We start from the raw sequence: 576716 nt of genomic DNA, 5'->3' as shown, positions 1-576716 counted from the left end.
CATCCCCAGAGGAAGGGTTTTTGGGGTATGTGCGCAAACAAAATCTCTGGGAGCAGCGAGGAAGGGGCTCCCAGCAAATCTCTGCTCTTGCTGCAGGCTCCTTTCACCAAGTACTGGTCAATAGAGGATGACTCCAGAGCCTGTGACCTTTGAGTATTCACCAAAGAGGCAAGGCGTTTGTAGTGTAGGCCTTGTGCTGGTGCCTTTTTAAGCTGTTTCATACAAAATGAAATGATGACATCAGGAGCAGCATGAGTGTTCCCCTTTAGTTTGGGAGCCGGGTGCCCTGCTGGGACCATCCCCTGCATATGGGCGCCCTGCATGAGGAGAGGACACAGTGAGCTGGGTGGTGAGCAGAAAGCTGCTCTCTCATCTCCTCCATCACGGCTCTGTAGGCTTCTTCAGTCTTGTCCACGGCTTTCCTTTTCATAGAGATGCCTCAAATGAAGCTGCAATACTTTTTAATTGATATGAAACCACTTTACACTGAAATGAAGCCTTACGACATTTTATTTTTGGTTGACAGGGTTCAAATTGAAAAACAGTTTTGTTTTAGTTCTGAAGTCTGAACTGTCTAATTTGGGGAGCTCTATTTAATTTCATTTGCTTCAGTGGTCAAACTGGAAAAAAAAAAATCTTATACTCACTGTATGAATTTATTTCCCCTAAATGAGCCTTATCCAGACTCCATCATTTTTGCGCCTGGTTGCGCTGAGCCAGCAATTAACTGACTGAGCTTGTGTAACAGTACTTTTCTGTAAGCATGTAAGATCTGTGTCCCGTGATTTTTGGCTGCTGGTTGGTTTCTTGGCTGGATGTTAAGGTATTGTTAAGTTCTGCCTTACTGTTTCTTCCAGATTTTGCTGACATAACCAATTCTGTTGTCACCAGAGGGATGCAAGCACAAGTCCCCTCAGTTTAAAAGAGAGGAAAAGTTTCAAACACAATCTTTTGACCTTTAAAGTGTACTACAAAGACTGTCTATTTCCTAAGGCTTTTTTGGGAAGAATTGAGGGAATGAATGGGACAGGATTTATTTTACTGCTTTGAATTACTAGCTGGCTAAGTTAATTTAATTTTGTGTTGCGTGAGCTCTGTTGTGTTGGACTTGTATTTTAAATAACTGGTAATGTGCCGAAAGCTATGGATAGTCATTGTCCTTTGTATTTTAATTGTACTAAATAAAATGAGAACAATGGGAGCAAAAAAACCTAGAGGTGAGTTGTAAATAAGCATTATTTGGTTTCTAACAGACATGTTTTAGTTCCCAGTTATAATGGGAGACATAAACAAAGTGTTTAAACGTGTCCTGAACAACTGAGAACAAATAGTCCTGGGTTCATTACTGTCTGAAATAAGGACTTTTTTTTTTTTTTTTCGGAGCAACTAATAAAAATTAATCTTTACTGTTCAAATGATGTTTATTTGTTAATAAAATAAACAAAAGAACTTAGGACAAATTAGCAGGATCTCCAATGGAAACTATTGATATGTGACAGCTGGTCAGCTGAATGCTTTGAGCCAGCTGAGAGAAGCAAGAAAGATCATACTATATTTGACACTAACAGGAAAACAGAGACAAATCTCAGTGAATCTTCAAAGGTGAACTTGGTTTTGAAATTTTACATTGAGCCAAAGAGCCTCCCGTGATTGATATAAGGCAATGATTGCAGTAAAACAGCACCATTTCCTTTAAGCTTTGCGTCTAGAGCCAAATAGGTTGTGGGGGTGGGTTTTAAGTGTTTCCTGAATGAGAAAATACTGACACTTCCACCTGTCAATACTACCATTCTGTGGGCAAATTTCATCTGTTCCCATCTGTCATATTTCTATCTCCCAGCAGCCTAGATGTATCATGGGATGCTCAGTCTCCCTCAGATGTACCGTTACCCACAGCCAGCTTGCCCTGACCTCTGTAAAACCTCTGTCAAATCTGACAACAGCCTACAGTACTGGCATCTTCTCCTGTGTTCTTTTTCTCAGTGTTTTTTTGCCCAAATCATCTACTTCGTTAAATCCCATCCAAGCTGGTATGATTTCATAGAGATCAGTTTTGCTGCACTGGCACGGAGGGTCCTTACACATATTTAGTGGTTACTCAGTCACCTATGGAGGAGAGCCTCTAGAAATCCATGTCTGGCACCTCTGAGAAACTGCTTTGCACCTCCCTGGTGATTTCTATAACAAACTCTCTTACTGTGGTCTGAAATTATTTGTGAATAAAATATGAGGACAAACAACCTATTGTGTGGCAGGAAGTACGTAGTCTGCATAAATACCCTCAAGTTTTCTGTTGGTTATTTTCATTGGGAGCACCTGTATATTGCTAAACAGTGTATAAATCTTAGACTATTTGCATTTTACCCCCAAAGTCTTCTAACGAGTCTATGTTTTATTTTCATAAACATTTTATAAGCTGCCCAGAGGCTTATATGTGCTGGCAGACATAATTTTTGGTTGAAATAATCTCACATTTCATTAAAAAAAAAAAGAAAGAAGTTCCCCACTGATATTCTAAGAATGAATTTTCGTCTTTGTTACATGGCTCATCAAACAAATGGTTCCAATTCTTCAGATTTAATGCTAGACAGATGTCGCGTTAGACAGATATTACCACACTTTTTGGAATTCTACATGTTAGAGGATATATTTTTGCAGGCTGTGCTGCACATCAGACAAAAACCTTGTCCAAAAGATGTAAAATAACACTTGTGAAGCCTTAGTATTCCAAAACCAGAGATGCTATTGCATAGTCTTGGCCAAAGTCAAATGAGAAGGCAAGCAGCACACTGGAGCAGTTGGGATTTAACTTCCTCATTACGAGTTTAGGACTGCAAGTTGATTAGTGCTCTGGCCCCAATCCAGAAAAGCACTTAGACTGAGACTATAGGAGTTGGGTGTTTAAATCCTTCAAAACTATGTTGAAAATCTTAGCCTTAAACATTTACTGCTGTAGGTGTATTCATTTGTCTAAATTAAGCAGGTTGCTGGCAGGGATCTTGAAGGCTTATCACCACATAGCTTCAAGTCTCATTCACCCGGCTCCTCTTGCTGTGGGGAGTGCTAGTGATGCTGGACACTGCTGAAATTTTCCTTGAAAGCAGAAGATATCTTCAGGCTCAGTGAAGTGACAGAGCCTGATGACAAACACCGAGCACTAAGTGACTTTGTGAGAGAAACGGAGAAGCTAGAAAGCCAGGCAAGAGAAGAGAGGGAACAAGAGCTACCCAGAGGCAGGACTCACCCTCAGAACTGCACATAGTCCCTTGCCTACCCTGATATGCTTTTGAGACAAGTACTTTAGTTTCTAAAGCTCACCCACACTCTCCAAGACAAGGATGTAATTTCTTTCTCTCTAACTCCTCTTTTTTTTGTCCTCGATCATCCCTTATTTCATTGCTGTTTCCTCACATGGACAGAGCTCATCAACTCTGATGCCTTCTAAACTACAACCTTTTGCACCTACATGTCATGTAGTGACCAATCCTCAAGGAAATGGGACTTTTGCAGTGCTCACATTTCTCCATAGTGGTTTGTTTGATGGCTAAAGACCGGATTGGTTAAGATTATGCCTAGTCACAGGCTATAGTTCTGCACATGGAAGTGAGTCTTCTACCTGTGAGTGTAGATGCACCCTGAGGGTACAGGCAAGCTTTCCTCTTTGATGCAGTGCAATGCACACAGTGCTGTGTGTCCTTTTAATAGATTTCTACTTTTCAACTGGAAATATATTTTAGAGGTTATGTCTAAGGAAGTAGCTCAGGTATGACTATGTTATCTTGTACTCCACTGAAGCTAATACATTCCTCTTCTCCCCAGGACTAATTAACTCAGATATAATTGTGAGCTAGCTGAGATATGTAGCTTCCAACACACAATTTAGCTCTTTCACAGGTACCTCAGCTATCTCTACATGGTGCTGACTTATGCCAGTGAGACATATTCTGAAATCTTAAGCAATCCTTTTTAAAGAAATTCAAAGCAAGGAAACTACAGAATGTAAATGATATGAAGTGCTCCATATAGCTGTTGAATTTGATCCGTACCCAGTTCAATTTTAATAAACTAACATCTATTTTTGAATTAGTCTCTTTGTGGCTTACAAAATATGTTCTAAACTGCAAGATCTGTTTTTGTGAAACTGAAAATTAAGTAAGAAATACCCACAGGAAACTTGCAGGTTTTGGCTAACATCTTAATTAAATCCCACAGGTTGAGGAAAATTAATTGAAGATTTTTACCACTTTCCCCACTAACTTTTCCTACTCCAGGGATTCAAATAAATGGAGTTTACAAATTAACCCACTGTTCTGCTTTAAAACTTCATGAAACTTTGCTTTTTAGCAGTAACTTAATTAGGAATAGTTCTTATTATACGTTTAATGTGGGTAAGACTCCTGAGGCACTGTAAACATTAATTAAGCCCCATAGTACCCTCTGAAGTAGATAGTATTTACACACAGTTATACTGAAAATAAAGCCTCCCCTCCTCACTTGAACCGATAATACACTCTATCCCAGTATTAGCAAACTTACTTTAAATACTGAGTAGTGAATATGTTGAAAAAAAAGAGGGAAAAGAGCACTACAGAATATTTTCCTATGCTTTCATTTTGGCTGGAGACCATTTTTGAAGGCCATGGAGCTAGGATATTTGGTGCAATGCTATTTGCAACCTACTGTTATTTAGGTCTTCACCCTTCAAAGATTCGTTACCTGCTACATGACATTTTGCATGTCTATATAAAATGCAGCCATACTTCATAAAAAGAGTTTAGATCTTTTTCAGTTTGCCTGCCAAAAATTATTTTGGATGGTCTAGACATAGCTTGCAAGCTGAATGTTTCTGGGATTTGAATGTGTTTGGACCATATAGGGATTCTTTGAAGACCTAAGTACAACTGTATCCACATGCCTCTTCTGCTAATATACTTCAGTAGAAACATGAATGTAAAAGCTTAACACATCTGCATCACATGAATATTGTACTGGAATACTGGTACAGCAGTGCTGTCATAACACGATACAATAGACAAATCGCAATGGCTGTAAGACTTTTGTATGGTTTTGGTGTATGAAAGCCATTAGTGTCAGCTGCAGCTTGTAGGGCTGTTGCTTGTGAGCATTAGGGAACAGGAAATAGTGCAGTTGGTGCCTTAGAGTGTTGTAAACTGCTGAATTATCAACTCCAATGCTGCATTCCCCTGATAAGGAAAATAGATCCAGAAATGAGTAATCACTTTAAACTCCCTCTTTTTCCAGCCTAAAAGTTATTTCCCTTAAATTTCATTGATTTTGGCATCTCTTAGTAGCCCACAACCCATTTGTTAATGGCCTGGTATATCTATATGCTTCGGATAAGTGCCTTTGCTCCTCACAGAATGGACAGATAGTTTTTGTGTTCCTTTAGGATTTCTGTAGCTTCAAATACCAACCTGACTGGGCACAGCAGGCCTGATCTGAACCTCATCAACATAAAAGGAAAGACTTCTTTTGCCTTCAGTGGGTTCTCAGCCCACCTTCTGTTTTGCAAAGAGTAATTGTATCTAGACTTACAGGCTGCATCTAAACTGGCACATCAAATGGGACTTGTGTCTGCATGGGAAAACTTTCTTATCCCAATCTCTCCCCCTCCCAAAGCAAGTATCCACATGCATGCACCCAGCTGGGTGCAGTCCCTGGCTGGCACTGCCCATGTTCCTTGCACAGCTTGGGCCAAAACCAGCCGGGGCCCCTTCTCCTGGGAATCACTGCACTGCCGTGCCTCAGCCTCTGCCTTGAGTCTGTTTGGTTTAGTAATGAGATATACTCCACATGGGGAGCGAATATAGATGCAATGAGCACATCATCCATCAGATACCAAAATCTAGATGTGAGCAAGGAAGAGGAAGAGCACACCAAGATCACTTACTGGACCAGTGGCAGAGTTGGGGGTACCTGGCTTCAGATCTCAGGAGACCCAGGCACTGCCCTTGATGTAAAGTGCCTAGGTTTATTATTTGATATTTTATCTGACAGACTAGGGTTTTGGGAACACTTACATATACACTGCAAATAATTTGACCAAAACCAAGCCATCCAATGGAGGCATTAAAACTCACATTAGGATTTTTTTTTTTTTTTTCTGCTGAAAGGGAAAGAAATCAAGCTGCAAACTTTGGACGCAAACCTCCCACCCCCTGGCTGTGTTCCACCAGTTATTTTGCAGATCTGCTTCATAATACAGTGCAGCAATAAGAAAGCTAATCATGTGAGCAAGTTAGTAAAAGAAATTAAGTGTAGCCAAGTGAAAAGTGGGAAACAACTTGTATAGAATGATTTCAGTTACTTTTAACATATAAATAATAAAAAAAAATAAGTATGTCCCTGCCTTCAATTATGTATTTATTGCAGTATATCACACTCACTTACATAAATTATAAATTTCACTCAAACATCATAACTTTGGCTAAGCTTCTCCGAAGATTATGGGACTACAAGAATAACCATAAACTGGATCAGATCAAAGACCAGAAGCCTGTATCCAAGACTGTCAAAGAGATGCTTAAGAAAAAGCATAAAAACAGGACAAGCATATAATGAAACTACCTTGGCTCAGTCTCGCAGCTTCAGTGATTTGTGGTGCAGGTGCTTCCTGAGCCAGCAGTAGTTTCTTTCTATTTAATAACACAAGATGGATTTTTCATCCATGAATTCATCCAATTTCCTCATGAGCTTGTGTAAGCTCCTATCATCTGCAATGGCCCTGTGGTTGTAAGTGAATGAGGACTATTGCCTTTTGTTCAATTTGAATTTACCGCCTAGCTTCACCTGGTCCTTTAGTTTTGTTTGACACCCTGTAGATCTTGTGCTGGAAAAGACAGTGATTTTTTTTCCCCATTATCCTCTTGCATCTTACAACTGCTTTTGGAAAGATGACTTAAGAGTCGTCCTGCTCTAATTGCTGGGCTCTGCTGCAGGGCTTCAGACATGTTGCTGCCTCCTTGGAGAGGCCAGGCGAGAGCTGGCACTGCCCACCCCACAAGACCTTCCTGACCCACCACCAGGTGCATGGGGACCAGGATGCCAGCCACCAGCAGCTGTGGCCAGTGGGATCTGCCTCCTGGACCAGTCATTATCACTGGTGCTGGCGCCTCCAGTCAGAAACCCAAACTGCCCCCAGATACCCCATTCCCCAAACTGCTGTGCTTTTTCCAAAGGGGGAAGCTCTTAATCATCATCATTGGACAAAATCTGGCATAACGGCTAAGGCTTGGCAGAGGCTTTCATGAAATGCATTTTTCCCAAAAGCTCTGAAGGTGGGCTTCCATCAGTGAGGGTTAAGCAGTGCTTAGCACAGTGTCCTTGCCACTTCTCTGATACAGCTGCAGGGGGTTTTGCACTCTGACTAGGAAAAGGTAACTGCTGTACTTTTTTTCACCCACATCAGCATTCTTGCCTTTCTGCATGTGTACTGCTTAGCCACAGAAAATGACAAAAAATTCCCAGTGTGAGAGGATTTAGCGAAAGTAACGCCACCAACAGACTTTTATCTATGCTGACTGAAAGTTAATCCATATATGCAAGAATCTGATGCTTCAGCTTACTGGGAGAGACAGACACATAATAGAATCTCTTGAGCATTATTGCTTTGCAATAACAGAGCTCTGTCATCTTTTGTCTGACTCTGGCCTATACAAGCCTTTTGGTGAGGTTAAAATTCCTAGCACAAACTACGGGAATCTACCTTAAAGCTGTTGTACAAAAATGGATTAGATACAAAAAAAAAAAAAAAAAATCTAAACAGGCTTTGAGGTCTCAGGAAACCATGCTCATTAATTATTTGAAAGTGATGCTATGCACAGGCTGAAAAATCAAGAATCTGGGTAAGGATTAAGTTTTGCACTAAATATGTAGTATTGTTGGCTCTTTCTCTCTTCTTTCGTTGTAAACCTTATATTTCTTTTATTTTATGATACTGGACTGTTGTAGTTCATCCCAAATTTCTGATCCCTGCTTTTCATTTGGAATCTTGGACCCCACCAAATCCATATACACAAGTGAAACCTGGTGAAATTTCAAACAGTCTGTAGTTTCAGAAAGACACAATACAAAAGACAATCACTGAAGATACTCTGCAGGCAAAAGGAAAACACCTTGCTGAGCTTGGGGGCAGAGCGTGACCAAGTGCAAGTGCTTATTCTAGCTATTGCTGCCTCTTTGGAAGATATACTGTGAAAAACATGGACTTTGTTGTGTGGTCTGAAAACACAGAACAAATTTCTGCCATTTTCTGAAATCTCTGTAAAGAGAGGAGATAGCCTGTCTTGGAAGATAAGAAATTGGAAGGAGATCAGTGGCCAAAAGTTTTCCCTTTTGCTGTCACCAGTTCAGCAACATCTATAAAATGTGACTTCAGCATTCATTGGAATGGATCTTCTGATATGCTTAAATACATGTCTGAGACACATTGCCTTCCTGAGAAAGCATAAACTGAGCGGATTAGAAGGAGACAACATGTATGGTTCATAACTCGGCAGTACTGGAGATTTCTGTCATAAACTACATTCATTTTGACTATTTCTGCCAAAAACTACCTCTTCGGCAGTGCCAAAGAGAAATATAGGAAGCCCTAACTAGACAATTTTGTGTCAAAGAAGAACACACAGGTTTTTAAAATTTAGATGAGCAACTCCGATTAGTTTGAAAGTAGCACTGTGCTTGTTGAAAACATGTGAAATTTTCAGTTCATCTGACCTGAGTTTCAAATTTGCAGTGAGATCACCTCCCAGAGAACAACAGTTGCCTGTGGCCCTGCAGCAGTCATGCAGACCTCTGGAGTACACCCGATTAGGGAGCAGATGAAGAGGATCTGAAGACCTGAAGGTTTGGTGCTGATGGACTGGTATGACCTTTTCCATGACACATGACACTTGCCAAAAAAACATACTCACTAATTTCTGCACTGTGCTCAGAACTCCTCTTTGAAGCTCTGTCATTTAGGAAAATGGATGGTCTTTGTCTGGAGGAGTTTACTCATCCCTGCACACATTATTCTAGTAGTTAATCACTTTGGCAGCTAAAGTTCAGAGTCTTATTTCTAGACTGAATTTTGTCAACATTCAGCTTCTAGGCATTGGATCTTATTATAGCTTTCTTTCCTGCTAGGTTGAAGATCCATCACCCATCAGATTCTGCTGGATATATTACTAAAATTAAGCCTGCTCCAATATTTAGCTCATACCTAATTTCAGTCTTCAAGCCTTACAATGAAGACAGCAGGACTCTGGCAGTACCAGCTTGCTCCTGTCTCACCTCCTCTTTGCAGAGTCTCGCCAGCAAGGCCTGCCTCCTATACTGAGAAGATTGAAGGATGAGTTTTTCAAAACTATTTTTACATGAACTTAATTTTTCTAGAACTTTTCTGTAACCCAGACACTGATGCTGTTGTTACCTCCTTGCTGTCCCACACAAATCTTTTATCACTAATGGGTCAAGACATTCTGATTTCAGGTTAGTGGATATATCATAAAATATTGGAGCTGCCTAAGTTGCCTGAATCAAACAGTCCCTGGAACATATTTTATATTAGCTGAGACAAAACTATTTGGCTTTCCTGCATATCTGCACTCTTATATCAGATGTGCCCACAGTGGACTTTGTGGGAGGCAGTTTCCAGAGCAACATGGATCAAGCTATCTTTAGTGCTGCACTGGCTGCAGCATTGTTTAATAACTATTAAACCATTTATCTCAGTGCCCAAAGAATGGCAATAAAAAAATCAGGTACCCAAAGTAGATGCCAGCAAATAGAGAAAAGTAGATCTGAAAAGTGATGAGACTCCTCAGAGCACAAACACTGAAGAGAAGTAACAAAGATACTGGGCGGTTAGAAAACTTCTTCAGATACCACTCCTTAAGGCAAACTCTCTGGGAACCAGACTTGTGTCTGGAATATCTGGCCAATGTCCAGCTCTATATGTACAGAAGATATGGTCATTGATTCCCAGTCATATATTATACATCATGCTTTATCTTTAAAAAGTGGAACGGAATTTATTTAACTCCATGGGTGGGGGAAATTCTAATCATGTATTATGAAACTCTATAAACCTTTTTTAATAACACTTGTAAGAGAGACACAAAATAAAATAGGTATTAATGCTAAGCTTATCAATACAGAACAGGATCAGTAGCACACAACTGGATCACCCAGTTCTTCACTGATTTCTTTTGACTGCTACTACAGCACATCCTACCTGGGGGCAGGAACAGTCTCTGCCCTACTTCAGATCTTACCAGTATCAGCTTCTTAGCCTCTCCTTCATCTTTTGGCACTGATCACTGATCCTACTTTTCTCCAGTGAGACCTACAGCAAAACTGAATTATAATACTCCAGCCATGCAGGATCTGACATATAATTAATGGGAAGTGAAGGGACTTTTAGATCCCTAATATTTGTTGGAGGCCTGCCCTCTTTCTAGAAAAGGATTTTCCCCCTTTAAAACAGACACAGATCATATTTTTCATATTATTTTTCTTTTCTTTCTTCTTAACTGTTAGTGATGGAGAAACAGCCTATTCTTAGCAAAATAAATAAAGGCCCAAAACCTGATCTTAAATATCTGTTTGTGTGACTGTGTCATGAATATGATCTTGGATAGAGTTTGTAATGTTTCAAAATAAAGTAACTGATGATACATATTTTGATCTTGCATTTTTAAAAGTAATTGAAGCATCTGTCTTGAAAGGGTCTTTTGGCAAATACAATTAATTTTTCAAATACTAACAATGAGTGCAGCTGGCACTTCTTCAACACGAATAAAATTGCTGAACACCCTTCATTGCCATTCATCTTGAACATTCTTCAGAAAGACTTGGCCTTCCTCTCTAACCCTGCTCTTTAGATATATATCTTTAAGTGTTAAGGGAAGACGCAGGACACATTTCTGGGGATGTAGGAAGGGAGATTTATTTTCTGATGGTTTAATGAAAGACATTGATGGGTTTGTTCTTATTCAGTAGCTCCTATGCACAATATACAGAACTAAACAGAATCTAATTAGAGTCCACCTAATATTATAATTCATAGATTTGCTATTTTCTTTTTGCTTTCAGCTCTCATACAGTGTTTCTTATCGTATTGAAGTGGTTTCTGTTCTTACAAACATCAGTGATTCAGTTAATAATGCAGTGGTCAACATTAACATGTATATAATTACAATTTGCAAGGTTTTAAAGTTGCCATGGTACCTTAGCATAGTTAATACCATGGTAACTCTAATCAGGCAGAAGGAAAAATTTTATATACCTTAATGCTGACCATTATAATTGGCATTTTTATAATACTTTTTATTTGTGCATGTTTACAGACATGAACTGGTCAATCTCTATGATGGCTTTTTGAGATCAGTTTCAGAGTCTCACATGGCTCAGTCCAATATTATATATTTGGGGGCTGGGGACAGTTGGAAGAAAAATACCATAAAATTAAAGATTTTTTAAAAGGTGATTGGCTAGGACATTAATAAGGAGTGCTGTAAGCTGCAAGCTAAAAATCACCAGTCTGGTTCAAAATTCCTGCAACCTGCATAGGAATCATGATATTCATGAAAGTAATTGTACAAGTTTTATTTGCTTTTGGCCTCTTTGGTTATTAGGGTACACTTGGGTCTTGTTTCTCACTTCTTTCCCCTGCCAAGAAAGCTTATAGCTTTCATCTACAAGTAGAAGTTTAAAGTGTCACCCACACATGCCCCAAGGAGTTGAAGCTACAAGAAAAACAGCTAATATCACAGGTCTGACATAAAGCCACAAGAGCTGGCAACAGTGAGAAAAGCAAGGAGGGTCCCTTTTGCATATTAGTTCCATTTCACAGAAGGACAAAGTTGCAGACATGCCCTCACATTAGCCAAACCCACTCCATTCCTCCTTTCCCATGCCTGCACTTTCCTGGAGGTGGGGTATTGAAGATACTTCTTGTTAGAAGAAAACACTGCTGTTCCCTTCCTTTCCACATCTTCCTCAGCTCTTAAGGTCTCATACCCTTTTGGGTAGGAACATCACCATTGCAGCCTATCTATGCCTACAGAATAAATTATTTCAAATAAGACAGAGAGTGGGCAATGTGCCTCCAGTTGTTTTCCCCACAGACCATGCCTAAACAGACTGACATTCTCATAAAATCTTTTGCTGATTCAGCCATAAATTTCTTTCTCTAGCAACTGAAAATGCAAGGGCTAAATCAAGAGAAACAAAGCATCTAAACTGACATAAACAATAGCTGTAATTTACAAATGTAGTGAAAACCATATATTTATGAAGGGCTGAAACTTATTCAGATGAGACTAATTTTACAGAGTGGCTGAAGTGAAATATTCAGCAATATTCAAAACAAAGTTTCTGTAGTAAGAGAGAGATGAGAAAATAATCTAACTGGATACTGTTGAAATTCTGTGTTCTTTATGGCAGGAATAACAAGTAGCATCACTAATTTTTGATAGTTGCATCCCAAGAGAAGTCAGAGTGTCTCTTTGGTGATTTTAAAACTTCTAGGAAAACAGTATAGGAGAAAAAAAATAATCAAGCTTTTCTTCATCAACATGGACGTTAAATAGGCCTTCTTCAAAGAGGAATTTATTAATGCTGTGAGTGCTATAGAGTGACACCACTACCAAGATGAAATTCTCTGCTCAGGTGCCCAGACAGTTGTTAATTACAGCCTTTTCTCCCGCCTTGCTCTGCAGCACTCCCCTGGTGTCACCAGGGCTGGTCTTCTGTGGAGGAGAAGGAGCAGAATACCTGGACAAGAGAGAGGTTGCATTTTAGTTACAAAAGTCAGGGCATACATGGGGATGTTTAGGGCTCCAAACCCAGCTCTGGGATATTTTTCTTTTTTACATGAGACTACCACTGCATAAGCCCCACCCCAGCCAGTTTTGACGTAGGTCTGTCTCTCCCACCTACCCCAGCTCCTGAGCAAATGCTTGACCTACCAGCTTGTATCCGCAGGCTTAGACCCTTTAACAAAGAGCTGGAAGATTTTATGGGGGAGACAGTCATGGCTTACCCATCATGTTCTTCAGATCTTCCCAGCTCATCTACTGCTGGCCAGTGTGTGTGTGATAGAGAGGCATGGTTCAAAATGGCCATCTCTCAGGCAGTGGTGGGATCCTGTGGGCTATTCCCCAGGCACCGTGCCTGCCCACTGGCCACCCCTGGACAGCATGATGTCTGGGTGGTCCCCTGGGGCACCTTGTGCTCTGACGTTGGAAGCATGTGTCAGGGGGATGGACATGTGTGGTTTTCCTTCACAAGCAGAGCCCAGGGCCCATTGCCTGGCTCCAGTCCCCAGTCTGCAGCAGGGATTATACTTCTGCATCTCACTAAAGCACGTTCATCAAGGTCTTTGAAGAAGGTCATGAAGACTAGCTTTTGGAAGTCAGAGACACCTGGAAATTGCTGCTGGTTCCCCATATCCTCAGGTGAAGATAAAAGCTCGGAAGGGTTGGATCTCCCTTGAAGAGTTAATGATGGGAGAAATGGAAAAGGTGAACATAGTGGGATATGTTTTCTTAAGTGCTCTCCTTGTATAAATGAATCAGCCCTTTCCTTGCCTCCAATAACCCTGACACAACATGCCTAAAGTATCAGTGAGGTAGAATGGATTCCACCCTCTGCTTTACTCTGTAAACACTTTGACTTGGCTGGCCTAGACCTGTTACTCATTGCCACTGATCACATGAGAAAGAAAATCAAAGTCTGTAAGTGTTCATGGGACGGAGTCATTAGAGTGGGAGTGAACACATGATTTACACAAACTTATGTTCTTCCTGAGAAAATGACATGGATAGATTAAGTGTTGCAATTTACTGTAGATCTGCCATGTTAGTTTAGTATGTAGCTACAACATCTGTCAAGCTGTTACAGTTTTATTGATCCAGATTATTTTTTCTCCATTAACTTGAGGATTAAAGAGAAAAGGTTTGGAATATGTGATGATTAATCACAGGTTAGATGTCTGCAGTTTGAATGCATAGATAGGATTTAAAAAGTTGTGTCTTACATCCCAGTGCAGTATTTCAATTTGAATAGTTTTTTTTCCATGTCATTCTTTCCAACTGGTCCCAGTTACAAGTGGAGACCTTAATTTTTCTTTTTAAAGCTGATGACGCTGTTGTAATTACAGTATGCCAACACTCTGTGCACTTGGTTATACCATACCTTAGTATACCTTTCCTTGGCTCGAAGATAGAAGGTACCTGGAGTGTTTTCTGGACTTGGAAATCATGTAGCTAACTGAAAGAAACTGCAGAAGATAGGTTGTTTAACATCCTCCTTTACTGAAATGCTGTTGGTACTGCTATGTTTTTAATTTTAGGGGGAACCTAGCTGTTGCATGACTTTTGATGATTCTTGCTTTGATTTGGGTGGGTTTGTCCTTGGGAAGTGTAATTACATATCTGATATGGATCTGTTCAAACAAGGTAATTCATAGTCTACTTTAAATCCTGCAAAGCTGCCAAATACAGAGATTTCTAAAATTACCCTTTCCTTTTTCTGATCAAGAACATAATAATGTGGAGATTATTTTGTATACAGACCATTGTCTTCTTCCTTCTGAAGACCCAGATGATGTATTAGAAGAAAATCTTACTTGACAATCATGGTGGTTTATGCATCAGGTTTTAGAAAGCTGTAAAGCTTTCTTCCTTAACAGTGAAAACACTGGAAAAATTAAGGCTCATGATAGTTTTATTTTGGATACAAATAATGTTAAAAGTATTCTAAGATTGCCTTTTAAAAAAATCTTTAATCTCTTTTGCTGATAAGAACCTTTCATTTTCATTTGAGTATTGGCCAAATTGTGATTTTCTTGCTCACCCTGTAACAAATGTTTTTTTCCACCATTCGGCTTACTAATATCTACAGGATTACTCATGGTATAAAGCTTTATTCAGCATATAGGTATCTCAGTCCTGCCTGTGGTGTTTATCCAGTTTCACACCTTGAGGTCTTTCCTTTATCTGCTCATCTTTGTCTTGTCTCTTTTTCTTCTCTCTCCCTTACTTTGGGTATATACACGTCTAGCTGGGGACACTTCAGCAGGTGGATAGCCTGAAACTTGGATGATTACCGTGGCATTTGTCAGATTTTGTCTTTGATCCCTTTGTTGTTTAAAACTAGCAAATGCTCTCATATTCCTTAAATGGGGGAGTGGGAATCATTTGAATTTGGTCTTAAAAGGATAAACTCCAGCTCCAATTAGAGTATTGAAAGAAAAAAGGTTGAATTTTAACTGTTAGTTTTTTATGACAGGTAGGTCCATAACTGTAACAAATGAGTGCCCCATGCAATGGATTTACATGGCTGATTGACATGGCGCAGTGTCTGCTCTGAAGTCAGAGACCAAGATGAGATTTCTGTCCACAGAGACCCTGCAGCATCTGCCAGAGAAGTGTCCCTGCTGTTGGGTTGCTCTCATCAGTCTCAGCTCACCCTTATCTACAGCATGGCTTAACACTGGATCTGTCAGAGAAGCACCCTGACTGTCAACATTTTCTTTCGCTGCACTACAGAATCCCGTGAGAATAATTTCAGGTGGCTATTTCAGACCTCATGGGCCAAAGCATCAGAGTACCTCCCACCTCCATTTCCTTCCCCCAGCATGACCTTCACCTTAGCTCCCTGCTCCACTGTCCAGCTCTTCCAGTAACAACATCTCTGGGTGATGGCAGCAGTACAGGATTCATGTATATCTTCCAAGTTTGCTGCTGTGGTTTAGCAGTCTCCCACCGGGGTTACTTTGATGTCTGAGTCAGATTCCAGTGTCCTATATGTTCTCCATCTCCTGGCTCCAGCAGCTATATAAACACCATGCAGTTGCTCCCAGGAAAGGGCTGGCAGATTGAAAACTCAGAAGATAATGAGGCAATGACTCCTTGCTCTCCAGGAGGCTCAGCCAGCACCCTGAAGGCTGCATGCTCACAGCTCTGTCTTGGCTTTGGGTCAGGCATGATGTCTTGTCGATCAACTGGGGCAGTTTTCTGTGGTCTACTTGCCAAGACCAGCAAATAATGGATTTTATTCTTGTTTCAAATACTTCTATTGTTCTGAGAAGGAGCTAGTGGATGTACACTCACATCCCAGAGGAGACTATCAGTGTCAGATCTTTGAGACACAGTCTGCTTTTTTGTTAAACGGGATGATGCACATTGCAAGCTGACCCTCAGGCATGGCAGGCAGCTGTTTCGCAGTGCCACTGCGGTTTGCACAGTGAACTGTGGTGGTGGTGGTCTTCCTTGGGTGAAAGCGTGAGTCATGGCCTCTTGGTGCACAGCTGCCTTGGATATTTTTCCCCTCTTTCTTTCCACCTCTAGCCTTTTCTTCTCTATTGACTGACGAGCAGGTAGGGGAGGGCAGCGTAAGGTCTGTATTCCTAAAGAGGCCAGTACTTGTGTTGGTCTCTTGTATATATTTCACACTGGCCACAGACAACTTGAGTTCCATGCAAGATGTAACAGGAAGAGCTCTGACTTATTTATTCATATGTTTTTAGTTTATCTGCTTTTAAAGTCAGCAGGAGGAGAAAGAGGGAGCCCTGAAGAGGTCAGCTGAGACTGCCAAAGTCAAGTCTTGATGTGAAATTACAAAAAAAACCCCCAAAAAGAGACACCTAGGGAGACTTAGTTTAATTTGCCTAAGGTGGGTGATTAGATTTGAGGCTGTAATGGTTTAGCCCCTGTCGGGGTCTGAGACCACGCGACCGCTGCCTCTCCCCCACAAAGGGAGTGAAATACAAAGCCCCAAGACTGAAATAAGGAAAATACAACAGTGCAATAACAACACAACAAACAACAATAACAGTAATAGTGATAGCAATGAACAGAGCAAAATAGCTACCAAATACAGCAGTGAGAGGAGCAGATGTACAAAACCACGCCCCGCGCCAGGAAATGTGACGCGCCCAGGATGTGACATGTCGGCATGGTATCTGAATAACCCGGCTAGAGCTCCCCCCCCACTGCTGGGGAAACTTAACCCTATCCTGGTTAAACCAGGACAGAGGCACAGGAATCACTATGCACAAAAAATTTTCCAGACTGTTTAGGAACAAAAGGGTACACTTAGGGTACCATACACACCGGGAGCAGTGCCATCTTGGGGGAGCTTTGACTTCTACCAAGGTGCTATTAGGGGACCTCCCAAGGTGCCATATGGAGGACATACCTGCCAGAGAGGCATGAGCACACTATGCCTGCAGTGAGGACCTGGGAATTAGGCATTCCTGGCCTCTGCATAGCCCTTCCATCACTATGGCAGCTGCATCTTCTAAATGTGGATAAATATTGACTTGGTCTCAGAAGAATAATAGTTTCACATGATTTTCCAACACTGCATTAATAAGCAACTTGCAATCCAGTTAGACAAACTGTCAGTAGTGCCAGCCAAATAATTTACATGGCAACAGCATGCAACAGATTCTAACACAATAAAATTCTTTACCCAAGATCAACAATGTCAGTTATACACAGATCTGACTTTTTATAGAGTCCTATGAGGTGTATCTGACCATCTAAGTTACTTTATGATTTTCTAATGCTATTGCATTATTTTTTTAAATGAAGGAAATACAAAGCTTTTTCCGTTGACGTTTTGCCTCTTCTCTCATTAAAAAAACCACCTGTCAATCAACAAGAAGTAGTAAAGCACTTCCAAGTCTAAAATGAAGATGCAACACAAAATCAATTCCAGGATGAAATACATAATTACAAAATTATACAAAAAGAGAACGCATGGTGCTTATAACACTTTTTTGCTGCTTGTAAATGTTATACTAATTGCTCTTGTCTGCAATACATGGAGGAATTATCTGCTCTAAATACATCTTCTAGGGTATCAGCTTCCTCAGCTGGTTGAGGACAATGTCTTGAAGCCTTTCTCAAGCTAAATTCCAACTGAATTTGAAAGCATCTGGTTGAAATTTGTCTTGTGACATTTAGTTGTATGTTTGTCAGAGGATCTGTGCAAACCACCTAACTTAAATAAGATAGGCTCCTTATTTTCCTAAGCCCTAGCCAGTGGGGAGAAAGTTAGCTCCTATAGAGTGTGGAAGACTAACTTAGCAATTCTAAATTGCCCTCGACGGTGATCCACCCTGTTGGTAAAAGAAGAAACCTAGGAGACAACTAAATTAGGTACTTAAAATTCAGTACAGTTAATAGCCTTGCAATGTGTTACCCCTTGTAAAACACCTTGCACAACAAAGGCCAAATTCTGCAGCTTCCAGCTTTGGCTGTGAAATGCTTCCAGCAACGTGGAAGCTGCAGAATTTCAGCTTGTACTTCAGTGGCCACACTTAGTGACTCTGGGTGGACTTCAGGGCTAGTAACAGCTCCTGGCTGTGCAGGGGATGAAAACCCTGCCAAGGGTTATCTGTATTTCATGATCCAGGGTGTGCATTCTGCACATAACATGGTAACAAGCTCACTGAGCCCCTCCAATAAGTCTGTATTTGTTTGAATTAACACATCTTTCAAATATTTATCTTTGCCTCCTGAAGTCAAATTTGAGAGAGTTCACCGTTCATGGTCATAATGTGCTGTTCTCTGGTCTCTGAGCAAGTGTCTCTGTGCTGGTCTGTTGTGAGATATGCTGAGAGATGAATATGAAATATTACATCCCAGTAAGATTCACTGAAGAAGCATGATCAAGGTCATAGAAATCACTCCAGGAGGTCTGAGTTGAATATCCGCCAAAGTATTACAAAAACTATGTTTTTTTTCCAGGAAACACAACAGAAGAATTTAGGTCAGATTACTGAACTGGAAATCAAAGGTCCCAGTGATTCCTCAGACTTGGAGAGTCTTGTTGAGACATGATAAAAACAAGAACAAATGCTTTAACCTTCAAATGAAGATACTCTATGGATGAATGCAACAATGGCTGAAGAGGGGTTGCTGCATGGACATCTGAATATGCACTATGGTGGCTAGTACTAATGGGAGGTAGCTGAAAAAGCTCCTCAGACCCACAGTAAATCAGCACTCAACTCTCTCACATTTGCAGGTAGAGGAAAAAATGACTCATACCATGACTGATGCTATGCAGAGGGATATGATTTTGGCTTGGACTCACCTGAACTCTGTGGGTTCCAAGCAAACAAATGCAAGCAAACTTCATGAAAGCTTCCATTATTGGTGTGTGGCTTTGACATTTTCTGGAGCCTTGAGACTCCAACTTGGAATGGTTAACTGACATCTTTTTTGCCAAAAATTTCAAAGCAACATGCTGACTGGATCAGAAATCACCCACTAAAAGGACATTGGTGTCAAATGAAAAACAGCTAACTTTGATAGAAAGTGCCAAATTAATAGAAGATACCCCGGTGGCAGAAAAGAAGAAAATGTCCTTAAAGGTGTTAGAAGAAGCCTTGTTCACAGGAAGAGAGAGGACAGTAAGAAAAGCATCAGACAACTCGGCAGAGAAGGGATCCTTCAAGTCACTGAGAAAAAAAGTTGCCTTTTCCCCCTTTCGTTCAAAATTGTGGGCAGCAGCTGACAACATCAAATCTGCCTGGGAACTCAAGCCAGGAAACTGGGAGACAGCCAAGAAATTCTAAAATGCTGTCTTTTAATAAAGTTGAAGAAGTTTAAGTGAGGAGAACTTTAATTTTACTCACGGAAAGATTATAAACAGCAGAGGCTTAACTGTCATATTCACTGTAAATTGTTACTCTGCTTCAGCCTGGAATCATGCAGTGAGTTGAAGACATGGCAGAAAGAAATAAAATACCTGATTTGCAAGTATGTTCAGCCCAGTGCAGTCTGTGCTACTTAAAGCTCCTTGTGCATGCTATGAAGCCCAGCTAGCCAGTGTCAACAGGAATTTCTCAGGGGACTGTAGGCAAAAGGGGTCTGGGGGTTCGTTGGGGACTCAAGCCCAAAGAGGTCTGCTAAGCAATGATCAACTGAACAGATTTCTACCACTAGTCAAGGGTGCAACTCCATCCATGGTCATGGTTTCACCACACTGTGGCTGCAGATACACATCATGCAGAGATGTATCTGGTGTATACAGGGAGATAAAAGTGAGATAACACTACACCACACTAGAATGAGCTTTTGATAGCATGGCAGTGATTATCAAGAAGGGCTTGAAGGTTGTGTTTGGTAAGTAGGAGTATATTACTTATCTAAGCTAGTAAAAACCTAAAGGCAGACATTATCATGTTGGCAAATACACATCAAACAGTGGCAAGATAGCTTGGTTTGTTTGTCAGATTGATGAATGTAGCACAGATGTAAACAATTTACCCTGATAAGCTGCACCTGTACTAAGAGGGATTCTAAACAAGTGTTTTCTAATCTGCTTCTTGGCCAAAAGGTGCCTTCCAGGATGATGGGCTTGTTAAATGCTAGAAGATGTGACTATACCACTGAGGATTTTTGCCTCTTAGAAGCATGAATAGTCTCCTATCACAGATTTGTTCCCTGCCTGGCTATTATGTAACTCTAGTGGTTTCAAAATGCTTTCTTGATATTTATTACATGTATCATTTCTAGATATTAACCTGTGAGGGTGCATCATCCCCAGGGGTTTCTGTGCTGATCTGTGTCTGGGCAGCTCCAGCTCCACAGGCAGAAGGAGGGGGACTTGCTGGCACTCTGCAGCAACAGGTTTGCTTTGCTCCTGCTGCCCATTCATGGTCCTGTGTGAGGGCTTCTCCCCCTTTGCCGACCTTTCTCCTTCAACATCAGGGTTGTCTGTTTGGAATGGTCTTTCTCTGTGGGGAGTTTCTTGGTGTTACTGAAAAGTGGTAATGAAAATGTCTTATGGACAGCATTGGTCAAATCTGGCAATAAGCAAGGATCACTTTTACTCAGCCTTAGATTTTTCCCCTTGGTTTTAACTGTTCTGCCTTCCATTTTCATACTAAAATAATCTTTTCAGAGAACTGGATTATCCATACAATTAAATTAAAAGGGCTAGATCTGGTTTTCAGTTCATTGCTTAGCCATGAAGATATTTTACTGTCTGCTGGAAAAATATTCTCTTTCAAACAGTACTTACTTTCAGACTCTTTTACTGAAAGAACACCCACAGTTAATCTTCTTATAATTCATAAGATGATTTCTCCATATATTTTGTACTAATAATAAAAATAAAAGCTCACTTTTGTACAAAGCCAGGTTCTGTTACCTTAAGTCAAGTGGAGTTTTTGAACTTGTCTGCATTTTTTTAAAGATAGCTTATAATACCTAAAATTATCTAACTTATCTAAATGAAAACCCTCAAATTTGTCAGGATCTGGAGAGCTAGCAAAGCAACAATCACTGGGTAGGGAAATAAAAGGCCTAAATTTACTTTAGATTATAGATAGGAGCATATTTATAAGCTTGCATAAAAAAGGCTTTGGTAAGGGAAGAAAGTCAGGGAAGTTGATTCTTGTGTGTTTTGATCCTGTAGCATGCAATTGTCTGTGATCAGGATCAGCCACTTAATGAGATGGAGCATTCCAGGACAAAGTGAGAGTAATTGAAAAAATGCCTTGGGCAGAACACATCCATGTTTTTTTTAATAGTAAGACGTTTTGATAGCCAACATGAATTAGCAGTTGTTGGAGACCTACTTTCACTTTGCACTGAAGTCCATCATTTTGTCCTTAACAGTTTATACTTCTGATTTAACAGTTCTTTACAATTAATCCCTTGACTCCACAAATTCTTCTTCAGCTTTCTTGCGCCGCATAACATAAAATTGTCCCTGGGCTTTGGACACCTTTGAGACAGTGTTAAACAATGACAATCTGAAGGTGTTCAGAGTTGAAATTCCCATTTATTTTCATACAGAGCTAAAATCCAACTCTGGGATCATCGCAGCAGAAACCAGTTTATAGGTCAGAATGAATGTGCATGTGTGTGTGTATGAGTGTGTAAATACCTCCTTGTAAAAAAAAAAAAAAAAGGGGGGAACTTTCAAAACAGAATACAGACACAGAAAAGTAATCTCATATAAAAAGCACAGTAAATTCTGCTAGGAAATTACAGATAGTACACCAAACAGTCAAAACCAGGAAAAAAAACCCCAAACACCCCATCAGCCTATATCAAAAAAGATTATCTACAAATTCATATGAAAACGAATCCAGAAAATATACTGAAAAAACCCAACCAGAAAGCAAATCCCAGTCCATCTCCAGTTTTTAATACTGCTCATAGAGCGAACGATCCAGCATATGAGATATAGAAGAAAACCATTGCTATTCAATAGCCAGACTCTTATAAGTATTAATAAAATTTCCAAGTGGAGTTTACTGCATGAGATGCAAAACAGATCCTTAGTATTAGGTGAATTTCAGGAATACTTGTCTAAAATGGCTGAATTCTTTTTTTTTGTTACTTGTTTTCTGATAAAAAAAGGAGGGTTTATAAACATCAATGCTTTATGGGATTTTGGATGGAAATATATTATGAAATGCTTAGAAAAGCAAAATTATTTTCTTTTTTAAAAAAGTGAATTCTGAAGAGTTTCTTTTTTATTTGAAAATTTTCATGCAGCACTATGATATATGTTATGGCAACACAGAGAAGAAAATCAGAATTAATACTTGTCAGGAATGAATAGTAGGAGAGTTGAAAGTAAAAATTCTGACTTGTTAAACAGCAGTTCATGGTTTCATCACTTCCTTCATTATACAATTGCTATCACCTGGTGCTTTGTAACAGCCTTTACTCATTAGTCAACAAATAATTATTAGCTACACAGAATTTTAATGGTATCCTGTAAACTTCCACCATATTCAAAAGAGGGTCAATTTCAAACAATCAAAGCTTACAAAATACCACCATCAGCTTTAAGAGACATGCTCAGTTAATATACTCACTGGGGTCCAGATAATTCTTGGGTATTTGCAGATGAACACTGAAGTGCTATAGATTTAGTAGAACATTTTTTAGCATAAACTACCATCACCATAGGGTTTTTTTTCATGTAGTTATTAATGTTTTCTAAATTTTCAGGTTTAAAGATTGCCACCTAAGTGAGGTGAGGTTGGAAATCTGGACCATAAATAGTGGAACAAAATTTTGAACAGAATCTTGTTTGATTTGGCAGCTCACCGTCCTTGCATAGATCCAGAGTTAGATTTCCTGAAATACTTTGTCTTGAAAGTCACATTTTAGGCATGCACTGCTGCAGCCTGCAATGCATGCATTTACATTACCTATAACATATTACCTACTGCATATGAAGAAACAGAAACCATCAGTGATTCCCTCTGCAAACATTACAGCAAGAAATATACTGATTTTGTGCAGAAGTCTGGGTGTGCAAACAGAAGCAAGGCTTTTTTTCAAATGGGCTCTGTGATGCTTGTACCCTAGCCTCAGCTCTGCAACAGGACCCTAAAGGGTAAGGAGGGAAGCAGATGAAATCCACACGCCTCGTCACATCCTAATTTAAGGGAAGTAGACAGAGAATAGCAACTAGGAAATGTAAGCAACAGTATGTGACAGCCACCACTGTCTTTGATTTATATACCCAGGGTGCACTGACCAGAGGCACTGGCTGATCCAGCAGATGATCACGTGCGGTTTCCTTCTAGACTGTTTTTTTTTTTAATTGTTGTTTCAGCAGCAAGTTTCTCTGTTGCTCCCTATTTGCCTCTTTCAAAGGACAGCACCATGTTCCAAAGGCAGGTATTGTATCTCCCTGCTTCTCTCCATTACCTGCTGGGTTTTACAAACTCTGTTTATTTTAAATAACATTCTTCACATTCTTGAGTGAGCAATAAGGGCCTTGGGAAGAGGAAGATACTTTTATTATTGTTTGTTTGTGGTTATATTAAAATTATAGGGTCTCATCTCAGAAGTTTAAAGAATTTCCTATATCTGAGGTCATTCAGTCAAGCAGAAATTTAAGACTGAACTTCTCTGAATCTTCCCAGGCTCTACATGAATTTAATCCTGAATCTCATACATGTGTAGAAGAATTCATTGTGTAAATAAGTGTAAGATCAGAAAGGGAATTGTTTCCTGGACCATGCAACTGTGTTTTGTTATTCAAGTAAACTTCATTCGAAAAGAATCCAGTTAAAGATTTTCAGGAGTCCATTTTGGGAACAACCTTACACTCTTAATGAATGACTACGTTTTTGTTGTCAGTAGTAAATATTTACATGCATTTTCTCACAATATCAACCCAAGACTGCTTTGAGATGTTACTCTTTTAGTTATATGTCTGTGTAGCACTGTCATCATTTTCTTGCCTATGTCCGCTGACACAAGATACTAAAATGCCTGGGTGATGAAGCAAAAATTTAAGTTCAAGCTCAGCTTAAGTTAAGAGTGACTCTACTGAAGCTAGGCACGTGCTTGACTACCTTGCTGAACTGGAGCCTAGTAAATACAGCAATTAATGGTAACATTATAAAGCTATTTCAGATCATCAGCTTTATGGACTAAAAGTATAAAGAAGCACCTTGAAACAAGATCTATTTTTGTTGCTTACGTTCTGGTGATTTAATTTCCTTAGCCAGTTAGCGTGCTCTGTAAGGATAAATATACCCTTAACATACACTCAGATTTTTAGCAACATGGTAACGCATGTGGGGACCAATGCTGTCCCTCTTGTAGGAGGCAATTTTCATGTTGTGAGCAGCTAAGATGAAAGCAACGCATAACTCATTTAGGTAGTGCTGCAGACAGACTCAGGTTAACTACAAAGGGCAGCTCAGCATGTCACCCACAGTCTCCTGAATTCCTTCAGCGGCCTGTCTGCAGCTGGAGAGGCTTTGTAAACTGCAGATAAAAATAGAGATAGACAGTATTCCCAGAACACTCTGTAATGCTTGAAAAGCACTTTAACAACTCTGGGAGAAAAAAACAAAAAGAAAAAAGAAAAGAAGAATTATTTTGACCAAAATTGCCTCTGGACAACTATCTCACTCAGTCTGCTGGTTGTATGTCACTTAAGCTATCTCTACTCCCTCCCCTTCAAACAATCTCTTCTGGTACAATAGAAATAGTGCCATTTATTTCACAGACCCAGTACAAAACACAAATCCAGGTCATTATAGTTTGAATCTCATTCAAGAAAGCGTTACATGCTAAAATTCACTTAACACAAGACATAGGATGCCAGCTTTAGTGTAGTTTAGCTATATTACTGTTCAATACAGCATATGCTAAACATACATCAAACTTTCTATGGGGCTTTGTGGTAAATACTTACAAATGTACAATTTTTAGCTATGCATATTTACTGCTACTCTTATACCAAGAAATGAATTGAAATTTCCTTAAGAAAACATAGTTTTTGTCAAGTATCTGGTAATGAAACTTTCCAGTTGCTCCTGCAAGATATGTCTCTCCTGCTGTTGTCACTGTTAATTTAGAGCGAAATTGCGTGGGTTGAGCTCCAACTCAGGTTTATTACACCACAGAGCAGTGAGTCATGACTGGGCCTGATAAAGGCAGATGCTGTACTCTCCTTTCTGTACTGAGATTAGTTTACATTTTAATTATGTTTTGACAGTATAGGTGCCCTTTCATTAGCGTTATGGGGCTGCAACATCACCTGGAGGTAGAACCAGCGCACAGTTTCCATCACATCTGGGCTTTCTTTGATACTGCCCTGGCAGTGCTGGGAAGAAACCTCAGTCTGCATTCAGGTCGTAAAGGAGGAACCTCACTGGGCTCCACAGGGCTCTGCTTCTGATAGCCAACTGGTACTTCCTCCTTCCCATTAAGGCATAAACAGATGAAACTGAAATCTAAGTACCTGCGCAGGTTATTCATATCCAGACCGTGCTGTTGATAGATGCTGGAGTAGTCACTCACCTCAGCTGCTGAGTGGTGTTGGGTCATCAGGTGCAAGAACTGGTAGAAACTTGTGGATATATCACTAGGAAAACAAGCAGCGCAGAAAGCTGGTGTGATGGGGAGAACTATTTGCTGTTACAGACAAGTAACAGTACTTCCTCTGGATCCGCAGAGAAAGGAGGTGTTGTACTCAGAAACCTTTCCCTCCCTTGACTAGTCCAACTGCAACAGGCCTTCATGTTCTTTTTTTCTGGGGGTTGCTTTAACCCTAAATGATCACAGAAGTCCAGCTTGACCTGATCATCCTCACAGGCTGCTGCAAAGAGCTCTAAAAGCAGCTTAGGATTGTTTTCAGAGAGAGAAATGGTTGGCAGTATATATAGATCCCAGCTTTATAAATCCCAACTAGCTTAATTTATAAAACCCACCCAAAAATCTTGTTCTGTTTTCCACATGTTCAATGTAAATATCTGCACCCTTATACTTGTATGGGATTTTCCTGCTGAATAATGCTATTTTTCATCTTCCAATAGATTTGTTAAATACATAAAACATAGACATTTTTGGTAAGGCTCAGGGATTCAGATGGAGATACAACATGAGGTACAAAATTATTTTCCTTTACATTATACTACAATTTAAACTATGTATGATTAGATTGGATTTAGAGACAAATAATGTGAGTTAAAAATCCATTTTGTAAAAATCACATTCAATGCATCAGGTAAATTTTGCTCTTATGAAATAATCTGCCATCTGTTGGATGTGCTATTAATAACTTTGGATTTTGGGGTGTGATTTTTAACAATCAGTTGCAGTGACTAAAATCACAGCAGAAATTCCCTGATGCAACCTAAACTACAAGCTAAACAATGGAAATCTGCATCTAACATTTGTCAAGTTGGACACAGGCCTTCTATTGTCTGGCTGTCTGCACAAAGTTTGTGCTAGGCATAATTCAAAACCTGTTTGAAACCAATTGGACTATCTGCAAAGCAGATTATTTTTAAAGTATTCCTTAAAATTTAAATAAGAAATGTGACTGAATTGGAAACAACACTGCGTTTGCATGGAAGGTTAGTAACAATGCAAATTACAGCCCTTTTCAAAGTGCAGTAGTTGCCAATTAAAATAAAAATTCTGTGTGTTCAAAGACACCAAATGGTTTTCATTCTGAGAATGAACTGATATGTTAAATGAGAGAGAAATTACATAAACAACCTCTGCTCTCCTGAAATCTTGTAAACTAGCTAATGCAGAAGAGCTACAGCAGTCTAACATGAAAAATGCAGCAGGTCAGTGCACTGAAGGCTATAGCATGGACCCTTAGCTTCTCCCATCTTGCTCAGTGTTTCTTGTAGGACATTAAAAGGCTGAGTGAGAGGGAGCAGTATGTTGGAAAGAACAAATCTTTTAAATTCATGATGATATATATGTAAGAGAAAAATATTTGGAATACTGCTAAGGAAAATAGGAGCTGCATCCCTTTCTTCAGTTGTCAAAGAATAAAAAGTTGAGCAGTAGCCCCCTAAAAATGTAGAAGGATGAATTACTGCAGAGGGAGCACATAGTGCTGAAGGGGGTAAGTATCTGCAGGAAAAATCTGTACTATCACAGAAATAAAACCAACAAAATTAGCATGTGCCTTTACTTGGACTTGACACTTGAGACAACATCAAACTCAAAATTAACATGAGAAATCAAAGGTAATCTTGTGGCCTAGCAAGAAAAAATGTGCAAATGAATGACCAGTGAGGTATCAGGAAAAACAGGGAAGATTTTCATCTGTTATTTATGAAAGAGTTATGAACCAATGACAGATGAAAGCTTCAGCAATTTTTTATTCTCTAAAAAAGCTTGCACACTCTTTTCTATACCCACTGTCCCCACACAGAAAACATGGCTAACCCTCCTGACGAAATGGGAAGAGAGCCTGCTTCAAAATAACCTGTTGACATATGGAGAGCGATGGAAACAAATGCTGCCGAGAAGTAAGCAGAAGGAACATCTGAAATGAATCATTTGAAAGCTGAGCATATGTAGGTGGATCTGGCCAAATTAGTCTTTGCTAAAGGGGGAAAAAACCCTTTGGGAAAATAAAGGAGAAAGCAGAATGAGATAATTGTTAGGAAAGATAGTACTGTAATACTTACGGGGAATGGGAATACTTCAGCTTACAAAGCAAAACACAGAATTTATGTATGCAGAATAAAATCTTCATCTGGGCAAAAAATCTACTAACTCTCTTGATTTAATTGCAATTCTATTAGATATTTTTTAAAACACATCCCAGTTAAGCTTACGCAGCCTGTTTACAATATGTATAGACTTAAGAAAGGATTTACAAATATACATAATTTGCCAAAAATGTAAATTCAAAACATATTGTGTTGTGTACAGGAATCATGTAGTCACCTGTGTTATTAGCTTGACTAGGTAACTGCTTATGCAACGCTATAGCAGTTCCTGGTTGCCTATCACGAGTGACCACCAGAACAGCTGAAACCCCCAATACCAGAACAGCTGAAACCTCCAATGCCTTCAGCACCAGCACTGCAGTACTCTGTTTACCACAGATGAAAAGATTTCCCTTCTGCAGTAATCTCTGCAATAAATTGCAAGAAAACTGACCTATTTTAGTTTCTAAAAATTCGTCTTGAGTTATTCTAATAAAAAAATATTGGCTGAGTATGTATAGACATTGATATATTGATATGTAGATTCTTTTTGTCCATGCAAAGTCTACTCACAAGGTATCAGCTAATATGAAATTTATTGGAAGGCAAGACAAAGGATTTTGTAATGTTTTTGTTCAGTGTAACTGAACTGTATCATTTTTTCATGAAGTTTTATGTGGAGATCAGGCCAACTTCAAATGAACTGTGCAGAATAATTTACTGAGTTGAAGAAGCAAAACAGTGCAAATGACACAAATACAGAACCTTCTAAGAATCCTTTGTATCACTGCATCTGATTTCCACAATAGTCCTTATCCTCTTATTCCTCATAAGTTCTCTGAAATTTGTTTAGAAAATTCCTTTCACATTGGGCCTAAACTTTTATGATGTCTGTAATGTCTCCAGGAAAGCCATGATCATATTAATCAACGTAGTTGCAAAGAGGTTCTGCTTATATCAGGTATATGTAATCTTTCCAAAAAGTTGACTAACAAGTCAAAAATGAATATGTATATTATTTTATTTATCTGTTTAAACATTGGTTGGAAAGTGGCTGCCTTCTAACTTGTTAATAAAAAGTCCTCTGAAAGATATAAAAAAGACACACAATTTAAAAGCGTTATCCAAAAATGCAATTATTTTTTACTCTTCCAGGTTAAGAGATATAGGCAGCATATGACCCCAAACAATAACCCCTGAAATGAATGGAATTAACTCTCATTTTCCAGACATGAAGTATCTGCTGCAGCCCTGATCTTTTCTGACATCTTGAAATGTAGAATTTTTATCTAGTGGACTCTTGAACTCTGCTATCTGCCAAGAAAAATCTTGGTCCTTTGAGCTTTCTTTCATTCTAGAATCAGATCTCTAGATATTATCTAGCTAGAATCATATCCCTATCCACCTTTTGGAAATCTGGATAACAGATTTCATGAAGGTGTCTGATGCCAATTTTGTTATTACAATGTAAACCATCTGCACCAGTTATAAATCCTGAACACCAGATATTCTTTTTCTTTGAGATTTTTCTTCCACCTATATCATCTCACAAACTTAAAGTGCATCAGTTTTGCTGAGCTCTTCTGTGGAATGAAGAAGTTATTTCACACGCATTAACTCTCACTTCAAAATATCCAGGATTTGTCACACTGTCTAATTTTTTGGTAAGCGTGAATTGCACTTTTGTAGTGTGTGATGGTTGTAAGACTTCCCATTTGGACTACATTTTCCAGGTCTGATGTAGTCTTTGATCCAATAAAAAATGTTGTTCCTCTTGGTGGTCTGTAGTGAGATTTTCAGAGACCTCTGCCTCACAGCAGGAGTAGGCTTCTACAAAGCTGCAATTAGACCTTGCTCAGCATTGTTTGAAATGATTGATCAGAATATTTCAAAGCCAGGTTGGGTCCAGTAGGAATGGATATTCACTCTTCACCAAAATCTGTACAAATGCAGGTTTTTTCCACGGAGGATCATTCAGATGATCATAGAGCATTGTCTCGAAAGCTATTATGGTCATTAATTTTCTTCTAAACATCTGCATCACAGCTTTGCTAGATCACAGGAGACAGTGACTACCAAAGTTTGTTGGAACAAACATACTTTCAGATGTACAGAATACCATGGTTTAGGTATTTATGTCCACCTGAAAAATCAGTCATGTCTGAAAAACTGCAAAATCACTAGCACTGCACAGCCATGTAGGAGTAATTTTGAAATGAGAGGAGTATGTTAGGGAATGAGTGACCAGTAGACAGCAGTCAGACCAAAGTCAGCTCCATGGTGCAATACTGTGTTCAGTAACAGAGATGACAAATAATCAAAATTTATATATGCTTAAGTCAGTGACTTCTCCTATATTACCAAATTGTAGTTTTCAAAACTCCAAACATACTTTTTTTTAAAAAAAATTGTTCTTTCTTATTTCTTGAAAAGGCAACACTGCTTTTCTCTGTCCCAGATGGAGCATTAAGACATGCAACATGGTGTTGGACTGCTTTGAAAAGTACTTTTTAACTTGAACAGTGTGTCTAAAAACTTTAAACTCCCCTAAAAATGAAGCAAGAATGTAAGTCATATCTGTTCAAGGAAATTGTAGCTTGCAAACCACCTTTGCTTGCAAAACTTCTGTGGGATGATACCCAACGTACTCACATTGGAATGGAGTTTAGACCAGGGCTGCTCCAAAATACATTAGTGTGGTGAATTCTAAATGACTGGTTTGTCAGTTGTATCTGCTGTATTCTATTTCTGATGAACGTGGTTTTCCAGCAATATTTACTGCTCTTTTACTAACGTGCTAGGTGAGCGTCTCATTTTAAGTCTTCAGAGTAAATCTTTATACCTAAGAAATCATTTTCTCTTACCTTTCTCCAGACCTCACCAACAGACATTGAGTTTTCCTCATTCAGTATTGTTATTTCTCTTATGTATTAATTTGTTTCTTTTGCTATTTTATTATGGCAATATCTCTATATACAGTACATGGCAGAACCACCCTGTTATGATGGCTACTGTAAAAATATACCATCACTATTCCTAATCCAAAGTGGTTTTGATTTAAAAAGGACAAAGGCAGAGAGTAGGAAAAGTTATTTAGGCAATATAGGTAAGCTTCATGCATTGTACACATTTGCATCTGTGGATTGCGAGCATTTTGATGGCTCCTCGTGGTTGCAAGGAAAGAGATGCATATTGCACAAGTAAAAAATACGAAGGGACAGAGAAAGGATTTAGGTGCTGGAGAATGGGAAGCAGAGTGGACAGAGTGAATAAGACTGAGCAGCTGAAAGCTGAAGAGAAGAAACATCCAACAATCAAGGTCAGTGGCACAAATGTTGAAAAAATACAGAGGTTTTTCATGCCCAGAGGCACTAAACCATGGAGTAGTAACGCAATGCTACATTTGCAATGCAAATGGAAAAATCTTTCAGGTAACATGAACTGACAAAATGTGCAACGAGTGATTGGTAAGCAGAAACATGTCTGTTTATTTTCCACATTGCAGTCTCCATATTGATGTCATCCTTTAGCTCTCTCAGTGGAAGCACAACCATGCAGCGGATACTCTGTGTCCTGCATTCTCACAGATTGTCTGTATCCTGGTAGGATGCTCACCTAAACTTCTTGCATTTCTTGCAGTTCTGCTTTTGAGACATTGTGCTGTTAATGTTTCATCCAGGAAATTTTTTTATAAATCTCTCACGTACTTTCGGCAACTGCTTGTGTACATTGGCTGGCTTCCTGGAATAGTTTTAAATATGTTCCTTCTGAAGGGCATCTCCTTACCACTTAAAATGTGCCTTATAACAATAAAATTGCAATCTCAACTCTTACCTTCCTAAAGTATCAAATGTTTATCTCGCTTTATTGATGGGTAAATCCCAAAAGGGCAATTCCAGAAGGCCCAGCTAGCTCTAGAATTATTTAAGAGATCAATACTGCAGTACTGGTCGCTAAGATCTACCACCTTACTTTCTAATTAAAATGTGTGTTTCAAATTTGTTCTTCCTGGTTAAACATAACTGAACTACAGTTATTGCATGACAACAACCTGGAAACCTTCCAGCTTTCACTCATCCATTGGAAGACTAATTATATTGTATTAAAAGACCTATTAAAGTAATGCAAAATGGGCCCCTATAAAGTCTGTCATCATTATCAGAGTTCATATTTCATATTAAGTGTTTAACTCTATTCCATTGTTTGTCAAAATCAAATACATGAACAAAATGGCCTGCTGTCCTATGATTAATTCCCTCTCAAATGAACCCATTGAAATGCCAGCATGCAGGTTAGTTCAGCAAACATCCCTTCTGGCGACAGCCAGCCTCCCCCTGATATCTCTGCTTTTACTCATCAAATGCTTTGTTCATTCACAGCTTTTTGGACACAGTTATTTAAATCACACCAAGTTGGTTGCCAGTGGGTTGGCAGCTCATCCGCCTTCTCCCAGAGGTCTGCCAGGCTCACTCCAGGGGAGCCTGGAGAGCAGCCCTTGCCAGGGGCTCTGTGGTATTAACCGCTAGAGGCTTCTGGGACCACATGGAACAAGAGAAATCTCCTGCAGGCAAATGGTAGGTTGTCCATGAGGTATCCTGTAGGTGGAAGGCAGCTGAATCATGGTCCGTACTGTGATTATGACTGATTTCACAGCTGCCTGTAAATAGGACTTGAGATATAATCTAAAGAGTCCTAGATGATCTCTGATGCAGATGCATACAAGTAGACAACCAGAATAATAATATACCTATGACACTGCAGCCAGGACTTTGGAGCACTCTCAGAATGATCAGACTTATTTCTATGTAGTGTCCAGCTCACACTCCCATTTCCTGCTTTATTGAGGAGCATCTGGGAAAGTGGCCAGGAACAAGCTGGTTTCTCCAAAAGAGATATTCAAGGAGTTCACTCTGGCTGCCAGCTTCCTCAGGGACTCCTGAGACACAGGCAGGAAGAGGGCTGAAGGTTGCATACCTTGCTGCAGCCCTCTCCCACATAACACCTTTCCTGAATGCTCCTCAACCCCCTCTCAGAGTCTGTCCAAATGTGCACTCATCACATTCCTGGGTCGGGTGTAGTGTCCTCAGGAAAGATCTGAGTCCTAAAACTAAACCATTCAGCAGAGGCCTTTTAAAATTCAAATTCCATGAAAATAAAAGGGCTGAACCTCAGAAATTCCAAGCCCAAGCAGAAAGCATGGAGCCGTTGACATTTCAGCCTCCCTTCCAAATCCTTTCCATGGTAGCCCAGTTCATGGGGGAGCTGTGTTTCATCAGACCCCCACATTGCTCTTGGTCTGTTTTCCTGGTGGCAATGAGCATGGGTGCATATGCAGCAGCCTCACAGACATCATCTCTCCTGGCCACACCACTTTCAGGACATCACCTTTCAGAGAAACTCAGGTAAAAGTTAATTTGCAATAAAGTCTGCAGCCGCTAATCAATCCCCCACTTTAGGTGCTCCATTTATACTTTGTAGGCACATATTTCAGGTCTATTGCACCTACCAGGATGAAAATTCTTTTAAAAAAAGCTCCCAGAAAACTACCTCTGAATATGGTCAGACCTTAAGAAGTATGGTAATTGTAGGTGCTTGTTACAGAGCTAAAACACCTCAATCAAGAATACTTCTTTCTTATGTTGATACTGTGCTTTCTGAGCTTGCCAGCTTCCTCCTTCTGGGAAAACGTGGCTCATGGCTAGTAAGGAATCACTGGTGCACTTCAGCCCATCGGTGGCTTTGGAAACTATGGCCCAGGTCTCTTACTGGCAGCAGAACAGGATGGAAGTCACAGCAGTGACTGCAAGTTAATACATTTATGCTCGTGCTAGAATCTAGGGTTACTTACAGCAAGGTCTAGTAAAGCTGCCCGGGAAGGACGCACATGTGGAGCTCACTAGCAGGAGGAGGTGAGTTTCCTGCAAGCCTAATCAAAGAAAGAGAAATCACACGATGTGATGCTTATTACACCTGTACTCTGTGAAACAAGAAAACACATACGCTTTGTACTCAGCTTGGAGAATGGTGTGTGTGAGCAGAAACAACTGCGCTGCAGCTCCTTGGTGTCTGCTCACCAGGACTCTGTTCAACACAAGATGATAACAAGCTAATAGGTATTTCCTGCTTAACAATTACATGAATAAAAAGCAGAGCAGCACATGCCAGACATCAGCAAAATGTGGCCAGCTCCCAGCCAGGGAAATACACCCTAGCAACAGACTATAAACCAAACACAGAAGCAGCAATGCTGGTGACCAGAGAGAGACAAAAGCTTGTGTAAGTAATGGAGACACTTTGTGTACTCACTTCAAGATGGCAAGTACCTCCTTTGCAGCTATCAAACCATCTAACTGAAAACCAAGTGCAGGAAAACACCCATTTTTTGTTTTTCAGGGAGAAAGACTATTATGAGATACCCCAAGTCCAAATGACTACAGATGGGAGAAAACAGCTGCACCAAGAAAAACAAACAGCTTCCTCTCAGTCCCAAACCGTTTGTCCCAGAGCATGCTGTAATAGCATCCCAGTTTTATCATCATGAGCTATTTTTTGTATTTTCACTACATCAAAGAAGTGATTTAAGAGGTAACACTGGCTGGAGTGATTGCTGCCAGAAAATGTACTGAGTCCTCTCCCTTGAACTAACACTAACTGAAACTGCAGCAGAAGCTAAAGCAGGTTTTCTGAGAGGTATGAGTCACGTCCCTTATGGCTGTCCAGTGAAAATGTTTGGGATGTTAAATGTCATTAACTTGTCACTGCTTAAATTCTGCAAAACAGCAGAGGGGAGATGACAGGTAGGGATGGAGAAACAATCACTGGCCTCACACTGCCGTGCAGGGAGAAGGGAAAGCTCCTTTCTGGGTCTGTGAATAGCTTCAGTTGAAAAAGTTTGAACACTTTATTTCAAGAGACTAAAAAGAAATATTTTAATATTTCATTCTGAAACCATGTATCCCCTTTTGAAAGAAACATACATCTTACAGAAAAGAGAAACATGCAGAGCACATCAGTAGGAAACCCAAGCAGTATTACAAATTGTTTCACTTTAGACTGGAAAAAAAAAATTACTACACATCTTTTCATTGACATTCCTGAAGTGATACTGGCTATTAATTTTGCTTGGGAAGAAAAGAAAAAGTCCTGAATATTTTTCAAGTTAAGCTCCATTGGAAAAATTCTTTCAACCATTTCTTTCCAATTTAGCCACAAGTCCATTCTTTGCCTGGTTTTAATGCATATCTGAACAACTGAGTGTAGTCTCATGTCATCCAAGGTGTTGAAATGCAGAGGAGAAATACTGGTTTTCTCCTTTTTTATTTTTTTGCACCTGACCTTTGACCAGCAAAAAACCCCAGCAGACCTTACAGTCTACCCAGTGCAGTGCAAGAGTGTTCTGGCTCTCTAGCCGAGCCCAGTGACATGACTCAGTCTGGTCAGCTAATCTCTTCGCCCCTGTCTCTCCTGCCCACATTGCTACCTGGAACTGGTGTCTGAGCTGGGTGGCCCTGTGCAGGGGGCCTGTGAGCAAACAAGGGAGCAGACCAGGGTGGGGTCAGCCCCCAGCTTCATTTTCAGGAGCAGATGGAGCAGCAGGTTTCAGCAAGGGGGAGCAGTGGCAGCAGGGCACAGCAGGCAGCAAGACCACGGAGCCACCTTGACATGGCAGGGCAGCACTATCCACGCTGTGTCAGGGCTCCTGGGCAGCACTGCGTTTCAAAAAGGAGCTTGACAGGCCACCACTATCTTTTCTTCCACCTCAACAGCTCAAATTGCAATGTTAGAAAGGGCAATGAAGAAGAAAGTAAGGAAAATAGCAACATAAGCAAGTAAGAGCAACCGAAAGAAAGTTGATGTTCTCTGATCACCAATTAGATCTCTGATCACCAGCTGATCACCACCAGTTTTTCCTATGCTCTGCATTCACGTGTCCAGCTCCTCCTCTTGTGCTCTCTGGTCAGAAATGCAGATAGTGGGGAGGTCCCCAGTGGGATGGTGCCAGGACACTGCTGAAATTACCAAAATGGGACTTTGGAGACCAGAACCTGCCATTGGCTCACTCATAAGCTTATGAGTTGCTGCAGGCGATTTCCCAGATCTCATTTCATTAGTCATTCCCCAGGAGCTGAACTTAATTACTTCAGTGGGATTCATGTACGTTCTTAAGTATTTTCCTGAATCAGGACCTTAATTACTCTGTGCCTTTGCTTCCCATCTGCAAGATAGGTTTAACATTTGCTTTCTCCCGCTCTCTGTCTATTTAGATTTATGTTCTCCCGGTCAAAGCCTGTCTGCTCAGCACTTTGTCTGATAAGACTGAGGTTTCACTCGAGCTATTTTTGGACCTTGTCACATTTCACACTTACAGAAGGCATGCTCAAAAACGTGGTGGCCTTTGCGTGGCTTTTGTGTCTCTAACAGTGGCAAAATAAGTTGCTTGTTGATTTGGGAGCAAAGAAGCAAGCAATATTTTTTACTTTAACTCCATCACAAATAGAATAATTACATGGCACTTTGAGACAATTTGCTGAAGATGCTCACACATTTCAAGAGGGTAAAATTACTTTATCCAAAGCAATTACAAAATAGCTAATTAGTGAAACTGTGAGCTCTTACAAATGTGTTATGTGGAGATGTTGCTTCTAATGTCAGACAACAAGCCTCCAGTTTATGAGTTATTTTCAGGTAATGAAGAAACTCTTCCAATGCAATATGTTGTTTTCAACCTAGACTTTCTTAGTCAAGATGTGCATAGAACCCTAAATTAATAAGTCAGTGTTCCTGCCACATGCCTTCCCTCGCCCCATTGTACCATAACTGTGTCTTTGTCAGGTGAGTAACAAGATAATTACTGGAGCAGCTAGGCAGCAGGTTCATGTGAGGAAAGACAGCCAGGACACTAGCACACTTGTCACAAAACAGGCGTCAGGTACCTCCTGGGTGAACGTGCTCGCTGCTGCGCTCTCCCCAGAGGAACTTTGCTGCATATTCCAGGACCAGTGGCCAAAGAAAGCAGCTCTGAACGAGCTTTCTAATTCTGATATAAGGATTAATAGCCAATTAATTCTTTCTGTCATCTCCCTGTAAGCTGACAAAAGACCTGTGAGGAAAAAAGCAGTTATCTTGTCCCAGCTGGTTGTTAGGTGGTTTGCCGTGTGAGACAGTGGGATATGTGAAAACAGAAGAGACTGCATTTCAGTGATTCATGTTTAGATTCCACTAGCTGATAAAAAATGAACAGATTATGGACAATATGTCTTTCACAAAAACACTTATTTAAAATTCTATGGGGAGAACAATCGTGTGAAGAAAAATGCAATCTCTGGGTTGTTGTTTTCCTTTTATTTTCAGACAAAAGGTACCCATTATATATGAAGTAATTGTTGCAGGTTGTGAAATTAGTCTTAAACCTAAGTGATGGACAGGAGTGACATAGCTTTACAGAGTTAATAAAATATGAACCGGAGATAAAATGAGTCCCTGGGTTTTTTGTTGGAGAGCTGTTAAAGCAATTGCTGCCAGAACATTACACCTCAGTGTAAATCTAGGGACGTTTTGCAATAAATAACTTTTATAAAAAAATCGAGACTGTGAATTTAGCATAGAATTTTAAACCATCTGTGCATTGTCACTCTAACACTGAGATCTCACTTATTTGTGTATTTTACCCATATGATCTGATGTAAGTGGGAATAAGAAGGAAACATAAAGACTCCATTAAAATTGGAGGTAACACAGATAAGCACTTCATTCTTTATAGGTATAAAATTTATTTCATTTTGTTTTAAACCATATCCACATTTAGATTCCTTTTAATCTGTGTCATAAGAGTTAGAATTTATATTTATAAAGGCACAATAGCTTAGATATTTTGTACATTAAACTTCACAAAGTGGAAAAATGAACAAGTCTATTCCTTCTGTCCATATGACTAGGGAAGAAACTATGCAATATACAGGTGTGTTCTTTAGGTATAACTTATGTTTTACAAGTTCACTTGTTTTTTGGATTGATCTTTCTCTTATAAATGAATGAAACTGTGGTGAATCTGTTTCAAAACCAAATGCCTTCATTTGGCTGTCTCTTACTCTATGCAGGTCTTTGATAGCACTATGTTAAAGCCATAACTGAAATGCAAGAGCATTATGCAAATCTGATATATAGATATATAACAAACTCATGTTCTTAATAACTGAGGACTCCAAGTGTGACCTCCATATTTCTGAATATTCAAATTATAAGTGACAGATCTGAGGTGAATTCAGTATATGAAAACAGAACGAGATGAATTAGAACCACAGATTGCTAAGCATTATGTGTTAGCTCTTACCACTGCCAATAATGATAAAATACAATATAGTAATACAATAATGCAGCCTCCATCAAAACATTCAGTTACCTCGGATAGACTCTGGACTTGCTTACAATTTGTATGTCTTAGACCAGAAGGGAATGATTTTTGCAACCTGCCTACTGTTTTCATAAAGAAGACCTCACTCCTTATTTTTCAGTGCATCAAACAGCCTTTTTTTAGTATTTGGCTAATCAATTTATTTAAGCCTCCTCAGTCATAATACACAAATAGCTACATATTTCCAGATAGATTACTAACATCTCTTTTAAAATCTTCGACAAGGAGATGACCTTCACACCTGTCACAGTTACAGCTGCATTAAGTAGCGTAGCTCATCTCTACTGACAGCTATAGCATGATTTCCAAGCAAGACAGGTTGACTGGTGGGCGTCAACAGCAAACTATGGTCTGGAGGATTTTCCTCCCCATTTCCTTAATGTCTTGGCAGGGTTTTTTTTAACTAGCTGTTGATAAGAAGCAATAAATCTACTCAAGTGCTGACAGGGATAATCCAGACAATTGTTGCTCTCTGACTGAGGTGGAACAGGTTTTCTTCGGTTTGTTTATTTGTCGAACATAATCTAACACTTATCCCCTTCTGCATGTGGGATATTTACTATGTGTTCCCCTCTGGCAGATGTCTGAAGCAATGTCATCCTACACGAAAGCTGTATATTTGGAGATACAACAGGGTCCAGACTTGGTAATCACTGTTAATCTATGTGTCAGCCTGTGTTTTATGTGCCTGCTCCAGCATAATAGATACTCTCTCACCCAGATGGGAGGCCCAGGAGGCATTGTGTGTCTAGGAATCCTCTTAACCCTAGAACATCACTAAATTATAGAGATGCTATACCTGCTAGGTCTTTCCTGTCAGTCCTGGAAAAGATACAGCATGTGCTGGTCTCACTAGGCTAGCATTCCTGCTTCCCTCTCCATACTTAAGGCTATCTCTTTCCAACCCCTTTTCAGGTGGCCCCATCCTAAGAAGGGTAGCTGGTAGCTGGAGAAAGCATGTCCCTGTGCCTTAGCCCTGGGCAGTGGATGCACACCTTGTGTGTTCCCACCTCAAAACCTGTAGACTCAGTCTGAAGGTTTATGTTCAATAGATACATCATTGCAATGGTATGTGATCATGCAAGTACAACAAACTATATAACAAGTAAACTTAAAAATTACTTTAAGATTCTGGACATTTTTCTTACATCAAAGGTAAGTAAAGTTATTCTCTGCTATTTCTACAGGTATACATCCATTATTGTGCTCTTGCCATCACTATAGTCTCTGATTTGTCAGAATTAAACTTGTTACATCGTGGCCTCATTTGAGTTCATTCCCAAACCTGACCATCTTTGTGTCCTTCTGCTGCTCCTTCCTATTTCTGTTTCCCATCACTCACCAAAATGTGCTACCATGGGATTCAATAAGCTGAAAATATTTAAGAAATAGTCCTCAAATTGCAAATGCCTCTGACAGATAATTAACTACAAAGACAGTTTAAAGCAGAGGAAAGGCACAAAAATAAAGATGGAAGTCTTCGACTTCTGTGGGAAATAAGAAACATTTGCTGCTTTTATTTCTGAGGATTAGAAAACATGCTCAAATATTTTGGAACGATCTGTTATTTTCTGGAGGGTCATATTGCCTCCTCATTCTAGGAGATTGACTGTGCAGGGGGAAATCTCATGGAAAGAGACTGCCTGATGGTGAGATGCCGTCCAGCTGGTAACACATCACTGCCAGTTATTTAGGCACTTTTAAAGGATTTCCCCAAGTTCTCTGTTGGCTTCTAACCTCTTCTTTGGTGCCATCAGTGTACAAGTATCTGAGTTTTACCAGCAAAGCCCAGAGAGTCTGAACTTCCTGCCACTGCACACAAAGAAATTGCCCGAAGGTATGACAGCACTAAGAAACTCGGTGGGTGGCCACCTCAGCCTGATGCCTATTTGAGGTATATCATGCTCATCCTCCCTGTACTGGGCAGCTCATCACCCCCTGAACTGGTCTTCCAGGAGGGAAGACTGTTCCCCTTCCCCACTACGTAATACCCCACATTAGAAGATTTAGAGCATTCACCTGAAGCATAGGAGACTTTGTAATAAAGGCATAAGTACTATCTGGAACAATCATTAGTATCAAGGTCTCTCGCATCTCAGCTAAGAGCTATCCTCCCAGCTACAGACTTCTATGGGCTTTGACCCCAGATAGTTATAATGAATGTATAATTAATCCATGCAAAATGAAAGAGGGACTACAACCTGCACAGCTACAGCCCAGGTGTCAAGGAAGAGCAGTGGGGAAGATTGAAGGAAAAGGGAGATCTGAACTTGAGTTCTGCTAAGAAAAGGATGGAAATTTAAATTTTTGGAACAGGATATGGTGAGAGAGAAGATCTTTTCTGGTTGCATTTTATAAGAAGGTCTTGGCAAGATGTCTAACCCCTAGGAGATGCTGCACATCTGAAAACTGCGCTCTGGTGGAAGGATATGCTTCCCCACAGTCTGTACTCAGGGTTGTGGCTCTCCTGAGCCACTCTGTCCTCCACAGCACTTCCCACTGGAGTGATAAAGAAAGATGACTCCTCCCTGCTCAGCTTGCAAATGTCTGTGTATTCTGACTGTTGCTAAATTCTCCAGTATGCTGTAAAGAGACTATGGGTCTAATTTAAACTGTAGATTACACTGCAAACAGCATATTTAACAGCAAGGTGCTGCCATACTTCAAATAGCAAGGCTGAAGTCTTTTTGAGGAGCTAGCCCGAAACGTAATTTTGCTCATTTTTTCAGTAGGAATGTCTATTTTTCCAATACCAAAGATTTTTAGATGCAATTTTCTAAAGAATAGCCTAACTTGTTTTTTGAACTAGTGATGTTGACATCATTTATTTTTCCAAATTAGCTCAAGGTGATGCCTGCAGCATGAGCTCTTCCCTTTCTCTAACCATCCAAAGTACCACGGATTCAGTCCTGCAAAATTGAACAGTCAGCGGCAAGGTTTAACCCATATGCAAAGTAGTAGCAAAAAGTGCACAGTACTGTAATATTTGTTATTATAGACAGGTCATCTGTTCTTAAGCCAACATTTTTTCCCCTGTTTTCTTGTACTGCTTTTTTTTTCTTTCTCTCTTTGGGATGTAATAAAGAAATTAAGAGAGTTAGAGCAACTATTCTCTATAAGCTTCTTTCCTTTCTAGTTTAAAAAAAAGAACAACTTTATTTTACTTTCTTTCTGGCTCAGAATAGCAGCCTCAGGCTCCACTACTTCATCAGGCTGCTCTACAGTGATCTAAATATCAACTAAACCAGACAATTATATTTTAATGATTTTAGAGCTTGAACTTTATTTTAATAAAGAGTATGGTTTGGCTCCTGTTTTTCACATAAATCAACTGTTATAATTCCAAGTTTGGTTTTATTGGATATTTTTATTTTTGCAAATACCACAGTAAAAGCAGCTCAGATATCAGAAACTGCATTCTGTTTCATCACTTTACAAATGCCAACAGTGCATATGGATGTTCCATAAGCTGCTATCACCAAGGCATTTGTCTGTAATGGGTTGCCTTGTAAACACAAGTTGTGTGTATTTTACTTTCTGAAGTCAGGTGAAGTTCTTTCATCTCAATTCAGATGTGATTTACTGTAAATAAATCTGATGTTGCTAAGAGACAAATTTCAAAACAAGTCTCAACCACAAAAGTGTTAATATTAAAAATCTTAAATAAAGATGTTCATAGTGTGCAGAACACACTTTAACATCCTCTGATAACGCCAAGTAACTTTTTTTTATTTGAGGTAAGCTGACTTGCCAACACCGGCAGGTCAGAGGACAGTAGGTCTTGACATGTCTCATTGTGTACCTATTGCCCATGCCAGAGTGATGCCTGCACTCACAGTAGCTGTTTCTCTGTATGTCTAGCAGTGCAGGCTGCTGAAATCCAGAAAACTAGTGCACTGTAGATGTCTAGGGAAGGGTATCTTTTTTTACACATCAAAATTGCTTTGATGTTTTAATTGTCTTCAAAGACAAAATTAATCTCACTACTTACTAATCCAGGGGATGATTTGATGAAATAAAGTTGTTCAACGTGAAGTATGGAAATTAGACACTGAAAATACAGTGTAAGCATATGTCTGCTGGAAGGAGAAAAATGCCACTAAAACTTCAAGATGGGGCGTTAAATGTTGCTTTTTGATATAGAATCTAAAAATAATGCTCCCTCAATTCATCTCTTTCTCCTTTTCCAACATATATACAACCTTGCCTGACCTTGGAGGGCAAGAAACACAAGGTAAGGAATAAGGAACCACATTTGTCTGAGTTAAGGTAACAATGTAGATGCTATCCTGGGAGATTCAAACAAGCTTTCTAAAGTTGAACTATTGAAAAAGATGCATGGTAAGTAAGAGAGACAGTCTGATGGGAAAGAGAAGAAAAAGATGAGTCAGCTTTCTAGGTGTCTGTGTGAGAGCCTTCAAGTGATATGTGCTTTTCCTAACACCATTATAATATGTATTCACTCTTTTTTCATGTATCCATTTAAGTATAATGGAATAATGTATCTTAGTAGTTATTGAATAGACATAGGTGCCGTTTCAAAAGGCACTCAATTAAGCCAAAGGTGCTAATCGGTTCTCAAAAGAATGAGAAATTAACTCATTTCTAGGGGTTTGGGAAGGTATTGAGGAAGCAGAGCGCTGAGAACCGAGGGAGGTTTCCTGAAGTCAGGCTGTGGGCACTTTGAAACTTAACAGTTCTGATATACCTCAGTTCTTTTTGGAAGTTGTTGTTCATCCTTGATCTACATTGTGAACCCTCTTCACCCTGTTAGTTTCTTCAGAGAGTAGAGAGCTTGAACTTCTCAAAGAAAACAGACATTTTGAAATTAACATTACTGTTAGTGATGGGGCCAGGCAGCTAACATGGGTGCTGGCCAAGGGAGGGTGCAGCCACAGCTGCCCAGTCTGGGAGGAGTAGGTTCTCCTGTCATGAGAACAAGCACACAGAAAGGGATATATGGAAGATGAAGGGAGCAAAGCGGTGAGAAGGAAGAAAATTATAAGAAAGCTATAAAGAGGGAAAATGGGAGGATCAGACCACATTGTCATTATTTTAATTACACTATGATAACAGTGAAATTAATTGGCAGTACATACAGCTCATGGAGTTTGGATTGGCTATCCCTAGAGATAATGAAGCAGATGAAGAAAAATGTATATGTAGTTTTAGAGTGCTCAGATCAGACTATACAAAGTGCCTGAAAACACATGAGAGGCTGGAAAATTACACCGGCTTTTGCTGCAGCAACAAGCTTCATTTACAGTGTTCAAGTCAGCTGTGAAAAGATGGGAAGTAAATGAGCCCAAGTTGTATAATATTGGACAGACCTGCTCTGAGAGACCTTTCTGAGCTTTGGCAAGCTTTGGTGAGCCAGTACTTCTCGCAGCCTGTTGCCCACAGTTGTAGAATGCCGACTACACTAAAGTCTTCTGTATCCTTCAGCAAGTGCTCCTCCACCATATTAAATGTTCAGGGTGTTTTTGAATGAACAAGATTTCATGACAGTAGCAATAGGAATAAAACTAATTACATCTGTTTGATGGTAGGACCTACTTTAAGATAATTTGCAACAAGCTCCCTAGGGAAGTTTTTCCTTTTGAAGTGCTTCTTTCTCCAGGGTTCCCTTTTGAAGTAACCCCCCCTCTGGATTGCTTTTGAAGTGCTACTTTTCCTTTTCTTAGGTCTTTGGGTTCTGCTTTGTTGCACCTTTCACTTTGTTGGTTCACAGATGAAGATTTGTGATTAGAAAGGGAGACTCTGATTTATACCAGTTTCTCTCTCACACCATGCAGGAAGGCCTGGCTGCATTCTCCCCAGATGTATCCATACAGGGAGGATTAAGAAAGTTACTGCAATTCATTCATCTCTTCACTGGCACTAGCTTCCTGTCTAAACTAGCCACCATCCAGAATGAGATGCAGAAATGTCTCCAACTGTCTAAAATGCCTGTTTTGCATGAGTGCAGAACAAATGTGTTTTTCTTTCCTTTCTCCCACCAGCTTAGATATCTGGCCTTCTCCTCTCCTTCCTTGAGTGGCATAAGTCTCCATGTGTCACCTGGAAAACCCATAATTCTGAGGGAGTTCATAAAGCCATTAGCTGTGATGGACAGTTTGGAAACAACACTTTACTCTGGCAGTGAGACATATCCACCACTAGAAAAGTATCAGCTCCCACAGCTTCATCCTGACCTGAGTGTTTGCAGATGCTGTGAGCAGAGAGACAGGAAGCAAAGGTCTGAAGCTGTAGGAGGTTTTCAGATCAGATAAAGCTGAGATAAGGATGGGGTCAGGAGGCACTCACTAAGCAAGGCTTAGTAGAAACACAAGAGGTCTACCACTGACCTGAGAGAAACTTCTCTATCCTTCCAAAGTGCCCTATCAACACTTCACTACATGATATGCAGTGGCCCACAACATTTCTGTCATGCTGCATTGCATATCCCACCAACTCTCATCCCACTCTTTTGGTCCCAATGGTTTCCAAATTATGGAAACCACCTTTTTTTCTCCAGGTGAGATGTCCCAGCATGCTTTTTAGAAGCCTCTATCTACTTGCATCTCCCAGAGTAGCAACCAGATGTACAAACCACTGCTTCCCTCCATGACCATACACTGCTCCTGGGTACCACTGAAGCTGACTTGGGGCTGAAAGCACTTGACACTGCTGCTACCCTGGGGCCATGGGCAACAGGGAATTTTTCATGTGGCCAGAGATATTTCTGAGAGAGTATTTGAAGGCAGTTCCTCATGGCTGTGCTCCCTCCCTGGGTCATGTCTGTAAAGCAAGGGCAGGTAAGAAGGCATAGATGCTACAGTGGGATAGATAGTTGGCAGATGTTCCCTCAAGGCATCACTTCCCTTCCTCTTCCCCCGACTCTGTACAGCAGCACTCCTGAGCTGTACCTCCCTCTTCTTACTGTGGGCATCAGTGTGTTGTACTGACCATCTAACGGGGGTACAGACCCTGCACCCACAACCACACACTGTTGTGAGTGACGGGTCTCTTCTGATCCTAGTCTGGAAGGGCAGGGTTAACCATGGAAGTGGACCAACACTACTGACATCGGGTACTTTGCAAGCTGCCCAGCAAACCAGTCAGAAATAGAAATGCATTTGTTAAAGACAAGGATATAACTGCTCTTTGAACAAGGAGGTGAACTTACTGCCTGACAAAACGGCAAGTGATTTGGGGAGTCACTAATAGCACTTTCCCAAGTAACTTAAGGGGGATGAAACCAAGCTCAGTGCTTTAGATTGTTGGTGTAATAACATGAAAAGTGCATATCTGGCTAACGTTAATTTAAGGATGCTGTGCTGTCCAAAGCAGATTTTTAAAACCTAGAAAATGTTTGCATTTTAACAGGGTCATAATTGAAACAGAAACAAATGTGCCCCATGAGCAAATCAGTCCAAAAGAAATGAGAGTGGGAAATTTTTTTGGCTCTGCAGAAAATCAGGTTAAATTAAATCAGAATAGCTGAAAATACTGAAACAAATGGTGAAGAGACAGTTTGAGCATTATTTAAAATTATATGAGATCAGTGGAAATCCCTCTGAAATACTGTCATCCTCATTATCACACTAGTAAAATACTATTTATGGACATACTAGGGCCTTTCAAACATAGAAGGATGCTGACAACTCCACATTGTGATTCCATGTAGGCAGCCTTCCCTTTTTTACTATGCTGGTATCTTCCATAACTTAGAATTGAGAATCTTCCAGTTCATCTTGCTGGAGATCATATTTACCACCAATGAAAAATTGCAGATAAGTTGTATCTTTCTACCACCATGATGCCCTGTTTATTATTTCTGTGGTTATATGTCATAGAAAGTTTAATCAGACTCATGTATTTAAACTCAAGCTTTGGTTTCATGTTATGTTTTTCCCAATACTAGTGCTAGTGTGAGGAGTGTATTCCCTCCCTGTCCCTGTCCCTGTCCCTGTCTTCATGCACCCTCACTAGGCTGAATGAAATGTTTGTGGGTCCACAAAGAGGTCAGTGAAATGATCTGATGGTTTTGGGTTGGGGGAGTCTGAAAAACGTATCACTCGGCACTTTGACAAGAGAAAACTTCATATGAATCCATAGCCTCAGACATTATTCAACATTTTTAATCAGCATTTGTCAAGCAAGGATACATGTGTGTATTATGAATGAATTATCTATTGACAGTGAAATGATAATGCTTTCTGGGCCACCCAGGGTGAGGTAGAGTTTCAAAAGCATTTTTGCATATCAAAAGCTAACATCGTATCAAGCAGCTTTTCACTAGCAAGAAGATCATAAATTGATAGCCTAATTAAACTAATTATCAAGTCTTTGGGCTGTAGGAAATCCCCAGTGTGGCATTTACACTCGGTCAAATTCCCAGGGAGAGGATGGGTTCACAGGAGCTTGACGTTAGAGGGATTAGGCTGTTTGGGAGCATGGTTACATGTGTCTCTGGACTGGCACACAGCTTGCTGCACAGGGGGAAGGCAGGCTTCACTAGCCTCCATCCTGTACCCACCATCATGCTTGTCCTCACATTGCCATGGCACCCGCCAGATGTTCTGCTGATCCAAATGACCTCACTGAAACCTCAGAAAACTGTTTACCTCCCTTTCCTCCTTCTGGGATTAGTTTTCTGCTGTTTCAGTGAGTTAAATCAACTCATTAAAGGCTTCAGCAAGGTCCAGAGCTGGTGCAAGGGATACACAGATGAGTGGCCAGGGGCAGGCATGGGCATGGGGTATGTGAGGTCAGAGCAGGATCTGCCTTTCGATTCTTTGCACCTGTTTTCCAAATCTAGCAGGCTTTTGAAAATTGTTTGCAGTGTAGCAGAACAAAACTGGGTTTATTTTCTTGCCTCAGAGGGATAACCTGTGAAATGCTGGAATGTCACCCTGCACCAAGAGCAATGTGCAAAGAGGAATCCCTTTGGGAGTGCTTCGTACTCCATGCAAGCCGTGGGTACTTGGGGATTTTCCTGCCACCAAGCTTTGAAAGGTTTCTTCCTCAGAGGTTTCTAACACTGACAGCAAGTTGTGGGGAGCAGGGCCTTACTGGGAAGGCTTAGACAAACTCAGTGGCATGAAATCAAATTACAGGGATGAGTAGTGATCCTGAGCATCAGGATCCACCTACCCACTTGTGGCACCTTCTGATTAGTTGACAAATTGCTCAAAATGTTGCTGTTGGCCGTCTTACATGCTGTCCTTGGTGTTACTAATATAAGTGGTGCTGAAGCAGTAACAGCAATAGGAAAAATGACAGCAAATCTTTCTGACTCGCTGGGTAGGACTCACCATCCCTAATTTGAGCCCATCTGGAAATAAGCACCTGATCTGCTCCAATTGCCTCAGCTCCCCCCAGCTACTGGGCACTGCAGGGCCATGGACTCTTCCACTAACTGCCAAGGGGGCTTAGTGAGGCAGATCAGGCTAGATGTCTGACAGAGGTGCCAGAGGCCATTTCCAGCTGATTCTCACATGCATTCCCATTCTACATCTTCAAAATATCTACACTGCAACACAAGCAAGGATAAGGCAAAACAAACTATTGATACTTCCTTTTATGATCATTGACACAGAAGCTGAATCAAGTTACAGTCATTGCTTGGATGTGGGCAGCTAAGCACCAGATAAAGATAAAAAGTTTCAAAGCAAAACAAAAAGAACCTGGATATTTTCCTGATGATGAAATGATTTGAATTTGTGAATTCCAGTTATTTCACAAAATGGTTCAAAATGTATTTGTTATTTGTCTCAAGGTATTGTGAATCAGCCAGGAGCTGATACAGACCCTGAGACACATCACTCAGAGCAGCAGAGCTCATAAACCATATCTATTGGGCTCTGGCCAAACAGTGTCTGTGATAAGGGAGGTGACTGAGTGGGAAAATTAGTTTGATTAACTTTATCAGCAGGAAGGTGAAGAGTGGAAAATCCCTAAGCAGGAGAACAAAGGGGCAGAGGTGATAGAGCAGCAGTTTGAAGAGCGAGGCAGCTTTGGGCAAAAAGGAGGAACAAAGGCACATGCCTTCACAGAGAGGGTTTTCCTCCTCTGCACCATCAGCTAAAGAAGCAGACAACTAGCTGGAGGGGAGAAGACTCTAGGGAAAGGGCAGGAGGAGAGTGTCTATGTGCTTCAGGGAAAAAATCATATGAAGGCTGGGGAGAAGGGGTAGGTAAAGGGAGTTGGGGGTTACTGGACTTGCTGTTGGTTTTCAACCGAAACATCTCTGGATTTTCCCAGACATGCCCACTTTTCTTCTCTACCCAAAAACTTTGTCAGGAGAAAGAAAGGGCTTTTTAGCCTATTAAAGATGTCTGGACGTGCAAAGAGGAGAAAGAGAAATAATGCTAATGGAGTTGCCAGATTTCCAGAAGTCCCAGACACATGGCCTTCACACATGACAAATTGCCTATGCAGACCATAAAACATGATGTTGGGCTATCCCAGACACACTGGACTTCTTAAATAGGCCCTGAACACATTACTCTGAACATGCACTCACCACCAGCACAACTCATGCTCCAGAGTGTGGAGGCATCATGTGCATTATCCTGGCACAGATATTTGGAGGCTGTTCCAAAGGATGCTCCAGAAAGGTGCAGAATCCCAGGTGTTGCTCTATTCAGATCTGTTTCTCCTGTGCAGTCTACAGTCAAGTAGAATTGTGCCGGAGCCCTTCACAGAGCCTGAGTACTATCACCTACTTATATCAAACTGCTTCAAATATCAGTCATCAAATTTTTTTGGCAAGGAGTGTGTTTGCCTACCAAGAGTGCTGTGATGGGATTTAGGATGGACAGAGTATTACGGCCCATTTTTATGAGGAATAAGAGACACAAAGGTTGTGCCCAAGAAGTATTTGAGAGGCTAAGAAAAAAGAAAATAAATAGTGCCTCATTGTATCTACAAGCATGAGAACACACAGATCGAGCATTCTCTCAGCAGACAGCAGTCAGACAGATAACTAGGAAAGGAAATTGTGTTACAGATTACCTAATTGCTTTTCATCAAGAAATATTAAATATCCCTTCCTACATATAAGGAAACTGAAGCAATAAAAGGGGAACGGACTCCTCCAAGGTGACCCGCTAAGCGAAGCAACAGAGATAAGAATAGACTCTGCCTCCCAAATCCTCACACAGACTGACCTGCAAATATCCATCACTTGTGCAATCACCTTAGGAAGGCTAAGGACACTTCAAGGTCACTGCAGGGATCTAAAGGTGACTTGAAAGATAGTACTGTGACTATGGAGGCACAAGGCTGAGGGATTTTTCCAGGGATTGCCATGAAAAAGGAGATCCCAGGATAAACATGGGATTAAAACAAGAGTGGACTGTAGTGCATTAGCACGAGAAAATAGAAAATTATGGAACAAATGCACTGGAGAGCATGAACCTCCATCACAATGACTCTAACCTGCTGCAGGCCCCGTCCAAGGTAAACTGCTGCTCTGACTAAGATGTGCTGTGTCTCAAAAGCACCCTTCCCAGGCAGATTCTCCATCTGAGGAGGACACTGGTATGTGGCCAGTGATGCTATTGCTTTTTTTCAGGCTAGTTGCCAGGAAAATATTCTTGTCTTTCACCCTGTACAAATGACCACAGCATTGCAACTACCTCACTTCAATACTTTTGAAAAGACATTTCACCTCTGAGTAGTTCTTTACTGGCCCTGCGCATACCTCATGTCTACTCCAGCTCCCATGTTGTTTTCTACAAATAGAGCTTTTTTGATATAGTTCTGGTTATACAGAGAAATAAATTTTGTGCTCTGCCGCTGCTGAGAATGAATCCTGGCTTTGGAGACAGCAAGTGCCAGATAATTGATACAGAGCATGACAGAGGGAGCAGTAAAAGCAAGAACGCATTTAGGACTAGGACAAAAACTAGCAACTATCAGCCAGCAGCAAGCCATAAAGATATGGACGGACACAATGTTGTCTGCAGTTTACACCTCTGTGTCTCCTGTGGTTGTGTGAAGACCTCTAAAGCACACATAGTTGCTCTCTGACAAAATGCATTTTAGACTTAGAGGAATGCAAAAGTACTGAGGGTGTACAAGAAAGTCCCAGGTTAAGGCTGGACTTTAAGAGACTGAGGACAGCAGAATGACAGAGACTGTGAGTTCCTCAGGACAAATCAGAAAAGTAAATGACTGGGTGAACCTGGGGCCTCTATCAACTCGCAGAAGAAGGAAACAGAGTTTCAAGTCTCTATAATGCCCATCAGATGTGGTGTGTGCTGATCTGTGGCCCAGTTCTACTTTCAGTAAACAGATTGCTCAGAAAGATTGAGACCGCTTAATGCAGTAAGGGAGCAAGATGATTTATTCCAACGATGTCATTGCATGCCACCACAAGGATAGTGTTCCTGCAGCACAGTCTCTTTGTAATACCCTTCTGTTATCAAGTATCATAAATCTTTTTGATGAACGGCAAGCTATTAAATGTGCGGAGCTTAGCTAGTAATGCACAGAAAGTGTATGGGCGGTGTTCACTGCTTCCTGAGCTCTTTCCCGGGATGGCTGTGTAACCTTTCCTGTGTCAGCTTTCCTTCAAACTTGTAGTATCTTAGTACCAAATAAAATATTGTGGATTGACTTAATTCATTGCCTTTTACCTCTGGGAGTCTAATGTGAATTTGTCTCGAATCTCTAAAGACTGTGTTCTTGGTGGATGGATGGAGAACAGGTGTACTAAACTCACCCTGTTTTCCTTCATGTGATTTAACCTACAGCTGAAAGTGTTCAGCTTGGAGCTGTATGTCAACATCTCAAACCACGAAAATCTGACAGGTTGGGAATCACACACGCTCCCAAAATAATCAGTTAGCCATAGTGATTATGTATGTGCTGCGGCTGGGAAAGGGACTTACAGGGACAGATTTTGGGAAGTGCAGATGGTCTTCTAGGAATCATTCAAATACACAGCATTTCATTTCAACTAGCAGAGCTAGCGCTGAAGAAGGAAGTCATTTTAATGAAGGCTTTGGCTTCCAAGAATGTGATCAAATAGAGAGTCCGGAGCTTTGGCCCAATGGATCACCTGATTTACTCTGGTTTTGTCCCAGAGAATGGAGTCTTACCAAGCAGGATGGCAAAAAATAACTTTAAAATGTTTCTTTTCATCTCTTTCAGCTATCCTTCATTCTTGTGCAAAACCAAATGGATTATCTTAAAAAAAGGGCACTTTCTATTTTAACCTCTTTGGCTTTGCACTGAAATGAAGTAGATACAACTGAAAAGTGATTTCAGAGGTCATTTCTGCCCCACAGCTACTATTGGCTGAAGTTTAGCATAGCTTGTTGTCCACACTGTACACGGGAAGCTCTCCCAGACAGGCTGGCCCTCTGCTGATGCTCAGCTCCTGTTTGCTTAGCAGGGACCCGGAAAGCGGGTGGCAGAGTCAGGGTTCGGAGGTTGAGGAGTCTATTTGGCTCCAAATCAGCAGCTAATCTGGGGCTTAACCAATAGTGTGACCATCCCTTTAGCTTCCAACGGGCTACAGATGTGTGTCATTAACAGGGATTTGTGTGAGAGCGAGCTGGGTTCTTGCAAATGGAAATGGAAATAAACAACTGTAAGTAAATCTTGGCCAAACGCAAAGTAACACAACCATGCTCAAAAAACCCTGCTTAAAGATTGTTTGTTTATTTCCTCCCCCCCAAAATTAAAGGAGATGCAGCGGGTCCTGTAAAAAAATTTTTTCCCAAAATTAGCTTTTAAATTACTTCGCCTGAATTAAAAGGGCTCCTTGCCTTCACAGTGGGACTAGCCTGGCTGTTAGTCAACAGGCTGTGTGGTTCTGGAGGGGCAGAAAAGGGAAGGAAAACAAGGATGACTCTAAGCCTCCAAGACCAGCTCAGTCTTCAGTATAAAACAGAGGAGCCTGTTCTCCTCCTGATCCTGCTCAGATGATCACCAGGGCATAGAATTCACCTGTACTTTTCATCTTGAAATTGAGTTGGCTGTGGGGATGCACTGTATTTGAGGAGAGGCAGAAAGCCATCAACCCTTGTGTTATTTAGAGCCCTCTAGGTAAATTTAGATTTCTAGATAAATTAATCTAGTTATTTATCTGGAGTAAAATCATCTGTTCATGTCTGCTAATGTCACACACATTTGCTTGACACCTCTCTGATCATCAGTTTGAACACACATTTGTTTTGAAGGGGAACACTAACAATTTCATTTAGAGCTAGCCACACAATGTGAAAATTAATTACTTAAAAATTTTAAATCAGAGCACTTGTATTGAGTAAAACAAAAATCAAAACTAACATCGATTCTACCTTCTCATGGTTTAAATGAAATGCCTTTATAAGTCACTGAGCACAGCCATTGCCCACCTTCCTATTGCGATCTTGTTTCTGCAAGGTCACAGGGCAGTATGTAGACTTTGGGAGGTATCTGCCAGAATCCCTGAGTGATATGAGCTGTCTTGTTTCTCCACCTCCATCTGATTTATAGTCCTTCATTCCACTTCCAGTCTGTGTTGAGTCTTTAAGGCAGCTGAGAGCAGGGACTGCAAATTTTTAAATGAAGTGCAGTCCAAAATTATTTTTGCATAATTTTTTTAAATATTAACAAACTCTATCAATACTTTAAAAATCCATAACCTTTCATTCTTTGCTTCAGGAATGTTAATTTTTAAGTATGCTGAACTAATATGACAGCATTGCAGCTGTGCAAAAGGAAGATGGTTAAAAATAGCTCTAGCGCTACATCCGCAAATAACCATTTGCTCATCACCTCCATGTCCAGCATGACAGCGCCAGGCTGACCACATAACTTCAATGCCAGATGCCTTCTGCGAGCACACACTTGTGCTGAATGAGGAATAGAGTCCCAGAAGAGAGGGAATCCTGCAGTTGAGGGTGGGAATTGCACTGTGGGAGAATGAGAGGAGCTATTTGTGCAGGGAGGATGCCAGTGGGAAAGCAGAGTTTGGCACTTGGCAGAGAGCAGACAGATACATAGAGGTGGGGAAGGTGATGTTCGCCTACCACAGGCAAGGTCTGACTGGGGAAAAGATAGCCAGAGCTGAGGTGCTGGGTTTTTAGTGTCTGTTCCTATAATAGATCCCCCATGTGCCTCAGGTCTTAGACAACTTTGGGACGTAAAGCTGCCTGTTAAGGTGGCTCAGTGTCTCACAAGTCTGTGACAGGGGAGGGATAATTTCATATCCCTCCCTAGGCTGAGTCTCCCATCAGTAACCACCAGACCATCCTCCCCCTCTACAAGAGCTAGCAGTCATTTCTTGCTTCACAGCACTGTTAAGCAATTGAATTTTTTAGCAGATGTTCACATGCCAGCATCAAGAATGTTCGCGTACGTGTAGAAACATATACAGATAACAACAGTGTTCATTACATTGCTTGGATATTACACCCTTTTGATGGGCAAATTATTTGGCTTGAGTTTTGTTTTCATGTTTCCTGCCCTTATTGTTCACTGTTCAGGGCATGCCAAAGCTGTTTAAAATACTAAAACTTTGAGAGATGTATGCCTTATATCTAATGATCTAGCTAATGATCTAACAAATAGATCATTAAAAAACCCTACTGCACACATTTGTGTTAAGAAGATGGAAATTGCAAGTGTGATCATTTGCTTTTTTTGTTTTCTCTGAACTGAAAGTATTCCCACTCCTCCCTTCTCCTCTTTAAACACCAAAGAAAAAAAACACATATTATTGTCCAGATATCAGAGAGTAAGGGAAGTTAGCTTCTGGTCAAAACCTGCTTAAAAGATTTATGTCATCAAATACATAAAGACGGAGCTTGGGGCAAGAAAATGATGAGTTGTAGGAAAGGGTTGGTTGTAAGAAAGTGTTAACACATTTATTACAGCTCTAGGGAAAGGTGTATTTTACATTCTTATCAGACCAGCTGTTAAACTATAAAGGCACTAAATTTTGCATCTGGTTTTGAAAACTCAGACAGAGTCACATGATTGACACAATACTGGGTTGATCAGATCTATTTTTTAACTAAAAAAATGCCTTGTTACATTAGACATAAAACTGAGGAGTTTGGTCATTATGGCCTACACACAACAGTGGTATTTCGACTTGTATTAATTTTGTTGTCAAAGATACAGCTGTTGTAGGAAATATTTTGAATTTTTAGTACCATCTGGTGTGCTGAAAGAAGAAGTGCTTTAAACGTTGGCATAAATCCATTTTCTAAGTGGGTAATACTGGTGCTTTGAGAAAGGGGCTGTCAGAGCAGAAGATGAGAGGGATTGTTAATCGGGGCGGTTTTCATCATTCTATTGCACTACAAACCCTACCCTACTTCAATTAAAACAAACATGTTTATGAAACTTACAGGGTCCTCAGAATGGCTCATCATTACTAAATATGTTTGCATTATCAAACTTTTTTTCATGGTTCGACATTTAGCTATGCTGGGATTTGACAGGCTTGGGGATTGCACAAGGCAGGGAGCAGAGGAAGCCAAGACCTTATGCCAAGGGAAGCTATAGTAGTGCTCCGTGAAGGTAAGTACCTGCTTGATATCCCCTCTCTAGTGCTTGTACCTCTGCCTCTCCACACTGTCAACGCAAGCAAAAATCATACCGCTTTAGCCTGCTTTTGTCGTGCAGATAACTGATTGTGAGATTGACCTTTGTCATACAGTTAGCTCAGAGAGAAATGACTGAGCTTCTGTAGGAATGTTAGATGAGTGTCTATAGTTTATATGTAACATCTCCTACCCAGGAGTCATCTCTACTGTCATGATTTGGGTTAGAGGAGAAGCAGCAACTCTGATGCAATAGTGTGTTTCCACGTGGGAGTCCTGAAATCTTCATTCATGGAGGCTCCAGTGTAACTATGAGCACTAAGACAAGCTTAAAATCACAGAAACTGAAGACAACAAAAATTAAGCTATTTGTTTCAGGGCAAAAAACAAGATGAAAAGTCCCCCCCTGCCACATTTTCATACAGTCACCAAAAGTCCCTTTGGAGGAAAAACACAGACCTCAGTATCCAGGTGCTTAAACCTGTAGAGTCAATGTTATAAGTGCCTTTTCAGTAAGAGACATTTTGCAGTTGCAGGCCGACAGTGTTGCTCAAGTCCCACAGAGTTTTGGGGAAAAGCTGCTGTAAACCTATGGAGGCCAGAAACCGTGTGTATGGAGACTGCAGCTCCACTGTGGTGTCATACAGAGCAAGGGGAGTTACTGAGATATGACTGCTTTTCTGTCAAAACACATGAATGTACATTTTTGGGAGAATCATGCAAAAAGTAATTTTTGCTTCTTTTCATAAACTACTGGTTTTGTACAACATCACCTTGTTGCACCATTAGTCTCGCTAAACTATTATATTATTTTTTGCTTGAAATACTACTAAAACCTATTAGTATCATCTCTTGTTATTCTACAAATGATTCTTTGTGCAGACAACTGGTTTCCTGAGAGACATCGACTTATATCCTGCCTCTCTGTGGGATACTTTTTCCTTCACCAGTACTGGGCTGTAAGTTAACTTTATTGAGTCTATAGTACTGAAGACCTTCAACACTTAATGATGAGATAGATTTTATTTTTCCCTTCTATTTCCTCCTTTACAAAGCCATACTTTGGATACACATCCTTCTTCTTATGCAAGTCCCTGTGGTAGGGGAAGGGGAGATGTTCTGAATACCACTTTTAATAAACATTAGAACTGGATGTTCTTACTCTCAGTGCTCAGCACAATTTAAAGTCTGTCCAAATGAGAGCTGTGTCACCACACCATAGAGTGGAAATCAAGTCCAGGAACTGAAAACAGGGCTGCGACTCATCATAATTATCTCCCCTTGGAAGAATACTTGGTTTTGCTCTGGCATTTTGTAGCAGCAGGAGACCATCCTGTGATGATATGCCCTTCCACCAACATTATCACTTAATTCCCTTCTTTTTGAAGGTTTTTATAGGGATTGGGTACAGCTGTTTTTCATCAGTCCCTTCTTATTAGAGTTTCTAAGAATCCTGATTAATTTATAGAGCCTGTTTCAGCTGCTGCTTAAGGAGATTGAACATTTTGCCTTCACCCTTCTTGGTCTGCTTTCCCAATAGCTTTTAAAACATTATGTGCAGTATTAAGAATTTCCTTCTGTTGTTTATGGGCAAATATATGCATAAATTTCTCTCTATTGAGGGCATTTGTCTTATTCTCAGGGCCTTAATTTTTTCTTTCTTCTTCCCCATCTTTTAATTTCTTAAAATGTATCTAATTTGTAGGATAGTACAAAAATGTGTAGGAGTAAATTTAAGCTCTGAGGAGACTGTTATGTAGCCCAATGGTTCCCCTTACACTGGAAGGGGTTGAGTAATGCTAAGCTCACAGTACCTTGCAGAACTTTCCATGGTTCTTCCCCAACTGATTGCCAGTGAGTTTTCTGGGATTTGGCATGAAACAATTCCTAGGGAAAAGGGTATCTCCTTTCACAAATAATCATTTAGCTATCCTGTAAAGGATTTCAGACACGTTTTTGTATTACTTCCCTGCTGAACAGTTTTGATCTCCCTCTTCTTTGGAGTTGCTGTGGTTCTGCTTGTTGCTGCAGTTGAAACCAAGTCTGAGGACTCCCTGTCACAGGGCAACAACCTCCTGGGGCTTGAGCTTGGACATGTCCACGATATTCTGCAAACCTTCTCTTACTCTTGAAGCAAAGGGATTGAATGGCAGGAGGAGGGACAAGGCACAGGGAGAGACAGGTTGCCAGAGACAGAGAGCCATGAGGGGATGAGAGCACGGCTGCACTGGGTCACTGGCTCCCAAGGGAGAATGGTGAACATTGTGCTGCATCTGCACATCTGGTAGCTTTTCAAGCATACACTGATAGACAAAAATACACTGATAGACAAGCATACACTGATAGACTGATAGGCAAACCAAAGGGTTTGTGACACCAGCAACATAGATCCAGTGTCACAGGGTTAGAGGAGCAGAGGATGGTGCCCTGAAGACCAGGAGGGCTGTGTTTGAGTAAAAATGTGAAAGGAAAATCTCTGAAAGTGTTGAAGAGAGAATCTTAGAAAGCTGGTTGCCTAGAAGCAGACATAAATCCTAGATGAGTCCTTTCCATAGGCTGTGAGCACTTCTAAAGTCTCTTTACTTTAAACGGCAACTAACTGTCCTAAAAAAAGTAGTTATTTTGCTGATTTCCTGCAGGTAATTATAGGCATAATGTCAGTCATTTCAGTCTGATAGACTTAAGATGCCTGGTTTGGTCCTGTTCTGGTTTCTTAACCTCACCCCTCAGGTATGTTTCAGCAAACATAATTTCCTTCCTCCAGAAAGAGCCTCCTGATTGCTTAGTATGGCATGGCCTTGTTCTCGGCATCTTTTACAGATAAGACAAACACCTCAGCCATTCTGCCCAGACCTTAAAAAAATGGTTTGAAAGCTAGTTGGCTCCTGGATTGGGCAAATCTTCTCTGAATCCTAGAGCAAGTTCACTGTTAAAATGCCTGAAGAATACATTCACCAATAAATTTCAAATGTTGTTCCCTTGTAATAAAGTAAGCAATATTTCTGCTATGGTTTACTCTGCTTTTGGGGCAATGGGAGTTTACACCAATGAATATGAAGGTAGTACAAAATTGTTAGAGAAAAAGGTTGGAGACATAGCCTCATTATTAATTATGTGGTGTGATGGACCCTGTAGGCCTCAACCCAGTTGTCTTCTACTGTATAAATGCTGTATATTGCATAACACTTCTACCTGCTTATTGGGGAAAAAAGGTGAATTAAAGAGTGAATAGTTTTCTTCTTAGATTGCTGAAACAGCTATGCAGAACCATCACACGATTCTTGTTTTATATACTGTTTAGGGTTTTGTTAAGTGATCCATGTAGTTAGTAATATCTTAGTATTATACAGGGTATCTAATCAGTCTTACACAGAGAATGTGTTATACAGAGAATACACATTGCCTCTAAACTAGGGGACAGGAACATGGAGCTTGAGGTTCTGTAACCTTTTAGGCCACATTTGGTGTTTGTAACTTTCAGTAATCTAATTTCAGCCTGCCTTTTCTCCCCAAACAGAAGTTTACCTCTTTTTTAAAGTGAATGCCCTGAACATCTCAGTGTTACTGCAATGCTTTTATTTTGTCATTGGATTGCTCCTCTCACTTTCACATTCCTATGGAGTTTCTGCTAAGAGTCATAGAAACTGAGTAATACTCAATTTAGAGTTACATTTCCAAACCCATCTTGTTAAAATAGGTCAGAAATTTGCTAAAGCAAGCCTGATATTTTCCCCATTTCAAAGGGAAAATGTGACCCTTGAGGACATTAATGCATTTGCGGCTGGGATGTTCTAGGGAAAAGTCTGCGATAGGACTTTATTTTCAACAATAGAGTAATTCAATGAAAAATATATTTACATATATCCATTAATTTTAAAAAAATCAGACCTATAATGCTATCACATCTATGCTGAACAGTATTTCCTTGTCTAATCTAATTTCATCCTCAGATAGTGATTTAGTGCAAGGTGTCTGAAGTGACCAGTGAAACTCACTTGCTTAGAAAATCCCAGTCTTGGTTTTAATGAATGGCCTACAAAGTTGTAGTGGGGAACTGATGATTTTCAGAAGTCACCTACAATTCAAGTTTCCTTGTGAAGAAGGTACACTTCACAAACTAGTGTCCACAAGCACATACTGACCTCAACTACTTACCCTACTTTTGTTTCACTTATTTAGCTGTAGCATCAGAAATTCTTCATTCGTACAGCAGAGTAAGCCTATTAAAGAGACTAGGATGATGATGAGACCAATGGGGGAAGGCTACAAAAGTTAAAAAAGCTAGGGGAAGAGGGGAAGTTTACTGAGCAAGGCAGTGTTTTTGACTGACTGATGTTTTGCTTAACTGAGCAAATGAATGTAGTTTTTAATAAAAGATTTAGTTATGTTTCTGATAATATCACTATCCAGTAACTCAGTTAAATTGTGTTAGTTAAAAGTTAATTCATAGTTAATTGACTCTGCTGTTTGCAGCAGGAATATGGTTCAGTTCCAGTCGGGGTGCCCACAAAGAAATGCAACCAGCAGAAGGGACTCGCAGTGACACAGCAAACACTATGGGGTTTGTACTGAGTTGCCATAACATACTTTCTGCTCCTTACAGCCTTTTGCAGCTAAGGTTGTTAGATGATATTTAGAATGCATGATAAACTTGCTTTTTCTACCTGAGTAGCTTTGGATTTTCTACTGCTAAAAACAAAGACAGACCATAGATGCAGCACTAATTTACTGGATGCTTATTCTCCCTCCATCTTGTTTTACTTTTCTATCAAAACATATTTTGTTTCTGCTAATCTAGAAAATTAAGATGTAGTTATCTAAGACTATTTAGGCTGAATGAAACTATTCACACAGAGCTTTAATATGCTATAATTTATATAAATTGACTTCACACCTTTAGCTGATTGATTTATTTAACTTTCCTGAGTGACCCTGTGTAGGCAGCCCAAACTGTTTAATTAGTAAAATGAGGACTGCCCTTGAAGCTGTATCTCTTACAGCTATTCTCAGCCCCTATCCTGCCCTTTTTCATTACTCTGAAAATTTAAAATCTTGCAAGGAGCCTGAGGCTAGCTTTAGTTCACTGCTGTGGACTACACTTTAGACCCAGCCTTTCTTTCACCCCCATAGGAGCTTCGCTTCCACCTCTGCTTCTGCAACACCTCATCCTCCCACCTAATCAGATTTGCAGTCAGGCCTCCCAGTGCGGGGCACCAGGATGTCTTCTAACATTACCCACCCACCTGCATTTCTCTTCTTCCCCTTTCTGACAAATTTTCCGCTTTACGGTGTTATGTTAATTTGGTATTTTTCCTGCAACCTTCTTCAACAAGGACTCTCTCAGATACCTTTCCTACCAACTAGCATAGCGTAAAATCAAAAGCCCTCATGTAGGAAATGCATGAGTGCCCCCTCTCGTCTGCTCTCAAGCAAAACAGGTCCGTCACCTTTTCCATGGACGGAGAGTAGAAGAAAGCAATTTTGCTTAATCAGTCCATTTGCATTTCTTTACAGACTGAAATGGAATAAAACAGAGAAGTTCACAGCCTGATAAATGTAGATGTGTACACATGCTTGCAGACCAAAAGGCTGTGCTGTTCTTTTTTCTGTTGGGGAGGGGGGTCAGAAGTACAAGCTCACGTGTTACTGAACGAGCATTAGATTTTCTGTCTACTCCACATTCTTCATTGTTTTCTCTGCAGACAGAGAAATGCTTTTGGTATTGCTTTGATCAGAGAGATCGCAGATAATAAAATATTCTCTTTTTTCTCAGCCCTGCTTGAACCTTGGAATTCACTTTTCCTTGAAACAGGACCTTCAAAACGGTTATGCCATGATATGAAGAAGTCTGATTTCCCAGCTAGTCAGACCCATAAATATTAACATTCCCAGAGCCCCTCTAGAATAATTTAGGAAAAGAAAATACGTCTCTCCTTTTGAAACGTCCTAGGTGATAAGAATAGAAGTGGCAAATGGAGGCCACACAAAAGAACTACCAGGAAGACAGGTCCACACACAGTTACTGTAGCTGTGCTGTCATCTTCAGGACGTCTGCGGAGTTAGCAGCACTGCTGCTGCTGCAGAGTAGGTCTGGACAGAGAAAGCTGCAGGGTAGGATCCATTGGGAAGAGGATCCATGCAATGATCTGTATGTTCAGGGACAGCCCCCAGATGGGGAACCATCAGCTCCTTGCAGTTAGGTGAACATGGAGGGCTTAACATGAAAATCCTGATTTGTGGGTTTACATATTTCCCCATAAAAAGCCCTGAAAGGTTTTCATATCTTAAATTGAAGGTCTGTAAGACAGCCTGAATTTTTTTCTCTCTCTGCCTTGTTTTCATTCTCCTGCCATAGCTTTTGGTTTGCTGGCTGGAAAGTGATCCCTGGAGACAAAGTTAATCTTATTTCAGGAACTGTGCCCACAAAACAGGGAGATGACTGTTGAGTTCTGGGCAATATTGAAGAAAAACAAAATACAATGCAGCATTAAAGTCCGTGTGAAGGCAGTGCTTGCAAGCAGCACCACGCTGACAGTTACAGAGAATAAAGGCAAGCCAAGCACTATGTTATCCCACTAGCACGTGTCTAGATGTCAGGGCTGTGTCTCTGCCATCTAATCAATATGGCACTAATTAGCTCCATTTCTTTAATTAAGGCAGGCAGGTTGCTATCCTGATGTCGCCACACTGCTTTGGGACCTTGGTGAGTGTCTGCGCAGGGCACGGCACTGTGCCGCATGGACATGTCAGTTTGCTGGGGTTTGAGATCCTGCCCCACGCTGTGGGTAGGTGTTTGTTCAGTGTGCACCCCTTGCTGAACCCCCAGTGTTGGTCAGTGACTGAGGAGGTTGTGTGCTTTGTTCATGCTGGAGTCCTCTCCTGGGGAAACGAATGATCCTGTAGCAACTGGTGGGGCCTGCTCTGTGGAAAGCACATTTCAGGGCTTTGCCTTATTAATCTCCAAATAATTGACTCCTCAGCTGCAGTTTCTTTCTCCTGGGCAGATTCCACTGAGGAGAGAGTTCAGGCCTCACTCCTATTATAATTCAGTTAAAAAGTCAGTTAGCCACAAAACATGAGTCCACCATGATGAGTCCCAGAGGCTGGAGAAGGGACGTCTCTCCCAGGGCTGCCGGCATGCAGGGCAGGCTGACACCAGCCTCCTCCTCCTCCCTGTTGCCCAAGTCATGGGGTGAGGAGATTCACTTATCTCTGATTTAGTCCCATTTTTCATTCAAGCCCTTCAATGCTAACTTATTATTTTTATTTTCTTTACAGCTTCGGGATATTTTTGCTTTCCTAGGGTACTGTTCCCAGATGAGACTACACTGTATTGCCTTGGATCTCTGCCAGAAAGAATTACAGATGTTTCAAAGGAAATGTGCAGAAACCATGTGGCTGAAACAGAATAAATTATGCTTAAAATCAAGGAAATGTCCTAATAAGTGAGAAATGCACCAATTTCTCTGAGAGCTTTTTTCCCTGCCTCTACCACCTGCGTTTATTTTTTGTTTTTTACTTTACTATGTGGTACAACAGCTGGTTCTTCCACATAAAAATGTTTGCAGTAAGGCCACAGTTTTAAAGGATTTTTAGAATTTCTGAAATTTTCTAACTTCAGAGCACTTTAGTAAAATGTGCAGTTGTATTTCTTTGTAGGACAAGAAAACATGGTTCTGGAACAGCTGTTAGAATTGCAAGTCCTCTCTGATAAACTACAGATCAAACATTTCACCCAGTCACCAAGCAGAGCCCCAGGTGTTGTCAAAAGTGTTCCCACCTTGAACCAGTGGAGTGAAATGAGTCCTTGCACTCAGCTGGGTGATACACCTCATTTTCCGTCTGCAACGTGCTGTATTCAGAGAGAAGCATTTCTAACTTTTTGTCTCCCCATAGCAGTACGTCAGATGAATCTGCAAACTTGAGTGGTGTGCCTTGGCTCCTTGCTTTCCAATGAGCTTTTCTCTTACTTAGCAATGCCCATCACCTGCATGTTTACATACTCCAGCAATGAAAATACTTCTGGGCTGCTAATTTTAGACTATTGGTTTTTTACCAGTTTCCCCTTGGAAATACTCAAAAAACCCTACTTCCTCGGGGATCGGTGTTGGGACCAGCGCTGTTTAACATCTTTGTCGGCAACATGGATAGTAGGATTGAGTGCACCCTCAGCAAGTTTGCTGATGATACAAAGCTGTGTGGTGCGGTCAACACGCTGAAGGGAAGGGATGCCATCCACAGGGACCTGGACAGGCTTGAGAGGTGGGCCTGTGCAAACCTCATGAAGTCCAACAAGGCCAAGTGCAAAGTCCTGCACATGGGTTGGTGCAATCCCAAGCACAAATACAGGCTGGGCAATGAGTGGATTGAGAGCAACCCTGTGGAGAAGGACTTGGGGATATTAGTGGATGGAAAACTGACTATGAGCCAGCAATGTGCTCTCACAGCCTGGAAAGCCAAATGTATCAAGAGAAGCGTGGCCAGCAGGTCAAGGGAGGTTATTCTCCCCCTCTACTCCATGCTTGTAAGACCCCCCCAACCTGGAGTGCTGTGTCCAGCTCTGGGGCCCCCAAAATAAGAAGGACATGGACCTGTTGGAGCGATGAAGACGATCAGGGGGCTGGAGCACCTCCCTCATGAGGACAGGTTGAGAGAGTTCGGGTTGTTCAACCTAGAGAACAGAAGGCTCTGGGGAGATCTTATAGCGACTGTCCAGTACTTAGAGGGAGCCTACAGGAAAGATGGGGAGGGACACTTTGTCAGTGACTGTAGTGATAGGATGAAGGGTAATGGTTTTAACTGAAAGAGGGTAGATTTAGATTAGATAGAAGGAAGAAATTCTTCCATGTGAGGGTGTTGAGACACTGGCACAGGTTGCCCAGAGAAGTTGTGGCTGCCCCCTCCCTGGAAGTGTTCAAGGCCAGGTTGGATGGGGCTTTGAGCAACCTGGGAGGTGTCCCTGCCCATGGCAGGAGGGGTTGGACCTAGATGATCTTTAAGGTCCCTTCCAACCTAAACCCTTCTATGATTCTGTGAGTCTATGAAAATCTCAGAAAATCTGCTCCAACAGAAGGTACTAGATTTCTGCACCTTCCTTGCCAAACCGCAGCTATTATTCAAATATCTGATGGGATCTTCACATCGTCACCTGTTTCAACATTTGCTCATTCCCTTCAAGTCCTTCTGGAGAAAGACATTTTCACCACTTTCAGGCAGGAAAATACATCTTATATTAAAGTTTATCTGAAGAGGTGGAAGGTATTTTTCTAGACAGTTGTTCTGTTTGCCGGATTTTCCTCTTCTGAGTCTGGTTTCTTTAATTTACCATATACTTATACTATTTAACCATACCTGAAGCTCACTGTGTCTTCTAAACTTCCCTGGAGAACTGTGGTAGTCACAGTAATAACATTCATGAGATGAGATCATCTGGCCTGTTATGGAAGAAATATGTAATTCCACGGGAACTTTATTGTAATTTAGAACGCGTTTATGTCTGCTTATTTGAAAGTTTATCTGGATAATGAATTGTATCCCTTAGGCATTCCATAATAGTTCTTATTTTAGTAATATTATATCTTCAATGCATTTCTAATACCAAAAAGTCCTTGTCAAGCAAAATGATCAAAACTGAACATAGTTTCCTCAGTGTAATTTAGCCCAAATTTGAATTCCTTTCTAGCTGTGTATTTTAATTATGCAAATTAGGGACTCAAAACAATTTTCCAGTGTTGATGGCAAGCACAACAGATTTTCCCAATGCTGAAAAATGCAAATCTCCTCAGCCTTTGCTTGGATCCCAGACTTACTGTATTTCGATGCATCTTAGTCCTTAAAGCTCTGTTGTACAATGTGTATAGCATGGCCTCTCACAAAAACAGGATCTCACTGTCCTGAGTTTGGTTTGTAAATATGTAGTTTGTTATTTGTAGTCCATGAGTAAGCTATAGCTACAGTGTTGTAACGTGTGATCCCTGGTTGTCTGGTCTGTGTTTAGAAAGAGTTTGAGCTTCTTCTCATGGAAGACTAATGCATTTGAAACCACTGAGTCAAAATGAATCATCAGCCTGTTCTCAATGTTCCCTGTCTGTAGCTTAACACTAACCACTGTGCCCAGTTAGGTCTCTTAGGCCGCCGAGATCCACACATGATGAATGTGACTCCATGTCACTTCACACACTGCAACCTGTTGTCTCCCCATGGCCCCCAAAACACAGCAGCTGCAATCACGCCTTCCCCATGACCACATGGATTGTTTTCCTTTGGATTCCAATAATAAGTCAATTAGAGCAGGATTAGCCTCTGGGAAATGAAACCAGTTACTCCCCTGCTCCCAGAATGAGGACCTTAAATGATCTGCCTGAACATTTTGATTTCCTTTGATTTCCTTTGTTTTTCCTGTAATCCAGTGAATCCCTTCTCTTCTAATTAGCTGGCCGGTAGACATCTATTAAATGTTTCTCTTGTTAACTTACTGCCAGAAGAGTGCTTTGTAGCATCTTGTCAGAGTACACCCAAATTTGGTGTCTGTTAGGCTGGAAAGTAAACAAAAAACCCCCACTACTCCCAAAACAATCTCTGTGTGACTCTGTGCTGAGTTTCCACTCAGGAACAGGCTCATTTTCCTTCCTAGCTGAAGTTCTCATTTTATTCCGCAGGCAATTGGGAAGAATCATGGTGGAGTCCTTTTTTCTAAACACCAGCATGCCAGTGTTTAGACAAGGGAACTAAACTTCTGGTCACAGTTTTCATTTCCTGGATTAGGACAGGCAAAAAATGTGGTTTGCTAATATAAATGAGTTTTGACCTTGTTCTGTGCTTAAGGTAAGCAAATTCAAAATATCACAGCCAGCCTCCTGTGCCTAGAATTTAACAGATCAGCACCAGCTCCTTGCCATCCAATCCAACCTTTGCCCCAACCCCAAGAAAAACTGATCCTCCTCCTGTTGGCCAGGCTGGTCTTGAGACCCATTGTCCCAGTGAGACATCATTTGTGCTGGAAGGCTCTTGGGGTTATGAATTGCCTGAATTCAGTTTCCCACAAGCCTCTGTACCCCCAGGAGCAGCAGCTGTGACTGGGAGCAGTAGCTACAGGAAAGGCATGGAAAGAGCCAAGGAGGCACTCCAGCTGTGAGCTCAGCTGTGTGAGGTCTCCCTGCAACCCCTGCTGCTGCCCCAAGCCACACAGTGGCTTCTCCATGGCGTTTGGGACTTCTGCACTCATGTTACATATGAGATGCATGATGCAGTTTTTGCTGCTGGGCCACAACCATCAATAAACAAGAAAAGGAAGCAGACCATAACAACAAAATCTGCTGGCAAATGAATTTTTGAGGAGCTGTAACAAAAAACCCTGGAAAGGCCCTGGGGCCTAGCTGTGGACCCCTTTTTGGTGGTTCCTCTGAGTCCTAGAAAATGTGGATCTTGTTTCCAAACAAATCACTGTAACTGTAGTGCTATAAAAACCTGGATGTAATGTGGGCCTTGAATTATGCAAAGAGCGTAGCAGAAGAGTTCTGGATTAAGAGAATCATAGCATGGATTTTTGCAAGCAAGGCTGCTGAGAAATCTATTTGTTCTCAAATCTGGAAATGCAGCTTCTACTTTTAGCTTTTTTACCTGCTGTCTGCTACCTGCAAGGAGCTTGCAGATTTAGCTGAATGCTCTGGGTGTTTTGCTTAGTACCGTGCTCTGAATTGAGCACTCATGAATCTTCATCTTCTCAACTGCAAAACGTGTCCTATGTATTAAAGTTAATAAAACAAATATCCGTTGACAAGGAATGAGAGGTTCATGTCAGGTGGAGCCAGTAAGAGAGACAAATGTAGGGATGTGCACGCAGAAAACATTCAGGCAGTCACCAAGCACCATTTAATCAACTCCAGTGCATGGCGTTCAGCAGCACTAGCACCCAGCACAGCTATCCCTGCCAAAGGGCTCCCAGCTGTCCAGGCTGGACTCACCATGCATCAGGCTCTTCTCAGCATCCTCCTCCTGGCAGTGGGGCTGTGATTAACAGCCTGGCCAGGCTGGGCCAGGGGCCTCCTGATAAATTCAGTGCTTTAGAACAAAGCCATCATTCTCCAGAGCACTTGAATGTGCTGTAATGAACTGAAATAAGGCAGAATGTAAAGGCAGGAAGATATAGGCACTCTGCTGGAAAGCAAAGTCATTAAAAATAATGAGCAGTCTTTCACTTCCTTCTTTTTATTAACTTTCTGCAGAGGACAACCTGGCACTTTATTTTTAACACAGTCTCCACTTTACTAATATCCGTTAGACAGATGGCTAAAATTTTTCCACAACATGCCCCACAATATTTAGAAAAACAGTTAAAAAGAAAAAAGAAAATCAAAACTGAGCTCCCCCCTCCCCATTTCTTCTTCTCTATATTCCTCAGCTGATTACCTTTTCAATAACCTCTCCAAATTCAGCAACTCCTGCCACATTCTGTGGCCATCACATGAAAAGCAGTACACAAAGGTGCCATGCTCAGCAGCGTTTGAAGCACATACATATTAACCATCAGTAACAATTAGTGAAAAGTTGAATGAATGAAGTTTTGTAAGCTCATCCTTGGGACAGAGGCATGTCCGAAGTCACTGACAGAGCCCCAGCATCCCAATTCAGGCTGGGTAGATTGGTCCTGCGCGGCGGAGCGGGTGTGATGTGGGTGACAGGACTCACCAAGCATTACACAGCTTGGGCTGCTTTTGAAATGGCTGCTCAGGCACATCTCCCTGGCCCTTAGAAATGTCTGCTCACCAGAAACCAGGTTGTTAATTGCTCTAGAGGCTCTCCCTTCCCCTCTAACTGCAGAAACCTTCAACCCCTGCTCAGAACCAGAACGGCTGATCCTGTCCCCATTCTCTGGACCAATGCCACCCTTGGGCTTCTCTGCCCATGCCAGCTGCCCAGGCTTGTAATACAGAGATTTTCCTTTCTAGACACTGAGGTACTGAATATGGTGAAGATTAAGCTTAGTTAGAAGCAAGGTTAAAATATGCCATTACTATAATCAGACATATGGCTCAAATCATTGTCCCAGATCTTAAGAGCTGTCGAGTAGGATTTAGGCTTCTAATTTACACTCATGACTTGTCTTTGTTGTAGCTTTAAACTGAATTTTTTATTTATTGCTGCAATTCTACCACCTGGGTCGGGGCCTCCTGGGCTCCTAAAACCCAAAGCAGCTCCCAAGGCCCCCTTGAGTGAGATGGGTCCCTGATGCCCCCGAGCCAGGCTCTCAATTTCTGCCTCTTCCCTCCCTGCACCTACACACAGCACCTCTGCACTTGAATCACAAACGAGGCCAGAAATGAAAATTTAAGAAGGGTGTGAGATAAACTGAATGTTATCTCACATGGGGAGGGGGAGGGAACAGGCTGGAAATGGAGAGCACAGCCCTGCACTACCTGCTGGCTACAGCCCAAAGCACCAGAAAAGCCTCAGAGGTTTAGGTATGGTGGGCAAACAGAGCCATGAGCGGCACATTAGTACTCTCCAGGTCTGCTCAGGCATGTACAGCCCAACTGAATTTAGCCTCGGCAGACTGCACCAGCCCTGCAGCCATAGGGGCCTCAAAGACACCTGAGGAGCATCCTTTACAAGCACCTTCACAAGTGGTTGCACAGAGATTTGGGGACTATGGTATAATGGTCTAACAAGCTTGTATAACTTGCAGTCTTTTTGATTTCTCTGGTGCAAGCATTCAGAGAAGCGACTGAAATACTGTGTCTGCCCTCAGACTTTGGCCCAAAAGCTGAAGTGGAGTAATTGATGGTAACACTTATGCAGAGGACTTCAACTATTTTTTATGTCACTTTAACATGTCAATTCCTCTGTACCTTACAAACCCTGGGTTGTGTTTCACATCAGTTAACTCATGATGAATCACTGGCTACTCTTAGTCTCCCTCTGCTGAAACATTTGTGAGCAGACTGTGATTTCTGCTCACTCAGAGCTCTTGCTGGCACTTAGCAGAAGGAGTAAACCATAATGCAGGAGGAAAAAATTTCAAAACCATGGGCTGAGGACACATCTGCTATGCGCCTTTCTCTGAGGTGCATTTGTGGCTGGGGGCTGCTCGGATGTCCCTGTCTGTGGCAGGTCTGGTCTAAACAACCCTTTGCCCAGGTCGCATCCCTGACTCAGGACCCCTCGCATGTCCCCACTGGCACCACCAAGAGGTGACGCTGACCAGGAGCACGTGATGCTGCCTCCCCGTAGAGCAGCACACCCCATCCCCCTAACGAGATGGCCCATGACATTTCTCCACCTGCCCGTGGACGCAGGGCATCTATTAAGTATTTATAGTTCTTTTCATCTGTTGTTGCCAGAGGTGGCTGAGGTTGGTGGTGGTGGGAGTCTGAGGGACAGGGCTTTTACAGTCACAGCTCAGCTCCTAGCAAACCCAAATCATGTGCTGGATGAGCTTGTCTCTCAAGTCATTGCTTTTCAGCCCAACTTGCTTTCAGTCCTTCTCCAACATTAAACCCACATATTCCTGCAGAAAAATTCCCACTACTTGTCCCAGTGTTTTGTATAACCAAACCAAGTCAACACGGTGCTTTCCTACATGACCGCAGCGCATCTCCCCATCGTTCACAATAGCTGTGTTAGTCTGGATTTGCATGGCTGTCATGATCACTTGGCACTGATCACCTGATAACAGAACAAATATTTAATTTGGGTTAGTTGCAAATATTTGCGCTTGAGCTGTGTTTCTGGGTTGTAACTGATAAAACGCATGCTGTCATTTCTGTTAAGGAAGGTCTGGTGACTCTTTCAGGTTACCTTCCAGTGTGATTTCTCTCTGAGCTTGCTATCTGTACTCTGGATAATTTTATAGCCACTTCCACCAGCAGCAGTATGAACAAGACCATACACAATCAGTAGATCTGCATTTCATATCAGATATTCAGTTTTTCAAATTAAATTTTTAGAATTTCCTATTCATATCTGCATTTATACATAAAACTATGTGTAAAGATTATGTCTGTCCTGGTTAGGACTGAGTCAAATTTGCAAAAATCTTGAACTTTTAATGAACAGCATGAAACAGTGGAACCTTTTTTTCAGTCAGTTCACTGCAGAAGGACAGAGGAAATTCAATTAAGAGAAAAATATTCATTGTGCTTGCGTATCATCATATATTAGTCTTCTTCCTCCTGTTCTACAAATTGCTGTGGGCTATGCTGGTATACAAGGTATACACCAGCTGAGGATTTGTTTTTATAAATCTCTTTTGGGTTTGCACTCCAGCAGGGCCCATGCCAGTGACTATCTCTGACAGCCCAGAAGAGATATGAATTGTAATTGATTGTGCCCCTGAGAGCTTTTTTTCCTGTTTGTCTCTGTGTGTGTGTGAGAGGAGAGAGACCGTCTTTTATCTTTTGCCAAAAGTGGCTTTAATCCAGCTCTGAGCTCTTCTTCCTCATGCATGTTCCCAAATGCTGCAATGTTTTGTGTTTTCAGGGTGGGACCAGGAAAAGGCAACTTTCAGAGAACATCTTGCTCCAGAAATTTCATAAAGCAGCCTTTTTTCTTTAGAAGAGAGGCGAGGGAGGCAACAGAAGTGATGACAGAGCTCATCACTTTTGAAGATACGGAGGGAATGACACAGCTGCACTATGCTAAGCCCTGTGCCATGCCGAAGGGCTCTGGCAGCGGAGCTCTGCCAGATTCTGCTGAGGCAGTTAGAGAGGTCAGAGCTTCCTCGCTTTCTGTCCCTGACCTTTGCTTTCTCTGCCAGAGGTCCCTATCCTAGTACCAGCTGCTGCAGAGCAAGACGGGGCTGTATTTCACACCCAGCCTGCCAGCCTGCGAGGAGGAGGCTGGTCTCTTCACCAGGCTGCGAAGCACAGTGGAAGGATGTGAACCACTTTCCCCACTGCCACATCTTCCCCAGAGGCCATGGGGTCTGGAGAGATGTGCTGTTTCTCATCCCGTGCCTGTTCCGCTTGCCATTGCTCCCCAGGGCCCGGGGGCCGCAGTTACATGTTGGATTGCAAAAGGGGCTCATACACTCCCCCTAGACAGTAGTTGTCCTCCACTTTTGCTCTAATTAACAGTTTCCAGCTTGAGCAGACCTGTGCGGATAGAAACTGATATCAGGAATAATGTCCACTGGAATTGAACAGACTATGTATCATGCTGTCCACAAAGGGGAAAGGAATATTGGTCAAAAAATATTTGGCCATATTTTTAGATAATGCAGTGACACGGAACTCAGAACATTCATGTCTTTTCCTGATTCTGGTCCAATTTTACTCTATAGTTGTCTTAAAAACTCATAAATTGAGTAATTACAAATCACACACTCTCTTAGTGCCTGTAAATTAGAATCACAGAATCATAGGACAGTCCAGGTTGGAAGGGACCTTGAAAGATCATGTGGTCCAACTTTCTGTGGGAAAGGAGACTAGATAAGATTATTTAGCACACTGGCCAATTGCATCCTGAAAACCTGAAAAATATGAGGAAAACCTGAAAAAGATGAGGACTCTGCCACATCCCTGGGAAGGTTCTTCCAGTGAATGATTATTCTCACTGTAAAAAACTTCTTCCTTATATCAAGATGAAACCTCTCCTCGTGCAACTTGTACCCACTGTTCCTTGTCTTCTTGATGTGGCTCCTTGTGAAGAGAGAGCCTCCATCCCCTTTGTAGCTGCCCTTTAAGTACTGGAGTATTCTCTTCTTAAAGGAGAAGAGACCAAACTCCTTCAGTCTTTCATCAAAGGGCAGGTTCTACAGCCCTTTGATCATCTTTGTGGCCCTCCTTTGGGCCCTGTCCAGTCTGTATGTATCTTTTTTGAATTGCGGGAACCAGAACTGGACACAGTTCTCCAGATGTGGTCTGATAAGCACTAAGTAGAGTGGGGTGATCATGTCTCTGTCTCTGTTAGTAATGCTCCTGTGGATGCAGCCTAGCTTCAACACTCTTATGTTGTCCACCAGGACCCCCAGATCCTTTTCAGCAAGGCTACTCCCCAGCCACAGAGATCCTAGCTTGTACTGGAATCTTTGGTTATTTTGTCCCAGGTGCAGAACCTCATACTTGTCTTTGTTAAACTTCATACTGTTCTTGCTAGCCCACTCTTCCAGACTGTCCAGATCTCTCTGTAAGATGCATCTCCCTTCTGACACAGCCACCTCATCACCCAGTTTAGTGTCATCAGCAAACTTGATCAGAGTGCTTTCAATCCCATCATCCAGATCATTTATGAAGAGGTTGAACAGGTGAATGAGTTGTTTCCAATATAGAGAAATGTTCAGATTTTCATTTTATTCTGAGGCTAAAGAGACCATTTTGCCTCAGTCCCAGGAAGTTTATGGAGCAGATCTTCCTGAAAGCCATTTCCAAGGACATAAAAGATGGGAAAGTGCTTGGGAACAGCCAGAGTGGGTTACCAGAGGTCATGACCAACCTGATAGTCCTCTATGATGAGATGACTGGCAGTCAGACAAGGGGAGAGCAGGACATATTGTTTATTTTGACTTTAGCAAGACTTTCTACAGTATCCTTACAGACAAACTGGTGAGACATGGTCAAGAGACTTGGACTACAGGATAGGTAGAAATTGCCGAGATGGATGATAACCAGCAAGACTAAGGATGGTGAGCAGCAGGGCAAAGTCCATCCACTGTCCAGTTAATAGTGGCATCCTCAGGGATCAACACCAAAGCCAATACAGTTTAATATCTTTATTAAAAATCCGCACAACAGGATGAGGTTCACACTCAGTGGTCTTGCAGATGTCAAATTCCCTTATATTCAACACTTATGAAACCAGATTTGGTGTACTTTGTCCAGTTTTGGTTCTCTCCAGTACAAGAAAGACATTGACAAAGTGGAGCAAGTGCAGCAGAGAGCCACCAAACTGGTCAGGGGCTGGATCACAAGGTGTATAAGGAGAAACTGGGAGAGCTGGGCTTATTCAGTCCAGGGAACAGATGGCTTTGGGGGGACCTTACTGCTGTCTACAAAAAATTAATGGGGGTATAGAGAAGAAGAAACCATACCTTTTTTGGAAATGCGTAAGGCAGCAACACAAAAAACTCCAATTAGATAGTAAGATACAATTCTTTTTTTTCCCCTGTGAGGGTAGTCAAACACTGGAAGAAGATACCCAGAGACTATGGAATCTCCTTTGTTGGAGATGTTCAAACTCAAATATAGGAGGAGATCCTGAGCAACCTGATGTAGTTAGCCTTCTAGTTAGAAAGCCAGCTAAGAATGGAGGGGTGGACCTCTGCATTTTTTGTGGCATTTTTCATTCATAGCCTAATGATTTTTCCCCCTCATTGATGTATAGGGCCAAGAACCAGTCCCTGTGAGGCCTGACTAGAAAAAGTCATCTGAGGGTATTTTCTCTTCTACAGTTACATTTTTGTTGGTTCTACTAATGAAAAAAAAACCCAGAATAATTGTGTTAAATGCTCTGCAGAAGCCTAAATAAATTTTATCAGTCTTAAAACCTTTATCAACCAACCTTATTTGTTAAAACATCCATGTTAAAATGGCTTGAAAAATGATACCAGATAAGTCTGACAAGAGCTGCTTTCCATAAAACCATATCAACTGGCATTGCTGATAGCATTCTCCTGCAAAGAGAACCCTTTATCAGTAACTCTGATGTTTTGCCCAGGATTGATGGTAAACCCAGAAGCCTCCTTTCAGATCACTGTATTTATGACTTTAAAATAATGGCATACAAATGAGCTTTCTTACAGGCCTCTGGAAACATAAACCAAACTTTCCCAGTTGGGTGCCAAAGATTGCACATTTAAATAATGTCTGCAAAGGCCATGGGAATTGCAGATGCTTAAAATTAGGTCATGTTTATTTATATGTTGAACATGGGTTTAGGCATCTAGCTTCTTATTTGAAAATTATACAAGTGTGAACAGCCCACTTCCAGACAAGCATGGTTGTGCTTGTGATCATTTGCTTTGCTTATATGTAAAAACCTGCTAGAAGTGGGTGTAAACAGCAGGAACTTGTTCAGCATGGCTGAACAGCGTTTCCTCCACTGCCAGGTGTCAAACGTAGCATCAGACAATAGCAGAGGTGTGGAAAAATGTACAACATGAAGACGTACCTGCATGGGAATTTGCCACAGAGCAGGCCTGGTGTGGAGATTACGTGGCATTTGAAGAAAGAGACACAGAGAGGAATGGAGAGGGAGAGATTGAGAGAGGGCGAATGATCCTTAAAATTAGAAGTGGGAAAATTATAAATCCCTCCAAGTCCTACTAAGCTACTGCTGCTGAGGACAGGGCTGTCCATGAGTTCAAACCATCTCACTTGCTGCCACTTACTCTGACATCAAAGTGTGCTTTTCCACCTGGCTACATCCTGTCTCCCAGGGTAGAAGCTAAACATTGCTACAATAAATCCAAATCTCATATGTAGCATTAAAAATCATAAGTGCATTGCAATCAGCCTATGTTGGTCCTGGCCAAAATCCATAGTAAAGAAATTCACAGCAAATGTCTTTGCAGTGCTGAGGGCGGGAGGTGAGATTTTTGAAGATGATCTAAGTACGTGCCTCAGCAGGGCTGATTTCCCTGGGCGGGCTGCCATGCTCACATGAGCACGCCATGTCTGATAGCCAAACAAGCTTGTTCAGAACGAGCTGGGCGTCTCTGCACAGCCCTGCTTTATCACACAAGCTTTGCATTTAACTTTGGCTCCTGAATGTATAAGTCATTTTTAAGTGGTATTTCTGGCCAGAAATGGGCCATATTTAGACACCAAATTCATATTTAAATGACCGGGAAGTAGCTGTCTAAACACTTTTGAAAATCTGGTCCTATGGTTTTCAAGCCACTAAAATGAACCAGTCTTAGCCAAAGGGGTAGTCTGATCTTGCCATCTATTGATAGAAACCCATGGCTACAACTGAGAATGTATTTTCTTTACAATCTTTTTCAGGCATCTCAATGGCTGGAGTAATTCAGTCTATGAAAATCAGCTCCTGCCTTCACTGAAATGAACAGTTAGCATTTACAGATTATTTCTATTGTCCTTTGACAGGCTAAAATAAGGCTTTGCTTCCTTTCTTGTTTCTAAAACAATAGGATCCAGGGAAGCAACTGTTTCTAATATTGAACAATACATTTACCCTTAAAAGACAAGCAGTTTGTAAAGTGGGATGCCTGCTCCACCTCCAGCGTCCAGTTTGAGGGCACGATTTTCAAGAGGTGAGCTCTTGACAGGGGTTCAGACCTCTTTCAAGTTTCTCAACTTGGTTGCCCAAAAAAGCAAATAGCCAAAATTGTTCATATATTAAAAAAAAAAAAAAGTCTAATAATTAAACTGTCTGGGGGCTAAGGGTAGAAGAGGTAATCTCCAGATATCCTGTGCTTCTGCAGCCTCAGTTCTTCCCCACCATGTTTGTTACTGACCTTGCCTCTGGAGATCATATATCTGCTCTACAGTGGCCACCTTTCTTATCCTTAATTTACCAAGCCATTTTTTCATGCTTAATTCAGAAAGAAAAGAATTTATGGACCATAAGACCTCACACAAAAAAAATCACAGAGGGAGGGAGGGGAAGCAGTCTGGCAAATGGATGGATCAGAAGCAATAAAAGTGCTTTTTCGTCTTCATCATCTAGGGAACTTGTGACTCGTAATGTGGGAGGACTGAAACTCGCTATGTAGTCCTGAAGTTAATTTAAAATATAATCAAAAAAGTACTTAAAAGAATGAACCTCTGCCAAATGAGTAAGCCATTAAAATATGCCCAAAGTATGTTATATAAGCAGACTTTAATGCAAGTGATGGTAAGGAAATATTTGGAGTCACTAAGTCTGTATGTACCACAAATCAAAGTGTTGTGTAATTAGAATTATTTTGTCACCATCTTGTGGGACATTAGGGTAACATCTGGACTGCTCCTGATTTTAGCTTGTGGGTTCACTATGTGCTGAAGAAAATGGTTAGGAAGTGATTGGTCTAAATATTACATTGGTGTCAGTGTACACAATACTGTAAAATGAGCATTTTAGAGCTCCTGCAGTTTTACTGTGCTGCTGAGCAAACTTTCCCATTTGCAGGCCAAATATTTCTCCCAAAGGCTGTATGCAGATTCTTATAAAAGTTGGCACAACAAAGGGGGAACAGAAATCAGGTTGCTAACATAAACAGTTATGTCTTCTCAGAGAATATCTCTGTTTCAGCCATCTGATTTCAAATGGTTTCCTTAAGCCCTAATTTATTACTTCAAGTTCAGAAACTGTGCCTAGTAAGGAGATGCTTGAGAAAGACACTCCCTCTCTCCATCGGTCCAAGCAGTTGGTGTCTGATGCAAACTTTTCTGGGTAAATGTGAACCAGATGTTCCCCAAGCCTAACTTGTGAACTTCTGTCCTGGGTTTCTACTCCGAGCCAGTGTGAGTCGGTTGGAGATCTACACAGCAGCAAGGGGCAGTCTGGGTAAGCATGCCGCTCCAGACCTCTGTTCACAGAGCTGTCGAAGTGCTCCTCCCTCACTGCCCACATCCACCAAAGTACATAGCACACTCTTTCTGAGGGCTGCTGTACAGCACCCAGCACAGCAAAACAGACTTGTAGTGAAAAAAACATGTTGTGTTGTGGGTTTCTAAGAGAGGTGCCAAGCTTGTATGGCCTCGGTATGACAATTCCTCCGTGTCAGCTCTGCCCGTGGGTGCCTTTTAGCCAGCCCTCCTGCTGCTGCTGCATTAGCTGAGGATGTTGTATCTGAGAGGTCTGTGATAGAGAAATCTGGAGACAGATTATATTTCCCAACTGTTAATAAAATTTCCTCTGGAATAAAAGTAGAGGATCTGGCGCCACTTTATGTTATTCAAAACCACAAATTTCCTCTCCTTTGCAATCTGCCAGAATTACAGACTCTTTTGCAACTTCTTAAAAATTCAAGATGTTTTCCTCAAGTGAGCATCCCCCTCCTTCAGAACACACCCAGGGAAAATAAGTGATCTAATTTAGCATCGTCGTTAATGAGGAGAGGGAAGTGATAGTGACCCGGCAGGATAGCCCCATGCAATGGAATACATTAGCAAGTGTTTCATTCCTGCACCTCCCCTGTCTGGGGGTGTCAATGGTTTTTGCAGCAAATGTCGATAGGAATGATGCTCTGCAGCCAAGGTGAAGAGCATAAGCTATGTGTGAGAGGGACAAGGAGGGTCTCTTCACTCTCAGCCTCAGGGCTGCTCCAGGGCTGGTAAATTAAACAGGGCTGGGGCATGGGATGACCTCTGCTTCACTGGCTGTGGCATTAAATTGTCGCCACATTTCTTGGTGCTGTTTTGGCCTGTACCATTCTCCAGACAGCATGTGGACACATTTTGGAGCAGCATGCACCAGAAGCCCCCTGCAGCAAGAAGGGACCCCTCCCTCGGACCGGGGATTTATACCTATAGATGTATAGAGGTGAACTATCTTGTGCCACTACTTAGTAGGATAGATGTAGCCATAGAGTTGAGATTTTATTTGATGCCTGGCAAGACCTGTTTAATATTTCCTGTTTGGATTGATAGTCACATTTTCTTGTTAAGAAGTACCTTTGACTCTAATGCAGGTATGTAGGGAGCTAGATTGGAAATCATCAGCTTATTTCCCAGTTTTTAACAGCATATGTCACCTTACATCTTTCATTGTTCAGCATGTTACAGCCCTCCTGCCCTGAGGCCTCTAGTTGTACAGGACATTATGAAATAGACCACTGATGTCAGCTGGAGCCTCTTGTTATAACCATAATGCACCTGTGAAATTTGTTACAGGAAATAAATGCTAAGAACAGCCAAGAACCCTAAACCAGACAACTGGAGATTCGAAGAAGACATCTTTCATGTTGGATTTCTCTTAGTGTTTCCAATAGGCTGAAAGACAGGTGGCTCCTGAACTTCAGCATGACCGAAGGAGATCTGTCCTGAGCAGGACACAGCAGCTACCCCAGTGCTGAGGTCGGAGGTGTCCTACCATGTCATGTGAGCCACAGCTGCACACAGGACACCCAGGCTCCTTGGCAATGCCTGCAGAAAGAAATAGGGCTCAGTTATGAGATTGACAGAAGGCACTTCTGGGGAACAACATTGTCTCTAGGAGATGCTCAGGCATGAGCTCTACACTGACCACTGAAGTCCATGATCGATGCAAACAGCTCCTTTCTTCATGGCTCATGGACGAGCCCTTTCCTGGTAACAAAGGATCCACGTACTATCACTGGAGCAAGGACTGGGTGAACTAGGTGAGTGTGGAAAACTAAATCACTTCCCAGTCGAACACGAAGGGGTTTTATATATGCAGGGACGATTCTTTGACATGGTTGGTAACTCAGCAATTAGGAGCATGCTCTTTTTAGGAAGATCTAGATTTGAGACTATTATCTGCTAGTTGCAGCTATGCAGGGAAGACAGCCTGTCTCCTGCATGCCAAGAGATCATTTTAATATCCTCATATCTAGTATTCTGATATTTTGAATTCATCCTTGGCATGGCACTGATCACATAATTTAGTTCTGGCTCCTATGGTAAAGGCAGTGTGAATTAACAGCACTGTATACAACTAGACAGACCTTTAAAGCAAAATATGCCCTCAGATTTGCATGAAATTTCTGCTTTCAGAGCAAGTGATTCTTGTGTAGCTATGGGGAATTTAACTGGCAACATTTCTAAGACAGAAATTTTGAATAGCAACTCCTGATTAAAAAAATACCACAAGAGTTACTGTATTACACAATTTCTCCCGTATTCCTATTAGTAATAGTATATTTTGAAAAATAACCACATGCTTTGTCCTGGACAAAATGCTAGAGGAAGACACACAGCCAGGAACAAACATTCAAAAACCCGCACAGCCTGAGGTCTCAAGCACGGGGAACTGGATCCCCACACTAGATCCATGCACCAGTGCAGAACTACATGCATATTACTGGGATTCAGTGAAGGGCTAGAAATACTCCCTGGTATGGTGACTTGTGGAATCAGAGCCAGAAGTCTTCTATTGTACTGAGCACCAATTCACATAAAATTTTTTGTAATGTACCACTTTACAAAAAAAACCCCACCAAAAACCAGAAAAACTTTGCCAAGTTGCTTCTTATGCTTGTGCCAACTTCTGCCTTCTGACATGGAAAATGCCACAGGCTTGGTGAGGAGTGTGTATGTGGGGTGTGGGTAGAAATATTTAAATACACAGTTGTTTGAATGTGTGTTTCTAGGGCAATAACATTAAAATATGCTACCTCAATTTTTTCAGCAAGTAAAGCAGAAAGAAAAAATTTTGAAGAACTAATTTCTCCAAAAGAAGGTTGTTTCAGTTAGAGAAGTCAGCCTCATCCAAAAGATATGAAACAATGTTTGTGGCACATGGAAGAAAACACACAGAGAGAAAATGATACTGCACAGCATGGAATTGCCTGTAGATAAATTTTTTATTAAAATTTTATGATTCTTACAGCTCATATATAATTTATTATGGCAGTAACAACACAGCACAGATAACAATGGTGGGGTTTTTGTTTGATTATGGGCTAGGTAAGCTTTTTAGGTAGACAGAAGCTTGTTTCCATTTTAGAGATAAAAACTCTCCCTGTCCCTCTTCTTAAACAGGGATGTAAGTTACTGCTGGAAACAGTGCTCCAGAGTTCACTTCATTCACTGCTTTGAAATATTCTGAATGTCAAATTTCATATGAAGCAATGCTGTCGACAGCTGGCCAGGCAAACACATTGCAGGAGGGTGTACTTCCAATCCAAAGAAAATCTCCCTCTTTTATGCCCGCCTATCTGCATTCTCCATAGATCCGTCTCAAAATAATCCCTCTGAGTAAATATTTGGCAACACAATATGAAAAATATACCTGGCCACATATAGCAGCAACAAGTCTCTAATCCTGGCATGGAAGAGAGGACTTTAGAAGTAAAATAATCTCTTTTTACTGTGCTTTTGTGTTAGCACACAGGTTGTGTATCTTCCCTTTGAAGTAACAGCTACAAATTTACTCCTCTTTTTCCTTTCTCTCTCAGGAGTTGCAAGCAGAAATGTAGTTGAGGAACTGGGGACTGTTACTTTTCTGGCAGGAGTAGTAATAAACTTAAGACAGAAAACAATAATTGAAGGGCAAAAGAATTCTTAGCTAAATACCTTGCAAACCCTGATGAAAGGGGCTACTGGTGGCAGCTTTCTTAGCCCTGTCGGAGTTGCAGACGTTCCAGGAACACAAATACCAGCAGGGCTGCTGTTTTCTTTACTGAGGTGTTAAATAAATGTTTTTACAACAAGCCTTTTCTGCAAGATGTTTTAAATACAAAGCATTAAAAAGAAACTTTCCACCCCCTGATTTTACAAGCACAAATTTCAATTTGTGTTCTGTGCAACTACGTTTTTAATTATTCCAGCTTCCAGAGGAACATCAAAAAACTCATGGAGAATGATGAACTGACCATGGATGTCATTCCCACGATCAGTGAATGACTGCCAGAGACAACTAAAGTGCAAAAAAGGATTTCATCCTACCAGGTGTAAATATATGCTACTGCTATGAATCACTCTAGCCTTTTGCATACAGAAAATTCATGAGCTCTCCTTGAACGTTCCTTGCTTCTGTAAATCAGACTGTAAAATAAGACCATAGAGTGATTTCAAAAAGAGTCTTTCAGTATTCATAAATGCAGGGGTTTGATTTCCAAAACAAAATAGTAATAGTGTGCAAGACAGAAATAGCTTGTTTTATTTCAGCTACTCAGAGAGAGAGTTCTCTACCATTTACAGCGCGGGTTCTCCCTGTTGCATGCTTTGTTTAATTACACAAATAAGATTTGAAAAACATGTGGACAAGAAAATTTTGTTGCAGGAACAGAGATAAAACACACACACAGATTAAAGAAGGAAACATTTGTTTATTAAAAAGGAAAAGGTTCTGGATGGCAGCACAGAATCAGACATGAGACAGATGAATGTATGCACAGCTGTTCATGTTTAAAGGCAGAATATAGACATAAATATGGTTAGATCTTTGCTCTGCTCTGCTGCTACAGTATTTTTACACAGTCAATTCAAAGGAATATCTGTCATAACTGAACACAAGGAGAAATTTATCAGAAACAGAGCACAGATTGCTTCTCTAAAGCCAGGATAAACAAAGCCTAGAAAAGTCTCTCAAGCTATGGTATTGCAAAATAAACTTAATGTGCAAAAGAAAACCACCTTCTGCGGATGAGAAGATTAAATGTCAGATTCAACTCCAAGTCAGATAGCTTGTTCTTCTTTTTGAATAAAACGCAGGTAATTTTCCCCTGCTATCATCACACTTACTGCTCTGTCTGAAGAAAAGGCAGTATTGTGAAACAGGAATGCACTTTAAAAGCAATACCTTACTTTTTCTATAATCTATTCAGTCTATTTCCAAAGCACACCAGAGAGAGAGGCTGATGAGGTCCCTCTCAAAGTGTTTTTTAAAGCATAGATACAATGAGATCATTTTGAAAACTCATAAATGCTCAGGAAAAGACGGCCAAGTACTTCACGAGAGCAAAGCAAGCCTTACAACAGACACAACGAGCTGACACAGAGGATACAGATGCTTCCCCAGGGTTGCCACTCTCTAGCCTGAAGGACTTGATCTCATACTGGTTCTGCCACGCTGACCTCCAGTCCTGCTTTTACCTGCATTGAGTAAGATACCATCTAACTGTTCAGCACATGAGTAGGTATAAAGTGCAGCTTTTGGCATTTAATGGATTAAATACCACATCTATAAAACCAGAAATACAGAAATGTGTTTTATCATGAAAGCTAAGTTTTGGAAAAGGTTCTGGTGGGCTTCTCTGGAGCGCAGTTGGAAATTGTTTTAACTTATAAATAAAGCCAACATGGATTACTATGAAATCTCAACTCCGATGTTTATATATAATGGTCATTTTAATATTAATTTCCTATTTACATATTCAATTATTTTGCTTCAAAACTATTTTTGTACATAGTTTTCTTGTTCTCTATTTTTTAAGTTGTTAAAATATTACAGCATATTTCTGTTTCACTTTTAATTCAAGTTCAGTTTTGATAGCCACAGAACATCAATTTTCAGGAATCTATTTGTTCATTGAAACAATAAATCCAACTCCTCACACTTCTCACTAAACTTACTTAAAGGCCTGCAAGATATAAAAAGCACTTGCCAGATAGTAATATTTTATTCAGATTCTGATTTTCTCATGTGTTAGTCCACTAAAACTGCAAAGACCTAAACCCCCTCCTTGTTACGTGTAACGTTCATTTCAAATAGTCAACAAAACTGAGAGTTATGCTAAACATATTCCAGGTTACAGGAGTGGAAGAAAAACCCCAAATCTATGCCTCATTTTTTTGAGTATGCCTTGGATATTATAGCCTTTTGGTTAGACAAGAAAAGTACACAACCATCCATCAGAAACCTGTATAAACACATATATATATGCTGAAATCACACAGCCACAGCTCTTCCCATGAACGTGGCATTGGCTGATTGTACAACACACTTATGTGCGTCCCAAATCAAATGCTTGCGAGTATTCTGCTCCTCTCTACAGGGAGAGTGGCACAACAGACCATGTCAGGATGGATTCAGTTAGGATGGAGACCTGGAGCCAGGGTTTCCATCTCCTCCGCTACCTCCCAGATACAAACTTTGGAGAAATACAGGTAGAAGACATCCAGATGATGTCTTCATCAAGAGATGTCACAGTACACCATTTCATAGTACACCAAGCCACATTTTGTTAGATAAATGTGAGCAACAATGTTTTTTAACATCTAGTCCATCTTTGGCATTCAATATTCAGATAAGTACTCAATGTGTGTGTGTGCATACACACAAGCAAGTAAGTGCAGTTGTGTCACCTAGTATCTGATGCTATCATTGATGGGATTAAAAATGTCCTAGAAGACATCTAACAAAGTATTGTTACAATCATCTTTAACTATTACCATTCCTTAATTATTATTTTTTCTGTATGGAATAGTGATGGGACAGTTCAGCATTTCATTTTCTAAGCATCAACCAAAACTGGAGAGCTGTGTGACTGACCAGCGGCGAGCAGCTCAGCACATGCAGACCCAACAAAGTGGAGCTTGCAGTGCTCTCATGGATCACCCCACTACCCTGGCTGGCATCTCGGCTGCCCAGTGCAATGGAAATCCACAGCAATGTCAATTAAAGGATATGGAAATATACTGCAAATACAACCAGTGATTCTCATTTTACTGCATGGACCTTCTAACATGTCAGCATCATCAAGCCTCCAAATTCTTCAGAGCTGACCATCAGGCTCATGTTTTCCTTAAATTGCCCTTGGGATGAAAAGTTAGTAAGTTGAAATGGGGTGACTGATTTAGCCCTTTTTCTCAACAAAATCAAAATCCTAACACAAGGAATCCACAAAATGCCAGAACACACAAGTACTTTCTCCCTACACTAGGGCTGAAACTCCAAAGCAAGGAAAAAAGATGCAAAAAACTAGAACACAATACAGTGCTGTTTTATGCAGAAGTTGACATTGGGTCATAGGGTTTGCTCTAATTATAGAAAATACATTTTTACTCAAAAATCACTGCTATTACACAATAAAAACACTTCCTTTGGTAGTGGATTTTCAGAGTGATTCTGTGGCAGCAGAGTTGAGCGCTTGCTAGCCCCTAACTGCAGTTTCAGGGCTGAAAAGAAAATGGTCCTCCTGGAGATGGAGGTGGACTGCAGTTCCCCTTCTGCCAAAGCAATTGTTGAAGCACCATGATATAAAGGAGTTGCTCTGAATTTAGCACAAGGAGGAGGAAGATTATTTCAGATTTCTACATTATTTCAGTGAAGGATTTACAGGGCAACCGCCCAAGAAAGGTATAGGTGAATATGGAGGGATGACTGGGAAGACCACACAGACATGAAGTTTGTACCTCTGAAGTAGGATTTGCTTCCATGGAAAATATTCCTATGACTATAACCTGTTTGTGTGGCAGTTATTCCAGTATAAGTCAGTGTATATTACTGCGAGGAGGTATTAAGAATGTAGTTATTCTGTGCATAAATAAGTTGAAATGTTTTTGCAACATTTTGTACTAAGCATTTGATACCAAGGGAAAAAAAAAAGTGAAAGTACTCTGTTACCATTCACACAAGCATATTTATTATATAAATATTTTATAAATTACAAGATTTTAATTATAAATGTAAACATTTATAGGAAAATAACGTTTTATATTCTTATTAATGTTTACAACTAATATAAGGCACATAGTGCAAAAATACATTTCTGATGCAGAGATCACAAAATAATTACCTACATGTGTTATCTAAAAGTAGCTGCTTACACTTCTGTGGTACAGTATTGTTTTTAATTAATACATATTGCTAATTCATGGCTAACTCTTTCTGGGTAAAAATAGGATGTAGCTGCCATTTGATCTACAATTGTACTGGCATGAAAAACAAGTATTTGGTTTACAGAATGTGTACAGTCAGAAAAAGGATGCATAGTTACCTGGTACATAATATATGTTATTATGCATGTAGAAAATTTTATTCTGAATACCTGAGAGTTGACCCTGAAATGCATTATCTTTATACGAATATATTTTTACAGTTCTGAACTGTAAGTAATACAAAACACCGTATCAAAGAGCTAGATCATTTTTCAAATCTAGTAAGTCTTTCATCCACTTTTCTGGAAGAAATAATTTTAACTAGCAGATGCTAGAACTGTATTTACAAACACTGCAAAATTAAACTGAGTCAAAATTGGGACACTAAAACCACTGCGGGACTTGATGCTGCCTCTGCCCAGGGTTTTCACTAAGGTTACTGAAAATAATGTTGAATTGGAATCTAAGAGAGACACACACTACAGCCTTTACTAATACGCCATTGGCCAGTAACAAGCAGTAAGGTGTATATAGAAAGTGTTTCAGTAAATACATATTAGTACAATCACATACAAAATGCTACAGTAAACAGAATACACTGCTTTTACAGTATACTTGGATGAGAGGCAGGGATTTAAAATCAGGTTTCCAAGCAATTTGTTTCCTTTTTTTTTTTTTTCCCTGTAACCACAACAAAACTAAGCCTTGATGTTTAACATGTACTATAGAGACTACAGAGGTTAAACCACACTTCTCAGGATTACTGCTAGTATTTGAGCACCACAAAGAATATAATGAAGGGGATGGGGAAAAAAATGCTTTTACTGACAAACACACAGATCTCTAGAAACTATCTCAAGTATGTTGGTTATTTACTTTTCTGCTCTAAGTTGCTGACAGATAATTCCTAAAAGGTTTCACAAAATTAGAAGTATTTGAAATAATTACCTGTCTTCTCTATAGAGCAATACCTCTTTCCTTTCTATATTTTAGTATATTTTATCAAGAAAACCAGTAGAGTATAAATTTTACCGAATACTGTATAAAAAATTGCACTGATTAGTTGCAGGTGAAGTATTACAATTATGGTACAATTTAGAGTGTTACCCATTGTAGCAACCTCAGTGCAATTTACTTGCTACTATATACTGTGCATCGAATGAATGCCTCTCCATTAAAACCTGAAGGTTTCTGATTGTGATTTATGCATGTGCTAGCCCACAAACAGGTAATACACCCCTGAATAAACACTGAAGAAAACAGGAATTCTTAGTAGTGAGCATTACGGTAATGAGCATTACAGAGATGAAAGAATTAAAATATATATATACACAGCACCTACAATTTACACCTAAATGGCAGATGTCCCTGCTTTGATGCTCTTACTAGATCAGAGTTCTCACTGTATTTGAAGTTGGAGACCAATAATTGTGTTAGGAATACATTTTCCACAAAATCCTCCACATCTTCCATATATTTTAGTACCATCCTGGGAATAGACAAAGAAAATAGTCAATCAAGAAAAGCAATTGAAATCATGGCTATACAAAAAGCTCCTTGAGGTCTGCATTTTGACAAATCATACCTACAAACACTAAATCAAGAGAGAGCATCAAATTAGCAAAACAGGCACAGAGATACCTTCTTCCCTGGCTTACCATCCAATGTTCTCTTAAACTGTGCATGCTTATTGTCCTTGTTCAACTGGTCTTTCCCACATGAATCAAGTTGAAGGTAAGCCATCTGTAAGGATCCTCTGTAGTAGGGTATCTTTAATAAAATGGTTTTTTGGGGTGTTGTTTTTATTTTTTAAAAAAAGTATTATTAGGTATCTTCAAAACTTTTAATAAACCTGATTAATATAACAATAGGCTCTTAAAATCAGTAAGAGTAGGGTAGGCAAGCAATGTTGATCTGGATTAGATTTGGGGCAGTGTGATTAAACATAGTTTTCACATTATATCTGGAAGACGATGAGACCTTGAGCACTATTTTTGATTCACAGCTAGCTTTCACAAGAGAGTCATCACTTGCACCTCTGGAGGCACAGTATTCCGAGACATAAAGGAAAACAGCATTGACTTACGTGAGATTTGTGTATGTCAGCAGTTGCATAGTTGCCCTGAGCGATCCACCTAACTGTACTAGATAGTCTCAGACCTGTACCAGCCAAATTAATGCTGAACTGTCCCTAACAAAACAAAACAAAAAAGCAAAAGGTAAAATACAAAGGTGATAAACAGAGTTCAAAACAGTAAAACACTTTACATTGGCATATCTCACATATCACTAGGGTATATCTAGACATTAAGTACTCAAGGGCATGTACTTAACCTGGTTTAGTTACACTGCATTATACCCCTTTTTGACACATGACACAGACACACGAACAAGTTATTCTGCAGTAAGTAGCACCTGTGCATCAGCTGATCTGTAGCATCTGTCTGCAGTCTGAATACAGAACTAACATCAGACAATTCAGATTATTATTATATTAAATTTTAATTTACAAAAATTATGGACTTGTAACATGCAAGAATAGGGCTGGCTTTAAAAAAAAATCTTTCAAGAAAGTGCCTGAAGCTTTTGGCAATAACATGATAAGACCTACTACTATCTGGAAATTACAGACAAATCACTTCTTAGTGTCCTGGTTTTGGCTGGGATAGAGTTAATCTTCCAAGTAGCTGGTGCAGTGCTGTGTTTTGGATTTAGTATGAGAATAATGTTGATACCACACTGATGTTTTAGTTGTTGCTAAGTAGTGCTTATCCTAAGTCAAAGACTTTTCAGTTTCCCATGTTCTGCCTGGGAGCAGGTGCACAAGAAGCTGGGAGGGAGCATGGCCAGGACAGCTGATCCAAACTCATCAAAGGGATATTCCATACCATAGGGCATCATGCTCAGTATATAAACTGGGGGAAATGGCCGAGAGGGGCTGATCGCTGCTCGGGGACTGGCTGGGCATTGGTTAGTGGACAGGGAGCAATTGCGTTGTGCATCACCCGTCTTTCTTGGGTTTTATTTATCTCTCTTTTTGTTATCTTCGTTTTCATTACAATTATTATATTACATTGTTATTATTATTATATTTTACTTCAATTAAACTGTTCTTATCTCAACCCACAAGTTTTACTTTTTTTCCAATTCTTTTCCCCGTCCCTCCAAGAGGTGGGGGGGGAGTAGTGAGTGAGCAGCTGCATTGTGCTTAGTTGCTAGCTGGGGTTAAATCACGACACTTAGCCTCCTAATTCTCAAATTTTTGCAAGCACACTGTCCAAGCATCATCATCTTATCTTCCATTTCTTTTTCACTATAACAAATAACATAATTGAATGTGAATATAAGTGGAGGTTAAAATAAATAAATTTATTGCTAGATGGAATGTTTTGCAATACAAACCATTCAAAACGGTTTATTGATTCTAAAATATTTGCCTGTGCAAATACATACTCTGAAAACTATCTTTAAAACTGAGTCAGTTCATATGAAAATAAGAGGTATATTAAAAGCAACAAACTGCGCTGCCTTGGTAAACTGGGGTACAGAAAGTTATTAAACTGCATTCACACAGTAGTGCAATATGTTGGGAAGAATTACTACCTTCACAAAGAGCCCAATGGTCAGTTTAGCCAGCACTACAATGAGAAAACTCCCACACACCTCCATACAATTCACTAAAGGCCTGAATTTCTGTATTCAGACCTAGTTAAAATTGCCTAAATCCTGAGATGAAAGCTTTAGCAAAGATAACATTTCTATTACATATGGTCGCTTCTATATTTTATTGCTTAATATCGTCATAGTCAGATATATTTATACATATATATTTGTGGGGGTATATGTATGTGTGCATGTATAAAATACAGCATTCAGTCTTTATTCTTGTGATTCACTGAAATTCCTTCATAAAAATTCAGTCATATTGTTCGGTATGGCAGATTTGTTTTGAGAGCATTTCTATGTAAAGTTGCTGTGTTTATAGCACTCATATACTCAGGATGAGCTAACATAAGCTCATATGGATAGGGTAGGTTGTTCTTCAAGTGTGCAAAAAGTGGAAGACTTCCATTTAATGAGTAAAGCATCTGGAGGAAATTAATACAGTGTGGAATGCTTTCCACAATTAACAGGCGCAAAGTAACTTCATTCACAGTGACATCATTTTGCAAAAATAAATGAGAAGTGCTATGTACAATTATAATGACAGCTTAACAGCTGTCTGACATGTCATGCAGCATACTCTAGGCCAGGAACAGATTTCAAGGACAGAGTGCAGGAATGGAGGACTTCTTACTGCATTAAAAGTGTTAGCTTCAGTGCAGATCTTATAGATGGAAATGTGTCAGAGCAAAACCATGTAAGCAGAATGACTTCCCAACAGAAGACTGCACATAGATTTGTATTGTACTAAGCCCAGAGAGTCTGCAGGTTGAAGGTATTCAATACTGTAATGAACTCCAACTGTTTTCTTGATGAAGTCTACCTAACTTAGACATTTCATTTGTACCTAAATTGTACATAGATTGTCTCTAGCTGCCCTTGAATATGTCCACCCATGTAGCCTGTCTTAAGTTTAAGCACTTAGTATAGATGGACAACAGGGTTTCACCTCCATGCAAGTCTGAGCTAGTCAATCTTAACTCCCTTTATAATCAGTGAAAAGAAATATGCACTTCCAGAGGATGGTTGACTTCACCCTAAGGTGTCTAATAGGGTAGGATTAGCTCAACTGTTTTCTAGGGAATCCTGTTTCTGCCAATGGACTCCAAAGGCAGCCTAGGTTGACTAGTTCAGACGTATGAGTATGTTCAGACAGTATGAGCAGATCTCTAGAGTGAAAATGTTGGGTCAGAGAGCCCAATGCCTATATATGGTACACAGACCGGGGTTTTACTTTGGGCTAACTATCATCTAGTTCCATAGACTGAATCCTCATTAGCAGTTAGAGTGCATTAAGATCCTTCTTCTGGAGCTCATTGTTTGATTTAGTTTCATCTAGAAGGCATCCCCTGTTCACGTCTTTCAAGACTGCTCCATGATGTGAACCAACAAATAGTAAACTGGGATAATACAGAGGTTAATTTAAAAGGCCCCATACAATCCAAACTAAAATGCTAATGTAGACACACCAATTTTAAATTATACTGCTAAACAGGATTGATTTCCTCTGGCAGTCTTCAAAGATATGAAGCATCAGGAGAGAAACAGAGAAAATATAAGAAAAATTCTGCAGGATTATAGAAAAGGAAAGTCACTGGAGAAGAACAAAGATTGAGTAGGGATTAGGGGAAACAAAGGATACAACACATCCCGAGGGAGGGAGAGCAATACATGAAATATGTAGAAAGCTGAATATACATACATGGACCCTAGAGGGAAAGTGTGGAGTAAATTTGAGGGAGAAACTGGGTGGGGAGATAGTGGAACAGGAGAAAAAAAAAAAGAAGAAAAAAAAACCTTATTAATGTAGTACACAGACCAGACAGAATAGGAGATTGGTTTAGAACCTTACAGCTCTAAACCAGTCACACAGATATTTCTTTTCCCCCCTCCTACGTGCACATTTCAAAGGGGATAAGAAATCATAAATACCTGTGGACATCTGGCAGCACTGTAGCAATCTCCAGCTGTAGCAAATGGAACTGCTCTCCCAAGTACAGTCTGAGCAAAAAGAAAATCTGTGGCTAGAAAACAGAAGATTACTCAATACTGAAACAGCTGCATTAGAAGTTCAGGTGAAAACAATGCAAAAGGCATTAACATAGGGGGTTTTCGGTTTGGTTTGGGTGGGGTTTTTTGTTTGTTGTTTGTTTGGGGAGGGCTTTTTGTGTGTTTTAGTTTGGTTTTTTTAGAAACTACATTTTAAATAGTCCATTTTGGTTAATGCAACATCAGTCCAATCTACAAGCCCAGTTTTCTTTCAGAGGTAGGAGGGGGCTAGGAGGACGAATGTGCACTTGGACACAACTCCAAGTGAGCTGATTGTGGGCCATCTTGCTGCCTTCAGACAGGGGCTTGAAAGCACTGCAAGATTCCCTGCCCATTTAGTATGTCTGCCAAGGTCTGAGAAGGGACTAACTACAGCATAGGAAGACTTTCCCAAGAAAAATATGCCAGGGACTAAAAGGAAATGGAATAATAGGAACAAAACCTTAGAAACTGAAGCTAGTTCACATATAAAATATGAATCTGTAAGATTCATGCCACTTGACTGCTTGGGACAAAGTAACAAGGGAAGTAGTGGTGATTCCTCACCTATTATTTTTTCTTTGAAATTCCTATTGAATTCCTAAAGGAAATAAGAATTTTGTTTGCCCAAAAATGGCACAACTGGATCTATAAGTGGGTCAAAATGGTAATTTGGTAATCACGAGCATGTGCAGTTTCAACAGAACACTCATGTTGGCTAATACTGCCAAAACGCTTACTTTTAATTTGCATGGAAGCTATATCAAATCTTATTTTGCTAAAAACCGTGAAGCCAGCTGCAAGGTAATCATTTCGACAGGCACAGTCTTGCCTTCTACTTCCATTGAAAGGACATTCATAGGGATTCTGCAGCCTAGAGAATAGCAAAGATTTAGTTTTCCTTTTGACATTTTCCCATAACATCATAGTGAAAAATAATTGCATTGCACCATGCTGTATAAGAAATACTAAACAACAGTTACTGAACAAGCAGCTCAGCTATTAATCTTGGCTCAACTGAAATACTATGGTGGATTGAAGCCATTTCTACCAAAGTCAAGATAGAAAATTTTTATAATCATTTAGTGCAATTAACAGAATTCAGTGTGGAAGTATCCACATTTCTGCATGCATGTTCATATACCTGGATATTTAAAACAGAAAATCAAGGAGAGAAATTCTACTCATCTGATCTCATAAAAAGTAAGTATTATTTTATTCTTTTATTTTTGAAGGAATAAATGCACTTCATAAAACTACAAAACCACTTTTGTACCTGAATCCATATACTTCAGAAAAGTTGTCTGCTTCACCTTTTACCAATGTCAAATATTCTTTGGGATTTTCTAAGTGCATGCCTGAGCAATAAATCTGGAAGAGAAAATACAATCCCTTAGCATAATCTTTATTAGAAAAGTATTATTTCATAAAAATATGTGCTCATAAAAACTCATAAATATTAAGAGTACCTTTATCATCCTTCCCTTAACGTTAAGTAGGTATTCACCATCCTTTCTAATCCCTCTTTTAATCTGGATATCTTTGCAGGTGGTAAGAATTTCACCTTCAAAATGAATGATTAAATCATATTAATATTTCATGACCAGAGCTTAATTTTAGGACTGACTTTTGCATAATTGTGCTCCAAATATATTTATAGCTTTTATATCAGTAACCTGGGAAAACAATAACTTCAGCTGAGAATTACAGCTGTCACTTACATTCTTCCTCACGGCAGATTTTTCTGGCATCTGGTTGTAAATGTGGCAGGCACAAGTCACTGGACAAGCCATTTTCAGTCATACATTCTACGGTTCTCTCCTTTACCCCCACTCCACAAGACACTGAGCACTAGACGAGGATAGCCATCAAGAGTTAGTTTAGAAGGTAGTAAATAACTAACATAATTATGTCAGCAAAGTAGCCTTGGCATTCATTTATGTTTGAGGCAGCTATCAAAAATGAGCTTGCACTTCTGTACTCACTTTGGTCCACTTCCCCACTCTCCAGGTAGCAGCTTGTGAACATCCTTTGATATTACATTTATAAATGTATGGGGATAGCTCTACCGGGCATTCTTGGTACGCTACAGTTCGAAGGCCATGGGCATGCTGATTTTGAACTGAATGGCTTCCAACACAGTACGCGATCCTCTGCTGGTAACCAAACCTACAGCTGGCTGAGCACTAAAACAAAATCCCCAAGCACAGGCATTATTTCCATGAAACAACCTTTCTGCAGCATTGCAATTACAGATAAGTCAGCTCTGATCCTCACTTTGGCAAAAGCCCGTAATCCGATGTGTGCTGCCTCAGGGCTGGTACATCAGTGTGCAGAAGTGATGGTCTACAGCAGTTATGCACGCAAGGAGATGGGAAGCCCCATGCTGCCCTTTTCTCAGCTCACGGAGCTTCCAGAGCAGTTCCCTCCCAGCTGCAGTACACACAGAGCACACATAGGTAGGGCAGATGTGCAAGGGAATTAAGGCACCGATCCATCACTTCACTGAAATCAAGGAAAAGATTTTTGTTTACTTCAGTGAGATCAGCTTGCAAGAGTTTCCTGGGAACCAGCGGAGGAATGCAGTGGTAGGGGCAGCTGTCCTCTGGCTGGTGTTTGTAGGTCCCAGGGGGGCTACCAGAATACTGATAACAGTCACTACAATAAATCATGGCTGATTGGAAGGTTAAATGTAGAGAAATTTTAGGCACCCGTGTTCAGATGAAAATATCCTTTTGTTTTTTTTTTTTTTTTTCTTTGCACAAATAATGTGTGTTTTACAGCAATATTACATTCTTAAAAATATAGCTATATAAAAGATGTGCAAGCAGTATAATTAGTTTACCTGTGACAGTTCTCCTGTAAGCACAACATATTTAGAGGGAGATATCCTGCAGTTTTTGGTTGATGGAGGTTTTGTGGCGGGATCACAGAAGCTTTCATCCACTTGGAGCCGGTTTTCATCCACACATTTAACCTTCCGGTATATTTCCTCTCTTCTATATGATGCCAAGCACTGAGTGCGAGAAAAACAGTCACAGTTTTTGTACTTAAACTAGCCATTTACAGAACAAAGTTATTTGCCAATTGCCACACACCAGTAAAACCCAGACAACAATGCCTTTTATGACATCTGTTATCAGTGTTGGACTGAATTGCTCACTGAATCAAAATCCTTTACTTTGTTTTCAAAGTTCAGGTACCTCCAATCAGCTAAAAAGCCAATAGTGTATAATGACATGACATCCTAATTGTTGGGTGAGACTGAGGAGAAATAGGAAAGAAATAAGTTGGTCTTGAAAATAAATCAAAAAGAATCCCTGGAAGTACATACGTGATATTACACTGATAAAAACCAAACGAAAACAAAACTGTCTGTTAATGAAGCCAGTGACAGCTTTGGGCAGCAGTATCTGTTGAGCCTGTGCCTTTGCCCTCAGTGTCCTCAGACCTCCCCCTGTGGCAGGTTGGTGAGATGGAAAGCCAAGATGTTTGAACTTGCTGTGATAAAGAAGGAAGGCTCAAATACACAAAATCCAGTCTCAGCAGAAGCAATAATCAGTAACACCACAGAGCAGAACCTAATTTAATAGTAATTTGGACCTGACAACAGTCAATTTGAAGACTCAGCAATGTCTGACACACAGATCGTCTGTTGTTCAAATTTTATTATTATTGCCTCAAAGAGGCAACTTGAAGTACAAAAACCAGATGCTGTACAGTAAAACAGCTCTGCCAGAGGAAACCTCTTACTTTATCGAGTCAGGTCTTGAAAATCTCGAAGGATGGAGACTGCACAAATTCCCTGTGCAGCACATTCAACTGCCTGAATTGTCCTCAAGGAGAAAAAGATTTTCATAACATCCAATTTGAACCTCTCTGGTTTCACCTTACTCCCATTGCCTCTTGTCTTCCTACCATGTGACACCGTGCAGAACCTGTCTCTGTCCTCTTGGAAACTTCCTTGCTGTGGACTTGTATCAGGGGATGGAGTGTGGATACAGTTGGCTCATGTAATTTATAGAAACACCTGATCTTTTATTGGCATGGAGCAGATCAGAATATTAGGCGCATAAGAATAACGCAGTCATGCAATAATGGGGACAGGAAGAAGAATCCTTTTCACTATGCTTTATACATTAGCCTTGTAGACATTCTTCTCTTTAGTATGAAAGTGCATGTTTGATACGAGAATGCTGGCTGCTGCTATCACCCAGCCTCTCATCTGCAAGCTGGAGAAATGCTAGATCAGGAAATTTTTCTGCTATGCTGTGACTGGTGAGGCGAGGAAATGACACATGAGCACTCAGAGCCCAGACAGCTGGGCAAAATATTGTGAGTTCGCTGCACCAGAAGTGGAATACAGATGGATAAACACTTGAACTACCATTAATACTAGATGTACAGGGCTATATATGAATCTGGTGAGAGAAGGAATCTGAACACAGGAATTTCAAACAGCAATAACCATGTGGAAGTCGTCATGAACCAGCCAGAAGAAGCAGTGAAACACAATGCATTTGTAGTGGAGAGCTCCGAGTACCCAGCTGGAATATACAAATGTTTGACAGGAAAGGAAAATTTACCCTCATTCTCTGAAAGTGTCTATTTGTTCTAAGAGAACATTCTGAGTCACTTCCACTAATTCCTGATTTTAACAGATTCATAGGAGAAGAGAACACTTTGAAGAAACGTATATCGTCAGCTTTCCCTCCATATAGCTTAATAAAGGAATATATGTGTCTGAACTGCATGAATATAATCCAGGTTTTGCAGAGCACCAACAAATGATTTATACATTAACAGTAGTCACTTCTACAGCATTGTGTCTCTGAGACTTTTGAGTCTTCATATTCAAAGTTTCAGGGGGTTTGCCCTGGGAAATTTAACAGTGCAGATTATTAAGATGCCACAACTGCACAAACTGGGATTTTGTTTAATGTTACAGTACGAGACAGGCTCCTATGTACACCATTTCAGGTATTATACAGAATTTTTGGTTTTCTCCCTCCCTCTCTCTTCATATATGTTTGTATGTTTGCATACATGGATACAAAAGTTATTAAATTTTTAGCATATAGAAAATAGTCATCACATCTTTAAAAATGACAGTTTTCTCCTGAAGGTATATTTAGATTTTCTTAAATATGAAAATGAAATTAATATTTGGTAGGAGAATGCTGAGTTTTATTTTGCGTCTTATCTTTTCTGGTAAGTCTTCGATACAGATCTTGAAAACACTGTTGTCCAAAGGTTCTACCTCTGAGGTTTTTACTTCCAGCTGACATTTCATATGTGTTTCTATTCTTAAAAAGTGATTTTTTTTAAATGATATCTCATAATGAGGTTTTATTAAACATTTTATGCACTATGTAAAGAACTTTGTATTCAAATTACACAGTTCTATCAATAGGGACCTGCTTAGAGCTCCACCAGAGCTTTTGGCTACAGCAGTAGACAAGCAAATCCTGTATAAGAGAGTAAACAAAGCCTTTAACACTTTTTTGTCCCTTTTTAGTTTTGCAAGTTTGACCTTCAAAATATCCAGCATGGTCACTTATTATTCTGCAACATAACTATTAAAAATGTATACAAATTTGAAAAAAAAAAAAAAACAAACAAAAAACTTCGGACATCACTCAGTTACTTCATACAAGTTCAAAGCCTTACTTACATCTTCCCATTCATCTGCCAGCCACTGGTACTGCACGCAGGCAGGCAGCCAGCAATGCCTCTTGCTAGCAGGCTGGGTATCACGATTACACATTGCTTCACTCACTTGACCCTGGCCCTTCAGCTGACAGTAGATGTCCCTTTGCTGAATTCCCACTCCACAGGATCCAGAACACTAAAATTGATCAAAATTAGTTATGTGTGAAATGAGAGAGTCCCCAGAAGGTTGTACAGTTGCCATTATTACAAGTTCTTAGGATATTACTTAAAATATACTTCACAGCCCCTACCACAGTAGTGTTTCATTGTATCTGAAGAAATTTATGTTGAATATGTAAAACTACAATTAAAATAAAATTTTGTAAGAAATACAGAAAATAAATGCATCCAAGTTACCCAGACTGATCTTTCTGCTTAATTCACAGTATAAACAATCACTATAGGCATCTGCAAAGCAAAAGTTTACGTTTTTGCAAGATCAAACCATTTAAGTTCCGAGTTTACATCATTCCTTTATTAGACACTGACAGTCTTGTCTGTTGTCTTACAATGCAAATATTAGAATGAAAGAAAAAAATCTCAGTATTTCAGGTTAGAAAAATCTTGCAAATGGTGCAGTATTTCAAGGATACTTTCTTTTGCAGGTACTACTAAGGATTTTGAATCATGAGGAGCTTAAAAAGGTTCAAATGCTTCCTGCCACATGCCTCTTTTCCTCCTTCCTGGCCAAAGGTATTTCACTACAACACTAAAGCTTGCCTGAGATAGACAGCCCCCTTTTACCCCAGTCAAAGCCTACCGAAGAGACTCAAGCCTAATCACAAAGTAGATACTGCTCTACCAACTGTGGCCAAGCTGTGAAGAGTGGTAACATGTCTTTATCAATGTGGGGAATTATATATTGAAAAAGTTAGTGAAATGCAAAATATTGCCACGTGCTCAGTTACACACACTTTCACAACAAGGTGAGAGACGTTTTACAACACCAAGCCAGCAAAAAAGCCAGTATTGTGCCCACAAGCCTTTTTTCTTATCCTTATCCCACAAACCTGGCTTCACTTCAATATTCAGACTATGATAGCAATTACAGTGGTGCTACTGAATTTGTCACTGAAGGTAGGAAGTAAACTTTAAAAATTTACTGTTATTTTGAATTTACAAGGTAAGCTGAGGAAAGTCATAAGTACTTATCCAGTCTAGGGTTTAGATTAACAAATACTTTTCAGTTTTTGTGGATATTTACTTTTAATTACTCTTAAAAAAAGAAAATCTAATTAACTACTTGCTAATTTGTAGATTTCATTTTGATGTGCATATAAAAAACTTCCTCACAATTATTTCCATTGAAGTAGTGTGTCATGATCTTGCCTTGTACTCTCATAGGGAACATAATTACAGCAGATTTTACATACCTCTTTCCATCTGCTGGCCTTCCAAGCAGGACATCTTCCAGCTCTACATATTTTGTACGTCCGTGGTTTTTTCAAATGTCTGCAGTTGCCTTCTTCTATTTTAGCTTGGAAGCTATTAAAACAATGCACATCACGAAACTTCAAACCTTTTCCACAGGAAACAGAACACTGAAAAGAGAAGTGTATTTCATTACTTTACTAAAAACCTCAAAGTAATAAGAAAAGCAGAAGCTGTGGCCTCGCCCAAACTGGACTCTATGATTATAGGAATAAGTTTCAGTATTATGACACAACATCTACTGCACATATCTGAATTTCCTGTGTAAGCTCTCTCATACTGAGCGTTCCTGATCAGATGCCAAACATCTCTCAGGTCTTGTTCATTCATTGATGTTGTCATTGACAAATACCTAACCTCAGCCATCCATATCCATGCAGGAGGCAGCTTGATATTATGATCTCACAAGAACATGCTCTAGCAGCCTTCTGTTTCCAGTACATATATTGCTACTTTCATGTAAGCATGATGCTTATCATAAGCATTAAAGGAAGGAAAATGCAAAATCATAAGTATGCATGTTTCCAGCTATTAGGCTACAAAGTCATGTTTGTTCTGCCACCTCCCTTCCACGAGCTTTGGGCATCTGGCTGTATGTGACAAAGAGGCAAGAGAAAAGGTATTAAGTAGACACTATAGCTTATGGTGCAGACCTTGGAGGCACAGCCTTGCCCCGCCATTCTGTTTCCTCCAGAAAGTTGCTACGATATAAACAACTGGCTCTAGGACCTCCCTCTCTCCAACATAAAACCAATGGGGCTGCAGATACGTTTTGTGAAACCCACCCAGGCAATACACACTAGCCATGATTAGACTGTGTCTGACAGATCCGTCTCTACTGGAGAAAGGGCCAGTCCTCTGCTAAATTGCTGGACTGCTGTAAGACTTTAGTGAGGTTTGAATTTAATTATTCAAATTAGGGCTGTCCTATTCACCTACAGAGCAGAGCTGCAGGTCCTAGGGAACTTTCACTCAAACAAGGAACACCTGAAGCACTTCCAAATAAGATGGCTACTCAGCTGACTTATCTTGGACCATGAACATTGTGAATGAAAGCACTTAAGTATTTTCTATTTTTTTAAAATCTTGTAATTAATCTTCCTATTTTACATTACTCTATCAAAACATTTTGATCAATGGAGACAATTTCTTTTCTGTCCGGGAAGAGAACATGCTTAATTTGTTCTAGGTTTTCCTCCGTACTTTATTTTATGCTTGGACAAACATTTCCTACACAATCATATTCGAATCAAAATTTAATTTCTAAGTGGATGTGAAAAAAAGGATTTAAATATAGACTTTCTTCAAAAGCACCAAAGATATTTCTCGTCCTTTTATGTTATATTGTCATCTATGTCACTAGCATTACCCACTAACATAACCAAGCACTGTTAAATATATATACCTTCTATTTTCAAGAAATGAAGTTCAGATCATATAGCTTTTGTACAAAACCTGGTGAATATTTGCCCGAGAACAACAGGTAGAGAAAAGTTTTTAAAATATAGAACAAGCAACTATAGTAAATTAACCTGCTAGGTAGGAAACATTTTTAACAATAACTATACTTTGTTAAACAGTCTCAGCTGACTCACTTGTCCTCAATACCACAAGGATTCCTGTGTCCTTAAACATTTATCTGTGTAATTGTCGTGGTTTAACCCCAGCCAGCAACTAAGCACCATACAGCTTCTCACTCACTCCCCTCCACAGTGGAATGAGGGAGAGAATCGGAAGAGTAAAAGTGAGAAAATTCATGGGTTGAGATAAAGACAGTTTAATAGGGAAAGTAAAAGCCACGCACACAAGCAAAGCAAAACAAAGAATTTGTTCACCACTTCCCATCAGCAGGCAGGTGTTCAGCCATCTCCAGGAAAGCAGGGCTCCAGCACACGTAACGGTTGCTTGGGAAGACAAACACCATCACTCTGAACATCCCCTACCTTTCTTCTTTCACCTTTATATGCTGAGCGTGACGCCATACAGTATGGAATGTCCCTTTGGTCAGTTGGGGTCAGCTGTCCCGGCTGTGTCCCCTCCCAACTCCTTGTGCACCCCCAGCCTACTCACTGGTGAGGTGGGGTGAGAGGCAGAAAAGGCCTTGGCTCTGTCCAAGCGCTGCTCAGCAATAACTAAAACATCCCTGTGTTATCAACACTGTTTCCAGCACAAATCCAAAACATATCCCCATACTAACTTCTATGAAAAAAACCCCAAACTCTATCCTAGCCAAAACCAGCATAGTAATCTTAAAGGTTTAATTGAAACTGCCAATGTGTTTAAAATTAAATCTTTGCAGAACGAAGAAATAAATTTATTATCACTCAATATAATGAATAGCATGTTTCTCTTATGCAACTATATTTGCAAAAAGATAGAGTACTGATTTGGCAACAACTTGCCTTTTAAGGAATAATGTAGGTCAGAAAACTTAAAACAATGGAAACCATATCACTATAAAAGTTTTTCAGGAAACTTGGCTCTGAATTCAGAGGATTTAATTATCAAAGATAACATGTATGCATGAAAACTGAAATATTGATATTATCTTGATAATTGATTCTACTCTCGCTTAAAGCTTTTTTTCAGGAATTTCAGTCTTCCTTTTTATTCTTCAGTAGTATGTAAGTGAAGTGCAACATGGAGTTACTTAACCTCCTCCTATGATGAGTTAGAAAAACACCACATGTCCCTCCTTCCTCAATGGAATTTCCCCTGTGAAGCATGCATGAGGCTGCAGAGGGCTATGTCAGGCAGAGCCCTTCTAGTCCTCATGGGGATGGTGTTCCAGGCTGAGAGCTGCAGCCAAAGGTGGTGTCCTAAAAAGTCTCCACTTCAGGTGAGGCTACCATAGAACAATCTCACAGCACAGAATAGTCTCACTCTTTAATTTCTCATTGCCTTCAAGTATTAAAACAACACTTTTCAGCATATATACATAATTATTTATATAGCTTGTGCAGATATCTTTTATTCAAAAAAAAGAGATTTATTGTACAGGGCTAATGGCTGCTAATAACAAAAGAATATGTAAAAATATCTCTCACCCTGCATCTCAGTCTTCTAAAGATCTTCCAATAATCTCCCTACCCACTAGATACATTACATGTTTACTTCTACGCAGGTTAGAATTGGGTCAGGGGTGTTTTTTCTTGGGTTTGGTTTGGTTTTTTTTTTTCTAGTCATTGGTCCAAGCTTAACTGAGTTACACCTCTTTTATATTTAAATGGCCTAATTTAATCTTTATAATTTGTGCTATTCTTTCTTCTAAAGAAAGAAATTGAAGATTTGTGTGTTAAGTTAGCCTATTATAAGACACTTTAATAGTTACAGAGTAATGCCTGTATAAAGAGATTATTTGCAGTTCTCTTTCATACAGATGTTCTACTAATTCTCTAATTAGGAATTATTCAGGAATTAAGAAAATACACATTTGTTTTAATCATATTAGATAGGAAGCTGAACAGGGAGTTAGGAAAATACCAGTTCAGATGTTACTACAGAGGCTTTATGAAGTTATTTCAAATACTACTTAAACTTTCTTTCACTCAAATACGGTTTAGCTTTGATGACTCTAGCTAGCTGAAACCTATTGTTATTTTAGTGTTAAATGCAGAAACACAAATGAAAGATACTTAAAATCTGTAGGTAGAAATTATTTTCAACTATTTTAAGAATATTTTTGTCTTCCAAAAAAAGTCATTTAATTACAAGGAATATAATTTAACTTCCCAGTAACGTAATTTGGGATAAATCATCTTTTTTTTTTCTTTCTTGTTGTAACAGGCAATAAGATACAGAATGATGCCAACTCATACCAAGAAAATATTTAAATAACTTTTTTCAGGGAGTTTTTTCACTCCATGTTAATGTAATATTAGCTTTAACAACTTAAAAAAGACATGTTCAACAGATTTGGATTATGTTGAAAACTAAATGCATTAAATCCTTACAAAATGTAAGTTTTCCAGAAATACAGAAACATCATTTCTGTATACAGATTTGCTCTTATTCTTTCACATATTCATCAAGCTGCAGATCTGATCCTGTGTTTCTATATATCCAAACCTCCATATGTCCAAACCTCCTGTTGAATAGATTTTACACTATGAAAAGAAACTTGACAGTGCAAGAGATAATTCAGTAGTATCCTAATATTACAGGTTTCAACTTCCAAGCTTTTAAAGTTGTTGGGGATTCTTTGTTCTTGTTTTGTGGTTTGTTTAGGTTTTTTTTACTTAAGTCATGAAAGCACACTGAAATTTAATTCTTTAGGTTAATGTGTGTTTATTGTTTCACTGAAGGAATGAAAGATCCTGCTACTTTTAAAAGCTAAAAAACCCCCAGACATAAAGCAGCTGTAAACCTCTGCTTAAATACAATTGCCCAAACTTAAAAACAAGTACGTTGACAAACTAAGAAGTACCTCCAAGCAGCTTTGCTTGAATTGGGCGCTTGGAGTACCACGTCTCCTGGATTTGTGTGGAGCAGCTCCTGCCCACTTTAGCGTGGTTCCAAGGGGCCAGATTCTTAAATCTGCTGGAGGAAGCATCTCCCACCCACATCTGTGTGAGGAAGAGAAACCTAAATATCTCTAAGGATCAGATCCTTTACAATTTCAATAGGATCTTGATAAAATTTAGGCAACTAATTCCAGGATTGTTATTCTTAAAGCCTCGCAGACATATCAGTTACAGAAGCACCTAGGCTGCCCTGAGCCACAGTCAAAGTCCTTAAACAGTTCCGTTGGTACTGAACAATCTAATTTTGCAAGCATGCACAAGCCTTTTAACAGACTGACCAGCTAGCACTTTACATGCCTATAAGGACAATCAGCATCCTGAAAACTGATTTTCCTCTATTTCCACTAATAAGTTAAAAAAGGGAAAGCAATTGCTCTAAGAGTGCACTGTGCACACAGCACATTACAAAACACACAAATAGATGACATTTACTGCAACCAAAGAAATGTTCCTAAGTTTTTTTTCTTTAACACATGAAAAAGCTAATGCACTCACCCTGGATGTAGATGATCCAGGATCATCAAGAGAATGTTCAAGAGAGTATATTGCTCTGTAGGTAGAGTATTCTCATGAAATTGGACATATCCTGGCTTCATTCCTTAGAAAATATATAAAAATAGTTCTTAAAGGGACCATTTCCTCCCAGAATGCCTTGGCATCAGATGCAGGCAGGCTCAGCTGTGTTCTTTACTGGATAGTAACCCACTTCAGCAAGAGAAATGAAGATGACTACCGTCCAATACAGCTTCTCATTGGAGACTCCTGACAAGTAGATAAGGGTTGCCTGTCCTCCAGCACAGAGAATGAATACCAAAGAAAGAAAACCAAGTCTCTCAAATGCTGACTCAAAAGCTTTAATCAATATAAAGTGGGGAATGCCTCTTAACTCTTCTGTAAGGGCAGAGCATATCTCCTGCTCAGTTCTTTGAATAAAAAATATAGGTTGCATAGAAGATCCCAGAGTGGGACTTCCAAGGCGCTAAAGGCATCTAAATACAGCTTACAGGGAGGTGTCTTGCATCGACCTCTATCCCCACCATCAGTGTTTTTTCCTTAGAGAGCTGCATATTGCACACACTGACCTAAGACAACTGCCTGACTAGCTTCCTTTCAGCTTTGTATCATCAGTAAGAAACGTCATTCTCACTCGTACAGGAGCAAGGCCTTGTTCTGTGCTCTGGAAACCGCTCGTGTCCTTTTAGTGCACCTAGCCTACAGCACATTTCTTACAAGGCTGAATTTTGCCCTTTATAAGCCTGTGTTGCTTCTTGGAGCTCCTAACATGTTATTACACACTATCTGTGGAATATGGTCCTCTCACTGCCAGGTGCCCACTCTGTTCTGTGAGATGCTCTGGTAGTGACCTACCCAAAGCTTAGCTCTCATGACTGGGGAAAGTACAATCGCACTTAACTCTCTTGCTGCATGACCTCCTTCCATTCAAAGTTGAACATGGAAAAGAACAATGTAGTCCTTATGGCTCAATACATCTATAATGTAGATTCACTTGTATGACATTCCACACAATTGGAGGCTTATGGAGTGTACATTTTCCATTTATTTCCTGCAGATTGCATGTGTAGAAAAAAATAAATCCGTAAGAACTTTAAATCTCAAAACAAATATGAATATTTCTTTAAAAAATGCAAGTTGAAAAAACCATCCTGTAACCATTTTACACAGAAATTCTAGCATTTGTCTCAACATTGGCTAAAGTAATATTTCCCATATGTCAGGTTCTTTTAAAAACATAAAACTACAGTAAAAAGCTGGACCTGATTACTATTGTTCAAAGTCATTCCATAACACTGGTAACTAGGATTCATCTGGGTTTTTTTTTTATAGTAATAAAGTTCTGTGAGGATAAGCCTGACAGAACTCTTGGTGTTTTCTGTGGCACAGATGGACTCTCAGACAGGCATGCCACCATCAGTTCCTACCCAATTAAAGCTCTTTCTGCAGCTGACACGCAGAGTTTCACTGAAAGCTTTTTGATTCTTTTCCTATTGTTCACTGAAAAGTTGAAGACCTTCGATTATTAGCTGGATTTTGTTCTAAATTTTCTTAACTTTTTCTTTCAAGGGAGTGTTTTGTGTAGCTTAGTTGGTGGCTTTGGATACTGAAAAACAGACCAATAAATGGAAAGCATATAACAGTTTCTCTTTGTATTATATTACACAGGGACTTAAAATATAAATGACTGTGATTAAAAGCAGTACTATAACTGTACTGGTTTTGGTTGGAATAGAGTTAATTTTCTTCATAGTAGCTAGCATAGTGCAAGTTTTGGATCTGTGACTAAAACAGTGTTGATAACACAGGGATGTTTTAGTTATTGCTGAGCAGCGCTTGGACAGAGCCAAGGCCTTTTCTGCCTCTCACCCCACCTCACCAGCGAGTAGGCTGGGGGTGCACAAGGAGTTGGGAGGGGACACAGCCGGGACAGCTGACCCCAACTGACCAAAGGGACATTCCATACTGTATGGCGTCACGCTCAGCATATAAAGGTGAAAGAAGAAAGGTGGGGGATGTTCAGAGTGATGGTGTTTGTCTTCCCAAGCAACCGTTACGTGTGCTGGAGCCCTGCTTTCCTGGAGATGGCTGAACACCTGCCTGCTGATGGGAAGTGGTGAACAAATTCTTTGTTTTGCTTTGCTTGTGTGCATGGCTTTTGCTTTCCCTATTAAACTGTCTTTATCTCAACCCATGAATTTTCTCACTTTTACCCTTCTGATTCTCTCCCCCATCCCACTGGGGAAGGAGTGAGCGAGCAGCTGGGTGGGGCTTAACTACCTAGTGGGGTAAAGCCATAACGGTACCACTGAAAAAGGATAAAATATATTACGAATGTTAAATAGTATTTTCTTCCCCAGTGTCTTTTTTTTTTTTTTTTTTTTAATTTGGTCAGTCACTTCTGTGACTGGACAGGAAGATCAGTTTAAAAAAAAGGACAAATTTATATAATGCATCAGCAAAATTACAAACCTACAGGGTTAAACACAGTAGTTGCTTGAGTCGTCTGACAAGCTGCATTTTTATGATCTTTGGTTAGCCCAAAAGTCTGTTTGAGCTCTTTTAAAATTATTCTAGAAGTAGACTGGAACCACTACTGCACAGGACACTAATAAAATATTACTTTGAGCATTACTTAGTTGAGAGTTACGTCAACTTTTCATTTGCCATATTAGAACTACCTCTTCTTGTGCATGCCTGCTCCCTGTTAGATGCCTCTCCCCAGGGGTCCTTGTGATACTTGAGCATAAAATAGGTGAAAGTATTCAAAAAGTTATTCTTTCCTTTAAGTACGTAGATTACTATCAAGAAACAACACAGACTCTGTAGTTAGGTCCTGCTGAATTCTTTGATTCAGAGTCAGTAATTCTGCACTAAAACAAGTACGAACACTTGTGCCATTAGCTCAAGAGCTGAGAAAGGACCATGGTTACAAAAGACCAAACATTCCATCACTCCTGAGAAAGAATGAACTCCAAGAGTTATGTGTATGATTTACTGTTACATCTAAGTTACACCTATGTTAACTACAGAAGCTACACTGAAGATATTTTTAAGTCACTTCATTGAGTATAGCTTCATTTCAAAAGTTCAGTGTTATATCACATTCCTATGCTGTTCAAAAAATGTCTTGATTTGATTAAGTCCTCCTTGCATCTGCAGTCTGTAAGTCTGCTTTGCCACTTTTCTAAATGTGCTTTTGCAGCTATAGCAATGGAAGGGAGGAAGGCTAGGCTAAGTAGGACTCAAAGACTTCATCCAATCCATCTGCTGCCCAGAGTTTGGATCAGCTGTATCTGGACCATTCTTGACAGCAGTCAATCTTGTCTTCAATGACAGGGAGGCTGCAGCATCCTTGCACGCATTTTTCCACTGCAAAACCATCCCTATAGTTAGAAAAAGTATCTTAGGATTTAATGACAGTCTCTCTTACTGTTAAATAAGATGGTTACTTCTCATTCTACCCTTAGAAGACTCAGAAAAACTCACCTCTTTATAACCACTGATTTTGTGTTGGAAGAATACCTCATTCAGTCCATTCTTCTATAGACTTGGTCTTGAAAAACACAGCTACCCCAGCCTTTCCTCATTTATCCAAGTCTCTTACCATTCATGTTGCTGTCCTCTGAACACTCCAACTGTCTGCATGTTTTTTACAAGGAGGTATCCAAGACTGTATGCTGTGTATCCACTGAAGCACTAGAGTTAAAATATGCCACGAAAAAAAGCATATACCCAACAAGCATATACCCAGTATTATTCTTCTTTAAGTCTTTTGTGGCCTTCCCACTTTGCAGTTCTAGATGACATTTGGAAGATAACATCTAGAGTGAAACTACTTCTGCAGTAATATTTGCAAACATACTGCAAACATCACACAATGTTTAACATAAATTAATAATAAACGCACTTCCCTCCTGTAAGCGTGAACAGTATTCCCACTAGGGCTGCAATACTACCCTCTGATCCAATCACTACCTAGATGACATTCCTACCACACAATTTGACTGGATCTCTAAGCTCACTAACATTTTTTTCTTTTAAAATGTGTTTTCAGCACATCTGAAAACCAAAGTAGGTACAGACAATCCAGCACTGCACGGTCTAATCACACCTCTCTAAACCAAACAGGTAATCGTGATGTTTAACTGTTGTTCTTTCCCAGGCTTTAGGCAGAGGTCAAAAGTATGGATATTCTTCTGTTCAAGTTCTACAGTGAGACTTCACAGTGCAGATTGCCAGTTCTATGCCAGGAAAAAGGCACAGTTTTTAGCTGTTGCAACTACTGCCACCTACAAAAATACAAACTAGGATTAGCTGTCCAAGACTGAATCCTCCATGAACTTGTTAAAGCTGTCTGAAGTCCTTTCTGATTCCTTACTAAGCCTGGATGGCCCACAATTCCACAACCACTTTTCCTCACCTAAATTACTGAGAAAATTTGTTACAGCCTCTGAACTGCAGTTTTATCCCCAATTCTTCTCCATCCACTATAAGCAACAATACTGCTGTAACTTGTAGGGATTGTTTTTATGAGCAGACATGTAGGTAGGCTTGAGAGTCTCAGAGCCTCTTTATTGTAAGATATGAAGAAAGCCATCCTCCTTCCTCTGTGACCGGATTCTCCAAAAATACCCTAGTATTTCAGTTGCAGTACTTAACACCCGAGTTAGTTATAGCTAGATTCTGCAGATTACAATCATGTTTTTCTAGTTAACATTGACGTAAAGTTCATCCAGAAAGTATCATTTGATAATATTTTTATACGTAAATCAGTTTGCATCAAAATTACGGTACTTATGAGAACACCTTTTCTGTATTGATAGCTTCCAAATAAAAGTACTGTTCTGAGTTAAACCTATTTACAGCATTACTTCAAAATCTTCAATCTGAAGACCATTTTTCCTCCCCAACAATTTCACCCCAATGACTTGTAAGTAATAAAAAAATGATAAATTTGGAGTAGAATACACGATAAGATTTTTATAAAGAAAAGTAGTGTTAAAGGTCAGTTCCCTCATTATTTTTCATGAGGGAATTTTGTAAATTTGCCTTTCAGAAGCTGTTCTCTTCAACACAGAAGTTCAGGAAGGATGGCCCTCATGTAAAGTAACTGCCATTACCTACTTCTCTCATGGCATGAAAACCAGAGAACGATTTGCTCCAAGTATCATCATCTGCAGCCATCTAATATTAGAATTTCTTAACTTCACTCCTCTCAGCAACAAAAGGAGGTAGTAATCATTTTCTCTGAGGTCAGCCCAAGAAGCACTTCTACTCACTTTGGCTGTGTTACAGGGTGAGAAGCACACACCCAGCTTCCACCATCCATATATGTTGTTTTTTTCCAGGGCTTCCAGATATGTAATCATGGATGTGAACACCAGTGCTCTCCAAACTGATCCCAGTGTGGGTGTAGGAGTGTGCTGCAGTACGACCTAACAGCTGCATGTGGCGGCTGAGAAAAGTCAGAGACAGCAGCAACTCTTGATGTTATCTAACCTGTCCACTGTCCATAGCCATTCCTTTTCTGACAGGGTTGAGTACTCTGTGCTCCATAAAAAGGCAGCCTTTTTTAGATTCAAGATAATAATTTTCTTTCAACTTTGATCTGAAGGATAACAGAAAACTCCTGAAAAATTATTTTCCAAGAGTGCTGAAGCATATCTATTTAATAGGTGGACATATATGAGAAACTACATACATATACATACATGGAAAAAGTAGGAATGAAGAAGGAATAAAGAGTATTAAGGACAGATTTTAGGATTGATGTGGATAACAGGAAGGTAAAACTGCTATGAAAGGATACATATGGCATTTACTAGGATTAAAACAAACACAACCCAAACAAACCCTTCCATTATATTGAAGTCAGAATCATCAGGACAGATCTTGACGGTAAGTTGATACCATGTCTGCAGAAATCAAACTCTACTGATGATTTTACGGAGGAATTTTAGACAATATTTAAAGTTGCCACCACATGGTCTTAAAGTTTTTGTGCTGTGCAGCTGGCAGTAGCCTTACTGAGGGAGACCTCTGAGCAAAACAGCAATCTGCCTGGATGGCAGATGAACAACCATACTCCTTGCAGCTGTTGGAAAAATCAAAACCAGAACTCTTGAAATTCCACTTAATGATCACCCACAGAATTTCATTTATTCATTCTAGTCAGATTTGTGAGTAAGTCTTTTAATTTAGCCTCTCTGACATCTCAAAGCACTACCCATTACCTCAGCACAAATAAATAGATGACCAGGTCCTTCTTTGAAAGCCCTGTCACGTCTTTCTCCCTCATGATGAACACCACCATTCTGGTAATCACTGCCTAAAGTCCGGCATCCTTTTTGATGTCAACTACAGAGCATTTGAAAAACAGGTTTTTACCATGCTCAGCTCCCCACCTACTGTGATACTCAGCCAGGCTTCACTGTTCTGTGTATTCCCAACCTGTCTACATACATCTCATGAGACTGTAAGCTTTTCCAGTCGGCACCCTTCTCTTTGTTTTATCTACATAATACAAATAGCATAATTACATCTTCAAACAAGCTTTTAGCCATTACAGTAACACAAGAGCAACAGAACCGCCAAAACAGCTGCAACGTTATTTTAGCAATTGTAGGATTTGGCTTTTACACTACCTATATCTTTGGATCCTGGTGGATATTCAGTTATATCCAAGTCCTTTTTAACGGCATGCTCAGATAATAATACAGTGCCCAAAGAACTGCATTTCATAGAAGGTGCTACTTCAGGTGTTCTCACTAAAGAAAAAAACTTTCAGAAACTTTTTTCTGTGACTGATCATACTTTACATATTATGTAAGTACTCTTCCTGCATTTTCTTTTTTTTCCCCTAAAAATTTAAAAGTCTTATTACTCTTCATTTTAAGAAATAAATTAATTTACAACTTAGAAGGGACAAGATTTTGTTTCTAGACAAAATTCTATCCTTTTTCTTTCAAAAGAAAAGCGTTATCTGACTTGTTTGGAGGCAACTCCAGTACTCTGCTGCTATAAAGAGTGAAAATTCCTAATGCCAGATAAAAATCTCAAGCTTTAGGGGGACTGCGAACTGATAAATAAAACAAAAGCCTTTCATAAAAGTTCACCATAAAGCCTAAAAAATACTAATCACAAAATTCAGAGAGGAAAATCTGGGCCCAAGTAATATTCAAGTTTAAATTTCATACAAGGAACCAAATTTGACTGAAATTTTTGACAAGTCAACATGACATACAGGAAGGAGACTACCATGTCCCCATTTTCCTTAAGAGTATAATCCAAGGCATTAGAGAATCATTATGTTGTATTCTGTGTTGTGGCAAAGCCATTTTACACGGATTATGGAGATATTGTGTGGGTGTTGATGGAAAGTTGTATGGCACAGTGGAAGATAAAGAAAATAAAACAAGATGAACAGAACAGCAGCAAAAATACAAGAAAGGCTAGAAAAAGAGAAATTCATTTCACAGAAAATGAATATCATACTTTATTGGACTCGAACATGAGTAGTTGAGTCAAAGTCCAAAATCAGACTCCATTGTCATGACCTGTCCCCCAGATATTACTTTCTTTCAGGTTTCAGCTTCCCTGGAAGAAGAGCTCACTATTAGACACAACAGTAACCTAACAGAGAACCATCTACCAGTGGCAAGCATGCTAACGCTACTACAGGATGACAACAAAATGAGCCTTGTGCTAACTGAAGATATTTTGTGTTTCTGTTGATGTCTACTTGATATTTTTTAAAATTTAAAAATAATAATGATGATTTCATGAGTTGATGATTAATATGTTCTCCTTCAACAGTAATGACACATCGCATTTGGTATCTCATTTAACACTTCCTTTATATGTTCCATTTCATCTCTCAATTACAGTAAAAATTGAATTGTATAGTTTTTCTTCCTGCCTTACTTACTCTTGATTTGAATACATTGCATCTGGTTACCACCTGAGAATCAGAAAAACAATAGCTATTTCTGCCTGCTTTCAGCAGCCATTTGGTAGGCTCTGCTACCTCATGTGCAGGTCTTAAACATCACTGAAGGGTCTGCATGTACCTCTGCTAAGAAATTCACCATCAGCCCTTATTCAAGCAACATTATCACTGTAATTAATGACAATATATATTAGAACAATGAGAACTATGATCAGTTTATTAATTGCTGGGAGGGAACAGATAAACTACATTGCTCAGCCAGCATTCCTGCAACAACATATCTGGTACGTGCACCTAACTTTTATCATCTTTCAGTTGAATGATATATACAACAGACAGATGGCTGAGGCAAATCACAATTAAAAATTCAGGAACAGTGGTTAATTAAAAACAACAACAAACCAAGCCCAACAGACAATTCTGCCTTACCTTTCCTTCAGAAATCAGTGGCAAACATGAACAGAGCTAGACCCTCACTAGGTCTTTCTGAAAATCTTAATCCACCAGTACAAATTTGTGTCAAATTTACAAGACTGAAAAGCAATCCTGCTCTTTGCCTTCAATACCTCCTAACGAGTATTTGGTACAGGCATATTTATCGTTGCAGACGTCAAATTGCTGACTTGGCCAGACTTCAGCAAGTCTCATCTTTATTCCACAGTCACGTAACAGTAGTAACACCTTTAAGCAATGAATTACATGAAGGCTGCAGCACTGGAGACAAGCAGTGGGTAAAGTGCAAGCATCAAGAAAGAAGGGTGGCAGAAACGGAGATAGGAGACTTCAGGGAAATCCAGTGCGAGCAAAAGAAACGCAGGTTTTTTTTCTCAGTTTCAAATAAATGGATAAATTTCCAGACACATTTTCCAAATGGATAACAACAGATGTATCTCTGTCCATCCAGCAGTCCTGTTCACAAACCTCCATGCAGCAACCCAAAGTGAATCCATTGTTGTTTCCAACAACCAGACACAGTGTAACAGACTGCATCACAGGGAGGATAGCCTCCTGCCTCTTGTGAAGCTCAGGAAAACTGAATAAATGCATGGGAATGACATAATCTGAATTCTCATTGAAAAGTAATGTTCGCCCCTTGAGAGTGACATTTTATTCACGGATCTTAATAAAAGCTGGACCATGTTTTTAACATGATGGAGGATCTCTGGTTTGGAAGCTACATTTGCACAATCAAAGGGGTTGCACAGAAACAACCATTTGTTTACAATCTTTTCACAATTTAAAACTTCATTTTATGGATTCATCTTTTTTATCTTAAGAGACAAGGTTCTTTCAATTAACCAATTACAAAAGTAACCAGAGATAATACTTGCTTACAACAGTAGACCAGTCAGTTTTAGCTAAGTTTGCAAAAACCTAAAAAAGAGCAGAGGAAACACTGGATACCAGCAACTGCAATCTCTGATATATCATTTTTAATCATGTTAGCAGCAGCAAAACAGTAGCCCAGAAAGTAAAGGAATAAGAAATACATGAGCTCTGTGTGTCTGTCTGCTCTATAAAAAGTCTCACTTTTTGATTTGATTAAAAACTAAGGTTTTGTATTTGAACTTTAAAGAAAACTGGAAATACAAAGCAATATATACTGGAATGATATAGTACTGTCAGAAATTTTTCAAACTTTTTAGAGGCATATAAAAATATAACTCTTTATGGCACTTAACTAAATAGCAGTTAAATGATTAAGAAAAATAACACCAATTATTTTAAATATTAATTGGGCCCAAAAATAAGTTTATATTTTAGATAATAAGAAATACAACATTTTACCTACCTTCTCATGTTGAATTCCAGTTTGTTTTCAACATAAGTCACTCTTCTGTATATTTTCAATTTACTTACATATCAATTTTTTCAACATTAGTCATGTGCATAAACGTGAGCACGCATGCAAACTTTTGAAGGACTGATTCAGCAGGAAATCTAAGTGCCTGATCCTGATCTCATTGAAGTGAAAGGGCCATAGATAGATGCATGCTAGAACATATACTGATGAATACAGCAGTCTATCTTAGTGGAGCTACAAGTCTCCCACAAGTCCCGGTTTTCAAAGAAAGGACTAGGAACTCCCATAATAAAGAACTACAGAACATTTTGTTCATTTCCTAACCCATACGAGGTAACCAAAATATTTGAGTACTAACCTTTGCAAATGTTAGCATATGCTAATACTTTAATATATGTTTAATAACTTTTAAATTTGGGTCTCAAAAACACTTTAAACCAGTATTTATGAGTTGTGACTGGGGTTTTCAAAACTGCCACACATATACAGGCAGCTCAGAATGATTTTCACATGGATCTGACCACCCAGAACCTTTCAGCTTTTCTGAAAGTTCTAACTCTGCAAAGAAGAAGTAAACACATCAGTAGCTTCACACTCCTTTCATTCTCATTAAATGACTATACATATTTAGGAATGGTATTAAGGACCACCTGCTTTTTTCCCCTTTCCTGATATTCTGGTTTTATTTTTTTTACTTTGACTACGTTCCCCTCTTACTTGTCCTCTTTCTAAAATGGAGGGTCTGAAAGTTCTGCAAAACCTCATGCAGAAGTGTTTTAGGAATGTAAAAAAAAATGTTATGTCTTTGAGATTAAGAGTTGAGCATTATGTTATGATCCTCAGTTTTCTATGTCTTTTGTCACTAATTGGGAGCAGGACTGGGCCATAAAATTATAGCTCCAGCAAAAGGTTCAACAGCTAGTATCTTTAAGCTTTACCATCAAAGATCATGTGCCAACTACCTATTCCAGTCCAGCTGTTCATCGGCATCAACTGCTGCTTTTATCTGTAACTTTTTTTTTTTTTTTTTTTTTCTGTTCAAGAGTTTCCCCATGAAAACAATGTCACTAAAATATCATACAAAGTTCACTGCAACACAAAGATTACTCAATGGTAAAAAAACCCCCTCACTTTTAGCAAAAGTGGTTAGTTCGCATCCCCTCCCCTTTTTAATTTTTTTTTTTTTAATGGACTTGAAACGTTAGCATTCCTTAATAAAGGACACATTAAATACAAACACAAAGCCACACAACATGCATAAAAAAGAAGGGTTAAAATGCAACTGTATTTCACAGACACAAGTCACAGTCATTAAATTAAATTATCACACATACATTATAACTTATTTATTATTTCAACCTATACAGGCAACATAGCACCAAAATGGAAAAATTTCCTCCGAACTTGATGAACAGTACACAAATATTTGTTTTTGAATTTTGGAAACAAGTACTTCCTTTCATTTTTATCAGAATTACCCTAAATGAAATCCACTATCCCAAGTCTGTTTTATGACATTATTTGGGTAGTGACATATGTTATCAGTTATCTCTGAAAAGGCACGCCCCATTTCCAAAGTTTTAAAAAATTAATAGCATATGATAACATTAAGATTTCAGCCAGTGGGATATTAAATAAATGTGCTGTATTGGTAATGAGGTATTCTGAAGTTCAACGTTAGGCAGCAGCAGAAGTAGAGGTAAAAGACTGAAGATGGTTTTGAAAACCAAGTTCACTGATTCTGAATTCCCTTTTAATATAAAAGATTATCTTTAAAGATATAAATACTTTTTACACATTAGAAAAAGTGAATGAAGGCACTTATTACACATAGCAGGATTTTTTTTCCATTAAAATGAAAACAAATAAATATTTTACTTATTCAAGTTTGGGTTGCTTCTGCTCTTGCAGAAGTCAATGGGATGCCTGGCAGTAACAACACTGGAAGGGGACTGGAATATCAATTCTTACAAAATAAATTTGTAGTCATTAAAGTAATAATAGATTTCTTCCACTAGTGCAAAGACAGAATTACACTGAAATTATTCTGGAGCAGCTAAAATGAAAACTGAAGAACTACAAAAACAGCCACTTTAAAGAATATTACATTATCTGTCTGAAGGGCAGTAAGTAATAGCAGTAAGATATTTCTGACACTTAAAGGTAACTTAGAAGATGAGCTGATCCACTCTTTTTATGCCTATTTTCTCTGAAATCACAAATAGCACTTATGAAATTATGTAAAAATTCTAAGAGTGAGGAAAAAAAAATTTATAAACATTTCAGACAAATGAAATATAATTATCATCTGTAAGGGTCAAATCTTGCTTGTATCACTGTCAATAAAGACACCTCAGCACAATCAGATTTAGACTGTTCCCAAAGAACTCAGAAAAACTAACATTCTTAAACTTAGTTTTGTGGGACTTCTTTTTTAATATAATTTGAGCATTTAGTGAAACACTTGTCTGTGATACTTAATTTCTTAACTAACAAAGTACAATTGATGCAACTAGTTTGTTGTCGGTGTTTTGTTCTTTTAATAGTGTTAGAACACCGTAAAAGCACTCTGCACAAGTACTATTCTTGGGAACACTGTGTCTGTCCACTTTTAATCTAAGGTCCCTTTCATTACAGAAAGTATCTTTAAAAGCTTCAAAATAATTAAGAGTATAATCCTACAGTTATTATCTGACTTCACAACTGGCATATGGTAAAATTTTGGGAAAAACCCTTCAGAAGTCTTTACTTTGAAAAGAACTGGATGTATCATATCTCAACTCATGATATAAGTGTGAAGTAAAAAAGCAGGAAGCCCAACATGCTAAGAAAACAAATGTAAGAAAACAAAGTGCTAACGACTGCACTACAATTCACTCACACTAGAGAGTATAAAACCTCTTCCATTGGTATGCAAATAAAATTCCAAATGTAGATGTTTTCACAAAAATCTAAGAGAAAATAAAACCCTTAAGATGGACCTTAATTTTGCTGTGCTCTGAACTGTAACTGGTAGTGATTAGCAACAAAGCTGTACAATGACTATATGTGAAACTGTTCAGATGAGGAAACTAGAACACCTCAAAAAGACTGATGAGGAAGAACTGAGGACAGTACAGAGCAAAGGCATAACTGTTTGGTTTTGAGGCAATACTTGTTACCTTCACCTTACAGCAGTCTCCTGTGCTGCTAAGACATGCACACAGTAAACTATCTGGTTTCAAATGTGCCGTGAAGATTTACTGATAATAGATGGCCACAATGACCTTCAGGTAACAGTTACAATCTGGATTCAGTAATCCAGCTATGTATTCTTCCTAAAGGAATAAGAAAGGATGAGAAGCAAACATATATTTCAAGTTGTGACATATCTGGTTAAAATGTCTCTTATAAAATTTAGGTTGCTATCCACACTTGTACAAGAGTGAAAGACCTAATGAAATACAAAGCTTCCAAGGTAACATCAACTGCTACCACCAACTGGCTAAGCAGCAACCTTGCTGTTTGGCTACTTAGCTCTCCATGTTTGGCTACTTAGCTCTCAAAGGGTTGTGGTAAGCACTGAAAAACTATGGGGGACCAAAAATAAAAACAAACTCCTAAATATATCAAAATTCTTGTCATCCAAAAACGTGAACAAACTTTCCTCACTATGTGAAGCTGGAAGGTATTGTCTTCCCATATACGAATAGCCTATTTTATTCCGTCAGTGTAATTCCTCCTCACGCTCCATAGAATGTTTACGAAAATATATAAAATGAAAGGTACACAGCACAGTAAAAGCATATATGTATCAGGAATTTTGAGAAACTTACACTTGTTTTCTGTTGCACAGCAACAACCTAGGAGGCATAGAAAAAGAGACTAGAAATGAAGGTATGACCATTTAACCGAGAGATAAATACCAAAATCTTAAAAGAAACTGAGATAAAAAGGGGAAGATCCAGTTAGTAGTCAAATACAGTCCTTGAAGTGAAGGCACCATAAAAAACCTCAATTAAGCAAAGCATACTAGATGAGCAAAAGAGTTATCACCTGTTGAACAGCAGAAGGAAGAGTAAAACAAAATACATGTTCACATTACACATTTTGCCCAGCAACCAGGCCAGGCCTTTGACACTGGAAATCTCCTAACTTTCTACTGTGTGTCAAATTATTTCCCAGCCAAGTACTGCTAAAAATACTATTTTACTCTCTAGTATAGCTACTTTACATTGGTGCTATACATGAAAGCTTTGCAAGATTGTACATGTATCTGCACTGTGTACCTGAAGATTTGTTGTATCTAAACATAACCACTGACCCAACTAACAGTTGATTTGATTATATTCCCACATAACTTTGTGTCAGGTAACAGATGATTGTTTGGCTAAGAATACTAAAGCATGTGGATACGGAAAATGCTGTTCAAAGGAAAAAAAAAGCTTAGTATTAGAAGTAACAAAGCAGCATTCTTGAACTCAATTAAGACAGATTATCCTACAACTCTTCTAGCACAGAATTGTTAAACCTCGTCATTATGGTTCATTTTAAAAATCTTATGATACCTTTGCAAATTTGTAATATTCTCTCTTTTCATGCTTTAACTAAGAAACAACTTCTTGTCATTAGGGTCAGAAAACCTGAATCACTCTGATGAACATTAATGCAATAAACCAGAACTCTTACTGCATGGACTAAACACAAAAGCCTAATAATGCACTATGGAAAGAAGGGATACAATAAAGATCTATACTAGAACAAAGTACTCATAGCTAGCTGACAGAATGCTATGGATTTTTTCTTGACATTATATAACATGACATATGGTTTCCATATTTCTTAGCTTGTAATTTATTAATTCTTTCATGAAGTTTTGGATCATTGCCTCAATTCCTTCACCAATGAAACTAGAGTAGTCTAAAGGAAAAACATCTAAGATATATGGGCCAAATTTACTGGTGGTGCAACTCCATTAAAATAAGCAGCTGTATTTACCTCAAGTATCATTTAACTTACAAATACATTATAAATATGTATATATCAAAATATATACATCTCTTTTGTAATTTTTGTATATCAGAAAAGAGGTAGTGTACTTAGATACATGCCAATTAGCCAATGAAATCTTGAAATCAAATGTTTCAAATTTTGAAACACTTGAATTTAGGAATGTTTGTATAATATTTATCAACCTCATTTACATTAAGAATCAACACCAATATTCTTTGAAAACAAGGCAGACTTCGTGAAGATGCACGGACTGGGTATAAATCCACTCCATTTCCTTTGGGTTTTGATAAAAAGGCAGGAAAAAAAAAAAAAAGGTGAGCATGATTCAGTTCTTACTAAAGAAAATTTCCTTAGAAACTTGCACAAAACTAAGAGGGTGGAAGATGTAACATTCTAAAAAGATCATTATCAGACTCTCTCAATGACCTCCAGATCAAACGAATTCAAGCTACAGGCAAAAGGATGTGTTTCCTAGCTATCGTCCTTGTAAAACTTCAGAGCATCTTTCTGGCTTAGATACTGTGATATGAAAATTCTGGACTGAATTAGTTTCAAAGCTTCAAAGAATCAAAGTTTCCAGATATACATAATATTTCTGAGAAAGTGTCCTGGAGTGCTATGAGCCTTTAGAATTTGAGACTTACTTGCCTCACATGTGTTTGGACAACTGCAGAAACCAACAACAGAGGAGTACATAGCCTTCAAGCTTTGTAACGGTCAGCTCCAGTAGCCCTGACAGACACTATAAAGTGTAACAGCCCATAGCTGCTAAACTGCAGAAAGCATCAACCAGAATTCTGGCTTCAAATCATAAACAGAGCCTTCCTTGCAACTGCCCTATTGTGCATTTATAAGTTATATTTGATTTTAGTTATGTTGTGTAAAATGAATCAAAAACTGAAAGAAATGTACTTACAAGGCATATTGCTAAAAGGTTTCTATCCTCAAATGAATAGTGATAGCTAGTGGAAGAAGTTAGAATGCCCCAATATGGAAAAGAGCATAGAAGACACTAACAACTGAAAGACTAGAACAATCCTTCTACGTGGTAGAGCAGGTTCTTGACTCAGGATTCTGAATCTATTTCTGCTGGAATCTAGTCATTAACAGTCCCCTATATTAGAGCATATTGTATGGCATGCCAGAAAGGCATAAGATAGGCAGAGCCATGATCTATTGCTAAACTATCATATCACCACCCATAGGTGAAAGCTAAACAAAGCCATTTATGCTAGGCGACAACAGTGTTTCTGTGACTAAAGCTTTTACTCTTTCATAATAGTTGTCCTCAATTAATAAATTTTGCTGTTTGAACAGCAACAAAAATCAACTGAAGTGTGTTGGCAGCCTTCAAACTAGCTAAATTACTAAAAAGTGACAGCATATTTAATATGTGGGCCTACTTTTATTTCCTGAATCTGCTACATTTGTTTCTACACAACACCATATGACAGTGTGGTGAAATTAAAACTACTACTGAATAACCATAGAGCTTGCAATCGTATATAAAACAGAGGCCACAAACTCTCTGATAACTAAATTCCATTCTAAACTTAGTTTTTGAAGGACTTTTTATGGCTTTTTATGTCAATTGATATATAAACCAACATGAAAATCTTTGCAAAACTAAGCCATATGTAATATTTACAATATATTACAATAGCTTACAGGTAACCTATTAATGCAGGACAAACTGCATCACTCAGGGAATAAACAGGCTGTGAATAACTTTTGATCTAAAAGGAAAACAAACATTGAGCTCAAGGGCAACTATGTGCTGAATGCCCTGCTTGCACCTGAAGTACATACATTAATTAAGCATTAGCAAGTCACCACTAATTATTTGGCTAATGGCTAAATAAGATACTCTGGTGTCTGTTAAACACAACCCCAAAACTCAGTTTTGCACAGTGGAAGAAAGAGATAACTGGTAAATTATTAATTCAAACTTCATTTTAAAGTCTATTTGCAATAAATTAGAATAGATTATATAAACATTAATAAATTATTTAAAGTTGAAATTGGACAATATTTTGAAAAATGATTCCATGTTAATTCAAAGAACCAAATTATATGATTTTATTAATTAAAAAAAATAAAAAAATAGAACTGCTATCCTAGCCCATCTCCCAGGTTTTTAACTGATTTTGATGGAAACAGAACTGGATCCCACCTCCTTTGATTCCCATTATTCTCCTTATTGAGCACAATAATAAATATCGTTGTCAAATTCACAGCCTGGGAAATATACTGTACTCTATATTGTAGAGCTTGCTATGATTACTTCAGCATGTTAATAATCTGCTAGTGGCAATTTTAAAGATTAATGGTGATTACTGTAGGCATTTTTACACATTAATAGACAGTGACATGTAGACAATAACATATTATAGTTACATACATAATTATACATAGACAGCTTTAATTAGTCACTGTTTTTAAACCACAAATATAAACTTTTATACACAAATATACATGTAATACGGAGTAAAATGTTTGATGACAGAGTGTAATATACAAGCGTGTGAATTATTTTATACTTAAATATACTATGAGAAAAAGTTATGCACTGAAAAGCTTTTTTTTTACAAATATAAATATGTAGATAATACTACAGTATAAATTACAGCATATACTTTCAAATTTAAACACAGATCAAACCATAACCTTTCAAAATAGAACAACCTATTAGGTATTGCTATTGGCTGTGACGATTTCTGGTAATTTTCAAAATATTCCCTATGATGTTTTATAGAGCATGATACTGTTCCCACTGAAGTAAATGGCTGTTTCCCATTTAATTCAATGGCTGCAGGAACAATTGCTTAATAAAACTACATAGACTATATTCCACATGCATTATTATTTCACTGTTATCAAATAAAATAATAATATAATTTTTAAAAGGCAAGGGGAAATAGAGCGACAGAAAGAATAAGAAAGCAAAAAATATTAGTGAATGCTATCGTACCGATTTCCATGGTCCCCGATGCCATGAAACATCACCAGGGCAAGAATGCACATTACATTGTGCCATATTAGGTGGCTTGTCTAGAATTTCACAGTTTTGATCACCCAACATTTGGCCAGTAGGAAGCTGACAAATCACCAGTCTTGTCTTTATTCCATCTCCACAAGTTTGAGTACACTGAAATACAGAATTTTATATGCAATATTTTTAAGAGAGTCATCACATACCATTAAACCAAAAAGATACAGCAATAATCAGTATATGTTATTATTTACTATGTCTATTTTCATATTCCCTGGACACTCAATTCAAGAATAAGGATTCACAGTCTCATCTCATAGAATGAAAAAACCATTCTCTCTTCAAAATGTTTATCAAACTACGTTTTTAGAGATTATCAAGTGATTTTCTACAAAAAGTCTCAATTACAGAGAATCTACACTAGCAAGAAGTAACCATTTGTAAGAATAAATGTGTGTGTGTGTATATATATATATATCTTTGATAGGAGGAAAAGATGGAAACTGGTGATAAAACTAGTTTTCCCTGCCAGAAAAGAGAAAACTCAGACACTGGGTACACTTTGTCATAGTCTAACTTATACAGACTAAATGTAAAATACTTATAAGGATGTGTTTCAGTTTTCCTGTAATTCTGCAATATCAGGAAAAAAATTCAAGTTTCATTTCTAATGAGCTATTAAAAACAATCTGATCAAAAGTGAGCATGTTCCAATAGTTTATAGCTTTTTACTGTATTCAGAGATTCTAAAGTAGACAAAAACTGCAGCATCTGCATTAATTGGATCCCAAGTCTGCAGCTATGGACAGAAAAAACATGACACTCAGACTGGCCTTGAGAACTAAATGGCTAGATCTGACCAAAATGAGAGAAAAAGAAAAACAAACAAGTCACTCAAACAATTTTTCTTCTTTTTCCAACTCTAGATATTGATGTATCAAGAATAAGAAAGAAGGGCAGGAATCACGAGAGGTTAGATTAGAATGAATGCCAAACTAATCAGCTTTAGCTCTTTTCAGTAGTGTTTGAGCAAGAACGTGTGGTCAAGATAGAACATTACATGGCATGAAGAAACCATTCTTTGTCCAATAATATATAATGTTTCATCAAAACATTCTAACCCGGGCACACCGTTTAGATGCATGATCCTCTCTCCATACTTCTAATTTGTAACTACAACCCAGTAGATACTACTACTTGCAGTTAATCCTAGTCAGTACCTATGAAATTTGATGTAGTAAAGTTTCTTTATAGCTTCTTCTGCTCATTTTTTTCTTAGACTAGCTATTATGCTGAGTTTTTTCTGCATACAATTAATCATTTTGTAAACAGAAAATAATTTTGTATGTCTCAAGAATCAAGATGCTACTGCAGCACTCAATTATATGTTATACATCTTTAGCCTCACACAATACTTACTTCTTTTGGATGTATATTTACACTACTCATATTTACACTACAGTTCTGGATTTGATCAAAGAACAGCTTAGATAAACGGGCTGAAACTCATTTCTTTTTAAATAAGTGAAAAATATGGTGTTCAGTTCCATTCACAGTCAAATAATTATGTTACTATTTCAAAGCTTATGTGGCAAATAATGTTTCCCTTTGAAAGTGAAATGATCTTACCTCTCCCCAGTTCCCATAGTTCCATCGTGGGCAGGGTCCAGAATCACAGTGTCTTGACTCTGGAGGTTTTGTTGCCTCATCACAATAACTAGCACTTCTTCCTTCCTCATCTTGACATACTACAACTCGACGGTGAAATCCACCTGCACAAGTACTAGAGCACTACCAAACATGTAAACATATGTATCACCATTCCATAATCAGAAATGTGTAAAATATGTTGGTTAAACAACTTAAAATTATTATTTTTTAAAATTAACTTTTAAAACTGAAATTTGCAAATAAAAATTCTACTATGAAGTATTTTAAAGTTAAAAATGTAATTTTTCTGTGATTTCAATTTATTATATTCTTCAAATAATAATATTTTTAAAATAAATGTGCTTCTCTTTTGACCAAATCTGTACTGCAGTAACAGTTCTAGAAATGTTAACACACACACATGAGAGAATAAACTAATATATTAAAAAAATAATTCTTACTGCTCCCCAGGGTCCAGTTCTCCATTGATATCCTCCCATAGAGGGACGGTTCCATTGGTTTATATTGTCTTGTGGATGGTGTATTGGAAGGTAACCTATTTCTGGAAAATGACTTGGATGGTCATGTATATTTGGAATATGATGATAAACTGGTGGACATGGTGGCATGTTACATTCTTGTTCTTTGGAAGGTCGGCCTCCAGGATCACAGTAATTCTCGTTGATTTGTTGATGATAGTTGACACAGATAACTTGTCTTGTTACTATTCCACTATCACACGTAACTGTGCACTGACCAAAAATTAACCCAACATTTGTGACAGAACATTGATAATTAATAACCAAAGACATGTATATTTACTTCTGACATAAAAAACTTATACTTTGCTTTTTCAATGGATGCAATTTCAATCACACTTGAATAGAATACAAAGTCCCAATTTCTAACCAGGGACTTTAACCAATAATCTAAACAGACACATGAAAAATTACAATTAATACTTACAGGGGACCAATTTCCAACTTGCCACTCTCCACATGGGCTAAAGCAGCTTGAAATTTCAGCTGGTCGTGGTAAATGAGCACAGAAAGATTCATCTGCTATTCCTCCATGAGCATCTCTACAACTCACATAGCGAGCACGATCACCCCTCCCACAGGATGCAGAGCACTGTCAGAGAACAATCCAAGCTCATTGCACTTTAGGAGACCAAAACAAGATCATGCAAGCTTCTAAAATACTAACACAGCTTAGTGTCAGATTGACTTTACAATTAAACACTGAGAATGAAGATTTCCCTCTCACACTGACAGACCCATGCATTCAGGAAGGGAAGTGAAATATTGCTGGATGGTTTAGGACTTAAGAATTCCCATAGGCTTGGAAATTAATTGCATGGCCTTACTTCTTGTGAAGCAGTTCAGTGTATCTGAACAGGTAGAATTTCAACTATAACATGGAATCATTATACAGTTGTAAAGGCAATTTTTTAATTTATTAACAATAGAAACATTAGAGAGTAACTTCTAGAACATTTTAGTTATTACACAGTGATGCAATATTTACAGCAACTGATAAAATAAAAACTGATATTCACAATCCATTTGCCATTCTATTTTATATTAGCATATTCCACTGAGCCCCTTCTGATGCTTTGTAGCTGAAAAGTTCAAGGTGGATTTAGTGAAAACCTTCTGAGTAGCCTCAGTCTTTACTGCTATCTAGTTAAAACAGTTGTGCAAAGATATAATTGTGTTATATGCTTTGTTAAGAACCTCAAGGGATTAACAGACATACCCACATTTTCATGGTTTTAAATTTCACATTGCTGTCAAGTAAAATTAATTTTTAACACTATCAAAATCAAAAACTCTTCTATTAAACAAAGTGTGTGTAGAAGCCATTGTTATAATGCTTATTTTATAAATTATGTAAAATCAGACTTTTAAAGACCCAAACTGTTTAATATTGTTATTCACATAAAAGATTTAAATCATATTTTAGAATGAAAGATGTTCTCCATACTCAGAAGCTGATCAACTATTATAAAAAACACTTCCTTGCACACTCTCAATCATATGAAAGCTATTTTGCTCAGAACCCCAGCTCCTAGAATCCTGTTTTTTTCCTCATTTTCCCTGGTTCGATTTGAATCACACAGAATTTGGTGAGAGTGTCCATCTCCCCTTAAGAAACAGGTTCGTAAAAAAAATATTAAAAGTTCCTTTAAAATTTATCCCAAGCAGATTTCAGTCTGAAAAACATATTAACAAGGAATTTATGGAAAAATGGGCAAAGCAATGGAGGACTGCTCTGCAAGGTGTGACCACTATTAAATTACATACTGGGGTCCATGATCCGTATCTCCATTGGGTCACCTTCCCCATATGAACTAGAGGAAGTGATGTAGTCTGTAATTTCGTATTTTCTGGACAAGAGGGCAATTCACATTCCTGTAGGGGTGAGAGAAAAAAACCTTTCAAAAATATACATTTCGGAAGAGCCAAATGTGAAGCAAATGGCTCCCATAGATATAGATCCTACCACTACAATAAGCCAGAATAAATTAACAAGTAAATACTATCTTCTAAATTTTTCCTGGTGTTATTTAAAGGCTTTTCATTGAATTGTTTTGTTTGAAATCAAGAGGCAAAGAAAATTTATTTGATGTTAAAACTAATAATATTTGCACTTTGAGAAAGTACTGTGTCAGGCAACTTGCTAGAGACAAGTGGCATAGACTTTACTGTGTCCTGTTTCACAGCCCCATGCAGTACAGAAGAAGTGAGTGAAGACAATGACTGTGCTATCCTGTCCCTAGCTGTCTTCAGCTGCTGAGAACACAAAATTGCCCTATTTCAGCCAACAGCTGAACAGGTACCACAATTCAAAATACAAAGCATACTCAAGCCCAGTTGTTTCACACTAAGTGGAAATAAATTTATATCAATTACTTGGATTCTTGGCTTTTATATTTTGAAATCTTATTCAAGAAGCCATCAGAGGGCTGGTAACTTGTGACTTTCTTCAAGTAACCACGTCATTTTTTTAAGAACTATATACAAGCAAAATTTTAGAGAATACCAGGCATGTTAGGTGCTATTATTAAGCATTGTGGCAAGCAGTCTCTTTATAATATTCTACATGTTGGAGCTTCCCCCCCACCCCCAAATAATCACAAGGCCTTTGGACCCCTTCAAACATATACCAAATTTTCAAATCTCCAATTTCCAAATTACTCTTCTTTTACTTAATCCCCTAGGCTAAATTTGAAGTTCAGGAAAAAACAGATAGTTTCAGTGTTTTTTTCTCACTTTAGAACTTGTTTCCTGCAAGTTCCCTGAAAGAGTCAGTAGACAACACTTGTATTTAGATGTTTTTACCTAAAAAGTACAATCAACTAAAAGGTATTTTTTAACTTACTTGGTTATCTCTAGGACGAGTAGCAGCATTACATTCCCTGTCATCATCCAAAATAACTCTGTAAGTCCCAGTAACACATTTGACTGCACGCATCTGGTATCCGCGTCCACACGTTACAGCACACTGTTAAAGTCAGTAATTTCACACACTTGAAATAGCACTATTTATAATTTAACTTTTAATTACATTATCTATTTTAAAACTCTTTCTAGAATGAATAGGAATGACTACTGGGATGGTGTTAACTTTCTGCATGGCAGATGATAAGGTGCTTAAACAGTGTCCAGAACATATCAATATTTTGGCTATTGCTGAACAATGCTTGTACAGGATAAAGGCTTTCTCTTTTTTCCCCCTTTTACCCTCTCCAGCGAGTAGGCTGGAGGTGGGCAGGAGACTGGGAGGGAACACAGCCAGGACACCTAACCCGAACTGATCAAAGGGACAGTCTATGGTATACAATGTCATGCTCAGCAATAAAAACTGGGGTGGAGGAAGTAGAAGGGGAGGGAGTAAGGAGTGGCTTCCAAATTAATCACTAACTGCAGCTGTTGAATGTCTTTTCCTTCACTATAGAGTTTGACAAGACCACACTCAAAGGCAGCACCTAAAATGTTTGATGGTTGAAAATATTATGACATAAATCCCTTCCTATAAATGTTGTGGTTGAAACACAAATACTGGTTGTGAATAGCTATTACCAGATGGTACGGTGGAAAAACTGCAATGGAAAGCTCTGCTCCAGTGACATGGATTGGTAAATTGCTTGTACAAGCTATTCCAGCAAGGCCATACACAGTAATTTTTTTATTCAGAAAAATTATATCATGGGACTAAATTCATTTTTTATTTCATTTTTGCATTTAGCTTGTAGGAATGGAAAGTCAGCACCTTGTGGTCAAAAGATGACTCAAAAGAAATTCAACATTATGTTAGACAACAGTGAGGTTATCTCTAACAGGAAAAAATATTACATGAGAAAACCTCTATACAGAAGAAATGTTTAAGTTAAAAATATACTTAATTTCTAAAAGTATATTTATTCTGTATTTTACTAACAGGTTATATGAAAAAAAAATAAAGATCAGCTGCTATTCAGCTATGAATTCTCACTACATCCAAGAAACATCAAATAATCCAACACTTCTGTTGGTTTGAGTAACCTGATCTTATGAAAGCACCACGAAATCGAGTACCTCATTATTTTTTAATTAATTCTCATCTATTTGGTGACAAAAGTTTCTTTTGCAAATTAATTCACTTTTTTCCAGAATTTTGAAGCCACTCTGGTAAACAGATGAGCATCATTACACACAGGAACATATTTTTCAACAGCACTTTCACATAAAGAGATAGTAGATCTTTTATCACCAAAGGTCAAAACAAAACATAACAACAAAATACTAAGTCTTTTTGCCTGCTATTATTAGCATATACACTTCTAAGATCTTAACTAAAGCTACCACAAATACGCCCACACAGCTACAAATATTTGGTCTTTTACCTGTCTCATTCATCTGAATAGTTTGCTACCTACATTTTCATTATCCTGGAGATGTAATACATTCACGTATAAAAGCATCTTTGATATTAAGGCTCAGGGTCAATGACTATTTTAGGCATTTAACTTATATGTGGGTGTTCCTAAATTCTAGGTTAGTCAATAGGAGCGAATAAATATGTGAATCAATCCAACTAAAGTAATTGTTTAAGATCCAACTAAAATGTTTAAAAAGTATTGTTTTGTGAGCACTCATAGTCCGAACTAGAAAACAAGAAGCCAGGAATCCTTTACTCACTGATCCCCAAGGCCCTACTTGCCAAGATGCACATTCACGAAGTTCACACGGTGTTATTGATTCTGGTCTTTCATTTGGGTTACAGAAATCATCTCTCAGTTGTTCATCATTAAGTTGGCACCATACTTGGCGATGTTTCATTCCTTTGCCACATGTCAGAGGACACTGTAAATTATTAATGTCATCAGTTTGTAAAGACATGAATCTGCATTAACGGCTTCACTTTCTTTTAAAACAGCTTATTTTATTTTAATATCAATGAGCAGGACCAAAACTGTCTTAAGTTTTACATGGTTCATTACCTCGCTCCACTCACTAACAGACCAGCTTGGACATAAGAATTCATTGCAACTCTGTGTTACAACTCTTGGAAGTTCCTGGCATTCTCTGTCAGGAAGATGACGACCCAAATTGTTCATACAAAAAGCTTCTCTGGTTCTGACACCTCTTTCACAGCTCCTGGAACACTGTGGTGTATGGACAATATTATGAAACAAGAAACACAACATGATAAAACCAGGTCAAAATACATTATCAGTCTTAAAGTTGAAGGACATTAATGATTGTGTTAGACAGATGTATCCTACATTTAATCCATAGACCGCTAATATGTTTACGTGAGATATATTGGGCACTTTGTTTAGTAGCTCCAAGATAAAGCACTTTAATGAAGATTAAAGCTGAAATTCTACTTATTCCTTTTCTCCAAAATACTCTTAAACTGAATTATTAAAACTGTAAATAAAATATACACCTTTAACCTCCAGATCTCTGCTTACTTCCACAACCAAGCTGCAAACAATTTAGCTACAGTTTCTTACAAAAATACGACAAAGTTGCTGAAATACAAAGATTGGTATTAGCTGCTCCTACAACTCTGCATTTGTCAAACATTGGGTTTAGTTACTTAAAGTAAAAAAATTGATACAGAAATAAAAATTTGATATGAACACTAACCGGAACTATAATGGTACAATTATAAGGTTTTGAATTTGTACCTCTGACCATTCTGTGTAGTGCCAACTTGTTAACATACAGTCACCATGGCAGGGCTCTCTGGTTGGTGGTTTTTGCTGATCAGCACAGTACTTATCATCCACTGGAGCACTGACTCCTTTTGAAATAGAATACTTCATGCAGTGGATCTCTACAGACCGATACCCCGGGCCACACTTTGACGTGCAGTCACTTTTGCCAACATTGTGCCACCTACAAGGATAAACTGTTATAGAAAGCTAACTATGTTTTGAAAAATAAGACCACGGTGAATAAAGCACCCTGAGAATGTACCAAGAATTGTCATGTAAATATAGGTATGCATTTTAGGGAACAGACAAAACTGTAAAATCTATCTCACGACTGGAATTTTCAAAGCAATATAAAAGAATTTGACTCATAGGCTTGAAAACATCTTTTTAAGTTTAAAGGATCTTTTGTCTTAATTTCCTTGGGTGACTCTGAAAAATGTAAGCTATAATTCTAACTGTTCATCCTCTGAACACTTCAGCATGGGCTTTCTTAGAGTGCAAAACCACTCCAAGTCTGTTTAAAATTAGTTCCAGTTGTGGATATGATTCTGGTAGAATAATGTATTCTGCCCAGCAATACAAGTTTTCATGCCAGGATATACAGAACAGATTCACAATCTTAACAAAAGACTTTGTACTTTACCAATAAAAATTACAGAAGTACACTAGCTCTACCTGGATTCAGAGATGTAAACATAATATATAAAACCATTATACGAATAGATTTGAGGAAAGGAAGGAGAGAGAGGAGGGATGAGGGAGGTAGAGAGGGATGGAATGACAGAGGATAAAGCCATCTGAATTAATTTCTTTCAATTGCTATCAACAAAAATATTTAAGAACATAATAGCTCCATCAGTTAGGAACCTCTTTTTACCTTAATTCACACTCTGTATTACACTCTTCAAAGACATCTGGTACAGTCGGTATAAGTTCACATCTTTGATCAGACACTACCACATGATCACTTCTACGTATGCATGTTATCCTTCTTCTTCGAATACCTTGAAAAGCAACCAAAAAAAGCAAATAAAGGGTGAAATAAGAGTGTCTTTTAATACTAATGGATTCTATTCATCATTTAGGAATTTAACTGAGATAACCCATTAACACTAATTGATGTATACAGCAGATTCTCAAACATGCTGCTTTGTGCAGCTGACTACATTTCAGGTGGAAAACAACCTGCCATCTCCTAGCTGTACTACAGTGGTCTCACAAGATACCAACTTTCAGAAAACTGCAAAAGTGCAACAGTCCATTTACTCATCTGGCTAAGTATTCCAAATGCACCATGTCTGTCCCTTGCTAATTACCATATTTTCAAATCACCGTGTTAATTTAGAGATTGTGAACCTTTTCTTTAAGGAAGCAGAAAATTTAATCACAGGGTACCTAAAAGATCTGGAGTGCTGAGAGAAGTACCACAGTTGACAGATACTTTGCTTCTCTATCATATAAGCATGTCTACAGCCTGACTCAAACCAGAAGAAATTCACCATCACATATCTACAGGCATTTCTAGCACCTGCTAATAGGAGTACCTATCGAAAATCTGCATACATACACTTTATATACATACTTTATACATACTGTGGTTTTATTTTTACACTGGAATGGCCTAACAAATAACAGCTAAAAAAATGTAAAATGTACCTTTAAATAGCTTCATCTCATGTAGCAGATAACCAAAAAAGACAAATAAATATATATGAAAGATACTAGACGAATCAGTGACCATCCGGAAATAGGATAACAGAAGCCTAATACATATTAATAGATATACAATACCACTTTCTAAAGATGAAATAAACTTGATTAAACTTTTTTTTTATAAACCACTCCTATGGCTACAAAAGAAAGGAACACAAATGTAGTTTTGAATATAGAATTGCACTGCATAAATACTGAAAACAGCAAAACAAAATCAGAAGCCATTCTTCCCTTAAAGGCTCTGTGCAGCTAAAGTTTACTGAGTGCTGAGTTTCCTCCTTTTACAAGTAGGGGTGAAAAATCTGAGTACTTAAGTCTAGTCCCTTCCTAAATGCCATCAGGTCTTTGGTTCTGGTGACAAAAGAATTCATAGTACCTTGGCACATCCTGCTGCAGTCTTGCCAGGGTCCGTAAGGATCCCATGTAAATAGATCACTTCCATCTTCTATTGGGACATTGAATGAATAACGCACATCAGGGTTGTATAAATTCCCTACACACAAAACCTTAATTGAGATAAAACGATATCTGTTTTTCAGTTAATTTGAACATAGAATTATGAACATAATGATCGTGTAGCAAATTTTCAAACTTATGAAAAAAGTAAACATGCACCTGTAAGGTTAGCTCTTCTTCGATTCTATCAGTGCTGTTAATTCGTTCTATCGTATTGTTTGAACCACTGTACTCAAAAATGGCGCCTTGTATATTGATTTCTCTTTTTGACATGCTTACAACAAAATTTCCATTCAAGATAAAATTCCCATGAATATCAGATAAAGCTATAAGTAAAATAAAATATTGGAAATAAAGCATCTATTTAATTAAAAGATTATATCAATAAAAACTCTTAATATCTTCTCAATACTTAGCTTTATTTTAGTCATGTGTAATACTTCAAAGTTCTACCAAACAGTTTCTAATGCATGAATTTAATCCTAACCATCAGTAACTTTCACCTGAGCAGTTGTTATGGATTTTGTCTGCATTAACAACATAACTTTAATAATAGTTGTTCTGCTGAAGGGTTGACTGTAGTTATCACTTTAAATTTGGTTAGGTTCTGCTACTGTAGAAGAAAACATGTATGTCTGGCCTATTCTACAGCCCACATTCTTGTATTTGCTAGAGCTACTTTTAGTGAAGTAAATTTTAAAGTAAAAATAAATTATTAAGCATTTCTAATAATAATTTAATATGATGATCAATTTCCAACAATATAGATGAATAACAAGTTAAAAATTAAAATTAAAAATAAAGTTTTTAGTAAAGACATGTTATCTGGGCATTACTACATTTGCAATGGTAGCTAGTGCCAGGGCTGAGGGTTGTTTCTGTATCCTGCAAGATGCATGTGCAACAACAGGGCAACAGGTGGCAAGGAAAACATTTTGAAAACTGGAGTTTGTTGAGTAGGATGGTAATGGAAGAAGAGACGAAAGGAAAATATGCACCAACATTCTCTCAGGCACTTCAGATATAAAGTAAATACTGTGAAAGAGAACCACCTCACACACTTGCAAATCTATCAACATGGGATCTTTACCCTCAGACATGACAGAAAAAAGAGAAATGTGAGACAACTGGTAAGTTTGCTGAGGATCAGACTGCTTCGTTTATAAACAAAGTGTACACTTCTAAGATTTAAAACCACAAATACCTGCATTATTCCTGAGTTCACTTGTGGAGTTTTAATTAACACTGCCACAACAAACAAAGTAAAAACTTGACATAATGATGCGGTGTGCTATAATTCCTATTCTCTGGCAAATGAATACACACATTTAAGAATTAGAAACCTAACAATATCTCACTCATTTTTCTGAAAACGAATATCTACGGAGACTCAGGCAAATGATGATACGATGTAATTAGATATTTGCTCTAAGGACTTTCTCAGACTTCCGATAATATATCTCCAGAGCAGACCTCTGGCAAGAGCACGAAAACTATCCATCAATGTTATACACAGGAGGCTTTTACCAAGGTAATTGTCATCTTCTGGTTTCCCTGAGTAGCTGTGCTGCCGAATATCAATGTTTGTTGCTCCTTTGGGAATATTTACAACAACATTGTAACCTGCAATGTAATAATTCACTAATTAATTATATACAAAAATAGTCAAATACTAGTAAATACAAACATATGTTTAACTAGTTTTATTCACAAAACCCTACAGTGCAGCAGTGACAACCACTGCTGAATACCCTGATGTTTTAGGAAGGAAATGTGAATATCTTCATGCATATTAAATTTGTTATTGTTTTTTGTTTTGTTTTTTAATCAGTTGAATTTTTATTTTCATAGCTCATTAAAATTCATGCCTATGTTCAGAAATGTGAATTTAATTCTTTACCAATAACAAGTTCAACCTACTCAGAAAAATCTCTAAGAGAGCAGCACTATTCTAGAAAGCAGTCAAGTATATCAAATGGGACTCAGGAAACATCGTGGCTCCTCACAATTTACCCACAAAACTTTTATACTGAATGAGTCACTTAACATGAAATATCTCCACTCCCTGTTTATACAGCTGGGTTAGTTTTTCTCTGTCTCACAAGACTATTGCATGACACCACTCTAAAGAACGAGCCCTAAATACTGAAAATACTGCAGTGTTGCAGGACATACATATAGGTAGATATATCAGACAAACTACCCATGCTTGACAGACATTCTGCTATTTAAAATGTTACCCAAGTGTGGTCCCTTCAAAATACAAAAGCTTCACAAATGAGTCATCGTCTCCTGTAATACCTAACACTACTATTATGGTAGCCCTGTTGTAAGGTAACAAAACAAAGTGCATAGCTGTTTCTCACAGATGCTAATCACAAATTCAAAAAGATTCTTCTGACTAAGAAAAACTTGAGTATCGCAAACATTTGAAACAAATAATAAACACAAACATGCAATATGAAGCATTAATATAATCTTTGTTAACTTTTCCACTTATTTTGCTGTGTTTAACAGTCTTGCCATGATTTAACTTTAGTTGACTCACCTCTGTGGGTAAAAATTTAAATGGCAATATCCTTTTCAATTTCATAATTCATTAACTTCCCAGTGCTTTTAATCTATTAAAACTATGCCATGCATTTAAATGAACATTTCATCTAATCACAGGTCCATAACATTTACCAGCTGGGGGCAGCACTGCAATTGCAAATTGACACACTGCACGCTCTGGATAAATACAAAGCATTTGGTCAATCTTCCAATGTATTGGGAAGAAAAGCAAAATACACTCAAAAAAGCCTCTCATCTCACACACTGAAAACCTTGTGGTAATAGAATGACAGAAGATAACATACGAGAGGAAACTATGAACAAAACTGCATAGCATGTTGTCAAGGCTACACTGGAGAACAGATTACATACTAAGGCACTAAGAATGACCATTTTTCAGGAAATCCACAGATAATCTAATTTGATGCAATAATAATTGCAAAAAAAAATTATGTGCACAGTAATAAGATTACCATTTCCTAAACTGGAAGCTAAATAAATTAGTATTTCATTGTAATGAATTTCTGACGGTTGTTTCACTACTGCTTAAACACTTAATGACAACAATATAACTGTATGAATACAAACACATACCATGGGCTGCTACTGTCTAATTCCAAATTCTGCCTTAGTAAAATGACTTGTGTCAGTATGGAAGGGGACCAGGTGAAGTTAAAAGAAAAAGATCAAGTGCACAGACTTTAGCATATTTATTTTCTGATCCTAAATCAGAACTTTTTTGGATAAGAACATTTCCTCAGACAATGTTTTCAGTCATTAGCCTAGTGATGTCCTAGATCCCCCAAGGACACTGAAGTTTTAGTGATCAGCTAGCTACAACCTCTTGTGTGCATTGCTGTACTCCTACTTGAGCACACCTGTGTGATAATCCCAAATGTTTAGCATACTGTCCAGTAGTATAATTCAGTATCATCTTTTATATGCTACAATTCCAAGAATTTGAACATAATTTAAAAAATTCAACCAAGTATAATACCAAAATAATAAAACCAGGTTTTCCTCATCCCAAAATGTGGTGGTTTTTTTCCCTCCAACTTCAGATAGAAGCAAATAAGTCTGTGACAATGCAAAGCTGATAAACAGCAGAGAGTGAGACTCTCAATCATTTTTGTATAAATGGCAGTTTCATGTAATGGTCACTTGTATCAGATGTATTTGTGACAGAATTCACGTGCTACCTATAGGCAAAAAGATCTTTCATAGTGGTGGACAATAAAAACACTGGCAGTCCTTTACCCAGAATTATCAAAATAATAGATTGTTTTCCTTGTGTTTTGACTACACGTTCAGAAATCCAGTCTCTAATAGCTGACTGTGTCTTCTTCCAACTTCTCCAGACAGACACAAGAATTTGTTTGGGAAGGATACCTGTATCCCACCTTTTTTTGGTACTTTTTGCTTGGCGCAAGCTCTCTGCCAGGAAAAAAACAAAACAAAACCAAAAACCCAACAGGATACTGGGCATACTTTCTTCTTGGATCAGTAGTTCCTTTGTTCTATGAAGATCCTATTTGGCAGCTCTCTAGGTATCATTTTCACTTTGCCTGTGGTATCTTTCAATCAGTGAAGCGGCATGAAGGAGCCTTTAGGAATCTGATATTAACCTGGAGACTTCTGTCCTTATGTTCTACACTCTAACTACTTAACTGCACTGCTACACACATACAATAGTCTCTCCATACTTCCCAGACAGGACTACATATAGAAGAATTATCAGTAGTGCTGTCAGAGAAACTAAATCAAAGAAAAAAGAATTACCAGGGTTATTCAGAAATTTCTCATTTGCTACATGCCAGTGAAGAGGAAAGAACATAAACATGGCTGCCCATGTTCTCTGGAAAGAGAAGGCTCATATTTCACAGGCTATCTTTTTCACTACAGGAAAAAAGGAACCTCATCAGCTGCTCACACAACAGACATCTTGCTATCTCTTTACACAACCAAAGGGAGACACTGGAATAAGTCCTTCAGCTGCACAGTTTCAGACAAGCCCATGCAAAGTGCAAAGCAGGAAGCATTCTTCCTTTTAAAGTACTTTTAACACTCATCATGTCGTTTATTCGTGTCTTTTGTTTAGACCTTAGAGCAGACTGATTTTTTTTTCCCCTTGAATGGGTTAATGTATCACAGTGTTTTGCCTCTGCATCCTTGAGAAGGCACATGTGACTGAAAATCAGTGATATTTTTTATTGACAGAGGCCCTAAAAAACATACACTGAAATCCTACTTCCTCAAATGTAAAACATAATTTCTAAGCCATACAGAAATGTGCATTAACAGAAAACCAAACCTACATACCATAACGAGCACTGTTGAAAGTACCTGCAAGAGTCTTACATGAAGAATTATCACCACCACAGATTCCACATTTGTCTCTCCTTGCCTTGGAATTCAAAACGTGATCACAGCCTGCTTGCTACAAAAAAAAAAAAAAAAATACAACAGCTCTGTGTCACTCAGTCCAATGGAAAACAATGAAAACAAACAATGTAAGCTTCCCACTCCCCCAAAATATTCTTATTCACTGTATGTATCTGGTCTTCCTTGGCAATCCACGAAAAGCATTTTATGTTTTTGGGTGCTGTGATGTAAGGGTAAAACATAATAGTGCTGTGGTACTAAGGAGGTACAATCCAAATACACCTAAGTCAAGAACTGTATAAGAATACATAAGAGTATGTAAAGATTTTGTATAAAAAAACCTCATAGTGTATAAATTTTAACTTATTTTACATTAAAAAGTCTTGGAATCCTAAAAGCAGTATGTATGTGTACACGGTCATCAATTCTTTTAAAGTCTGTCATTACTGCAAAAGAAGTAAAGGAATACACATAGACTATGCTGGTTAAACTAGCATAAGCACAATTTTTGTTTATGTATCTTTATTTAAACTTCCCTTTTTTAAAAATTATGATAAACAGGACAATTCTCTGGCATTTCCTCTTTCCTCTTGATTCAACACTATAAAAAAGGCTACACTTTCTCCTCATCCTGAATTCACTCAGTTTCACCGCAATCAGCAAAACAACCTGGGCTATTAATTGCTGTTAAGCAAAGAATGCAGAAACGATCCCTTTCAAGGGTCAGTTTCTCCTGATTTTGCAATGAAATAATATGTCATCTATCTACTCTTGTATTTTCTACTTTTTTACTTCTTTGATAGTAGAAATGTGATGTCAATAAACACACAGCATGCTTCTTTACTCCCTTTATGACAATTCTGAATGAGTTTCTCTCTGCTCACTTGGACAATATTAACTCTCTTACATGTGAGGCTTAATGAGGAAAGACTGTGGGTCTTCAGATTCAACTGTATGTTCTTCACTTAATTGCCTCCATTTCCAGATCTCTAATTTGCTAGTCATTAAAATTAACCTAAGCAAATTCAAAACATCTTGCTTAACATATTTTCAGTAATGGTCATTTGGATGAATATTTAATATCTACTTTACCATCTGTTAAAACTGATTTTAATAATTAATAAGTTTAGATTCAAATACCCTGCATAAGCCTTGAACACAAAGGTCATTGGTTTCTGCTCCACAGGGAGTACCATCAGCAACTCTGTCCTTCAGCTGATAGTAGGAAGTTGTTCCAGAAACTCGGCAAAAAAGTTTACAGCGATCTTTCATAGAAACTGGAAAGAAAATCCAACAGGTTTCTTGTCTGTTTTAAAACTTTAATTAAAGTAACATTTCTATTTCATTAATGGAAAAAATGTATAATTACTTACTACCACTGTATTTTGGAAGCCAGCGAACAGCAGATGTAAGACCATTGATATTAAAGTGTTTGCCATCAAATTCAGAGCACTGTTGCTCCCGGAAATCTTTTTTGCCTTTTGGACATGAATCAGTATTACATGATCGAAATTTCATCCTGCGGCCAACACAGTACTTTCCTCCGTTTCTTGGTCTAACAAAAACAGGTAAATGTAAAACACACTCAGTTTCTAAAATAGCTGTTTCCCATGAAAAGTGACTTGAGCCACTGATCTAAAGAGGAAAATCTCATACAGCATTCTGCCATCTGACTTTCTCACACACATTCTTATCTTCTATTGCACAATGCATACATTTATACCCAATTGAAGAAAATAAAAAGACCATGTAAAATACTACTGCTGAGGCAAGTGGTAATCAAGATACTGATGTTTATTAATGTCTATTACATTTTTATTTCTCTTACAGTCATAATTATTTTGCCTGGGAAAAACCATTTAATGTTTTTAATTTAATAGCATTTTAACGTTTTTATCAATCTAGCTGAGATTACAGCCCGATTTTTACAGAAGCAGCACCTCCCCCAGTCATCTGAAATTATTATTTTACAGAGTGACAAAGAAAGAAGACAGAGTTAGGAGCTGACACACTCTTTTCTGTAATCCTAATATCAGTTTCAGTTTGGGGATCAAAATAACTAAAAGGGGAAAACTGTAGAAAACACCCCATTTCCTGTAAAGTCTAAAATACATTTCCTAACTGTTATAAACCCTGCTACACAATAATTCGGTATTAGTAGGTTCTTAGGGAGGAAAAAAAGAATAAATCAATGGCATATTAATACTATCAGTTACTACAGACTGACAGAAGCATATCTAATGAGGATCTAGTCTACAGCCTCTTACACATCAGAGAAAATAACATAACATGGGGTTGTCTGATTGAGGTTCATTTATCCCACTGATAATATCAAGATGACATGACTTGCTAGAAAAACCGTTAAACTACCCAGGCTGCAGCTATGCTTTTGCTTCTGGAGAAGTTAAGGGTAAAGTTCTCATTGAAGTTTATTACACAGAATGAAACCCACATTGAATTATTCAGTCAGGGGAAGTTTCTCATTATAAAGGTAAGGTGTAAATGACTTTGCTGTAACCAGTGTTTCTTGTGGGCACTACTGGTGGTAACTGGTACTTGTGAAAAAGCCTTAAATCAAAGCAAATTAAGTGTTTCACTAAAAGATTACCAGGGAATACATCTGTTTCTTTTTGCAGGTTTTACTCCAAAGAAAGCATCTCAGTGTTTAAAGCATTTAGAGTAAAGCTAGAAAAAAAGACCCTGCCAAAATAGAAATATCTATAAATATGAATGATATAGCTGAGAGACAAGAGTAATCTAAGAGTTCTTTGCATATTAGTCTCTCTTTTCAAACATGGCTGAAACAAGCATTTTTTTAACTGGTGCTTTGAACTAATCTGCGCAACCCACAATATCTTCATTGAACCAATCCGTTATGTTGTAATATCCTGATTGTGCACTAATGTAAAACACAGTAAAAAACATACTCTGGTCTATTGCACAGCCTGGTGGTGCTCTTGATTCCACCTCCACAAGTTCTTGAACAGGAGCTATAAGGTCCCCATGGTCCCCATTCTCCATCTACAGGACGCGTCTCCATTTCTTTGCTCACACAAATTCCATGGCGGCAGTGCTGCAGTGGACAAACAAAATAAAATTTGTAAGTCAAACAAAAGATTACACTTCAGGCACAGAAAGAACAAAATTTAAGAGCTCACTGCTCTTAATCTGGGTCTGGACATTTTCTAAAATGTTCAAATTCCTTTAAGATATCTTACCCAGTAGTCATATTTTCAAAAATACTGTCTAGAGTTATTTGTTCTCTATGAAAGCTACTGGATGTTGAATATATCTTTAGGTCTTTAACTTTATTCAAATGCCTATATAACAATCTCAAAATCCTGATCTTGAATTCCTGATATGTTTTCATGCACAAACTTCAAAAATAGATTTACATTAGTCTTTTATGTATGAGATTCTTCCAGGTTAATTTGGAAATTCATGATACAAAAAGTGAAAAGGTATGATACCAAACCACCAAGAAATTCAGGGTGTTTTGAGCATCCCAAAAGCTAAATAACTAGTGGGATTGTTTGGGAAAAGCAATCAAGCATTTAAAACCTTGTTTATGCTAAAGCAAGATGATGCTATAGATTCATGCTTAAACTCAGACTTTCACACCTGTAACAATAGGTGTAAAATATTTTATATTTTTATCTATATTTTGCAATCATTTTATATTTACTGCTAATTTAACAACATTACTATTACCATTAAAACTGAATTAATAGTTAAATAATAATTCTTAGAGCAAGATACTTCATTGCAATGTCTATTATGTCATTTCAGATTTTACTCCTGTTTAAGAACTACCTATTTCCAACTAAGAATTTACATAGAGGTGCAATTTTCATTTCATCTGCTGAAATTCACATTATTGAGGTGACAAAGATTGCAAGACTATTCTGTTGTGGTCATGTCAGTTATGAGACTTCACCACCCCATATCTGTAAACTGTTATTATTTATAGAAAATTGTAATTAATAGCTATTTTTTTCAGAAGAATGAAGTGATCAATCTCTTAATTCTAAGTATTTACTATTTAAGTCTTTGACTCTGTAAATGTTTATCCACTTCAGTGGTTACTCAAAAAGTACATGAAAAGTCTAAATGAGAATCTTATGATTGGTGCATGTATGACTTTTTCCAAAGAACCTGCAGGAATTACCAGCACTAATCCTATTGATGACTTCTGGCAGTTGGAATTCTAATTCATTTCTATGCTTTAGAAAATCCCAAGTGGTATATTTGATCACAACATAGTAGAATAGTTTACATACTAAAATAGAATATTTACAAGATACTATAATGTCAGCACTATGTCTCCTGCTGACTTCTATGTGGATAACAGGTCCTCAACTTTGCCCTTGACTCCAAACACCCTCTGAAGCATCAAAGACTGCCCAGACAAGACAAGACACTGGGCAGGATGCTCTACATGGGGTCAGTGCTCATACACAATAGAGAGAACTCTTTATTTTAGTTGACTGTTTGCAGACTCAGGATTAGACTGATGATTATGTTTGCTGTCAGGAGGGATTCTCCTAGTCATATTGACAGGGAGTGGCTTATTCCATCTTTCCCTGCAGTACATATGTGAATCAGTCACTAGAATCATCAGAACAGATTATATCAACTCAACTGCTTGTTATTTCTGAAGTTGAGGCTTTGCCTCTCTACTCTGTGACACAAAACAGCTTCTAATTACCTTAAAGTCTAGAAGGGTTTCAGAAAATAAAGTCTCTGACACATAAAACAATTTAAGAACCTCTGATAGACAGAAGATAAAATAATTCAAGGATTCCCCCCTTTTTAGAACTATTTTAAATGTTACATAGAATTTCTCAAGAGTTATTATGATGTTACAAATTTATTGTAATTTATTTATTGTGATTTATTTATCAATTAACAAAAATTTTGCTGAACATACAGAAATGACATGTGCATTCTTTTTGAATATACCCAAATGACACAAAACTCAAATAGCGTTCAGTGGTTTTATCACTGCATAAAATAATTCCTAGAAGCAATTTTTTCCTAATTAGTATACACTTTTATTATATTGATACTTATGCTCATATGCTAACAATCATTTTGCTCTCAAAATAGTAATTAGTCACAACATCAGATTCTCTCTTCTGAGTTCCTAACCCAACTTTGTGATAAAACTGCCTGCCTGTATAATTCTTAGTAACACTGACTCTTGCACGTGGGCTGTATCTTTAAAGCCCTGAATGCCTTCCTCTAAGAATATGACCATTCAAGGTGATTTTCAAGCCCAAAGCAAACACACAACAAAAGCTAGATCTGTCTTGTCATACAACCATTTAAATGAGCCAGCAAACTGGCCAAATCATCATTTGCTTGGGGCGAAGACTAATGCTTTAACTTAACACCAAAAAGACACCATTATTTCACTGCACACCCGCACATGATTTCTCACTGCAGTGCTTACTGCTAGTTTTTAAAACTTTTTTCAAGATGCCCCTAGGGTACCTGTGTACCCAAACCTTCTAGTACCTAGCATCCAGTACCTAGCAATAAAAGATAGACTTTTACATAATGTATCCATAAGTTAAATATGAGGAAACATTAAGAAATCACCTTTCCAAGAACTGTCATTAGCGTCTTAGGAAATACTTCTTCACTATTATAGGCTGAAGATTCTAAATCCCCCTTCACAGAATTAATACTGCATCCAAATATGGGACAGTGACCTAGAGTTTAGGTTCTTCTTCCATCCACAAAAATATTTACAAAACTTGAAGGGAGATTTCAGGAAAAGACAGAGTTGTAAAACGCAATTTTATGCAACAGCATTATTTTGATCCATAAAAATGCAAAGCATATGTTCACATCTGGGATTTTAATAGCTTATTCAACAAACTTGTCTCAGCTATTATTCTGCTGCATTCCTACAGAAGCAATATGATGAAGTCACAGTAGAAAACTCCTGCACCAGACGCATTCCAGATGTTCCTCTGTGCTTGCTTGAATCATTACTTCACTGAGAATACTATGGTAAACAGAACTTTCATAAATTTAAATATAATCACTAACAATTTTTTTCCTACACTTGTTTTGGCAAATACAATGTATGCATCATGTAAAGTGGGTATCACTCGTAATTCCAAACATACTGATTGCAGCAAGTGGCAACTCTGATCTAGTCAAGGTCAACAGTTGGGTTTTCTGTCAAAAAAAGGCAGAAATTCCAACTCAAATCCACATGTAATTACTGTATCCTCGGAGATGAGAGGGAGGGTTAATGGTTCGAATTTGGGATCAATGAACCTACAGGTACCCAGATTTGTATTTATTAAACACCTGTTTATAATAAGCGGTTTTGACTCTTGTCTATGTATTAAGCCTACTTTGTAAACTCATTTCAGTTACTTTCAACTTATAGCTTACTGAACTTGCTAAATTTCCAGGAAAGCAATTTTGAAAGAAATTATCAAAGTGTTAATTGTCAGGCTATGCTCGATTTCGACTGAATCAAGGAGAGTGATAGATGCATGCAGATCAGGACTACAGCTCTTCTGAAATCAAGTACTTCATACACAGCCTGGTATGTCTCACAGCAGGAAAAGGACTCCAAGTTCACTCTTACTGCCTATATTTTCCAGACTACTCCCAGAGATACACATGGTTTTTGAAAATCTTGGGGCAAAGATTGAAATACTGATGCTCAGTGTATGAGGACATGGTTTCATGCACTGGAACCCCATATAGCCTTGCAGAAAAGGAGGCTCAGGAAAAACTATTCATCTACTCCCAGACACCAATGTGTTTCCACGAATGCTACTGATAGCTGCTGGTGGTTCTAAAAGGAAAGATGATTGAACACTGAAGACAAGTATGAAGAGAAAATGAAAAGGACAAAGCATTGCAGAAGTGGACATGATGGTCTGTATTTTGCCTTCCAAATATCTAATTTTATTGTTTTTCTTTTTGCCTTATAAAATACAATTTCTTCACTCCTGATATCCAGGCAGGGCCCTGAGAATGAGTATGAGCCAGTGAATAGCACAGGAAAATTAAGCTGTAGTGGACTGAATGCTGGAAAGGAAAACAGGCATAGCTGGTGCCACAAAACGGATAAACACTAAATGTGGTGCTGCAGCACAAGATCAGTTCACTATAAAGCATCTGGACTGTAGCTGAGGCCTGAGCATAAACTGTCTCAAAGTAGATTCCAATCATATAGAGCTGGGAAAGGAGTACAAATCTTAGAAGTTACACAGATTCAGCACATAACCCCATGAGCAGGGAGTGAAGATAAGAACACCCACTCAGATGAATGCCAAAGTCCACAAATCTCAGAGCTGCTGTTTCTGGCTGTATTTATGTCTATGGGATGTTCCCATTCATTCCCTTCAATGAATGTACTGCTAAAGACCTCTCTCTGCCTTGTCTGCTGCAAGTGAATATAAGGAAACATTTTGCTGTATATTAGACCTATGCCCGCTCTCCATCTTCTTCCTATAAGAAAACACATTGCTCAAAGAACCAAGACTAGAAGTGGGGCCTAGAGCATATAGTAACAGCAAAAACAGAGCGCTTAGTAAAATCATTATACAAGACAGAAGAAATAGAGCTTGGAGAAATGTCTAACTGAAGTTGTAACTATGGTATCTCTGTAGCATGGATTTTCAGACAAGCCTACATTTAATACTCAGATGAAATTATCTACAAAACCCACACTATTTTAATATTTTTTTCAACATTTTCAATCTTTTTCTTGAAAAAAATCTACATGCTTTATTTCTCCCTTGAAATATTCCCACAGAAAACTTTTCTGAATCACATCTCATCAGAAAAGTATTTCACAAAAATCCCTGTTTATAGTAAAAATTCTTGGTTTGAGCCCTTAAATATACTCTACTCTGTTTTTATAGTTCAAAAGAACTTCTGCTGCTTCCCAGATGGTTAACATATCCCCCATCACCCAACTTTCATCTGAATTTTTTATAATTACTTTACATATATATACACACATATAATGAATTATTCTTTCAGATTAACTATCTTCATGTATTACATTCATGAAGTAGCCAAGCAATGCAATGATATTTACAAGAAATTAATACATGGGTAGTAACCTACAACTGAAGAACAGCAAATATACTTCAGAATCAGAGACCGGTAATACTTTTGCTGATTAAAGCAATTATTTATTGGTCTGCATCCCCATTCTCGATTGTCTCTGTACCCCTCTCTATGTGGCTATAAAGGGACTAGGATAAAATCTTAATTCACTCAATAGTTGTTCTAGATACTTTTAGAGACTTTAGCTCAATATACAATATACATCTATAGGGAATAGAAGTAATAAACATTTCTCTCAAATGCACAATGGCACATGCTTTCCAATCAAACTGTTATTTATATCATGTAGATTCCCTTGCTGTTAAACAGCTTTTACCAGACTTTTCTGACATTTGATTTTTCGGTGTTTAAGTAGCAAACTGTCATTATACAGAACACTGGGACAGCTCCAGGACATGGAAAAGTTTGGGTCAGAATTACATAGCTACCTCCTACCTCTCCCTTCCAATGTCCAAGGAATTAATGGAATATGGGCATATTTGTATACTGCTCAGGAATCCATGAAGGATCAGAGTGCAACCCTTTTGAGTGTTGAAAAAAAAACCTATTAAAAAAAAGACACTTTACTGGGTATTTTTGCTGTTATTTTCATAGTAAAAAAATACTTGTCCTGAGAATGCCACTCATAGAAGATAGATGGCTTCACCAAATATTCTTCTTTGGAAGTGGTTTTTTTGACTCAGATGTTCATCACCAACTCCAACAGATGACTTACCATTACTGGAATATCATGTAAACTACATTGCTAAAACCTGCATCACTTCATTATACAGAAGCCATGATTCTGAGCCAGGTGTAAGCTGGAGATGGATATGTGTAAGGAGAGTTTGTGTATCAGTTGGCTTGTAACCAATTTGGTTACACTTAACGGTGTAGATATTTCTTTTCCATAATACTACTATCTTATTACTCCTTTTAATTAGGTCCTCCATAAAATGGGATTAAGTATTTTCTGTGAATGACATCAACCACACTGTGAAAACTGTACCCTGTAGATTTAGAATTATGAACTAATCCAGTGAATCTAGGGATTCTACCTACTAACATTATTTTGTGGTGTGGGTTGTTTTTTTTTTTTTTAAATCTGAACAAAGATGTTCAACATGCCAAAACCTGAACCACTCTCAAACTTACTTCTTTGGAATTTCAGAAAGGAAGGAAAAAAACCCCAAACTTCCTATGCTCAAGGCACGGAGAAATCTTTTGTACTATCTGAGAGTAAATTCCTCACTACAGAAACCCTCCCAAAAAATAAAACAGATAGTAAGAGAAAAGAAAGCAGTTGAAAACATAATCCAAACAGATAATACCGAGAGCCTGCTGGTCTGCAGAAATTTCAAAGAACAAAGAAATTTCTGACTAGAATGCAACAAGGAAACCTAAGAGAAAATGGGGCTAAAAGATCTGCTCTAAGTTGTTCACATCTCCTAAACATCCATCAAATTAGCTCCTACCTGGAACGTGATGGCAAGAATTATGATGGTTTAGAGAAGGAAACTGCACCAATTAAAGCATTCCAGTTTCCATCCTAATGGAAAATAACTCTCTCGTACGTCTTGTAATACATAGAGACCTGCTCTGATATCTCCTCAATGTAGCATATATTGTTCTCACTGTGATTTATTATGTTTTTAATTTGTACATATAGTTTATATCGTCACAACAAAAATTACAACTGTATATACAAAATTAATTGTGGCATCCAGTGAGCATGCTACCTCCAACTAATCATATGGCACAGTTCTTAATTCTGAAGATACTCCCATGGTAGCTTTGATTACAGAGACAAGACACAAAAAATCACATTTAATATCTTTCATGTCATTGTGCCTCATTATACAATAAAAATAACATTTTAATAAAAACTTTATATTGTGGTTATTGCATATAACTGTATTTAGGAAGGCAATTCAGGAACATATAACTTTGTATTTAATAATATCTCTCACAAAAGAACACCAGAAACACTTTCAAGTAGTTTCAAGGAATACCGATGTAGTCCTATGGTGTGTAGAAATTCACCACTGCAAAACTTGTATATGTTTACATATGGCATGTCTAGATATATTTACTATCATTTTGTCTCTGAAGTACCAATCAAGCCAAAAAATTTAAAGGCTGCATCCTCTGCTTCAGGGAAGGTCTGTGTGATGTTACAAGAGCTGGCAGAAGCTTAGACTTCCTACAGATATTTGTGAACCCCAGTAAGCAGACGAAAAGCACCTGAAGTGATGAGACACAACATGAATATCAATGGAGTGCGAAACTGTTCTCAGACACAGCAGAATTGCTACTTACAGCCTCCTGTCAGAATGTATAAAAAGAGGAAGTAAACAGAAGTTTTCAGATACTTCAGCAGAAGCCCAACATGCAAATATAATTAATTTTTGCAGGTAACTCTAGGATGAACAAAGTACAGTTTGATCAGCTCAAAGAAATTTGACTAGACAGCAAATAGAAGTAAAAGTGAAAGTTTTCTATTTTAGTATATTAATTTGAGACAATTAATAATATTAACTCTACACAATTAATACAGGAAATGTTCAAATTCCCAATAAAATATTTTTACTCTTTAAAGACACTAACATGTTAGGCTGCATCTTCCCTTCAGTGTTCTAAGGAAATGCTAGCCATACCTACTACTGAGCTCTAGAGGCATGTGCACCATGAGACTTACAAAACACAATTCGCTTTCAAAATGTGTGCATGCTGATAGATTGCATATGGCAAGAAGATAATCCATTAAGAAGTGCAGGCACTCAGGAAAAGCTGTTTGCTCACTCACTTGAGAGTCCCTGATATTATTAGATTCTTATCTTCTTGTAGTTTTGGGGTAAGGAAAGATACAAGGACTGTTAAAGCAGTCCATAGAGCAAGATCCACTAATCAGGCACACAACCTGAAGAAAAAAGACATTACTATAAAAAAAAAAATCATGTGTAAAATCTGAGCTTAAAAAGTTGATACTAAAATTACAAATACCTTAAATGGATCTGTTCTGTATTCTCCACAGCAATAATGCTGCAAATACCAAATATAAATTTGTTTGGCTTGCTGGCAAATATAAATTACAATTACTAGTCACCATGTCTTACTCCCATTAACATCAACAGAAACTTGCTGACTGAGCTTGAAAGGAGCTGACCCTTAGACAGGTACAGATGACAATTTGTCAGATTAATTGCTGTTCTTTCTTACATCTTTCAGAGGTAATGACTATAATTAGCTCTTCACTTCCTAGAGAAAATTTGTTTCACTGCAGTAATTGCATAAAATAGGTTTTTGTTTTCTTTTATATAAGAAGTCCTCTGATGTTGGCAAATTAGAGTCAAGGCAATTGAACTAAAGACTATACATGAAGTTTATATAAAGATGAACTTTTTCTGATCAGAGACTCACTGAAAAATGGATTAAACATTATAACACCAGCTGCATGCATAGGATTTCATCAAGCAAAGCGTCCACTGCAACCTTCAAATAACTTTTCCTAATCTTACAAGAGAAAGAAATAATTTGAGACAGTTTACCCACTAAATTGATATCCATTAAGACAGTATTTTCAAATTCCTCACTACTACTGTCTTACCAAATGCAGAAGAAGAAAAATAAATCTGTAAAGAGTAAAAGTTATTGGGGGAAATTGAGTAGTAACTGAGTGAAATGTAGCAGCCTATTATACATAGAAATTAGACTACATATTTTTTAATCATCTTTAAACCTATGAAACTATTAAAAGATAAAAAGTTAACTTTGCTCCCACAGCCCCTGAAGCTGCCAAAGCACACTACTATTAAAAGCTGCTCAGCATAATAAACCAGCCATAATTAAGGTAACCACTGTCATATCCGAGCACATAAAAAAATCTCTGAAATATTTATTTTCACAATGCTCTGACAGGTAAGAAAATAATTCTGTTTGCTGGAGGTGAACTAAGACACAGAGAAGCCAAAGACTAGATTGGCAAAGAACGCACGTACCTAATTTTTGTTCACTTCCCAAACTACATATAAATCCAAAACTAAAACCCTCAAATCTTCACTGATAACTCTCGATTCAACAAGCCTCCACCACTACTTCTGTTTCTACCAAAATTCTGTAAGTGCCTTGACTATATCTACTAATTAGATATTCATGACCCTTATGGACAGCCCAAGAAATGTTAGATCGTACAAAGATACAGATCAAGATCTGCATTCAAAAACAGCCTGCCAGATGAGGAAGTAGTGAGCTGCACTCATCACCCTAACACTCTTTACCAAATGAACCAATGAGCAGGGTATAGGAAATCCAGCTTCCATTTCTTCTTTTTTCATGTGTCAAAGCATTCAACCCATACCTCATACAGCCAGGCAGTCCTACACATTAGGGTATAAGTGAGAAGACAGCTCCTGGTTTTTAGTACTGAACAGATCCAAGTAGCCTGAGTTATATTACAATAGGCAAGACTGTATATGAATGCCGGTTATTAAGGCACTTAACTGGAGCAGGTGAAGAGGTGCTGATACAATGGTCTGAAGCAGATACAATGCACAACTATCTACTGAAACCAGGATTCTAATCCAAAGACTCCTCTTTCCAAAAAAGTGTACTCCTGTATCTAAGTCACTCATACTTAATTCGTTCTGGTCCAGTGAAACAGCCTCAGCAAGACAAACTGGGGGAAAGGAAACATGCTTTTGGGGTATCTTGTTTCCAGGAAACTCAACCAGCACTACCAATGAGGAAAAAACACAACTTGTTATGAATGATCTGAACTTTTCAAACAAAAGGAAAGATGGCAGCTTTCCCCTGAGGTCTTCCACCTGTTTTTAGCCAATGTGGCATCTGTAAACTTTTATAATTATTCTAAACAGACAATCTATGTTATTTATGCCACAACATTACAGGACTAAGAGAAACTGCAGGTAAAGTCATGTGGATACTGTTCACACAATCAGTATGCTACAGGCGCAGTATTGCCACACTGATCTTTCTTACCTACATCCACAATTTTGCCATATACAAGTACCGAGAAACAAATCAAGGCTTACCATTCCCACACCACAAACTGTTCCATCAGCCAAAGGCATGTGCTGAGTACGACAACCCTTGTGAACACCTTCTGTGCTTGTGCACCATAAGCGTTTGCATTGTTTCTAAAAAGAAAACAAGATTACTTTTGTCGTACCTGTAACACCATTTTAGACATTACTTGGGGTATTTGTATTGTTTTCTCATACTATGTGGACTTAGTGTTTGCTATCAGCACTACCATTTTTCACAGATAAAACCCCACAAAAACAAAATGGATTTTGCTTAAGGTCAGGCAGGAATGTGGAATATTTGAAACTGATTCCATTAGAAGTAGTAGATAATTTCATTTTCTTATTCAGTACAAAATTTACTAAGAAGGTATGTAAGAGGTTACGGTTGATACTATGCAGCACAGTTTGCATATAATCCCCAGAAAAAGACTAACTGGAATTCTTCTTAAAAATACACTGACCAGAAAATTAAGAAGAAAGCCTCCTTTTCAAGTTGTTAAAAGACTCTTAATGGACAAATAACCTTTACGGATTACAAAATTTACAAAGCAGTCTTCAGTAACACCATCTTCAGGTCTTTGAATCCCCCTTTACTTTTCTACAATATTGCCATAAAGCCTGACTCCTCCAAAACAACATTTTACCTGACCAAAAGCTCCACTTAATTCAGTCTGAATCTGTTCTTAAATTCTCTCCTTCAAACAGCTTCAACAAGCCATGCAATACCAGTAGATGTATTTGACAAGTTGGTTCAAAATCTAACTCTACATAACATCTTGACAGTAATGAATGAAGTCATAATGTTATATTTGTATTTATTTTATATTGCACTAGCTACATTATATTTTCAAAATACAACTGAAGTTTCAATATTAATCCACTCAAGCTTTCTTTCCAGATCCCAATTTTGCTTTCAATAAATTTTTGGTTAAGTATACAAAATGTACACTCTAACAGGCATGAAAATATTCTTGATAAAGTAGAGAGAATCTATACTTTGGATCAAACATTTAGAACAAATATTTGAATTAATATATTGATTGCCAAGTTGTAAATTTTAAAAAAGCATTAAAAGAAGCAGGTAAGGAAGACCTGTTAATGTAAGATAGGAGCTATAATGTGAAAACATTTGTAGAAAGTGTTGAAATAACTCCCCTTCAGTAGTTGCAGGAAGCCTTAATTTATACAGCTTTAGATCTTTAAAAGAAATTACAATCACATCCACAGATGTGCAAATCAAAATGAATGAATCCTACTTTTTAATTCTATGTATTTCTAGCATATGGAGCTGCAATGTTCTCCACTGAACTCTTCCCCCTTCAACAGAACAGAACTTGAACTTTTACATATTTCAGGATAAAATTCATCCAAAACAAGAAGTCCTGAGGTTTAATTACCTTTCAGTAATTTTTTAGTATAGATTGAACATGACTTTGTGTGTTGTTCACTCACCAGATACGGGCATACTTGTGACCCAAGACCAAACATGAGTTCACACTGCTTGTTGACATCATACATTGACCCAGGCAGCTGAGAGGAAAGATCATATATTCTTCCACTAGGTTTGTCTAGGAGGCATTCACCATAACCAGTACTGTTGTAAAAACAGGAACAAAATGTGAATAAATCCCTCTTAATTCATTGGAAGACTATTCACACAACACTTACACATGCATATCTCAGTGGAGTTATGGGTTTGCCCTACCTGCCTACATAATGACTTTAATAAAATAAACCAGGTCATTTAATTTTCTTTTATTGGATTTTGCATTAGATCCACCAAACAAAGCTTAAGATTTTTGCCTTCTGGCTGTCATTTCTCATTTTCACATTCTTACAGGAAAAAAAAAAAAAAGATGGTACTGCCTAAATTATACCTACCACTTATTTTTTAAACAAAATCTTCTGAAAATAAGCATGCCTATTCTGACCTACTAAAATCACACTAAATAAAGATATTTTCAGTAACCAATGCTACTATATTATAAATAAATAAATAAATCTTCTTAGCTTTACATGTTGAGTGCAGCTTTAACAAAGTCATGAATCATCCAAAGAGTTAAACACATGTACTTTTCTGGAGGAACAAGGCCCTAAAAGTCAGTAGTTAAACCTAAGAACAACACAAAAATGGTATTTAAGCAATATCTTTAAAATACATCTCAGAAAGACATGAAATTGAAATCAAAAAACCCCAAAAACATAAACATAACATTATATTGATACTTACTCAAGAAATTCAGTGATATACTTTTGACTGCATTTTGACCAGGTCCATGGACTTGTATGGTAATTTAAAGTTGGAGCCATCACATGGTATTGATGTTTAATTCCAGCTTCTTTACATTTAAAACTGTCATCATGAGGCACATTAAATCTAAAAAGCAAAACAGACAAACTCCAAAACAAATTCAGCAATAATTAATTGAAACTCTCTTTGCTGTAACAGCAAATGCTTGAGTTTTGAGTTTGAAAACACCTTAAAATTTAATGGGACTCACTTAATATGACTATTAATATGACAATAGGTATCTTAAAAATGCCTTACAAAATTCTCTCCTTATCGAAAATGCTCCTAATTATATAATGCTGGGCACAGGAAGAATTTTACAATCACATAGTTCTTTAGCTCACCAGAAAAATTCCAGTGTTTTGGCAGTATGCTACTTTAAATGAACAACCCATCTCCTCAACTGAATATACAGGCCACTGCTAGACTGTCCATAACATATTACCCCAATATTCACATCATAATTCTTACTATTCAGTAACAAAATCAAACTAAGAGCACATCAATATCATATTTATGCAACTAACACAATGTCTTATTTTATATCTCAGTTTAAGTACCATGACAAATGGCATGTATCTAAATGAACTTCCAGGCACATGAAAATCAACAAGCTAGCTACTGAGCTCTGTAACATCGTCGTTACCTATACTGTGGCATGCCTCATGGAGCTAGAGTATAGCACCTTTCTGCCATCACTGATGAGGTATGCTTCATAAAATAAAATGCTGTCATCTCCTCTTATTTTTCTGTGTAAAGTATTTCTCTTTGTGTTACTCTATTGTATTCTGAAAGGATCAAACACAAGGAAGAATATTTCTGTGTTATATTAATAATTGTCTTTTCTTAAAGGCAAATTCCTATCAGGGATAGAATGCAGTTGGATTAACACGACTATGTTGCACAGCTAAGATATCTGTCCCAGTGTTCCAACCTGTTCATATGACAAAAGGACAGAATACAGCTGTACCGCCAGTATTTCCCATAATTCAGGATACCAACCAGATTATAGAATTTACTATTTTTCTACCTCTAGGTGGTGGGCAGACCTGGCTCACTGCAAAAGGCAGAAATAATGACTCTTCTAAAAGGATGTAGCTGACTGCGCCCTCTTAGAAACGTAGAGCCCATCACTGGGAATTAGTCATATTCAAAAGGAAATTAAAAAAAAATTACCTGCTGGGAAATATGTACTTACACATGTCCAAGCTCATGCGCTATAGTAAAAGCAGCACTCAATCCATTTTCTTCGCTTATAGAACAGCTGCGTAGCGGGTCACACATTGTACCTAGCTCTGCTAAACCTGCAAAATTGAATCCTTATATAAAAGCTTAACAGAATGAATTTTCATGTAGAAGGAGTGTATCTACAAATGAATACTATGGCACCCGAGTTGAAAGTCATGCCTCAACTATGCAGCAAATTTACACAAAACAACCAACCACCTGGCACCAAAGTATGTGCCAGGGCATAACAGCACTGAGAAGTTGATATTTTGTCTGCGTGACTTAAATTTTGCATCTATTTTCTGATTTATTCCTAACTGATTTTTCTCCCCACTGTTAAATTCTCCTATTTTCTGTTATAAAATCATGTAGATTAAAAAAGAATAACTCACCAAGGGTATCACACTTCTCTCTAGCTCTGCAGATATCTTCCCTTGAAGGAAAAGGTTTATTTAAAATTATTACAGCAAATAAAAAAATATTTTAAAAGTATTTCACTGTTGCTATATTAATTACAGCAATTGCAAATCTCATTCACAATTTTTAATCTTACAGTCCATTCAAACAATTTGCATTCTAGTGAAAGAAGTAATTCAAATTCACCAAAGCTCACAGTATTGCTTTCTATCTAGCTTGAAAAGAATAAAAATTCAAATACTATTTTATTTCTCTACAATGCAGAAGGTAGACCAAGTATGAAATGCTGCTGAAAAATGTGCACATTGCAGTATACTTGAAACTACCTTACGTAATGGACCATCTGCCAAAATAACAACGAAAAATTCAGCTTAAATATCAAACAGTTTGAAGTGCTGAAGTCTGTCCAACTTGAACACTAAGGGAAAAAGAATGAAAAATAACAGCAAAAGAGAGAATATATTTCAGTGAATGAACATCACAACTTTCACTGGGGCAATCAGGGCACAGGAAGAATATATACTAATATTTAAATGGTTTTTATTTGTAAGCTTTTGGCAGTTATTATGCTTGGGCTATTGAGCTGACTGTCATTGCACCTTCAGCCGATTCCATTATGTACAATACTCTGTCTCTATCACATATACATACAATGGTTAAAGACTTCATTTCCTTGTAACAATTTCAGGTCTAAGTAATTTCCATCATCTTTAATGAAAGGTTCATCAGATTGTTAGTTACTAACATAGCACTGTCAGAGTAATTGCACGTGTATTGATAATCAGGGGTTTGGGAAGTGCAAGATAGTCTTTATTCAGTTAAGTTATCTATGAACAATTTCAGTGGAGTGGTTAAAAAATGATGTTGTAAAATAGAAACCAAAGCATTTGTCTCACCTAGCTAAGTAATTATAGCTATTTCAGATACTGTACCTAGTGATAAGAACAGCAGTATCATGATGCGAAGGGTGAGCATCATCCAAAGTGTTTTGTGCTTGCTGCCATAAGCAAAAATTACGAAGAGTGGTAGCTGCATTAAAAGTGATAGCTGGTCCTTCCTAAGCAAGAAATGTCAAAAAAAACCCAAATAAGGACTTTAATATTCATGCACTTGCACTTATTACTTTGTCATTTGTGCCCCTAATCTGCTAAACAATGACTGTACTTGGAAAGGAGTCCGCAGGACTCCACATAAGAGTTCACTCACAGATTTGTAGGATCAGATCTTAATTTAGCTACAAATCATCAGTCACGAGAACCCATTATTTTAATCAATGTATCTGAGCATGCACCATGTGTTAAATATTAAAAAAATAGTGACATTTATGATAAATAAATATAAAACATGTATATTACAGCTGTTAGGGCTGAAAACCCTCCATCAAAACCCTCTATAAAAGCTGTCATTTCCCTGTCATGTTTCCATGCATATAAACCACACTTTAGGTAGTTATGCCATAAGTTTTCATATGATTTATGTCCATTTAGGTCAACAAGAAGTGCTAATAGAGAAATGAGGAAATACAGGTGTTAAATAAAGGCTCTGCAGTTAACCTCACATTTGATATTTAGTCTCCTATTTTAAAACAAAATTTTATAGTTGAAGAAAATATTTTGCATTTAAAACTAAAAAATTTTAAACTTTGGAATTACGACGTAAATTCATGTATTTTGTTTTTTCTATTAGAAAGAAATCTCTTTAACATTTATCTTTCCTACCTGCTCATTGTGAATTACAATTAATTTTACAATAACTATATTTATAAGATTTCCAATACTTGAATCTTTATAGATTGCTGCAACCTAAAGAGAAAAAAAAGTCAGAAGATTAGAATATTAAACTCATCTGATAAACCGTTATTGAAGGTATCCAAGTTGCTACGCAATAGACATCTCATGCATCTGCCTGTACCTTTCTACCCAAGGATATGTTGACAAACCCAAAATAGTTACCCACTTTTTAATATCCAAATAGCTATAATTTTACATTCATTTCCAAACACTTAGACACCATGCTAAAATGCTAGTGTAAAAAGTATACTTATTATACACGGTAAAATCTGTAGTTTATTGATAAAATATCAAAGAGAGAACAAAAGTAATGTTACTGCGACTGCCACAGACATAAGCTGGTTTATGTGGATGACTTGTAGAATCACTCTACAAATCAATGATTTGTGGAATCAGTACCCAAAATATTAGAGGGTTTTAGAAAGCAACTTTGGACCAATAAGTTTTTGCCCTTGCTTTTAATGGAAGCTGGACTGAGTTGTAAACCTATACTGAAAATATACATGACACATACAAAGGTTTCTTTCCTCATTCATAAAATTTGTATTTACATACTCAACAGAAATTTTTATATGCAATCTTGCAGACAGTAAAAATCACGAGTCAATTCCATATACTAAAGTGAACCAATTTGAAAGCTATTCTTCATAAAAGCAGTAAAAAAGTTTATTCATTCTCAGTAACAGCTTCAGACATCACATCCATATGGATTCTACAATTTGGCTTAAAGCAGCTGTTGAATGACAGCCTTATCCAAACAGAATTGCCACCAAACACAGGGGACTTTGCCCCCTTCTGGCTTGTGCTAAGGCTGCAAGGCTACAGAAGTAACAGGATCAAGGAACTGATCTAGCTGCAAAACAGCTTTTTTTTTTTTCTTCCCTTTTTTTGGTACGATGTTATACTGATCAACATGAGCTCATTCCTGGAGCAGCCCCTCCAACACAGGTGCTGACAGAGGGAAAGGTGCAGATGAACAGATGTCTTTCAGAAGTAGCCTACAGCTGAACTGGCTCAAACTGCTTGTGAAACCACAGCCTTGCTATGTATGAATCCTATGTACCCGAGACCAAGTAATTTTGCTAAAAGTTGGAACTGACAGAGCACTGGCTCCCGACTCATACCCTCCCTTTCTCCAAACTGGAGAGAGCACAATGCACAGCATTGTCCTTTATTTTTTTGTTGATACACAAGCTGGAAATAGAGGATTCGATAAGGGCAGCAAAGAAGACTAAGTTTTGGAATCCATGTGGAGAACACATTTCAGAGCAGCACAGCTATTGTCTGCTTCCTTCCATATGGACTCCATTCTTGGTCACTAACCAGCAAGTGACCAATTATTCTGAGGTGGGAATAAGGAGCATCTCTCAAGCACTCACTGAAGAGTTCAATTAGGCATAGACACATTCAGAATACCTTTATCAAAGAAAAGGTGTCTGTAAAGGCTCAAGCACTACTGAGGCAGAAGTGATTATCTAAATTTGAATAAACTACCATTCTGCTACTATCAAAACTACTTTTAAACTACCATAAACTATCAAGCTCATAATGTGTTTATAGTTTGAGATCCACTTTGATAAACCTAGAAGGGATATCTCTGAATATTTATCCTCCCCATGGAATATCACACACAGTCAAGGTATGCTCCTGAATGAATTGCCATCTTAGAATAGCATAACACAGTTATCACATTCATCTCAGCTCATCTAACTACCAGTAAACAAGCTTTCTAAATTCCTTCAACAGTCAGTGGAGAAGGAGAAAGGATGAACTGTTGTGTAGACATGTCTATGTGAAGATGCATATTTAGGTATATGTATTTTCATACAAGAGATTAAGATAAGTTATTTCATTTCTTCATCCCTTTATTATGGAGGAAGATGAGATGTCTAATTTTCAGATGTATGAGGCTAGGGGAGATTACTTCCAGCCCAACTATTTCAAGTTTTATTTCTCTTCAGCAAAGAAGAAACAAAAGACAGCTTCATATGGCATTCCAAAATTATGTCAGAGAGGAATCTGAAGTGAGATCTGTGAGGATCTTTGGCTTATAATATGAAGACACTTGACTTTGCACACAGCATGGGTAACAAACAGGAGGAGCTTGAAGCCATGATGCAAAAGGAAAATTATGATGTAGTGGCTATTACAGAAACATGGCGGGATGTCTCCCACGACTGGGGTGTGCCAAGTGATGGCTACAAGCTCTTTAGAAGGGATAGACAAGGAAAGAGAGGCGGTGGAGTGGCGCTGTATGTTAGGGACTGTTATGATTGCTTTGAGGACAAGTGTAGTGAAGACAGGGTGGAGTGTCTTTGCGTTAGAAACAGGGGGAAGGCCAACAGGGCAGATGTTGTAGTAGGAGTCTACTATAGGCCACCCAACCAGGACAGAGAGGTGGATGAAATATCCTATAGAAACTTAGGAGAAATCTCACGATTGCTTGCCCTTGTTCTTGTGGGAGACTTTAACTTCCCAGACATCTGCTGGAAATACAACACAGCAGAGCGGGACCAGTCCCAGACATTCCTGGAACGTGTGGAAGATAACTTCCTGACACAACTGGTGAGTGAACCGACCAGAGAAGGTGCCCTGCTGGATCTCCTCTTTGTGAACAGAGAAGGACTGGTGGATGATGTGGCAGTCGGAGGCTGACTAGGGCACAGCGATCATGAAATAGTAGAGTTCTCTATTCTTAGAGAGGCCAGGGGAGGGCTAAGCAGAACTGACATCCTGGACTTCCAAAGGGCTGACTTTGTCTTGTTTGGGCACCTGCTTGACAGGATCCCTTGGGAGATGGTCCTGAAGGGTATAGGCGTCCAGGAAGGCTGGGCACTCTTTAAGAAGGAAGTCTTAATGGCTCAGGAGCAGGCGGTCCCCAGGTGCTGTAAGAGAAGCCAGCGACAGAGAAGACCACCCTGGCTAAACAGGGAGCTTTGGCTGCAACTCAGGGAGAAAAGGAGAGTTTACGGACTTTGGAAGAAGGGGCTAGTCACTCACAATGATTACAAAGATGCTGTGAGGCTATGCAGGGTGGAAATCAGGAGGTCTAAAGCCCAGCTGGAAATTAATCTGGCTTCAGCAATCAAGGACAACAAGAAATGTTTCTATAAGTATGTCAACAGCAAAAGAAAGACCAGGGAGAGCCTCCATCCCCTGCTAGACGCAGGAGGAAACATGGTAATGAGTAACGAGGAAAAGGCTCAGGTGCTTAATGCTTTCTTTGCCTCAGTCTTTAATAAGACTAGTTGTACTGAGGGAATCCAGCCTCCTCAGCCAGAAGACAGAGACTGGGAGAACGACCCCCCCACAATCCAGGAGGAGATAGTCAGTGACCTACTGCATCACATAGACATACACAAGTCTATGGGACCGGATGGGATACACCTGAGGGTGCTGAAGGAGCTGGCTGGGGTGCTCGCCAAGCCGCTTTCCATCATTTACCAGCAGTCCTGGCTGACCGGGGAGGTCCTGACAGATTGGAAATTGGCCAATGTGACGCCCATCTATAAGAAGGGTCGGAAGGACGATCCGGAAAATTACAGGCCTGTCAGCTTGACTTCTGTGCCTGGGAAGCTGATGGAGCAGCTCATCCTGAGTACCATCATACAACACATGCAGGACAACCAGATAGAGGTCCAGTCAGCAGGGATTTATGAAAGACAGGTCCTGCTTGACAGACCTGATCTCCTCCTACGACAACAGGGCAACCTGCTTATTGGATGAGGGAAAGGCTATGGATGTGTTTACCTTGACTTTAGTAAGGCCTTTGACACCGTTTCCCACAGCATTCTCCTGGCAAAACTGGCTGCTTGAGGCTTGGATGGGCACATGCTTTGCTGGGTAAAAAACTGGCTGGATGGCCGGGCCCAAAGAGTTGTGGTGAACGGAGTTAAATCCAGTTGGTGGCCGGTCACGAGTGGTGTCCCCCAGGGCTCGGTTTTGGGGCCACTCCTGTTTAACATCTTTATTGATGACCTAGATGAGGGGATTGAGTGCACCCTCAGTAAGTTTGCAGATGACACCAAGTTGGGTGGGAGTGTTGATCTGCTCGAGGGTAGGGAGGCTCTGCAGAGAGATCTGGACAGGCTGGAGCGATGGGCTAAGGCCAAATGGATGAGGTTCAATAAGGCCAAATGCCAGGTTCTGCACCTCGGCCACAACCACCCCCAGCAGCGCTACAGGCTTGGGGAGGAGTGGCTGGAGAGCTGCCAGTCAGAGAGGGACCTGGGGGTGTTGATTGACAGCCGGCTGAACAGGAGCCAGCAGTGTGCCCAGGTGGCCAAGAAGGCCAATGGCATCCTGGCTTGCATCAGATACAGCGTGGCCAGCAGGGACAGGGAAGTGATCTTACCCCTGTACTCGGCACTGGTGAGGCTGCACCTCGATTACTGTGTTCAGTTTTGGGCCCCTCACTACAAAAAGGACATTGAATTACTCGAGCGTGTCCAGAGAAGGGCAACGAAGCTGGTGAAGGGTCTGGAGCACATGTCGTACGAGGAGCGGCTGAGGGAACTGGGGTTGTTTAGTCTGGAGAAGAGGAGGCTGAAGGGAGACCTCATCGCCCTCTACAACTACCTGAAAGGAGGTTGCAGAGAGCTGGGGATGAGTCTCTTTAACCAAGTAACAAGTGATAGGACAAGAGGGAATGGCCTCAAATTGCACCAGGGGAGGTTTAGACTGGATATTAGGAAGCATTTCTTTACAGAACAGGTTGTTAGGTGTTGGAAAGGGATGCCCAGGGAGGTGGTGGAGTCCCCATCCCTGGAGGTGTTTAAGAGTCAGGTTGACATAGTGCTGAGGGATATGGTGTAGTTGGGAATGGTCAGTGTTAGATTAATGGTTGGACTGGATGATCTTCAAGGTCTTTTCCAACCTAGACGATTCTGTGACTTGAGGATTGACTCTCCCACCACTCAAGCTGATATGAGCCCTTACAATGGAATTTGTTACAGCATAAATCTATACAAGAAGATTATATGCATATAGTGTTAACAGAAAGATCTTTTATGAAACAGGTAACAAAGCCAGACTGTTTCATGTCTAGATTATAATGCTGAAACAGGCACTGCTATAGAAATAAGGTAAACAGAATCCTAGAATGATTTGGGTTAGAAGGGACCCTTAAAGACCATCTAGTTCCAACTCCGCTGCCATGGGTAGGGACACCTTCCACTACATCAGGTTGCTCAAAGCCCCGTCCAACCTGGCCTTGAACACTGCCAGGGACAGGGCATCCATAACCTCTCTGGGCAACCTGTTCCAGTGTCTCACCACCCTCACAGTAAAGAATTCTTCCTCATATCTACTGTAAGTCTACCCTATTTCAGTTTAAAGCCATTACCCCTCATCCTCTCACTCCCTGACAAAGAGTCCCTCCACACCTTTCCTGTAGGCCCCCTTTAAGTACTGGAAGGCTGCTATAAGGTCTCCCTGGAGCCCTCTCTTCTCCAGGCTGAACAACCCCAACTCTCTCAGCCTGTCCTCATGAGGGAGGTGCTCCAGATCCCTGATCATCTTTGTGGCCTCCTCTGGACCTGCTCGAGCAGGTCCCTGTCCTTCTTATGTTGGGGGCCCCAGAGCTGGACACAGTACTCCAGGTGGGGTCTCATGAGAGCAGAGCAGAAGGGCAGAATCACCTCCCTCAACCTGCTGGCCATGCTTCTCTTGATGCAGTCCAGGATCTAACAGTCCACCCATCAAACCCATATCTCTCCAATTTAGCAGCCAGAATGGTGTGGGGGACTGTATCAAAGGCCCTACAAAAGTCCAGGTAGATGACATCCATAGCTCTTCCCTTGTCTACTCATGCAGTCACTCCATCAGAGAAGGCCACTAAATTAGTCAGAAATATCTTTCAATTAACTTGTAAATCAGTCTAACTAATGTCTCATAAATGCAGGGAACAGCTGCATTTCACTAGCTGTCAAGTAAAAAGCATGCAGGTCATCTGAGGTAGTGACACTGGACACAGACAAAAACAAATACAAGATTTTTCCAGTTTTACAAGGATATATATATAAAGTAGAACAGGCAAAGGGATTGAGAACTGGATGGGGGGCAGGGTGTGGTGGTGTGTTAACTAGGTTCAGCTAACACCAAACAATGCCACAAGTGCCTAAACTGCAACTATCAACCTTCATTGCAACATTATCCTTCAGTTTCTTAAAGGCCTTCTGTACCATAGTACATGAGAGGAAAACTCATTTCTGATTCTGGGTGATTAGAATGATCTGGGCAAGGAGGTCAAGCTGGATCTTTCTTGGGATTAAAACAGTGTTTCTTGTTCATGGTGATTACTGTAGTTGATTGATGTTCTCTCATGTATATTAATAGTCCCTTGGAAAAAAAAAATCTGTTACTGTTGTGCAAGTGCTGTCTGTTGAGGTTATCTCCTAACAAAATCTGAAAACATAGAGGAGGCAAAGAAACCAACACAAAACCCAGAGTGAGGTGTCATCCCTCTTGTCCATTGACACAGTGTCCATTTAAAAATGTGAGCAAAAGTATTTCTTCAAAACCCAATACAAGTTATTCATACGTCAGAGCAAATACATTAGACTAAGTATAAGAAGAGAGAAGAATAGGTCATTGCACACCTGAAGAGAACCTGTTGCAGGACCTTCAACACCATATCCATGCACCATCTGAATTATCTACCGGCTATCTCTGTCTGGAGAAGAGTTGAGGCCCGAAATAATATCACTGATGCCAGAGGCCAGCAGTTCTTGCCAGAATCTGAAGCATACTTTCTCTCATACTGGAGACAGGTAAATTCATGTAGATGTAAAAGTAACATCAGTGTTTGAGTCAAAGTATGGATCCTTTGGCTCATGGGCACTTTCATGACCTCCAAACATTTAGTTATTACCACTCCTTTGAAAGATCAAAGAGCAAGACTCTGTGCTTATAATGAGATGCCCATACCAGTGAAGTAAGGCATATTCTGCAGGCTGGCTGAACACATGTGTGAAGAGAAAAATCCTGAGAGTTGAAAACCATAAACGAAACTTGAAGATTTGCCTAAGGAACTGCACAGGCTAAAATCATCAACTGAGACTTGAAGTGATAGATCAATGCAGGGAAGTATTAAAGATCTGGAACACAAGATTCTTATTTTTAGTGAAAAAAATTAAGGCATAAATACTCCCTGCTCCTATATTCCAAGGATACCTCTTTCAATGCTCTCTTATTGGAAGCATTCATGGAAAAGGATGATGAAATGGGATAGGAATTTGATAGAATACAGCATTTCTTTACAATTTCCAGATCTACTTGCTTTACAGTGATCTAAATCCAGGCTTCACAGAAGGAGGAGGTAATGGCCAAGACAAAAGGAAATTAGTTTAAAGAGATTTTTCAGACTCTTAAAACCAGCATCCACAACACAGAACAGTTCAGACCACACAGCAACAGAGAAAGGAAAATAAATAAATATATAAACGAAGCTAGTTACCCTTCAGTGGAAGGATCACAGCTTTCATTTTCATGAAATTTTCAAAGATTAAGTCAGATCTTGTCATGACCACAGCTATGGCAGCCAGGTGACCAGAAGCAATTTGGTCACAACAAAGTTTAGTTTCTCTTGATATCCTTATTGTAACTGTCCATTAAATTGGGACTGTGAATTGTGGTAAAATGCCCTATTTAGAAAAGGGGCTAGTAAACAAGCAAGTACATCTAGAGTCTGGAAGATAATTAAACGATATATCCGAATCAAATTGGACTTCTTCAGCTCTTTTTTCCTAAATGTTGTATCACAAGACCTCTTTTTCTTTCCTCTCGTCTTACACACAACCATGGTAACAGGAGAATACAAACATTCATATTGCTTGAAAGAAACATGATAGCACTTCTTCGCTCACATGTCTTTTGCAGGCTTCAGCAATCTCTTATTTACAACTGTAGTGCTGAAAGGATGCAAGATATCCAGGATCTGGGAGATTTCTCCTTCACCTCTTCTACTGTCATATCCTGATTCTGTCATACATTTTGTAAGATCCCAGAGTTGTCTGAAGTCATGAGATAAAGAAGTCATCACAGCATTTATTGCTTCACTGAGAGAATGAGAAAGAGCTGTGTTGTTATTTCTGCTGGTGTAACTCCTATTCTGTTCCCTCCATATTTCTGTACAAACCTGTACTTTCACCAGTGAAATCTAATGCCAGCAGAGACCTCTCATGTAAACTTGCACAAGTATACCTACTCACCTCAGAGTTAATATTTTTTTCCCCCTATGAGTTTTATGTCATCTCCTGTCCCCTCATACATGTCCTCTTCAATCTACCATCCCCTGAGTTAACCAAGTAGAGGTTTATTCCAGATGACTCCCTGTTGTGCTCCAGTGGAGGCAAAAAGAAGGAATACATCTCTTTTAAAGGCTGAGTTACCCTGCCAGGAATGCCTGTGCTCTGTCTTATCTCCGACTTGGGACTGATATGGTTGCAAAGATATCTCTTTAATATTGTAATAACTTAGTCAATGGTGACTTAGTCATCATCCACAGCCTTTTGATGAAAATATGCACCAAGGCTATAATCAGATCACATCAAGTGCCATCATATACAGCTCAGATGTCAAAGCAGCCTTCCTTTCAGTATCTGAAAGAAATTACATGAGAAGATAATTTCACAAGGCACAACCATAGCTAGGCTTCTCTAGCCATTAGAGACAGACGTATGAGTGTTGCTTGGCAAAATGTTCCATTCTTATACACAAGACAATACCCAGCTAGCTTAGAGCAAGGCCTTTATCATAATTAAGCAGTACTAAGGCTTCACCATAGGGACAGACCTTGAACCCTGTACTACTGAGGATAAAGTCATAGAGACAAGTACTAGTCTAATCATTAAATATCTACTTAACAACCAACACCACCTATGTCACCATAGTAGTAAATAACACTAACAACAGTTAAATGTAAAGATGGGCAAGTATGTACCTGCCTACATACTGCAAAATTTCATGGAATCACAGAATCATTTAGGTTGGAAAAGACTCTTAAGATCAAGTCCAACCATTAACCTAACACTGCCAAGTACACCACTAAACCATGTCACTAAGCACCACACTTATTCATCTTTTAAATTCCTCCAGGGATGGTGACTCAACCACTTGCCTGGGCAGCCTGTTTCAATGCTTGATAACCCTTTCAGTGAAGAAACTGTTCCTAATATCCAATTTAAACCTCCTTTGGCACAACTTGAAGCCGTTTCCTCTCATCCTATCTCTTGTTACTTGGGAGAAAAAGCCAACATCCATCTCGCTACAGCCTCCTTTCAGGTAGTTGTAGAGAGTGATAAGGTCTCCCCTAAGCCTCATTTTCTCCAGACTAAACAACCCCAGTTCCCTCAGCCACTTCTCATAAGACATGTGCTCTAGACCCTTCACCAGCTTTGTTGCTCTTTGGACACCCTCCAGCAGCTCAATGTCTTTCTTGTGAGGGCCCCAAAACTGAACACAGTATTGGAGCTGCAGCCTCACCAGTGCTGAGTACAGGGGGACAATCGCTTCCTTAGTCCTGCTGACCACACTATTTCTGATACAAGCCAGGATGCTGTTGGCCTTCTTGGCCACCTGGCCACACCGCTGGCTCTAATACATTTGCATTAGCTGGTGAACCTCAAGATGTAGTGAGGTATGAGACATTATGAAATTTAATATACAGGCACCCTGGAGCTGGAATACAAGGACAGTCACAATTTTAAAAAAGTGGGTTTTTTTATATCCATATAGATATCCATATGTCAAGATAAGCAACAAGCCTAGCTCAGAGAATTTTGTATGAATGATACTTTGAAAAATAATTGTTTCCAGCTATGTTGTTGATGTATAATCCCAGTTTCATTTTAATCACGTCAAAGTGCACAAGATTATTGTGGTTTTGGATATAGAGAAGAAACACAAAAGGTATAGAACTTAAGCAAGAAACAAATGCCTTTGTGCTGGCTCTCTAGATTTCAATGAATGAGAGATAAAAAGCACTGAACAGTCCCGCAGCATTACTAGTACTACACTGATCTGAGTGAAAAAAGGGTAAAATACAAGCTTAGTAGTCTAAGTAGTAGATGCAAGGAGCAATATATTTATTGCCTTTCAGATGCTAGTTATACAAATGAAATGATTAACCTACAAATTTATTCAAGTCTACCTCCTGTTTTTAAGTGATGACTATATGGCAGAATCAGTAATGTCAAAAATTCCTAAATGCTAGTATGCATCTATGTTTTCCCAGAGTGTTATGGAAAGATGAACTGTTAACGGTTGTACAGTATGAACTGCAAAGTAAGTATAAAAATATTCATCCCATATATATTAGGACAAAATAATTTGGCTGTTTTTAAATGACAGGGGCAGCATGAGATCTTTCCACACAGAAAATATTTCATGATCAATGCTGAAGATTAGCTGTCAGAATGTATAAATGTATAATGTATAATGTAAAATGTATAAACAAGACTACAACTAGAAAAAATTTTTGCTGTTAAGACCTGTTACTCACTGCCTTACATTTTACATCTCAGTAAATTACAGTAGTCACAAAATACTACTAAAATATCAGTAACTATTTCAAGGTACTTCAATGGCAGCTTGATTTGCACAGATCTGAAAGACTACACAGTGAACAAAATAGTGGATAGTCAGAGCCATTTACATGCAGTCCAAGTTAGGAACCTGTCCTGATAGCAATTAAAAACACCAGCTTTTAATACCATGTTATAGTGGTACTATTTTACCATTATATAGTTTCATTTTATGAGCCCACAGTCTCACTACAAGTTAAATGACCTGAATTGATGCTGCCTCAATCCTCTCCTTGAACACATGGCTGGTCCCCTCCCATGTTCCAACTCTAGCACTCACATGACTAGGCAGTCAGCCAAGTTCAGGGTCTGAGCTGGCCAACATAGCCCTACCACAGGTGGTTTTACATGTCACGTTTTCTTTTCAGAAAGGCAAGATTACAAAGTATTTGCTGTAAACAGACTAAGAATAGACCAAGAAGTTTATTACCAAACCAATTATATAGCAGTACATTTCTTTAAAAGATGTCAGTAATCAGGTACCTGATTCAGAAAATGAGGACAGTACCTCAAAATGTATCATGGAACCAGATTTGATGAGGTTTTGGTGCTTTTACAGTAAACTCTAGTGTGTTAATGAATTATTTCAGTTGCTAAGATCAAGTCTTCACTTTAGAGACTTCAAACTGTCACAACATAATGCGTTTAAGAGTCCTCCAGCTAATAAATCTGTTAAGGCAGTACCTGCTGCCTCCTCTGCTGATGCAATGCTTGGAGGAACAAGGAAGAACATTATGAGTTAAGCAATCACAGATTTCTTTATTATTTTATTTATGATTTCACATTAAATAATGCCACTCTTGCATTTCAATACAAAAGTTTTTATAAAGTCCTACAGCAAAGGTATTCCTTGCATTTTTAAATACATATTTCAATTAGAACTAGTAAGATTTTCCAAGACATAGTGTAAATACAGTGAATACTCATCTTGCCAAGATTTATGCAGTTTTAAAGAAATGAGAAAATGCATTCCAGTTCCAGTTCAATGGGATTACTTGCATGCTGAGAGTTAAGCCTTTTCAGGTTCAATTGGATGAGTGACAAGACACTTAAAACCCTAAAAATATTTAGTAGTATATTTCAGCTCTTATTTTCCACCCATAAAACAGTATCCTATAGCAGCAAGCTTAGTTTGTGTCTTTGTTGATGCTGAAGAAGAAAGAAGAAAAATGGGCCAGAATTTCAAAGGTTCTTCTGGGAACTAGATGTCTAAGTTTCATTAAAATTTAATGGGATTTATATGCTTAAACTTTTTAGGTTTCTTTTAAGGATATTCAGTTTTGGCTTGGATTTTAAAGTTTCAGAATCATTATAGGAGTATAATGCTTGATTCATTTAAAATGCCAGCAACCTGAAATATCCCATAACAGGAGAAGTTGCTTGACCAGACACAAGTACCATCTAAAGTTAATAGTCAAAGCTATCTGTATAATGCCTGAAAGGATAAAGTTTAATAGTTTAATTTCTTCCCATAAAGGGAAGATTATATAGCAAAGAGTGGTAGTCATTTGTTTTTCTATTCTTCACAATTATTATGAACTTACTGAAAAAATAACTATTAAGGGGAAGGAGAAAGAAGAGAAAAGAAGAAACTGAAGACTGTATCTTCATACGCATTATTTGATTTGCTTGACAAAGCAATACAGATGCGAGTAGAGGGTTAGACTGATAACTTCCAAAGGTCCCTCATAACTTATATTATTCTGTGAATCTACAACATTGCTGAAATGCTTCAATGAGAAGGGATATGAGCTGGGATATGTATTCCTGGGGGGGTGGGGAGAACATTAACTGGACTGTGAAGAAGATATTTCAGAATTAAGATCTAATACTTAAAAAACCCCCCTGCATTTATAAAAGCTAAACACTTCTAGAAATAATGTCTTATAGTTTTGTTTCAAGATTACCTTCAGAAGTAGTAGATGTACATGTGGAATAAGAGCTGCCAGAAGATGCCATCTTATTTTCTAATCTACTGTGGTATTCAAAGATATTAAATTCATATTAAAGATGTAGTGTTTTATTGTATGCCATTACCTCAAAGCCAGCAATAACTGCTCCAAGTCCTAGTTTTACAGTATAGATAAGCGCAAGAAGGAAGTCATAAGATTTTTAGCAAAGAACCAGTTTTCTTTCACTCATACATGTAAATGTTAATTGCTAGATCTTAAAAACAGTTCGTATAGACTCTCTTTAGCAGCAATTATACAATGCATATCCTATTTACCGAGTAGAAGTTCAATTATGTAAGTAAAAAAACACATTGCACTGTAAGGAATGGTGGTTAATATACAACATCTACAGATGCAGGAACAGTGTTCTTAAAGAACATCAGTAATTACATTAGCTATAATCAGAACAGCACCTCAAAAAAAACATACAATAAATGTTCTATTTCATCTTATTGTAAAGTTTTGTAAAAAACAGTTTCCATTTTAAAATGTTTTTACCACATCATTTTGGTGTGAAGTGCAAACTGAAGTACAACTCTGTATTAAAAAAGAAACTTTATAAAAAATGGCATCTTTGGGATCAGTTGTTTCTAAAAAAAAAAATCCAAATTCAGTCTGTACTGTAAGTTAAAGAAAAAAAATCTACCTTTCAATACTGATTATGTTTTGGTAATACTTGAACTTTCAGAACTTCACACCACTGTCAATAGAAAAAAATCAGAAGACTATCAAAGTATGCTAATGTCCCTTAAAACTTCATTATTTCTCTTATAAACCAATTAAAGAAGATTTCATCTTCTAAATTTAGGTGCCTACAGCTGTGTAATAGGTAACAGCACCTCTGCTGCCATCAGCAAGAGATCTAGACATTAGAGTGAGCAGAACTCAATTCAGTTGCCTAACTACACATTACCTAGTGTCACTTCAGATGCTAGAGGTTATCAGACACCTATACAGAACTGGCAGATACAACACATGATCTGCAGGAAACTTGCACACCTTTGTGAAGCAGCAGCTGAGGCCAAGTCAAATGTCCTATAGCACCTTGAATAGCACTGGACACTTCTATGAAGCAAATCAAATGATCCCTGTGGAAACTAGAGAGCTATTCTGTTCATCCAAAAGTAGATGGTCAAGTGAATAGATCTATTTAAAGCAGGTATCTTCACAGATACCTATACATAGGTGTCTTAATTTGCAAGCCCGAAGTTCACAGAATCAATCACAGAATCAATCACAGAATCAATCACAGAATCAATCACAGAATCAATCACAGAATCAATCACAGAATCAATCACAGAATCGTCTAGGTTGCAAAAGACCTTGAAGATCTTAACAGTTTCATATAAATTAAGCTTCTTGAATAGATGGAAGGACAGATCTCTAGAAATAATTACTATGGAGAATATTTTATCCCACCTTTTCCTAAAAAATGGTTCCACAGATGTCATGGTAAACATTTTGATTTTACGGAGGTTATTGTACTAGATCCTAAATCAATATAAGAAGTGACTTTTGGTTCAAGAAAGCATTCACCTCAGAAAGAGCTCAACTAAATGATGCCAACTCAAAGTCTGACCCATGTTAATTTGAAATTACTTGAAAAACTAGGATTACCATAACCAAGCATTTTTTCACAATGCCTTTTAACCTCTGTCTGCTGTAATTAATCCATATGTTTAACTCACTGAAGCTTAAGAATTCTTCTAATGCAACAGCAAATCAGGAAATAGGTCACAGCATTTCATCTACACACCTTACTGCATTAAACTAAAAAGATCCATAACCTTAAGTTTTGGGCCTATGGGGGGTTTTTATGTTTATAGGATCTGTTTCTTTTAATACAGAATTCAGTCATACCAGAAGACAGGGAAGTTGATGAAGAGAAAACAAATTACTAATTACTAATTAGTAATACTTATGAACTTCAGTTTACTTACTATTGACATCAGTGTTAGTATGTAGTGCTGTAAATTCTGCCCATGGTGACGAACCATTTTGGTGTCAGCTGTAACCATCACTTCTACATATCTTGGATAGGAAAGAAAACGTTTTTTCCTGGAATGTGGATTGCCACCATCCTCTACAGATAGGTTATTTAAAGCATACTCTAAACTGAGAGACTTCTGTAAAACATTGCTCTCTTCATTTAAACTGCTGAAGGTTGGATGTAGTAAAGTGCTGCTCTTCAACTCTTTTTCTGTAAAGTAAAGAAATATTTACTGTTGAACACAGTTTCTCAATTTAAAAAGAGAAATGAGCAAAAGGCTGCCCAAAATAGACAAAGCAAACTTACATTTATGATCTTTCTTCAAAGAGAACCAATGCGAGAATTAAAACAAACATATGAAACATAAAAGGCTGTAATAGGAACACCTAATTAGACATCTTGTACATTATCAGAGTTCTATCATATATGGATTCATTGTTAAAAATTAGTTAAGAGATAGCAGTAGTATATAGAGTGCAGTATAATCCAAACACAGGCTAGAAGGAGATAAGCACTACAGCTTAAGAAAGCAAGGTAATTAAACAAAATATATATTTTTACACACAAACCTCTGACACCAACAGAGCCAAAGACTAGGCCTGAGTCCTTAATTCAAGTCCCTATTGACTTTTTCATTTATATAGCATTATATTTATATAAATATGGAGTTTGCTTCATAAGCAAGGACACATCAAAAGCCTTCAGTGACCTCCTTGACAGCTTTGTTAATAATCATTATGTAGAATCAGGTTCTAAAGGAAATATAGAACCTATTCAGATTCCTCCAAACTAAGTACTGTAATACTTTCAATTAGTCTGTATAGTCCAGCCACCAGAGGCTTCTGATGCCTGATACATAAAAACCATGCATTGATCAGGGAGTCACCTTAGCAATAGCCCACATAAAAATACTTAACTGAGACACATACCTGAATTCTCACTACTCTCCAGAACTTAAGGTCCTAACTAGACACTTCAGCCCCCATCAGAACAAACCTCCACTGCTTTCTAGAAGCTGGATTTCCTCTTAAAAAGTAGCTGCCAAAGGATATGTCTCCTAATCCTTTTATTCTAATGACTTAGTGACTACAGCACTGATTCAAGAATTCAGATATCCCAACTCTGTCACCCTCAACTTGAGAGAAATTGACAGGTCAGTAATCTGTCCTCTTTAAAGTTAGGGCAAAATACAGCCAGAAAACAACAACAGAAGGACAACAGCAAGCACCTAAAGGTTTGTTAAGTAATTGTCTAAAAGTCAGTCACAAAATATAGCTATAATAATTGCAAAAACTATCGGCACTAACAATAATGAGGGGAGAATTTGGGGACTGGCTTTGAAAAGGATCTTGTTCACGAGTACCTATGTATATTAGATGTGCTCAGACTGACCGAGTTTGATGCACTGAAGAGGACTGGCTGAAGCAATCTCACATGCACATTATCTTTACTAGGTCAGAGAAGGTGCCTGAGATTTCAGAGTACTGGCAAAATGGGAAACGGGATCTACATATAAAGTGGGAGTTTAAAGACAACCTGAACTTATGGACCAGCCAAGACAAATTCAATACCAGAATAAATCAAATTAATTTTGTTTATAAACACCAGAAATCAACAAGTGGATGAGTAATAGCTATCCTATTTATCAAAAACATTATGGCAAACTCAGATGAACTTCCCTGTACTAAGGAGACAGGATTTATGGACAGAGGAAGTGCAGCAGATGCCCTATCCTGACTTGAGTAAGGCTTGTACCAGGGTTTCCAATTAATTTTTCATCAGCAAGTTAGTTTAGAAGAAACCCATACAAAGCGAGGAAAAGATTAGACAATTTTAGAAGTAACTATCGTGGTCTAATTTCAAACTTAAAAGATGTACTGAATGCTATGCCTCTTCATATCCTCTGTCAAGGTTCACTTGCTAGAGAAACTCTCGTGATCACAAGTATTGCTAGATATATTCTGTTCCTCCTTGAAGGAAAGATATGAACAACCAGGCAAGACTAGCATTGAAGGAGACAAATCTCTTCTTTAGAAGGACAGAAATAACACATGTTTTTTCTCCATGAACATTTCTGCAGCCTCACTCCCCAAAAAGTTACAGGAATCCCTGAATCACAATTTTTTTTAGTTACTCCAATAAATTGGAGTAACTACATATTCTTAATGCTTGGAGCCTTTTTCCTCACACTAGGTTGCTTATATTCCTAGAATTCTCATACACAATACAGAAAAAGACAAACCACACAACAAACTGAAAGACCTCTACTTTGGTTCAGTACATATTATTCATCATTAAAAAAAGAATCAGGAATAACAACATTTGCTTGATTTTCAAAGTACTAACGCCTTGTTCTTCAATGACAATCAAGAAATAGATAGCATCAGCTTCCTAAAATAGAGCTAAAGAAATACCTTTCACTAGAATTTGTTGAATGCAAGATGATCATAATGGCTGCTTTCTGGCCTTGGTATCTACAGAAAAGCAGAATTCTCAACTATTGTTTCTGACTATAAAATATGCTTTAAGAATTTACTAAAATTGAAAACACTAGCCACCCAAGCTACACCATTATTTTCGCAATTTATATTTTCAAACATATGGACAGATATTCCTTAAGAAACTAAAGTTGAAATGTTACTATTTTCCTTTTCTTTAGATAGTCATATTTACGTACTCAGCCTTGCTTAAACGTTCCTGAAGTGCAAGTACATTCAAAAATGCATAAACACAAATTCCAATCTCGTGAAAGGTGTAGAATTTTAATTAGACAGGATGTTTCTGAATGCCAAGCTGAACCAAATATAAGCTGCTTTCTCCTATTGTGAATCTCCACCCATTTGTGCTTTCTTTGAAGCCAAATAAACGAAGCCCATATGCTTCTATCAAAAGCAAAAGAAAAGCATTGATGTTAATAGGCTTAAAAAAAAAAATATGTTTCCAACACAATGAAAAATATTTTTTAAGTGGTACTAGTATAATAGTAAAGGTTAAGAAGTGCATTGCTCAGGCAGGATCTTCAAAGGTTTCCACATCATTATATCCCAAAGCAGATGGTATCTCAGTGTTTAGAATGAGTCTATGGACACCTACAATTTCAAATAAATCCTTTCTAATCCCACTCTTTTGTCTAGTTTTTGTACTTTGATTGTAGCTGCAGGTGCCTCTCACACCATACTACTTTCCAACTACAAAGATGCATGCATAACTATGAAAAACAACTACTGAAAGCTTTCTGCCTCACTAAAAAACATGTTAAAGCACAGTGCTTTCTACTCACTGCTTCATGGTATTAATAAAGCTTTTTTTGCTGTTCATAGTCACTTTCACTGCATAATTTCTCACTCAGGAGTTACTCTGCTTAATGATTTACCTATATACTGTGAAGCTATGAGAGTACAACCATTTACTTGTCACATATCCTAACAGTATGCTTGTAAACTACCTTCCTTTATTTTAAATAAAACTAAGTATTATGAATATGTAGTATGAACAAATTATTAAAACATTCATAAGGACAAAAATCTACGTTAACAGGTAATATTAGATGCTTCCATTATTAAGGAAGACAGATGTCCTGTATTATCTGTTAAACTTGCAATAAGTTCGTTATCTTTTGTGAATCTAAGCAACAGCTCCTGTGGATTTACTCTTTAAATGTTTACATATGGGACAACATAGTCGTAAAAGTAAACCCACAGAGAAGTTCTTGCAATATCATGAATTTTAGGGTCTTTTTACATGCACATTTTGTCCTACATTTGAATTAGCCACTGACAGACAAAAAAAGAAATGGCTGCCAAGCCTACATGAAAGAAATGTGTAGGTTCTAATGGAACAATCTGGAGATAAATATTATTTACAAAAATTAAATATTCCTTTTTTTTAAAAAAAATCTGACATTTGAAAAAGTCACATTGAAATTTAAAGTATGACTATACCTGAAACTTCACAAGGTTTATGGGATTTCTGATACTTTTTTTTTAGTTCTTCATGCCTGTATATAAGATGTGGTTTGTTATGCTCATCTTCATGTTCACCTCCATCCGCTTTCATCAGAGGTTCTAAAAAATATTCACCATCATGTGCCTTAAAGGTGCCCATCTGAAAGTAAGAGAAGTAATTGATTTATTTTCCACTAAAAATACTGATATAAAAATTTTCATTTAAATAAACTATTTATGATAATATTTTGAAGTTAATGGAAGTAAATCTGCAACATGAGACAGCAGAAACTTCAGTGGAAGCTGGAGATGGAAGCTTGAAGGTAAAGCAAATAGAAGTTTTCTGAGACTTGTCCCACCAGAATAACTCATAACAGACTACCTTGCGCATTAACAATGTATCATAGGTAATCACTACACAGAGTTAATGAAGCAAAGGAGATTATAAAAGTAAAGAGAATCTAGGCATAACCAAGCAGGACCAGCTGGGAACTGTGCAAAGGGGCCATCAAGAAACTCTGCATTTGAGTGTCGTCCAAATTCTAGACTGAATTGTTTTCTTCTTTCCTTTACATAATTTATATACAACTTCAGAATAAATATATTATTTTGCCTATCGATTAGAAACAGTGTTAACCTGATATTCTTTTTAAAGACTTTGAAACAAGTTCCAGGAATTCAAAGTTGACAGTTTCATTAATGTGTTTTTCTCCTTTAGATTTTTCCTCCCACTCTATAGGAGACACACATGGGTAACTATGTAATGCAAACCAAACTAACTTGATTACTAACAAAAGCACTGGCACATAAACAAAGAAAAAGAACAAAAATTAAGCTCTTTTCCCCCACCCTCTCAGCCCATAATCCATTCAACTATGAAATCTTAAAACAGAATCTCTTCTTTCTCACTGCACTTCTAACTAAATTCATAGTTTCCTATGGCTTAAGTACCTTATTTCAGGAGACTATGAGAAAAAAAAACATGTAAGAATTTAATCAAATTATTTTCAGAGTTTTTGGCAACTTCCTCACTTCAGCCAATTAAGCAGCTAGAGTGAGCAGGTGCACTGCATCCTGTTAGCTGTTTTGCCATATTGGTGAGGCATGTTGACCAATAAGAGAATAGTCATAATCTCTTAAATCATATTATGTAGATTAACCTTGAAACTCAGGGTTATAAAGAGAACGGCAGAGCAAGATACACAAGAAAAGTGAGAATAGTATGGGGGTTTTTTTTTAAGCAGCCTCCAAATAGTCTTAAGATCTACTGCGGACTACCTTAGTGTCCAGGGTATTGTACCGAAATGATAATATCCCCTTGAATTCAGGATCCTTCTAGGAGTTATCAGTTTCCTGTGTTTAAAAGTCTGTTAGGCTTCAGGCATATGTCAGACTATCTGTAATCTTGCCTGATGCATAGCATACATATCATCCAAAATTACAGTTATTGTAAACCCACTGTGGTTGGATCCTCTGCATTGTCTTTGTTGCGGAATGAAAAGACACCCAGCTAATTAGTATTTTCCTTTCAAGACTTTTTCTGCAAGTTAGATGCAAATATTTCTTCCCCTCAGTTTCACTTAAATTCTTTGCAAGTAGTCTTCATGCTGGATCGTTTATATGTTCAGTTCAGCCTTCTCACATCCAGTGTTTCCAGGGCATATGATTTGCAGAGGACAGCAGATGAAGCATACTGAGAATGCCATGTGCCTCCCTGGAAAGGGCCTCATGAAAACAGATATGCCACAGCTTGTCAGTTAGTCCTAAGTAGGTGCAACCTTCTGGGCAAAGTGGCAGGGACAGACAGAGCAGCAAGAACCGATGCTAAAATTCATGTTGATGTTTATTATATAAATTATTAAAGTCACAATTACCAAAACATGATAAATTTGACCCCGTACTATTTGGAACACTAACATGCTAGTTAATTCTTTCCTCCTGACATACCATAAACCCTATTTCTAGATAGACATTTAAAATGCTATTTCAGATTTAAGCAAAAACTTTATTGCTACTGCTTTATTCCACACATACATTTCGCTCCCTTTCTACTCCTTCTAATAGCTAGAGCAGATATTCTGGTTTTCTTTCTTCAATGGCTTTTCCAACTAACAGACTTTCATATTTTTACAAAGAAATGGTTTCAGCTACAACAAACATACCGATTATGAGAATAATAGCACAGAACTAATAAGGAAAGAGTTTGTGCTACATTTTAAACTAAACATCTTCCAGAATATCAGACTTCCATTGAAAAAGATGAACTACAAGAACAAGACTATATTTTTCTACCATTTCACACTCAAAGAAATCACTAAGATACATGTTTTTGAGTGAGTCTGATCACTTTGAAAATTCCACTCAGACTCCTGACCCCATACTCAGGATTTTTCCTCTGGTAGCACTTGGTTGTCTGTCTAGGAATCCAAAACCATATTTATTCACACATTATCCTATCCGATGGACTTGGAAAAGTCAACATGAAGCACCATGACTGATTGAAGTCAATCTAGGATTGCTGATACTCCAAAAGAGGTATTCCTGCCTTGCCCTTCCTCTAGATGTTCATTCCCACACTTCCTTGTCTAAGCACTAGCAATGGAAATCAGGTACACTGTGTACCAACTTCTCTGTGCAGTTAAAAATCCTATCAAAGAAAGATATTTTTTCAGCTGAAATAGTTAGGGTCACCTGGAATTGATAACCATTTTTCCTGGCAAACAAAGCAACTTCATATCATCGAGAGTTTGCCCACAAAAGCAACTCAGAGTGGTGCTCCAAAGCCTGCACATCAAGCTGAGCCTAACAATGAATACACAATATAAAATGCCTGGCAACATCTGCGGCTCAACTTTCACTGCTCTGTAGTCTAAGTATCTCAATCAGAACTGATACATGTATCTTAACTGAAATCCAGAATCCTGTGCTGAAAGGACACACTGAAGACATCTAGGGAGGAAAAAAAAAATTAAAAAAAAAAAAAAAATCAGGCAATTCTCCCTCTTTTATAAGATACCCAGAAATAGCAGTAACTGGGCTCATCTTCACAGTAAATGATTATAGAAATTACCTAGAAAGCAGAATGAAATCTCTTTCATTATTTGGAAGAAAGTACAAAACACACCATAAACTTATAGCCCAAAACATTAGGATAGAAATCTGGAAGGGAAGAATCCTATATTATGTTTTATGACCTCAGAATTATTCTTAGCTTTTTGTTTTAAACCAAAAGATTAATACAAGAAGGGAGAATAGTGTCCTTAAGACTGGAGATTCAACAATGTATAGATACACAAGTAATTACTACCATTGACTAATTAGGAAGACCTCTCACCAGTAGTCTACAATAAATTTTGTGCACATCCCCCACCCAAGTTGAGAAGAATTCATTATATTGTATGTGAGAAAGAGCAAAGGATAAGAGATGTAAACAGCGCTCTACCTTAAGAAGGGTATATGATATTTGTCATTTAAAACCCAACCTAGGCATTGAGCTTGAAGCCACCAATTCCAATCCTTTAAATTCTCTATAAAGACTAAAGATGGATTTTGATTAGCTACACATGGTTATCTCTTCATTTTCTTAACACATATGTCTACAAAAATTCAGTCGCTAGCTACACTGTCTGTTTTACAGTCCTTCATTCATGAAAGTGATACTTAATCTGGTGACAGACTCTGCTGATAAAAATGGAGCCATTACTGCAGGAAGAGGGCTGTGAGATCCAAATGAAAAATACTTTTTGTAAAACCAAATAAAACAGTCACTTAGATGTACAGAGGCAGGTTGCTGAAACAGGAGCCCAAGCATTTGCAGGAAATGAAATCAGAAATGAACTGGATTTACTTATCATCTACAGATGCCTCTCAAATCATACAACAAGAAATCTGCCTGAAACATTCTATTTCTGTTCTCAGATAAAGAGGTAAAAGTACATTTAAAGTATCTCTTCAGTAGAAGCAGAGTACAAAATTGAAAACAGTCTCTTGCACATCATAAATAAGTGGTCCAAAGAGGGAGTGCTACTCAGTACTATGCATATGCATAGATTTGAGGACATTTATGAGAAAACCCACATGAGAAAGATAATTTATTTCTTGGATTTAAAATACTCTGGATGAGTTAGACACTTTATATTATATCAAAGTTCAATGGATCAACACAGCTACTCATTATATATGGTATGTCTTAGCAGCTTAAAACTGTAGAGTCTTAATCAATGTATTTGCTCTATTCCAAGAGTAGTAGAAATAAATATTGCAGAAGTTATGGTTAAAGTATGTGCCACATACAAATTACATCCTTGTGTATAACAGCAACTTCGTAAGAACACATGGAAAACATAAGGGATATGTAGCAGGTTTCAGAAATTCAGAATTAATCTTAATATGTCCAACAGAAAAATTGGAAAGGTTTCAGAAAAATGCTAAAAGAACAACTGAAGTTCTGGAAAACATGACTAAACTGGCAGATTCCCTCCCAGGTAAGCTCCACTCCTATGCTCAAGTATTTTTCATGCCCTCATGGTACAGCTTCTTAACTCAAACTTAAAAACCTGCAAGTAGTTTACACCAAGAGTACTTTCATGGTCAAAGTAAATTACAAAATCCCTTCCTTTTATATTATTCTCTTTCCCCTCTTCCCTCCTCTCCCTCACCCTTGTGTTAATTCAAAGCTTTTCTCAATCATGTGAGAAGCCCTTCACCTTTTTCTTCCTGCTCCAGTGTTAGAATGTTTTGTAATGGAAGACTTAAGAAGCACAGCTTAATTAGTTCACTGAAGAAAAAAGTATGAGGTTACCTGATCATGGTACACTGCCAACACCTGGAAAAAGTATTTCTACTAGAAGATAATTCAGCTAGAAACCAACAAGAGGTAGTGGTTACAAGCTACTGTTTTAATTAAAACTAGAGCTACTATAATACAAATAAGAAAATAGTAATAGAATAATAATACACCAGCTAAGCAGCTGTGAAGAAATACCTGGGAATGAGTAAGTGTTTTCAGGTGGAACATACTTTTAGAAGTGATTGAAAGCAACATTATATTTGAAGTTCTTAGAGAGAAATAGAATTAAAAAAAAATCTTTCATTGTAAATTTAACTATGTTCTAACTACATTTCCTTACAGATTCTGTGATGTTAAGATTTCATCAGAAGATTGTAATCACGCCTTCAGCACACTTAATCACACCTTGAACAGAACTGATGAGGCATCCACCTATGCTTCAAAGTGTCCCAGTCTGGAAATACACCTAATCACCGGTTAAGTAAAATTATATAATTCAAGATTGGAATTTAAATTCTGTGTAAATTCCTAAAGGGATCCTACTTATTTGTAGGTTTACATTTGTATGTTCACACCTGATCTGGATCCAGTGTCCTTATTGCCAAGTTACTTTCATTCAGGAACACACACCCCAAAAAAAATATAATAGGGTATTTTCCTTTTGCATAGCACATAGGGGAAAGAATATTCTTGCAGGAAGTGTAAAACCTGGCACTAGGTACCCTGAACATCACTTTGTAAGGCTACTCTAGGCAAGAAAGTCTGGCTGAAACCTGGTAAAATGGTATTCCAGGAGTTTCTAAATACAATTCATAACAACAACAGACTAGCTAAATAGCAGAGAACTTGAGAGACTGTTACAGTAAGGATCTCAAAGACAGCTGGAAAGAGGAGGCTTCATGGCAATTAACAAGATTCACTGGAGTGGAAGAAAGAGAGAGGGGTTATTTTTTTATTTTTACCTTTATATATAATTCATAGTGAACAAGCTAGACAAGTCAAAAATTATGCACAACAGCTTTTTTTCATAGATATATACATGGAGATTTCATTATGGAAAAGCAGCTATTCTGCAATACCTGTTGAAACTGGTGAAACAGAATGTATATATACCTAAAAGGGGTTGGTTTTTTTGTTTGGTTGGGGTTTTTTTAGGAGGGAGGAGGTTGTTGGCTTTTTTATTTTTAGGGACTTTCTTTTTAGCACATAAATAAATTACCATCAAGCTAAGTATTCCCACAGAACACTGACCTAGGGGATCCATACACTTAATCTTGGAGGAAACTTCATCACATAATCGTGTCTGTATCAGCAAATGTCAAGCAAATTTATTTTTGCAACTTCTCTCTGTTTAAAGAGAACTTCCTAGCTTTGATGTTTTTAAGTACATGCAGAACCACCTTTTTCTCTCACTGGGAGACAAATAGCTCCCTAGTCCTTTCAGGCCCATGTGCGCCATGAAGCAGTTATTCAAGTACATGCAAGGTATGGCTAGATGTTCACGTTTTAGTCAACCACCCAGTAAGTTACCTTGAATACTTTTGTCAGTGTGTACACCCTGAAGGTATGACCTGTTCTCACAGTATCTGAACTTTACTACCATAATCTTGCCATTTTCTGGGGTACATCTGAAACATAATGGCAACTGAGACTATTGCAGATATGTTATCTCATGTGGGAAGCCCATCTATTCCCCAAGAGTACAAAGTCTCCTGCGATCCATGATGGTTAAGTGTTGACTGCCACCTGGGGCTGGAAGCATTAACTTAAGACAAAAAAAAGTCGTTTTGTACACTATTTCAGTAATTTAGCTCACCCAGTGACAGCAAAGGGCCATATGTTGTGTCCTCTCCCCTCTCCTGACACCCCTATCACTCATGTTCCTTCTGTGTACTTCCTGGAAGTTTAGTGAACTTGCTTATACATACATATATACACACACACACACACATATATGTAAATCCAATCTCATGTGGCTGCCCACAGCTTTCCAGCAAATTCACCTGTCCTGCATAAACCTAAAATGATAAAAAAGAGACCATAGATGTCCTATAAAGGCAGCAGTTCAGAACGGGCTGCAGACATCAGAACAATTTATCTGGCAAACAGAATGTGCTCAAGCAGGCGTCAGGGAAGAAGGCTACAAGACACAGGATGTGGGCAAAAAGCAGGCCAGCAGTGGCTGAGCATCCTTGACATAAAACATTATTACGCACATCCCAGTCTGTTTAAAGGACAATTCATGCAGAATTGCTGGTGAAAAGGTAGACACATACTCAGATCCTACTGCTTCCAACAGACATTTTCTGTGGCAGACCTTCAGCTGTACAATTCACAACTCCATTTATTTTCTCAGTTTACAATTGCAATTACCACCTGTGTCTGCTGATTTGTGCTGGTCCACAAAAAGTATAACATCTGTGGAAATATGTTCAGGAAAAGCAGAGATGTAAAGAGCTTGGGGAACGTGTACTGGGGATATTTCAGGGGTTTTGTAACATCTGCAGGGTGGACCTAAGCTGTCTTACTATTTTATAAGAAATTGTGTCATGAATAGTCATTTTGTCAAGGCAGGCAGGCAGAAATTGACTCTGGGATACAGGATCACATTCAAGTAAATTCAAGTGTTAGGGTCCACTCTCAGATGTATGTGAAAAAGACATCTAGTGTCTATATGTAGAAAAACAAAGCTACAAAGATATGAGATAGCAATAGTAAAAAGATATATGCCATTCATTCTGTGACCAGCGGAGCAAGACTGCAAAGACTTCAGGCAACTGCAGTCATTAAAATAGACTCTTGTTGAAAAGTGCTAGATCAAGTGTCACAGAAGTACAAATAGTTAAAAATTGTTCTGCTTGTGAGACTACATATTAAGAAAAAGCTCACAGGAAAACAAACTAAAGTAAATGAGATAAAAATTTTAAGTTAATTTAAGTCAACAGCAAAAGAATAAGTAATCAAAGAAGAAAGCAGCAAAAAGAAAAATCAAATGAAAAATTCAAATGTAGCACCCAAGTACAAAAATCTTTATCTAGACCTTTTCAATGTAGAGAAGATACTTCCTGATCCTTTTTTTGTTCTGTTTAGCTATAAAAACAACAGCCAAAAAGAAAGAACATTTTATCTTTTACTTGCAAAGTCAGTCCTTGTACTTGAAACCGTTTTGTGCTGGTGAGAGACAGAACAGACGCACAGGGTGATAATAGAAACACTGAAATTTTTGACTGTTGTGTTGCAGAGATCCTGGGCTGGAGTCTCATCTTGTATAACTATATGACAAGTGAAACCAGAACTATTAAGTGGAAGTCATCACATCAGTCAGTCAGCAACCGTAAGACTTAGTTTGTTCAAACAAGAATTGATTGCCTTGAGCTGACAATATGATTTTTTCCTAGCTTATGATGGAATCTCTGCATTAAGATAAAACCTATAAAAACTAGTATGTGGCTTATGGATGCTCATAGGTTTATAAATGCAACCTTTCAGATATAGAAGGTAACTTCTCTGAAGTGACAGCTCATAAGTTAAAGCATTAAGTTAAGTGAAGGTAAGCATATCCTCCAGTTACAAGTGTTAAAGCTTTCTTTACTGATGTAGTTTAAGTCATTGAAGTTATTAGCACTAAGCAGCACAAAACTGGGGAGCAAATATCTGGAGTCTGTTACCTGCACTAGATCTCCACAAGAAACTAGATGCTGGCTATGCTAGCACTAGCTTCTGGCAAGTTTGGGTTTTGGGTTTGGGTTTTTTTGTTGTTATTGGTTTTGTTTGTTGTGGGTTTGTTGTGTTTTTTTTTTTTTATATACCAAACAACTAAAAATTACATTTCATTAAGATAATTCCAGGACTACCTACTTTTCTTTAAAAGGAACCACTGCACTCATCCATAGTAGTAGACAGAATTGTTTTCAAAATCTCTCAGAAAAGTGACCCACTGACCCACATTAATAAAAAAATAAACACAACCTTTTGTAGAAGAAATTCTGAAGATCCACATTTCAGTTCATATTCCCGCCATTCTCCAGACAAAAGTAAGCTTGATGTGCAGTAAAGGAGTATTACCAAGGGGCTTCCCTGAGCTCCCTAGGAAGCTGACGCAGACCTTGTTACACTCCAGAAGCTATATTCAAACAAAGCAGTCCTGCCTTCCTGGACTGCAGAAACCTGGTAGCTAGTGAATCCATGCAAGAAGAGGTTCACATATACTTTCCTACTCCTAACTTCTGACTGAGCATGTGAAGTTGCTCTATATACCAGAGACTGTACACCCAAAAAGATGTATGCTTCCTCCCTTCTTACCTTTCCCTCTCTCACAGTAGAGTCACATAAAGCACCTTTAGCACTTAGGCATTCTCTCAGCTCACAAAAAACAATTTTAACTATCCTCAGTATCAGTCAACACATTCCTGACTTCCAAGAAAGAATACCAGGCTTCTCAAAGGACTAAAACTTTTTTTTACAGCATTTATTCAGGATTAAAAAAATAAAAGTAAAGCTCCTTTCTTCAGAAAGGGGCCTCCTAGGAATTGCAGGCTTTTTCTAGTTACAAATGGTGATAGCACCCTCATTTTAAGATACTTTATTCACTGGTATTTGCTCATGTTTATCAGTAAACTTGTAAGCCATATGTTCTTGAAAGTTAATTTTTTAAAATTTTTTTTCAAACTCTGATTTTGGTGTCTGGATAATATTTGAGAGGCCTCTTTAGTCTACATGCATCCAGGGACATCCTCAGCAAATCTTGTTTCCAATGTTTGTAGGAAGCTATAATTGACTAATGCAGTAAAAGAGATATAGAACTTATGAAAATAATGTGAAATAAAAGTATGAAATTTCAAAAGTTACTCTAAAGATGCAAGAAATATGCCTGTATGTGATCAGATGTTCAGCTAGGCACCTAGGCCATCACTCCAAATGACCTTCTGCCTTTGACAGCATCTCAAACTTCCCTAATTACACACTCCCCCCTTGCAATTACTACAGACTCCCTGCTGACCTTCTAACCTCCCTTTGCCATTTGCATCCCCAAACCCAGGGCATGCTTTGAAATGTAACATGACAAAACTGCATACAGGGTGTCAGGAGCCATTAAGCAATGCTCCATGGGTAGTCTGGGTTGTACATACTCTTGGCACACTCAGAGAAAGGCTTAACTGAGGGTGGAAAGGGAAAGCAGAGCTTGAAGGGGAGAACACGCTCAACTTGAGAATACAAAAAAGAAAGAACTTGGAAAGCAGGAGTGAAGCTGTGAATGAAGGCAGTGCAGAGCCTGGGGATAGACACCCACAGGATAAAGTGAATGCAGGTATCTGGTTTAACTTCAGATCACTCACGCACACCTTCAGAGCAATTTTTAAAATTCCATTGTTAAATTTCCTGTACCTTTTTATCTAAGCCCAAGTCCTTTTTTCCTCCCTAGCTTTTACAGCATTGCTCTACAGCAATTGCCTTATATATGCAAAACTGGAAGCTGAAAATTAAACCAAATAAAGATTCAAAGCAATCTCTTATATTTTAATTTCCATACATCAAACTCAAGTTCAGCACTGAGGAAAATGGATTCTACAAAGAGAAAGGTTTTCACTTAAAATAAATATAACACAAGGCTATTGAGTCACTAGACTGGTTTCTACTGTCTCACTCACAATAAATAGTATCTTACCTCAGCAGCAGTCCCACTTAAATCTTTGCACATATTCATGAAGCATGGTACTGTTCAATAAGAGCAATAACTGACTAGCTTATTTCTGCAGGTACATTTGTTGAATGTACAAAGCTATGAAATTTTAAAAACCTGGAGAAAAAAAAAAATTTTTTTACGAACTTTTGAGGATAGCCCCACCTGGGAGCAGCAAATGCATTCAGGAAGAATGAGATCTCACAGGAAAATTCCATCTGGCCTCTACATCCCTCCTTTCACATCCATTCTTCTCTCAGCTTCAAAACAGTTGTCTCCCCTGGCAGTCACATGAAGACTGTAACATTTACTTTGAATCCATGAGGATGAGGAAGAACATTAAGCTGAAGGCTCTGAATCAGGTTGGAGGACACTCTGTACAGATATAGGCAACCAGCTGGCTGTGATTGCCTCTTAATCCCCAGACAATCCCTCCCTGGGGAGCTATATGTATGTCCCACCAAAAGTGCACCAGCACCCATGCAGGGCTCTGCTTCCTCTTCCAAAAACCTTACAGCATCACTAGTGAGGGGAAAGCAGCCACAACACCGCGTATGCTACATACCCTCCTGTGTCTGCCTGGGCAGAAGGTGTAATGAGCAGTGAGAGAAGGTCCCAAGAGCACCGGGACAGTGAGGCCTTTGCTGGTGGCTCAGAGGAGCCACTGTGTCAGCCAGGCAATGACTGAGAACATTAAGTCAGCTGGAAGCTGCAGTGAAAGTTCACAAGGCTCACCTAAAAGAGGCAAAGGCTCAGTTTAAAGGCCCTTGTGGGGAGGGGAGAGAGAGAGAAGCAAGACATTCAAATTATTACAGAGAAGAGGGTCTCATGCTGAAGAGTTTGAGAACTGCTAATAATAGGTAGTTGAGACAACTTCTAAGTGCAATAGGTACACATTTTTCAGAAAAAATTATTTTCAGCGCACATGGTCCCTTCAAGTAAGGAAAAGTGAAGGTTTTCAGGGTCAGAATTAAAACAGGCAACAAAAGTTATTAAAAAAAAGGGTTTTAAAGCTTCTTGTATTTATTCCGTATAAAGTATGACACTATTCTCAATGTCATGGTATATGAGCATCTACTATGAAAAAAACACCATATTTGTGATTCTTTCTCTTTCCTACTCCCACGTGTGAGTTAGTGCAATGTATCACGGTGTTTGGTATAGGTTTGAGTTGGGTTTTGGATAATGCAGACAAGAACCAACGACAGCTGTTTGTAAAGCAAGATATATAGGCAAAACTCTGATGAATACAGAATTACTGTTTTCAAATGCTTGCTTCTCTGTTTCTTTCCAAGGCCTAGCCTAAGTCTACAGACCTCAACCCAAAGACAAGGTGGCATATATCCAAAAATAAGCACGAGAGAAATGTCTCTCTCAACTATAAATTATTTCCGATCCTCTTTTCCAACATGTGTATCACCTTCTTTTAATACGCATTACATCCTCCTGAACACATCCAGCCAACTATTTTCTATAGGCTATAAGAAAGAGACTAGAATACAAAGTTGGATTTTTTCAGTTCCCCAAAACAAGTCTTGCACCTTTACTTTCCTGAGCGACTGCAAAAAAAAAATGGGACAACCTCAGCTTAAATTCACAGTAATATTTACAACATCGTATTTTTACAGTCTGCACATCACACACTTGTTCTTAGCATTTCAATAAACAGTGATGTGCCACAGCACTAGGTATCAGTCATCTTGTTTCTAGACACAAAACTATAAAACTTAGCAACACAGTACAACTGTTTTGATAGACAGCTGTTTGATACTGTTACTTCCTTATCACTTTGGAAGACATAAGGATTGCTATCAAGGCATAAGTAAAGAATTGGTAGTTTTGATTTCTTTACTCAATTCAGTTCTTAAGCATTGTTCTATAGACACACTCCTACCTAAATTAGTAGGAAGCTTCCCATTCACTTTTAACAGAAAAGTGATTAGAGAGCAGTGCTGCACACCTATTACAACATGACACACCTCTACAGCATTGCTGAAAGCAGAGGAAGAAAAATACCAATACTAGTTCTTCTCATCATCTCAAGTACCGTTATTCCTCACTCATAACCACATAGAATCTATAAAGCTACAAACACATAACTGATGCCAAGTAACAGCATCATTTTATCAAAACAATAGCTTACTGTGTTTCCGAGGCATGTTTTTTCCTCCATTATAATGCTCTTGGTGTCAGGAGTTACATCAACCGATTCTATTACAGGCCAGCAATAGATCCTTTGAAAGCAGCATTTGTATATCCCACCAAAAAAGTATCATCATGACTGCAAACTGCCAATGACATTTCATGATCAACTGCTTGGAACGATGCCCGAGAACTTCCAGCTCAGCTCTGCGGCAAAGGCATCCCACTACATTTCTCTCAGGGAGGAGAGGAATATGAATGGAGACAGGAGGCAGTAACCAACATGCTTACCAAGCCACCACAGATGCTGAAGACAGCCATGTGCGCCTCCTGTGCATTGACATGCCCACGGTAGAAACAGTGGCGCAAATCGGGGGAGGACTGCTTCTGCGGGGCCCCTACGTGCTCCACAGCGTACTGAGCAGCAATGAAACCCGCATCAGAACTCAGGTTGAGCTGGAAGATCTGCCCGTATGCACTGAGCTGGTAATGTGTTCGCAAAGCTGTGGGCTCCAGCGGTGCCTCCAAGCTCCTTTTCCTCCTGCTGAAGTGATGCGTGTGAGGGAAAGCTTCACCAAATTCATTCACTCGGACAGGTGTGATGATTTCATAGGAGGCGAGCTGCTTTACGAAGGTCTCTGCAACAGAAAGCAAGAGGCTGAGCCTGACGCAACAGCACAGCGGGGACCCTCCCTCGCACCCGAGCGGCTGCTGGCACGGCACGGCACTCGTTGCGCTAGCCTGGGCTCCGGTGACAGGAGCGGAGCGGGGGGCCTGACCCCGGCACGCCCGGCCGAACCCCGCTTCGGCCCCGCCACCCGCCGCCGCGGGGCGCCCCGTGCCCGCCCTCCCGCGCCCCAACGGCCGCCCCCCAAAACTGGCGCCCCGCTGCCCCACCGCCCCCCCCAACCCCGGGAGGAAACGCTCCCTCCGCCCCGCCCGCGGCCGGGGGAGCGGCGGCTGCCGCCCCGCAGGGCACGGCGCCTGCCGCAGGGCCGGGACCCCCGGGGCGGTCGCCGCCTTTGTTGCCGCTTGTTTACCTTGTCGCGGGTGGAAGCGGACTCCCCACGACTCGGTGACGAGCAGGGAGAGGGGGCACAGCAGACCCGCCAGCCACCTCGCCACCCGCATGGCTCGCTCCGCGGCGGGCGTGCCCGCGGCGCCCCCGGGCCGCTGCCTCAGCAGTCGCCGGCCGCCTGGGCCGGCCCCGCACCGCGCGGCTCCTCCATGCTCCCTCCCCGCGCCCCTCCTCGCTGCCGCCGCGCTGCCCTCACACGCCCGCTCCCGCGGGAGCCGCCCCGCGCCGCGCCGCGCTCCCTCTCCTCCCAGCCCCTCGCCTCCGCTCCCCCAGCTCGCTCTCCGCCGCTGGGGTGAGCGAGGGCGGCCCTTCCCGGCCCTTCCTCCTCCTCCTCCGCCTCCCTTGCCCCTGCCCCCGCCGCCGGCGGGGAGGCGAGGAGCTGCCCGGCTGCCTTCAGGCGGGGGCCATCCCCGCACCCTCACTTCAAAGCGGCCCCGGGGCCCGGCCCGCCCCCGGGGCAGGAGCTGCCCAATGGCGGAGGGCAGACCCCGCGCGCGACCGCCGCGCGGCGCCTCCCCCTCACACGCCGCCCGCGCGGACCGGGCCCTCAGCACCCCCGGGGCGGGCAGGGGTGGCTCGGCGGGCCCCGGCGCCCCGTCCCGCCGCCCGCCGGCCCCGCTCCCCGCGTCGCCTGGTGCAGCTGGCATTAGAGCCCGAGAGAGGTGTCATTTAAGTGAAAAAAAGGGACTTCTGGGAAGCCTGGCCATGCCGCATTCACCCCGAGAAGGGCAGAGGCAGCGCTGTGAAGGGCGGGGGCGTCCCCTCGGGTCCCGTGTCACCCACACGCACTCCGCCGATCACCTTCCCCTGCACGTCAGCTCCAAGGGGAAGACGTTTCCGTGGGCAGCTCCGAAGGACGGAGATCCTAAGGCAGAGTCCGACACCAGTGTCGACAGGCTGGACTTGTTTTCTTTTAACACACCGGGTCCCCACTTAGATTATTCTGTCTGGGCAAAGTCTTCATAAAACTGCTTGTACCAGCACTCAGGGAGCCCCGCATCCCTTACACGGAGCCTGTGGATTATCAGCCTTACTGAAAACAGGTTGTTAGGGGGCCGTATTCTGGCAACCGCTGTACAAGTACAATGATTCCTTTTCAGGAAAAGTAGGCAGTTCTGGAATTTGTTTTAATGAAATGTAATATTTAGTTGTTTGGTCCTCAAATCTAGTCCTTACAGCTGTGATTAAACCTACACCTTCGAAGGGGGAGGGAGTGGGAATCTTGCCTTGAACTAAAAATTCCCCAAGTTGGAGAATCCGTTTAGTTGATGACTGGTCACTGTTAGGGATGGGGGAATCATTTTCAGCATCATCCATCTAAATGGCAGTATCTACAACGCAGATACATATGGCGAGACAGGTTTCTAAGACGGATGGGGGTCTAGTCAATACACGCAGTGACGTGTTTATTCAGCTACCAATGCTCTCCAGAAAACCTGCAGTGCACATACAACTTTTTTTTCAAATATTCCTTTTCTCTCCTCTTTAAGTGCTTTGTTTCAATCTCATCTGCTTCAACAAAAAGAAAGTCAGATAAAGGGTTTAAACAGAGATGTTTATAATCTCAGCAAGTACCGTGTTCAGTGCATTTGTTCGTTGGTGCACTGGTGGTCAAGATAGTATGAACAACTTCAGAAGTGATAACCTGCTATGGTTGGAGGGAACAGAGCGCACAGGTGGAACTGAGCTCATCCAGCCTCTTCCTCTGTTCTTACAGGGGTACAAGAGGAGTCAATGACTGCTCTGTCAAAGGCAAAATGGACTCAAGGATGGCCTTTGAGCTTGAAGTCCTTTTTATGTCTTAAGGCTGTTTTGTGATCTGACTCACCTGTTATTTTAGGAATCTTGTAACGGAGTTGGAGGACATGTTTTCTTCTCCTAAAATAAGGGAATGAGCTGATCAGGCTTTGAATGAAGGTGAGTAGTACTGGAGGAACCTTCACTGCTAGAGTAAAGTCAAGTATCCTCTGTCAGAATCCAGGACTGTAGAAGGGATGTCTGGATTGTTCCAAAGTATACTGGTATCCAGCGTAATCTTGAGAACATTGAGTCTTGTTGGGAATACCGATTTGTCTTCTTTAATAGTCTGAAGATGGCAGCTCTCAGATGCATATTAAACTGTTTTGTCTATGTGGGTCACTGATAAGCACTGTCATATAACAAGAAACAAAGATTTGAAATCTGAAGACTTCTGCAAAGTGAGAACAAACAGAAAGCCTATGTCTCCAAATACCATGAATATCAAAGTAATCCAACAAGAAGCAAGAATTCCAAGCTATTTCTTTTAAACTGCATACACTGGAGAAGACTGATCATGACATGTAAACAAAACTCCAGTTTTGAGCCTTGGATGATGAGAAAGAATAGGAGGTGGGTGGAGAGAGCTCCATCCCCACCGTCACAGAAGTATGAAGATAACAAGGTTCGTTTCAGTACGCTGAGATGACCCACTGCAGAAAAGTAACACATGGCTTGTTCACATCGTAGTAGAGCAGTTTAGGGATGAATGCTTTGATTTTACTGACTGTTGTAAAATGCACGAAAAATGGGAAGAAGTTAAATTGAGAGGAACAATTGTTGCACATGCCTGAGACTTCTCCAGCAAATGAGAATTTACACCTTTTTTAATCTCACTTGCTGAAAGCGTAATCAGAGTGCAGCAAGTTATCTCCTTCCTTAGTCAACTTAAATGGTTGTCAGTGATTAAGTAAATGGACACTATTTCATTAAGTGTAAGCAAATACTCACTGATTAAGATGTGATGTTTCACTTGTTTATGATTTGCAAAATTATTTTTTCTGAAAATGAACAGAAGCATTAAGCATCAGGGAAGTCAAAATTCAATGTTCTCACTTCAAGCACCAAGATTCATTGTAGCCCACTTCAAAGCAAATACAAGCAGGTGACTCAATTTTTAAACAATTTATGTATGTATTTTCAATATTATAGAAAAGGCAACGTTTACTTCAAAATGCGAATATTTTAAAAACAATAAGATTACTTAAATCTCATTTTAATGTGCTTGACTTTCCCTGCATTCTCCTTTAGAATAGAACACCAATTCTTCTATAGTAAATATTGAAGGTCCATCTCTGTCTAAAGATTGACATTTATTTAGATTACCAATGTTGTTCCAGTAGCTCTTGGCAGTGCCATGGGACTACTGCTCAAAATCCAGTGCCAAATAAGCCACTTTTTTCAATCTTTTTTTCAAATTTTCATCTGTCATGGTTTAACCCCAGCCGGCAGCTAAGCACCACACAGCCGCTCACTCACTCCCTCCCAGTGGAATGGGGGGGAGAATAAAAGTGAGAAAACTCATGAGTTGAGATAAAAACAGTTCAATAAGTAAAGCAAAAGCCAAGCACACAAGCAAAGCTAAACAAGGAATTCATTCAGCACTTCCCATCGGCAGGAAGGTGTTCAGCCATCTCCAGGAAAGCAGGGCTCCAGCATGCAGAACAGTTACTTGGGAAGACAAACGACATCACTCTGAATGTCCCCCCCTTTCTTCTTCCCCCAGCTTTACATGCTGAGCATGACGCCATACGGTATGGAATGTCCCTTTGGTCAGTTGGGGTCAGCTGTCCCGGCTGTGTCCCCTCCCAACTCCTTGTGCACCCCCAGCCTACTCGCTGGTGAGGTGGGGTGAGAGGCAGAAAAGGGCTTGGCTCTGTGTAAGAACTGCTCAACAATAGCTAAAACACTCTGTACTATCAAAACTGTTTCCAGCACAAATCCAAAACACAGCCCCATACTAGGTACTATGAAGAAAATTAACTCTATCCCAGCCAAAATCAGCACATCATCCTAAACAAAAAGTAAACTTCCAAATGTGAATCTGGTGATTCAGGCAATGTCAGGCACTCAAACTGAACACCTTTTTATACTTAGCAGCCACGATGCTTTCAGAAACCAGTGTAGCTCTACAGGTATTAGGCACAAGTCATTTTCAAATGCAAGATGGGTTAGCTGTGCAGGAGCAAAGGAGAATAAGAGGGGGTTTTAGGCAGTTCTAGTAGTATTCATGTTACCTGAATGGCTTTGGGCAACAAGCTGTGGCCATTCAACCTGATCTCTACCCATATGGCATCATTTTGAGTCTTGTGAGGAGTAAATATAACCCCATATATCAAAGGAAGGGGTGTATTTCTATTATGAAGGAATATAAGTGCATCAGAAAATTCAGAAAGCCTGGAAATAGTATGTTTACTACAACTTTAAGAGGTAGAAGGGTGGAGACAGGCAAGAGGATGAAACGAATTTGGAGAATTATGGAAGCTGTTTAAAGGAGCAGAACTGCAAAAATACATAATGAAATATTTAAAATAAAAATTCAAGTGAGGGGTTGAGCACTGGAACAAGGACACAGAGAGATTGTGCAGTCTCCATCCTTGTAGATATTCAAAACTCAGCTGGACAAGGAAGCCCTGAGCAACCTGAACTAACTTTGAAATTAGCCCTGCTTTGGGCAGAAGGTTGGCCTAGCTGGCCTCCAGAGGTTCCTTCCAGCCCAGATTATTCTATGATTCTGTGAAACAAAGGAAAAAAGGTTCCTGGTGAAAGCTGAAGAGACCAAAGTGGAGAGGAGGAAGAGAATCATTAGACCTACTAAAAGAACAGAGATGTAGGGGGAAGAAAAATCTGGAGAAAATAGCCTTAGGCTACAAAGAAACAGAAGAGGAAGGAAGGAGAAGCAATGGAGAATATTTGATTGAATTTTTCAAGACTAGAAGTTATAGACTGGTAAAGCTCCAGCTAAGGCAGTGGAACTATGCTGGTTTACATCTGCAAATGCAGTCCTCAGTGATGTAATTTATTCTGACTTCATTAAATCTGCATTGACATTAAAGCTTGCTATTGAACAGTTGCCTTTAAAATGCCTCCTACATCAGTGAAATAAATCCATCTATTTACACCGTTTATACTTTTCACTTATAACTTTCAGCGGATATGTTTGGAATGAAGTATGTTGTGCCAATTACTTTGCAAGTGAATGGAATACAAGGATATTCTGTGCTCACTGAAACCACTTGCCTTCCTCAGGGTTTCACTAGGATTGCATGGACAAACAGAATTGCAATTATGTCATGATTATTCAAATATTTGTATTGTACACCTAACATGCTGCAGTAGATAAGGCTTACCAGATAAAAAGAGTAGGATTTGTAAAAAGGCACACTGAGTAGTTAATGAATTTCTTCCTTAGGCCCAGTACAACCTACCACAGATTAGCTATTAAATCCTTTAACTTGTTTTTGCCCCTGTTTTTTTAAAGTGGTCTTTTGTAAGTGGTTTTGACTGAAAATCCAAATGCAAAATTGTATCAGTTGTTCAGAAAAAGCAAAGGCAACATTTAAGTAAGTTAAATTGTTATAAAAAGTAAGACTTATGAACAAATTTTATTTGGAAAAGGAGACTACATGGAGTATATATTTTACTTCCTTATATCTTGGCATTTTTCTGTCTTGTGGAATACAATTTAAATCAATTCTTCAGGCTCCTTATTTACTGTTCTTGCCAGTACACTAAACCCTTTGCACAAATCTGACCAGTTTGAAGTCACTTCTCTTATTCATCACCTTGCCTGATGCTTATTCTGAGAAGTCCCAGAGGTTATATTTATACCATATATATATATACACCATGGAACCGCCCGACCCTGGCACCACGTTGGGAGTGGCTTGAGGCCCCATTGATCAAGGCTACTGTTGTCTGGAGCAGGCTGGCCTTGCCCAGACGCTGAGCATTGCAGCCCATGGCCCTTCCCCGCTGTGCCCCGCCATGCCCCCTGCACAACTCTGCAGCCAGTTGCTGAAGCTGGGGCTGTTGGAGGGAGGTGGCTGGCTGGATTGCTGTGTGCAGGTGACTCAGTACTCTGTGTGCAGTGGCCGCTGGGCTGGTCCTGCATGCCCCGCCACTGCTACTGCAAGCAGCTGTGGCTTTTCTTATGAAACTCAGGGCCAGCAGCATCATCCATCAAAGCACTATCGGAGACTGCCTTTCAGCAAGGACTCTGGTCGTATTCCAAATAACTTAAAGCCGATGTAGGTCCGATACTGCTTGCCCCATCCTCTGCCCTGCTCTCTCCTCCTTCGCCTTACCCCACACCATACTGCCTGGTCCTCAGCTTCACTCCCAGAGTGCCTGTCCACCCACCAGCCCAGCTGCAGCTCCAGGGGCTGGTCAGGGAGGGGAAGATCTAGCCATGAAACCCCCACAGTACACAAGGACAGCATATATGTTGCAATGAAATATAAATGTATTGTCACTGACATGAGTGAAGTAGAGGCTAAATGACGATAGGGTCCAAATAAAGGGCATTTGAAGTAAAATTGTCACTAGTCGAGTACGAAGTAAAACAAATCAACCCAGACTGGATAGCACAGTTCTAAGGCCTTTTCTAGTCTTGAGAGCAGGATGGGAATGCCTGGAAGCATTGAAGTAGTGTACAAAGAAGGGTGAAGGTGTGAGGGCATTAGGGATGCTGCAGGAGATGCTCTTGGTGAGCCAGGAAGTTAACCCATCATGGTCTCATCCACCCTTGGTGGGTGGAGCTGGAGTGGACTGTCCCTTCAACCAGCCTGGTCACTCCAGAGGGAGCCCAGGAGCATGGCAGTGTGTGTGCAGTGTGGATACTGAGGAGACCAGGGCAGAGGGGAGCAATTCAGGGTGACCCTGTAGGTGAAGCCATGAACCCACAGAATTTAAAGGAAGTGAAATCAATTAAATAGAAACCAGTAGAAAACTGTAGTCATTTTTAAACCATATTATAACTGGATTCAGCAGTTTGATATAATAGTATTTTTCATTCTTGAGCTGATTCAAAAGCTCTTCTGAAAAAAAATGTGGGTTTCTTTTCCTACAGTATGTATATATTTATGCTACTATTTGAATTCACACTATAATAGTTTTTGAACAATGGTGACTTATTCTAAGGTTAATGTCTGCACATTTACTCTTTCCTTAATCAAAGGTAGTTGCAAGTTCATTACTTTTATAATTTTTAACATTAAGTTTTTTGCCAACTTTTATCCTGTGAAATATAGGCTTACACTGGGACTGAAGGGTACTGCATACAATACCATGTAACTGGTACTTGCTTCCCCTAGTTTTTACTGACATCCTGCATTATCTTTGATATGAATAATTTTTCAGTATTGTCTATGAAATACTAACTTACTGGCAAAAAGTATTATTTGCAAACAGTTAAATATATGCCAGGCAGTCATAGCTACCAATTTAAGAGGCTTACGGTTGATTAAAGTGATTTCTTTGTGTTTAAGTGAAGACAGGCACTTTGGTATCATTACAAATCCCCTGGGAAGGAAAGTGAAGAGGCATATGCCAGCTACAAGGTAGTACACCCAGCATTGTGCAAGCACCATGGACGTACCGGGGCTCAGAGTCCCAGGAGAGAAGCTGGCAGACTGCTTTGTGCTTTCTGCTAACCCTGGGGCAGGAATCCTGCTCTGAACTTCACCCCGTCTGTGAGCTCTACCAGCACAGTGCACCTGTCAGCCAGGGGAATTTCAGCTTTCAAGGGGAGGCAAGTGTGGGTCATCACATACTCTTAGAGAAGAGTGCGTAAGAAAAAACTCCTTTAACCTGAGGTGTACAAGTGAAAAAATCATTCAGAAAAATAAAAATTACTGTACTGTGGAGACAAAGGCATGTGTACTCTGCCAAAAAGCAAGCTTTTTTCTAAGTCACAAGCACACTGCAGCTGTTACTTTGGCTCAAGAGAAAGTATTCCCTACAGTAAAGACATAGGGCCCAATTCATCTCTCATATCAGCCCTGTTAGTTATGCCAGGGATAATTTGGCTCACATAGCTCTCTCATAGCTACCAGGCTTTTCCAGAGTCCCACTCTGGGTAGGTCCCTAAAATTAGTCCACAAGAGAATATAAATCTAGCATTCCAAGACACAAACAGCAGTCATAAAATGTCAGCATCAAATTGTTAATAGCAAGTGAAATGATTCCTAATTGTGCTGAATTGTGTGTTTACCCAGTGGTATCCTGTGGTGTTTAGAAATGATAGCTTTAGCAGGAATTAAACTCCTCAAAATCAGAAATTTGTATTAAAGTATATGTCCATATGAGTGAGCTGCACAAAGGCTACAAGGATCCAGAGGCATCTGAACTTCATTCAGTGTCCTAAGTGTGGCTCTATAGCGTGATAAAAAAGATTACTTAAGAGCACAACACTAGCTAGCATTATGACACATCCTCATATCACAGAGTTGTGTTTCAGAGGAGATGTGAACTTGGTTTGCACTAATTTCACTGTTCTGACATTATAGTCATATTACACAAATGCAGGAACATCACGAATTTGTGGATCTTTGTAGTAGCTCACTGGGCAAGATATTCTCATTCATTATTAGAATACCATTTATGTATTAGAATTCATAACTCTGACTATGCAATTGCTGAAGACAAAAGGAGAGTGAAATCATGTATAGCATTAACAGGCTATTCCTGGAGAGAGTATATGCTTCATGTCTTGCAAGAAACTTCTAGGAAAAGAGTTGTCAGCTCTATGCCAGCTGATAGTCACTGAATTAGCATACCAGAAGCTACCATCTTCATTCTGTTTTTTCAAATACATGATTTTTTAATCCTCCTTTATAAACTACTTTTCCCAGCTGGGAGACTCATGAGAAAAATATGAAACTGACCACCAAGACAAGGGATGGATGAGGGTTTCCATGGCAAAGCTATACGAAGCTATGTGTAAAGAACTATGTTTATTGTACCAGACCTATATAAGCTCAACATTCAAAGTTATGGGTGCAGAAGTCCATGGGACCTGATGAGATGCATCTGTAAGTCCTGAGGGAACTGGCAGATGAGGTGGCTAAGCCACTATCCATCATACTTCAGAAGTCGTGGCAGTCTGGTGAAGTTACCACCAACTGGAAAAGGGGAAACATAACTCCCATTTTTAAAAAGCGAAAAAATGGAAGATCTGGGGAGAAAGTTGGAGCAAGTCCAGAGGAGGGCCACAGAGATGATCAGAGGGGCTGGAGCACCTCTCCTATGAAGACAGGCTGAGAGAGTTGGGGTTGTTCATCCTGGAGAAGAGAAAGCTCCAGGGAGACCTTATAGTAGCCTTCCTGTACTTAAAGGGGGCCTACAGGAGAGATGGGGAGGGACATTTTACAAGGGCATGTAGTGACAGGACAAGGGGTAATGGCTATAAACTGAAAGAGGGTAGATTTAGATTAGCTATGAGGAAAAAATTCTTTGCTGTGAGGGTGGTGAGACACTGGAACAGGTTGCCCAGAGAAGTTGTGGATGCCCCCTCCCTGGCAGTGTTCAAGGCCAGGTTGGACGGGGCTTTGAGCAACCTGCTCTAGTAGAAGGTGTCCCTGCCCATGGCAGGGGGTGGAACTAGATGATCTTTAAGGTCCCTTCCAACCCAAACCATCTATGATTCTATGATCATTTTTTGGAACCACTTTATATAATTCTAAGTAACTTACTAAAATGAATTCATTTCAGTTTTATTTTCAACCTGTTTTAGAACCCATTATTTTGTAAGGCTTAGAAATGTTGTATCTTCATTTTTACTAAATCTGAAAGATAATCTCCTAATAGCTGGATTGTACATGCTGACTTTGCAGAAAGTAGTGATGCCGCAACTGGACTAGTTGATTACATCTTCAAGGAGAATACAGAGAAATCGTTTTTTTGAGAAATAAATCCAAATTCAGTAAATGATTTTGGCTGAATTTAGTTTTAGATTTACAAAACTAATGAAGTAGGAGAGTTGTTTTATCCCAGACAGCAGTCACAGAATTCATCCAGGGGAAAACCCGTGTTTAATCCTATTTCTTCCAAAGGAGATTTGATCTTGTGTTTCCATTAGATGTTCAGTAGAGTAAGCTGGGCATGCTTGTAACCCATTTTCTTGATGATGTTCCACTATTTATTACATACTTTCCATTTCCCTAGTGGAAAATCTGTTACAGTATAGCAGTTAGATCAACTTTCTCTTGCACGGTTTCATATCTCATTAAGGCAGCAACAGAAAATAAACTCAAGAATCCTGCATCATTCTTGTTGAGGTCTCTAAGTCAGGGTTACTGGGCAGAACTTCTTTCCTTATAGCTGGAGTAATTTCAACTCTGCTTTACTTTTGGCAGCTTGAAAGAAATGTTATCAAGGTGGAAGCTTTTCCAGTTCTCTCTTACATTCTCTGGTCAAGAATTTTGGGGAAAAATTTTTTAGATTAGGTATGAACAAAGGAACTAAAATAAAAAATTGGTTCAGCCACTGAACAAAAAGGTAAAAACTTTATATAGTGCCAAGCTATGCCATTGTTCAACTTCATGTAAGACTTGTAAAGTTACTTCCAGCAAGTGAGAGGTACAAAACCAAGGCATTTGGCTAAAACCAGTATTGAAAGAGAATGTTTGTGTTTTCCATAACCTAGGACATAAACTTTAATGTTACTAGCAAAATCTAGAAAACTGTTATTGACAATCCTAAGACTTTCCTGCCAAGCAAAGGGTGTTGTGTTGTAGACTCTGTTTGCTACACCCTGAAGCAAAATCACCAGGTCACTTGATTTAAGACCTTGAAGAGTCACAAAATGGACAATATTTGAATAAAAGTATTTTGAATAAAAGTACTTTGGATTTGAGCCTACAAGACACTTTCATTCCCTCATTTTTCTTCCTAAGACTAGTTCCCTCTTCTTTTAAACATTTTCATTTCTAAAACCAGAGAAATATGAAACTTCTGTACTCAATAACGCATTTGTTATTAAAGAATGAGAAACCCTTAGTTCCACTGTAATTTTAATATCTCCCACACATGCATAACAATAAGCTTTCATTACACTTTGAGACAATGATGAGCACTCTTATTCAATACTTACTAAAATTATAAGACTCTTCCCTACTCACAGAATTACCTAGAGGCCTGAAAGTGACTTCAGGGGAAGGTACTTTGCTCACATGCAGACTTCCTCCTGAAAACTGCTGCTACAACGCATGGAACTACAGATAAGTGTATGTAGTGAGTTACCTGAAAATTAGCCATTCTTTAAGACTGGGCACATCAAATCGGTGCTCACAGGGAGAAATTACACCTGGCTCTGTCAAGTTTGCATTCCTGTGAAACTGTTCAGACAAAGAGAGTAGTTACAGTAGTTTCTGAATGGCTGCCTGTTTCTGTGTCTAGAAGACATGCACATACTCATGTCTAGAAGACATACTAATTCACACATAATGAGATTTTATTATTACAGCTATTATGCCATCCTACGTGGCTTGGCATCTGAGTCAGTAGATTCTGAATTTTTTAATTCAGAACTGCAGCATTTTGAACTAGCTAAAATTAGCAGAATATTTCCAAGGAAACCCCTAGATTAAAATACAGGTTACAGAAACAGTTACAATCTTGTCACCAGTATGTAAAAACATCAGCTGAATTCCAGCTCTATTCTGTGCAGCAGGTGGTAGAAGGAAATAATCTGATACAATGATCCCAAGTAAGCAGGTGGTGGCATCAGTCAGGCTTTTCATAAAAAGCAAATCAGCCTCATCAGAAAGATTAACACTAAATAGAGAAAAACACCATTCCTCCTTAACATGCATTTTAGTGAGTAATTTCACAAATAATTTAACTAGTTATGGTGACTCAAAAATATGTGAGGGAGCCATCTTAATTCATAAAGTTAAGTCACTATACATATCAGTGTTGTTTGCTTACTTTCCTTAGGGTTTTTTTAATCCTCAATATATAATTTGCTCTTTAAAATGAGTGTAAAGGTACTGTCAAATGTCCAGTACCCCATGATCTTTCTCTCTCGTCAGACTTCGTGGATCTGTGTGTGCACACTGTGCTTGCAAATTTCTCTGCTCTCAGATTGCCACGAATGACCATGCTGGTTATTCTCCTCTTCCTACATGTGTTACTCTCCATGCATTGCAATAAGAAAATGTTACTTTAAAATATCATATTTCTTTGATGAAGTAATGTCATGTGCTCTGTTATTCCCCTTTTCTAAACAATATTTTCATTTATAGAGTTTATGGGTTTTTTCTCCTTTCTTGCAGTTCCATTTGCTAAGACAAATATTCAGTACATACTCCTACAAAGAAACAGATTTTTAATATGCAGTAGATATACCTGTATGAGTTCTTTATGTATAATGTTTTTTCTAAAAAAGAACTTTTTCAATAATGAAATTCCTTTAAACTGTTTCGAAAGGATTTTGCTGATAAATGTACTCTTTTTTTAACAAATATACACACACACATTGTTCTCAAAGCTGACTCAAGGCTGTACACTATGTTTAATATTAGATGGGGTTTTTTTACTCATAAATTGTGGCCATTAGATACAGTCTTTCTGATTTTGAAACATTTTGCATCCAGTTTTCTCAAAAGCATGCTAGAGAGAATTATGTTCTCTAGTTGCTAAAAGATAATTTTTGATAATACATGGAAACTTCTCCTACAGATTTTAGCAGGCTACATAGCTTGCATTAGTGAATGCCCTAACAATATGCCCTTGTCTGCACTCAGTAATGCATTGCATAATACTTCAGGCGTAGTAAAAGACTCACTCAGAAATATGCAAGCACATTATCTGTCTGGAAGTAGAAATTAACCCGTGTTGCTTACATAATACTACTATTATTACTGTATCTTATTGCTCTTTGGAAAATAATTATCTCCTTCCACATTTAGAGAACACCCAGGACCAAACTTTTCTGTGAATTGCACCGTATGTGTCTAGTGAAATCAGCCAGCTTTGTCAGGTATCTCCTCATTGTCATTTACAGGCAGACATGTAATACCTTGCAGAGGGACACTTAAATATAATTATCTGTAACTTTACCACGGTGTCTTAGAGATGAAAACTATTACCTGCAAAGACTCACCGTGACAGACTGTTAGACAATGAGAAATCTACCTTATTGGGGTCATTCCTTCAAATAAATGATAAAATAGCTAGAATTTGATCTCTATAACCACAGGAAAAAGCCTAGAGGGCAACAGATACATTCCTTGCTTGACATACTAAATCTGAATGTATTAGGAATGCTTCTTATGGTCTAGTAATTAAGAATAAGAACTGTTCATCACACGTATAGAAGACAGTCCTATCAGTATGGTATTATGGATCATGTTGCTTCAGCTTTGCTCAGCTTATTCCCTCTAGTTTTCTGTTTTCTGTTATAAAATCTTCCAGTTTCCAAAAATGCTTCTGCCTATACTCTTGCAAGTTACGTTCACTACAGACAGTATATCCATTATTTGTATCATAATGTTTGTAGATTTGTGTAATGGAACAAAATATAAAATAAAGCACAAAACTTTTATGAAAAAATTAAATTATGTTGGATTTACTTTTAAACTAGAATATCTGCTAGGTAGCATTATTGTGTTAAATATGCTGGACTTCAGTTTATATACTTGTCATATAAGTGAATGCCATAAAAATGGAGGTAATGGTGGAAAGCTTCAAATTTAAATGAAATGGAAAGAGAATTAGAAAATGGTGTCCTCTAACAAGAGGTTTAAAAGTAAAGTAGACCAATGTCATGTATCCAGCGCAGGTCTTGCCAAGAAAAAAGGCTGGCAGGAGATTAGAGGGAAGATCAACTTCTCGCAGAAGTTACCCCAGTGACCTGACACAAGCTCAGTAAGGTGGATTGACATCAGGGTGGAGGTGAAAAACAGGCACAGAGCCACTGGCCATCTGCGTCAGAGACAGGAGCGCAGGAGGCCAGGCAGGACCACAGGATGCTTTCCTTGCCCTTATTAGAAAGCAGAGTGGGCTAAATGCAGCAGGCATTTCTTTCCAAATTTTCAGGTACTTGAAACTGATGCATGCACTTTCTTCTTATTTGGAACTTATTTGATTTGCTGCTGGCAAATATGCAGAACGGTAAGCTTCTTGTGGTGAAATCCTTTTTGCAAAGTGAAGTGCAAAGTGAGCACTCATCTAAGAAAATACTCAGCAGTATTTTTGCACTGAAAAACTCCTGCTGGGATTTTGAAAGCTCTCTGTTCTTAGCAACAGTTTGTACTGGGAGCAGCTGATTCCAATAGTCATGTCAAACCCAAGGACTCTCTGTTCTCCTCTTGTATATTCTCCTGTATGCCCAGAAATAGAGGGGGCAAACACTCATGTTGGGGGACCTGCAGACTGGTATCACCAAAGAGAGCAGCAGCCAGAATGAATGCAGTATGGCATATTCCTCTCAGTGGATGGAAAGGCACTATCAACATTAAGCTGTAGGGCCAACTAAAAGCAGTGACAGTGAGTAACAACTTTGGGATCCATCCAGAAGGGGATATGTTGTTTTAATAGAGTCTGTTTTAGGTGGCGTGTAGAGTGATGACTCACAGCACAATTAGAGAACATGCCTTACATTTCCCTCAGATACTCTGCAGGACTTGTACAGCAATGACAACGGACTCTTCACAGCATCCTATAGCAGAAACATTGTCGAGATGATCTTCATGTAATGTGAATAAATATCTTTTCCTACATCACTGCTAGGTTTTTTAAATTGTAGACTTTCAATCACTAAAGAGAGCTACACCGTATAAAACAGCAATGCAGAGGAATCAGGTCATTATTTCTGAATGTTGACATTAAACAGCTGCTTTATTAATACCTGCTTTTCTCTAGCCTTTTTTAGTGCAGGGAGGGAGATTATCTTGATTGCTATAGCTTTGGTAGTGTCTTGGCTGTATCAAAATCTGACCTGCAGGTCAAGTCTGTTCCTGTTAGGATATGCGAAGAAGCACTTTAATAAGAGGAGATGAACAATGAATGTCAGAAATTAATCCTTTTTAGCAAAATCTGCCATACACTAAACAATTCAAAAGCAAGACCAATTAAATGTGAAACTGCAAGTGACTCCTCTGAGAGTGGGCAGTGGGGGAAGACTGCAAGGAGCCCCCTCCTCATTTTGGGTGGCCTGCTAGAGACTCAGGCACTGCGTCCCTCTCTCAACAGCCCAGGCAGTCCTTGCTTTTGTCTCTTCTAAGGGTTCCCAATCACCTAACTGGACAGACTTATCCCGTTCCATCTGCTTGTGCTTCCCAGAGCAAGCAGGAGCTATAAATAGGTGTTACTGTAAGCCTCACCCCTCGCTCTGGTCTTTGGTTAGTGGGACAGAGCCAGGTGCAGAAGAAACTTTGTAAGCTCAGTGCTGCTCCTGGTGATATTGGTGGCAGTTCTGCAAACAACATCAAGGACCACAGAACTGAATTAAGTGTGAAAGCATCCTAAAAGCACTCACGTGTTTTTCAGAGTAATAATGTATTTTTGCTTAAACCCAAATAGTATCAAATTTACCAGTTAACATAAGAAGGTATAGTTCCACTGAAGCAGTAAATTTCAATGATTGTTTAAAAATTAAACTGTATGCTTGCTAACTGTCCTAAATTTACTTCTACTATTAAATTTGAGAAACAGAAGTGTTTCAGAGTCTTACGAAGATGTGAAATTGATTATTAGAAAGTAAATGTAATTCTTAAAATTGTACATCAAGAACTATTTAAAGACATTCTACTAGCTTAAATATTAAATACAGAAGAAAAGTTTTATTACTTCAAGATTTTTTTTGAAGGAATGGAAATTGATACTAATTTCTAAAAATTGTTATTTTAATATATTTTTTAAATAATACTATTATATTATATATGTTATACATATTATAAAATTTTAAACTACTTTGAAATAGATATGCAGCTTCCTCAAATGCTATTAAACTGACTACAAAGTTAAAAATATTACTGATTAATATGATTAATTTTAGTCTTATTTAGTTATCTGTGTTGAATGAAATGTAAATTACTTGGTACACATGACAATATATAAAGATTACAACATATTTCAACTGTAATGATGTGTATGATGTTCTCAGTAACAGAGTTTAGGTCTTTCTAATGAAAAATACCTCTGGAAGAGGAGTATCTGTGATACAGTTCATGTTGAGGTAATGGAGAATGTGAGTTTGGGAACAAGGGCCTACACAATTATGTTTTTCTATTTTCTTGATCTCTAATATCACTGAAGTATCAGCTAACTATTTGAGCACTGTGACAAAATTCCTAGTGCACCAAAGTGCATGAGATATTCCCAGTTCAGTGAAGCACTGAGCATGTCTTCTGAGATGCTGCTCACCTTGAAACCCACCAATCTCAGCGGGATTTGGGGATGCAATATTTTTCCATGAAAGCCGTAACACCTTGCAGTACCAGGTTCAAAGTGTGAACATTCATGATGGTGCTCATATATGTTAAAGTCATATAAGAGCTTAAGCCACTTTTCAAATCTAATTAAACTTTTTGGGAGCAAGAGCAACCACTATAGCTATTTGTTAAATCAGCGTACAGATGTTGCACAGGGCTTGTACAAACCTGTGCCTATGAACAAATTAAAAGCTTTTAAGATCACAGAGGAGTTTTTGAAGTTAAAAATTAGCCATGATTACATACACAATAACCTGTCACTTCTTTTACATTTCTGTAAAATAAAACGCTGTCTGGAAGAAATAAAGTGTCCTGAAGAAATGCCAGAACATAACTATATACTTGCTTGAATGTGCTTCCAAAGCTGCTAAATGTTGATTATTAAAGTACAGAGCTATTTGTTGTCATTTTGATTGACAATAAAAGTTTATGTAAGACACAAAATTACTTGCAGTGCTGTAGGAAAGATGAAATTATACAACTTTTTTTTAATTTTATTTACGACCACCGAATATACTAAAGCTAGTTTTCATGAACATCTAATAAGTTAAAATTGGTTAAGATAAATGCACAACAGCATTCATTACAAGTATTCTGCTTTTTTAAGTCTGACTAAGTATTTAATTAGTGGAAGGTGCTTTATTTCAACAAACAGCATTTAGACTCATTTAGCAGTTTCTGGACTGCGGGAGAGCTATTACCACAGTGGTGGTCATGAGGCACCCCACCGCCCTCACTTGGTTTGTGCATTCTCTTACTGGGCACAACACTACCTCTGCAACACCTCCAACTCAAAGCTCAGAAAAATGATCCATTCTGTGAATGTGCTTTATTCTGATCTTATTTGTTTATTTATTTTCCTGGTTCTCCCTGAACAAAGTCAAAGACAGCTCAAAGCTTCTTAGTGTAGCAAAGAAAAATTGCATTTTGCTGCCTGAAAAGTCAGGAGAAAGTTCACTTGTGTCTCGGGAAAGGGCAAATGAGGGAAGGGAAAGGAGGAAGAACTTCAGAAGAGAGCCAAAGAGCTCCAGAGAGCTGGGGTTCCTGCATCAGGCACTGCCAGTGGCAAGCAGGGAACCATAGCGCCGTTGAGGACTGCTCCTTTGCTGCTTCAGAGCCACTGTCTCCTATGCTCTGATGCCTGGTTTCATATTCCCTAACATAGGCAGGGTGTATATGGTTGCTTTTGTCACTGCTGGCAGTGTTTGGCCTTAGATACCTTTCTTAGTATCTTCAGCTGAGTGTGTAGGAGGTCTGCACTGGATGCTGAGGTTTATGGATGGCTGCAAAAGACTGCTGTTGATTTGTAAGGCCTTTGAATCATAAGAGAGATGGTGGAAACAAGGAACATCCATGTGCTCATGCAAGAGGCCTGTATGCTAGAGAGAGGCTGCTGGTCTCTGTGCCAGAGGATACAACTATTTAACTTGTTTGAATCCAGTTTGCTGGATAAATACTGAGCCAGTGACTGCTTGTTGCAAGGAGCAGACCCAAATGGCGTCAACCCACACCAACCTGCCTGAGGTTTGCACAGCCAAGTGGAGTAGAAACCAGGACTGGGAAAAAATCTCCCCACAGTGAGGAGAGAATTCCTTACGGGCATTCCAATTTAAATTGATAACTCCTAACAGATCTGATTTTTTTAAAAAAAGATAGCTTTTTCCAACTTGTTTATTATTTTGCACTGTAATAAACCAAGTGCCAGAAGGAGACATCTGATACCCTTTTAGGAAAAGTGAGGATGGTATATACGCGATCTGATCAGCACAGAAGCTGCAAGGGAATAAAGTAAATTCCATTTGGAGAAAACCTGTAAATTGTGGAAGTTGTTAGTGCAGTCTGAATTTTCAGAGGTTTATAATTTGCCAAAATCTGGGAGAATGCAAAGGCCAATCCACTATCATATATACCATGTCTTTGCTCCAAGAAACTTCCTATTAGGTGAGCAGCATTTTTTTCATAAAGTACAAAACAATTTACTATTTGTATAATCTAATTACCAGAGATGGCTACAATGTTTTATCTGAAAATGTTCAAATATAATCAATCCAAAGTCTGGTAAAGTTATGAACAATGACAACAGGATCCTGCAAAGGTTGCCTTGTACAATCTCAGTTCTAAACAGTCATAGCAGTCCTACCTACCATAGCTACTTACATTACTGGAAAGTAAGCAAATTCAGTATTTGATACTTTGGAACTTTATACTAATAGATGCTTTAGGAAAAAAAAAAAAAAAAAAAAGGCATTGCTGTCTGCATTATTTGCTTAAATGTGTGCTAGCTGTTTCTTTCCCACTTCTTACCAGATGACATAAGAGCCATACTTGTCTCTTTTTTATCTCCACAAACCAAGAGACTGACATGTCTGTCAAGATCAAAACACTGAAAAGCTGCATACATCAGTGTTGCTTACCAAAGCAACAGAGTAGATGTAGAATGTATGAACAAAAGACCATGCTAGTAAGCAAACCTACATTGTTATAGCTTGTGATGTGGAAACAACTTGTGAATACAAGCAAAAAAAAAAAAAACATTTATGGCAAAATACCCTTATTTGAAAATATCCAGCCCTTGAAACAAGTAAGCTACAACTTTATTCTTCTCTATACAACTGGGAATTAGGCATCTGGCCAAATTCAGTTTTAGAATTTGCAGCCCAGATTTCACCTGTCAGTATGTAAATCTCATCTGGTTTACAGTGGCCACACTCAGCAATACTTGAACAGCAAACATACTGAATTTCTCTTTAGTAACTTTTTAACACAAAAATTATGATTTATAAGCACATTCTGATTTCATTTACACAAAAGTTAGTCTGGATATCTTTGATTACCAAACAGAAATTGAGTATATAAGATCAGCAACAAGGGTGAAGAATATTTTTCAATTCATTTGCTTAGATTCCAGCTGGATAAACCGGCATAATCTTACTGATTTAAGTGGGGAAAAACTATGGGTCACCTGTGTTAGCAGCATACAGATAAAATTCTCCATAATTTAGGACTGGATCCACAGAGAATATTATCCTTATTACAGTTCTAGACAACAGTTTCTGGAAACAAGACTCTCCAGTGCAGCTAAACTACTCTGGAGATGAGACAAGGGCATGAGAGCCAAAGTAATTAGATGCTCCTCTTTGGGCTCCACAAGGCTGAGGCTGCATGGGGTAACTTTAGTTCAAAATGCAACCTGGAAGAGACTCAGAACTGTTGTGTGTTGGGGAAAGTTGTTGGTGCCTGCAAAGGCATCATTTAAGGATGCCAAATCACAGCCCTGCTCTAACTATGCTTCCTTGCCACTTCTAGAAAGCTGGAGCAAAAATAGTATAGTGCCAAGACATCCATAGACTGAGAGATACTCACCCTCTAAGGAAAATCCTAAGGGAAGCACACCCTATGGATGGGATGGGGCAAAGCAGCCAGAGGATCAAGATTTAAGGCTGCTGGCTCTCACAATAGTTGTAGTTTGGAATCCACTGTATAAAAGATTTTGTATGTCTTATTTGTACCTTGTTTATTTCACTGTTACCCTTAAGTTTTTAATATATTCCCATAGCAGGTGCCCATATATTTTTAGTTATCCAAATGTATGTGGGTGTGTGTGTGTACTTCTTTTTTATGAAATAGATAACTGAATTTGGATCTTACACTATTTTTAACAAAGCAGTAGTTCATGGTGGCGATTACTGCACATGCATGCTAGAAGCCAAGTGCAAAATACTCCCGCTCAATTTCTCTAACAGCTGAAAGAAATATTTTTTTTTTAAATACCCTGATAACAGCTGAATGGCTTTCCTTCAAAATTCTGCGTTAAAGTAAATATGTAAGTTTGCAGTCCAAATTAATCAAGAAAAGCCACCGCAAAGAAAGACTTAAGGTATAAAATGGTATCTAAACTATAACCGTAGCATCCCTTGAGAGTGAATAAATTACCCAGTTACAACAGCAATAATAATGCATATTTATATATCAAGTTCCATCCAGAGATTTCAAAATGCTTCAATGAAATATTAATCATCACAACCATGCTGATGAACAGTTGTCATTATCCTCATATCAGAGATTAAAACACTGTAACATGTCATGATTTAAATGACTTGCTTAGCTTCACTCAAGAAATCCATAGCAGAGCCATGAAACATGTCCAGATACAAGGACTTCACATTTTAGACTGTCAGTTTAAAGTTACACTTTAAATGCAATGTGCTTTTGTATTTGATCTTTGTCCAGAACTTCAAACTTAATTTAAACTCTCAGTTTAAAGTACCACCATTTGTATGCTATGTGGCCCACAACAAAATACTGTTAACATAGTTGGAGACTGTGTCTGAACATAAGATGAACATACCTTTCCCACAAATGTCTTTAGCTAAATCATCAACACCTTGTTATTATATCACTTACCACATGCATGGATCTCAGAAATGGCGTTAAAGTGAAGAGAGAGTGAAGTATGTGGCTTTACATTCTTTAGAGAGCTATATTGGTTTGTACTTCCAACCTGAGCAAAACCACTTTCACACCCTTCATTGAATGCTCCAGAGGTTATGTGAGGCATGCGCTATAAGGAAGAATGTGCTTCAGCAAGATCCAAAACCATGATTTTAATGGTTGTAATTTTGTGCTCCAGTAAGACGAGTACAAAGTTAGTTATGTCTTACACTTCCCTTCCAAATGTGGAAGACAAAAACTGTAGCAAGACAGCTCTTTTAATCCTGAAGTGTTTCTGTTGAAAAATACCCAAGACTAGTCTAATTGTCATGCTTGCTAGACACACCGAGGAATCATAGTGTGCTACTTTTTTTCTTTCCCGACTAACAGTGCACTTTTGTTTGCCTAGAAATAAGCATATGTAAAAGAAGTATTCCTGAGTTATCAGACCCTGAGATTTATTTAGTGACTTTCAGAACAAATTTGAGTTTCGAGTCCTGGAAGCTCATTGTCTGAATTCTGTTATCAAAGTAACTGCTTCCATAAGGAAAGGGAAAACCTTAAGGGACTCTGAAATGCTGAGGACTGAAATGCAGGAGATTAAAACATTGGGAAAATAGACAAACAAGTGGAACTCTGGTAGAACTTCCACCTTTTTATAACAACAATGGTAAAAACAAACTTGCCCATGTAAACATGAGATATCTTGTCACACCTTTCCTGCACCATTATTTTAAGTGACTAACAAGAAGACACTGGGTATGTTTATTTTTTCCCTTCTTATCTTGAGGCATCAATATACATGACATCTTGCTGCCCACATTGTGGCAGCAGAAAAATAAAATGGAATAGTCAAAGTATATTATATTGAATGCAAGTTCATGATCCCACTCCAACGGCACTTAAAAGACATCTTGTCCTGGCGAAGTTTGCAACAGGTACCAGTAACAGCAAATAAACCCAGAAAGTTGAGCAACTGATAACATTTGCATGTGTTTGATTTGCTCTCAACCTTTATGTAAAAAAAGCAGTTCTGGAAGTTGTGTCAGAAGCTGTTATTGATAGATTTGCACATCATTGGGTAGGCAGACAAAACCATTTCCTAAATTTTTCCTACATGCAGGCACTGACAACTAACGAACAAATCGTTGCAGGTGACTGTAGAGAACCTGCTTACTATATCCCATTAAAAATATCCCAACTGGAAAAATGGTTTTATGTATGAGTACCAGAGTCAAAAGATGAATATTTAATTCCACTGCAACTCAGAATGAAGGGCTCCAAATCTGTTGATGGACATGGCACACCAATAGGCAGTTATAATAGTGCCACCATCCACAGAGGAAAAGATTTTAGGTGAAACCAGTCCAGACCCCCCAGGTGGGGACAATATTTTGCTTCCACAGGACTTCCTTACCAAGATTCTCAAAAATGGCTGCTGGGGATTATACAGTAACATAAACAGAGCTGTAAAAATGAGTGTCAGAGAATTTCTTTAGTTTATATGTATTTCTCCCTAGTCTGGTCACTGCAGATTTGAGATTCTTCCAAAAGGCAAGCTCTTATGAAGTCAACAGACAGAAGAAATAAGGGGTCACCTAGCAGTAATTCTAAGTAGAAGACAGGTCTAGTTCTGGATATTATTTGTACCACATGTGAGGTTTCTCCGAGATGTGCTCTTTGGATTAATTCAAACTCTCCAGGAAGGTGACAAATGGTCCTGGGTAAAAATGACTTCAACACCGACACTGAGCAAGATCCCAAACTGCCTTTGGGATCACTACACTGTCTAGTGCAGTAGATGCGTGGATGGCTGATGCCAAAGGATGGTTACTCACTGGCAGTAACTGATGCATCACCCCTTTGGGAACAGAGGTTTGCTGTTAGAGATTTATAACATAGAAATATAAGATTCTTGTCTGCTATAGTGATCTCTTCAAGCACACTGCAGGCTTAGGGGCATCCTTGAGAAGCCCCTTGGGGAGGCCTTTTGGCACTGCCTCTTGAGGGCATCTCCCAAGAAGCTGCGCACATCACTGTTCATAGGCTCAACACAACAGCGCTGCCAGTCTCTAGGGGTCTCCTTGGTTGCGCTGGTAACGTTCAATAATCACTGAACTTCTTTCTTCCCCCTAAATGCAAGGAAGGGGAAATCCCAACATCCTGCAACTGAAAGAAAATAGCAAACTAATTCTGATATGTTCATGAGCACCAAAAGGCCCCTTGTCCGCCTGACCCACAGTTCTTGTTATCACCCTTTATGCAATGAAACTATGGGCCCTCTGTGGACCCTACTATTTTGAATGAAATTTGTCTACAAGGGCATAACGCTTTACTGTTATGTACAGAAAATATAACTATGGCCGTTCAGAACAGCAAACTGTAATGTTGCATGCCCTTTCTGGCTGGCAGTTGTTGGCAGAACAAAACTATTTGCAATCTTTTCCACAGCTGCAAAGTAGCCTTTGTGTATTCATTTCTCCAGGATGTAATGCTATTCAAAACGCAGAATTCATTTTTAATTTAAATGACTGTATCTCTTGGACCATTAATCTGACTGTTGAAATATCCTATCGGTTATATAAGTAATAAGATGTAGCAGGCATATGCACCTTTTCAGGGGCAAATTTTCAGATTGTTTCAATTTATTCTGTATGTGTGCTGTTGTAGAAAGCATGCATGACATTTAAATGATTTCAAATGGCATTAAATTATTTGGCCATAACCTGCAGAATTGTGTGCAAGCCAGAAAGGTCATGATTTATTGAGACAAAATTGAGGTCACAAATGTTTTTAGAAGTCCGGAACACTTCAGTTTGAGACTGAGATTCCCTGCCTTCCTATTATCCCAGAACTGTAACATTTGGGAATTCAAAGTGCCTGACACAATGTGCCACACAATGTGGCATACAAATATCCCGTGTGAAAAAATGTCTCTAACATCAGCCTCTTTACTGCCATCCAGAAGCAGTATAGAACCAATATTAATAATAATTACTTATAAACACCACCTTAGAGACAGAAAAAAGTTTGAAGAATAAAATCCGCCAAGGACTTTCAGCTGATGAGAAAGCAAATAGAAATGATGGAAGGTGTTACACATATAGAATTTTCATTCCAACAGAAAATGGCTAAAAAGGCAATGATAAATTTGAAATAAGATTAAAGTTGTGTGATATTAAGATTTTAACAGCATGAATTTGAGATTTATACCAGCTCATATGACTGAAGCAAAAAAAGGCATTATGAAAGGTATTTCAATCACGTGCCAATAAGAACTTCAGGTCATACGACAGGGATCATTTTATTCCTTTACCCTTAAGCATAGCCATCAGCAATATCTGCATACTACCCTACAATAAAATGTGTGTTGCTCAGTGTCCCTTCCAAAAGCTCAGCTTGGGGACAAAAATCCACTGAGCTGAATTCCTGCTAAAACAGAAGAAAGTTTCATAAAGTAGAAAATGAAAATACAGTTTTGCCTTGGACATTTGCAAGGGACTCGTCTACCACGGCTTGATAAATTTTCACATCAGCTGAGCAACAATGATGCACTGTGGGTGCTTTCTTAGACCATGGCAAATAAAAAGGTGATTTTGTCAGCTCTTTCATATTGTATTTTTAACCATCTCTTTTGAAAACTAGTGAATTTTCAAAACTTTACTTAATTCTCCATACTTATTGTCTCTTCTCACTTACACTGGAAGTTTAATTTGTTCATGCTTTCCAAGCATCCATCTTTCCAAGCAATCAAAAGGACAGCAATATATATCTTATAATATTTTTATGTTTCTGCTTGTGAAACTAAACTCATCATCTGCTATTTAGTAACCTCTTTACAGAAAATTCTTCACCCACACAGTGCATCCCTGGCCTCTGTGCAGTCCAGCCAGCTGCAACACTTGCTTTTTAAGTCTTTTCACTCTAAAAGACTTAAAGAGAAATTTCTCTGTCCTTCCAGAAGCAGCCCCCCCATGGACATAAGTGAAGACAAAAAGATGAAGTTAGCCTTACACAGGCTTTTTGTACTAGGTCAGTTCAGCAATTATTGATTTCACTGACCTTTCCACAGAATTTCATAAACTTCTCCTTTCTAACCTAGAGTAGAATATGGCATTAATGTAGCATTCTCTGAAGAAGTGGTTCTAACGCACTAAACTAACAAACACAACCAATGATATCATAAACATGGTTTGGGAGTTAAAGCTAAAATATTGCACAGGTGTTCAAGTAAATAACTGCTGCTGTTAGCAAGAAGGTCAGCATTGTTGACACTTCCAAGTTACAGGTTAATAATTTGGGCAAAAAATGTATCTTAAAGTAGAAATTAGACTCCATTTTGGTACTGGCATTTGCCATATTGCCATATCTCAGTTCTAGAAGTGCAAAATACAAATCCAACAGCTTAGGGTCATCTAAACCTCAGTTTAAGAGTTCCAGCTCAAATAGGGAGTTGTCCACCCTGTGAGCATGAACCATGGGCATGAGGGTGCCTGGGGAGGGGCAGGCATGGGGACCTTCACCCATACTATCCATGCTCTGCAGGTTTGGCAGAGCATGCCCATTTCAAGGCAGCACTGAAGAATTGGGGACTGGACTGGCACCCTGTGCAGGAGGAGGCTGAAAACCTTGTAAGCAAGACAAATCCAGAAAGGATGTAACTGACCCCCCCCCAGGGAAGTCTGCAATGACAGAGCTGTTGCACAGTGCCAGGCTCAGTTTTGGCTATTGAGATGAATCTTGGCTGAAGCTGAACTGCTAACAGCACCTAGGACCACAAATTTAAAACTTATCCTGTTCTATCTAAAGATGCCTCTCCTGCAAGTGCTGTGCGGACATCCCTTATGTTATATAAGGGGCTATTTAAATTACTGAAGTTACATGCACACTTACGTGCTTGTGGGATTGTAGTCCATGATAGTATCTCACTTTTAAATATGTTGGCATAAGGCATGAGAGTCAGTTATAAAATAGTTTGCAAGTAAATGGGTAAAGAAAATCATATGTACAAAATAAGCATTTTAAGAACCTGTTCTTCAAAGCTTGTATGAACATTGGTTGTTCTCATAGGTTAAAGAAAAGATTATGGACAAATTGGGAGTTCAGAATTTAAATGATTGACATATGCTGTTCAGTACATATAGTAACATTTATTTTAAACTACTGATGGTAAAACTGTGAAGGGAAGAGTAATTTTGTTTTACCTATTTGCCTTTTCCATTTTCCTTGTAGTAACAACATATAGGTATAGGAAATGCATACAGCTATGATAATGATATGGTGTAAGCCTGTGAAAACAAAGAAACTACTATTACTGAAAATCTCTTTCAGCATAGTCTGTTGAGCCTTAATAGTGGCAGCAAAGAATCCTCAATGAGTGTAATCTTCCTTGTCTGATTACTACAATGCTTAGTTATAAGAGATGAGTTAAGGAGTCTTTTGTAGTGTTAGCCTTCATAATATCTACCTCTCCAGGGTTGAGTAAAACCTTTCAGATTTTCTGAAGACAGTTTTGATGCCTTAATTGCTATCTTTTTTTTCTGGGCTAATTAACATCAGTTTGCAAAAATCTCCTGCAAGACATTGTAAAACATCACTTGTTAAAGAGATTGTGGGGTTTGCTCTTGACAAATGTGAAGTGACATTCTGCCTGTGTCTTTTGTAAGATCATATAAAGGAGCTGGTTCATCTACCAGAAAAAGAAAAAAATCCCACCAGGAACCAGTGAAAAAGACAATACTCATCATATAGAGTTGCAGGGCTAAGTAAATGGTTCACACGTCTTGCTTGCATGAGATGAAAGGGAATGAATCTGAATTCATTTTACATTTGATCACAGACAAGGAATTCTCCAGATCAAAGTGTGCCATAATAATGAAGACTAGCTAAATGCGACGATATCCAAAAACATCTGTCAGGGGTTTGATGTCTAAAAATGGAAATCCTTTATATTAATGTATTATTACATAACCACATGAGAACTGAAAGACTCTTGAACTCTTATTTTGTTTTTGTGTATTGTAGTTGATAAAATTTAACTAGCATAACCCCTCAAATAAATCTAACACATTGAGAGAAGAGAGTGAAATACAACAATTGAGTCTTCAACCTCTGTTCTCTTTGTGTGTGATCAGACACTATTTTAAAAAAGGCTAACTGCAGAAGTGCTGGTGACCTGAATAAAATGTATCAGCAGCCTAGGAAATGAGTTTGATGGTTGTAATCCAATTTTCAGTGGACAAGGCTGCACATCACAAAAACCTTCTTTACAATTACCACTAATTGGCAACTTTTTTGGCAGTCTCTTTACAGAGGCCAAAAATTGAATGGACATGGAGATTAAACTGTCCTTTCGCTCCTAGAAGTACTTTGTTTGAGCAGCAGCCGAGATGTATTCGTATGGCAATGTGGAAAAAAATGCAGCATTTCTGACTTCTTTGTACCTGTTCTGGGGATGAGCAGACTTCATTCTTCAGGGTGTCAAGGCAACATTTATACGCCAATTAAGTTACAGCAGAAGAGTGAAAACATTTTTTTAACTCTTTAGCTGAAAGTGCTTAAAAGGTAATAAATATTTGAAGGCATAGCATAAAAAGTGCAGAAACTTAATCTCTGCAGAAGTGAACAAAAATGAGTTTGTCTTTTTTGATGGGAGAAGCATATGTGTGCAGAAGGCAGTGTTGTTTCCTTCCCTTTCTCCTCTGGGATCACTCATTCACTGATGCAATATTTTAGTGTGGTAGAGACGCATCCTTTTGAGCAGTCTGAACGCTCAGAAAGGCTAATGCCCTTTCCAAAGTGTATTTAGACTACTGAATTTCAACTTGAGCTCAGTCACGTAACTGGGCCCACGTTGTTCCACAGACAAGGAGGCATGTTTTGCTGCAGCCAGCCTTGCTCCTGAAAAGCTTTTGGAAGTTGTCAGGCTTTAGAGCAGCTCTTGGCTCTGCGGTAGTTGGGACTTGTACTGGCATAGAAGTGACCCTCATATTTCTGGGTGAGTGAAGCTACAGTGCAGCAGAGACTTTGATCCATTACACTGTAATGCAGTTTGCAAAAAAAATCAGGGGACAGAGCAGAGTCCTGTTTCTGATAGGTTACAAAATCTACCCGGTCTTGGCTGTAGCTCTCTTTATTGTTGCCATTTCCAAGAAATTGTCTTTTTATCCCCAGGCCTCACAATTCTCTGCAGTTCCAAAGAAATGCATGCAGCTCTGCTTCTGTTGACATCAGTTTCTGTTCTAGCAGTATTTTGATTTATTCTAGAGTCTGGTCTCAGTTTATTGCTGACCTAGAGGAATTAGATTGCAGTTATGTTGGTAAAGTCTAACAGTACTAATTTCTGGAAACAGCACTTTGTACTTCCTTAGAGCTGCTTATTTTCATGAGGATTGCTGAACTTCACAACTTTTGTGTCATTCAGTTTTGCCAGCTTGATCTTTCATCCCTCTGACAGATTAGAATTCTCCTCCATTCTTGTCTGAAATTATTAAACTCTAACAGCATATTCAGAGAAGGTCTCAGACACTGTTTGTGCTGCTTCTGCAAGAGTTTATTGCTTCAGAAGATACAGTATAGGCAAACCATGAGGATACCACTAGAATTTCTGCTACTTGTTGTCAACAGTCAATGTTACCATTGCATTTTTGTGGAAGAAACAACCCTTCCAGAATGGATTTAAAAGCATGGGAGGCAATGGCTTGGCAGAAGTGATTGGTTGTCTCTTGCAAGTTGGATGTGCAGCTCTTCTTGAGGTGTTCACTCTTCACAGTGATTTGATATTCACTTACATATTGTGAAGAAATATACATAAGTTTCATTATAGGCTAGAATCAATGAGATGATAGAAAACTAGCAAGTGCTATTAATAGCAAGAGATTACATAGCATTAAAGTTTGCCAGTGTCCTAAGAGTTTGGTTATGAACCAAAGCCTGCATGAGGGCTAGGCACTGTAACTTGAAAGACAGCAGCTCTCACTGAACAGGCCAAATACCAATCTGATTCTGCTGAAGCTCTTCACATTCAGTACTCCCTTGCTTCACGTATACTATAGGTAAGGAAAATCAGTGCAAATCAGTTCTTCACCCTGAGATCTACTAAAGTAAACCAGAGTGAAACTATTAGCAAAGAATAGCATTACAGATAAAGATGCCTGGAACAGTTTCCAAGCTTTAAACTCCAAGTATGACTGAAATGCCAGTTTCTGGAAGTGGTTGTTTGTATTTATTTGACTAAGTGAGCAATTTTTTATATGCACATTGTTTCAATTTAACAACAGTTGTTAACTAAACTCTTTATTGTTCCATGGATGAGTATTATATATGCTAGTACTCCAGGCAAGTATAAAAAAACACTTTAATGAACACAGCTTTGCATGCTAACAACAGTTTCCAGACTTCTGGAGGTTTGGGTCATTCTGTTTGACAGTGTTTGCAGTGTATTTTTAGTGTCTTCTGGCAGTAAATTACACCATTTATTACTAAAAAATGAGATGAGCTGTTATTCAGAACAGATTATTTTCTTAAATCAAAATGAGCTGGTTTATTAAATTGCCAGATCAGTTAAAAAATGTAAGGAAAAAAAAAAAAAGAAGATTTCCTATCCCTTCTATCTGTTAATTTTAACTTGTATCACACTAAGACCTACTCTGACTTCTGTGGCAGTACATTAATTCTCCTTACATAATGCTCCCGTAAGAGAACACAAGGATGAAAAATTCTGGCTTCATGAATTCACTGGGGATTTTGTCATTTCAGCAAGGCCAGGATTTGACCTAAAATGTCTATTGGTACAGAGATGATCTTGTTTTGTCAGGGAGGTTACACTGAGTAATGATGTGGCTTGGCATATGTTGTGCTCTGTGTGCATTTGGTTACCATACTCCTAGAAAGGCAACTGGGGCTAACTGTGTGGGGAAGGATGAGAAGGACCTAAGGAAGCAGCTCTGACAAGATCACAAAACAAAAACATCTCCTTTTGCATAGCTCTGTGCCCAACAGTGTCTGAGGAAAGGAAAAAAACCTGTACTAATTGCTGTTCTCATCTTTGTTGTCTTCAAAACCCAAAGGCAGAAATGTCCCAGTGATTTCAAAGGGACCAGACTGGATTCTGTAAAAAAATGAACCAGAAGGACCCATAGTGAAAGCATCACTGTGGAACACACCTGTGATCCACCTACAGTCACAGTCAACAGTTTGAGGAAGATTTGGTTTGGCTGGAAATCTCCTGGGCCTACCTCTTGGTGACCTTCAGGAGGGATTTTATTGAGACCATCTTGTTGTAGAAGGGCTGACAAGAATGATGCCAAGTTTCCCAGGCATTTTCTACTATTCTGAGCATCTTCCTTCTGGCTTTGCTCTGAGAAATTCCTTCTCCAGTCCTTCTGTCACTCCTCCATCTCCTTCATTTCATCCTCAGTTGCTGTTTCTGTCTCCCACAGATTGTTCCCAAACTCTTGTACTCCAGCACATGAGACTTTAGAGTCTTCCTTCTACCATCCAGGTTCAAAAAATCCCTGCTTCCAAGTAATTCTCTGTTAATGTTTCCATAAATGGGTGACTAGTGGATCTTTTGCCTCCACACTGTTGCAATTCAGCAGATAGCATTTTATATACAGCATCTTGGTGAATGGGATGCCAGAGTAAGCAATGTTGCAATTACCAGTGAGCATCCATGGAAAATCTGGTGGTTACTGCCAGCAAAACACAATGCTAGTTCAATACCTGTAGTATTGCTAAGGCATGCCCTTTTCCAAGTCATATAAATAATGAATATTTCAAATACTAAAACAACATCACATAGGGAAATAATTAGGAAGTGTGTTATTAGTGTCACTTTTCTCACTGATCTTCAATTTACATTTTCTGCACTAGCAAGCAAGCAGTTAACCTTCCAAAGGAGCAATACTAACAATAATAGAGTTCAAATAAATCAAGAAAATTATATATGATGTACTGAACTTGATTTTAATTCAGGGCTCCAAGCTGCCTAGATAGCTCCTTTGCTTGTTAAATTCATGCAGGTTTTGCCCTCAAAATGTTTCACATTACTGTCTGAGCTTGATCTGAACCTAAAAAATGAGAACAAATTCATAGTGAAGTCAAAGAGATACCACACAATATAAACATCAGAGTCTCCTTGGTTTTTGGCTGAGCTTCTGTAGAGTCTGATGGCAAGTCAGATCATTATACAAGAGAATTTCAGTTTCCGGAAATTGTTTAGGCTGGCTTTTTATTCTGGGGTCTTTGAAGGGTTTTGATAGATACTCAGATAGGCACTGACATTGGCTATTTAACATTGGCACACATCATGAAGCAACCAATTCTATCATTTTGTTGTCTTTTTCCTGACTTTCATAATGCAGTTCTCTATGTTTAACTTTTTATCCAGGTGAACTAAAATTTTTCTATGAGAAATTCTTCAATTTTATTGAAAATTTTTGCAATGCAAGCTTTGCATGAGTTTTTCAACTCAATTTAGTTTATTTATTGAAATCTCAGCATATTTACAATGATATCTAGAAATCCTCGCTCCATGGATCTCTGTACTGTTGTGCATTGACAGAATAAATTTTCTTATGAAAACTAAATGTTTTTTCTTGGTGTCTCATCCTGTCAGTGAATTTAAATAGCAAACAAATATGACAGTGAAAATCCAAAAGTCACTGAATTATTTCTTTCATTAGTGTTTCTACAGAACCTGATTTATGTTTCTTAATAGTTATTATAAAGCCACAATATAAAACTTGGCTCTTTTTACTCTGAAGGTCTACATTTCATGTAATAAGTCCAGTAAAATGATTCATTCCACTAGTAGACTCATGGTTTATCTTCTAAGGACAAAGTTGTTTATACAGACACACTGCAGTGCAAAACATGCTCAAAAAGCAACTTCTGACAATCAAAGAATACAGACTCTTAAGTAACAATATTTGGGGTTTGCTGATTTAGAAAGAAAACTGATCTTGGCATTTTTTACTTTGTCTTTCTAACTTAGAATCTTTTCTTTTACTCTTGAAAGCTAAATTTTCAAGTTTCGTTTAATTAATTTGGAAAACATCATTGGTTTCATTTCTCTTTTAAAAATTTCTATTTTGTGTCTTGAAAAATATCTATAATTTATGTGGAGCAATACATGAACATATCAATTCCTACACTGATAATTTTCACTTTTAATGGGACTCCAACCTTCATCTTCTGAAGATGCAGTTAATTGAGTTCAAACTCTAACATTAAAATTACTTCTACATCTGTGATGCTGAGACCCTTCAGCTGCCTTTCACCTCTACTACAGGCAGTTATTGGTGCTCTGAGGATGGCTGGTTTTTAAATCTTCCCCTTAGCAGTTTCCATCTTTGCAAATTCAGTGCCCAAAAATCTGTTCTCAACTCTCAAATTAAAAGAATGAAAACTCCTGTTAGGCTAAAGCCTCAGTATTTAGTATTTTCCTAGCATGAAACAAATAGCGTTTGTAATACCTAGTGGATCAGGGGTTGAATCTACATCTTTAACTTATGTCATTGCACCTTAGCTGTTCTGAAGGATCACTCTAAAATTTATAACAACTTCTGATTCCACTGCTTAGTATCTTCTTACAGCAACAGCGCAGGACCTGATCCTGTGACTATTTCCTATAAGGAATAGTCCAATTTATGCTACTATGTTAATGTTGTGTTTGACTGTTTCACCCAATGAGCAGTAACTGGTTGCACAGTCAACTTTAAAAACATTTTTAAGAATTCTTACATTTTAGTAAAAGCTAGTCTATGGCAAAGGAAAAAGTAATTTTTTAGAAGGCCACCAATATTATCATATCCCTTTCTTTCCAAAAGCAAACCTGCCTCCGGCAAAGACTTACATATGAATTTTAGGGCCTGTAGAGTCTCCCCACAGGACAGTGACCAGACCGTTAACACCAGCCGCATCCTGCCTGGGAGGCAGGAGGAACAGCTCTGTTGGCTGTTGTAACATGGCCTGCCTTTGGGGTCCATAGGGTTTGCATAACCCAGAAATCAAACTGCCCCAGCAGGACTGTTTTCCCATGAGGTCAAAGCCATGCACCTGGCAGTGGTCAGTATTCCCTCGTTAAAGATAGCAATCCATCATGAGCCTGCCCTGAATACACATGTGCCTCCTCTCCAGCTATGGCGTGTTGATTGAAAAGGTATTTACTCCTTCCTGATGCTTATTTTTCTTGCTTCACCTAGGACAGGGCTGCAGGATCAGATTTGCAGCCATGAGGTCCAAATTTCACACTCCTGGTGTGACCTGTGGGCCCTGTGTCCCTGTTCCCTCTGTCTCTGAGCTGTGCACCTGCCCTGTGAGGGGTCCTGCCACACTCACACCTCCCTCCCAGCCTTGCTTCCCAGGCCCGAGGTTTGTGGTCCACCTGTCCCACTGGGTCTGAGAAACCGGCTTTAAAGCCTGGAGTTAGACACTGGCTTTTGGCTATTGCTTGGGAATTAAAAATTCTCTCCCAGTCCCACTACCCAGAGGATCTGATAAAGGCTGTAAACCCAGGCATGGCACATCAGGACAATGAACTTCACTTCACCTGCTGTAATTTCATCAGGTTTATGTGGTAAGTTGCTTTCTTCAGCATAACAGGCAGAACATCTCAACTGGCCTCTGTTAGTGGCTGAAAATATAAATTGTGCTGTTCTGCTGGTAACTCAGGACAAAGTAAGGAGCACTTCAGGTCATGCGCTTATAGTTCTTACTAGATTCCATCATATTTTAACTAATAATTCTATTTTTTTTTTTTCCGGCATGATCTATAATCGTTAAATACATCATACTGGATTTGGCTACCCTAACAACCTGGTCGTCCCTACCTACAGGGTGTCTAGGTTAACCACAAGACTGGAAGCCTTCAAGTGACTTGAAGGGAGGGAATGTAGAGCCTGGAGTTTTAAGCTCCTTCTTTTCCTAAAACAGCAGAAAAATAAAAGGTGGTCACTTCCTTTTGGGAAGTGCCTCCACATCTCCTTTAGTGTTTTTTTATGGCATTCTGCTGGTTCAGTGTTCTGCAGGTGGTACCCTGATGTTCTTCAGCTCTTTTGTGAACAGCAATCTGCATTTCTTTCATCAGCTTGGAAGCTGCTCTAGGGAGGGAGAGAAGAAAATTCACTTTCATAATTATATTTCAACCACAAAAACAAGGCACCCCTAGGTGTGAGGAGAAGAAGGGTCACATCATCCTTTGAATCTCTGCTCTGGTAACTAAGGAGGTTTTGCTTCTTGGGTAGGGTCCTCTTCCACTGTGAAAATAAGTGGTTTAGGTCCAGCTTCTTCAGGCACATCTTCAGTTAGACTCTAGACCCCCATCCATTGCCCAGTTACCTCATATTATAGGAGGGAACACTGAGGCACATTTTGGCTTTATCTTGACACCTCTCTACCCCATGGGCTCTTCTAGCCCTTTCTTAAACCTTTTTAATCCCAACAGCTATGTTTTCTCTTGGCTTCTTCCCTTCTATTGACTGTATTAACAACTTCACTGTGGCCTAGCAGCCCCCAACATAAGAGACCATGCTTTCCTTAGTCTGCAGGCCAGATTCTGATCTCAGTCATGATGCTGTAGAGGACAATACTCACGTATTGTTAATACAATGTTAAAGTCCACCCCATCATCTTCTTACACTGTCCTTTCAGAGCTTATGTTCAACTGTTCTGACTCCAGTCCTCCGAAGTGAGATGTACCAGCACATTGCAGGCATAGGCTCTCAAACAAATGTCCATTTAATGGAAAAAGAAACATTTACTCCTAATATTTAACCATATTTTAGCCATGACAGAAGTTAGAAGTGAATATTTTGTAAAGGTTTGTACAGCGAGAAGTTCTATGTATCCTCAGCATAAACAGGATGCAGAAAAAAACCAGGAAGAATTAAGCCTGTTCAGTATTTACCTACCCAGATCTTTTCTTTGTGGAACATTTATAGTGGTACAATTGAGTTCTATGACAGGAACATCTCAAAAATAGATCTGACATACTAATTTCCATTGCAGGAATATCTTCCAGTGTCAAATGCACATGACGCTTAAGATTTTGCTAAGTCAAGCTGATTCAATCACTGGAAGAGCTCACAAGCAATTTTTAACATTGTATTATAATTTTTATTATAGCATTATATTTTAATTTAAGCTTTTCTTCTTAAAATCTGACTTTGTACAACTTCAGCCTGTATTCAAGTTTGTAGTCTTTCTTTATGTGGTTGTTTCCTCCAGAAAGATTGAAACTGAAGGGAAAGGCTGTATGCAATTGCCTGACTGGGTTACAACCTACTCATCAATAGATTACTTGCCTATAGGAAACTGAATTTACTCAGGTACAATGAGAATGAGAGTAAAGAGATGCACCCAGTAAAGACTAGCAACTCTTTCATTTAGTTAAAATCACTTTTTCAAAAATCCTCTTCCAGTATAACAAGGCTGCAAACAGATTTATTTTTAATCTTGAGAAAGATTAAATTCCTAATAGGTATTGAGAGGAAAACAGATGATTCCAGTCATATACGAAATTAATTCTGACACAAAATATCTTGTTCTCCAGATGATAATGAATAAATGAGAATCTATCCATACCCACAGCTGGATTTGTCTACCAATCTCATTTAAAGTACAAATATATTCCTTGTCTTTCAGAAAAGGATTTAAACACTATTGCTGCCTTGAACTTTTTAAGTATTTCTATTACTAAATATAAGAATTGTTTTTATCATTTTCCTAATGCTTTCCTTTATTAATTTCTTTTTTTCTTTTTTTTTTTTTTTGTAATAGATATAGTATAAGTTGGAAGATCCCTTACTTGAAGATTTTAGAGTTAAGGGGTGTGATTTGTCACTTTGCTGCAAATAGTTGAATCATCCCTCCATGCAGGGTCTGGAGAACAGCTGATATTCTTTTACAATAATAGACTCTGACATACTCTGAATAAAACTTTTAATAGTCACATTTGTGGTATTAAAGGTGCTTGCAGTTGGCAAAGTATTACAATCCACTACTAAGTGAAATCTGCAGCCCTTCTTGGAAATTCCACTTTTGCCAAATGGAAAAAAAAAAAAAAAAACAAAACAAAAAAAAACACCAAAAAAACCCACCCTGCTGTGCTTGTCTTTTTTCCTTAATTTCTTTCTAAAATTTTGCCTTGTTGTCCAATAAAGTTGCTCTGAGGCCTGGCCTTCAAGCCTATGGTGTTCTTTACAGCTCCAGCTGCAGTTTTGTGGCAATGTTTCAGCATTGTACAGGATAAAAAGAGTCCTCTGATTCAAGCATGTGGAAAGGAGATACACAATGTAAACCCACAACATATCTACTGTGCACCAAAGGGGGTTGCCACATGATAGCAGCAGTCTGCCAAATCCTCTGAACTTTTGGCATTTAATAATAGGGACGGTGCAATAAAAGAAAATCAAGGAAGGAAATTATTAGGGAGCTGGAGAAAGGGTAGGACTTATGTCACTTTTTGCAGGGCAAACTCTTTATCCCACTTCATTAATGCAATGATGATTGGATTGATAAAGGCTTAGCTCAGAGTACATCTGTTGGACAATAGCTGCTCTTTTTTTATCTCTGTTCTGTGTATCAAAAAGTATAAAGAGAAGTTTACACTCTTCCTACACTCCAACCTCTCACCCCGGTCCCAGAGTCTGGAATTTTCTTTCCCACTGTTTTGTTTCAATTAGAAAGGATATGCTCAAGTGTCGCCTTTGTTCCCACTTCAGAGAGACGGTCTCTAGGACCTGCAGTAACCTCCAGCAAGAAAGACAAATTGAGCATAGTAACCCTCAGAGCATTATTGATCCCGACAGAAAAACATGGGAAAAGCACACATGAAAATCTTTTATGAATAGTATTTTTTAAAGAAGGTGAAGAAAAGAGTAGTTTATATCTTAAAATATAAGTGTATATAACTAGCTGAGTGATAACTGATTTACAAATATGTATTTATGAAGTGTACATTATATTTCTTTACTAACATAATTAATAAAATTTGTCAGACTCGGGCTTATTTTTTTATACTTTTGTGAGTTTTTTCAATAAAATGTACCTTTTAGGGTAATGAAAGTAACACTACAAAGAAAGGTTTGCATACTTACTCTGAACACACCTCATGTCTTTATGAGACTAATCCCAAAATAACATAGCACAGAAAATGCTTACTACTGGCACTGACTCAACTTACTTTGCTAAATTCTGATCTCAGTTTACATGGCTGTATATTCCATGAATTCCAGGGGAGTCATCTGACTTTTCTGACTTTTTAAATTTGAAAACTGTTACATAGAAAGCCAATTATGTCAATGGAATCAGCTCAGACTTACTCAAGTGACGGCAGAGCATGTTGTTATAAATAAAAGCTTTCATCATGTTGCATGAAACTATGATCTCTAATTACCTCAGAACATGTGGCTTAACCTCCTTTATTCATTTGTATTTTTATTTTCCATGTCTTCCCTCTGAGATGTCTTCCAGATACACACACAGTAATTTTCATGTCCTGCTCTCCCTTCAGCTCATTCTCTTAGTTCATTTCCTCTTCCTGTCACTCCATTCCTGAACACTGGTGTTAATTTTTACTACACCCTCTCTTTTTCCTAGTTCAATCTTTCAGATTTGTTTGGTTTTGGCTTTTTAAATCTTTTTTCACCTTACCAGGTGAGATCCTTTTTCCCAGAGCTCTTCTTTTCTCAAAATGACTGTTTCTGCATCAGTTGCAACATCAAGAGCAAGCATTCCCTCCTGGACCAGAATTCTCATTCCACAGCATTTTATCTTGCAAGAGTGAAGTTCGAGGAGAGAAAGGACAACATCTGCTAGTTGAGAGAAAGGCCTATTATCTATCAAACCACACTAACCAGCCACCCAGCATGTCTTCATGCACTAGTTTTACCAGGACTGGTCTGGATCAGTTAAACCCAGTTCTATAATGGAGGCAAACAGCAGACATGTGAACTTCAGTAACTTCATTCTCTTCATTGTTTAGAAATACTTTGAGTTAGCCTTATGCCAGTTATTGCAGTTAGATGAGAGAAAGTCAGATGGAATTCATTTACTTGATTTATCTGTTTGTGAATAATGTCAAAGAAAACTCATTAACTGTAGTATTCCACTGGTTCTCCATAAGGGAAAATCTAGACAGCTACAAGCATATAAGCAGGCAGTTGTGAACTATTTAGAAACCACCATAGAGGAAAGAAAATAAAATATTTTGACAAGAACTTGCGAAAAATTAAATTCATTCCATCACTGGAGACTGGAAACAAGACTTACACAGTTTAATGGGAAGAATCATTAACTAACAACTGTACAAAACCACCAGAAAGGAATTCAATATATGTATCCTCTTATGGCATATGTGCAAGACCTTAGAAAAGCAAAGTAATTATTTGTAAATATTTTGCCATGAACAAAGCTCTGCCAAAAGGAAGATAATCATAGAAATAACATTGTTTACCCATCAGAGGTGGTAGTCCATTTTCAGAAAGCTAGAGACAGATTACCTGCAGCAAGAGGTAAGCTAGATAAGTTCGTCCCAGCCAGGTAATTCATTCCCACCTTTTCAGCAACTGCGTACTAGAAATTAAGAATCTAATTTCAGCAACTGCTCTCCAGTAATGTAATTGGTGTTAGGTCAAGTTTCTGACCTCAGTAAATCAAAGGGATGAAGATTTTACTGATGAACTTTTGTGGTTTCCAAAGGTTCAGTATGTAGAGTTCTTCTCAGCCATCAGGGATGTTTTCTGGAGCATTGTGATCTTTACCTGGATCCTTTAACAATACTGCAAGTATCTTTGAGATGCATCATATTTCAGAATGTTATTTCCATTAAAGTCTGTGGCCATGGCTTACTATTTGTATTTTTTGAGAAGCAAGAGCTTCAACAAGGCCAAGTGCCAGGTCCTGCACTTGGGCCACAACAACCCCATGCATCGCTACAGGCTTGGGGAGGTGTGGCTGGAGAGCTGTCTGGAAGAGAAGGATCTGGGGGTTCTAATTGACAAGCAGCTGAACATGAGCTGGCAGTGTGCCCAGGTGGCCAAGAGAGCCAACGGCATCCTGGCTTGTATTAGAAATAGTGTGCCCCCAGCAGAAGTAGGGAGGTGATAGTCCCCCTGTACTCTGCACTGGTGAGGCCACACCTGGAGTATTGTGTCCAGTTTTGGGCACCTCAATACGAGAGAGATATCGAGGTGCTGGAGCGAGTGCAGAGGAGAGCAATGAAGGTGGTGAAGGGCCTGGAGAACAAATCCTATGAGGAGAGATTGAAGGAGCTGGGACTGTTTAGTTTGAGGAAGAGAAGGCTGAGGGGAGACCTCACCACTCTCTACAACTACCTGAAAGGACATTGTAGAGAGGTTGGTGCTGGTCTCTTCTCACAGGTAATTAGCAATAGAACAAGAGGGAATGGCTTTAAACTGCAACAGGGGAGGTTTAGACTGGACATTAGGAAAAAAATTTTCACAGAAAGAGTGGTCAGACAGTGGAATAGGCTGCCCAGGGAGGTGGTGGAGTCACCATCCCTGGATGTGTTTAAGGGTCATTTAGATGAGATGTTGGGGGATATGGTGTAGGGGAGAACTTTGTAGAGTAAGGCTGATGGTTGGACTTGATGATCCCGAGGGTCTTTTCCAACCTGAATGATTCTGTGATTCTATGATTCTAAGAGCTCTGCCTGAACCTGTGACTCCCCTCCACCCTGCTATCCATGGTAGGCACCACAAATTCACATGAGGAAACATTGATTTTTCCTCAGAAATTTCCTATTTCAAAAGAAGCAGCAAACAAATAGAAAGGTACTATCATATATAAGTTTTACAGGTGGAAAATAGATTTTAAGTAAGAGTGAGTCTTTTCACCAAAAGTCTTATTTTCACAAGTCCAGTGCTAAGTAGGACCATGTCACCTTGGAGTCTCTCCATGGCTAAATGGAGATAAATAAGCACCATCACAAGGCAACTCATCTGGCCTATTCTAACTGTCTATGTTAGAAGAAAGTGAATCTGTGCCTATAAAGAGAGCTCAGTTCAGGTTAACAGTCTGTCAGTGACTCACTCAGATTTAAAAGTCTATCTTCTGATGCCTGTTAGGGCCGATTACTCTTGTCCCTGGTCACTTGACAGGCTGTACAGCAAGTCTAAATCAGAGCCACAAACTGAAACCAGATTTCTGTTGTGTCAAGCCAAAGTCTCAACTGTAAGGGCAATCTCTGAATGGCAATTTATAAAAATAAATTATGTTCTCTGGGCTAGAGAAAGAAAAAGTGAATATCTAAATAGGCAAGGATGAGGAATTGTTTCCTGATTTATATCTTTCCATTTCAGAAAACTGCTTTCCTTTTGTCAGGCTGGCATGTGCATTGCTTCTTTTGTGCCAAGCAAGAATTTTCAGAGTTCAGAACATAAATGAAAGGTCACAGAAGTAGGGTTTGCTTGCACTAAATCTTCAAAGTGAAGAGGCTGCTAATCACCAAGGATGAAGTCTAGCATAGCAGAAAAGCTTGAAACAGCTTCTTCAGAGAATGTTTTAACAATCAGACCCTTTTCAGGGAGGGAGGGGGAAGTAAGCACACAATTGCAACCTTTATCCAATAATCACTACCAGCGGCTGTAATACCACCTTTTCCTCAGAGATGTGATATATCAACATTTAAGGGCAATATTGGAGGGAGAGAACATTAACATTATTCAAAACCAAGTCTGTTCTTTGATTTCCAACATCTATCATTTGTTGAAATAATAAATTGTTCTTTTTTTTTCCTCTTAAGATAATGCAGTTCTTTGTATTTTTTTGCGATGCTTCATATCTGGAACATTTACAAAAACAGAGTTAAACATGGAAATAGTTCAAAAGGCTTTAAGGCCAGCCAGCCTCCCCCTCCCCATACTTTGCTAAGCAGGCTGCATGAGATACATCAAAGCTTCTGTCCATGAATGTGGTAACTGTTACCCCGCGCTGTACATTCTAAGAGAGAGCTAGATCCAATAAGGAACTTGGGCACTGAAATATGTTAAAGCTCCTTAGTTGCTAACTTCACCCTCACTAGCTTTCAGCATCTGGTCCCCAGAGTGGAATCCAGGGCGGTGAGTTAGGCCCTTGGCCCTCTGGGAGGCAGCGCAGAGGAACATCAAAACACCAACACAGCGCCCCAGTCCCACGGTTGCCTGGCTCCCTGGCCCTTAGCCCTGGCTGCGTGATGCTCACTCTAGAGCCAGCACCCTGGTGTTTCTGATGCACTTATTCTATATGTTACTAAGGTAGGGGAGGGTAGTTAGTCTTTTTTTAAGATTTAAAAAAAAAAAGCCATAAAGGGGGTGTTTGTGGCCTTCTTTTGTATGGTATCCTTATGCAGAATCTTTAAACTTACGCGTTACAGCCTTTCAAGAAGGGCATTGGAAAATTTAATTTAATTTCTGCTGAACCACAGAAAAAATATTAAGGATTTAATAATTTTTCTTTTATTGTGTATTGGTTTACTGTATTAATTTTTTATTTTAACATTGATTACAAAGTTTAATTGCAATAAAGTAAAATATATAACTTAAAACACAGTAAAAGTAAATTATGATGTTTTATTACTGGCAACAGCTCACTTCCTCTGGAACAGATGACTGAGAAGCAGTTGTAAATACTGGCTGGAAATTTCTTTATACTGGTTAGAAAGCAACTAATTATTTTTTATAACAATGGCATCTGAATGCCTTTGCAGAAAGGCAGGAAAAGGGAGTAGAACGCCTTTCTTCTTAGATATTCAGATGTGCAGCAAATAATAACAGCTAATTTTCGTTTTCCTGATGAAAGTCAGCAATCAAAGACAATTAGCTCTGCTCTGAGTAGACTGAAATGAAAAAGGGTCAGAGAAGAATAACAAGGATCTTCAAAGATGTTGAACAACTTTCCTATGGGAAACAACTAAGCGTACAAAAACTTTCAGACTGGACATGACCATAGATTGATATGGAAGTGGACTACAAATGCCTAAGTGGCCTGGATAAGGTGAATAGGGAATTACTGTTTACTGCTTTTTCCAGTACAGAACTATGGGGCCTCAAATGAGGGAGGGAGGCTCACAGTAAAGGAGGTCATTCTTCACACTGCTTATAGCTGTGTGAAGCATTAGGACTTGGTGCCACAAGATGCTGTTGCTGATTAAAGTCTCCAAGTGCTCCAGGGAAAGTTAACAAATGAAACACATCTCAATTGAGACGAAGAAAAAAGTATCCTTGGCAAGGGATGTCCCTGAGCCACAAATTGTTGTGGGTCAGAAAAATATTCTGGGGAGTTATTACTGCATCCTTGGCTTGTTTCTAATCTCCTTGGCATCTGCTACTGTTGGAGGTAGGCTATTGGGCTAGATGAACCTGTGGTCTAACTTGGCATGGTTCCTCTGGTTTTGTGGATGAAAGCTTTAAATTGTTCTTGGCGATAAGAACGGAATCCAGATCTCCTTTACTGCCCTACTTAGATGCTAAGTGTTAGATGCTAAGTGTGGAGCCTTGGTCACTCCTCCTGGTCTCAAATGTATCCTGAATTATGGCCCTGACATCTTGAGTAAGCAAAGATCATACATGAGTGACTATCTTTAATCATATAATTCCACATATGGAAAAGAAGGCAGATTTTGTAAAAAATCTTGCTCATGTGAGATCTTTAAATGTCTTGCTAAATAGAGTTTAAGATAAATGCAGCTTTTCTAGATAACATCATTTCTAAATTGGGAAGAACTTAGTGACAGTGAATTAATGCTATCAGCTGCTAGAAAGGCACTCTAAGAACTGTTTCAATAGAATCAAGAGATTTCTAAAGCTTAATACTCCAAAGTCACAACATGATAAAAAGTGGTTTTGTAAAAACTATGTTACAGCTGAAAATGTAGTTCACAGAAGATTATTTCATATAATTTTATCATGAATATTAATTGTTGTTTCAGTCACTAACATAATCAGTCACATTAGGGAAAACATAGACATACTAGTTTTGTTTATCATCAAAATGACTGAAAACATTCTTCCACTGATTTTGGCATCTTGACTATGCTGGTCATTTAAGAAATTAATGAATTAATGCTGGTTATTTAAGAAACTTTTCATAATGCTTCTGATACAATTATGAAATATTTTTATCAAGAAATATATTTGACCAGTTTCTGGAATTTTGATTTCTCTTCTGATATAATCTCCTTTCCATACTGCTTTAGTAAAACTAAAAATCCAGTGAAAAGTTTTAAAAAGCACTAAATTCCTTGAAATTCTAGAGAGAGCTGCAGAAAAAGATCTATTTTATTGGAAGACTGTTACATATAAAAGGAACTACCTCCAGTGAACTCACTCAAAGTCACTGTCACCAGTTTTCAGTGACTGTGGTGGCATGAGTACATGGGCAGTCTCTGACACTTTTGCTACCAGATGGGTATTTCTCAACTAAACTAGACGGCAGCACATCTCATGCAACATTCCTGCTGTAGCTTGGAGAACTGGAAGAAAACAGAGCACATTCCCATGTGGGAGGCCTGGAAGAGAAAAGCAATCATAGGTATGATTCAAGCAAATACCTGCAGCAGGAGTTCAGGGCACACTTTGGCATCCAAATCTGATCATGTTCCTAGGAGTATGCCCTTATCCTCTAAGTTACACAGAAAAGATATTACAAATTAGAGATGCTGATTAGGGACAACTCCATGCATTCTTAATTAATTCTTGATTAGGGACAAGCTCAGCATTCTTAATCCATTTGACATTTACAGACCAAGGATCTGAGGACAATAACAAGAAATAATAATGGGACAAAACCAGTGTAGGGTTACTGTAAGTAAACAGATACAGAAGAAAGATCATTATATTTAATCAACTTTCTGAAGTTTGTGGCAATGGAAATTCATTCAAAGGGAGGATTTTGGAGAGGAAAAAATGGTCTAAATCCAAAATTACTTCAAAATTACTGACATAGGAGCAAAACCAAGGCCTACGTTAAGAACAGTCCTCTCAATTAGAAATTAAGGGCAAGCAGAACTTTCTGCCCCAGTGCGGACATCAGTCTTTGAAACATTCAAAACCAAGTAATTGTGGCTAGCAAAATCTCCTTGCAAATCAAGTTTGACTCCATCTAACTGCCTCTATCCAAACCAATGTGATATATTAAGTGAAAGGGAACAATGCTTTGCTCTGCTCCAGCATCAGAATACAGCAAAGGCAGTGCAAGAGGCTGAACTGGAAATTAATGACAAAGATCAAAGGAAATAGAGTGGTAATGGTGGAGTCCACGTTGCATCTAAGCTACCAAAATGGGTAGTATTCGTGAGGTCTTAAAGGTACAAAGAAATGTATTAATCTTCGACATCATGAACATAAAACGACTGAAACTCTTTCCAGCTCTGTAGAATTTGAATGGATTTTCCTAGTTTCTGATTTAGAAATCCCTTTTCTTCACAGCTTCCTGCAATATTTGCTCATCATCTCTGCCATCTGATAGTTTTAATCTTTCTGAGATTTTCATGGTTCTCTCTAGAAGAATTCTATTTTTATTCTATTTCCCATTCTGTTTCTACTGAAATACTTTGTGTGTGCACATCTTTCAGCAGTTTTTCAAGGCTGTTCTCTTGCATCTGTAATTAAATCCAAAACTGTTACAAGAAATTGCTCCACAAGTAGGTCACTTTCCACATGTATGTCGTAACTCTGTGGGTGACTGTTTGAAGTACGCAGTTGCTTTATCTTGCAATCTAGAAATCTCATTCCATGTCCTCAGCAGCAGTAGTGTAATATCCCTATATCCCTTTATAATATCAGTCTTCTGCTTATGTACTCCTACAATATGTTCTTCCTGCAATTTCTGGTTTCAGTATCTTTTCTAGGAACATTTGTACTGTAAATTGCACAAGCTCAGATGCAAATGTAGCCTTTCAGAGCCAGATCCTAGAATTGCAATTCAGATGTAAGAGGACATAGTCCTTGTGCCCAGGTTCTCAGACTACCGGGTTCATACCCATTTCCCTGATGTATGCTAGGATGTGAGAACTTCTTACTAGTTTCACTAACATGTTGCCCTGATAATGAACACAGTGGGCTGAAAACAGAGCCAAAGGCTGACTTTAGCTACAAAGCAAGACCTTTTATCAGCTACCTACAGCAACACTGGCAGGAAGATAGTATCAAAAGGGCTTCTATTGAAGCATGTCTTTGATTTGGGCTTAGCTCAGGCTCAAAGTGTGCTGATGCTTTGGCAGGGTGCCCTGGCAACCTGGTATTATCTGACTGCCAGGCGCTGGAAGCCCACTGCTTTACTTAAAAATAATAATTCCACCAATAATGCAGCACCACTGTCATTGTCATAAAAATAAGGGGTTTGTGCTAGTAAAAAAATCTTAATATGCTATTCCTATTATCTTAAGTTTACATGGGAATAGAGCTTACAAGCCTTTAACCTACGCCTACTCGCTCCACATAATAATGGGTTCACATTAAGTAAATGCCAAAGAAAACTGACTTCTAACATCTTTCTGACCAGATGATGATTTATTTTTTATTCCTAAGTTTATTTCCTAAGTTTTCTTTTGCATTATTTTGTCTCTTTTTAATCCTCTCTGATGATAAAATAGTCTGTTCCCATCATTGCGGCTAACCAAGTCATCAAATCAGTGACCTGTCCTTATTCTGATAGTTCCCATCCCCTTGCTTTCTTTCCCACACTAACCATAAGATAATAAATTTTGTTTGTAATTAAAAAAATCCCAGAGTGAAATCCATAAGCAATCTTTTTAGAAGGTATCCTCTCTTTCAGAGGAATATCATGTCACTAAACCACAGGACTGTGCTCACTCTTGCTACTGTCTATTACTATAATGAATCATTAATCCCTTATTAGCAGAGTGGCACTACCTGACAGAAGGAGAGAGAGGGCAAATCCACCCCACAATAACTAGGAGGTGGGAGATCTAGGATTGAATGCTCTCATGTCAAGGAGGACAAACATGACAGGTCATTTGTTTGTCTTCTGCAATTGCATTTTTAAAGAAAGGAATGGCTGATCCATGAGTTCTGAAGAAACCATGTAGGCATCTGACAGCAGAAGTTACACAGAATATAGACAATAAATTCCAGCCCAGCACATGTCACTTTACAGCCCCACATCAGGTACCACAGTACCAAAGAACATGGTTCTTCCAAACATCTCTAGCTTTTGCTTTTCATGGACCTCATTTTGAGATGCTTGGATCTCCTCAGGCAGTGCATAAGGTGCTCCGAGGGCTCACTCAGGCACACGGGCTCCATGCTGACACCCACATGTCTTAGCATTAGATATTCCTAGGTGAGCACCCCATTGGCTATATTAGTTACGAAGCCAGACCTTAATTTTTTAGATTTGCTCAAGTTTAATCACATAGATGTTTCTGTAATTGAAACACTTTCAAATGTAAAAATAGTCATGTTGTGCAGTCCAGCACTGCTCACTGTTATCTGTATTACTTTTAATATTTAAAAAAAGGAAAATAGTATCAATTTATTATCAAATTAATTCAAGGCTTTCATCACATCAAAAATACTTTGCATTAACAAACAGATCTGCCAAGCACCAGTCAGTCTGTTCCATGTATATTAAGATACGCAGCTTATTGTATTATCCACTTCTGAATCAGGGACTTGCTCAGCTGATCACCTTTTCCTTCTCCTTCAAAAAGTTGCAGTGTTGTCTGCAGATCTAACTGCATACAACCCAGAGGACTGACTAAAATAATCACTGACTGTCAGGCTGGTATTCAATATTTTGTCTGTCTTTCCTTTTCTTTTTCTTTCTTTTCACTGGCAACTACTGTTATTTTGACTTTCCTCTTCAGAACGACCACCTTATGCAAACCAGAGAGTTTGTGGTTTGAACTCTTGTTTATGCTAAATGGATCAAAGTTTCATGTTGATTCTATATTCCATCTTTTCCTCATTGTGAAAAGAACAGGCTTTCTGTTACCTCCAAAACACGAGAAAGAAACACAGGCACTAAAAGATTAAATGTTGGGCACTGAGAAGTATTTAGGAGAGCTGCCAAAGGTCACAGCAGTAATGCTTGGGAACCTGCATCTGCTAAGTCCCAGTCCAAAGCCTTCACTGCATTTCATCCTTTCTCAAAGAAGGCTACATCAGGGCAACCTGACACCCTGCTGCAGGCTGGGTTATAACCTGCTGTCAGCCTTCCAGTGGTTAAACCACTTGAAATGATTCCTTTTTGGATATTTCAGAAAATCCTTTTGAACAAAAGGTGCTATAGCCCCCAGAAATAAGATAGCAGTGCTATTGCTGATTTAAATGAAAACCATCGTGCTGTCAGTGTGTATAGTTACCTGGTTTATTACTTTGAGTTTTGGCCTTCCCTTTCTATTTGTATGAGTATCTTTGATCTCAGTTAATACCTTCATTTGGAGATTTAGACAGCTGTAGTATAAATACAAGGGATGGCATTGTTTTCATAATGATGGGGGTTTCCTCACCTGCTGTATCATTTTATCTCATAATTCAGTTAAATCAGGTGTTCTTATTTTATTGAATCACCTTCTGCTTGACAAAGCCACAATTTGGATCAAAAGAGCAAGGGCAGAGCATTTTCACCTTCAGAAGTCTGCATTTAGCTCCAATTGCTCCTGTCAGTCACTTTCATTCAATTATCTCTCGTAATTAAAACTCATCTAAACAGATACTGCAGATGGTTATAAAATTATCAACCAATGGAAAAATACAGAAATTTCAGAATATTTGTTCGGATTTGTGCCCAAATTGGCAGCAAATGGAAGTCGCCATCTTATGATTGAATGTTTCTTTGTCTGAGATAATGACTATACACATTCAGACAAATTAAACTGTGAACTGAGGGCCACATCATAGCAGTCAGCTCCATCACCTTTTGTGAACAAATGTGATACTTATGGTGATGTCAGTGATGATTAGATCAGGTTCTCAGACTATCTCTGAATAACAAATGGTTGTTCAATCAAAATAAATTACTCCTTTGTGGCTACTTCTGAAAAGAGATCATACATGCAAGAGTTGTAGTATCCAGTTGCCTCAGGATCTGTTTTATTTGTTTGTTAAGGCTGTATGACTATCAATGCTAGTATATAACAATCTTGTACAGAAGAAGCTGCCTCAGAAATGTTAAGGTCAATCATACAGAGTTAGAAAATTCCATTAAATGCCATCATGGCAATATGTTAGGAAATAACTTTAATAATATTGTTATATACTGTGTTTTCATGGGTCTGCAGTCTCATCCGAGGGATAGAGTAGCCATAAACACCAGACAGGCAGCTGTGGAAAGTGTCCTTTGGCATTCAGCGCACAGCTCTAGGCTCCATGCAGGATGTTCAAACCCTGCTCTGAAGAGATTTATTGACTTCCTCATGGGCATTTTGTTATATTATAGTACCATCCATGCCTCACAAACAATAAACAATTTTTCTCAGAAACTTCAGAAAATGAAAGAATCATTTATCTCCAGATGGGGGAGCAGAAATTAAAGGAAACATTCTGCATTGAATCTAGGTGCCAAATCTGATCCTTACAGTTGAATTTTCACAAACAGGAAAGCCAAGGTATCATTACTTTCCATTTCAGCTCATGACTCAGCACTTTGTACATCAGATCCAACAGTCTCAAAAAAGCTTTCCTTAAAAGTGAGGACACATTTGTAAAAAGTCTGTGGGTAAGTGCCTTGGCAAATATTACACAGGAATTCTGTGCTGCAGGCAAGGACAGAAGCTAGTCCCACAACACTCAGCTGCTGCAATTCCACATTTTACAATTCTGTATTCAACTGCCTGAAACAAAAGACCATTTTCTCTTTCTCTATAGACCTCTCCATCATAAGTACAGATCACAAGACAAAGCCTCTTTCACTACACAATTCTTAGTCTTCCTCAGAACTCTATCTATCCTTCACATTTTCCTGTGGGAAAAATAATTAATAAAGCGCTGTATAATAACAGAGACACAGAAGAAGATTGAATTGAGGTTGCACAGGGAATCTCAGTTTCAGTACTTTTCTTCTTGCTACCATAATATTCTTTTAATGCACTTTCTAGACAGCAATTCCCTAGGCTTTTAAGAAAAGCATGCACAGATCCCAAAAATTCTTTAATGTGGAATTGCAAATTATGTCTACACATAACCTCCCTACACACACAGCAAGGTTAAGAGCAGGCTCAAGGCTGGGAAAGCCACGCCTGGTCTGCCCACATTATTGACTGTGGACTCTGTTATAGTTTAGCTGAGAACATTAAAACTGCTTAGAAAAAGCCAGCCTCAGGGTATCTGCTAGTGGATGGAGCTGTAAGTGTGCTTGGCTTAGAGTATTCCTGACCCACACGAACTGGGTAAAAAAGAGCTTGGCTCCACTCTAAAACATCTAGAACATCCAAACCTCCTTTGGGAAGTCTCTGCAGCCAGCTTTGTGTAAGGCTTCCAGGCAGGCCTGATTTGCACAGGCAGTTCTGAAATATCACAAACATCTCAGCTTTTAAAGGAAAGTATTCATTATTTTGTCTTGAATTTCTCTCTATTCCTCCCAGGTTTTTGCCCTGGAAGCTTACCCTTTATCCTTTAAATTATATCATATCTAAGGCCCCATAAAATAGTCTTTTGCACATTTTCTGCCAATCTCAATAATAAAATGTACCACAATAATCTAGTAAATTCTTGTAAATGATATTTAATCTATTGTGCATGCTAACTGATACAAAAGAGACATATATGGAATGAAGTTATATGATTTGTTAATTGTGAACCCCAGAAAGCAGCATATTCATTTCAGAGTCTATTAATACAATTTGGTTTTATTTTTAACTCTATATAGCTGTTTTTAAATAGGTAATTAAGCCATAAAAAAGGGAAAAGCTGCAGTAAATCATGCCGCATTCTGATTTCTATTAGGTACTGTCATGAAAATTGTTATACTCCAGTAGAAGAATAATCTGTATATAGTTGAGATAAGCAGCTCCACATGAATGTGGGGATCCAATGCAAAGATCTTGCCATGAAGAGCCAGCCAAGAGCCCTGGAAAAGCACTTCTGCCTCAGACGTTCTGGGGCACCAGAAATGGGGTAGAGAGCTTCTCTGAAATGTGCTTGTGCATGTGTGTCTGTATGTGCAGTCTCTGATTCATATTAATTGTATCAATCTGATGTTCTAGAAATAAGGAATGCATATCAAATTATTGTATAGCAAGCATGTGTCAATATGCTTTTTAAAACACAGAACACAAGGAATGTGTCACCACTTTTCCACAGTTTCTCCTCCATATACGTGTCTCTGGAAAGCAGCAATTCTTTTGACTGAACACCTTGTTTCAGTGCACTTCGTGCTTATGTGGGTCTCTCTTGTAACCTTTGTGGTTATACTCCGTGGCATGTAAAATCAAATGCCCTTCCCACACACATACTTTCAGTGAATTTGTCTGTCTGGCTCTGATTTTACCTCAGCATTCCTACACAGCCACATGATGGTCTTTCATCAAGAACCTCAGCACAATATGCTGTTTTATTCTTTACTTACTCATTAAAAATATGACAGACTGGAAATCTCCTGTTTAATGCCTAAAAGCCGTTTAAATCCTAGAATCAAATTTCTTGTGATGTTTTACCTTGGATGGACAATTATGCTGATAATAAACTGAATTATTAATTGTTTCACCTACACAATCTGTCTGTCTAAAACCAGGAATTTTAGACGACACAGCAAATTGCTCATATATTACAATGGAGAACATAAAAGGGGCTAGTAAATACCAGTGTTTCAGAAGACAGCTGAAGTTCTGACAGTAGAAATGCTAATCAGTTCTTTTCATGTATCCTTTCTCAGAATTATAACACTGGAAGAAAATGATGTTGAAAAGTAAAGATTGTGTGTAACAAAACAAAGATCTTTGGTATCATATTTTTACAATTATTTCCTGATGTTAGCTTAAGAGACCACAGCATAAAACATAGTTGTCCCACCCATTAAGGGATTTACCTTCCACATCTGCATTGCTTTAATATACGGGGCAGGCGGGAGAAGTGTTCAAGGATGAAAAGTTTTCACAATTCACCTGATTCTCATTTTTCAATTCATTAGAATATTTTATATTCTGAACAAAGTGCCATTTTTTACTGCATTTTAGGGATAGCACTTCATCTGTTTGTTCAACTAAGCCTTAAAAGCACTAAAGACAAACCTGTCCTTTGAAGATGACAAATCACTTCACAGTTCCTGAACAGAATCAGCATCAAAAAGGTCCTCAGAGAAAAAGTATCAGCTGTAGGCCAGCTGCTTTGCCAAAGCCAATATACCAGCCTTCTGCAAGCTTATTTTTCTTATGTTTCTTAAGGTCTTTGTTGTGTAAATTCAAGTAGGACAAGCTCTGGTCATTGCTGGGTCTCCCCCTGCTCTGTCTGACACCCTCAAGCCCTTAATGGAGAGCTCTCAAGGGTTGAAGGGCTGAGCTCAGTAAGAAAATGACATAGTGACTTTCTGAAGCTATGCCCCTACTGTGAAATGAAACCTGTGTCCTGCAGTTTTACTTTACACAGCTCTTTCCATAGCAGCGAGCTAGGAAAGAAATACAGCTACAGAAACACAAAGCTGTACCGGGCAGTCCCTAGGGCAGGGGTAGGCAGGGATGGATGTTGAGGGAGCGTGGCAGGTTCTCTGACTGGAATGGTTAACATGGAAATGTCACATTTTTAGCTTAGTAGGGCACAAGTTATTTGCTGCTTCTATGATGAAGACGCTTCTCAGCATGTAAGAGGGAGGAAAGGCTTTAAATGGAAGGTAAAATGAAGAAGTTAGGGTTAAATAAAAGAGTAAAATACCACAAAAATGCATGATGTGGGGATGACAGAAGAGGGAAGGTTGTGATATAATGTCTTTCTTCTATTTACTGATTAAGAAGGACCAAAAAGCAGCAGGACACAACCTTTTGCTTCTTTTGAAAACAAATGGCATAAAATAAAACCTTGGAGTCCATTTGAAGCTGGGAATACTATAATCACACTGGTGCTGCACTTGCAGTGAGATAGACCAAAATCATGCTTTTTCTCCATTAGATTGTCTTTTATTTTAAACTGCCTTTTAATCAGCATGTTCCTTGACAGACTACACTCCACTGTACTATATATTCCCTGCAGTATGTCAACTGGCTCCTGTCAGTCATGCTGACAAGGATCTGACCCCAGGTCCTGATTGCAGCCAGTTGCTCCTGTGCCCACCAGAGCGTACCTACAGATTTGCAGAGTCACTCACCCTTCTGCGCCACAGTGGCAAAACTATCTCTGCTCTTGTCTGTTTTGGAAAGGGGTAAATGCTTCCATAAATTGCAAGGCATCATCAGATCAAGCCCATAAAAATATTTTTCTAAGTAATGTTGATTCCATTACTCCACTCTACCCCAACTTTTAACAGAGCTGCTATTTTAGAAACTGGTTTCCTTCTTTCAAGCAAAGGCAATAGTGGGTCAGTACAAGTCACACTCTGAACTGATGTACTTATACTGAGAAATACTGAGTTAATTCCATTTCTCCCTCTCTCTCCATTTCTGCCTTTCCTAACACTACTCCACAGAGTATCAATCTTATCAGTAACCCTTTTTGATATAGGAGTCGTCTCAGCCTTGAAAATCATCTCTTCTTTAAGCTTCTCTTAAATCAGTTGTTGAAAGCATCTACTTGAAAAGTTTCTTTTACATCTAGAATATGATCTTATGCTGTTTTACACACCCTGAGATGTATTTCCCCAGTTTGGCTGTGAAAGGCTGTCTAAGAGAGGTGGAGGACTCTCAATCTTTTAAGAGAGCTGTTTAATTTGATGGGAGTATATTGGTCTTTTCCCCTTGGGAAAAACATATACATGAGAGTTCATTTGATGAGTTCATGTAATGAAAGTAACATTATAACACATATCATACACTATTCTAGAGAATAAGTAACTGATGGGCTGCTTGATGCATTGCTGAAATGCCTGAGTGTGTGTTTATGTGAAAATGTTGTGAAACAGAAAACTACTCTTTGCCTTGGACACGCTGGTAGGAGATAAGCACTGTCTGTATCAGGTGTCTAGCCAAGAATTAGGGTTTATGAGCAGTGTGAGATTGTGAACTCTGCACTGCAGTTTTCCAGGATTTTTTTGAGTAACACAGTTTAGTAATTTGTCAACCACTCAGCTAATAAGCATTATTTGCAAGATGTAAAAGAAAGTGCCTTCACAAACGAGGTGTTGGGATTAATTATATGGTGTGGTTGTAGCATGTACGATATAAATGATGCCTGCCGCAACCAGAGTTTTATGAGGGAGAAAATTTTTTGAGTGAGAGGTTCTGTCAGGCAGCCATGCCACAGCCAGAGCCTGTTCCACCACCTCAGCCAGGAGCAGGGCAGCCAGGGGCCCTGGGGCAACCCCAGCCCCAGGGATCTGGCACTTCCTTGGGGATGGCCACGGGCTGGGTGGGGGGAGTCCCAGCGCGGGGAGGGTCAGGGCCAGTCAGGCCGGTGGGTGCCCTCAGGGCCCAGAGAGATTCAGCACTGAGTCTGATTCCTAGCAGAAGGGCTCCATGCCTCCTTCCTAAAACTCCTTTCCCACGGGAAGAAAATCATACCCTTTTAGCTGCCTTCGTGGGATGGTTGTCATCTGGGCTATGTATCCCAGGGAGGCTGCCAGATGACTTGATCAGAAATGCCTGGCTTTACCCAGCATCTGATGCATCCACTGGCAGGTTAGGGTGGAGATAAGTATCACCTTCCCGTCATTTTGACCTGCGCTGAGGAAGGAAGAGGAGGGTGTGCATTGCTCCAGGGGCAATTCAATGTGTTTTAGCATGCTCTATCAGATGTTTAGGTATACATTTAGGATTAAAAAAATACATCCTTAAATGATATAGTTAAGCCCAAACAGATAGCCTAAACTTTGAAAACTGACATATTGATTTAGGTGCTTAACTTGATTTTCCATGAGATGTTGCCTCTAAGGCTTGGGTTCTCAGTAGTGCTTAGGTATTAATGACATTCCCAAATGTCCTACTTAGCATATGCAAATCCTTGAGGAGCCTGAATTCCTTCACTAGCTCATTTCTGCTGTTGGGCACATAGGAACTGAACTAAATATTTCTTTGTTTTCCCATCCCAAACCTCTGATGCTCAGAAGCAAGATTCTCATCCGGGACAATCTTTCGCATATCTCACCACTAGGACCTGAAACATTGAGCATGGGCTCAGTGTCAGTCTCTCGTTGCAGAATAATCTGCTGACTATACCACACAGATTCAAAGTCTTTTCCACCTGAGTTAGAACTTGACCTTTTGTCTCCCATATTCAAATTTCAAAAAAGTCTTTCTCCTACTTTCAGTTGAAAATGTCAAAGTGGCACTACCTTCATTAACAGTTACTTTTACAGGCTAGAACTGTGGTTAACAGGCTGTGATGAAATATGGATTCAAATTTCTGCTTTGAACTGAGCAAAGTACAGACCCAAACCAAGGTCTTTCAAAACCTATGAGCATTTTAATGAGGCTAAAAATACTCTAAGGTGGCATACCCTCTTCAGTGTATTTCTCATAACTGCAACTCAATTTCAGATTACTGGTAACAGTACCAGTTTTACTGTATTTTATGCAGTTATTCTATGATATAGTAGATATCTAAGCTTTTTAATTATATAACTGTAAATTATATACTGTACAAAGGGGATGAAAAAATGAAAGGAGGTACAAGCCTATAAGTCAGAGAACTGTAATGGGCAAATCTATTACAGGATAGAAGTAGTGGACACTTGAAGAATGATGATCTCCTGGGGAACAGCTGACATGGCTTCTGTAAAGCACTGCCTTATAGCCTCCTTGGAGTTCTGTGGAGAGTTAAGAGCTGCATGGAAATGCCTGCTGCGGTGGAGATGGTGCACTTGAGCTCCCAGAAGGCACCTGACAAAGTCCATCACCAAGCACCTTGAAGCAGCCCCTGCATAAACTGGAGTGCCCTGGAATGCAGTTCAGTGTGTGCATTAAGGGATGGAGCCCAGAGGTGACTGAGACTGATGATGATACTGAGTTACTCAGGATAACAAAGATAAGGGCAGAGTGTGAAGAACTGCAGAAAATCCTTATGGTGCTAATGACAGGGGAATACAGGAGGATGAAATTTGGAGTGCGGACATATGCAAGTGACTCACAGACAAAACAAATCCCAACTTCACACATAAAATAATGAGCTTTCGCCTGACTCCAGTGAAATCACCACTCTGGGTGGAATCTTGGGGTTACGATACCTAGTTCCAAGAATACATTGCTTCAATGCTTGGGGAAGAAGGGTGTGCCAAAAAGAAAATCACCTATTGGTAGAATTACAGGACAAAACAAACATCGCTATGTCAATGGAGAAATCCATGGTATAAATATGGAACTGTGTGCAGTTCTAGATCCCTCATCTCCAAAAGAGTATGTAAAAAACTAGGAAAAGCTCACAGAAGGACAAATATGGCAAGTATGGAATAGCTTCCATATGAGCAGAGGCTGCATAGCTGCTCAGTTGTGGTAAGCCACTGATTTAGGGAATACACATGTGAAGCATACAAATAGCTGCGTACCAAGAGGATGGAGAGGGATGAAGTCTTTACTATCCCTTGTACTGAAATATAAGAGCCAAGGATCATCAAATGAAGTCAGAAGAAGGCAGTTTAAAAAAACCCAAAAGGGTGGATCTTCATACAACAGGTAGCGAACATGGAACTCTGGGGAGAGGTTGAACATATTCAAGCAAAGATGTGAAATACTTGGGAAAGAAATCCACTGAGAGTTATTAAGTAACAAGACCACTCAGGCTCAGGAAATCACCTGAACTGAAAATAGTTGGAGGATAAATATATATGCATCCTTTGCTTTACTGTTTTCTACATGTCCACTTATAGGAACTGTTGCAGACAGGATAAGGTACAAGACAGCCTTAATCCAAACCAGTTGTAGAGTGTTAAATCCAAATCCAGTTTAACTCTATGTATTTGTTTCTATATAAGATCAATACAAAAATCACTAAATAATTCCTGTTGTGTGTTCACAAGTGAATGGTTTGGCTATGTATTATTACAGTTCTTTTTATGAAGTTCTGAAATTTGTATTATGAGCTCAACACAGATATTAACGATTTCAGTAGAGATGTGAATAGAGATCTGAAGGCAGAAAGATGAAGTGCCTTTTGCTGGGGGTGAGAGAGGGTCTCCTGGGTTTTTAAGTGCAGGAACATTCTGGAAGACAGAATCAATTTTTTAAACCAGTCATTTCTAAAGCCAATTAAAAACCTTGCTGTTCTAAGCAGGTAGGAGCATTTGTGTGTAAATTGAAAATGCATTTAAACTGTTGTAATATAAGATTCTGACTTCTGCTAAGCAGAATGAAGTAAATTCAGAAGGTGCAAACATCTGACTTCATTGATTCTGCCTTGCTTGCAAACACAACATTCTCAGACAATGTCTACATGAGAAAGCTTTTTGGTGTGACAGAAACAGATGAGCACTGAAGCCCCTGTACTTGACAGCATGCGGTTCAGTGGTTTTACTTTGGCTATATGTTGTCTAGGCTCCACAACGGAATGCACCCCATGTATAGGGTTTGAAGCTGTCCAAACGACCAACCTCTTGTTTGGGTCCCTGTTCCTCCATTTGGACACAAAATGTGCTTGGCATGCAGCTGGACCTCACTTTCTCACTTCATTTCCTCTAAAAGGAATCTAGATCTGAACCAGTGGGCTGCAAGGCATGACTGTGGACTGAAAGAAAGGAAAGTGTTAATAGTTTCTCAGCTTGTTCCCTTGCACTTTTATTATAGGCAGAAGTTCTGCAAGAGAAAGGAAAGGAGGTTTGTGTTCATCAGCTGGGTCTAAGAGGTCAAATTACCAGCTGACAGGCACTGGCACTAAGAAAGGAGTTAATGGAGTTTTAATGAGTGAACTGGGCCAATAATCACACATCTACGTGGCTTCTGAACTGCCTTTATGATAGGAATGTAATTTTAAGCCATGTCATTCTGAAAGATCTGAAAATTTGTATATTCTCATTGAGGATAGTACTAGTTGTCAAATTTGTGATGAATTAAAAGTAGCAGGATTTCACAGATTAAGAACATTTGCATTTTTCCCATTCAAATGTCCAATTATCTATCATCTGTGCTGAAAAAATCAACTGGCCGTTGAACTTAAAACCCCTTTTGTTTGAAACAGAATCAGAGACCTGTCTTCATTAGTATTAGCAAAGTGCTTTAAGGCTTATCAGAAAAGGATGGTAGCAATAGAAGTGCTTAGTAAGATGAGAGATGACTAACACATCAATCTTTTCCTTAAACTCAGATCAGTGCGCAATGATAATCTTCTTTTCTAAATGCGGGGGCACAGATGTTTTGCTTATATAGATTATACTTAGGGAGCTGAGTATTGCACTGATACAAAACTCTGAATTCAACTGTTCATGTACACAATCCTGCAAAACAGCTGCTAGGATTAAGAGAATGAATTACAAATAAATGCCCACTGAAATAAGGATGTTTACCATATAAACACTAATAGCTAACTTGACTTTTCCCTAGTAGAACGTTTCTACTGCAGGAATTTAACCCATGGACACACATAATTAGCTCTTTCACCTTAAAGTTGCTGAAAGAACGATTTGCTTAAGAAGATTAGTCCTCTTAGTGTTCAATAGCAGTACTGACAAATGAGCCTAAAATGATTATAGGGGAACTCTTTTAACACCATCTTCTGATCTTTTATTTTAAAACAGTGTGCCTTTCAGTCAAAACCCTTTTAATCTCACCTTTTGTATTTTTCCAAATCAAGGCTCAACTTTTAATACTTTCTGTATTCAAATCTTGTGTATGATGAGATGGTTTTCAAGGCTGTTTTGAGCCACATCGAAGACAACCACAATAGTCCCTTTAAATAGAACTTCAGTGCTAATTTATTTCTTCTGGTCATTGTAACTGCATGTAGCTTCCTGTCTGCACTGGAGCACTTTACCATGTCAGTGGTGACAGGACAACTCTTTTTAGAGCTGTGCTGTACCAAAACAACTTGAGTTAAAAATAATTTTGCAGAAGAGGGATATTTTTAAGAGCAGGTGGAAGACAGAAGAAGTGATACTGAAAAGACAGGAATAAAGCTGTCTCAGATGGGTTGTGGCAGGGAAATGGATTTTTCAATCAGTTTGGCTGTATACCATAAACTTGAGGTGTAAGGTAAACACTGTAATAGAGCAAGCATTGTAAATTGCCTACAGTGGCTCTATAGCTATTGTTTGCAGGACAGTCTATTTTCCCATATAAGAGCTAAGGGTCAAATTTTGAATTACTTATACAGACTTACAGAGTAATCCTCTTATTTAAGGCAGTGAATTATCTGGATCCTTCACTGCTAACAGTTTTATACAAACATTGAAATCACATCAATTATGTTTCTATTTTTCCTATTCCTATAATTCTAGGTCTATTTATCAGACTTGGGAGATTTATCTTACTCAGCTGTTAGTAACAACTGAGAGACCGATGCCATAAACAGAATTCAATTTAAATTATTAATTCTCACTCAGTAAAAATGAGTAGACTTCTCCATTTTAGTTTTAAGTCATACTGCCATCTACAGATTGAATGAACAATTACAGTACTCTGTGCAGGATAACAGTAATCCAGGTTGGAAGAGGTCTCAGGTCCCTAGTCCAAATGCCTCCACAAACCAGGGTTGACTCTGAGCTCAGATCAGGTTGCTCAGAGCTTTATCCCACTGGGTCTTGGAAACCTCCTCAGATGGAGACTGCACAGCCTCTGGGCAGCGTGTTCACTGTCTGACTGTCCTCACAGGGGAAAATTCACAGAATCACAGAATCGTCTAGGTTGGAAAAGACCTTGAAGATCATCTAGTCCAACCATTAACCTAACATTGACAGTTCCCAACTACACCATGTCCCTAAGCACTATGTCGACCCTACTCTCCCTGGGCTTCATCCAGTCTTTGGACACGCTCAATGTCCTTTTTGTAGTGAGGGGCTCAAAACTGAACACAGTAATCGAGGTGCGGCCTCACCAGTGCATTATTTCTTTTTAGCCAATCTGAATCTCTTATTTCAATTTATGCTCATTGTCTCTTCTTCTCCTGCTGTGCACCACTATGAAGAGCCTAGCTCTATCTTCTTGCTGACCTCCCCATAGGTACTGGGGAGCTGCTGTTGGTTCTCCCCCAAGCTGTCTCTTCTCCAGGTTGAAGAAGACCAGTTTCTTCAGCCTCTCCTCAAAGAGCAAGTGCGCCAGTCCCCAAATAGCTTGAAGGCCCTTCCCTGAACCTGCTCCAGTTTTTTGATTTCTTTCTTCTGCTGGGGATCAAAACTGGACATAGAACTTAAATGTGGTCCAACAAGTGCTGAAAAATGAGACATAATCCCTTCCCTTGATCCACTGGCTGTGTCCCTGCTAACACATCCCAGGAGGCTGCTGGTCATGCTTGCTGCCACAGCACATGGCTGGCCCATGTTCAGCTTCCCACCAGGTCCGCAGGGCCATTCCTGCAGAGCTGCTCCCCAGCCTGGGCAGCTGCAGGGGTGCTTCCTTCCCAGAGGTAGCACTTTGCGTTTGTTCTTGCTGAATGTCATAAGGTTCCTGTTGGCCTGTTCTTCCAGCATGTCTAGGTTGCCCTGAATGGCAGCCTGATCTTCCAGAATATCCATTTGTTCCCTTAATTTCGTGTCATCTGCAGGTTTGATGAGGGTGAACTCCATCCCCTCCTCCAGGTCACTGATAAAGACATTAAACAGGATGGAGCCCAGGAGACACCCCAGTGGTACTCACTCCAGGTAGGGTATGACCCATTAACCCCTACTCTCCGAGCCACATCATCCAACCACTTTTTTATCCATCTGGTTGTCCACCCATCCAGACCATAATGTCCTAACTTGATTTCAAGAATATTGTGGAACAATGTCAAACGCCTTGCTAAAGTCACAGTAAATGACATTTTCTGCTCTCCCCGTTTCTACAAATCCACTCATTTTATCACAGTTAACTGCTTTTTTTTTAATTAAAAAAAATGTAAAAGCTTTTTTCCAGAGATGATTCCATTAATATTTTTTTGCTACCATAAGGCTTCACAGTAACAGAAATAGAGTCTGCATCCTGTACACAATAAAACAGGGTTTTGGCTTTATTATAAATGGTTTTGCAGTTATGTTAATTATTCACCTCATCTTGATGAGCTTAAGTTGGGGGATTCATCAAATGTCTGATAAAGTAAAAGATGACTTGTCACAGTTGACTCAGGACTTTTACCCTTTAATAGTGCCCGAACACAATGAAAATGTATTTAGTGATTTATTCAGTACAGCAACTTCTCAGTTACATACCTGTAGGCTGCTAACCTTTAATATTATTGCTTGAACAGCATTTAGTATAAGCCATTTTAAAAAAAGGTATTATGAAACGAAAGATACATTTGTTTGCTGTAAACATTTTTCCAGGATTTAACTTCGCAAGTCAGATGTCTATGCAAATATGAAATTTGTGCTTGCAGCCCATTGTTTCTGTAACTTCTGTTAGACCCGCCTGGCATAACACATAGTTTTACTCCAATGCATGTAAGGGTTTGCCATTAGGGTTTGGTATGGTTTTGGAACATTCCAAAGGATTTTGGTGGGTTTTTTCCTTAACCATTATGAATCTCAATCTACAATTTTTTCCTGTTCCTGCCTTGAACCTGTTATTCTCCCTTATTTTCTTGGTATTATACATATAATATCATAATTGTATAATATTCCTGCAATCTTTCATTAACTGGAATCTTAAAAATCACATTTCATTATTTCTCTCAGACAGACTGTTGCATAACATGAAGGATCAAGGTCAAATGATATATGAAGAGAGACTTTTGATTCATTCAGATGGTTGTCTTCAATTTCAATTCCTTTTTCACTGCCTTCCAAAAAATATGAGAGATTCTGAACATTTTTCAAAATAGGTCTGTAGCATCCAGGTATATTGAGCTGTAATGGAGACACTCTGAATTTGCACATCTGCAGCTCATCCTTAGAAAGCCTTTCATGGTACCATTGCCCAACTTTATTACTGGGATACTTGATACTATGTCCCACCATTGGAAGAACCACCTTCAAAGGAAAAAACAAAACAACAAACATATTTGAAGTAAATGCCACCAATTCCCCTTTAAATAAACGTGATTACAATTTTAAATGTGTCTAAATCTTGTGGTTTGGGGCCTAAAATAATAAAACAGCAGCTTCTTTTGTGAAATAAAGCCGTACAAGGCAGGTATCTTGGATGTAATTAAAGCAGAAAAAATAATCAATGTATCAGGATTCCTAAAACAAACTAGAAATATTCTAACATGAATTTCCTTGCTCGCTGGGAAAGATACGGCAATAAAGACATTAAGTTGCCTATGTAAGACTTCACAACTATGCACTATGAACCTTCAAATATTAGAACATCAACTGCTCTTAAATGTTTTTCCCAGTGGACTGAAAAAATGTTCAAAGTATTTACATTCAGCTTCAAGATAAATATTGCCATGCTGCAAATGACACTGTACTTATTTCCATTACAAAGTAAATATTCCTTCTTCCTGTTTGTTATGAGAGTGGAGATTAGTTCACATATGTTTTCTTTAATGTGCATTCTGGCAAGGAAGAAGACTGCACCACTTAATCACATTATTTTTAAAACAAAACATTTTAACCAAATAAAGAGATCAACAACTCAGAATTTTTCGTACAGACTTACTTGGTTTATAGAGTATTTCTTAGCTGACTCTTCTGGAGCTGTGACTATGTGAACCTGACAAGACATTTAAGAAGTTAAGAAAAAAGAAGCTTTTTAAAAACTAAAACATACACTTTATTTTAGGAATTATGCACTGTACTCCCAAACTCATAAAGGATTCTAAGGTTATTTTACTACTACAAGGACAATAATCTTTTTCAGGTATGAAAAACAGTAGAGATGCTTAATATAATCTGTTTACTAGAAAATGGTGTTGCCTCAAATATTTACTGATTAGAAACTATCACTCCAAACTCATATTCTTTGAGTTTTAAGTTAACTGTGCTAATGCAACCTTGTGCTACATCAGTAAAAGCAAAAACACTAAGAAAAATGTTTTATATTAAATAGGAATATATCTATCTTAAACTCAATAGCTCAATACTGCATTTGATACCTCTGCTTTTCATTTTATTTGATCTACTTGTTTTATTAACATTCACTCTCAAAAATATTGTTGAAGAAAAATCACAATGGAAACAGAAGCCACTCTACAGAGATTGGAGGTTATTCAGCAACCTTCCAAGTTGCTTTTAAATTTGTAAGATGTTCACCCTAAAGAAATGAGATACATTCTGCCTATGCACACACCTGTTTATTATCCTGCAAAACACTGCAAAATTCTATGCTTTATCTGATGATCGAATCATAGAATCATTTCAGTTGGAAAAGACCCTTAAGATCATTGAGTCCAGCTGTAAACCTAAAGCTGACAAGTCCACCACTAGACCATGTCCCTAAGCACCACATACCTCCAGGGACAACCACTTCCCTGGGCAGCCTGCTCCAGTGCTTGACAACCCTTTCAGTGAAGAAATTTTTCCTAATATCCCATCTAAATCTCCCCTGGTACAACTTGAGGCCATTTCCTCTTGTCCTGTCACTTGCTACTTGGGAGAAGAGACCCAACTACTTCCACAAGAAAAAGGTATGCTAACCCTGAAAGAAGAGATAGCTTCAGAATGACTTCAGCATGCCAAGACCTGGAACCAGACACTCCACTGTTGGCTTCTGCTCATTGGCTCACCCATGGCTCCATGCACAGAACCCAGGTTGTGCTGTGGGCAAGCAGAAACACTCCCTTGCCCTTTACTATTTTCCCAAGAAGACTGCTGCATTTTTTGAACAGCTGCTAACAGTTTAGACCCACCATCAACCCCATCAATCAGTTTTAATTGCCTAAGTAAGTGAAATTGTGCTATACATGCTTTGACTGTGTAGCTGCAATGAGATTACCAGTTCAGTCTGAGGCCACCTTTCACCATGGGCTTACACTCATTAATATATATAACGGGAAGGTCTGACCTGGAGATCAAGACTCAGATCTGCACTGACTGATTATATAGGCACACCCAGAGTCCACTCTGAAGGTTTTCCCTAGTCAGATCCTAAGAAGAGCATTATATACCATGCAGGCTAAATTCTTACATATATCAATTTTGACATTCTGCTCCTTCTCCTCACTTGAATACAATGAACAGTCACAACAGATAAAAGCTGCTAATATACATCCAGCTTATATGCCTATATCAAAATTTGTCACTAATATTATATATTTTAATGAATGAACTAAAATAAAAGCATCAGTGTATGTATTCAAGTGCATTAAGGTATCTTCTTTTTTACAAGAACTATTTTGTGAAGACTCACCTTGCCATTCAGGGAAATGCTTTCATCATTTTCTTCTGAGAAGACAAGATCACCCTCAACAACTTTTGAACCATAAATCTTCAGCCTATATGATGCCGCTTCATTCCAAATTTTACTGCAATAAGCATGGACATAGAATATGCGCATGGCATGAGGAATATTGAGCCATCCTTTGGTACAACCTTCATGATTTACACCATAGCGATTTAAAGCTCGTAGCAACATCTTCTCTCTCACTTTAAATTCCGGCAGCATCACAAGTGCGCCCTTTGCATCTTCTGATACAAACAAAAATGACCATATAAGTAACCCCTGATTTTTCAAATATTATCTGTCAGGAAAAAGTACACTTAAGAAGATGAAATAATCAGGCAGGGAAAAATGCTGTCAGTCTAACCTCTTTATGCTGACTTTTCGGTTATTATTCCCTTTCCTTCAATGTGTCATGTTAGACAAATTTCATCTTATATGCCTATCAACACAGTCCCGTGAATTCTATTCTGTTTCATGCAGTATAAACTAAACTAGCTGTCATTCAGTTATTCATTCTAGTTTGCACTATTTTTTTTTTTTTAGAAACTTACGTCATCACTCCAAAGTTTTTTTTAGATCAGGTAAAGCAAAAACCAAGCTATAAAAGAACATTAAACTTCTACTTCCCATAATTTAAGAGCATGTATTTCATAGGGGATAAAATCATGTCTTTATTTTAAAGGTACAAATTGTATTGGCCACTGGGAAGTCTGAGCCTCAACCAAGACAAACACACATTTAATCAGATTTGTGCTACATTATATAAATATTGTACATTTAAAATTGTATGGTTTACATATTTTCTCATTACAAGTGATTATGTGAAAAAGCCTTTTGCGTAGCCTTTTACCTTTTGCTTTCACGAAAAGGCAAGCAGCTGTTTTCAGGGTCCACATCAATATCCTTCCATATATCATACAGCAATGTACAGCACAGAATGATTCATCTTTTTTGTGAAATGAAACATATCTGTGTCTCTTAACACTATATATCACAGTTGTTCTGTCAATCTACAGTGATAAACAGCCTAATAGGTGTGGAATATTTGAAAAGAAAAAATATATTTGAAGTCAAGAGCAATTCCAAATTTTTAGTTTAGGAGAGAAAGTTAAGTCAAATGATAAAAACAATAAATATGACAAATGGGACATTTTACTCAGCACACATCTGCTTTTGACATATTTTGTTGATTTTAGGTCAAGACAGAAAGAAGGTAGATCAAAGGAAAGCATGGAAGAGGTACATAATTAAAGAGATGTAAAAGGAAAGCCCAAACGTGCAAAAACCAAGAGCTAAGATTGTTATAGAAATCTCAGAAAATTAGATGCCCATGTGTGTTAAGTGCTAAGTACAAGTTGGCTGCCTCATTCCTGTATACTTCCTTTATTAAGGAGGAGAAGTTTATATTCCAAAAGCAGACAGATAGAAGGAAGCTAAAACAAACGGCTTTGATAAAATTATCTTAGTCTTTTCCAGCATTATGCTATATAGCGTTTGTTTCTATACTGTCTTGCACTTAAGTACATTACTATTCCACTATTTTGCAGATTTAGGGCCTCATCCTCATCTGATTTTCAGCTGTGCCACTCTATTGAGTTCCACAGAATAACCTGTAAGTGGTATAAAGCAGCAGCAAAATACAAAGTCTCTCTCTGTGCAACAACACCTTATTCCCTCACAATACTGACCCTGAATAAATATACAGACAATGTAACTGGACATACCAGTTTGAAGAAAGTATCTTTTGGCATTGTTTACAGGGTCATCAGTATCTTCAGGTGTGAAGAATAACTTCACAGCTTTCACCTTTAAAGAACAATATTAATATTATTTTTTTTTTGCATTTAAATATAACTATTTGTCCACTAAACACACAATCATGCATCCAATTCTGTGTTAACATGTTCTGTAAGCTCTCAAAATTGTAGCAGTTCTTTAAGGTCAAAGTCATATTCTCTCTTTCACAGAAGATGTCATGAACAGCAAACCCAAGTGGTTGTGTTCCTTCTCAGATTAAAGAAAGGTTTTAGTCACACAGAAGACAGCTTTCAAAGGTTTGTGAGAAATCACTCTTCTTGAACATCCAGTTAGAACTCCACTTTGTAATGCCATCATTCTATGCTGAACACAAAGGTTCCTTCTTTCCCTCCTGCATGTTTCCTGCAAAATTTAGACTGAACACTTTACACAGTCTCACACAGAGGGACAAAAATCTTTCTTCTTTTTTTGATACTAGTCTGTATTATGTTAGATGACACTGTGACAGGGAAAACACTACCCTAATCTCTGCTACTTGCAACACCAGTGGAGCCACACAATTTGCTAGCACTTATACCAGCCTGTGACATCTGGTTCTTGTCCTCCTCTGTATTGGACTGTGCAAGCACATACTGGCACATTTTTAATATAAATAGTAGTTCCTACATGTTTTAAATTAAAAAGTAACGGAGTTAGGACTAGAGATTTAAATTGTAACTCTTCAGGGACTGGCACCTTGTACCAACTGCTAGTGTACCAGAATTCAAAATGTCAGATACTTCAACAGTAACCTTTATGGGCTGCCCTCAAATCTTGATTCTTCTTATATTTGGAGGATAAGGTTTCCTGACTTTTCTCAGAATCAAAACAAGATTAGAAGAAAAGACTACTCAAGTATTCATTTGACTTTGTAGTGTCGGATTCTGTTTTAGACCTGTGCCAAGTACTATACCATATACAATGAAAAGTATATGACTCTTATCTTATGAGTTATTACTTAAGAAATAAGCTCTCCTTAGCTTACATGAGAGCAATTGCTCAGAACTAAGAGTCTGGGAAAGTAGCCAAGGAATAATGGAAAGCAGCATTCTCTTCTACATAGCAGATAAATTACTGTGGTATTGAAAAAGCAAATCCTTTCATATGATCCTATGTAATATCTTGTGACATTTTTAAAAAATATATAGACCTCCAGCAGGATAAAGAGGCTACAAGTCAGGACCATGAATAAACATTGTATAAAGATTGCTTCGTTTTAGTGTTCAAAGTTTGTATGGAACGCAGCTGCCTTCCTGCCAAGTGGCGTGATGATGATCACAATCACATACCAACCATCGACAGAAAAATCACTTCCTGAACTATTTAAAGCTGCACCTGCTGTTTAAAAAAGACTTTTTGTTTCAGTATGAAGATCTTCATGCTTATGTTGTTGCCAAAACTGATCTAGCAATTACTTCCAGCACACATATGGGTTTATCTCACAAATGAAATTGTTCACTGGGAAGGTCAAATCCAGCGCTAGACATTGCAACAGTAATGTGAAATTAACTTGACAGTAACTACTTAAATTACAAAATGAAAATACCATTTTTTCATTTAGTAAAGCCAATCCTATTTGATCTGTCTGAACATTTTGTCCTTGTCCAAATCGCTGAGGTCCGTAGTAATTTACAAAACCTTTTGTCTAGAATGATAAAGAATAAATATGTTAAAAGCATGAAAGAACCAGGTACAATTAGACAGACTAAACATACAACACACATACAGCTACACTTACATCCAAAATGCATACAAACTGGATTGTTAATCAGAAGTCATATGTAACAAAATCATAACTCATGATTCATTACAATATTTTAGCACCTAATTTAGAAACACCTAAAAAGACAACCAAGTTCTATCATTGTCTTCACTGTCATAAAAAAATAGGTAAATAAAGCAAAATTATTTCTATATAGTTAATTATTATAAATACAACTACAGGTCAAGTCAAAGTAATTGAGCTTTTTATATGCATCACGTTATGAAATCTCTACTCAAGTAAATGCGGGATAGCACAGATAATGAACAGTAACCACTGTTGGACATTTTTTCTTTAAAATACTAATCTTTTTTCACATGAGATCATTTGTATTATTACAACAGTAAAGACCAAGAGTGAGCACTTCTGCTAATTGGGATTTTAAGTCTCCTGATGAGTTCTAGGTCACATGTGGGCAATAAAATCACTGCCATGTGACCCAATGAGAACATCCTTATGTATGCATGGAGTAGACAAGCAAAAAGCTTATGGTATTTATTTTGGAAATGGTTATTCAGTTTAAATTATATAACCTTGCTTTGGACATCCATAGGTCCCATACGTGATTTTGTTTCATGGAAGGTGAAAAATCCTTATGTTGGATTAACACACATGCTGGTTTTGTCATTCATCATCTGGCCAGTAAACTAATAAAGGCAGGCACACAGCCATAGGAATTTGTACTCATTTTCCAAACAGCAAAACAAAAAAAAAGTTAGATGGAGCAGAGAGAGAGAGAAGTATTAAAGTACCAGTTGAACACTTTTTTCAATAACAAAATTAATTTCCAAAATACATGTAATGTATTTAGTGTTTGCACACTGGGTAGTTTTCATTCAAGTCTTTATTCCTGGATTAATCTTCTTGAAGTAATTTGTATTATGGTTATTCCTGAGAAAGACAGGGCAAGAAAATCACTGCTGTATGAAACACCTAAAGTGCTTTGTAAACACATTTCCATGATTTGCTTTTGCTCTTCTCAGTGGATTAAGAATGTCTGGTGGGGTTTGCTTCAGGGACTAAGGATGACAGCAATAAAAATCCACCGAATTTCAGGGGATTTTTTTCTCTGCTACAGACATTTCATTTACGCCATTAAAGTTTTTTACTCGAGCCAACCACGCGTGTTCCTCACGTGACCAAAAAAGGCAACCAGTTGACACGTGTAACTATATTCTTTCACCCTGTCAACTGCCACAGTGAAATACATCACTGCAGTTGGCCTTAGTATGCAGCAATAGCTCATATATCCACACTCATTTGCTACCAAATTTCCCATCTGTCTTGCTGCACCACTCTGGGGTCTGCAGTCTGTAACACAGAATGAATTCACTTATGGTCCCTCCTTGGAAGGCAGCTTTACTCCTGATTCCTTAAATGATGTAGGAAAGACATAAAATAGCAAATGCATCAAAACTGGTAAAGAGTGCCGTTATTGTGCTATTATAAGCATTTTCTTTAGAAGTACTTTTTTTTTTTTTTTTACAGCACAGAATTAGAACTCTGTTCATTATTGGAGCCATAAGGCTTTTTTACCTCAACATTTTCCATTGCTTCAGATATTCTCTCCTTCAAATCTGCGGAAGTGTCATGACTGTGGTGTTTGAGGTCTCTCACAACTATATCAAAGTGATTGCCCTTCAGCTGACCAAGTCTAAGGTGCTGGCATGCTGAATGTATGTTGTGTATTCTCATGCCTTTTTTTTCAATTTTGCTTCCAATTTCTTTCAACCTGCATAAATAATTGGGAGAAATTATGAACCATCTTCTACTAAAGCTATCCAACTTCTAATAAATGTCTTCTTCACCTCTGCATTAGAATTAAAAACACTTAAAAAATAAAAAGGGATTTAAAAGATTATTATGAGAAAACCAAATCAAATGCAGAGACAGAAGTCTTAAAATTCAGTTATAGTCCAGAAATATTCTCTAAATATTTGCCTCATTTGCACTTATATTCTGTAGCTCAACAGATATTGGAATGAAGCAATTCAATGAACTCTCTCAAGGCAACTGCACTGAATTTTGCATATTTTATTGAAAAACAAGTAATTTCAGTCCTAAAAATCTGCTTTTCATTAAAAAAAAAAAAAAGAAGAAAAAGTAATGTGCTCTAGCAGACTCCAAAACACAATTGCTCTTTCTTGGTTAGCCTTAACAAAAACAAACTCAGTGCACTGAATCTCTGGGTATGCTTGCACATGCTTGTAATTGGAAACACAGCTGACAGTTCAAGAATTTGCCCTTTAAAGTATCCACTCAATCTCTTTGTTCTTATGTGTAAGTAATAGTAATTCAAGTCAAAGGAAAATTTCAGCATAAGAGCTTATATTCTAAGCAACATTTTAATAACTTTATAAATTATTTATTTATAAAATTATTTATTTTCCCTGTTATGCTAATGACTTGGAAGCATTTAACTATTTTGCTTAATCTTTTAAACATTAATGCAAAGTTTTGCTAATTATCTCTTGAACAACTGGTCTTACAGCCCAGTTTGCAGGGGAATTTTAGTGTTGATACATATTTATGTCAGTAATAAAACCTAAAAACATAAATCCTACTTTCCTTATCTGTAAAGTGTACTTTGTTGAGGAATGGAAAGGCATATCTTGTATTATTAACATGTTATTCAGAATGTATTTTCTGCCCTCTGATTTGGTGATACCTTCTTTATTTAGTCTCATGTTTCTAAACTAGACAATACAGTTGAAGTTGAGCCTTAACACTCAAAAGACAGCATCTGTCTGAAGTATATTCGTAATGATTTACTTTAGTTTCCTAGCTGTATAAAGCTTTTAAGTTGATCTCTGTGGACCACAAGACAATACTTTGACAGTATGTGGAAACCTGTTGCATCATGTAGTATAGGCTGCTTCTTCTCAGTTCCAGCTAGTGGATGGCATTTAAGAAATTGTAAAGTGGATCCCACTGAGCATGAATTGGAAGGATACTGTGCCAGATGATATAGTATATTCTTATTATGAAAAATAGAGAGAAAGGCAAGACTTTTCTTTAAATTCCAGCACTGGAGGACTTCAGTGCTAACGTGTACGTTCCCTAAAGCCACAAAATATTAAAGCCATTTCCACTGTGCTCTAATACAGGAGAAGGGAAGACACATCAATAAGAACATTTCATATGATCGTACCACACTGACACTTATTAACATATAAAGATATGTGCTAAACTGAATGCACCCAGATTTTAAGTACCTCTCAGGCGTCACCTTCTTCACAACCATAGGTTGGTAAGTAATAGCCTTCTTATCTTTGATGCCAGTGTAACTGAAGTCTGAGGGAAGAACACCAAGTTCAGCAGCCAAGAACCCGATTGCTTCTAATGTTTCTAGATTTTCTTTCTGAAGGGTGAAAGCTGAAACAATCATCTCAGAATTATTAGGAGTGTGCACTTCTAATTCATACAGGTGTTCCGCCCTGACAAATGGGCAGGTTCTTCCCTTCAAACTGTAATAGCATGGAAACTGCAAAGAAACAGTGCTCCCACCCCACAAAACTGAAGGAAATGGGATTTCTTTAGTATTGAAATAGAAAAATAAAGACACAAAACTCTTAGGACAAGCAGAAACCCCTGCTGCCTTTAAAAATAGTACCTGACAAAATGCAACACAATTCAACAAACATGTATTGACTTATTGCTAGAAACATTATCTATATCAGAAACCAACCACTTTAAGGAATGAGATCATAAATCAAATTTGACCTTACTAACTTGTCCAACATCTAGATGCATCTTCTAAAACCCCCCACTTACTTTCAAGGGAAAGCAAGCACACAGGGCATAACAACCAGAAGAACGGTAACCATTATCACTGAACAATTTACGTAAAATAACTGCAGTAACTTGATTCATCCATGTCATTCTCCAGTGACATAACTACACTGCATTAATAACGATATAATTCAGCATAAACAATGGGTCAACCAGGCCTATGTACCTTATAAAAATGACTCTGAGTTTGTCTCACTAAAAACACCATAATACCTGAAACTTTCACTAAAAATGTAATATTTACCTGTATAAAGATCTTGTTTTTCCTGAAAACCACCAGCAGACCTTTTTCTTGACCAACTTTTTTCTCGAAATCGTACCATTATTGACATATTTGGCTGATCATTGACACCTGTCACAGTAAAAGACTTTGTTTCTAAAAGTTTTCCAAATTTTCTATTGATAAAGTGGTGAACTACTTTTCTGTGGTCTTTGTTTCCATCAGGCTCAAAAGAAAATGTAGAATTTTCTAGCTTTGCGTCTAAAAATTTAAAGAAATCACTTGTTTCCTTTTCAGTCACTAACTGACAAAGTTCTCTGTAATCAGCATTTCCTTTTACAATCATTGCATTGTCTTTTGTAACAGTGACTAGAAAGGGGAATTTCTGCCTAACTGCACTGTGTAAATCAGCTCGATTTTTCTTGTCCAGTATAGGTCCCAGTGAGAACTCCCTAGTGCCAGCATCGGCGTTGTTTTCCAGGTCCCACGCATCCTTCAGGTCACAAGCAAATTTATTAAGCAGTTCACTGATGGGTTTGCCTAGTAAGGAATCCAATACACTGGCTTCCTCCAGGCCAGATTTCAGTTCAGGTTCACCCTCCTGCTGTTTTTTGTTGGGGGATGCAGAACAGTCGCCTCCTGCCTGGCCTGGGTCACGCTCTGAAGGCCTGGCCACACCGCCACGGCCACAGCCCTCGGCACACAGACCTGGAGGCTCCGTTCTCAGCTTTTTGGGTTGCTGCAGGTATGGGCTACTTTGTTCTAGTGGCACGGCGCTGGTTTTCTGAAGGGATTCAGCGCAGGTATCTCTAAACAAGTGTTCAGGCACCTCGATTTCTGTCACTACGAAGTCACTCGGTGAGTTTTTCACAGTACCACAGAAGCCAGTGTGATCAGTCACGTAACTGAAGGAACGAAGCATGGCTCCCCTGCCTTCCCCTGCTCCCAGCCTGAACCCACGACACCTGCAAGAGGAGAAAATAAAAAATATAAAATAAATAAACCGACTACTACAGCAAAGGCCGGCAGGCTGGGCCGCCGTCCCTGCTCCCGCCCCGAGCGGCCATTCCGGGCGGTTCGGCGGTACGGCCACGCGCGGCGGGACCCGCACGCGCCCCAGCCCCACGAGCTGCCGCCAGGGGGCGCCACGACCCCCCCCCCCCCCGCCGCCCCGACCCCCCCCCCCCCGCCGCCCCGACTCCGGGGGAAGGGGCCCGAGGACGGTACCAACTTCTCCAGGCGCGCGGGGAAAGGGAGCAACGGACCCGCTCCTCCCCCCCGGGCATGGGGCGCGCCGGAGGGGCGGGGCACACCCGGGCGGCCTCTGGGAAGGCCGCGTGGGAGGAGAGCGCCGCCGCCTTCCCCTCACCGAGCTGCCGGCTCCGTCCCGGGGACGCTGACGCCGTCAGAGGTCGAACCCCTCCCTCTTCCAGGGGAAGTGATGCAGTGGGGACGCCTGACGGGAAGCAAGGCGCGTGGGGCGGCGTGGGGCGTGGGCGCCGCCACCGCCAGGAAGCGACGGGGGTCGGCGGTGGGGTAGGCTAGGGTAGGGTAGGGTAGAGTAAGGTAGGGTGGTAGGGTAGGGTAGCTCAGCTCAGCTCAGCTCCCGCCGCCCGCTGGGGGCGGGGGAGGGGGCATTCGGCTACCGGGGACGGTGGGCGGGAGCTGCGTCGTGGAGGGCGGCCGGGGCGGGGCGGGTCTCGCTGGGCGGTTGGGAACCGGCCGGCGGAGCCGTGAGGACGGGGACAGCTGCCGCCGGGCAGGACGCGAAGCAGCCGCGATGTGGCGGCTGACGGCCTTACCGGCTTGCCGCAACCCCGGCGAAGCCGTTCGGTAACGGCGCTGTTTGTGTTCCGTAGGAGCTGAAGATGAACCGGCCCGTCACGGCTGCCACGTATGTCCGCTGCCTTAGCTACGGGCTCATGAGGCAGCTGGCGGATTTCATCGATCCGCAAGAAGGGTGGAAGAAATTAGCAGTTGATATAACCGATCCCTCCGGTGGAAGCAGATACAATCAAATGCATATAAGGTGCTACAAAGAAGTCACATAACATAATCTTGTTTCTTAACTGTTTAACATAAATACTGGTGTCCATCCCGTACTGGTGTCCATCCCATTACTGTAACTTGTTGCACATTGTGTGCTGACAGGTACTTAAGAACTCATCTTACAGTACTGTTTCCTTAGGGAACTTCAAGGTAATTACTTTTAATTGTTCTGTAGTTCAGTTTTCAGACAAGCTATAGCCAAAGAAAATTGACAGAGGAAATTAGAATTAATTAGAGCCATGGACATATGTATTCTTAGCAATACAGCACTGGCTGGGTAACTTACAGTACTCTAGAGACTAGTAAACATTGACTTCATCATGCATCTCCGCACAAGATCAGAACAAGAGACAACTGGACTGTAACTCCTAATTCATTGTTCCCAAGAAAATGTCCAACAAATGTGGGGAGCCCAAGGCCTAAAACTAACAAGTTTGATTTAGAAGTAACGTTAGCATTATTTTATGAACACCTTACTGATTGAAGGGCTTGTTGAATCCTTAAGCTATTTCAAAGGTTATAAGATTTTAAATACCTTATGTATCATCTTGGGTTTCCAGTCTTTCTAGTGATGTTAGCATTAAATCTTCATTTGTCTTTCTGTAATAATACATAATTCAGAATAATGGATCTCAATTCTGCTTAATGCCTATTCAAAATATTCAAAATGAAGTGTGTATGCCAAATGGATGGAAAACACTTAATTTTTTTACCATTTGAACTGGCTCTGACTTGCCCTCTATCTCTTGCTGACATTCTCTTTTCTGTTAGTCCCATTTGCCAATATATTATGGATTCTGGACAAAATGTTGAAGCCATGTATGCATATATTTCCCTCATTTTTTCTCATATTTTTCCCTTGAGTTTCAATTTCTTTAGGTTTTTAGCCGCATTTTAAGATTTGTGAATAATTGTACAGTACAGTTCAATAAATTCAGAATTAAAAAAATATATTTTTGGTCATTTACCTTTAATCCCTTTCTCTTCTTCATAGTTCTTGAGGTCACTTTTTTTTTTAACATTGGTCTTAATTTATCTTTTAAGGAGATTTGAGGCATTTGTACAAATGGGAAAGAGCCCCACATGTGAATTACTTTATGACTGGGGAACCACAAACTGTACAGTTGGTGATCTTGTGGATCTGCTGATTAGGAATCAGTTCCTAGCACCAGCAAGCCTCTTGCTTCCAGGTAAGTTACTCTTGTACGTTTTGAACTGTGTTCTCAGTTTTCTGAGATGCTACAGAGGTTCACAGTAACTTGAAAATCAGAAAGGTCAAAATAACCAAAAGTGGACATATTTTCCATTATTTGTAATAACAGTTTAAATAAGAGTCCTGCAGCTTACACATGGTGGCAGAATATAACCTTCTCATGATGCTTCTGTATCTCCTAATGTTAGTAAATACTGGCATTAATGTTACTTGTTTTTTCTGATTCTTAATGTAGTTAACACTTTTTCTAAATTCCATTTTCAGAAGCTGTAAGGATGACACAAGAAGTTACGTTACCTCTTTCTTCACAGGAAACCTTGCCTATACATGAGAAACAACTGCCTATACAGGAAAAAGAAGTGGCATCTGTAAAGCCTGTTCTATCTCAGTGTACTGAGAAGCAACATTCAGCTCCTCCCTACTTAAGTCAAGAAAATAGCAGCTCACAGTCCAGTAACACAGGTAGGCACTTAGCTTGGTAGAATTAAGTACAGTCTTTTTGCTGATCTGTCCTTCACCCCACATGAAATAAATCATAGCAATGCATTAGAGTAATGACTATATTGCTATTGTCATGCATCTACAGGAAACAGCATCTTGGTTTTGCTCTTGTTCTGTGTGGCTGTGAATTTAGCTTGGATAATAAGATGTCTGAATATGAGATGCACCTTGCCAGTGAGGCGGCTGCTGTGATGGAAAACTTGACTTAATTAAATTGCAGTTTATTTTGTGCTACACATAATCCTGTTGCCCTTTTTCAATATGGATATTGCAGACTGTTTAGCATTTTGTGTTTCTTAAGCTGGATTTTACATGTCAGAAATGACTAAGAATGGTGGAGAAAAGATGACTAAGGAAAACATTCTAGGAAATATGGTTAGTCTGCTCCTTCCTAAAGGTCCACTTTTGGGTTGCTGCCAGAAACATGATATGATCTAGATATATTTTTATAGCTGATGCAGTGTGGTGCTCTCTGTGATCTGCTGCAAATTTAATTTCTATTATTACCTGTATTATGAGTATTAACAAAAATACAATCAGAAGGCTGCTACAGTGCTAGTTGTGAAGAAAATCATGCATAGCTAATTATATATATTTATCTGCATTTTTTTTTTTTTCCTGGTAGGGTTCCACTGTGTTGGGATTTGCATGCTAGCAAGTTTTTGGTTTAATAGAACTGAAGCAGAGAATCTATTCAATACACTTCTTCTTCAGTGAAAACATAGTTGAGCTAAATGGCAAACATGTCTTTCAGATTTCCATAATTTTTGGTTTCATGAGTTGGAAAGTGTTACAAATAACTTTGATGAACGACCAGAATCAGCTGGAGGTAATAAACTGGGAGAAGGTGGCTTTGGCATTGTGTTCAGAGGCTACATCAATGGCAGAAATGTGGCTGTCAAGAAGCTTGTTGCTGTGAGTTGTCCTGGGCATTTTTATTTTTAATGACTGTGTACTTTATACTATAGATTTGTTTATCTGCGGAAGGTGTTGAACTTCAAAAAGTGCTACCATGTTAAACGTTAGTTGGGTTGAGTACCTTATCCTGTAGGCCCCTGAGTGGTGTGAGTTGACAGAGTCATCGGAGGTGAAGTCTTCCCCTTTCTGTAGCTCTCCTTTGAGTGGCTCAGGCAAGTTGTTTGAAAGAGCAAAGTGTTCCCCCAGTTCCCTTCCCTCCCCTGCACACAGGAAGTGTCAGAAGGGAAGGGGTGCTAAGGAGGTTTCCCTTTCAGAATCGGATGAACAATTTACAAGCTAAATAGGTACTGCCACAGAATTTTAGTCTTCATAAACAATGGTTTGTGTGAATAATTAATTTTTTAATGAGGAAATGCTATCAGTGGGTAACTGCAGTGAAATAAAATGGGTGAGTTGGTGACTGTGCTGAAACTGGGTCCGTTTGTCCAATAATACTGTGTTCCAAGGAATTAAAATTCATGTTCTGATACTTCATTTCTGAGTTGGAGTAAAAAAAAGTACTGTGAACAGTTAAGTAGTTGTTACATGTAACTAATCTAAAGGAAGGCTTACAATTCCAATATTTTTTTTAATGGACAGCTGTGTATTTTAATATGTGATATTAACATCAAATAATTCCTTTTATAGATGGTTGATGTTAGTGTTCAGGACTTGAAACAGCAATTTGATCAAGAAATAAAAATGATGGCAAAGTGAGTACAGTGTTACACGATGTCATTATAGCCTTTTATGGGAATCTAAATTGGCAGATAATGTGTTAGCTAGTGTAGTCCCTTACTTTTGTCTTTCTAGCGTAACTTAATGATTTTCATGTTAAGTGAGAATATTTCATATACAACATGACTATATTTTGTTCATTTTAAAGCACCACTGCAGAAACCTGGCTATGTGCAGTAGGGCTGAAACAAGTAATTGGGAATCAAGTTCCCTCTGCCTTGTATTTTCCTCAAATGTTGTGAGTCTTTCAGAGCATCCATGAGTAGGTTATTTTTTTTTTTTTTGCTGTAGGTGTCAGCATGAGAATCTAGTAGAATTACTTGGTTTCTCAAGTGATGGTGCTCAGCCGTGTCTGGTGTATGAATACATGCCCAACGGTTCACTGCTTGACAGACTTGCTTGTCTGGTAAGTAAAACTTTTTCTAGCTTCCAGTTGTCTTACTTTGCTGAAGTATAGATACCTATGAAATATCTTTGAAACTGTACTGAACTGTAATGGCCAGTGTTTTACTACTTACTTTTGTGTTCTAGAAGACAAATGTGATAACAAGTATTCTTCCAATAATGTTTTATACAAATGGTTTAGATGCACTGAAGTCAAAGCAGGCTGACAATACAATGTCATGTAGCAGTACCTGAAGTGGCACAGGAGCTTGGCCTTGCTATGCTTGTGTGGAGCGGAGCAGAGGGTGCTGCAATATTGTTCCTGGTTCTGACATTGCCATGTTCTCTGCTAGTTCTTGAGGTTCTGCATTGTGAAGTTGCCCTGTTCATTGCCCTTGTGATAGAGGCTATAACACAGTGTTCATAGTCTGCGTATCTCTTTGTGAAGTGCCTAAATAAATGGAAATACATTTTTTTTAAATTAGTATTTTGTGTTAAGTGCAATGCTTTCTTCTGATTTAATCAAATGATGTATCTTCTAGCCTTGGCCTTTAGTAAATAGTAAGTTGCTTTGTTTTTGGTGAGGCAACTCTGTATATGAAGGACAAACAGTTGCTTGTTAGAGTGATACCAAGAGTTAGCCAGACTTAGCCTAGTAGATGAGTGTCCGTGTTAGTTTATTGAAGGAGTTCAAAAATCTGCTTTATACTAAGCATATGCAGCTTCTGAGGCTGTAATCTGGTGAACGTTTTAAACTAGTGCTACTTCAACCCTCATACCCCCAGACCTAAATAATGTCATTTTGCTTTTTTCTGGCTCAAGCATTTAGTAGGTGGAGAAAGAGCTGGGTTAGGGAACTGACCAGGCTGAAAAAATACTTGGTGAAAATAATCTTTCACCTGAAGACATTTCCTCTGCAAGGCTGCACAAATACTTTTGCCCCAACAGGAAAGAAGTGCTGTTGGTTTGGTTGATTTCCTTACACACACTTACACATTTTCAATTTTAAATTTTTTTTAAACTGAATCAGTACAGAAAAGAGACTAAGTTTTACTTAAGGCAGTGCAAGTTATCTATAGAAATGAGCAGTACTTGACAAGGATGTATATGAAAATGTTCGTTCATATAACTTTGGCCGTTATCATCAGGTGAGCTTAAAAGATTTGTGGTAATTGAAAGCTGAAGTAGAAATAACAGGCCTTTAAGAGACAAACTTATGATGTAAGTCATAAAAAATTTAAATAGGAATCTGTAAATAATAAAGAATCTTCTGATAAAGTCAAATAGGTGAGGAATATGCATACTGAATGTGTATTCTTGCTGGTAACTTAATTTTGTGACTTCACTGGATGTGTTTGAGGCACAGACTCTTACTTATGTCACCTTATTCTTGACTGGGCAAAGCCAGTGGAGCAGGCAAGGGAGGTGGTAGAATGATGAGGTACTCTAATCCTCTTCCCTTGGCCACTGACAAGATTAGGAAGTGTTTTTGAAATATAGGTGTCCTCACTTCTAAGGTCTAGTTAGTATCCCGGATTGAGATAAACTCTTGAGAAGTGGTAAATCCAAAAACACTGAAAGATTGACTTCTCTTGTTAGTAAAAACTGATTGCTTTGAATGATTTGATTTGGATTAAAAGGCTGTGGTATCAGTGCCAGTACAAAGTGGAAGATGCAGTAGATACAGGTTCTTTGCAGTGCAACTGGCCTTGTAGGGTCAGAGTAGAATATTATCAAGAACACTTTTTGCAATGGGTGAGTTAACCTAAGGCAAAATGCAGGGAAAAGAACTGAATGTGACAAACGCATGTATTTCTGCCCAAGTAAATCAAGAAATGTATGCTATTAGTCTTTTTTTAATGATTTACTTGAAAACCACAAAACACAGTAAGAAGTCGGCTTTGGATTGTGGGGTTTTTGTATGTTTTGTTTTGGTTTATGTGAGCATATATATATTAGATTTTTCACCTTTCCACTCGCCTTTCTCCCTTCTTATTCAAGGATGACACTCCACCAATTTCTTGGAATACAAGATGTAAAATTGTTCAAGGTACAGCAAACGGCATCAACTTTTTGCATGAAAATAATCATATTCACAGAGATATTAAAAGGTAAAAGCTGCTGACTATTGCTGGCTGCATTTTCCCTTTTTCCTTTTTTCTTTTTCGTCTTCACCCTGTTAAAGTAATTTCAGAGAGAACAAACTGCAAGAAGCATTGCTTCAGTCAAGGGCACAATCTTTTCTGCAAGAGACATCCATCACCATAATCTTGTCTGTGCCAGAAGGACATGACCAGTACAGACTTCTAAAGATAATTATGAGGCTGTTGTAATCTATTACTATCAAATAATTATTTGAGTGCTGCGAGGACACCCAGAAGTTCTGTTCTTTCACAACTGCTGCTAATGAAAAAGCTGCTGTTAAGAGAACATAATGACTTTCAAAGGGGGAAATTTTCAGATGAAAATCCACGTTTTTTTTTTTTTTTCCTAGAACATTCCTTCAGTGTCTCCTTTGATTTACTGCTATTTATTATGAAGACAATAACATTATTTCAGTCAGGCTTATGAAGTTCAGGGTTCTTCAAGGATAATGTATCTTCACTTGTTTGTTAGAAGTTTTTCCAGGGATATCAGAGCTCAGAAAAGGTGGGGGTTTTGTTGTAGGGTTTGGGTTGGGGTTGTTTTGTTTTTTGTTTTTTTTTTCCCCCCCTTCCTTGCTACAGTTGCTTGTGGTGTTGTTTTTTAAATAACAAAGCAGTCCAAATCTTTGAAGAAAAGCCTCAGATGCGTTATTCCTTCTCTGGATTAAGAAGGAGCAACTGACTGATTTGGTGTCATGGATGAGTGTTTCAATAGCTTTTTGGCTTTTTGGCTTCTGTCAACTCTGCTAAATATAGTCCACTTCAGTTTTGTGACCTTCCAGCTTTTGAGGAACAAGTTTTTCTTCAGCTGCCTCAAAACGTGCTTGCTGCTTTGACAATTTGTTTCTTCTTTCTTCCCTGCTTAAGCCTCTGGACAAGTGTAATGACTCGGAGGGACACATTTTTTACCTTACGCTACTCTACCCTTCTAACTGCTGTGAGTTGATCATATTACAGGATTGGGTTTTGGTTTGTTTTGTTTGGATTCCGTTTTGCAACCTCTTGCACTTGCAGTGTGAATAGTTCAATAAATTTGGTTGGTGTTATTAATAGTACTACCACTCCCAGGTAAAACTTAGATTAGACATCTAAGAAGGTTTACTTCAGTCTTCATTTTGCTATAACATGTGGAGACAATTTGTAACCACACAGGCACTAGAACAGCTTGTCTGTAGGCTAGAGGGGACATAATTTAATGGGTGTTCTCAGAGTTGTCCATAGTTTTTTGGCTTGGTTGTGCCCAGGAAATAGTTCATTTATCTCTTGAAGCTTGGCAGTTGCAGTAGAACTTGCTTCTGTCGTGCCCTTTGTGGTGTATCAAAAAAGTAACCACCTTTGGGCTTGACTCAAGTTTGTAAGAAGCTCAGATTTATGAAGTTGTGATCTTGTTCTTCCTTCTTTTAGAAGCTGGGCTTTAAATACGAAACCAGTTGGTGGATGGTGCCTTGACTAGGGTTTGGCCTTTTGCAGTGGTCTTATATTTAACACTGTTAACAGCAGGTCTAATACCAAGTGATCTGTGTAACTTGCAGCTGTGTTAACTTTGCTGAGCAGGTTTGGTGAGCAAGCAGGGGAAGTTTAAAAATACAAGTTTCTAGTAAGTGTTACGTGTCATATCTGGCTATGTAGTTTTCTTATGGTTCCATTAAGGGAGCCAGAAAATGAGGAGGATTACAAAAATGTTAAGTATTTTAAAATGGTTTCAAGTGCTACAGGTTTAACAAACAGTAGAAGATTTATGCTGTGATTCATCCCGCTGAATATTTTATGAAAATACTAAGGTCCTTTAGATCAGCTTCACTCTTCAGGGTTTTTTTTAAGGAAAGTAAAAGCTGGAGATCAAGTGGAAACATGGCACGTACATTATTCCAGCATTAATAAGTTTTCTGTTTCTGTTCCATGAGAAAAATAAGAGTATTGGTATTCATTTAGCGTGTGAATTTGTAATGGTTGACATAGTATTAGATAATAGGTATAAAAACCTGCTTTTGTTAGTTCTGAGTAGAGATTTAGACAGTTAGGAATTGTACTATGATTCAGTAGCAGTTGATCAGAGCTGAGTATTCTCTATTATTATTCTTAAATAAAGTATTCAGATCCAAAACATGGGTATAACATAATTGGTCTCTTATAAGAAATTTTTGTATTTGTAGGATTTGGGGGTATGTGGGGAGTTTGGTTTTTTTCCTTGGTTTTTTGGCCTTTTTTTTAAATGCATGCACAAGAAAAATCATGGATATATCCTGGCAGCCAGTTCTTGACTTATTTAGAGCAATTAATTTTGAAATAGAGCAATTTCCAACAAAATTAACTCTTACATTTTTTGTTATATGAATAATGAATAAATATTGTAGATTTCAAGAAACAGTCAAAATAGCAGTCTGTTATAAAACCTAATGACTGTACAGATTTGGAAAATTATCTTTCTTCTTTTTCCCTTCTCCCCCAGTGCAAATATCTTATTAACTGATACATATATGCCCAAAATCTCTGACTTTGGACTTGCAAGAGCATCTGTAACATTCACACAAACAATCATGACTGAAAGAATTGTTGGAACAGCAGCCTATATGGCACCTGAAGCTCTGCGAGGAGAGATAACACCTAAGTCTGATATCTTCAGTTTTGGAGTAGTAAGTAGAATGTGGGAACCAGTATATGACTTCTTCTATAAACGATAAAAGCATATGAAATCGAGAATATCTGAAATTAAGTAATTCACCCTGATCTATCATTTCTCCTTTTCCCAATAGATGTGCTCTTAAGATAGTGTTTCTAAACTTTGAATAGTTTAAAATCATTTGAATGTGTTGATTAAAACATTGAATTTGCTAATGATTAAAATAAATATGTTAAAATGTAAATTTGCATGTGAAAGACCAGACTAAAGTAACATTCCAAGTTTAGCTAAATGTAGTTTGTCGTAATGTGGAATATTGTTTCTTCTTGCATAGTATTGCACAAAAATGTAACTCAGGCTGGAAAAAAAAAATTTTTAAAGAAAATGTTCCAAAATTAAGTGTATTTTACAATTTTTAAGCACCAAAAGAATGCTGTCCATGTGGGATTTGCCTTAAAGCTGAGTACAAAAAAGACATGATCTTAATATTTGCGAGAATAATGAATCCATTCTGAATAGATCTAAGACCCTAATTGCTATTGACCACTTCCTTCATGGCATTTAGTTTTGTGGGGAGGTAGGCCAGATACTGTTTCTGAATACTTTGGAAGTCCTTCTGTCTTGCTTTGAAGCAACACAATGTACAGTGAGAAAAACTTGAGTTGAAATTCTTAAGTCATACTGCTAATAACAGTTAATGAAAATAAAGGTAGGAACAACACCAACAACAATCAATTGTACAGAGAGCTATCTTTGGACAGATAGAGGTCCTGTGAGCATTTGTTTGAAAGACTGGGGGTCATGCTCCTTTTTGCAAATGGTATATATGCTAAGGATTATTCTATGCTTCGTTTTCTTTTCTGATTTTTTTTTTTTTTTCTCCTAGGTCTTGCTAGAAATAATAACTGGTCTTCCTCCAGTAGATGAAAACAGGGAGCCACAGTTACTGGTATGTTCTTTTAGCTTTCACCTCCCCTTCCCCTGCTCCAGGATCACTTTAGATGAAATCATAGTCAGTTAACTGGTTCTGAGACAAGCAAATTAGTCACCAAAATACATAGTTGTGAAAACAGCTCTTGTGTCAATGTTTGTCTTAGAGGTGAGGCTGAAACTTTTCTCTCTTGGCTGGTAGAAGACTGTTCAGTCCCCAAGGTCATCTCCTTCTGATCTGATACTGTAATTCTCTTTGTTTTGGTACTGCTTCTTGTGTCATTATGCTTTATCATCATACTCCTGTTATACCCACATACCCTGATAGTTCCTCATTCACCACAACACTTTAACTAATCATCTCAGTTGTTTCTTTATGGTTTGTTATACTTACCATTCCTGTATCAGTTTTCATCTTCTTCAACTTTACTAACAATTTGCAGATACCTTCTATTTTTAACTTTTAAGGAAGTTTGGAATGTAAGGACTTTTTTGCAGGCTGAGAGGTGGGTTGAGTTTTGTTTTCTTTTACTGTTCAATTAGTAATTCAGTCTACTACTTAGGAAACTAATGTCTCAGAGCTCACTTTCTTGAACTAAAAATCTTACAAGGCTGTTCTTAATTTATCCTTTCACTTAGCTTAAAATTAAATTCTGAACTACTTAATCCAAGGGTTTCCTAGAATATTTTTTACAAAAAGACTTAATTTATTAGAATTTTTTTCCTCTAAGCTGTGTCTTCTGGAGTGGCATAATACTTATCCTGTTGAGCTGTATAAAGACATTGGAGAGCTCAGTCCCTATAAAATTGAATCTTGTGGTTTTGGGGTTTTTTTTGAAGCAGGCTTTTTCAGAAATAGGATCTAAAAAGGAATATAAAGTATGATTTGGCTGGTGCAGTTCATCTTTGTAATGTACTTTTGGGAGCATAAAGAGAATGGTCAGGGCAAGATAACATGGCATTCTTAGCTTTGAAAATTTTGGGGTAGTTGTATGTTAGTCAGCAATTTCAGACTGACCCATAGAGGAAGGCAGAAGACCTGCCTCTATTCACTGACTGTTATTTCTTACTTAATTTACTATACTGACTTGTCTGAGGTTTTCCTCAAACAGTATTTGTGATTACAGATAACACATCTCAAGTGTGGTGGAGCTGGAGAGCTTTGGACTAAACCAGTCAGATTTAAAAACTGATTTCAGACTAGAAGTTTCCTTCAGAATACATACAGCAACAAGTGAGACTAGTGACAGGCTTTAGTTTACAGAAAGAGGCTTTATAAAGTTGACAAAAAAAAAATTATTATAAAAATTATTCACACTTGTATATTTGTGAGTTATTAAGTAAATATGGATGGTTTATGTTGATCATGCTGCTTCTCTTAAAAAAAAAAAAAGACAATGCCAGGAGACTGAGCCTTGAACTGGGAGAATACTAAAGCTGTATGATGCAGTTTAAAGAAAATAGCTTTATGATTCTGTGTTAACTTGTTGTGGATGAAAGTATTAATATGGTAATGATTTAACAGGAAATCTAGATTTATTAATACCTAACAGCACTCGATCGTTACAAAATAATTCAGAAAATATGATAAAAATGACTTATCTACAGATTCTAAGATGACAAGATTCACAGTAACTTACTTTATCTTAAATCTAGACATATGTACATGCGCATACACAAACACTAAACGTACAAACACACACAGAGACAAAAGTATTTGGATCCACTAGAATGAAGTATGTACCCACACACATACCAGTAAGCAGAGAAAGAGTGGGTGAAAGAGAAGCTAGCTCAAAGTAAAATTTCCTTCCTCTCGAGTTTAGAGTAAATACAATGCCTCGGCATCCCTCAACGGGTGATAATTGAGACTCGAGCGGGTTGACTTCGCCCTGGCCTTCCGTCAGCTCTGGCAGCAGATGACACCTTAAGGGTTTTGATACCTGAGAGGCGTCCCAGCTCAGGGGAGGTGCTGGTCACAGGCCCGCTGTGATCCAGGAGAGCTCAAAGGGTCTCCCTTGTGGTCGCCATTTATAGGGTTCAAGATAATTGACTTTTGTCAGATACCTTTTGCTCATGCCCAGCTCAATCAACAAAGTATTCTGGTGTCTTCCAGCAGTTACACAAGAACTTGATGAATGTGCAACTCTATTATTGTTCCCATTTGACCACATCCCAGGCACAGGTGTGCCAGGCTGTTAAATGATAGGCTATTAAAACCGTTTCCAGAAGGGCAGGAGCCAGGCTCCTTAAAGGGGCACCTTAAGGTTAGCAGTCCCTATCTCCACAGATTGGTGTATAGCTCGGGGGAGGTGGGTGGAATCACATCTAGCACCAAGCAGCCCAGCAAGGAGGGGCGAGGGGGGGTGAGAACTGCACCACAACATAGCTCAATTAGAAATAATGTATAATAGAAATGTATAGTTTATTTACAGTCTCATAGGCTGTTTCTGCAGATACTGATAAATAATTATGCTGCTGAAAAATAGTTATGCTGCTGAACCACTGTCATCATTCTTTGTCTAGAAAAGTGGTTGAAAAAAATGAACACTCAAAAGCAGGTTTTCAAAGTGTTGGTGTGGAATATGTAATGGTCAGATGGTGACAATGTTATCTGCTCATTGGTTCAAACTCTCTTCTAGTTAAGTATCAAAGATGAAATTGAGGATGAGGAAGCAACTATTGAGGATTATGTTGATGAAAAGATGAGTGACTGGGATGTACCTTCAGTTCATAAAATGTATTCAATTGCTGATCAGTGTCTGAATGAGAAAAAAAACAGGCGGCCAGACATTAAGATGGTAGGTAGTCTTTCAGATAAAAGGCTTACCGTGAGTGCGTGTGTCCCTGTGTGTGTAGTTACAGTATCAGTTATTTATATTTCTGTCTGTTCTCTTGCAGGTCCAACAGCATCTACAAGAGATAAAAGCTTGATACGTGTTTCTTCTGATACACATATGTTTTTGTAATGGAGACACCAGTATGATACAAAGAAATGATCACCTGCTTTGCAACTTATTTACTTATAGCAATTTATAATGATTTCTGAATATTGCTTAATAATCCTGCTTGCCCTGACTGTTCTGTGGGAGCTTACCAAGGACTACTGTGTTCATCAAAACCAAGCAGTTTTCTGTGGAAACTTACCAAGAACTACTATGTTTGGCAAAAATAAGAGACATGTCCCTGAAAAGCAGATGTGTTCTAACAAGTTGAGTCTTTGTAGACTGTCTATGGACAGTAGAAACTAATAAGCTAGTGCTTTTAGATAAGATAGAGGTGGTAAACAGGCTGGAACCACTCTTGTTCAAGAAATTGGCTAAGAGAATCTGCACGTGCTCTGAGGGAAAGTACAAGGTGAGGAAGACTACAAGCCTTCCTCCAAAAGACCCCCGAAGATGCCCACCAGGAGGCAATGCGCAGGTGCAAAGGTAACATAAACTGCTGACACCAGCCTTTTGAACCAACCCAGCCTTACTTATGCATATGTATGTGTTATGTAATCCAATGAATATGTATATCCTCACTCTGTAAGTTTCTGGTAAAATGTGTGGTGGGTCTGCAAGCTTTGTGGATAAATGCCCTTGCACCCTGGCGCCGGAGTAAACATACCTGCTTTATAATTCTCTCTGAGTTGTAGAGTTTGTTTCTGTGCATCAAGTAGCAAGTATTTTATTAGTATTTAGTGTGACATTATCAGCTTTGCTTTCCAGAACTTTCAGGTCTGCATGTAAGGTGTGCTGTTGGCCTGTCACCACTGTGCTATTTTTGTTAACTGACCAGCCTTTTCACATACCCTTAACCACTGGGCCCTTAACATGAGAAAACTTTTTTTTGTATTAACAAATTGCAGTGCTGGTACATCTTTTCCACAGCTTTTTAAATGCATTTTCATATTAGAATCTATTTGATTCTTTTGATTTCCAAGTATCAAGTATGTCTGCTGCAAAGGCATATGATGGCAACAAGGTAGACTGCTTTTTCTGCAAATTGCTTTCTTGATCAGGTGGACTAGACCTTTTTCTATTGAAGACAAAAACATTTAATAGATATAAATGGCACTTGTGTTGTCTTTTGGGGAAGAGACAATAGTAGTACCCATTTAAAACAAACTTTATTTAGCATTTTAACTTGAGAGTTTATATTGGTGTGAATGGACTGGTAGTGTTTGTGAATGTGACTATTTTTTTCCAAAAGTCTTCTTGGGATTAGTTTTAGTCAAATAAATGCTGCAAGACAGATTCTAGGATGGGTTTTGGTTTCAAGGATTCCCAAGCAAAATAATTATCTTGCAGTGCAAATGCAAAAATACGTATGGCTTTCTTCCAGTGAACTTTGCATGATGACAAATCATTTAATTTTTGTTCATAGGACGACTCTTAGCTGCTTTGAGTATTTTACACTTTAGGAGAAGATTCTGTATGGATTATAAACACAGATGGTTTAATTTGTTAAAGGGGCCAGAATAAAAATTCTGTTAAGACTAATTCTGCATTTTCCTTAGTCAAATAATTAAACTCTTCTTTAAAAAAACAAAAATATGTATGTGTATATATTAATAACTAGATACTAAAATACACTTTTAGAAAATCAACATGGAAAGCTTTCTGAATTAGAAACATTAACAGATCAAAGACTAAAAAAGGAATGAAAGTGACTAGTAAGATTCCAGATACTTTGGACTAAGTGGGTATGAAAATATGACCATTGTAAATGAAAGAGGTTATTTTCATATAAACTTTTTTTGTACTTCTTGAACTTTTCTTGACAGTTTAGGGGTAGGAAAATAGTCTGGCTTACAGCTAAATTTGAAATTCCATGATTACCAAAGAAAAAGGAAACATTGGAAATGAGTTGACTGCATTCAGGGATATATATATCTTTGTAGGATGCATGTGATTTCTAACACTTGTATTTATATCATTAGATCTTCTGGCTATTAACTCATTCTGCATTGCCTTTTCAAATTTATAGTTTAACTTAGAGAAAGGTTTTATTGAGCATAAATTGTAAAAAGCTGTAAACATAAGTAAAAATGCTGCATTATCACTGCAGATGAGTATTTCTGCTGTTAAAACTTTGAGCCTCGGAAATAATTATGTTTCGTGCATTTCTGATAATAACATTATGCTAACCTCACTGCATGGAATAAAGCTGTACAGCTCTGAACCTGGGCTTGTGGAGAAAAAAAGCTGCTATAAAGCTAAATCAGAGTAAAATCTGCTGAAGCCATTCTTCAGTTTTAAACATCTCCAGCTGTTACATGAAGGTTTCTTATTAGATCATGTCTGCTTTTTACTATTCCCTGGAGCTAGAATACATCCATAGTGTTGTCCTGAAGTGGGTTAGCTGTAGTAACTCCTCAGTCAGTGCCATTCACTTCTGGTGTGGTAGAACAATTTTGTTTCTGCACCAGCCATGATCTAAGTATTAGGAGACTCTTAGCTACATGCATGTGAGCTCCTGTTCCTCTGTCATAGTAGACCATGACTATTTGCAGTGCTGCTGTCAGCACCTAAGTTTTAGCAGTAGTTTTCTCTCACTGAAAATGAAGTGTGTTAGCTACCATTTCATAAAAGAAAAAAAAATATTTTGAACTCATTTAATACTATTCTTGTGAGAAATGAAGGTGTTAGGTAATTAGGTAAAGGTAGCTAACTTATGTGAGAACTTTTTTAAAAAAAACCCAAAAAACACAGCATGCAAGAAGGAACTTCACCTGTTCCCCACAAGATTTTTTTTGAGGTCTTCATACACTAAAGTCAGCACTTACAGACACTAACAGGGGATAAGAAGAGCTGACTTCTGTTTCATTTATTCCCTGCAAAAACATTAAGCTATCCTAGGATCTGTATTTCTTATATTAATCTCTATAGTAAAGCTTTCCAGGACACAAATCGGTAACTTGAGTCATTCAAGTTCTTTGCAAATAAAGGGATGACCCAGTTCCATAGAACTGGAGGAGAGAAAATTTGGTACAGTTCCTGGTGGGTAAAGAGAGCTCCGCATGGGAGATGCTCCTGGGATAGACAGGGTGAACATGGCTGGCTGACATCCTGTCTCAGCAGGGAAGGTCCTGTGGAGTGCAGCTGAGGATCACTATCCTCAGTGTGAGAGGCAACCTTTTGCTTGTTAAGGGGTCTTGAGAACTGTAACATAAAGCAGCTTAGTCACCCCCTAGAAGGAAGTATGAATGAAAAATACCACGAGTTACTGCAATTCCAGCTAAGACACTAGAAAAAGCAGCAAGATAAAAGCAAATGCTAATGAGCCAAATAATATGGCTGTTGAGGAAAAAACCTCTTATGAAGGGCAACAATTCTCCCCTTGGTTACAGCAGGAGGTAACAGGATGGCTGCTGTGAGTCAGACCAGAGGTGTCTGTAGAGCCCCAAGGCCGGGACATGAGCCGTTAGCAGCTGCTGAGAAAAGAATGCAACAACAGGACACCTATGTAGATACTGCACCCGAATATGATGGCTTTGTACAGACCATGGCTCATTAACTTTGAAAAAGATGTGAGGTCTTTATTAGTTATTAAGCCTCTCAAATTTGCTTTGATCGGTTTGTCCAGTTGCCTTTTGAGCCAACACACCTTTTATCAGCCACAGTACTTTTTATCATTGAAATGGGAAGAATTGACTCATCTTTATATTTGGGCTGGCCAGCTGAGACACCCAACTGACCAAAAGGCAAATAAAACTGCTTCTGATATTCATGGTCACATAGAGGCCTAGCCTATGCCCTCCTCTCACCTTGCTCCTGCTCCTCTTACTGCAATAGCTTTGTTTCTGTATAGCATTTTGCATTACAATTATTCTCTTAAATCCTAGTTCAACACATCTTCAAATTTCCTTCTTTCAACTGCAAAATTGCTGTATCACTGATTTCCCCATGGGGATGTGTTGGCAGGACAGTTAAAAGAAAAGCCAAACCACTAAATGTTCTTTTCAGCTTGAATTTTGAGAGCAATAGAACACTTAAAGCAAACTACTTTTAATTTAGACAAAAAACCATTAACGGAACAACATCATTTGAGCAGTTTAATTATACTACCTCATGCTGAGCAAGTAACAACAGATTGAACTGTTAAAATTACTAATCAACTACTTCAGCATTTTAAAAGGTTAGAAGAACTTTTTGAAGGGACTTACTGAAAGCGTAAAAACCTCAAGAGAAGCACACACTTGCATACTGCTATGGAGGCCTCTGTGCTGCTTCCAAAAGGCAACAGGAAAGTAGCTGTTTCTAACATACTCCCCAGTAGCAAAAGTCAGGAATTCTGTTTCTGCCCACCTCTCTTCTTAGACCACACAATCACTTTTTCTATACTGCTTTCTAGTCCTGTGGGAACTGCCTGTTACTTACACAATGTCAGAATACAGATCTTTGTTAAAAAGATGATGAAATTACTCAGACAACAGCAAACTAAAGCATCAATCTTTATTTATAAAGTAAATTAAAAAATAGATAAGATAAACAGTGAATTTTAGCATCTGAAGCTGGTTTTCATTGAATACATAGACACTGTAAATCAAAAGTTGTCTTTATCAATGTGTTTATCCAAGTAATAGAGTAATTATTACCTTGATTAGTTTTACAGACCTCTGTTAGTGTTTTAGAAGATCAAAATCTCCCTACCTTGCAACATAAACATTTCAAAAATAATTACCTGTCATGTTAATTAACTATTTAATAGCCTGTGAGTTAACTACAAGCAGCTGCATTGCTTTTGGGCTTTATGAAGGCCAACAACAATTTGAATGGACACTTTCAATTATTAAATTACCAGAGACAGTTAAAGGAGTAACTTGCATTAATGCCCTCATTTTGTGCTGGCTCTGAACATTCATTAACAGTACTACTGTCATGTGAGACAACTACACAGATGTAAACATGATGGATCTTACAAAAAGATCAGATGCTTCTTATTGCTTTGTCAGGAGAATAGCTACAAGAGGCCTGGAGAGGCAGCTGGCAGTGCAAAACTTCATGCAATTCTCTTCTAGGGGAAGGTGAGGGGGAAATACGCTCAGGACATGACTCTCTGCTGGCTGGTCAGGGGTTTGTACACCCACATAGAATATTTTCAAGTTAAATAACTTCCAATGTCTGGTTTGGGCCGAACTCTAAAGCAGCTCATTATAAACACCTTAACATAGTCACTTGACCAGCTCTCACCATCCTCCAGATTAAGCTTTCTACCTCCTATCCTCATCTACCTAGGGCAGGGTTAAGGAAGAAAAAACACCAAAAAAAACCCACAACATGCACATAACCATATCAGGTTAAACTGTTCATTTAAAACATTTGGTATTAAAATGCTGAATTCTTTACTGTCTCAAATAAAAAAATGTATGTGCACACTTAGTATGGCTGACACAAAGGCAGGAATACTAAATTCAACCAAAAAACCCTCTAGTGGTAATTTTTAACTGCTACACTCAAAAGGTTTTCCTAAAAAACAAACAAACAAACCAACCCCCACCCACCAAACCAAAATGAATTAGGTGTCCTGAAAAGACGCAGAGTTCAACTGAAAATACATTTAATTACAGTGTACAATGAGCTGCACGCACATTAACCATGTTTAAAAAACAATGACACTTGCCTGACAGGTACTACACACACACTTCAAAGACCAGCTCCTTGCCCTAGAGGGAGAAGGCAAGAGGCAGAAAAAGAACACAGTAGCTAAAGGCAAGCTGGAGATTAGCCGAGGATCAAGAGCTATTGAATTGGATTGATGTAGTGTATAGGATTAAATGAAAAAAACTGAGGTGTCAAATTTCTACTGCATATAAAAAACCACAGTAAACCCAACAACTATTGCAATCTTCACATTACATAGTGCAATCTCAGACATCAGTAACAAGCTATCATCTCCAAACAAAATAATATATAAGATAAATTTTATCAGGAACTAGTAGTGTCAAAGCATTATTTTCCTACAAAACTAGGTTAAAAATCTATCTTCCACCAGGTAGACACGTGATTCAGCTATATAATGTGTGCACCCAGCACCTATGATAATATGCAGTGAACCAAGACTTGCAACTCCCATGTAGCTTTAAAAAAAAATAAATTCAAAAACCACAGAGCTCACATACAAGACAGTAAAAAGCAAGTCCCCACTGGGGAATATAATCCATCTACTAGTATTTGCCTCATTACACAATTTTAAATATTTAAGGTCATCCAATACTTGATTTCCACATCTAATTCTTCTTTAATCCACTTATGAAAGTCATCTATTTTTCCTCTTCCTATTAAACACATTACTCATGATTCAAACAAGTTTAGACTATTCTGGCTGATTTTAGTATTAAGTGGGGGGAGGGGAGGGGGAGAAAGACAAAATCCTAACCAGGTGCTGCCAGCAGTTGTTCAAGACCTAGTTGGATTTTGTTACAGATTGAACTTACTATTAAAAGTTCAAACATTTAGGAAAAGTCATTTTCGGAATACCTTGAAAGTTAAAATTGCAGTTGATAGTGCAAACACACTAGAATCTCAAGAATAACTCACCTTTAATGAAGCAAGTCTATTTCAATTTTTACTGAACTTACACAGTTTTAAATCCAAGAGCACAGGTAATCAATTATTTATTAGAAACTTTAAGCATATTGCTTTGAAAGCAGCTCGATAATCTATTGAGTATACTAATTCATGCACTTTTAATCACCTTTTACTTAGTCATTCAGTACTTAATATGTAAGGCTTATGAGTGGTATAGAAATCTGGAAAAGCTGTAGTGGTTTTATGTCAGATTTCTTTAAAAGACAATTCCATGAATTTAGTTACAAATTTGAAATGACCATGCTTTTGCATGAGAAAATATCCAGCTATTCCTGAACTCTTTCATTAATTGATGGGTAACTGATTTTAGTTTATCTTTTCTGTTATAAAAAAAAAAACAAACCAAAACAAAACCCAACAATGCATCATGTCAAACCCAGAAGAAAACCTTCTATTGTACTATTAACAGCTACAGCGAAAAATAAAGATTTATTTAGGACAATGCTATATAATCCTTCAGCTCTTCTCACATGGGAAGTCTTATGTGTTTCAACAGGCTGCTCATAAGAATGCAGGTTTGTTATCTAGGCATACAGCTGCAACTTACCCACAGAATACATGGGTTTAATAGTCTTATGTCTGCAAATTTATTATCACATGTACAGTTATTAAATAATGGGTTCTAATGTAAAATAAAGGGGTACTAGCTTGGTTTTCCACTTCACGCTTTAAAATAATTAGCTCTTCCACATGTCATAAAACATGGTCAACATAGTCATGTAACAATATAAAAAGTGTTGAGGTCAGAAGAGAGAAGAGTAAAAAGAGCCTTTTTTTCCCCCTAGCATCTATGAATGGAATGATTTCAGTTCATTACCAAAAGCCAGAATTTCATTTCTTACTGTAATACTTTATAACAAATGCAAACAACAGTTTCTAATCACTAGGTGTTTCAGTCTCTGCTGGACCTCTAATCAGTCTTCGTATTCCCCGCTTCCCTGCAGGACCTTTTGGTTTAGCAAAACTTTGTTTGTGAGCATGTTGTTTTGGATGAACCTCTTCATAAAGAAAGTCAGCAGTTAACTCATCACCATTATCTATTTCAATCTGGGAAAAAAAAACCAACATTTATCATATTCATCTTAAAGACATTTAAAAACATTACAAAATTTTGCTGAAGCTCTAAATACTGTATTAAAACCATATGTGCAATAATGTTCAGAGTCTAGCATGAAATGTTCCCCAACTAGTGCCTAATGCACTGAGCAATCTTGGATAGATTTTCTGAGAATTCACTATACTCTTACCAGTATTAAGTGTGATTTGACTTAATTATTCTTCCTGAAATATAAGCACAACTGCACAGTACATATGCCAAGAAACTTCCTCCGTCCCAAGCACAGTGTACATGTTAATACTAACTAGGAGTACACACTCCATGTGGAAACAACTACTTACTAACTTCTTTAATAAAAGATAAGAAAGCAGCATGAGGATCTTTCAAAACTACAATTTCCTGTCTTTATTCTCCCCTCTAAAATAAAAACTGTCCCAATGTAATCTCCACATTTTAAGAATTAAAATTTTTCACTAAAAGGTGCTTTAAACACTAATTGTAAAGCAGACATATTATCTCTTGAGACAGAAGTGGGGGAGTACCAACAGTTTATATGATTAGCTGGCTACCGCAACTCATCAAGTATTCAGGCCAGGGAAAAGCTGAAACAAGTTAAATGAACAAAAGTGGGGGTTGTTTTGGGTTTTAAAATTTAAGCATATAAACCTGAATGGAAAGAAAATACTGTTCTCAAGCCAAACCCCACTGTTTTGAATTGCAGGAATTTAGAATTCAGGGAAATGCTTTGGCCCTGCTCTGCTGAGCATTCAACACTTCATGGCCTGCCAACCACAGCACTTGATGGACTTGCCAGTCACAGTATTGCTGTTACAAGTACATGCTTCAGAAGTATGTCTACAGGAATTTCAGGAGTCACACGGTGCATTTATTTCATTGTAGAAAGGAAATTTCTGAGAAATAATTACATATAAAACTACGTAGTGATAATCTACTTAATTCATGTCACCTCAATAAAAATGGTTAGTATTAATTCTGCTATTTTTTAGGTAGACATGATCCCCACAGAAACCAATGCTCAAAGTTTTTCTAAATTTACAGCACAAGTGTTAAGAATGTAACCATAGGTCACATATTCCACAAATGAACCATTCCTATGGTCTCTGCTCGGGAGGTGAGAAGCAACTTATTGCATAGTAGTAAAATCTACACAACGTGAAAAGATCAGCTTACTTACATATCCTTGTTTGCCCCATCAAGGACTCCTAAGATAGCAGTTTTAAGTTCCAGAACTGCAGCTTGAAATTATTTTGAAAATCCTTAAATAACCTTGGCTTTAAAGGAATTTTGTGTTCAACAACAGCAATGGCTTGTGGTCCCAAATATGACAGGCCTTTTAGTACGAAATCATGTTAATTCAAAATAGTCCGTCAAAGTACTCTCAAACACTCTCTTGATGCACAAGGATGTATTTGTTAAAGCTATGAAAGTGTAGAAATTATGAACCAGAGAAAAGCTTCCATGACCTAACTTTGTAACTGGAGCTTTATCAACAAGTATTTCTTGTTCTGGACAAACTTTAAGTTACACACCACTTTTCATTGTTTAGAGAAGGTGGTGGCAAAGACAGTTATAGTTAGATATTAAGAAGGGAACAGAGGGATGGAGAAAATACCAGTGTACCTAGTGTTACTTACCTTTCTAATTATCTGCATCCACAACTGTCTTTCTACAATTTCTAACAGTGGACTTTTGCAACTAGAGTAGAGCATTCGTTCTCGTATACTACAGGTATACCCTGGCATAGAGTAGATGAAAACTGCGGAAAAAAACCACAAATCAGACCATAACTATACTCCATCAAAACCTGTATCATAAAATAATGCAGAGAGGCATTGTAAATCAGCTATGCAGTCTGACAGGCAAAAATGTAACACCATTCTAGATCTTTTTTCTTCAGCAAGTGTTTAATTTCAAATGGGGGATGAGAGAATGGCCAGTATCTTTTATGTTTTCACATGATGACTAATTTATGGGTGTTCATAATCAAAAGGGATAGCTCAATACTTTCTAAACATAGGGACTCTGCAGAATTCAGTTTCACAACCTAATGACTCTGAAACTCATGCTGACAGACACATTACTTTTACGACACATCTTTCTCTCTGCCTCAAAATTACTAAGGTACTTGAAACAAGCCAATGAAATTTCATATTGGGAAATTTTCTCATACCTATGGATTCCAAATAGTCTCCTTCATGGGCATGCTTATACAGGAAAAAGTGGTAACGCGCAGCATCCTTTGGAATTCGTTTTGGCAAGTCCTTCAGTTCAGTATGAAGTGTGTTGGCCAAAATAATAGTTTCATTTTTCATATCAATTTCCTGTTAATAAAGCAAACCTGAATATAGTTAATACACAGAAAGCAAACCAGAGAACATGACAGGACGGAAAAAAAAATTGAATTAATCCAGTATAGAATGGTAATTTATCAGTGTATGTCATCGATGCACAGTTTAATGTGCAGGCAATCTATTTTATACTCACTATTAAAAAATAGTTAAAGTATTTTATACTTGCCAGTTGTACATAATTGAGTTTCTTATTTTTCAATTTCTCCAAAGCCTGGATAGCTTCTTTAGCAATGGGGAATGCTACTCCTTGCAATGTTTGATGCTTGGTATCTACACCAACATCCGTCTGTACCTGGAACACAAGTCAATTGAGATGTAAACAGAAACCTTTGCAAGCATTTGTCTGGTTTCATACAATAACTGACAATGTATTGCATATGGTTACATGCAGAGTTAGCAGAAGCTGTTCCAACAATAGACTACCCTAAAACATCCCGATATGCAACAGATTTGCATTTTCAAATTTACAGGTCATGTTTGCTTGCTAACCTGAAAATGGTTTCATATCTCTGAAACAGCTAGCTTTGCAGAGCCAACAGAATCATCAGAGGGAAAAACGGCTCAGGTGTCAGTGAAGAAGCTCTAAGTTAAATTCTGGTATAAAGATACAATAAACCAGGAGGAAAGAACTTGATTTTTGTAATAAGCCAGGAGGAAAGAGCTTGATTTTTCATATACTGTGTTATACTTTTGAACTGACAATACTACTTATAAACTTTGTTGTATCTTGAAAAAGTTGAGATCAAAACATACAAATGCCATTTCTAGGGAGTTAAAATTTTCAGAGGAAGAGAGAAAAATGTATCTTATGAGACAAACTGATCTTGAAGGAATAGCAGAACAACTTCCCTCCCTCTTGCTTCAACACCCTCCCCCCAAAAGCCTATATCAAAAAGAAAGCAAACAAAACAAATAAACAAAATCTTAATTTTTGAATTCTAGAAGGCCTAACACAAAGTAAAAAAAAAAATCCAGGGTAACTGCAAGCTAAACAATTGTTCATAATCCAGTTAGTCAGAAATTATTAGAGAGAAAGAACAGTTCTTTTAAAGCCATTTTTCAAGAATTTACATTTATCTTAACATTCATGCAGTTTCTCTCAAATGAGCTCTGGCATCCAGTTTTCCTGCATCTGAACTTACTGTCTAAGTATTAGGTTTTGAATATATTTACTTCCTTTCGTAATTTCATGAATACATTTAACATGAAGCAGTAAAAGTCAGAAAAGTGTACAAAATGGAAAGTGTGGGTCTTAGATCTATCAACTAGAAGATGTTTAGCATTATTAAAAAGAGATGCTAATGAAATATGAAACTGATAATAAAAAACAAAGATACTTGGGGCAACACTATACTCCACATTTTGAGGAACAGCTTGTCAGCAATAAGGAAAGAGGAGAAGAAAGCAGGTGGAAGAGTTTACTTTCGTATGAAGGTTGGCAAATTTAACAAGAAGGTTATATAAAAAATATTCACAAAATATATCTGCATAAAGCCTGATTAATAAACATAAAATAGACATCACAAAAATAATAAACCATAATAAAACACCATACTATATAAACCATATTAAAATACAAGTAGAAAAAAACTCAAACATAAAAACGAACTGTGAAGTATGGGGACAGGCAAGGGACAAGAGTAACACAGCATAACTCCACATTTAAGAAAATGAACAAAATCTACTTGTTCATACTGCAACACATTTCAGACCATTAAAGCAGAACAAAAACTCACTTAAAAAAATTTAAATTTACACCGTAAGATTTGTTACTGATGGCTGCTGGTGGATAAAACGGCAGATGAAATTTCCTGTGAATCAATGTAAAGTAACATAAAAAAACCCTCTTCTACCTGTATGGCCATGGGGATGAGCTAGCTACTACCATTCAGGAGCAAGACCTTGCAGGTCACGCTGAGCATCTCTGAAAATGTAAGCCTGGTGGCCAGTCATAGCAACAAAAACCCAACACTTCCCACCCACAAATGAAATGTTACAAATTGTTAGAAAAAGAGTAGAGAACAGAACACATCATTAGACACTGTAGATATCAGTAACATGCCTGTATCTTGAATACCACATGCAGTTCTGGCTTCCCCATCCCTCCATCTCATAAATTATATAGCAGAACTGGAAAAATTGCAGAGAAAAGCAAAAGGATCAGAAGTATGGAGTGCCTTCTTTAGGAGGAAGCACTACCTAGATTAGGACTCTTCAGCCCAGAAGAGATAACTGAGACTGAATATAACAGAGGTCTATGGATATAGAATTATAGAATAGTTTGGGTTGGAGAGGACCTTTAGAGCTATCTCGTCCAAACCCCCTGCAATGAGCAGGGACATCTTCAACTAGATCAGGTTGCTAAAAGCCCCATCCAGCCTGACCTTGAATGTTTCCAGGGATGGGACATCTGCCACCTTTCTGGGCAACCTGTTCCCATGTTTCACCACCCTCATTGTAAAAAATGTCTTCCTTATATCTAGTTTGAATCTACCCTCCTTCAGTTTAAAACCATTACCTAAAGTCCTATCGCAGCAGGCTCTACTAAAGTCTGTCCCCATCTTTCTTATAAGCCCCCTTTAAGTATTGAAAGGCCACAATAAGGTCTCTATAGAGCCTTCTCCAGGCTGAACAACCCCCAACTTCTGTGCTGAGGATTCCAGAGCTGAACATAGTACTCCAGGTGGGGTCTCCCCAGGGCAGAGTAGAGAGGAACAATCACCTCCCTTGACCTGCTGGCCCAGCTTCTCTTGATGCAGCCCAGGATACAGTTGGCTTTCTGAGATACAGCTGGCTTTATCAAAGGGGAGGGGGAAACTGAGGAATGACTTAATGACTTTTCTCTGCCTTCCCCACAGTCTGTAGGGATATCAGAAAAAACTACTAGATAGCAGGCAGTGGTTCTTTACACAGTACTTTGTCAAGCTGTAGAATACACTGCCACAGGATCTGTGGCCCCACAAAAACTTTATGTGGATTCAGAAAAACAACAGGACTAGATGATGGGTGAAAAACCCATTAAGAACAGTTATAAAATAAGACATCATCTCTTGCTCTGGAAGATCCTTACCTCCAAATGTTGAGGCAACAGAAGAGTATTCAAGGGAGCTATCACGGCCTCCTTGCCCTGCTCTTAGACCCTTCCTAGATTTCTGACATTGTTCACTCAGGGACTTGACAGCAGACTAAGTGATCTTTTGATCTGACCAAGTAAAATATTTCTTAGGGTGATTATGAAAGAATACACATATGGAAAACTCAAATTCTTCTTTTTTTTTTTTTTTTCTAAACTGGAAAGCTTTTAGTTTTCTGAATCTAATTACGGGCTTCCAAATGGTGGAAACGATGAGGAGAGAAATGGTGTAAGTTAATGCATTGCAAGATGCTTCAAACAAAGCCAAAATGGCAGCAATCTGCAGTTTATGTATCTCTGAAAAGCACAACTATTGCTGCTGCTGTTTCATAATAGCACATACAGTTGCAGTCTGCATGAATCAGCTGCTAAACACAATGGATGTAGTGCAAAAGAGATAATACTAATACCAGAAGCGATCACTGATACCACAGATTTACATTCATTAGTGGCTTTCTTTTAAAGCCATTCAATTAAAATCCAGTGTTTGATGATGATGAATGTATTTCTACATTGGATTAATCAAAATTGGATGTGGAAAATAACAAAAGACACCACTGAAAAAAAAGGTCAATAAACAACGTTGCAGCAAAAGCACAGTAGAGTGAAGACATAAGAGAAGATACAGAGCTGCATTTAACACAATGGTTTACTGATATCCAGCTGCAGAAACAAACCGTATTTCGAATGCATGTACCACAGCTGTAAAATACAAGCCTAAAGAACTAATAAGATCAGCATATGACCTATTTTAATATATGTCTGAACACAAACAGTAATCAAGCAAAGGAAAAATGTGATAAAAGAATCCTCTGAAACTTTTCCGTCGCTAGCTGGCAATCATCAAATTATTTGGTTAAAGGCATTTGTTAGAGGTTTTTCTAAAAAACATTTGTAGCAAAAGCAAATCAGTCTCTTAAAAGGACTAGCTACTTGCTTTGGAGTTCTATTTTATTTTTATTGGAATTCCATTCACTTTCAGTCTTAAAAGACAAGTGCACTGGTGCTGGAAGCTAAGTATGTTTCCTCTAGGAATAAGGCTGCTGAAATGCTCCTGGCAATCATTCACTGCAATAGTTACTATTTTGTGTTTTCACTACAATTTCTGCCAACATGGGAAATGTATGTGGGAAATCACAGAATGGTTGAGGTTGGAAGGCACCTCCGGAGGCCATCTTGTCCAACCACCCTGCTCATTCAGGGCCACCTAGAACCAGTTGCCCAGGTCTCTGTCCAGACAGCTTTTGAGTATCTCCAAGATGGAGATGCCACAATCTCTGTGAGCAACGTGTGCCGTACTCAGACACCCTTCACAATGAAGCACATCTAGTGATATTTAAGGCATGTTAAGGGCCAAAGTTGCAACAAATAAGCTCTGCAGTTGCAAAGCCTCTGACTCAGACGCTAGGCACTGCAAACTCCGCAAGATCGTGCCACTCCAACTCCAGCCATCATCATCCTGCAGTCTAAACTCATTAAGAAATAAATTTATATTATTGTCCATTCAAACTTTCTGAAACTTTCCATTTTATGTTCTGCCCTTTTTACCCTAGAAAGAGTTTTTTTGCTACAATACGTTTGGAACTCTCAACCCAATTTCCCACCCATGCTCAAAGACATTGTAAGTACCTCATTAATCTTAATTTGTCGAAGTTCCTCTTCTGCTGCAGTCAGAGGTGCAGGGGAGGACTGTGATATCAAATATTTTTTATATCCATTCAGTGAAACATCATCCTGAAAGCACAATATCAATATTAATCATTTTTTGATAATAGAAGTTTTCTTCAAAGTGTTCTATACAGCACAAAAATAAGCAGCTACCTCCCACACAGTTATGGTCATTTTCTTTGAACAGATTACAAGTGTAGGTGCATTTGCAAATTCAGCTCATCTTCCTGTACAGCAGGGTCCACTGGGCTGCTCTTTTATTCAATTGTACCATGGACAGCATTTCAACAATCAGTCCCCAATTACCTAACTCAAAAATTAGCAGCAATGAAGACTGTGTGCATGAAGTTAATTCAGCCTTCTTGGACAAAACCTCACACCATTGCCACAATTCTAATAATAAAAAAAAAAAAAAAAAATTATAAATTTTTTATAAAATTTGCATGCTCAGACTGATAGCTTATTGGTAGTTTTCTACCTAAAACATGGGAGACAGAAATGTTACTTTATGACAGGGAGTAAGCACATGATACTGCAAGTAGTTGAGGATGCAGCGTCACAGAAGTGATGAATTCTGATAACCACTTTGGGGAATTCATTAATACTTAGTGTCAGTTGTGGCCCTCTCCAAAGAGATTGATACCAGAGGCAAATACTGTTGGTTTTTTTTATTAAGGTGGTCACTCAGAAAAGGGTAGGCCTTTATGCAACCATATGAACATGACTTTATACTCAAGTTCTGAGGAGAAACAGAAAGCTCCTTCTTAGCTCTTCCCTCTCTGAAAGAGACAGACCTTCCCAAATATAATTTCCAGTGCCGATATTACATTAAGCCTTGCTTCAGGAGCCCAGAGGTATCAAGGTTAATACATGTGAAGTAGCAGGTGGGACCATAACCAGGTTCCACCAGGATAACAGAGCTGGTTGCAACTAAACCATTCTTGTGTCTAACAAAATAAAGACAGTAACCCACTGGATGCTGATGATCAAGGTTCTGAGTGAGGTCTGTGACTTGAATATCTCGAAGAAGCTGTGATTTTCACACAGATGAACATTAGAGACCAGCTATAATTAAGAAGTTTATAAAGACACTGAAATCAACAATTTTAGAGATCTATTAATCTGTAACATAATGAACTTGGAAAAAGTGAGTTACATTGACTTCATCATCTAAATGCCTCAAGCACATTCTGAAATAAAAGTAATAGACAATGCAATGCTTGTTCCTTACAATTGAGATGGAATTGCTAGATGCAAATTCTACATATTACATAGACTCCTAATGGTTTGGTGCAAGTGGCACTGAGAGATTAGTTGATTGAATGGGCAAGAAAAAAATAACATGACCTCTACCAGTGAACTCTCTTAGCAACTCGGCTATCTACTTCTCTAGAATACAGCCTCTCCAGAGACGTTTGTTAGTGTGTTTGTTAGTATAATGAAGCCTCCATCACAGATTAATGCTGAGTATAACAAATTATTTACTCGGTGAACAGAATTATTAGTCTCATGTCCTTGTGGACTTGTGTGTCCACCACAACAGCCCACGTCTCTTCCACAGCTTTTTCCCCACTACAATACCCTGTCTTCTTCCTCAAATCTCCAACTCCTTCCCCTCCTTCAGCACCAGCTCCCTGTGTCAACAGTGGTGGTGCTCTGGTTCATATTTGTGCATATGATGAACTAATTGACAGGCCAAACAGAAGATAACTGCTGCAGTCTCTCTTTGCTGAAGGAGGAAAAGGGGAATGATAATTTGGATCTCTAAGTAACCATCAGTTTTCATGAAAGCTGTAGGAATTCTGTATCTTTGAGAACTCTAACTTGTATTTCTTTAAAACTGACAATGGATTAAAAAGTCGAGATTGTCTGATGTTTGTCTGGCACGCATCACAACCATGTAAAACTTACTTCCCAAAGAAACCAAGGTAACGCTATAGCCTCAGATTTCCTTACATGCACAGCACTTGCAGGCTTTTCAACATCCCTTAGAAGGTTGTTAGATTTCAGACCTACACCTTCCAACTATCTTACAATAAGTGGTCAACTATTTTCATTGAACAAATCAGTAGCTACTAAAATTCTGTTTCCGTAAGTTAAGATGGCAGCCATGGACTTGAGTTACATTTTATGGTCAAATTCTAAAGAACTGCCAGCTTAATATCCTTGGTTTAAAATAAAATCATTTGTTTTCAGATGTTAATGGCTTACAGATCACTGTTCTAGCCCATTTCTGATTCAGAACCATACACCCAAAATGGCTTTTCTGTAAAATTGGCCTGAAAGTTACAGTGTTACAGCTTTTAGAGGATTCATAGGCCTGCACTGAGATTAAGAGCTGCTCCAATTATTCTTAGATTATTTAGTTTTCATAACCATTTGAAGCAAGGACTTCTTAGCCTGAAGTTGTTAAATATACTTAGTTACTGGTTCAAATGAGAGCAATTACATTTTCATATGGCAATGATACACATAGCTTTTAACTCTTTTTTGCTTAATTAAAAGAGAGCAGAAACATCACAAATTCATACCAGTAACATTAGCTACTATATTTAGTATTTAAAGTCAGCATGGTGACTTTAAAAAGAAATACATACCTGTACTGTTCCAAATACTTCATCCTTAATATGACCACCTCCAAATTCTTTCTTAAGTGTTGCTCGCGTTGCTGCATACAGCATTTTTTGACGAACCTAGCATATAATAAAACAGGGTTGTTTTGGTTTGCATTCTCTTTTTTCTTTCTTTGGTGTGCACAAAGAATCTAGCATGCTGGTATACCAAGTCTGTTAACAAACATCTTTCTTGAACAAATATTTTAAGTGTTTTAAGAGTTTTGAACAAATATTTTAAGTGGGAAACTGAATTATAAAGTAATTCTTAATAAACTCCACTGAATGAGCTCTGGATCACGATTCTAACACACGCTATTAAATTCTCAAGGGCATGATACTATTATGTATTATTATCAAAGTAATTCCAAAACTAAATTGCAGCTTTAGTTAAGAGTATGAGCTTTTCTTTAAATGGAAAAAAAAAACGGTCAACATAATCTTCACTGATTTTAAACAGAAAAACCCACAATTGTTTAGTTCTTTTGTCACTGGTCTGTGTACTAATGGATACAACACACAAAGAGCAGGCTGCAAACAACTCATTGTTACCTTTAGTGACTCCAGAGAGTTGTGGTTGAACTACAAAGTGGAAAACTGAAATTTTCTGGATGTAGAAGATCTAATGATGTTTGCTCCCTATCAACTTGTGTATAACAAAGCCACTTATTCCTTTCTCAACAATCCCATCTTCCCACCTTATTTCACTGTCATGCCACCCTTACCACAATACCTCACCTTTTCCACCTAATCTCTTCTGTGCACTCCAACTCTTGGTGTCTTACTATTTCCTAACTGCTAGTGAAAGTAGTGGGAATACTGGAATAGCTTTACTTTCTGATTTCCCTTATCTCACATTCCCGGAACCTGTACACAGTATCCTAGTTTCTCCTGAAATCCTTAACTCTCACCTCAGTTACCTCCCATGTTCTCTAACTGCTGTCTCAGAAACAGTATGTTTTGTGGCAGGTCACAAATCTGCAAGTGCCAGCTGGGCTGCCAGCAAGCCAAACAGAATAAACAGCTTGAGCTCACACTATAATCCTTCTCTCTATGATAACACCCATTGAGATTTCTGTCCTAGATCCTTCCATGAATTTTCATGAAACACTGACAGAACGATAGACAAACAAACAGGGCAAAACCATTGTCTTGTCTCCTCCAGTCGGGCTAGAAATAAATTGGATCAGCTGCACTCCATCTAGACCCACTGATATTGCTCCTCAATCAGCTTCAAGAAAGATGTTTTCCCAGTTTTCTTGGGGGAAAGTGAGAGGAATGTGGGGGAATGCTTCATTCCTCAAATCCTCTTCATTCATATCTAGGATTCAGATCAAATGGCACTGTTGAAAAATCATTAACAACATGAAACCTCTGATGACTGCTACTTACAGGAGAGTGATCAGGTGACCATGCAATGAAGATCCACTCATATCCTTGAGCATTCTGAGAATCTAATCTGTATAGTATATAACATGGTTGCTTGTCTTCAAGAAGGGGAAGAACAAAGGAATCATAATCCTTTTCCCATGATCCAACTGGCTGCCTAGAGGATCCCACAACAAGCTGCTCTATAAGGAATAACCAAAACTACAGGTTAGCAACAATACAGTTAATACTGTTTTTCAAAATTAGCAATTACAATAAACAGTTAATCAGGCACTTCATCTTTTGTAATTATGTTCACAAGAATAGAAGTCAAGAACAGTCAGTGTGAAAGCAGGCGAATTCCTACAAAAGCTGTGTATGTTCAAACCCTAGCTTACTTTAACCCAAATACAAATCGTTGAGAAGTAATGTGCTGGTTGCCATCGAGTTCTTTGATCTGAAGAGATAAGATTGATGTTAGTGTTCTTAGCATAAAGTACACAGAAGGGAAATAAAAACTGTCTTCTGCCAGTTTATTTTTAAATTGGAATACTTAAGTAGAAACAAGATGAGAGCAAGCTTTTAAATTTTAGAATTAGAATTATTGATGCTCTTGCTATAACATATTAGTGTTTGTACTCATTGTATGGAGTCAATAACTCAGTTATACAGTGAAAAGAGTTTGGAATGAATATGCTTGCACTAATCACTTGAACTTGACTATGTAAGTAGATAAACCTCTTTCTAATATAGCTTCATAACTATGGTTTCTTTAAATGAGTGAAGTTGTTTATTATGTATAATTGGCTTAAGTCTGTCTAGAACACTTCAGATGAGATTTAATTACGCGAACAGCTGTAGCAACAAGATTTTTCGCTTATTTATAAATCACCTCTCAGCTTCCAAAGGAAAGTATTAGTATAGTAACTTTCAAAACATTTATCAGCTTCCTCATAAACACTAGCCTGTACAATCTAAACAGAAATACCTTGTTTAAATGGGATCCTACAACGGGTTGAGGACCATCATAGCAGCTAGTATACAAAATACCTTTTGGGAGTCTAGGACCTAACTTCTAAAACTTCAGACAGAAGTACAACAGTATACAAATGCCTCTACAGCAAAACTTTCAGAGCAAGGCACTCTACCACAGTAAGTCACAGAACAGGAACAGCTCAGGGAGAGGGTGTTTGACTTGGCTCTGAATTAGATGCAAAGTAGCTGAAGTTGTACACCTAGACCAGCATATTCTGAATGTACTTGCCAATTCTGAACTCTATGTGGCTTTATACTCACTGGGATTTAAGATGGAAAAATACAATCAGAGGAACTCTATTGCCCAGCAGCAAATCTCTTCTCTTATTAACTCAGATTAGCAGAACTCAATTTGACTATTATCTGTCGACTAAAGGCAGTTGCTGAAAGCTCCTGAAGACAGATGAGGCAACTGGCCCTTTTCCAGTACTCTGGGAGCTTTAGATGTTTCTTTTTGAACTGTGGAAAATAGTATCAAAGATGGGATTCTGCTTCTACATGGAGACAAAATGCATATACATATACACACACAAACACACACAAAACAGAAAAAAAATAGGGAATGTCTTCCATGTGTATCTTATTTCTAGGCTTCATTTCATATTAAGAAGTAGCATACACAGAAAAGAATATTGTTTCACCTTGCCTAATGGGAAAAAAAAAATCCAATGGTATGCCAGCATTTGTTACGTTGTGCTAGTGAGGCTTTCCACAGTGACCTGCCTATAATATTACTATTGCCACTTCCTTAAGGAAAAACCATATTAAAATGTGAGACTTACTACGAAAAGTAAACAAAGAAGGTAACAGTAGGTTATTTACCTAACAATTAAAGTATGTATCTGTATGTACATGTACCTACATGTACCTTTCTTCAGCTAACAGGTATTTCAGCGTACTGTAAATGAATCAACTCTAGAAAGAACAAAAATCCAGGTGGGCATTTGATGTACTTGAAAAGATGGACTAAACCATGAAGTGTCTTATACAGTCAACTAGCATTGCTATTAAAACCAAAAAGTAATTATGCATTTTATCTTGCAATGTTTGCAGCCTTGATCACTTGCCAAGAAGTTCAAAGATCAAATTCAAATTCTGCAAGAAATTATGTAGCTTTATATTTATACATGAGATTTAAGAAACATTTGTAGCTTTGAAAATTTGTACAAAATTACAGATTTTTAAAGATATTTTCTATGTATCCAGATTACTACTTAAACATGTGCTTTAATAGGACTTTCCACATGCAGCTGATCCCAGTATAAAAGGCAGACAAACATTTATACTTTGTGTAAAGTGACTAGCTGCTGTGTAATGTCTCTGTCTCTAATGAAAGTAACTGAAGTGCCAAAACACTACACAGGTGTGGAATTTTTTTTCCTCTACTCTTTCTTTAGTAAGAAGATAAGAGTAAGCTCATTTATATTATTGATATGAATTACATAGCAGGTCTTGATAAAATATGATATGACACTTGGAAGAAAAATTCAAATGCAAAAATACAGTAGCATCATACTGAAAAGCTTAGCATCACCAAAACTTTTATCTTACCTTCTGTATATGGAAGACCTTAGTAACATTAAGTATTGCAGAGTTTTGGTTTTTAAACAATTGTACATGTAGGTCACTAAAACAACTAGGAAAACATCTAAAAGAATCAGAGAAAAGATTAGAATTTGACTAACCATTGTCAATGACTATTTTTAAAAGCCTGTATTGCCCATTTCTGGCTCCAACAAAGGTGTCTTTAACACTTCCACTAGCTGAAAAAGAAAAAAAATAAAAGTAACCAAATAAACACATTTCACTGTCCCAGGACAAAAAATATTCACAAAGGCAAGAACAACACTGGAAAAGCATACAACTGGCCCTTCACTACAAAGTTGGACTGAAAAAGGAACATAGGAGTGATGTTCCCTCTATGCTACATACTATTCCAGCCACCAGCGTGCCACAAAAAGATGACAGGCAACACTACAAAACAGTTTTTCTTGCTACCATACTGTATGATTTTCAATATTGTGAAAATTAAAGGTGACATCACATCATCACTCTCGGGTTTCAGAGTTAACACAGCAACACAATAAAAATATGACTCATCTCAAATTACAATAGCTTCGTGAAGTCTGCAGGCATAGTAGAAACTTTCAGACAGAAACTTTACGCCTGCCAGGAAAATATTAGAGCTTGTCTGGCAAAAGTGCCAGTCTTTCCTGAGGATTCCTCTCTGAAAGAGTACCAGTGAAAGCTGCCACTCATTGCTCATCTTTCTTATCACCTTATCTCCTTGTATGTATCGTGATAACATTGTTCAAACCCTGACCTATCACAACAGGGTAGCTTTGTAATGAATTTACAAAGTAATTAAAAATATTTTAAAATGTCCATAATTCATGTTGACACTACACCACAAACTTGACAGACTCGCTTCCCGAAGCACACTGAAGAACTATGCTCGAGTTATGTGAAGATCATTCTTACCTCAATTTCTCTGCTAAATAACCTGAGTGCAAATGAGTTTAATTATACTGTAGACAGGGGGTTGTACAGCATTTATTGAAGAACATTTATTGCAAGCTGGTCCTTTAAGTAATCCCACAGCATACAGCATAGCACCAGCAAAACAAACATCAAACCAGGAAACAAAATGCGATTATTTATAGTCAGGTTGAGGCCAACTGAACAGATGGTCAGATGGTATCCAGCAACATTACTGCCCACACTCAAAACATTTTAAATTTATGCCCATCAAAGTGATGCCCAGGCCCATTCTTAAATTCCAGAATGATGTGGGTGGGAAAGGGGGTGTTAAACAAACTGAACTGCATCAGGTTACCAGACCCAGCTTCATCCCAGTTAGCATCTTCCCACTAACCAGTGCAGACCCTCACTGTAATTTGCTGTCAGTTTTTCTAATCGCCTCTGCTGGTCCTCACCATTCCATTCAGCATGCAAATGTTGCACCACTTTCTAGACCTTTCGTTCCCCCGGGACTTTTTTTGTCCTCTTCTTGTCTATTATCTTTTTTGTTCTTTATTCTCTCATTTCAACCTCACACACCAAAACAAGACCAAAATACAGCAGTCCCTGCACCAATACCAGAACTGCAACAGCTCCTTAAGTAACATTTTGAGACAAGATGTTTGAGAAACCATCTCACTATCAAGTGATCCATGCATTTTTTCTCATAGAGGTTTTAAAATTCACAACAGTGATAATATTTTTACTTAAACTTTCTGCATAGCAGAGACCTACAGAATCAAAATTTGGGTTTATTTCACAAATATTTTAAAGAGAATATTATTTTTAAATTATTTAGAAGACTGAACATATTCTAGTATATTTTCCCACAGCTCAATGTATTCTGCAACTTCCTACGCTATTTATCTGCACTGGCCTGTTTGAACGTCCAGTCCTTTTAGCAAATGCCTGGTACATATCACAGTCCCCATGACTTCATTTCTGTTTCCAGAAAAGAGCAGCCCATGCTGCCAAATCTTGCCATTGTTTATGAGTGACAGTAGCCTGCTTGTAGCTAGAGCCAGCAATGGCACAACAAGTGCTATTCCTCTTCCAAACTGCAGAAGCGGATGCTTTGCTGCAAACAGGACTCCTGATTAGTGCCTGTCGAGGTAGGATCCGTGCAGAAAAGCTGCCAAGTTCTCTACAGCTCTCCTCAGAGGCCAAAAGATTCTCAAAGACATGATGGAGAGTAGCAGAAGAGGTTTAGCCACTCTTCTTGTTTGTGGTAAGCAACAGGATATTCTGCTGCTCCCTCCAGCATTGCCAGGAGAGAGAACAAGAGAATGAAGATCCACTGTAAGAGTTTTCCCCAGCCTGGGGAAAAAGCTATCCCAGCTGCACCTCCAGCCTGAGAAAGGTTGAAGAACTTAAGAAGCAGCAAAAAAGAGCAAAGATTGGCAGGCAGGGGAAGGAGAAGAAGAGAGGCAAAAGGGTGCAGATCAAATGGAGCCAACGGACAAATAAGGGAACAGAAGAGCAGTTAAGAGCTGCCGTGGCTGGGACAAAAGTCACCTTCAACAATAAATATGGGAGAGCAGACAAAGTACACGGTACTTGTCACCGAACAAGCAGATTGCAGAAATCGAGACAGTAAAACCTGCCCCGTCCACAATCCTGCAGTGTAATCCCTGCTTAGCAATTCTGTGATTTGGGGGCACCTGGTAATACTGAGAAACAATACACTGTCTTCTTCTCCTTGCTCCTCGCACCCTCCAAGGCCTGGAAACATGGGGGAAAAAAGTATGTCTTCCCCCCCCACCCCACCTCCCCCTTTTTCCCTTTGCGGCCCCCAGTGATGGGCTTTTTAGTGGGGTTCCCTACTCCGGGGCTCCCGGTTCTCCGCAGCGCTCCCGCTACAACGCGCCCAGTAGCGACCCTCGGCATTTTCCGCGCTGTCCAACCCATCCCAAACCCGCCCCGGCGACCCCGAGCAGGTGACAGCTTCTCCGACAGCCGGGAGGTGCCCGGGGGAGCCCCCACAGCGCCGGCCCCCACCTCACGGCTCAGCCCGCCGCAGCAGGACAACCTGAGCTCAGAGAAGTTACCTGGGCCAAGGGGGGGGCCCTTTCGCCCTTTCTGGCTTTCGGCACTGAACAGTTTTCCCAGGCGGGCTCCCTGCCGCTCTGGGGCGGGCAGGCACGGTTGGCCGTGCGGATAAACCCTGCGAGGCTTCGCCTGACCGGGGCCGAAGCTCTGGGCTCGACCCGGAGGAGCGGCGGCCACCCGCGGCCGAAGCCAGCTGCAGTTTCCCCCCGCTCAGCTCGCCCCGCCATCCCGCGGCAGAAAGGACGGGCTTCTCCAGCAGCGAACAAAGGGCGCGGCAGGAGCGAAAACCCCGCCGGGAACGGCCCGTTAAAGCGGCCACAACGGCGGCCGCGCCCCGACCCGACCCCGCGGGGAAAGGCGCTGGCCCGCCCGGCCGGCGGGGAGAGAGGCGGGAAGGGTGGCACCGCGGTGCGGAGGTGCCGGGGAGAGCCGCGCGGGTACCTTGGATACCGGTCTGGTGGGACATGTCGCACCGCCGCGCCGCGCCCGGGGCAGTGCGCGCCGCCGCCGCCTCCCCGCCCCGCCCGGCACGGCCCGGCCCGGCCCGGCCCGGCCGCGCGCACGTGACGCGCCGCCGCCACTCAGCGGCCGGGAGGGAGCGCGGCGCCTGCCGGGTCCCGCCGGCCCGGGCCAGCCCCAGGGCCCCGGCGGCGGGAGCGGCCGCCGCGCTGCTGCCCCCTACAGCGGAGCCCCCGCTGGGCCGCGCCGCGCTCCCGGGGCCCTCCCGGGATCCTCTCGGCACCCTCGTGGCGCCGCGCCTCCCCCGTGCCCGCTCCCCGCCGGACGGCTGCCCTGGGTGCTGTAAAACGGGGACGGGGTGCAGCCCCCTCCTGTCCTGACTGTCGCCCCCTTCCGCGGCCGCCCCGGAGCGTGCGGCACGGCCGGCCCCGCGCCTGCCGCCATCCTCCCTGGCAGAAAGGGACAGGTGCCCTGCAGGGCTGCTGCTTGACCGAAGTACTGAAAAATAACTGAGGTGAATTTAGTTGGTCTGTAGGAGTCTGTCCTGGAGACCCCCCGTTCCTGCTTGGGGCAGGAGGGAAGGAGCCACAGGGCGAGACAGAGGCTGCTGCTGCGTACTGCGAGTTTTGCGTTAAACAGCGGATAAAGAGCCCAGAAATCGGGGCAGAGCCCAGAACTATGGCTCTTTCAGCTCAAGCCCTTGCCCCTGGCAGGGCGGTCTTTCTCTGTTCATTTTGCATTATTTGCTACTTGGTGGCACTACATCAACAGAATTAGTGAAGGTTTCTTCTGGTGGTTGAGACGCGGGTCTGCATTGGCAAGGCATGGATCCAGGCAGAGGAAGGGTGTGCCTGCTCCCCAGTGAGTGGCCGATCCACACGGCCGAAGGCTTTTACACCTTTTCAACCTGTGTTGATAAAGTTTCCCTAAACTTTTTCTTTTAAAGTTCTCAGTGAAGGGGAGTCCCGCGTCATGAATTTAAGTAGGTTTGCTTTTGCTAGCTGTCTTTCACAGACACATCTGTCTACAGGTTAAGAAGCACTGTCCTCTAACAACAAAAAGATGGCTACTATCTCTTCATTTAAAATGCTTCTGTGTCCTGTAGTCAGCGCTTTTAATCTCTGCTGTGGTCTGGATTAGACTCCACAAGCAAAATGTGCAGGCAGTTGTAGATGGACAGGGCTGTGGGCACTTAATGTAATGTCCTGATGCTAGCGATTCTTTCAGATTCCTGGGAGTTAGCAAGGGTTTTATGGGTCACTATTCAACCTGAGAACATAAGAAATGCTGTAACAGGGCAATAAAACCAAATACCTAGCCCAGGGGACCAGGCAAGAATAGAAGAGTAAGGCAAGCACATGGTAATCCTTCCCTGGCTCACTTTCCCAACCTCCAGAGCGCTGCAGCTCAGGAGTTTCTGAAGTCAGCTGTGCTGATAGCTGGGGGTGCCTGTGCTTTGTCAGATCCTCACTTTAAAGAGGTGAGGGATTTAGTGTCCTATTTGGGAAATGGGGAGTAGCACTGTAACCGTAGTATGTGAGCTCTGCTGTGTAATGCTAGTCAGGCAAATACAAAGTCACTATGGAGACACGTCACCAGCTAGTGAACTGGGACTAACTGTGAGGACTGCAGCAGCCCTGGAAACAGAGGAGCTGCGGTTTATCTTTCTTCTAGCAAGGAAACTGAAAGAGACAGGGGAGAGACTTCATGTGAAACCAAGAAATGAGAGACAGGAGGTGCCTCCCAGGTACCCAGGGTCAGCTCTAATTCCTCTATTATAAGCCTCCAGGAGCACAGTGGTTATAAACAAATAAAGCAGCTCTTGGAGAAGAGCTTTTCCAAGGGGAAAGGAGTACTAGAAATCCAGACAGAGTGGCAACCAAAGATGTAGTGCTATCACAATTACTTTAAATCATTTGAGCCTAAGCCTGCCGCAGGTCCCTGTGTTCTTGATTCGTCCCCTGTGTTGGTGTTAGTGTTTGTAAAGGACGGATTTGCCTGAAAATTTATGAGGGAAAAGGAAGTTTTCCTTGACAGACAGGTGTCCCGAAAAGACAGATCAGTTCCTGATCCAGTTAGTCATGTGTCCCCCAGAGCACTACTATTGGCACAATGTGGTAACAAGGACTGTGGAGCTGTGCTTTCAATGGAAACCCATGCTTAGACTGGAAATACCAGAGTGGTATGAGACTATAACGTCTGTCATGATATTGAGATCACCTTGACTATCTAAGGTCACATCACATCAATTCCCACAAATCTGTCAGAGGGCTATAAGTACAGAAGTGGGATCTTAACATCTGCTTCATATGAAACAAGGCTGGTGGACATTGGCATTTTGTAGCACCTTTTTGGCAAAAAGACAAACTGGAAGTCTAAAGTATTTTTTTAAAATCCCAGTATCACAAGTATTTTCCTATATTAGTGTTTGATGTTTGACAAAGAAGAGACTTTGCACAGAAACAAGCACAAGCAAGGAACATTTTTATGTCTGTTGAAGACACCTAAACTTCTGAATTTTAGTGTACTTCAGAGTCTTACTAAAATGTTTTTGATTATTAAACTATCCAAATCATAAGAGTGTCAGGATAGGAACAGGGAGGTTTATTTGTTAGCATATGCATTAATTAACTTTTTTTTATTAGTTATATATTCTTCCCTCTAATTGAAATATTTTTTCCAGTATACATTAAATTTTGTATCTAATTAAGGCTGTAATTGTTTTGATAGAGACAGCATATTGCAGTTTCCCAAATTTTAATAAGATTCTTTTAACTGAATAATAAATGACATTAAAAAAAAAAAAAAAAAGGAAATACTTTTAATGGACTTTGTTCTGTATTTTCTATGTGGCTTCTGGGTCTTGTTTTTAATTTTCAGTGTCTTTATTGTCTTTCCCTATACATTTACTTCTTCATTGATTTAACAGTGCTCTATTCACTTACACTAGTTTATTAAATGCTGTGGCTATAATCTCTGTGGAATCCTCAGTTAATTGTGTTCGTAGTTCTGTAATGGTGTGCAAACATTTTGTTCTGTTGTGATGTTGCCAGGAAGGCCTGTTCCAGGTTTGACTATAATTGTCCACCTGACAATGAAAACGCACATATTTTTTTACATACAGTTTTACTACTCTAATCCATACCTATCTTGAGGTGACACTTCAAAACACTAAACACACTTCCAGCAGCTGAAGAATGAAAACCTTTTTATTGGCCAGTATTACAACCTCATTTTCTTGCTGTGGAGCTCCATTTTCTGTAGATCTCTATCCTGACACTCTTCAAAGCTTCAGCTTAGATTCTTTTCCACCATCAGCATGTTCTTCAAAAATCCACATATTTTCATAAGATAATTACAGTATTACAGAGTTAGTCCATCAGCAGGATGAACTTTCTTCCATATAGAGTAAGAATGAATATCAACTGCTTCCTTCAGAAACATGTGAAAACTTCATTTCTTTAACTCTGTTTGCATCCAGTAATCTCCATTCTCATATATCCGTAAGTAGCTGAACAAAAAAATTAGAAGTTGCACCACTCCTAAAGTCAGATTTGCTTATAACTTAGAGGGTATGTGTGGAAGGTGTTCCTAGCAAAATGGACTTTGATTTCTGAGCATGCCAGTATTACCTGTTTGTCAGTCTCAGAATAGTATTTCTAATCAACAAACACATGTTCAAGTCAAATAAAAAGGGTATTTCTTTGTGATGGCTAGATCTTATGGATAGTCCACCATTAAGAAGTATTGCTATAAGAATTCATCACTCTCTTACCGTTATAGCAAGTGTTTTTTATTACGGTGTGGACAGCTCTCACTTTACATTCATCAGTAAGTCTTTATAGCAGTGTGAATACATCTCTTAATTTCTCTGTGCTCTGAGGTATTTCTGTTCATTTCTCTTAAATGAGCAAATAAACCATCTAACTCCTGTCTCTTAATATTCATAATCTGAGGGGTTTTTCTTTCTGTCTGCTTATCAGCTGACAAGTAGGTGTTACCTGTGGGTGGCCAGGAATGTGCTAGATAGACAACTATTTCAAACTGAATTTCAGTATAGTAGATAGCCAAGTTTGAGGTACTGGGGTTTTCCTAGCTATGGCCATAGACAAAAACAGATCTGCAGCAATAGGTTTTGCTGTCCTAAAAGTCGTAGACAAATGATTCTTGTCATGTTTTGGTATTCTTTAATAATAAGAAGCAAATGTCCTGTGAAATAAACTGAAAAAAAAGCACAATTGGTGGGAATGTCTATATTTCTATATTTTTATGTTTTGTTAAGTGCTTTCAGACATTATTAAGGAGTTGATTCTGAATATGGTTTATTGATATCTTTGTCCATTTTTAGCCCTTACTCTGATGTGGTAAATCTGTAGATAGAAACTAGACATGGCATCTATACATTCTCTATACACGGCATAACAGGCAGTATGATGGTCAAATTGTTTCATGCTCTCAGTGATTTTTCAACTATGAAATTTCTCAAATGTTTTTTGTTCTTTCATATTCTTGCCTAATAGTAGTGATTAACTAACATGTAAATACCACTGCAAAAATCATTGTGCAAAATGTTTTGTGATCCAGTCACGCTTTCAGTCACCCTTTTCAGATTTTCTGTTCTGCCTCCATGGTATGTTATTTGAATGCATTTCTGAAGTGCATTGAACAGTATGACTGGTATCTTTGCGGTTCGCAATTTTACCTTTTCTGTCCAGTGGGAAAAATTATTTCATTATTTAAAACTTATGTTTTCTTTGTCAGTTATTGATGACAAGTTCCAAGAAGCTTCCTTGTGTGTAGAGTGCAGAAGAGCTTTTTAGGAATCACATTACACGATCAAAGTGATTCTTTGGTCAAAGAAAGCAAGAAAAAACTTGTAAAGACCTGGACAGCTCCCTTAGGCCTTTGCAATATATTTGTAAGTCACAATTTCCATTTTAAGATATCAGGACTAAGCTAGTGCATGTGTGCCTTCTTCCCAGACCATCATATGCCTGACCATAAATATCAGGATTTTAAATTTGGCTGGATTCTAGGGGAAGATTGCACAGAAAACAGAAGCAGGACATGAACTGCTCCAGTAGGGTGAGTATCTTTTTATAGCAAGGTGTATTACGTTGCTGTATCCCAGATCAAAGATAATAACAAAGCAGTAACTGAAGCTATATTATTATCTTAATTCAACAGGAATGAAGTCTTCTTGCCACCAAGAAGAAACTCCACTTAAATAACACTTATATTAAAAATTAACATCTTCTCTTGGGAAAAACTCCAAGGCAAACATGAGCTGCTATTTGGTTCATGTAAAACCTTCCTCTGGATCTCAATCTAGAAAAATTTTTCCAATATCCATTTATTGAAGAGACTGGGTGCATTCAGTGTCTATCAGTAGCCTCTCCTTTCACCTTTTCATGTCAATTAGGGCTACTCTACCTTCCACTCCACTGGATTTGCTAGTTATTCCTTGATGAGAAAGAAAATGTGCTTGGGACTGTTTCAGTCCCATTGGGATGATCATACTGAGACCTTGGCACTGTAGAAGGACTACTTTTAGAAAGCTAGTGAGTCCTGGCAGAGAGCCACCTAACACAATACTGTCTAGATTTAGAGTAGACCTTATCTGCCAAGACTGGTATTGGTCTCCTGCAGGTGGGTGGCTTGTCTGGTCAGTAGTCATGTCTGAGCATAGAGCAGTATTTGAAGTCTGCATGATCTAATGAGCTGGTAGGTGGTTTTGAGTACTCTGGAAAGTAGTCATTTTCTTGAAGATTTCCTCACTCAAATATTCCTGTTATTACAAACATTTAAAAATAATAAGAGGGCAGATATAATAATTAGGTGAAAATGCATATTACAAAAATTAAGAGATTATACTTGTGTTTTTCCTGACGTTACATGGACGATATCATGAACCTACTGAAATCATTAAGAATTCTCTCACTGACTTTGGTACAGACAGGACTCTACTAGTAGGGAATATGTGAACTGCTTTTAATGGCAGATATCTAGAATGATAAACTGGTGCAGCACTAGCATGAATCCAATAATTTTTGTGGTGGACTAAAAAAAGAGATGCTGGGCAACTTTCCTTTCATAGCTATTTCCACTTTCTTTTAATATTTACTTTAGATGAATGCGTTGAGTCATTGTGAAATACTATCAGCTGAAACACCAGCACTATGCTGTTTATGTGCAATTATTTATCTTCCTTTCCATTATTACACAGATGGCGGTTCCTCTCTTGATGAGGTACAGCTAGTACAAACTAATGGCAGATGAAGCAAACGTGACTCTGGCCAAGGCATTGTTTGCACAAAGTCCTAAGTCACTTCCTTTCTTAATTAGAGAGTTGCAGAACCTCTGAGCCTTGCTAAGACTGTTTACCTTGTAGCCTAGGGGTATCAGTATTTGAAAAATTGCCTTTTATCTTATATTTTCTTTGACATTTTGCCTATCCTTCCTGAGATCCAAGGTTCCCGCCTCTTTCTCCATGGCATGTATGGCTGTGAACATATTAGATCTAATAGAATCATAGAATCATAGATCAGTTAGGGTTGGAAGGGACCTTTAAAGGTCATATAGCCAGATCCCCTTGCAGTAAGCAGGGACATCTTCAACTAGATCAGGTTGCAAAAAGCCCCATCCAGCCTGACCATGAATGTTTCCAGGAATGGGGCATCTACCACCTCTCTGGGCAACCTGTTCCCATGTTTCACCACCCTCACTGTAAAATAATTCTTCCCTATATCTAGTTTAAATCTACCCTTTCTTAGTTTAAAACCATTACCCCTCATGCTATCACAACAAGCCCTACTAAAATGCCTGTCCCCATCTTTCTTATAAGCCCCCTTTAATTATTGAAAGGGCCACAACAAGGTCTCCCCAGAGCCTTTTCTTCTCCAGGCTGAACAGCCCCAACTCTCTCAGCCTTTCCTCACAGGAGAGGTGTTCCATCCCTCTGACCATTTTTGTGACCCTCCTCTGGACCCACTCCAGCACGTCCATGTCTTTCCTGTACTGAGGACTCCAGAGCTGGACACAGTACTCCAGGTGGGGTCTCACCAGAGCAGAGCAGAGGGGCAGAATCACCTCCCTTGATCTGCTGGTCACACTTCTCTTGATGCAGCCCAGTATACAGTTGGCTTTCTGGGCTGTGAGCACATATTGCTGGCTCATGTCCAGCTTTTCATCCACCAGTACCCCCAAGTCCTTCTCCGCAGGGCTGCTCTCAATCCCTTCATTCCTCATCCTGTATTGATACTGGAGGTTGCCCCAACCCAGGTGCAGCACCTTACACTTGGCCTTGTTGAACCTCATAAGGTTCATGTGGGCCCACTTCTTGAGCTTGTCCAGGTCCCTCTGGAGGGCATCCCATCCCTCAGGCGTGTCAACCACACCACTCAGCTTGGTGTTGTCTGCAAACTTGCTGAGGGTGTACTCAATCCCACTGTCTACATCACTGATGAAGATATTAAACAGTACTGGTCCCAGTACAGACTCCTGAGGGACACCACTCGTCACTGATCTCCATCTGGACTTTCAGCTGTTGACCACTACTCTCTGGATGTGACCATCCAACCAATTCCATATTCACCTAATATCAGGTTCCCTCTAATGTCTCCTTGTATGCTTCTCATTGTTGTTCTATGGTCTTAATTTCCAAAGAAATTAAGAAAAGGTTCAGACTGTTGTTAGATAATTCCACTTTTTGATGTAGGCATCATGAGGACAGCTAAGACCTTCTGAGAAATGTTGAAGCTGGAGTGAAAGAATGGGAGGACCTGGGACAAAGGACTCCTGGGGTCCCACTCGCAGGAGAGGAATTCAATTTGACAGGCTGTTCTCCTGAGTCACTCACAAGTAACACCCAGTTTCTACCCATAAATTATTTTAAAAAATAGTAGCAAGAAAACATGAGAAGTTTTATCCCAAAAGGGCTCTGTGAAGCCAGTTAGGGATTCTATTAATAATTGTTTGCAGAAAGCATTCTGAAATGAGATGGAATAAAACTCTAACATAGATCCTTACTCTGCAGCGCTTACTGTTTAAATAGACAGAAACGTGGAAGAATGGTTGGCGGAAGACTGGCAGTGAAACCCGAAGTAGTTTCATTGTTCTCTTCCAGCATTTAAGACTGCTCAGTTAATGCTTAGCTCCTTGCACTTTGTTTCCAGCAGAGTAAGACCCTCACAAGCACACCCAAACCCAGACATGTGCTGTCTCAGCATAAGCTGCAGGTCTCCAGTACTTCATTTTAGTTCCAAAAGATTCTACAGTGCACTCACTGCTCCTATAAATGAAAGGAAATTCAATAAACAAACAAAGGACATTTTGACCGCACTGTATGTTCTTACTTGTTCTCTCGGGTGCTTATTCAAAGTGCCTGTCCATTTTCAATGGATTTCTAGCTGCTAAATAAATTATTACATTTATCATTGTAATTTTCTTTTTGTGTAACTATGCTTTTTCACAGTGCATTAGTGTGAGCTAAAAATAACAGGCATTTGTCATAGTCTTTTCTTTGGCCATTGAAAAAATGTCTATTTGCATAATAGCTACTGCATATCCCTATGTATGATGAGAAGAAGCTTTAAAGAAAGGTCACAAAACTTCTCATCACTTGTCCAGAACTAAAAATCTGACAGCAAAACCCCCACTCTCTAGGCATAGTAGTGTATATGTGGTTCTCTTAGTAATTATCTTCAGCCTATGATTAGCTCTCGCACGTTTAATACTGGTACGTTTGATTATTCTCAGTGAGGTTATAGTTCTGATTCACCAAGTGCTGCCATTTGGACAGTCACATTGAAGTTGTTAGCAAGTGTAACTCACTTGTATTCCTGGGGTTTGATCCATTGCTTGGACAAGCTGTGCTTTGCACAAGACACCTGCATGTGTCTGCTTCGGCAAGGGACAGATTTGCTCCTCAGTTATATTAGTTCAGTGTCCAGTTTGTCATAGCCTCTATCGAGACACCCAATGCAGCAGGCAGTACCTCACAGTACTCCCTGCCCTGGCTGTGTTTCTGTTCCCCTGATCCAGTCAGTTGTATATGACAGTGCATGACTGGCTCTCAGATTCCTTTTGTTGTATTAGATAACGTACTCCAATTTCAGGTATGCAGAGATTTGAAAATAAAGTCATTTAATTGCTCGAGTTATCATGCTGTACTTGAGTTTAAAAGCAGTACTTTTGTCAAGATGCAAAATTTCTATGTCATGCTACACCTATTTTTGTTCTAATAGAAATAGGATTAAGACATGGGGAATTTACATGACAACACAGTAAAGCCTTCATTTTTTTTCCAAAGAAGCAATGTGTTCTTATACTGTAGTTATACAAAGTACAGTTGTTCATTGAACTTTGGAACATAATGAGATACAGTAGCTGAAAACACATTTTTTCATCCTGTTTTTTCATGAGGTTAAGAAATTACCCCTTGTTACTTTTAAACAATTTTTCTTTAGTATTGAATAAAGCAACAAAGCTTATTTTCCTGTCAGATAGTAATCTGAGGCCTGCTTATATAAAAAGATATAAAGCTGATACTAAACAAAACATGTGATGTTATATTTTTCTTACTAGAGTTCAGCAACATTAGAGCATATCTTCTTTTCCCAAAGACATTCTGTTACCACTTACTATTTTCTGACCTTTTGTCTTCCAGCTGTAATTCTACCTTTCCGAAGTCTTTTACCATGACAATAAGCTTCGACAGTGTGGTTAAGCCATCTCCATGGAAGGCTGGACCCAGGTTCTAATTTCTTAATTTGTGTTTTCTCTAATTCTGTATATGTAACTATTAAAGTAGTTGCAAGCTGATTATTCCTTTCTTTTCCTAGTACAGAAGTCACATGTAGTTCTATTAGTTGAAAGCATCCATATGGCCAGCAGAGTCACTTAAAAGGTATTTAATTAGTGGTGTAAATTAACCTCACTAGACAGTTCTTCTTCAGTGATTTTGTCTAGGCTAGATGTGTGCTGTCTGTCTGTTTGAAATCAGTATAGATTATTTGAAGTAGAAACATGCTTACTGGGAGTAAATTTGGTCTGGATGAACAGAAGTAAGTGCTTCTTTCAAGTGTAAGTTTTGTTTATCACTTGACTACTATCTTCAAAACTTCCAGTACAGCTTCTGCTTTGACCTTGGTAAGCCCTGTATCGTTTGACTCCAGGACTTCCAGAACAAGAAGTTCTGCTTCATGGTATGTAAAAGGTCACCTAAAATTCTGGTTCCTCTACTGTGTTTTGTCCCAAGTTCCACTGATATTGCAAAATTAGATATATGTATTAAATTCCACTCAAAATTTATTTTTTTGTGATTTAGCCTATTGACAATGATGAAACCATCCCTTAACTTTGTCTTGGAAAACTAATACTTGCTTGACAAGGATTAAAAAGCACATATTAATCACCCAGATCCCAAGATTTCACTAACATTTTTAGATGGAGCATCATTTAGATTTGTATAATCTATATCCAAGCTCTTTTTAATTTTTTTTTTTTTCTGCCTTACAGAAACAGCAGGTATCATTTGTTCCTATTTACGTTTACATTTTGTTTGAAATGTTTCAAGTCGTACCCAACAAGTCAAGAAGTCCAGAGGTTTAGTGTCAGAAATGTGTCATTGTTTTTAGTTCTCTCATCTCAGGTAATTTGCAATCTCTTTCTTGTTTCATTGATGAAAAATGTTAAATAGAAACAGAAGTAAGGCCCTTTATCATGACTTGGAAGTCTATTAGTTCATCCGTGTATTGCATATAATGTTGATTTTGTGTCATTCTCATTCTTTCATTGATATGTCAGTAGGTATCTGACCACATAAATACCTTGAGGAGTTCAGGTAGATCTATCTTGGTACTGATCTAACCAAACAAATGCGTTATATCCTAAAGTGATTTCAGAACAGTTTTTCAAAGAGTGTGTTCTGTCAGCTCGTATTATTGCTGGTTGTTCTTGCAGAAACAGAGGCACTAGTTAGGCCAAAATCACCACTAAAACTGGTGACTACTCTGACAGTGTGTGTGTGTGTGTGTGTGTGTGGAGGGGCGGGATTGCATGGCTGCACAGCCTGCACCACTCTCTTCCATTTGGTTATTCCAGTTCTTCTCCCTTTCACTTCTTTCAGTAACTGAGATCTGAGCCTGCCTTTCCCATATTTTTGCCCATGCTGGCTGTCAGCCTGGGAAGCCTGTAATTAAGTATGTCATCCTATTTACCCTTTAAATATTGTTACAACATTAACTTTCTTCTAGTTTTATGAAATTTCCCCAGCATTTCAGAAGTTGTTAGGAAACAAATTATGATTAACACTGATGTCTATCATGCCTTTTATTTCTTTTTCTAATAACTCTTTGACCTGCCATTTAAAAATAAATGTTTAAGTTGCTGCTGTTCACTATCCTTTCATATTATTGATTTAATGGAAAGTATTTCAATGTTACATAATGTGAAAACACTGTTTATGTTTTCCACATACACAATAGAAACATTTCTGCAGTTCCACATTCTTTTAGACAATTCTATTTTTCACATCTAGTAGTAAAGCAGTACTAGTATTTGCAATGTCATTATCTCTGATTAACCTCACATTCTTACTTTCCATGGGATATATATTTTGCCTTTTCTTTCTTCTAAGTTCTTAAATTATTTAAGTCTTTAGTTACACACTTTTGGTTTTGTCAGCTTTTGTTTTTTTCTCCGCTTGTTTCATGTCATAATGTGCTGCTTTCTCTTCTTTCAGACAGTAAGAAATGAGTTGAGGATGCAGATAATGAATAGATTTTAAGTGGTATACCTGAGACAGATTGCCACACTGTGACTGTGAAATTTCAAAGGGGGGAGTCTTTTGTTCCAAGGGTGTTTTTTGCAGGTGTACTGGGTCTAGCCTGGGATTAAGTTAACTTTCTTCATAGCAGTGATACTGTGCTGTGTTTTGGGTTTGTGGCTAAACAGTGTTGAAAACACGCCGATGTTTTGGCTATTGCTGGGCAGTGCTTGCACAGGATCAAGGCTGTCTCTCTTTCCCATTCTGCCCACACTCCTGCCCCAGCGAGTTGGCTGGGGATAGGCAAGGAGTTGGGAGGGGACACAGCTGGGACAGCTGACCCCAACTGACCAAAGGGATTCTCCATGCAATATGACATCATGCTCAGCAATAAGACTGGGTAGAGGAAAAGGGTGGGATGAGGGTTGGCTTCAAAGCTGGCTATCGGAGTCTGACCAGGCATCGGTCTGCTTGTGGGTCTTGGTGAGTGATTACCTTAGCATCACTTTTTTTTAATGCTCTCTTACTACATTTTATTAATTCTTACCGTTTTTTTTCTTTACTTATTAAGCCATCTTTATCTCAACTCATGAGTTTTCTCTCTTTTTCTCCTATTCTCTCCCCTGTCTTGGGGGAGGAGGCAGGGGGGAGTGAGCTAGCAGCTGTGTGGGTGCTTGCCTGCCGGCTGGGGTCAACCCGCAGCAGCAGGATGGAAGAAAAATACATTAGGAGCACAATCCCGAGTGATGGGGTTTTGAGGTTTGAGGGAATTAAGTACTTTTTCCAAGCAGCAAGCCAGGGAAGAGGCATTTGTGCAACCACAGATGAAAAGAGTGGGAGGACAGGCTGAAAGAGCTGGGACTGTTTAACCTTGGGAAGAGGAGACTCAAGGGAGAGGATCTTATCGATGTGTCTAAAAGCCTGCTAGGAGGAGTAAAGATGAAGCCACTTTTCTCAGTGCTATCCAGTGAAAGGATGAGAGGCAATGGGCACAAACTGAAATACAGGAATTTCCATTTAATTTATGAAAAAACCTTTTTACTGTGAGGGTGGTCGAACATTGGAACAGATTGCCCTGAGGGGTTGTGGAGTCTCCAACCTTGGATATACTTAAAACCCAGCTGAATGCAACCCTGCTCTGAGCAGAGGGCTGGACAAGAGGATCTCCAGAGGTCCCTTCCAGCCTCGGCTATGTTGTGATTCTGTGAAATTTCATGGGTGTTAAGTGACCCGCAGTTTTGAGGATCAAGCAGCCAAGCACATAGTTGGTATAGATAACATGGGATATCAGAAAGCTTTCTCAGATGAAGCTGTAGCATTTTTTTCCAATCTCCAGAAACACCTTTCAGTCCTGGATACACAGGATTTTATAATTAATTGAATTTTCTTTTAACTTTGTTTTTGAAGAGATTGATTACATGAGCCTTTTTAGTTTAGACCTGCAGCTTTTTCACTGACAAAACCAGCACTTTTACTTTGGCATAGAAAAGCAAAAAACCTGTCTGTTAGTACAGCGTCATTATTTTGGAACATACTGTAGCTCGGTGCATGTTCCTGCACCAGACAGAGCTGTCTGAAGCAGCAGAGTCTTGTGAGAGAACTTTCCAGTTACAGACTAATGTGCAGACGGCTGATTCCTCATATTTGAGTGTAAAATGACTCTACAGAAATTGATACTGCAGTAAGAGATATATATGGTTAGTTCAATACTCGCAGCTCTGCTGGAAACCGAGTGTAAAACAATAGCTGTTACACAAGTGCTATTTTGTAGTAGGAGAGCTGGTAAAATAGTTTCATTCACAAGTATAGAAACTAGCATTTCAAGATTACTCACTGTCCTGATTCAACCTGCTTTTTAGGTTCAACTTACTGGTTTTACTGCTGGCCTGTTCACTTGCTGACAATTTCGTAGATAAGAGTTTGTTGATCTGCTGCTGCTGGCAGTTCCTGGTTTTTAGTGAGTGGGCCCAATTAGTCTTGTCCACTTAGATTATTTGTTAATTGTTGCTATTCAGGTATGTATTTCATCAACTAAATCTTGATTGCTTGATTTAAAAAAAGAAATAGGAGTGGTCCAGCTTTTTTTTATATATGAGTGAAATATGACACTTTTTAGAAAAAATACTAGCTTCCTCTAAGAAAGCAATTGCAACATGAAATTTGGGGGAGGTATATGGTGCACTTATGGTTTTGGTTACTTAAAAAAAAAATTAGATGATTTTTGTTTGCTTGACTTAGTGGCTTCAGAAACTTGCTCACTGATTTACTATTGGAAAAATTGTTCATGAATGCTTTGCAGTTGTAGCATGGGTTTCCATCTGAGCTGAAGAGAATTTTTTTTAGCGTGTAGGTGCATGAAGAGTGTGATCTCTTTTGTTGTGGGATGCTGCCTCCTTCTCTGTGGATTCTCATTTGTTGAACAGAAGGAGAGTGAGTTCTGCAAGCATGGCAGTGCACACAGAACTGTTGTGTGAACAGGCAGTGCTGTACACTGTATTTCTGTACTCTCTTGTTGCACGTGATTTTTTTTTTGGTCTCTGAATATTTTAATTTTCTGTTTACTGTAAAGATAGCTGGGGGGGGTTAGTGTTAAATATTGAATATCGCATCTTTCTATCTAAAATTAAGGGTATCACAGGTTATGATGAGGAAGAAAAAATGGTGATTATGTTAGATACCTTCAATACAGTTATGTTTATTTACAAAAATATATAAAACTATATTGCGATAAGTACAGAAGGGTTTCACGAGTCTTCATCTGGTGCTTGTTCTGGTTGTGCTGGTCTTTCACAACGTGACTCACCTTCCACGCTCCTCAGAGGACCTCAGCTGCGTTCCTCCATACCTTGGCCTGAAGCAGCCAAATATGTATCTGTATTTTAATTTTGATGCCGTATTTCAGACACCTGCTCCAATGGAGTTACCTGACTTTTCACACCAATACATTGAGGCTGTGTCTAGAAACTTCAGGCTGGTTTTACCTATCTTCAGCAATGACCAGAACTAGCACATACTGCGTTAAGACCTGGTCATAATGCAATGCTAAGAGCATCCTGTAAACGTTTTCCTGGGACGTCAGCAATACCAGCGCGCTGGCACTAGGGACCACATCCCACATAAAAAGGCTTTGGCTGACAATTCGGCCGAAGTGCAATGTCAACAACTCTGTCAGGCTGCACAGAGGCGTTTTGCCCGACCCAGTGACAATACCGACTGTACGTGCGCCCTGGAGACAGGCCGCGGCCTCACGACAGCCCCCTCCCATGGGAGCAAAATGGGCATAGACCTCCCTCCCTCCCGAACTCGAGGGTTTCCTAAATCTTCCCGAGTGCTCCGGCTATTATTGCCAACCCTGTGCCTTTGCTTTGGGGTAATGCATCTCCAGACTTGACCCCGTATTTCCCGTGTCTGTAATTTTCTACAGCTAATTTACTTATACCGAAGCCTCGCCGGCGGGAACGGAGTGTCGCTGCGGCTTCATTCACTCTCCTGGCTGGACAAGCCCCCGTGGCTCCCAGGCCACCATTTTCCAGGGTGAATAAAGCCACCCGCGGGCACACCGCGCGCGTTTCGGGCCCTTGCTGGCAGGCGCTGGGGGAGGGACGGGCAGGGGCGCCGGGGGCGCCGGCACCCTGCCGCAGCGGCGCCGCCCGCTCCCGCCGCGGCTGCGGCACTACCGGGGCCGGCGCGGCCGCGCTCCCTCCCCCGGCGCTCGCCCGCGCCCGGGAGCGGAGCGGAGCGGAGAGGAGAGGAGGGGCACCGCCGCCGCCGCAGCCGCTCCCTCCGCGCGGCGGCCGGGGGGCGGGACGCCGCGGCAGCGCCAGCGCCGCTGTCAGCGCCCGAGGGGCTGGGGGGGCCCTGCCGGCCGCGGGCAGCCGCGGGGGGCTGCCGGCGTGCAGCGCAGCGGAGGGGCGCGGAGCGGGGCCGCCCGCTGCCGAGAGCCGCACCGCGGCAGGCGCGGAGTCGCGCCGCAGCAGCACCGCGCCCGCGGCGCCGGATCCCCCGTCGCGGTGAGTGAGGCGGGCGGCGGGCGGGCGGCGGGCGGGCGGGCAGCCCCGGCCCGGCGGCGCTGCGGGGCCCCCGGCCCTGAACCCCCGGCCCGGAGCCCCCGGCCCGAAGCCCCCGCAGCTGCGCGGGGTGAGGCGGCCGCGGGTCTGCGCCGGGGGCAGGGGGAAAAGGGTCGATTTAACAGGTTGCGGTGGGCGTGCGGTGCGCGGCTCTGGCGGCATCCGCCTTTTTGGCGTGGAGGGAGTCCAGAGCCGGCTTTTTATTAGCGATCGGGCGCTGCTGCTATTGCAGATACTGGCTCTTCTGCTCTGAAACGCTTCCTAGGAAGCTGCGTCTTCAGTTGGGTGTCTAAGAACTAACTCTCGGGTGTCCGGCAGCTGCCAAAAATGTCAGGACATAGAGTTGTTTATCTCCAGCCCCATTCGGGCTTTAAGATGGTTAATAGGAAATGGTTAAAAGGAAATACCAAAACTTTTCTTCCCGTTAACAGAAAGAAGGGAGAACAGAAATTAGCGTTGGGCATCCTTATGGCTCTAAAGGCAGTTGAATCTCCCCAAACTGGTATTTTCTTAGGCTGCTGGACCAATGACCCTTGCTTTAAATCGCTTTATTGATAAAGTTTTCAAAGGGCTGACACTTCCTTGTGCCAACTTTTTAACTGCCTGACGTGGTTTTTTTCTTTTTCATATGTAATTTATGCATAATGGGACATTATTAATTTTTATTATTTACTGAATGCATTGTCTGAATCTGCTGAGAGGTTCTTTTATCCTTTTGATTTAATGGGTACAGAATTCCTTGTAATTTTACAAATATAAATGGGATTACAAAATTGAAGAGTTTTGAAGGGACTACCTAAAGGGAGACATTGTAATTCAAGCCGTTTGTAAGTTTGCAAAGTGATACTTAGTCAGATGTCCAAGAACGGATGAGTAATTGATTGGTTTTTTTAGGTCTTTTGCTGCGATTTGTGTTTGGGGTATTTTTCCTGCAGGGCATATGACATTTGCAAAAATCTGTACTGTTCAGCTAAGTACACTGTATCCTTCAAGGATCGTGCTGTAATAAACCAGCAATATGATTAGATACTTTCTTTTTTTTTTCTTCCTGCTCTCTGTGTCCCTTGAATAATTGCAGTGTTCCACAACACAAAGGCCTTATATCTTTGTGCATACAAAGTGGTTCAACAGAATGAAACAACTAATTTGTTGTGAATAAAAGAAAAATAAATCAAATGGCAAGCAACTGAAACATTAACCGTGCTCAGTTGCGTTTTTCCATAGCAGTACTTCGTAAGTAGGCAAGTTTCTTAATACAATTTCTGTATTTGTACAAAACAGTTTGTGCTCAGGGCTCTCTTATTTTCTGGTTTTGAAAATATGCTTAATTATAGATGTACTCCCTGAAGTCAATGAAAAGATTTCCACAGACTTGCCTGACTTGCAAGGATTAATTCTAGCAACTTTTCCATCACATTATTCCTTCATTTAAACACCAGTTTATGATGTTCCTGGGGTATATGCTTGTAAGCTTCCAGGAGATGAGGTAGTAGAAGGCCTCATTGGATTTACGGGCTTGTCCCATCCTTCTCCTATAAGCAGAAGGATTCAGTTTAGGCTTAGCATGAACATTTGTGAAATATGGGTTGTATGTTTTGGAATGTGGCTGGAAAGGCACTCTTGAGTTTCACGTAGCCTGTTGTGTCTTACATGGTATATTTTCATGCCCCATTATGGAGCTGTCATTTTAAAGAGATAGTATAAAAATGTTTGAGACTAAAAATCCTGTGCTATAATGTATATATGTTTTTTGGTTTTACATTGGAATGGGCAGAAATTTCAGTTTTTCTCTGTTTGGATCTAACAGTATCTTTTGATTGAAACTTTCATTGCTAGTCAAGTCTGAAGTGTTAAAAATTACTGATGACAAGTTTACAGTGGTTTGATTTTTGTAACACGCAGGTATATCCTAAGTTCTGAGAATGCTGGGTATATATAATATTGTGCATTTCTGTCTTTACATACAGGCAAAGAACAGTTCTGCAGTATCTGAGGATGGATAAAGACTTCCGCTACTACTTCCAGCACCCGTGGTCTCGCTTAGTTGTGGCTTACTTAGTGATCTTCTTTAACTTCTTAATATTTGCTGAGGACCCAGTATCTCACAGTCAGACAGAAGCCAATGTTATTGTTGTTGGTAATTGTTTCTCCTTTGTAACAAATAAATACCCTGAAGGAGGAGGCTGGAGATTTTTGAAGGTGCTTCTGTGGCTGCTTGCCATTCTCACAGGACTGATAGCTGGGAAATTTCTCTTCCATCAGCGCCTGTTTGGTAAGTTACATGACGCACCTACTGACTTCCTGATTATGGCTTTCTGACTTCTTTTAGCTTTCACCTCATTCCAATTTTGTAAGCTTTGCTACTAATTGCTTCAACTGTTTAGAGCTGTATAGAACTCAGTACATCAGAAGTTACATCATCATGGAAACTAATGCCATGTCTACTTATGAGAACATAATTCACAATGATTTCAGTCAAAAAAGGCTAAAAATAGTGAAAGATGACATGTTTTAAATACCTGAGAGGTCAGTGATTTTCAATAGTATAAAGATACTCCTTTGCATCTTCAGACCAGTTTTTAAATCTTATATAATCTCGGCAATCTGCACAAAAGACATTGTTCCTTGGGGCAACGACACTACATGTCAAAAGTCACATAAGTGGAAGCAGAGGCTGTTAGTATTAGCAGAGCTGTGCTGAAGAACTCCCATGTGAAAACAGGAATTTCAGAGAAGCAGGACCTGCCTGTCTCTTAGTACAAGAGCAAGTCAGTGACCTGCGAAGGTAGGAAATGGAAAAAAAACATGACGGTAAATGCTTTCATACACAAGATGTGACTAAACTGGGGAATTTACTGCACACAGACTGACTGAGAGGAACGGAGTGACCCTGGATTAAATTCTGGAAGTGAGAATTTAGATGTAAATATATAGAGATACAAATATTGCATCTGAGGGCTCAAGGCTGTCTCTAAGTTTTAGAGACAAGTAGAGTCATGGAAAATATTGCTTCACTCCTGCCAGCTGCACCATCCTTTGAAACATCTAATTCTAGGTGTGTCACTGCTGGTCTGGACAGACTAGTCCTATATTCTTATACTGGTAGGACTGCAGGATGAATGGTTACTGGAACACCTCAAAGCACATGAGCAATAGGCCATTTCCTTTAGTCTGTCTCATTCTATTAAGATAGAGAGCGAGCCACTACTGTTTCAATAAATCAAATGTAAAGCTATTATGTCAAGAAACGAACAAGCAAAGCCACATTAAGAGACTTCTTTTAATACAGACTTCCCTTGAAGCACTTAATCTGAAAAATAGCTGAGCATCTTGATGGCTATTTGGTGGACATTTTACCATAATGTAATGGTAAACGTAAAATCTCTCCATAAAGAGGACATTTTACCTTAATTCATGGGCTCTGGAACAAGCACTGTTGCAATCATGTTTTCAATTTTTGCTTCCACAATTGAGGAATGATTTTGTTAAATTGGAGAAGATTAGGGAAAAGTAATGAAACTGATAATAAAACTGGAGAATAAGCGCTACAGTGAAAGGATTGAGAGGATAAAGGGAAGATTAGAGGGTGACTTGCTCAAATTTGACTTGAAGGACAGTCCAGCACATGTATTGCAAGGTCCAGTGCTTGAAAGTGGCAAATAGCCAGCACTTTTCCTTTTAAGTGAAAGGCTAGACAATCAGTAGAACAAGTTGTTATAGGATGTGGCTTCATCAAGATCTCTGAACTTTTTGGGAATATGTTCTAGTCTGACTACAGAGTAATTCTCTGCTATCTAGGTAGGTTATTATGATAATTCCTTCTGGACCTGTAGTATATATCATAGATAGGACATAGCTTAACATGAATTTTAAAGTGTCTTGGATCAGCATTACTGCCAAAAGAAGAAGGTCTGCCCCAGTCTTCAGTGTCTGCTGCTTTGTGCTTTTGTGCAGTTGCTCAGTGAAACAGGATAGGGACCTTACCCACATTAGCAGTACCCATCTTTTATTTCTGTGAGGATCATATCTCTGATCATACCGATATTTGCAGCAGCACAAAGATGGGATCAGCATTGGGACAAAACTAACAAGCAAGAGATTCCTACCCCTGATGGCAGTGTTGGCTTATGGGTATTTATGGTTATGGTCTGGATGACCAATATGAGTATAGGCACAATCTGATTTGAGGCTGGTTGCTGCACATTGAGTTTCATGTAGATCTGCCACAGTCCCACCCTCCTAACTCCAGCCACATCATTTTGGTGCCTCCCTCGAGCCAGCGCTGCTGTTGATGGAGCAGCAAGTCAGCTCAGGCAGCTGATCCCATGGAAAACCAGTTGCTTCTGCTGCTGTCTACAGCAGCTCCTTGAACTGATGTGATCACTTGAGTGCCAGTGCTGATGCAACAGCCAAGGACTATGCAGCCAAGATAGCTGGGGGCCACAGCAGCCCTACGTTGTGTTGGCTTGAGTGCTGTGGGATTGCACCCACACAGTGTGTCAGTGGAAATATGCTGTTGCTTGTGATACACTGAGAGCAGATGGCAGTCTGTGTGACTGAAGAGCTGACTGTATTGCTGATTGATGTGGCCGTGCTAGCTGTAAACTAGCTAGTGCTCATAGCAGTTGCATTGATGAGATGATGATGTGGGTTTACAGCTTGAGTATATCTCTGGGTCTCCAGAAGATTTGTACAGACCATGCTGAAATCTTTCCTGCCAGTTATTTGCCACTATTTTAATGTCTTCACTACCTAGAAATCCCTCCTTTTGTTGAGATCCTCATTGAGTATGCCCTCTGGATCTTCTGGCATCAAGCACTTAATGAATTCACCCCTTTATTATATTTAATTTCCCTAGTCTATCTTTTTAAGTATCTGCTGCTTCTATTTTATTTTATTTTTCTATTAAACCTTTTATTAAATGTATAATTGCTTGGAACCATTCTATTTTTTAATCCTTGTTCATTTATTTATTTTTTTCTGTGCTAAATTCTGTTTGTAGAGGAAACTGTGACTGGTTGTTTCTTGTGGCCTGTGTATAACTTCCTGCAGTCAGGAAACCAAATAGCACCAGTCAATCTTCCCCTGTCAAATCTTGGCTCACAGTGTAGGCTGCAGATTGAAATTGAGAAGGATTAGTCTGCACATCTCACTTTAGGTGAAGAGGAATGGAAAGGATTTTCTTTCTCTATGCCCTTCCTGCTCTTTTGTCCCTTGTCTTCTGTATTTCTTGCTGCTGAGTTTACATATGAACTAGAAAAATAGTGTAGCTAGAACTACATTGTAATACAGTTTACTATCTGTGACAGCCACTGTCTGATAGCCATGACTGTTGTGAACTGTAAAAATAACAGAAATAAATTCAAGCATGTTATGTTTCTAAAAGTAGAAAGAGAAGGGTACTGGAAACATTATTTAGGCTTCACCTTTCTGAGTTTATAGAAAGATAAGAGGGTAAGTAAACCATATTATTGAGAAGTAGAGGTCTCGACTAGAGGACATGGTGGGATGTTTTCTGTTGAGAATATTCATTGCAACCTTTGAACAGTAACCTCTTCAGGGACTCCTTCAAGACACTGCTCATGACTTAAAACAAGATTAGAAAACAATTACATTTCTTGCTCTTCAGTCAAGAAATAACTTACTTCATTTGATAAACATCTCCCATGATAAATATTTCCAAGGAAAACAGCCTTTATCTAGTACATTCTTTATATCTTTATGGCATATGGTCAGAACAAATGGAATTTAAAAATTGTCTTTTGGCTGTTATCCATTATATTCTTTTGCTTCATCACTAAGCTTATCTTCTGTTTGGTTAGGTATTGTGTTTTGCTATGCTTTTTATTTTGCAACAGAAAATGAAAGGTCATAGATGATTATTGGAAGTTTGGGGAAATAAAAAATAAAGATATATACCCCTGTTATATTTTGTTCTGCAGGAGAAAGTTACTCGAGGCAGGGAAAAGTGGTAAATTCTTTGCACTTACTTAAGACATTTCTTGATTTATTTTCTGCTTTATTAAAAGCAGAAAGAGCTTACAAACTGACCCCATTTGATAGCACTATGCATTCAGAAAATGCATTCAAATCTTAAATCCCGACTTAAAAGAAATTCCTGAATAAGCTCTTGCACATTTTTCATATTGCTCTGGGGCACTGTCTGGACATACAGTGTTTGGTGTGTAGAAAGTGTATGTTTTAATTGGCACCTTCTCAGTGTACGCACAGTTGCAGTTCTGTACTCCAACCTCAGGCCCAAATTCCGAGTTCAGGCTGTGCATTTTCCATCAGTGTATATATAAATATGATCTATCATGTAAATTTAAATCATCTTTCATTTGAATAGACTTTTAGCAGCTTGGATAAATTGGCAGTATACTTGGAAAAATAGTATCTTAATTTTTTCTGTCCAGCATCTTCGATTTGACTGTTTTCCATGTGTAATAATCATTAGCTTATGCTGCATATTAGATACATCAGTTTTTAAAGACATTCTACAAAATGTGCATGTGTCTACCTGCCCATTTTTCTGATTCTAAGTGATTATAAAGATGTATTCAAATCTGATTAAAAGCCCATGATTACAGTGATTCAATTGCCAATGCGTGTACCTAGATTCATATTTTTAAATTCCCTTCTAAATTGTGTGGATGGAAACTAAATACTTAATGTGTTATAATAGATTGTGGAAAACAAGATATATAGAACTAAAGCTGTATTTCTTAAAATGGGAATCATCATAATACTGCAAGCCAATTAGAGCTGTTGAATAAATGTTGAATTTAATGGGTTGCTCTCTTACAAATGTTCACAGTGTGGAGTTTGTTTAGAATTAAATGATAATCTGAGCTTCATAGACACTGGAGTGAATAAATAAAGCAATCATAGGAATTGCAGTGAGCTGTGGGTACCCACTAAAGTTGCAAATTTTTTAATGGACAGGAGTGCCATGCTGGGAGCAATTTCTTGATAGACAGTTTCAAATGAAACACCCACTGAGGACCTGTTTTCTGAAATCATTACTCTTTTTGTCAGACATCTTATCTGGAAGGCTGTAAAAGATATTGCAAACCTATATAAACAGACTCTTCAGTGTCTGCTTTTATGCTGAAAGTTAAAGTGTGTATCGATACACTTAAAGTGTGCATTACATAAGAAAAGTGCATCTCTTAGGCACCTAACAGACATAGGATAAATTGGTACAATAGTACATATATGATTAATTAGTATCCTGATACATTAGGGGTCATGTTAGTGTAAAATCTGGGCTGTGGTATTGCTGCTAGTATTGCTGTGGCATATCACTTTCATAGTGGTACTTGTGCAATAGCTAATGAACCAAATGCAATCTGTTTTGCAAAAAAAAAAAAAAAGAGATGTGATAAGATTTCTGCATGGTTGTTTTTCAGCCAGATTGTTTCCTGTTCTTGTTTGATAGTAGTTATATGAACAGTTGTGCCACCATCTGTAGGAACAAGTGATGGGTGTATGGCAATACTTGCATAAAATTCTAACCTGATTGATAGAGCATATTCTTTTCTCTTGTCAGCTCTGTATCTTACATTACAATAAGATGTGTCACTGAATACCCAGCAACTTTGTTCCTGCCTTTTCTTTTCCATTGATGACTTCAGCCTAATAGAAAGCAACTAATGTGATAGCTGGTAAAAAATTACTGTGTTCAAGAGCCTGTTCAGTATGATTTTCAATAACAATGATCAAGTTAATGCTGCTGAAGGCATTCAAGGTCTACTGTGATTGCTTCACAGTCAATTCACCTCTTTTGTTTCCAGTAAAATGTTGAAGCAATACAATAAGATTATTTTGGTCCTACAGAATGTGTGCCAAGGGGCCAATCTAACAGTTTGCTAATAATAACACACAAATGACTGTGAGCAAGCATTTCTGAGAGCCAGAATCCTCAACAAAAAGTACAAAAAGGGAGAAGCTCACAGCCAGCCACTGAATGAGTGCAGGCTCATCAGATTCCAGCTCTGGCACATTGCCAGTAATTAAGATGTCAGTTAAAAATAAACTTTACATCATTCATGAGGGAGACCACAAGTGACCTTTCAAATATAAATGAAAAGCATGCAAGTGACCTCCTAATTTCTTCTTTTACTCTTGTATTTTCAGAAGAGCCATAACATATTATTGCTTCCTCTCTTCAGGCTCAATGAGAGGACTGCCATTTTCTGGTTTTAGCATTAGTGGTGGAATCGGTCTCATACCATATTACCTCTGGGTAGTAAATTATAGAGTTTAACAGGAGAGGTACAGGGAGTAGCTACAAAAAAGATTATTCTCTCTTCAGTGAAAGCTTTGATTCTACTGGAGGTCCATGTCCCATTCCCCAAGCAGCAGCATGAGACTGCGAGAAGAGCTGCATGTGTCAGATTATCCATATCGGGAAGGCTCGAGAGAATATTTAGCATCCAGTGACTGAAAACTAAAAATAAGTTCATTGCTACTTCGTATTGATGTGTCAACTCTGTGTTTTGATCTTTTTGACGTGACTTTCAGATTTTTCTTTCCATTTGAGACTGGGAGTGAGTTTGGAATGATGCCTGCCACTTACAGGAATAGTATGTCTCTGTTCCCCGATTTCCAGAAATAGAAGTGAGCTTATTCCTAGCAGAAGCAGCCTGATGGGCATAGTGCAGGTGCAACCTAGTGCAGGGGCCAATTTCTTCTATCCTTATTCCACACAGCGAAGAGATGGAGAGGATATTAGTGTGGAACATCACCTCACCATGTGCCCGATGGAGAGCCTCAAGGAGAACATGATCTCCTTGGTTGTGCTGTGTCCTTTCAAAGGTCCCCTTAGGCTGTCAGAGCGGCATGAAGGTCCTTAATGTACCAGGCAACATTTCTTTTTGTGTGATTCTGCTGTGACTCCAAGTCAGACTGTATGTCAGTCTTATAAAGTTATATATTTTATTTCTTAAAAAAAATTCCAAGATGAAAGAAAACCCCCAACATTCTGGGCTTTAAAAAACTTTGAATAGATTCTCAGGATTTAAGAACTATTTAGTAAGTAATAAGTGTGGTTTATACATTTCTTACAGTTATTTTGCATACGGCAAACGTAAAAAAAAATAATTGTAACTCCGTAACCAGAGTGACTTTTGAGGAGGAGGGATCAGTAATTGTGCCCTATGAGACAGTAGCACAACATGTCTAAATGTGATTCCTGAGGCAGACGAGGCATATCACCTCATTTCAGATGCTGGAAAACAAGAGTTTTCTGCTTTCTTCTTCCTCTCTTTTCATCAGAAGGGGCAGTTCCCTGTTCCCCACGGGGTAGCCCCTCCCAGGGGATGGCAGGAACAGCACAGACTTTTCTGCTTTGAGGATTCACACTCTCCCAGGTGCCTCCAGGTGGGAAAGGAGTCTCCCAGGGGCAGACTGGGTATCTGGGTAGAGGTAGCAGCAGAGCCTCAGGGCAAGGTGAACTGAGACATGAACAGTAAGTGTTGAGTAAGTCATTGTAAGAAGCAATGATGATGTGAAGCTTTTGCAAACAAAGGACTTTTCATCCAAATTTTCTCAAAGCTTGGTTCAGATAAAGCATTATACTTTCCTTTGTTTTCTAAGTAAGGTGAGATGTTCTTACCCATCTATCATGTTTCACTCCAGAGACAGCTGCATTTTAGTCCTAAGCAGGGTCAGTTTCACCATGTATCACATACCTACCTTTTAGGAATGCTTTAAACTTTTAATCCACAAATAGCCCTCACTTGTTATTGCCCAAGCACCAGCACCTTATGGTTCCTTGGTGCCATTATGAAGGCCTCATTAGAACTGACTTTCACTTAGGCAGCAGCCCAGTCTCTGCAGCACAGCCTAGGAGCAGATGACTACATAGATGTTTGGGAGCAAGACTCTCCTGAAATTTTCCAGTAAAAATGGTGATGGTAATTTAATGATGGTTATGATGGTATTGTAATGATAACTGGTAATTAGAAAAACACTGAGTGTTTTCCTATTTGATATAAATATCCAAAACATTTAACATGCTTAAGGTGGTGTCCTCCCTTAAGCTCAGCAAAGCAGGAATTTTAAGATTTCTTACATTATATATCCAAATAAAAAGGCAGAAAAATAATTCATTAAGACACAAGTTAAAAATTACAAGCTACAACCATGTTTTGCACATTGCCTTATCTGCATTGGTAGATGCATCTATCAATCACCTGGAATGATAAAAAGATTAGTGCCTTTGGCATATTCAAATTGACCATTGAATAAGTTATAGCAAAGTACCTGATTTAGATGTGATTATTAGCTATTTATTATTATGACTTATAAGACGTTAAAATATTGCAAACTTTATGTGTTAAACCGGTGATGCTGCTGACTCAGTATCTGACAGTAGCCCATAGTGGATGCTGAGATAAAGGTATAGGAATAGGAAAGACTGTACCAATAACTCTCAGAATAGTTTCCCAGCCCCCAACATTTTGTTCAGAATTCAAACAAAAATATGTCTATTTTTAGATGCCTTCTGAAGACAAATTATAAAGGTAGTAGTTAGCAGTAGTCTTTGTTCCTGCCTACCTGTTACTAAGAGGCAAATCCTTCTCAAATTTTCACATGTGCTCATAAACCCCCAAATTTACTGACTCCTTCATCCTCCTACTTCTGTTAAGATACTGGGAAATTTGTTGGGTTTGGCCATTTGCCTGAAGCCCAGAAAAAATAAAATGTTTAAAAACAAACTGTTAGTTGAAAAGAGGTAGATTCTTCTGTCGAGGTCCTCCTGTCTTTTAAAATGCCTTGAATTCATCTTTCATCTGCAACACTGGGATATGATCTTTCAAAGTGGACAGCTGCTTAAGGCTTTGGCTCACTTATGCACATGCTAAATAATGTTTTCTATTTCTGGGACTGATGCAGTGTGTGTCTACTAAGAAGCACACTTTCATTTAATATGAAATCAAAGAAGAAACTAAATCTGTACAAGATTCAGCTAAAGTCAGACATGCTAAACAAATAATGAAAATGAGAATTATGGCAGGGAGGGCATGAAGAGATGAGGCAGGATTGAGGAAAATGTTCCTAGAGAGTCACTGCAGCAACAATATTTAATTTTAGATTACTTGAGAAAAAGGGAACAAGGCCTAAAAATTGAGAGATCCCAGCTTTAATTAAAAACCCAGAAATATCCTAGTGCTCTTGCTAATCTCTGGTCATAGATATAAGTGACAAAAATATGGATCTTAATTCATTCTTAACAGCGTAATGTGCTGGAGGTATAGAAGGTGAAGGAGAAACTGAAAACTAGTATTTTATGTGAAGCTCCTGACCTGGGGAATTCAGGGCTTAGCACAGCATTCAATTATGTATCACTTCCTTATAGCAAATGAAAATATAAAGTCTTTGCAAATAGTTTTCTTCATACCTTCCACTTTGCTTGATGTTCTTCTTGATGCATACCAGCTTAGACAATTTTGAAGTGGTTTGGGCCCATGCTTATATCTCATGCGCCTCCTCTCTGTGGCAGCCAAAGGTGGATCAATTTTTATCTAAATTAGAGGTCACTTCTGTATGACCTATCTAAATTCAAAGAGTAAAACACGAGTACTACTCTCTTGGGGATATCTACAGATTTCCATCTCTTAGGCTGCAGATAAAAAAGCAAACTTCTTTTGAGACTGTGTTTCTGATCACCATGCTAGTGGTACCTACCAGAATGAATGAAGGCATCAGTGGTCTCTTCAGAGTCAAAGGGGCTACACTGCAGCACTGCTGCCTGTGCAGGGTTGGCCAACAACGTACCTGAAAAAGTCTTACCCTCAGTGCTTTACCAATACCCATGAACTCTAGAGAGTCAAAATCCTTTTTGTCTTAAATGTTATGGTTTTGTCATACATGTGCTGCAAAACTCTCATTTGGTATTGTGTCCTCTGGTGGTCATTCATAAATTTTTACTTCTTCTGTTTCCGCTGATACTGTACAAGTTCTTCCCCGTAGAAATTCCCCATAGGAATTTGCACATTACTTACATTGAGGTACATTCAATGTAAGTATATATTCAATCCCTCTTTTTCATTTTTATAGTTACAAACCTCATTCCTCAAGAGACATGCCATAAAGCCATCTTACACTATTTTGTCTTGTTGAGGGAAGCAAGTTAAGCCTGTTCTAGCCGTTTCCTTGGTGTGATGTGTTATGGAAAGGTGAAGTCCTTCAAAAACTGCTTCCCCAGAGAAGGAAAAGCATGTGTATTCCTAAGTATGTCAGTGTCACTTAGGTGTCTTTGGCACTATGAAAGGCACTATTCATTTCTGACTGAATAATTCATATTATTTGAAATTGAACTCCTTTATAACTAGACTTCTCAAGAAGTCTCACTGGGTATTTTTGTAATTTGAGTCATTGTAAATGCCTCAAGACAAAATTCATGATTATTTTTCAACACACATAGGATGTACTGAATGTAGTCTAACAAGATATTCCTAAAATAAATGCAACTACAAAATGAGCAAAGACATTTTTGACTCTGTTGAAGAGGTTTGAATTCCTTACTCTGAGAGGGAAAGGATCTTCCTCTGAAAGAGCTGGAAATGTTCAGCAGCAAAACTGAGAAAGTGCTCCATACCTTCAAGGAAACAAGTGCCATGTACTGTTTTCTGTGTCTGTTCCTTGTTAAGACACTAGTGTCTCAAGATAGAGAGCTCTTTTTTGGCTATTTGAAGATGAAGATGCTGTGCACTGCCATGCTACACATAAAGCATTCTGGACTTGAATCACTGACATGTCTTTATTATTTCTTTTTCTCTTAGATCCTGAACTATATAAATTGTCATTCATCTAAAAGTTGGACAGATGCACCTTTAGAGGTGGAATGCTTTTCTGTAGTAGCATCAGACTTCCCAGGGAACAGCCTTTTGCCATATTAACATATAGAGGTAGGTAGAAAAGGCTTTCCTCCCGAACAGTTCACCAGCACCTTTCTCCTTTGATTATTTCAATTTTGATCATTCAGACATGTTTGGTGAATCAAACTCTATTTGAGTAGCCTCTAAGCTTAGTTAGCTTGCCTCTTGCAATAGTCTCTGCAAAGTGCTTCAGGGAAGGATTATACTGTGCTTGCTTCCCTTGTGATACTGAAATTTGTGAAAGGCCACATGCGTGTCTCCTTACCAGCAGGAAGCTTCTCGCTGGGGGCTGACCTTAGTTTTTAATGGTTTAAACTGTTTGAGCTGCATGGTGACTTTCTTCCTTTACCCTCTCTCAGTGAAAATGTCCTTTCTAGTGACTGTTATCTCGAGCATGAAATCCAGGCTCTCAAAGTATGCCCAGACGTTGCATTCCTGAGTGGTCACTTTTAGACTTTGTCCAAAGTTTAGAGCTAAAAAGTCAGATCTCGCCTTAGCTGGTCAGTCCATCCTCATTTCCCATTTTCTTTCCCATTTCTTACCAAAATCTTACCCAATCCCAGATGACACAAACTTAAAACTCTTCAGATGTTGTGCAGGCTGAAGTTTTTATTCAAAAAATTGCAATTATTTCAGTTCTCAGTTAAGGTTCTTACTGTATATGCAAAGAACTTATAGAGGCAGTCTGTGTGTACCCAGAAGTTATCAGAATGCCTTTCTGGATAAAAAACTAAATCTTAACTTGGCTGAGGCTCATATAAGGTTGTGTATGAAATATGAATTATTGATCCTTGGATTTCCAGATGGACTTTGATGTCCTGATAGTGTTGGTGTGGAATTGGTGTAGATCATATGCTTATGTTTTTATAGCTATCTTACAGGGGTTTTTTTATGTTGGACTCTCCTTCTGCCTTCAGACTTCAGACAAGCGTGCAAATGTCTCTCTAGGGATGCATTCTGCCCTAAGTTACTCCAGGAATGGGTTTGGCGAATTTGGCAGTGTTAGGTTTACGGTTGGAGTCAATGATCTTAAAGGTCTTCTCCAACCTAAATGATTCTGTGATTCTGTGATTCCTAACCTTTCAGAAACTGTGGCTCTTTTCAATGCATCAGCTCCACCATGATTTCCATGCCTCACATTCCAGCAAAACTAACTGGAGTCCTGCTCAGCTGGGATTTGGATTTATCAAGAAAATGAGTGATAACAGATCTGTTATTCTCATGCTGTGGTAATGGTTATGGCATATGAGGTCCTGCTGTTGTACAACAGGGGTGGTTTTTGCAATTACAGGCTGTGTAAACAATTGGCCAGTACCACAGTTATCAGAGGAAAATTAGCTTTGAGAAGCAATTCAGACAGAAATAATTATCTTTCAACAGAGGAGCACCTTCTAGTGGTACTGAATGAATATGGCAGCTAGTTAAATAGTTAACTTTCCCTAAATAAGGAGACATAAATATGGTAGATGAAGAATAGTAATGAATATTTCTGTACGTTATTTTTATGATTAAATTGTTAATTCATTTAAAAACAAAGGAAAAAACAAACTTGAGTAGAGAAAACATATATTTGGAAAAATTAAAACATTTTTCAATTACAGTACTCCCTGCTCCCCCCACCAACCTACTAGCTTACTAGCTTTTTATGCACTTACCATGAAATAGTATTTTTATGTGTTCTATTGTGGAACCTACACACCCTTTGGCTTTTTTTAGTAATGAGAACTTGGGTTCATTATATATCTGATTTAGCTCCACAGGAATTTTGCTATGAAACTGTTATTTTGTCCAAAGTTTCACTGATTGTTAACACCGTTTCTCCATCCAGTGTATTTCTAGTAAAGATATATTTCTCAATATAGTATTTTCCATGGTTACTTTTCCAAATAGCAAATGATTTAAAATTCAGTTTTTCCAAAGCTACTACTAAATACAGTGGATATGGTGGTTTAGCTGATAGTGTGTATTTCTACTCTTTCAATTTGTGTGAGTGTACATAACATTACATTGCATAGTGTACATAATACAAATGAATGATGTGCTATTTCTAGAAAGGCAAATTAGGATTAATGAGCAATGCTTAATATGTCATTGCAGAAGATTTGTGCATTAGTGGAAGCTATCTGTATGAAACAGATCTTCATACTTAGATTTTCATGGGGTTCCTCTGAATTTTGCAACTGTGAAAAAATGTCAAATACAAAAAGTCTGATTTGCAGGTGCTTAAAAGAAGACATAACTATAGTTCCACTTTTTAATTCTGTAAACATAATCCTGTGTTATCAAAGTAGGGAACTTGACCTTTTTTCCTAAAGAAATTTTTCAGCATCTGAAAACTTTAGCCCAAAGTTGAAATAGGTCTTGCAAACGTTTTAACCAGTGAAAGCTCATTCCATATCACCTGTTTTGGTTATGCCATTATGAAATAGATTTGTTGAAATAGGTAGTATTTTTGCATCTTCCATCCCGTGGTAGGAGGTCAAAGGGGTGGTAAGACACCTGGGAACCTGGGGCAAAGTTAATGGAGTTGGAGTTTTGTCAGCTGGTTCTGTAGCAGTGGACACAACATGCTGCAAAATATTGCAGGTGCCACACAGTCACTTGTTAGAAGTACGACTGTTAAACCCTAAGGCTGTTTTGAGTCTGGCAGAATTAATAATCAGCTTTCCTGTATAATATCGATGCAGGCTGCAGCACATACTAATACTGATACAGGACTTGATTAACTGATTGTATCCCTTTTTGGTGTTCAGACAAATGTCTGCATACACAAATGCTAGTATGAAAAGTATATAGCTTATGAAACAGTATTTTTCACTAAGTCTGAAAATGTCAGTTCTAAGTGCGTACCCCTGTATTTCAGAGTAGGCTAGAGAACTGACTTGCTTGTGACTGGAATATACTTCCTCTTGGTCCCACAGCATCAGTTCTCCATTTATCTTGTGCATTGGAAACACAAACACTCTCTGTAACCCCTGGAGTTCCTGTTTGTGCAACTGTGAGATTTAGTCACAGTGTCTGAAACAGACAGCATAGCTGCAAATATTTATTGAAGACAGGAAATAAAACAAAACCCATGCTTAGTCTGTACATACTGAGTTTAAATCAGAAAGCTGTCTCTGGTCAGGGTTTCTTTTTTTCTGCATACTTTATGCCTCTGATTAGAACTAGAGAGGGAATCTTCTGCATAGGAGCACCCATCCGCTGAGGGGGTCTGGACAAAAAGCAGTGTACTCTGTTCTTGTCCAGGAGAGAGTCTAGCTCATTTTTTAAATTAGAATGAGTATTGTTTCACTTCCTTTGAGACACAAATTCTTCTTGTTAGAGCACCTACTGTCACCTGGTTTTGACTGACCAAGGGGCTACTTTTTTGCCTCAAGGAAATGTAAATCTCTTTTCTCTCTTGCTCTCTGCCAGACTTTGATGGTTCAGCATGCACCTTTAGCAGTGACATTTACATTCCCTCCACAGAGTCCCAGAAACAGCATTGCTTGCCTTAGTCCTGTGGGAAATCTCTGACAAAGCTCGTGGTCAAACGTAAATTTCTTTTAAGTTCCAGTTCAGCACTGGGGTTAGTTGTGGGTGTCTGTTTTCTGTGAACCTCCACTTCATGTGTTTGACAGAAAGGGGCATTGCTCATTCAAATCAGGCTAAAGGTTTACTATGCATATTTGCTATTATTTAAATGTATTAAACTATTTGATGTAAACATATTCAACTACGTTTATATTTTTATATTACAATCAGGTTTGCAATTTACTGTGCCACAATACTGCATTTTGGACCACTTACCGGAATGACCATTTGTAAACCTGTGGATGCTCCTAGGTGGATGATGACAAAATCTTCTTTGTTTTCTGACTCAAAACCTCTTTTTAAATGTTTATTTTAAAAGGCTGTGTGGTAGATAGATTGTAAGCAACTCTATTTACTGCTAAAAATAGGCTGTGAATCCTTTTCAGTGTAGTTTCAGGAGAAAAGAATAAGCAGTATAGAAAAAAAAAGAAAATAATTATTTTGATAAGTCATTGCAGAGTATCACTAAACTGGTATTGAAGAACAGAGATTGCAGCACTGCTCTTCAGAGTTCAGCATCAGCATTATACGGGATATAAATACTGCTGTGTTTCTTTTACCTACTGAGAAATTTGGATTCCAATGAATTCAAAGAAGGAAAATGTAGTTTCTGTAGGCACTACATATAAGATGATGAAACATTGTAGCTCTGAAGTTAAAAAATGAGAAGGATCATGAAATTACATTTATAGGTCTGGCAGTTAAAAAAAAGCAGGTTTCTTAAAAATGCTAAATTTCCTAAAGGATAAAGAGTGCAAAAATATATAATTAATACTTAAGTGCCCTCTAGCCAACTTTTCTTTTGTTATGCAGTAAGGACATCTAAAGAGACAACATTTTTTTCACATTCATTTTATAACCTGGGGTACAGTCACACAGAATTAAAAAATCCACACCTGATGAACAAATGCGTTAGCATTTTCTATTGCTAATGCAGGGTTTTCAGTTGCTTCCCTACTAAAAAATGTTCTAAAACATTATGGGAAATCAATATCTATTTTTACACGTTTCCTTTAACTTCATCAGCACAATTGTCTAAACCTGAAGTAATAACATCAATAAGAGTAAAGTCTATAATTAAAATTATATGTTAAGTCTGTATAATGGAAATTGACAGATACAGAAAAATTCACAATTAAGCCAGCTGACACACCTTAATTCTGGCATAGCTTTAAGTCTTCCCACGTTATCTGCATTTTCAGCTTTTTCACGAGAGTAGCTTGAAGTATTGCATCTAGGTAATAGTAATGACATTACTGTAAAGCAAAGAGAGAGATGTGGTGCCTTTACAAATCCCTTGCAACATTCAATACAGCAAATGATACTGACCATTACCACCCTGCTCCCAGTTGCCTTTGGGTAATCCATTAAGAAAAGAAAATGTCAGCCCTTTCCTTGCAGCAGAAAAATTCCATTTTTTTATATTAAAAGATGAATGTTCATTCTTATGAACATTTGTATTTCTATTATTTTTTCTTTGAGAAATAGCAAGCAATCTTTAAATGCTTTGTGGCATTTTAGAGGAAGGCAGAGTGTTATACATTTCACCTGCATTTGCTCACCTGTGGTTTCTAGTTCAGGCCCTTGAGACCACCAAAATCAGGTAAGACAGGCTGCACAAGAAGCCTGATGGAAAGACATCTGGCTACTAACGTCAGTCTTCTGACTGGTATTGGCTGGACTGGTGGGAAACCGGAGATCCTAGGTTCCCATTGCCCTAGCACAAGATGTACTTTGCGAGGACATCACTTTTCTAGCTAGGTCAGACCTTGACTATTACGTTTTGTGACATTAGACTGCATTTTACCTTAGACTGCAAAAGCTGAGAACTGCAGTGCTCCCTGATTAAGGTTCACCTTTCCCAGCCAGAGGAAGCCCCATCCATGCTGAGTCATGTTAAGAGAAAGGGACTGAGCTGGTAAGTGGTAAATTGGGAGAAGGCCTGAAAAGAGATCTTAGGGGAGCTATAGAGCCAGGGGTAGGTCCCTGCACGGGGGCCAGCACATCCCATCAGCTCTGACTGTGGGCTTCAGGCACATCGCAGGGAGGCTGCAGCCCTGAGACTCAGATGTTTCTCTAAGGCAGGAGCAGAGAAGCTACGTTTCCCTGCAGTGGACTTAGACACACTACCTGCCTCTGCTGTGGTTCCTCCAACTGTAGAATCAGTCTAGGCATACTTTTTGTTCTGCCTAAAGAGCTTTGGATTCCACTGATGAAAGCGGTGTACAAAGGTGAAGTATTTTAACTACCTTGTGGTACTGTTTGTCATAGATTTTTGCCAAGTGAGGTGTTTCTGAGGCATGGAAGAGAAAAGCTTTGATATCAGAATACATTCATTTATGTATATTGAAGAGAAAACCAGACTTTCAGGAACATTTGAACATTTTTATTTAAAAAAAGGTAAGCTTATGTCTTAATAAGTGTGAAAATTTCAGGTAGTTTGTCTGTGAGATAAAAATATTACAAAGACAAATGGAGAACAGTGGATGCATAAAGATGGCTTTTGTTAGCAGCTTTGGGACATCTGTAGCAAAATTTACCTCTTCAATTTAGAGGTTTTTGTTTTAACAATTTTTACTTACAAAACAATGCTGAATTTACAGTAGTAAATGGGAAAGTTGTTTCTATGACCTCAGCTGAGCACAAACGTAAACAGTTAAATCTTTCAGGCCATGGTCTATTTTGTATTCATCTAGTATATTGCAAAGATGTGCATCACTGTAATATCTCAGAATCTAGCTACAGTACGTGAAAGCTACCCATACCTTGCAGTCAGTTTTGTAGGCTAATACATTATTACAACATTCAAAAATATGTTCAAGCTCATTATAACAGTTGGGCATTTAATTGGACACCATGTCCTCAGATCTAATCCAAACAAAGATCTGTGAGTAACCAGTATTGCAACATACTTGTCACAGTAGAAGATGTCGACTTTGGCTCTTAGCTGATTGTTGTTCATTTATTGTTACAAAATGGAATAAACTTATTTAATTTTGTTTATGTCATTCTATCTGGGGAATATTATGATAAAACATTTTAGGAGCATCTATTTCCAAATAAAAATATGACCAAGTAAAGATGAACAGATGTTTTGTGTCTTTTAACTCTTATTTTGTAGAAAACCTTTGATTTCAGTCAGGACAACATTAGCATTAGTTCAGCCTAGTTGAACAAAAAAGCTTTAAAAAGTATGTTTAATGGATTATAGAATCACTTATGAATAGGCAAACAAATGTCTGGAAGCCTTGTCAGCTACTAGGGTGTATTCACAGCTGAGTATCATGAGGAACATGGATAGCTGAGGGTAAGAGAAGGAAGGATTTTTCATGAGTTTTGTGTCCTGTAGATGATTTTTAGAGATTACCCAGCGCTTTTAGACTCAGACCAGGACAAGGTATGTTGTTTGAGATGCCCAGGCTGGGAGAACAGATGACAGAGGCACTGTGACAGAGATACTTTTTGTAGGAATGCCCTGTCTTTTTTTTTCCCTTCTGTTCTTCATTATTCAGGGTTGGTTGGGAATATTCTTTTCAGAAGCATAAGGTGATTTCTTTGATTTTCCTTCCCCTTTTTCTGTTATGTGTCCAAGCACCTTGGAACATCTGTTATGAATGGCTTTATTGCTAGGAAATTAATGAGATTTATAGGATTGTCTGGACTGTGTAGGACTGCATCCAGCTGCAGAAACAGACATGGAGACAGGGGGTTACTTTTGTAAACACAGTTTATTCCATATTTTTCTTCCAGTGGGACGCAAAAAGGAGCGATGCAGAAAAACAGGTTTTACTAGAGTTTCAGAGTCCAAATGGTTTATGCCTTTTTCTGCAGGTGAGCCCAGAACAGTGAACTGAGGAGCTAGGACACCCACCTTACTCAGTCCTACATAAGTGAACTAGAGGAGTCTCCAGCTTGCTCCTGCTGGTCCCCAGCAGAGAGTTTAGATCATGGCTACCATTCATGCTGCCTGTATCTCTTGTTCATGTTCTTGGGGGTCAGGGAGGATCGAAAGATATGCAGCAGAAATCAGTATCATCTTGGTACATACTGTTTCATGGCATTTTTTATCTTCAGAGTTGGCGGAGATCTGGATTCTCCCCTGCAAAAGCAGGTCCCTGTCTGTTTGCTTCCCTGGTCCTTCCCTGGTCACTGGCACAATGCAATAAGTGCTCCCTGGTACTCTCCCAGGCCCATGATGGCAGTTGCTGGCATTGCTCCATCATGTGTGCCCTGTAGACCATGCAGCTCTTTGGTAGGGTGATGCTGGCAGAAAGTAAAAAGCATCTAATTTTCCATCTTTCTGTCTGAGTGTACTTCATAGTTCAGTCACACTGAGAATATAAAGGTCATTCTTGTTCAGTTAAATGCGTTTTATGTTCCTATTACCTGAGCAGAATGAAATTTTTCCCTAGGTTTTTTTTTGAATCAGACTCTCACATTGACTTTAAAGCATTTCGTTACTGTTGCCTTAGTTTTTCTTTTTACACACTGAAACACAGGCAGAGAAACCCTAGACTTTGCTTGAGAATCTCTGCAATCTGCGTTAATGCTGCTGGCAAAAGGCATTGCGTCTGTGTTGTGGAAGGGTTATCTGTGAAGCTTTTTAAATATTGTATTTTTCTTGAGCTCACTGGAGGCTTTCAATCCAATCTTTAATTGACATTTTTAATTTTATTCTTGCCACCTTTGGGTACATTCATAGATGTTATAAAGGCAACACTTCAAGAGGAAACTATTCCAATTTTTTCCAAAATCAAGAAGCGAATTTGATAATGTTTTTCACAATTAGTTCGAGTTGAATGTTTCTTTCCTCATTAAAAACAAAAGTTTTTTCTAATGATACTTGCCTAATATGTAATAGTAACACTAACATCTATATAGTAGATATTATGCAGTGAGGATAAAATGATCTGTCTGAACAGAAGAACAACTGTTTTGCTGTTAAAAATCTCTAGAAAATTTAGAGAAGCCACTGGTCTGAGTCATTGTTGTCTGTCCTGAAAAAGCTCACGTATTAGAAGTCCTGGCAGGTAAAACCTGAGACTCTCTGCTTCCCAGAGGTGTGAAGTTATCTATCTTTTCTAGCCCAGGACTGCAGGGAGTTTTCATGTTTATTTTTGTTTCTAGAAAAGCGTATTTTGATTTCGTATTGAATTTTACCCAGTCTGGACACAGACAAATTAACTTGCTGAAAAGCAATCCTGAGGTGGAGAAAGGAACAGTGTATCTGTATCTTTAAAGACAGATTGAAAGATAAAAATAGCAAGTGTTTGATTTTGGAAATAGCTCACTGTTTACAATCTTGAGTGCAATCTGGCGGGAGCAATAAACTCATTTAGCCCAGAGTTTCACACTAATCTCTCCTGCTGTATCCTTTTTCATGCTGAGAGCACCTTTGTCATTAAATGGCATTGACATTGTTTCTGTATCAGTCTGAGATGTAAGTATATATTATAGTAGGTAATTGCCGATGGGTGCCCATTCATGGATTAAAAAACTCTTTCTTATGGAAGCCAGTGCTTTGTTAATAACCCTGTCATATTTCAAATAGACACTTCGTGTGTAAAAAAAAAAAAAAAAAAGTGAATATTTTTCTTTTAAAAGAAGAGAAATTGAAAGATTAAGAAATTATCGAAGGAAAAAAGCAGCAATTACAATCAGGTGAGTACCTAACTCCCCTGCATGTAATATAGGACACAATTTTCCTATGAGATCATGTGAGTCTGCTAGTATGTCCAAACACATGTGAAGTGTTTCAGGTTATCAGGACCTGGCTCTTCATTTCATGTCACAGTTATAGAGAAAAAAAAAAATATTGTTCTAGATATTATATATACATATATATTTACTCAATACAATTGAAACATGCAACAAGAGAGATTTAATACTCATGTAGAATAGAATTATTTTCACACAGAGACATATGAGGACAAAATGATATTAAAAATATGGAAATTAAAGAATTAAGACTGTACTAAGTATATTAAAAAGTACTTTGTCACTAGTAACTTCTGAAAATAAAGTTAATGTGCTCACTGATACATAGGCTTTTATAACTAACAAAGTACTGCGTAAGACTTGGCAAGAAAGCAGATCAGCAGGTGGTTGACTATGGAACATGATTATTTTGCCCATACAATGTGTTGAAGGAGCACATATTTAATGACTCTTGAAGGTGAATGTTCTGATGCCTATATATTGTGCTGTTTTAATGATTAAAATGCACTGTAGACTAATTACCTTAGACTCTCCTGGAACTGTGATGCTAAGACCCTAAATGAACAGAAGAAGCACCTCTGTGTAGCAGCATCCCTCACTCTTCTTGCAGCTCAGCCACCTCTGTATTTCAGAACTTTTCCTGTGCACACTTCTCCCTGTTGATGAGTTTAGAGTTCATGGCAGAACGACATGCTCCTCTGAAGCAGAACACTTGTGAGGAACAGCTGTAATTGCCCAGGGTTTGGGGGACACCACCAGTGTGCCCTGTCTATTGGTTTGGAACCCCTGCTGCCTGGGGGAAGACTTAACAGAGCTCTTCAGTCCATGCTTGTTTGTTTCATAAGCAGATTCACTGTGGCTCTGACTATCCTCGGGGATTTTATCTTACTATTTATTTTCTGTTTGTTTGTTTTCAGAAATGTGTTGCACTTAAGCAGGTTAATGAGGTTCCACCGGCAGTGTCAGTGGAACGCTGGTGCAGGCAGCATTAAAATGAAGTACTTATAGAAAGCCTCTCTGCAAATGCTTGAGAAGTTCAGCTGTAAGCATCATGATTGTTATTAATTGCACAGTCCAATCACAGCAGCACTTCTAATCAGATGAAAGAATAATTAACAGAAACTATAAGAAGGCTCCTCAACACTGTGTGCTCTTAACCTTACTGTGTTTTTCTCGGCGAGAATTAAAGTAGCTACTTAGAACTTTTCTTCATTGTTCGTTCCATGTTGCATGTACATACAGGTAAGAAGTGCAATACATTTTCACAATAAATTCAGGCATATTTCTGACAAGAATATTTAAAATGCTAATTCTGTAAAGCTAGGAATGGCTAGTGTTTCTTTTCACATTAAGTTTTACTCTGCCTTGCTGTGTATTCTTGCTTATTCAAGAGATTACTGTACAATACAGGAGACCAAATTTTAATTTGGTCTGATTACACAAAACCAAATGGGCAGTGGGAGATGCATGTCTTTGTAGACTGATGTTTAAGTCATTGTTCTTGAGGACAGGGTGACATCCCTTACCCTTCCTCTCAGACAACAGCAGCACTGGCATTTGGGATGACATTTTATACTTTTAATTCTTTGATAAAATGTCTTATTTGCTACCGTAAAAATGATTGGGTCAAGGCAACTGTTGATGCTGCATATGATCTCTGTGACTTTATAAATGGCACTTAATGTGCTTATGTTCCCACAGGGTGGTTGACAGTTAATTCTGTAAATTAGTATCACCGTCATCATAACATGATAAGGTATGAAAGAAACAGCAAATACAATAAGAGCAGCTGAAATCAGCAGCAGAGGTCTAACAAGTCTGTTCCTTCTTTGCTGACGTTTACTGTGTTGTAGTAATGCTTTGAGAGTCAACATATAGCATGTAAAGATGACTGTGACTGGAATTAGGAATCTCAGTAGAATCTTGGAGAGTGTAAATGGCACCGCAAATTGTAAAGGTCCTTCAGTGCCATCCAGGGAACCTGTGATGTCAAGTTGTCTTCCAGCTGCCACTGTGTAATAGATCTCCGGCATCGATGTAATCGCTATGAAGATCCATACTGCGATGGTACAAAACACAGCCTTTCTTTTGTCCCACCATGTTAATGAAGTGATGGGATGGGCAGCACCTACGTATCTGTCAAAACTGATGAGTGTCAGGAAATAGACACTTCCATAGATATTAATACTAAAAAATAGTCTTATGATCTGATAAAATGCTTGACTGGAGTAGATAGCTAACTTCTGGAGACTATAATATACTGAAAAAGGTGCCATGAGAGTCCAAGTCAAGTCACACAGTGCCAAATTAAAGAGAAGTACGGTATTGGTAGTCCATGTCTTCATGCAGTACACATAATGTCGTAATGCAAGTATATTGCCTAGAAATCCTGCTAATAAAGAGAAAAGGCAAACCAGAATCAGCAAATAACAGTACCACTCCAGCTTAGGATTTCTGTTGCAAATTAAAATAGTGCATGTGCCATTCATCATCTTTCCGTGGAGTATGCCTGAAGGGAAAGAGAGACCAACAACTTTTAAATAAAAATTGAATGAGTTGTATTGAATTTAAAATTCAAAACTTTCAAATTAAATCCAGTATGTTTGAATTGGCAAAAGAATTCAGAACATGGTATGACATACAACCCTATTTGAAAAAAATCTATGTTCCAAGTAGGTAACACTTCAAGCTTACTCTACAGCTCTACACCACTTAAAGTGTACCCTTGTAACACCAGCACAGGCTGTTGGTGTTAGATCACTTCATGAACTTTTATCCAAACCTTTATATTCTTTCCTCTCTAATATTTAGTGTAGTGTAAAATAGATTGGAGGAAAAAAGCACACACCCTCAGTAACAGCAGTGTTCCCTTGCCCACTACTGTATCTGTGTCTGTCTTTGGAAGAAGCAGAGGAGATGACAGGAGGACAGTAATTGACCACACTCATTCCATCCCTGCTTTGCCAGAGTATCCATACTGGGCCTAGAGGCATATGTAATGTGGCAGATGTGCAGTGGGCTGTGACTGAGATCCAGAAGACAGCATCAAAAAAGTCAGGATGAAATCCTGTTTATGGTGAAGGCCACAGCAACTTTTCCATCTAAAGCACTGGACAAACTGCTTTTTTTTTTCTTTGACTTTCTTCTGTATGAACGTGCCACACCAAAACCATTGTGCTTATTGTAGGGTTAGAGAGAATTTATTTTGTCTCAGTCTTTATGGTCCAGTTTGTATCGATGCCCGTTACAGAATATCTGGAATATAGATCTGCAGAGTATATTTCAAAGCAAGGTTTTTTGTTTGTGAAGTCTTATGTTTAATCCCAATGAGTTTGTATTCTTAATAAAAACAAAATAAAAGCTGGAATATTCTGCCAGAATGAGCTGTCTGTCACCAATTGCAGTTTGTTACGTTTCTAGAACTTCTCTCCAAACGATGCAGCAGATGCCAAACTGTAAGGTCTGTCCAAGTAGGAGCTTTGTGTGAGGGTCATCCAAATAGCCATATATAGATCAGAGTCCACTACAGTGTTTGATAGGATAAAATTTTACTCAGTACAAACCACACTTTGAATGGAAGAAATGACTTTTTCAAAATGTTATGAATTCCTTGAAAATTTTCAAACTTCAGCCATTAAGTTGGCAGTACTGTTTTTTTCAAATGTAATGTTTTGCTTTCACATCAACCTTAATACAATGACTTTTCCAAAGGTATGTTCACAGACACAGGTCAGAATATAACAAACACAAGCTACAGCTTGGACAATTGACATAGCGCTTAGGGATATGGTGTAGTTGGGAACTGTCAGTGTTAGGTTAATGGTTGGACTGGATGATCTTCAAGGTCCCTTCCAACCTAGATGATTCTGTGATTCTGTGATACAGTGAATACCTGCTAAATAAAGCCTGCATTACTGTGCTTTGCAAATTTATAGTTCACCCAGGCAGTGAACTGACAAAAAGCTAGTTCAGACTGTACTCAACAAATTAGGAAGGAAAGTTGCTTCTCTAGAAGCTCAGCAACAAAAGCAGTTAAATGACTGTTCATAAAGTGAATATGGATAGAAAGCCATCTGTTCTACTCACAGTGTATTTCACAGGTGGGAAATATTTGCTCTCTAAATGTATTTTGTTAAGTGTTGAAGCACTGTACTTTAACCTAGGGTAGCTGTACTCTTTCCCTACTCCATAGCCTTTGTGAATATAAAAAAATACACACACTTTATGTAATTTTTTTCTTCAGCTGAATTTTATAAGATATCCCTGTAAATTCTTTAAAATGTAGCCACCCTAATAGGTACAATACAGGTAAGTAACATTTTCTTATGATGTGTTCAATTAAAAAGGGTTTGAATATATGTAGGAAATTTATCTTTTCTTAAAATCCTCTTGGCTAGAGGTCATGTGTGCTTTGAATTAAATTGTATTTCCTAACTCTCTGTCTTCCTTTTCAATAATTTTGAATGAAGGCACTGAGGACTTGTTCCAAGTTGTGTTGGTGGTATAAATAAGCCCTGAAGTGGCTGCAAACAGCATGGCCATAGCTGCATGAGGGAAATGTAATGCCGGGTTACTGATCTCATCAAGCTCCTGAAAAAGGACTATATGTAGGTCTAAACGAAGGGAGGCAGACAGCTGTGCTACCTGTTCCACTTTGCCAGATAAAGCATGGATGTGTAGCTTTGTAACTTCATTAGGGCAGTTACACACCTGAACTAATAAATCCCCTATCCCCTTCATCATCTTCAGTTTACTGGACTGCACTCAGGGTTGAGCTATATGAAGTTAGTTATGTAGTTGGGGGGGCTGGAGCTGCGCAGCTGGGTAAGGTACATATGGAGCTCAGAGAGTCATTAGAAAATATGTCTGTGTTTTTGTAGGCAGTACCTTGGGATTCATATTTGAATTTTCTAAAATATTCTTACTGTCCCCTCTTAATTCTTTGTATTATAGTAGAGCTTAAAGGCCATAACCAAGACTAAATTCTTGAAACAGTGTGCTTTGCAATTGATGTCAGCGACTTACAGGGTGGACACAGGGGAACAGATGCAGAGATAAAAAGAAGCTTTCCTGCGGTAGCATAATAAGCAAGAGAAGAACACAAGGGGTTTTCCTCCCAGCTTGCTGCTGCAACAAGAACTCCTGGTCTTCCATCAGAGGAATTTGAAGCCTTGTAGAATCAGGACCCAGTTTCACTGCATGTAGGAAGACAGTCAGCATGCCCTACTACATCCTAAGGCCTTTGGAGCTACCCTGATGTCCAGTAGAGCTGCATATGTGCTCTAATGATTTTCAGAAGTGACATTTTTTAATATCAGACAACAGCAAGTTTTCTGTCTACCATCTTAGCACTAAGAAAATAACTTGAGCTATAGAGTTTGACTAGATCATCTTCACAGATCAAGTCCAAAATTTTGCACCTGTAGTTTAAGAAAACTTTCTTTTTCTGAACATTGCTCTGTTCACTGCTAAGTCCACGTATTCTTAAACAAAGCCAGCCAACACACATTTTAGCAGTGGTAGAATGAGCAACAGCACCATAACATTATACTGTGACAGATGAAGAGTTGCATATGTTGTCAATTCTGACTAAGAACAGACTTGCCAGACGTTGATGAAAGTAGGATTGGGTTTTCAAGGCTAAAAAATACTTCCAATTTATTGAGATTAATTTTTCAGCTGAACAGTTTCAGCCATTAATGGAGATGTCCATGAACATTAAATGGACAGAAAGAGCAATCACATGATGGGGCATCCAGAATTAAAGGAATACATCTGATTTCATGAAATGCTTGATATTAGAATGCTACACGTATGCCCAGGAAGGAGTTGAAGTTTATGGGCTCCACCTCTCAAAATTAAGACAAGAAAGCATGCTAAATTCATGGCTAAGAATTTTATTTTTCTCTTGTAGAAGCAGTCCAATGAATCCCACCATCTTATGGGCTGTGGATCTAAAGATGCTAGAAAAGTTTTAGGTTTTAAAAAAGTGATCTGTTTGATTGACTCAGTTTTTGTATCGTCTGTGGGGTTGTCTATTCTCTTGGACCTGAAAGAAATATGGCTTAGATCTGTGACTCTCTGACAACGGATATCTACAAGATTCTTTGTCATTGTCCCCAGCAGCATCTGCACACTATTATAGAAAAAGTCAATGAGGTTTCAGCTGATGAGCTGATTTACTGTCTGGTTTGTTGCAGGGCCCTAAATCCTGAAGTCTCTACTACCTTCCGTTCCCCTTGTACCTGTGATGTGGCCTCCAAAGCCTTGGAGTAGATAGAAGACCTTGTTTCAATAAAAAATTACTTTTTGAGGAAACTTCTTTTGGAGCTAAGAAACATTGTGACACTGAAAAGAATCTTGATTTGTGTATATAGCTAATTGTAGTTGACAGTTTGTCACTGGTAGTCATTCATATGGCATTTAACTTGTATTTGCAAAGCTCCATTAGGTTTAGTGCATGTGTTTATTTTAAAAATATCTAATTTTGTATGTGTAAATATATCCTAGGAATCATATTCTTCCCTGTCATACCTGTGGGATTTTTTGACATTTTTAACAAGGTCATAATAAACAATTAATTTGGTCTGAAGTAAAAATAAGATTAAGCTGAATTTGGATCTTATTTTAAGTAATTTTATTCCTTATCTACTCTCTTTGCCCCTTGCTCTTTTTTGCTTGCTATTCTTTATAGTAGAAGCCCTAATTTTACATGAACTGTTTTATTTGTTGGAATTACTCTGAGAATTTTGTTTGCCTGTTTACAACTGTATTTTAATCTAGTACAAATCTATTCCAGTTACCAGATCGGTTTTCCAAATTTCTGACTATTCACACACCATTATATTTTGGTTACATGTGCTTTCAAAGCATACCTTTTTAGCTCATTTTATCAAATTAATAAAGCGTTATACAGGGAGTCCTAGGTTTTGTTATAAAAATATCGAGCATTATTTGCAATTTTTACTTTAACATCTTACCTGTTAGGCAATCATCTCATCATTCCTTTTTTAGATTCAACTGAATTGATGAAATATAATGCACTATGAATATTAAGTGGAGAATTTAGCATATTTTAGTTCAACTGCGTTTAGCATATTATACATAGTAGTACGATGGGAACAATAAGCAAAACACAGCAGTATTTGTATGCAATTAGGTAATCAGATTGTGCTAATACCCAATTCCTTTCTTCTTAATGACTCAATAGGTATTGTGATTAACCTACTCTTTCTTTCATTAAAAAAAGATGTTCATTACTAACTCGAGACTTAATGAAGTCCTATATGGCAAACATAAGCTACAGTAGAAGGATAGTTAAGGTGTAAGAATTTGTGTACCAAAGACAATATTTGTGAAAAAGTACTTAAAAAAATATGAAATTTATATGTATGTGTATTAATCAGTGTATAGTAGCTAAATATTATATTGCTTTGGAGAATACAGGTGCCATGAAAACTTACTAAATTTTTCTCTTACCTGTTTTAGAAAGGTTGGAATTATCTATTTTACCGAAGTCTAGATGCCTGGCTGTGCTTTTCCCCTCCATTAATCTGGACCTTCTAAAATCACGACTCTATTTTGCAAGTACTGTTTTTAATCCAAAGTGTTGGTAATATTCCATATGCAATGGCAGCTCTTCAGAGAGCAGGTATTAAACTGCAAGGGAGATATCTTTTATCATTAGCCCCTCCTCTCAGTAAATCAGGATAAATTGCTATTGCCATAGCAGCCTCTGCTTGCTTCTTAAGGAAGGACGGACTTATTGCACATCCCTAGTTTAGCTAGGCTTGAGGCTGTCACTGTTTCCAGCAGTGAAAGAGAAGAAGAGTACAGGGACTTGGAGCATGTATATATGTGTTTGCACTTTCTATTTCTTTCCTCTTCTTTGATGCCAGAATCCTTGTTACTGCTGCCCTACTACTGGACTGGTCTGTGGACCTATATTGCTCTTGCCCCATCAGAGAGTTTGGTTCACCCCACCTACCTACCTATCACTTCTCCTGCCTCACAGATCTCATCTCATTCCAAAATCTCAGCCCTGTCAGAGAACTCCCATCCTCCAACCCTGCTTACTCCAGAGCTCAAATACTACCTACTGATTCAGCCCATAGCCCAGGTCTGCTCCAGGGCCTCCAGTCTTCCTGCCCCAGACCTGCATCTCCAGTCTTCAGCAGCACACACCAGTCCTGGGATCTTCCTGTTTCATTCCCTGAATGAACACTTCACATTTTTGACTTATTTCCCGTAGCTTCTCCGTGTGTCCAGCCTTAATCCATGCTGAAACTAGACTTTGCAGTTCACCAACAGCTGCCAGAGGTTGCCTGCATCCCAGACCATTCCACCTCTCAGTCTGCTATATCATGTCTCTTGATACTTCCTGTCCAGCTCCTCATCTTCCTTCTGTTTTCCCTATTCTGACATCTTGTAGCACCTGACTGCACTATCTCCTCATAGGATGCTGTCCTTCACCTTACTGCTTGCATTATTGGTTGTCTTCCTTACTCCTCTTGGCTTCTGCTGTGGCACTCTCCACCTTGCAAAAGTTAATTCCCATCTCTTGCACTGGTGAAGTTTTAAATACTCCAAACAATCAAAGAACACATTAAAAAATCCACCTGGTTTTAGAAAAGAAAAATTCTATCTGAAAAAAAGATAGAACATCTGTGGTAACCCATGATAAAATAATGATACTCTGTTAGTTATAGGGGCGTGCAAGCATGAGAGATGGTGAGCTACACAAAGTATCTACTAAAATCAGCAGAGGGTTTTAGTAGGAATCAATCAAGTGGATTGAGATGTGTGACACCCAGATGAGGAAGAACTAGTATGGCTGAGGTTTAAGAAAGTGGTCATTAGAAATTCTGGTAAGAACAGGACAAGGAGCTGTACCAGACTTGTAGAGGTCCAGGAGAAAAAAACTCCAGACAGTGAATAAACAGTGTGCCTAAAGAGTTTGGAGATGAAAGACAAAAAGTTGATAGGATATTCTTGCAGAAGCAAGTATAGAGGCTATTACGATGCTAAAATCCAGTAGGTATGTTTGGTTTAGGAAAGGCTGGATGAGACAGAGAGATTAAGAAGAGGAAGAGAGGGATCAGAGTAGACATAAAGAAGATCTCAAAACTGGTTAGAATGAAATTGTATGGGGAGGTGAAAAGGGTAAAGGGCTACAGGAAACAGGTGAGAAACTCCTGCATTTATGATAATGGAGGACAAAAAGGTAAGAGGAGAAGACAGAGAAGGACAGCTAGTCCAGGAAAAATATGTTCCTGAAGAAAACATGCCAAAAGTTTCACCTATCACCAATCATGAGAGTAAGCAGAGCTTCTTTTCAAGTGATAAGACATACCACTATTCTTTGCAAAAGGCGTTGTCTGCAGAATACAGTATGGCATATCACATGATTAAAGTGCTTAAAGGTCTAAGAAAAACACACAGTACAAGATTCTACATACTCGTAATTTGATTTCCTAATTAAATCAGGGAAGCAAATAATGTATGTCAAGGGGACATGCTTCTACTTCAAATACTTCAGACGAGAAAAGCTTTCTTAGACGTGAAAAGGAAAATGATGTATGAATCAGTAAGCTTTTTTTAGCATTTGAAATTAATTGTAATGGTCTGTAATCTTTCTCAGCATCTCTTAAAAATACTGTTATTAGTAAGTGATTGTTTCATTCTATTTTTTTTCCATTGGACTTCAGTGTGTATCATTAGAAAATAAAATACAGAAAAAGTGTGCATAAGGAACTGAGATTTTTCTTTATGTAGGAATGATGAAAAATAGTTAAGACTGTAGGAGCTTATTTTGTGATATTTCAGTGAGGCATTGTAACTCAGCATTTGACAAATTTTAGTTTAATAAACTGCTTGGTAGTTGATCAGTCTTTCTGATGTTACCTTAATAGTAAAAATTACCACTGTAACAACTATATTGTTCTTAAACATGTTAAATATTATCTGCTGGTACAAAGCCCTTTTGAAATCCCATCTGAGATGTTAGGCGTTGTTCTTGCTGGGAGTCAAGCACTGAAAAAATATCTCTATGCCTTTACACCATCATTCACCCACTCCCATGTAGATCATTCATCACTGCAAGTAAATTGCCTTTGAAAAAGCAGGAACCATTAAAACCAAGTATAAACTACAAAAATCAGGATGGGGAAGAGTGTTGTATTTCAGTAAGACTTTTGAGGATACAACAGTAAAATCAATCTTGCTGTGACAAACTTGTAATATTACATTTGTGAAATGACAAGAACATTACCATGGGAAACAATCAAAGCTCAAATACTCTAGGGAATGTTTTGTTATCTGTGATGCGGTGACCAGATTTGGTGTACATATGTGACTAGGAAATGAATCGTAATTACGTCGTAAGTATGGCTGTAAGCTCTATTCTCTTTTGCAATACGATTTTTTTTACAGGCTTAATCAGTTTGTGGCCTTGTTGTGGTATAATGTAGAAAAAGTCTACTGTAAGAGAATAAAATTATTCTTCACCTTTGTGGATCAAGGACTTGAGCATAGAGTGTAAATGACTTGTCCATAATGTCACTGGAGTTCTCTTGTAGAATTTGAAATTAATTCTAAGGCTCCTGGCACTCACCCATTGCGTGAGGTCATCCCAGCTGAGCCTAAGACTTTTTCAGAGTTTCCTATGTTGGCATCAAATGACTGGCAGACAAGAACATGTGGCAGCTTCGTACTGCTTCACAAAATAGAGGAGCACTGAGATTGCACAGTAGCGTTATCTCGGTTTTTCTGAGGAAGAGTGATTACTTATTACTAACCATGTATTTTTGTGTACTTTTGGGTGTAAGCAGGAGTCGTCTTTGACTCAAGGGATGACTTTTCCTCTGATACATGGAGTTCCCCTCTAGTCCAGGAATTTCTTTTATCTCAACTGGTCCTGTAGTCACTTTCTTCAGAAAAGCAAATAATCTCTTTTTCTCATGAGCCCAAATGTCCCAAATCCCCAATTCTATTCCATGTTTGTGTTTCTCACAAGCTAGATGAACATATATGATGAGATCAGATCACTGTTATCATGTCATATATTTGACCTGATGCTGTCTATAGTCAGTGAAAAGAGACAGGCAGCCATCAAGATTTAATGACTCTTTTGTTACTGATAAAGAAATAACTGGCAGCAAATAATGGATCTCATGCAGCCTGAGGTACTTATGACACTTCAAAATTTATAAAGTCTCGTTTCTCAAACCATTGCTCGAATGCCACAAAAAGTAGCTCTTGCCTTGAGGTCTAGACTAATTCCATGAGATCTCCCCTGCTGTGGCATTTGTTCTGGAGTGTTAGGATGTAAGAGTTTCTAGAAAATGTGATGGTTTAGGCAGTTGCCCTTCCAATCTAAGGATGTGCATCACTACTGTTCGTTGAGCTTCAAAGTCAGCAGGTTGATGGAACTAATTCACATGAAACAAAAAACAAAAAAAGGTAAATTTTCTTTTTTTCTCGATGGGTCAGTTCCCCATTCTTGTTCACTTGTGCATGGCTGCTCAGCTTGCTGTGTCAGCATGAGAGCAGAGCGAGTAGAGGTATTAATGACTGAAACAGGGAAACATCAAAAGCTGCTTAACCAGCATGTAGAATCACATGTAGTGTATGTAAAACCATGGCCACATTTTGATCAGGTTCCACAGACATGATGTGGACTCCTTCAGACCTCCACCTCAGTGATTTTGATTGTAAGAGCCCAAACCAGTTTTTCATCAGTTTGTGGGAAGCAACTTTGTAATTTTGTAGGAACGATACCTGTTCATGCTGAACTGCAGAATAGTAGTTTGGCTGCGTGATATTCAATCTGCCCTCCCCACACACAGGGGAATAATTGGATATAAGAAGAACTGCAGTTTAGTACTCTATTTTGGTTTTACTATCATGTAAACATGTATTTAACTGACTGACTAAAATGTGCTTTCTCATAATATTCATCCCACAGGTCAGTTGCTCCGTCTGAAAATGTTTCGAGAGGACCATGGGTCTTGGATGACAATGTTCTTCAGTACCATCCTCTTCCTCTTCATTTTTTCTCACATTTATAATCTGTTCCTCATTATGGCAGGGAATATGAGGTAGGTTACAGAGTTTCTTTTTGTCTCTTTTGCTCTAGAATATATTCTACTGGAAACTTTTTGTGTTATGCTGCTTTACAGAGAACAAGAGCTTACCAAGATGTAAACATACTAGTATTGACTATCTTTTTTTATTCCTCTGCTTTCTGAATTTAGGTAGAATAGTAATTTAATTGGTTAATTAGCCAAAAGGATTAAAGTATCAGTTATAAAAAGTGGAGTCCTAGATCAATGATAGAAACTATTACATCAGGGTACTAACGAACATTATATCTTTTTTTAAAAAAAATTTACAACTATACCTCAACACATTGGATTTGAAATTAGGGGTGAGTAATTTAAAAGTATAAACATTACTATTATGCCTACTCAGGAAATTCAGACTTAAAAGAAATTGAAACATCCAAACTTGAGGAAACTCACACTCTGAACACAAACATTTAATATTTTGGGTGTGTACAATAATATTTGCTTATCCAGTTTGTTAAAAATATTATTAAAAATCTATTTTTCTTTCCATTAGGTCCTCTGACAGGGCAAAGTTATGGTTGGCTGAGAGATGAACAGCTATCTTTTTATTATGTTTGGATTTATTTTAAATGAAGCTTTTTATATTAATTTTCTGGCTTAAGAAGACTTGCTTCCTCCTGTATCTCAAAATTAACACCACATTCGTGTGTTGATTTTCCTGTGAAAATCTACATTATTAGTCATCTAGTACATACAAAATGAGTTTATTGGACAGAAATACACAGTCCTGTTATTTATGAAAGGCAAGATAGCATCCGAAGAGTTTCTATCAGAGAATAAGAAATCCAGTGTATATATGAGTTGAATAGTGAAAATAATCAAATTACTTGCTCTTAGCAGAATATCAGAGTTATACTGACTGAGTCTGATGAAGAATTATGTTACAGACCTTAAGTGTGTCAATAAAAATGCATGGTGTATAAAATCCTGTTACCAGTGTGACATAAAACCGAAGGTGAGTAGAAGGCAGACTGGGTGTCGCTGAACAAATGTAAGCACAGACCAGCTCGACTGATCGTGAGACGTGTCATGAACACTAAATATATTGATTTGAGCAAGGTGTGTAAAGCAGCAGAAACACCAGGTACTGTAGGAAACGATCATGGTAATGATGTGGTAGATATGAATAGGTGTCCAATAAGAGGCAGAATAATCATCCCTGAAATGAAGGTGGGAGCATTGCAGGTTTCTGGCTTCCCTATTGACATAGTCATAATACTATAGGTATTATGTTAAGATTTATATTTGGTATTTCTAATGCTCCATAAACTATAACTAGCTGTTAAGACAAAGCATTAACAATTTTGAAAGCTTGACTCATGTCTGGAAATCAGAATTCATTTGTCCTTGTCAACATTCCTGCTCCCCGTATCTGTTACAATCTTCCGTTAGCTTCACTGTGTGGCAATCAGCATCCATGTTCATGGAAATAGGCACAGCCTATGGGGTCAGTCAATCTGCCCTTTTGCTTTCTGCAGGGTGCTTATGCCCCAGACCTAGATTTGTTGTGATTGCTTTGGGAAGCTGACCATGCGGTGCTCAAGGAATCATACTGCCTTTTTCAAAGTGGACTGAAGGTTTGTTACAGGCGTTTTGGGTGTCCATTCTGGCAAAAAGGCAGCAAGTGGATATGGAACAGTTTCAGTGTCAAACTACACAATGTAAAACATCACTCAAACAGAGCCTTTGGATCTGTCCTCTCAAAGTTGAGGTAGAACAATGTGTAGTACTTTCATAAAGAAAGTTCCTACAACCAACGTCATCAAAGCCAACTATTTCATGTTGCTATAATAAAGTGTTTCGGGGAGTGGATTATTCTTTTCCTGAGTTAATGTAATCCTTATGAAAGCTATTTTCTTCATGGTTTGTACTTCTGTGCAAAAGAACAGCTCTGTCTATGTCTTTTGCCACAGTGCCTTACTGAAATGACTGACACCAGAGAGACTGACTTCCAGGATAAAGGTCAGAGTCTGCCTGTATTGAGGTTATAGTCTTTGTAGAGACAAGCTGACCTTTGTGCCTATGGACTTCTATGAAGCACAAGCATCTAGAATACACATCTTTCCAATACAAGGGCTACGAAAGCCTTACAATTACTGCCTACAAGACTGAGTGAAAAACATTTTTTTTTTTTTTTTTTTTTGCCTGTGTTTGCTCCTTGCCCTGTCTCTGTTTCAGCTTGCCCTGTGTGCTGGCAGGAGAGTGATTCTGACAAGTTTCTTTATGTCAGATGTTTGGTCTCATCAATGACAATCCCTTTGTGTCTCATGAATAGGAGAATCATATGTCTTGCATGTGCATGCCAGCGTGGATGATCACAGTAGAAGCAATATCCTGTTGAGTGCTTGAGAAACCTGTGCCAGGCGTGCTTTAAAGTTCTGTCATGTTGCCATCTCTGAGAAGGTATATTTTACTGTTGCCAAGATTTGGGGTTTTTTGAAGTGTTTTTAAGACACTGAGTGTGGCAAACCTAAAAAGTGTGAATGTGTCCCTTAAAAAAGGGTAGTGATAGGGACTATAGTTTGCTGGGAAGAGCAAAAGCTGGACAAGTTGCTGGTATTTTAATATGTATTATACAGCTGTTTGCTGGATGAAGGTGTGACTATTTGAACGGAAAACTTTGTGACAGATTGGAATGTATCTTTTTTAAGTCCCTCTTCTTTTTTCAGTGACATTTCCTTTTAGGGACTTCACAGGTTATGGCACCGACCCACTGTACATTAGGTCATTGCTCTTGTAGTCAGAGCCAAACATCCGTTGAGGAAACATGTCTGAAAGTTTGTTGGAGAATGGTCTGCAGCTATTATTTCTTACTGCTTCTCATCCCTGAAAACAGTAAGCAGAAGCCAGCTGGGCACAGGGCCCACATCAGGTCCAGTTTGTGTAACTATCTGAAGGCCCAGCAGGTTTGAGGCACAGGCTTCAGGAGCAAGGTGTTTGGTCTAGCTGGTCCTTCTAGCTGGTCCTTCTCTGCTAGAAAAATATGGAATAGAGAGGATAAATGTGAAAATGATCCAGAAGTAGGAAATGTTCAGATGTTATTCAGGTTTAGGTTTAGAGACCTGGGGAGCGTAGCAGGATGAGTCAGTCAGAACAGACCAACAACTGTTAGAGAGCAGGCCTGGTAAAGGCTGCTGTGAGAGTAGTGCAGAAAAAGCTGTTCTGGCAAAAGTCAGAGTAACCTTAAGAACTGCTTTAAGCTTTAATAAGGAATGATTTCTTTCAGAATAGTTTTAATACTTGGAGAACAGTAAAACCAATTGTAGAGGATCAGAAAAAATATTATCTTGTGTGATGCCAGGGGCTGAACTGTGCAGTGGGAATGAGGCCTTTGAATTTCTTCTGTAATTTGGAATTTTAAGTTTTTGAAGTAGCGAGAAGGGCACTGCCAATTCCATCTGCTGATGACATCTTCTCAATGGGTGTGTGTCTACGTCAGCCAGTGATATGGTACCTTGTGAGAGGGACTCTTATACAACACAATGTGACATACGTTGGCCTGGGGGTCTGCTGCTCATGCTATGAGTCTTGTGGTGGTTTTGTGCACATGAACAGAAGTACAATGTCTGTCACATTGCAGTCCATCACACTTGTGTACAACGGTCCATCACGCGTGTACACAATGGTCCTCTGCACAGCGAGCCCAAGCAGCCTTGGAAAGAGGCTAGCTGCCATCTGAAGTGGCCCTCTGTGTCAAATCTGTCACTGTCACTGCCTGCTCCAAACTATTCTTTGCCCTCACATGGCAGAAGAAAATCACTCCTTCCTTTATCCGTCTTACAACAGCTGTGGGAGCCTGTTTGGAGGTCTTAATACATACTCAGAGCTATTTCGATCAACATAGGCCTGCATATAGTGAATAGAAGGTTTCTTCTATGATTATAGACAATAAGAAGATAGTGGCTGCTTTCTTGTAGTACTTCTACTTCACTGGTTTTGCTTCTGCAGAAGTGTCTGTCAATTCCTGTCACTTTGTTATAACATTTTCTTTGATCAGTGCTCTGAGGTGGGGAAAACAGTTTGCTAGGAATCTGGACCAGAGCATTGCCAGTGGTCACTGGGTGAGGCTGAGGGGTGTGAAGTGGTGGCAGCACACCATGATCAGAATTGATGACAAACAGGGGCTGCACAATTTTCGGGCACCGCCCAGTCACACAGCTGGGGCTATGAATGCACTGCAAGGTGGCCGGGTGGCTGTCTATATATCTGTCCATCCGGGGAGGTCACTGCACAGCCCCTCTGCAAACATTATGCACTACTGGCCATGTCTGGACTACTCCCACCCAAGTCTTGAACAGTGTGGTCCTGTGCATACAGTCCTGAGCAGGACATCGTTCTCCAACTACCTTGATGGTCTTTGAAGACATGACTTGGGTCCTTTAAGTGCTTATAAAATACCTTGTGCTGGACATTATTAATAATGCACAGTTAGTTATAGGACAAGACCAATAACATTGGCTAAGGCCAAGGTTTCTGTTAGAAGCAGTAAAATTTAATAAACTGGAGTGCTGTTGAATATTTGCAGCAAACTCAAACGTAGTATGTGTGAAAGTAGCTCACAGCCCAGTGGACCAAAGTAAAGCTCTCAGAGGATTAAAAAACCAATTTTTTTTTTGCAGAGGGAAATTCTAGAAAGCTAGGATCAACATTGCCTAGCTTGAAGAATTTCTTAAAACAATTTAAAACCAGGAATTCATGTAATGAATGGTAACAAGAACAACATGAAAATAACGGAATTTTAAGACAATGTTTTATGGTATTGCATGGTAAAAAAAAAAAAAAAAAAAGACAAACCTCATCAGAATCCTTCTCTGTCTGCTCCTTGGAGGAAACTGGAGCAGTGTTGGGCTATTGAAATCTTAGGGCTTTCCCAGTGATTCCCAATTCACAGCATGCATATCTAGTTAGGTGACAAGCTCCACTGTAGTCTCTCATCTGAAGACCTCCCCTAGTACATTGTAACAGATACTCTGTGCTACCTTGCCAGAGATCTGAATTCTGCCCTTGTCTTTGGACTCATGGCCTTCATTTTTCAAAATACAGTGTGGCAATGGTATTCAAATCTTGGGTAGATGTGTTAACTGTCTGGCAATTTTTGCACAGTGCCAGTGAGCACACTCAAGTTTTCTGCCCCTTTGCAGAAGATGCCTGGAAGGCTTGTCTCAAGGCACTCCAGTGGAACATATGATACTTATCTTGCATTTTGTCTCCTATACTTGGCTATTTCTGATTGCTATTTTGGAGCTTAAGTTGAAAGACCAAAAAAAAAGTAGATCAGGCTTTCATTAAAAAGGGTTGTAATGTGCTGGTGAGAGCTCTTAGGACATTGAAAATAATGCCTCTAGAATGATTTTGGCTTTCAAAGCACATGCAGCTCTCAGTCAAAAGCCAAAAGCAGTGTAAAGAGTAGTTCCCTCCTCAACATTTTGATATCTCTTGTGTGGCAAAGTGACCAAACCTGTAGATGTTTCCAGCATTTTATTCCTGCACATGACCACAGTGACTGCTGGAGGACTGATCAGCATCATGGTGACCTCCTCAGTGTTTTAGTACCGAATGACCCCATTACCAATGGCATCTTGCACACTGCAAGGCATGCTAGTATGCAGTTCCATCATGTTTTCACAGGAAAGGAGGCTTTTTTCTGCATATTAAAGGTTCATATAAATGTGGTTAGTATAAATCTGCTGTGCAGGTCTGGATGGAGGGTTTCACAGATTGAAAAGTGCCTATGTTGTGTCCAGGGCCTGAAGATTTGACACTTCTCAGCACTTTTCAGATCAAGGACTTGCATTCAATTTGCAATGCCCATGTCACCTGCCCAGCAGCCTGGAGCTATCTTATATCAGAGCACCATCTATTTTAATCATGAACATTGCCTGTATACATGCAGTTCAGGCCTTATGAACTGTAATATTTAAAGTACTGTCCTCACAGCTTTTGAGTAACTCTGGCTATTGCTTGAAGTCCCATCTAACTCCCAAACTGGTGAACTCTTGCAACAGTGATTAACTTTGTGGTATCTGAACAGGTAGGGTGAAGTGCAGCTGCTGTATGCCATTTATCAAAGTACCATTGAATAGTTTTTTTAAAACTGAGGGACTTGTGTGTTTATTTGTTAACTGAAGTAATTTAGATTCTTGAACTTCATCAGTGATTTTGAGCTGTGTAACAGCTAACAGATAAGGAGCAGAACTTATTTATTTAAGGCTGAAGCATAAATGAAAGGAGGAAACTTTTTTTTTTTTTTTTTAATCTAATGGGAAAGAAGAGGATTGCAGAGGGATGGAAAAAGGATTACTAGTGTTCATTCCTAGTGCATTGTGGCAAGGCCCACGTGGTGGCAGCAAAGGGCGCATTTTAACGGTAGAACAGCTAAATCCGGTGGAAGTAGACAGGGATCCTTTTTATCGAACATTTTATCTGGATTTTTCTGTGCCACAAGCAAATTCACAACCCTTAATTTATCGTCTATTTCTTTAAAGGAATTCTGGGTCTTGAACTGTCCAGGGACTGTCCCATATTTTTGTCATTTATATGTGACTTTTGTAGCCTTAACATACTAAAATAATCTAAGTCAGTACCTACATGTATTGAAGTTTTTCCAATTGTATTGCTTTTAAGTGGAGAATATATTGCCTAAAGGAAATCCATTCTCTCCTTTGGGATACTGTGTCAATAAATAATGCTTTGATATTTAAAATTACAATGCAGTGATGTATTTTTTACATGACATCCAAAAATCAGAGTTGTGACTGGTTGTCTCACAAATATCAGCTGTCTTGTCTTAGATGAAATGCTTTTCAATTGACCAAAAGATGTTCAGGTGCATCATTATTCAACATTGTAAAGTGTCATTAAAATTGTAAACACAAACTGTTTTCTCTTTTGATGCTGATTGTCACATTATTATAGCAATAATACAAGTTTTAGCTCTGTATTTACACTGTAGTGATGCAATAAGGCAACTCTTAAATTGTTGTTGGTTTGTTGTTGGGTTTTTTTTGTTTCAAGCTCTCAGCTGGAAAAAAGGACTTAGTATTTGTCCCTACTCAGTTGGCAAAGGTAGTGTTATACTGTGAGCTTTAGAAAGTTCAAGCTTTTGTGAACTGCTGGAAGGAAAGATTCCAAATCTCTAAGTCCTCTATTGCCATTGTCAGAGAGTAATCCTTTGGGGCCATCACGAGTCTTTCCCAAGTAGTATCTGGAAGACTGGGACTCCCTTAGAATACATATAGGTTCTAAACAGCATAGGCTGTGACAGGCTTAGCCTATGTAAATTTATATACAGAAAGTTTAATACAGTTATCAGAATTATGGATATAAAATATTGCTCCAAGAATGCAGAAGGCTGCAGTCTTTAAATGAAGCTTTTTATTGCAGGTTGTCATCCCAGCTGGGTTCCTAAGGTACATGTGTCTAGTGAGATCACATCAGCAAAGGAAACCATGTTTCCAAGTCACTGTGATTGAAAAGTCTCTTGAGCCAGCAATAGTACTTGAAAATTAAAGTTTACTTTAAAATTTCCAAGCTAGTTCAAGGTGTTTCAACCTTTATAGCTACACTTACTCTCAGTCATATCACCTGGTGAAAAAGTACCTCTTGGTTCTATGTGCTAAATCTGCCATATTGCTTCTGTTTTCTGTAAAGTAGACTTCAGCAAGCTTTTCCTTCTAAGCCAGGAAATGGCAAAGCAAAGAAAATGCTTAGTTTGGATGTAATTAAAAGATGATGATTCTGGAATCCCAAACCTTTTAAAGACTAAGAAATTCATTCCCCAAACCACACTCTCTGGACAGAGGACAAAGCAGGTCTTGCATATCACAGAACAACTGGCATGGAATCATCATACATCCCAGGGTGGATGGATGGATGGATGTAGACAGGATACTAAAGAGCTCCCTTATCCATAAAGACATCCCAGGAGTACCTCGTGGTCAGCAGGATCAAAGGCTGGCAAAAAAAATGTGGCACAGTTGAAGCTCTGTTATCATGAAGTATCCATAATACAGGCTGATCATTTTGAGAGGAATTTTAATCACTTTGAAAGAATGACTGAAATTAATAGGAGTTTGTGGAGAAAACCAAACTGCAAGGGAAAAATAAAATATCCATTTTCCTGTAAACTCTTTTAGGTAGCTTAGGAGTGAAGGCCAAACCACAGAGGTTCAAGTGACACAAATCAGTTCTGGAAGGAATTCTTTGTCAAGGCAGGCAGAGAACCCAGCTTGGGAGTTAGGTACTTGTCATGTGTACTGCCTGAATTGCTTTCAAGTACTTGTAAGTGTTTAAATAAGAACTGTAGTTGTAGCACTGTTGTAAAATGCCCTTTCTCTAAGAGCTTTTTTCCTATTGCTAAAATTAACTACTCTGGTTTTAAGAAGGTTGTCACTGATCAGAGATGCCAGAGGGAAGAACTGTAAGTGCTGAACACAGCCAAACCTGTTAGATAAAAACAGCAAATACAAAGGGTGTTGGAGGCTGCAATGGGAAAAGCATGTGAGAGACAAAGGCATGTCCAGCATCAAAGGGGTTGAGCTCAAGCCCTGGGTTGGACAGAAGAACAAGTAGCCCTGTGGCTGTGACATAGGTGTCCTGTGGTGTTGCTATGGTGACACTGATGTGACTTTGGGAATGTCTTAGAGCTGTATAGACTGATTCCCCTTTCCTCCTTTCCAATAAGTATCCTTTCCAATGCTAGGGATAACAGACTAGGTAAATTGATCATGGCACAATGTAGTTAAACCTTTTGGAAAGGTTAATTTATGGCACTGTTACATATTTGCTTTTTATTGGTTTTTTTTTAATATTATGCTTGTTTAAAGTGAAAAAATTCCACAATTTAAAATATTCAAAATGTCAGTTAATATATTTGTATTAATATGAAACTGCATATAATAGAGTTCACGAAGGAACTTTTTCATTTTTTGATGGTATAGTAAAGTTGGCCATTTTTGAAGTGTTTCTGTTCACATCACAAATATAAGATTATTCCTCTGCCCACCCTGTGGGCACTCACTGACATCTTTTTTCTTTTTTGAAGGCACAGGTAATGGCTACAACATTACTTTTTTAATTTCATACCACTCTGGCTTGAATTGACATGTAGACACTGAGGAGAGTGTTTTCCCTTAACCACACTGTGATATTGTCACTGCAGCATTGTCCATTAGAATTATGTGAAAATATTCTGCCCTGTTAGCTCTCTTGCCAGTTCAGGAATGATAGCATTGCTACTGCCTACATGTCTTGTTTTCTTTGCCCGTGACACACGAGTTGAGTCTCCTGAAGACTGAAAAATGCTTTTCTCTAATGGAGATTGTTGAGTTCCAGAAGGAAAAATAAGCTGGGCTAAAGTTAGTGGGTTACTCTGCATTTGCAGCTCACGATGTGGAGCCGTATGTCTATGGCTGATCATGATCTAGGAGGCTGGAAGTCCAAAGACACCTCCTGAGGGCTGTTAGGATATAGGTCTGTCAGGATGATCGGGGGAGAGGCTAGTGTCTTCTTGGACAAGAAATCAGGTCCTCAGGTCATTGCTTCTCATCATGAACTAGGAAATCTGTAAAACTGTAATCTGGACTGTTAAGAGGTTTCTTCTTTGCCAGGGATGAAACTGGAATTGGGGCTTAGCTTCTGCAGGGCAGTCAGGGGATCTACTGCCAGTTTCCACTAGCTGAGGAGCTGGTCCATTACTGCCTTTCTTTCTCCTGTTTGCTTTTATCTCATAGGAGGACATTCAGGTAAACACAAAGTTTTAATAAATAGAAATTTAATAATGAGCACTTCTATAAAAAACAGGTTTTTTAAGAAGGAAAATGTTTTCTGGCAGTTTTCATCCTTCTTCGTTTTGGCTGAAAACCCTGAAGATATCAAGTACCTGGAATGGAAAAACATGTAGCACAGCTGCCACCCTAGTGAGACATTTGCTTGCTCTAGGTACTGCTGCTGTACTCTCTTTTTTTATCATCTCAGCAGAACTGGGGAACAGAGAGCCCACCTGGCCCTAGCATCTCTGCCAGTAACGAGGTAGGTGGTAGCAGCAGATGGGTAGGCAGCCTATTCCCCAGCCTTGTCAGGCTGCTGGAGTGGAGGGTTCAGTTGTGATTGAGACTGCTCAACATGAAAGCCATGGCAGAGAAGAGAAGGAATTGGAAAGTGCAGGAAGAAATTTTGTAGGCGCTCACTTTCCTCTGGCAGCAGCAGTAGCAGCAGCTGATGTGACTCAGACAAATTTGGCCCATGTTGTGCTTTCAGCTCCCACAGGGTAACACCTGGGATAACAGTCTCTTATAGTGCCCTTCTGATGGCCCTGGGTACATTTGATGCCTCCTCACATTTGGGTGTGACTACTTGTGTCAATGAAATTGAGTACTTGAGGTAGTCCTTGCCAGATTATGGCCCTAATGCTGGTGGTTAAACTGCTCTTGCTAGAGAGGGCAATCTAAATTATGTTTTCTTCATTGTTTAGTACTACAAGAGAAAATGGAAGAAAATGAAAGACCAAGTTTACTTCCAGAGAAAATATTATTTGAGTTTATTTAAGCATTTATGATTTCAGTCGCCCCCAAAAGTACATGCATTTGTAAAACATATTTTTTTGTCATCCTGGAAAAATCACTGCACAGTGATTTTTATAGAAATGTCTGAGTTTAACAAGTGATAATACATGCCTTTCCATTGCTTTGTCTGGTGTTAAAACGATCAAATCACCCTAAAACTACAACTGTAACAAAACTAAGTTGTCCATTTAAAAAATATTTACCTGCATTTTTCAGCACTTGTCTGTGTCCTAGGCCTGTTTAAAGAGAATCTGTGTGTTTTAAATAAAACTGCTTTAATAATTAACCTGCAGTATTACTACATTTTTTTTTAAACAGGGTATCTGGCTCATAGGTGACACTTATTCATTAATATGTTGATAATCCTACAAATCAGCAGATTTAGAGATGTACTTGTATGTGTGAACTTTTGAATGTTTCGTTTAATTTAAAAACTGACTAATTTTTTGTAACCTAGAAATTTTGTATTTTTAATCAATATTTTATGAATTTTTCACCCAAACTAGAGAGTTTTAACATTTTGGCTGTGAAATAGAAGCCGTAAACAGTTTTTTACCTTTTGATCTCCTTGGATGTCATGGAGAGATTGGAAATACTCAGTTTACCAGACAGTAAAGAGCACAAATTAAGATTGTAGAACAATAGTGCATCTGTTACTTGCGTTATTTTAATTGATACTTACCTGAGTTAATCTAAAATGAAACTAGCAACATTTTTACTATAGACTTGGACTTGAATTCTTAGTCTTCTCTAAGCAGTACTCATAATATGGAGAAATCTTCATCTCTAGTCCCCCAACAGGAAAAAAGACAGTAAATTTGGTGAGGGAGGAGAATTTTTCAAGATTTGATAAAGGAAATTTAGTCTACAAGAAATACTGAGGAGGTTAAAGGCTTTCTTGCTTTATTTAATTTCTTATTTTGGTAGGTTACTCAGATTCGTTTGCTGTTTCTTCTCTCTGTGAATCTGTGCCAAATCTTGAGTTCTTTAGTCAGAATACCCACTGCATAATCCAGTATTTTTGCTTGGTAATAACTCCAATACCTTTTTTTTTACTGGTAAACAACAAATAGTGTCTTAGAATTTCTTCAGCCTTCTTCCAGAAATACATTTTAAGCCTTTCTTCAACTACACTCACCTACAGATTTTGAAGTAAATGTTTTTATTTGTTGTGCAGCAACAGTATGCAAAGTTTTGAGACAGAACTTACTACGGTTTTGTTATCTTTTTTGTATTTGTGCCAAGACTGTGTATTATGTAGTTTCAGCACCCAAAGGAACTTCATGCTCGAATAAGTAGCCAAAACACCAGTTTCAGCAAATTGATGCAATTATTATTTTGAATAAAACATTGAATTCTTTCTGTAAAAAGTTAACAATCAGTCCAAAATTCTTTCAAGAATTCAAAGCTCATTGTGAATAATGTACAAATTAACTACTGATGGCTGTACCAGATGGCAGAAAAAACTGCTAAATTAATTAAAAGAACTTTTTTTAATGAATGTACCCACAGCTTTCTCCATGTCACCATTGTTCAATTAAATTTAGTGTTAAAGCATTATAATTGACATGAAATTTTCAGTATTATTCAGACAAAATGCAATTACCATGTCCATTCTGTAGGGATATTCTGTGAAAGAAGGAATGAAGTATATTTTAGAGTGTCTTGGTTGTGTTTGTGAATTGGTACCTATCTATATATGTAGAGACAGAGGAATTCTAGTGATATATGGCTATTTCCGAAAAAATTAAAAGGCTCTTTTTCATTCTAAAGATATATACTTTTGCCTAAAGGCATTACTGGGAGTCCATTATTTAAAGATTTTTCCCCTCTTTTTTTTTTTTTTAAGTAAGTAAAACTTTTAATGCAATTCACCAGTTTTGGAATGAATGAGCTTGAAAATAGCTGAGTGCAAAATTCCAGAATTGCATGCCCAAGTGATATTCATATATGCATGCAAAAAGATTAATGTAAGTTAGGATACAAACATTTTCCAATGCAAAAATATTCCATGCAAAGATTTCTTACAGAAAATTCTTGAGTGCTGTGCAGATAGGTTAGAAATATTTTGCCACTTACCAATGCTCACCTAGCAAAGTGCAGGTTGGGAATTTATTTTTAGAGACATTTTTACTGTAAAAGAGTCAGCATGACTGTGATGGAGAACACTGCTGGTTGTAAAAGTTATAATGAAACATTGAAAATGACACGGTTAGAACCTAAATGGAAGCAACCTCTAAAAAGAATTGTGATAAAATGGCTTTCAGTGGCACATGCTCTGAAAAGTAAAGATACACAATAGGTTCTTCTTCTTTCAGGTGTCCCATTGTAATACCTCCAGTCTATCTAACACGCAATGGTAACTGAGAACATAAATTGATAGTAGGTAACAGCAGCAGTGACACCTACAATTAGTCTGCAGTGATGAATAAATGATAATAGAATAAAAAAACTCTTTTCTAGCCTTAAAATGCTTGTGAGGCTAAGAAAGGAAATATTCCTTTAGCACTTAGCTGTCTGAAGTAACAAGAGGATGATACCCTGCTCTGTATAGAGCACAGTGGGGGAACTTGCACAGGGCTTTTGTTCTTGTCTTAGAGGAGTGAAGGCCACTACCGTGCGAACTCTTTGGTGCCCCCCTGAACAGCAGGTCCACTCCTGAGCAGTGGCAGAAACCTGCAGTTTTGATTCTGTGACACCAACTATTAGTGACCTGTGTGTATGGTGCTTCTTGGGCTTAGTCCTGAGGCTTGCAAGACTGGCTCAGGGACAGAAAAAAACCCCCTTGTATTATAGAGTTCAGAAACATGTGTCACAAAAGCCTGGAAGTTTTCAGGGCTGCGAATATTAATCTTAGCCTCTGCTCTTATGTAGCAACATGTAGCCCTTCAGGCTGAAAAGACGTCTTTTAGTCTTTTTCAGAGTTATATTGCTGATAATTAAAAATGGCTTTCTCACAAAACTTACCCACTAGAAGCATTCCATGCTAAAGCAGTTTTCATATATGCATACAAAAAGGTCAGTGTAAGGATGGAAAAAAATACATGCAGCAAAAAGATCCTGACAGTAAGTTGAAACCAGAATTCAGTAGGCTAGAGCATAACACCATCACAACCAATCCATCTCTGATCAGTTTTTGTGTCTCAGAAGAATCCACCTTTTGAGATATTTCAGTTTTGTTTCTTTTTTTCAAGCAAGAATTGTCTACCTCCTCCAAAAAACGGAGAGTAAATGCTCAGTTCTCATATTGGCATGGTTGAGGAGGGAAACCTTGGTTTTAATCTGTTGCTGAAAGCATCCCGTGTCCAGGAGACAGGCCATATCCTAGAATATTTCCACACAGTGGATATTAAGAGTCAGGTTCTCCCTGTTCTGCTTTGCCTTATGTGGCAGCTGCATAAATGAAGTGATTCACAGGCAGTACATAAGCAGAGTGCACACAGTGTCAGAGAGATTGCTTGAATTCTGTACCAGTGAACATTGCATATGATTGTATGTGCCCATCTGGTATTACTGGTTCCAGCTGCTTTTCATTTTAAAATGAGAACAGAGTGAAAATGGCTGTAAATAAATAATTTTTTTTTTTTTTTATTTACCACAAACTCATGCTCAAGATTTATACATTAAAAATTACAGTAGACTGGGATAGAAAATTTAAAATGCTGCTAAGACCTCTGCAATTCTTAACAGGTTTTCCAATTCCACCTTTCCTCTCAGTAAATTTTTACTGTTTCAAAGAAAAACACAGTGGTTGGGGAATGGGGAGGCTTCATGTCTCTTGAGTGTGCCCTAGGAATGTCCAAGGATCTTAGAGATCCCTAAGTCCCAGTGGAAGGCTTGAGATCACCAGAGTGGTTCATTTTAAAGGAGACTCCATGGCATTTGAACCAGCCTATATTATGGTTGCCACTTTCTAGCTAGATTATATTCTAGAAGTTACAGACTGATCTGAGAATTGCATGAGCATCTCTAATACCATGATAAATCAGGAGTGTTTCTACTGAAGTGAAGGGATCAATATTTGTCTCTTAAAAAGACCCTAACAATTGAGAAAAAGGAAAAGACCTGGAAGTAAAATTCAAAAATACACAAATTATAGAATCAAATAATAAAACAAAAGGAGTATTTTTTTATATTTAAGGGCTTGGATATTCTTGACAGTATGTTATCCTTCTCTCTCTATGCAGGAGCTGCAAACAATCTCAGAATACCATAGGACCAGGAAAAAGCAAATGGTGCCTCAGTAGAGCTCCTTGTTCTCCACAGTGAGCAGGAAATCCCATCACTTTTAATCAAAAGGAGGTTGAGGAAATAAGTAATGCTGGCAGCAGTCCTGCACATCTTTGTAGAGCATGGTTTAGGATGGTCAGCAGGATGTTTATAACACATATATGCCACTTTCGAAAGAAAATCTCTTGAGACAAAGGCACTATGAGAGCCATGCTCAGACTTTAATCCCCCTTTAAGTACTGAAAAGCCATAATAATGTCTCCCCGGAGCCTTTTCTTCTCCAGGCTGAACAACCCCAACTCTCTCAGCCTTTCCTCACAGGAGAGGTGTTCCATCCCTCTGACCATTTTTGTGACCCTCCTCTGGACCCACTCCAGCAGGTCCATGTCTTTCCTGTACTGAGGACTCCAGAGCTGGACACAGTACTCCAGGTGGGGTCTCACCAGAGCAGAGCAGAGGGGCAGAATCACCTCCCTTGATCTGCTGGCCACGCTTCTCTTGATGCAGCCCAGTATACAGCTGGCTTTCTGGGCTGTGAGCACACATTGCTGGCTCATAGTCAATTTTCCATCCACCAGTACCCCCAAGTCCTTCTCTGCAGGGCTGCTCTCAATCCATTCATCCCGCCAGCCTCTATTGATATCAGGGGTTGCTGTGACTCAGGTGCAGCACCTTGTACTTGGCCTTGTTAAACCTCATGAAGTTCACATGGGCCCACCTCTCAAGCTTGCCCAGATCTCTCTGAATGGCATCCTGTTCAGGCATATCAACCACACCACTCAGCTTGGTGTCATCTGCAAACTTGCTGAGGGTGCACTTGATCTCAGTGTCTGTGTTATTGATGAAGATACTAACAGTACTGGTCCCAGTACAGACCCCTGAGGGACACCACTTGTCACTGATCTCCATTTGGACATTGAGCCATTGACCACTACTCTCTGGATGCAACCATCCAACCAATTCTCTACAGAGAGATCTGGACAGGCTGGAGCGATGGGCTAAGGCCAACTGTAGGAGTTTCAATAAGGCCAAATGCCTGGTTCTGCACTTCAGCCACAACAACCCCCAGCAGTGCTACAGGCTTGGGGAGGAGTGGCTGGAGAGCTGCCAGTCAGAGAGGGACCTGGGGGTGTTGACTGACAGCTGGCTGAACAGGAGCCAGCAGTGTGCCCAGGTGGCCAAGAAAGCCAATGGCATCCTGGCTTGTATCAGAAATAGCGTGGCCAGCAGGGACAGGGAAGTGATCTTACCCCTGTACTTGGCATGGTGAGGCCGCACCTCGATTACTGTGTTCAGTTTTGGGCCCCTCACTACAAAAAGGACATTGAATTACTCGAGCGTGTCCAAAGAAGGGCAATGAAGCTGGTGAAGGGTCTAGAGCACAGGTCTTATGAGGAGCAGCTGAGGGAACTGGGGTTGTTTAGTTTGGAGAAGAGGAGGCTGAGGGGAGACCTCATCACCCTCTACAACTACCTGAAAGGAGGGTGCAGAGAGCTGGGGATGAGTCTCTTTAATGAAGTAACAAGCGATAGGACAAGAGGGAATGGCCTCAAGTTGCACCAGGGAAGGTTTAGACTAGATATTAGGAAGTATTTCTTTCCAGAAGGGATTGTTAGGCGTTGGAACAGGCTGCCCAGGGCAGTGGTGGAGTCCCCATCCCTGGAGGTGTTTAAGAGTTGTGTTGACATAGCGCTTAGGGATATGGTGTAGTTGGGAATGGTCAGTGTTAGGTTAATGGTTGGACTAGGTGATCTTCAAGGTCTTTTCCAACCTAAATGATTCTGTGATTCTGTAATTCCTCATCCACCAAACAGTCCACCCATCAAATCCATATCTCTCCCATTTAGAGAGAAGGAGGCTGTGGGGGACTGTGTCAAAGGCCTTACAGAAGTCCAGATAGACGACATCTGTAGCTCTTCCTGTGTGCATTTATGTGGTCATTCCATCATAGAAGGCCACTAGTTGGCCAGGCAACACTTGCTGTTGGTGAAGCCATCAAGTTTTAGTAGGTTTTCGGAGGCTATGGTTTAAGAGGTCTTAAGCCTCAAAAATCTAGGTCTCAATAGAAAGGAGGGGTAAGATAAAACCAAGTCTTTCAGTGTTCCTGAAAGACACAGATTTTGAAAAATGACCCAGCACTTCCCAAAACCAGTTGTATTAGGAAAATAGATATCTGTTTGCAGATGACTGGTGTCATCCGAAAGAGAGCCTGGACTTTACATTTTAACTAACAGCCTACCTTTTCAGTTTAGCCCAGATCTGCTGCTGTTTACTGGTGCTTTCTGATTCAAAATAGTCAGTGTAGATTGCACACAAATTAAAAAGCAGTGGAAGGTAGAAACCCATTCTTTCTGTTGAAGTTGTTTGGGTCCTAAAATAATGTTGAATCAGTTTTTACTTTCTTCAGACTGGTTTCCTGATCTCAACTTTTCAGGCTAGGAAATTCAATAAGAAAAATACATTTTGTTCCTTGGATATTAGAGAAATGCTGTTTTGGAGATGGAGTTTGGTGGGGGGTGTGGGTCATCATGATAAAGAAAAACGGGTAGATGGATCACAGGTAGTGATGCTTGTAGTCTCTAGTGGAAATGTGGATTCATTTTGTACTGGTATAGAGCTGGTGGTTCATCCAGGGATTTTTTTGCCTCTGTGTGTGGAAAATTATACTAAAATTATAAAATCAGAGTTAAGGCAGCTAGAGGGCACTGTGGCTAAACATTTGCAGTCTGCCTTTTAACTAGACTTAATTGCCAGACAGAAGTTATAATTCAGAATTAACAATAGCTTTAAAGATACCCCTCGTGTCTTTTGTCGTTTCTAGAATGCATCAAAATTACTATAAAAAAGCATCTGAAAGATGTGTTGTTTCTGTCTTTGATGAGCTTTTGAATGAAGAGCCAAAAATATACAGAACAGAGTATTATTGAATTCCCACAAAAGAATATATTCCATATATTTCCATATAATTCCAAAATAATATATAAAGCATATACATATTTACAGTACCATCTGCACATTTTCAGATGATAAAGTTTCTATCCATTACTCACATTTTTATAATTCATAAATTATTGATAAGAGAATTTGTTATCCATATGTTTTACTAGGATCTTGATATATGTGAATAGGTGACAGATGAGATATATATGTCAAAAGTTGCTTCTCTGATCAGGGATTCAGTGCAGTGCATAAAATATTACTTTGTGAGTCTGTTTGGTCTTTACTCTGAATGTCTGGGAAACTGAGTAAAACAGAAATCGCTTTCAGTAACCTGATCAGGGCCTTCACACATAACTAGCAATACTTCATCCCTGAAAGGTATCTCATGGATGTTTTACCAAAGAACAATTCCAGACTTTGACTTACCAAGAATCGCAGCTTCTGAACACACAAGGTTGAATTTAAAGTCAGATTTCATTGTATAGATTTCCTCAAGGAATGTCTTAGCCCTTCTGTTACCTCTTTTAAACCAGTTGAACAACCTATTGTGAATTGGAACTCATGTGAGCAAAGTACACTGAGTTTGTCCATAAGTAAACTGCTATGAATTAATAAGCCAGGTGCCAGATAACCCACTCTAAGTCACGGTGTAATCTTTACTGGATATGTGATACATGCACAGCTAATAGAGAAAATAAGTGTTACAAAATCTGTCTTTAAATGTATACAGAAAAGTATATTGAGATACTTAGGGATATGGTGCAATTTAAAATAAGTGATTCAGAGTGCTAGCTTTTGTTTTCTTTATAAAAATGCTGATAAACAAATGAAATATTGCATTATTTTTCACAATTCCGGAGTTATTGGCTTAATATTTCATCAGGATGCAACATGGCCATGTATATGGTTCTTTAATGCGAAGTTTACATCTGACATCTCTGAATGCTTTTATCTACATAAATCACATACCGATTAACTGCTGTTATTTAATTACACCAGCTATTTGATGGAATCATTTTTTAATCCCACCTAATTTGGTGTGTGCTGGTAACTGTTCACAATTGTGCAGTTCATCTGGGATTAGTTTCGTGCTGCGTGTTGCAGCTGCACCATGACTCAACTCCTCTCTTTTGTCTCTGTTTTATTCAGGAAGGTGACAATATAGGTAACAGCTGAGCCAGTTATCAGTCGAGTTTATTGGTGGATTGAGTGTGTGCTCAAGGCAAAGATAAAATTATTTCTGTCCTTAGGAGGTGGGATTTTTCCTTTTCAGACTGCTTATGATTGAGCCTATTGTTCCTGATTTTTGGCCTTGTTATTTTCCAGTGTCATTGAAAAATATGTGTCTACACCTTTGCAGCACCATTAATATATCCTGTAGAACATCTGAATTTGCAGTAGGCTCGCAAACAGTAAATATAGATATTGAATTTTTGTCACCCTACCAATAGCTATTCTACTTCTGTGAATATTGCACAAAGTATACTTTTAAAAATGTTAATTGGAACCTACTGTGATGACTTAAACAAATGGTTGCAGTAAGTGTATAAAATTCATGATTTGTAAGATTTGTTACCAGCTTAACCTTCAGTACTTTTAATTAAAGGCAACTGATTTTTATCAGTTCGGTCGTTCTTTACTTTCAAGGAGAAAACTGCTATAATTAAACCACCAAAAAGAAATGAAAGTTTATTGGGGTAGATATAAAAAGAATCAAATTGACCTGCTCGAATCCTTAGATTCCAGGGAAACTACCCAGAATAATTGATTCTTCTCACTGAGACTCAGAGTTACAATGTGAAAATAAACTCTCTACATAAATGCTTTGTCAATTCTGAGGCATGTTTGAGACAATCAAACATACAATGGATTGTTTTTCTCTGTTTTCGCTTCCTCTGTCCAACAGGAGACTTGTTTGAGGCCCTTCTGTCTTGTGGTATAAAGATCGAAACTAGAGTAACTCAGGAATTCAGTAGAGTTCATGTTTTAAATAGAAGTCCTCCTAGCAGTTGATTCTGCAAAACACCTATTTTGTAAGTGTAGTTTCGTATATCCCAGAAGTCCACAGAGAACTGGTTTTCCTTTATTTAGGTAAATTCATGTAAAACGGGAGAAGTATTGCTCTGCACCAATGTTTCGTGACTACTTAAACTGTGATTTCATGTACATGTAATGAAACCTGAAAACTGCTTTTATTCTGATCATTTGATAATCCTTTAATCCCAAGAAGCAGTTTTGGTCCCCATAATAATTCTTTGTCATTGTTGACAATGCACTGTAGATCGAGGTATTATAAGACCAAGCATGCAGAAATATCTTCTATTGTACCTGTTCTTTCCTTGTTTGTGCATCATAGTCAAATAGATGGTTAGAAAGGCAGGATGGGTCCAAGTTTGATTTATACTGATAAAAGTCCTTCCCAGATAAATGAAGAGGGACAGGGAATGATTGTCAGGCTGTATTTTTACCAATGAAATGTTAGAAGAGGATGGTGTATATCCAATTCCCTGCCTTGTGTGTACCTGGCATTCACGTGGGTACAAGTGCCCAGTCCCAGAGTTCTTACTATATTGCAGCCTGTGATTCAGGTGAAACCCTTCCCTTAACCTACTTTTAGGGATGAACTTACTTCTCAGCCCTCCAAGCTTTGTCTGTGGAGATGTTATTTACCCTTTATCCAGTCTTCCTGCCTGTATAGGTGGGGGCCATTAAGTATCAACTAGTTTTAAATATAGTTTGACAGGGCTCAAATATACTACACCAGAGACTGCTGCCCTCTGTTGGTAAAACACAGTAGGATATACACACTGCTGTCTCATGGAGGAGAATCTGCAGCTCTAAAATCTTCTCAATCTGAAGAACTAAATATGTCATTGGACAGTGGATCTGCTGCTTCCTTTGGTAAGGTTCCTTTAGCACCTTTCCTTTGCTTTTCTGGTGTGAAAGTTTCCATCTCTGATTCATGATGGCTTTATACCTTTCCATAATAGATTAAAGAGTCTTTCTGTCCCTAGTGCTTTCTTTTTTTCCCCATGAAGCTATGTGTAGTCTGTGACCAGGTCATCTCTCAGTCCTATTTTAGTCAGTTAAACAGGTAGGTTTTAGAACTTACTGTACATCTTTTCACCAGTCGTTTTTTGACACAGTTTTTCAACATGCTTTAAAAATGTGAACTCAAGAACTGTATGCCACAGTTTGGTATCAGTCTTACCAATGCTGTGTATAAAGGTAAAATGATTTCTGTTCTTCTGCACAGTGCTTCTGTTGTCGATGCAAATTAGCTGCACATTTCCCTAAATGTTTTGGCCTGCATCCCTGCTCTAGTGAGGTCTGTTGTTGATGTCTACCCCTCAATTAGCTAGCATTGCTCCTGGTATAAGCAGTATATTAGACCATTCTAATATAGACTTTGATTTTTCTCTCACTACCTGTGGGTATTTGGAAAAGCACTGAAAAAAGCCCTGATAAATACTGGTTTGCACAAAATTTTTGAATAAAAAGACCACTTGCTACTAATGGTCACATTTCACTGTTTCTTTTCTAAACTGCTCCCCTATAGAGGCAATTACTATTTATTCCTTTAGACATTTTTGAGTACAGTACTGCCCTTGGAAATATGCAGGAGGACCTACCTCAGAGCTTATACTGAAGGTTATGTTGGCAGTATCTAAGGCAGTTGCCACATTGATAACCAACCACATTGCTCCAGAACAACTTCCCACAGCCTGTGTTCACAACCTGAGGGAAACAGTGAGGTATCTTGACACCACATGTATGAGGAGGTAGGTGCAAAATATGACACTTAGCCTTACCCCTAGTCACACAGTAGAAGTATTGGAGCTGTGAGAGGTACTGAAAGAAAAGGTGTTTGGGGCATCTGGAACCGTCAGTGTTTTGATTGCTTCCATCAGTGCTCATCCAGCAGCTGGCTTTGCATTGGCAAATGCCAGGATACACCTCACACTGTGCAACTTCATTCCTTTCTTCTGTTTCTTCTATGGTCAGAGGGACTTCCAGTAACAGAGGTGCTTGTGTGTTGAAGGAGAACGAGTGTCGTCTGTGCACTGCTAGAGTACATGGTATGGCATGAGCTACTCCTGGAGCTTCAGGAAAGAGGTGGGAGATGGGACAATAATGAACCTTGAAGGCTGCATAGATGAGTGCCATGGAAGCAGAGTGTAGTAGCTGCTTCTTGTGACTCAGTTTAATATATGACAGAGCAAATGCTGAAATTAGTTCATTGCAAGTCAAATGCCCTCAGTGCCCAGCAACTGACTGTAGGAGATAGCAATAAGATTTGTGTAGGAGGGGCTGGGTCAAAGTGCAGGCAGTAATGCAAAGCTCAGGGAGGGTGTTTGAATCCCACATACCAGCAGTGCACATGCTAGTAAGGAACTGTAGAGGTGGTAGTCACTTTTGGGTTAAAAGTATTGCTGTTATGATGGTTTGTTTCCCATATAATTGTGCTTTCTTCATCCCTTGAGTTTCTGACCATCACAGTGTTTACCTAAGGCCTTTTGAAGCTGTTTACAGTTATGGGAAATTACCTTGTTCCCTGCTGAGAGCATTTTTTGTTCAGGAACTGTTTGTTGGTTTTGTTGGGGTTTTTTCTTGGTTTACAGTAGACAGTACTTTTTCCTGTTTTCTGCATTAATAAATAAAAATGACTATTACTAAATTCATTTTCAATTCAGTATTCTGTGAGGTTCCCGACTGTCCAAAAATGTACTTGTGATTAACAGTTCATTGGTCTTAACATCCAGTATTTACTGACATTCCTCCAAGTATCTTCAGATCTGTAGTAGTCTTACCTTCTGGTCTGAAATCTCATGGAACAGTGTTGCCACCATGAAACAGGGAAGTTAGGGCTGTGTTTTTTAGACCTTTTTGGATGTCATTGATAGAAGGTGTCAGTGAGGTACTGGCAAATGGATAAAACTTTAAAAGGTATATAGCTCGTTTCTAGATGAGGTAATGGAAACAGTACAAAAAATGCACCTTCAGAAGAAGTATATAAAATTTCATCTCTAACATCACATTAGAGAGACTGGCAGATTCACAGATGGAGTGTACTTTGAAGGAACAGTAAATGATACTAAAATGCAGAGTAGCACTTTCCAAAACTGCTGAAAGGATTCTGGAGAGTTGGGCCATGTAGTTCCTGGATTTTTGTCCATTTTACCAAGTGTGTTTTGGAGAGGGTGTGTGTTGCCATAGTTGAAAAAATTGTGTGGTGCACAGTTTGAAAGTCCAACTAACTTAAAATTTCATTATGAACATAAATTTTTGTGCACTTTTGCAGTTGCTGGATGAGCTGGTAGGATCAATAAACTGTAAACAGATATGCTGTATTAAAGATGACTGTAAAAGAATCCTTCTGCAGGGGGAGGTCATGCCTTACAAAAATCTGTTACAGTCCTTAAGGCATCACTGAACATGTAGACTAATCCACCTGGTGAAACTAACTTGAATTTCCAAGTCTTTCAACATGTCTCTCATCTAGGTCTTTCAAGAATCTTGGTCAGGATTAGAGTGAAAGATGGGTTCAGAGGTGAACAGCATGTTAAAAGCCAGGAGGCAGTAAAAATAAATGGTCAGTTTTACGAATAAAGGGAGATGGTTATTAATGTGTTAAAGGGATCTGTGCTGGTGTCTGTACTGCTTGATATTTGCAGAAGTATACTGGAGGGTAAGGAGTGGAATGGCAAAGTTTTTGATAGTACTGCATTATTCAGTGTAGCAAAAATGAAAGCTCACTGCAAAGAGCTACAGAAGGATTTCACAACAACAAGTTAGTAGATGACAATGTGGCAGATGACATGCTATTGTCTCTCCGGGAACAGGGCTTGGGGTTAATATATATATAGTTGTATAAAAATGTTAGTTCAAAGGTGAGCAGAGGGCAATGGAGAGAATGTAAGGAATTATTAGGAAAAGCAGAGAACAACAAATTGAGTTTAGAACAAGAACAGAAATCATGCCACTGTTCGTACCTGTGATGTTCCTGCATCTTGAATAATATACATGATTCTGTTCTCCTTCAGAAAACAATATGCAGAACTCAAGAATACATAAAGAAGGACAACAAGGATGATCAAAGGAATACCTTCCATATAAGAAACTGTTAAGTAGACTAGAGCCTATGAAAAGGTCTATAAAATCATGGGTGTCACTGAGGAACTAAGAACAGTTTTTCACTGTTTCTCATACTATAAAATTTAAGAATTATCAAATAATATCCAGTGGTAGGATGAAAACAAAAGGACATACTTTTTTACACAACACATGCTGTGGAAGTCATTGCCACAGAATACTGCAGATATCTGTGTAGATGCAAAATTGATTCATAAACTCATGGAACAAAAGTATATTGGAGTTTTACACAGAATTATATCATCTCTGAGAAAGCCCTTTGCCTCAGGTTGCTGACAGCTGAGGAAGTCTGTGCTGGGAAGGTATCACCTATAGCATTTCCCTGTTCTAATACTTTCCTTGGTCATCTGTCAGAGGTGAAGTATTGGGACAGACAGATGTTCGATCTCTCAAAGTACAGCCATTATTATATTCCTATTGTTCTGGTTGCATATGTTTCTTAAATGTTAGATCATAATAAAAGAGCTATTTCAAAAAGTGAAAGCTATATGAAAAACATATGAAAGAGCATTACAGATCACACCCCCAATATGCCCGTTCCACCATCCTCTGAACAGAAAATTCACGCTTTTTGAGGCTTCCTCTATATAATCTCACGAAAGACAGAAATTATCTTCCAGGTACATGAACTGCTGATAAGGTCCTGAGGGATGACCTTAGAAATCTAGAGGTGCTTTGACGCTGAAAGGAAACTTAGGAAGGAAGTGGGAAAAAAGTAAAAACTGAAAAAAAGTGGTTTCCTCTTTGATGGTTCATATACTTACAAATGGGAAGATTCTTTGGAAATGCTGGCCTGTGCTTATTTATCCATCTGAGATTGTGGTCTTGTGTCTAATTTTATGTGGAATTCTGTTTGTGTACTATTCTATTTGGAATAGTAGCATTTGATTCAGTATACATTATTTAAGAGTTGCAGCAAGTACAGGGCCTTCGTATCAAACTTAACTAAATATTCGTCGGAGAATCTGTATTTTCTTATTTTCACAATGCTGCTAAACACATAGTAAGGATTATAATGCAAAATCTAACAATGTTGCAAAAGAGTGAGATTATGAATTACTAAAGTGTTTTGTGCAAAACAGATGAAAGATTGGTGAATGCTACATAAACATACTTAAGTTCTAACAGCAAGCTTATGAGTTGACTTCTATCAGACTGTTTACGAGTCTTTTATTATAAAATCTTGTCCTTTCCTTTAAAAGAGACTGTGGATGAAAGAAACATGCAAAACATGGACATGAGAAAATGAAAATGGAAAGGTATTTTGAAAGCTGTTGTAATTAGCTCTGCTTCTTTAAACCTGCCGACCCACATGTCGGTGGTGCTCAGGCCGCAGGGACTAATACCGCGGGAGGTTAAAACCTTCTCGGAGACATCAGCACAAACACCAATGTGGTGGTTACAAAATGTCCGTTTATTAAACTGCATATCTTACATATATACGTTCGCCAAGCACCTCCTTCGTGGGTGTGCCCTTAGTGTTACAAGCCTATCCTCGTAACAAGGGGGGCTACAGCTATTCCTTCCGTACATCGCGAGATCTTCCGAACACCACTCCCTACAGAAAGCCTTTTGTGATAGAGCAGAGATAACATTGTAAATTCCTTGGAGTACACTGTGTGTTCTAGCTCTGTCCAAACCCTTCTGTTAACAAATCTATACTAGAGAAAAACTGCCTATTCCATTCAGTCAGTCTCCAGTTCATTCATTCACTTCATACAGCACCTATCAGACACTGGACTGAATGTATTCTATCAAATGTTTTCCCTACAGTCCTAAAATATTAGCTAAATAAGCCATCAGTAACCTGACCCTAAGCAATGACATCTTGTTATAAATATCCAAAGAAGGAAACATTTGAAAACTTGACAGGATAAATCAGCTCCTCTTAGTCTCTCTGACACCCACACATACACATGCGCATGTGTCATGCAACATATTAAACATTCAACTCTTAAATTAGTTCAGTATCTGTCCTCATATTTGCAATTTTCATACTGTTTATCACAAGTGTACACATATTATGGTTTCCTTTCTACAAATCATGTAGATAACACATTTTTGTTGCATGTCACTAGTATAATTTTGTTTTTGTCAGCAGACTGCTAAATGACAGTGAAGTGTCTGCAGTGTGCATAAAGCAGCATCTTGTAATAGACTGCAGGTCCCATGTGAGAACTTACAATGAATACATTTAAAGTTACAGCAGCAGTATAGCTTGAAAAATTGCCAGCAATCATTTGATTGTGATGTGTGGATGTATTTCTTTTTGACATGCCTGTATGCATGTCAGTGTAAATCTTCCATTAAGATCAGTGACAGTATTATGAACTTCAGTTAGTGGCCCAACTTTTTGTTTAACTAAATGATATTACTTCACAGAGGGCTGATCAATAGTTCTGCTTCTTCTGTGGAACATGTAGAAAACTTGATGGTCCAGAAAGGCGGTATTTCAGTATCACTAGTAATGAGTACCTGTCTATTCAGAAACAAATTGCTAAGTCTCAAGGATTTCCTGTGCAGGAATAGGATGCAGGAAAATAGATTAAGTTTTAGCTACACTTGTATAATATAAACACAGAGGATTAGTAAAATTTTACAGCAGTGCAGATGAAATAAATATGTTGTTGATTTTTTTTTTTTTTCACTTATACTAGAAATTCAGGAAGCTTTTTGCATGATACTTTTCTTTAAAAATGCAGGTTTTAGAACTGAGGTGTATGGAAAATATCTCTACTGCCATAAGTTCTACTGGTTTACGTTGTATATAATTCATAGACTTTAAAGTCAGGACATTGCAAAGGTTCATTATTTTAACAGTTAAACATTTTACCTTGTTTCTATTTTGTATTGTTTAACTTAATCTTTCCACCATTTGATGTTGCTACTCTCTTTTTGGCTGGATTAAAGAGATCTCTACTATCAATAATCTCCTACGTAGGTACTTGTATAGTGTAATCAAGTCCCCTCTTAATCTTCACTTTGATCAGAGACACAGAGTCTTAAGTCTCATTGTAAGGCAGGATTTACAGTCCTCTGATTATCTAGTGGTTCCTGTGTAAGTATTTTTCCTTTTTTCTGGTGTTTTCCATCAGAGCATCAGAACCTGAAACAGCACTCTGAAAATACACATGCTGTCCAAAAATACTTCCATACCTAGGAGTAATACCATCCCTGCAGTCTTGATTGGTATTTCTCTGCTTACATTCCCAGGGATGTTGTTATCCATTAGCTGTAATACTGCATTGAGACCTTGTGTTTTGTTAGCTGTAATGATGCTCATGGTGTGCTTTCTCAGATGATATTCCTCGTTTTACAGATTAGCATTTTATTTTATTGAATATTAAAATACTATTTGAATGAACACAATGTAATAAATAATCCAGATTACATAATTGTGCCTAAGATTTGCGGTATAATTCTGCATCATCTGCAATTTTATTAACAGTAAACTTGTAGTTTTTTCAAATCAGTGACATTTGAAAGTGCAAAATGAAAATGCATTTGAAAGATGGCCTCTAGTGGTAGGTCTCTTAAATCAAAATTTTTGAGAAGACTCACCTACATGGAATCTATCATATGGTGAAACGGTACTTTTCAGGATGTTAATGATAATCAGTGGAGTGAAATAATGATGCGTGAAAAGTCTTTGTCAGCCATTTCAAAATATGGATCCTATTTTTTTTGTTAAAAAGTTTACCCAGCTGTTTATGCATAAAGTAACTTTTTTAAAGATAATCAAATCTTATAGGCAGTATCTTCACAGGTTGGTTGTGAAAGGTGCTGTTTTTCTTGGTTCCTCAGAAAGTCACCTTTCCTGTTACTGAAATCAATGGAGCTATGTAAATTTTTATCAGCTAAGGATCTGGCTTAGCTTATGTAATGAGTTTGGAATTCACTGGCTAGTTTGGCAATCAGATGTTTTGAAGTCAACCTTTTAAGAAAAAAAAATAGAATTGTTGCTCTGGAGATATCTGTCTCTGCGTTATCCTTCTTCCTCCCACTACCTCCAGAAATACTTCACTCGCTCTCCCAGAGCGGGTGAAGTTTCACAGAATATGGGAGGAAAACAGAGTTGTCCTCTTGTAGGTGCTGCACTGATGAAGATACCCTTTCTCTGAGCGTTATGCTCCACTTCTCTAATCTCTCTTCTTTCAGTCTGGTTTTTTCAAACTCAGATGCCCTTACTGCAAAGAATATTTTCTGCCCCAAACAACCATTAAACTTGTTTTCAAACCTGTATTTTAACAATTCGGAGTTAGGCACCTGGCAACCCATCGTTAGGGACCAAATTCTGAATGATGTTGGGCTGAACTCACAGTGACAATTAAGTGATTTAACTGCTACTGTGGTAGAGGAAAAACTATGCTGGGAGTTTTGTTTTCCTTTCAGTGGAACACCAGTGACTGCTGAAGAATGCAGGCATGAAATAGTTGTCTTATAGAAGTGTTTTCTTCTTGTTACCATCTGTGAAAATTTGAAGCTTTAAACATTTGTCTCATGCATTTATGTGTGGGAGGTGTGATACTTTCAGTTTAATAAATGAGTCTTAGCTTGTTTACAGTGTATCAGAATTGACTATAATTTGGACAGTGTGCATCTGTTCTGGAAAATATCTAGTGTACTTACTTTATAATGGAGTGTGATTATGTTTATACTTGATTTCTCCTGCACAATGAACCATAATTAAAATTTAATTTGTAATCCTTTGGTAATACAGTATGAAGCTGCTGTCAATTAATTGGAAGAAATTAATTCATTAGATAGAAATGAACGTACCACAGGAACAACGAGCATAGGTAGCAGGACAGTGAAAAAATCTGTGGGAGATAGACAAGCATAGTTCAAGTCTCCAGGCCACAGATTTCCTTCAGCAGTATTAGTAATCCACTTGCCACAAAAAGATGTATCTGTACCTATTTTTTAAATCTGTTTTTGCTTTGTAAACTCCTCCTTGGAGTCTGATTTCATTTGTGTGTGAGTTGACATTTTGTATTTAGAAATCTGCTTCAGACTGATGAGCATGGATTGGTCTGGCCATTGCCCTGCCGTCTAGGGAGATGGGCGCTTGAGGGAGGATTCAGGGAAGGAGCAGGGACAGACTAGCCACTGAGTATTTCTTGATAACTGAAGGAGACTTCAGGAAACAATTTTTTCATTCATAGCTAGAGGTGAATTTTCCAGCCTGGAAAATGGAAAAAGAGATTCAAAGAGATGAAGGAGCAGATTCTGAGAAGCAGAGCCCTCCACCACCACCTCCTAACAGTTAGGCAGGAAGGTTGAATGGAAGTAGCCAGACTACAGAGCTGCATGTCTTAGGACCAGACAAGGCACACATTCTTCAGATTGATCAGTTTGTTCACCACCTCAAGATAGGAGGGGATTTAAGATGTTTCTTATGTACTTAAGTAGTAAAAGACTTCATATGACTCCCCTGGCATGCATTAAATCTAACTAATTTCTTAAATATGGAAATGATGGACTTTCTTCCTATGGTCTGAATTCTCTCCTGGGGCCACCCTTGGGTCACTAGTTATAGTCTCTTCTCCTCATCAGAGATGCAGCAAAAAAAGAAACTCACATCAGTTACCAACTATACATCTTTCACATGAACAGCCTAATCAATTGGTGTGCTCTGACCTGCGTTAGCTTCAGGGGACCACTTTAACTGGCACAGTCAAGAAGTAGTCTGGTTAGCCTTGTTCCTTATTGTTACTTATTTGATGGAGTCTCTCTTTCTGCTTCCCCAAATCTGTTTGTATCTCCCAGAAGACCAGTTCTTATGCTGGTTCCCTGTCCTGCTGTGTTTGTATATCATGGGCTCAACATAGCATGGGTAAACCCTACCACTCCTGAAGAGCTGATGACTCTTAGTGTGACACCCACTGTGAAAATTTACCTTCTGATATGGTTTATATTTTGTGAGCTTGGATATTGAAACATTTTTTCTGTTGAGAGCCTACATCTAGTCTAAAATAGCTTTGCCCAGTTTATTTTTCAGGTCAAAATTTGCCCTTGCATGGGAAAGGAAAACACATGGAGTGTAATCTCTTTCACAGTTAGATACAGTCTAAGTGACAAGAATAGGCTCTGTGCTAAGATAGGACTAACTTCTCAAAAGGATAAGATAAACACAGACTTGCTTTCAGTTAGGAAAGAGGAATCAGTGCAGCCTACATCCATGTTAGCAAGTTGTGTGGCAAAACAGTAGTTAGTGTATCTGTAAAGAAAAAAAAAATGGTGGTGGGGGCTGAGCATCCTCACTATATGCAGTTTGGGGTGTGTGAGGGAGTTACTGCAGCCTAGCTCTAGTCTGGTCTTGGTGTGAGCACCAGTGCCCCTGCAGGGGTGTAGAAGACAGGAGCTGAGTAGAAATCTGGGAACTCAGTAGTGTGCAGCCTTTCCTTTCCGTTTCATATTTTTCATCTTGCTTTCTATATTCCTCACCACTGGGAGGCAGCTTATGTCCAGGATCCAAACCAGCACTATTCTGCAAAGCAGCCTTGAAAATGGTCTGTGTTGTGGACAGACAGATGCCTTGTGGAGAGATGTGGAACAGCATTTGATCAGGTGCAATGAAAGGTCCAGTTTCATTCTGGCTCAGGATAAATAGGGAAGCACATTGCTTCCAGGCCATTAGGCTGATTGTAATAATTTCCTTTTGTGCGATTTCTCTGAAGTTCTGGTAATCACTAAAATGAGAAGTCTGGAAACCAGTGATTCTCTGGATATATGTATGGATATATGCAATACTGTAAAGGAGAAGTATGGGCTAAACTGAGATAACTGAATTTTAATTCCAGTATACTTAGTGTTTATTTTTTATCAAAGTATCTTTTGCTCAATAGATGCACCAAGTTATGATTGCCTATTGGTATCGTATACCAAAGCCCGTTACAGTTTCAGAGAAACTGTCTTGTACTGCTGTTCCTTTGGGGAGAAAAAGTTCTTTAGAACTTTTTTTAGCTGGTGAAATTTTCTATCATTAAAATTTGCACAGTGGTACCACAGAGTGTTAAAAAAAGTTCTGGAGCTCTCTGCACTTTAGACAAACAGTAGTTAGTTGCTTTATGGAGTTTTCCAAAGTGTCCTTGGATTAAATTGTGTTGTACTGGGAGGAACATTAAGACATGAATAAATTATTTGTCAGTGTTGTTGCCAGCATATACATAAATAAAACACTGTTGCTGTATGTCTGTTTTCATTGGGACCCAGCATCAGCAAAAAGTTTCTGTGGTGATACTTTTTTTTACCCACCCCAGTTTAAACCTATTTAGAGGATCTTCTGAAAGTAACATGTCAGCATATTTCTAACAGCTGTTTACACACATCATAAAAGTTATTTTTTGTTTAGTTTTATGACCTGTGAATATCTATCATCTCATAAGAATATAAGAAAGGCTGTAATGTTTCAGGCTGTTTGTCTAACTTTTAGAAACATTCTATTTCTGACAGTGGTCAGACATCTGGGAAAGGAGCACAGGAGAAAGATACAGGGATGCTTCTTCCAGTGTACCCTCACATTTTCCACCAGTGCAGTGCTTAGAAGTTTTCTGACCTAGATGATGTATCTATTTAGTAGTAACCGTTAATGGGAATCCTTATGTGAATTTATAATACCACTTTTTCAAATTACATTTTTTACTACTACAGTACCCAGCAAGAAGAACTCTAGCCTTACATTACGCACTCTGTGGAAAATACTTGCATTTTTTAAGATCCTGATAATTTCATTGGCCAGTTCCTAGTTTTTGCGTTAGGGGACAGAATGAATAATATTCTCTGTTTATATTGTTTCTCCTTTTATAATTGGGTCCTGTGTATGTCTTCTGCTGCTGTTTACTTTCTTTTCTCTGAAATGCCCCATTTAAGCTTCAAAAATGGCATTATCTTCAGTGGTAGCCAGCAAACAGAAGAGGGGACTAATTTGTTTAAAAAAAAAAAAGCAGGGGGAGGACAAAGGCCATCTTGAGTTAATGACATTATTGTTCATGCAGGGTCATCACCAGGTAAAATTTCAGTTTACTGTGAAGGAAGAATTGTATGAGAAAATGCAGATAAATGGAATTTACTTTCTGAGACATATAAAATAAAAATAGAAGAAAAACAACATAAAGGGAAATTCATAGACTTTAGATAGATGAATTCCCTAAATTGTCACCATCTGCATTTTCCTTCCCTTTGTTACATCTGCATGCAAGTAACTCCCTTAGAATGTCTTATTGCTCCTTATGTATTAGCGCAGCAATGTAGCTGGCGCCAGACATTTTGTAAAAGAAAGCTAACTTTCTGCCATTGAAAAAAGGATTATTATTATGGCCAGAGAGCAGTGAAGTGGAGCAGAGAGAATTATTTTTTTGCATAATATAGCCTATATTCACCCTTGTTTCATCATGACTAAAATGGCATTATTTCATCTGCTGGACAACAGTGCTGTTTTGGCTCAGGAAGGAATGCTCCTGTGGAAAACAGTGCTTCAAAGAATATTTTGTCTGCTTTTCATCTATTGTACAGGTATTTCTAACTCTTAATATACAAAGGCAACATATATTTAGGATTGTTGCTTTTTTTCAAAACACTTAAAAAAATTTTTGTCAATCTGTGTTTATCAATAGAAGGGATGTCATTAAGGCTGTGGGACTAAAATTGGACCAATTTCTTATGGTTTGCATAGTGGAGATATCTACACTGAAAACTTTTTCCCACCTGCTTATATCATCACAAAGCATTCATTTTAAAGAATTTGCTCTTGCTGTCTGCAGGTGAAAGCAGTTAAGACAACAAGAAACCTTGATGAATAAATGATTTGAACTACAGTACAAGCCAGTAAAATTCAGGGGTAACACTGCTGCTGTTATAATTTTGAAACTGAAATAAACTGAAATAGTTCAGTGTGATGGAGTAAAAATATGCTATTATCTTTTATTAGGTTGGTGATGAGTTCTGCTGAGATCAGTGATTTCTCTGTACAAGTACATTAGATGACTGAGTTTCATAACAAAACATTAATTTTGCATGGTATGTCCTCTCTTCAGAAGTTTTTTTAATGTGACTTGAAGAGCTTTGTTCTGTCTACTGCTCAGTAATGAAGGCTTTGAAAGGGACAGTCTGATTTAAAGTGCTGCCATTCCAAGGATATCTTCCTGCCTGTGGACCACTCACTGAGAAAGAGAAAAGAAATAGCATGGTGAAGTTGGGCTAGGAGGCAGTATCTGCCAATGGGCTTATAAGTTCAGGAGAGAGAACAGGAGAAGAGAAGGTGCATTTATTTCTATTTGTGGACATTGTTGAGACTCTTACTCATCTATGTACATGTTTTATGTACATACAGTTTTGGCATCAGCAGTTGCAAAACTGCAGTAAAGCTAGAAAGCTTCTTGAGAAGCCACTTCAGACACTGAGAACTCGGAGAATGGTAATTGAACAAGGTCAAGAGCGAAGAGAGGAGAAATGAAAATAAAAAGTATAAATATTTCCAAATGGGATTTCATGTCATAGAACTTCCTCATGTGTCCTTCTAGATACACGTGGAAATCCATGTACAAAATACATAATTTTCTGCCTTTATTTTCTTCTATTTTGACCACTGAAGCAGAAAAAGAACAAGGTTAGCTCTACTTATGGTTTCTTACCAATACCTTAATAATGAGACCTTATAATTCTAACCCCTTAATAAATAAACTGTCTTTGCTGTAATAACAGTAATGCTCTTTAGCACTTACATAATTTCCTTAACCTAGAAAGAGATTTGTATTAATTATGTAGTTAGATCTTCTACCAGCCACTAAATCTATTGAAGAAAATGTGGCAGAGAACTTAAGTGACATGTCTGTATTTACAAAAGTTACTGGTTTCATTGGTGGGTTGAAACTCTTGAACTACTGGTTTTCAGAACTCCTGCAGTATGTCATTAAAAATGTTTCCACATTGCCATTCCTGAAGTCTTTCCTTAAATTTGTTCTGCATATGTTTCTGATTTCCCTGTGACAGATTTTTCTTGACATCTGCTGTCAAGATAACTGTAGCTAGACTTAGGTGGAAAATGCTCTGGCTCTTCAAGTGTGATGCTTGACCAAAGAGTGGCACTACAGTCAGACCCGGCAGGGGGAAAAAAAACCAACCAACACTCATAAATTTGTATTACAAAACTTTAATATAGAATTTTCTACAGAAAATGTGTTTTCTGCCAAATTAAAATTTTCAACAGGACAGTGTTTACTTTTTTTCACTTCTAAGGAAATGTAGTGTAAAATGTTGTCTTTTAAACGAGTTTTCCATTTCTCCTTGCATGAATCTAAACCACTGTGATGGTTTATGGGATTATAGGAAGTATGGTGTAGGAAGACTTGTGTCTACATACTTCCCTATCACCAAAGCTCGACAGCCAGACTACCTCTCATGATGTACTGTATCTTCTCTGGTAGAGGGACAGACCATGGCACAGCACAGGAGATGTGTCTGCAAAGCTATATTTTGGAACTGAAAGTTTTCAGAATTCATCTTCCCTCAGAAAGTTTTCCTGTATCAACTTTTAACCCTAGTTTTGGAGAAAAATGAGTATTGAAGCCACGAGTTTAGCCAAAAATTGAAAGTTCATTTTTTTGTCAGCTTAAACACGCATATAAAATTAACCTTTTCCAAATAATTCAAGATTTTTTTCAGCCACCTACTTGTTCTTCATTTAAATAAAAGACAAAAAATAATATCCTTGGGAACCTTGGAATAAAATACAGAGTGTTTCACATATTTGGCCTATATAATATGGACTAGGAATTGTACAATAATAGCATATAGCACCTGTAACAACTCTTTTACAAAATGCATGCTTTATATGTTAGAAGTTGGAATGCATTCAGTTTGTGATGGGATTATATGAAAAGGAATAATTATAAGGAATGTTTATACAGGAATGAAAAATCTTTAACTCCTTACAGCAGGTATTTTGCATTAATGAAATTTATATAATTACCAATACAGTGCGATGTTGATTGATGCTGAGTTTTTTTAAGTTTTTCAAGTTTAACAATCATAAACATTGGTGTACTTCCCATCAGTCATACAGGTTGTGCAAAAGAATGTTCAGGGTCTGTACCCTTTGAAATAGTGAGAACAAGCCTTTCGTAGGCAAAAATAACATCAAAGCAGCTGTAGGAAGATATAGCAAGGCATACGCTGGCTTGTTAAAAGTAGACGCAACCAGGAAATTGGGGTCAAGTTCAGCCCCTTAAACACTTCAGCAGGAGAACTAGTCATCTTTAAGCTATAGACCATTTATAAAATCAGACTTTTGAAGTGCTGTCAGATCTGCCATATAGGTAATGTATATAACCTATCATTGATCTCAAGCCGATACTTTTTACCTACTAACCAGTAACTACAGAATGTAAAAACATCCTTACCATGAGACACTGACAAGATCCTAGGGAGATAACAAATAGAAAGTATCTATCTGCCATACTCAGTAGGAACAAAAGCTTAATATTCTTAACCTGCTGCAAGCAATGCAAACAGATAATTAAGGCAGTTGCTTATATGAGCATGTCTATATTTTGTTCTTTATTAAATTTTTTTACTGTCAGTGGCTCTGAAGCTAAATGTTTATGTAAATAAAAATGTGGCAAAGATCTCTGGGTTACCTTTTTGTATTACCAAAAAAATTGAACTGGCAATGTGTGCTTGCAGCCCAGAAAGCCAATCTTATCCTACGCTGCATAAAAAGCAGCATGGCCAGAAGGTTGAGGGAGGTGATTCTCCCCTTCTACTCTGCTGTGGTGAGACCCCACCTGGAGTACTGTGTCCAGCTCTGGGGCCCCCAGTACAAGACAGACATAGACCTGTTAGAGCGGGTCCAGAGGGCAACAAAAGTCATCAGAGGGCTGGAGCACCTCTCCTGTGAAGAAAGACTGAAAGAGTTGGGGTTGTTCAACCTGGAGAAGAAAAGGCTCAATGGAGACCTTATTGCAGCCTTTCAATTTTTGTGCTTATTAGATGTTTGAATTGGCATTACTGAAACAGCATCATCAGCAGACTACTGGTGGGTGCTTATAAGAAAGACAGAGAGAGACTTCTTGCCAAGCCCTGTAGTGACAGGACAAAGGTCAACAATTTTAAACTAAAAGAGGTTGGATATAAGAAAAACATTTTTTGTGATGCAGATGGTGAGACACTGGAACAGGTTGCCCAGAGAGGTTGTGGATGTCCCATCATTGGAAGAGTGAGCTCAAGGTCAGGTTGGACAGAGCTTTGAGCAACCTGAACTAGTGAAAGATGTCCTTGCCCATGGCAGGGGGGTTGAACTAGATAAGCTTAGAGGTCCTTTCCAACCCAAACAATTCCATGGTTCTGTGATTATCTGAAGTGTTCCCATATGTCCATTTACGTCTGACCTTTGGTTTACTTTCGCTCTTTTTCTTTGGATGGAGAAATCCAGGGCAGTCATTTATTGGAAGTTAAAAAATGTATTATCCCAAAGATACATGCATTTCTTTCTGTCATCAGAGTTAGTTTGAAATTGATAGAAATGCAAGCAACAACCAGAACTGTGCTGAGATAAACACATCAAATTTTACATCCTGTTCTGATGTAGAATTTGATTAGAACCGCACCTTTGTTCTAATCTGTACAGACCAAACTTCTTTCTTTTTTCTGTAGCTGTAGGATTAATTTGAAATGCCATCTGTTAAATTGCTCAACTACATTCAGTGGTTTTGTGAGAGTGAATTTCTCTCTACCAGGAGTTAAAGTAAATTATTTCTATTTATGTTTGTAACCTTGAAATGTTAGTGGGAATGTCAACCCTTTTGATTTTGGTATTGTCTTGAGCAAGGCAAGTGATTTTAGCAGCATAATCCTATTTATCTCTTGTCAGTTCCAGGTGGTTTCCTTGGTCTATATCTGGGATATTCATTCTTAACAGAATTATTTCCTCCTCAGCCAGGCAGATTTGCAGTGTCAGCATCTCTTAGTTCACACTGTAGTGCTGTAATCCACAATCTAAGCAGGCAAGATGAATGATGACGTAAGGAGAAATAATGGAAGACCAAAAGACTGAGATGACAGAACTAAGCAAGTAAATAAAAGGTGTAGATAAAGATTCAGGAATGGGAACGTGAGTAAGGGAATCAGATAATTTCCCCCACACTTACGTGTTAATAACAGACAGAAATATGTACACAGTGACAATTATGTAAAACGCTATAAAAGAGGGGTAATAAAAATCCAGTAATGTGTGCTGGTTTTAGGTCTGAGTCAAAAAAGCTCAGAATTATATGTGTTTAATTCTGAAGTGTGAGGAATTACTCTAAGTTAAATGTCCCCTTAAGTACTTTGCTGATGATGCTGTTTCAGTGGAGCAGATTCAAATATGCAATAGGCACAAATCTGTAGATATTTCATTCTTCATTTTACATCAGTTTTCTTAAGCATTATTATTTGAACCTTTTATTATATGTTAATGCTAGTATTTGGTGAAATCAATCTCTATGCAAGTTAACAATAAGGTAATATACACTGTTAATGACCATAATCTACCTCATCTTGAGATTCTAACAGGAGAAATTAGTCAGTGACCTACTGCATCACATAGACACACACAAGTCTATGGGACCAGATGGGATACACCCAAGGGTGCTGAAGGAGCTGGCTGGGGTGCTCACCAAGCCACTTTCCATCATTTACCAGCAGTCCTGGCTGACCGGGGAGGTCCCGACAGATTGGAAATCGGCCAAGGTGACACCCATCTATAAGAAGGGTCGGAAGGAAGATCCAGGAAATTACAGGCCTGTCAGCTTGACTTCGGTGCCCAGGAAGCTGATGGAGCAGCTCATCCTGAGTACCATCATACAACACATGCAGGACAACCAGATGATCAGGCCCAGTCAGCATGGGTTTATGAAAGGCAGGTCCTGCTTGACAAACCTGATCTCCTTCTATGAGAGTGTGACCTGTTTACTGGATGAGGGAAAGGCTGTGGATGTTGTCTAACTTGACTTCAGTAAGGCCTTTGACACCGTTTCCCACAGCATTCTCCTGGCGAAACTGGCTGCTCGTGGCTTGGATGGGCACAGGCTTCACTGGGTAAAAAACTGGCTGGATGGCCAGGCCCAAAGAGTTGTGGTGAACGGAGTTAAATCCAGTTGGTGGCCGGTCACGAGTGGTGTCCCCCAGGGCTCGGTTTTGGGGCCACTCCTGTTTAACATCTTTATTGATGATCTAGACGAGGGGATCGAGTGCACCCTCAGTAAGTTTGCAGATGACACCAAGCTGGGTGGGAGTGTTGATCTGCTCGAGGGTAGGGAGGCTCTGCAGAGAGACCTGGACAGGCTGGAGCGATGGGCTCAGGCCAACTGTAGGAGTTTCAATAAGGCCAAATGCCTGGTTCTGCACTTGGGTCACAACAACCCCCAGCAGCGCTACAGGCTTGGGGAGGAGTGGCTGGAGAGCTGCCAGTCAGAGAGGGACCTGGGGTGTTGATTGACGGCTGACTGAACAGGAGCCAGCAGTGTGCCCAGGTGGCCAAGAAGGCCAATGGTATCCTGGCTTGTATCAGAAATAGCGTGGCCAGCAGGGACAGGAAAGTGATCTTACCCCTGTACTTGGCATGGTGAGGCCGCACCTCGATTACTGTGTTCAGTTTTGGGCCCCTCACTACAAAAAGGACATTGAATTACTCGAGCGTGTCCAAAGAAGGGCAACAAAGCTGGTGAAGGGTCTGGAGCGCATGTCGTACGAGGAGCGGCTGAGGGAACTGGGGTTGTTTAGTTTGGAGAAGAGGAGGCTGAGGGGAGACCTCATCGCCCTCTACAACTACCTGAAAGGAGGTTGCAGAGAGCTGGGGATGAGTCTCTTTAACCAAGTAACAAGCAATAGGACAAGAGGGAATGGCCTCAAGTTGTGCCAGGGAAGGTTTAGACTAGATATTAGGAAGTATTTCTTTCCAGAAAGGATTGTTAGGTGTTGGAACAGGCTGCCCAGGGCAGTGGTGGAGTCCCCATCCCTGGAGGTGTTTAAGAGTTGTGTTGACATAGCGCTTAGGGATATGGTGTAGTTGGGAATGGTCAGTGTTAGGTTAATGGTTGGACTAGATGATCTTCAAGGTCTTTTCCAACCTAGATGATTCTGTGATTCTGTGATTCTTACTTTATTTCCTTTCTGGATAATCACTATCATTAATGTATCTTAATAAATGAGATAAATGTGAAAGGTAGGATCAGCTCATCAGTGAATATAAATCAGAGCAGTCCAGTTGATACCTATGAGCTCACACCTATTTACAGCATTTCATAACCTTGTACAGTTTCAGAATTACAATTAAATATTTGATGTTCTTTTGGCTCTTGACTCATAAAGCTAACATGTAGCTGTAGTTCATTTAATAAGTGCAAAATACATTTGTATATCAATGAATAAAGTGGAGTTTTGTTTTGAAACTGGCAATTCCAAATTCCAGCTATATGTAACTATTTATTTAATAATTTATTTGACATCTACTTTTAGTAATGAATCAACTAGGAGCAGCTACTTTTTCATAGTGATCTCTTACATTTACTCCCAGGTCTACTTCATGAATTCATTTTGAAAGTAATTACTGAAACCTTGTGATAAACTTGCACTGATATTCTGAATTTTACAAGTTTTTATTTTACTCTTTGTGGTGGTCCAGATATAGGTTGTTTAGTATCGGATTCATTAGGTGAAAGCTTTTAGAATTGCACTTGTGAATTTAGAAGCCTGAATTCATCCTTAGACCTTTGTGTTCAAATTGTCTTTGCTGTATAGTTTCAACTTTCATGACCCTGAAAATTTAAGGAATCCACTTAAAGGAGGGCCAGCTGAGATGAAGCTATGAATTGTTTAAATTTGTGAATCCAAGGAATTATGCTGCTTTCCTTAGCTGGCTATTTGATCCAATATTTATAACTTTTAGTTATATTTGTCTTTTCTTCAAGCAAGTCTCTACATGGAAATCTTGATATTAATATGTGATGTTCCATTCTACTTTGTTACAATTAATTACATCTACTTATAGATTATTTCTGATTTTATATGTTCCTTACAGGATCATATATTGTGACTTGGTGTTAGCTTGTATTGTTTAACTATGTGCATAAGGAATTATTATCAAGTTTCCTGACAGTAGTCCAGTCATCTGCCAAGGAAGATGCATACCATTTTCCTTAGTAACTTTATATTCACTTTATGGGAAGCACTGCATACATCACACAAAATAGTGGAGAACTAGGCCTGCAATTCTTGTAGTTTTATAACAGTCATCTAAAAATCTTCCTGATTGTATATTCCCTTTTGTTTTTATTCACTTTTCCTATGTGAATGTTGAAGACACTCTGAAGCCTGTATCACCTAAACCAGCTGAGAAACATCTGCTGCATAGTGACTGATAAGAAAGGATCACTGTTACCCCAGAATTACTATATTGCTTCCAAAGAACTTGGTTTTACTAGGATACTCTGGTTCAGCAAACCACTTAGCAGCATGCTTAATTTAAGGGCACATTTTCTGACATCAGTAGCTTTAATAATATACCTGAAGGTAAGTGTTCTGCTGTACCAGACCACAGCAGCCAGCATGCAGCAGAATTTATTACTAAAACAACAAAAAAATTTCAGTACTTAATTGCTAGTAAAATACCTGAATTTTCCCTTTCTCTCTCTGGGAGCCACATAAATGTAGGGGCCAGTCATGTATTTCACTCCTTATGTGCTGTATCTTGTACTTGCACATACCATTTCATTGTATCCCTGCTACATCATTCTGTCTCAATACTTGTTCTTAATTGTAATTAATAAATCAATGGAAATACCATAGTTCCTGGGATATTGTTTTGGATGTATTATGGTTTTGTTAAGATATTGAGTGTAGGTTTCTAAAATACAAAGTTTAGAACACTGTTAAAAAGACAGTTGAGAATTTCAAAACATTATAAAACATATATGAGATTTTGAACTCCCTGTCTGCAAACTTTAGATATTCTTCTAACTGTTGTGAAGGGAACTGAATCTTAAATATTATTGAACCCTGTAACCTGATAGTTCTAAAAAAGCATCTTAAACTTTGAACTTACTTGTATGATTACATTTTTTTGAAGCTGTTACATTTTGCTTCTAGAATTATTGACTATTACCAGTTTGAAAGTAAATGATTCCCAATGGGACCTATTTTGAGGCTGGAATGTATCCAAGATACATTCCTCTGACAGAATATACACATAAATCCCTAATCTCATCGAGCAGGTTATTTTAGGGAAGTCTAGCCGATTAGTAACATGATGCCTTGCAATTCCATTAATGAAATCCTGTCAGAATAAATTAATGAATGACATACTGATATGTTAGTCTTATTTTATGGCAATGTAATGCAGTTTTTTAAGAACTCATTGTGCAAACCATTTTAAGTTTTGTTGATGTTAAATAGTAACCCATGCAGCTACTATATTACTCAATCTTTCATTTTAACAGTAGTATTGGTTTGCTGAAAAGCAGAATTTACAAAATTCTTTTTCGATAAACTTGACTGTATATGACTAAGGTTGCAGTTGTACTAGCACATGAACAGTGTGAGTTCTGTACAAGACTGGCTTAAAGGAACTTGTGTTTTGATTTGAGATTTTGAGAAACATTCATTTTGATTCAGAATAGCCTTTCTGTCCAAGAATGTTATTTTGTTATAAGAAAAGCCTATTTGAATTACATCAATCTGAAGTGAACTTAAATGCCTCTGTGCAGAAGTGCATAATTTATGTATCTACCTATATTAATTTGTACTTATTAATACAATTGAATATTTAGAATTGTAAACGGAATGAAAATGCACTGTAGTCAACATCCTTAGAGAAGATTGTTAAAAATACACCAGGAAGAGGGGAGGGACCAATGCTATTGAACAGGAGTGACTTGGTCTTGTTTCCAGAGAGAACTGAAATAAAGTCAGGCTCAGAATGACTCACACACACTGATGTTTGAATGTAAGTGTGAACATTATTCATGTATTTAAATGGGTGCTTGCCCCATTTTTGGTTTAACTTTACAAATCCATCCTTAGTGTGGAGTCTCTTTAAATTACCATGTGAGTTGTCTTCTTTATATTGCTCAAGACTCTGAGAGTGCTAAGACAGAAAGAGTTGGACCTCAGGAGAGGAGTTAATGAACAGCAGATCTGAAGCATGTCTGCTTTTAGAACCTGTAGACAAACAAATTAAAAAGTCAAGGGTCTGAAAACCAGTGGTGATGATATCCGCTACTAGTACTCTGGTGAGTCTATTTTATGCTGCTTTAAATATTCTTTTCCATTGATTTTTTTTTTTTTTTTTTTTTTTTTTTTTTACCACTATGACTTTCTCCTCCAGTCAGAAGAACTTGAATCTAGGAAGCTCTTCTCCAATCAAAAGTTGAATCCTCATTTGCTTTAGTAAGAAGTATTTGTTTTAAACCAAAGCATGTCAGCTCACACCACCTACATTCTCAGAGGCAGCTTTGCTTCATTACTTAACACTTTTACCTTCAGGATCTTAGTTTTTCAAAAATTCTGTGATGGGGGCTAGAAGTGTAGAAGATTGGTTTCACTGTGGTGAAACTGTTGCCCCTACCTGCAGAGCCCATATTCCTCTTCGTGACTGAAATGGCAGTTGGATCTGGGAAATTAGCAATCTATTATGCTAATCTTTTTTAGTTTTGGTCTGTTATCCCAGCACTGACCTTTAAGAATGTTTTTCACTTTGTTCCCCAAAATTTACATTTCTCAAGTTCTCAGCCCCTTCTTCCTCTTTAATGGGTTCATGACTGTAACTGAGAAATTTTTTCAAACCATAAGTGAGAATTGGACTGAGTGAGAGTATCTGAGGTTTCTGGTTGCAGAAAGGAGAGAAACATCCACATTATGACTCTCTTTAAAATGCCTCTAAAAATCAGTGCAAAAAGGGGGAAAATTCTGTTGATAACATTTGTTAGGCATATGTGTGTATTGAACTTTTAAATCTGTTAGGAAGAGTCACATCCCAGATCATTCTGTGACTTTGATCTGTCCTTGCTACTTGCTTCTTTTGTAAGGCTTGATTTTGTTCAGGGACTAAGTTTGCAAGGACTGTAGAATTAGTTGTTTCAGGGAAGTCAGGTGGCTCTTTAATGTTTTCATCCAAATTGCAGCAATTTCCATAAAGTTTTTCATAACTCAGAAACAATTTTGGTGGGATCGAGGTTGACTGTAATAATCTATTTTTCTTTGTTGGCTTTGAAGAGGAGGAAGGTAGACAAAATGGAAAGAGGGAGGAGTTTCACTTTCTTCACAGTTTTAGAAGATACGTAACAGCTTTTTACTTCATCCTATAAGAAAGGAGCAGCCAATTTTAATAACAAAATTCACATAACTCCCCTTCCTCCTACCTCTGATGAAAGAAATTAATTAATCATAATAATTAACAAAAAACAAAAATTTAAGGAGAACTTTAATTTTGCTCATTAAGAATAACAATGATTCCTTATGTCTCAGAGTTCCATCCAAACACAAGCCTCTATTTATGTTCAGCTCTTGTCTGTGTTTTAGAGGTGCAAGTGCTTGAACAGGTATGTGCACAGTATCTGAATAACACTGTAGATGGTTTCAGCAGAATCAGCGCGTTCATATATGAGTACTTGTCCCAGCAAAACACTCTTCTGCTACTCTACTATTCCTGATAGAGCAATGCTAGCTATTATTTTGTGCATGGCAAGTGTAATGTTATGATATACACCACAATTAATTTCATGGGTTTTTTTAAACCTTGTCCTGACGAGTTAGCGTTGGAACTTGAATACACAAAAAGGAATTTCTTTGCTGAAATAAGGAGATATGACTGCAACATCATACAGATTCCATATGAAAATTCATGAGAATTAAAACCAAAAAAACCAACACAAAACCTTAAAAGTAACTTTAAGCATGAAAAGCATGCTTTGTGGTTTGAGACTATTTGGTTTATACAAGAGTAGGTCATGAAGAACCTGAACGAAGCCTTTAATTACTGAAATGGCAGGTAAGATTTCTCATAAGAGAATGTTTAGTTTAGCAAAGGTGTAAAAAAGATGCAGTAGCTGTAAACAGAGTCTGGACAAATTCAAAGTTGGAATAAAGTGCAAATATTTCACAGTGAAATTGGTGATGTGTACATTCTTTGTATGTATGCTTAGCATACTGAAATTGAGATTTTCTAATAGATTTAAGCCATCTAGAAAGAGTCCATTTCTGATTAGAATTACTATATAGAATTTTATGACCTGGATTATGCAAATCAGAGTGATTACTGTGTTTTACAGTTCACAGTCTTTAAATCTGTGAATTCACAAGTAACTACTCTGTTAACCGTCACATGCCTTATTTTTTAATTGAAAATCAAGTATTCCAGTCAAAACATTGTAAACAAGTAATTTAAGACTTGAAATATGAAATTCACCTCAAATGGACTGCATGCAGGTAAGGCCAAAACTACATAAGCAGCATCTGCAAGGAACTAGTAGTCAGAGCCTGAAAATCATACTGCAAAACTCAAGGTGAATAACCATTCCTTTCTCTGCAGTTATAAACTTATCAACTATGAGTAATTTCACTCCATTAAGAAAAGACTGAGACTAGAGGCCAAACAAGATCTGAAATTACAAATATACAAGAATTCGGCTCTTTCAATGTCACTTTTCTTTTGGCACTTGCCACGCTTGTGTTTCATGGCTCTCATTCCAGTAAACAGTAGTCACTTACTCACTCAGCCTGCCTTAAACATAAATTTCTTTCTGCAGCCATGGGCATCAGCTCGTGAAAGAACTACCTATTAATAATGAAGGCCTCTCTGTTGTGGCAAAAATCTCTTTCCAGTAAGAAAGCTCACTGTAGTACTTCCATTGCCCAAGAGAAGAGATTGATGACAAACTTTTTCATTACCATTTTTTAGTTATTACTGATGTCCTCTATATCAGGTCAAATTCTTTTGCTTTATTGCAGCCTGGCCAGAAGAACTTCAGAATGAAGTATGCTGAATATGGACCCGACTTTTACCTTATACTTCATATATATTTTATTCAAGCTAGCCATAGTGCTTAGAATTATTTGAAAATGTCTCAGAAAAAGTATTCAAGAATTCTTAACAAATGAATGAGTTTTTATCTCATAACTGTAAGCTTGCAAAGTGTCAGCATTCCAAATTTGGCTTGTCAAACGTGTCATCGTATATTACTTCCCTTTCTCATCTTTTGGGGAATTTAACAAATGCTACCAGTAACATAAAAGCCATTCAGTTTTCTAGTCTCTCTCTGGCCTAGAGGTCATCTGAGAATATTGAAAGCTAATATTTGTTCCAAACTGGCACTTCTGGTGGCATTAACAAAATGGTATCCTCTTGATTACTTTTTTTCTTGAAAGAGTTAAAACACTGTCTCTACAGTCCATTCAGCTTTTAGACAAATAGGATCAACAACTTAGTCCCATTCCAAATGCAATCTTTTCTGTCTTCATTGTTTTGAAGTAAACTGCTCTTGTTTAATGAGGATACACTTCTGCTACAAAATTTTCATGAAAACAAATCCTTGATAAGGGAGTGCATCCAAGGCATAGCTGTTTTCTATCTTGCCTGTCTGGCCAAATCATTTGGGATTTCTTTACTTCCACATTGACTCAAAGAACAGTCATCTATGTTGTGACTAGATGAAATCTTGCTACTCATTTACCTAGTTTAATGTCATCACTGTAAATAGTAATTATTGAATCACTGATTTCAATGGAGAAATATTTGCTCCTTGTGTTAAGCAGATGAAAAGGTTTTAAAACTAGTTTCTATGTACCCAAAAGTGTCAGCAATTAAAAGACAATAGTGAAAAATAAAGCAGTACACTGATACATAGCTTAAGTTTAATGAACATCTATTTTGCAGGCAAAAAGGCTAATTTTTATATTTTCTAGAAATATGTTTTCATTTGAGGTTTCAGTTTTGTCTCATGGTAGTCATATAACATTTTGTGAGAAATGGAAATACTGATAACTAAATCTTATCTGAAAGACATAGAGAGAGATACATGTAACAATAAGCTGACCGTTAGGACTGTGGTAAACAAAGGGTAATAAGAAAGGGGATATAAAACCCTCAGAAAACTTCTGTTGGTGAGGCTGTTTCTCTTCCAGACTGAAGGCACGTTGCCAGCAGAGTTCATGTACTTATTTTCCAAACCATAACTTATTACTCTGTCTGGAAAAAGCCATATGGCTAGCACTGTCTTCCCAAAGGTACTTTTGTATAACAAGGCAGCACTATACTTGTTACAGCCAACCATACTAGTTACAGTATGGATATGGGGCTGTGCCAGACGTTGTCAAGCCTGCAACAGATTAGAGAGAACACGGGACAAAACAGTATGTTGGTAAAGTAATGGAAATGTATCACATCCACAGCACTTTGAGAACCCAACTGTCCTGTGGAGGAGACCCATATGTTCCTCATCTATGGAGTGGTTTCTTTCACTCCTGAGCAGTCTGCTTGTAAGAAAGAGTCCTCTTAGCCTTAGAAATGCTTCCCAACAATGTGATGGGCTAATGCCTAAGTCTTATTTTCCTTTAAGGAAATAGAAAAAAGAAATATTTTTAAAATTGCTAATTACTCTATTTCAGCACTCCGATTAAAGACCAAAGCCAGCCCAGTGAAAATGTCTTCTTAACTGTCCAAATGTGTAGCCATTTCTTTATCATTCTATTAGTAAATCCTTGTTTAACAAGAAATCTTTGTGGGCTATTCAGTTCAAAACCAGTTAACACATTTGTTTTTACTTTGGACTGTGTTTTTCTTTATGTAACAACATGATTACAGCCAAGATGAATGTAGTTCATCTGAAATTTTCAAAAATTGAATGGACTTTTTCCTCAGTTCAGAATGCTTATCAGAAAAAAACCTTAAAACTAAGCAAAATGGTACATTTCTGGCAAAAAATAAGATAACTTTCACTTCAAATTTAGATGAGCAGAGTGTTTGTCTTCATATTTCCAAATCTGATCAGTTGAAATGTATTTAAAGTAATTAAATCAGCAGAGCACAGAGTAAACTTTCCTTTTGGAGTGCTTGCTGCTGTCAGTCTTCCTGAAATGGGTCATCCAATCTGCAAAAGAGGGCAGGAATATTTATACTGTTATCTTAATAAAACCCTAAGCAGTTTCCCAGGTGGCATCTTCAGCCTAGCGGTAGCTATCCTTTGTACTGCTCCTCACCTCTGACTCTGCAGCAGTTGTGGAGGTCAGAAATTTCTGCAACACTCTGGGCTGTGCTCTACTTTTGAGGGAAGATCTTGACTTCCCTCAACCTGATCAGATTGAAATCAGCCCTGCCTTGAGCAGGAGTTTGGATTAGGTAATCTTCAGAGGTTCCTTCCAATGTAAGTTATTCTATGTTTTCCTGAGAAGTATAATAACATGAAAATATGTAAAATTCATTCTTTTACACTGTTACTTGCCTGGTTTTTATTTGGAGTAAAGAATCGCCTGTGGAACAGGCAAATTCTGGTCAGCACAGAAAAAAGGAAAAAGCCATAAGCTGTAAATGCTGGCAAATGACCACCCTCTAGTATAATGGGAAATGTGAAAACTGGATGTGAAAAAGTAGAACTGGATTCCTGCAAGAGGCAGGTCTCCTGCTAGCTCTGAGATACAACCTTTGGGAAAATTAAAGAGATGACTCAGTGTAATGCACAGTGTGCCTGCACGACCAGTAAATCAAAAGGGACAGGGTCACAGTCCATTCTTTTTTCTCTTATCTAGCATTTTTTTTTCATTTGCAGTACAGAACAAGAAATGGAATTTCAGTTCACAAATGTGACAGACTACTGACTGAACAGCCTTCAAATGAAAACAAGAAAAGTTTTTTTAAACATTACAGGAGATAAACTCAGAAACATGGGGATGTTTCTTTTTCAGGTTTTTCATAGATCATCTGCATTGTCCTGTGAATGTTGAGATTTCTCATTAAGTTGATACATTTATCATAAACAGAAGTATATGATATTGTGAAGGTTTCTGCTTCATAAATTTTGAACTGAAGACCTAAAGCTTGTAAACGTCCCAGACAGTGGCTGAAAGTGGATGATATAAGGTTGATCTATAAATAGGAATGCAGTACTTCTATCTAGATTAAGGTGAGTAGAACAAAATGTGAAAATGGAGTTTTATGGAGCATTTGGTATTGGTTTTGTAAATAAGTGATGTTAGCAAATGAAGATCACTTATATTTTTGAAATCTCTGTTCATATTTATTTTAACAGTATGTTACTGAGAGCTAAATATGATGAATGTAGGTGCTGGGCATCTCTGAAAATCCTACCAGAAGTTTTGCATTATGGTTCATATTTGAAATAGTGCTTTAGTAATATGTAAAGTAATACTAAAATGAAATCAGAGTACTACTTTATCAGTTGTGAACCCTTTTTGCTACTAGAAAGTCAGGATGAACATAATACATTGTGGAGGGTTGATCTTGGCTGACTGCCAGACCCCCACCCAGTCACTCTCTCACTTGCCCTCCTCAGCAGAATGGGAGAAGAAATTAAGATGAACAAACTCATGAGTTTAGGTAGAGGCAGCTTAATAAGAAAAGCAGAAGTCACATGGAGAAGGGAAGCAAAAAAGAGGAAATTTATTCACTACTACTGACCAGCAGGCACATGTCCAGAGACTTCCTGGAAGCAGGGCCTCAGTATGCATAGCAGTTGCTTCAGAAGGCAAACACCATAATCAGGAATGCCCCTCCTTCCTCCTTCCCGCCCCGCCCCCCCCCCCCCCCCCGACTTTTATTGCTGAGTATGATGCCATGTAGTATGGAATATCAGGTCAGGTGTCCCAGCTGTGTCCCCTCCCAAACTCTTGCCCATCTCCAGCCTACTGGCCTTTTGAGTGGTGGGTTGGAGAGGCAGCCCTGATGCTGTGCAAGCACTGCTCAGCAATAGCCAAACATTGGTGTGTTATCAACACCATTGTAGCTACAAATGCAAAGCACAGCACTATATGGGCTGCTATAAAGAAAGTTAAGTCCATCCCAGCCAGACCCAATACATATATCAAAAGGAGATGTGCAGTATTTTGTTTGACTTAATGCTGTGACCTGTCTTTAGATACGAGTATCTCTTGTTCACATGTGAGCATTTGAAAAAGACATTTGAAAAACCCCAAGGTGGACATTATATCTGACATATAGCTAGCGAAATATTTATTTTGAAAAATAATAAAAATTTAGGGAAAGGTGTATTTAAATTTTAATTGCAAATGGGATTTAAAAGTCCTGAAATATGATAATTTAATCATACTCTACCTCTAGCTGGTAGTTTCTATTGATTAGGTCTCACAGTATTTTACTGCCTTCTACCTTCGTAGTGGTGCGTCCACTACTGCTTGAAAGTGAGCTGTTCATTATTTTCTTCTTTAAAAAAAAAAATATTGTTGTACAAGGCTTAGAAGACATGTTTTTAACTGAAAAATTACATTCTGTCTTGTCTGCTTCAGAGCAGGCACTTCTAACCTTTCTCATATCCTCAACTGGTTTCAGAATGTAGAGAGAATTTTTGCAGTGGTTGTTCCTGAGCAGAGAGAAGGGTTTATAATTGCTCTGCTGAGCCATCCAGCATCCTTCTCTTTCTTCCATTCATCAGTGTAGAATACCAGTTTAATTACAAAATCTCCCACATAATCAATAAGTAAACTAAGGAAATACTTACCCTAAAATACATTGGCATTGTTCCTGAAGCTTTGCATGCATCCAGTGTAGAGATCTCAAGGTATTCTTATTAATGATGCTATCTGCTTCAGCTAGTAATATCTGGATGACAGTAAAAAACTATTTCTGGATCAGATTATTATTGAACAGTAGTGCTTTAAAATGTTTTCCACAATGAGCATCAGAAAAAGATAGAATATTTACTCCATAGTTTATTTAATTCTGGATATATCTGTCCTGCTAACCATCTGTTCAACTTTAGATTTAACTTACTGTTTTAATGAAATCTTAATTGCAGTTTAGTCATTCTTGTATAGGTTTCTTACTGACAACGTTTTATCATGTAATCTTTTACGCTATTTGGAAATGTATTTTTCAACCTTATGTCTAAATAAAAGGTAAGTTTTTGTCAGTTAGAATGGTAATTTTCCAAACTGCATATTTTTTCTTTAGTGTCTCACTGGTTTTAGTTGCAGTTTGGGATGTGTGTAGACTTGCAAGGACATTTTATAGATGTTAGACCTTCAGTCTAATAATCTAAAACATGCCAGTCTTAAAATCCATATTTTGTCATATCTCAGTTTAAAAATCTAATAAATCCAGTAAAGATGAGTTTAAAGTTAACCAAATACTTTTACATTTATCAGAACTGAAATCTCCAGAAGATGATTCATCTGATTCTGAAATGTTCTAGCAGGTTAATCTTGGTAGGCAGCATTAGTGTGTTATCAACACTGTTTTGGTCACAGATCTAAAACACAGCACCATACGAGCTGCTATACAGAAAATTAACTCCATCCCAACCAGACCCAGTGCAGATGTCTAGGATAAGTCAGATAAATTATATCTGTAAAGTGCTTATTTTTCTCCATTGACTGTGGAGAGAAATGGACTCTTCTAGGGGATCCTGGAACTACTAGCTGAAATTGAGACTTTTTTTTGAGGTATGTAGTTGAGATGAAACCCAGTATTTGTACATAGCCAAAACCATCAAAGTTTAGTGTCTGGGTATCAAAAATGCACATGCATACATGTCTCCATTGTTAGATGATGTGCTAGTCCTTTACTTGGGAAAAATTAGGAGAATATTCTTCTTGAGGATGAAGTTCACACCGCTATTTGTGTTTTCTCCATTTGTGTGTCTTAAAGTTGTACTACAAATGATAGTGCTTGAGCAGTGTGTGGTTCTGACATGTCTATCTACTGATAACTCATTTTCAAGTAATTAAAAGAAGACTATATTATAAAATGGACGGTCTGCAATAGTTATGTTAATTCAAGGATAAAATCCTCAAATTCTGACAATTTCCCCCCTTTATTTCAATGATAATTTTATTTAAAATGCTCAGTAGTGCAAGGACCAGAAAATACAGCAGTCAGTACAATACAGAGCAAATTTATAGCAGATCCAGTGTCAGACTCTTTCAGATATCAGCCATTGGATGGTCAAGTAGTCATGACAAAGGTGTTTGCTTTGTCAGCCAAGGAGGGGGAGAACAGGCTGTCTTCTTCCTTGCATCTTCCAAGTTAAAATCTCTGCTGTGATTATATGCCAACTCTTGTCAGATGACTGGCCCTAGACCCAGTTGTTCTTTATATACTGTTTTCAAGTTATATAGTAAAGAAGCAGTCTCCTCAATTTGTTAATTTGTACATTGCTTGAAGTCTAGTTCTGTTCCATCTGCTCTGCAATCTGCTGCTGTTATTACATTATGAGAGAAGCCAACCAAATCCTCAGACCAACTCCTGAGTTGTCATGACACATTTTCCTTCCATTGCTTCTCAAAGGTACCTGTGATCATGGTAGATCCTTGTTTCTTAACAACTCCAACAGTTTCTAGATCTGTCTGGTTTTATAGACTGCAGCAGACTGATGCACACTAGTCATCTTCAACAGATACAAAACCAAACATACATAACAGAAAGATATTTCCTGTTCTTTTGCACCTGTAAGTAGCTTTAAAGAATAACTTTTTCTCATATGTGAGTTTCCTAATTCATTTTATTGACAGAGGATTGGCTATGTGTATGCAGACTGTAGAACTTGGATAATGTTTTAGAACAAACCATTTGTAGAAGTGTTTCACAAGATTCTTATTTAGGGCTCATTTGTGGCTGTATCAAATTGTAGTATCCATTCTCCATCTGAATAAACTCTTGTTTTTTTGGGCTGAATTATTGTTTCTGCCGTCATGGTTCTTTGAAAAGCCTAGTAAGGCTGACATGCTAATACCATTTTCCATCTTCATAAGACCCCTGTGCAATTATTTTTGCCATTACATACTGATGTTCCAGGCTGGTATATGCTCTCAATTTCTTGAACAAACTGCAGTTTCAGTCTCCTTTTATCTGCACACACCCTAATACAGCAAAGCATCTGTAAGGAGCTATAAGCACTCAAATAACGTTATAGAAGCTTGGACCTATTTCTTTGTTTGAAATTAAGATTTTAACAGTGCTTTTCAAGGAAGGAAGCATCTCTCTGTCTTTCCTCTTCAGTGAGATGTGCTCTGCAGTGCTGGAGTTCTGGACAGTTGAATCTTTACAAAAGGAGTAGCAAAACACATCCGAATCTAAACACTGCCTAAAAACATTTGAGGATTGTGACCATACCCATTCCATTCTGGGCTCTGACCTTTCTTCCTTTTCAAATATTTGTATGTGAAATGTATTTCTGCATTTCTGTGTATACTCATCTTGTCATTTCCCTTCTATTAACTTTGTCAGTCCAGTTTCCCAGCTCTCCTACCCTTCTTCCTTCTTTTAAGTGTTTTTTAATATTCTGCTTCCCCTATTGCATATGATTTTCTCTGGCTTTGGCTGACTGATGGTCTCCCTGTGGCCCTTTTGAAATTCAGCATTTAATAACATGGCATGCTGAGGGATCCCAGCACCCGCTGGTGGAATCTGTGGAGTAGGTGTGAGAGCCCTTAGTGTTCATGAAGAAGCAGCTGAGCGGAGATTCTCCAAGGGCCTTTGCTCCACCTTTTTTAGGCTTTGCCAATATACAACACAAAGATCCTATAGGAAACAGAGTTTAAATTTTAATTTAACTTTACTCTTAGCATTTTGACTTGTTCTGTCTCTCAATGTCAAAAAAATTAATGTATATTCTGCATAAGCAATATATGTCTGTGTGTATGGTTAACTTTTGTATTATTTATATTAATATAAAATACTTACATTTCTCTTATTTTGTGGAGGATATTTAACAAATACTAAACTCTGTAATGATGTAGAGTTAAAAGTGAAGTGCTGTCTTCCTTCATCAAACTGTTCAAAGTGATGTATAGCAGCACATACTTTATTTTTTTGAACTCTAATGATAGGGTAGGAAGAGGAAAATCTTGGCTGTTTGCATAGAAGTATTCTGTGGCAAATCCTTGGCTGTTTCAGCACTGTGTTAAATGGATGAAGTCTTGGCATAATAGAAAGAGACCACTTGAACCAGAAATCCAGAGCAGTCAATTGTAAAGTGCACTCATTCTTTAGTGCCCTTTTAAATTTTGTTCAGATGTTTAAGTAATGTTAGCTTTGCTTTTGGTAAAGGATTTAGGTTTAAATAAATAGATTTAAATAAATGTAACAAAATAAACAGTCTTTAAACATAAATAAGGCCTTGAGCGATCTGATCTAATGCCAGTTAGCCATGTTTAGCATGAGGGATTGGATGAGTTCATCCCTTGAGTTTCCCTCCAACCCTTTCTTCTGTGATTTTACCTGGTTTATTTAATTATTACTAATAGTTTATTTAATTATTACTAATAGCTTATTTGATGGATCTGTCAATAATCTAATACTTAAAAAACCCTTAATCTTATCCTCAAATTTCCATGAAGTCCAATCTCCTTTCTACTCATTCATCAAACATCACACAAGCTCCAAGGCAGGCATTACTTAGTCAGTCTTTCTTTTTTAGTAAATTTATACTTCAGCAATGCAAAGTAGCAGGACTCTGCCCCACCATCAATCTATTCACTCTCAGATGTTATCACTGACTGATCTTGTTTCTGACTCATTCATTTCAAATATTACTTGTCTTTATAGAGAATAATTCAAAGAAATACTTATTAAAAAAAACAGTTTAGTTGTCACTTCTGTAGTATTCTTTACAATTTGAACAATCATGATAAAATTCCCAGATTGGTTTGGATAATTTAAAATAGTCGTTACAGGACCTACACAGTCATTCTCTCACAACTTTGTTTATACACTGTGGACTTGGTTCATAAGAAAACATGAGAAGTTTCTTGTGAAACAATAATATTTAAATAGAAAATGGAAAATCAGTAAATCAATTTTGATACTGTTCAGATATAATTAAGCCATATAGTACCTTACTGTTGAAAGATTAATCTTTTCATACCTGTAGTTAAACTTTGAATCCTCTAAAGGAATATCCGACCTTATCCTGTATTGTAGTTTCAGGTGGAAATACATTTTTTGGAAAGAAAAATCTTGCACAATAAATGCTAATCCAAAGTGATTTGGACATGAAACATTTTTTCAGTCTCCCAAGAATTTTTGCAGATTAGAAGGATTTCCTGTCCCAAACCAGCAAAAGAAATTAAAATAATGAAAATGCTTCCAATATGCAGATTTGGAAAGAAAGCTGGAACAATCGTAGAAACAGGTTAAAAAAAATTCAAGCTAAATGTTTCTAGCTATAAGTAACTTAATCTATAAATCAAACCACAAGATTATTTTCAACTTGAGAACTGGCAAGTTTTCAGCTTTTTGTAAATATGTTCATATTTTCAGATTTTTAATTTTTTCCCCCAATCTATTAAAAGCAATATGTTCCTTCAAGTGATTGCAGACCCTGCATGACCTACCATTTTATAATAATAGTAAAATGGTCCTGACCATTTTCTACTCCTGGTAACTTTAAAGAAAGAGACAGAGGTACTATCAGCACTGTCAGTAGAAGCACACAAAGCAAATCGAATATCTTCATATCTTACGTAAAAGGCAATGTGAATGTATTTGAAACTGTCATTTAAAGCCTTGTGTCAGGGAAATCACCTTCTAGCCTATACAGGATGTCTTCTCTGCTTCAGATACTCTGACATGTCTCTGCAGAGAAACTCTGGAAACAAAAATGTCAAAATTAAAACTTACTACACCGTACTGATGTAGTAAAAAAAAAAAAAAAATAAAAATTTTAGCCTATTTAGCAGCAATTACACTCCTCCACCACATGTTTCCATACTCTGATGCAAATTGTAATGTAAGTCTCCACTGCTTTAAAAATGGGCATTCATATGCAGGTTACATTCATTTGTATTTCCAATTATTCTCAAATTCAGATTCCAAGAGTTTCAAATACTGGTCCTATATTTGCTGTAGTGAAGCATCTCACCTCATTCCAGTCATGAATATATAGGTTCTTGTAATGTCTTTACTTCAGTAAAACAGTAGAAGTTCCCTGCTCCATGCTGAAAGAACAATCCTTTGGCTACTTGTCATTCAACTGCAGGGTATCAGTGGTTCCTGAAAATAAAGCATTGAGAGAAGGCACATGGTCCTTGCTTCACCCAGTCACTACAGTAGACCCTTGAAATAAAGCCTTAAAACACTGTCATTAAATAACGGAAAAAATCTACTTTGTTTATAATAAATTATTTTTAAAAAATAAACTCACAAGAAATTTTCACAATTTTATTTTACATTATGGGCTTGCAATTTTTTTCAGAGCCAGCTCTAATTCTTTTCAGTTAGGATTGCTGAAAATCTGTCAGCAGAGATTCTGTGCTGGCATTTCTTTGTTCCCTCAGTTCCAGTTCATTAACTTACAACATGTTGTTTGTAATTTTCTGCCATTTCATTATTTTAATTTATTAAAAAAAATATTTATCAATGGTTCAGGGAAGTTTAATAAGTTAAAGAATGATTAATATATAAAATTGCATTATCTGCTAATACTTACAGGTTTCTATCAAAATGTGCTAAAATGTCTGTCTGCTTTTGCTTTCCTAGTTGGGCTGCTAATTAAAAGCAGAGTCCATTCAGTGTTTTGTACCAACTGCAAATTGTTCTGATTTCCCCTTTCTGAATAGCAATAATACTGCAGTTACTAGTTTATCCAGCATCATAATAACACATTTAAACTTCTCTGCCATCCCTGAAACTGAAATGGGTAGAAAGTACAAAGTTTTTGCTGGAATTCACAGAAGTTTTAAATGTTATCAAAGCACTTGGTCAAAGTGGTAAAGTTCCAACTACATCATTTAATTTTGTTTATATTCTGGCAATGATATGAGCAGTTCTCTCTCTCTTTTTTTTTTTTTTTACGTAAATAATTTTTTTCTTACAACTGCCAGTTCTGAGAATATTGCTACGTATCTCTCCTTATCCCTTCTTAGCTGTACTGAAATGTCAATGCCGAGAATGAATGTGTGTAAGCTGTGTCCCATTCTGAAGAGTTCAGTCAGTGCAGCATCGTTCAAAGCCATTCTTACCAGTATTTTGCCAAGTTTAAAAACAAAGCAAGTATTTATTTAAAATACAATGTTTTACTGTGTCTCTCTCTTGCTAAATTGCTAACCTAACTTAACCTTCCCAAACACATTGCTTGTTATATTTCTTATTTTCTCTTAATGTTATTTTCAAATTCTAGTAGCAATTTTTAAATGTCACTTGCTAAACAAATTATCTGTCTTTTAAGATAAGCAAACCTACACTTAACAGAATGTTAAATGAATCTTACCTACATTTAACAGAATGTTAAAACCTACATTTACAGAATGTTAAATGTAAAAATATAAAACAAAATCAGTTTACAACATTTTTCTAAATTTTAGAAACTCCAAGCATACATTTTTCTTCAATGTACAGGTGTATAATTTAGCTTGCTGTTTAGCAACTTGTTGAAAATCAGTACTCGTTATCCTTCTCAGGATGTGTACGTCAAGGGCTGAGACTGCAAACTTGTATGTCTGCAGAGTGTATTACAGTATGATGAGTCAAGATCCTCTTTAAACCCTCAAAATGAGTATGCCCAAGACCACTTGTCCTGTTTGTGTCCCTGGTCACCTGTGCTAGCATTTTGGACCTTTTTACTGTAAAACTATTTTGATATCATAGCATATAGTGAATCAAATAAGGCATGTAATGCACCAGCTTGTACTACCGTCTTGTGGATTAGTTGCAGAATTTTACTAGCCTGTTAACAGAGATGCTAAAAAATGACATGGTTCTCTTAACTTGTCATGGTTCTTTTAACTTGTTTCATTGTCCACTAAAACAATTTTCAATAAACAATTCACTTAGAAGTAAGTAAATACCTTACTCCTCTCCTGTAGTATCAAACAGGCATATAAGAGGCAACCCTTTATTTCATTGCTTCAGTAAAAACAACTTATGCAGTGGTTACAGAGTTTAAGTGGAAGAACAAACACCTACATATAAACAGCTGAAGTGCTTACATCTGTGTTAAGTGTGTGTTGGGAGCTGGTAAGACTGTGCTATGGATATTTAGGTGAGCGTTCATCTATTAGCACAATAGCGTTAGAAGTGTTTCAGGCAACCTGTCCTTGGCCGAGTAGTGTAACCTTTATTTGCTGCAGAAAGGTGATAAATGCACTCTGCAGCCTTTGTTTTTCTTTTGTCTGACTAAACAAAATATACATGTGATGGTACACATTGCACAAGACTAGCAAAAATCCTGGAAAATTTGGAAAAGATACCTCATGGATATAATAAATTTGAAAAATCAATTTTTTGAATTCTTTTTACAGGCACCTTTTATGCTTTTTCCCAAAATATCCTGTCTATAGGAAGTGCGCCGTAGTGGAGTCTGTAGGGGTAGTACAGCATTTTCATCAAAGCACTTACATAATGATGGAGAAAGCTGCTCATCTGAGAGGGGAGAAATCTGGGTTCAATTCCCAACTCACCCACTGCTTGTCTCTGATTTTATTTATGTCATTTAAGGTTTGACATTAAAAAAATGTAGGTGTAGCAAATCCTGTCATTTAAACTCACTGGGAGTATGTTCCAGCACTCACCAACATTTACATTTAGCCCAGGGACACTGCATTCCTCCCATAGTGCAGGCCCTTAACACTTCTGAATTTGCAGATCCCTAAGATTTTCCCAGTAGAGATGCAGACTCCCACATCCCCTGGCAGTAGCCCTGCCATTATGAGTTACCTTTTGCAAATCCTTTAGAAGTAGGCTGTTGGCCCTTAGTGATGCCATACGTGGAAATCATCTAAATTAACGTCCTGCTCTGAATTGCTGTCAAATCCATTGGTTATGGAGACAGCCTAGGAAGACTAGCATGATTAGGCAAAAGTTAATCTGTATGAATACCATCTGATCCCTAAAGAGAAGTCCAGACTCTATTGGGCATCAAGTGCTTGAGGGTTGTTGGCAAAGGATCCACAAAAACCCACACTGGGAACAAGAAACTCCTACAATTTGCAATAAAGAAGCTATATTAAGGACAGGAATATATTTTAAACCCTGTCCCACCTTGCTTAAAGCACCTTAATTAGGACTGTACTTGTGATCTAATGCAAACTCCTATCCTGACAAGTGGCATCCATTCCACTTCTCTAAGAGTGGAGAAAAGGGTACATCTGTTTTATATGTGAAAGACGATACTTGTACAAGACATGGAATATACAGCTTCAGTTACCGCTCACCTAAAGGAGGCTGAAACACACATTTCTCATCCTCTTGGAGAATGCCATATACAAAAAACCTACTGTGCTAATAGGAGTTGGTCATCACCTTTTATTTTCTTACTAAGAGTGGCAGTGAGATGCAATTCTCTAACTTTGAAAGGTGCTGAACCAGTGTCCCTTGGAAGAGCAATTGGATCTCATGTGTTCCCTATTTAAGTTACGTGCATACACCTTTTCTACATTAACAGACAGAAATGCAACTGCTACATTTCTCAATGGGCCTTGTCTTAATAGGCAGGCTTGCAAAACACTTCACAGAGAAGCTCCACAGGCAGACCAAGTGGAGGAATAACCACTTTATGGATATCAATCAATATAGGATGTGAGCTACAAGCCAAATGGCTTGTTCCTGTGAAGAATGAGCATCTCCTGTACATACCTAGCAGCAGAACTTTAAATGGCTTGGGAGCTTTAAAAGCCAAGTCCCCAGAGTAAGTTAGGCAGCCCTCAGGCCTGTAGGCTGATGAGCAGAGGTTTTCAGAATCACAGTTCTGTGGCCTCATTTATAAAAAACTTCTTACCAGTTTTTTTATAAATCAGTTACCAACCAGCAATGCTCAGTTATAGCATCAATCCGTCAGTCTCAGGTATTCTGCACTGTGCCATGGATCTGTCTCTCTATAGGCAAGCTGGTTTTGCGTCCTAGTTTTGTTGTGTTTTGGAGATTAGCCTGCTGAGCCTCTTGTGACTGTTACCTCTTTAAGCAAAATCCCTGGTTCATTGCCTCTTAATTCTCTCTGTTCTGGTGTCATAGAAAAAGTTTCATCTGTACCTTTAAAGTGTGCGCTGGGGATGATTAGGGACTGTATGACTAGCTGTTGTGCTCTCTGTACTCTTTGTAGGTAGCTATGTATTATGCCATTCTCATTACGATATGCTAATTTATAGGACAAGAAGTCTTGTTGTCTCTGTGCATATTCCAGTTCTCTGTGGCTCTGACTTCAATTCCTAGCTGTAGAGGGATAGCTTTTCAGCTGAGCAAAGTGCTACGAAGTGTCTCATTTGCCGTTTGGTTGTTTTAGAGTGACAGATAGGGATCAGGAACTGTATCTGCAGTCTTTTATGTATGTTTTCAGTTATTTTGAGACTCTTTGCCTCTGCTAAATTAAGAGTAATGGAAGCTGTGGTGCCACATCTAAACACATACTTCTTTGCAGCCTGCATGAATTCTCATGCTGTCACCTGTTGGCCATTGTCAAGGCATATCTCTTTGTCAGGTGCACCAAGGAAATTGAGTTCCATATAGATAATCAGCTATTTAGGGGGAATGCCACATAATAAAACCACCTCAGAAAAGCATATATCAGACTGCAGAACATATACAGACTTTTTATGACTCAACATAAAAGATATCTAGGCCTCTTCTCCTTTTCAAAGAGCCTTAAGTTAGTACTCTATGGGTGCAGTTCTTGTAGACTCTGTATAGAACATGGCTTGTGTGCTATGTGCCAGCCCAGTGCCTTAAATACTCTAGAGCATATAAAGATCCAGCTGAAGTGTGGTTAAGAGGCATCAAGGTCACTAAAATGGCATTAAAAGGCAACTAAAACCTCCCCAAAGTGTCTATTGCAGTCCATGGCGACCTAGGGTTCAGTTCAGATGTGTCTGGGTTGTCAGATGTGTCACAGGCCCTACAAGAGATCCAGATATCTTTGGATTATCATCTGGAGACCAGGATATGTCAGAGGACCTGGAATTATTTAGTCACATAGGTTTAGCAATGCCTTTTGATATGTAAACATACTGTTTTGACATGCTAGCCATCCTGGAGTAACATAAGGCACAAATCCTTCACCCAGCATGTCTACAGTAGCGTAAGGACAAATCACGCTCTAATCTGCATTTACTATTCTGACTAGGCTCCATTGAGAGTTTGGATCCCTGGTTTACACTTCAATTTAAGTGTCTAAATTCAAACTATATCCCAGTTTTAGATTCCTGTGAGGATCGAGAAAACACCATCTCAGCACTGAGTTTCAGCCATGACTTTTATTCCAGTGCCTAGAACAATGTTGATAGCACCACAGTGGCTTGTACATCTTTATTCCACTTAAAATTAAAAATGCTCCATTTGTTTTCAGATTGTTCGTCATTTTGGCAGCTGCTAGAGTGTCATCCTTCTTTGAAAAAATGCTCTGATATCTTCCTTTGAACAATATCTCTGGGCTAGTGCTGCTGTTTCCCTTTGTCTGTTCTGTGCACTCTGCTGCTAACTCCAGAAAAGTGATAGATACATTGGGCTCATCTTTTTACTACATCTTTTTACTGCCCCACTGTTATTAACTTACCTTTTGCAATAACATGGATATAGTCAGCACCCTATGATGGGGTTTTTGGGACTCTGTTTTAGAACTGTGTCTCTCAAGTGTCTTGTCTTTTGTTTCCTCTGTTTTGTCCTATTCTGTCAAAATTGTTGTCTACCTTTCACAGGCTTTGGCCTGCAAAGTGCAATTTCCCTGGCTTTGCAGCTTCCAGTTTTACTGTCAAAGGTTAATAGTGGGTTTGTCTCAAATCCCAGTCTTGTCCTTTATCTATTAACATTCACAAATATTGGATCCTCAGCCTTTAATTATTTACACTTATCCTGTCCCTTTCTGAAGAGCTTTTTACTCTGTTACAAGCTTTAACTGCTGTGTTTTTCTACTCAGTGTTTTCTTAGATTGTGCTATTCGTGCAATATGAATGTACCTTACTACAGAATACAAGTATGGTGAAACAGAAGCCTTTTGACAAGCTATAGGAAATCTGGGCTGACCATGACAGTTAACTGGAATCCAATAGGTATTAGCCCTCCTGCAAGGTGCAAACATGGGTCCTAGCCAGGAAGCAGAGTAACCAATTAATGAAGACTGTTCTAATCACTAGCTAAAGCTAGAAAAAAGTGGGTATTTTTCCACAATAGAACTAATTTTATTTTTGGTACTGTTAAAATATATAACCTGGTAACATTTTCAGGCAAGCATGGCTTTTTAAAAATAACCTAAAACTAAAACCTGAAAATTAAAAATGGAGGGCTTTTTCATTTTTAGCAGCCAAAAATCCATATTTTAAAAAAGTCAATTTGTCTTTGTGTTTTGAAATGAAAATAATACTGCAGGGAGAATAAAAGACACACGATCTAATGCTGATAGTTAATAAAATAGTTAAGAAAATAGCAGTGTATTTCATTGCTATTTCTAAGATAATGACAGTGCTAAAAATATTTTCCCTGTTCCATAAAAAGTTGTAGCTGCATCTTAATCAGTAAATGCACTTAAAATATCCACAGATTATGTTCTTAAGTGTTTCTTTATAATAATATGCTATTTTAACTTAATTGAAGGTCTGACAATTTGCTTATTTCATTTAGGCATTAATTACTTACAGACTACAATGCACAATTTCTACTAGGCTTCTTGGATGCATTCATGTTTCAAATTACAAAAAGGACTGTTAGGATGATCTGTTCCTTTCAAGCCCTTTCTATGTATTTAAGTAATATATCTGGTTCATCTGACCTTATTAAAAGCCTTTTAACAGTACTTTTAATATTTTTTTAACATTCATACTTTTAACATTCTTTTAACATTCATAAAAACAAGTGACTACATAGAGAATTTAAATTTCCATTCAAAAAATAGCTTATGTCTGGTTTGATATCTCTTCTACTTGTTAATACCTACGTTCAGTGACCAGTGACCTCTCAGCCTTTTTGGATAACCCATCTTGTGTACACCAGCCTGCCATGGGTGGCTGTGGCAGGCCCACTATATGCGACAGGGCTATAGGAGTTACCCAAGTGGCCTGTTTTCAGGAGTGTTTTGCAAGTGTTCATTTAGTTTCTGTAATCATATATAATGCATATGAGAATATATAATGCATATAAGAAATGGGAATAAAAAAGGTGAGAACTGTGGGGGTTTTGTATGTGTTTCACACTGAGGAAGAAGATATAAGATATGGTTTGCTTTTGGGGGCCAGTCCAGGGGTCAGTCCCTACAACTGACATTTATTGTTGTGCTTTCTTGGTTAATGAGACACCTTCTTAAGGAAAGCAGACCTGATAATTTTTTTCCTTCACAGATGCTACAAGAACAGCATACCCAAGATGCAGGAAAAAAAGGAATTCCAAATATTTCCCAGTTATAAATAGGCTGGGAGAATATATCTGGGAGGGGTGTGCTTGCTTGTCCTCACAGTCTTCCCTAGGTATCTGCTGTTGCCCTCTCTTGGAGACAGGGTGTTGGAACAGGGAGACTTTAGGTTGACCTAGTGTAGCTGTTCTTGTGTTCTTACATCTTTATTTAGAACACAAGGAATTTAGAATATTGATAATCTTATTAACTACATGGAATGTAATTAAAAATAGCGTGAGAAAAAAATGTGATGTGTTTTGTTTTTTTTTTTAATTCCAGCAGAAAATCTGAGCCAACATTTATATGCTGTTTAACAGATGAAAAAAGGATGGTATTTTTGTTAGTGACATACTAGCTGAAAGGTCATGATGTGTATAATGAAAAGAGCCGTTAGGGTATGCCATTTTACATGTGTCATGAAACTATTCAATGACATCAGTATTTCTACTCTAGAACATATTAACTTGTGTCTAAGAAGTGACACAGTGCTGTGCATGGATTTGGGCTAGCAAGATCCTCTATGCTGATCAAATATTTAGATTTTAATAGGACTGACCCAGAAAGTGGGATCAGCTTGCACTGATCCAGTTGCAGAGATATGGTCCGTTAGCTCCTAGACATTACAACACTGGCTATATAATAATGGTAAGATTTCAATAATTGATAGCATAATGTTCAAGGAAGTTGTTACATGCAACTAGGTCACTTGTGCACACCTTAAATAGGCATAACAATGTTTACAGGTATCTTGAAAACAAAGATATCACTTGGGAAGTTAAAATATAATTGCTATCATTTTTCAACGTGTTAGGTCTTGAGAAGAGTCATCTCTTAAACATTTGAAAAGTCTTTAAGCAAAGGATATATTAAAGCTATGATTTTCTCACAAAGGTTTTAATCCAGCACAAGTAACTTTGCCTTCTTAATTGTCCTTATAGCATCTTGATGAACTTGAAACTAAAGCTCAAATTATTGTATGAAGTTTTAAATCTTATCTGTGGCATTATTTAAGCAGAATGGAAATGCTTCTTCTGGATTTAGGTAAAATATATCTATGAAAATACAATGTATAAATCAAGAAACAGCAACATCTCACTGAAATTCTGCAAATCTTGCTTGCACTGTTGTGTTAAAAAAACATGTGGTTGTATAACTGGTAGAGTGAAAAGTCAAGTGGCTCAATTATCTTTTTAAAGAGGACTTAAAGATTTTCATTTTTCTTCATAAAGATTTTGCAAAGTCACCAATTCTGAGAATGTTGCAGTTCCATTTGTACAAAGGAAGAGATAAAAGGTGTAAAATAGTTTATATTTCCAGAAGCCTTACATAATCCTAAAGTCTTTGCTGTCATTATTTTAGCACCTTTGTAAGAGACATGGGCTGTAAAATCAGTTTCACATTTCCATTTCTAATTGGAAATGACCCATCCTGGTTCAGTTCTATGTCAAGATTCAGATCTAGCAGAAAACGTGATTATGAAAGAAATAGGAAATCTTTCACAGCTAATCATAAATTTTGTCACTAAAGCAAGTTCTTTATAACTGCATTAAGCAAACATGTATAGCTTACAGTCTGTGTTCTTGTTTCCACAGTGCATACATTATAACAGACTTCATGGGCATCAGGAATGAAAATTTTATGAAGGTAGCTGCAGTTGGGACTTGGATGGGAGATTTTGTCACAGCATGGATGGTAAGAAACACAATATTACATTTTAAAAGAAAAAGAATATGTTAATTTCAAGGGAAAGAGGAGAGGAGAAAAGAGAAAACTGAATTTCTTGAAGTATTCAAGTATTTCAATCCAGACAAGTAGAAAGTTAACAAAGTAGCATGTTATTAGCTGGGAGTCCAGAAGAGTTTCCACTAAAATGTATCAGAGCAATATTTAATTTCTTCCACTGTAAGTGGGAATTTTGCCCTTGACTTCTGTGAGGACAGCACAGTGGCCCTTCTTTGCTATGAAATAACATCATGACTTGCTGTCTGGTGAAAAGGTAAGTAATGGCTAGAGATAAACACGTCTAATGAAAAGGATTTAAAAGAAGAAAAATTAACTGAAAGGTGTGAAAAGAGCAATAGAAATGAGAGAAAGAAAGAAAGCCAGTTACATCCCAGAATTTGAAGGTAGCCTGTTTGATGTGAAACTATCAGATCAAGTTTGTCTCTAATTTAGGATTTAAAAGAATAAAGTTTTCACTTGGTTTATAATTGTTATAAAGATTATCTCCTGAAATACGGGCAACCCAAAGATCAGCTTAGTGAAAGAGAATCAGAAAGTGACAGCTAACTGGGAACAAAATGAAGCATGTGCACATCTTTTATTGTTCAGGAAAAGCACTTCTTAACACAAAGGTATAAAAAGTGAATTCCTTTTTTATCTTTTTAAGTAAGATTAAGTTTTTATGATTAGTATAGGTAAGCATTTTAATGATTATGACTGTGGCATTCATTTAAATTGGGAAAAGTCCATGATTTTTAATCTTGCAGAATTGATTTTAATTAATCTAAAATTTTTCCTTATAATTTATTGATACCTCTGTTTGTTTACTCAGAAGGTGAACATAATTTTAGAGGAATTCATTAACACAGGGAACATTGCGTGATGGTGAATGTTTATCGCATATCACATTAAGATGGATGGAAAAGATCTCAGCACTGTACATAGCTAGTGACTGCAATAATCTGATGTAAGTGAAGAAACAAGCCAAGGTGGATACATTTTAGGACTGTGGTATGTGTTAGGAGAAAACATAGGAATAATTTCAAGCACGAATGCCTGTAAGATGCTAAGACTATAGTCTATAAAACTGAAAGAATAGTTTCTGTCAATTTGTCTTCTATCCTCCACATATTTGGAACGTACTGTACAACAGACAGGAAAAAAAAAAAAAAAATCAAGGATTTTTTCAGCATGTTGTTCAGTATGTGTCAGTGGTTTGTCCGAGACAAATTATGCTCTGTGAAATGGTGGCCATGAAAAGCAAGTACGGAGCAAATAATCGGTACATACATTACAGTAAGGACACTGTAGAATTGGTGCACTGACTGATGTTGACAATTAATATGGATTTCTTGTGAATCAGTAATAAAATTCATGGCTAGTTCTGAACACCTTTAACTTGACCTTTTTTTTGATGGGCTTCCACAGCTTTAGGAAAGATGATGCATAAGCTAAGCTGAATTTAGAGGTGTCATGTTCATCATACATATGTGATTTAGAGCTCCAGGTAACATTCAATTTTTCCCATCCCTCTTTTCTCATTTCCTTGAAAAAACTGTTACACGCAGAACTATTTAAAGCATGGAAATGGCTGGATTCAAGAGTCATGAGAATCCTGATCCTTTTCTGTGTACTCAAAGCCTTCTCAGATCTTTTCAGCAATGGAGGCACAATTGGATTATGCCACAGCAGATTCCAGTCGTGGATGGAGTTATCACTGAAGAATGGGAGAGAGACTGGGAGAGACTGCAGAGACAGTTTGTAAACTAGGCTGGTTCTGTTAGCTTTCAGGAAGAGCAGAGGGCATGGGATTGGAGTGTCAGTGTGGTTTAGGACATGCTTTGATTGCACAAGTATTAAGAGGTGCTGTGATTGGTGTTTAGATCTTCAGAGCAAAAGAGAATAGTGAGATTGCTTCTGCAATGCAAATCTCTAGGCAAAGTGTATGAATCAGTCAATGTAATTTCCATTGTTTAAGGGCAGCTAAGCCTAGGAATGTCAAAAAAAGCTGCAATGTCAGGTATTAGTAACAGAGGAGGGTGGACATGTACATTGGTGCAAACCTCCCACACAGTCTAACTTTAGCAATCTTATTCTATATGAACTGAAATTATCATGTTGTTTATAATACTTTAACTTGCTTGACTTTCTGCATGCCAAATCCAGCATGGGATTGTATCAAAGTGACATGAGATTTATGTGGGATTATTATATTTTATGAAGTTCTCCAATTCTGTTTGGAAACAGGAAGAAAAAATCAAACCTGTAAGGGAACCTTTGCACATCTTCCCATTCACAGCAGTACTTATATTTTCTAATGTTTAAGAAGATTCTGTAAAGAAGCCACCCATCCTTAGACTACAAAGGAGAAGATGAAAAAGCAGATGTAGCCTTTACTTCAGTGTATTTGAACCGTACGGGAATTAAGATCTTACTCCCTATTTAACTGGAAACTTTGGAAATAAGTGGGAATAAAACAGAACAGATGGGAATCCATTTTAAAAACGAGTAATCAATAAACAATCATATTGACCTAGTACATCAAGGAGAGGCTTATTAAATCAGGAAAGTGATTGAAATGGGAAAAATGTTTTGGATTGCTGTTTGTTTTGGATTTAAAAGGCAGAAGTGAACCTTCCCCCTCAACATTTCCTAGCTCACTGACTAGTTTGGGGATAGGGTCTGACTCAATTCTTAATAAAATCAACAGTATTCTTTCCATTGTGCGTAATGATAATGAGGCCATGCTATGGGCACACAGGAGCTTCTCTTTTTGTACCTCTGGTCAGGAACATCTGCTACTAATCTTTCTGAAATCTGTAGTAAGTGTTAGATGTTCTAAATAAGCATGTGAAGAAGAGAATGGGTTCAATACACTAACCAACTTGCCGCACTTTTTCCTCTTTGAAGCCAGGGAAGTATATTCTGCATCTGCTTTGACATGCTCTCCTACTCTCATGAAATGTGCATTCTGTTCTCATGGAGAGTGTTTTTGAGGCAGGCACCACAGGATTTGGCACAGTAGGATAGCTTTGAAAAAAAGGTTGGATTCCACCCAGGCAAGCCTATAAACTAGCAAATATGGCTGCCTTCTGGGAGAGAGTGAGCAGGCTGAGGAAGGAGTTGATTCCAGGTCTCTCTGATGATTGTGTTGTGATGAGAGTTGGGTGGCCTCCTGATCATCTGTAAAAATGAGCAACCTGCTGCAGCTGTGTTTTTGTGAGGGGCACTGTCCTGAGCATGTGTGGTAAGGCATGCTCAGAGTATACCTACAGGAGTGGATGGCACTGAACATTGACACAGAGGGCAGAGTACAACCAGAGCCTCCTCTGTTCTTTACAGGCTACTGGTGAGGTGGAACGGCCTGCTTTCCACCTTTCCAGGCACTATTGAATTTTAACCTGTCAAAACTGTTGATCTCCACTTTGAGTGATGGCTTTTTGGGCTCTCAAAAGATTACATATTGTCCCTTCACTATGAATAATACTCATACCACATTGAGATATTTGCTTATCAACTGCCATCGCTGTTTACATTAAAGACATATCCCTGCCTACAAGGCCTACATATGTGTGAAAGAGTTAAATAGTAGAAGTTTGTTACATCTTCCTTAGACCTTGCTTAGACCTTAGAAGCTGAAGCAGTCAACTTCAGCCAGTGACTGGTGCTAATCTCTATGAATATATCAGGGGCTGATCCTCTTGAGAAGGGATCCTATTCCCATTTACCTTCCTACCGAAAGATAATTTAATTGAGATTCTCTTTCTCACTTGTTAATTGCTAGAGGGAGCTGAGAATGTTTGAGAGATCACTGAGCAGCAGAGACTCTGGTGGCTCATATTATCAGAAACAACGATAAACTCAAGGAATGATTTATTTATTATTTATCAAACTAGTAATTACCAAATCTGTACCAGGATGTTCTTTTTAACAAGGAGAAGCCAAGACTTCTCTCAGCTCTGTGCTTCGGCCCAGTACTTGGCACAATGTCTTAGAGTATAAGCTGAATCATTGTCACAATTCCTGGCTGTTCTTTCTGACACCTTCACTTGACTTCAGTTTGACTCTTCCCTCACTTGGCACTACAAAGAGTCCCAGGACCATTTCTGTCTTCCATCATCTTAGAAGAAGAATTAGTAGGAAGTTAGGAAGTAGTACTTCCAGCATAGTCTGCATTGAAGAGCGATAGGTCACCACTTGTTCCACTGACCCATTATCCAGGACTGACAGAGACACATCTTATCCACTTGGATGGATGGAGATAGAGGTAAAGACCTTATACCTAAGACTTATCAGGACGTAGTATTGGGATTTCAAAAGGTTATTACTAAGTGATGAATCCACAGCTACCTTTCCTCATTAGCGGAACTGGATAATGACCCCCATACACACAAGTGGCCTGGGCTTCTGTGAAATTTCTCAGGCAAAATAGTCACATCATTAGGTGATCATGCCTACACATCACGAGATATAACTTGTGCTGGAATGCTGCTCCCCTTGATAAAGCTTACCTGTTCTTCTGTGAGAAGGATTTTCTGTTCTCTGAGATTTTCAGTGCTAGCTGAAAAAGTTCCACAAAATGTATTTATCCGGCCAAATAGGCCAGGTTTTCAGTCTTATAATTCCCAAGGACAAATTTCACACCATTATGTGTTCTGGCTTTGATAGTTGTGAAAGAAATAGATTTTGTTCTTTTCATTCATATTTCTCTATTAGGCATTTTTCATCTTCATCCTCTGTTGAAGAAGGCTTCTATATTTTCCCATTTTATGAGACTAACATGTCTTACATGGCTGGTCACAGTGTAGCTAGTAGAGTGGCCTGTGGCTGGTTCATAAAGAACACTCTAGAGGGCTGAAGTCTGTCCACATGGTCCTTGATGCTATTAACATCAGTAGCTGACAGGTTTAAGTGAATGCAAGCACACAATAAATCTGTAGACTCCTAAACCAGAACTTGTTTCTATCATGTGCACTGTTAGAACTCAGGCTAAGTCTGTAAGAACATAACAGTCATACCCTGTCAGACCAAAAATCCATCTAACCTAGTATCCTGCCTCAAAATGTGACTATGAGCAGAAGTCTACCAGGAGAGTAAGAACAAGGCAATTATATATGGTAGTGTCCTCTAATACTCTCTCCAACTGCATAGTTTTGTGTATATAATAACCTGATGGATGCCTCTTCCCTGTTCTTGCCCAATCTCACCTTTAGCCCAAATATGGTTTTTTAGCATCCACAAAGTTATTTGGCAACAAGTTCAAGAGGTGCCTGTATAAGGAATCACCTCCTTTTGTTTGTTTTAAATTGTTTCCTACTAACCTAATTTGATGCCTGTAGTTCTTCACTGAAGAGATGACAAACACTTCATCCCTATACGCTTTCTCCCTGTTTATGATTTTGTAGACATATATCATAGTTGCTTTAATTTATCCCTTCTTCAGGCTGATGATCTGTAGCCTAGTACGTTGTTTCTCGTACACAAGCTGTTCCATGTCTTTGATTATATTTATTGCCATTCTTTACAATTTCTCCAGTTTTGCTATGTCCTTCTTTATAGGGAGATCACAACTGCCCACAGTATTCAAGGTGTGAATGAGCTATGGGTTTTACAGTGATATAATGATGCTCCCTTATTTTCCTTTCCTAATAGTTCCTAACATTTGTGGTGGGGAGGCGTTGACAATATGGGGCACTAAGGGCATGTTTTCATGGTACTATATTATCATAACTTCAAGATCTTGCTCCTGAGCTATAATGGTCAGCTGAGGCCAAATCATTTTATTATCATAACCTCAAGATCTTGCTCCTGAGCTATAATGGTCAGCTGAGGCCTAGTTGTTTCATAAATGATCCTAGATTTGTTCTGCCCCCTGTGCATCACTTTGCATTCATCTACAAAGAATTTCATCTGCCATTTTATTGCCTAGGGACTTACTTCCGTAAGCACCTTTTTTCAATTCTTCACAGTCAGCAAGCCATCATCCTTATTACTGTGCATAACTTAATAACATTATAAAACCTTCTCACCTCACTGCTCACCCATTTTACCAGGTTGCTTAGGAATATGATGAATGACTGCATCCCCTGCACAAATCCCTGTGGAACTCCGCTAATGACCTCCCTCCATTGCAAGAGCTGTCTGGCTAACCTACTTACCTTCTGTTCCCTGTCTTTTAACCAGTTATTTATCAACATAAAGACCTTCCCTAAAGCTCTGACTGTTGGGTTTCCATAGAAGCCTTTGATGAGGAATTTTTCAAAAGCCTTTTAGAAAATTCAGGTTAGGCTATTTCAACTACATCTCCTTTATCCATGGGCTTTGTTGACCTCATTCAGTAATCCTGTTCTGAAATATCCCCATTCCTGATATTTACAGAGACACTTTACACTCCTTTCACAGCCTCAGTGTTTCCTGCTTGCACTAAAAAGGTATTCAGACAATGTTGGGTGGCCCTGAAAGTGCTGTTTGCATGAAAGACAAAATAGCTCAGGAGCTATGGATGTGTGGAATAGTATGAAGCCATCTACATGTGGCTTATCAGTGAAGGACAGTGAGCTTATTTCCTAGCAGTTAAAACTTTGTTACAGAGGCTCTCAAATAAACAAGCAACCACCAAAAATTAAAAATTTATTGTCAATACAATTAATTAGCCCTCCACAAATTACGGATTCGAATGTCCATGAGAGAACAGAACAACTTCCTAGGGTTTAATAACAACCCAAAACACATAACAAAGAACAACTCCTTAGGGTTTAATGATAAGCCAAAATGCAGAACAAAACACCACTCCCTAGGTTTAATGACAACCCAAAATGCTCTATCACTCACCTAACAAGTGAGGGCTCTCAACCCCGAGGAACTTCTCAGGGCAATGTCCCGACCCAGGTCACCTCAAGGAGTTTCCTTGGGCAGCATCCCAACCCAAGAAGAGAGTCCTTGACCACAGCGTGCTGCTCCAGGGGACGAGCTCAGAATGGCTCCCCCAGGGGACTCCATTTATACCCAGGCCGAATCTGATCTGTAGTGGCGGCTCCTGTTGGCCAAAGGCCCCACCTACCGTGAAGCCCTGGAAACAGGGGCAATCAGTAGCTGCTACACTTCAGTAGCTAAGAAGCCCTATTTTCATTGGGCAGGTGCACCTGCCACAACTTTCTAGGTTATTTTGCCTCATTTTCTTTAATTTTCTCTGTCCTTTTCCTTCAACACCACTTTGTCTTATGACCTGGGTGCCATTTTGCAGGTGAACAAAAATTAAGGTGGGAATATTTTGGTTTATGTGCTTTTGCACATAGCGGAAGAGTCAGCAGAGCCTGAACATGGCTGCTAGTATTATCCTGAAAACAGAAATGTCTCTGCCTGTGGTAAGACCTATATTCTGATTATGCGCATGGATTACATGTTTCAGAGAACATCAACCATAGATACTTGACCTCTCTTTCCTGAAAACTTATATAGTCTGTGGATCTCTTAGGCTGAATAGAGAGGGTCTTAACAAGTTTTTGATATTTTTGTAGTCAGGAAGAATGTTTGGATCATAATCTTGGACAAAGGAACCTTTGTCTGCTAAAGTCATTCTTTGAATCTGGGCCCCTCTTGACCTTCTTGCTGAGAAACACCTTTTTTTTCCTTCCCTGGTGTACAGGCAGTGGACACGATCTAATTGCTGTACTTAGGGATTCAACTGCCCCAAATGTATATTTGCTTAGCTCTTCATTTTGACCTTGTAAATGCTGGTATGGTCTTTCTCTATAAATTTCACGGAATCACAGAATCATCAAGGTTGGAAAAGACCTTGAAGATCATCTAGTCCAACCATTAACCTAACATTGACAGTTCCCAACTACACCATATCCCTAAGCGCTATGTCAACCCGACTCTTAAACACCTCCAGGGATGGGGACTCCACCACCTCCCTGGGCAGCCCATTCTAATACCTAACAATGTGTTCCGTAAAGAAATGCTTCCTAATATCCAGTCTAAACCTTCCCTGGCGCAACTTGAGGCCATTCCCTCTTGTCCTACCGCTTGTTACTTCGTTAACGAAAGTCATCCCCAGCTCTCTGCAACCTCCTTTCAGGTAGTTGTAGAGGGCGATGAGGTCTCCCCTCAGCCTCCTCTTCTTCAGACTAAACAACCCCAGTTCCTTCAGCCACTCCTCATAAGACCTGTCCTCCAGACCCTTCACCAGCTTCGTTGCCCTTCTCTGGACACGCTCGAGTAATTCAATGTCCTTTTTGTAGTGAGGGGCCCAAAACTGAACACAGTAATCGAGGTGCGGCCTCGCCAGTGCCAAGTACAGGGGTAAGGTCACTTCCCTGTCCCTGCTGGCCACGCTATTTCTGATACAAGCCAGGATGCCATTGGCCTTCTTGGCCACCTGGACACACTGCTGGCTTCTGTTCAGCCGGCTGTCAATCAACACCCCCAGGTCCCTCTCTGACTGGCAGCTCTCCAGCCACTCCTCCCCAAGCCTGTAGTGCTACTGGGGGTTATTGTGTAGAACCTGGCATTTGGCCTTATTGAAATTCACACAGTTGGCCTTAGCCCATCGCTCCAGCCTGTCTAGATCTCTCTGTAGAGCCTCCCTACCCTCGAGCAGATCAACACTCCCACCCAACTTGGTGTCATCTGCAAACTTACTGAGGGTGCACTCGATCCCCTCGTCTAGATCATCAATAAAGATGATAAACAGGAGTGGCCCCAAAACCGAGCCCTGGGGGACACCACTCGTGACTGGCCACCAACTGGATTTAACTCTGTTCACCACAACTCTTTGGGCCTGGCCATCCAGCCAGTTTTTTACCCAGTGAAGCCTGTGCCCATCCAAGCCACGAGCAGCCAGTTTCGCCAGGAGAATGCTGTGAGAAACGGTGTCGAAGGCCTTACTGAAGTCAAGGTAGACAACATCCACAGCCTTTCCCTCATCCAGTAAACAGGTCACACTCTCATAGAAGGAGATCAGGTTTGTCAAGCAGGACCTGCCTTTCATAAACCCATGCTGACTGGGCCTGATCATCTGGTTGTCCCGCATGTGTTGTATGAGGGTACTCAGGATGAGCTGCTCCATCAGCTTCCTGGGCACCGAAGTCAAGCTGACAGGCCTGTAATTTCCTGGATCATCCTTCCGACCCTTCTTATAGATGGGCGTCACATTGGCCAGTTTCCAATCTGTCGGGACCTCCCCGGTCAGCCAGGACTGCTGGTAAATGATGGAAAGCGGCTTGGCAAGCACCCCAGCCAGCTCCTTCAGCACGCTCAGGTGTATCCCATCCGGTCCCGTAGACTTGTGTATATCTATGTGATGCAGTAGGTCATTGACTATCTCCTGGATTACGGGGGGGCTCATTCTCCCAGTCTCTGTCTTCTGGCTGAGGAGGGTGGATTCCCTCACTACAACTAGTCTTGTTATTAAAGACTGAGGCAAAGAAGGCATTAAGCACCTCAGCCTTTTCCTCATCACTCGTTGCCATGTTTCCTCCTGCGCCTAGCAGGGGATGGAGGCTCTCCCTGGTCTTTCTTTTGCTACTCACATGCTTATAGAAACATTTCTTGTTATCCTTGACTGCTGAAGCCAGATTAATTTCTAGCTGGGCTTTAGACCTCCTGATTTCCACCCCGCATAAACTCACAGCGTCTTTGAAATCACTGTGAGTGACTAGCCCCTTCTTCCAAAGGCCGTAAACTCTCCTTTTCTCCCTGAGCTGCAGCCAAAGCTCCCTGTTTAGCCAGGGTGGCCTTCTCTGCCACCAGCTTCTCTTACAGCACCTGGGGACTGCCTGCTCCTGTGACATTAAGACTTTCTTCTTAAAGAGTGTCCAGCCTTCCTGGATGCCTATACCCTTCAGGACCATCTCCCAAGGGATCCTGTCAAGCAGGTGCCTAAACACGTCAAAGTCAGCCCTTTGGAAGTCCAGGATGTCAGTTCTGCTTCCCCCTTTCCTGGCCTCTCTAAGAATAGACAACTCTATTATTTCATGATCGCTGTGCCCTAGTCGGCCTCTGACTGCCACATCATCCACTAGTCCTTCTCTGTTCACAAAGAGGAAGTCCAGCAGGGCACCTTCTCTGGTCGGTTTACTCACCAGCTGCATCAGGAAGTTATCTCCCACACATTCCAGGAATCTCTGGGACCAGTCCCACTCTGCTGTGTTGTATTTCCAGCAGATGTCTGGGAAGTTAAAGTCTTCCACAAGAACAAGGGCAAGCAATCATGAGATTTCTCCTAAGTGCCTATAGAAAATTTCATCCACTTCTCTGTCCTGGTTGGGTGGCCTATAATAGACTCCCACTATGACATCTGCCCTGTTGGCCTTCCCCCTGATTCTAACACACAGACACCTCACCCTGTCTTCACTACACTTGTACTCAAAGCAATCATAAGAGTCCCTAACATACAGCACCACCCCACCGCCTCTTCTTCCTTGTCTATCCCTCCTAAAGCGCTTGTAGCCATCCCTTGGTGCACTCCAGTCATGGCAGACATCCCACCATGTTTCTGTGACAGCCACTACATCATAATTTTCCTGCTGCATCATGGCTTCAAGCTCCTCCTGTTTGTTACCCATGCTGTGTGCATTGGTATAGATGCACTTCAGCTGGGCTGATGTCCCCAGCACCTTTTTGCATTTAGAGGTCCTAAGTCCGGCCTGAGCTTTCACAGGTGTTACCACGGTTACTGATCCATCAGTAGCCCTTGCATCTTTGTTGTGCTGCATGTGTCCATCCCTTGTCTCCACTGAGATGGCAGGGTGAGGGTCATCACTGGCACAATAGCCCATAAACTCTGGTAATCTACCCTGGGGTTTATGTCTGGGAGTTCCAGTTTTGTCCCCTTCCCCCTTCAAATCTAGTTTAAAGCTCTCTCAATGAGCCCAGCTAATTCCTGCTCCAAGATCCTTTTCTCCCTCTGGGACAGGTGCATCCCATCTGATGCCAAAAAAGTCTGGCGTCCTGTATACTAACCCATGATTGAAAAATCCAAAGCCCTGCCGGTAACAGCAGTCTCGGAGCCACAAGTTCATCTGTTGACTTCTCCTGTAATCTTCTTCATCCATCCCTGCAACTGAAGGGATGGAGGAGAACAGAATTTGTGCCCCCAACCCCTTAATCAGTTTCCCCAAGGACCTGAAATCTCTTTTCATCGATTTAGGACTTCTCCTGGTAATATCATTGGTACCTACCTGAAAAACCGGTCTGCATATTGGGCCTTCGACACCCCTCAGAATGCAGTCACCCACTACAATGACCCTTCTGGGGTTCTTTTTAGAATTGGTTTTAATACCTAGTCTAGGGTAACCCGGCCTTGGTGGACCTTGATTTTCCTCCTTATTTGACTCATTCTCTTTGTCCTTCTCTACTTCATTCAGAAGTTCCAGGGCCCCATATCTATTGTGAAGGGGCACCATAGAAGGTGAGGGAGGTCAGGAGGGGATTTTCCTGCCTCCCTGAGCAGGGACCTGTTTCCAGAGTCCCCCATCTCTTAGGTCCCCTCCTTCTGCCTGGTAGCAGGAGAGTGAGGGATCACCTGCCTCTTCTGGAGCCTCCATTTGCTCCTTTTTCTTCAGGGGTGCTAAGGTGTTACTCCACCAATCAATTTCCCTTTCACACTCCCTAATACTTCTTAATCTTTCAACCTCTTCTTTGAGTTTCGCCACCAGGCTCAGCAGGTCATCCAGCTGATCGCAGCGCACACAGGTGTTGTCACTGCTGCCCTCTGACAGGATTGACAGGCTCAGGCACTCCCTGCAGGCTGGGACCTGGACTGCTGCATGTTTGTGTGGCAGCTCCGTCTGGGTCGCCACGTTCTTTCTGGTGGTGGTTTTGACACGAGTGGAGACCATGGTTAAGTCTACTCATGGAGGATGATAAGATGACAGCTAGGTCAGATGAGCTCTAGACCCTGGAGATGAACTGTGCCCTGCTGCTCGCCCTGCCTGTGCGAACTGCCACGCAAACTGATGCGTCTCACCCTTCTGAAGCGCCAGGCCCTGTTTGCCCGCCCTGGTTGCTGCGCTCCTGGTCGTTCGCGCTCCCTGGGGGCTGCTCTTGTACGTGAGGGGCGTTGGGCATTGTCACTCCAGGCTCCGCCCACTCTGAGTACCTGCTGCCCTTGTTCGCAGCTCACTCTTCCCGCTCAGGGGGAGTCATATGCATTTGAAGCATAATGGTCAAATATACTGTGGAGTGTAGGGTGTAGTAATGTTGCAGTGTAGGATGAAGTAATGTAGCACGTGCTTTACACTTTACTAAACCCATCACTTGTTGTTTTCTTCTGGTAGATACCTGGTACCTGTAGATTACGCTCCATCTGCTTTCTTCTTTATTAATTTTTGTAATAAGAATAGATGTTCACTTATTGCCATTAAAACATTTCTGATAGCTTGTAAGATATTTGCAAGAGTTTTAACAGTATTTGGAGATAATTACTTTTTACTGTTGCCATTGTCAACCTGAAAAATGACTTTTTGTAGACTAGGAGAACAAGCTATTGAATGATTTTGAAGTGCTTCCCTTCTGTCCATTAAGAGAGAAGATTATTCTTGTCCTCATTTGCTCTGAGATGTAACCATCTATGTCAACATTCTAGAGGAATGAAGGATTCAATGCCACTATGCAGCAACTAGGTTGATTTACTTCTTTATTTTCATTTCATCTCATAATGTGTATATGTTGCTAGAGTGTGTTCAAACAAAGTGAGCAACCTTCATGCTGCAAATACTATCATGTTGCTGAAAATAGCAGGCACACTAAACTATTGCAGTTCAGATAGATAGAAAATAAAATACTTATGTGTCTAAAAAATGAAATCATCTTTAGTACAGGGAAGGGCACCAGTATAAAAGATATGCTGAAAGAAAACATAACATCATCATTAAAAATAATAAAGTTTCTGGGATATTGTGTGTAACTTTTTAACTAAAAGTATAGCCACGAATGTTCACTCTTAAATTTATGTGAGTCTTAAAAAGTAATTCTTCTGTCCAAGAAATTCTATTCAGCAAAGCATAGTACACTGTTTTATTTGCAAGCAGTGACGAATCCACCATTTTGATGCACATTCCAAGGTAGCTTGGAGAGTCAAGAGTCTTTAATGACAGACACCTTTTCTAACTCATGCCTCTGTCAAGGATTGGGCATGACAATTCAGATTATGATCAGTGTCAATCTTCTTGATTGTTCTATTCCATTGACATATCAAATGACAAAATAAAACTGTAGTTGAATTTGCAGTGGCATCTGAAATGCTGTATAGCTAACAACTCTTCTGTACTTCACTAGTGGAAATGAAATTAAACTATGAAGCATGAAGTTCAAGGAGCAAAGTAGATGACACATGTTACTAAACTCACTTGCCAGGACTGCACAGGAATGTGACTAATAACATCATTGGTGGCAACATGTTTCTTTCCATTTAGTTGCCCTTTTCATTAATCTGTTTAGTTTCTTGTTTTGTTTTTCTTTTCTCTTCTTAAGGGCCAGTCCAGTTGCAGAGCCATTCTGTAGCTAGTGGTTCTATCTCCAGGTGATAACCTACATGTAAATTCATCAACATGATGGCTGTTCATACATCCAGTCATACGAGACCTGCTAATTTTGTATTTTCAGTTTTGTGCTACACAAATGTGCTCACATCCTGCTCTGCTTCGTGGCTGGTACTTAGTTATATAAGGTGGAGTGTGCCTGGTGTCATCTGAGTTCATCCAATCATCCCATCAAGTCAGATTGCACTATCATTTATTCATTGATTGATGGTGTAGCCTTCTGTTCATATGCTCTATATTATAATTATCTGCCTTTTCAAGCTTGATCTTTTTTTTTTTAATTCCCCTGTTACCTTGTCATTTGAATTCTGACCAGGCATTGCCAGAGGTGTTACTTCATCCCTGACTGTTTCCCAGCTGGTGAGTTCCTTCAACTCATCACCACAGCAGGTATCTTTTTTGATAACCATTTTCTGGACTGTAAAACATGCACTTGGTATATCTAGAAGTAAAAGCCTCAGGATTTTCTTCTGAAGAATGTCACAGCCAGCTCTACCTCAGAGCTCTAGAGAAAGATTTGGAAGCCCCGAAGTTTGGCCCCAAAATTTATCCTAGAATTCCTTCAAAGCAGCTTCTGACAGCTTTGTATGATAAGCAAAAATAGTTCTAGGAGTTCTTTCATATAGGTGGGAAATTTCCTGCATTTTTTTTTTTTTTTAAGGTTTGTGAACTCATACACACATTTTTGTGACCTTGTACATGCATTTCTGTACTGTCTAGATCCCTATCTCAAAAAGTAATGTCAGATCTTCTGCTTCTGGATCAGGCCGTGCGGTTGATGATGAATGGTCTTACCACAAGAACAGATTCTGTCCATCATCAGAAAAGCAGTCAGGTTCTCAGGTCTGTTCTCAGCCAGGTTCTTCACCCTATTTTCAGATCTCAGTCCTGATGATGTGGGGTTTTCTACTGGAGCCAAAAGTCTGCAGATGATCGGTCAAGGTTCATCTGGTAACAATCTCGACCCAATAATCTTTAGTGGGTGAGCAATGAGTTTCTTATACCCTACTGTACTTAGTGTTCTGGTGGAACTAATTAAAATGCTCTCCATTGGAATTATCGAGTTCTCAGGGTGACATGAACTGGGTGCTGAAGTCTCCTGTGGGCCCAGCATTTCAGTCTTGTGACTTGTTCACTGCTGCAACTTTTGATGGAACTATCTTTCTTGGATACTTCTTCAGCAAAGTGTATGAGTTACCAGTATACATGGATGTTTGTCTTCTCCAGTGCAGGTATTCTTTCTGGATATGATACTTCTACAAAACAATCTCAGATTTTTTGCACTTTCAGTTTCCAACTTCTACCACAGTCAAAGAAGTTAACATACTTGTTATTCTCCCCTTCATCTCATACCTGGACTGGAGCCATCAAGATGGATGTCTCTTTTTTAAATTGACAATGCAAGAAATCCCCACAATGTTTTTGAAGAGTTGACAAATCCAAAAAGTTAGACCCTGCTTGCTGAGACTGACCATGGTAACTGATCGTGGTGACAACAAGCTGTCTCTTCACATGATTGCTGTGAAGCTTCTTTCCATCGTTGGAGAACATCTCAAGTACAGTTCAAGCTACGTTCCAGCTGGAAATTGCCTCTGCTCCTAGCATTTGCCAAATGACTATGAATAGCTATCGTTACTCTTTCATAAAGCTGTATGCCATATACAGGTGCCCATAATTGATGTGATGGTTAACTGGGTAGTCTCACTGTTTCTCTATGTGCTATTTTGCTGCTCAGCCTCAACCACAGTCCAAGTAAACAACTGAGGGTGAAAAGAGATTTTCTGGTAACTGGAAATCTTTAAGATGCATGGGTCTTCCGTTCATTAATTTCCCATGTTTATCCTTACCTCTCCTAGAACTGTTTCATCTTGTGTTTGCAGATGATGTAGATGTTATTGGTGTCCTGCAGGCAAAGAGAAAGTAAATGGAGCTGTACTGAACAGCAGTGTGCCCCTTCAGAAGTATCTGCTCTTTTGCACTGCCATGCTCATGTAGCAACAGTGTAAGTTCACATAGGAACTGAATGTTTTGAATCGTGATGTGGCTGGTTATTAACCTGTTTTTACCCTTTAGAAGCTGCAGTGGTTTATATAAAAACAACACTTAGTCCAACAAGATTTACTTGTTCTAAAGAGAACTTAATAGAAGGCCAGAAATGTTAGTAAGTAGAGAGAATTGTAGTTATCCTCCAGAAATGGAAATAATTTTCCAGTAGTTTCCTGGTTGTTGGAAAAGAGGAAGAGATACAATTTTAGTGTTAGTTTTCTAATTAGCCTAAGTTAAAGACAACATATACATGTTATCTTTACGCACACTGTTCTTCCATACTCTGGGTGTAGGATCATGGAAAAAATCCAAGATTACTGTTCAAACAAATTCAGGAATTCGGTATTGGAGAATAGCACTCATTCATCCTATCTACTGTCCTGCATCCTGCACTGGTCAGTTTGAGATGCTCACAGTGAAAGTTGATGCGGTGCCCTCATAGTCTCTCTAGGAGAGTGAAAAAGACAGGAAGTAAAAGAGGATGTAGACGTACATTTTCCATCAAGCCTTCAACAACTAGAGCCCAAACTACCATCAATGGAAGCCACCACAGAGCTTATTTGCTCCAGCTGCCTAGCTGAGCTTTTCATGATCAAAACAAGGAAAAAAGTTTCCTCTTGGGAAGGGACAGAGGCAAAAAGTAAATCAGGTAAGAACAAGGTATATCTGTTCTTCACTGGGGTGAAGTAAGTGGAGCACAGGCAGAATGAAGGAGGCTCAGAAGGTGCAGGAAGGTGAAACAGATATTTACTGTTTAGATGCTACAGGTTTTGTATTGCATGCCCTGACACACATTGCTCATGAGAATTTGGAACTCTGATTCCAGAGAAGTGAAATCTCTTTTCTTTTTTGATGACATTTATTGTGTGGTTTTCTGATATTATAAAATTGAAACCAGTGCTTTCTCTTGTGAGGATTTCTGGGATAACTGTTAGTGCATGATAAGATTCTGTGTTTGTTAATGCATTGTAGTTGATTTCACTATTAAAACACAGAAAGCCTGTTTCTTACTTAATTGTCGTAGGCTCACTTACACCTGTCATAGGCTCACTTACACCCTCCAAAAAAACCCTTAAAAACTAAATAATGCAAAATGTAGATTCATCAGGCAGATAAGAATTCTGCAAAAGTGGTCAGAAAATCCATGGCACCTTGCCCAGGGAGCCTGTGTGGGCACAGCATGCCTCACTGATTTCACTAACCAGTGATGGTTCTTGATGGTTTTTCCCATATTGCACGTATGCCTGTGTGTAGGGTGTGAGGAACTGGACTGTTCCAGACAGAGGGTGAATGTGAACTAGCAAGCCGAGAATTATCCACATAGACAATGGTATACTGGCATGCTTAGAAGTTAAGATGACTGTCTTCTGACTGTGGTGAACATGAAACTGAGGCATAATACTTGCTTCCTTTTTATCTCAGACTTATCTGTGCATTTTATTCTAACAATAAAGTTTCTTTTAATTCCAGAACAGTGATGGTATCTGTTCTGAAATATCCAGTGTTCTGAGATGCTTTAAAAATGCATGAAGGATCATGTCAAATATTAATGGGGGCTATTCTGTTCTCCGAATGTTGCAGGTGAAAGATATGGCTCCATCTTTTTCAAAAGACAAGGTGTAAGCGAGTAGATATGTTTTCCTGCAACTCAAATCTTGTCCAATTGATTTGTTTTGTAGCTTCAATTAGCCATACAGTTATAAATCAGTGAGACTCAGGTTCCTATATTTTCTTTTCCTTTATCATACTCTCCTTTGCTCTTTTTCATGTAGAACTGTATTTGCTTCTTGACAGTATTTATGCAGCAGATCTTGATATATCCTGGTTACATGTATTTAGAAACTCAAGTCAGAGTACCATATAAATTAAAGTAACTGTGCAGCAATTCTGCATTCTGACATGATGTACTCCTTGGAGTGGTGTGAATGAGTGGGTGTCAGAAGTGCTGCAGAAGTGGGACTCTAGAAATAACATGTTCTTACTGAAGATCTCTGAGTACAGATGGCAAATGTGTAAACTGTTGGAGTCTCTAAGATGGACACTTCCTCTCTGGAACAGTCTGGTTCTGTATGAGATTGCAAGCACAAACCTTTTTCACTCACTGGCAGAAGAAAAGAATTTTTTTGCTGGAACTGAAACTGAAGCCATTACCTCAATAAATCTGCCAAGATGTGCAATGAGAAGCTCTATAACAGAATGGGAAGAGGTTGTTTGATAAGAATTATAAAAGGAATATTGAACTGACCGTGCAAATTTAGCTGAAGACCTTTAGTGGATTAAATATATGGTGAAATTCTGTATCCGCAGGGAGAGATTAGCAGCAGATGGCAGTGGTACACAGCAAAGCATTTCTTTATTTCTGAATTCCTTCAGGGTCTGTAGGATGAACTATTAGAAACTCTGTAAAGGGAAAATACGAAAGAAGGATGTTTTATTATGAAAAAGCATATCACAGCATTCACACCTAACAAAATGATGTATAAAATCCGTATTTCTCTACCAGGGAGAGCATAGTTGAAACTGGTAAACTAAGAAAAAAGAAACTATTGCTAGTCTTAAACTGCATTGTTTTGAGGGATGGGTGTTCAGCTGAGAAACTTTATTATCAGGTTGGAAAAAGCTGCAGATTAATCTGGTGTATGTTTCCATTCTGTATAAACATACATCTTCTCTTTTTACGCTTTTCTTTTCACATTTCCTAGAGTGTAATTATCATAACTAAAATCAATGATAAATTCCTATTGTCTGGATTTCATCTCATATGTTGTTTTGTAGAGAAAATATATTTAGACTATGGCCAGAAAAAAATGGTTTAAATACTCAGGTTACCAGAATGCTATTCATTTTGTGTTGAATTATGCCTAAAAATAAAAGAAGGTTATTCTCACAAGGGCTACAGTACCTTAAAAATGGTATCCGATGTTACTGTAGGTCAACTCAACCCACACATTCTGAAGATCAATACAATATATGAGAAGAGCAATTAAATAAGTGCTTGTGTAAATACAGTGCAGAATTAATTTTCCTGTGTGTTGTAATACGGTGTGAAAAGTCTTCTCTTAATCCACCCTGCTAAGAACCCTGCCTCAAATTGAGTGAGGATTCTTGACTTTTAAGTGAAATCCCTAACTCCACCCTGTATGTATGGAAGATGACAGTAAAGCTGAGACTAAAATGGAAAAATCTTAGGAACTGTCAAACTTAGACTTATGATACTCTAGCCAGAAGGTCAGTTTTTCGATATCCATCCTTGTGTTTGTGCTCAAGAAACAGTGAAAATTCAACATGTTCAAACACAGTTTCTACAGGAAAAAAAATCAGATAGGTCAGCTTCCAAGAGCTCTTTGTTCCCAAAACCCAAGTCTAACTTTGTTACAATTCTGCTGACCACAGCAGACTTAAAATACACAATTGCTTCTTAAAAACGGAGATATTAAAATTAGAAGTTTCAATGGATTTGAATTAAAATTCATTATAAAATTTCATTTACTAAAAGGCACTCAGTAAGATGAGTCTAATCTTATCTTGGTCTCTTTGTATTGTTATTTTACATTACTTGAAATGGGAACTTGAAGTACTTTTTTAAATGGATAGAAAGATTGTCGAGTTTCACTTAAACTTTTGTAAGTACCTTTAAAACCTCCATTAAAAAGCTATTTTTGTAATTTCTTACAGTACTACGCTTCTCCAAATCATAAAAGAAATCACTGCCTCCTACACTGGCAGTAATAAAAAAGGTTTTGCATTTTGCAGGCATTAGGGATTGATCTTTATAGCAACTTGTGGAGATAGGTATGCTAATATGCCCCTGGTTTACAATAGAGAACTGAAGCAAAGGAAAAGGAAAAAGATTAAGCTTTCTGAGGTCAAATTAATCAGGCGTTACCCACAGCTTCCAATAAAGTTACACTGACCTTTATATTAGTGTAAATGATGACAAAAAGATTTATTTTGGGCAGCAGATTCTCAGTCTTTATGTCTTGCAGTTGAAAATGCTTTGATGCTTGTCTGGGTCATGTAGGGAATTGGTGATGGAGCTGAGACAAGAGCCCGCTCTCAGCTTCGTGTTTGTCCCATCGACGTTTTCCTCAAATCTTTAAGTGAAATTGCTTTCTCTGTCTTCATTGATGGCAGTGTTCCAATATATCTAAAAGGTATCTGTCTCTGCAAAGATACTGAATAATTTTTTTAATGGAAAATTGAAATGGCATGTATGTGCACTGGGGATACAGAAAGGTAAGGAGCTGCTTTGGGTTTTTATTCTAGCTGGTGATTAAAGCTTATTATCAGGTTTGTCCTCACCTGTAGGTAGGTGAAGGGATGCTTCCAAGCGGTTGATGCCCCAGACTATGCTTCCCATTCTCCTGGCTTCAGCTGTGTATGAACCACAAAATACATGGTTTTTTCTATGAAGGTTTGTTCTGTGCCCATTTCTGGAGACCTCTGGTCTGTCTTCTCTTCTGCTTTTCATTCCTTTTGTGTTTGTGTAGCTCTAACAAAGTGATGGAGTTTATACTAATGTCTGATTGTGGAGAATCAAGGAGTGTATTCTGGTTCTCTTAAACTGAAATTAAGTGGATCTTTGCTTAAATTTTTGACTCATCTTATGATGCCACAAAAACTAGTTTTACCACCCAACACCCCAATTTTATAGTAAAGAAACAACCTAAGCAGTTATTAGACAACATAATCTACTTCATAATGGACAGAGCTCTGCCAGAAGGATTATCAGAATGAGGACACATCAGTGCAGCACTGACAAAGGTCCAGCACTCATTGAAGGTACATCTCAAGTTACAACACTTAAATGTTATATTAGGCAGGTCCATACTTTTCAGACTGCAGATATATTTTGCACGCACTTCTTTTTATCTCTCATAGGCCTCCAGAATATTCACAGAAAACAAGGAACAGGCTTTATACCTGTATGGCTTTACACTGCCTAACAATAAAGCCCAAGTTATCCATTTGCCACATGGTCTTCGCTGTAGAAGTGGGAAGTGGAGATATTTGTGTTTTGCTTGGGTTAATATTTGACCCAGAGAATGAAGGTAGGATTTGTGCGACCCAGTCATGATTTGGTCGTAGAAGTGGTATGATTTACATTCAGACAGCTACAGATTTTGACCTTTTAATCTGAGCTGATTTTCTGGGCTGTCTTAATAATCAATGGAGAGAAAAAGACCTGCTAAGTCATTGGAGTATAGTTGACATCTAAAATGATGCAAATTAATCACATTGTAAACTCACTTATTTCTCTCCAATAGTAATAAAGGAATTGTAGGGTGATTCAGAATTAGATGTTTACATTTGAGGTATTAGAGTTATGTGGCTGGATACAAGGGATACAGAAATGCCAGGAGTTGTCCCACAAGCTAGCAGAGTTAAAGCATGGCAATGTTTACTCTCAGACATCCTTTGGGAACTAAGAAAGGTAAAGGAATACTTCCAGAGTGGCAAGGCTTTCCTGGTGAAACATTAATAGAACTTCACATGAAGTCTGAGACTCATGCAGCAGTAAATAAATTAAACCATAATGAAAATAGAACATAAAGAGTTCACATACAATAGTAGTGTGAAATCAAGGATTGCATGGATAGTAATGAGAACAAGCTTGGCTGTGTGTCCTCCAGAACTTTAAATTTTTCCTTGAAGTTAGCAAAACTGTTAAGAAGAAATGTTATTTAAGTTATCTAAATTTCAAGACTCATTTCAAAGAAGGTCTCTGGGCATTTATAGATAAAAACATATGTGCATGTGTGTGTGTGCACAGATTCAGCACTGTGTCTGAGAGACAGTCTTTTTTGTGTTCTTTCATTACTAATACAAAACAACCTTAATCTTTGCGAGGCAACTGAATATTATTAATAGCAAAGTGTCCTAATTACATAAGGCAAAAAATACACCTTATTGACCTGTGACTACAGAAAGCTTTGGCTCATTGATTTCCCCTGAATTTCCTATCCTGTGGTTATTTCCAGGCATCTTATTGGCATGACCGAAGCCAGACTGAGCCCATAACATCTATAATGTTTATTCATGCTTTGCTAACCTACTATTTATGTTGATTTAACTAATTTCCAAGGTTATCTTATGCTATTTAGTAGACTAAGGACTATTAAATGAATTGAGGTAGCATGGAAGGCCTGAATCAGCCACATGATACTCCAAGCCAGGTATTTGGGAATGACTTCAGAACAGATGCCAACACTGGTTGATTATTCCTCTGTGAGGGCATGCCTCTGGCTTCTTGTCACGTCTACTGTACATCTTCTTTCACTGTTGGAAAGGCATGGAGATTTGGGAGGTGAAGATCTAGTATGGTGGGAGCTGTGTGCCACTTTAAGTGCTGCTGCTCTGTTGGGTTATTGAAGGCTTGTTCGGTACTCAGTGGAATGAAGCCTTGTATTGCTAGAATGAAACCCAAATTACTAACAAGTATTACAAAATTCCAGTTATTTGACAGGAAAGGATAACAAGGAGGGTACTGAGAAGTTAGCTGTAATGTGAGTTTTGTATTAAAAGCTCTGAAATCTAGCCATTGAACAATGCTGTCATAATCTGTTACCTCAGAAATTAGCTTTTTCCTCTTAGGTTGCTTTTTCTGAACTCATCCTCTGTCATTTATTTCAAACTGTAGCTGCAAAAAAGATTGTCTTTTTCTACTATTATTTCTGCGTGTCAGTATTCTGGGATATTCTTAGTAGTTCCCAAATGTCTTTTATTTCAAGTTCTGCCTGTCTCCTTTCCTACCATCCTCCTTTCTGTGCACCACACAGTGATATCTTAAACTCTTCAGATTTCTTTCTGTCTTTGTCATTTGCTCATTCCAAGTCTCTTGCCCAGTATTTTTAGACTGAACAGCTTCTCAGTACACATTGAACTCCAGTTCTTTCACATGGAATTAAAAATCTGCCCACTTAATTTATGATGACTTCATCTATTGTACTTTTATCTTCTGTGTTTTGTTTTCTCTGACACCTCTATGCTGTAAAAAAAGGCACTGACTGTGTCTTTCACTGCCTGGCGGTTTTTTGCAAGCTGTACAATGATAAGGGTATGCTGTAATAATAATTATAAACATTAGTGCTAGTTGAATTTTTCAGCATCAGCACAATTGCTTCACTCTCCTCTTGTATCATGGGCAATGGAGTAAATCCTACACCCCTTTGTATGTTGCTGTCTCCTTTGCAATGATGTAGTTTGTTTTCATGATCAGAGGGGACAGTGTACAAGCTTACAGATCTCACTGGCACAGAGGACCATGTTTGCTGTGCAGTACATATCCTCTGACATCTATGTGCTCCTCTTCAGCCCAGGAGAGACATCTCTGTCAAATGTGCCAATAAAATGTAAATGATTGAATACTTTTATTGAGGTTTTAATCAAAGTGGCATGGAAGACTCTATAAAAGCAACTGAAATTGGGAGATTGACAGGAATACAGCAGGGACATGACCACAGCAATGCACTAGCCAGTTCTAATGGCTTTAATTTCACAACACTACTAAAGGAAATTACAGAAGAGACAGTGGGCTGAAATAACCCTAGCTGTAACTGATGTCTTTTACAGAGTTGCTTGAGGTGGGACCTGGTGAATATAGTCCTTTTTCTGCAATTAACCTCCATCTTTACACCTGCTATTAGTAATGATGCACAGATGCTGACTGAAACACATTGACTGTAACACTCTAATGTAGGGCAGACTTGTCAGAGAAAATCCAGACTGGCATTAGATATTGTGATTCATGAAATAAAATTAATTGCTAAAAGTACAATGCATTTCAGAATTAAGTTTACAATTGCTGCAAGTTCATTTTTAGAAGATGAGCAGATTGAATCACTTGTATTTAAATAAAAACAAATTCTAAAACGTAGTAGCACAGGAAAAATGTACTCACTTCATTGCATTAGCTTGTGTACAACTCACAAATGACATTACCAGGCAGTGAAACAACGTCTCCCTTACAGAAGCACTCAGTGTGACATCCATGTGGCTACAGCTTTTGAACATCTGTGCAAAGTGTTCTACCTATCAGCAATAGTACTGATAAAGTTAGAAAAACCCTTTTATTGTAGTCACAGGTTAAAAGTACTGTTGAAGTTAGAGCCAAGATATTTTGAAAAGAAAAAAGAAGCCTGAATCAATGTTTATATTCATGTTTATACTAATACAACTGCAGCCTTATCAAAATTGGTTTGACTACAGGAGAATGATCATCCCCTAACTGATACAGTTGTATTCATATAAAAAGTGTGTATAGGTCAAGCCCACACACCAGGGAATGAGGAGGAACCCCTTAAAAGTTTTAAGAGAGCTCCCACTCCTTCTAGGCTGTAGCACTACTACCAGTTTCAGTTCACTTATAAACGTTGAATCCAGCCCCCAGCATCATTTCACTGAGGTCACTTCAGAGAAAAATTGAATTATTCATTGTGTTTTTAAAAGTTTTTGAACTTCAGATGTTGAAGAGTTCACGGTCTATTCTATATAAAATACTGAATGACTTCAGAGAGCAATGTTGATTTTGCTCCTGGGGCTCTGCTGCTGACCATAAAGCATTCAGGCAATGTTCTTGTAGTTTATGATGTCAGAAGTGTAATCCCTTAAGTGAATTATACATATTTGGATTCATGCCAGGTCATCTTATTACCCTAAGGGTTATAGACAGTCCGGTTGCTTCCACCAGCATACAGGTTTTTGAAGTCTGGTCAGCACTTTTCTTCAGTAGCACCCATATCTCAGGTAAGGGTAAAGTCCCAGGTCTTAAATGTGACCTCCTGATAGTACGAGAAGAGTGTTAAAAGTTCAGGCCTGTTCCAACTGATCCTAATAAATGTTTATGATAGCCTGAGCTGTTTTTCTTTCAGATGCTAACAACTCTTATCAAAGTGGGTATAATTTTTCTGAGATTGAATCTTCCTGTCCTTTTTGAAAAATACTCAAGGGGAAAATTTTCTGTCCATCTCAAGCACTATGCTGTTTAAAATACAGAACTTTTAAGCACACTGCTTTGAATGTCCTATCACTGTTGAGCAGTTCCTTAATGTAAAAGAAAAAACACTTTATGGGAGAAGGAGAGAAGTGTCTTTGCTGGTGATAAGGACCATTGTCTTTCTAGAGAAAGAACTTAAATTGTAACTACCAATCATTCTAATTCAGTGAACAGGTAATTGGGAAGAATGACTTGAAACTCAGTTTTCAATTATTTTCATTGATCTCAATATAAAGTACATTTGCAATAGAGTAAATAGGCAGTCTTTTAGACTTTTTTTCTGGTCTAGGAGCAACACAATAAGAGCAATTATAAAAGTACATTGCTTATCTTACTATTTATGTCTATTTTGTATTTACATCTGGCAATGATTATACACAGATGGCTGATATCCAATCCATCCATCCATTTTGCAGGGTTTGGTTGGGAGGGGAGGAAGCTTATTGGGCAAGGTAAGCTAAAGGTCTGAGAATTGAAGCTGGTGAGATTTACTTATTTCCCTCTCTTCTGAGTGGTAGAGCTCTCACTGAGATTTAGCTTCTTTAAAGTTAGATCTTCTGCATTGCTGAGCTTCTTCCCTTGGCTGACAGTTTCATTGTTCCAAGGGAGCATAGCTGTCAGAGAAGGTCATCACTGCAGAGGGGATGGCAGTCTCTCAAGTACCTAAGGCCAGTCCCGCAGAGAGTTTTGAGAACCGTGGCAATGACCTTCACCTGGACTCTGAAATCATGGGAGAGTTTGTGTGGAGACCAGAATGCCAGGATGATGTGTTCATAGTGGCTTGTGTTGCTAAGCAGACTGGCAGCTGCTTTTTGTCGCAGCAGGAGTTTTTTCACGATATGTGTTTTTCATTCTTGGATAAAATGAGATGCAGTAATCAAGCCTGGAGGTCATACACGTGTGGATCCTTGCTGCCAAGTCTGTGTCTGATAGATGCTGGAGAGAAGTATGTTTTTCAGTACTTCATCCAGCAAAATGTTGATATTTAAAAAGGTGGCAGATATTCCTCCATTTCTCTGTTTTCTTCACTCTGAATGAAGAGGAAGAAGTAGTGGTTTGACAGGATGTAGGAGTAGTTCTTACACCTTGTGCACCCCATACATCCTCAGGTTACACAGGTTGTATCCTCCATGCATGCAGACTGAGGTTTATGTGTTCCCCAGTTTGCTCATAGGGTGGCAGCTGTTGACTAGATGATTAAGAATGTCCTATTAAGAACTACAGTTCAAATTTAGCTCTATAATCATATCTGTGTACCTAAGGAACAACAGCCTGTCTGTAGTCTGATTGCTTTCCTTGCTTCTCCAGCATTTTCTTTAGCTTTTTATTTGCTTAAAAATAGCAACATAAAAGTATTTCCATTGAACTAATTGGTGCTTTAAGGAAAAAAAAAATGTGCATATCCCTTTTCTAAATGTAAAAAAAGCTCACAAGCATGTCTGACAGCTAGACTAACTATTCTGTACAAACAGTTTTCATAGTCTTGAAATATTTTTACATAGAGTCGCTAACAAGACCTTGAAGGATTACTCAAAATCGTGTTTCTGTTGAGCATGTATTGCCACACACAGGGACTGAAAAAAAGGAAGAAAACCCACCACTATCACCCCTAACCTTACTGTAGTATTTTATGGATGTTTCTGCACTGGCTTATGTTGGTGGCAATAAGGAAATCACTTATTTTTAAGTATTTGTTCACCTTACTGACTGTTACAAACAGCCTAGCAACCCTTCATTCATTATACTTGTTAAAAACCAGGAGAGAGAAGTTTTTGTGAAGAATGCTGGTCAGAAAGGGCTTGAAAATTGGAAGCAAGGAATCTGTCTCCTGCTGCTGTGTTCAGCAACCCATCTTGCTAACTTAAGCACTTAACTACAGTACCTATGTGCAAAGCATCACCACCTTTGTGCCCCTCTCTAGACACTGGAGAGAGACTGCTACCAGTCTCTGTTCAGAGGGCAGTTCAGTCTTTCCAAGAGCTGAGTGTCCTCTGAAGATGTCTGCCTTTTCTTCTTGGTTATAGAGTCATCAAACATGGGAGTTAAACTTCTAAAGGTATGTAAGGGAAATCAAGGCTCTTGTGTGCATTATTGGTAAGTAGGAAGACATTCAAGATATACCGAAGTCTATTATTTTAATTCTAAAAGAAGAGAATGCTGAGCATGCCCAAGAGGAGAATTAGCATGCACATGCCCTCACACTGTCTGCCAGGGACTCTGGGTACTATGGGACAGGGATGAACCCAGAAAAAGCAACAGATGGTTTGTACTTTTTTCTTATGATGTTAATCTCAGTCATTGCATTCTGTTTGGCTTCTGAGGTTAATCTGTCAGAAGCTAAGTAATTTAAATGCATGTACTGAAGAGAAATTTTTTTCTTTTTCACATCATATATTCCTTGTGCTTAAACTGATTGTTATTAAATTATTTGAGGACTTAAATGCCCTTTGCACTGTACAGATGTTGCGGTTTATTAGGACATCTCTATGTTTTGGTAGAATTAAGGAATGCTCAGTTTTCACATGCTGATTTTTTACACTAGCCAGACCAAGAATTATAATCTTTTTTGTTATACCAGGGCAATTCTAGTTTAGTAATTTGCCTTGAGGTCACTAAGGAAAACGTTGACTGTTTGAGAGTAGATACATGTCTGTTACAGTAGTAGGTGCCTACCTTCCTCCTCCCTTCTTCCAGAGCTAGTATAAGGAATCACAATGGCTATTTGTCCCTTCACCAGTAGCAAGGTATCTCTAAGCAAGTCAGTCCCATAATGGTCCCATAGCCTACTGAGGACAGGAATAGGCAACCAAGTACCAGAAGTGATGCAAAGCAAAGGGGATAGCTCTGGTTCCACAGGGATTGTCAGACTGGCAAACTGGATCCATGATCAATTCTTTCTGTAAGATGAAGGAAAGCCTGTTGTCCTGACTGAGCAATGGGCACAGAGCAAGGCCTCCAACAGTGAAGCAACTTCTGTTAGTTCTCTGGTGGTACAGAACAATAATGGGCATTTTTTTCCCCAGTTCTCTAAGTTCAATTATAGGTTTCTATTTTAACATAAATGGAAACTTAGAAAGGAGACCAAGATTTGGCTTCCGTTGATAAGGTGAACATAATTGCTGTACATATAATTTTACTGAATTTACAGATCTGTGCAGTTAACCTTCTCAGAAAAAGTATTTCTAGATGAGGTCTAACAGAGGTTGTCTATGTTGGTCTTAGACAAATGCACAGTATTTTGATTGTATTAAAAATGTCTGGGAAAATTATTAGTCAGACAGGAAAGCTTCTAGGGCTGCTCCCAGGCTTAATTTAGTCCAAGAACAGTTTGGGGAGAGGGGGGGGGGAAAGCTATTATAAAACCTAAAATATAATGCTCGTATTTAATCTGCTAGAAATTGTTACTATTTGTTTAGAAACTGTTGAGATGTACTGTTTATTAGTACAGAAGAAACAGACAGCTGGTAGAGTGTTTTTTCATCATTCAATACAGACACATTAAAGATAAAATGAAATCTGAGATGTGAACCGAAACATTATTTTAATACTACTAATAATTACTGCCTGTGTTACTAACTAAAAGGTGTTACAAGTAATGCAGATAGCATTTTTTCCTTTAATCTGGTAATATGCCACAAGTATATTTTGAAAAACAAGAACATGGAAGTAAGAAAACCTAGCCAGAAAACAGCTCTGTGTGTGTTGAATGAGAGTTATCAAAGTCACCTCATTGCATCTTGGGATCATGTTATATTTCTGCTGCATTGTCTTGGCTTGTCTAGAAAAGTAAAACTCAGAGACAATTAACTGCAACTACTGAGGAGTTCAGTAATAAGCCCAGAAGAATAATAAAACTGTATTTAAATCGATAGCTTAAAGGAAACAGCTGTGCAAGAACAATGACTTTTGAAACAGAGTGTATCTTGACAGAAGCTCAGATCCCGTATATTTCAGCCTTGTTCATTTGTCAACATAAAGGCAAGATAAAGTCTTGTGGGATTAAGTAAACTCCATAGCTAAAAATATAGTTTGACACTTCTTGTAGACACGACAAGTCTACACAAAGAATATATTGGTATTCTTTTCAGCTATAAAATAATATGTTTTTAAGAGAATACTTTTATTGAATTTAGTTTCAAGCAGTGTTACATTAGTACCTTTAAATAAATTTAACCAGATGTTACATTTTTCTTCTTCTCAAGTTTTACAAATACAGATGGTAAGGAAATCATGTGTGAAATATTTCTAAATAGATCCCTTAATTAATATTTAGAAACTATTTTGCAGTTGGTATAATTTCTAAAACTGTTTAGCTAATTTCTTAAACTGTATGCCATAATTAGAACTGAATCATTTTCTTAATTTCGTTCAGTGAATGCAGAATTTTTGTCATTTTAAGTTCTGTATTTCATATGTACTTTCCAGCAACTTTATAGCATACCTGTTCCTAAATTGGCCATACCATCCACACTGATGCTAATTGTGCTATATGCATTGCATATTGTTCATGAGGAACAAGTGACAGACACCAAGAGTGTCAGATCTGTAATTTACACCAAACAGTTCTGGTGAGAGTGTAATAAACTGTGACAGGGAAGTCTGACTGCCCTGTGAAGCACCAGAATGCAAGAAGAACAGGAAAGTCTTTAAGCTAACTCTGTTCTCTTTCAGCTGAGACTAAATAATGATCCTTCTTGCCACACATTCACATTGATGGGCTTGTCCTAAAGTTTACAGCCGTGTAATGGAGAGCAGAATTTAGCCCTTCCATCCTTTTTCAAAGTAACTTTCCACTGATTTTGGCAAGACAAAGATCCTGAGTCAGAACTGCTGTTAACCTTCAGGAATGAGCAGAAGGTATTTTGGGATCCCTGGTGAATCATAATCTCCTCCATCTTTGTTTTAGTTTGGCAAACCCATTTCTATTGCCATGTGTAGAATGGCTGATATTTTTCTTCCACGTCAAATATCACAAGGTAAACTTTGCAAAGGGCAGTTCCACAGAAATATATTACGCTTTTCGTGCATGGTCAGCCTCTTGGATTTTTGTGGGAAGTGTCTCACACCAGCTCACCCTCCAGTAGATATCTGGATGGTCCCAAGCTGTACTTTCATTAGGTACTGTATTTGCAGCATCTTGTTATTAACATCCCAACAAACAGAAGAAACGAAATAGTCCTTGGCAAGCCATAACTACACCTCATCAGTCCAGGTGTGTGAACCTCACTGCTTCTAGAAGAGTGAGGTATCTACAATGAAGTCTGCATGTTTATAAGCTCCAGCTATGTAACAGGTCACACCCTTTCTCTGTCTGATTGATGGGAAGTTGGTATGATCATGATGCCTCAAGGAGGTGGGCAAACAACATTGATATTTAACAGCCTAAACACTACGACCAGCGGCAGAGTTTGAAGAGCTTTAGAAGCAGAAACGTACCAATGTGGTTTGAAGCTTTTACTGTCCTCTCATGCCCAAGTCTCAGACTAGGGATCTGGGCCAAGAAGTACTGTTATCTTAGAACTTATTTAAAATGCAAGTCACATTAGACTGTTTTTCACATGGAAGACAAATGTCATGTGTCTGCAAAGACAACTCCAGAAAAAGTAAAGCATGTCCAAAATGTGCCCATAACTTGATATTTGCTGTGATGAAAGAATGCTAAAGTCTCCAGTATAGCAGACAGCCACAGCTGTCTAAGTTCATTTGAAGTCAAATAGCTAAATTTAAATGGGTTTTGTTCATTTGCTGTCCTTAACATTTCTGTGTGGTTGGTACTGTTTGTCTGGTTATTTTTTAGTATCCTACAGGAGCTACAAAGCAGCATGTTCTTATTGCCATGACAATGTTGGGGTCCAACAAAAGTGTGGAATAAAGAAGGCCGTGGCCATGCAGAGCTTTCTTAAGTGGCCTCTTCGGTCTTTTTCTACCATACTTCAGCTGGGCATTACGACCACACACAGGAGTCAGCAGAAAGGCTCACATGAACCCTCTCCATGTGCTTCAGTGCAAAGTCAGCAGGCTTAAAATGCTGCCAAAAGCTTCATTATTTTGATCTGAGAAAGCTAACTACAGATTTTAAACTCCCCAATTTTATTCATAAGTGGGAAAGCTCACAAAACAATATAAGCCACAGGAATCTGCTGCTAGTCATGTTCCAATTGACAACTTAATCTATTCCTAATCATCATGCCATAATATTTATTGGTAGGTTTCTAATTTATAGCGCAATTAATGAGAAAGGAGTGTAGTCAGAAACCACAGGACTTATTTTCAAGCTGGAATTTTGTGGCTATCACACTACTAACAAGGAAGAAATAAATCTTTGCAAGTTATCTATAAAACTCCTAAAAAACCACTAAAATAATTATCATTAATGGGTTTTCTCTGAAGTGCAACTCGTTTGTACAATGTATGCTAATGAAAATACTGCAAAAATTAAAAAGTCAAAAACTTCTTGGATCAGAAAAATATAAAGAATGTAGAATGTGAAAGACATAGGCTGGAAAAAAGGTAATTTGGAGATTCATTCATAGCAATTTAGAATTTCTCACTCAAAAATTTAGATTAAAAAACTTCACACTCAAACAAATAGTTAAGTGACACTTACAAAAACAAGAATGAGCAGAGGCAAACTGTATTTTAACTCTATTTCAGTATCTTCCCACAGCAGAATGAGTATTGTAAAAGAATTTAGTAAGAGCAACCATACATATGCTGTCTGTGTTGATTGCGCATTCTGCTGTAAAATAGTATGGATGCGTACATACCATATATTTAGGATGTCATATAAGAATTTTGGCGCATAAATACCCTTCATAAATAGGATGCTTCAGAAATATCCTTTTCAGTGCTCAAATGAGAACTTTTGCGATGCTATAGCTAAAACCATATCTGTAAATATGCCTTGTTTTGCTTGGGTATGCACTTGAACCTGATATTAATTCTTCCATTTGAAGTAGCTCATTCTTTGCTTTTGTAACACTTCTGTAGCGACATAGTGTCTTCAGCTCTGCTTCATTCTCCTAGAATTCTAGAAGCACTTTCTCACTGTCCACTTTTGTTTCCTAGCATTTTGAAATTATTTCATTACTAATAATTGCAGTGGAGTTGTGACAGTGTAGAGGCAAGCCAGAAAGTTGCCATACTTTGAACTTTCTCATTGACTCCCAAAGAACACTTTTAAATCATTTTGTGTAACCAGAAGAATCAATGGAGAAAATCCCTCTGGAGTGATGGAGGACAAAATTAATCCCTGAGCTTGTACAAAAAGTACGGAGCCTTGAGAACATTTGTTTATTTATTAGATAATATTATTTCATAACAGGAATGGGAAGATACCCAGTGAGACTAATTTGGCATGCTATTAGATGGCATGTTATTGGGATGCAGGTAGCAAGCAGGAGGGTCATTCAGTAAGAGAGTGGTAGATAGTCCGGTGTAATAGACTTCCCTGCCTCAGAGACTGGGGCAAGAGCTTGAGCCTGGCATTGTTGACTGCATTTGACTTTGCAGTCCTTAAACTGCTGCTCATACAAAAGTCTTTGTGGAACTGGGACCTAAGTTCACTTTTCAGGCTGTTAGTCTCTGCCAGTCTGATCTTAAGAGCACTCTGTTCAGGCCAAAAAGGCATAGGCATATGGAATATTTAATTCTAAGTTTATGCATAGAATACATGCATAGACAAAAATCCATGCAAAAATGCGAAACAAAAAGTGCAGATGTACCTGCCATTTGTGTATAAACTTATTTTCTTGTATTAACATGAAACTTGTGACTGTTGCTTTTTAGTGCACTATTGAAAAATTCACCATTAAAAATAAACTAATCACTAAAGCCTGTCATGGATGGAGTCATGCACTTCACTGGTAAGAGAGAAGCAACAATGTGTTTTATTGATATAAGACAGTGAGTTAATAAAGTTCAATGGTAAAAGAGACAGTGGTTTAACAAGAGTCGATGGCAAGGTACACTTGAGTGTTTACAGCATAGAGAACAGGGTCAGACAAAACTGTCAGGGACACCCTCCCATTAAGTCATGAGGCTGAGAAAGGACACCCTTGTGTTCTAAACTCCTTCTCAGAGGGGAGTTTAGGTGCAGCTGGATCCAGACTTAGTCCCAGAATTGGCCAATGGTTTATGTCTAAATGATTGTATATGCACAATCAGTGCTTTATATCATGTGGCTAAGATTTCAAAGTTTCAGAGCTCTTATTCCCAATTCACTTACTGTCTATCTGATGTGATAAGGATTCTCTCTACCTCGAGGAGTAACCTTGAGAGGCATCCCTACTCAAGGGGAGACCCTGGTGTGCAGCCTGCTGCTGTGCAGGAGTGCTCAATGGGCCCTGGGCTGTCCACTATTTATGGAATGATTGACTTATAGATGTATTTGCACACCAGCCATATTTCAGTTGGTGCATGCTCAACCAGCCCTCAGCTGTTGAGCAAGATTTATAGCCCTTATCTATTGTGTTGTTATCTGTCTCCCCGTAGTCCATCTTAAACCAGATGCAGCTATCATGACCACCACTGGGGACTATTGCTTTAAGCAGAAAGCAGAGCGAGGAGAGGGGGAAGCGCACTGCCACAATGTCATTTTACAAATGTTAATCCCTCAAGCCATTTATTTTTCCAAAAGCCTATATCCCCTTTTTCTACTTGTAAGAGGGCTTAATATAAGTATCTCCATGACACAGGAAATCAAACAATCATTTGCTGTTTTTATGCTACATTGATTGTTATACCGAAACAGCTAGCAAATTGTTATTTTTCTGATAGTTTTCATCAATTCTATCCACCAAATAGCAAGTAACAGCTCTAAATATATCCTGTTTACCATCACCGGTAATTGCCATCATATTTTTGGTAATTGTGTAGTCAGAAATGGAAAAAATAATTTTACTAAAAATGGCAGAAATATTACTTTCCAATACTGACTGTGAGTGTTGTGCTGTCATTAAAGAACAGACTGAAGAATGTGATTCTGCAGTCAGTCCTTCCATTGCCTGATCACTAACTTGCCTGCAAATTCTGTGTGTAAATTGTTTGGAGGATTGTCTCAGATCTTTCACAGCCTTTTTTTTGTAGTGGAAATAATTGACAGTAGACACATTTGTGTGGAAAGCCAGGGATAGATAGCTTTACAACACAGGAATCAAGACCTGTTCAAATTTATGTCCTCCATTATTGGAACCCAAAAGTTTCACGGTTGCTAGCGTGGGTCTGGGCTTGGTGATGATACAGTGTGGGAGGTATCTGGCACAGAGAACCTACATTCAACAGTGCTAATCACATTCCCGTTTGTACTCCTACTACAGAAGCCCCAGCAAATCAACATTTGATAGATCATCAGTCAGAGCAAAGAGAAAACTCAAGAGTCTTCTCATGATAAAAATTTAATTGCTGTCTGCTGAATACAGGATTACAACATAGTTTAACCTGTTAGCCTATTAACTGTACTGAAAAATTCACATCATGAATCAGTTTAACTTCATTACATTTCATTTGTCATTAGGAAAAAAATAGCAAGTGTCCCTCCAAATTCCAAATCTGTATGTGCAAACCGCAGGATAAGAAGCACAAGGATGTGCAATGGATAGATGTCAGGCCTGGGTCATAAGAGCGAAAACTGCGTTTTGTGGTACTACATTAAAGTTAATATGCCTGCCTCTCAGGAGGTCAAGGCATTTTAGGTCAACTGCCTGTGAACCAAAGTTAAGTACATGCAGATGGCATTGTGGTCCACTGAGAAGGTACACTGGCTTGTATGGGTGCCAGTTTAGAGATTTCTTTGCTGCATTTCAGCATTGCTGCATTGTGGACCAAAGGTGCTCAAAGACTCATATAAAGTCTCTTCATGTATTTATCAATTGAGATAGTAAAGCTTATAAATTGCTAAACAATTATTCCATTGTTTCTCTAGCAGACATCAAAGAGATTCACATGACAACTCTCAATTCTGTATGTTTTTAAGATATCTTGCTTACTCATGAAAGAGAAAAATCTAGAGACTACTCTAATTAGGAGTACTTCCATAATTAAGAACTCAAGGTAGTATCTATTTTCTGCCTGTCTCTCAAGCACATGATAACACTGGGGTCTTAGACTTGAACTTCCTGCTCCCAGAAGTTGTGTCTTCAGTCTGGCTTGGCTTGGTTCTTGTCTTGTGCGTTGATCTCCTGTATTACTTGAACAGCTGTTTGGATTCTCTTGTGAACACTTCAGGAACAAATGGTCAATCTGAGATGTCCTAGGAAGTATTCTAATATCTAGCTTAAAGCAGTAGCTTTCTCTAATCTAGGGATAAGACACCTGTCAGTATCATCCTTCATTTCTGTTGAAGGAAGTGTGAACAAATACTTTTAAATTCTGAACTAGCTCTGCATTCTTTTGCAACTATACATTAGTATGTCCATTTACTGAACTTGTTTAAACCTCATGCTCTCATTTTTAGTATTTTATCATTTCCACACCTCTCTCCCTTTCTTCCATCAAGGTCTCTCTCTTTCTAGAACTTGTTTCAGTTGTCTCTGACTATTTTTTTCCTTATTTTCCCATCAAAAATGATCAGATTTTTCAAAGCTGATAAGGGTCTTTATTAAACTTTGGTTTTCAGTGCATAGGATTCAGGAGGTCCTATTACAAACTAAAAATGCCTGTATATACTGTATTTTTACATGAGAAATACTTCATACTATACCTAAGGTCATACCAATTTTAGCTAATCTAGCTCTATAATCATATTTCATTCTTCATCTGTTATAAAACATTTTTGCCAATATACACAGAGAAGCTGCAATTTTAATAGAAATGTTTACAGATATTACTGGTTTTCAAGCATATATGTATTTATGTCTATATTCTTATATAAATAAACCTAAAAAATTCTGTTCCAGTTTTTCAGCCAACTGCCATGGACATTTTCCTGAGATTCCTATTTATGTGGCAAGATAAATCAGGGAATCTATATTCCAGCTTTATGCATTATATGTATACCAAGCATCACCACTTATATTTGTCATTTATGCTTGAAGTTTTACCTAACTCTGCTAGATAGTAGTTAAGACAGCAGTATGCCTCCTAGGTTAATATGTACCTAGGTTAAAATGCAAGTGCATCAGCACTAGTTTAGTTTTCCACAGACTGTCTTTCAAACTGGAGGTGGAATGGAGTTGTCAGGTACAATGTCACAGTGCTCTCATACAATCAAGCTACTCAGTCCTGGGCTGAGTAATTTTAAAACACATTTTTCTGAGCAAGGACTTATGATTATAACAATGAGAATTCAGAGGCATTGAAACTGGAGTCTAGGGACTGGTTCAAAGATGGCCTATCATAGTCAAGGCAGGGAGGATGAGACTTTGGTAAAGCAGAAGGTATATATTTGATATAGAGGTGATATAATTTAAATGCAAAGTAAATTAACTGTAAATATGTATTTACTTTACCTATTGCAATAGTGGATATCCAGTAAATGTAATATCTTTATCTTTTCCCAGATAAAGTGAATTTTGTCATCTCATACCCATTGAGAATATGCAGTTATTGTTTGAGAACACTAATAATCTATACAGTTATAAGGCAAAGGTTGTAGGGTTTTTTAAAGTCCTTCTGTTCCTTGGCGAGCTTTTTGTTTCCCATTTATCAATAAAAATTTCTAGAAGATATTAAAACAATGTGACTTACATTTTCCCAAAATATAGTGTTTCCCTCCCTGTGCTAAAAGAGCAAGGCAAAGAGCTGGAGCTCAGCCAAATGGTCTACTCAGAAAAGCCCAAATGATGATGCTCCGGGGTTATGTTAATATCATAAGGGAAACATATATAAACATAGACAGAATGAATGAAATAAGGGTGATTTTAAATTGTACATTATAGCTAACTGAAGAATGCAAATATAATCTGCATTCAATTCCCTGAGAATTCTGGGGGAAAAGGCAAAATTACTTTGTCCAATAAAACCCTCACCAAACACCTGATCTGGCTGAAGAAAAGGGGTGACTTAACAAAGCAGTCAGAAGATAAGAGATAAATACAATACTAAAACTAGTGGGTTTTCTTTTTTTAGGGGCAAAAAGGTCAAAGCTTAAGGCAAAATAAGGCAGTCTTGTTATATATTCTCCATGGCATTATGCTAAATGTAGAACAGCTTATTAGCTTCATTGGAAGCTGCTTACCAACATTATTAGTACAGAATTTTGCAGTTATTGGAGAACATTTGTTACTGCTTTGTAAAGAAAGACAGAATTTAAGATACTGATTATAAACCCTTCAATAGTTATATTAGAAATGACCAAAGCCTAAGTAAGATATTGAGAAGTCAACTGGTTTTCAACTAAATACCAGCCAGACAATTTTCAACAGAAGGTGCACAATCTTATGCAAAACACTGATTAAAATGCTTAATCAAGTAAGCCGAGATGACAAACAAGACCAGCTGTAGAGCAAAGATTGTACCATATCAGCTGTGCACACAGTATGGCTCAGCCTTGAGAAATGTCCACATAGGAAGTAATAATTGACCAAAAATTGTTGTTCAAAAGAGAATCTGATAAAAAAATCTGCTTTACACCATGTTGATAAAGCAACATTTTTTAATTTGTAACATCTGAACTTTTAAGAAAAGCAACTTTCCATTTCATGTAAAGTTGGTCTCCTTGAGATTTTTCTCCTTTGTTCTTTTTTAAAGAATATATTGGTTTTCTCTACAGTATGTCTTATGAATATGTATAAGGTAAAAGTATGTTTTAATGAGTGACCATTAGCTGACTTCATATGGCTTTGTGTGTAGACAGTAGATAAAGAATAAACGTGTCAAACAAATGACAAATAACTGTGCAAATATGATCTAATGTTATTTGCTTTCTTCTAAATGATATCAATCCTGCTTCCCCATGGGATGAATGTTTGCAGACAGACAGTGATGCGTATGAAGCAAGGAAAGAAAACCTGAAAAAATCTTGGTTCTTTGTTTATATGAAAGACTCAATTTCAAATGAAAATATATCATGGGTACAGACTTTATATTATAGAAGGCTGAATAACAACTCTATATTAACAATTGTGTTCTCAAGTGTGCTTAAAAGTGGAACAAATTTCCTTCCATTCTCTTTGAATGTTCTGTTTACCCAGAAGTCCTGGCATTCTTTCATTCCTTATTGAACTAAAGCAACAAAAATACAAAGTTCTGCCTGTGCTAAGGTAACTAAGCATTTTTGATAAAGACTGCTATTTTCTATAGCCCAGGGGATGTGAGAAAGCAATGTTACTACCAATCATTTCTAGCCATCCTTGAATTCCCATCCTGCAAAACCTGGTGTCTACTTACTGTCAAATTGGCTGTGGAACATCTTTCAACACAAGTCCAAAAGTGAGTGTAAAATCCTGCCTCTAGAGTTACAGCAATTTCTCTCAGCTCTCATCTTGCTGTACCTCCTTTTCCAAAATACCCTCTAGCAACCCAACTAGTACTTAAGAATTCCTCACAAACCATTATCCCCTGTGTGTCTTCAATATTCTTCCCAAACGAGGGTCAGTATGAAACATTTTCAGTTGTATCCATTAATGTTTAATAACCAGCTTTCCCCTTTGGTGTTTATTATACAAAAGATATCAATATTCTCAGTTGTTAAAAGTTGTAATATTTTGTCTTGACTCTGCAGTAGCAGGAATTTTATCTGAATGCCAAAGTTTGGAGTTTTGTGTGTCTATAAGAGTGTCTTATCTTCCACTTCATTTCAAGGCATCGTATTTGGTTGGAAGTCTTTGAAAACACAAACTTTAAAACCTGAATGCAAATAAAAGAAAACCTGATTATATTATTTTTCTTAATTTGGTATATCTGAGATGAGCCAGTCGCACCATTTTAAGAGAACAGTAATATCACTATGCTCGAAACCCTAAAGGCCTCCAATATTATGATTCTTTAATAGAGACAACTTAAGTAATGAACTCAATTTTCTGAATAATTAATCCCAAAAGTTTCCTATTCAGGGAATAGGGACATACTTCATTTTGTGTTCCTCTTTCAGCACTGAGAATACCTTTAACAATCCCAACACAGTTTAAGAGTAATCATTATTTCTCTTCTTTCTGAAAAGATACTACATTCTTTTTGTGTATTTTTGATGGGTATTTTTACATTTTAATTATAATCTGAGGTGTTAAAAAGTTGACTGTCTGAATGCTCTTAAAGAATACAATCTGACACAAAAAATCATTTGCTCACTTTTTCAAAGCAATATATTTGTTATTCAGAATAGCAAGTGACTTTGCAAAAGAGTCTGGAGATTTTCCTCTGTTGAAATGGAACCTCCTTCCACTGAATGCCTTCCATGTACACTTTTTATTCTGGAAGTAAGACCAGTGTAATTTTTTTCTAAAGGGGATTGGACAAACTGTGACCATGCTGTCACCTCAAGTGCAGAATTGCACAGGAAATGTGGACAAATAGAAGGATTTCTAAATTGCTGATGGATTATGTTCTCAGTGTGGTTGTAGCTTCAGTATAAAAGGGTAATTAAAAACAATTAATGATGTTGCCCATAAATCTGGCAAAGGACTAGGAGCTGAGCAGAAAATTCTTTTAGATGTGTGATCCCCTGTAGTATGATAAAGGAAATACTGTAAAAAGCCATGGGAAGGTTTTTTGGAAGTGGTTCATTAATTTTTTCAGTTTGTTTTCTGTTAACGGTTTTCATTTTCAAATTAATATTTCTAGAAACTAGGAGAAACTTGTTTTGTGCAGAATTGTTCTCATTCTCTGCTTAGAATGAAAATATAGTCATGTAGTAGCTGTGTTTGCTATGGGTGCAGAACAGAAAAGGCCATGTAAAGGAAGTTTCAAGTTCCCATTTACTTATTCTGGTACAGCTTCTCTGTGCCAGTCATCATAAGGAAGTGAATGGATTGAAACCACTCTGAGCTGTCAGTACATCACAGCTCTGAATCAACTGGAAAAGCAGCACCGTGTCAGCAGCATGGAGATGGATTTTCATTTAATTAGGCTCTTTGTTCTGGCAAGAGGAAGCAGGCAGCTGTCTCAGCAGAGTGGCCTGTGTGCCTCCCGCCCATCACTGGGGGACCTCCCAGTGTCAGATAGTTCTACTGTGGCTTACGTGCCTGAGTGTGAGAGAGTGGTGGAAGACAGAGGGTAAACATCAGAGCTTAAAATCATACCTTTCAATTTTATTTGAACTGATTAGTTCATTTCTACCAGATTCTGCATGATGTAGACACCAACAGAGATTTCTGAAAGATGTGCTTGTGCTACTTAGGTTTACTCTAGTTAATGTTTGCTGTTGATCTAGAACATAGTGTGTAAAGTGAAAACAATACCCAACAGTCAAGTGACAAAACACTCCCATTATATATCTCACATTCACTCAGCCTTCTCCTCCTCCACTCAGCCTATCCAGAAGATACTTCCTCAGTAGTCACCAAATGGAAGTTAAATAGAGAAAACAGCAACCTCCCAAATTATTCATTAGTAATATGCTACTGACACGAATTATTGTCACAAATGTTTCTTCTTCTTTCACTCCCTCACCTGCTGTAGAATCACCCTAACATTATGTCCTCACTGCAAGTGTTGCCTATACATTTGTTGAGCTTCTGTCATTCATTAGCTCACCAAATATAATTAAAAACCATTGATGGGAAAGGCAGATAGAAGTGGCATATGTGTTGTCATTTATGGACACCAGCTTTTTTCTGAAGAGCAAGAACTTCAAAACTGCAGTTGTCAGAACAACAAATGATGGCCTTCTGGTATGTCAAAACAGACTACACAGAAGAAGCTGCATTGACAGTTTATGAGTCTAACTGTGAGTCTCTGAGGGCATCATGATACAAATTAAAATGGTGCCATGCCGAAGAGTAATAGTTAATGGCCCATGCAGAAAGCTGTCTGCATGTTATGGCATATGAATACATGCAAGTCTTACCAAGAAAATTGTTAGACGGAGATGTTGAGAGAAGACAGGCCTGAAAATAAATTTGATCAGTAGAAACCTTTGTCTTGTGAATATGTCTTGCATTGCACTTCTTCGTGTCTTGGGAACTGACATTTGATTTTCTTTAAATACATGCCTAAGCTGGTAGCATCTCCACAGCAGGTACTCTGGTAAGCTTCCTGTCTGCAAAGTCCAGAAGAAGTGTCTTTAGAGACATAAGTACTCCTTGTTGATGTATCTGGAACTGTAGGCAATCTAGCCAGCTCAGCATTTATCGAACCAGATTTTTTCCCAGTTTTTCATTGTTGCTCATAGTGACCTTCAGAGCTCTACATGCTTTATGAGATCAGTCAGTTGAACTTGTCCGTGACTTGCAGGCACATTTAGACATTAAAAATTAGCTTAGGTTAAGACAGTCTCAGAGAATGAATCACACCTTAATTACTATGTTCCACCATTTGGTGTAAAGTTTAATATATGCTAAAACAAAGACTCCTATGTTTATGTGATGTGACTATACAGCTGGGAACCTAGAACCAGTACGTTGCTGTAGTTTGGATGTAAATGGGGAAATGCTCACATTCCTGCAATATGCCAAGATATTATGGATCCACCCTAACTTAAAAACTACAACTTGCATTTTGCATAAAAATTCCCTTTCATTGTGAACACATTTTTAACCTTCTATCCTTTCCATCAAGGTAGTGGAGGCTACATATATGCTAATCACATGTTGGCTCAATTCTTTCTTCAGTGCTTTGCTTTATAGCTAGGTGTACAAGATTCATAGGCTGAAAGAAATTGTGAAAGAGTGTGATTCTGTAGTTACAGGAGATGGGTAGTCCTGAAGGCTGACTCTTAGCTTAGGCACTAGGTGTGTTTTTTGCATTAAAATGAATGGATAAAGCCTATAACACCAGTTAAAGTTAAAGCACTTAAAAGCACTGGTTAAACTTAAGGATCTGAGATGGAAAATGGGCATTCCCATTTGATCGCTTTAAGCAATAGTCTACTGTGCAAAAGTAAAAAACACATCTTTGGCATTGTTCCCTAGAGAGCTCTGCATTTTTAATCTCAAAAATACAGAAACAAGTCCTGTGGAAACCTGAGTCAAGCACCTAGGCAAGTACCTCTGTATCTGTTATTTACATTGGCTGACTCTGCTCACCAAATTGGATCACCCTTTTGTGATGTGACTTGTCCATTACCTACAGTCTTTCTCTTGCTCCCCTCCAGAACCTGCCTAAGGAATTTGGATTCTGCAAGTCTGTCTGAATCAGCCTGCTGAAGGCAAAAGCCTAATTTTTAGGCATAGGATGTGTGCATATGGCCCTTTGCCTCTGACAAGCCCTTGTCCCTTATAAGCCATCACGTATTTCATTAACTGAGTTAATGACACTTTGATGAGAAACCCTAAGAAATGTAGGAAGCTAGTTTGGGATTCATGTTACCAGACTTCCAGTGTCAGCAGTGTGAACATCTGAGCAGGTCCTGTTTTAGAGTGATGAGAAATAGGTACATCTTTACAACAGAAACTATTTTGAAATGAATTGCACCCAAGAAATGACTTTCTCTTTTCACTGACTATAAAAAGAATCTACATTGGTCTAGATGCGCATGGCATATGTGCACCAAACATGGCATGACTTCTGTCTCTGGCCTTTTACCAAAACCACTAAGCTCCCTAAATGCATAAAGCAAGCTCTCCTGCCATGTCAGCCTAAGACGGAACTGAGTTGAATGCCTTAAGTAAGAATCATGGTGTGGTTTTATGTCACACTTTGTCTGTAATATGTGATATTACCCAGACCTCTGCTTCAGCATTTGTAACACTAATAAGGAAGCAGTAAAGCAAGAATAAAAAGTCTTCTGAAATATGGTTGTATAAACAGCAAGTGCTTGCCACATGACAGTGAGTATGTTTTGTAGCACATATACAGTGATTTGTGTGCCCAGTAGGGTTTTGAAACATAGTAGGAAATGAGATGGTACAGCTTAGAATTTTTTTGCAGAAGCCCTACTTCAATTGTAAAATTGTTCCTAAACAGTTATTTATATTTATGAAGTGCCAAGGAATTTCCAGTTCAAAGAAAATTATTATTCTTTTTGGTTTGTTTTAGATTTTTTTTTTAAACAAAATTTTATTCAGGAATTATTTCTGCTGGTATTGAAATACAAAGTATAATTTCCAGAAAAACTTGAATAGACCTAAAATATTTGCAGACCAGATTTCTCCCTAACTCGCCTTTTGATATCTAAAGAATTTTTCACCACAAATTGATTGTGGGCTAGACACTGGCTTTATGGAGCATTCTGTCCTAACTCGATTTGGAAACTGGCAGCGGTGACTCTCCTAAAGTTGAGCCTAATGTGTATGTATTTTTAGTTTTTCTTGTCTTGTAGCTGAGTTTTTATTCTTTCATGGATTGTAACTATAGCAGAAACTGCTATGATAATGTTCAAAACCCAAATCAAGATCTGCTGGCTGAAGAAGAAGAGGCTTTCTGCTTCTTCAATGGGTAGAGAAATAAATTTGCATGGATCACTCAGTGTTTGTACAAAAGAAGTTCTTTAACTGGTTTTGATGGGAAATCAGATGTAAGACAGTGCATGTGTGCAAATGCTGTGAATCAGGAGAATAATAGCTCATAAGAGCAACACTCTGGAAACATTTTATTGGTGGGAAATGTGCAGATGCACAAAATAATATTGGGAGCTGTTGCAGAAGCAACAAAAGTGAACCATAATATTATTTATCATTCATATTGATAACTGAACTGTGACAGCAAATTAATGTTGTTTTTCAGGATTTACTTATTGTTAAAACAATACATGTTGGTAAGACAAGAACAATGTGCCAGCTCTGGTTAAAATGAGAAAACAGATAAAGAATAGATTGAAGGGGCCATATTTTGCCTTTGTGATTGCTGTTGCTTAGAAAATGCAAATATGAAAGTAATTTCTTACAATTAAATTGAAGGAGAAATAACCTAACACAAGCTGGATTGTTTTCAGGGTAGGAATGAGACTACATTAGGAATGTCCGAAAATGTAGAAAGCAGACAAAACTACTTTAAAATCTAGCAGTGTATTTACAGCTGACTATTAATATTTAGCTTGAAGAATATCATACCCCTATAGATCAGTAAGCCTAAGTACAAATACTTGTTGCATTTGTTTTCAAACATTTACATATTTTGCATATTCCAAAATGCAGCAGGGTGGATTAAAATAAATTAACAGTTATTTCTGAAAGATGTGTACAAAGTTTGCTCAACTGCCAAAACAATTTCATAATTAAAGGAGATTTTTCATATTATCATTGTGTAAGCTATGAAAGTGTTGAGGTATGTTCCACAGAAGACGGTTTTCTCCCTAACATCCAGATGAAAGAAGCATAAAAGCATTTTCCATACAGGTTACTTTTGTACATCAAGTGAACAGCTCTGCAGTTCTAAATTATTGCAAAGAAGATTAAGACAAAAATGATGGATAGAAGTTTTTAATGACTGATTAATAGATGTTTCCCTGGTTTGGTATATGACTACCATGATGTAGTATAGTACTTGAAGACTGAGATATGATAAAGGATTGGTGTGTAGTTAGTGGGACACCTGTATATAGGTCTTATCTGTAGTAGTTAGTGGAATGCCTGTATATAGCTCTTACCTAAAAGCACATATCAACAAAGCAAAAGGAGTGTATGCACTCGGTATACATTAGCTCTCATTGACTTCACACTCTGACTTCAGGATTCAGAATTACTTTAACCTGATTTAGCCCCACTCTCTAGCAAAAAAAAATGTGTACTTTTGAGAAACACATAAGCAGTGCTGAGTCTTTGCAAAAGGTATCAATGGGTTCTTTTGATGAAGAACGTTGTGCTGCACAAACCCAAGCAACATGCATGTACCTGCCCTGGGAAACTGCCCTTGGACCTGCCCCAACACTATGGCATCCTTACAATTTCTGAAAACTTCTGGAATTTATGATACTCATTCTTATCAATTAAATTCCTCAGCTGCAGGACTCAAAATAAATTTCTTCTGTAAAGAGTTTAGGGAGAGTGGAAGAGTGCTACTTATGAACTGTTTAAAGGCTGAGTTTCAAATTAAATTAATTTAGTGATACTTATGGAGAGGTTTATGGTTTAAAATAAGATATTTTGAAATTGTAAAATGATAAAAATAGAAAAAATTAACACTTATAATACTTGAGTCACATACTTGACAGTTGTAGGTATATGTATTTTGCCAAATGCAGAGTTATTCAGGCTACTCCACTTTCCAGCAAGAGCACCATAATGTCTTGTCCTCCTGGCTGAGCAGTTGCGTATGAACTTCGTCACTGATATAAGATGTTGGAGTCCTACTGTCCATTAGACCTTTTACTGCTCATTACTGTATCAAAATAATAAAAAAGATTTCAGAGTTCACCATTTCTTGTGCTTTTCTTGTGGATCTTGACTTCTACTTTCTGTTAAATTCTGGAGGGCTGCTCTTACCCTGTTTTGATGTTTTATCCAAGTGTGAATAAGCAATGAATGTCCTCCACTGAGGGTTGTTCTCCACTTAATGAATGTTACAGCATGGATACAGTGTCTGGAGAGCTTGTCCAGAGTCCATTTCTTTTTCAGGTTACAGTTTCTGCAGTTGCTTATCTGGAGAAGTGTTGCTATGAAATGGTTTGAGGTACTTTTATACTTCTAGGTTTCTAAAATGCAATTTGGCAGGTGAAAACAGCTTGGCCAGCAGCCCATGCATTAGTTTACCAGGAATGATCTGTTTGCACTCTGCAGATGACAGCATAGTTCCTTCTAGTGAAGAATTTGGAAGATACTTTGAAGTCATGACCAAAATATTAGGTCATTTTCTTCTTTTTGTAAAGAAAGTTTCACTTGCAGTTAGTTTATTAATAGAAAAGATACTTAGCCTTACCTGAAACTCCTGTTGCAGACATTGCCTCTGCTGGGAAGGATCCTGTGATGTACAATGTAGCATTGTTTGACATGACGACCTAGGGAGAAGAGATCTAAAGTATGTGCAGAGCATCCTGAGCAATACGCTCAAAGAGCAACTACATGGAAGGAATAAATGATCCTTAAGGTGTCTTACTGCTCCACTTAGTATATCTTAGATAGCTTAGGTATCTTACTGTTTTGTTGGGGTTTTGGGGTTTTTTTTTTGAAGGTTTTATGATTTTGCTGTCTGCACTTATTATCTGTGTAAGTTACTTGCTCTGAATATGACTTTGAATCTCGGGTTCTTTCTTCTATGTGATATTACATCATTATTCAAATTATTGTAGTATATCAAATGGAACAATATAATTTTCTGTAACAAAAAAAGGGAATCATAACATTTTGCTATTAATTTAATGATAGCAATATTCCTTTTTAAAAGCATTATAAGTTATCTTCATAGTTAACATAAAGTGAATAATATGATAGTTAATAAAGTCATATTTTTATACAGCAAAGTGAAATTTAAGATTCTGTAATATATACAAGGCATACTAATTTTTGCTGAAAATATTTGCTGTGGAATTTGTGTAACTTAAAAAGTCAGACAATGTGTATTACGCAGTTTTGGTTCTGCACTTTAATACAGTGTAACCATTTCTCTCATGAGCCAAGAAATAAAATGAAAGCCTATACAGTCATTATATGTAGGGGCCATTCCTTTCTGAAATGAAGCATTGTAATCAATTGATGGAAGTATATTGCATCTCTTAGTTCAAGAAAAAAACGCATTGCTTAATTACATTTTAAGTGGCTTTTCCTATTTTATCTTGATTATGTAAGATGCATGCATACAGGGAATTACTGAAGTTATTCCCGGGTATCATAGCAGTGTTTTCAAATATAGTCTAGTAAAATAGAGAGAAATGTTTGCTGGCCAAAAATTGCATTGTGAAACACAAAGAGGGAGAAAAAAATACACACGCATCTCTTTACTAAGTTGCGCAAATTAAATTAAAATTTATACTTTTTTCTGAAAGCATCATACCAACAGCAGCAATGACTTTTTGATGTTCCTATCTAAAACTTATTTGTGCTATGACAGTGTTGAGTGCTTCTCTCCTATGAGCCATTTTCCACAGTGACTGTCCTTGACCAAACCAGAAAATGAATTTGATTTCTCTAATGCAAAAGGTAATTGGATTTCTCTTTATGGAATGCATCCCTTTAATGACTGTCTCTGCTTCAGCCAATTTAGCTTCAACCGACCTGACATTGATCTGGTGATATGACTTTAAATAAATGCCAAAGCTGGGAGATGAAAGACCAACTGTCTGGTATCAGAAAGAACATTTCCTTCCTCGTATTGCCATTTTCCTCAGAAAATGTCTCCTTCTTGAATGTCATTCTTATGAAACATGCTACTCTAATAATTGGTCATAGAGCAGCAGATTGAATCCTTCTAGTAAATACAATAAGTATTTCCTAGAAAGTGTCTGGAGAAAATATTTTGAAAATAGAATAAAAACTCTTGAAATATCTGTTCTTCATTGCAAATATTCATTACTATGTAGACTCTTCCTAAGAGGAAACAGTATTTCTAAAGTAATGGATTAAATCTTTACAGAAGTCTTGATCACCATTAAATATTTATGGAAATATTTATTTAGATAATAGGGATCTTATAAAAAAAGTGTCATAGCATACTGATCTGAGAAAAGGCTTACCTACATAAAACAATTAGTAAAGATGGTATTTCAGGATACAGTCTATTATTTCTTCAGGCTAGGCTTAATGAAATCATAAAATCCTATAATGTCTTTTTCTATTTATTTAACATATTCATTATCCTTTGGACCCAGCCCTTCAGGCTGATACGCTGAGTACTTTTAACCCCAAATGGACTTGGAATCAAAATTTAGAAGTTGAATGTAGTTTACATGTAGTTTTCATTTATTCATGGGCCATGTGTTCTTTTTGATAAACACTGTTAATATCGTTGATTGAAAGTGGTAGCTCACACTCTGGATGATAAACTGGATTTAAAAAACTCTGTATATGAAAATAAAAGTCGTGGAAAATAAAAACAAGAAATCCTGACTTCAATTTAAGTTATTTTCTTCTGAAATCTTATTAAGAGTTATTTTCAGGCTAATCAAAACAGTGAATGATTTTCCACTGTGTACTGATACCAATGAAAGATAGTAAGAATTTGTTATACTTATCTGTATTTTGAAGCAGGTGCTCACCCCTATTTCCTTTATCTGTTCAATTATTTCTTAATCTTTATGTATGGGTATGTTTTCCATGCTTCTGGATCTTTTGCACAAAGGAATTGATGAGTTTACTGTAATGTAATTTTTGGTGCTTTTTAGTACAGTTAACTTGAAGTAAATGGATATGAAAACATAGCTTCCCAAAGGTGCAAGCGCCTGAGGAGTATTCACCTCCCTCATTTAGCTGAAAGTCATTTTTAATACTTTTGTGTTCCACCCAGAAGTAGTGCATGCATATGAGTCTCTGGACAGAGAAACAGATGGTCTCTTTAGATAGGAATTATGAAAATGAGAATAAATATTTCATACTTTATAAATTTTGTGCAAGTTTTAAGGGATTTTTGTGTCTCAATTCCCAAGTGTGCTTTTCTCACTGATAACAGGAAGCGAGAGGAGATTATAAATGGCATATAGTGCTTAATTCACAGGCTTGCACTCCCTGGCTGCAATTCTGATTTCAAGAGTGGGAATTCTGTTGATGCTGCTGTCAGGGAAGTGGGACCCCTCTCCCAGCCTGGACCAGAAAGCTTTGTAGCCATAGGGGAAGGTAGTTTCATATACTATAGGTTACTGTAACTTTTAGACTAGTTCCTCTCTTAACTTTGGTTCTCCACAGGTTTCCTTGTTTCTCAAGGAGTTGCGTGCACTTCTAGGGGCAGCATATGTAGGCCAATAATCTTTATCTTGATTACAGGTAACACTAGACATACTATTTTTCTACTGTCTAACTAATAAAATTATCAGAAGTGAAGCAGACGTGTCATACATAAAAGAAAGTGTTTGTAAAGTCCTTGTTAGTACTTTCTTTTGTGACACCAGTTTAACTGTGTATTATTTCTTCTTTTGCTGTAGGTCACTGATATGATGCTTCAGGACAAACCCTACCCAGACTGGGGAAAGTCTGCCAGAGCATTCTGGAAGAAAGGAAACATTAGGATAATTTTATTCTGGTAGGAAAACAGAAAAATCAAATTATTGTAAATGAACCTTTTATAGAACATCCAAAAATGTATCTTCTAATTGTCTGTGGCTCTAAGAAATATAAAGAGAATATATGGTTGGAAAAAAGTTAAACTTGGTCTAACAAAAAATTAATTTCAAAAGCTGTACATGAGTGAACAATTCCTAATCAAAATAGTTGGTGTAAACATATACTTCTAAAATTGATTTATAATGTTTCTTTTATTGTATCTTTGATGCTGTTTATAATTGAGTTGCAAAATTTTTGCTGTATGTGATAATATTTAGATGTCCCATTGTCAGTCCTTGTAATTAAGGTAAGTAGACATGTAAGTGTCCTTTTGTGACCTTGAAATTAATTATAGCTATTTTGAAATAACACATGAATCAGATTTCAAATGGTGAGTCAGACTCAGATTATTAAGAAAAATATTTTAAAATCATTGGGAAAAATTATGAGGGGTAAGCGTTTATTTGACCCCAAATGTAGCCTCTTCCAGGTAAATTGTAACTGTTAAAACAGAAAACAAATTGTAGCAGTAAAAATGGAAGATGGAAAATGTATAGTCTAGGAGGTGCTCTGAAGATGTTATAGCTGAAGATGAAAGAAACAGGTTTTTTTCAGCTACATCAGAAGCAGAAAACATCATTAAAATATCAGCAGACCTGCTGGTTTTTAAAGAGTAGATTTAGAAGGAATTATTACAGAGAAGTTGAAAGATTTATTTACATGGATTCTGTACAGAAAATGCAATGAATTATCTATACTTTTAAAGTAGTAAAAATGAGATGTTATATTAAATTGAAGCAATTAAAGGAAATAAGAGAAATTTAAAGATTAAAAGAAAGCAGAAAATCAGATGGCTGATTGGCTACAAACAAGGTCTGTAAGGAACTGAAGGGGCTGAGCTGATGCAAATTTTACTAGCATTTAATTGCCTATTGAAAACTGAATGTTAAAATTTGGCTATTGTTTTGGTTTTGTTGCTTTTTTTCAACAAACTATAATTATCCTACTGTCCTGTAAGTCAGTTCAGTATTAGCTAAATGGATTGAATATATCATCAATAATAGAATTATGAGCAGAACTCTAGATTAAATTTTGCTAAAAGAAGCCAGAGTAACTTTGCTGAAAGAAAACCTTCTCTGATCTGTTAGAACTCTTTGAACATGTCATCAAAATAATGGATGAGGAAGAAATGCTTGATCTAATTGATTTGGACTTTCAAAAGGCTTTTGACAAAGTTCCTTACTGAAGGCAGTTAAGAAAACTAGTAAGCCCCATGGAGTGTGCTGAACATTTAGGAACCATCTCAGAAACGTGCAATGAGAAGTATTAAATAAAATAATAATTTTCTGCTACATTGATAAGACAGGGGAGTCCCATTATTTTATGTTAGAAGTATTTGTTATTTGTATACATCATATATATTAGTGACATGACAAAATTTAAAGATGTTGTGAATAATTTGACAAATTATATAATGGAAGAGGGATCTTAGAAAGCTAGATGAAAAAAATAACATGATTGAAAAGTCTGAGTTATGGAGGGGGTGGGGTTCAAACAGCTACTTGTCATCATTGTGGGGTATGCAGAGGAAGATTCTGTCTCAGTGTGCTGGGGTGGGCAAAAATGTAAAGCAAATGAATAAAAAAATGCTCAGATAGGTACCAAGTGGGCTAGCAATGATTACAGTGTCATGTGGTTAAGTCAGCAAAAAGCTCAGTCTAGAACATCATTGATTTTTTTACCATTGGCTGAAGTATAGCCTTGTCTGAAAGACTGGAAAGAAGATTAATTAAGAGTCAAGAAAAAACTTAATTACACAGAAAGACTGGAAGAATGGAAAAAAGGATTAAAAGCAAAGTGACATGATAGGGAGATTTTGAATTTATATGCCAGACAGGGAGAACAATAAAACACTATTAAAAGTACTTAAATATTATTAAGAGAGATGTTTTGACTTCTTGGAGTCCAAAATGTTATAAATCCATATTTTCTTTCAAATAATATTCACATTAACAAAACCCACCAAAAGTTTAACGTGGAGATAAACTAATACATTTTCTTTTCATGCATGATTCTTATACCAAAGAGTATGCTAATGGGGATTTCAAAACCTAACAGGTGACATAAATGCTTTTATTTTTAGCTTTAAGCAGTGAAATAAAATGTCCCCGGGCAACAGTCTACATTCTGTAGAGACATTGTTTAGATAGTCCACGTTAGACATCAGTAAAAGTAGACTTTTTTTTTTCCCTAATAAGTAGGAAAAATAGAAGGGGGAGTTAAAGTACTGATAAAGTTATGCACAATAGCGTGAAGTATTTGTATTTCTTTTATTGGTGCTCAAGCAGTGTGATGTGAGCAGCCTCATTTCTGAAATGTCCTAAATGAAGCATTCTCAATAGTACGTCCTACGCAGATATTGGTATGCCAAAATCCATTCATTCAGGACATTTCCTAGTGGCACACCTGTTTAGCAGAGATAGTGTAATAGAGTGCACTGTATTTTAACTATTCCAAATATAGATATGTGATGCACAGTTTAAAGTGGTTGATGAAATGAAAATTTTAGATACACCCTGGGCTTGTTTTTCCATTAATGTCATTTTTATCTTCAGGATTACTTTGTAAAATAAGAAAACGTCTATAAACATAGCAAAGACAGATGGATTGTCATGGGGATGAAGGCACCATCCGCTTGTTTACAACAGTTGATCATGTGACTGCTTTGTGTTTCTCACTTGTAAATGTTTTTAGCTCTCCAATGCAACTAATTAGCAAAGGTTTTGATTTAGCTTATCATCTCCTGGTTTAAATCATTCCCTGAAAACATTGTCAGCAACTGGTTGTTGGTTGCTCCTGAGCATTCTGTCTTTTGAATGTCTTCACAATATAATTCTTCCACAAACAACTCAGCTAGCTCAAAAATGTCAATTTGCTATTTGCCTTTGTCTAGCCCATAACTAAGTTCATTGAAGTGCCTTCTACTTTTTTTACAGTGAGGAGTTGTCTTTTTTTTTATAAAAAGGTCTCCATTTTGATTAATTCCACTCTGCTCATGGCTAATGCCACCATCCGGAGGCACCTTTGTGTAATGCTGTTACAGTCTATGTTATATTGCATATAGTGATACAATGCAAATACAAACACACTTCCTTACAGATTTAAGAAAACATATTGTGAAGATGGCTTTTAGGAAGCAATGAAGTATCTGGAACCCTGGTGGAATTACTGAGATGGTGCAGACATGTTTGTTGATTACAAAAGAAAGATACCCACAGGGAGTTAAATATCCGCACCACCTGGCAATCAGATGAGGCTGCGGTAGAGAGACAACTGTCTCTGGTGGCCTGTGGTTGTCGTCACTGTTGCGAAGTTACAAGCATGAATTGAAACAGGCTGATTTATATTTTTTTGATACGTTGATAATGTGGCTGTTTTGAGAGAGACAAATTATATATGACATGAGAGGATTGGCATTTGAAAGAAGCAACAAGAAAAAAAGGTTGTTAAATTAAGCCAAATAAAGATCTTGGACAAGACTGACAACAAGCCAATACCAGTAGCTAGTGATAGGTTAAATAAATAGGAAATATAGAACAGTAGTTATTTTTTAATGTTGGATGTCAGAGAAAGCAGAAATAGAAGTACAATGTGAGAAGACTGATTATTTTGCAAATAATTTTTTATTCCCCTGGAACACAGAGTAAGTCCAATCTACACTAAAGGTGTCTTTTTATAAGGAAACCACTTGTTGAGACAGAGGAAAGACAAATAAATACATTAAAAATGAACTACAAATGGAAGAGAACAATGTTAAGAGAGTTCATGAAAAATTATTTAAAACTAATTTAGTAAATAGTTATGGGGTGATTGCTTTTATAGTATTTATAGTGTTTTTCCAAGAAACCTGTGCAATATTGAGCTTTCTAGATGGTTTGCAGAGGGCATTATGCTCTTACACATTTGCACAGGAGCGAGCTCTCACAAGCAGTACATACATACAGGTGACATTGTTAAAGGCAGTGCACACTAACACCACAGTATATGCTCAGGTTATATAGTCGTCGCCCGTGTTAACATACAGATCTCTGCCATCAAGGCCTGTCGTTAACCTCTGCCTAGTTTGTGCCTGAAATCACCATCCCCTCATTACAATGTCTTCCTCAGTGGCCCGCCACATCTTGTGAAGAATCGAGCATAGTAGTTAGAATAAAATCATGAGGACATCTCTGGGTTATGTGCAGTTTGGTTAATAGAGGCAAGACCCAAATATTCTCCCTTGACAAACTGTTACAACATTAATTATCCTCAGACCTTCCCTAACAGAGGATGGGGGGGATTATAATGAACAAGACTTAAAAGAGTTTTTCATGTGAACTTTTAGCTATAGGGAAAAACAAAACACCAACAAAAAGAAACAAGTTTACCAGAAGAGAGGAAAACAGCTGCTGAGATCTCTGTAACCAGGGAAGAGAAGATTGATATTCGAAGGTAGATTATCAAAATGGAGGAGTGTAGAGATAACAGTGGATTGTGCAGCTGAATATTGATTGCAGGCAGGGTGACAGAATAATATATACAAGCTGAACATTTAAATATGCAAGTAGCAGACTGGAATCCATTTCCTTGGTGTCCCTGGCTAGACATTCATTCTACATGTACACAATGATCAGTCTTCATTGGTGCAATAATGTGTCTTTGTCTTAGGACTCTTACCTGAAATAACACAAAGCGCATACCAACATGGAGAAGAAATAAAGTAATATGGAGAATTGTAAATTTGTGATTCTGTCTGTTTGCTGTGTTTGACTTTGCAAACTAAATAGTCTTCTCTTAGTATGTATTTCCATAATCTCACTCCAGCTTTCTTTATAAAAAATAAAACTACACATGCTCTGAAGTGTATGTTAGTAATCACAGTACTTTGATTCAGCAAGTTAGTAATACAGGTTTAAAAGCTTTTATTCAAGTTAATTGTCCAGAATTGCTACAGAGTACTAATTCATGTACATATGTTTATAGAGGATTGTGTTAAACATGGATTTGTGTAGGATTCTTAATTGGACAATATTTTGTACCTTGGAAGTGGAAGAAGCTTCCTTATGAGATAGATAACCATGTCTCCCACACAGAAATAAAACATAGTTTCTTTAAGAGATTATGCACCTATTTGAGTGTTTGGTTTGATAAGTTATATTTCCATATTCTATGCTTTCATAGTCAAGATGATAAATGCATACTGGACAGTTATGTTTTTTTCACATATATTAATGTAGTTCATACATTTGTTTCAAAAGACAGCTTCTTAAAACATCCTTTCTTTTCATTATAGGCTGCTGAGAAAAACTAATTAGACATTACAGCTTTGTCAACCAAACCCAAACAAAACAAACCTTTCATTAAGTTTGAGTAAATGTTTTTGTGATGCAGTCCCACAAATACAATGATATGAAACAACAAAATAATTATATCTGTAATATACATGTATATAGATACACATACATTATTCTTTCCCTATTTTGGAGGTTTTTAAGTTCATCTGTTCATTCTTTCATGTTTAAGTATTTTATCTTGTGATAAGATACTGACTACTGAACAGAAACCTGGAATCATCTGGAAGGTGAGGCAGATTTCCTGGTAAATAGTATAAATACTATAAAAGAACATAAAAATATTTGACAATATTATTGCTCTTACTATATCTTTTATTCTTATGCTATAACAGAAGTGAATAACTTCAATTTGGATAAGCAAGACAATAAATAAGTTCCTTCCTATTTCCTTTTTGTCTCAATAGAAAATATTCAGTAAGGTCCTCCATAGAGGTTTTATATTGAGTAATCTGTCTCCTAATCTGGTCAGACATTGTTAAATATATTCTGAGAGGATAAACTGTCCACGAACAGTAATTGTTACATTTAGTCTGGCAGTCAAGAAGTATGATTACCATTTGTCAAGAGATGACTAAAATATTTTTGATACCATTTATTTCATTTCTGTGCTGGGTATTATTGGTAAACTATGTTGTGAGATTGCAGTTGATTTACATGAAAAAATGTTGAAAATAGATCATCATAATCCAGACCACTGGACTTTCTTTCATACAAATGGTAGATGTTTAAGTTTTCTACCTATTTTTAGTTTTTATTTAACCATCCTATACTATATTTGAAAATATTGTATATATATGCTAATATTGTATTATCTAAAATATTCATACAGGAGTTTTTCATTCAAACCTATGTTTGATCCTGTACAAACTCTGGTTCATGTCCTAAGGAATATTTTGCCATTTCGATAGCAAAGTGCTTTTACAGTGTCTAGCATGGAAAAGTAACAGTGGTCAAGACTCACCAGAATGGTTGAAGCTTGACAACCACCTGAGTCCAACCCATTTTTGGGACCTCATTCTCTGGTGCCTTCCCATGACTCCTCAGCGCATGAAGACCACAGTGTCAGTAATTGGGTGTTCTCCTATCAATTTGCTCTCCCCAGTGAGCACTGTTTTCAGCTGAAAGCATTATTCAGTCCTCTTCTAAAATGCAACTGCATCCCCGCTGATTACCAGTACAAGCAATCACTCCAGTCCCTGGCAGAACACATCTGTTGTTTTCCTTCTTCCCTTCCTCCCTCCCTCCCTCTAACACAGCAATAGCCCAAAATGCTGCCCGTGTGTGCAGAAACAAGAGGGAAAGGGCAAGACAGACCTGGGACTCTAAGCCAGCTGTGGTGTGGTTGGCTTCCAAGATAGCATTCACCGCTCTAACATCATAGCCTGTGTCAACCTTTCCCTGGCTTTTCTATGGAAAGCCAAGGAGATAGGAGCATCTTGGGAAATGCAGTCAGTCCACAGGCCACCCATGTGGACACATGGAGCATGTTATTCATGGACTTGTAATGCACAGCGTGAGAGGTAGATGCTTTGCATGACATTACTTATATATGAGCAGAGAGAACATATCCATATGTGAGGGAGTGCATGTGAAAGTCTCCCATCTGTCTCACCTATCAAGAAAAAAAATTCTTATCTTGCCTTTGCCAGTCTATACTTGGAAAGGCTGTATCATGCATTTTTCCCCACTAGATCTGTGATAGGAAGAATAGTGAGACAAATCATTCCTTATCTCACTTTTCTTCTCAGAAGGAAAAGCATTCAAGGGAGACAAAATCAAGTTTAGGAAGCTCTGAGATCTCAGATTTAAAAACTAGTACTGCAATTGTGAAATCACTTTAGCATGAAGATTAGGTTTGTTGTTTGTCTTTTTCAAGTTACATAAAGTGGTTTCATCCCATTTATTTTTTTCTGATGGAGACTCCTACAGATCAAACAAAAACATATGTTGCTTCTTACTTGTATTTGCATTAATAAGAGAAGGGGCTGACAGAGGGTAAGAGTGAGTGTAGCGTGGCAGCTTTCCTTTCATATGAAGTAGGACACGTGCGTGCACATCCACATCCACACAGGCAACCACACCCTTGAGACAGCAATAGAGGGAAGGAAGGAAGCTCCTAACACAGCATTCCCCTGGCAAGCTCTAGTGTGGAAGCATTTAATGTCCTGAGGTGTAAAATAAGATTCATAGAGCAATCTGGCTGAAAGATAGTTATACTGAAGAGAGAAAAGGATCATCCATTAACTACAGTGAGGTCTTGGATTGGGCCTATAGATTTGAGTTTCACCTTTGTTTAGGTTTTAAATTCTTTGAACTGCTGTAGTACTTAGTATTTTATAGCATATCTTTTCAGTTCCTCAGCCTGTTTAAGCTTTTGGAGTTATATTTGGTATCTGCTTGCAATTCAATAGCTGATAGCCTGTTAGAAAAAAGGCTGTTTTTATTCCTACATAATTGCTAGATTCCTAAGTATAGCCCTCATAATTGGATGGATATGACAACCCATTTTCACCTCATTTAAAAAGTACATTTTATTCTATCCCTGTTAGTGAGCAAGAGGTATATCACGAACAATTACTAAAAATATTTTATCCAATGTGTAGCTTTAATAAAACTTCTTAAAGTGCAGTGTCTGCAATGTTTCAGTAATAACGGTACTTCCAAATGAAAATACTTTCACAAAATCACATTTTATGCCAAAAACTGAAAAGCTCTAATTCTTAGATTAAAATTTTCCTTAGCGGGTTTCAAAAGTTCTTTTCTTTGAAATAGGCAGTTGCAGTCCTCATTTCAGGCACAGGGACAGTGTAGAAGGGATGTTGAAGCAAGTCCTCTTTTAGCAGCTTCTCTCTGCTTTCCACAGAGTTTTTGCTGAGCCGTAGACACCTCTGCCTTCACTCAGGGCCCGTGGAAAATTTTCCAGGAGAAGAGCAGAATCACTGATGTGGTTGCTTGTTCTGTCAGTGCCCTCTTTCTGCTTAAGTGCTTTCCTTTCCTTCCTCTTTGATGGTATAAATCCATTTGTTATTAGCAAAAACATCTTTTTCTATCTTTAGCATTTACAGCTAGCCTAGGCTTCATTCTAGGTCCACAGTAAAAGTAGGATGAGTGTAGCTGTCAGATAATAGACATTATGTGATCGTGTAGGCAGAAAAAATGCTGAAAGTTAAATTATAACAATATATTATTGGATAATTGTGACAGCCACCCCAAGACAGAAGTTCCAAGTATTGCAATCAGTTCAAGATGCCCACTGTGGACTATTATTCATACATCAGAAGGATACATTTCAAATCAGGGTAGAAATTCACTGTCTTGCACTCACTTCGGTGTGCAGAGGCCTGGCAAAATCATAGCCCAAAACGTGGTCAGTTTGACTCAAACTCAAGTCTCTTTGGGGAAGCTTTAAAGAATCCATCACACAAAGACGTGCTGCATAGAGAAGGTGCAGCCTCAGCCAGTGGTTTTGTGGAAGACATGGAATCTGAAAGCCCACAGAGTTCAATGGAGATCAGAAAATGAGTGCTTCAGCTTTGTGCTCACAGCCAGAGTTCATAGACTTTGTCATGGCTGGATTCCAAAAATCAACTCAGTTTTGTAAAATATATGTGATGATTAAAGCAATTAAATTATTTCCCTTCCTGGAATGCTGGAGTACTTTTTAAAAATTATATTTCTCCCCAATGACATGTTTAAATTTGTGCTTTAGAATTTGCTGGTGTATTTAGCTGAAGTCCTGACTCATCATCTTTCTCATATTCCCATATTTCCCATAAATATTGAGTATTTACACATTCTGGACTGGAAAGGCCATAGGAATACACAAAACTACAAACTTTTTTTATCATGACAAAGACTGCAAGAAATGCTGATCGTATCAAGTGTTCTTTGGCTTTCAGATCCATGTGAAGAAGCCATTCTGAAACTGATTCCAGTTTGGAAACTATCTGGTTTTAGGGCCTGTTGATTTCACGTGTGACTGGAAGCACTACCGCAGTGAAACTGTTCCACCGATGTTAATGGGATTGTTTAAGAGTGGGGACTGAGAATGCTCTCCCTGGGGAAACTTTGGATGAGTTTATTAGTCTTCCACTGATTTCAGGAGGATGTAGCAGTTGTCATCTGTTGAGCATCTGATTAAAAAAGTTTTATTCCTTGATGACATGACTTCTGTTGTGTCTTGGGCATCAACAGAATTTTGCAAATAGAATTTAGCAAAACTCTCCACCCTATCAACCCATTCTGCTGGTGCAAAAAGGCAAACAAACAGCAATACAGCAACAATGGTTCCAATGAAATAACAACTTGAGATCCAAAGCAGTGCATGGGACTAGAATGTGGCTGTACTGATGCTGAGTTACTTTCTAACTGGTGATCCTTTAAAAGAAGGAAAAAATAGCTTGTTACATCTGAATTCAGTTATTTAGGGATAAGAGAAAAATTATGAGACTCTGTCTTTTGCAAAGACTGGACTTAAAGGTGTAGCAGGAAATTATTATTTAAATGCTGCCAGACTTCATCCCATATCCCATTCTGTCCCCTTCTGTCCCCTTCAGATTCTTACACCCCATGGCCACTATCAGAATAGAGCCATTTCAATATAAACGAAAACTTCAAACTAGCATTTCAGGATGTGCTTAGCACAACTATAAATATGAGTGTATATATGATTAATTAGTCCTTGTATAAAACCTCCATTTAGATGTAAGGAGCATTCATTTTGTTTCTTACTTGCTTTTCTACTTTAAAAAAAATCAGTAGGGTTGTAAAATTAAAAGAATTTGCTGACAGCTATCTTAATCAAGACATTCAACTTTTAAATATTTTTTTTAGACTGGATAACGAGAATACTGTGGCTATATTTTTATTTCAAATAATTGCAGGTTGTCTGCCTGTGACAGTAGAAAAAGCAATGCCTAAAACAATGGGTAGATTGAATTGTCAATACAATCACAACAAAAGGTTGTTAGCAAAAGGTGCCCTGCAGGGCTCTTGGTTTCATAATGTATGCTTTCATACTTCAGTATCTTTTCTGGATTTTTTTTTAACAACAACAAAAAATCATGTTTGCAGTTAAGTCCTTACAATAACAGATACCAGTTGAATTTCAGACCATGCATATTTGAGGTACTTTGTCTAGCAGGAAGTTATGCTGATGAACACAATTAATTTGTCATACTGACTAATCAGTGAAGAACTTCAGTAAACAGTGTGTAAGCAAAGATACTATTAATACAGTATTAAACTTTTCCATCCTAAACCTTCAGATTCTTTATCTACTGAAATGAATGATCTTTTCCTTGAAGAAGAAACACCTTGACAGTGCAGTTTACTGTTTGCTTTGTATTCCTGATTGTGATGGTACATTGGTGAGCACAGTGCTGGATTTCATTGGAATGGGCATCAGCCCTTCTTGTCTGTGATGACTGAAGGGGTAAGGCAAAGCCAGTGACAACAGTTGGGAAAAAAGTCTATTCGGCCTTGAGAAAGGCCCATATTTTTGGAAGCTTTGTTCCTCATACTTTGGTTTGCTGCTTCCCCATTTCTTTTTTATACACCTTAACAGAATTCACTGGTTCTGCCATAGAGTGATTTGAATTTAGGTTCATTAAGTAAAGAATATCTTACAATTTGGAAGGTAGAGGACAAAGGCCAAGGAATTTTCAAAATATTACATTAAAATGGAGGAGGTTTTCATTTCAGCTTCATGACTTGCTATGGCAGTTTTAGTTTATTCAAAGATATGCTGAAAATAAAAAGAAGTAGGTATTTCTTATTTTAAAGATACTACATAAGGCTTTGTCCCAGTGCTGAACAAACATTCTCTTTGAGACTGTGTGGCTGTGTTAGCTCCAGTGCAGGCTCCTGGGCCTTTCTGCTTTTTCATACATTGGGGAACTGCATGACATATAAAATGCACAGGATATTTTTCTCTTTTTCTTTTCCTTCTTGTTCTGCTTGGTTACTTACATTTCATTTAGATGGGTTGGTTTTAATTTTTATGTCAATTTATACATAATTGTTGGAACTTTGAATAATGAAGTGCCCTAAGGTTTCTCTACTATAAACTGAAACAGATAATAAATTTAGAACTCTTAGTAAATTGATTTCCTTTAAACAACCACCCATGGCCATTGTTTTAAAACAAACAGCTATTAAAAATGCACACATTTGGGCCCTCCGTTGTGCCGGTGTTGTGCAGCCCAAGCACAAGTGAAGTCTCTGCCCCAAGAAGGTTACTGTCTGGAATTCCTACTTTAAAAAGAAACATGGCACAGAGGTGTTCTAAATCTCTCATCTACAAATGCATATTTACTGCTCAAAAAAGTAGCGTATCAGTAGAAAATGGCCTTTGACACATGCTCAACTTCCAGTTATTTGCATGCTTTGACCTGACCTCATTTATTGAATATTCAAGGCCCATTGGCATAGCAAAGAAAGCATAGTTCTTGGACAATGAAATAGAGGTATGTTTTCAATGACAGTAAACAAGCTGGATATATCCTATTTGACTTTTAAATGATATATTGAGTTGAAAGAGTTGGAATTTAGGTGGGAGACAATCATCTTTAAATTGAATAAATTTCATACGGAGAATGTGAAGGAAGATAGCACATGCAACAACAATGTCATTTTTAGTGCATTAGTTCTCAGGATGAAACTTCTTTCAAACGGAGGCCCAGATTTTTTGTCTAAGCTTCTCTGCAGTATTCTGTCAGATGAACTCTAACATACTCATGCTTCTAAACTTTATAAGTAAAGTATAATATAAATTTAAGTGTTTCCCGGGGATTATTCTTATATAAGCTTGACCAAGCTGCATGAACATACCTCTATTACAAGGAAATGTATTATGAATGTAGCCATTTTTCATTCAAACCGTGATACAACTGATTTTAGTTTTAATGTCTTAAATACTAAGGATTTAAAGAAGCTAGGCAGTGCTTATGGACATCTTCAGGATTGTTTCCTCAGGGTGGCTTATTTAAGATTTGAGCAGCCGCAATTTAATCATACTTATCTTTAATAGCATGAACAGGAGAAGTTTTGATTCGTAATAGAGTAATTTACACTTTACAACATTATCTTGGTTTGAATAAGACCTTAAAAACATTTAGCTATTCCCCTTGCATGCAGCTGAATTGATAAAATTATCTGAACTTCTTTAGGTTTATTTTTATGGAATGTAAAAAATTTATACTTTCTCCCAAAGCAAATTAGTTTACAAGTTGCAAGCACAGATGAAAGCATTTGGTATGTGATAATATATTTTAAAGAAAGATTGTGCTATGTTTCAGAAAGGTAGGGCTTTGTACTTAGAATTAAACTTCTGCTTAAAGTGTTGTTTAGCAGAGTTTTTCAACCCATTGTGTAATTTCCAGCCCTTCCTACCTGAAACGTTTCTGTGAAGCAGTATTTTGGTCTCTTCAGTTGGAAGTACCACTTTCTTCTTGTGCCACAAGATATTTCAGTGACTACAATATATTTTGGCTGGTTTCAAGAAGCATACACTCTCTTTTAATCTATACACAACCTCAATTAGTGTTCAGGTCAGTAAGTGGGAAGACATTTATGGAATCAATCATTTTGGGTTAAGGAGTACACATACTGCAAGCGTACTAATGGAATGGAAATAATGCCTGGAACATCTCCAGAACAGTCACAGTCTCAATGGAGCAATTAAATATGTATGAAGAATGTTTGCAGTGAAGTTCAAACACATCAGCCTGAGGCTTATATTTTTGGTTTAATTTATTCACAGCCTCTCTGTGTACTTCTGCTTGATGGTCCAAAAACACTTCTGCACACTTTCTCGTGCATCATCTGTGTATCCACTGACTGACAGATACAGTGACAGTTGTTATTTTTAATCACCATCTCAGGAGCAAGGATTAGACTCTGTAGTAGAAAAGTGCAGCATTAGTATTCAGGTTAACAGTTTTTATTCATTAATAGATTTGACATCATTCATGGTATGGGAGGTTGTCTTCAGAATTAATTCAGACAGTGTTTGAGTATTTAGCAAAACCTTTTAGCCTGAATGTGCTGGCATTATTAGGTCTTCAAATTAGAGTATTGCATGATATGGCCTGTAATCCATATCTTCCTATCACTGCTTTTATGCTTCATGAAAGAGATGCTTGTACTATAGCTAGAGGCTGCTTTTTCATATCATTATGAATGCTGGAGCTCTTTAAAAAGTTAGTGGTTATGTTTCCTGATAATTATTGGTTTTTGCAAAATGTATTAAAGAACACATGCTGTTTTCAGGGTCAGTAATTCTTTGCTCTCTCTACTATTTTCAGTAATAAATAAAACCAAACTTTGGGGCTTTGTAAAGAGAGTTTGTTTCCTTTGATGGGTCTCAGTTCTACAATTTGTCACTGATCAGAGAGCACCAGCATATTAGCTGGTTCATCTGTTTTCAATTCATAAACTATGAGTAAGTGGGATTGTCATATAACCAAGCTTAGAGCTATTGGCAAAGCAACTGAGCAAAGACAGGCTTTTAAAAGGATTACTGGTAATGTAATTACTTGTGGAAGATGTATGGATATCTCCTGTATGAAAACACCAGCATCTTAATATGTTCTTTAGGCAATAACATTAGTAGAATGAGAGCTTGTGTTCCAGTAATGGCATACAAAGCTGGTGGATAATGGCATGGTGAAGCAAAGGCATTTGTGTAAAGTAAACACTGATCTAAAGCCAGAAACGTGCTTTTGTTTCTTTAACTAGTTTCTGTTATTGAAGCCAAACTTACTTTAACTGACACTTTAATTATTTTATTAAATGCAATGGAGTTTTGAGCTCTTAAAGCTCCCAACAGACTTTCTTCTGCTCTGGATAAAAATCTCTGTTTATACCCATAGTTTAAGCTATAACTGCTAGTAATATCCATAAAGTTTATGAAAAAAATGTGTTGTTAATACGACCCCTATTACTGGAGATGCCAGCGATATGTCATGGAAGTGCCCCCAAATCATATAATTTTCTGGAGTAGCAGAATTAATTTAGGACCTTCAATTAAGGCATAGGGTAAGCAATCTTGATGGTGTTGCAATATCAAGGAAACCTCTGTGCTTGTGAACAGCTGTGGTCAATGGCTTTTGATATCCACTTTAACCATCAAGATGATTGACTTTTCCCAATAAAAAAGAACATCTGCGTAAGTATATTGAAATAAACATCTGACCTTCATCTTTTTGAAATCAGTGGTAAAAGCCCAGTAGTCTTCAATGAAACTTTAATACTCTTTTAGATACTGACAGTTTTTTTTCCAGTTAGTAGTAGGGGAGATTTTTCCCTGCAGTATTTAATAAGCTCCATGGCATCCATACAAATAGATTTCTGAAGCATACAATGACAGGTATGCTGTTTGATTAGTTTAGTCTTCAACACTTTCTTTCCTCACCTTTGATAATATTTCCCTCTTGCAACTCCTATATTTCTTTCTTCACAGTGTTGGTTCATATCTTCTCGTTATTCAATAAGCAAAATTCTGGTGCTTAGTGTATGTTTCTGTGTCTTTTTGTTTCCACTTCATCGGGCTCCTTTTTCCATTAATTTATTGAGTTTTGCAGTTGGCTTGTTTTTCTGATTTTGAGTAACAATAATATTCTTAAGATTTATAACCTTACGATTTTTATATCAGAAACCTGATTGGGTTATTTGTTATGATAGGTGCGCAAATAATCTGGCTTTATGAGTGTCAGAAGAAGTTGCATGTTTACCTTGTGTAGCATGGCATTCTAAACTGCAATGTGTCTTGTGACAGCAGGTTATGCCTCACGATAGCAAGATCAGATAAATAAAGGAAGCCAACACTAAGATCTAGGTATGTGTACTCAGAAAGCGATACATATAAAAAATGCTTTACCCTTCCAGGAAAATGAGTCATAGCCAAACTATTCATACCTTAACCATCTGAATGGTTAAGGAGGCATGTCAGATTGCATGGCAGTTCAAGTAGGCAGGGCAAGCAGACAGGGCACAGTCCATCTCCGGGGTCTAGATCTTATCTGAGCTAGTTGACATCTTATTGTCCTCCACGAGTATACTGAATCATGGTCTCCACTCATGTCAAAACCACCACCAGAAAGAACGTGGCGACCCAGATGGAGCTGCCATGCAAACATGCAGCAGTCCAGGTCCCAGGCTGCAGGGAGTGCCTGAGCCTGTCAATCCTGTCAGAGGGCAGCAGTGACGACACCTGTGTGCGCTGCGATCAGCTGGATGACCTGCTCAGCTTGGTGGCGGAACTCAAAGAAGAGGTTGAAAGATTAAGAAGTATTAGGGAGTGTGAAAGGGAAATTGATTGGTGGAGTAACACCTTAGCACCCCTGAAGAAAAAGGAGCAAATGGAGGCTCCAGAAGAGGCAGGTGATCCCTCACTCTCCTGCTACCAGGCAGAAGGAGGGGACCTAAGAGATGGGGGACTCTGGAAACAGGTCCCTGCTCAGGGAGGCAGGAAAATCCCCTCCTGACCTCCCTCACCTTCCATGGTGCCCCTTCACAATAGATATGGGGCCCTGGAATTTCTGAATGAAGAAGAGAAGGAGGAAGAAAATGAGACAAACAAGGAGGAAGACCAAGGTCCACCAAGGCTGGGTCGTTCTGGACCAGGTATTACAACCAGTTCTAAAAAGAACCCCAGAAGAGTCATTGTAGTGGGTGACTCCATTCTGAGGGATGTCGAAGGCCCCATATGCAGACCAGACCTGCTTCATAGGGAAGTCTGCTGACTCCCTGGAGCCTGCATCAAGGACCTCACGGCAAACTCCCTGCTCTAGTGAGACCCAAGGACTACTACTCTCTCTTGTTTTTTCAGGTAGGTAGCGACGACATTACCAGGAGAAGGCCTAAAGCAATGAAGAGAGATTTCAGGTCCTTGGGGAAACTGATTAAGGGGTCGGGGGCACACACTCTGTTCTCCTCCATCCCTTCAGTTGCAGGGATGGATGAAGAAGATTACAGGAGAAGTCAACAGATGAACTTGTGGCTCTGAGACTGCTGTTACCGGCAGGGCTTTGGATTTTTCAATCATGGGTTGGTATACAAGACGCCAGACCTTTTGGCATTGGATGGGAATCACCTGTCCCAGAGGGGAAAAAAGGATCTTGGTGCAGGAGTTAGCTGGAGTCATTGACAGAGCTTTAAACTAGATTTGAAGGGGGAAGGGGGCAAAACATCAGCCCATCTGAAGGGCATCTGTACCGATGCACACAGCATGGGTAACAAAGAGGAGGAGCTTGAAGCCATGATGAAACAGGAAAATTATGATGTAGTGGCTCTCACAGAAACATGGTGGGATGTCTCCCATGACTGGAGTGTGCCAGGGGATGGCTACAAGCTCTTTAGGAGGGATAGACAAGGAAAGAGAGGTGGTGGAGTGGCACTGTATGTTAGGGACTGTTATGATTGCTTTGGGCACAAGTATAGTGAAGACAGGGTGGAGTGTCTTTGCATTAGAATCAGGGGAAGGCCAACAGGGCTCCTGTAGTAGGAGTCTACTATAGGCCACCCAACCAGGACAGAGAGGTGGATGAAATATTCTATAGGCATTTAGGAGAAATCACACGATCGCTTGCCCTTGTTCTTGTGGGAGACTTTAACTTCCCAGACATCTGGTGGAAATACAACACAGCAGAGCAGGACCAGTCCCGGAGATTCCTGGAATGTGTGGGAGATAACTTCCTGACGCAGCTGCTGAGTGAACCGACCAGAGAAGGTGCCCTGCTGGATCTCCTCTTTGTGAACAGAGAAGGACTGGTGGATGATGTGGCGATTGGAGGCCGACTAGGGCACAGTGATCATGAAATAATAGAGTTCTCTATTCTTAGGGAGGCCAGGAGAGGGGGCAGCAGAACTGACATCCTGGACTTCCAAAAGGCTGACGTTGTCTTGTTGTCTGTCCTGCTGACAGGATCCCTTGGGAGACAGTTCTGAAGGATATAGGCGTTCAGGAAGGCTGGGCACTCTTTGAGAAGGAAGTGTTAATGACTCAGGAGCAGGCTGTCTCCAGGTGCTGTAAGAGAAGCCAGCAACAGAGAAGACTACCCTGGCTAAACAGGGAGCTTTGGCTGCAACTCAGGGAGAAAAGGAGAGTTTACAGCCTTTGGAAGAAGGGGTTAGCCACTCACAGTGATTACAAAGATTCTGTGAGGCTATGCAGGGCAGAAATCAGGAGGTCTAAAGCCCAGCTGGAAATTAATCTGGCTTCAGCAATCAAGGACAACAAGAAATGTTTCTATAAGTATGTGAGCAGCAGAAGAAAGACCAGGAAGAGTATCCATCCCCTGCTAGATGGAGGAGGAAACATGGTAACAAGTGATGAGGAAAACAGTGAGGTGCTTAATAATGCCTTCTTTGCCTCAGTCTTTAATAGCAAGACAAGCTGTATTGAAGGAATCCAGTCTCTTCAGCCAGAAGACAGAGACTGGGAGAACGACCCCTCCGCAATCCAGGAGGAGATAGTCAGTGACCTACTGCATCACATAGACATACACAAGTCTACGGGACCAGATGGGATACACCCGAGGGTGCTGAAGGAGCTGGCTGGGGTGCTCGCCAAACGCTTTCCATCATTTACCAGCGGTCCTGGCTGACCAGGGAGGTCCCAGCAGATTGGAAATTGGCCAATGTGACACCCATATATAAGAAGGGTCAGAAGGATGATCCAGGAAATTACAGGCCTGTCAGCTTGACTTCGGTGCCTGGGAAGCTGATGGAGCAGCTCATCCTGAGTACCATCATACAACACATGCGGGACAACCAGTTGAGGCCCAGTCATCATGGGTTTATGAAAGGTAGATCCTGCTTGACAAACCTGATCTCCTTCTATTGGAGGGTGACCCGCTTATAGGATGAGGGAAAGGCTGTGGATGTTGTCTACCTTGACTTCAGTAAGGCCTTTGACACTGTTTCCCACAGCATTCTCCTGGCGAAACTGGCTGCTTGTGGCTTGGATGGGCACATGCTTCACTGGGTTAAAAATCGGCTGGATGGCCAGACCCAAAGAGTTGTGGTGAATGGAGTTAAATCCAGTTGGTGGCCAGTCATGAGTGGTGTCCCCCAGGGCTCGGTTTTGGGGCCACTCCTGTTTAACATCTTTATTGATGACCTAGACGAGGAGATCAAGTGCACCCTCAGTAAGTTTGCAGACGACACCAAGTTGGGTGGGAGTGTTGATCTGCTCGAGGGTAGGGAGGCTCTGCAGAGAGATCTGGACAGGCTGGAGCGATGGGTTAAGGCCAACTGGATGAGTTTCTATAAGGCCAAATGCTGGGTTCTGCACTTGGGCCACAACAACCCCCAGCAGCGCTACAGGCTTGGGGAGGAGTGGCTGGAGAGCTGCCAGTCAGAGAGGGACCTGCGGGTGTTGATTGACAGCCGGCTGAACAGGAGCCAGCAGTGTGCCCAGGTGGCCAAGAAGGCCAATGGCATCCTGGCTTGCATCAGAAATAGCGTGGCCAGCAGGGACAGGGAAGTGATCTTACCCCTGCACTCGGCACTGGTGAGGCCGCACCTCGATTACTGTGTTCAGTTTTGGGCCCCTCACTACAAAAAGGACATTGAATTACTCGAGCGTGTCCAGAGAAGGGCAACGAAGCTGGTGAAGGGTCTGGAGTACAGGTCTTATGAGGAGCAGCTGAGGGAACTGCGGTTGTTTAGTCTGGAGAAGAGGAGGCTGAGGGGAGACCTCATCGCCCTCTACAACTACCTGAAAGGAGGTTGCAGAGAGCTGGGGATGAGTCTCTTTAACCAAGTAATAAGCGATAGGACAAGAGGTTGCCTACAAGTTGCGCCAAGGGAGGTTTAGACTAGATATTAGGAAGCATTTTTTTACAGAACGTGTTCTAAGGCGTTGGAATGGTCTGCCCACGGAGGTGGTGGAGTCCCCATCCCTGGAGGTGTTTAAGAGTAGGGTCGACTTAGTGCTGAGGGATATGGTGTAGCTGGGAACTGTTAATGTTGGGTTGATGGTTGGCTAGATTATCTTCAAGGTCTTTTTCAACCTAGACGATTCTGTGATTCTGTGAATTTACTATGCTATGTTTATATTTTAAGCATCTAAAGATATAAAAATGTCCATAGAATTTGACCTACAAGAGATTTTTGGAGCTTGCAGTACTTCAGAAAATCAGACCATTTAAATATAGTTGCCTTGCTATTGATTTAAGATCCTAGCTTAAGGCACAAGATAAAGTTGTATCATAAGGTCTTTCCCTGAATCATATGAAAATTTAATGAATTTTAACTATCTGTCCATCTTGTCAAGTCATCTTAGTCTTCATTTTTGTGTTTTTTGAGCAGTTTGAAAATAGTGACAGGTTTAACAATTTTAGGAGACATGAACCATTACTTTGTAATGCCATTATTCAATTTACCTCCTCAGTTTTATCATCTGAGTTTTTAAGATCGTTCATGCTATTTGGATATCTGCAGTGAGATGACTTGCTGCGATTGAGGTAATTCCCAGCCCAAGGACAAAACCAGAGCTCCTTGGACTCAGAGAGGCAGCGTTCAACTTCGGTTTCTCTCTCTGAATGAGCAAAAAGAAAAAGGAGATGCTGTTATCCCATTTGCAAAGTCTGATTGTATGGTCATGGTATAGATGATGCTGTCTAAGGTCTGGGATTTGGATTGTTTCAGGGACCTTTTGGCTTTATGACACAGCTGTGCTCATTAGAACATCCACTGCTTATTAGGGCTCAGTTTTATCATTCTCTGCAACATAAGGAAATTGGATGAGCATTAATAAGACTCTGCTTTGGCAGCAGGTGTGACTATATTATGAAACAACCCCAAAATTAAAGAAGCATTTCAATTTGCTACATTTTATTACTTTTTTTCAGTAATAAATGAACTAAAATTAAACAATTATTAGCTAGGATTTGGGTTACAAAAAGAACAAGCTTAAGAAATCATTGCTCTGTAATACAAAGTGCGGTAACATAAGTAGAAAGCTCTTGGAGATGTTTTTAAACATTTCAATTTTAAAGAGCTTCTAGGGCAGAGCTTTTTTGAATAAAATTGATGGCAAGGTCCAAGGTAGGACAATCTATCAACACAGCAGGAACACATCACCAGCGTAATATGTTAACCAGGAGCTGAGATTTTAAGCAGCTTTCACCTGTGATAAGGTAATAGTTCACTCCAAACTCCTTGACATTGTGAGCTGTTCTGTTATCATCTTTCTAAAAGAGATTTGAGGACATTTGTCCATGTGGTAAGTCCAGCTAGAAAACAGTCCTGATACTTCAAACTGAATGATGAAACCTTTTTTTTTTTTTTCTTTAAGAAACAGGTGATCTATACACTGCCTTTGAATTCTGCCTTGTAACCAAAAACCTTCATATGTTCAGTTGTTTCCATTTGAGTAAAGCAACAGAGCCTTTGCTTGTGTCATTCCTTTGCAGAGCCACATGTCCTGTCTTTTAAACCAATTTGATGCAAATGTAATTCCAGAAACCTAAATAGAATTATACATGTTTTCTCCCAGCATTTAGAGTTATGGAAATTCAGGGAAACTATCATTAGATTGACAGAGAAATTGGTAACAGCATTAGTTAGTGGAAGCATTGTTCAAATTTATTCTATGATGCAGCGTTTTTTTGTGGGCTGTAGAAGATCCCACACTGAATGCAGCTATGGACATCTTGCTTTGAGGGCAGCTGGCTACAGAGGAGATGTTGTGGCATTCTGTAATTACTGTTCATAGCACAACTGGTGGTTGCTCCAGTCCTGTATAATCCATCTCTGAAGCCAACTTTAAATGTCAAATGACATATGCATATATAACCAGTCATCTGTTATAGGGTTTGTGAACACTTTTCAAACTCGAAAAACAGGTGGTCTCATATAGTATTTTGCAATATTTGGGATTTTTTAAGTGTGAAGTCCATTCCTCACTAAATACAGTGTTAAAATACTCCTAGTCATCTGTTATAGGGCTTGTGAACACTTTTCAAACTCAAAAACCAGTTGGTCTCTTATAATATTTTGCAATATTTGGGGAGTTTAAAGTATAAATACAGCATTAAAATACCCCCACTGCAAAGTGAAGACCTGTTTTAACTTAGTGAAGATAGCCACTGCCTCAGATGAAATATATTTCCTTTTTTTAGTAGACATTGATGGGATTGTCAACCCAGAAATCTCTGTGATAGATTGCCAGTAATGGTTGGAAAGGTCTGGTAATGAGTGTAAGTCAAATTCATCTTTCAAGGCCTCCTAGCTAGAAATGACAGTTATTTTCAAGGCTCCCAGGAAGAACATAAAGCCAAAAAACTCAGTGAAGGACTGGCCAAATTAATTTAATGTTATCTCTGTACAATGACTGAATGACCTAGGAGAAAACTGAAGACAATACTAACAAAGTTAATCAAAATGACTAAACAAAGCTTTCTGAGAGACTATATCCAGTCCCAAAAGCTGTCCTCCATTTTACAGCCTTTGTGAAATGGATATAGTTATTTGCTCTGCAGACGTCTAAAAATTTGGCTGATTCTAGTCTCTCCAGTTGTTGTTGATCAAAGAATCCAAGTGCATCCATCTATTCCAAATGCTGATTTTTTTTCAAAGTCTCATCAACAATACAAAGGTTCCCTGTTTTGAGAGAAAGTGAGGCACTGCAATATATAGCCCTTCCAAAAGTATTCCTCTAGCTGCTCTCCGTAGGTGCTTGCTGGAGACTGATTGAGCAATCATGTAAGTGATGGGGAGGCAGCCTGTAGGCTTTTATGCTTGTCAAACACATATGTTGAAGTATTTCACAGGAAGAAAAGGATTGTATAGCTGTAAAACTAAAGGGGACTCAATCAGCATTTAACAGAGTATTAAACACAGAAGATATATTTAACAAAATTTAGGTCATCACAATATTTAATAATCTCAAGGTCTCTTCAGCACTGCCTGAACTATTTTGAGCTAATCGTGGAGGCAAAGCAAAACTGATGTGCTGTGTGGGTCTCTGGAAGGTAAACTGGGTGGAGACCTAACCTGACCTAAATGTGGCCCCTTGTTCTGACAGCTCACCTATTCCCTGGGCAAGAGAAAAGGGCTGTCTATAACTTGTAGCCTGGCTCTGGTGAAAGAACTACATTGTTGGGTAGGTGTAAGAGGTGAGATGTTGATTATCTATTCTTTAATACTTTCTGCAAGATGATCATAACCCTAAAGGAGATACACAACAGAAGACTGTGGGAAAAGCAACAAGTGCCACTGATTATACCCTAGAAGAAATGAAAATGGACACCTTTTTCCACTTGCTGTCAATCCCCACTGCCTGAACTCTGCGGTGTCATCCAGCCCTGGGCTGTGCCCCTGCCTTAGATCCTGCTAAGGTATCCTTAGTCATTTGCAGGAATCCTGGATCACCAAAACACTGTCAAATCTTAAGGCCAGGAAGGCCATATCACAGGTTACGGACCACATTAGAATTCATCCAGAACTGAAGTCAGGTCAAGTGAACAGTTCAGAAGGAAGAAGCAGGTCTAAGACCAAACAGGGAAGAGACAGAAAATGACAACAAAGTACAAGAAAACTAATTGCCAAGTAAGAACTTCAGCTAAAAGCAAATGGTAGCAGAACTGCGCTTTTTTAATGTACAATTACATGGGACTGAGCTGGCAAATTCTGAACATCTTCACATCCGAGTCTTACTTGCTAGAAGATTAGAAGCTGAAGAGACCAAATCTGGAAAGTAAAGGATGACAATTTCAGGAGGAGAGGGACCTTCACTTACACCTTGTTGTGAATCCTGCAACAAAAGGTTGGGGGGGTTTTTGGGGTTTTTTAGAAAACTGAAATATTCAGAAATGCATCACTTTTGATTAAACTTTCATTGAGAAATGTTTCTCATCTGTGGGAAGGAATTTCTGATCAAAACTAGTGAGAGGCTCAGTCTCCTCGGAGTAGCCAGTAGCATGGTGAATAAATCCACATGGATGAATGTTAATCTGAGCCCCTGCATTTCTCAATGTGGGGGAAGTGGTGGGAGAAGCTGCAGTCTGGGTTTACTGTACCTTTGCTGAGTTCCATTAATATTGCTATTTCTTCCAGGATTTATCTGTTTTCTGATTTCTGTTTACCATAACAAGCAGGAAAAGAGTGCAGATTAGTCTCAGGATAGAACACAGGGCTTTTTCTGAAATACTGAAAAGTTTCTGTTTGAGGGGGATAACCATTTCCTGACAAGCTCAAAGTTTAATGAAATATATATCTGGGCATCTTAGTGAATTCACCATAACAATTCTCAAGTTCTCTTGTGCTCATTGCTTCTCAGAAGTTCCTCACTTTCATCTATAACTGGAAAAGTGACAATATTCATATTGTCACAGCACTGGGCATATAATTATCAGAGTAGCACTGGCCTTCAGCATGTATTCTTGTGAGTGCCTTTTTTAGCTTCTTTTTGCTCATTCTTCTTTCTAATCCTGTTCTATTTTTAGAAAGGTTAACTTTCCAGGGGATCAAAATCACAGTAATTCATATGTCATTTTTCTTTCTTCTAAGAAGACATGTGTCAGTATTATACTAGAACTGGCTCAACTTGTGGAAAAACACACATATTAACTTTTTTTCCCTGAGTGACTTTTGAGTTGATATCAATTCTTGAATGATCTGCAAAAAATATTATACTTTGCAATTACTGTAAATGTCAAGTGCAGTTCTGAGTGCTTGCATTTATAAAGTCTTAGTTGGAGCAACAATGTCAGCTGAAGTTCGGAAGTCCCATACATATAAAAAAAATCCCTTCTGTTTTGATTGCATAGATTTTTTTTTCAGGAGGAGTTGTAATACTCTTTTTGATTTGAGGCTAGCGTCATTGCAGTTCACATAGGCAAACAGGGTTGCTTGTTGGATGATAAGACCATGTTTCCTTCATAAATGTTAATGATGTGTAACTTACATGCTTGGCTACTAAGATTCTTTTATTGGAGGGTAAATATCATAGGAGCATAGGATCACAGGATAATTCAGGATCTCAGGAGGTCTCTAGCCTCCTACTCAAAGCAGGGTCAGCTCTGAGCTGAGACTAGGTTGCTCAGAGCTATATCCAGTTTAGGGTCTCAAAAACCTATAGGGATGGAGACTGCACAGGATCTTTGGGCAGCCTCTTTTCACTGCCTGATGGGACTCATTGGAAATAGTTTTTCCTTATATCCAGTCTCAATCTCTCTTGTTTCAACATTCGCATTGTCATTCACTGCTGTGAAGAGGTTGGCTCCATCTTCTTGCTAACCATCCCAGAGGTAGTGGGGAGCAGGTGTTAGGTGCTCCCAAAGCCACCCTTTCTTCATGCTGAACTTGCCCACATCCCTCAGCCTCTCCTCACAGGACAAGTGTTTCAGCCCCCAGCCAGCTTGGGGACCTCCACTTTAGTTTATCACTGCTAATTATGTAGTGGGGGGTACCACTGGATGTAGTATTCTGGATATGGTCTAACATGTGCAGAGTAGAGGGAAATAATAATTTACCTTGATCTACTAGTTGTGCTCCTGTTAGTACAGCCCCAGACTCTGTTGGGAGCTCTTTGCTGCCATGCACATGCCCAGCTCATGCTCAGCTTGCTGTCTGCTAATGCCCTTTTCTTACTAAGGTCAGTTTTATATTCTTTGGAAGATTGTTGACATAAAAATGCATTGCTCAGGAGGAAAGATTAAAGGTTTTTGGATTTACTTTTTTTTTTGTTGGAGTTGTTTTGGAAATACATTTAATCAAAATATAATCAACTTGTTAGATGAAAGAGCCTGCATTTATTCAATATGCTTTGGAAAAAAACATTAAAGAGCAGTTCAAAACAATTGTAATTATATTTTACTTTGATAGGGTTTGCAAAAATGTAATTCTAAAAGGTACAACATCTTGATGAATGAGAAGTTCTATCCCATAGATACCGTGGTGTATGAAACCTAAAATAATGAGAAATTTCTTATTCCATCAAACTACTATATAGCTAAAATATACAGCTAGTCTAGTCCAGAACATAGAAAGCTATTAAACTGTTATGATTAGCTTATTCTAAATTTGAACTGTATTTTTACATTTTGGTTGTGGATATGATATGTTGTCTGAAAAGCCATGAGAATGTAAGTGTATACTATACAGCCCTCCTATCTACTCTTACCAAAAGCTTTGTTTAATAACAGCAACGTGACAACATCTGTGCAAGGACAACATGTTCCATATGTTCTACATGGATAAAATCAGACTTTGTTTTTATCCTTAATGCTTTGTAACTCATGATCACAAATACAGCGGGAAATTTTATGGGGTTTGTTCTTTGTTTCTTCAAAAAACTTGCAAGGATAATTTTAAGACTCTGCAACATCAAAATGCTTTGAGAAGTCATCTCAGTTTTCTATAATGTCTTTTAAACAGCAAATAAACCACAAATTTTCAGTGGCATTTTTCATTTGACAGTTTCTAAATAGAACTTTTCCATTATTTTATACAAATATGAGTTTTGACAGTTCCTAAATGTGTTTGTTTTCCAATTCAAGCAGGCTTTTCATTATTTTCTTGAAAGAAATTAAAACATTGAAAACTGACTTCAGTTTTGAGATTCAGCTCTGGATTCAGGTGCCCGATATTTACATCTTGATTATGGCTATTGACATGCTAGCTCTTACTACAGCCAATGAGCTCTGACCAATGCAGGTGATGGTCATTCATTTCACCTCTAGTAGAAACTTGTATTTAGTCACCTGAATTATTTCCCAGACTCCGCTGACTGAATAAAGCTGGGATTCAGGTACCTAAATGTAGGCGTTGACTATGATTTGAAATGCTTTAGGGTATTGAAAAAGTGCACAAGCCTGGCAGACCTGACACAAGGCTCAGGGGAGACCTTCAGTTGCAGGGTCTGGAGGCCAACCAAGGTACTCCACAGTGCCCCAAATCACACTAAACACATATGTTTAGACAACCAAATCTCACACTACATCTCTGTCAACTGTGATGAGAGATTAGATATGTTAACTTAGGTACAGATTTCTACAAAAACACATCTATGTGTTGGCTGAATCTGAATTGCTTATAAAATGTTTTAATTGTACTGAACTAAACAAACCATATGTAAAAATACTCTGTGTTAAAAAAATTAACAATCAGTTGTTCACTTGTCTCTACCGAAAATTGTATCAGACTTCACATGCGGTTTGGGAAAAAATTTGAATAATTTAAATGCAGAAAACAAGTATGAGTCTATAATATCCCGAAGAAAACATTCAGAGTGCTGTCTATGTAGTAAAACTTTGATCAGGGCTAAAGTTTCATTAATTATTAAATAAATTGTGAATGCAAACAATGCTAGTAAATTTAGTAATTAGGAAATAATGAATAAAGTAATTTATTTATGAAAGAATTGGTTTATTAATTCATTGATTTTTACCACCTTTCTGACATACATGTTGTTAATTGGGTCCTCTGAAAATCAATTAGTTTGTCTTAAATCAACTATCTAGAAATCAAAATAGTCCAGATCATAGATAGGCTTGAGAATGTGGTGTTAAAGCCATACTTACACTCTTTCTAAAAACTAGAATTTAATAACATGTTTCAACGCAGAAAAATCAAGGAGGCTCCTGCTATAGATCTGAAGAGCCTAATATTATGCTCTTAGAGTAGCATTTCAATTACCATCTAAATGCATCTGAAATGGGAGTTGCCTTCTAAATGTAAAGACACGTGTTTTTTTCCATTTCAAAAGCTTTTTCCCATTCTACATTGCAATAAATTTAAGACTTTACTGAATACTTCATGATGAGTGAGAAAAGGAAGCCAAGAATGTTTTCTTATAACCAGTTTCTGTGACAGTTACTGGGGATGCTGGAAACATGGCGAGCCAAAGTCCCTGTTATGTATGTTTTGGCATATGAACTCATGTCTTCCTACAATGGTGAACAGCAAGCCTTTACCTCACTCTTACCAGGACCTGAGAATAATATAAAGATTCAATAACTAGCCACTAAGACCCTCAGCTGGGTGTGGGAAATCTGTGTCTAGAGAGTTATACTAATGTTGACTTGTTTATACAAAGTAGAGCAGCTCCAACTAGAGAATCTGAACAGTACTGTATAGCATCCAAAAGCCTGGTTATTGTGGCATTCAGCTGGTCTCTTTAGGACTGATACTCAAATACCTGTTCTGAATCACACAGAACAGGTATTGACCCCTGGTCTCTTTGCCTCATCTCATGCAGCTGAAATGCTGCCCTAACTCCTGGCTCCACAACCACAGCAAGGTGCAGGAATCATGCCCAGTTCTGACACAGCTTCCCTCACATTATAGAAATCAGCCCTTTCACAGGTGAATTCCATGTATTGATGAGCTGCCCTTGTCTGAATATAAACCATTTTCAATGAAAACTTGCCAGGCAGGTCTATCCTAAGGCACATGCAGTGCTCTGAAAACATTTTTGAAAACCTTGTTTCTGTTGTTTCTTGAGTCAGCTGTCTTCCACTCCCCGTTCTGTTGATAGAGTAAGTGATGTATCCATCTGAAAGGAAACCAGAAAAATGGCTTCTCTTTACCTTATATAGAATTGTGGGTTTTTTCAAAATGCTTTCTACTGAAGTAATTAACTTCTAACTTTGGAAGTTGAGCGTGGAGTAGAGTTCCCTGAATATAACTCATGTGAATCCTATACTACCTTGTGTATGATAGGTGTTGATTGAAAATATTTTTTACAAGCAAGACCACGAACCTTCTTAAACTGTTTTTCCTTTTCTGTGTCACAGATAGGAAATGGCATTTGAAACTTAAAGCTTATGGCTGATGAGTTTAATTTAAATGAGCTGCTGTTTGAAATAGATAACACTTTCATTTTAGTAAATTAATGGTGTGGCAAAAGGAAACTCAAAGATGCTTCTACCTATAATAAAAAAATGCTGCTCTCCAGAATTCTAATATTTCACCATGTGATTACATTACCTAATCTTACTCATTTTATTACATGAAACATAGTAAAATGTTTCCTCTGTGCATTAACATAAATGTAATTTCAGACTTTATACAAATCTTTGTACAAAAATCTCAAATAGCTCTGGAATCATATTGATACACTCTAATAAAATTGCAACTGTCACAGTCAAAGGATAGAAGTAAAGCAAGGTTTGTGGGAAAGGTAATATCCTTTCTTTGACAAACTGATATAACTGAAAGAAAATAGACCAGTGCTGTTTACATTCACAAAAATGTTTTTCATTTTTCTAAGTAAAAAGAATGTATAAAAATGTAGAATAAACAATTCCAGTTTTGCTAAACTCAGAGCATCCTTTATACTCTGCAGCGTCCAGTTTCTTCAGCTCACCAGGCAGAATGACGACAGTCGTAGACTAGAAGACTTAACTGGGAATGCAGGGTTCTCAAAACATGCAATATCTGCTATTGATAAGCATTTTTGAGCTAGTCCCAACATAAAGTTCCCTTTGCTATTCCCTATTTGAAACAGAGAGTATTTCAGAACTTGCAATTTCAGAACAGATATTTCAGAATGGCAGTTACTGGCAAATGCTGAATTACTTACCCATTACTTTCAACTGTAGGATAGAATTCAGAAATACATTGTTGTGATGGAATGTTTTTTAAAAAGATAATGCAATTCACAGTTTGAATTAAAACACATTTTCTTCTAATTGGTATTTAACTTCAGATAATTAAGTCTTTTTGATGGTAATCTACATTAATACACTTTCTCCCACTTATTTATGCTTCTAGAGCATGCCATAGGAGGTGTGGCACCCTGAAATCTGTCAGTAGCATTATTCCATATCTCTACCACATATTTATCTCCATCAGGGGAACAAGCACTGTATTTTAACAAAAGAGATCCAGTGTAATTAGTTTTCTAATATTTGGAAATTAAATTTCCAGTATTTGTCGTGTGTGACTTCTTCTAGGGTGTGTCTGTATTAGTGGTTCACTTTGGTAGCACACCTCTGAAGTGGATCTTCCAGTCATCTCTCCACCTGCCCTTTGGTTCACAGCATGGATTGATCTTGGGGTGCACAAGTGGGATTTCTTCTGGATGCAACTGAAGTGGAAGTTGCTATCTGGGATCTCACCTAGTGAGCTGCAGTTACGGATGGGTGCTCAGTTCAGCCCACAAGGCGCAAACACTGTGAATATGGGGTCCTCAGCACCTACTGTGTCACTCTATGGCACTGCACTACCCTGTTGCACTGTAGTGGCTGCTGAGAAAGGCAGAGCTCTCAAGTCCTTGCTCTCTCTCCTTTCAGAGCACTGTCCTGCCAGGGCAGAAGAGTGATGGCCAGCTGGAGGCTTGAATCCATGCTCCAGAGAACCCAGATGCTTTTCACCAGCAGAGCATCTGTCCCTTACACTTGCTTAATTGCAGAAGTGGTGCTGACACTAAGCAACAGGCAGACTAAATATTTTATTTTAAATGGTTTTAGAGTTGCTATTTTTGACAGATTTAATAACAGAACCCTTCTTAATTAAAACAAGTGAAATAAAAAGTGTTGGCATTTGCATATGAGCATCTGCAGTAATGTTGTTCTTTATAGTTATTGTACACTGTGGGACAGTATGTTTGGCCAGTGCTGATTCTGGGATTAAAAATTATGGAGAGTATTTAACTTGATGGATGATCTTTCTTTCCTGAGGACTGGAAAGCATTTTTAAATATCGAGAGCAGTAAAATTTGTTCCTCCCTTTCTGTATCTGTTTTCACAGGCGTTTTTTAACTATTTTGACACATTAATGAAAAATTGACATTATAAACCACTGCAGCTGATTGCCGAGGTGATCAGCTCTGGTGTAAGCACATTCTGCAGTGGAGTGGGGGATGGCGGCACACGGGGGGCAGTTCTGAGCCAGGGAAACACCAGGAGAGCATGGAGACCCACCAGGAGCTGGCATCTCTCATGAGTGCAGACTTCAGGCTGCAGGAAGGGCCTGGACCTTTCTCCTGGGGCAGGGACGGGCAGCAGACCTGCCTGCAAAAGGTCTGCCCAGGTGGGGGACCTCCTGCAGCAGGTGCTGAGCTGCAGGAGGCGGTGAGAATGCTGGTAGCATCAGGGAGGCTGAGAATGAGTTAGACACCTGGTTCTAAGTGCAGTCTGCAGAAGCCCAAGTCACAGAAGGCAAAGGCGGGGACTGGGACAATGAAGAACTGCCCACTGTAGGAGAAGATCAGGTTAGAGACCATCTAAGGAACCTGAAGGTGCATAAATCCATGGGACCTGATGAGATGCATCTGTGGGCCCTGAGAGAACTGGCAGATGGAGTGACTAAGCCACTATCCATCATATTTGAGGAGCTGTAGCAGTCTGGTGAAGTTCCCAGTGACTGGAAAAGGGGAAACATAACCCCCATTTTTAAAAAGGGAAAAAAGGAAAACCTGGGGAACTACAGGCCAGTCAGTCTCACCTCTGTGCCTGGCAAGATCATGGAGCAGATCCTCCTGAAAACTATGCTAAGGCACTTGGAAAATAAGGAGGTGACTGGTGACAGCCAACATAGCTTCACTAAGGGCAAATTGTGCCTGACAAATTTGGTGTCCTTCTACGACAGGGTTACAACATTGGTGGATAAGGGAAGAGCAACTGACATCATCTACCTGAACTTGTGCAAAGCATCTGACACTGCCCTCCACAACATCCTTGTCTCTAAATTGGAGAGATGGACCACTTGGTTGATAAGGAATGGGCTGGATGGTTGCATTCAAAGAGTTGCAGTCAATGGCTCCTCGTCCAGGTGGAGACCAGTACGAGTGGCATTCCTCAGGGGTCAGTATTGGGACTGGCGCTGTTTAACATCTTTGTCAGCAACACAGAGAGTGGGATTGAGTGCACCCTCAGCAAGTTTGCGATGACACTGAGCTGTGTGGTGCACTCAACATGCTGGAGGGAAGGGATGCCAGCCAGAGGGACCTTGAGAGGTGGGTCCGTGTGAACCTCATGAAGTTCAACAAGGCTAAGCACAAGGTCCTGCACATGGGTCAAGACAATACCATGCACAAATACAAGCTGAGTGGAGAATAGATTGAGAGCAGCTTTGCGGAAGACTTGGGGATGTTGGTTGATGAGAAGCTCAACATGACCTGGCAATGTGCATTTGCAGCCCAGAAAGCCAACCGTAGCCTGGGCTGCATCAAAAGAAGTGTGGCCAGCAGGTCGAGGGAGGTGATTCTGCCCCTCTACTCTGCTCTTGTGAGACCCCCACCTGGAGTACTGTGTTCAGCTCTGGGGCCCCCAACATAAGGAGGACATGGACCTGCTCGAGCAGGTCCAGAGGAGGCCACAAAGATGATCAGGAGGCTGGAGCACCGCCCTCATAAGGACAGGCTGAGAGAGTTGGGGTTGTTCAGCACAGAGAAGAGAAGGATCCAAGGAGACCTTATAGCAGCCTTCCAGTACTTAAAGGGGGCCTACAGGAAAGATGGGGAGGGACTTTTTTACAAGGGCATGTAGTGATAGGACAAGGGGTAAAGGCTTTAATCTGAAAGAGGGTAGATTTAGATTAAGTACAAGGAAGAAATTCTTCACTGTGAGGGTGGTGAGACACTGGAACAAGTTGCCCAGAGAAGTTGTGGATGCCCCCTCCCTGGCAGTGTTCAAGGCCAGGTTGGACGGGGCTTTGAGCAACCTGATCTAGTGGAAGGTGTCCCTGCCCATGGCAGGGGGGTGTTGGACTAGATGATCTTTAAGGGTCTCTTCCAACCCAAACCATTCTATGATTCTATGAAAAAAAAAATAGTAATTTATAAAACATTTATTGGAATTGCATTTCTGTTTCCTACAGCACTATCAGAAGCTGAAAGTTTTGATGGACGCTGATTAACTGCTAGGTGGTTTTATTTAGAGTTTAGATATACCTAGACTATATGCTCGCTAATGTTCTTTAGGTAGTAAGTTCACATATATATTATATATTTTATTAATGCTCATTTATATCTATGCTCATTTACTTAATGAACAATAATAGGAATACAATATTTATTACCTCATTTCTTTATTAATGTGATCTTCTGTCCCAAATGTACATAGTATTAAGCAATACCTGGGATGCTTATTAGTGTTGTTTAATGGTTTTTAAATAACCTGGACTAGTCAATTATGTGTGAAAGTGTAATGAAAAGTTCTCAAAATGCCATGTCGTACAAACCTCAGAGCTGCTTTTGACTAAGGACAGGTTTGGGTTTTTTTTCCTGGAAAAGCTTAGTCAAAGGGCAAGATACTGCTTTTTGCCTCTTGGAAAAGACAAAATGAAGATGAAGAAAACAGCCAAAGTTTGTCTTTCATCTCTTCAGTCAATCTTAGCAGAACTCTTGCTATCTGATTGTCAAAGCTGTAGCTTCATAAAAGATTTGGCTGAGGGTCATGCAAGACAAGAAAATTCTAAATAGCTCTAACAGTGAGCAGCTCAAAGTTGCTGGTAAGTTGAAGGTAGTAGTATCTTCCCCTTATGTATGGTTGTGCAAAGAATTGTATTTGATATTTGAGCAGTGAAAAGCTTCACTTTCAGTATGTGATGGTTTGAGAAATGAGGTCCCAGCACAGACCAGGATTTGTTTTCAGAACACTTTGCCCTGCTGATTTGGACATGAAGAATCAGGAGACTCAGATTGGAAACAGTTCATTCCCAACATTAAATGTTTTGTGAGCTTGTATAAATTTCTTAGCTTGTCTTTATCTTTCCAGGGTCAAATTCTGTTTTGTTCAGTTTTCAACTCAGTACAGACAAATAACACAGACTGTTTCCTGAAGATGTGACTGGATGAAGGCAAAAGTACTTCTGGCCTAGGTCTGGAGGGGATGTGCTATTGCATTGGGCCTGCAAGAGGATGAATGAGGGCCTCATGGACTCTGCCTAGGGAATTCGTGATGTGGGAGGTAGGACACACAAAACAGCAGAAGAGGGTGTCTCCAAGCATTCAGGACCTAAGACCACTGCAGTACATTGTGTCTTCACTCAGCCAAGACTTCTGAGAATGTCAGTAATCTCATGCTTGACATACTGATTTAATGAAGTGGCATGGACAAGCCAGCCTTCCAGTTTGAACTGCCTTTGTCATGGCCCATAATGTTACTAAGCGATTATATGCACTTGCATGGGTGGTTTACAGATATAGGCAGAAAAACCTTTTATCAGGAGGGTAGTGGTAGTGCTGTTATTTTGGAATTAAAACAAAACTAAATGATGTGGCCCTCCCTCCCCCTGAAATAAAGCCAGAAAGTCTTAGGTTTGCATCAACACTTGACATGAGTTGTAGTAGATTGCAAAGCATGGGTATTCCCTTCCTCTCCCTTCCTGGCTTAGTCTCTCACAGCTCTTCCTCCAGAGCCCAACTTTGTGTTTCAGAGAAGTCCATCTGCTGCTCTGGCACACAGTGCTCTCTCAAGGCAAGGACTGCACAGGCATGGGATGGTGCTAGTGACATTTCAGATGGCAGTGGTGGGATTTCCCTTTGGGCAGACAGACTGCAAACTCCGGTATGGCAGGCAATCTGCACACTAAGCTGAACAGACTCAACTGTGACATTCCCTGCCACGCTCTTCAAAAAGGAGTTTTCAAATTGCTGGCTTCTGATGGGAGAAGGCCTTTATTCCATGCTAGTTATGGATCTAGAGAGTTATTGATGTATCTGAATGCAGTTACACATTCCGAGAACAACAACTGTATTGCAGATCCCAGGAATAAGTGGATTTTTCTTTTCTCCACAGACAAATTTGGGCTCAGCCCATTCATAAAGAACTTGCAGTCCATAAGCTCAGGATTGTGCAAGACAAAGGGAGAAGAGTTACAGACCAGTCAGCCAGGGCAAGAACGATGTCTGCAGTAAGATGAGGGCACTGGCAAAACAGCACTGTAAGGGAGTCTGCAGAGTCTTCAGTGCCAGCTTGAGCTTAAAAATCTCCTTTGGGAATTAACTTGTTAATGCAGTTATGTCCAGCATTCAGTGTGGCAACTCCTGCTCCTCGTCTCTGAGGAAGTTGAGTATCGTAGGTTGTCCCTACCACTTGGAAATGGAAATAAGACAGGCTTGATTAGAGGCAATGGGAAAAGTCATCTTTACTTTTGTCACTGTTGAGTTATGTCACCCATGGACTAGCCCAGAGTGTAGGAATGGAAGCACCTACTGGGGAAAGGTTCTGGAAAAAAAATGCTACAAAAAAAAATTTAGGTCCTCACAAGACTGGGTTTTGTGGTTTTTGCTTTCTTTCACTGAACATTTAAGATGTATCTTAGACTTCTGGAAAAGCTTTTCAGGAAATCCCACCCTATCCTCAATATTTTGGAGTGGATGAAGGCAGGTAACCCTGTCACTTTAGCTTTAGAGTATTGTCTGCTGAAGAAAGGCACAGCTCTGCTCACCCAAATACACAGTATTCTCATTTTATTTTCTAGGGAATGTGTTGGCCTCAATGGGCCCTATTTTGCTTCTGTTACTTTTCCTTGCTATGATGTTGCATTGGCTTTGTGTCCTTGGTGTTTGTTATTTTTTTTCATTACACTTTGTAAGTATGTCTTATTTATTTAATGTACCCGTGTTTCTGATTAAGTTTTCCCAGTTCTTGTTCATCCTTTGGCCACAGCTGTGCCAGAGTGTGGCACGCAGGGCATCTGGAAGCTTGTATCTAGGTGAACAAAGGAAGTCTGTGATCTCATAGCAAAGCAGCCCAGTGCAAGCTCCATGACCATGCTGTAAAATTTATGGGCATATAAAAAGATTTTATGGACCCAGGTTCCCCAGAAACAGCAGGGAATATGCAGCACTGCCTACAGTGCAGGTCAGTAACTGTATACTGGACTGCCCCAAATCAAACATGTCCTGTTTTCTAAACATTTCATGCAAACATGTTATCCACCAGGGTCTGCATTGTGCTGCAGTGACAGACTTTTTCTATTCATGTAACTATGACCTCCACTGAGAAAACAGAGGATTCATATATGACCAGCATCTCAGACTTTTACAAAGTTCAAGAGATCACACAGAGCAAAACTGTGGATGACACATGTGATGGGAGTGGGTGACATAACACACCAGATCTGACTTTCCCCACCTCTAAGTGCTTTCCAACTTGTCTACTGGTGGGTTGTCCAGACTTCAGAGGATGATGACTATGTTCTTGAATGCTAGGATGGCAGTGTGGAGAAATTAATGGCAGGTACTTGGCAGTTTGTTGAAGATGGCCCATTGCACATGAATGCTCTGTACTTACTACTGATTGTAGTAGTGTAGAGGAAAATGAGGTGTCACAGCCTTTCTCCTCCAGAAATGGCATTTCTGCATGACAGAGACTGCAAGGTCAATGTTATGACCCTGTCTGCCATGAGGGATTGTCTGCAGCCATTGCCAATGACAAAAACCTGCTCAAGCTTCTGGCCCATGTTCTGTATAACCTCTTATAGTGTATAATATGCTGGGTGATAGATGCTAAGTGGTTGGTCAGCTTGGTCAAAGTTTATGGTCCAAGAAAGTGCTGTTGTGGGAAGGTGCAGAAACCAAAAACATCTGGTTTGGCCCCTGCTAAGTGTGTGAGGACAAAATAAATGTTCTGTTGGAAAATGAGGGCCAGCAGTGTAGATTCAGTTTGGCTCAAGTAACTTGGTTTGACAAACTCAAGACCAAACTCAGTCCTGGCTATCAAAGATTATAAAGATGCAGTCTAAAAAATTACCTGCTTCTTGAAAGATTCCTGGCAGTAAAAAGTTCCTCTCTTCAAGCTTTTCCTCAGTTCAGTGTAGAACTGGGTATTTTAGATCATCACTGGCAGTGATAAGCACAGTACTGACTTTTCTGGACCTACCTAATGATTCCAACTTCTCAGTATGCAACTGGCCTCGACAGTGGCTTTTTGCAGACATTTTTTAAATTTTTATCCTTCATAGCAACCTTATATCTTGAAGAGTATGGACTAGGTTGTAAAATGTGTGTTCTTGTAACTGAATAAGTGCTCAGGGCACATAATCATTCAATACAGCAAGCAAGAATTAAACGTGAAATATAGAAGTGTCTTCTGTGAAGCAGTGAAAGAAGTTACATTTCTTAATGTCTGGTACAGAGAAGAGTCAATCCTCTCTTGTCTTTCCCCTCATAGCCCTTCTCTAAGCAGAAGATGGAGAGGTCCTGCCGGCCATGCTGTGAATAGTTCTTTCTCAGTAATGTGCATTGCAGAATAAAGGACAAGCTACACTGGCCTAAATATTGCAGGGTAGCTCACGTTGGTTCATCTGATATAAGTTATGTCAAGTTAAATTAAATTCTCAGCTGCTTCTCTTAATCCCCAAGACACTGGGGCAATGCTGTACTTTTACAAGAAATGTACTGAACTCTAACCCAGACAAACTCAGTTTCTAATAACTCCAAAATCATGTATTGAGTATCTTGCCATGTTCCAGTATCATAAGTAAAAATGCAACTGTGTGCTAATTATGCTGTTTAATGCAACAATTTCAAAAGTCTATTTCTAACCTTTTTTATTGGTTTCACATTTTCTTATTCTATTAGCAGCCCATCTTCTGCTCCCTTCCTTCTCTATTTGACATTTCAGAATGAATAACAAAGCAGTTCTTTAAGCGCATATGCACTTTTCCTCAAGGAAATCAGGGCTTGAGCACATACATTGGTCTTTGCTTGCATGCCAATGAAGCATGCATATAAATCTGTCTGTCTTTGCTTGCATACATGCCAGAGTCTGACCTTCCATGCTTTGAACTCTTGCTCCAAAACACAAATGCATAATTCAAGAGGACTCAAGCAGAACACTGTTGAGCATAACTTCTGGGTACATGGTTCCCATAGCAAACTATGCAGACTTGAATTACAGCTCTAAACTGCCCGTGAACCAGGAGGTGTGGATTCCTCAGAAAGAGGACAAGGAAAACTAGTGCACTCAGCAGCCAGGGCAGTCAGCACCAGCCAGCAGACAAGCACTGAGGACTGTGTTCTTTCTGGATAACTTCTCAGATAAAGTGAGAACATTTATCTCCATGTGAATTTCAGATACGAAGGTGAAAAAGGTGGGAAAAACCACCTTCATGGGTCTCAAGAGACTATATGCAAGAGAGAAGCACCATGATGAATTGCCTTTCTGAAGTAAACCATTCTGGGTATGTGCCGAAGTGGAGCTTGTAGAAAAGTCAGTCAGGTTCAAGTACTGACAGGTGAGACAGTAGCTAAGCAGATGTTTTGGGGATAAGCAGGCTTGAATATTGCTTAGGTCTAATTACGTCTAATATGCCTCATTCTTTTTTTTTTTTTTCCTTGCCCAGATGCTTATAATATGGTCAAGGGATACAGTTATGGTGCTGACCACAGTGTTTAGTATAACTGAATTCATTTATTAAGAATAAAAATAAATGTTCAAAGCTAAAGGTGATAGCAATCAAGTAATTTCATGTCTCATTATATTGTGAAGAAGTGCAGCCCATCGTGCCACAGAAGAATGATGTTTAGGAGTCCAAATGTGTATACTGCTGCTTATGTGCATATTTGTTTTCCCTTCCTACACAGACATAGCCAAGGCTGATATATAAAAAGAAACGTGTACAGACTGGTAGGCCGTGACTACTGGTGTACAGACTTTTCCTTTACTCTGCTGAGTATTTGTCCTGTTTGGAAGTCTCATGGGAAATATTCTTCACATTGTTTTACAGCCCTCGGTAGCTGAAGAAAATGAGACTTCATTGCTGTAGAAAAAAAACTCCACCCTGCCACCATTTTTTTAGCTACATGCGTGCATTCAGATGTTGATATGCCCTTATTACAGCACAGATTTACTGACAGCTATGGCTACTGGGAGAAGCCTTGCTCCCCCTCAAATTACCAGCCAAATTTGCCTGCTTCCATGAAACCAGGAATTCAATCAGTAATCGCTGCCAACTCTGAAGGGTATCACCAACGTACTACTGGAAATGATGCAGAACTATTTTGGGGGGATATCTTAGAAAGATATTTTCTTAAATACCATATTGCACAATTGTATGAATTAGCCAAATGTGCCTTCTGGAATTCTCATAGCATTAATATGGAGGCTTTATTACTTTTGTAATTCACTCTTCACTGACTTCTCAGTTATGCCGTAAGATGTGTTGAAAACTTGTACAAAGGACATCATAGGAGACACAAAGCAAAATCTTTCTACAACCACCAGCATTTACTAAAGATTAATTAGTGCATCATACAGATGTGTTTCTATATAAAAATTAGACTTCATAGTTAGTGTCCTATAGCTCCTACAGCTGAGAAAAGACTTTTCAAAGGTTCTGTCTTTCGTGCCTTAGAAAATGTTCTTTCAAATTGTTCATTTGAATTTGGCCTAGATCATATAGTCCTTGGTACATTATTATAGTTTGCTTCTTTCTTATTTTACTTAATTGGTTTGTATCTTCAGTGAATAATAGGAACGAAGAACAAGAGTTATACACTCCAGCTACTAAATTTCTTTTTACTAAGGATACAGCCGACTGCTTTCCTATTTTGAATTAAATTATTTGTTTGTACACTTAATTTTCTTCAATCTCTTTTCATCAGCAGAAGAGTACTGATAAAGCACTAGTTGACCATTAGAAGTCAGATAAAACAGAATGATGCATCTTCATTACTATCATATTCTCTCTGAACTGTTTTTTTTTTTCCCTTGCAGGACGGTTCTGTTTACTCTGACCTCTGTAGTTGTGCTTGTCATCACTACTGACTGGATCAGCTGGGACAAGCTGAATCGTGGATTTCTGCCAAGTGACGAGGTCTCAAGAGCCTTCTTGGCTTCTTTCATCTTGGTGTTTGACCTTCTTATTGTCATGCAGGTACACTCTCCTAATGATTCATTCAAACTGCTGAGGCTGCCTAGTCACTCTATTTCCTCTAGAGCAAATGGTGTTTAGCTAAGACTACATAAAGGTAAATAAATGTTTAATTTGCAATTGCTATTAGTAGAGGCATTTTATAACACAATTCTCAGTGACTTTGCAAAAAGCCTGCTGGCCTTTTATTGTGAAAATATTGCTGATTTCTGTTCTTAGAGTACCAGGTAAGAACTGCATGACTTTTGGAATTAGAAGGTGCTTTCTGCGAAAATGACATCAGAAAAAGAAACAGAAGCTAGTTGTTTGGTAAATTCAAAGCTTCTGTTAGGAAAATGAGAGAAATTTGGCCAAACAAGAAAGAAATACTTCCAGATCTCAAGCATTTACAGTATTAAACACAAATCACGACATTTTACTAGATGAAAATTAGTATTTGCTATTAAGATTCTAATTTCCACTTTCACATGAAGATGTGAAGATTTTTGATGACATGTCCTTATACTGCAGTCTTCTGCTAGTGAGGTTAACTGGGGAGATGATTCCCTGTAGTCTGCCTGATGTCTGCTCCTTTCAGTCTAGCTGGTAAGAAGGGAATCTGGGTCACAAGTATGTGGCCAAAAGCCTCCTTCATGTGATGCTGTGCTCTACCCTTTGCATTTGCCTGTGATTTGAGCCTTGTGTGAATAAATTACCCAGTGCTCTATGAAAAATTAATTCATTTGGGCTGAGGCAAGGAAAAGGAGCTGAAAGGCCTGAGTGACTTTTGCTTATTCCTAGACATGTTAGACTGTTGAACTAAAGTTTAGCAAAGAATTGGAGAACTGATGGGTCACTTCTCTCCAATATATTACTAACTAACTCTGCTAGCAAAGACTGTTTCTGAGACACTTAGTTCTCTTTAATGAGATATCTATTGCTTGAGTAATTATCATAGACGTGACACTGTGGTGGCACTCAGAATTTATCACTGCTGTGCTAGGACATTAAAGCTGCATAAAGTCCTATAGTTCAGTTTTATCTTCCAATGTCCACCACTGTTCAGTACTCACTGAGGTTCATGGTTAGAACAAGGAGGATAAGAAAGGGAATACTGCTTTCCTAGTAAGATGTCTGGTGCTTTCTTTTCTCTCCCTTTGCATTTTACATTTTGTTTGCTGTTTCAAAAAGATTCAAGGGAATGTATAATAAATGATTGTACTTCACAGGGCTGTAATGAAAGCATGAATGAAAATACACAATGTATCAAGCTATACTGAATTCAATATGGTATGCAGGGTAGAGAAACAGAGTTGTCTTCATACCAAATAATTATTAAACCATCCTTTCAGCTTTGAAAAATCAAGTTCCAGTACTTTGACCTTGGAGATGCTGAATATAGGGAAGAATTTTATGTGAAACAGCGTGTCCCAAGTACTATTTCATATTTTTACAACACAAAGCAAGGGGCTCTTTTTAATTGCATTTTTGACTGATTGTGTGATGGAGTTATTTACTTATTTAAAGTTATTTATTTGTGCAAGTTATGTGTAAAGTTATTTATTTAGTTGTGCAACTAAGTTGGCGTGTTTCATTTACAGTGTAGTTCTAGCATCATTGCATTGCTATGGCAATAAAGTCAAGTTGAGATAGCAAGGTATTAAATCACAAGTGAAGACTATCAGGATCGTGATCCTTTGATGTATGCTTTAAAATTACATGTCTCTAGAAATTCTTTCTAAGAGTGTTGTCTGTTTCACAGATTTTTTTCTAACTTAACAAGCTTTAGCAACAAAACGGTAAAATTAGTTAAAAAAAATGCTTAGTATTAAGCAATTTCTCTTTGAGGCTGGTGTTAGCTAAGAGTACAGATGAAGTCTCATCCAATTTTTGAGTACAGGCATTTTCTGTCCCTCTGAGTGGTAGCATTAATACTGCAAATGTGGCTGTGTTTAGCAAGAGAAAACCAGTTGAGTTTGGAAATCCATTCTCAATGCTGTGAAAAATAATCACATAATTGTAAAGGTTGGCTTTGCCTTCCTAGTATTATTACAATTTAACATTTATCTAAGCCCTATGTAGAGCATAAGAAAGAAATAAAGGCCTGAGCAGTCCCTGCCTTAAAGAGCTACCTTTATTCAATTAGACATAACCCAGGCAGACATGTGAGGAGAACACAGATGCTGAACCTTATACAGACAGTTATATGTGAGTAATACTTAAGGGTATGTGCACTTTTTACTTTTGGTTTCCATCCTGCAACGAACTGGCTGCATCCCAGGCCCACTTTCCTTCTAGTGTGCAAAGGCTCCTGCAGGCCAAGCAATTCACTGGATATTCAGGGGACGGGTCAGGGAGCCAAGCACAGATGAGAGACAGCACAGAAGACAGAGAGGCATGTGAAAGTTATGACCACAAAAATATTAGGACAATCTAAGAAAACAAATGATGGAAAAGGTTGCAGGGCTATGACAGGACCTCATGAATAGTGTGGCTGGCTTCTCTCTCAGACTGTGTTTCTTCCTCTTCTGCCAACCTCACTGTGACCCATCATTTCACATCTGTCCTCCCTGGAGTGAAGGAAAGGGACCCTGAGTGCCTGTTTTAGATGGCTGCTGTGTATACATCTCCACCTGATTTTAATCGCTGTATCTTTATAGTCAATGCAGAGATCAAGGTATAGTTGGGGTGCTTTTAAACATCTACAGTAGGATGAAATGCAGCAGGCCCTAGGGGTGCACATTTCTCTCCACTGAGGATAAACAGACCCAACATGATGACCTGAAAGAAACCATCCCTTAAGCCAGACCCAGAAAAAGGGTTATGAGGGTGGCATGGCTTGAGTCAAGAGCTGCAGCTCTCCAAGGATCCTGCTCAGCTATTTCCACAGCTGGTAAAAGAGCCAAAGTAGTGTTTCTCTGTTAGTGTTTTATCACGGAGACTTCTTCAGAGCATGTCTGACTCAGGTGCAGGGGTCTGACTCGGGTGCAGGGCAATCTTCACTTCTCCCTCTGCTGCCTGGTCACGATTTGAAAGGAATTTGTTTCACTGGGTCTAGGACAGCATATCAGAGATAACACCCATTTAGGCTGTTTGAGAGACAGCAGAGAGGCCTCTCTTCCAGTTCTGATTGTCAGGACATTTTATCCAATGTAAATACAAATACTGATTTTTTTTAAATATAGATATTGCATATTTTCTCTCTGAAAAACAACAGGTCAAATTCAGTCCAATGTAGGTGAGCATTAGTTCATTTTAAAGGACATGTGCTTGCTTGTAGTAAGAAAGTAAACCCCCTACAAGTTTGTTATTTATTCCACAGTATGGAAGTGATGAAGTTAGTTATTTTCGCAATATGTTTAATTATGTCTGCCCTGATAATTGAGATGGCAAGACGCCAATATATGTATATTTCTGGCACCCATAGCATTCACTGCTGTACATGGACATCATTATATTTTTAGCTTTAGTTTCAGACTGAGTGCAAGACCACACATATTAAAGCTGGATATGGAGTAATGCTCTTATGAAATAGAACTTTTTACTGTTTCAATGAAAAATTCACGTTTAGTTCTCTTTCTCAAAGATGTAATGGAAAAGCTGTTAATTAAAGGTGTAAATATAAAAAATGAAACTATAATCCTACATTCTGAATACCTCTCTTTGAGCAAGTAGACATTAACTCGTTCATTAGCCTATATATTGCCGCTTTTTTTTTTTTTTTAGTGTCATGTTCTTAGTGACTTTGTTAATGGGTAGGATCCTGTGATGGCTGGATTATTAAACCTTATGTGTCCAGGAGAGATTAATTGTTTCACCTCTATAGTGTCTTTTGTGAGCATTTACAGGTTTCTCCAGACTTCTGAAAGACCATGGAGTATTTCAGTATCACTGTGGAGTTACACACTGTAGCTACGTTGCTGAGCGCTTTGCAAGTCCCAAGGTGTTGCAACCCTTATGACTTTCTGCAACTTTTTGTCTCACAGTACAATCAGATACAATATCAGTAATTTAAAAGCTACCTGAAAATGCTATTTGATTCCAAAAGGAGAATTTATTCTTCAGTAAACTGAAGAAATTCTGTAGCAGCTGAGTGGAATAAACAGAACCCAGGCGGTGCTTATGTCTAAGATTCTTTGAGAAAACTCTTGTATGTGAATATATAACCAAACTAACAAAATAATCCCATTAATATCAAATGGGAATGCGCTTGTAAATAAGGAGGATAGGATTTTGTCCTTCTGGGTGACTTGAAAGAAATGAAGGTCAAAGAGAATTAGATGATTAACAACATTCCTTATGACTAGTGCAGGATCTCTGCCATGTAGGTATTAGGATATCAGCAGACAGATTTTTTTTTAATAATAATCATTTTTCAGACCTATCTTTCATAATATTTTTGTATCTAAATTGCTTTAACATATAGCTATAGATCTCTCCTTGCTACTGCAGTTGAAAATCAACATATTTAATGGATGACCTGTCACTTCTTTTTTTGTCTTGTTTTCTGCAGAATGTCTGGTCTTCTGTCTTTGGTAAAATTTTAATAAGAGAATTAGAAGGTTAGTTAACAGATTGAAGAAAATCTGTATTTTGGCTCTGCTGTGGTTTTTTCCTAGTTCTTCATCTTTTCCTGGGGAAGAAAAAAAAAAAAAAAAAAAAGTAGTTACTTTAGCTACTTTGTAATGTTAATTATGTCTTGTATATGTCATTGTTAAACAGTAACACAGAAACGTTATCAGCAAAATGGAACAGACTGGTCTTGTTAACAAATACATAAAGCAGGGACAGTTCCATTTATTTTCAGTTTTACGCTGATGGAGAGGCTGTTTTGATTAAAATCTAGTATGATGTGTGAGCATGTTAAAAAACACCACCATCAAGTGCATAGAAGAAGATATAATTTGCTTGAATAGGTAAAGTAAAAGATAGAGTAGAAATACGGTCTTGTCCACACAAAGTAGGTAAATACTTGATATTTAGAGGGTTGGGTTTTTTCAGAAAATCTATTTAAGTTTGCAAATATAATTTGATTGTGACTTTTAACTGAATTCACACTGTAATTTGACAGAATTAATTTACATGTATACAAATGAGAGGACAATCCTGATTTACACTTCAAGCAGAATACACGGGTATAGTAGTTTTCCTTTGAAACAGATAAGCAAGAAATGATTTTGTGTTCATAGACAAAGCAGGATATAGGAAATAATTTGTCATTCCTGAGAGCAGATCCTCTCAGCCATACATTTCATTCAAGAGTGGTGTATACATTTTTTTGTTTCCTAATAAGCAACAGCAAAAATTACCAATGTATACTTTGTTTCAAGGAAGTTACCAAACTTTGAATTAAAATGTCCTTCTAAAAACCTCCTTCAACACAACTTCTGAAGAAGTGAGCACTTGAATGTCAGGTACTTTCTGTCATACCTTTACGGGGTTTTGTAACATTTGAAAACACAATAATAAAATACAAGTCAAAACCCATGAGAAACATCTCTTAGTGAAGTCAGCAAACAAGTTTTGTATCATCTCTGACATTCAGGATTTCTGTATGTGAGGCATTACTATACTTTTTTATTCATGTACTACTTGTCCTTTCAAGATGGGAACCTAGCCATTATGGCAGGTGACCAGTGACAGGTTTTTCAGTGGAGTCAGGATAGATGGGAATTCACCTTTAATAAAACTGATGGCAGATTCAGCTCCATTACGGGTGTCCCCAACCATTACCATATGGCATGGTTTTACAGGGAGGAGCCATATACCCTAGACTACATTTTTCAGGTATGATGTGGAGTGTTTCATTCTGCTCAGAGTACATTGCTCTTCACTAGCAGATTTTAGACATGCCTGTCAAACAGGATTACAAAACTGAATAAGCATTTTAAACACACAGTTGTACTCAGCTAATTGTGCAATGTTTGCCGAAGAACCCTACTGTGAGTGTTGGCTCTGTGGTACTGTACCTCCCGTGGCCTGCAGATCTCTGAAGGAGAAAGGGACAAGTTCAAGTGAGGTAACTTTGGGAGAAACCTTTCTGTAGCAAGTAATAGATTTTTCTTCCTGCAAAGTCTCTCACATAGCAGACTTTCCCCTCTTCTTTTGTCCTTTCTACACCCTCATCCTTCTATGGATTGTAGAAATGTTCCTTATTAGCACTGATGTAAAAGATTCAAAAATAATCCTGAAAAATAAAAGTGAATTAGAAGGACTAGAAGGGAACAACTCTTTGTCTACAGCTTCACTTTATTTGTACTTATTTCGAATTCAACCCAAGTACATTCCTAAACACTGTTTAACCAACAAAATGATAATGTTTCTCATGACATTATTGGCACCATGGCATTTCTTTCTAGTCGGTCAGACACAGGTCTTTCTTGCCTGTCCTAGAATTGTTCCTTTTCTTGAATCTACTTCCACAGCTACTACTCATGGATTTATATCCATGTTTAATTTCTCGGTCCCAAAGCATTTTGTTTTACTTCCCTGAGAGTCACTGGTTTGAGGGGCATCGAGTCTTTCTCCTTTCTATTTTGAACACAGGACAGTGGCTCTTCTGAGATCCACTTTCATCCATCCCATCAGACATTGGTTTTCTGTTAGCTTTCCTGTATTTTCTGTCTGTGACTGGTATCAAGGGAGTGGGTTATTTCTGGGCTATCGTGTACTGAGACAGACAAGTTAGTATGGACACGAAAATGGCCCATTTGACAGCTCAGGAACAGCTGGAAATGGAGTCAGGGTCCCTCTCCTGGCGGGGAAGTGAGGCTCTGAGGCATCAGTGCAGGGACCCTCCACACCTTCTTCATGTTGTTTTCTGTGGACAAGGCAAAGAGAATGGAAATGTGCTACACTGATAGATCAGAGAATAAAATAAAGCATTTGAAATCCACTGCTTTTATTTTGAAGAGAAACACTTTTTGAGTTTGATGGAAGTGTATGTAGAGTTTATGTAAAAGGATGATGGGGGGGAAAGTACAGCATTGTTATGTGTAATTAAAACCTAGAAATTTCTGTTGGAATATTTTCAAGATGCAGCTGGATGTATAAATTCCTTCTGAAAATCCCTGAAACGTTCCTTCACCCCCTTGCCAGAACCCCCGATAAAGTACAGTTTATTTCTTCAACTCTGTCAGTTACTTTATGACTAAGAAAATTAGAAGAAAAATAATTTTCCCCTGAGAAAAGGTGGGTGTATCTTGTCCCTTATTGCACATTATATACCCTACCTGCTTAATGAGCTGTCTGGTTTATATTGCAGTGTTTTCATTCTGTGCTTGTCTAATCTGATAACCAGCACCATCATTTTATGCTGTGGATTTTGTCAAAAAAGACATGTGAAGTACAGTATTTTTAAGTACATTTTATCCTTTACACTGTTTGTGGATGGTTAAATCTTACTTGGATATGTTATATTTGTCTCAGGCATTATAAATTCAACTCCAGATTTTGCTTCAGCTGCTGTAACTTGGTGTATGTGTGCTGACCTGAATCCTATTGTGCCAATTTATACTGGCTGAGGGCTGGGCCCTTTTTTTAGCTCTGTGACTCAGTTCCTCATTTGCTGAAAAGGAACAGCTGTAGTTCTTTTCTTTCACTAGCTGTCTGATTGTCTGCTTAGCCCCTAAGGTGCTCAGAGAAGGATGCTGTCTGACTTGGTACACCTTCGAGCATAATCAGGCACCAGTCCCAGCTGGAGCCTCTTGGCTCTGAGATGACTACACACAAAATGAATTAGCTGAAAAAGCTTCTCATTTGTCACAGTCGTTCCCTTTTACTCTGACAATGGGTATGTGCTACACATGTGGCACTGAGGTCCTTCTTTTGCAGTGCAGGTATTTGCCTGACATAATGAAACCATTCTCCAAAAGCAGATCTAGCATTTTCACACACTGTCTCCTAAAACCACCATATCCAGCCCAAATGCACAAAACCAATGGAATTCTAGGAACAAGAAAAGCTGGAAATTGTTTGCAAGTCTTTCACAGAACTGTTTTCATCTTCAGTTGCAAGGAGAGTCTTTTCACAGATTCTGCTATAATCAGTGTGTGATAGGCTTAGTTGTTGTGGGATGTATGTCTGATGAGTGTTACATTGCTTAAGATTATAGTGCAATGATATATGTTGATATAACAGTTAATGGTGACGTTCAGATAATTTCAACTCTCCACAGCAATGCTCTGGAATATGTTATTTTATTGTAGAAATTTGTTTTGTAATGAGCGTTGTTACACAGGTTTTTATCTAAAAATGAAAAATTTGATATGAGATTGAACTGGTTCAGCTGTTTTCTAAGTGATAGAATTGCATGCAATTTGTAAATGCAACCATGTGAGTTAAAAAAAAAAAAAAGATAAGCCTCAGTTTGCCATCACAAGATAGAGTGTTGCCTTAAGACAAGTTTTATTCCTATCTGTATCTTACATTTAGCTACATGGCATACTGAATTTTCAGGACTTTTAGTGACAGGTCATATCTGGGCATACAGATCCACCTAGCAACAATACTGAGTTCAAGTAAGGAGAAGGAGCAAAACCAGGTTGGTTGCTCTTAATTAAACCTTAGAGGGGAACAGAAACAAGAATATGCCTGATACTGTTGGTCTAACTGCATTATTTCTGCAAAGCTGATTGAGTGACAGTTGTTTATACTTCCTTAGAAAGTTTGAAGCCTGTTATATGAGACATTAACAAAAAGACATGCTTGCTTTTATTTCCTTTGAGTTCTTATAACGTGCTATAAAGCTGCTGCTTTTCTTCATATAACAAAAGGGACATATGTAGTTAATCACTGAGTGTCTTGAGATACTGAGTACATTAGATATTTTTGCATCTGTTAGAATCAGACTTTATTGAACCCATCAAATAAGTAATTCATTCTCATATGTATAGATGAGGGGAAGTATTTCCTAGTGGTTTTAGTTATTTGCAATTATACTTGCAATGGCTTCTGATTTTGAACTAACATTTAATTACTCAGCTGTACTGTGTTTGGCATCATGTCCCTGTGGGTTATAGGTGTTGTGTAAGTGTGGCCTTAAGTCTACCAGGCTTCTAGTCTCCTACAGGTCAGAAGCTAAAAAGTTTCTCTTTTCTGGAATCTGACCTTGTTTGCCTGCCCATCTTGTAATGCTCATTAGGGAGACAAGATTCCCCAGCACAACACTTATCAGATCTGACAGATAGATTGGGGACCAGCATTGCATGACACAGTGTGAATCTGTGTTTCCCACTGGAGCAGCGAAGCAACTAAATCAACAAGCCTACAGAGTCTCCCAAATAGTCTCAGTAGTGCGCTGCAGCTGACTTTGGACTGTACTATGTCTCAGCTGGTCCCCAAATAATTAACCTCTTCTCTGTCTCTTCTTAGTACCTAGATATTATTTGCAATATAATTTTTCATTAAGACTCCTTAGAGCCATGCATAAGCCAACGGGTGCTGTAGGTGCATTAACACATTGTCACTATTGTTGAAATTGTACAGAGACAACACCCAATGTTAATCAAACTGGGAAAGAGCTGTATTTTTCACCTCCCTCCCCCAACACTTGTTCAATTGCTGCAGAAGCCAGTAATTCTGAACTTGTCTTGATACCTCTGATGCCAGAATGACGCAGCCTCAGGTAGTATGTAATGAGTACAGCTGGCTCCATATGCCTTCATTTCCCACTTCGTTAGCAGAGAAGGCAGCTGCAGGCATGGAGGGGACTATCCATCATCAACCAATGCAAGGTGGAGCTGTCAGGGCCTCTGAACTTGGTTACACCAGACACTGAATCCATTTCTCCCTGGATGAAGATGATAGGCAAGTTAAAGAGCCACTTTCAGGACTGGCTCTGAGCAAGGCAGTCCATGTTCTAAGGCAGCAGGTTACTGGGGGCGGTTTGGAGCAATCACAAGGGCTGTAAGGGAGAGAGGGGTCCTGGCCCCGCAGCCACAGCTACAGCTGCAGCTCCATGCCTGGCCACCTCCAGCTCTAGGCTGCCATTTGCAAGTAGTTCCCTGTCTCTGAAGAAGGACTATGGTGGTCCCGCCATGCAGGGTAACATGGCAGCAGAGAGAAGGACTTGAAACTGGCTTGATCCCCTGAAATCCTCTCCCCTCACCCAGCAACATTGTACAGTGCACCAGTGGCACAGAGGCAGGCACAGAGCAAAGGCAGATGCTGGTGGTAGCACCCCACTCCCAGGATGAAGTACTCACATGGTTCCAGTGACCCAAACATGTCAGAGCTGCTTTTCTGCGGCTGCCAGCAGAATTTGTCTTACATCTTCAAGAAGCTTTTATTCTGTCTTAGCCAACTGTTTCCATTTCCTCTTCAACAACTGTAGAGGCCTATGGAGCACTATGTTTCTCAGTGCATTTACGGCTTGCACCCTCACCAGTATTAATTACGTGATTCAGTGATCCAGAAGACTGTGCTGTAGCTGTACTGGCTGGTACTGGTCATTTTGGGCTGTGATTTTATTTCATCTTTCAGGATAGACATTGTAGCTCTTCCTTTCATACAAAACCAGCTTCCATTTCACTCTCCATCAGTACTCAGTGAGCACTGCTATGATGTTGTTTCCCACATCAGGTACCACATGAGGAATTAAATGATGGAAATTTGTGGCTAGGTAATCCATTTTATTGCCTGTACATGAAAATGAGAAAACAGTGTACATCCCTTTCTAATGTATCTCATTATGGATTTAAGGATATAATCCTATAATCCTTCTTGGATGGCTCTTTTAGTTTCTTGCAGGTGGTCTTTGGGCTTGACTATATACAATGTGCAACACACATTAGGTTTATAATGAAATTTCATTTCCGCTTCAGAACTGTGTGCCCAAAGTGGAGAAACAAACAATCCTCAACAGCAGCAGTGATCCCATGTACAGCACATGATCTATTTAGGAGCAGGTGGCAAAAAAGAAGCGTTTAAGTGATCTGGTTTATCAGGCAGCCAGAGTTAGAGGAAGCCAAAGGGAATGTTGTCCCATCTTGATTCCACAAGTGAACTTTCTGATGGCGCTGATTCAGCCTGGTTTCTGCAGACTGTGTGTTAGAGAAAGCTGATCAGATTGTCCAGACTGTGCCTTGTAGCATTTCTGAAGACAGCCTGCTTGGTGCTGCACCAGCCACCTGCGTCTGCTGCCTCCCAGGTGAGAGCTGCAGCCTATTCTCCTGGCTGCAAGTTGGTACTTTTGTCCTGACCTGCGAAGCAACAGCTACATCTTCTGAATGAATGTTAAATACCCTTGGGGATGTTTCTGGCATCTTGGCCAAACAATTACTGCACTAATCTAAATTATACAAACTCCTACTATTCCTCAAGGTCAGGCTGCAAAGATTTGCATATCTGGACAAAGTGTTCCAAATACAGGGGATTAGAGAAAGAAAAGCATCACACAAACAAGCTGTTGTGGCCTAACCCCAGCTGGCAACAAAGCACCATGCAGCTGCTCGCTTACTCCTACCCCCCAGTGGGATGGGGAGAATTAGAAAAAAAAAGCAGAACTTGTGGGTTGAGGTAAGAACAATTTAATGACTAAAATTAAATGTAATGTAATAACAATAATAATAACAACAACAATAATAATAATGATGATGATGAAAATTATTATAGCAAAAGAGAGAGAGAAATAAACCCCAAGGAAGACAAATGATGCAAAATGCAATTGCTCCCCACCCACTGACTGATGCCTAGCCAGTCCCTAAGCAGGCCAACTTCCCCCAGTTTATATACTGAGCATGACACCCTATCACCTTGGCTAGTTCAGGTCAGCTGTCGGGCCATGCTCCCTCCCAGCTTCTTGTGTATCTCCTCGCTGGCAGAGCATGGGAAACTGAAAAATCCTTAAATTAGGGTAAGAACTACCCAACAGCAACTAAAACATCAATGTGTTATCAACATTATTCTCACAGTAAATCCAAAACACAGCACTGTACCAGCTACTAGAAAGAAAATTAACTCTATCCCAACTGAAATCAGGACACAAGCCTAATATCAGAAATGAGCAGATGACGATTTAAACAACACAAATACAGTTACACATTAAAAATGGTGTTAAAAATAGTGTTAAAAAAATAACACTACTGAGGCTGCAGTCATGCACTCAGAAGCTAGGAAATGCCAGAATTAAGGTCACTGGTATAAACTTTTCACCCCTATTGTGTGTATGCATTATGATACAAACTTTAATTATCTAGTCACATCCCATTTTTTCACAGGACCTCTGTCTCACTTGCTTCACTGAATGAATGGTGTTCACTTAATGAGAAGCTATTCAATATTTTGGTTTACCCTTTCTGTGCAATGTGTGGCCCCAGGCCTTACTTACTGCACACTATTGAAACCTTGATATGAAGATGAAGTCATTCATTTCCTTGTGGGCTTTTTTGTGACACCTATCACTGTACTTCCTAAGGGCTTTTCAAGCATTAGTGTATTTATCTTTGCAATAGCCTTCACAATAGGAGTATTATTGTCCATTATTGTTCACATTTTATACTGAAGCACAAAGAAATTAAAGTCAAAGGGTCCCTAATTTGAGATGTCTGAGGACATTCTTATGAAAATTTATGTTATTACCCCTTTTTTGCTGGGTGGTTACCTAATTGGGGGAGGAGGGTCTAGCATATTATTTCATTAGGAGCAGAGTCACATATTAACTTGATGTAATCTTCTATATTAATATACCGACAGCCCTATTTCCCTTGTAGAATTCAAACGGTTGTAAAAGCAGTTTTGTTGCTTGTTTTGAGTGATGGTTATAACTGTGTCATATATTTAGCTCCATAAAAAAGACTGATTACTTTTTACGCTGATGTTAAAGGAGTACAGGGCAGTCCTATCTAGGTACTGCTGTGCACTGCAGGACTCTTGCTATCCCTATGGCTATTTTATCAGCCCTTCCTCTCCTCCCCAGTGATATAGTCAGGTCCAGCTCTCATTAATACCAGCCATGGGCACTTGTCACTTGAACAAATCTAAGCTTAGGTGGGATGTGGAGGCAATGGGAAAAAAAAGAAAAAAAAGCAAAAAAAAAAGCAAACAATTTATAACTGCTTGGGAATAGTTTGATTTTAGAAATTCACTTAGTATCTCACAGACATGTCATGTCAGAGTTGGCCAAATTCAATTCCTTCTAGCAGAAGTGACCCCCCTAACAAGAGGTAAATGTTTTCACATCTTCTGCTGTCTCTTGAATTTACACCCTCCTTCCCACAAGCCTTCCAGCTTATGCAGCAGATGCAGAGTGCAGGAGAGCTGCAGGGGTCTCTGTCACTATATATTCCCACCTCATGATCACAAGTTAGATCCTCTTTAGTGAAAAAGGGTTGTGTCCTCTGGAGCAAACAGTGTGTGATCATGTAACTAAGTAAGGATTGTACCATGCATACACACACGGTACAGATAACCTTAGCCTGACATCTCCTAGTTCATGAGTCATCATCACTGAAACCTCCAGAAAGTTCCCTTAATGCAGGACTTTCTGTGTGCATATATCCTTTAGTTTTTACAAAAAGATAGCAACCTCAAAATCAAAAGCCTGCCATATGAATCGTGTGTCTTATCAGGGTACTGGAACTGTCAGCTCCCCTGCATGGATGTTTGCCATGTGAGCTACCTGCTAATAGCAGCATGTGTTTTTGCTTCCAATGAGCTGCTTGAGAAGGAGGACAAACATCTTCTTTGCCTCTGGGCTTCACGTCTGCATGTTCACAGCAGAGGGTGGTGATAAGCGGAGTCATGGTGACCAGTCCAAACTCCAGAACCAAAGAGACACTGGCACTTTCTGACCATTTCCCCAAACTTGCCTTTTACCTTCCTGTCACTTCCAAACCCTCTCTCCTTGGGTCCTCCTCATCCGTGGTTCTGTGACATATCCCATTACTTTAACCCAATTCCAGTTTTCAGTCTTTGAGTCTCTCATTTCTAGTCTCCACAACCAGTGAATGCTAATCATCCACTGCGAGCCTGCTGTCCAAATCAAAATCTCTCCTTTTCTCCCTTCCCTCTCTCTCCAGGACAGTCCTTTTTCCTTAGTCAGCCAGTCCCAACCTCCTGCTCCCATCCCCACCATCCTTTCTAACAATTCCACCCTCTTGTCCTGATTCAAGTCTGTCCCTGCCTCCTGATCCTTTTGGGTAGCCTGTTTCAATTTTCCTATCAAACCCTTCTCTCTCTGATCTCATTCCTTTTCACAGCATGGCCCAGGTGGACACAGCCTTCATTTAACCGTGTGGCTGCACACAGATATGCCAAGCATTCTGCTTGGCCTCTTACAGAGGGCTGGTGGGGAGGGAGGAGGACAGGGCTTGGACCACTGCGTCCTTGCTAGACTCAGACTCTGAGCCAGGAGCCCTCCCGCCCCCATATTCCCTCAGCTCCAGGTACCTGGCTCCATCTGCATGCACAGTACTTGGGATCAGTAATTGCAGGAGAGCTGGCTCTCTGTCCCTCAGCGGCTGCGCAGGGCCAGCTCAGTCCCTGTTTGAGAGCAGCACAGAGTCCTGCCAGCAGCAGCAATGGGAGTGGGAGGCTAAGGGAGAATGCAGGATGCTCTGTCTCTCTTCTGAGAGTGGCAGTTTCATAGTCTGATGATCTCTAGGAGCTGAGACACTTTGCCATGCTGAATGATGAACAGTTTGTGAAGATACTTGTTTCTGAACCTTTAGCTAATTTCTTGGAACTATAAAAATTACTGACTTTTCAAAAGTACCTTAAAATCTTCCAGTTTGGGGCAGATATTCACAGGGGAGCAAAAGGCACATCCTTGACACAAAGTTACTCCCTTGCTAAACTGTATGTCTTTACTTCAAAGCGTGAGTCAATTCTACAAAGCAAAGCAACTTATCTGCTCTTTGGTCTCACTCTCAGAAGTGTTCGAATGCTGCTGGTTGAAAATGTCAAACCCCTAAAACAGAAACAGAACCAAACAGAAAAAAAAACCCCAGCCTGAGGCAGACACCTGGCATGGACTGTGTTCAACCCATGCAGTTAAATTTGGAAAAGTCGTAAGCAAATTAAATCAGTATATTGTACACATGCACACTTGAACAGTAAGCAGCAGTGCCGTGATTTCTGTCTGTTCTATATGGCACCTGCTGTGGTGGTAACTGGGTGCCCTTGTGGTATGGATTATATGAATTCCTCCAGTGCCATTTCCATAGCAAAATAAACCCCAAAAGGCTCTCTTTTCATAATGTAAACAGTTTGTTGCATTTCTTTCTTTTGCACTTGTAAAACTACACCTGAGGACTGAGAAGGATGAAAATCAGCAGGGCTGCCCATATAGAGTTTTCTTGCTCTGTCATTCTGTAGTCGGTAGGGGTCCAGAAGGAAGAACAGCCTCTGCCCCCTTCACCTGCTGAATATCAGATCAACAGTGGTGAGGCTCTTCCCAGCTCTACAGGACTGTGCTGCAGCATCCTGGCTCCATTTTTAGCCTTCACTCAGACAGTGGCTCCAACTTGACACAACTACATTAATTTGCAGGCAAAATGCCTAATTCATACTGGTGATCAGAGTCTAAGCAGAGTTATTCAACAGCCACTTCCAGGTAATAATTTCTCAACCTCATTTGCACATTCATTTTTATAGCAATGATACTCTTGCTTTTCCTTTACATAGAGCTTGTAAGTATAAGCAACTTTGAACACTGAAAAGATTTGAAAAATAAAGTTTTCATTCCCCATACAGAGCTTGTCAATAAATTTCCACTGTGTGCCCCAATGCAAATATACACAGTTATGATGTTTCTTCTATAAAGAATGCCTCAGTGAGTACTGCTGAAGGGACTACCTGCCGGGACAATATTATCCACCAAATGCAATTATTTACTGTATCAGTTACCAATATTCTTCATTTATAAGACACAGATTGATATTGGAAATGCAGAAAAGTAATGAGAGTCTTAAAAGATAATAGTCAAATTACAGATTATCTTGGGGATGGGATAACTATGTCTGTGTAGTTACAGAGAACCATACTGGCATACAGGCTAGATGGGCCTCCAGGTTGTATAAGAAAATTAAATAAAATTATTAATATATTTCATGGGGAAATTATAAACTTGTATAACATTAAAGTCAGAATGAGAACATGAACTCAGTTTTCCTCAGTGACCTAGTTCTAAAAGGTAACACATTCTGGTAGAAATCCTTGTGCAGAATCATACTCATAAAAAGAGGAATTCAGAGATCAGATATGTGATTGGTAATCAGTGAAAGCTTTTATTGTTGTTTTCAGGGAAGTAGAATGTTGTCATTACTGCCAATTAAGTAGCAAGTCTTGTATAACTCTGTTTTCTGTTAAAGAAACCGTTTCATGGGATTTTGCTTTTTTAAATTGATGTAAGGATTTCCATGTACCTAGTAAGGATTCACAGAAAACAATTAAGTTTTTAGAATTAGGTGTGAGACAGTATAAACTGGAACTGTATATTTTTATCAAGAAGGAAATAATACTGCTTGCTTCTTAAATGGTTACTACAAAATATACAAGGGTGGCATGAGTGATATTATCCTTGTATTTTGACTCAGCATTTAAAGCAAGAAGTTTGGCAGCTGACTGCAGGAAAACAGAGGAGAAGTTGGGAAATGCAGATAAAATGGGAGGAGGAGAAGTCATGAACACTTTAGGAAGGAACAGTTAATTCCTACCTACTTAATAAATTTGTTATTTTGATTTTCTTATGAAAGGTTTGGTCATTCTAAGTAAGTGGTGAGTAGTTGATAGTTTGATCAACCTTTATATTGATCAAGATTACAAGAAGACACAGAAATATTACGATGAGCTTTGTGTCCTCAAGCCACATGGATCCCCTGTGCTGTGTCACTATAGGAGCTTCTAATCTTCCACAATGCTCACCTGAGCCATAATTAAAAAAAAAAAAAAAAATCTGTTCTGGTCAGTGGGTTTTGTAGCCTGTATCAGGGGAGTCTGTCTTTTGTGAATATTTGTGATCTGCAGTGGAAAGACTAGAAGATGGAGCTCTCAGACCCTTTCAGCATCTGCAAGGTCTAGCAGGGTCTTTGCCAAAGTACATTAGCAAATGTTATTTTATTAATAACTCAGCTTTATGAATTTTTGCTTGTAGAAGCCAGTGAAATTGCTTTTAGTCCTGACCAGAACATTTGGCCAACCTCTGCTGTCAGGCATGCTGATGCAGCCCAGCAGTCTTTAATTCCTAAATAGTACATTGCTGTAATAATAACCTGTGGTGTGGTTCTAAATTGCTTTTCTGCATTATACCTCTTCACCTCTGATTATAGATTCTTCGAAATACTTGTTATAATCTGGTTTGCTCATATTTCTTTCATACTTGAATGCTTTGCAGCCATGGTTTGTACATGCAAACTGCATAAACCTCAGTAAAAATGTACTGAGTCTGAGGAGACATGAAAGCAATAGTCTCTGTTTTCTTTTAAAAACATGGCAGTAGGCATATTGCCCTCTGGGCTTTAAGTGGATTTACATATTTAATAGCAGAAGTGCCTGGCCAATAGTCATCACATGGTAGGTAGAACTGCTACAGACCAGCATGCCCCTAAATATATTTTGTAGTGCGTTTCTCATACACCTGAACTGCTACATATAAGTGTGTGGTTTTTATCTATTCATTATTTTGGTAAATGTAGATTGCCCAGGACTGTCTGATGTATAATTATTTGTTTGAATGAGCACAGCAACTTCACTAGCAGACATTTGTTCTGTAGACATGCTAGGAGAATTATAATTGATGCCTTTTTATCACTGAAAAGTGAAAAGATAAAAGTACTGCTATAAACTGGAAGTTGAAATAAATTATGTAAAATACATAATTCGCATAATGACTGTCCCTTTATAAATGTTCGTATTAAGTAACCATATCATTTGGGATAATTCCTCCTTGAGGAATGCTGTGAAAGAACAGCTCATTCATTATCTTGACTTGGTGAATTGCTTTAAAACAGCTCCTCTGATGAGAAAATTGATTTAGCATTTCTTTAAACAATTGAAAATAATGCTTGAATTCTATATTTTCCTGTCCAGAAGGTTTCAGTAACTGTCTGTATTATATGGCTTTGACTAGCTTAACTGGAACTCCCCCCAAAACACATGCATCTACCTCTCCTCTATATGCATACACACATGTAGAACCCTGCTTTAAAACCCCACCTGGTCTATTAATCACACTGAGAGAGTAATCACTCAGCTGTTATAATGTAGCTCCCTTGATTCACTGATGCCAGTAATTAAAAGTTTTGGAGTCATACTTGGAATTTTGGAAGCCACACATTTATCTACAGGCAGCATACTGCATCTGCTTACTGCCCTCATAACAGCATCTCTGAGAGCAGGCAACATGTCATTTCCCAATGCTTTTGTCAGGAAAGTTCTTAAAATTAAAAATATGAACTACTGAATTAAGTCTCCCCATTTCAGATGTTAAGGAGAAAATTATGGAAGAATATACAGTAAGGGGAAAAGCATGTAAGTACTATTGTTAGTGGCAAAGATTATGGAGATGTAAGGTTATGTGAGTAGGTGAAAGCCAGGTTTCTGGAACAACAGGTAGTGGAAGAGACCATCTTCCCCTCCAAAAAGAGGGGCTCGTGGGGCTTGTACAATTGTACCCAAAGAAGATCCTCTGTGGAAGGAAATTAGCAAGTTGTCTTCCAAAAGTAGCATTGGCAGTGAGGGGGAAAAGGGATTTCTTGCAGATCAAAAGTAAAGACTGAATAGAAAGGTTGCAGGAGAGCATCCTTCAGAAGGGTCTGTTAGTTTGGATAAGCTTCTGCCAAGTGCTGTATATATGGTTTCTTACCTACACTGAATTTCCAAACCTTTTGAGGTTGTCCACCCTGTCTCATCTGTCATTTTTTAAAAATTATAATTCAGCCTTTTTTTTGTGATCAGCATAGTTGCTATATTTAGATTCAAATCTCACTAGGAGAAAACTTTAATTCATTGCACACCACCAGCCTCTGATTTTGTCTTTGAGATTCAAAAAGACACCTTAACAACATTCTCTCTGCTCCTAAGGATTTTGATGGAAACAGTTTTGAAATTCAAACCAAACTGTTGTGTTTGTCAAGACCAGGGTGAGTTTGTGCAATTAGAACTTGGTTCACTGTGTTTTTGACAAGTTCTCCCAGGAGGTTTCTAAACATTGAAAACCTTTTAGGATGAAGTTCATGTTTTCTGCATGCGCTTGGCAAAGGCAGATATATTGCTCTGGTATAAAAGGCTGAAGTTGCATTTTTCCTCTCTCAGACTCAGGAAGTAAGCTTTTGCATTGAGGTCAGAGAGGAGGCTGTAGAGAAGAGTTATCTTCCCTAATTTTTATTCACATTGGATGCTATATTTTGGGGTTTATGATTTTGTTCATTCTTTAAGGCATGTAATTTATGTATGCATAACGTACAGAGAGCACTGGCAGCGTTTCCCCAAGGGATAAGAAAATGAACGAATTTTTGGAGAGGGGAGGGTAGATGGGAAGGGGACAGCTTAAGTAAATAATTTCTGTAACTATTAAGTGACATACACTCTCTGTAATAAGAGGATATTTCATGTCACTGAACTGCAGTGAATGCCTAATGTAATGCTGTGGTCTATACGGAAGATACGGTATAATAATCCAAGCAGCACACTAGTTTTATATAGCTTCTTATTACTGAAAATAATAAAACTAGTAGACCTATACTTACTTAGGGAGACTATGGTTTTCTTATTTTTCTCAAAGTCCCTTTAGTCAAATGATGTACAATACAGTGAAATAAGGGTGTCTCATTACAAAGATCTTACAGTGGTTCTTAGCAACTTCGCTTCTGTGTGTTGATGTAGATGAGCATGTTTGGTGTCTGATTCAGTAAATTGTTTTGTAATTAAAGAATGTCTTTTAGAACTTAGAAAAGTATTTAATATAATAGAATACAGTTAGAATTTAATACACTTATTAAAACACACTGCACATCACTCTGAGGCCTTGATCCAGTGCTCAGTTCTGTACTCACCAGAAATCACCTGAGATGGGACTGCTACTGGTGTGAGAACCTCTCATTTTATCTTTCAGTCTCTTGTGTTAAACTGGGGGGGAGCACCTTTATGTTCATATCCCTTTTTCCTTATCTAGATGGTTGGTGAAGACCCAGTTGCTGTTCAGCATCTCAGACTGTGAGGGGACACCATAAGACAAGCTGCTGCAGTCTCTGAGCTGGCAGTTTTAGTTCTGTGGTCAAACATAGTTTCCTGGGTCTGTTGTTACTGAATTTGTCAGTCTGTATCTCATGCACTGGACTGAGTCTCTATTTCACACCAGCACAGTTAAGGCTCTTTCCTTTTGTTTTCATGGATTTGGAATTTCTCCATTCCAGTTCTATCAGAAGAGTGGGCCTTCCCATTCAAATTCTGTTGAAATAGGTAATGATTTGTACTGAATTTTAATTTCAGGGGGTAAAGGGAGATGCTCCCACTTGATGAGGATGCAGAGCAGCTCGGGGAGTGTTCTGCTGTTTAGCTTCCTGACCTGGTGAGGGAATCAAGATAAACTGTTTCATGTGATTATTTAAATGATTATGATTCATGGAAAAAAGTAGGTAGATCATTGCAAACACAGAAAAGATATTCAGAGGTCCATGGACCAGCCATCATTGCCAGTTAGGGCTTATGCATTCTGAAGAACTTCAGTGTGGGGAAGGACATCTGCTTTGTAGCATATACTAACAAGCTGTGAGTGGCTTATCAGGCTTCTGGAGTGGGACCCAGCTGAAACACCCTGGATGTGATTCAGCTTGAAGCTCAGGATCCCTAAATGTAAGTGTCTACAAGGGAGCTAGCTGTGTGCTAGTTCCCATCCTGGTGAATGGCAGTTTAATCCACACAATAAATGTTAGAGACTGATTTGGCAGCATGTGTAATGCAAATAAGAATGGACAAAATAAACGCCCATATAGCATATATCCATTTTCACTTGTATTCTAAATTGTTGATGACAGTTTGAAAACATGTTCCAGAGATAGTGATATGCAAGCAAAGCTCATTTTATTTTTACATGCACTCGTTCTAGGATTTTTGTATTTCTTTATATCCTTTTTTGCTACCCAGATGTGTTTACATAATGGCTATGCAAGCATAATATATGCATTTCCTACTACCATCCCAACTGATACCAAACAAACTGCTGTTACTTCTGGAATCTATGTGCCTAATGGCCACACCACAGCTTTTGAAGATAAAACTGGGAGTAAAGGAGGAGCGTAGAGGAGGAGTTCAGGAATGGGATATGTTGCCTTCAGGAAATGAAGGCAACTCATTCGCAAGTACAGTATGCTGCCGCTGCTAAACCTATTAGCAGGCTAAAACTCAGGACACAGAAAATTATTTTAACTGCAACTAAAAAACAAGAGAGGGAGCTGGGAAGACCAAATATATTCTGTATTTCTGTTATTCCTGAAACAAAGGCTTAAGTTCAGATAGCTGTGTTTTGCGAAGTCAGCCTTTCTTCTTTCAACATTTGCACACGGTTTCCTTTTTCTTTCCTTGTATATTAAAACTGGTATATTAATTAGCACAAGTTATGAGGAGGAAAATAATTTTGGAAAAGAGTTATTACTGGTTGTTTTAAAGGAAAGGGAATTTGCACTGACTTGTTTGCAAACGCCGCATTTAAATTTACGAGACACATTTTTCCCTGCGTTCCATATGCCTCCGGTGTTTTTACTTTGTCATCTTCTTAAGCTCTATTAATTTTCTCAGTATCAGTCAAATGCAGCATATAATCCTGTTTTTTACTTCAATAGTAAATTAATATTACTACCTTAATCACAGCAAGTTGAAACCTGCACAAACACATGCGTAATTTACAGTTACAGCTAAACCAAAACAAGTTGGATCAAAGTTTCAGGCTGAGACCGTTGGTCCAGACCTGCCACTTCCGATTGTGCTTAATACCAAAGGGCAAGTTCATAGTTTTGTTTGTAACTGGCCCCAGATTTTCTCAGAACAGGTGATGGTAAAACTCTTCAGAGCAAGTATGATCTGAAGGAATTTTGTCCAGAACAGAACGGCTCCTCAGTCATCCATTTCTAATGTTGAGGCAGCTGATTTACTTTCTACCTACACTGAGCAACATATAGTAATCCCCTTGCTCCAGATACTCTTCATTTCTATAATACCATTTTTATTATGTTGCAAAGCTCATAGTGAGGAAAATATCTGCTTGGGTATTTTACTGCAAATCTATCTTCTTGGGTTTAGGCAACCCTAAAAAGCACCATTAACATTTGTATATCAGGCAACAAGGAAATTCATATATGTGGGTATTTGGAAAGAGAAGGGGACAATATACTTTTTAATGCAGCTGAAATTAGCTGGAGACAGTTGCCTTAATGCAAAATTACTTCAGAACTCTAAGTAGAGCTTGTTGTTCTCAAATAGGTACAAATGGCATTAGCAGTCTTTACAAATCCTGAAATGCTCCAGATTTCATATTACTGTTCAGCTGTGAGTATATTTTCCACAATGCAATGGTATGTGTATTAATACATATGTACTCATATTGTTGAAGATGATTACATAGCAATATCTTTTAAATTCATTTTTATTCTCCACATCATAGTCAGATATTTGGTCTTCTAGGGTACCAGAAAGATTCACACTCTGTCATAAGTGATTTCCCTTGACAGCAAGCTGTAGTCTCAGTAAATCTGTAAATGTAAGTATTGCATATTATTAGTGAATGTTCATTTCTCCTATTCACCACAGAAATGGCTTTCATAAAGTGTGTTGCTGATGTAGTTAGAAAAACCATTATGACTGACTTGCTGGTGGTTTAGGGAAATTTCATGTAGGGAACAGGACATAGTTGCTTTGCAGGAGCTGATTTCTGTTTCTTACAGGTACACACTATTGCAACATTACCACTTTATTTAGCAGCTTATCAGACTCAAGAATTAACTGGAAAAGCTCACACTGGTGTTCCTCATCCAGATGAATTACCTGATAGCTATTTATCTCAACCAAGGACAGACACGAGTGAGACAGTAAAGCAAGAGTAAAAACTTACAAAAATTGGAGAAACTCAGAGGCAAAATAGAAGAATATTTACTTTTGAGCAGTTCTTTTTTAATCAGCATTTTCAGCAGCTGTGAATAGCAAATCGGCAGGCTAGAGTGAGTTACAAAGAAGAGGAATCTCACAGTGTCACTGAGATGTACAAGACCTCATGTTTGCCTGATGGAAAAACTGGTGGACTTGCTCCTAGGACATCCTGGGTGTGCACAGAGGCTGTACTTAGAGATGTCTGCTGCATGTCTGGCATGGATAAAGTTGTTTCACCTTGCTCCTTTTTGACTCTTATGAATAGCTAAAACTTAAAGGGTAGCTGTAAGAAAGAACAGTCTTTGCCCTCAGTGGCAAATGGTAATTATGGTTGTTCTTGATCACTGCACATCTCAAGATGTGAGACTTTCTAGTGCCTGTCCTTCCTTGTGCGCTGGCTTGTTTTCAAACACAGTTTGTTCCTAATGTAACAGAAGGAATGGATAGCCATTAATTCTTCACACTACTAACAATATTTGTCCTGTCACAGAACTAGCAATGGTCACTAAGGACTGGGGCAGTATTGTGCTAGATGACACTCAAGGTCAACCAAAATACAGCTCATTCCTAGAGCATTCCATTGCTAAAGAAAAGCTGAGTTATGGCTGGTTAGACAGGCGGGTATAAGCAACAGTGACTTCACTGGTTAGGATTACAGGTAATCCAGGATACATAATGCGTGACATCCTCATGTTTTCTCATAACAAAGAAGAATTATAAAAGAGAATGAGAGAGGAGAAAGCTCTGCAGCTGACAGGGAACTGCACAGGGGAAAGTTTCCTTAAATAGAGAAAAGATTCATAGTCTGGATTTATAGACTGATTGAAGGAGCAGCTGTCATATAGACGGTTTGTACCTAGGGTAGTGAAAGATCTGAAGGGATTTGAATATGAAAGGAAGTGGCCTGTATTTTATTTGATCAAAGAAAAAAGTGACATGGTCAAAGAAACAAACTAGGAGATTGGTCTTTGCAGCAGCATTTCTGTATTGGTGGAGAGCAACTGCATTTGAGAAGGCCAGAGGGAAAGATGCTGATGTAAGTGAACAGCAGATGATGAGAGCCTTGATAAAAATTTTAGCTGTGAGGTTTGATAGGAATTGTCATATCTGTGATAAGTTATGCAGAACAGATCTGCAGTATCAAGACACTGCCAGGTTGTGAGGAGTGAATAGAAGATGATACCCAAGCTATAGTCACAGGGGAGAGAGAAGGAGTGCCGTCTATCACAAATCAGACATCTGCCAGTGAGTATAGGCGTGGATACAGGTCTTTCAGTGAAATGTAAGCACTTCTTATTTTAGGTGGTCTGAAATTTTGAGATTACTTTGAGCTTGCTCTGGAAAAGCTAATACCAATTTGGACATTTCAGTAACAAGAGTCACTGTTTTGAGGACATGGGAATACAGAGTTTTGTCTAGACTCAAAATGCATTAATGTGTAAATTCAAAGTGCAGAGACCCAGGGCTTGTTTGGGACCTGGGTGGCCTGGGAATTGTTGCCTTTAAATAAGCAGAAATGGATAATAGACTAAAGGATTCTATAATGATTTTGTAATGGAAGGGGTCATTCAAGGCCAAGTACACACATAAAAAGAGACCGCTGCTTTAATTCTCAAAGAGGGAGTTATTGCTGTCTTATTATCATTTTCTCCAATAAGGGAGAAAATGAGCAAGACTTGCAGTGGTAGTTCTAGAGAAAGTCCAGGAGCTTGAAGAAGCTAAGCAAAGACTGAGGAGGAGAAGAGCACAAAGATGATTTAGAACAACAAGCAAGGTGGTGGGTGTGTCTATGCCTTATATTGCCATATAGTGCAAGGATAGCCTTTGTATACCCACGTCTGATCCTGGAAGCTGTCTTCAGTCTTATGTCTCAGCAGCTTAGAGCTCAGTTGAAGCAGTTACTCCAGTGTTACAGCAGGTTTTCCATATTTTGAATTCTTTAAACCAAGTCTAAGAGATAAAGGGTGTAGCTGTGTCTGCAATTAAGGACTTTGTGCCACGGTTCCTGATGGAGTTTTGTGATTGTTATTGCCAATAACAATCCAAGCAAGTGAAACCAAAACAGATGAGCAGATCAGATAAAACTTTCCAGACTTGAAAAGTATGAATAGATTAGCACTGATAGTATCAACATGAGGCAGGAGGTCTTTTGAAGAATAATGTGTCATCTTTCACAGGGGGAGCTAAGTAGCCCCACTGAAGACATACAAGTATACAGGTGGTCATGTTAAGAGTAGATGTATATTTTTCATTTAGTGAGGGCTAAAAACCTCAGTCTATCAAACTTTCTTCCTATTTAAATAAGGTGTTGGCAAGAAATAGAAGGCCAGAAACTGAGCAGTAGATTTGATCTCACAGGCATGAAAGTGAGTTCTAGTCACAGCTGCTGACTTCCCCTCTTATGTATGAATGAAATATTAAAATGATGTTTGTAGTTTAGCAGCTCACAGCTGCAGAGATCTCAGCTGCAGAGATCACTGCAAGTTGCAGCACTGCAGTGAAGTTAGAGATAACCACAGAGGAGTTGGGCCTTTGTCTCTGAATTCCAACTGTTCATTTCTTACTTCAAACAGTAGCAAAAATATATAGCCAATTGCCTCTCATTAAATTTTCTCTAGCTGTCTGCCTGTCTGCCACGTTCAGAGAGCTGAAACAAAGCTACGTAAGAAATGCAAAGATACCTGAAAATACACATTCTTCTATCTTGTAAATTAAAAGGATTTTAATAAATAAAATAAAAATTGCTATAGGCAGTTTCTGGAACAAGCACACATATACACATTCATATATGCATTTTCTCCATTCCTTCCCTCTATTTTTGTTTGTTTATTATTCTGAGGAGTTTAAAGTACAAATGTGTTCCTAGCATTAAATATAGCATATATCATCACTACTTAAAGCAGAAATATTCAGTGTGCATTTATGCTCTTTCATGATTATATCTGAACAGTATTCATATTATCTTTACTGTTGTTTCATATTTACTGTGTACCAAGCAGCCTATGAGCTACAGTCAGACCAGAGGAGAGATGAAAGCATGGCATATTCGTTTGCCATTAATTGTTACTGGTTTTTAATCCCGGTCCCACCTTCTCTGTGGCAGTTTTCCCTGGGTGGAAAGGGGCTGGTGACTGAGGGACATGGGGTTGTGTGTGCATGCAGTGTGGGATATGGTCTGCTGAGGGCTAGCATCGCTCTCCCAGACAGCTTATGACCCTTGCTGAATCCTGCCAACACCTGGTCCTGATCCTCTGGGGTTGGAAGACACGGCCCAGAGCCTGCAATAAAAAACACCAAGCAGCAAGGAGCAATCCTGCAGCCAGCCAGGGCGCTGGGTGTTGCCAATATGCCGCTGGGCTGCAGGGCCAGGAGCCCCAAGGGCAGCTGCATGTCCTGGCTCAGGGTCAGGACAGGGCTTCCCCAGGCAACTCCTTCTCTTTTCTTCAGGTGATGGCAGAGAAGGGACAGATCATTTCAGAAAGTGTGGCTTTGATGCTCAGTTACAATTACTAAAAATATCTTCACTTAAAGAGATACCAAATCAGTGCTGCCAACTCCACTGGTGGGTCTTAAACCAATACATGGCATTGCAGCATAGGATTTTGTGGGGTTTTTTGGCATGGGGAACTAGAAGCAAAGGGAAGAAAATCAAAATACCATGATCTCCTCTTTTGCAGCATCCAGTTTTGTCTGTGCTTCTGGATTTAATGAGGTAGCTGATGGAGGTGCTCCCTTTGCCCATCTCAACACCGGGATGAACCCCTCAGTGATCTTAAATCCATCCTCTGGATGCCCTTTCCTCATGACTAGAGTGAAATGAGGCAATAATCTCATGTGATTTGCATATCACACAAAACTTGCCGGTGAGGTTAGAGACCTCTGTGCAGCTGATTTAAGCCTGCTGGTTCTGGGTTGGTTTCTTCTTCATACACTGCATAGAGGTATGCTGCAGACTCACAAGGTTGGAAACTGCTGAAGTAGATGAATATTGGAAAATTGATGCTGATTGATTTAAAGACGAAACAATCTGTTCATGCGCTATGAGAGATACAAATATGAGCTACAATATGGTTGTATGACTTTATTTTTCAAACTCTGCTAGTAGAGATACATTCTAAATATGGTATTTAGGGCTCAGTTCCTAATGAGATCCCAGATATGGCAGGCACCTCAGCAATAAGGACTAAAGATGATCAAGTGAACTTTGCAAATTATGAACTGAGAACTTAAAGAACATAGTGTATGTCTCTCATGTCCCACAGGTCAGCACAAACTGATAGCACAGACTGATATCAGAGACCATGGAGAGAAAATACCATGTATGAAAGCATGATGCAGAGCTGAGCTGTGTTCCAGAGAAGGAAGCAGTTAGATTTATGGGCTTGTACATTTGTGCTGTTAGTGTACCTATTAACAAATGAGGCAGATTATTCCTACTAGGCACCTTGAATTTCTTGGAAAAATGGTTCTCTGGATATTGGCAAAATTAAGTTGTCTTTTGCTTGTCAGTAAGGAAAAAAATAACACAGTCAAAAGATTTTGGACAACACTTCCGTAGAATCTAGATAGCAAAATGGCCACTTTGTTGAGTTTGGATTTGACAGCCTGATATTGGCATTAGCCCGAAAAGTTAATAGTCATCTGCCCTTCTCCTGCACAATACTACAGCTATGTGTCTGCACATAACGTCACTACACGGACAGTAAACACTCACGCTTACCAAAGCTGTGAGCCAAATGAAGCCCCAAAGGCTATTTAATTACCTAAATTGAAGCCTCATTTTCTTAAGTGCTGTGACTGTAGTGACTTTCATGGAAGTCAGTAGGTTTAATTCATTGTTTTAGTTTCCTTTTTTTGGTATTGCTTTAAACACATTTTACTGTGTTTTGTTCTATATTGTTGATGCTTTTTTATTTTATTTCTGTATTTCCAGTTGGACTGTCCTTAAATAACAGATTTAATTCACTTAATAACAGATTTAATCACACCAATAAAGGTGTTACATTCAAAACGTTATTTATGGGTGAAGAAGAAACACCTTATAGATAAAGCCAAGAATTTATTACTAGTATCACTTAAATTTTAACAGTGTAATCCAAGAATCATTATTAGTTGAGATCTAATTATTACAGAAAATAATACTTCTGTGCAGAAAAAAGTTTCAGTAATAATAATAATAATGATGTCAAAATTGTTATGCACACACTTCTTAGCTTCCACTGCTTTTTCTGGTGTTTCACCCACTCTCCTCCTGCTCCTGCAGATCCTGAAATCGGCAGTTTCAGTCTGTTGGGGGTCAGTGGGGGCGTTATGGCATGTCACTGGCATCTGGAGTCCTTTGCTGGGAAGGTTATGATGTTCATAATGATGGTTTATTTTTCCTCACTCTAGGATCTACTTGAGGGCATTTTTATGTTTGCTAACACACTTTTAAACCTTGCTATTTCTTCACTGATCTGAAGCTCCATGTTACAGCCAGGTTTACTATACATAGTGCCTTTCACGTATGTTAGATACTTCTTTGTCGTCCTTGTTACCCCTAAAAGCAGTTTTGTCCAGCCCCAGATCTGCATTTCTTTAGGAGAGCACTGGTGACTTGTTTATATCTCTCTAGCAATGGCAATACCTTTTTATGGGGCTACAGGGTAACAGAGGTCATGATACAATTCAGGCATGCTTCATACAGTATGGGATATATATGTAGAAAGTGTGAAATGATGTACACAGGAAAGGTAACCATAGTTTGGAGTGTCCAATAGGTCTTTTTCTAGTAGGCTCTCCGCTCACCTGTCTGTTATAATGTAAACAGTAGCACACTGTTGGGATTGAATTTCTCTGTTTTGCTTTTGTTTTATGAAATATTTTCCAGTTTCAGTAGTTGTTTGCTGAGACAATACAGCACATCTGATGGAGTTGGCATTCTAGTTACTCAATATAAGGTAATATTCATACAGATCAGAAAAAATTATGAACTTCCTTATAAAGCTCTCATGCAAAGACACAGTCCAATGCAAAATTCTGTACGGTGGAATTTTATCTGTGAATCAGGAAAAGGCACAGTAGGAGCACTGGGGCAAAACAAGGCAAGGAGGCTGGATTTATAGTCCCATGTTTACTTATTTCTAATGCAGAGTCCACAGCTCTCCATTTGTTTATCTTCAGGAATATGTAATGCATTTCTTCCTATTTGTTGCTGGGTGAGAGTATGTATGACTTAACATGAGACACCAGTCCAAGAGATGTATATTAGATACTGTGAACTGAGAGCATAAACCCATAAAATTTTTATCTTTGAGCACTTTTTGAATGTCTACCGCCTGCAAGGGGATGGTTGCAGATGCAGTGCAAGGGATCGTGCAGCTGGGCAGTTATTACCATACCTCACGACCGGGAGTGCATGCGTTGTGTTAGTGATAAGGCAAAGGAGAGCATCCTTATTTCCCTTATCTTCTGCATCTGTAAATTGGCACTTTCTCTATCAGTGTGAACATTGAGAACCAGGTACAGAGGGTCAGGTTTTCTCCTTGCTTGTACTCCTGTTAATCCATTTAACTCAGTATCACAAAGAGTTAGCACAAATCAGCTGCTGTTGGTGTTTGGGCCATGCTATTCCCTGCTGATAAAACTCTTCCATTTCCCTTCCGCTGTAGAAAATGCTGAGTGCTTAGCAATTCTTGGAAGTTATATATAGTGATTTATCTTTCAGAGATGATTCTTAGTTTTGCATAACTTTTTTTTTTCATTACCCTGGTAGGAAACTTTCCAGCCTTATAAAGATGAAAAAAAACCAAATGAAACTGGTTCTCTTGGAGAGATGGCTGCGCTGGAATAGTTTTTGTGTGAAGGAAGCATAAGTCACTCACAGAGTTCCTCACATTTCAGATTCCTTTATCTTACTTTCAGTAATTCAGGTGCTTGTTGCACTAACTTGTGAGGTACAAATCCAGGAGCGTGCATAGGAACAGGGCCAGTATGTTTTTAACAGCAGATCACCAACAGTCTGCAGTGCACAGAGTAACCACTCTGTCAGTAATCATACTGATTCTAGCACTATTGCTAGACTTTCAGTTTTTGCTCTAATGAGCCATGCTATTATACCCATTCTCAAGTGACTGATGGTGGGTGCAGATAACGGAGCAAAAAATTCCTTTAAATGCAGCTCCTCCTCAGCTGGGTTATCACATGCTACCAAAATATGCATAATGATAGGTAAGAGCTTCCACATTTCCAGCATTACCTTGTCAGCTGAAATACAGTAGTGGAGAAAACTGTGCTTGGATTGATTCAGGCAGATTATGCTGAAGGACCTGTACTTGCAGGGAGTGTTTATTTAAATGTATTAAGGCCAAATACAGAAAACACTCTAGAATACATATATATGAAATATTTGAAAGGGTCCGGCCTTCTTTGACAATTTCGTACCTGTAAACTCTTTGCCAAATTAGTAACAGAAGTTGAAACTAGTATTGCAACGTTGCTATATAGGTATTGATATGCTTAGACTATTTTGTATTGCTTAGACTATTTTGTATTATCAGCTGGTACAGTGGGTTCAATATCCTCATTCTGAAGTGAACTTTTAAACACATAATTACATGGAGTGGAAGTAGAAATCGTATTGTACTACTTAATATAAACAAGATATTCTATTTCAAGTGGTTCAGTCAAACTTAAAAGTAAGAAAATCTAATAATGGGAGGCTTAAAAAGAGAAGCTTTCCCTTTTTTTTAACTTAAGCCATTTTAAAAGGGCAAAAATATACCATGAAAGTTTATATTTAGGCTCTTACTTTCTTTTTTTAACAGGACTGGGAGTTTCCACATTTTATGGGTGATGTTGAAGTGAATCTTCCAGGCTTGCCATCTGCACATATGCAGTTCAAAGTACCTTATTTCCAAAAGATCTTCAAAGAGGAATATCACATACATATAACAGGTATGTAATCTTACAGACTGAGACACAGTCACACGGTGAACTGCTTCTGTGTAATAAATGTATGCTAACATGTTCTTAACCACATACTTTGTGCGTGTGTTCCAGATTACTATTTTTCTATCTGTTTATCTGTCCATATACATATCATCCATCTATAAACATCTCAGGGAAATGAGGAACCTGTATCTTACAAATCAGAGAGACCTGCTGTTTTTCATGGATTTCAGCAACTTCTTGTGACACTAAGTAATACCTAATGTAGCTTCAGAGATCTTTTATCTAAAATTACTCTCCAGGGGAATTAGCAGCTTATTTCATTTTCAAATCTCTTATGCTTTCAGATGCCTTTGCTATGATTTATGCTAATATCTTTTCATAACTTCAGTCATTCTCATCTGGCAAAGGCCACTCATAACCATACTTCCATCAGTCATCTAACCAGAAGCAGACAGTTAAATAACCTCAAATAAAATAGAATTGCGGTTATTCAAATGGATGGTACATATAGATAAAAAGTACCTGATCCTTGCATCCTGTGAGGCAGTATTTTAATAACAGCAGGGAATGAAAAAGAGAAGAAGGTTAAATAGGGATAAATATTTTTGTTTTACCTTCAAGCTATGCAGAAGGAGCATAGCTCCTCTCTCTACATTGGGAAGAGTTGGATAATAATGGATAGCAAAAGAAGGCAGGTGTGAATTGACAGGGGTCTTTAACTGCTAATATAAACAATCACAGCACATGAATAAGTACACAGTACAGGAATAAGATAGATGAGGGCATCCAATGAGACAGCCATATGAAACTCCTGCAGAGCAGGGGCAAAAGGAGCATTCAGAGATGATACAAAGATAAGGCCAAGAGCTAGCAGGTGAGTCACAAGCTCACCAGGTAGCAAAAGGCAAGGGAAGGAAACACGCAGAGGAGGAAAGCATGATGAACCCAGGACTCAGTCGAGATAGGCTGAATGAGGCCTCAGAAAAGGCATTGTCAGCAGAGAATGTAGAAATCTGAGTGATCAGATTAAAAACCAGAAAAGAAGAGAAAATGAGTGTTAAAATTACCTGCTGGATATTGAATGAGGGAAGGCAAATGGGCCAGCAAGAAGTACAGATGGAGGGATGGAAAGTTTTTCAAAATTGGATGTAGGTGCCCTGCTGGAATACTGAGAGAGAACAGCCAGCCAGCAAGAAGAAAGAAGTGCTGGGACAGGACTGAGTGAGACTATTTGAGCCACTAGTGGTTTATGGAAGAGGATGAAGTAAATGATCTCATGGTCAGTCACTAGAAGGTGTAGGGCGAGAGAGGATAGGATGTGTACATGATGAACATTTTTCTCTCCCAAGTGAACAAAAAGGGAAAGGAGAGGAAAAAAACAGAGTATAAGCATCAAATATTTGATGTGACTTACAGGCATGGTATTCAGGGATAGTCAAAAAGATTTTTTTTCTACTTCTCAAGACTAGAGCATGAATTTGGAGGTGCTCAGTCCCACAAGCCTCCCAGATGCCCTGCAGTTATTCCACTGTATAAGGAGAAGTAGTGGAATGGGTGCACAGAGGACCTTGAACAATAGCTGAGGCATGGTAGGGTGGGCTGCACCATCAGGTACAGAAACTCAGGGTATAATTGATGTAGATGAAAAACAATGGGTACTAAAAGGGGGACTGAAGAGCAAAGAACAGTTTTGCATTGTAGAAGAGACAGGGATATTGCTGATAAACAGGCAAGAGCAAAGAATAATCAACAGCAAAGTACATAAATTAGGGATCAGAAATACAACTGCTAGCAGTGCTGCTGTTTGAAAACAGACTAACCGAGAGAAACCAATATTTATGCATTGAGGAGTGTTCTGCAGAGAGGACTGGAGGCCTTTCTGATTTTCTGGCGAGAAGGCATTCTTTTAATGAGGATGAGCTAATGAATAGAGGCTGAGGAATATTTTTCCCTGCTCAGCATTAACAAGATCCATTTATTAGATTCACTAGACAAATCAATCCATTTGACTGCACGTCACGTACTCTGTCTACTGAGTGCCTGTTTTATCTCGATGCTACACCACCCTTTAGGAGATCTAATAAACAGCCATAACACATGGCACAAGAACCTCCCTTTGGGTAAGTTTTTCTTGAACCATCTGTTCTTGCCATCAGTTCTTGTCTTAGGTTAGGGTATCATCTTGGATCATTTTCAAGCTCCAGTTATTGTGTGGATGTGTAGATACTTGTAAATTTTCTATTCAAACCAAGGAGCTAATAAAAGAAAGAAAGAACTGGTTCAATATATATATAACAAGATTAATGTAATCCAATCTAAAATGAGGGTAGAGAATGATGCACATGAATGCAACTGCAGCAGATGACATGGGGGCAGGACACTGATAATGACAGGAAACCTGCTGTATTTAAGCCCTGTTTAATACATGGGATCCAGAATGTTGAATTTAACCATTGGACATCTTTTTAGTAACAAGTAGGAAAAGAAGACTAATGCCTGAATATCATTCATTTTAGTACTTGCTATAGGGATAAAGGCAGGCTGTAAATCTGACCTGTGCCCTGATTTGTAGAAACTGGAAACCCTTTTCTCCCTAGTAGCAAGGAGAAAGAAAGCGTGGCTGAAATAACATTTACCATCTTTTTCCTGGCAAATTTTGTTCTTCATAAGTTCTTTTACAGTCTGTTTTGGTCACTGTTGATTGATATAAATAAGAGCAGTCCTAGGACTCCTCTGAGCAGCCATATTTTGTGCTGGGTTGCTCTAATGAGCAACAGTCCCACAAAGAAGCAGCTCTAAGTAAAGGGACATTCAGAGGAATAAAGGACTTTAAACTACCTTTCTGTTGGTGTGTGCTTAATGGCTTCATGCGAGTTCTGTACAGATGAAGGATTTCACAGTTACATGCTCTGTGTTGCCAACTCTCCTGATTTTATCACAAGTCTTAAGACTTGAAATTAAAAAATTGCTTTTTTTTCTTTTTTGGGGGGGGGAGGATATTTTGTTTTAAAGTCTGAGCTCCTGAATTCAATGACTGCATGAGAATTTCAGCTTTCATTCAGCTTTCACAAAAATAAAGCTCATGAGTGCAGAGAAAAAAAATGAAATGTTGCTTCTGCATAACTCCATGTCTAAAAAAGCAGATAAATAAAACAGTACTAAGTGTATTATTTTTAACCCACCTTGCCACTTTAAACTAATAACATGCTTTCTTAGGCCTGACTTGTGATTTCTGAATGTTGTAAGTTGGCAGTAATATTGAAATAACATCTGCAGCCTGTAGCTGATATGCTTCAGTGTAATTTTAAATTTACTATCAAAAGCATATCTTATTTTTACTGGTAACTGAGTACCTCATTTTGCTCAAATTTCTTTGCATCTAGGAACTGCTAGTGAGCATCTACTCAGTATTAAATATTTTTATCCTGTTTTGATAGCTGCTTTTATCTATGAATATCAAAAATAACTTGAATTCCTGCATCTGCTTAACTCATCTGGATTTCCCTTGACAGACGGTTCATTACAAAGTGTGTGTTTTCCTTCTTGGACTGCTGTTTATGAAAATACATAGTCTATCCCAGTTTTATAATACCCAGGGAAATCTGTAAAACTTAAAAGTAAATTTTGTTACTTCAGATTCTTTCATGGTTAAAAGGCACTAGGGGGCCTGGCTGGTACCTTTAATAGCAGCACTGGAGATCCAAGAGCATCTGCTCTCAAGTATGCGGATAAGTTCCAAATAAGAAATGTTGAGTATCAAAAGAGATGGGAGATTTTTCTGGCTGTTTATAAACATGTTTCTGTGTGTTGATCTAGCCAGAGTGCCCTTCCACCCAAAGGAGAAATCTTCACCTTCATGGCTGGTGAGTGCCTAGCATGTCTGGCTTGTGGAGTTAAACCCAAAGTGTATCTAGATTCAGGCCTAGCATCGCCTACACAGGGAAGCCTGAGGGAGCCCGTGGGCAAAAATAAAAAGGTTAGAGGTAAAAACAAAGCTGTCCGTGCACACAGATGTGAAAAAACCTCAGAGGAATTGCAACTTAGTTCAGCTGTGTGCATGTCTGTATGCATGTATGTACCTAATAACATTAACATGACAGAAGATAAGAAGAATGTTTTGAAGATACCAGAATGTTTTACAGAGGTGTCTGAAACACAAATTGCAATTGAGATAAGAGTCTAAAGTCAACATTTCCTGCTCTAGCCACTGGCTGTGGTTGCACAGCATGAGGCCACTTGAGTCTAGGCTTAATAAGTGGAATTTTCACATTTTCTCTTGACCTCAGGAGGGAAGCTGAGGACTGGCTTCTACACAAGATCTTTTTTTTAGGACATGACTGTTCTGTTACAGAGTGGACATACAAAAAGAAAAATGCTCCAGAATCAGCAGCTGATTTGGAATATTTGGACCTGCAGGATCTGCCTCAATTGCCCAGTATATCAGTTGCATGTGGGATTGTGGACTTGTTGCTGATCTTCTCATAGACCTTATCAGCCTCTTTAAAAATGATCACTGCCCAAACATCTTGTTCAGGTGGCAAAAATAGGTGCCTTTCTGAAAAAGGGGAAAAGAAAAATCCATACTTCTTTCACCATGAGAATGCCCCTGGCATTTACGTATAGTGCACAGTTGTTCAGTTTCAGTAGGGAGGGAGAGTGTTTCTAAGCAGAGTCTCTGTATAGGCTGGTGTTCAGAGCATGGTCCTATGATGCAGGTCCAAACTGTCACAAATGGAGATTGTTCTAGGGTCAAGGTGTCCTTTCTGGTGAGTGCCCTAGCCATGAGGATGCAATCCTCCTCAACAGCCATGCTTTCTCAGAAAACAGGGGTCAAGTTTTCATCCCCAAATAGTGGTTTAGGCTACAATGCCTAGAAAAAGATTTCCCATTTTGCATCACAGCCTCACAAGAACACCCAGTGCATGCTCTTGGCTAGCTACATACCTCCAATTTTTCTTTTGGGAGATCTTTATTGCACCAATTTTCAATATTGTACCAAGTTTACAAATACACCAAACCAGATTCCTGACTCTCCAGATGTCATGTGTAGCATATAAGGATGTCAATGCTGTGAAAGCCAGTTATTAACCAGGTCTTTTTTGAGGCAGTGCATCGCTGATTGACACAGCCTATTTTACCACCTGATTTTCTTCATTGTATCTTCACTGAAGAGTGTGGGTATAATTCTTTGCAGTTTGCTTAAATGGTTGACTAGCCTTCCACTCTCAAGAACTGGTCTTACTACATCCTTCCATTTTAAATTCTGTCTGTGAAAAATCCACCTGCTCCAAGAAGGGCTAAATAGTGCCAGGTATATGCCAGTATTCTTGGCCACACACCTCACTGGGGTAGAGCCAACCCTAGGGCAATAGTGGTACTGATCCTACAATAGTGTGGGGGTCCATTTTCCCATACCACTTTTCATCTGGAATGAAAGTTGAAGAACTGTAAAAGAAATTATAAATATATTTTTAAAGAAAATTAATATCCATAGCTTCATAATATATTCATTCTGACCCTTTGCAAAACTATAAACCTGAGCTTGTTTATGCACAAGGTGAGAGGTCAGGAGTGAATTCTAATTTACCAAGCTTATTTCTTATATGAGACTGATATATGACTTAAAGTTTGCTATAAAAAGCATTATGTTAAAATGAAGTTGCAATAGACAATCATTTCATATACATAGATTATACACATGTATAATGTTAAAGGTTGGTTGGTATAGTAAGTCTCAAAAATTACTTGTCATGGGGAATTATCATCAAATAAATGTTTCTGAGTGGAGACTGTCAGGCCTCTTGGTTAAGTTTGCTTCAACACATTTATCACTGACCTAGAAGGATTGCTTAGTAAACTGGACTTATTTGGCTATCACGTCTGCTAGTACAACAGTAAAGTACATGTCTTGGAAGAGGGATAGACAGCAGAGGACACTGTATTCTAGAAAGAGGCAAATACTTTCTGTAAGTAACCAAGACAGCTCTAACTCCCAGTCATTTTGTGCCTAAGGAGATTAACGCAGCCCTTGGCTACAGGGAATACTGAGTAGGAGTAGGAAGATGTCATTGTGTTCACATATGGTTATAGTGAGGCTGTTACTCATATACAGTGTTTGGTTCTGATGACAACAGTTTTAAAAAGAAAAGGAAAAATCATAGAGCTCATCAAGCATGACAGTGATGCAGAGGATGGAAAAATTGTCTAGAAATGAGAAATTTAAGGAGTTTTGAGAAGATCCACTATAGAACAGAGGCAGGTCTCAGGCAACTAGCTGCCACTTAGACATACAAGTTCCAATTCATCTTAATTATCTGGGGTGTCTGCATCTAAGCTGTTTGTCTAAGCACCCTTTAGAGGCTCCTTCCTGCCTAACTCTGTCTAGGAGCTGAGTGAGGGAGTTTCAGGTTCATGCCTTTTATAAAACAGGAATAATTGATATGTATATCTCTCTTAGATCAGGTGAGCACTCAAATTCTTAACATAAGAGGGGGGGGGAGCCTTTTTTAGACAGATCCATCTGAGAAGAGATTCACCATTATGAAACCACAGTGTAGGACAGATGCTACCTGAAGCCTGAGATCAAGCACTTGGCTACCTCTATTCAGCATTTTTACTGTTTTCTGCTAGCTTCTTAGACAACTTCTTCACCAGCAGCAGGCTGCCATTTCAAGGCTTGCTCCTTAGGTGACTTGCTCTGCATGTGTCGCATTTAGGACAATGTGGTCACACAGGTGAAATCCAGTTGCTGTAAAATCCACAGGGTGCCATCATGCCTAAAGAGGGGGTAGGTCATAGCTCAGCATCGCAATGTCTGTTTCCTCAAACCTACAATCAAGAAAACCATAACAGTGTATTTTGGCCTTTATAAAGGCCACCTCAATAACACCCCCATTTCATTATGCTTGGTATTTTGATCTTTCAATTGTCTGTTTTCTCCCTACACATCTTCGCTCTTGCCATGTCCAGCTGAGGCAAAAGAACATTACTGGTCCTACATGAGTTTTTCCCCTTCTACCATCCCTAGAGTCTAGCAGATCTCTCTAGAAAGTCACCTGTCTTGGCTCTACAGAAACACAAAGTACCACTGATAATATTTTGATGAAACCAATAACAAAAGAAGTGGAAGGGTTTTTTGGATGGGCTTATGATGCATTTTCCTGGGAAAAGAATATGGCTTGAGGAATTAACTTTGGGGCAATGCAGAAAGGGGTTGCTTTCAAGTTGAAACACAGAGTAATATTTGATTACAAATTATTGTTTAAAAAAGTATCCAAGTGAACTATGAAAACAGAGAAAGAAAGTTTAGAATGAAGTATGTGATATTCTCTCTCAAACTGACCATAGACAAACAGATTTCTATACATTCTAATATTTGTTCCATTGTAATTTGTGTTTAGCCTCCTTTCCCAAGGAAATGAGAATTATGTGATCATGTTCTCAGTGTGGGTTGATCTCTCTCTCTCTATCCAACACTCAGCATCAAATAATTTCTGAACCCACAGCCAGTTTCAAAAACATTTTTCAGAGGGTGGGAATCTGAAAAATAATGACATTATCATTTTGTCCTAAGAAATGGTGGTTGGATAAAGGAGAATCATCTAAGTTAGTGCCCACCTGAGGAGAAAGCAGGGAGAAGTCAGCCATTATATATTCTGTTTGACAGCAACCAATTGATCAGTGAATATGTGTGTCCCAGCCAGCCCATCAACACACACTATGCAGAATATATTCTGTCCCTGTCTGTTGAAAGGTCATACATAATGGGGAAACTAGGGTTATTCTGATGAAAACACATGAAATACAGGGAAAAAGTCTGCAGGAAACAGCATCAAGCTAGATTGTGTTGTTTGTGATTGTATTTCCTATTTTAGCATCATTCAGTGTCTTGGGGTTGACTTAAGAACTTTAAATATTATAAAATGTGTCATAATCTTCTAAAGCCATAATTTTCCTTAACAGGTCAATTATAATATTGGTGAAAGCCTAGAAAATAGATAGAGGAGTTATTCAGGAATTATGTGAACAAGATTGGCTGCAAGATCTTTTCAGTGCAGTTTGATTTCTGGATAGTGATAATAACATGAGAGAATGAACATTCCTGTTCATTTTCAGTCTAAGTATGATCTAGACTGAAGAGGACTATTAAACACAATTGCTGAAATACAAGGAGTTACCCTCCTTACCTTCACAGAGCATTCTGGTCTTGCAATTCAAACACTTGACTTTCAGGAACTGAAATCCATTTATTCTTTACAAGCCAACAGCATAAGTAATTTGATAGGTGCTCTGATGCATCCATTTTCTTTTTCACTTGAAACATACTTAAATATGATTCCAGCATAGACCAATATTATTCATCACCATCAGGAACATTCCTCCATGAATGTTCTTTCAGATAACGCTGACATGTAGATTCAATGGGTTCTTGGGTAGTGCCAGTCACCACTGCACAGGTAAGATCTTAACATATATCCAGCTAGAATGTAAGAGATGTTTTGATTATGAAAATAGTATAATTTCTTTTGCGTATTCATCGAATAATTCAGGTTTGAAGGGACACCTGGAATTATCTGTTCCAACACCCTACTCAAAGCAGGGCCAACTTTGCAATCGCATAAGATTATCTTTAATGTCTTTTGGATGCCTGGAGGAAGCATGCAAAAGACCAATTTTAAATAATAAAAGGAGAAAGGTTTCCTCCTCCAATATTGCAGGAGCTTAATGTTAGGCTATGAGTCACTCCTTGGAGGAGTTTCTCACTTCATGGACTATAGGAAAAGCTAAGCTGACTAGCCTCCCAAGACTACAAGCAGTCCTTGCTATTTCTGGAGGGTGTAATATCTAAATCACAGTTTATCCAACTGCCCCCACCTGAATATGTCTATGCCACCATGGCTGGTATATCAAACAATGTATGTATATACTCTTAAAATTGACGTAATTACCAACCCCAAAAACTTCAGCCACTTCAGTCATTCCTGGAATATAAACAATTCTATCAAATATGGCCTTTTTGTGACAAACTTCCATGTGAATATTTTTTAACCATGAAATGAATACTTTTTTAAGTTTATTGATCTATACCACATTACCTAGTGGCCTGATCAACAGGCCACCTACAAATTGCAATGTGAATTCAGTTGATACACTGCTGTGCTTGTGTTAGAAATTTATTTATTATATATTATGTACCCAGACCTAATTGTGAAATACTAGGAGATATTCAACATAAATCTGACTGTGGTGGAAATTTTATTACAACTTTGCTTTACAGATTAATAAAAAAAAGTGGTGGGGTTTTTTTTCTGAGTAGCTTTTACATATGACTGCATTGGTACTGCTTCTGAAATGGATGTATCAGATGACAGAACTTTCTTTTTCCAAACAGGCAAATGGTTTAACTATGGAATTATCTTCCTTGTTTTAATCTTGGATCTGAATATGTGGAAGAACCAAATATTTTACAAACCTCATGAATATGGTCAATATATTGGTCCTGGACAGAAGATCTACACAGTGAAGGACTCAGAAAGCTTGAAAGACCTTAATAGAACTAAGTTATCTTGGGAGTGGAGATCCAATAACACTAACCCGTTGACCAACCGGACCTATGCCGAAGGAGACATGTTCTTGCACAGCAGATTCACAGGCTCTAGCCTTGATGTCAAATGCCTGGCTTTTATTCCAAGTTTGTTGGCTTTTGCTTTGTTTGGTTTCTTTATCTGGTTCTTTGGGCGATTTCAGAAAACTGACCAAGGCATGGAGAATTTAGACAAATCATACACAAGAATGAAACGAAAGTCACCATCAGATATGGGAATGACACGAGAAAATACACAGGTGTTGGTAGAAGAACCATTAAGTGTTCAAGAACCACATCTCGTATCCATAAAATCAGACTTAAGTGAAATAGTTTTTAATTCTTCTCTCCTTACTTCTGAAAACTTGAACGCACAACTGAATGAACAAGATAGCCCTTTACAGCCAGTACCAGAGTCCTCTGTCCCTAAGAGTAATCCTGTGACATAGAGTCAAATACCCAGGAAAATCAGTTTAAATAAGCAGTTGCTATAAGATTTCAGTTTTACCTTTTGTAAGTTAAGATTTACATAGTGTTTAGAATAAGAAACTCAACCTATACCAAAAGGTGCTCAGCATGCTTTTTCTAGGAATTTTGGGTTTTATTTGTATTATAGTATGTGCCTACTGTATATCTAACATTCCTTTATAGATTGCTTCCCAAAAATTGCACAAGCTATTTATTAATACATTACTTTAACTGTATAATAGTGTATTAGATCATTACTTGCAGGTATAAAATTCTACCGTGGTGGTGCCTTGAGACATTAAACTGTTTTTTAACTCAACACCAGATGTATAGCACAGTTCTTCTAATCTATTTTGCAAAGCTTTTTGTATATGGTTATTTCAAGTATCATTTGATGACTTGATAGAGGACATAAATATAGTTATCCCTAAAGAAGGGTTTCTGTTAGGACATCACAACTTGACTTTGGTATTTACTCATTTGTGAAGCCAGTGACTTTGATGACCAGACTGCAGAGAAGCATGTTGATTACCTTTTAATTTTTACTGGCTAGCTGCCAAACACAAATACAGATTCATTATGTGGTAAACAGCAGCGTGATAATACAGCATGGGTCACTACTTGTGAAAATATGACTTTCTCCATCAGTAATAGCAATTAGGTGATAATGCCTAATTATATTTTTCCTAATTAAAGATAAACTGCTACTTGATTAAAAGTTTTGCCCTTCACCTTTTAGAAACAAAGGTGAAAATGCATGGTCAAAGCAACTCTTTCCATCATCACACCAAACTTATGCAACATCAAAGAGCCAATGGAGTGATTACAGTAAAGGACAAAAAGCCCATTAAATCCAGTATTTGCGTGGTTCAGTGCAGATATGGTCTGGGCATATGTGAAACATACATAGAAACACACCATATATAGAAAGTCTAACTTCTCCAAATACTGAAGAAACGTTTAGGGATTTTAATTAAAATAGATTAATCACGGAATTTTATTTTTCCTTTTTTTTTTTCCCTTCATTCATTATCCATGAATAAGTGTAACCTGAAACAGAAACAGAGAAACTGGGTTTTGCTTCCTTAAAGGGGACTTTGTAATGTGAATTCCTCTGCTGTATGATCAAACTATATGCACTAGAGAAACTGCCTATCTGAAACATCAGAAAGACTCTGATTTGCCTCTAATTTATTTCTATAAATTGTTGTTATGAGTTACTAAATAATAAGTCATTTTTAAGTCTGAATTATTTCCCTGTCATTTACTGGTGTTGCTGTATTATGTCTTTGTGACTTTTTTATCTCCGCTGTTTTGATCTATCTGCTTTTAAGTTTTTGGAATGCTGAATTCAGCATGCATAATAGAACTATGCATTTGTTAACTGTCACTTGAGAGCCAATTTTAATAAACATCATTCAACAATTTTTTATCATGAGGCAGGAACATATTCTGTTAGTTTTGCAATTTTTTTAAACATTTTATCCATGCATTGTCCTATTTGAAATCATAAATATTTCTAACACTAAAAAAGACAGATAGTATCACAGTAATGTCAAAATCAAATATTTTGCTTATGGAACATTTAATATTTCATCAGGAGAAAGTTAATTTTATAATAAGACTAAATTTTTATCCATTAAAAATTATGACTAAAAATAAATCTATTAGCTTTTGCCTACTGCAGCCTATTTAATTGACTTAAGATATAGTCAAAACCAAGCCATTAATTACGAATGGTAAAATGCTGTGAGATCGTGCTTGTACTATATAAGAGGTGACTATATTGATGTTTGACTTTCAAACAGCATTTGTTTTCTTAAGTAGTTACAGAAATAGCTGATTAATTTTGCAGATACATGCTTCTCTGTATGTTTTGGACACTGTAAACCCAAGTACTGAAAATCTACCGTTAACTCATTTCTCCTTTTTGTGCATAGGAGTGGTTAAATCCATTAATATGTAGGCAGGAAATGAAAGAATTACTTGAGCCTTACAGCCTGCATGATTACATGACTCTGAGAAAACTGTAATTAAGCAACTGATCTGCAGCTAAAATAATTCTGTGACCTCACATTGAGTTAATGCTTTTAAGGTCATTATAAGCCTGCATGAAAGAGAGAAAAGCATCAAGTAATCCTAGATTTTGCATGAGTATTTAAATTAATGGTCAAGCAGAGAGACTGTTTATATCATGAATTCATAAGAAGTTAAAAGATAGCCACTCACCATGGTCAACTCATCAATTTAATTAAAGGAGGCAGGACTCCTCAGTCGTGTGGGAGTCTCATTTGTAAACATAGACACAGAGGGGAGAAGGGAGGAGTATTTCCACTCTCCACTTTCAGTGTCAACTTTGAGAAGCCTCAGTTAGGTGGCTAGGCTTACTCTCAGCTCCTTCTGAAGCAGGCAGAGACTTGGGAGCTGAACACCCTAAAGGTGATGCTGTACCTAACTTAGTCATTTATCTCTGCATTAGTAAGTAGTGCAACTCAGCAGGAATGAGTTTGTGTACTGAAACAGTTGGTGCTGAGGACCCAGTGCCCACAGTTTGTGCTTTTCAGGGTTTTACTTCAGTTTAGCTCTTATCTGATCCTTATAAACTGAATGCATGATAGTGGCCAGAGTAGGTTTCAGGCAAATCTCGTACATGTGCAGAGGCGGTGCAATTTGAATTAGGGGAGAGTAAGTGGGCACAATCTAAACGGCATTCCTGAGCTGAGCTACTAATGCAGAGTCATCCTCACCTTCTCCTGAAGAAACTTGTCTTCCTCCATGGACTGTGGAAGGGTCCATGGGAGACTGGGTGGCTAAATAGGAGGCCTAAAATTAGTTACCCGAAATGGAAATATTCCTCATCCAGGCACATTTATTGTTTTCCACTGTTGTTCATTATTAATATTCTGAAATGCTTTGTTAACTCAAAACACTCTGAAATGCTTTCTAGTCTAGTACCCATCACTGGGACCTTGATATGGATGGTTGACCTTTGCCTGAAAGCCTAACTATTACACAAATTTTTTAGTATCTTTTTTCTTTTTCCTGAAGAAGTTGAATCCATAGAAGGGAAGAAACTTGAGGAAGTGTCATTTTTTTCACACACATCTAGCAGCTGCCATCACTACAGGACTGGCCTGTGTCTGCTTTGTCAGAGATCAGATTTGGTACAATAGGTCTTTTTTTACCATAGATACACTATGCGGTGATGGATGATAGATACTGCCTAAAATAGCATACATAGAAGAGACATCTCTAGGATAAGCACATAAGATTTATGAGCCCACAGGTGCCTATAAATTGCCGTAGCATCCTCAACAATTACCTTTGCTGAAATGACGTGAAGCAAATAGAAGGTAAAAATGTTTGTAGAAAGTACTCTAAATATAATATTCATGCTTATGAAAGTGTATATTTATGTCTAAAATCCAATTGTATAAGACGTGTATATGTATGTATGTTAGGAGCCTAGGGATTAGTTGATTCTGTTGGGAGAAACTGGTAAGTCTCTTAAGCAGACAATTTACTACTGCCCTCTTTATTCTACATTACTCCATGAGTTACTTACTCCATGTTGCTTCATCTCCTCTGCCTCCACTTCCATTGCCTAGAAAATATAAAACCAAAAAAGAACATTTAATTGCATTATCTGCTTCCCCAAATTATGCTTTTGTCTAATTTATTCAGAAAGTAAATTTGTTCTGTTTTAAAAGATTTCTGTCCTCTCCAGCTCGTATCATCATACTCTGGGCTACTGCACTGTATTACAGTATCTGTTAAATTATTGCTTTTCCTGTGGTGAATAGCCTCCATCATGACAACCACCTGGAAACAAAGAGCAGACACCTCTCAAAGACTGGAAAGGCAGCAATTCAGGTACTTACTAGACTGGCAAGCTCATTTTCCCACAAGTGAACAGGTTATGACTCACTAGTAAAAGATATAACAGATTTTTAATACACTGTCCTTAATTTTAACAACCTCCTAGGAGGGGCTCAGTGGGAGAGGACTTTTTATCTCAGGCCATAAAGTTGAAGTAGTTACGGTCCTGAGCAAGCAGAGTGTTTCAGCTTTTTAGGTTGCATTTAAAAGCAACCAGCTTAAACTTTGAACAGATAACAAGAACCATAAAAATTAGACAGACCAAACTGTGAATAAGAGCATGGAGCTGATTCACTTGTAGCTGTCTGGTGCAGGATATAGACAAAACATTTATCAGATGTTAGACTGACCCTGTGCTTGGGATTATGGACAGTGACATGCAAAGATTCAAACTCTATGTATTAACAAACAGTTGCAGTCCCTTTATCTGCAGAGGTGCCACCACCAGACAGACCAGCTCTTCTACCATAAGGTCTCTCTCCTGTCCATCCATTCTAAATTGCAAATAACAAAGGGGTTGTTCATTTCCCTGTGCACTCAAAACTGTCCTGTGGGGAGCCTGGACTACCTGAATGTGATGTGGCATGTCACTGTGATGCCTAATATACAAACTCCAAGTAGGACAGCCAAGGGCAGGCAAAAGGAGGAAGTCTCATCTGTGAGTTCCACAGCCTTGCATTGAAGAAGAATGGCTTATGTGACCATTTCAGAGGCAAATCAATATAAATGGAAGTCCTATTTCATGGGAACACGATGGGACAAATGGAGAGACAGAAAATCACTAGAAATCCTTTCCATACCTTTCAGATATTCAAACAGAAGCATCAAGTCCCTATTCCCAAATGCTCACAAACAATTCTTGGTTTTCTGGATGAGTAGCTCTTCTGGGTGACTAGGTTTTAACACCATCTTATTTCCCTCCTAAAACTTCCTCTGCACAGGGAATATCATCAGCTTTTCACTGTTTGGGGGAAGAGGGTAGTTTTCTGAATGAGAAGTAGGGAAGAAACTTATGAAGGAGAAACACCATGAGGCTGTTACTCTCCACAGCAGACTCCTTATTGGAGAAAGGAAAAGCATGAATCCAGCTGTTTTGTAAAGGGGAGTGAAGTAGCATCAAATTCTTTCAGAAATATATGTTACAGCAGCAGCATAGTCACAGAGATACTTCTAATGTCATGCTTCTCCTTTGATGTGTAGCAATCGGGGTCTGCAGAAGATCATCTTATCTGATTCCTGCAGGCAGGTTATAGATCTGGGTCTCATGCTGCTTTGTGACATCTGGAGCACTTCTCTGCATACTGAATTCATTCTACTCTTCCTTTTTTCTTTTTTTTTTTTTTTTTCCCTAGAGCCTGTTTCACTCTTCTGTTTTTATTTCCAATAAATTTTTATTGTTAGTGACCTAAACCACAAATCAGCCACCAAAGGCCCATAATTGCTGTTATTGATGCAGTACCATCTGCACACAGTCTCTGCCCAGCCAAGCAGATTCTGCCAAAGCAGCAACAGGTACCTTTCCTAAGGCTCTGTCACAATCTAGAGACAGACCTAGTGCGAACATGGTTCATTACAATACTATATGGTACACCCAGAAAGGCTTTGGGTCCTTCTAACCAGTTCCCTCCATGCAGCATTACAAAGGAATGTTTACAGACAGTTATTTTTATGACTCAATGTATTTATTCAAGAAGACACATAACTCTTACTTCTTTAAAACAACCAGAGCCCTGTCTCTCCTGTTGTGAGTAATCCGCCTGCTCTCAGCTACATTTGAAGGAGATATGAGCCACATAAACATAATAGATGCTTTCCTCAAGTCTGCCTTCATTCTAGCTCTTCCTTTACTGTGGAAAAGGGTCTTTCAGCCTGCTCATGCACAGAGCCCCAGTGTGTCCTGCCTGGCATAGCTTCAAGGCTGAGGATTTTAAGAAAGAGCAGGCTCCTTTCTTTTCTTCAGACAGACAACTACTGTTGCTTGTGGCTGGCTGTGGTGTAATTTCTTTCTATTGTCAGGTAAATGAGAAAGACAAGCAGAAAGAAGTCACAGTAGTCAAAACTGAAATGCAGTATTTGTTTCTGAAAAGTCAATACTGACTGCTTGTTTGCTCCCTGCATTTTGCCATCTTTCAGAGAGGCAGTTTGAGATGGATCAGAACATTTCCTCAGCTATCAACTATTTTTTTTCGTGGCTTCTTTTTCCCATTGGACCCTTTCCTGGCTTTCCCCACTTTTTAGAACTCTTTGTTTCTCAACATCCTCAAAATCATTCTGCAGTTTCCATTCGGGCTCTTCCTTTACTCTCTGCTTACCGCCCCTTCACTTTCATAGGTTCATAGGATAATTCAGGTTGGAAGGGGTTTCTAGCCAAGCTCTTGCACAAATCCAGTCAGCTCTGACCTCAAACCAGGTTGCTCAGGGCTTTATCTTTGCAGGTCTTGAAAATATACAAGGATAGAGACTGCACAACCTCCTTGAGCAACTTGTTCCAAAACCTTCTCAGTATTGCTGTATAAATGTTGCCACTGGTAGAAATCTTCAAAAAGTTTCCCAGTAGTAGTAAGTGGGAATGATCAAACTGTGTGAAAACCATGACAAGTGACACTGTGAAGCCAAACCTATCAAGATGTAAGCATGACTCTGGTCAGGTACACTCTGCCCTGTGGGAGTGAATCTACACCAGGTCTCACTAGATGCAACACAGGCGTAACTGAAAGCAGAAAATGGCATGCAAGCATTGAAGAAAATCAAGACAGTTTCTTTGTGATGCTGAAGTTAATTGTAATTATATTTCATACTGATGTAACTGGTATCTGTTTATTGCCTGGTCCTGTATTTGCATATTGAAGAAGTCAATTATCTCTTCAATTTGCAACCCTTGGCTCATGTTATCAATTACCCTGAGTGAATGTTTAAAATTACTCATGAAAGAGTCATACTTTATTTTGTTTCATCTAGAAGAAGCAGTAGCACCCATTAGTAGAATGGATTATTAAATTTTTGGAAAACCTGTTTGGAGTGGCCAGTAGGAAACAAATTGAATAGCTGAATTTATGCATTGCCTAAGTCATTAATCTGTACAACCATACTGTGATCATTATTAACTGAAAAATCATTTAGATTAACAGAAGAAAAGACTTCTTTCTTCTCGGACTTCCATTCATATTGACTTTCTATTACTGGCCTCATGTATGTCTGCACACACAAGAGTGTTAGAACTGGTCTTCAAAAAGAAAAACAAATTAGAAACCAATGCTTGCATGTAATGTGGATGAAGGCTAGGCTGGTCAGGGGGCTGTTTTGTTTTAATTAAGGTTTACCTAAGTGCAACTAAGGAGCCCTTCCCTCCCAGCAAGTCTAGCAGAAGCAATCAGAAGAAAGCTGGCCCCATTCAAGTTCTTGTCTGGGAAGGTGGCAAATTACTTAAAGAAATGTGAAAGGAAGACTGACAACTTTGCAGAGAAGCAAGCAGTTTAAGCAGAAAAGGAGAGGATGAATGTACAAAGATCAAACAAATTAATACCATTTAATCTACATTAGTGTCTTAAAGCAGTAGCTTATCTGAAGAGCCTGTATAATTTTAAAGGATAGAAATACAAAAGCAAAGGACCTAGGTAATAAGAGACTATCTTCTTTAAAAATAGCTTTTAAAAAAGTATTGAAGGACTCTCCCTCCCTTTAAATAGAGATAAATGTTGATGGTGACTGCTTCTGAGACATGGCGTGCCTTGCTGACCTTTCCTTTGAGAGATTTAAGGGGACATAAAGGGAGTTGATGTGCTGGTGGCTACTGTCTTTTGGACTACGAAACACATACTCAGACATGGTCACAGTTTCAGTATTTAATTGTTCATAAAATCATTTGCTGAGAGCAGGTATAGCTTGAGCCAACAGTAGCTAAAGTTATATATTCCAGAACTGCAGCACTTCCAGCTGCTCCAGATGTTTGAGGACCTTTGTGAGGTTCATTCCCTGTTGACTGTGGCAGCCTTGCCAGGTAACACTGCTGAGGATGCACATATGGCTTCTTCTATGTCAACCAGCGATAACATGAACCTGATCCCACAAGTACAGATAATTTCCAGTAATTGTTGTTTCTATGTTTCCATGGTTACTAGAAAGAGAAAAAATTTCTATTTTTGCCTCATGAAACTATACAAAAACGGAACATTTTCCAAAATCTTTGCAAGGTTAAAATTAAATTGTGAGCAGACAATATAGCCATTTTCCCATCGTGTGTGCCATCTCTTTACTTTCTTTCCACCCCTTCCATCACTTCTGACCTGCACAAGTCCCACCAGCTCCACAGCAAAGCTACTGCTCAGAAATAAACTCAAAGAGGGCAGAGATCAAACTCTTTCCTACAGGGTCCTGGAGAGACTTAAGGCATCATTCATTCAAAAAGAAGAAAAGTATATTGATTCCAAGGTCTGAAGAGTTTGTTATTTATATAAAAACAGCTAGAGCAGATGCGGCAGAAGTTGACAGTAACCTGCTGCTCCATTTTCACAGCAAGTCTGCCTACAAGGGCAAATATAATTATTTGTTGAAGCTATCAACTACGGGTAGGCTTAATGTGTCATATTTAATGAAAACCCCATGGAAATATGTGCAAATGTGTGCTGTTGCACCTGAAAGAGTGGGGTTTTTTTAGTCTTCAAGCCCAGGCAATGCCTATATCACGTAAGGGAGTACAGTGACGGGTCCTTAGTTACCAATCAACCTGTGCAGGGCCACCCAAAGGTACAAGCTCAGGTCCGTGTGAGCTCTATGGCTATCTCAGGTCACTGCACCTGAACAGTTAGCCCTGTTGTTCTGAAGGGTGTTACAAAGACACGGTGTAATACTGGTCTGACTAGACTTCAAAGGCATCTAGTACATTTGCGTGTATTTTAGTGCCTTGCAAAAGGCACATGAAGGAATAAACATAGATAGCCCAAATGTCCCTCCTGATGTTTTGATGAATCCAACTTTACATCACAAAAATATCCACCATCTCTTTGGAGAAGTGAACCAGACAGTTGACAAGACCTTTCCTAGAGACTTCTCTGCTCCATCTTCTGTTGTCTGCTGGAAAGATGTACTTTACTCAAACTACCTACTCATCGTATTGCTCTTGTTACTATTTATATCACAGTAGCATGTAAGCGCCTTACACAAATAAGACTAAAAAGATTGGAGAGGAACTGCTTGAAGAATTTGCAATAAAAAAGACATGCAAAAGTAGAAAGTAATTAAAATGCTAAGACATGAAATCACTTGCCCAAGTTCCCAGAAGTCAGGTATCCCACTGCTTGTCTATTTTATTAGGACTTTGGCTTTTCAAATTTGTTGCTGTCAAATGTTTTCTTTTCTTCATGAGATTCACACACACACACACACACGGCGTAAAACATCCCAGGAACAGGATTAGACCTATTTCACCCTGGCATATATTCCATCTGGAGAAATGAAGTTTTTGACATCAGAAGACAGTTTTGCTAGCATCAGACACCCATCTTCTCCTGCCATGAAAATGCCTGCAGGGTGACTGTAATGAGAAGTGGAAATAGCTCACTTCTTTCTCAACTGCCTTCCGGAGTTTGCTGATCTCAGTCTGGGTTTAGACATTGTGAGTCTGGAAAACAGACTTCAACAGTGCTTCAGATCCAGCGAGTAACATGCAAAGAAGTTACAAAGCTGCTCTTTTATCCCCCCAAATGTTGACATCATATTGTTTCTTTGCAAATGATATTTTGCAAAAAAGAAGTAGTTAAAATCCTTTTCATAGTAAATGCAAAGACCGCCAGTGTTTATGTGATGGCAGCTTCAAAATTTATATTGGGTTGTGTTTTTCCTCCAGCTGTATCAAGTATCACTGAGAATCAGGGCTGGAATTTCAAAAGACAAGCAGTGAAAAATATTCTGTTCCTGTCATGTATGTTGTGAATGCATTAATTTTTGCTTGAATGATGAAACAAGGAGACCTGTAAAACAACAATCTATTTGTAATGGGATTCTGCACATAGCATCCTGATACACAGTCCTGTCTGAGATGTGAAAGGGCCCTGCCAGTGTCAGTGTGATAAATACTATTTTTAGGGACAAGATGAGGGGAAACATTAGCCCGGTGAGAGCACATGTGAGCAGCAGAACATGGCAAGTGCTGTGCTATGTCTCAGCCTGTGCACAGCCAGGATGGGGTGTTTTGTCAATCAAGGTCAACCTGTGCACACATTGGGTATGGTGAAAGGCAGGCGATGGGAGAAACACTGCATTCCCTCGATGTGTCGTGCCACATGGCACTGGCCACGCACCTGGGAAGCTATGGAGATAGCTGTGGACATGCAAAACCCTGGGCTGTGGCTGCCTGGCAATTTTCTGCTGAAAGCATATGGGAAGTCACCACTAACAGATCTGCTGCTGCTGTAAATTGAAGTTGGTCGGTGTAATATTATTTCTAAGCAGTCCCCATGAGTGGGAGGAGAAAGCCAGGGCTCTCTGTGAGCAGGGGGCCTGGTTGCAGAGCAGCGAGATGTCTCTCCCAACAGCGAGGACCTGTCACCAGGAGAGGTGACATCACCCCATGCCTCTGCCCTAGTCTGGTGATGGGGCAAGAAGGTGGAGCAAAGCTGCACTCTGCGTCTTCTATCCCATTACTTTATGAGGCACAGTTTCTTTTTCCTGTGCATTTCACCTGTGAAAACTCTGCCTCATGCCAGTGTCAGCACACTTCAGCAAGGGCGAGATGCAGCATCCCCCAGCATGGGGCCCTCAGTTCTGCAGGAGTAGGATGCTGACATGGATCCTTTGCTCCCAGCCTGTCTGGCAACAGCTATTTTGGTCTGGAGACCAGGAAAGGCTTTTGGCTCTTGCCAAAAATAGCATGTCAGAAGGCAATGGTGCAAAAGCGCAGCGGGTGAGCTGGAGGTGGGGGACACTGAGATGCATGCAGGTGTTTAGTGGGGCCAAGTCACAGGGGTGAATGGCGGTTTCTTGGTCCTATAAGGACTGCTGGGTATAGGAACAGATGTAAGGAAGGTGACCCAGGGGCACCCGCTGGTCTTCAGCTCATCTTCCCCACTCCTCACTGTCCTTTCTGTGGAACAAAATGTAGAGACACCGGAGTGTGGGACAGGAGGTTCTGCTTGCATGCAAGCGTTAGTCGAGGCCACAGCTGCACGATTAGGTGAGTCCCACCAGATGACTGCTGCAAGAGCCCTGCTGTGGGATTGAGGTTGTGCCAAGGGGTGATGGAGGCCAACCGTCCTGCCCATGCCCCCCGGAGAGCCTGGGGACACGTGGCAGCCTGCAGGGGGCATGGGCAGGGCAGTGCTCCCTGAGTGGCACCCAATGGGACAAACCACAGCAGCAGCCTGCTGCAGGGCAAAGCTGCTGAGCTCACATGGCTTAAATCACATCAGGATCAGTGACTTATTCAATTAACTACACCTAACTGACCAGCAATCAGTGGACTATACATTCAGTTTTGACACCAACAATACAGCAGATAAACCACAGTAGTAGACACCTAGCAAATGTTTATAAACAGCCTTCTAACCCCAAAACCTTCTGGTCACCCACACTGACACACATGTGCGCGTGGTTGCAGTGTGGGCTACACGCACATCATGTCCTCAGGACCAGATGCTTTTGCAGCTTGACCGGTCCCTCTGCATGGCAGGACGATTGCCTGCTGTCCCAGCCCCCCCCAGCACCACACCACCCGCCCGCTCACTGAGGGTGTGCTCTGCGTGGAGCTGTTTTCCCATGGACAGGAGCAGAGCCATCCTTTGGGCCTGAAAAATATCCCCTCTGCCTGGGGCACTGCTGAGTCTCCTGCTCTTCCTTATCCAGTTATCAGGTGTCAGTTTAACAGAATTATTGGCTCCCCTTACGTGCCTTCCTGACCTTGGGCTTTGGCTACTTACCCTTCTTGTTTTGGGAATTGCTGGCACATCACTGCAAAAGCAGGCTCCTCCTGTGAAAGCATACAGCTAGTGTGCATGCAGAAAAATCTTTTATTCCATGGATCTGCTGGCAATTGCTTCTGGGTCAATCTCAGAAATGTCTCTGTGAAGACTCAGCCCCTTTGAGATGTCACCTCATTTCATGCAGAGTCGTCGTGTTCTGCTCCACAGAGAAATGCTCCGATGTGGCTGCTATGGTGATAGGCACCCTGCCCATGATGGTGGATGTGGTACAAGAAAGGTCAGAGGTGCCTACCAGCTCATACCTGAATGCCATGATTTTATTTTCCATGAGAGTGCTGGTGACAGGCATGGGTTTTGGCAGAACCAGCGCACCAGTAACTCTCATGGCCTCAAAAGGAGCCGTGTCTGTCTGGAACTCCAACCTTGTCACTTTGCTTTGGTCTTCCAAGTAGTGTTGTTCTCCCCTGCTGCTGAAGCCACGATACAGGACAATGCAGTGTACATCAAAAACAACCTTTCTAATGTACTTGCATGTCCTGTTGGCAATATCTGTCATGAGGACAATGGTTTCTCCAGGGCAAAATATGCCTTTCTCCAGGGAAATCCGAAGGATCACAGAGCCATGGCTGAAGCAGCAGAAATAAACTACATCCTTTCTAGCTTCCACACCACTGAGGCCTGCATGGAGAAGATGAGCAGAAAGGCAAAGCATGGTGAGTTCTTGTTGCTGGATACCAGGTGATTCCCAAACTCCTAACATGCGCAAACTCCTAATGCACAACAGGCTGCTCAACTCTCCCTACAAACCCCACCATTATCTCAGAGGACAGTCTTCCTTGCTGCACCAAACATGATATGGCTGAATTATCACAATTCTCCTGAGCATCTGTGGAAAGAATTCATGTGGGCACACGTAAATATTGTTTTAGCTAGATCTAGCTATCCATACCCAAATTTAGAGGGAGGCCACAAATTTGTTAGAATCATCATGTTCTGGCTCTATTGATGACCTTTGACTGACTATCCCAGTCTAGGTAGAGTTCAGCAAAAAAGGCACCTCCTATTTGGTGATGCTTGCCCAAGGCTTAGACTTCAAAACAAGAGAATAACATCCTTTTTCCCTCATCCTGGATCTCAAAGCGCTTCCTGTATGTCACTCTTGAAGTCTTACAATGCAACTTGTATGCTAGAAAAGATACATCTTTGTGCAAGCCCTAGGACAAAGATGACAGAAGATACTGAATTGTCATCTGAATGCTAAAAGGAGGAAGCTCAGAGCTAAAAGTTTGTGGACACTCAGTAGTAAGCAGTTACAGCTCTGCATGAGAACAGGGTAAGTCTGTGTGTCTCCAACTCAGATAGCTTGTTCCCCTTACCTTGTCTTTCACATGTCTTCTGTGGTCACCAGCAGTTCCTTGCAACAGTAAACATCTCTTTAACTAAGACAATTTGGCGGCTGCAGCAAGTCCCTTGAAAAAAGTAGGAGATGCAGCCATTTTTGCTGGTGAATGTGGAAGGAATACTTGGAGGAAAGCTGAAGTGGAAGTCAAAGGTGTGGACCCCAGAATCCAGACAGATATCTGAAAGTCAAACAACATGCTGCTATCAGAAGCCTTTTAAACATTTAGGATTTTGTACCTTACGGTAACCTTGATGTTTCTCCCAGAATGCAAGGTGTTCTCACCATCTGGTATTGCACCCAAAGTGCCATAAAGGCATGGTATGAGGTGAACTTTGCAGGACAGCAGGATGTATGGACCCCTACCAGTCAGAACTGAGAACTTCTAATCTGCCTCATTTTAACACAAGGTCAGCAAGCCTGCAGCTCCTTGCAAACTGTTTAGGATTTTCACCTATCAAAATGGAGTGCCACAGGCTTTTAACTTTGCAGATAAGCACTAATAGGGTTTGAGGGAGTAAAGCGGTGTAATACCTCTCACTCCTCTTATCATTGTCTACAATACCTGTGCATATGATCTGAAACTTTTTTTCACCTGTGCAAAAGACTCCACTCACAATAAAAATAATATTTGACACCTTTTCTGCACAGCTGTGAGACAGGAAAGTTACCATCCATTCCTTCTAATGTCTTTGCTTCTGTGCCACTTCCTCTTAATCAAATTTAGTTTTGTGTGGGTGAGGTCCCACTGACTGTAATGAAAGACTGTTCCACCTACGTAAGGATAGGTTTGGCCCCTTCTGACCAGACAAGACCAGCTCTAGACTCTTTTCTCCATCAAAGACCTATTTCTCTTAAACACATGTATCTGTTGGCAGCTTTATCATCCAGACTTAAGCTTTCCTTCCTCCTATTAGATGGTGCCAAAACTTCACTTTGAACAGCAATATTAGGGGATGTGAGACTGATAGAATTTTGTTCTGCTGACTGTATCCTTTTGCAGATTAATTCAGCGATGCCTCAAGTTTTAATAATCTAAACTGGATGTTCTTGTTGGCAGAAGAGCCTGGACATTGTTTCCTCACAGCATGGGAGATTTACCAGATGGAGTAACAGCATTTTCAATCACAGTTGTAACTCTGAAGAAAAAAAGAGCCTAAAACAATCTGAAAGGGAGGAAACTAACATTCACCAGCGTCTTAGGTAACTGCAATATAAGAAAGTCATGTTCTTTATTCTGACAGTTTGTAGAAACCTGATATTCCCAGGGCCTTATCTCACATCATGTCTTTAAGTTATTTTGGCAATGTTCCTGTTTTGGTAGAAGGAAGGACTTTGAACTGTGAGAAGATCTGCAATTTAATCTTGAAAGAAATCAGTGTTCACCTCCTGGAACGATCTGCAGTTGGGCACTGGCATGAGTGGTCTGTTTCTCAGCCCCATCAGTGTGGGGAATTACTGAAAGAGTTCAGATTTCTTAATCCCTGCAGCAGGTATGGCCTGAGAGCCTGACTTTGTGTGTAGGGCTGAAATAGGCCCTGTGGTGCAAAAAGGTTTGTAGATTCTTATTTCATTCTATGTACAGATTTAATCCCACTTTCTCTGACTTGTTTTGCATCACTTCTAAAGAGACCTCTTTGAATTGTGACCACTTGCTAAACTGTGCTTAACTTTCCACACAGGTCCTCAGACTCAAAAGGACAGCAGCCTTAAACAATGTCCCTGAACTCACCCTGGAAGTGAAGGTGCACTCACTTTACCTTGCTTCCCATGGCTGCTGGATGTGAACCCTGTTGCACAGGAGCACCTGCCTTCTCCAAAAACCTTATTCTCCTGAAACCATGCAACAGAATTAATTCCACTGGAGAAAGTTTCCCAGCAGCTGCAGGGGTGGGAGGGTTCTCTCAAGAGTTAGCTCTCCAGAGGCACCCAGGGATACCACACACTTGGTTTTCAGCAGAACTTGGGAACTTCGGTCCCACTGAAAAAAGTAACTCAATTCCAGATAGTTTATTGTGTTACCTAATTCAAAAAGTGTTCCATCTTGTATTTCCCAGCAAGGGAGATGATGGCTGCAGCTGTGGAGAAAGTGCAAAGAGGCTACTGGTGGGAGTGACTTGAGTGGTGGCCTTTCTATGAAGGACGCGAGGGATTTCCTGGGGTGTGACTGACAGTGCATAGCAGTGCTTGAAGAGTTTCAAACTGCCCATGGTGGTGTGAGCTCCTGCCTCTGGTTTGCTCAGACTGGGGGGTTTCTGCTGGTGATGAGGATAGTTATCCCTGGTAGCACTGAAACTCTTTTTTTTTTTTTTTTTTTTTTTTTTTTTCCCTGGATCTAATTATCCTACAGGTGTTACCAGTCATATTCAATGACTGCCAGGAGTCAGTTCCTCCAGCAGGCTTTATCTCACAGAGGGACAATACTGAGTTTCTTGTGCAGTGGCAGGGCTTACCAGGGTTAAAAGAAATATGCCAGCAGGCACCTGGATCCATGTATATACACTTCTTACATGTCACCCAAGTAGGGCATGTGGTAAGATCAAATACCAGATAGTAACATGGTATCAAGAGCATATTAGCAGCTGAGTGTCAAAAGCTGGCACAGGCAGCAATCTGTTCAAACATACACTCCTTGTATGCCAACAGCAGTGGGGTTACAGAGTATTCAGGGTAAGAAGGGTCAGGTCTGTATCTCCTTTCATGTTTTAAAATGGCTTTCTTGGACTTGTTAAAGCACTTCTAAGGGATGTAATCAATGCTGGAAAATGAGGAAAAAGACTGAGCTGCAGTACTAAAAATCTGTTATTAAACTGTACTGCATTGGCCAGTCTTGATGGATGTGGGTGCTCAGCTCTTTTGAAAACAGAAACATTTGTGTAGGTGGCAGAATATGAATTCAAGTGTGTCTTTAAGCAACACCAATTTGAACTTCAGCCAAAAAGATCCAGAACCGAGGTGCTTTACAGGTACTTGTTCTTATAATGGCAAAAATAATTTTTCCAACACTCAGCCTTTCTCCCTCTTTTCCGTCAGGGCTGTAACATCTGGTAACCTACAGGAAGCATCGACACGCTGCGGTACATCAAGGCTAACAGTCTAATGCATGTGTAAGTGGAAAATGACCTTTGGGTGAGACAGACCCTTCAAGTCTGAGAGGAAATGAAGCCTGACTGCTGCAGGTTGTAGCTCAGAAACACAATTTCCATACATTGGCACACTCTAAGTTCAGTACTAAACCAATATAGGGCAGCAACCACCTACGATTTGTAGACTAAATTTTCAGGATTCCCCACAGACCCTAAGAAAAAGGAGCTGAGAAAGGGGAGTGCACCTCCTAGGAGGCTTCTGTTTAAGTATCCCTTAGAATAATTCACTGTCTGAGGTGGTCATTACATCCCAGTGACTTTACTCTTTTTAATAAATCTGTACATTTTAATAATTAGCTCTGCATTTATGTGTGTGCATGTTGGGATGTATAATATCTGAAGGGAAGGTGCAAAGAAGATAGAGCCAAGCTCTTTTCAGTGACAAGACAAGAGGCAACGGGCACAAACTGAAACCCAGGAGCTTCCCTCTGAACATCAGAAAACAATTTTTCACTGTGAAGCAGGTTACCAAGGGAGGTTGTGGAGTCTCCTTCCTTTGAGACATTGAAAAGCCATCTGGGTATTGTCCTGGGCAACAGCTCTAGGTGGTCTTGCTTGAGCAGGGAGGGTTGGACTAGATGACCTTCAGAGTTCCCTTCCAACCTCAACAATTCTGTGATTCTGTGATTCAGTGAAATAATCACACTTTTGCAGGTGTTTTCAGTGTATGTCTCACTTTTTTCTTGTCTCTCTGTAAAGATACAGCAGTAACTCTTAATAATACCTTTACTATAGTTGCAAATATAACAAAGCCTTTATACGCAGTGGATATTTGCTGACATGTAAGTCAACAAGAACACTGAAGGCAAGCATTTTAGATGACCAAGTACTACTTCAATGATGTGCTTGTGACTAAAGTTTTCCTACCTGCTGCTAGACAGGTTGTGATAGATTTCTATGCGACAAATGTTCACTTTACAGATATAGCCACCAACTCATGGGCGACTGCTCACACTCTCAAATACTGCTTTCTGTGCAACACAATCATCGCAAAGCCCTGGTTGCCATATGATGTAGTGACAGGGTGTATGCCATGGGATGGAAACAGTGCGCATGGACACTGGCAAAAGGAAGACTTCCTCCCCACTTGAAAAGATCTGATCCCACCTTCTCTAGCCCAACACTAAGATGCTGTTCAGTTAACCTAGTGCCTAGTTCCAGTGTTTTACCCTCTATGTGAAAAGTCTGATCTTTGGAGACATAGACAGCCTGGTTAGTGTAAACCATGCTATTGTTGTAGTCCAGTTCAGGATTATCCTCCTCAATCCACCTCAGAAAACCTCTTCCCACAAGTTCCACCTTCACAACAGGGTTCACCAGAGTACTCCTGAGGTTCAGAACCAGTTGGCCATCTATGCTGGAGCTGACCAAATACACCTCAATCTCAGGCAGCACCAGGTTAATTTCTCTCACTGTTGACATGGGGGAAGAGCAGAAGCTGAGTGCTCCTGGGGTCCAAAGGCTGGACTGCAAGGTCGTCTTCTTCAACCATGGAGAACTTCAGGCTTTGTGAGGTCATGGCATGAGAGATGGGCACAGGGTGTCCCACAGGGAGACAGCTCAGCTCTCCAGGCTATGCCAGAGGGGATAGGAGACATTTGTCTGATTATTAGCAGCACCTAACTAACTGGTAAGCATTCAACTACACATTTAGGATCAGTATCAACAACACAGCAGATAAACCACAATTCAAGACACTTAGCAAATATTGGTAAACACCTAGAAATTTCTAAGAGCCTTTCCATGACTAATCCCCAAAACTTCTAAGCATGCACGCACACACGCATGCATGGTTAGGTGCACCCCCCTCCTCTGGGGTGCTGGTTACCCAACTCATGCACCTCTCCTTGGGGAGATGTGTGTGCTCTGTGTGCACCCTACACACTAATCCATCCACCAGTGAGAACACACCCCACATGCCCCCCCCACTCCATCAGTGTCAGTGTGCTCGCTGCATGCAAGCTGCTCACACCCCCAGCAGCAGTAGGCTGCTGCTGGCAGCACCAGCCCTGGCTTTGGTGGCTGATGTTTCCCTTGTCCTACTCCCAGGTCTTGTCCTGGTCACAACCTCTCAAACTTCCTTGAGATTTCTTTCCAGGATGACTCTTTCTACCCTCATAAATCTGGTAATCCCCTGCCTACTGTTTAATTCAGCTGATGGTTGTCTCACCATTCCTACTTTCCTCATGGTGTTACCAGTTTTGGTTAATCACCTTTCCAGAATGCACAGTTTTGTGTATTGTGTTCACACCTGCTGTGCACACTCACCTCACTACTACTTTAGCCATTGTTATCTGGGCATGCTAACGAGAGGGGGCTGTGCGAACTCCCCCACAACAGACTACTAGCAGAGGGTTGTAGATGTGGCTGATATCACCAGCATAAGCAGTGGCCAGAAGACTACAGCAAGTGCCAGTGAGATCTGAGGACAGCAGGGCAGAAAAACAGCCACCACATCACCCACCCCTCTGGGCCGCGAGGTCCTGCAGGTCTGGCTGAACCCAGCAGGGTCTCGTTCACCAATGCAGGGTGATTGACAAGATTTTATTGTAATGTAGGAGGCTCCAGTGAACATGGCTAAAGGCAAGGGACTGAGATGAAACTCAGCCCGTTTTGTGTCCTGAGCTAACCTTTCTCATATCAGAGCAATTCCAGCTAGCTGGAGCTGCTGTAACTTGATCATAGCATTAAGGGGAAAGACATATTCCTTCCAAAAAAAACCCCAAAACACTGTAAGGCTGATCTGAGATAGAACTGAAATGCTGTTGGACACTTGGACCAAACAGGTGTGCCATGCTCTGACCCACATATATGTGAGAAAGGAAGAAAAAAGATGCATGGGAGGTGAGGAAGACTTCTTCAACCAGGGGAGCAGGGATGAAGACAACTACAGCAAGGGTTGCAGTGAGGATCAGGTCTGTGAGCCACTGATGAGTTGTGAGCCCAGAGTGAAATCACTGGCACCTGCTCTGCAGAAGCCAACTCCAGAGGCAATGTTCTCAGCTGCAGGTTGAGGATGAGGGCATGTGCTGAGAAATGCTGAAAATTAACTGATCAAGAAAGCCAACGGTTTAGGAAACAAGTCATAGCAACACATTGAATTTTAAGCCTTTCCTCCTCCATATTAATCACTCTCTTTTTCCAGCATTGTCAAGATTCTCCTTCACAGCCTCTGTGTACCCCATTCTTGCTTACAGTATTTTCAGGTGTTTCTTTTTTAAGGAGAAAGTGTTGAATTAGCATGCTGACTGCAAACTGTCACTCAGTCTTGATTCTTGGCTGCTGCATCTCATTCTCTGAGCCTCTGCTTGCCTTGCCTTGTTAAACATTTTGGGAAAAGAACTATTCAATGCCCTGGGTTGTAGTAGAAGGAACAGTTTCTCAACTGGGCACAGAATTACCAATAACAAAAATATCTTTTTTCTTATTTATGCTTGGCAGTTTTCAGCAGTCATCGCCTTGTGCACAAGTTGTGTGGTTATGGGTGGAATAAATAGCTTATAGCTGCTTGCATGAGTGATGATATACCGTCAAGTAAAAAATTATAATTAGTGATAATATATGAATTGAATTCTAGTCTCCCATGGTTTGGTGTTCAGGCACTGATTTATGCTTTACAAAAATAGCTTATATCTATGATCTACATGCTGCCATTTCACCAAACCAATATTTCATCTCAATCTGTACATCCCCTGAGAATTTTAAGTGCAATCTGAGCATGCAGTCATCCAGAAAAGGAGGAAGCATTGCTTTTATGTCATGGTTTGTGCTTCTTCCTTAACTCCAATTTCTTTCTTGAAGTTAGACCATCTAAAAATGAGTTCTGCAAATGTTGTTTCTTTGCACTTTGTGACATCTCTGACAAAATGATCTTTAAATTCCATTTCCAGAAGAACAGTACAGTGTACTTTTAACAAAAGTAGGCTTCCAAAAGTACAGTGAGGAACATTATATTCTCTCTTTGTCTATGTTGATGTGTGGTGTCATTGATTTTGAGCTTTCAATTGATATCAGCCAAACCAGAACTTTTCGTGTGAATCAGCTACACTTCAGAAGTTGCAAATGGAAGGAAAAGGGAACCATGCCTCGCTATATTTAATTCTGCAAACCAAAACCTGGCTTCAATAGCTTCCCCTCAGTCCTTTAAGAACCTTTTTGCAGTCCCACTATGTTTCATAGTTTTGTGCAGACATCAGGGAAAACTGTGTCATTGCTCCTGCTTTCATTCTCTGAGACTCACATGAACATTGCCTTAGGTTTGAGCCTCCTGGTTCCAGTTGAAAATTTTGAACCTGAAAACTCAAGGGGAAATGAAGGGCCAAGCCCTTGAGCTTACAGAGTTGCACTGTAATAGAACACGTTGATATAGGGTTGTGTTGACGAGGCCCTAGAGTAGCCAATCTCAGCCCAGGGGGGCCGTTGTCACTGGGTCTGCACAAGGACTGGCTTCCCCAGAGACTTTGAGGTCTGAAGGAACTGGATGTGGCAAAGCAGAGGGAAGACCCAGGCTTTTGGGTTCATCATAGAACTTGAACTGGTTTGCACTTCAAGAGGACTTAATATAAAGTGTTGCACAGATCTCGTTTGTATTCTGCTGCTTTCCACCACTATATGAAGGGCTTGCATTTGCACACAAATTCCTTCTGTGAGTTGAGCTGCCTCTGTAGCTCTCCTGATGGTGACATGGGGAAAATGGAGTACCTGCATTTGAATTTTAAATTTATTGTATTACAAGGGAATTAGGCCATACTGATAGTGCTTTAGATTCACTAAATGCTAGCACTAGCTTTCCTGAAGCCAACTTCACAACCATCTCATAGGCAGTGACACAACTATGAAGAAACTGTTATGGAGGACTCTTCATACAATCAGCCCCTGTTAATACAGAGGTTTTACAAGAGAGCATGAATCAGGCAAATGACTGCATCTTCTTTTTGCCAAGCAACGTCTCTCTATGGAAAAAATAATGTGTAATAAGCACTGTGAGTGGGATGGCCAACCAGAGCTAAACAGATAATTCTTATTTGGCATTCCCTTACAATGACTGATTCACTTGGCAATCACAAGGGCCAATTATCTTTTAATACTCTTTTTTGGATGTGTTTATGATATATTGTACATACAAGTAGAAAATCAATGCTTTCACTAACAATGCTTTTAATTTTATTAGGGAGTGCATTGAAAAATACAACTTTTTTCAGCTCTCTTCTAACTTTGAAGATGTTTTTATATCAATATTGGTATTCTCTCTAATCCTGATATTAAAAATTACTTGTTATTTTAATGTGTTCCATGACATCCACAGAGCAGAAAAACACATTGTTTCTACTGCCAGTTGGTTCTCCACCAACTTTTTCTGCAACAGATATAAAGAGCTGTGCCATACAGCCGTACAGGGAAACTAATTTCGTCAGAAGGAACGGAAGTGTAGTTGCCAGGTTTTTGTAAGCCAAAATCTCATGACGCATTTTTTTGTGAGGATCAGCATAAGTCAAGCTGACCATAAATTTAGAACATCTCCTTTATTCCTTGGCTAATCTCAACATTTAACAAGCACGTGCAAAAGAACCTCTTTAAGAATTTATAACTGTACTTGGCAAGTGAGGTGGGGTAAGAAATACAGCAGAGCCAGCAAGACTTTAAAGCTCTACCATGATAGATCTTACCTGGAGAAAGTACTGCAGAGCTGTCAATAGCTGCTTGTAAACAGTAGAGCTTGAAATAGGGAAAACATGTTTCTTCCCTGTCAGAATGGCACAAGGTCTTGGCTGAAGCCCTTGCCTGGCCTATCTATCTGGTTGATGTGAGAAATGAGATATCGATTTTTCTTATACCATACGATCAGTAACTTAGAGGAGCCACAAAGCTAGCAAACAACACACAGTTTATTACACGCTAAGTAAGATGTTGGAAAACTTTTGCAACACACATCTTTCTATTTACCAAATGCAACTTAATTCACATTATTAACCGAAGAAATACAGAACACACAGTGCTAGATTTGCTTCTAGTGAGAATTGATGTAGCCAGGCACTGGCTTATGTGCAGCAGCTTTCCATGTTACAGATGATTTGTTCACTAAAAGGAAATAATTCCTTTGTTAAAAATAAGCTGTAAGTCTGCAATTTTTCAGAATCACCACATTAAATTAGAAACACAGTTGCCGCTCATTTCAAGGAAATGGGTGCATCCAAATCCGTTCTGTATCCTTGGAATTATCAATCTAAGCACCCAGAATGATCCCTTGTCTAGAAAATAGTATACAAGAGGAAATCAGAGTGGAAAATTTTATATATTATACATTGTATAATATATATTTTGAAAGAAATTACAAGGTAAAGTCAAGAGTACCTGTAGGTACTTGCAAGAAATTAAGATCTCAATATACAACTACGTAGGATACTGAATTTTTTCTACTCAAAGTCACTTACCTACAAGAGCCAAAATGGAGAAATCTGAAGATCCAGAAACGTTAGTGGAAACAAGAAAGACATGCTGCTGGCTACCATATTTGGCATCAATAGCAAGTTTGCATTATTTTATCCCTGTTAGAGAGACACAGTAATTCAAAACTTTTTTAATAAGCCAAAAAGTCCCAGAGGGCTGCAGTTTCCCACAGGAGGTCTTTTAGTGATAGACCAGCACTCACATCCTAAGCATCTGCTCTGCTGACTGCCATTACTGTAAACAGCCACTGCATTAATCTGTCTGCATTTAAATAAGCAAGGGGATAAATAGGCCTATTTCGATTTCAGAAAGTGTTACTAGTGAGGTGGACAAAACACCAGTGGGTCAGCCACAGTGAAATGCATGAGCCCAGGAGTAGCTGCATGTCCCAGGCCCACAGACCTTGTTCACCTCACGGGCTGCATGCTGTGAGCAGCTTTGTTAGGAGCACAGAGGAAAAGGTGGTGCTGTTCCTGACGAGTGGCTTGCTGGGGTTTGTTTCAAAGCAAGACAGTTCAGAAGTAGGAATGTTCCACAATATTCCCCATAAAAATCAAACAGAACCACAGAGTGAACCTGAGTCTGCCATCATGAGAGGAGATAAAACATGCAAATCCCAAGCCCTGCAATTAACTTAAACAAACTCTCATAACAAAAGCACAAGAAACCAGCCTCTTCATCTACACAGGTATCTAATGTGAGGAAAACATAAAAGACAGAGTCCAACCCTTGACTAGCACTAAGCTAAGCCTGTGGAGTGTCTGCAACCCCCTTCTCCATGCCCCAGACGTTTTTGGTCAGGGCTGCGTATCTCATCCTGCAGTCTATGCTTCCTAACCAGGGTCTGTGGGTACCTCCTGGGCACATCATGAAAAGATCTTCCCTCCCCTGCAGTGTTGTCAGAAAGCCCTCTGTCCCTTCAGACCCTTTGCCTTTTTGTTCTGGATGTCGCAGGCCAAGATTTGGTCTGTACCCCATGAATGCAGATGGGGACTCCCCATGCCTGTACTGCCCTGGGAATATCCACTCAGCAGCGGTTCACAGGCAGGCGTGGGGGCTGAGGTACCTCTTCTTAGCTGGATTGCACAGTTAGAGTGGGTTTTTTGGAGGTAGGTCCTCCTGTCAAAGCCAAGGAAGAGCGAGGGTGTTCCCAGGAAAGGGGGATAGAGTTGCTCTGTTTTTTATATGAAATACTGTGTCCAAAACACTTGCTGCATTGATGAATAGCCCTTCTACTCTGTTTTCCTGTTCAGGAGAGTATAACTGTTTAGCTACAACTTGCTCTGTCCTGGAAAACTCTTCCTTCTACTGAAGTATTTCCATTCTGCTTTAAATATTCATTACATCAGTGAGAGGTACATAAGAATGTCTTGTCTGGCTAATTTTCAGTGCTATTCCTTGTCAATACAGAGTTTATTACAACTGACTCCCAGTGAGAGCTCTTTGCTCCAGAATCCCCTGCAGCATATAGCCACAATAACCATGTGAGGTCCAACTGCAAGTCCCTCTGAGCCAACAGTCACCTAGCATGCTCTTGGATAGTGGAGGGTAGGAAGTGTTGGATTACATGACAAAATCTGCACACACACCCCCAAAGAACACCAGAGCTGGGGGAACCCCAATGTTCCACTGCCCAGCTCTTCCTGGGACCTCACGGGGGCCACCAGCCCATGAAAGGCTCATCCCTACAGACCCAGGCATGATGGAAGGGGGGAACCCAGTGTTCCAGTCAGAGACAGGAGCCCTGGATGTGCCAGGGCCATCCCAGGGCAGCCCCAGCACCAGGAGTCAGTGGGGAGGTTCTCTGAGTCAACCCAAAGACCGGTGGCACTGCCCAGGGGTACAGGACTTGCTGTGGTGTGCAGGGAACAGAATTTTAGGACTGCACAGGACTTACTGTGGGATGTTTAGGGGAGGTAAGGGAAAGGAGAGATCACGGTGATTTGGGGAAGAACAATTGTGGAAAAACAGAGGGAGAAGGGGGGGAAAGGAGCTGGTCCTGTGCAAAGAGGCACTGGCCAGAATGCAGTCAGTCCTGACTTCTGACTAAACTCCATGTCTAGTGACTTTCCCAGGTGCAGGGCTCTCTGGACTGTGTGCATGTGTGTATGGGGATTCTGAATGCCAGAGTTGGACCAGGGGTGGGAGTCCTGTGTGCCCATGGTGCCAGCATGGGGCACAATGAAAGTGTGCTGTCAGTGCATGACCCTGGCCAGCACCAATCTAGACATTTTCCAAGCATATAGATCAGGTCAGACATAACTGATGAGTTGTTTGTTTTGGATCCCATCAAGGCTTCAGCAGGAGCAAGGTGCTGAGCTGTCTAGCACATCTAGTCCAACACAAGTTAACCCAGTCTGTTTGGGAGGTATGCATATGTTTGCATGTGTCTTAGCTGTGCATCCAAACAGCATATTAAAAAATACATCAGGATGGTGCAGTTTCAAATGAACATTTCAAACAATGTAAAGAAAGCCAAATGCCTTACAACTCTATGACTTGTGGTCCAGTGAAGGCCTGCCAGGAAGATTTCTCAGTATTTAAGGGAGCCTGTATTCCCCAGTCTGTTGTTGCCCGCTTTTATTGATTTGTGATGCCATTTTTTTCTCTTTTAGCTTTCAGATTCAGGCCTAGAAGTATGTTTGTTCAACTAGGTTTAGGGTCATAAATAATTGAAATGCACTAGAAAGTGGTAGTTTTGGTTGGCTGATTTATATAGTGAGGAGAGAAAAGTGGCTGTGACCTTCTGGGTCTACCTTTGACAAGCATATAATTGGAAGACAAGAAAGACTTGCAGGGAGAACATTAGGAGAGCCAAAGCACAGCTAGATCTCAACTTAGTTACAGCTGTTAAGGATAATAAAAAATGTTTCTATAAATTCGTTAACAGTAAAAGGAGGATTAGGGGAAATCTCCCTCCTTTATTGGATGCAGAGGGAAACATGGTAACTAAGGATGAGGAAAAGGCTGAGGTGCTCAACGCCTACTTTGCCTCAGTCTTTAACTGTAGAACTGGCTGTTCCCTGGACACCCAGCCTCATGAGCTGGAAGATGGGGAAGGGAAGCAGATTGAGGTTGGCACAGTTGAAGAGGAGGTGGTCAGAGACCTGCTACACCACTTGGATGCACACAAGTCTGTGGGACCGGATGGGTTACACCCAAGGGTGCTGAGGGAGTTGGCAGATGTGCTCGCCAAGCCGCTTTCCATGATTTACCTGAAATCATGGCTAACTGGGGAGGTCCCATTGGACTGGAGGGTGGCAAATGTGACACCCATCTACAAGAGAGGCAGAAAGGAGGATCCAGGAAACTATAGACCTGTCAGTCTGACCTCGGTGCCAGGGAAGGTCACGGAGCAGGTCATCTCGAGTGCCATTAAAAGTCATATAATGGACAACCAGGGGATCAGGCCTAGTTCACACGGGTTTATGAAAGGCAGGTCCTGCCTGACAAACCTGATCTTCTACGACAACAGGGCGACCTGCTTATTGGATGAGGGAAAGGCTGTGGATGTTGTCTACCTTGACTTCAGTAAGGCCTCTGACACCGTTTCCCACAGCATTCTCCTGGTGAAACTGGCTGCTTGTGGCTTGGATGGGCACACGCTTCGCTGGGTAAAAAACTGGCTGGATGGCCAGGCCCAAAGAGGTGAATGGAGTTAAATCCAGTTGGCAGCCGGTCATGAGTGGTGTCCCCCAGGGCTCAGTTTTGGGGTCACTCCTGTTTAACATCTTTATTGATGATCTAGATGAGGGGATTGAGTGCACCCTCAGTAAGTTTGCAGATGATACCAAGCTGGGTGGGAGTGTTGATCTGCTCGAGGGTAGGGAGGCTCTGCAGAGAGATCTGGACAGGCTGGAGCGATGGGCTCAGGCCAACTGCATGAGTTTCAATAAGGCCAAATGCCGGGTGCTGCACTTGGGCCACAACAACCCCCAGCAGCGCTACAGGCTTGGGGAGGAGTGGCTGGAGAGCTGCCAGTCAGAGAGGGACCTGGGGGTGTTGATTGACAGCCAACTGAACATGAGCCAGCAGTGTGCCCAGGTGGCCAAGAAGGCCAATGGCATCCTGGCCTGCATCAGAAATAGCGTGGCCAGCAGGGACAGGGAAGTGATCTTACCCCTGTACTCGGCACTGGTGAGGCCACACCTCGATTACTGTGTTCAGTTTTGGGCCCCTCACTACAAAAAGGACACTGAATTACTCGAGCGTGTCCAGAGAAGGGCAACGAAGCTGGTGAAGGGTCTGGAGCACATGTCGTACGAGGAGTGGCTGAGGGAACTGGGGTTGTTTAGTCTGGAGAAGAGGAGGCTGAGGGGAGACCTCATCACCCTCTACAGCTACCTGAAAGGAGGTTGCAGAGAGCTGGGGATGAGTCTCTTTAACCAAGTAACAAGCGATAGGACAAGAGGGAATGGCGTCAAGTTGCACCAGGGGAGGTTTAGACTGGATATTAGGAAGCATTTCTTTACAGAACAGGTTGTTAGGCGTTGGAATGGGCTGCCCAGGGAGGTGATGGAGTCCCCATCCCTGGAGGTGTTTAAGAGTAGGGTCGACATAGCGCTGAGGGATATGGTGTAGTTGGGAACTGTCAATGTTAGGTTAATGGTTGGACTGGATGATCTTCAAGGTCTTTTCCAACCTAGACGATTCTGTGATTCTGTGATTCTGTGAAAGAGGCTCAAAAGCATGCCACTACATGGAAAACGAGCCATTTCTCCTGATGAAGACATGAGGTTGTTCTTCTAAAGTGCCTCTCATTCATGCAATGCATAGTTTATATATTTGTCTTTTAACAGACCTGTTGGCTTTTCCAGAGGTGCTGCATATTTCTGAGTGTCTTGTTTGTTTACATTTGGTTTTAGTGGTCAGAGAATACAAAAACAATGCAAGCCTAATGGGAGAAATCATCGAACCAGGAACCTCAGCAGATAAACCCCAGGAACACAGAAAAGCAAGAGCAAGGAAAGGAGGAGGGAGGAGGAAAAATGCCCAAGCTGAACCTTTGGTTTGATTTTCTGTCCCACTAATGAGAAAAAAAAAAGGCAAGAAATCGTTCACACAGAAGTGAGGGGAATACATTCCTTTGGTTTAAATATGGTGCAGAATCAGTTCCGTTCTTGGTCACTTGTGTTGCCTGTGTGAGTTCATGCCCTCTGCAGGGTTCACTGGCTTTAGTTCTTCCATGTCAATGTAAATCACTTGTGATCAGAAAAGGAGGACCAGGTTCCTTACCTATCTGTTATCACCTAAACATGGGAGGAACTCTACTGTACCATAATACACTGTTTCTGCTCATCTGCACTGATCTAATGCTTTCAAACAGTTTATTATTTATGGAGTCAATTTTAGGTCTAGTGTAAAATATGTTGTACTTTTTGAAAAATGAAACCATAGTATATTAAGCATGAATTGTATGGAATTTTTTTATATTGTTAGCCCTTGATGCATACAAGGAAGTGCACTTTGCATCAGTTCTTGCAGTCCTTAGTGTCATTTTTTTATTAATGCTTCCCTTCTAATTCTGGATTTGTTTCTAGTGTAGAGGGGGATAAAATGGGAGCTCTCCAGTGACTAATATGACATTTTTGAATTTTCATGGATGTTAACAAAAGACTGTGCAGTCCAGTGAATAAAAGCTACTTAGTAAGTTAAAAATGACACTGAGATTATAAACCATGTGGATAATTTTTTTTATTAAAAATCATTAATTAAAAGCTTGTTATTTTCCTGTAAGGCAATATTTCCAAAAAGATTTAGCAGTCCATAAATGAAATGGGAAAGTTCATGATCAGTTGTCATTCTGTTATTTGATTAGCTCTAAATCTGTATGGGTTATGAGTGCTGACAGCCTGTTATCACCGGGCCCTTGGTCTGTAACATTCAGCTTTCTGTCTCCTAAGAGGCACTCATTAAAGGACATTTGAGAGCCCCAGCTGCAGGGCTTGGGGGCACGTTGATGGTGGGTCCTTCCTCTCGCCCATCCCATGCCTTGTGGTAACTGGACATCCAGGAATGCAAGTGTCCTGGGAAAGAAAAGAGACCAAGCTAAAGACAGCATGGTGAAGCTCATGGCTACAGCACTCAACTAGGAAGATAGATGGCTTTTTTAATGGGATTAAAAAGAAGCATAGGGACAAGGTGGGGATGGGACCAGAAGGGTGCAGAGGGTAAAGGCACTTGCTTCCTGGGCAAGTGAAGAAGGAAACAGAAAAGGGTCTTACAGTCCAGGCTCCTCCATCCCAGAAGAGCACTGAGACGTGCCACTGCAAGGAAACTCAGCTGAGTACAACTTTTATTTAGGGAATTAATTCTAGCTTGTCCCAAGAAGCCCTTGAAATCAAGCATTCACCTGATTCATTACTGCTCTCTGAAAATTTACAATGTTGAAGCAAACATTTCAGAAAAAAATTCTCAATTTCTATTCATTTCTTTGGGCTAAACATTTTCTGATATATACCTTACAAATTCAGGCTGTGATAAATGGCATTCTTTAAAGACAGGCTTTGGTTTGACATATTATGTCATCATCCCTTGTCAAAAACATTGCCAGTTCTAACAATACACGTTATCTAGTGAGCTTCTATATTTTCAGTAAATACATTGAAAAAAATATTTGTTGCTTTAATAGTGTACATATGTAAAACTATAGCATATAGTATGAAAGAAATACAGATTTGAGGATCTGCTACTGTGCAGAACTAAAGGTTAAAGTGATTAAGAAGAAGAAATCATATTCAGAGCTAAAAAGCAGTTTTGTCCCAGAATAAATACAAATGAGCTTTCCACTGCTTTAGGGTTTTGTTTTTTTGTCTGGGTTTGAAGCTACTATTCTGACCATAAAGGAGGGAGGGAAATTATATGCGTTGTACAAACAGGATCAAAAATGTGTTCCATTTGAACTTTAGCCTATGAACTAACTACATAGGGTGTGGATTATCTCAGGCTGCAAATCTGAGCAGCATTAGGAAATGTCAGCTATGTTAATGAGCAAGCGGACATTTATCAGGGAACCACTGTGAAAGTAATCTTCTTGCTAAGCTGTTGAAGATACGCCAACAAGTTGCATCTGTAATTGGGGGCACAGAGGCACACAACCGGACAGACCGGACCCCTCTTTTCACAGCCGTGGTGTTTCAGTCACATGTCTGCAGGTCTTTCTTGTTCTTTGTGTCTATAATTTTTCGCATCGCTGCCCCTAATTGGGCACCATTTGAAAAGCTGCCCTGTATCGAATGGATCCTTTCCTTTGCAACTCTTCAAGGGACACAGCCAGGGCTTTCCTGATGTTACCAACCCAAGCTCCCGCTCAGAAACCAGAGTAGCTTTAAAACAGATTTGACTTTTTTTCTTTTTGCCTCAGTCAAATAAAATAGACTAACTTTATTTCTAGTTGACATAGTTTTCAGGTTTATATATATTTATAGCCTCTTTGAACTTCATCCCTGTGGAGAAAGGGATGGAAGAGCACATCTGCACTGTGTCAGATATGATGAGTAAGTGCTCCAACACTACCAAATACCATGGGTTAATAGCACTCTTTCATTTAGCATGTGCATAAATATTTCAGGGCCTGAGTCCTAAGATGAGGGAAAATCTCTGCTGACTTCCCTGGGCCTATCATCCACTCTGTGATGTCTGTTTGGTGTCTCCTTGGCCAGAGGTCATCTCCCCTCAAGACAGCAAGCTAATGGTTGGCAGTGTCTTTGCCAGCTCTCCTACTGCTGTGAGATCTCCATAACAGGAGATTTCTTTCAAAACTGGGTGCATTTAACCTGAACTGGTACTAAAGGTATGGCTAGACAGCCACAAGCAATGACAGTAATAGGGGTTGACCAACTCCTGAAGACCTTCAGCCACAGCACAGTAGCTGTCGTGTGCCTGCTCCTAAACCACTGTAAGGAGAGCTACAGAGGAGTCAGCTGTACCACAGCAGAGAGGAGGTGACAGCAGCATCCCTAAACTTCTCCTCCATCATCATTTCACCATGTGTTCAGGTGCCTTTAATTAGTTGTGCAACATAGATCTAAAGCTCAGCACTTTTCAGTCCAGGACGCTTTTTCTTCCTGGGGAAGTTTTTTAACAGCTGACCAATATCTGCACTATTCATCCGGTGCCGTCTTGTGTGGAGCTGTACAGCACTCCGTAAATACACTATAAATTCACATCTAAGCTTTCCTCTGATCTTGCTCTCACTAAACCTGGGGAAAAATTTATTACCTAATTCACTTGAAGCCATTCTGTATATTTATTTTTTTACATGAAAAGCATTTTGGTTACAGTGAAATCTCTGCTTCTCTATATTGTTACAAATGTTCATGTGTCTTAAGTTTTGATTCACACCATGCAGGCAATGGCTGCTGTTGACCTTGTACTGATTGATTGTTCAGAAATCCAGGTTTATACTTATAGACTAGATTAATGCAAAACTGCTGCAACACAGCTGAAGAATGTAATAAAACACAGAAACTATTTCAAATACTAAATCAAACAGAAGTTTGCCTTCACTATTATGTGTACTGGGCCAAAATCATCTCTCTGTAGGATTTGCTTCTGTTGACCAGGTGTACACAAGGATATAGTTCATATACGAACCTTAAATTCTAATAGCTCAAGAAAGTCAAATGCAATAGCTGAGAAGCTTTACGTGTAAATGGATGTTACCCACAAGAAACAATTCAAATACATGAAGCATGCAAAAATCATTTGAAAGCTACACAAATGATGAAAACTTGCTATATAACAAATAAAAAGATCACTTCAATGGGCTATATAAATGTCTGAATATCTATAGCTTTGCTGGGAATTGATGAAGCATTTTAAATTTTTGTGTGAATTTAGACCTGTGAGCATCATGGTGCAAACTGGCCTTCTGGGCTGCAGATTTTGGAAGCTGATTCTGTTAAAAAAAACCCCAAACCAAAAAACAAACAAACTGGATCCTTGGTTTGCTTTAATCCTCATTCAGAAGAAAACAAAAGATAATTAGGATTTCAGCAATCACTTTGTCAGTTTGGTTCAAGTCCCAGAGCAATATGAAATACAGATGAGTCTGAACAATGAAAATCAGGACTAAAGTAAGAATTTTACTCCAAATTTAACTAAATTCAATGATGATAATTGTACAGCTTCCTGGGAATGTATAAAATGGACAGTGGGAATGTATATATTTTAGATTTTATAAAGAGATAGTTAACACTGGCTGAAACCTCTAAAGCAACACGAGTGATCTCTAGGAGTAGCATATGAATAAAATACCAAGCAGAGGGTAATGTAGTTGAAAAACCCAGTATGTTGTCCTTTCCCCAATCTATTTTCAGCCAGAGAAAGCTAACCCAATAGCTTTGTGATGAAGGCGTTAATTTCTTGTGACAGGGATGTAAAAGTAAGTGCTCTTGCTGCTGAGGCTGGAAGGCATGGGCTGACCCCAGAGCAGGCAGGGACTGGTCTAGGTGCCATGTGTGTTTCTGCTGAGTTGTGCTGGTTTTGGTGGGATCACAGGCTCAGTGGGTTGCATCTCTCCTTCCTTTGAAGGCAGCAGCATCTGAGCAGACTCTCAAGTTTACCAAGTGAGGAAAGAATTCTTTCTCGCCCGCTGTGTTCTTCACAGGAGCATCGGATGTAATTATTACCCAATGGAAACTTGAAATGGCAAAACAAAGTAATTAAAAAGATCATTTAAGCAGTATCAATATTACCCCTCACCTTGTCACTGTCAATGTTTGCAAGGCCAAATTTTCACACCATCTGCATTACCTGGGCTTTGACATCCATTTGTCATCAGCCCGACGTGACTGGGCAAGGGAAGAGGGGCTGCCTGGTCCAGGCCATGCACGCCCCAGCTGCAAAGCAACATCCACAGGCATCTCCCCAAAAAGGTCCTGCAGAGGGAAAGCTGGCTGTGGGAGGGGGCTCGCTCTTAGTCGACTGGGGTAACTTCTGCAGAGCCATATGACCACAGAACACCAAAGTGGTGAGAAGACTGCAATTTGAGGGGTGTTTGTGAGCACTCACGTTTTGTCAGTGGCAATGAGGTGAACACAGAATTTTTGCCTTGGAAAGCAAATAAAGGGCCTGGCTTCTTGCCTCTTCCCAGGAAAAAATATTTTTCAGACAATAAGAACTTTTTGGTCCTGACTTGAAAGCAGACCTCACCTTTCCTGGGCTGTGGGCTGCACACGTTGGGGTGATATGGGAGCTCCGAGGACAGTCCCAGTCCTACCCCTGCATCCCTCTGCACTGACAAACCACTTGACTTGCAAAATCCATGTAAGGCAGCCAAAAGAGGAGGTTTTGCCTTGCAAGGTTGCAAGAGGAACCAGTCTGAGCTGGGTCAATCTAGTCACAGCTTATGGAGGACCCAACAACACACAGCTAATAAAATAGCAGAAGTGCACAAAGACACCCTTAGCTAGGGTGCTGTTCCTGCCACTTGTGGAAGTGGTGCCTGCGGCTTGCCTGGGGGCAGGGTGCTTCAGCTGCAGTGCAGTGCCTGGCTTCTTTGAAGTGGGCCAGTCCCAACCTTGGGAAAAAACTGTTTGCATTGTGATAGGCCTAAGCATTTTTTACATTTTTACCACGGGCACTAAGAACATAAACAGGAAAGGGCTGTGGCCTATGCAGATGAAATACTCAAAAGCAGCATCAGTTGAGGAGCTTCTTGTAAGAACTAAGGTAGCCATGCAAAAGGCTGCATCTACCTTCTTGTTCAGATCAGAAGTCATTAAAAGAGGGACGGGACCGAATTAACAACAATAGGATTGCTGGTTGGTTTTCAGTTTTATTCCCCTCTCCCCTCAACGAAATAGCCCTCCCCGCCATGAAATTGCACTTGAGTCAGTACTTTGGTTGTGCTGTTCTATTTAGATGGATGCTCTACCTGTGGTGATGCAGTTCTAGTTTTTTTGGTTTTCAAATACAACTCAGTCCTAAAATAAGCCCTTAAACAATTTTGTTTTACGGTTCCAAGCAATACTGCTGATACATAAATGACATCCTGGGAGTTACATTTGACATCTAAAACAGTAAAATGAGATTACAGATAAAAACAGATTTTAAGATGAAGCATAGTTAATGAGTTTGGCTCTTTTATGGATGAAATATTATGTGATCAATGGATTATTATGATTTATAGTAGTTAAAGTTTCATGTTATAGAAATAATCTATGAACAGGTTAGTAGAATATAGGGTTTAAATCTCCTGTTACAGTAAACAATACCTATTTGGCATTTTACAGACTGTGTAAACTCTGGCAATAAGAAAATACTGATTAGTGCAGACCTAAATGAGTAATTGATTTTAACAATTGATTTTTTTTTTTTATCATTTTGCATTAGCACCATAGTGACAAAAACAAAAAAATGAAATACACTGACATGCTAGTGGCCACTCACATGGCTGATGAACAGACACAGAGATCTGAGAAATGGGGTTTTTAACACTGTCTTCTTTTCAGGCCCTCTCTAAACACTTCTTACTCAAAAATCCAGTGGTACGCTTTGTCTTTTTGCTGAGGACAGAGATTTGGCCACCATGCTAAAGCAACAAGTTTTAAACTTTTAATTAAAAATTAAAATAGCAACAGAAGAGATGGCCAGGATTGTGACTTGGCAAATACAGTTGTGATTTGGGCAGAAGACATGACTGCAGTGGGCTTTACTGGTGCACTGAAGAAGAGCTGCTTCTCCACGGGTCACCCACTCAGGAGATGCCAGAGCTGCTCTAGTCTTCTTACTTGTATTACTCTGAAACATTTTCTTTATATAGTTGGCAAAAGCTATCTGGTGATTTTTAACGTATTAACTGGTTTGAGGACAAGATAAACTGCATTTGCCTGTAAGTAAGCTTCACTATTAAAAAACTGCTAATTGAGCCCTACTTTAAAGCTACTGCTTTTTTTTTAATCTCAGAAACCAAGGGAGTCCCTGGCTGTTGAGAGGCCATGTGAGCTGAGCACCATCACTGTGCTGCAGCAGGAGTCTCATCCACTTTGGAGGTGACCCACAAGTGCTGGCCCATGCAACCTACTCCACAGCTGAGCACTTCCCCACAGCAGAGACACAGGTGACCCATTCAAGGTGAGACTCACCGTGTCCGTGGAGGAGGACATGCCACCCCATACACATCCTGCATTTGAAGTCAGCAGGATCTGAGATTTGGGCTCTGTGGTTGTGCTTCTCTGATGTGCCCCAGGGTGAACCTGCTGCAGCCCAGCACAGTTAACGGCAAGACCGCATGCTGGCACTGAAGGAGTGCAGTTTTACAGCACTCCCTGCATAAATACCCACTTTTAGACATTCTAGAAAAAAGTAATGGCTAGTATTTCAGCTATGACTTAATGACTGTATTTCACCTGTTGCACTGTTAAAGGTGGAGCTCTCACAGAAGGCAAAGATGTGCTTAGACATAAGAAGGACTGAGGCAGCCAGCCCCCTGTTCTTGCCCATGGTAAATTTGTGAGCACCAGAAATCTGCAGCTGCACAGTTAGCTCCCTTTTCACCACTTTACTTTTTGTCAATTTGTCTCACCATAGCACTGAATTCAGCATTGTAACTGAAGACATCTCTGCTTTTATATCTGTAAGTCTATTAACGTAGGGTAATTACTCTGCAGAGAGGTGACAATTCCTTTATGGAAGTTATTGAATTCTGGTACTGCAAACAGTGCGTCAGTAATGAAAGGCCAGTACGAGAGCACAAACGTACCTGCATCATTCAGAAATATTTTTTTTTTTTTATGGACTATACCGTCTGACAGATAATTTAAGTCTGAAAATTAAACATCAATTTTTAATAATATTTAAATTTATTTTTCAAGGAAAATTAAAAACATGAGCCACAAATTACTGGCTTGACTGAACAGAGTGGAGATGGGGAAGAGGAGGTAAAAGGGAATGAAAACAAGGATCACCAAGATGTCTCAATTGGAGTTTGCTGACCTTTAGAAGAACTTCCAACTGATTAGTAACCTTGAACATTGATGAATTAGATAATATTTACTCAACCCATTCTCATTTTTTATTTAGCAGAGAATTCCAGCTTTGTTCAGCAGTATGACTTCTGCTCTTTACATACATATAACACTGTCTCTTCCAAGGAGTTGATTCAAGGTCTGGCTATCACGTTATGTCTCAATTCTTGGCTTTTTAGCCTGTTTTGTAGTGTATTGCACTGTGCTTCACGAACCTACAATAGCAGAAAGATTCTATGACACTCAGGTCTGAGTAGGCAACAAAACGAAAGAGATGCTTGTTTTCCATCTATACACCATATTAGTTTTGATTAAAAACTGGGATTAAACACCAATATTACTCTGCCTTTGAGAAAGGATTGAGAAAAAATTTCAAGATAATTTTCCTTCCAGTTCTCATATTTGTTATGGGTCTAAATCCAATGCCAGTGGATGCACTGAACCAGATTAAGAGCAGGGACATTTACTGCACACTTATCTATCCATGGACCCAAAATAGGGATGCTCACCACTGTTCTGTGGATATCTGCCCTTCTCTCTACCAGTTCCATTACTTTCATTCAGAGCTTTCTACAGCCTCTGCCAGAGCCTGAGGATTCTGCCCTTGAAAAATGTCTGCTCTTTTCAGAAAAAGAACCCTGGTCTTCAGGCATTTCCTATGTCTATTTTATACCTATTCTTGAATGAAATTGAAGTGCAATCCTTAAATGGTAACACCTTCTGCAAAACCTTCTCAGAAATAGGCATGCAGCTCCCACTGAAATCCACTGGAGATGTGCCTCCATGTCCAAGGGGAAAACATGACCTCCTGACAATTACTAGCAGGTAAGAAAACATTGTAGAGAAAGCAGCTTCTTTTTCAAGGAGCTAACACTCTTTAAAAACTTTTGATTGCAGCTTGCCAGGAACTGGACAAAGCAGTAAAACCCTTGAGTACCTGTTATTTATGGACTAGGTGAGGAAAAAGTTTTATTTGGTCAGAAAATCTTCATAGCTTTAATGGTCTAGTGTAGACTATCAGTTTGGGGCATTTTGCATTTTCTTCAGATTTTTAGTTTCTTGGTTTTGTTTGTATTATTGGCTTTCAGTGGCCTGGCATGTCTTGCATTCCCTACTCCATAAACATGCCATACTCATCAGACACTAGGGCTCAAGGGAATACCTACCAGATACATGCAGTTGCATGGCATTCCTTTGATCTCCTGCTCTACGTGAAACACTGTGAAGTAGCATCTGTTTGCAGGAAAATAATTCTGTTTTGTAAAAAACATATACATGGACTTCCTTATAACTTAAAAATACACAGGGGTAATATTAATGGAAGTTTAGCCTATCCAGGTTGCACGACAATCTACTGAACTGGTAAGAGAGATGGTGAAGAGCAGCAAGGCACTTTGAAAAGAACATGACTACTAAAGCAGATTTTAAAGGATGCTGTCATCTCAGGCAGTTTCCTCCTCTCCTGTTTTGCCTCCACTCTTCATGATGCATTCCTTAGAAATTCAGCCTTTTCAGCCCATAATTTGCAAGCACTGCTTTATTCTTTATTTCTCTTCCAGAATAACAGCTTTGGTCATGTAGCCTCTTTTATTTATTGTCCCAACACTACAGTAGTGAAAACAGGGTTTGCATACTGAAGTGATACCCATGCATTAAGATACTTAACACAAAGAACAAAACCAGCTGTGGAGCTTATAGAAAGACAAACCAATCCGGG

The 576716-nt window shown here is 39.0% G+C and overlaps 7 protein-coding genes across 13 annotated transcripts; 2 read left to right on the top strand and 5 right to left on the bottom strand.

The window, feature by feature from the left end:
- Positions 1–84182: 84182 nt before the first annotated feature.
- ADAMTS20 (ADAM metallopeptidase with thrombospondin type 1 motif 20) lies at positions 84183–186013 on the bottom strand. Its single transcript, XM_074827416.1, has 39 exons — positions 185864–186013; positions 185115–185461; positions 172210–172372; positions 168219–168478; positions 153672–153755; positions 152886–153010; positions 151929–151969; positions 151508–151613; positions 150250–150396; positions 149472–149613; positions 148026–148130; positions 137811–137956; positions 136257–136438; positions 136024–136160; positions 134821–134938; positions 131476–131571; positions 130108–130274; positions 129869–129998; positions 128657–128783; positions 127750–127960; positions 127054–127218; positions 126752–126916; positions 124953–125075; positions 123875–123982; positions 122535–122699; positions 122030–122320; positions 121548–121709; positions 119898–120074; positions 97086–97253; positions 95675–95848; positions 92846–93016; positions 91986–92186; positions 91722–91851; positions 91470–91564; positions 91277–91371; positions 90741–90874; positions 89905–89996; positions 86396–86500; positions 84183–85798 (listed from the first exon to the last, which is right to left on the bottom strand). The coding sequence occupies exons 1-39, from the start codon at positions 185952–185954 to the stop codon at positions 85709–85711; spliced, it is 5736 nt and encodes a 1911-aa protein (XP_074683517.1). The 5' UTR covers positions 185955–186013; the 3' UTR covers positions 84183–85708.
- Positions 186014–245587: 59574 nt separating this feature from the next.
- Positions 245588–258051, bottom strand: PUS7L (pseudouridine synthase 7 like). Of its 3 annotated transcripts, none has more exons than XM_074827411.1 (9): positions 257995–258051; positions 256650–257590; positions 255829–255988; positions 254150–254345; positions 252398–252496; positions 250779–250860; positions 249022–249299; positions 247333–247386; positions 245588–246698 (listed from the first exon to the last, which is right to left on the bottom strand). In XM_074827411.1, exons 2-9 carry the CDS (start codon positions 257545–257547, stop codon positions 246375–246377), a joined length of 2091 nt encoding a protein of 696 aa, XP_074683512.1. In that variant the 5' UTR covers positions 257548–257590; positions 257995–258051; the 3' UTR covers positions 245588–246374. The 3 variants fall into 3 exon arrangements, with proteins under 3 accessions (XP_074683512.1, XP_074683511.1, XP_074683513.1); XM_074827410.1 differs by lacking the exon at positions 257995–258051 and adding an exon at positions 257853–257881; XM_074827412.1 differs by lacking the exon at positions 257995–258051 and adding an exon at positions 257853–257881 and having other exon boundaries at positions 255829–255907.
- IRAK4 (interleukin 1 receptor associated kinase 4) lies at positions 257946–272700 on the top strand. Of its 2 annotated transcripts, none has more exons than XM_074827415.1 (12): positions 257946–258036; positions 258485–258654; positions 259719–259864; positions 260152–260349; positions 261143–261303; positions 261994–262058; positions 262375–262489; positions 264469–264578; positions 267061–267244; positions 268118–268180; positions 270804–270962; positions 271063–272700. In XM_074827415.1, exons 2-12 carry the CDS (start codon positions 258494–258496, stop codon positions 271093–271095), a joined length of 1395 nt encoding a protein of 464 aa, XP_074683516.1. In that variant the 5' UTR covers positions 257946–258036; positions 258485–258493; the 3' UTR covers positions 271096–272700. The 2 variants fall into 2 exon arrangements, with proteins under 2 accessions (XP_074683516.1, XP_074683515.1); XM_074827414.1 differs by lacking the exon at positions 257946–258036 and adding an exon at positions 258079–258161.
- A 2889-nt stretch (positions 272701–275589) lies between these two features.
- Positions 275590–296086, bottom strand: TWF1 (twinfilin actin binding protein 1). Of its 3 annotated transcripts, XM_074827407.1 has the most exons (9): positions 295995–296086; positions 292670–292747; positions 289974–290152; positions 288567–288662; positions 285931–286035; positions 281335–281460; positions 280988–281138; positions 280452–280573; positions 275590–278786 (listed from the first exon to the last, which is right to left on the bottom strand). In XM_074827407.1, the coding sequence occupies exons 1-9, from the start codon at positions 296017–296019 to the stop codon at positions 278616–278618; spliced, it is 1053 nt and encodes a 350-aa protein (XP_074683508.1). In that variant the 5' UTR covers positions 296020–296086; the 3' UTR covers positions 275590–278615. The 3 variants fall into 3 exon arrangements, with proteins under 3 accessions (XP_074683508.1, XP_074683509.1, XP_074683510.1); XM_074827408.1 differs by lacking the exon at positions 292670–292747 and having other exon boundaries at positions 295995–296058; XM_074827409.1 differs by lacking the exons at positions 292670–292747; positions 295995–296086 and adding an exon at positions 291246–291425.
- A 15121-nt stretch (positions 296087–311207) lies between these two features.
- On the top strand, positions 311208–539563 carry TMEM117 (transmembrane protein 117). 2 transcript variants are annotated; one of them, XM_074825464.1, is made up of 8 exons: positions 311208–311313; positions 313814–314118; positions 345993–346125; positions 410161–410260; positions 458916–459013; positions 498050–498209; positions 529067–529196; positions 538585–539563. In XM_074825464.1, exons 2-8 carry the CDS (start codon positions 313842–313844, stop codon positions 539223–539225), a joined length of 1539 nt encoding a protein of 512 aa, XP_074681565.1. In that variant the 5' UTR covers positions 311208–311313; positions 313814–313841; the 3' UTR covers positions 539226–539563. The 2 variants fall into 2 exon arrangements, with proteins under 2 accessions (XP_074681565.1, XP_074681564.1); XM_074825463.1 differs by lacking the exon at positions 311208–311313 and adding an exon at positions 311663–311789.
- Positions 335515–341576, bottom strand: LOC141923879 (P2Y purinoceptor 1-like). Its single transcript, XM_074825521.1, has 2 exons — positions 341507–341576; positions 335515–336536 (listed from the first exon to the last, which is right to left on the bottom strand). Exons 1-2 carry the CDS (start codon positions 341574–341576, stop codon positions 335515–335517), a joined length of 1092 nt encoding a protein of 363 aa, XP_074681622.1.
- An 11639-nt stretch (positions 539564–551202) lies between the features above and the next one.
- On the bottom strand, positions 551203–557003 carry ARRDC5 (arrestin domain containing 5). Its single transcript, XM_074825897.1, has 3 exons — positions 556751–557003; positions 552442–552616; positions 551203–551806 (listed from the first exon to the last, which is right to left on the bottom strand). The coding sequence occupies exons 1-3, from the start codon at positions 557001–557003 to the stop codon at positions 551203–551205; spliced, it is 1032 nt and encodes a 343-aa protein (XP_074681998.1).
- Between the last annotated feature and the right edge of the window lie 19713 nt (positions 557004–576716).

Source organism: Strix aluco, chromosome 5, assembly GCF_031877795.1.
Source record: "Strix aluco isolate bStrAlu1 chromosome 5, bStrAlu1.hap1, whole genome shotgun sequence".
NCBI lineage: Eukaryota > Metazoa > Chordata > Aves > Strigiformes > Strigidae > Strix > Strix aluco.
This window is presented reverse-complemented; position numbering and strand designations above follow the sequence as displayed.

Excerpts from the sequence above, each read along its gene's own strand:
- ARRDC5 (XM_074825897.1), bottom strand. The coding sequence starts at position 557,003 with ATGTCAACAGTGAGAGAAATTAACCTGGTGCTGCCTGAGATTGAGGTG. Across the intron at positions 552,617-556,750 it reads TCAGACTTTTCACATAGAGG|ATATCTGTCTGGATTCTGGG; the intron begins GTAAAACACTGG and ends TTTGACTTTCAG. Across the intron at positions 551,807-552,441 it reads ACTGTTGCAAGGAACTGCTG|GAGTTTGCGCATGTTAGGAG; the intron begins GTGACCACAGAA and ends GTTGTGCATTAG.
- ADAMTS20 (XM_074827416.1), bottom strand. The coding sequence starts at position 185,954 with ATGCGGGTGGCGAGGTGGCTGGCGGGTCTGCTGTGCCCCCTCTCCCTG. Across the intron at positions 128,784-129,868 it reads CTGCAGCAGGATGTGCCAAG|GTATTCGAAGAAGAAGGATA; the intron begins GTACTATGAATT and ends TTGCTTTTCAAG. Across the intron at positions 127,219-127,749 it reads ACTACACAGAATGGTCAGAG|TGTTCCAGGAGCTGTGAAAG; the intron begins GTACAAATTCAA and ends CATACACCACAG.
- TWF1 (XM_074827407.1), bottom strand. The coding sequence starts at position 296,019 with ATGTCCCACCAGACCGGTATCCAAG. Across the intron at positions 281,461-285,930 it reads GACAAATTAAGATTAATGAG|GTACAGACGGATGTTGGTGT; the intron begins GTACTTACAATG and ends CTTGTGTTCCAG. Across the intron at positions 281,139-281,334 it reads AACTCAATTATGTACAACTG|GAAATTGATATGAAAAATGA; the intron begins GCAAGTATAAAA and ends CTTTATTAACAG.
- TMEM117 (XM_074825464.1), top strand. The coding sequence starts at position 313,842 with ATGGATAAAGACTTCCGCTACTACTTCCAGCACCCGTGGTCTCGCTTA. Across the intron at positions 459,014-498,049 it reads ATTAGGATAATTTTATTCTG|GACGGTTCTGTTTACTCTGA; the intron begins GTAGGAAAACAG and ends TTTCCCTTGCAG. Across the intron at positions 498,210-529,066 it reads ACCTTCTTATTGTCATGCAG|GACTGGGAGTTTCCACATTT; the intron begins GTACACTCTCCT and ends TTTTTTTAACAG.
- IRAK4 (XM_074827415.1), top strand. The coding sequence starts at position 258,494 with ATGAACCGGCCCGTCACGGCTGCCACGTATGTCCGCTGCCTTAGCTAC. Across the intron at positions 262,490-264,468 it reads TTGACAGACTTGCTTGTCTG|GATGACACTCCACCAATTTC; the intron begins GTAAGTAAAACT and ends TTCTTATTCAAG. Across the intron at positions 270,963-271,062 it reads GGCGGCCAGACATTAAGATG|GTCCAACAGCATCTACAAGA; the intron begins GTAGGTAGTCTT and ends GTTCTCTTGCAG.
- PUS7L (XM_074827411.1), bottom strand. The coding sequence starts at position 257,547 with ATGCTTCGTTCCTTCAGTTACGTGACTGATCACACTGGCTTCTGTGGT. Across the intron at positions 249,300-250,778 it reads AAGATACTTTCTTCAAACTG|AAGATGCAAAGGGCGCACTT; the intron begins GTATGTCCAGTT and ends TGTTTGTATCAG. Across the intron at positions 246,699-247,332 it reads AGAAATACTCTATAAACCAA|GTGGTTCTTCCAATGGTGGG; the intron begins GTAAGTCTGTAC and ends TTTCCTTTGAAG.
- LOC141923879 (XM_074825521.1), bottom strand. The coding sequence starts at position 341,576 with ATGGAGGGGAAAAGCACAGCCAGGCATCTAGACTTCGGTAAAATAGAT. Across the intron at positions 336,537-341,506 it reads TTCCAACCTTTCTAAAACAG|GCATACTCCACGGAAAGATG; the intron begins GTAAGAGAAAAA and ends CTTTCCCTTCAG.